General features: G+C 39.1%; 2 protein-coding genes and 1 long non-coding RNA gene across 6 annotated transcripts; 1 reads left to right on the forward strand and 2 right to left on the reverse strand.

The window, feature by feature from the left end:
- Positions 1 to 183,837: 183,837 nt before the first annotated feature.
- FAM135B (family with sequence similarity 135 member B) lies at positions 183,838 to 426,243 on the reverse strand. 4 transcript variants are annotated; one of them, XM_053993224.1, is made up of 20 exons: positions 426,168 to 426,243; positions 309,645 to 309,740; positions 284,261 to 284,340; positions 251,504 to 251,643; positions 245,919 to 245,989; positions 243,859 to 244,032; positions 233,031 to 233,157; positions 209,161 to 209,314; positions 206,483 to 206,532; positions 203,199 to 203,354; positions 201,054 to 201,127; positions 198,236 to 198,390; positions 194,894 to 196,946; positions 192,948 to 193,114; positions 191,501 to 191,592; positions 189,256 to 189,353; positions 188,775 to 188,926; positions 187,874 to 187,984; positions 185,524 to 185,637; positions 183,838 to 184,201 (listed from the first exon to the last, which is right to left on the reverse strand). In XM_053993224.1, exons 2-20 carry the CDS (start codon positions 309,719 to 309,721, stop codon positions 183,996 to 183,998), a joined length of 4,251 nt encoding a protein of 1,416 aa, XP_053849199.1. In that variant the 5' UTR covers positions 309,722 to 309,740; positions 426,168 to 426,243; the 3' UTR covers positions 183,838 to 183,995. The 4 variants fall into 4 exon arrangements, with proteins under 4 accessions (XP_053849199.1, XP_053849208.1, XP_053849218.1 ...); XM_053993233.1 differs by lacking the exon at positions 426,168 to 426,243 and adding an exon at positions 363,963 to 364,144; XM_053993243.1 differs by lacking the exon at positions 426,168 to 426,243 and adding an exon at positions 332,521 to 332,542.
- Positions 426,244 to 426,297: 54 nt separating this feature from the next.
- On the forward strand, positions 426,298 to 429,542 carry LOC128815472 (uncharacterized). The gene is made up of 3 exons (XR_008439655.1): positions 426,298 to 426,688; positions 427,504 to 427,603; positions 428,868 to 429,542. It is a non-coding gene; the product is annotated as an uncharacterized LOC128815472 (long non-coding RNA).
- Positions 429,543 to 450,279: 20,737 nt separating this feature from the next.
- Positions 450,280 to 451,080, reverse strand: LOC128809835 (uncharacterized). Its single transcript, XM_053982237.1, has one exon. It carries the CDS (start codon positions 451,078 to 451,080, stop codon positions 450,280 to 450,282), a length of 801 nt encoding a protein of 266 aa, XP_053838212.1.
- Positions 451,081 to 452,669: the final 1,589 nt, after the last annotated feature.

The following is a 452,669-nucleotide window of genomic DNA, read 5'->3' on the forward strand; positions in this document are numbered from 1 at the left end:
TTGAATTATTCATCCCAGACCCCTGGAAGGAATCTCAAAAAAAAGTCAGAAAAACAAACAAATGCATAGCCAGGAGGCAGGAGTGGGGCAGTCTGAGTGGAATTTCTTACAAAGGACTGTGGCATATCATGCGGATATATGCTAAGGAGTTAGAGGCGACATATCTATGAAACGAGCTTAATGAAGAAAGTACAGAGTTAAACACTTTCAGGAGGAATTTTCACACTGAAGTAAATTATAAAGATGATATTGAGAAGAAAAATAATATTTTTTCTAGTTATAAAATAATTATTAGGTTTTACATCTTGTTTCACACAAAAGGTGACACCTAAAATTCTTTCTGTTTGAATGAATGTTCTTTCAGTAAAGTTAGTTGAAATTGCTTGAAACTCACAACAGAAAACTGGGATTTTAGAAGCTAGGCTTTTATGTCTACTTTATACTTTTTCATCTTTCTTGTAAAATTCAAGATAAATATTTCAGCTTACATGGTAGAGTAACAGTTATGATAATATTGTAAGCAGCACTTTAATGCTTCATTTTATAATAGATATAGAAAACAAATTCTGGAGCTGGGTCCATCTGTGCCATATTCAACATGGGTGGGACAGCGAGTTTTGCAACCGATATGACACTGCTGTCAACAACCTTTCTAAGAAAAAGCAGAAATTTAAAAATACAAAGAAGAGTTGAGGAGCTGAGGGATAGGAAACAGAATATGAAAATATTTTTAAATGTCTTAAACCAAAGAAAATACTCAATTATTGGAAACTGAGTCCAGGGAAACTTCAAAAGATGTGTTTTATACCAGTCACACTGAACAAATCCTGGGATGACCCCAAAAGGGAAACCAATGTATAGATTTTATCAATTAGTTTGATAAAATCAGGAGTAGTTCTGGTTCTTGTGCTAAGAGTAAATCAAGGAAACCCTGCCACTCTTCTCTTTAGTCTTTCATGCACGCATAGAAGTAAGTCCTTTTATGAAAGCTGGTGTCATTGTTTGACACTGCCCAAACACCAGGCACCCATGACAGCCACTCATTCACCCTCCCTTGTTGCTACAGCTGGGCAGAGGAGAGGGAAAAAAATAATTTAATGAAGGGCTCATCAGCTGAGATAAGGACTGAGAAAAAAACACTCCAAGGGCAAAACAGGCCCAACTTAAAAGTACAAAGTGGGATTATTACTAACAAAATCAGAGAAGGATAATGAGAAGTAAAAATAAGTGCTTAAAACACCTTTCTTCCCCCGACCTCTACCTCCGTCCCACCAACAGCACAGGGAAACAGGGGATGAGGGTTTAGTCAGTTCATCACCCAAGGTTTTCTTCTGCTTGGCTCAGGGAGAGGAGTCCTTCTCCTGTGCGACCGTGGGGTCCCTCCCACGGGAAACAGTTCTCCACAAACTTCCCCAGCGTGGGTTCATTCTCATGAGCAGCAGTCCTCCCAAAACTGCCACAATGTGAATTACTCCTGTGGGCACACAGCCCTCCCAAAAGTGCCAAAATGTGTGTCTTTCCTTCCACAGGCTGCAGTCCTCCAAGGACAGGCTGCTCCAGCCTGGAAGCAAGGGCCTCCTCTCTCCACCAGGTCTCCTACTGGATCACAGCCTCCTCCAGGCGTCCACCTGCTCCGGGGTGGTCACCTTCCCCATGGGCTGCGGGTGGATCTCTGCATCCCCCGTGGATCCCCAAGGGCTGTGCATGGATCTCTGCATCCCCTGTGGATCCTCAAGGGCTGTGCATGGATCTCTGCATCCTCTGTGTGTGGAGTAGTGTTTTTAGGTTTCACTGTATGTATGTTCAAGATGGTTTATCCCTCTGTACCCCCCTGGTGCCTTTTTGGTTCATCCCAGGTTTTCCCATCAGCGCCTGTGTGTCCATCAATCCCAAAAACCCTGACTCAGGCACCTGACCCTGCCCAGGTGACTTGTCCATCCTTCCCCTCTGTCTGGAAGCTTCTGCCGGGGTCGCTGGGTGGCCGGACAATGGCCTGGGGTCCCTCCCCTCCTCCCTGCTAAGTGGATACCCCGGGTGTCCTTCCCTCGGGGGGCCACGCCCATGTCTTCTCCTATTGCCTGATCGGGTTTCCCGCCCACCCTATATCAGGGCCTGCTCAGGGCCCAGAGGTCAGTCTCTCCTGGGACCTGGGGCTCTCCTCGGAGTCACAATAAATCTTGGACCTACCCCCAGAAGGGTGTTGCCTCCTTCCTTGCCAGTGGGATCAGCAGTGTCCTCGGACCCATGAAGGCACTCTCTAAAGCCCAGCTGGGTTCAGCAGGGAGTGCCTCCCGCTGCCCTTCTCGCCCCGAAAAGAGCTAGCCGGGGCTAGCATGGGATCTGCTCTTGCGAAGTTGGGACGGGACGCGGCACCCGTGGATCCCCATGGGCTGTGGGTGGATCTTTGCATCCTCTGTGGTTCCCCATGGGCTGCAGGGGCACAGCTGCTTCACCATGGTCTCACCATGACCTGCAAAGGAATCTCGGCTCTGCTGCCTGGAGCACCTCCTCCCCTCCTTCTCCACTGACCTTGGTGTCTCCATGTTGTTTCCCTCACATGTTCTCAACTCCTTCACCTCTCTGACTAGAAGCAAAAACTGTGTGCCTTTTGTTTTGATTTTCTTCTTAAATATGTCATCACAGAGGTGTTACCAGCTTCTCTAATTGGCCCAGCTTTGGCCATCAGCATGTCCATCTTCAGAGACATCAGGAGTTGGCTCTGCTGGACATGGTGGAAGCTTCCAGCAGCTTCTCACAGAAGCCACCTCTGTGGCTCCCCTTGCTACGAAAAACCAGGACATGCAAAACCAACACATCTGATTTGAAAGTATCTTCTGACAGAGGCTTGGGCAGTTTTTCCACTGTCCAAGGTCTATCATGGCAGAGGCCCACAGGAGAGGAACTGGGAAAGCAGTCACTTCTCAAGTGTGCTTCTATGAGCCTGATCCTCAGGAGGAAGAGATCAGATCCTGCTTGCACCCAGCTAACCTGGAAATCTGTGAACCTCCAAGTCAGTGTATCTTAACACAAGCTGGACTCCCCATTAGGAATTCTGGAATTGGTGTCTAAAGTAATACTTATCCTTTTGTTTATTGCTGGTTAGTGAATCATGTATTTGAAAAGGCCTCGTAAGATAGGTTATTTTTTTGCAAAGAATACAGTGAAATTGTAAAAACAATAATATAGACAAAGATAGCAAATGACCAAAGTTGAGAATTACTTGGGTGCCAGGGGAGGTTAAAGAGACCGAGAGTCTTCAGCTGGAATAAGAGATAACTGACTTATAGTAAAATGAAAGAAAGAAAATGCAGTGAGACTGACAGTTTCTTGCAACAGGCAGAGGGCATAAAGAGATATTAAAAAAATAATACGAAATAAGCATAAGAGGGTTCTTTTTGTGGTTTATATTGTGACATCCTTTGTTCCAAGAAATTACAGCGACCGGGGCAAATTTTATATTGGGAATATAACCCTGGAAAAACCTTATTTCTATCAGAAACAGAAGTTCAGCATAGACTGTTCACAGACATTTATGTTTTCCTTGATATGAAAGAGCAATGCCTGCCAGAAATAGGCAGGAGTAGCCTGCGATGACACTTTGTATATTCTGTATTCCAATAAGTGTTCAATTTATGCATAAGTCAAGGTTAACTACTTCTGAGAAAATCTGTATGGGTACTGTATATTTCTGTAAAAGGTAAGATGCTCATACCCTTCAGCTTTGTCACAAAGACTTTTATTTTTGTTGAGATTTTTTTTTTTTTTTCTGGGAGGGGAGGGGGCCTGTTGTCAATTATTTATGCCCAAACTAGTACAGTTCCAAAGGAGAAATCTTTACTTTGCAATTCAGAAGAACTGCCTGTGAAAGATTATGAGTTCTGTGATTATAAACATCACAAACTCTGGGCTTCATTTAACTACCTATGGATTTCTTCAATGTTGAGACATTTGATCAAATTACTCTGAGTTCCTTTTTTGAGTCTATGGGGGACTAGTCAATAAATTCAACAGAACTTAGATCTGACAAGTGTATCTCACCCTAAAATAAACACATTTGTCCAAATTAATCACATTAAACTTTGTTGACTTTATTGATTAGGCTACAATGACTATTGTGGAAGCCTAAACAGCCAGCTCAGCTCTAGAGAGATATATATTTAAAATCAACAAACAGATGAAATGGATCTTATCCCCAAATTCCCTATTCCAGTCAGCCATCACAGAGTGATATTTCCAAAAGATTTGTTTAACAGCAGATATGGATTGTTTATTGCCATGGATAGCAAGTACTTTGCATAGTTGAGCCTCAAGACAAGTCTGGGCTTAGAATCACACAAAGGATTCACACAAAGGATGTTAATGAATTCTGTCCTGGTATAGCCAGTTCCTGCATAAAGCCAATTTTCATTCTTCACTCTATATTTTTTTTATGTATGCTGTCTTTTATGGCCTTCTGAAATAGAAACTGTGACAAGATTTAGCATTGAAACTCAAAATGAACAGTGCAAAAAGCCCAGACAACCCCCCCCCCAAAAAAAAAAAAAAAAAAAAAAAAAAAAACCGACAAAAAACCCAAAAAACAAACAAACAAAAAACCACCAACACCCCTCCCCCCCTCAACTTTAAGGCTAAATATAGAATTTACTTAACAAACTATTGCAATGAATAGTGTATTTTTTTAAATAGTCACGATGGGAATGAACAACTGTTTTCTGGGGTCATCAGAAAACTGCAAGTGAGCAGAAACTTTCACTTTAGGTTTCAACTGTCCTTTTGTATCCTTCCTCTCGCTAGAGGTGAGAAGGGGTTGGTTTGTTCATCAACCATCAGCAGAACCCAGCAGTGAGCTGGCACCACAGCAAACCAGTGTTTCTGGTTTGGTCAATCTATTAATTATGGCTGTTGTTTATAATACATAGATGCATTTGAATTTTATCCATTTGTTGTGGTTTTAAGCCCGGCTGGAGATGAAACACTACATAGCCACTCTCTCAACTACCTTCTCTTCCTGCCCATCCATGTGGAATGGGCAGGAGAGTTGAAGTAAAACTTGAATGTTGAGATAAGAGCAGTTTAATAACTGAAAATTAATTAAAATACCATACTAATGGTAAATAATAAGAAGAAAAAGATAAAAAGGGAAAAGAACAAATGATGCACAGTCCAATTGTTCACCACAGTTCCTCTGGAAAAAACTCTAAAAATTTCCTTCATATGCCAGAGAAACATCTCAGGGTATTTTTTAAATTGATAGAAAACCTCTGTGACAGTCAATGTTTAATTTTATAGTTTTTTTTGTTTTTCTAAATTTGGTTCACTTTCTTCTGTTACTTGAACCTATGCTGAGTAGGAGAGAATACTGTGTGCTTTCAGTGATACAAAAGATATATTGTAATTTATAAGTAGTTTGGTCACTGTATATTTGAATAAATATACATTTGAATAATGAATGTTGATTCTGCTAATTAATCATATCATCCAAATATACAGAATCCAGAAAATTCTACAAGACCTAAATAAACTTTCTTATACATGTGGTGGTCTTCTTATATTTATAAGAATCACCTTATTTTGGCAAGAAGGTGAAAGCTGTCCCTTTTATGGCATACATTTCTGGATTAGAAAAATTACATCAAAAAATAAACCTAGTTCCTCAGCGTTTTTTTGTTCTCTTTGCAACAATTTTCTATCAAGAACAGAGGAAAGGCTTTGTACAGAAGATGCAATCTAGACCTTCAGTTCCTAGAAGTTATTTGTCATTTTCTGCTTAATTTCAAAATCTCACATAACACCTTTTAATTCCTCAGCTCTCCTCTCCTTGAGTATCCCAGGAAGCTGATCAGCCATTTGTTATCCATCTTGATGATATTTGCACTCTGGTCTGTTCAGTAAACTCCACGAACAAAGTCTGAGATCTAAATTTTCCTCGGTACCAAGTTGGTTAAATCATGATATGTCCCACTGTTAGAAATAACATGGCTTTACCACAATTACTTGTTTCAAGGTAATTAAGAGAGTATTTAATTCAAAATCTCTGATGACCAATTCTAGCCATAGCAGTAATTGCTGAGATCTGCCAATGGAAAGACAACTCTTCAATATAATTCCACAATTTTTCTGGAAGGAACCACTTCAGCAATGGAATTCACTTGACATTTATTCATTTCTATTCCTAAAATTATTAAAATATTTGCTCATATAAATAGGACAAGTGTTTTCTCTAACAGAAAATTTGTCAAATCAATGTTTTTTTAAGATTATCTTAAACCACAGACAAGCCCTGGAATGTATAATACACACCACTTAAAGAGATATTAAAATAACTTTTTTTTTCCCCATTAGTTAACTCAGAACATTTGTGTGACTGCTCTCCTGATCTCAATGTGAAACTGAATGTTGCTGAGCTGTCAGATGAAGTATTCTAAGTTATTCAAACTGGACCTAGATAAGAGTACCATAACACATGAGTCTTTGTTTTTTAAATGACCCATCCTCACTGCCCATGAGTCAATCAAATCTTCTCAAGCATCTCCTATGACCATTTATCCTTCTTTAATGACTGAACAATCCAGAAGATGATAGACACAATAGCTGGTTATTAAGGACTAATATTTAATGATTAAAAAAAGTGTCAGTGGGAATTCCATAAACTTCTCAAGGTGACTGTGAAACAGATCCCATGGTATATTTATTAAAATAAATTTTTGAGTGAATATCTACAACTATTTGATTTTGCTGTGTGCGTAAATATAAGGAAATATGCTTGGAGTTTTGAGAAGGTCTTGAATTCTTAGGAAATCATGACATGATGGAAATAAATGTAGGGACTATTCTACACATAGCAATTAATTTAATACATAGAGATAGTAATTAGTGGAATGCTAGAGAGAAAGTCAGAAACTGAAATTCTCTTTTCTAGGTGATTTCTATAATATCACAAATCAAATATGTCCTGTCTTTCTTATCATAAGTATTTTCTGCTAAATTTTTCATTGTGTGGAAATTGTTTAATTTCTGGGTCTTTCTTCATTTACCACCCTGTAAAGATTGTCTTGAGACATGTCTCCATGTAGAGGACATAACAAGTCCACTACCTCATCATGTATCTGAGATTTGTAGCTGCCACTCTAACAGAGCTATTAAGATATTTTTTTTTCTTTTTTGTCTTCTACCCCAATTTAGTTTCTTAAAGCTACTTATGAACTTTATTTCATCATGTTCCTTTCTTTTTCTCCCTGACATGTTCCTTCCAAGATCTGACAGTAGTCCTTGTCCAGTCTTTACAGCATCATCCTGGCAGACTTGATGTTAAACTGATATTGCAACTGCCCGTCTTGTAAATTCCTTAGCAATAGATGGAGATCCAACCACACACTATAGGGAAAACAAACAAACAACCCACCCAAAAAAACCAAACAAGAACAACAAAAAGGAAAAAAAAACAAACCAAACAAAAAAAAGCAACCAAAGAAAAAGAGAAAAATCTTTCTGAATGTTAGAAAAATGAGAATCAGTAATTGTGTCTGTGTAAACTACTAGTAAGTGAAAACTCCCTCTTGTATTTATATTCACAAATGTCATACTGTCTTAACCTAACATGTATCTTTGTAAAGTCATGTGTGAAGCATGGAATATAGAAAGAAATATGGCTAAAAACACTCCCTACCTATATTAATATTCAGGACCAATCTGCCTTCCAGTGCCGTACACTGCAGACATTCCACTTCCCCTCTCTCTAATTTTCACAGGCAGTCTTTATCTGTCCATCTGCAATGCATTTCTGCTCCATTAAGTTATTATAATACACAGCCATAAAGATAATGCAACTGTAAATTATTGCATTAACATTCTAGTCATCAACACATAAACTCAGACTGAACAAAAGGCAGAAGCTATTCTACCTGAGAATGTGTCATTCCAGAAACAGAATATACTCTTTCAAAATGGTTGAAAAAACACTTGAAATGGCAATTAACATTCTTCTCAAATACCATCCTGACATGTTTTGCTTTTGTATTTGTTTAAGTGTATCTCAACACTCAAGCTGAAGGGAAAAAACTCAAAGAATATAATATAATATAAGAATAGAATAGAATAGAATAGAATAGAATAGAATAGAATAGAATAGAATAGAATAGAATAGTTCTTTATGAAGGAACCTAAACCAATTCAGAGCTGACTAAAAGATGACTCATGTTAAGCACCTTGTCCAAATTCCTCTTAAACACTGACATACCAGAGGCATCGATCAGCTCTCTGGGAAGATTGTCCCAGTGCTTAACTGAATCTCTCAGCAAAAAAATTTTTCCTAACGTCAAGCCTGAACCTCTCTTGATGCAGCTTTGAATAATTCCCATTCAAAATGAAGAGAAATACTTTTTAAAATTCGAATTGAAATGCAGATACTGAAAGATGCTATGAAACATATGGCAGGAGTGTGGGGGGGAAGTAATAATCAATTGAATTCATAAAACCTATAAGATTATAATTTTTATTTTATAACAATTACAAATAGTAAAGAAAATTATCAACATTTTAAATTATAAACAATTTAAACTATTGGTTGATCTAGGTTAGATGTTTTTCTTTCATCAGTTACCAGTATCAGACAACCCAGGTAAGCCACAAGCTTTCACAAGACATATCACATCCAGTTGCAGCAATTTCAGCTTAAAGATGACTTGAACCAGAAGTGACCTCGAAATGACTCTTTTTAAAAGCCACTTAACATGGTCCTAATGGAACAAACCAGGCATGCCTTGTCATTTTGTCTCAATATTTATAAGCATTGCAATATTAGAAGAGCTTGGGTGACAGTTCTACAGGAAATTTTAAGCAGAAGCCCAAAGAACTATTTTCAGATGGCAAAAAGTATCTCTGATGGTTAACAGCAGGAATATAACTTGTGCTCATACACAAATTAAAGCATCTTGTTTTGAGAGCAAGACTTTCAAATGCAAAAATAAAAGGGCTGTAGAGATCTTTTTGGCTCAGTACGAGCTGGTGGTATGGATCCTGAGATTTCTTGCAAAAGTTACTGCAGTCTTCTCCTCACTGGTTTTAGAAATGAAACTGGGCTACCAGAAGCCTTCTGAAAGAAGAAACCAGAATTTCTTTTACATAAATATTTTAAAGTTGTTTGTATTTTGGAAATGTAAATAAATTAAGCTTGCTACTTAAAACTTATTTATTTTAGAACTAAATATTTTAATGAAAAACATGCAGGGAAAAAATAGAAGCAAAAATAAAAAATATATGACAAGAAGAAAGGATGAAGTAGCCCCTCTGTTTGGTGGTTTTTCTGATCCCTTCACAATGATGGAAATTCATAGCTGTCAGGCGTATTTCCTGGGCAGACTGAGCCCCAGGGATACAGGTCAGACCTTATCAGCCAGGTGATGTGGTGTGGTACTTCCAAAGTCCAAGCAGTGTTAGACAGTGTGCACTTTTTTCCCAAATGAATCATACAAAAAATAGGCTAATGCTTTAATAAGCCACACTTTATCCTCTTTTTGACAGATTTCAGGACACTACAGTTATAAGGAGATGTCTTTTAGAGAGAGACCAGGAAGTCTAGTAAACAGAATGTTCCTTCTTTTCCGTGGAACATTAGGATAGGAATAAGCAAACCAGCATTTATATCATCTCTCCTCTATATGAATGAATGACCTGTCACATCATTGCCTCTGTGGGATATGAGAGTGCTAAAAACCTTGTTTATGCAGCAGAGGAAAAGGATGAATAAATAAGTGATGTAACTGGTCTATAGACAAGTCACACAGTGGATGTCTCTTCCCACAGTGATCATCCAGGGTGGTGCTCATCACCTTTAGTTCAAACTTGTGGTCAATTGCCAACCCCCCTACCAGTCTCAGGAAAATGTCAACCAGAGTCCTATCCATGAAGACTTAGTGCAGAGTGAATCAAAGTACACAATAAATGAGAAGTGTTAATGACATCAATGTCTTAATGCTAAACTGCTTTAATCACTGACTTTTATTTTGTGTAGATAACACACTAATGCACACATAGCAGCCACCCACCAGAGAGCTAAGGCAGTAAATCTTTCCAACAGGAACAAGGTTTTTACCAGCTGGCAGGAGGTGTGACTGAGGCTAAAGCTCCCTGAGTCCATTAAAAAATGTGTCTGTAGCAGTGAAAAATAAAGGAAACAAAACAAAACAAAATCAAAAAATCTGAGAATTTTTCTATTATTAGGGTCAAGACCCTGAAAGTTGAATCCACAACCTTAGAATAGGCATTTTTGTTTCTCATTAAAAACTCTGTATGTCTGCAGTGTGTCCTTCCTTGCAAGTATCTTCATCACCCAGAATTCACAACAAGGAAACTTCTCTTATTTTTTTTTTCCCCTCAAATGAAGTAAAAAAAAAAATAAATTAAAAAATCACCTTTTTAAATACTGATTCATAAAATGATACTTTCTCAAAGATTTGTGAAAGACTGGAGATACTGATTTCCAGATGTTCTGTGGCTGGTTGGACACTATCACACCATAAAACCTAGTAAGAGGTAAAATACTGAATAATCTGTGCTTGGTTCTGCAGGTTTAGTTTCATACGTTTATTCTCACATAAAAAAAGTTTCTTCCTGTAATGAAATGACAAATGAGTGCTCAGAACATATTTCCATCAATGAGACATCAGTCAATGACCAGACAAGGTAGAAAAACAGGGACATTTGCTTAAAAGTTGATTCATTTTTAAATGGAGCAAAATCATGCTGTTCTTACAGTTGTATTTAGAAATAATAAAGCTTCAACATGTTATAATAAGCATTGTGCAGGGAATACAGAGATATGCAATGTGCTTGTACTTGTGTTGGAAGAACTTAAATTTAAATCAATGCAACTAGCACCATGAATTTGAGCATCCAGTCTGCTTACTCAAGTCTTTTACTTTAATCCGGAATTTTGAGTCATAACACATAACAGTTATCCTTATTTAATCCTAAAACTAGTTATTTTAAGATCCATCTCCCCTAATAAATATTGCCCCTTATTTTCAAGCCATTTACATTAAAACATCTGGCATAATCATTGGGGCTGGCCAGATACTGACATTTTTAGGAGAATATTTTCTTATTAATACTGAAGGTTTTAGAACTGTTTTAATTCTAGAAGGAAGAAAGGAATTTTCAAACAAAAAATATCTACACCCTTATTCGTAAGACTTTTGCCACATGGTACTGGAATACCTATGTTAAAAAAAATTGAGGACAAAACAAGCAGAAGAAGACAGAGAGTGCTGGGGTCTTAAGTAAACAAAGAGGCAGAGTTTGTAACTGTCACAGGTAGCATTTTCAGATCCTCCACATGAAGCAATTACGTTAGTTTTATGGGAGTCAGAGTACAACACTATCCGAAAGAGAATTTTAAAGGGAATGATGATAACTCTTGTTTCCAGAACTCTGGCTCCACTATAGGTGAAATCACATAAATCTCTTTATGCTCAAGTTTGAATTGTACACAGTCATTACAGATTTGCATTTCAGAACCAAAACACAGTGAAACATTAAGAAATACTTTAGAAGAATAGGTTCCCCATTACATGAAGGTCAAGAAAGCAACATTACAGTGAAAGGAAGCCAGTCTTTTTCTTTTCTACCATAGCTGCTCATAACCCAGAATCTAGCTCTGAGACATGCTAGGAAATATTTCCTTTTCTCTTTACACACTTTTCTTTCTTTTCTTTTTTCATTATTCAGCTACAGAACCATATTTCAGGCATATTTCATATTGCCTCATTATTTCAGGACAACAGTCTCTAATTGTTTCATGTCTGATGAGCATTTCAGTGATGGATGATCTGCCTTACTCTTCAGACATTTATAGCTAAAAAATAGATTTGGGGTAAGGAGAAAGCAATCCACTGTTGTGGTGGGTCTGGTGCTGGCCAAAGGCCAGTGCACCCACTAGAATATACTTACTCCTTTCCTGCTGTGAGATAAGATTAGGAGGAAGGCAAAGGAGGCTCAAGACTTTAAAAGGATATAAAAGAAAACTTTATTAACAATAACAAAAAGAATGAATAATAAAAAAACCAGTTCTCTCATGACTTTTAATTTCCACAAATAGCAGCTGCCTGGGAATCTGAAATTGTGAAGTCCCTCCCATCTTTCACAGCTTTTCCCACAGCTGCGCTTATGGACCCTGTCAGCTTAAGGGGTACTATTTTAAGGATGAGCTGTTCAAGAGCAAAAGTTCTCTTTATCTCTGAGATCATTTTCATCTCTGGGAACAGAGGTCTTCCTCTTCTTTCCCTGAGGCCAAAGGGTCTTCATCACTCTTCTCTCTCTGTTCAAACTTCTCATGGGATCACAGCTACTTCAACATCTGCTTACTTTAGCATGGAGGCCTTTGCTCATATCTACAATTTGAACACTTCATCTCCCCATCCTTTCAATGAGTTACAAGGAAAAAGTCTGATGTATCAATTATATTTTCCCCATAGCCTTGTGATAAGTTAGAGAAGACTCTTTGTTCATCAAGACAGAAAGGAGAAGCCTTGTGTAGATAACAGAAAATCAAAGGAGAAGCCTTGTGTAGATAACAGAAAACCGCCAGACAGAAACTAACTAGTATTTTGATTACTTAAGCTGGTTGTGTAATTAGAACTTAGGTGCATATAACATATAACCTTATATGGAAAAGACCATTACAGGGCCGTGGACTTTCACTAAGGAAGAAGAGAGGAGCCTTCGTCAAACGACCACCAGAGAGTAGAAGACGACTCCCTAGCAACAGAGGGTGCAAGCGCAGAGTACACCCAGAGATACCACAGACACGGAAGAAAAAGAGTATAAAAAGACTGCGGGAAGGGGGAAACGGTGTGAGCCGTTTCGGGAGCGGGGACTCCCCGGCTACACCCAGCGCTGTTTGCTTGCCATCGCTTGCTGTAATCAATAAATTTCTGATTGACTCTTGAAAGGCTGAACAAATTATTCGCCTCAATTTATAACAGCCTTACAAGAAGATTTCAGCTGAGGACTTGAGGCATCTCCTCAACCCTCCCAGCTGGGACTTGACTTCTCCTTGCTGACTTTCATGTCTTATATTGTTCCTCTACATGTTCTCACTCTGTCCTTTCTCTCACCCAAGGGAGGACTGAAGGTCTGCAAGTCTTATCCATGCACTGAAAGAGTTAATATCTCACCCAGGGCCTGCAGATGGTCAGGATCGGCTGCATGGCCGGTCTCCAGCCCCTGCTATGTTCAATCCCAGCCGCAGGGCCACTCTCTGCGCAGGCTGCAGGGCCACCTCGGTTTTTTTTTCTGGTGACGGTGCTGGGGAAATGGCCGGGATCTCAGCAGCCAGGCTAGGACTCAGAGGCCGATGGCCTCCCCTTCCCCTGCCTGGCAGTGTCTGGGGCCTGGCCCCCCTCCCCCTGCCTGGGGCATGGCGAAGCGGGCCTGGCCCGAACCGCATCTCGTTACCTGTTCAAGGCCAGAAGAAAGAGAGCTTTTCCCAGAGTTTGTTAGTTTTTAACATGTGTGTTCAAAGAGGCGTGTTCAGCTTTCTAGTAGTTTAACAAAGTGTCAATATTCAAAACTAATCAGTGATTGGTTTTGCTTGGCGCAGAGGAAGCTCTCAGCAGCTTCTCTCAGAAAAACATTACACCCGTGGGTGGCTCCAATGCAAAACCAGCACAACAGTCTAATATATACCATCTACTAAAACACTAAGTCTTTTTCTTATTAATTATTGTTAATTCCATATATACTTTACAAAGCTACTGATCAGAGATTAACTCCTCTCTCATTTAGTTTCTGGCAGAAGTGTAAGTCCTCTTCTTTCTTCCAAGATATATTGATTATATAAGAAGCCTCAAGTGCCAACATTAATGACCCACTTGATTCTAGGAAAAACCAAATTCAAAACTTAGAAGTGTCTAAATTAATGCTTTCCTTCTCCAGACCTAGATTTTCCAGTTGGATAAAATTTATGGTGAAAAAATCCTAGAATTAAAATTTAAAAATAAGAATTTTAAAAAATCTAATTTTTTTTACTAGATTTGTCCCTTTCAAAGTGAAGTGAGATACTTGCATGTCCAGCAATAACTGATGGAGTAATACGATCTTACCAAAAAGGTAACAATATCTGTGAGCCAATCACCAGTCCTTGTGGATTTATAACAATTCATGCTATTTTTAAAGGTTTTAGCATATTCCCCTGTTCTGTTGGTTTTGACTAGGCTAGAGTTAATTTTCTTTTCAGTAGTTAGTATGGGGCTATGTTTTGTATTTATGACCAAAACAGCGTTGATAACACAGGGATGTTTTCATTACGGCTGATCAGAGCTCACACAGAGTTGAGGTGTGGAGTGAGGAGGCTGGGGGGGAGTGGACACAGCCAGGACAGCTGACCCTAACTGACCTAAGGAATATTCCAGACCATACAGACTCATGCTCAGCATGTATAGGTGGAGGAAGGAGAAAGGAGAGACATTTGGGTGATGTCATTTGTCTTCCCATGTTACCATATCATGTGATGGGGTCCTAGTCTCCTGGACATGGCTAAACACCTTCCCAGACATGGGAAGGGGTGAATGAATTCCTTGTTTTGCTTTGCTTATGTCCTTGGATTTTGCTTTACCAGTTAAACTGTCCCTGTCTCAACCCACCAGTTTTCTCACTTTTGCCCTTCTGATGTTGTCCCCCATCTCAACCAGGAGAATGAGTGAGCAGCTGTGAGGGGCTTGGTCACTACCTGGAGTTATAGTTTAACATCTTTTTATCCCCTTTTATCTTTCCCTAAAATCTTGTCTAATTTTATTTTCTCTGCACTTCTGTTTTACCTCTAAGCTGCACCCTTTTGGAAACTTACATTCCAAAATTGTTGATTAGTGCCAAAGCTGTAAGTATTTTCACTATCTTCTAAAATGAATGTGCTGTGGAAATAAGTACCTCTTTGGTATATACATTAAATTACTCTTCTTTTTCCTTTTGATTGCATCCTGCTAATTTTGAGGTACTATGTTAGTTCATTCCCCCTAACCCTCCTCCCCCCAAAAAAAAAATCTCTGAAATCTCCACTCTACAAGTATTTTAGAAATTTTTATTCCATAAGTCTTACTCTTTAAGAACTTGTTTCCAACATAGTCAAAGAAAATCCACTTTCTATAAAACTACTTCTTTCTTTTCCCTCAAAACTTTCCAAATGATCATTCCAGCTGCAGTACCAGAAGGTACAAACAAGTAAAGGTGAGAAGGAAGTCAGTAAGTATAACTAATATGTGTTTTACATAACAACTGTTACTATGTTTTTTCCTACCCCCCTGACACATCCCAAGTCTTAAACTGAGCTCTCAGACTGTGCCTTATTATTTATCATGCCAATTATTAGTCTACTGTTGGTGCTATCACAGTAGGATAAAATAATAGCAATTTTCTGAGCATGGTTATAGGTTATAACAGGAAAATATATTGTTTTGCAACACTGCTGAAAGAATTGGATGGTCCTTTCAGAGGCCAGTGCTTATTAACAAAATAATTGGTATCTATTATGTGATTATTTGTGACTCATCAAAACCATTTAATTAGCTATTTTAGAGGCTAAAATAATGACTAAATGGCTAAAATATGATCAGCCATCTCCCTGAGGACCTAATGCCCTGGCAATCAGCTGTGGTGTCCACTTTTACCTCCTTAGTCTCCTGAATTAAACTTGTACTTTTAAAACTGCATTTTCCAGCATCCTGCCACCATATTTTGCCATCTGGCCATCTGCCAGACTTTACAAAATGCCATCTCTCCTACCTTCAGGTAAACAGGTGCTTTTATTTTGATAAAAACTAAGAAGTAAGAATGAATGAGACACATCCAGCATTTGTATCTGCTTGCTGGGTATAGAAACCTGGGAGCATCCCCGTGCTGTCACACAGAAGTAGACACAGTTGGTTTATAGCTGGTTTACAGCCTTAAAAATCTCATTTCAGCTCTTTTTTATTTGCTCTGGTTGCTTACACCTTTTCATTAAAACTTAGTCGGTATAGATTAAGAGTTAGAATAAAATTCTTTCCTTTGAGGATAGTGAGGCCCTGGCACAGGTTGCCCAGAGTTCTGGATGCCCACATCTGGAGGTGTTCAAGGCCAGGCTGGATGAGGCTTGAAGCAACCTGGTCTAGTGGAAGGTGTCCCTGTCCATGGCAGGGGATTGGAACAAGATGGTTTTGAAGGTCCTTTCCAACCCAAGCCATTCTATGACTCTGTGAATTTACAGGCACCAGGATTAAAACTGCCTACAAGCACAATATGACCTTAAAACTGGAAGCCAGTGGGACTATCTTTCAAACTCCAAAATCCTCCATGAACTTGGAACACACTGGAAAATAACAAAATACATGTTAAATTCCAGTTCTCACTTACTAATCAATGAAATTCTATAGAAGTAACACAAAATACAGAAATTTATTTAAAAAATGTATTATCATGCAGTTTTTGATAAAAAAATGTGGAAGAATTCTAGTGAGGAAATTAAGAAAAAATGCATTGAAGCATCTTGAATACTCCTATCTGAATTTTTTAAACATAAAAATTAACTTCCCTAAAAAAGGCAAGATCTGACTACAGAAATTTTAAGGAGGGAACACCTTTAGAAATTAATGTTTATTTTGCACAGTATGCAGCATGATAATATAAATTTATCTGTCTCCTTCTTAGCAAAGGTTGTTGCACCATTTATGTTTAACAAATAACTCAAGAAAAGAAATAAAAATTCATAAATAGAAAAATTGTGTACTCCTGTAAGTATGCAAGCAATGATTATCAAAAATTCAATAAATACAAACTGAAAATATAGAAGAAAAAAAAAATCAGTAATAAAGGCAGGGTACTCTTTATATGCAACAAACAGGCTTATTTTGCTCCAAAGTGCACAGAATAATAAACAGGAAGCTTTTTCCTGCAAAGGGCTGGCATAAGCACAAAAGTGTGAGATTCTAAGATAGTCCTGATGGAACAAATATATCATTGGTACAAGGAAATTTTTAAGTTTTGACATATTCCTTAAATGTCAGGATGAGAAATAGATTATAGTTTTATCTTAACAGCTCAGTTTCCAATCTTTTTATTATTCATATGTGGTTTACTAGTCAGCAGACTATTTTTTGAATTTGTAGGAACTCAGACACCGATTAATGACCTGATGGTACACTCCTAATGCACTCTTTCAAGCCAATTAGTTCTCACATTTATTGCAATTCTATATTATAATGTGAAAAGTTGATTTTGTTGGAATTAGGAGGTCCAGGGATTAAGTATGTCAACTGTAAAATATCTACTAGCAATAACAAATTTGATGGCCTTGGTAAATAAAAGTGAAGACACAGAAAATAGATTTTATTACAACTTTGCTCAAGCTGAAAACTTCAAGCTTCATTTTACTGTATTTTTGTCTCTGTGGCAACAATAAAGGAGAATGAACTGCCACATGAACATGATGGAAATGAAAGTTCATACAATGAACATGATGGAAATGAAGGTTCATATGATTTCCTTTAGGTTGGGATGCATTCATAAACAGTAGCACCTGGCAGTAATATTATTTGCATAGACAAAATGAGACTGGTATATTACAATTAATAGACTCTAAACCTGCAAAGAACTCAGCATGGGGTTTAGTTTGCAAACTAGGAAGCCTTATTGACTTAAAGTTCTTTTTCATGGCTATAGCAGCAAGAAAAGGAGCCTGAATTTGACAGGAACTGGTCTAAGCTTCACTGCAGGTAGAAATGCAAATGTCAATTTAACTTTCAGGTCAAAGAACATGATCCAAGGCTAAGCAGCTTCCCAGGAGGGATTGCTTCCCAGGAGTTTTAAACAACCAAATTTTCCCAAATCTTCTTGTAGATTGAAATTATCTTTTCAGTTTCAGTTGCTGGATTCTGTTGGCACTTTTGAAAGCAAAGATATTTCACAAATAGAGCTTCAGTGTATTGCCATTGTACAGAAAAAATCCTCCAATTTACATAAGCCATTTTTTAAATGGAGGTATTAAGTATCCACAACTTTTGTTTGCAGGTGAGGACTCAGCTCCTAACAGTCACTAGACATTGACCTATGTAAAGTATAGAATTCATTGGTATCTCTTTACCAGTGCAGAAGTACAGTTATTTCAAGAGTCATACTTTTCACTAGAAATTGATTTTGTCTCTGCAGTTCCAGCCTTTTTTAATTGATAAAACTCTCTAAAATCCTGAAATCACCATTCATGTCAATATTTGAAGTAAGGTATGATGAATTTGGTCCTTAATGTGTAAAATGAAACTTAAATCTTTAAAGGATCTGGGACCTCATGATCCTCACTATCCAGAGGCTGAGTATCAACCATTTAAGATGGTGGCACCAATATAATTCTTATGCCTCTTCCAAGGAGCAGAAGGAATGGATGTTCAAATAGATGAAAGACTAAATGATCAATCTATGATCTATTTTTTTCTTTTATTTAATATCTTTAAATTACTTTTCATTAGAATCACAGATATTCTGAATTGGAAGGGGCCCACAAACACCATGAAGTCCAAATGTAAGTTCCTGTATGGGAACTGGACCCACAACCTTGGCATTATTTTACCAGCTACATAATGGGTTCATAAAAATTAAGAGATCAATGCTTCTTTATCTATGATGAGAATTTCTTAAGAATAGAGTTGGGAGGAAGAATATTAAAATAGACTTTTATCAGCAGCCAGGCATAATTACAAGGTAAATCTCCCTCTTATCAATGTAGTTATGAAAGAGATAATAAAGCTATTCTCCCTTGGCTTCAAATTGTTAAGAGTCTTCCCATCCAGTTAACAAAATTGGCTAAGAGACAACACCACAAACCTCTTTTTTTCTGTATCTGTACCAAACCAGCATCTGATTCATACATTCTGAATCCTAAATCTGACCTCTGGTGGTTGGGATGGGTATTAAAGCATTCTCATATTTGTTTCCTCACACAGAAAAACTATCAACAATTTCCTATTTTCTATATCTGTTGAGAAGGAAAAATCATATCACAGTCTTTTTTCTTCTTTTAAGATCAAAAGGAAATGTAAGTTGCCACAAGTGACCATACCAAGATTTCTTTGTCATTATTATCACAAATAAAGAAAAATACCCATGTGGACAAAACACTATGAACGTTTTTGTTTACAGACAGGTCACAGTGAGACACTGAAACACATACAAACACTGTTTAGAAGCCAAATATCTACAGTTTAAATTAAAGTGAAGAAATAAAACCTATGAGGGAATTTAAGTAGGTGGAATTTAATTACCTGAACAGGAATTTAGCCAAGGTAGCAAGGTTAACACCTCTACTGAGCCCATATTTTTGTGATCAGTTACTTTAACAACCTTGTATTTGCATATTTCTCAAGTGAAATCCAAGGCAGAGCAGTTAGAGGTGAGTTTTGTTGCTGCCAATATGATACACTAAACCAATATTATTTTTGCTGCTTGCCTGTGCTCTTGATTGCTGTGCAGTCTTACAATGAACTTTGGAAATTAATTTCTCAGACACAGAAGAAGTGGTTGGTATTTATCAATTTTAGATTTATATCCTCTAGTCAACTCAGGGGGGAAATTGGGTGAAATGCAAGATTTCATTGAGCAGCCAGATGTTACATCTCTGCTGAGGTGTCCCAGTCAAAAAATTACACAATCCTTGCTATTTGTTAGTATAAATAAACATATATAAAAATCTGTTATTGCATAAAGAGCAAAGAACATTGTATTTGGCAAACCACATGCAAGCAGTTGATTACTTTTTTTAAAGAGCAATAGAAAAAATCTGAGGTCTGTACATTTAAGATTTTACTAAAGCCAGAAAAATTCATAACATTGGAAAATTCAATCCATTGGTCTGTGCCAATCATAAAGAAGAAATACATTTGCATCTTTAATTGCTGCCTTCCTAAGCCAGCTTTTGCTGGTCAGTCAGTTATTCATTGTATATATAGGGATATGAATACATTACATTATTGGAATACATTACTAATATGGATACATTACATGGTGCTCCCAGCAGATGCCTCATCAGAGGTTGCCAGTTGTCTGAAGAGCTTGTGTAGCAAAAAAAGAGGGCAGAGAATGGGGTGGAGAGTCAATAGAGGCACTGCCAGGTACGAAGGGAAACAGGTAAGCCTGGACTGACCACCCTGACAGTTCACAGGAATCTATGTGAAGTTCCTGGATAAATGTAGGTGTAACCATCTTCATGCAGAAGATCAACAGCCCATTTAAAGAGAAAACCTAATGGTCAGCCATCGTTCTCTAGTCCTTCCTTATCTTTGTTTGGTTTGTGCTTCCAACTGTTTGTTTTAGGAAGGTTTAGCAACATAGTTTATGTGGCTACATTACTAAGGTCCTAATACAACTAGAAGTAAAGCTTAGCTGAAGGGCCAAAGAGGCATCACTCTGCACATCTGCACATGGAAAAATGAAATTTTGGTTTGTCTTCTTCTAAATACCAAACCCTCTCTGCTCATGCCATGTGATATAAGCATACAAGAACTATACCAAAGGGGAAGTGCTTTAGTTTTAAACATTAATAAAATAAAGGAGTGCAATTTCTGATAAATTTTTGGTGAAAGGAAAAGAAGTTTGTGTATAGAGTCAGAGCTTCAGAGCTGACCAACCAGCGCAAGGCTGTTAATAAAGGGCTGTTTTGTAAAAATATCTCCCAAAAGGCCTAATTTGGGAAAGGGAGAAAAATCAACCTGGATCTCAGAGGAAGATGACCTGGGGCATCCCTCAGAAAAGGAAGAGGGATATGGGCCTGTGACACAATGACAAAGTGACCTTTCCAGCAGGTCTCCAACAATCATGAGGAAGGGAATGGCAACATCTTTCCCTATTTGGGAACACAAGCAGAGACAATAGCAAGTTATATTCTTGAGGAATTTAAAGTTTACCTTCTCTGGTTAACCTTTTTTTTTTTGTTGTTTATTTGTTTTAAAAAAGACAAAAAACTTCCCACTCAAAGCACACAGATAATTAAAGTCAATTAGTAAACTTTCAGAAATAATGTCTGGAGATTTATTTTCATCATCATAAAAAATGTTATTATGGCAAAATACACTTCTCATAGATATGTACGAAACATAAGCTCTTTTTTTTCCTTTTTTTTTTTTTAAAGAAAGCAGAGCAAAATAGTTTCAGTGTCTTGAAGCAATTTGCGATAATTAAATTGGAACATTGGGGGGTTTTTAATTTTAAATTGGGATTATCCCTAACTTCTCATCATTAAAGTATGTGTCTGCATCCAAAGTCAACCATGAATTAAAAGAAAAGTTAAATTAAGTTTCGAATAATATGGTTTAAGTAGCACTGATCCTCCTGGGTGCAGGGGAATACCCTATTCCCTTACAGCTGACTACATGAATACCAAATATCTTTTTCAGAACTATTTCCTGTGATATTTTTTTTTTAAATCACATCAAATTTCCTGTTTACTGTTATGTACTCTTCACCTATTTCTGATTGAAAGTAAATGTCAAATATTACGACCTTTTAGAAAAAGGACTGTTTCAGATTTTTATCACTTCCATGACATACAATCAACAATTATTTTCAGGTTTTCCCCCAGCTAGTTATTGCTGTCACTAATAACCTCTATTAAAATGAATAGTTCAGAAATATATTAGCAACTAGAATCAAATATGTAATATTATTTTCAAAGTATGACCATAATGTTAGGTCTTTATTACAATGGTAAGAAAAGAAGGAATTAAATCTAAAATGTATTCTTCTTAAAAATGAACAAATAAATTGTTAATGAACAGAAGGAAACTTATTAGAGAAGAATTTAGGATTTTTTTCTCCATATTTTTGAAATGAAAGGCAGCTATCTAGGGACCAGGAGTTATATTGCACAGAATGACTGCCTGATTTGTGCCTCATTAAAAACCAAATTGTATAAATCTATTATTATTAGTAATAATGCTGATCAATTAAAATAAAATTGCCTCACCAGGACCTGATTGCAGTACTATCATACAAGACAAAATTAGAACTCAAGTGGCTCTTTAAATCCCAGGCCCAGAACAAAACTGTATGTTTTTAAGCCTGAATAATGATTACCAGTAGAATATATTGCTAGGGAAGGTCCTCGTCACAAGAAAACACTATGGCAAATAGCACTAATTGATATCTCTGGTAGCTGTGAGCAGAAGGGTCAAGGACTGATCAAACATGAACCTTTTAAAATCTCTACCCTATGAGGATCAGACATCTGTGATGTATAAAAATATAGTTGATGGCTTCAAAGCACAGGAACACAGAGCAGTATTGCTATCTGAAAACAGCAAAATGCTGTCCCATTCCCAAAGGAGAGGAACTCACTAACATAGATATTTTATCCCCATTGAATAATAGTTCACCCTACAAGCATTTCAACTGCCATGTGTATAACTACCATAAAGTGACAGAGTATGGAAAAAGATCAGCATCTTACTCACAAGGTGTCCTGCCAAATTATATTTATGACCATTTCCACCGGAACAATTATTGTAAGTGTATTAATTTTTTCACAGTTAAGCCCCTGAATAACCCAAATAAAAGTCCACTTAACTAAATCTGCTTTTAGTCTTTCTCATTGCCTCACTAATACTTCAATAGATGGTAGGTTCATATCTTCACTCAGTGTACATTTTCTTGCCTTTAAATCGATGAGGGCATTACATAAATGCACCATGTTTGTGAAATCCACAGTCATCCATCATGGTTCAAATGAGATATCCAAGCCCAGCTTTATTGTGAGCTACCAAACATTTATCTTTCAATTCACTATGAATTTTGGTGTATAATATTTTCATTTGGAGATAATGACATTTAACAATAACTACTTTTTGAATACTTTCAGTCACAATTCAAGAATTCATGGACATTAAAGAGAAAACCTGGGTATGAATGTTCTGAAGTTCTAAATCCCAGTATGAATTCCCCAACTTCTGTTGCTCATAATGGTCTGGGATGGTGTAATAAACTAAATACAAGAGTGTAATTATCTCTAGGCATTTAAAATTGTGGGAATAACACCAACTAAATGCTGAGAAAGTAATTTTAGAAGCCTTTTGCAGAGAGTCATGAGTAAGTTGTTTAAATAAGGTATCTATGCTGTTCTTCCAAGAATCCCAACTCAGACACTCACATTAGACATGCCAATGAAAAACACAACCTACAGTAGGCACAAGATTTTCTAGACAAAAAAAGGGTAGTAGACTTGAGGATATTACTATAAATCTGCATTTTTATTCAACAGATAGATAAACCAGAAGGTTTTTTTTTTAAAGTTTTGGTCATACACTCTGTTGCATCAAGCAGTTTTATTGTGGCCTAAATCATTTAGGTTGTTAGGAGCTATTTGTGCCACTGTTCCTTTGTTCTGCAGTTTTCATTTTTCTTTTAAATCTCTGATCGATGTAAGTAGCTATAAATTCCAAACCTCTGGTAGATCTGAAACGTATTTGTTTTTCTCTCAAATGATATTTGAGCAAGTCAATAAATCTTAAGGAAAATTGACAGCACAAAAACTATTTTTTGTTGTGATCAAATAAATTCTTAATAACTGACTTTTAAAAAAGATCTATTCCATTAACAGTGTTTATTTCAATTTCCTTGGAGTCAAGTTTTAGATGAAATTGGACCATACATACCAGTATCAAGGAACAAGATTGCAATCAAAAAATAGCACAGAGGTGATATACTCTGTCTTTATAAGACAGTCTAAAAGCTATTTAATTCAACATAGATAATGATATCTTGGCAGCAGATTTTTACCTAATTTTCTACACTGTTTGAAAACTGAGCACAAGGAGGTGAATAGCTATATATACCAAGATTTCTGTAGTTTTGGAACAGAAACATCTCATGCAATTCTAGCCACCTACACTCATAAATCTACATAAAAAACATGGGTGAGATCCAGAACCACAACAGCTCTGTCTTCACTTGGGAAAATAGTTTATATATGCAATGTAGCATAATTTTGACTTTATCAAATATTTTGGCAATTTAGTTATATAGGTTCCTTATACAGGTCATGGAAGGAATCCTAATCCTCAGCTTAAATGTGTCAACTGCTCTCTACTCTGTCAGTCCTCTCCACAGATTTTATAAGACAATGTGCTAACTTTGGCTGGAATAGAATTAGCTTTATTCATGGTAACTTTCATGATGTTGTGTTTTGGATTTGTGACCAAAACAGTATGGCTTTTGATTTAACTACGAGACTGTCCTTGATTTAACTCACAAGGTTTTTTCACTTTTACCCTTCTGATTCTCTCCCCTATCCTGGGGAGGAATGAGTGAGGGGCTGTGTGGGGCTGAGCTGCCCGTTGGAGTTAACCCACAGGAGATGGTTGGTTCATATACAGATATCTATACAGTTGGCATTTGGAAATTGATCTGTTTGCCCAGATATAGACAGCTGGTGGTAAGTAAAGCACATTAGAGAATCATATTTCAACATCGACTTTCTTTGTGAGATGCCATAGCTTATCGCAAAAAGTGCCTGTCCTTAGATAAGTCATTCCCCAGATTCAAAAACTGCACTGAATGGCTTGTCTTGGCTCTTGCTTAGGTTTAATTCATAACACTGTTAACAGTGCTATTGGATGGGTCTTAGTACAGAAAACAACGATGGGGACAATTACAAGGAAAACAGAATTTTTTTCTTTTTTTTTTTTCTTTTTCTTTTTTTTTTTTTTTAAAGCTAAACAATGATTCTGGAAAATCACAGCTCATCAGAGACTAAGCTCAGTTGTCAAGGATATTATTCTTACAGTGATAAAAGGAACTAAGACACAGTTGAGAAGTCACTCCCAAGAAAACCTCACAAACCAAGTTCCCAGGGGCACAGAAGAGAGGACTGCAAAGATTTCCTTCCACAATGGATCACTGCCAGGGATGAGAGCACAGCATTTGCCTCTTCACTCAGCCCACTCTGCAGGCTGAGAGAGGGTTCAACATCCAGCACAGATATCGAGCCTTTTCTACTCGTGGAACCTTCTACATCACTGAAAAGAGGCAGTCACTGGGAGAGGTCAATTTATCCAACCTGCCTTCACAATCTTCCCTGATGGAATAAATCTGTCTTTGCGAAGTCTTCTTTTCCACAGCTTACATGAGGCACTTACAAGTCTAGTTATAGAACTAAAATATTTCAGTGCAAAAGTGCTACTGCAAAATGCATTCTTTATATTTTTATTTTCTTTTTTTAATTAATGGCATAACAAACCTCCAAATATGGCAGAGGAATACTGCAAAACATAGGATCCGTGTTAGCAGGAAATTTTGCCTTGTATTCCTGCCATTAAAGAAAACAGCACGCTGAGATTTTCTGCAGTCAGATGAAAAAGACATCCAAGGACCAAAGGGTGATTATGCCTAAGATAATGATGTGGAGGATGAGGGCATTAGCTAAATTCACATTCATGCTTTAATAATTGCTTAGATTATCCAGTTCACAAGTGACTTGGAGTTAATAACAGCCAGGTCAGCTGACTAATAGCAGTGCTTTAAATTTTACCAGTGTTGTTCTTTGCCAATACAATTTTATTCAAAGCATCCTCACCCAAGTGACATTGCTCTTCTTTATCATCATTTTCTAAAATTTTATACAGATGAATAATTACTACAAAGGAAAGAAATGAGTTACAAAGGCCTTAACAAGAAAAGCAGTTTATTTATCCAAGAAATTGATTAAAATTGAAAAGTAGGGATCTCTGTACAGAAGGGGAAAATGTTATGAACAATCTATGGGGATTTTGTGGTTTTGGTTTGAAGATTATTTTTGTGGGTTTTTTTTTTTTTGTTTGGTTTTTTTTTTTTTTTTGTTTTTTTTTTGTTTTGTTTTTTTTTTTGGTTTTTTTTTTTGTGTGTGTGTGTTTTTTTTTTTTTGTTTCCCTGAAGCTACGTTTGTCATTTACAGTGTTCCTGATGCCCTATGAATTTTTATTCCTGCAATTCTCTCTCTTTTTCCTACCATGCTAAACAGAAAGACAATAGGTTTTCCAGCAGCATTGAATTTCCAACTAATTTCTTAAAGAAATGCTGTGTCCATGCACAGAAAAAGAACCTGTGATCCTACATGCTCCTCCAGTCATGTCCTACTGTGTGGGTAGGTGGATTTGAATGTCAGAACATGCAGGGCAGGGAATTATTACAGTTCTTCAGGCTCTACCAGTAGAACTTTAGGAGTGCTTGAAGTTTTTCATTCCAGGTTGGAAATGGGCTATTGGACTATATCCTTCATATTAACAGTATTAATATTAACAACAGCATTAACAACAGTATTAACAACAACTTGTATTAATAGTATTAACAACAACTTGACCAGAAAATACCTTTGCCACATACTCTTTTTAATTTTTTTTTCTTTTTAGAAAATGGAAAAGAAAGACACAGTACGAACTTCTGAATTGGAAAGGCCCAATGACACTGCTTCACTAACTTCTAGGAAAAAAACCCAGTAAGACAGTGGTGATGTGCAGTGAAGAATAGAGTAGAATTAAAGCAAGAATAAAGGGTTTTGCTGGCCCTGTGTAACAGAATAAATTATATGTTCTCCTTCTGTGAACTACCTAGCATAGTGGCAAGAAAATATTTTATAAATTAGAAAGGTGTAGAAAACATATTAAAAATAGTATTAAATAACCTATTTAACTTTTTCCTATTCCTGACTTTCTGATTACAGAGGTTTTTTAATAATAAAAATGCATTTTGAAACAGTTATTCACTGTTTCAAACATTAGAAATTGACGTATAAATTGACTTTTTTCAGGGGAGTGTAATTACATGGCAGGAAATCTTGTATAATTATATTATTCAATCCAGTTCATCACACACTTTTACAAGCGATGTAATGTGAACATGATCAGATTTACATCTTCTATTCTCCATTCTAAACTAATTATAACATTTTTTAGCTTTTAATAACAGCATATTGTGGTAATGTTACAGGGCGACAAACCATATAAGCAAAAGAGTAATACAGAAGGACAGTAAGAGTTATGGGAAAAGACAATCTGTGAATGAATAAACTTTCATGAAAAAAAACCTAAAATTATAACGAATTACAGATGCCTCTAGATTTTCATAAATATGTTCTAGATTTTTCATGGGGAATAATAAAGCTGACATTGTCTCCTGCAGTTGGACGTGGTATGAGCATGTGAGCAAGGTGAACTCTACTTCTCTGACAGGTTACAAGCGGGTGTACTGGCTTGTACTTTGCCTTTCCTCTTTGGAACAAAGATCCTGTTTTGTGTTCATCCTATGCAATGTGAGTCCAAAGGGAAAACATGTCACTAATCTGTGGATATAGAAAGCAATAGACCAGGTGAAAATAGTGATGGAGAGTAGGAACTAAAACAGATTAAAAAACAAAAAAAAAAAGTAGAAAAGTGTAAAACTTTGACTTTCTCTATGTGGCCCATGTTTTCCTTTCCATATAAGCAGCACCTGTCTCTCCCTGCAATGTGGAAGGAAAGAACCTGTGCCCTTTCCAGCTCTGTGCCACCCTCATCAGAATTTCCACACCTGTATTTTCTCCATCTGCCCACAGTTACTAGAGAAGTGGGTAACAGAGTCCCTCCACAGCACAGGGCTTGTTGGACTTACCCTAATCAGGAACGGAGACATCTCCACATCTCTAGTAGGGATTTTATCTCAGGTAGGATTTAAGAGGTGGTGGGATGGTGCCTCTGAGTGTTTCTTGAGTATTTTAGAACACACAAAACCATATAAAAAGTGGAAGCAAAGATTTCTGTAGTACGGTCAGGTGCTTGAAGGAAAACATGTTTTATGTGTAGTTCTTCAAACTTCTAGCAATTCTGAATTGAATATACTTACAATTCAACCTCCAGAGTATTATAGATACTTTATTTACTTGCATCAATTTTTTTCTGTTCTTTTTAGGCTGCCTAATTTTTCTATTTAATAATTATTACCAAAATCAAAATAAATTTTCTCAGAGTTACAGCCAATACTGAAAGTGGTAAAAGTCCAAGGTGGCAACAGCCAAATTTCTGCATCATCTTTTCCTACCTCCTCAATTGTCCTCAAGAAAAAGTGCTCTTGTGAAAATCTTCAGTCCAAATTATATTCTTTTACTGGGTGTGTTTGTTATGGTTGAGAAGACACACAAAAACACACACACAAATAAATAATACAGTGTCCTTCCATATAAGATGAAATTGTAGTATGTGGAAAACAGGGAGCCATAAGAGTGATTTCCCATTCACCTTTCCCCACAACTCCACTGTTTTTTTCTTCCTGGTAATCCTTTAAGATGAATATGACTATGATTCACTGTCTTTAATTGGATGAGCAATTAGAAGTTTGGGCATTCATCTTTATTTATCTGAACTCTGCAAAACTGGCCTGGGATTTGCTAGAGAACTGGATGTCTTGGGAAATTTCCTATCATCATTTGGTCATGCATATTACCAATGCATGGTTGCCTCCTGAGGCTTTTTGTCTTTTTGAGAGTCTGATGCTCGGATTTATTCATATTTGGAAAATGAATAATTTTAAATTTAGCTAAAAATTCATGGGAATTATAAGCAAAATTAATACAGGAGGATAATGGGCCAGCATGAGGTTTTAATTAATCTTTGTCTTACCCTGGGATGTGGAAAATGTCAATTTGCACTAGTTCCATGAAGGATTAAGATAAGTAATATGTACAGTCCATTTAGCTTTGAAATAAAGCATAAAGAAAATAAAAATGAGAACTTTTGATTCAATGTGACACTAAAGGGGAAGAGAATTAAACAGTTATTAAATGGAGCTGGCTCAATTACCACCATTGGAGGTGACCCTAACAAAATACAGCTAGTGTTACCAGACATCTTTTATATCCCCAAGCCACATTGATAGTAATGTTTGCCAAAATCAGAATTCAAACAAATGTCTTCTGTTGACTGCTGTGCAGGCCAGAATATCCCATTTGTTCCACTGAAACATCAAAAAAGATTGGGGAAGAAGCCAAATGAGTTAACTGAGGAGATTCTGGCTTTGTGTAATCCATACTTCATACCTTGTTTCCCTGAGTATAGATCCAGCTGCAAAAAGAATGAGAGGGAAACAAACTGGATGTGTGAGATCTATAGTTTATGAGGACATGGCAGTGATTTGGTTCAGAAAGTGTGCTGGGAGCTACCTTTGCAACACTATGTGTAAAGTGAATCTCATGGTACTTATGCTCATCTCAGCCAAATTGTCCCTATTCCCTTGGTTTAGTCATTAGAGAAATTGCATCTTCTTTAAAGAACTAGTGAATTTATTGAAGACATTAAGACATTAGGCAAAAACTTTATTACTATTAATAATGCAAATCTAACTTCCAAGAGTAAAATAAATTATAAATAAGTCATCAGTGCCTGTTGATTTGGTCTATCCATTTTTCCTCAGTCTTTTGTCCAAGCCTTCTTTTTGAATCCTCTACCAATTCTAAGTATTGCAACCTTTCAGTTTTTCAGTAAGTGTCGTGGTTATTTCCATTCTCAACTTGAGGAACTTGGGTTCTTCATGCTTCCTTTTCTTTATGAAACAGAAGGAAAATTCTTTCTAAGAGTAAGTGCCAACTTTTCCTCCACTTAACTGCTAACACTCTAAACAAATGTTATAGATGTACTATAGAGCTATAGACCTATTCTCACATACTTCAGACTCTCCCCGCCCTTATCTGAATTGTCTTCAGACTAACAAAAGACATTAGACTACAAGACGACTCCAGAGAAATATTGAAAAGAAATAAAATAGAATTTTAGAGGATGTTTGCTGGTGTCATGAAACACTCTGCTTTGGAAGAATGAGAATTTAAAAGTTCCCTCCTCTCATCCTTCCTTCTGGTTGAACCGTGCCTTCCACCCTTCCAAGATTACTGCACACATCCTCTTACCTTTAAGGCAGATTTATGGATGAGGAAATTACAGTGACAAAATTGAGTACTGCATCCAGCTCTGGGGTCCCCATCACAGTAATGATATCAAGCCATTGGAACCAGTCCAAAGAAGGCCACCAAGATGATCAGAGCACCTCCGCTATGAGGAAAGCTGAGAGAATTGGGATTGTTCAGCCTGAAAAAGAGAAGGCTTTGAGGCGACCAAATTTTGGCCTTCCAGCACCTGAAGAAGCTGACAAGAAAAATGAAGAGCGAAGTTTTACAAGAGCCTGGAGTGATAGGACAAGGAGAAATAGTTTCAAATTGAAAGAGGGTAAGTTTAAATTAGATATTGGGAAAAAAATATATTTACTGGGAGGGTGGTAAGGCACTGAACTAGGCTGCCCAGAGGAGCTGTGGATGCTTCATACCTGAAGGTGTTAAGGCCAGACTGGATGGATCTCTGCGCAACCTGGTCTAGCAGAAGGTGTCCCTGCCCGTGTCAGGGGGTTGGAACTGGATGGTCTTTGAGGTTCCTTCCAACCCAAACCATTCTATGGTTATTCTATGAATATTCTATTAACTTCTCAAACACAGTTTTGCTGATTGCTTCTTTAAATATGTTATCATTTTATTTTCCTTTTTTTTTTTTTTTCCCAGATAAAAGAAATTAAATTGTGAAATCCACCCTTATGGATCATTCAACTAATCAGAAGGTCTTAGGCAGCTTTTATTTTCCCTTAACATCTCCAGTAATGAGAACTTTATTTTTCTTTCCAAACTACCATCTTCATTCACTAATTAATTAGAAATATCAAATAAAAAAGAGGGGAAACACAAGGAAACAAAATGTGCTCTACAGCATGAAACTGATGAAAAATGTGGAAATAATAGCAGATATTGGATTAAATTACAGAAAAAAAATAGATTGGAGAGTATAAAAAGCAATATATTGAAAATTTAGTAAGAAGTAGAGAAATTAAGCAATAGAATTAGATGATTACTAAAAACTTTTTATAGGGATATGCAGAGGGCAGTAAATCACCTCACACTTATCTGATAGGACTGCTCTGGAGAAAGAAGAGTAATTGGAGCTCACTGGAATAAGAACTGTATTGTGACTGATTTTGTGCAGAATCTGAAAGAACTTCTTAGACTACTGATTAAAAGGTGCTGCTGAAGATCACGGAGGAGGAATGCTTCAGGAGATGAAGCAGCAAGGTAGCCACCATTACTCAGGAAAATCCTTAGCAGCAAACCCCTGGAAGCTGAGAGATTGCTCAGAGAAAGTATCATCTGGGGTGGCCTCTCTGTTCACAAAATATGAAGTTGCAAGTTTTTGGTCCAACTCACACCTATTTGTTATGATTTATTTTGGCACTGGAATAAGTACGGTAGTGTCATAGAATCATGAAATGTTTTCAGTTGAAAGGGACCTTAAAGATCACCTTGTTCCAACATTCCTGCCATGGGCAGGGAGGGACACCTTCCACTGGATGAGGTTGCTCAGAGCCTGGACTAGTCATACCTATGGTGAATCTAGTAGCTCTTTCCCTTATCAGTCTAGTCATTGGCACTTTGCCCTTTTTACAATCCCTTTTATATAGTATAAAATTGCTTATTATGTATATGATGAATTTTCATGGTATTTCAATAAGGCATTAATTTGATTTTGTTATGCTGTTCCTCCAGCTCTTATTTCCAAGTTTATGTGCATTCTTGAATTATATAGTTAGAAATAGTTTGTGTCTTTTTATATATATTTTTTTAGGTCTACCCATCAATTCAAGAAACATCTAGAACAAGTATTGCCTCCATATCCGTTTAACTCCACTGGGTTGTGCATCTGAACATCTACTTTAACAGAAACTTTGCAAATTGAGAATAGACTTTTGTAAGCTGCACTTGAAATGGTGGAACATTGAGGACATTTAAGGTTAAGAAAGCCTCTATCCATTTTTCCTCTTAATAAATATGTGTCTGTAGCAGAAACTAATTTAAAAAAAGATAACATCTACCTTTTTTTTTTTTTTACTAAAATGCCTTGAAATCATAATAATTTGAAGACCATTTTTATATTTGCATACCTAGGTTGTAACATCATCCCTGCAGGAAGTCAGGTGGTATTGTAGTCTCATACAAAGCTGTTGACATCAGTAGAAACATAGAAATAGTTACTACTCAGCATGAGCAAGAACAATCCAGTATAAAGATGAAATTTATATTATGGAAAACAAGGCACTTTGAAATTGGAGACGTACAGATGGGAAAAATTTGGGAAACAGAGCTTTTTTCTTATGAAGCTTTAGGGCAGAAATTTTCATCTCACTTCTACTTGTGACTCCCTTTTGTGTAGAACAAAAAACATTCTAATTTATTTCAAGCTTGAAAGACATTTAGGATATGATACAACTTTGAAAAATCTCATCTCCAATGTGTTGACATAAGTAGCTTGATCCCATACTGCAATTTGATACCACGTGAAAGCCACTCCACAAACTGAGCACTACATTTCCAGCTACATTTTACAAACTGCACTGCAGAGCTTAACTGAAGACTTTTAAATACTTGTCCTTGTCCTGCTGCTATCTAAGAAGCCAACTAACTACACATTTCCAACATTTAAAAAAGGTGGGGTTGTGCTTTCATTATATACACGTTTTTTTTTTTTTTTTTTCCAATCAAAATAGCAATTATTATGCCAGATCTCTGCACTTCAAACCTGTTTCAATTCTGTGCTATGCCAGGACAATTTCACTCTTTATGAATAAGCTGATTAATTTATGTCAAACATTGAATGACATCAGGGATGTTTTTACTGTCTTCAAAATGTTGATTGCATGTGATACATATGGCAAAACTCATAGAAAGAAAGGATTGGGGTTAAGCTGCCCAAACAAATCTATCTACTATTCTGTACCTATATGTTTTAGTCTACATTCAGATTCTATTTCCAAGCTTTAAAACTGCCCCAGACAAACCCTGTTATGCTCATGCAATTAAAAAAATATCATATCTTCCTCAAAACATAAGTATTGTGGACATGAAGAATTAAGATTACCAAATATCTTAAAGAATCTAACATAATTTTTAGTCTGAAATCAAGGAAGTATCTCTACTATTTTATTCCATGTTCAAGGGCTACCTCAGTTTGATGAACTCTCTACAAAATTTTATTTTTATACTAGTTTTTAGAGGAACACATATAGACATGTAATGCACAAATAAAAATAATACACCACAAGATCTATTTAACCATATGAAACTAATATATTTCAAAATAGTGAACAAAATTAAAGCAGATTTTTAGCAGAAATAGGATTTAATTTGTTAATAATTCGTTGCTTTTTAATCCAGAAGTTATTTATTCTGTCACCTTTCCTGTTTTCTCCTCAGTTTCAAGAAGTATTTATATGGATCTTTTGGAAGGAAAATCTACTTGACTGTTGAAGTTAAGGGATGGTTTGCTGTGCAGCTGTTCTAGATTTTCATTGCTGGTTTATCCACATCTCTCCTTAATTTCTCATTATTAAATCTACCTTTACATGCCTTTTGTATGACACATGCAGCTTTCCATTCTCATTCACAGGTTCAGCATCGCCTGCTTTGCACCTTGCCTCTCCCTCAGCTCCATCCCTACAAAGGGCTTGACCCAACCTTTGCTGGATTCAGGCAGCCTGCACACCTCAGAGAGAGCATTACCAGAATAGAAAGAGAATTTCAGAGGTGCCTGAAGGATTGAGTTACCACCTTTTCTATCCCAGCCCCTAAAACTGTTTAGAGAGCACATCTTAGCACAGCTGGAGCTATGAGGTACCCACATCCTAACCATCAACACCATCCAAGGAGGGTGTGCTTCACAGCACAGCAACATTTTAAACAAGTGAAGCCATTAATCATCACCTTCCATGGCAAATGTCCCTTCCAAAGTGATCCTGGACTGTGTGGGGCATTAGTCCTCAGGCCACATTCTTCACCAAGAATAGGATAATAGAATTATAGAATGGTTTGGGTGAGAAATTACCTAAAAATCATTTAGTTCCAACCTCCATGCCATGGGCAGAGACACCTTCCACTAAACCACATTGTTTGCCTCTGAGCAGTCTTGCAGATTTAGACATATCTTAAATATAGAGGATACTTAGTCAACTGTAAGGAAAACCTGCGTGGACTTCCTTTTTCATATGTTTTCTGCTTTCAATTTTCCCAAAAATACAGGTCTTTAATGAGTGTTAATTGGGTACTGATTGCAAAAAGAAAATTTTGGATTCCTAAACACAAGTCAGAAATGTGGTTCTAAAGAAGCTATTTGCATGAAGTAATACCATAAAAAAGTTTAGTTACATAATTTATTCTTGCTATCTATCAGAATTATCATATGAAAAAAGGCTGAAGGAGCTGGTACTATGTAGGTTGGAAGAGAGAAAGCTCATCTGGATCTTATCCCCATGTATAAATAACTGATGAGAAGGAATGAAGGAGAAGGAACCAGATTCTGCTGACAGGATGCAAGGTAATGGACACAAATCAAAACTTATCAAATTCTATCTGAGTGCAAAAACACCCCACTTTTGAACTGTGAGCATGCTCAAATGGTGGAAGACTTTGTGCAGAGCTTTTGCTGAACTATATTTTTAGAGCTAGAACATTACTGTGTTTTCAGTACTGTCCTTGTCACAAATTCACAATAAAGCACTACATGAGCTGCTATGAAGAATATTAACTTTATCCCAGCCAAAACCAGCACATATCTCAATGATTATGTGATTATCATAATGTATACCTTCCCCCCTCTATTTATAATGAGGCTTTCTTTGTAATACACATTGTAGAACTGTGTAATAATGTCTATATTTGAAGACTTCTTATTCCATGGATTAACTCCTCAGAAGGCTGCTGTAAGTTAAACATATGGCTAACAGCTAACTTCTCATTTTAGCACAATCACATTTTAAAATCATGAGAAATTTCTAGGTTAAAAATAAACATTGTGAATAAGAGTAAATACATTCTTCAAATTTTAAATTCTGTGACTGCATAGCTCAGTTTTCATGTAGGTATGTCTAAATTTGCACATTCATTCAACCCTCTGCATAATCTGAATGAGAAGATTTCACTGCAGAAAATTCACTGTTGAAGAGTGAGAAATGGGAAAAGGATAACCCAGTTACATATCTTTTTCACTATACTTCCCCTAATGATTTATATCCCCTCAATAAAAGAATATACTTGTCAAGGACCCCCAGACTGAACAATGTGTGGCCTCTTTTTATGACTGAAGAGGGGGAACAGGTCAGTCATTAGAGTGACTAAGACCCTCATTGAATTTAATTGAATCCTATTGATTTGCATAGAAGACAATTAGTTTGGATTGACTTTTATTGATTTGTGCCTAATTGGACTCAATTAAAACCCAGTGACTTGCATAGAACAAACTAAATTGCACTGACTAATTGGACTGAACTGAAGCTTATTGAAGTGAAGAGTGTTCAGAGAGATGAGCAAAAAGACTGTGATTGCTTTTAATAAGACTCCTATGCTGTTGATGAGTGCCTGCTGAAATCTGAGTGAATGTCATTATTAAAGACACTCTGACAAAACAGCGTTGTTCACACGTGACTTGTGATTACCTTCAGCTGCTGGTTTATTTCATTTGTAATTTTTTTTCTTTGCTAGGGACCTTGCCAAAAAGCAGGAAATCAATTTAATTACTTTTAAAAGAGTAGCAACACTTCTTTTTTTTTTTTTTTTTTCCTGAAAAATCCATCTTGCAGATGTTTCCCACTTCACAGGTGGGATTATGAATGAGTCTAGCCAAACAGAGGTATCATTAAAACATCCAGACAGGACCTGCAGACTCCTGTTATGCTTTCTGCATTATGCAGACGTTTCACTATACTCATACAAACAGTACCAACAAGTGACTTGCAGAGCAGGACAGCTTGATGGAGCACTGAGAGCCCTGCCTAAATGAAAGTGTCAAATGCAGCTGAAGCATAATGAATCCTGTAAGTAATTTGATAACTTTGTTAAAATCATTGAATAAATTTTTAATTAAGATCACCAACATAGATAAGTATATCTTCACCAGAAATCAGTGATTTCTTTGCTTATAGAAATTTTATTATATGAAATGATGTTGATCAAGGCCATGCAGACTGTGGTTGAATTTGAACTGAAAGATGGTCCTCTTCAGCTTTTGAATGGTTCTGAACCCACCCTATTTTACTCAGTACACAAATTCAGGAACCACAGCTGTTAGTACGCATTACCATGGCTGGTGATGTGTCCAGATGGACAATTATTCAAATGGCAAAAACCCTGTAGGCCTGTGTTTTAGGCTGCAAATCACAAAGTACAGCACTGATGGTGCTCACTACATGCCTCAATCTAGTAGTGGAAAAGATAGTCCAACAGATAAAAGACTGTCATTCTCTCACAGTTTGAAAAAGAAACATAGAATATTGGAAAGTAAGGGACTTCCTGGACCATGAAGACCAGTGTTTTTCTGTCCCAGGCATGCATCATGTGTTCTCTTACATAAACCTATAGCTTCAGTATACAATTCCCGTATTCTTTACACACATTACTCTTATCAGAATATTCTTTATGTCTCATTTCTTCCATGGGGATCAATGTCTAGCTTTCAGTATTTGTCTAGTCATAGCTATGTTACAGTAGCTATGTAAAAGCATTGTGCTATAGCAGTACTTGTCTCTCACGAATGTTTACTCCCCTGGCATATTTATAGATCACAGTTATATTCCTTGACAGTCTTTTGTTTTATTATGCTAAATAAGCCAAGCTCTTTCAGCACACTCTCATGAGGTATGGTTTTTCATTGTCTGTGTACAATCATTTGTCTCAATACCTAGTCTAGCCTGAACTGATATTTTTTTACTTACATATGAACTGTTACACTGGTACAAAAACTGGAGAGAGAGAGAAGAAGAGAGAAAGAAAGAGAGAAGGGGCTAGAAGGAGAGATAAATTTGTTCGGATTCTGGCAGAGGGTAATGCCATGACAATTTAATTTGCCCAAAAATCTATATGATGTCTGATGGTGACCTGGGAACCCCTGTAACAGAGAGGGTCCTTGCATCAGTATCTTGACCCAAATCAGGAAAGTCATCCCAAATCACTATTTTGCTCTGTTCCTACAATCCAGATGGCCCAACTGACATGAGAACCCCAGGGCATATGCAACTCTTGGTTGTTAATACACCTTAAAAATGTAAAAAAAAAAAAAAAAAGCCTTGAATGTCTTAACTGCATAAAAAAGACTGGCCTATATTCCTATATTACCAGGTCTGCAAGTAAATATTTCTATTGTTTATGTTCAATGATATTATCTATGCACAACACTCCTGTAGCAGAAATTATGTAAAAAATCTTTGGCTTAGTTTACCCAGGAGTTCACTCAGCCTACCTAGATGTATAAAGTGGTCCTGATGCAGCAGAAGCTGACTCAGATGAAATTTGTAGTTTGAAATTCCCATCTGAACAGGTCCTGTAACAAACAGTCCAATACTTAATCCTAAAAGTTGGATCAGTCACATGGTTTTGACTTTTGATGCTGTCTCCAGACAATCCATTATCCCACCTGTTCAGAAACTTCTTGAACCATGCCAGCAGGACTCTGAGTGCATTGGTTGTGCAACAGGCACAGCTCTGAAAACAGATATCCCACTGTTATAACTAATGAACAACTTAAATTTCATAATTCCAACTCACAACCTAAATCCCATAATCCTGCCATGACTATACAGAATATCCCAATAGAGTTTTCATTGGAAAATGGAACAAAGTCTTTGTTATGTCTACATAAATGTCATCCTCTGATAAAAGGAAAGACCTTTTTTTTTTCCCACAGTTGCTTCACATTATCCATATTCATCCTTTGAGGAGATAAAATGACAGAATTTTTCTCAGTCCTACATGGTAATGAATTATATAAAAGGAATATTGCTATTAAGATCCATGATCAAGAAGCACTTTTGTTAAGAAATATACATTTACAAGAGATATGTTGGTCTTCTTTGTTCATACATTTCTTGAATAAAATATTGAATTTTCATTATAGAATATGTTCATTTTTTAATGGAAGCATGAAGTCTTTTGTTTTAAGTGACTCCTTATTTGAAAATATAGGGTAATTATTTATAGAGTCTATGACAATGTATCAAAGTGACAATTCTCTGTGCTCAGCTTTGTAAGACCATCAGCCTCTGGGACTAATTCAGGAATGGAAAAAAGGATACTATCTCAAAAAAGAAACCAATGATCTAAAGATCTTTTTGATCTAAGGATCATAATGGTCTATTGAGGGTATAATATAAATGAGAAAGAAGAAATTCTGGAACAGTCTTCTGCAATTGATTAACCACTTAGTAACCCTTCACAAACTTCTTATGAGCATGTCTTTAATATAACACAAATATATTTCCAGCACTGTTTTATTTCTAGATTTGCTTTAATGGCTATTAAATTGTCATAAACGAATAATTTCAAATATCATCAATTTCTGCCATAATATGATAGCTATTTTTTAATCCACATTTTAGGATCATATTTTACATCACTGCCATTTATCCTCACAATCAGAATCTGTGCATTTACCAGTGCCATTTATTACATTTCTGTAATTTCACACAGACTTTCTCACTACTGGAAAAGCATTTTCCTGAGCCAATGTTGCATTTAAATTAACCATTGTGGATTGTATTCTGATTTCTTAATTTCATGGTTAGCTTTTGCCTATGATTTTTACAAAATTAAGGATGATGGCCATGATAGTGACAACTATTTTTTCTTTTTTAATTTGGCATCCAGCTTCCTGTGCTTCACTGAAGTTCTTTGATTTCCTTGGAAGGGGATGTGAGTGGGGAGAGAAATCTTTTCATGAAGCCAGTTTTAGTACAGAAATACAACAGAGAAGTCATTTTCATCCAGAGTTATTCCCATAAATAGGAATTGTGTCTCGTTTTCTGGAGTGCTGATTCTCTGCTTTGAAAGAAAGCAATTGAAGGCACCTGACCACACACATTAAAGGCTGCTGTGCCTTCAAATGAGAGATAAAAGCTTGTGATTTCAAACACAAAATAGCATTCAATGCAGGCACACTTGAGAAAGTCACAGAAGATTTGCCAGCACAGTATTATTTGTATTGTCTAGGCTAGTATATAAGAGCATCTTTACAAAGCAAAATAAGCCCAGAAGAACCCAATCCATCTCCTGAGTATTCATTGCACATCTATTTGATGATCCAAGAGCACAGTCTTGCAAACCCACACAGAAGAATACTGGGACAAAAGAGCTTCCCTTTGCCTCTTGAAAGGTGATGTCTTACTGCTCACCCCAGAAAAATAATGCCAGGAAAGAGGGACCTGCAAAATTATCTTTGGGTCTAGCAAGTAGCATGGAAAACATTCAGGAGGTTTTTTTTTTTTTCTCAGTGGTTGCCCTTCTCAACTCCTCACCAATTCTCGCTGCAGGGGAGTCAAGGTGGTAACAGTGAATACTCCAAATTGCCTGTGGACACTTGACTGCATCCAGAATGTTGTGAAAGTACCTTTCTTTCTGTCTCAGTCACAATAAGAACTTCATAAGTCCGGGTTATGGTTTGTTTGCTGAACCAAAACACTTCTCATCAGGCTTCTCAACAGATGGAGTTCACTGAACCTTAATCCACAGCCCTTTGACACAATACTGATCTAGATTTTGATGGGTTTCTATTCAAACCTAACCCTGACTTCTGCAAACATAAATCATCTTGGCTAAAATTATTGCTTCCTGTTATCAGTTACTTTTTGCACATTTATATCTTCTTCTGGAAATCCAGAAGAAAGAAAAAAGTTATTACTGTATTCCACAGTTCTTTTCTTCTATTAATTTTCTAGACTCTTCCTAATTTTTGGCCCATGAGTTTAATCTCTTTTTTCTATAAATATGTAAAGATTATGATACATTTTTTAATCATAATTATTCAACTTCTAAAGCACAGACTAAGAATTTTACACACTCACAGTTGTCTGTTATTTCTTTCTTTCCTTCATTCTCTTGCTCAGTGTCTCATCTTGTTCATCCATCATATTTCAGCATAAATGCATCTCTTTTCCTTCTGATTCCCTCTGACCTCTGTTTCTTGGAAGATTCCCCCAACATGCAGCTTTCACCTCACCTCCCTTCAAAGCTATTTTTTTCTCCAAATTTAAGGATCTTATATTCTCCTAAGACATCACTTATATGCCCTGTGCCCTTTGCTACTCTCAGTCCTTGAAAAATCCTTCTTCTTCCAGCAAATTGGAGTAGAAAATAGGAGAAATCTGAAGCAGTTGTTTCTGCCTCTTCTTTGCTTCCCTGAGGTGCAGGAGACAGAAAGAAAGGGGATAAAAGAGAGGTCTGCACAAAAGAAAGGTAGATCACCTTAGAGGGAGTAGCCTGGAATGCCAGAGGTCCTGTTCTGAGCTTTCAGATGAGGGCAAAAGGATGCAAGACTGAGGGTAGGCAACAGCTTCTACTGCTTCCTTATGGGGAAGAGAATGACCATCACCTGTCACCATGGCTCACCAGCCCTGCTTTAGCTCTTTGAATGCCACTAAAGTCCAAAATAAATAAAAGTTATTGCATATTCTAACTCCTTCTTATCAAGAGGATTGATCTTTCATGGCATATATATGCTGGTCCTTGGAGGACTTCACACATTTAATTTCTGACTAGGCAAAACTCAGGCACAATTATTCTTTCTATAAAAGAAAAATTTGTGAGCTCTGTCTATATTATCAATTATTAAAATCAGACAATTAGAAACACATTTAGCAGATCCTGCGTGCATCCATTTCAGAGTCCCTGTGTACCTGCTTCTACATAGGGACAAAAAAAAATCTGAATTAGAACCTCCATTAAAAGGACAACATGACTGTAGCATTTTCTTAACCTCTAATTGTGGGGTCATCCACCATAACCCCTCAATATAAATTTTTAAAGCACATTTTCTTCCCTTTCTCATTTCATTTCAGGACACTTGGGAAAGGTAAAGATTTCTGAGTGTTTCTTCAAAAGAAAAGCATAATAGCTTTAAATTTAATAATGGAAAATTTGAGATAAAGAGTCAGAAATCATAGAACCCTAGAAGGGTTTGAGTTGGAAAGGACTTTAAATATCATTTACTTCCAACCCCCCCTGCCATGGGCACAGGCACCTTACATGAGACAATGTTCCAAGCAAAATATGTCAAAATATGAAATTTAGCTTGTGTTGCCATTTTGGATAGAACATCTTCCTTTAGCTAACAGATGGCAGAAGACAATAAATAGAAAAAGGTATCTCTGGCTTTAAAACCTGTTGACCCATGAAAAGGTCTGTGGTTTTTCAAAGGAAGGGAAGAATCCTTTGACATGTAAAATTAGCAAAGAAAAAAAAAAAAAACATAGAGAAACTGTATTGCACAGAGATTTTCAAGTTAGAGGGCCTTACTTTGGCTCTAAAAAGAGTTCCCTGTTTTTGTGTTTGAATGATGATGGACCAGAGAATACCAAAATTGAGTGAAGCCAAAGAAATTGAAATAATTACCAAGATTAAAAGCCCATACAGCTGTAACTCTAAACTAGCTAGGATAACAGGATAGCCACTGTTTTCTAAATACCTTTTGTTTGGAAAAGTTTTCTTTCCTAAGATCATACTTGCAATCAAAGGAAACTGAAAATGACAAAGCTCTTGGAATAATTAAAGTTCTTCAGTGAAACTAGTTGAATATAACAGGCAAAAAGGATCTTTTTACCATGGGAAAGACAGAGATGTTTATACTGAGAGGAGATAGTGATCCTTCTTGCTTCTAGAGAACTTTCCAGATTCTTTGAAGGGAAGTTCCAATAAGGTATGGATGCTGCTGCAGGTACTCAACTTTCACCCCTTCAGCTGGTCTTGTACTTTGCTCCAAGTGCTTTTGTTCCTCTAAGGGGTTAAGAGATAATGCTTCATTTGGAAAGCAATTCTTTATTTCTTCATAATGCAAGCTTGCTTTCACATTTTGCTAAAAGGAAACTGCTATAGGGTTCAAGTACCCCTGCTGGGCCTGCTGAAGTGGCCAACTCTTATGCAACTTTAGAGCAGCTGAGTAACACCAGTCACAAAAGGTAAAGGTTGAAGGTGGGATGCACATCCCAGTACATCCAGTAAGAACTTGGGAAAGAGTGCAAAGGCAATTAATTAATAAATGAGACTATGTGCATGCATTTATTTAATACATATCATAAATATTAAGGTGATTGCAAAAGAAGAAACAAATTCAGAAAATATAGTAGCTAGTTTCTAGTGCCCCCTTCTGCTATTAGTGATGCTTTTCTCTGTAGCATAATTAAGCTCATTGTGCACCTGAATTTGTTTTCATGCTGATCTGAAAGTAATTTGGCTGGATTGTAATACAGCACATTAAGTCTGTTTGAAGATGAACGAGACTTAAATTGCTAAAACCTACACCTCAGGTTTTATTATCTTTTTTTGGTTGTTGATGTTTGTTTGCTTGTTTTGTTTGTTCAATTCTAATTTAGCTTTTCAGATGATGCGCACATGCAGAATGCTACCAAATCTTAATGATGTGTGGCTCGTGCTTAACCGGGTGCTTTACGATGTCTAAAGCAATAGCTTTGCTTTTGCAGCTCTGAAACAAACTCACCTTTAACATAAAATATGGATTCAAGTGCACAGGGAAAGCAGCAAATGTTTAATAAACAGGTTTATGCTTCAGACAACCTTTTTATAAACTATTGGATTAAAACCAAACAATACAAAATCCAGAGCCAAGTCAAACCTTTCCATTTCCCTGCTCATTTTTTACACATATGTGCAAAGAATATCTGGTGGGCATATGTGCTGGTTTCAGCTGGGGTGGAGTTAATTTTCTTCATGGTGGCTGGTATGGGGCTGTGTTTTGGATTTGTGTTGATAATACAGAGATGTTTTTGTTATTGCTGAGCAGGGCCCACACAGAGCCAAGGCCTTTTCTGCTTTTTGTGCAGCCACGTTGGGGAGGAAACTGGGGGTTCAGGGGAGGTTGGGAAGAGACACAGCCAGGACAGGTGACCCAAACTGACCAAAGGGATATTCAGTGACATCAGGTTCAGTGTATAAAATGGGGGAAGAATGAGGAAGCAGAGGTTGTCTTTTTATGATGGAATCTCTTACCAAGTCATAGTTACACATGATGGGGCTCTGCTCTCCTGGAGGTGGCTGAACACCTGCCTGCACATGGGAAGCAGGGAATTAATTATTTGTTTTTCTTTGTTTGTGTGATTTCTTTTTCTTTCCCTATTAAACTGTCTTTATCTCAACCCATGAGTTCTTCAGCTTTTACCCTTCCAATTCTCCCCTCAATCCCACTGGTGGGAGTGTGAGCGAGCAGCTGCTGGGGCTTGGCTGATGGCTGGGTTTAAACCACAATAACTTCTAATCATATAAACTGAATCCTATTGAATTCAACATATTTTTATTTTCAGAGGACTCTTCAACTTAACTGCTTCACCATAACAGCCATGTAAAAATCCTTCCTGACTTCTTGGGAAAATCCATATGTGGATGTAAAGCACTTGGGGATTGGGTAAGAAAATTTGTCTTCTTTTCAGAAGAACACAAAACCTGATCCCATCTTAGGTAAAGATGCAGCTTTTCTCTGTTGCTTTTACTGTAGAGCCAGGATGGAGTTCAGCTCCAGTTAAAGATTCTTACATATAGATATCTACCTGTAGGTGTCTGAACAGTGCATAGAAGTTCACTCTGCCCTGGATTGAAAGGACAGAGTTCCACTCCTGGTTGCAAATCTCACAGCAGATCTATATATAAAGCATTTAAATGGATGCCTTAAATACACTGATCTCGCAAATGGAACTAAATATCTGTGTTTAGGGAGGAAAAAAAAAGGGGAAAAAAATCAAGTCCATCCTGGTTAATCAGCAAACTAGTTCTGAAATGGGAACTTAGACATCTTGCTTATATATAGACTCCTGTGTACAGAGTTTTGCATTGAAGCACCTTGATTCTGAGCTAAATTTTAACTGACTGTGCTAAATGGGAAATGCCTGTAGGAGGGAGGCTCAGAAGGAACTATCATTTGAAGATCACCAATTACATTGCAGTAGTTAAACCCCAAACAAATAAAATTAAAAAAAAAATTTTAAAAAATTAAAAATGAAATAAAATAAAAAACACAAAAAACCCTAAAAATTGATATATATATAAATTTAATAATTGAATATGCAATATAGGAAGTCTAAAGAAAATAAAACTTTCAACTACTGTCAGTATTAAATTGTTAATATAGATAAAAGTCATGTGTAAGGCATCTGAAGTCTGACTAATAAGGTTATAGAAATTCTACTGTTTGCACAGTCCAGGAGCATTCAGTGAGACATATAAGAGGGCTAGCATACACTGCTGCAAGTGTCTGTTACTCACAGTAACTGCACTATTACTTTCACTTAGACTCAGACAGCCCCTGGAGTGATGCTCTAGGGAAGAGGCTCTTTGGTGAATCAGTAACACTCAACCACCAGTTCATGCATTAAAAGAACAGTTCACAACTCATGGTAGTATTTTTTTTTTTTTCTGAGGTGGAAGGATGTAGGCCTGATGATCCAACACAAGTAACTGCATCTTTAAATTAGAATGTCCATTTATCTGGACCAGAGTGTTTTATTCATGGAGAACTTGAATACAAAAAGCCCTGTGCTCCTCTCTGAAACCCATTCACACTTCATTAACTGAGCAGAAATCTTTGAGGATAGACAGTTAGGTAAATTCCTATCTCCAAATAGAAGTCTGGGGTTTGTAAATTAATGCTGAGACTTTTACTAAAGGTAGCAGGTGCACAAATAATCCTTTGTACATTTGAGATTTCTCTCTTTATTCTGATCTGCAGTGTAGAAAATCTGGAAATAAATTATCCTGATAGTGATAGATTATGATCTGTGGTACCTCCAGACTGCATTTGTTGCCCATTCATGCTAAAGATACTGCAGCAGAATTAATTTAGTTAGTTTGTTTGCTTTTGCCTGGTTTGTTTTTTTGCCCCTTGAGGGAAGGCATGACCAGATATAAGTGATTTCATGACTCAAGACCCTCTGCTTCTAACATTTGAGGAATTTAGAAGAGTGATTTATACCAGGGAATTCAAAGCTAATGGAAAACTACGGAGTTAAACCTGCTGACAGAGAGGTTCTGCTCCCACATTGTTATTAAGTTATCAGGAAGTCCTTTAAATTTTCAACAGGATGTGCTTTCTGATTGAGCAGGTTAGCATAAGAAAGACAGACTCTAATGAATCAATCTCAGTGTTTCTTCCTTGCATGGCAAATGATATAGATTTCTCTGTTGTGTTCACTTAGCTGGCTGAGCTGATTGCATTTTGGGTTGATGAACTGAATCTTTCAAAGCATTTAAATTTGAGGGGTAATGAGGGAGTTAGAACTAAGACTTCCATGCAACTCATAGCATGGTGAGAGTGTAGGTAGATGAAGTAAAGGCTCCAAAAATTTTGCTAATAAAATTCTCAGTCTCATGTTTGTTTCTGGGATTTTAGTCGACAGTCTCTGAGACTGGTGGTTTCCAGGCATAAATTAACTCTCAAGATGCTTTTCTGTATAAAAGTAGAGATCATTCTGTGTTAGTAGGGGTGGAAAGTCTCTTCCCACTAATCACAGAATCACAGAATATACTGAGTTGGAAAGCACCCAGAAGGATCACCGAGTCCAGCTTCTGTCCTTCTGCAGAGCATCCCAAGGATGCCACCATGTGCCTGAGAGCTCTGTCAGGCTGGTGCTGTGAACATTTCCCTGGGGAGCCTGTTCAGTGCCCAGCCACTGTCTGGGGCAGAAACGCTTTCCTATTACCCAACCTCAGCCTCCCCTGACGCAGCTCCAGCCATTCCCTCAGGTCCTGTCACTGGTGGCCAGAGAGAAGAGATCAGTTCTGCCTCTGCTTCCCCTCGTGAGGAAGCTGTGGATTGTAGAGTTCTCCCCTCAGTCTCCTCTTATTACCATCAATAATATTTGTATATTAGAAACCAGGAATCTCTTGGAACTGAGACATCCAGATATTAAATCAGTGGCTTAAAGAATCACTTTGCTAAAGAGAAAAGCAGTTTTAATATACTCTTTGACCAAGGCTTCTGACTTATCAGTGTAGTAAAAAATTTTCTATTTTCAAGGGGGTTTACTAGGAAAAAGGTAAAAAAAAAAGAGGACATTTCAGCCCTGTAGCTTCTGCTAATAGACTTCCTCTCTCTGGTGTGGGAGGATCCTGGGAACAATTCGGACTCTACCAAGAGCATTTTGATCCACCTGGCAGTCCTTAGGTTTCAGAGTTATGAGGAGACCAGCTGCTCTTTGATCCCTGTTCATTTTGTGTGGCTATTCACAGCATGTGTTTTGAATAGCAGAATAAGATTGTTAATAACTAGATGAACACAGGATTGCTGTATGGCTCAGGGTCCTTGGAAACCAGATATTTGGTAGAAATTCCTCACAAAAATCTTCATTCTACACATCTCAAGACATCTTTGTCATGCTATGAGGAGTAAAGTCTATGAGTCTATTAAATTAGACTCTACTGTTGAAAAAACACAGGACACTACCACTGTTGTCCCTTCAAATCTTGAAGGATAAATTCTTCCTTGTCCCAAAAGTATGTAAATCATAATTTTACAGGAAAGATATACAAACAACGTGGTGAAAATCTTCCAGTATGACTAGGTTTAATCAGCTCAAATCTATTTCTGTTATGAGAAAATACCTTTCAAAGAAAGATAATAAAACTGAAGTGCCCTCTCAACTTCTCAGAGAGCAAGAGAGAACCTAATGCTCCCATGGCCCTTTTAAAGGTCAGAAGTGTAGTAAAAATACTGTGTCAATGCATCTCAGTTAAAATGATCCTGTAGTTCATTCACATTTACTTCAAGACAGTAACAAGTCAAGTACTCAAAACAAGGAAAGAAACAGTTTGAGGGACACTAAAAATTTAAAGCATTCTAATAAAATTTAAAAAGGACAGTCAAGGTCACTTTGAATTTATAGAAAAGTAACAGCAGAAAAGAGAAACAGTAAGGTGCGATGATAGCCAGGTGGATGAGAGGGCAGACATTTATGGTGTCAGTAATTGAAAGAAGGAAATTGTTATCTGTTGAATTAACACTCTAGACTGGAAAGAAAAATATTGCTGAGACTTAACTATGATCACTATATTGTTAGACAGGATACATAAAATCTAATTAGTTAAATTATTTCTCCAATATTTATTATTTCTTTTTTTTTTTTTTTATCCAGTGAAGCATTTTGCTTTTTTCACTTACTCCTCATTCATCACTGAGTTACACCATAGGATTTGACTTTAATTTAGCTAAATAACCACAGGTGGTTCTCCCAAAACATTTTAATGGACAAAAGATGAAAAAAAGAAAAAAACACCCAATATTTCAGACCAATATAGAAGCTCTGGGGAGGCAGAGACCAGAGTAAGAAATTTACATATTTTTTTAACACCAGAGTTCTTTGTTTATTTCTTTTATAATAGAGAGAGATAAAAAGCTATTGATGATAGCCATCATATTTCCACATGTATCAGGATGGAATGTGCAGAGCAAAGAAACAGATAACACTTTTCTGAAGTCATTCCTGCTACAGTGAGTTGTGCAACCACAGGGTTTAACTTTGATTTTCAAAAAGCTTTTGATAAGGTTGCTCATCTAAGATAATTGGTTATGCGAGATACAAATATTCCCGGAGTTAATGAAGTTCTTAAAACTCAGATGAAGTTCACAGAGGAATCTCTTCAGTTTTTGACTGATATGGAAAAGGTGATAATCAGGTCAAAGGGGCAGAACCTGTTCTCACTTCATGGGAGTCCTAAATAAAAATCTGATTAAAATTGTGTAGTGTACTTTATGTCTTTACAATCTCAATCACCAAATAACCACATATTGAAATATATTGATTTAAAAGGCTATATTTGATTGATTATATTTTCAAGGAAGTGCCAGTTCCTGCACTAAACTTGCAAAACCCCTATGCAATTCTGCAGCTTGGGAGAAGAGTGTCTGGAAAGCTTCCACTGGAAAAGGAACTGAGGGTGCTGGCCAGCAATGGCTGAACATGTTTTTCTGGCCAGATGCAATATTTTGTCTGATTTTAAACACTGTGCAGGTAGACTTATCAGTGATAAGTCCATATATGTGATAGTTATCATTCCTGAAAACAAAAATAAAAAAGAACAAAAAAACAAGGAAGAAAGTCAACCCCAGCAGATTTATTTCAATGTACTTGTTAAATGTTCCAACCTCACATCAAATTCTGTTATTTCATCAGTAAAAACTTATGAAAAAATATTTTTCACATGATCCTAAATAATAAATAAATTTCTATCATGAATACTAGCAAACTATTGGTTCAGAAGTGATCCATTTTCTTTGCCAGTATGTATTTCAGCAAAACAAGAAGACATACACCCATTGTTAGAGAAAAATGTATCACACCCAAATTCTCCCTCTTCTTGACCTTCCAAACCAGGGGAAAGAAATAGGCATTTCTTTCTTGAGTCTGACTTATCTCTCAGGTGCAAGAGCTGCTGCTCTGCTGTAGTCAGCTACACTTTTATCACAGGCTTATCAAGTAGGTAATTCTAATTTTGCACGTGCAATGACTTCTCCTTCATGAATAGTGATAAAGGCTTAAAAGGATTCTGAACATTTTGATTAGGAATGCCTCAGCTGGTGGATCAAAGATAAATCTGACCAGCAACTGAAGCTGCTATTCTCAAGTCTGCTTGATCCTGGATCCTGTTTGATTGTACTTCTTCCTTTAGTGACAGGATTTTTACATGTTAAAAATGGAGAAAAAATTACAGCAAATTTACTTACATTTTGGCTCCAAAGTTTTTTTTTTTTTTTTTTTTGCTAGCCTTTTTAAAAAATATATGGAGAAAATTTATGGCTGTCACAAAATTATTCCCTTGATTGAAGTATTAGAGTCCAATCATAATATGAATATTCACAATAGATTATTAAATGTATAATTCAGTTGGTCTATTGATACAATATATTGCTTGATAATAGGAACTACAACAGCAAAAGAGTGATTTGCATCAGTGATTCACAAATAGCATATATTAAAAAAAAGATATTCAAGAATGGAAAACTAAAGACCTGGAAAAATGAAATAACACTTCCAAAGCTAGGATGAGACTATGTATTATCCCAAAAAGCAAATGGGACATTGAGTTCTAGTATAGCTACATTGCTTCTTGGTTGCAACATTGCACTGCTCTGTCAAAGGCACCTCTGCAGCAGAACACCCCAAACCATCCAGCCCAGAAAAACACAATTATAGGGTGTAGAATGGAGATAGAAACTCTGCTTTCTGAATCTCAGACTTGGAGAATTAGTGAGCATTCTTTAAGAAACAGAATCTCAGGGTTTATAAAGGGCTGCATTTCATTCCCTTCCCAACCCTTGTATTTCCCCTTAGAAGATTTTCTTGGAAAAGTCTATGTTAAGAAGGATTTGATTCAACTTTTTATTCTCCTTACTGTGATACTTTAATATGAAACAAATAAACAGGGGAGAATGTGGGTTATTCCCATTTTTCATGTACGCCCAGATTTTTAAAGGTTAGTATGAATAGTTGTCAACTTGAGTCACCTTCAAATGTAGCTGGACAATTAAAAATGCCTTTGCCATACCCCAAACCCAAGAAAATGTATTTTATTTGAGAGTCAAGACTAATTAATCCTTCTGCTTCATTCTTTAACCGGTGAGTGACCACTGAGTGAATAACAACTTTTTCTGCTTTCTGTCAGTGAAGAGAGGGCTCCATCTTGGTTTTCCAGCCATATCTTCCTGCTGAGGTAAATAGTTCCAAAGGGTGTTCCTGGGAACAGAGATGCTCCCTGGAATATCCCCTGCACGGGCTGTCTTGTGTATTCCTGCACTATGCCCACACATCATACAAGATATAGGACAACTTCAGATTCTTTCCCAAATTGTTTTGTGTACAATCACCTTTCCACATGGAAAAAGAATGAGACAGAATATGATGGATTTAAGTAAGGGTCCACCATTAGGCCTTACTTCTGGGAGGCAGCCCTGGCACACAGACTTTGCTGGAGATGCTGTGTGTGTCAGCCTAGGGAAATGCCAGCCCTGTGCAATGCTGAATGAGCCATTCTTGTTGCAGACAAATCGGGTCAGTGTTAATACAAAGGAACCATTCAAAGATGCAGTCCCTGTATGCTTTGCATCTGAAGTAGCTACATCTGTGCATGGTGCTGGTTTGCTCTCAAGTGTCCCTATCAGTTTCCAGTGTAATGAGGAAGGCAAGAAAACCTTTCAGAAAGCAGAGCTAGCAGTGCCTGCACAAAGCAGTGCCTGCAGTGTGTGCTCCTTTGTTAGGATCAAAAACTCTTTCCTGGCAATGTCTTATTCCTAGGACAATCCCCACAGCACAGGGAACCATCTGCTTGAGGTTTGTTACAGAGACCATGAGCCAGTCGTGCCTTACTGCTGTGAGGCCCTTCTGTCCCACTTGTTCTTTACAACCAGCTTCACCTTTACCTTCTCTCGTGGCTAATATCAACACAAACTTCCTTCATTTCAGACACCACTGCAAGGAAGCAACAGTCTGCTGAAGTCCTCAGCTTGTGCTCAGACGACATGCAGGTTGGTTTAATATGCTACTGGTGATTTACGAGGATACCCAAAATATCCAGAATTGTCACAGTGATAGCAATGAATACACAATTAAAAGAAATATCACCTAGAGCTCAGTTAATGCTGATTGAATATTCATATCTTTCTCAGCATTTGAAATAATTTTGCTTTTTCTCCATCAAGAAAATTTGTACCTATATGCCCCTTCAGAGAATCAGAATCAGAGAATCAGAGAATCATAAGATCATAGAATCATAGAATGGTTTGGGTTGCAAGGGACCTTCAAGATCATCCAGTTCCAACCCTGCTGATGTGGGCAGGGACACCTTCCAGCAGACCAGGCTGCTCCAAGCCCCATCCACCCTGGCATTAAATGCTTCCAGGGATCGAGAATTCACAACTTCTGTGCCAATCTGTGCCAGAGCCTCACCACCCTCACAGTAAAGAATTTCTTCTTAATACCTTCAAGGTATTAAGATAGTACAAGGTATTGAGATAGATATTAAGATAATACAAGGTTGCATCTTGGTGGTCTTTAAGGTCCCTTCCCACGCAAGCCATTCTGTGATTCTGGGAATTCCCACAGGCAAAATTTCAAAGGAAGAAATACAGAGCAACCAGTATTTCCCTTTAACACCACCTCTAGCAAACAGCATGCCATGAGTTTTGCATCCTTTGAGGAGAGCAGTGCCCATGGGCAAGCCCACTTCTGGGAAGACAGTGTGGTAACCAGCCTGTTATCCACAACTTTATCCATGTATTGTATTAGTGTGTTCCTGAGGGTCTGAGAGTGCCCACCAGAACATGAGACTGCCTGGTGTCTAAAAACTAATATGGTTTACTACAAATTCAATTCCATCAATTCAAATGTCTTAAGTCCAAGTAAAGGAATGTTCTACATCCTTTTGGATTCAGGTGCCTTAATTCTACCCAAGTCTGACCTTAAAAGCTCATATCCCTTCTCAGAGCTGGCTCCAATTACCCGTAATGAGCAGGATGAAGCAAAATCTTTGAATTCTGCTTTGCTAAGCCAGTGCTCATTTCTCACTCCCTGGGCAGAAAAACATTTTATTGAAGCATTTTGTCTTTGTGAAGCAAGTGATACATACTCTGTGGCAACATATCCTTCCCAGGCTGGGAAAAGCTAATTAACACTGATTCTTAAAAAAAATATTTTGTTTTCTCTTATTTAACTATTAATTCAGATGCAATATTGAGAGGGAAATGAAAATGAAAGGTGTTGTTTTTTTTTTATTATTATATCTCTTTTTCTAATTTATATAAATGAAGGCACAATTAAGCAGGCTGAAATTTAATTACAACTTGCATTTCATGTAAGCAAATACATTAAAACTGAGAATTCCAATATTGAATGCAGAAATTGCCATAATGGAACCGAAAAAAATTCAAGTGCGGGATAAGGTTTTGCCACTGTCACTTTGCACATGGTCACAGAAATGGCAGATACTGTTTCTAATGTTGCTTGTTAGCAATAGGACAAGAATGGAACAATATTGGCCATATTCTCAGCTGGCATTTATAGCATCCCAACTCCACTGAATTTTTTAGTTTTTCTCAGTTTTCATCAAATACATGTGTTTCCTGAGGGCCAGTGCACTTCAATGACACTGATTTACATTGACTGTGAATAAGATTTTATAGCTCCAGAAGCCCATAGATTTTCTTTGCCAAAAAAAAAATAAAAATAGACAGTAGTTGCTTTTTTAAATCCTAGATTTCTTAGTAGTTTGCAACAACTGTTCCAAACTCCTCTTTGCATTTGGGATCTGCATTACAAACATCCTTCACAGTCATCTGCTACTCTTCAAGCAAATGACATTGACAAGAGAGGTATTAGTTCCAATAATTTGTATGATTGTGCTCTTTATAAGTTATTATTCCACCATCATTACTGCAATATTTGGATGCCTGCCAACAGAACCCCAACTGATGTGACTAATGTTGGTCACAGGGAATTCATTTACTCTCATTGTTCCTCCAGGAATAAAACTGAGATTTGTTTGCCTGTGTTACATGTCCTCACAGATTTGTGCTATCACTAAAGATAAAAAATTTAAAAATAATTGGAAATCCCACAGTGAAGATGGGGCATCAGCCATAAAAGTGTGCAAAAATACTTTTCTGTACAAAATTTCATTTTTTCTCTGAGAGAGAAAAAAATTAAGGATTTCTTTTTTAACTCTTTAATTAATTTTCATATTTCTGAGGAGAAAAGATGTTGGCTGAAGTAGTCAGGCCACTGATTTTGGTGATCTTCCTAATGTCCAGGCAGCACACTGCAGCATTGCCCTGGGAGTGTAGGACAGTCCTCACTTTAATTTTATTGTTTATACAAGGTAAGAATGCAAAGTACAAAGAGAGGTCACAACCCAAGAGAAACCTTTGTGTCCATGGAAAAACTGAGAGGATACTCCCTCCCGTTTAGCTACGTTTTCACTGAAATATCTTCCACACCAAAATATCCTCTTAAACTATTTCATTATTCTCAGAGATATTTGAAAAGACCCCAATAAGCAGTTCCAGAAGAGGAACCCATAGCTAAACCCTTGGCTTGGAAGGGGTTTCAGAGTACACACAGGCTGTGGCACTGTATGACAGCTCCAGCTACTTCACTTAGGTGATGACATCTTGTACAACACTGAAGAACTCACGAAGGCTGGAACAAGGATTTATCCAGCCTAGTCTCAGTCTGAGCTGATTTTAGCCTGTTTTAGGTGTAATAATATTTCCCCAACTGTCAGATGAGTATTGCCCAAATTGTTTTAGCCTAAATAATTTTGGTTCATCTCTGAATGTCCTTGTGGAAAGGTCTAGCAAACCTGAGTAGTCATTGCAAAAAACATATCATGTCTTCATGTTAATTGTAGTGGGAGAAGGTGATGGTGAAGCTTTGCTTTTTCTTGAAAGCAATTTTAAAAAGCAGACTGTGTTAATAAAGCATCAAAGTATAGCCAGGAAGCTCCCCAGATTATGGAGTAAGAACTTCCTCACTATAGGCATAATGTAAAGATGGGTGGAGAACCTGAGATATTGGTAACTCATCACAATCCTTGGGAAATGCAGGTAACACTGACCTTGGCAGTCAGGGAGACACTGCAAGGCCAAGGATAAAAACATAACAAGAAAAGGGGCAAATTACTAGAGTTTGTCTAAATCAGTAATTGTATAGTAAAATGTCTGGTCTAAAAGGATTGGTAGTATTTCTTCTTACAAGGTTAATACATTAATTACACTAAAAACAGTTTCCAGCTCCGACAACTGGATGCCATAACAAGATTTTCCTTATAAAAACAGAAGGGATTTATAAGCTGCTTGATCTCAGGCAGAATAAAGACCAAGTACAATGGACTTGTAGAGATCAAGGGAAGGTTTCAGTTACCTAAACACAGGCATTTAATGCCCCTTGAGACATCCTGCCTGGTTTACAGATGCTGTGGTTTATGGATTTCCCATAAATTCTGTGTCATTGCTGCCAGTTCATACTCAAATGATGTCCTGCCTACAAAATCAAAGCAGTTTGTTTGCAGAAAGACGTGAGCATCTAGAGTCACCAAAGATAATTGTTCACATCTTAGGATGGAGCTGTGCACTGTTCCATATGCTGACTGCTTAGGCACAAAGGAAGTCCATCATAACCACCTTTTTTTGCCAAGGAATATTCTTCCGTTACTTTGACTGGAAATTGCATTTTTTTTTTTCTCATCTCCTTTGTGCTTGACAGAATTAAAAACATTCTGGGGGCTTAATGTGCAGAAGGTGTCAGTTTATTGAAAGGCTTTTATCCTTGTATTTTGGAGTTGGTAATTACTTCTCAGGAGTGAAACAAAAGGCAAGTCACTGCTCTGGCTGCCTTTCATTTCCCTTCAAACTGAATGTGACTCCAGACTTCTATGTTCTTGCCAAGGATTTTACTAATACGGCAGGTTGTTGCTAACCAGTGCTATTTGCATGATACAAAATTAATTAGAAAAGTCTGTTCTAATTTATAAATATGCAATTATGGTTAAACAAATCAGAAGTTGAGGCCTTGCAAGGTTCCCAGTGAGTTTCTATTTTCACGATTCTAGTGCATCCAGAAGAAAGAGTCACTGATCTGTCCTCTGATGTAAAAATGCAATTTGCTTTATTCAAGTGGGAATTGCAGATGTATTAAAACTTGTTTCTGCAGTTTGTTCAAATTAATTACTATGAAAACAAGTGAATTTGTGGAATAGCTTTTACAGAAAAGTGCGGTCACCAAAACACCCTAATTACTTTCTAAGACCAAATAATCTGTCTCCAAATAAGCAAAAGGAGAGTGTAAGCTTCATATTGCTTTGTATGATACCCCAGATATTAAATTCAAAGAGATCAAAGCTCAGAGAGAGTAAATAAGACCTCTTGCCCTGTGGCCCAGTCTGTTTCTCATTGAAAGTCTGTATTTCCCATCTCTATTTCACAGGGTCTTCTATGACTCTCTCATCTCCTGACTTCCTGCCTACTAAAGGTCACAGAGCTCCCCTCCTTGACTCCAATATTGAAATTAATTCATCCAAACCCCAAGCTGCCTTTCTTTGGCCCTTTATATGTGATAATTTTTTTCCCTTTTTTTTTTTAATAAATGAAAATCTGTTATCCCAAACTTTGCTTTTATTGATGTCCTTTTTTATTCTGTCTAATGACAAAAAGCTGTCATAGGACTCCAAAGAAAGAGGCTGTGTCCAGTATAAAAGAACTGCAGGTTATTACTAGGCCAGTGACTGTAAATGTTGGATTGCATCCACACGCAATGTTCTTTCACAAAATAGCATTGCTATTAAGTTTGTTAGAATATTTCATAGGGAACAGAAGCCTAGGCCACACAATTTAACAACTACCATGCACATCCTATAGCCTACATACAGGAAGGAGTATCAGCCCTCAATTGCCTTCCCAAGGTTTCTTTGAGATGACTCTCCTATGAAACTTTGTAAACCAGCCTGGACTGAAAACTGATGCAGCATTGAGAACACACTTTAATAAATGGAACACCAATGGTAAAAGAATATTACTGTGGCCTTCCTCACCCATAACAGATCAATCAGTTTATTCCCCATTCAAGAGAAGTCTTTTACATCTATGAATGAAAACTTTACTCAACAGGATGGCAGTTTCCCATGGACTTCAAAGGGACCAAAATCTCATATCATAGAATCACAGAATATGCTGAGTTGGGAAAGACTCCCCAGGGTCATTGAGCCCAGCTCCTGGCTCTGCACTTCATTCAACACTGTCTGTAGGTTTAATTAGCTCATTTCAGTTCTCTGGTGTAAGTCTGGAGTAGTTTCAAAGACCGGAAAAAAACTGAAGCCTGAAACTATCAGATAATTTTTTGTTTGATTTGGAAATCTGGAGGAATTATTAGAAAGAAAAGCAGAGTTGTTATTGCAGGACTGATTGGAAGCTGACGTAAGTTTGCACTCTTCTGTTCTTTGAGGTGTTTTCATGGTAACAGAGAGTCTCCAAGGTCTTCAGATACACAGTGAGATACCTAAGACAGAGGCATAGTCTTTCTATCATCCCTGGCTGAACAGAAAAGTCTTAACATGGTGATTTTGAGGATCATTTCCAATCTTAATGATTCTATGATTCTATGATCCTATACCTGGACTGTGCCTGCACAAGACAAAACAACCCAAAAGAGATTTGAATTACTCTTGGTGTTTGCCAGATCAATGGGAATGTACAGTCATTCCACTCTGGTGGAATGATCTGGTGGCATTTTTCATTCAGGTATCTGAAATCAGGTGAAATTAACCTGGATCATCTAAAATCTTTGAATTATGCTAAGCTACTTATTTGATCTAATGTTCCTACCTCATTTCTTGGCTTAGACAAGGAAAGAAAAGGAAAATATGGGAAAAAAACCCAAAACCCTGTGGGTGAGTGACTCTAAGTAGGACTAACAGTGAATGCTGATACTGAACACATCAAGGAGAGTTTGCTTTTCACTCAAGAGCTGGCAAAGTCCATCATAATCAGGAGCCATTTAAAAGCCCTAACAGAGTCCAAATCCCATGTCAGATGTCTGCAACTGCTTCTGGCAGCATGGAAGGAACAGGTTCAGTGGTCTGACTCACAGTCCTGCCTCCCTTTCACCCAAAACTGTGTAGGAGGAAAAAAAACAAACAAACATTAAAAAAATACAAAAATGATACAAATATGATACAAAAATGAGTCTTAGGAGAAAGGGAGAATTTCTGAATCCTTTCAAGCACATGTTGCCAAGGAAACCCCTCCTTGCTATCCTTTTCATCCTGCTTGTCTGACTCTCTCTGTGGAGAGAAATTACATTGGGGATCTCTTCTTGTACAGGGGGTGATTTGAGATAGTTATAGATAGTTATTTATAAATATATAATTTATTAAATTACAAATGTTACTGCTTTTTTTTTTTTTTTTTTTTTTTTTTTTTTTTTTTTTTTTTTTTTTATTGTGACAAGGTGTAAGGTCATCCCAAGGGGAAGAATTTAAAAAAGAAAATTAATATAAATATTGACAATTTTTTTGTGGAAAGGAAGAACGTGAACTTGCTGTTTATAAATACTTTGATCTTCAGTACTTGAAGCAAATAAGAGGTTTCCTATATATTATAAACTTTCTTAATTCTGTGCTGTTGTGTCAACCCCACACACTGTGTGTGTATTGTGCCAAATAATCAAGAAAATGTATTATTGGTTTCATTCTGTGTCTTAAGCATATGTGAAGTACATTCCTTCATAAAATCAATTGTCTTGATTCATGTTCCTGGTGTTCCAGTGTGCCGATGCCACTGAAACCTGTCTGAGATCACATTACAGAGGGGGAAAAGTCAGTCTCCCAAAAAGGCCACAACATCATGGGATCCAGTGGACACCATCAAGATGAAGCAGACTGGAAAGTTGCTCTAGATCCTTCCTTTTGCCAGTACTGGGACATTTTTCCCAAGGCTACTCTAAAACATCTTAGTGCATTCTGTTCATTGCCCCAAGCCCATTTCTGAAGGGAACCACAGAGTTCCTATATCTAAAAAATTATATGACAGCAAAGGCTTGAAATAAACCTCAATCCTCTTCAACTGTTTGTCTGCATTTAATGCAACACTAAAATAGTAAAAATATTCACTGAGAGTCACAAAATCATCTTGTTGTGATAGAGGCTTGAAGTCCCCTGTTTTGGCATCTGGGTATGCACAGAATGACAGGGATAACTTGCTCTTTTCAGAATATTATACTCTTCTGTCTCTCGCTTCTTTGAAGGTTTTCTCCTGCAGGGGAAACCATGGACTAGGATTTCTTGGTTTCATGAAGGAACTGAGCCGTTGTTGTGCAAGTTCTTAGGGAACATTACAACCATGTAGATTTTGTACTGCAAAGAAGAATATAGAGCAGGACTGCTCTTGCCTACTCCAGGGCTGAACTACAAAGAGAAATGGTCAAAGGTTTGCTGTAGTACCTGACTCAGCAGGCATGCATTAAAAGAGGAGAACTCTGTTTCTCCCAAGGAACCAGTGTACATCACCTTAGGACTGGACCGTTCAGACCCATCTGTGGCAAAACTTCTGCCTCCTGACTCACAGTAATGTAAAATACTCCATTGCATGCACAGCTTGGTCACCAGGAAGGCTGGAGAGGAGGCTGAAACAAATATATGAAGACAATCACTGAACTCAAACTCTTCAGATTAAGTCCTTTTTCAGATCTGACTGCCAAGAAAAAAAGCTTTGCATTTCCTCGAGTAATATAAAAGAAAAACATGGACCTGTTGGAACGAGTCCAGAAAAAAGCCACAGTGCTGAAAAACCTCTCCCATGAAGACAGTCTGAGAGAGCTGGATCTGTTCAATCTGGAAAAGAGAAGGCTCTGGAGGGTGCTGAGACACTGAAACAGGCTGCCCCAGAGAATTTTGCCTTATCTATGGAAGTGTTCAAGGCCAAGTTGGATGGGGCTTGGAACAACCTAGGAGAGTGGAAGGTGTCCCTGCCCATGGCAGGGATTTGGAATAAAATGATCTTTGAAGATGCCTTCTATCTGAAGCCATTCTCTGATGGCTCTATGATTCTATGAGTTACATACTGACTGATTTGGGGTGTCAGGCCATTCCTGTGCCTTGCCATAATTGCTGTGACCATGGGTGAATATTTTGTTAAAGGTTTCAGTACATGTTCACTCTCCAGATTCTTTCCATCCCTGTTTTCCGACTACATACACAGATTACCTGATTTGCACCCAAAATATCAGATGACTTTTAGCCCTCAATTTCCTCTCTTTCATTGTTAATTTGCCAATTAGCCATTTTTATCTAAAGGTATACCCCATGGCCTCTGTGAGGAAGCCATTTACAATTCCTAATTTTCAAAAGACACAGTGATCATGCATTTATTGATAAGCTAATTAAAGATATATTGGAACTGTATTAACTTTTGGAGTTCTGTATACTCACTTCCAACTTGGATCTTCAGCCAGGGTTACAGGGTCTTTCTCAAATCTTCATAACAAAATGGCAGTCGAGGGATGGAATAAATTCCATGCTGGACAGTAAAGGCAAGGCATAACATTAATGAATCTAACGTTTATAAATTAGAAAGAAAGAGGAGGGGAAAAATGAGACATTACAAAATTAAGGGATGTGGTCATTATTTGTCGCTAAAAGACAAAAGTAAATCTAGGTAAGTTGAAAACAACAAGACAGCCAAATGCCATTCAGGCAGAGGTAATGGCAGAAAGAGAAGAAAGAGTCCTGTGCATTCCTACATTTCACACCAGGCCTGCACTCAATAAATCAACACATGGATTTAATTGCTGTGACAAATGAATATAGCGTGGGGAGTCAAATTCTGCTGGGTAATGCAGTCATCCAGCAAAACCCTGGTCAGCAGAGATATGTAGGTCAGTCATTATGGACCAGTGAACAGAGGGAGTCCCTTGTGTGAGAGCCTAGATGAAAATCTCACAGTGTAAACTCTAATAAAATACCAGACTGTAAGTGTGTCTGGCTTCAGCATCCTTCTTAATAACCTTTAGCAGAAGAGGAACCTATTATATAGAGTGACAATTAACAAGACTGACAGAGGAAGAGACTGGGATTTATTGCTGGATTTTTCAGTTTGCTTGATAATTTGGTTGGGGTTTTTTAGCTCTATTTCTACTTCCATTTTTAAAACCAAATTCAAAAAGGAAATCAACTGAGATTTTAAAGTTAGAAAAAAGGGAAATGAGAGCTTGATTAAACTAATATCCCAAAAAAGGCAGTAGGATGCTGTTGAAGCCCATGTTCCCCATGACCTCTGTCATAGTCTGTCATATGTGGAGATGAGATCTCAAAGGGACTGATGAGGTAACCCTGATCTGAGCGGTGCAGAGGAATAGTGTCCACACCTTTACAAAGATCTCAGCAGTGCTGGTACCCTCCTTCAGCCCTGTGCTAGATGGTAGAAGTTATTAATAAGATTGATTTTTTTGTAAAGCCAATTACATTTAGAAAAAATAAGCTCTGCATCTTCCTAATATTTACTTGCCTGAGCAAAACTGATTGCAATCCCTGCTCTGAGGAAGTATTTTTTCCACAGTATGGATCATGTCACCCATTCCCTGCTGTACCCTTTTTCTGACATCAGTGCAAGTGATGGGGATGGCATTGAAGCAATTTTCTACATCCAACTTATTACATTCCACTGATGGAAACAACACATTCTCCCAAATGCAGGGAAACTTTCCTCCATCAGGGTCTCTGAGCTACCTGGTTTAGTTGAAGATGTCCCTGTTCAAGTCAGGGGGGTTGGAGCTAGATGACATTTAAAGGTCCCTTCCAATAAAACTGTTCTATGATCAGGATGTCCTTGTGGAAGAACACAAACAAGTTCTAAGGTGTCATTTCTACTGCTGAAGCCAGCTAAGCTCATTGTAACTGATAAGCTCTGTAAACACATTAATATCAGTTATAGCACTGAATCTCATAGGAACACTGCTGCCTCCAGGAGATCTTGTACTCCTTTTCTCTGTTTTTATCACAGGTGGAGGAATGGTACCACCAAAAAATACAGTACATAATAAACTTGTATAAAACATGTTCAAATAGCACATAAAACTAGAAATGCTACTTTGCATCTTCCTAGCTGGATTCTCAGGAGCTTCTACTGATCAGGTCCTGCAATTACATCACATTTTCCCAAGAAAACTCAAAATGTTTTATAGGAATTTCTGTAAGTTCAAATACCAGCATGCAATAGTCACTGGTGGCAATTAAGGCATCTTGCTTTGTTATTCTGATTACACATGAAAGATTAATAAATTGTTCCTCTGATTCCATGATTACTAAATCAGGGGTCATCATGAGCAGGTAGAGTGACAAAACAGAAGTGCAGTCAGCTGCATTCTCTGCACATTCGTCTACAGGTGCCTCAGTGAGTAACAAATTAACAAATCCTTTGTATTAATCTCCAAGGATGACAATACTGAGAGAACATATTTTGTTTCATGGAATATATCGAGGTCAAATTCACTTTTCAAGCAGGTTAATAGTTTTATGGATTTGCCTGTCATGTTATCATGGGTTTTTTTCCTTAACCTTCTGATTTACACACTTATCCAAAAAGAGTTTTTGCTTTTCCCTCCCTTCCCACTTCTTTTTCTTTACTCCTCCAATAGCATGCTTTTAGTTACATTGTACAACCCAGCCAGCAAAACCAAAGAGATATTAATTTTATTATTTTGTTTCAATTTTCCTTTCAGTCAGGGATCCTGCCTGCTTGGACAGTTAATGTTTCTGGGATATCTTGCAGAGACAAAAGGACTTAACTCATCAGAAGGGACTTATGCTAATTGTAACGTGCAGAAAACCCAAAGCTATTCCTCCAGAATGTAGGAGATGCAGCCTTAAATATATACTACAGCCACAGAAAAAGGGTAGGTTTTAGTTATTCTTCATGAAGGCTCCTAAATTATTTGCAGTGGCAAAACCTGAGCTTTCTAGATGAATGGTGCTTCACACCTGAGCATGGTTTCTTTTGGCTCAGATGCCAGAAGCGTTATCAGAAGAGTATATGTGGTGTGTTGCTAAGAGAAAGATAACTTCTTGCCATTTAAATTATCTCAACCATATTTTATGATTGTGACATATTTTATGACCTTATGTAATGATAGCTGATGGTAGAAAACAGGCTACTCCCTGTTGGCTTTAGGGCAGTCTCAAAACAGAGGGAGAATAATCTTTGTATTAAAGATAACTTTCTTTACCAAATGGATCCTGAAGGTATGCAATTGTTATTTATTACCCTTCAGCAAATCCTTCATTGCCAGACACAATCTTCTTCCTTTATTTTATTTATTTAACTTGTTATGTTACAAAACTTAGCCCTAGTGATTTATTCAGGCCCTGTGAGGTTTACAGTAAGTTTATTCAGTTGCCACAGGACGGGAACACAAGAAGAGACAAAAATAAACCTAAGTCTGTGATACAAGAGGCAGATAAGTATTTTGTCTCAAAATTTGTCAGATACAGACCCATCATCTTTTGCAAATGAGAACACTAATCAGTAGTCTTGAGTCTGAGCTGAATCTTCAAGTTGCATTAGGTAAATGATCATTTATTTTCCAAAGCTGTTATGTATTTAAAGTTGGATTGAAAGTGAAGTGGTACTGGGAAATATTGTATGAGACAAGTTTATTAAAATAAAATCTGCACTGAAAATATGCTCTCTGGAGGAAATAAATTGTGTTGTATTATCTGGTAACTTAATTTATTTTTCTTTCCCTGTAATGTATTTCCGTTAGGGCTAACATTTACATCTTTTGGTTATACTCATCTGGAAAGACCTAGGTCGTGCTACTCAACACACTGGTGTTATATAGAACAAAGTATAGGACAGTGACTCAACTAGTCTGTAAGAACAGAAATAAGGTTTTTATGCTGTGTTTTGATTTCATATTCAGGGAGAAAAAAGTTAATTTTACAATGTTTTCTTCAGGGAAACTGGACTCATAACATTTAGAATGAAAAAGGGTAATGTGAATAAAAGACTCATGCTTGGAAAAGAGATATTAGATATACATGACCAAAGTCATTTGCTGACCTTGAGAGAACATTGAGATTAATCTTCTCTTTTTTCATCCAAAAAAAAAAAAAAAAAAACCCAGAGCTTAGTTGGAGCAAAATGGAGCATAATCAGACCCATTTTTCAATGTAGTACCATACAGAGGCACATACATAATAATCATTGTTGGCCTGATCAAATCACAGATCTAAGTCTACCTTTTCTAGGTGGGTCATTGGGCTTTTGTTTTATTTTGCTTGGGGTTTTTTTTTTTTTTTTTTCCCTCAAATGTAGGCAGCACAAGGACTTCTGATCATCTCAAAGTCCTTCATGTGTTTACCCTGATAACTGTATCCAGAAATACAATTAGTTTGTTTTCAGAGACAGAGAGAATTCTCAGGAACAGAATTTAAGTGCCTACAACAAAGCAACTACTCCTGGCTTTGGGTGGAAACAGAGCTTAACTCCAAAGTCTTTTCAGTAGTGGGGTTCCCAGTGCAGGTTTACAAAGCCAAATTTCCCTAAGCTAACTCTATCCCCTTCATTCTTTAACTCTGACTTCTATTCCAATGCTTTTAGTCCACAGAATTTTTTATAGTGTCATGAAAACTGGAATTGCTTTAGCAGTAGGGATTTAGGGAGCCTTATACAGAATATTCCAGTTTGTTGATTAGACAAAGTATAGAAGATATGCTTTCAAATTCACTCGGGGAAAAAGAAAAGAAAAAAATAGAAGAAAAAAAAAAAAAAACTGAGCAGCAGGAAAACAGACATTATAAAAGTAGCAAAAATGCTAAAGGACTACTTTGAATTTCCTTTAGGTATAGGAGATACACAGTCAGAGCCAGCAGATGCATCCCATGAAGTCTGACTACTGGCCCTAAAAAGAAGGCATTTGGCATATTATCCAAGGCATCAAACACTCAGACCCTACTGTTCCCTCTAAAATTATATGACCATAGGCAAGTCTGAGTGTTCCTGGTAGTGATTACCTTTAGGCTATATGGGAAAAATCTGAAATGATAGAAATCTTTCAGGAGTGACTGAATAGTGGTCTTTGAGAATCTAAACACTGGCTCTGGGAGCATCTAGATGAATTCAGCATCCTAAACAGATCCTTTAAAAGCCAGTCATAGTCATCTGTGAGGAACTGGATATTAGATATTACAGGCAAAGTCTCCTAAGATCCAGCCCAACCTCCTAACTAGGAATATTAGCATATGCTGGCTGAGAAGTTTGTCAAGCACAATTAGCTCTCGATTAGCTACTGTCTCTTTTTTCTTCCTGTTTGCTAGTTTATGTAATGTTTGATTTACAGAGGTGACACATTATTATTGCATGGACCACAGGATTTATGTCATGCAAGATGTAAGCAGAAACACAGATTGGGAAAATCACCTCTCTCTGATACAAATATCAGTGGTCTTAATCACACTTACAGGGGTGCTGTATGTAATAAATTCATAATAGAAGACTTCCTTCCACATAAATTGCAGCAAGCTCCCTTTTCCCTAATTCAGGCTTTTTCCCTGGTCCCCTGGGAAACCTGTGCGCAGACATACAATACTGGGAAAGAAAAAAAAAAGAAGAAAAAGAAAAAAAATACCTTTGCCCTCAGCACACACATACACACAGAGCTATTTACCTAATGGACAAATGCTGATTATTTCACACTATAGCTACCAGTATGAAGCATTCAGGACAGGGAGAGGAGGGGAAATATAGTGTTGACACTAATGCCTGCAGGTGTGGAAACAGAGGTGGCTGTAAATTTCCATTGAATTTGGTACCTAATGGGGTGGTATTTTTTCAATAATTCTTGTGCACTTGTCACAGAAATTTCAGAAAATTGTCTATATATTGTATTGTATGTCATAAATACAGTAATTTATGGTGCATTGCTCCTTGCAATCTAGTGCACAGTTCTAAATTTGGGAACAGCACTTTTTTGTCAACTTGGAAGTGTAATCAGTGGCAACATATTTTCAAGATTCTATTCTATTCTTCTCCCACTCCCCAAAATGACTAATACTTCTATTAATGGAAAGAAAGGGAAAAATAATAAGCCAGACAAAGATGGATTTGCAAAAGGAGGTATAAATAATATGAAGGAGACTTGGATGACTTGCAAGGTTGCACGGTCACATCCAGAGGGTAGTGGCAAGTGGCTCAATAACCAGGTGGAGATCTGTGGCGAGTGGTGTCCCTCAGGGGTCTGGTGCTCTTTAATACCTGTATCAGTGATACAGAGAGTGAGACTTAGGGCACCCTCAGCAAGTTTGCAGATGACATGAATTTGTGCAATGCAGTTGACACAACAGAAGGATGGGATGCCATCCGTAGGGATCTAGACAAACTTGAGAAGTTGGCCCATGAGAACCCAGTGATCAACAAGCCCAAGTGCAAGGTGCTGCACTGTGGTCAAGGCAACCACAGGTACCAGCACTGGCTGGCGGGTGAAATCACTGAGAGCAGCCCTGGGAGAAAGCATCTGGGGGCTCTGGTGGATGAAAAGCTGGAGATGAGCCAGCAGTGCGCACTCGGAGTCCAAAAACCCAACAGTATCCTGGGCTGCACCAGAAGCGTGGCCAGCAGGCTGAGGGAGGGGATTGTTTCTGTCTGCCCTTCCCTCGTGGGACCCCACCTGGAGTGCTGTGTCCAGTTCAGGCTCCTCAGCAGAGGAAAGGTGTGGGCCTTGTGCTCAGAGGAGGCCATGAACACTGTCAGAGGGATGGAGCACCTCTCCTGTGAGGACAGGCTGAGAGAGTTGGGGCTGTTCGGCCTGGAGAAGACTCTGAGGGTCCCTCATTGTGGCTTTACATACTGAAATGCTTGAATACTGAAAGGGATCTTATAAGAAGTGGGCACAGACTTTTCAGGATGGCCTGTTGAAATAGAACAAGGGATAAAGTTTTAAACCCCAAAGTGGGTAGATTTAGTTTAGATACAAGGAAGAAATTTTTTACGATCTTTTCATTGAGGATGGTGAAATACTGGACCAGATTGCTCAGAGAGGTGGTGGATGCCCCATCCCTGGAAACATTCAGGGACAGCTTGGATGGGGGGCTGAGCAAGCTGATCTAGTTGCAGTGGGGGGGATTGCACTAGATGACCTTTAAAGGTACCTTTCAATGTGAACCATTCTATGATTCTATGACTTTAGGGAGTGGAAATGCAGACTAGACTCCTCTTTCAGGGTATGTGGGTCACAAAATCAAACTGGCTATATGGTTACCTCCTGATAGTCTACAATGTAAATTGTTTCCAAGGCCATTTTCCTTTTTAAGAACAAACATATCTGCACCACAGAAACCATAAAAATCATCTCCTAGGAAAATTTAGAAAGGAAAAGCTCCTCACCAAAGGACTTAAAACAGGAGTTCAGGTATTTCCATCCTCCTTTTTATCACAATATTTGTAAGGACCTCAGCAGAGGTACTCTACCCTGTTCTGGAATTTGAGATTAGCATAGCCCACTTAATGTAATATAAACAATAGTGATGGCACTCCACAAGCAGTTGAACAGCATCTGCCAGCCAGCCTAGGTGCCTCTTCCCTAAATAAGTAAAAGAATTGTCAAGGTCTACCTGGATAAAGAGAAACAGTTCAGCCATGTGTCAACTTTTGATATTTTCATTTTAACAAACAATTTCATTTTCTAAGCTGGAAATAATACCTGCATGAAATAGTGTTTAGGGGGATGGTATTCTTTAAAAAAAAAAAATACATGAGGGAGGAAATTCTTCTCCTGACTATTAAATAATGAAAGTAGGCCAAGTCTCTGCTTGGATCCAAAGCTCTTCAAAATAATTCATCATTTTCTTTTCCTTCTTCCCTTACCCTAGTTTCAGATTTTTGGAGGGTTTTTTTTTTTTTTTTAGAAAGTTAGATGAAAATCAAGCTTCTAAGTAGCTCTTGGGATCCCTGTGAATTCCACATCAGGGCTTCCCAGTGTGCTGCTCAGCTGCAAGAAAAGAATAAAAGAATATCAATGTCTTCTGTTCAGATAAACACTTGTAGGTCTTTTATAACAAAGGGAGTGATTTAGTCTTTTACCTGAGCAAGAGTAATAAAACATTATTTTCCATTGCCAGATGTAGCATAAGTAGATTTGTCCCAAATCTTGTAAAAAGTCAGTGGCAATATATTTATAGTCATTCTGCAGAGATTCAGGTAACAGAACAAGGGGCCAAACAAGTGAGGATCAGGCTTTCCATTGTCACTGACAATTTGCCTTTATTAGGAAACAGAGGTGGGATTCACCTCATTCAACTTTAGAGATCTTCACTGTAGTGCCTCCAACTGAGCCAGCCACCCCAGGTTTCTTTGTAGTCAGCTGAGAGAAAAGGCATGAGTGAATAAGTATAATTCCCATGACCTACTTTAGTAGTCTAATTTCAGACCGTGCAAGGATTTATCTCTCTTCAAGACTAGAAAGAGGTCCTAAGTGGAAATGTCAAAATTTATTCAGATGAACTACACTGTGGATGACCTGAAGAAGTGGGACATGAAAACATTGTGATATGCAATGTAATACCTTTGGTAAGGCCATGATCAGGGAGTAAAATTCTACTAAACTTACCGAGAGTCTGGTCCAAAGGCAAGCTGTCAAATCAAGGTAGGAGAAAGATATTGTTATGGGAAGCTAAAAGGAAGATTTGAAAACAGAGAAAATAAAGACCAAAATTATTTCTAATTGTAGTGCTGAGAATCCTATTGCCCTGAAATAATTAAGCATTAAGAATTTCATCTAATTTATCCTTTAATTTTATAGTCTCAAAGTGACTCATTTTCAAACTTATTTTTTTTTTCCATTTTCAGTAAGACCTAATGCAAAAACAGCACTTTTCAAATGTTATATGGAAAAATTTAAAATGGGGTACAGTAATAATGCTGAGAGTTACCTTTCAAGAACAGCAGGTTAGGGGCTGAAGGCTTGCACTAGATTAATTTACTGTGGGTACAGTATCACTAGTTTCAATGGGACACAGGGTTCTGCCTTCAATAGTGTTAGCTGCAGGGCTTAGGCCAAAATCTGCAACGAAATTTGGGCATAAAAATTACTGACCCTCCATGGTATGTGTGGTCATGCAATGTTCTCTCTCATTATATTGAATAAAATCCTATCCTGGGTCAAGCCCACAGGTTTCTGCTTCAGGCACTGTCCCTGCCTGTGCAGCAGTGGTGGAGCTCAGGGACCCTGAGCTGTCAGCCTCTGACACCTCTTTGGTCTCAAAGCAGAGTGTGGCACTGGCTGGCAGCTCCTGCTGGCATCCCGCTGTTCCCAGCTCTGTTCTCTCCTTCCCCTCACACCAGTTTGGGGGAGAGAAACCTCACCCTGGCTTCTAGCCAACCTCACCGTGCCCTCTCTGATAGGAAAAGCCATGAAGCAGTCCTCATTCAAAAAAATGGGGTCAAATTCAAGTCTCATGATGAAAGAACTCTCTCATTTCATCTGAGTGGGTCTTGCACTCGTTAGTTTTACTGCATGGAGCTACAGACATACAGAGTTTAATAAGGATAATACAATGAAAGCAGTAGAGTTTCTTACAGCACAGCTGCAAGAAGAGAGTTGAAGACTGAAAATAATTTCAGTAGATATTAAGGGGATAATCCTGGCTGAGAGTTAAATTACTGAGTTTTGTTATCTATATAATTATTAATGATCTGTAATTTTTTTCAACTTTTTATTATTTATTAATGGGCTACATAGATTCTTGGTGCAACAAACAAATGGATAACAGAGTATATATGTTGTTCAGATTATTTTTATGTCTAAAAGTATATTTTATGACTTTTGATATTGTCACTGATCCATAATACCATGTGAATGTTATTTCAATAATAAAATAGCAAATCATAGTATGTGTCTAGTTTTATCAAACTGGAAACTCAGCAAGATAATTATTCTGAGAGCTGATGGAATAGGGTGGCAAGGCGGGACTTGATCTTGCCATTTAGTCTCTGAAAAGTGGGAACTGAGCAGAGAGGCTGACAAGGCTTTAATGAATATTGGTTGACTCTCCCACCATGCCTGGAAGTGGGAGAACATCAACAGTTTGCTGGAGCCACTTTTCACAGAAAGAGCTACTTATTTCTCATATATCCCCACACGATAAAACATCAACAAGGACCTACAAGCAGGAGATGACAAATGACTAACAATATGCATTGTTCCAGTAGCTGATACCACCTCTCAAAGGGCTGTGTCTGTTTTGCTGTCTGCATTTGTTCATTGTCCCATGTGACAGATTACTTGTCTGGTGTGCAAGCCAATTCTGCCTCAATACCTAGCATGAAATCCAAAACAAGCCAGACAGTCCAAGTGGTTTTCATGTCTATGTTGAAGTATATTATCAAAGCAAAAAGAAAAAACAAAACTACAGATCTAAGTTGGACCCTTTCAAGGAAAGAATAGTTTGAAAATTCTTTCTTAGGCTTCTGCTAATAATTCTGTTTTAGCATGAGATCTCCAGAGAAAGCTGAGTTTGAGCTGTGGCAGACCAGATATGTGAAATAACTGAGTGCCCTGCATGTGGCCACTGAGTTCAAAATCTGGGTGCTTATGAGCGTATAGGAAACCAGGTCTTGCCTGAAATGTTCAAACAAACATACAGTCTAAGGAAAAGAGGCTAAAAATCTTGCAGAAAACTTTTGCTCAGATTGATGAATATTTCTGCTTCTGAGGAGCCCACATAATTTTTTACATAAATTTTTATGCCAGTATCTAATGATGTGTCACATTTTGTACTTGATTGCCAGGGATAATATTAATACAAGAACCACTCAATCTCATCTAATAAAATGTTTCACAAAACAAGAAGACTGTTGTTGTTACGTACTTCTCCTAACTTACACTTCCCAAATCTTTGAAACAAATCTACTATATTTGCTCCTTAGGTTATATTGTATTCACATAACAGTATTCTCTTACCTTTTTAACTCTGGGCAGTAACCAGCACATTATCATAGCCAAAGAAAGCAAACTACCAAGCAGCTAACTATTTTAAAGAATAAAATCTCAGAGGAGTCTTATTATAAAAGCAAATTTGATACAGACACACAAGCCAGCACAAACTCTCTCCTAGCATAAATCACACCAGTGCCCTTATGAAACTGGACCAGGTTTTGGACCCGCAGAGGATCCGACCTCTTGCTCTTGCATTGGGCAGCTCAGAAAGGCTGTTCCAGTAATTGCATCCTCAACCATGCATATGTTGGGCTGGAGCACGTCCCTCTGATCAGCTCATGGGAGTTGAGACACACAATTCATATAAAGGTGGAAAGACAGCATAAGTTATGTGCCCTGTGAAGGAGCTGCCAAGGTCACTGAACCAGTGTTTTTTGTGTCATTACAGAAAATGAAATTTTATGGGAGAGACAAATTTCCACAAGGCAGGAAACAGACAGAGTGAGTGTTTTGCACATGATTCTGGGAAAAAAAAAAAACAGTACCGAAATATTGTTCTCATTATGAGTACTAGCACATGAGATAATTGTGTTTGAGGTTGGTAATTACCATATTTGCATGTTTAGGTTGTATCTGTTCCTTCCATGTTATTAAGTGACTGCTGCATTATTTCATCAGAATGGCATGCTGTCACTATGGGAGCTGAAATATCTTCTGTGTGTCAAAGCACACAGCTGTAAAAAACATTGTATAGCCCCTTGTTTTCATCCTACATCAAACTAGTGAAAAGCAAATTCATTACAGGAAAAGATCAGCAAAGCTAATGGAGCTATGGCTGGGGGAGATGGATTTGGAAGTATAGAGCTGTATAATTTAGAGTACCTGGACTAAACATCTTTTCAATATTCCCACATACAGTGGGATAAAGGATTAATAATTACTGTGTTTTGTTCTGTGCACTTACAGACCTTTAGTCTGACTAGTGAAAAATGCTTTATAGCTATTAATTGATCAAACTTTAAAAGCCACATTTAGGGCACTTAATTTACTGCTACTTATGCCAGACTTCAATTTATCTGTAAACATCATAAAAGTCTTGAAAAGTAGGTAACCCTATACAAACCTGAAAATACACCCTGATCATTTCCTTAAGCCATTTATAAATTGCTTACTGAGATATTTCTGGAATTTTCTGGAGAGTCAGCATGAAATATGTAAAACTTATCCTCCTTAAAGAAAGATCTAAGAAGAAATAAAGGAAAGAAATGAAGGCTAATGGAAAACATTGCAACATATGGGATAATCCCTTAATAAAGGAACTACTCATCTCTTTCCTCATATCTTTTCTATCACCTTCATTCTGCTCAGCTATGGAAGGTCAAGGCCAAAGCTGAGTAATCAACCAATGACGGTAAGGAAAATTAAAAAGGGTGCATTGTTTGGAACATGATATTTGGTATTGGGCCTCAGTTTTTGGGTATTATCATTATTCAAAAACAAGCAAAATAAGCAGAATGACTTGCTTGTAATTAGATGTGAATACACAAGTGAGAAATCTAGTGTCAAAGTTATATCAATTCATTTTCAGAGGTTCTTCCTTCAGACTTTCCCTCCAATCAAGTTACTTACTGAATATTGAAATTAACCAAATCACTAAATTATTATCTTTTAAAAATGGCCTGGTTTCAGTGCTATTCCTTTCAGCTACATTTACAGAGGTTTATAACTAAGAATTTTATGCAGAGGTAATGAAAATTATAAATCATTATGGGAAACAAAAATTGTTATTTTGTCTTGGAAGTAGTGATACATCTAAATGATGTATTACGCTGAAAGTTAAGCTTCTATGCATATCTGCTAAGATTTTTTGACAAAGTGACCTAGTATTCTTTTTTCTTTTTCACAGAGAAATGATAAGTGAATCACTTTGCAGAAAATAAAGAGGACTTTTATTAAGGTAGAACACAAGAAAAAATTATAAGGAAACTGAAGGGTCCTTGGAATGAAATGAAGAGTTGAAAGTGAAAAGTACAAACAGATATAGTGGAACAATAAAGATTCAAGTTTGGCTTAGAAGGGTAAAAATAGTACCAAGTGATGAGTAGGTGGACATAATACTTGTTACAGCCTAATCAGTTGTTGATTTCAGATATTCAGTACAAAACTTAAAAAGGGTAAATGGGCAAACTAACAGTGGAATATGCCTTTGGAGATGGAACAAACCACTTATCTTGCATCACTTTTTATAATATTAGATGATGTGATTTAAATAGAAGGAAAGCTTTACAGGAGAGGACATGTAACTACACAGTGAGAAGAGGCAGTTACCGATTTATTGATGTTCTCTTTCATTAGTCACACAGAACTTAAGAGCCTGGGCAGATCACTGATTTAACTATGTCTCGAGAAACTTTTAATTATGACTTGTAGTTGTTCCTGCTTATTCACAGGCCTGCAGAGCCCATCACTATAGATTTCAGGCCATTGTAATGGAGATCTAGTCATTGGGCATTTCAGGTGAGCTGTAAGACTAACCTTCTCTCAAGGTGTCTTTTGTCTATAGATCTTAAGCATTTTCTCTCATTTGAAAGTGGATTATTTTATTACATATGGTAAAATATAGAGCAAAATAAAAGTGGTGATATCAGTAGCTATCTCTAGTATCACAATTGCTCCTCTTTGTATTTTTTTTCCCAGAGTTTGAGCAATTTTTATTGCAGTTATTATGTGTAGATATGATGCTTAGGGACACGGCTTAGTGATGGACCTGGCAGTGTAGGATTAATGTTTGGACCTGATGATCTTAAGACATCTTTTCCAACCTTAATGATTCTGTGATTCTTTGATTTTTGTCCAAAAAACTCAATTATTGAATTATATTCTTGCAATTCAGACACAGAATTTGAGTATTTAACATTCTTTAAAAAACATTCTTCAGGTTGAAGCCTCTGTGTCAAGAAAGTTCTTATTTAGTATTGCTTATACCTTGTTCATGAAAGACTTGCCTGTAAGTTTCTGAATGTCAGTAACTGCAATAAAGCCATGCTGGCATGAGAAGGATAATAGCTTTGAGAACTCAAATAATAATTGCAGAAGTTTAGAATTACTCATGGAAAGATAAAGTTGGGGTTTACCCCTTAGTCCAAATATTCACACCTAAAATGTTAGAGCAGAATCACCTGGGGCAAAAATCAAGAGTATTTGTTGGGCCCTAGAATTTCCTCTTTCCTCAAACACATTTGTCATCAATTTTTTTTCAGTCTGTTAACAGTTATGTTGCTCCTTCCTTAAACTTCTCTTCAGCATCCCAATTTGCAGACCAAGAGGAAAGGTTGAAGCTTTCAGTAAAATAAAAATGGTGAAAATACTTCTTAAGTACTGAGTCAGAAGGAAAAGTGGTCTATTTCATCTTAATATTGCTTGGTAGTCTGGAAGGAGAGAGTCTTCTCCCTGGCTGTTAGGTTTACCATGTCACCTGTCATCCCTGAGAGCTCTTATCTGACAGGCTGATTTGCCTGCAGGTTGCCAGATTTTCACTTCAGCAGCTGCTCTTCAGCCATTTGCTCCGGCCCTGGGGGCACAATGACATCTGTCACAGCCATCAAGGCAGTTCAAGGCTGATGTTTACAAGAACCATGATTTGGAGTGTCAGGAGCAACCTGGTGAAAGTGACTCCCCAGGCGTTTTAAAACATCCCTGAGAGATTATCTGTCTTCTGAAATAGAGGAAAGATGTTTGCTAGACTCTCCATTTGGACATAAAATAGAGATGGCACCAGTTACTTGCATGACTCCTTATGGTACATCAGAGAGATAAACCACAGTTGTTTGAGTTCACCCATCTGTCCTCCCTGCGTTTCAGAGGTGTGACAGAAATACCTTGGCCTGACAGATTCCCAGGCTAACTAGCCCAACAAAGAGTGCATGTAGAAGCATTTGTCACTTGTTCATGACTCTGATCGGGTCATCCATCAGCTTCAATGTCCACATGATGTTTGTCTTGTTTTTTTGACCATGAATGAGTTTGAGCTGTTTGCCAAAGGCATTTCTTTTGCGGCTGCTGCTGCAGTTTCCACACCAGAATTTTATTTTTCATGGCTTTATCAAAATATTGTACTGAATATTTTCAGGAGAGAATATTCCCTCAAGAATCATCTTGGTGATTGCTGGCAGTTCAGTCAGCTTCTTGTCTCTACCAGAGATGCAGAGTTTTGTTAGTAATGAGTAATGGCTCACCTTTCTTTGCTGCTTTGTGTGACATAAAGAAATCTGATTGCATGCACTACTCTGTCCATCAGGTTTGACCTCCAAGGGTTTGTGAGATAACACACTTCTGTGCAGTGAAGGTTTCTGTAGATTTGCCAGATAAGGTCCAGACACTCTTGTAGTGAAGCTGGTATGACATCTAAGAGATTCTTTAGAGCATTTCCAAAGTTCTAACACTGATGTATCTTACGGTGCTGATAATGAAAAATGAATTTATATTTAATCATTCTGGACTTACATTGGGTCAGGTATTTTTGAATAAAGGCATTTCTAATTGAACACTTAATGATTTTTCAGCCTTTTGGTTTTCAAATCTGTTTTGAGTATATTTATCTCTTTCTAAAGGAATAGAAGGCACAGTATGCTCATTTATTGTAATGACTAAGCCAAACAAATGTTTTCTGAAATTCCCAGCACTTCCTTAATCTTTAAATAGACAATTGCTACTTCAAGTACATGGGATACTTTTGGAAAGACATTTCCAGAAATTGCAGAGGTGCATGTGTTTAATTATGGTAGACAGTATCTGCCTGGATCTATAACCTTCCAACACTTTAATTGTACTCTCCAGGCTCTGTTGGTAAAACTTAAAAGAGTTTAAAAATGGTAACGTACTGTAACTAATCTGCAACAGTACAAGTCAACATATTCATACTTCCATTAAATTTTCTCAGCCTGGTAAGTTTTCCTATTTTACATTTCTGTGGGAAGAAAGCATGTCTATGACACTAGGAAGGGGGTTATTCTGGGCCACCTTCAGTGGAACACATCAAGATTTTTCATAACTGCTAATTATTTTAGAAGACTCATTTTGATGCTTTAACTCAACATGCTTTCCTGAATCTTGCCTGTTAGGACACCCTGAGAGGGAATATGATGATAAAGCAGTTCTGAAGCAGCCAAAATCATTGACTACCCTTGAAAATCCTTGCCAAGGTCTTTCAGAGGGGTCAGGGTGTAGTTCATGCTCCACTGACATAGAGCAATGTCATGAGCTGCAAACCTCCTGTCAGGGGATGTACACAGAAAAGCCCAGACGGTGGGTCAGCAGAGACAGACAGACTGAGGACACACTGCCACTCATGTGTGCTCAGTACCAGCAGGCAGGACTGCACTGGTACTGTGCATGTGTGTGCTTCATATTCACACAGGCTGTTCTCTTCATGCTTTCTTGTTTTCCCATCATTCTGTGGTATCTAACTGACATGTCAACCCGTTTTTCTTTCCTCTGCTGCAAGAATCTTGGTTTTATTCATTTTATTTCACCCTGTTTTCCTTTCTTTAATACCTTTTTGTCATAATTTATCATTCATTTACATTTCAATTAACACTAGCTGTTTGTAAAAGCTACCCTGATGGGAAGTATAAAATAAATTATTGAAGTTAGTATAATCTGCACTTCCCATTACCATCTCATTTACCTTAATGGCACTAAAAAGGCTGTCGCTCCCAATGCAGCTCATGCTTCTAATAGGAATTCCCTTGGGAGCCAATCTCATGCGAATTACATATTTACATATGGCATAGGTTTTGCTAGGTGATTATAGGCTGAGATTTAGAGTATTATCCTTTAAGGATGGCAGCTGCACAGAAAGCTGCCTCTCCAGGGTAAAAACTTGGTACTGTTTGATTCAAACAGCTGATATGTCTAAGAGGAGTCACCAAAAGTATTGTCCACTTATTGGGCATTTTCAAACTTGTCTACCAATTTAAAAAAATTAAAAAATTAAGTGTGCAATTTTTCCCACATTGAAATGAGGAAAAAATATCAGAAAACTAGAGTCCTTTTGAACAATGGTGTCCTTTTTTTTGGATAAACTAAAACTGGATTTATGGGTTTTATATTTTTTAAATTTATTTCTACAATTCCCAGTTATTTTAATCCAAAATTTAAAAAACTTTTTTTTTTTTTTTTTTTTTTAGTTTAAATTAACACCTTCCAGCTAAAGCTGCCATCCATGAACCAGTGTTTGGTCATGAAGATTTCAGTCTGGAGGCTGTCAAACAGCAAAATTTACTGTTCTTTTCAGGAAGACAACACCCAGGCACTAACTAGGATTCAGAAACAGATGCAGCTGAGCTGTGCAACAAGAAACAGTCCCACTTCCAGTGTTTTTTTCCAATATAAACAGGATGCTAAAAGCAATAATATGGGAAGGAGGCAAAAGAAACACATATAATAACTTCTAAAATATGCAAATTTGCGAGGATAATTTGATTAGTAAACAATGTAATTTTTATTTCTTTGATATTCAGGATGTCTTAGCTAACATCATTCAAAATAGCTATGTACAGAACTGAGAAAACTGAGTCCTGGGGAAGAGATTTTGATTACTTGCTGCTCTAGTATCAGGAAAGATGTGGTCTGACCCTTTTAATGCCTGCCCAGAGCCCAGATGTGCGACTGCATCCATACTTTGAAATAGCAGCATCCAAATTTCATGACCTAGATGTTGGTACCACATGAAAGATGGACCTGGGCTTGCCCTCATTTCCATGAGGCACCTTGTGACTTTGAGACATTCTTATTTCTATTTGTGTTTGTGTCTTCCCCCCCTCCCACATGAAAATGTCTGAAAACCCAGTACAGTGGTCTTTTTATAACAAAGAGTTAATGCTGAACACTCCAGGGTACAAGGACACCTTCCACTAGACCAGGTCTCTCTTTCTTTTGAATGACTATAAAGGAAAGGAACGTACAATAAATTTCAACATTTTTCTGATCAAAAGAATGAAAAAAATATTATTTCATTAATAATTCAGTTCTTATGGAACAGGTTTCTGCTTCACACCATCCAAGTCCATCATGTAAAGTCAGAACAGATTAGTTCAGGGTGAAAACTCTACACTTAGACTTTTGTCATTTACTGTAACACAAATGCCCATGAAAAGCTATTTCACTTCCTGGAGTCACTCCAGGTGAACATGGTTGTAAGTGATAAAATAAATCTTTGTCCTTTTGGTAAGAATAAAATAAGGGGATAGAAAGAAAAGGGAAAAAAAAAGGAAAGAAAGAAAGAAAGAGAGAAAGAAAGAAAGAAAGAAAGAAAGAAAGAAAGAAAGAAAGAAAGAAAGAAAGAAAGAAAGAAAGAAAGAAAGAGAGAAAGAGAGAAAGAGAGAAAGAGAGAAAGAGAGAAAGAGAGAAAGAGAGAAAGAGAGAAAGAGAGAAAGAGAGAAAGAGAGAAAGAGAGAAAGAAAGAAAGAAGAAAGAAAGAAAGAAAGAAAGAAAGAAAGAAAGAAAGAAAGAAAGAAAGAAAGAAAGAAAGAAAGAAAGAAAGAAAGAAAAAGAAATTGTAAACTAAGTCACTCAAGTCTTTACAGAGAGCAAAATTTAATGATCTAGCAGAGCTGACAACCTATGAGTCAAGTCAACCTCATCTGCCTTCTGCAAGTGAAAGATGTGACAATATAGCTATTTGTCATTTCCCCTTCATTCAAATTGTCCCAAGCAAATTGTGTATGATGACAAATGGTGGCATCCCACACAAAGACATCCCAGATAAAGAGGGCAGTGAGGCACTGGAACAGGTTTTCCAGAGAAGTTGTGAATGCTCCATCCCTGGAAGTGTTCAAGGCCAGGTTTGATGGGATTTGGAGCAACCTGGGGTAGTGGAAGGTGTCCCTGCCCATGGCAGGGGGGGTTGGAACGAGATGATCTTTAAGGTTCCTGCACACCCAAACCATTCTGTGATTCTGTGATGACCCTCTCTAATTCTTCAGGGGCAGAGACATGTGACAGAGAAAACAACTCTGTACAGTCTCTTTCTCCTTTTGCAACCAAGTATAGCAAACTCAGTGCCAGAGCTTTCTCCAATGGGGAGCATGTTTCCACTTTTCTGAGGTTCTTCCTTCACAGCACACGTGTGCTGTCTTCCATCAAGGCTGGAACTGACACACCAGTCAAAACAATTCACTGACTAATTTTAAACAAAAAGCCTGTTTACATGAATAATTATTACTGAATATGTCTAACTATGAAAAGACTTCTCACAATAGCAACCTATTGTTGGAAGTCAATGCATTATGCATTGTTTGAATTAAATCAGGATCTACATTGCAGTGGATTAATCTAGCTGTATCTTATGGACTTTTTTCTCTTCCTGTTTTTGTAACCCATCTGCCAACTACAATAGGCCACAGTTTTGTTCAGCTTTTTATGATGGAAAATTATTAATACCAGATGTTCATTTTTTGGAGTATCCTAAGCATAAAACATTCCATAAAGAAAAACAAAATATTAACAATTGTATACCCAAACTTGGTGGATTAAAGATCCTATTAAAATTCTGGACTATGTCCTATGTTTAATGCATTAACTCTTTTTTCCATCAAGGGAGACTTGAGGCAGGCTAGGTTTCATTTTTCTCAAGGGAGAAAAAAAATGTACTCACATTTCTAGCATTGTTCATTCATTGTGTTTTGTCAAAAATATAATGACTATAACAGAGTTATGGAGAGGACAATGAAAATACATAGGCCAGGAGTTTTAGCTGGGATTCTGTAGATAAGGATTGCCATGCAGGACTTTCAGTGAATTTTCAGCTGAGGTCAGCTCTGCATTCCAATGAAAAAATAACCCACTGACAGAAACATAGAAATTATAACCAAAAAAAAAGGTGAAAACTCTCTCATCTTTAAAAGAGAGACAGCTTTATCAGGGAAGAAGACAAGCAAAAGACTGGATCTTCAGCTGCTAAAAATTGGTGCAGCTGCATTATTAATTCTAGAGAGTTGCCTCTTTTCATAGCTTATCTCCCTCCATTAGATTTTCTGAAACCATTGTTAATTTTCTGCAGACTGACACTGGGGGAATATAGCCTGATTTGTAAAATTTCAGTGAATTCTTCCTGGCCACATTATTTAAGATGCTGTAGATATTCCCAGTGAATTTCTAAGGCCAAGAACAGGGAGGGCAGTAATCACTGCAGACTGGGCAAGGCAGCATTTGCAACTCATGTCAATAAACTGTGGTGGGGAGGGGTTCATATGATCTTTTGCATATTATACAAAGCCCCTTGTTGCAGCTTTCCACCTTGAACTTCTTTCAGTATAAGACACAAAGGACAAATCAAGAAGTAATGGAGCTTTAAGAGAGGCATGAGAAGGGGCTGTGTTTGCTCTTCTTGGTGCTTCACAGGGTTGTGGGCATGGGAGTAGCAGAGCATCCAGCCAATTTTCCTGACTGGGGTGTTTCACACCTGTTTTCATGCTGTTTCCTACATGTGCTGGTGAATACTTCCCTGGAAGTGTTCCCTGGATGTGGCTCAGAGTAAGTTAATCCAGTGGAAGGTGTCACTGATCCTGATAGGGTGCTTGGGAACAAATGATCTTTAACTTCCTTCCAATCCAAATTATTTTATGATTCTGTGAGTAATTAATTTTGGTTTTGCATAAAAAAGAAATGGACCAATTGAGTGTACCCTGGAACTACCCCTAGAATACATAGTGTTATTCTATCAAGAGGAAAAGTAGTTTTAACTTCAGCACCTCAAGAAGTGTATGAAGTATGAAAGGTTTTTTAGTGATTTTTTTCTGTCTATTACATCTTGCAAGTACCTGCGCATGGAAGCATCTTGAAAGCTGATGTTTATGTTGAAAGAAAAAAGCTTACTTTCAGTTCATAATTTGATCAGTTTAGTTTTATATGGTAATGTTGCTAGTTTAAAAAGCAAACTGCCTGACATACCTTAAGAACTAATTTTTTAGTGCCTTTTAGAAGGCACTGTTGTGTCTTCTAATTCATAAGCTGTTACCTTTTCTTTTTTGTGGGTATCTGTTGGATAATCTCATCTCACTCAGTGCACACATTAACATCAATGACAGTTTCCTGCTTGGAACAAGTGCAGGATTAGCAATAGATGCACTTCAATAGCTTTCCTTCACGTTGGATAAACTCCACAAAGGTCAGATGTTTATCTGGAGCTTATCTGACTCACTCGAGGCTCTGGAGGTTACTAAATATCATAAACTGAACCTTTCTTTAAAAACCGATGGAACTTCCTAATCTGCAGTTGACCAGAAATACCACAGGTAAAGATTTTCCAGTAGGATTTTTTCTTTTCTTCCCAGGTTCAAAAAAAACCTACATGATAATGAAGCAGACAGTTATTTCATGTCCACAGAACATTTTTTATGAAATCCGGGTGCAAGCATAGGTAAAGAAATTGGAGGGGTAAAGGGTGATATGAGATTTTTCTCTACCTGAACAGATTTAGCTGTCCCTGTACAGGCCTGGACATAAATATTTAATAAGACTGGAGAGCTTTTCCCAGTGTGATTTCATTTCTTTTCCTTAAATGGTGCATCACTTCTCTTTATCCTCTGCTTCCTTCCATCTATGCAAGTGCACATGTATACATGTACACACACACACATGTATACATTTACATATATTTGTGTATAATAATTTATCTGAATAAAAAAATTCTTCCACTGTAAGATATATAGGCAGCAGTTCACTGGGTCTTTCCAATTTACAGTCAGACTGTGAGAAAATGATATTTCCTCAAGCAATGTTTTTTCTTATAGTTCACAATTCTGTCTCCTACCAAAATAGCATTTTTTGATTTTCCAACAAATGAAAAAGAATAAGATAAAGATCAAGGGTGAAATGATGCAACTCACAAAATTAAATAAGCAGGTGTGATAATACAGTGGATAGTTGCAGAGCTGCTTTTCCAAGGCAAAAGAAAATAAGGGATTGGAAAAATTCTATCTCTGATTTTTTTTACTCCTAGCTCTATCAAAGTGCTGCTTTCTCTTTATCTAATGCATTTCTTTGTCTCACTGTAAACACATCTGCTTATGCATCCGTTCACTCCCATATTTGTCTTTTTCCATCTTAAATTCATCGGTCCTGTATCAGAGTTCAGTGTATTGCAGAAACCTTGTCAGGTTGTTCCCTTCAGCAGACATTTTTGTTGGGTCTTGTTTTGTTTATTTTTTGTAAAGTTGTTTGATTTCTTGTTACATACCACTCTTGGATATGAAAAATGGCTGTCCCATTTCAGCCCGTGTCAACAGGAATAAAGGCCACTTGCCTGACAGGTTCAGCCACTTCCAGTCCTGCATTCCTGAATTCTTCCCTCAGTGTCACAAATTTCAGGCATTTCTTAGGACACTCAACACCAGCACTTGCATCCTGAGACTAAGCGTTAGGATCCTCTTCTCATCCAGGAATTTATTTTATGAAAATTTGGAGATACCTTAAAAGCATAACCAAAAAGTATGAATGGAAAAGACACCAAAGCTGAGTAACACTTGAATGTTCATTTAAATGTGTAGTGCCTGCAGCCCTTTGAGAGCCAAAAGACAAGATGGCCCATCCTCAGGCTAAAAATGGCTTTTTGTCTTGCTCCTGCCTCATTCACACCAGATGTGCGCTTGGTCCTACATCTGATCTCCAAGAGGGCTGGATTCTCTCTTCTGGCTGCAAAGCTGCTTGTCTTCACCTCAAAATATTCTGCTTCAGTCTTTGTTTGGAGTTGTGCTGGCAGCTCTCAAGGTCTGCTGGTAATCTGTCAGAGTTGCCTGTCTCAGACCTGTGTATGAATATTCTAGAGGTAATTATAGCATGAAAATGTACCCATGGTGTACAGTTTGCCATGGATGTATGTACTGGTCTGCTGAGTGCTTAGTGGCAGATAAAATTCTTTGACACCTTTTCAGAGAAAGTGTAAACAAAATTGATTAGAATTTGTTTGTCCTACTTTACAGACACCTTAAAGGCATTACCTGTTTGTAATTTGTAGGTATATAAAATCTTTTATTGCACCCCATTTTCTCTTTAGATATTAATGTCTACTTTTAAATTATTCTCCACAATAAATTTTGTAAAACAAACCAGAACTCAGATCTGAGACTTTTAATCCATAGCTGGAATTTTGCTTTAGGAACAGACTATTCAAAAAAATACTCATTTCCAATATACCATTTAAGAACTTATTGACCAGCCTATCAGAACTGAAATGGAGGACATACTAGTCTGTTTTTTCAGAACTGTAGCTAATTCTGCAGGGATGTTAAGATAGAGTCATGTAAACACCTGCTCTTGCTCTTTTTTTTTTTTTTTAATAAAATATTATTAAATGCCTTTGAGATGTTGATTTCTCAAAAGTGTTCTGAGAACCCAGAATTCTTGGGGAATCTTGTTGTTTTGCAATGACACTAATTTAAAAATGTTACATCAAGCCACAAGTCTCTGACATTTTCCAGAAGGTTATTTTTCTGTCCTTTTTTTTTATTTTTGCCACCACAATGACTTTGCTGTCACGTATTCTAGACATTTATAGTCCTCCTCAAAAACATAAAGTAATAATTCTTGCTTATGACACTGCTTTCAAAAGAAAAAAAATAGAGTCCAGTATGTTTTTGTATTGAGTCTGACCCTTACCTTTCAGATAAAGATCCCTATTTTATGTGGCTGTGCCAAATGTATATTTTCCATGTAGGATGGGCAATTTCAGATTAGTTAGATATGCTCTGCTTCAATTGTCTCTTTTTACTAAACAGTCTTTGCCTCATAGTCCAGTTAGCTCTGTAGAAGACCTGTAGCAGCATTCACGATACACTCAAGAGAGGCACTGTAAGCTGAATTGTTGCCTTGTATTAGACCAAATTACATTTAGTTAACTAAAATCAAACATAAAAATGTAGTGCTCAACACATGGAAGTCAGGTCAGGTGAGCCGGAAGGAATCCAGTTCCTAGGAACTTTAATTGAGTATGCCACCAACAATGCTTAATAGGAGCTACTTGAGTGTGATATGAAGGATTGTGTCCAGCATTTCCTCCCTTGGCAGAACAGGCAATGAAGGAGAGGGCACAGCTGAGTCCCTGAGTACACAAAGGACATTGATAAATTATTGAAAAAACTCACTGAAGCACAACTTAAATGATAAAATGGTTACAGAGCATGTGTGAGTCACTATTACAGAGCCTGAAAATGAAGAGTTTTAGGAAAAAAAAAAAAAAGAGAAGAAAGCACTTTGTGGCCTCTACACTAATATATAATAAATAGAAAATATGTGTACAATGCCACATCAAAACAATTTTCCATTCACTCTCCATGAGAAGCCAGGCAGTGAAGAATCTGCCTCATGTTAATTGTTTTTACCCTGGTGGGGAAGTAGTTTAGAATTTAATAGTGACTTAATAAATTATGTTCTCTAGAAATTACTCTAAAAACCTAAGACACTTAACAGAGAAAAAGTTTATTCTCTGCAGAATGTCTGAGTCATCTTATGGAATTTAATAACAGGGATCTAATGCTCTACTAAATACTAAATTATAGTTTCAAGCAAAAAACAAATTATTGAATGTTAGATATTTTCTGTCAAGTTCTACATATTTTTTTTATAGGAAAATGCTTTAAAGCATGAAGCAGGAAGCCCAAATTATTCAAAATTATTTTAAATATGCTATCAATGTATTTTAACTAATATTTTCTAGAAGTAGAATGTAGACAACATGTTGTTTTTAAAAAAGATAAATTGGTTGAGTTGAAGTTTAATTCACTGCAGTAATATTATGCTAATCTATATATAATTGTTATTTATCATCAAAATTTCAAAGAGCAATTTTTTCCTATTCCATTTTTTACTTCTAGTGCTTTTGAGAAGTGCTCAACTTTTGCTTGCTTTTATTTGGTTGTTTTTTTGAGGTTTTTTTTTTTTGTGTTTCTTTTTTTTCACGATATCAGGCTCTTGAGTTTTCCTCTTCTATAATCTCATAACTGCTTCTAAAATGTTCTTTTGATATTTATTACCAAGAGTTGTATTTAAATTTTAGTTCTTTCTACTGTTTCATTCCCATCTTTATTTGCAATTTGGCTAGCCACAGAATGGTAACTAGACTAAGCAGAAAAATAGCATGTGGATGTGATTGTTTAGTACAAACTTTCCTCTGAAAAGTCCAGATGCTGCTAAAGCAAAACTGGATTCTACACTTCTGCAAGCACAAAATCCAGAACTGTGATACTGTGATTCCTTCCTTCCTTCCTTCCTTCCTTCCTTCCTTCCTTCCTTCCTTCCTTCCTTCCTTCCTTCCTTCCTTCCTTCCTTCCTTCCTTCCTTCCTTCCTTCCTTCCTTCCTTCCTTCCTTTCCTTCCTTCCTTCCTTCCTTCCTTCCTTCCTTCCTTCCTTCCTTCCTTCCTTCCTTCCTTCCTTCCTTCCTTCCTTCCTTCCTTCCTTCCTTCCTTCCTTCCTTCCTTCCTTCCTTCCTTCCTTCCTTCCTTCCTTCCTTCCTTCCTTCCTTCCTTCCTTCCTTCCTTCCTTCCTTCCTTCCTTCCTTCCTTCCTTCCTTCCTTCCTTCCTTCCTTCCTTCCTTCCTTCCTTCCTTCCTTCCTTCCTTCCTTCCTTCCTTCCTTCCCTTCCTTCCTTCCTTCCTTCCTTCCTTCCTTCCTTCCTTCCTTCCTTCCTTCCTTCCTTCCTTCCTTCCTTCCTTCCTTCCTTCCTTCCTTCCTTCCTTCCTTCCTTCCTTCCTTCCTTCCTTCCTTCCTTCCTTCCTTCCTTCCTTCCTTCCTTCCTTCCTTCCTTCCTTCCTTCCTTCCTTCCTTCCTTCCTTCCTTCCTCCCTCCCTCCCTCCCTCCCTCCCTCCCTCCCTCCCTCCCTCCCTCCCTGCCTACCTTTCCTCTCATAGTTCCATCCAGATGTTGGCTGTTTCTTGCATTTCCTAACCTATCAGAAAAGACCTAAGACAAATTCTGAAAGCCTATCATGCACACAGGACCTATTTGAATATTTGAGGAAGGACCCAATAAAGTATGTGGTGTCCAGCCTGGAGTCTGAGGTAAAGAATCCCCTATAGCAGGAGGTGAAAGGGTCCCAGATGGGAAGGGGTCAAGTTACCCCACTCCTGGGGGATGTCCCATGGCTCTCCCTCCTGCTGCGTGGCAATCCCAGCTCTCCCATGCCATTAGGGGTGCCAGTGAAGCACAGATCATCCTGTGGAAAGATGTTACCAAGGAACCAGCACCACCCTGGGCAAAACTAGATCATACTTTGAGGATGTTGGAGGAATTAGGAAAAATGAGGAAAGAAAGTACAATTTAAACCTCCTCATAGTTCACTAATTTCTCCAAGTCCCTGATTTGCACCAGAACACCAGAAATAGGATGGTGCTTTTCAGAACTACTGAGTTACTGTCACACACTCAGCAACGCTGCCAAAATCGATTGGTTTGCACAGCTGAGGGCCAGTCCTGACCTCAACAACCCTACTGAACCTAATCAGTGTAGCTTGTGCCAAAAGAAAGTCCCTCACAATAGTTTCTATTGCCCACATAGAAACAGATGCCTCGTCTCAGTGTGTTTCTTATGACAGGCAGGATGAGAAGATATTGAATTACAATAAAATCCTATGACAGCAGTCTGCCTTGGGATCTTCTCCAGTGAACCTGTTACTTTTTTTTTTTCATGCAGCGAGGCATTTTTGCAGTTTATCTTTGACTTCCAGAAGGATACTTAATTCTGTAACAAAGACAGACACCATTCTCTGCTTGATTTTTTTTTTTAACAATTTAGATCCAAAGACTAAATTGCATTACAGACTCATTGTGAATGGCTTTTAGAGTAAAAAAATCTTTATCTCACATACTTCTCTCTCCACAAGACATTTTCTGTTGAGTAGAGGTTTGCAACTATATAGTGAGAAGTATCTACTAACTTAATTTACTGTACTGAGCACTTCAGAGACATGGCTGCAGTAAAATAAACAACATAAATTCAATTATTTTCTCTTATGTCACACTATAAACTTCATAAACATGTAAATTCAAAAATCTCCATAAACACTTTAGTATTATGAATCACTGCAGGGTATCACAGCTGGTTACCTGCAGAAATTGTGTCTGGAACCTAGTCCATCATTTAGAGGCAGCAGCAGATGTTAAAGGGAAACTGCTTTATGTAATCATCCAAAACAAAAAATAAAACAAGAGAAGCATCAAGATACATAGCCAGACATTTTTGGCATCTGTATGATACAATATCAGGGATCTGCATTTTGTTAGTGAATCTATACACATAGTTGGGAAAGATCACTCTGAAATGTGTTTGTTCAGAACAGCATTGCACTCAGGTTGGGTTCTGACAGTGAATCAGAAATGAGACTTCCACATGAACCACAACAACAAAAAGGCTGCTACCCACAGTCCTGCCCAGAACTGAGTTCAATTAATATTCTATGGTCACCACTAATATGCGTCTCTTTTTACCTAGGATTGCCACAGGACCCTTTGGCAGCTGGGTGCCTAAATCCCAGCATGAAGCAGATGTGTTTTCTGGTTTCCCAGACTCAACTTTGCACCCAGTTCCTATCCTTAAAGGAGCTCCTGTGTAAAATGATTTATAGTGTTATTTGACAAACACCTGAACCTATGACCCAGCATGGCACGAATTGTGTCCTGCAATGATGGATTGCAATCCAGCTATTTGCCTGCTCTCAGACCAGGTTGGAGTATTTCAGATAACAGGGCTTGGTCTATGGAAGCTGTGACCAGTCAAAAATGCCTCACATGCCATTTATATTTACGTAGAAATAGGTAGTGGAAGGGTTTCTTTAACTCTCCAGCTCAGTTACAGTGCTCCCTCTAAAAGAAACCCCCCTGGAGACTGTCAAAAGCCCTTCAAGAGGTGCTGCTGACTGCAGAGGAACAAGGCATTCACTCTCTTGGGTTTGAGATCTGCTTCTATTTATTATTTCCATCTGTATTTCTTTTTCTTCAATGAGTTCCTGCAACAAATTAATTTCTTATTGATATACTTTTAACCACCAAAGTTGTGGTTTTCCTTCAGTAAGAAAAATACTGATAAATAAATTATTGATAAAGACAGCTCATGGAACAGTTGTAAAAACATGCAGGAGATAATTGTAGATTTGATGTTGCACAATGTTTAGGCATTCTGTGAAATGCACCTAAACAAAACAAACAAACAAACAGAAACAAAACCAAAAACAAAACAAAACAAAACAAAACAAAACAAAAACATTATTGAATAAATTGAAAATATTACTGTTTGGTCATTTAAAATCGAGATCTTAGAAAAAAAGGTCATATCTAGTTAGGAGCAAGTGGATACCATCACCAAAAATGGACTGAGAAGCGTGCAGTCTTCATGTTACATCTCTGTATAAGTAAAAACATCAGCCAGAGCAATTGCATTTGAACCTGACCTGCTTTTTATCACTATCAGCCAAAAGGGATCAATAAAAAAATGAAACAGTAATCTGTTTAAGGTGGGGATATATCCACTCATTCTGTAATAAAAAGTTCTGATTATATTCTTCTTTTAAAATATATATCTATTATGATACATAAACCATACTTAGACACTGATGGATAGGCCAAGCACTTAGAGATTATAATATTTGCTGATTTTGGATGATGAAGTCCCAGGCCATAAGTTTACAGGTGGAAAATTTCCATTTATTTGCCAGAAGTTTAGTTTGCCATTTCTGTAATGTGAGAGCAGTGACATTTCCCTCTGCTCTGTTGACGTGTTAAGGTTTGCCCACAAGGTTCTGCTGATTCCCATGCTTAGGATAGTTACGGTTCCAAGATGAAATAGCACCAGTAGCACCATGTAAATTTGGGAAGTCCCAGTTAAGGACAACTGATGCTCAAATGAGCCTTTGGAGATGAGTTCTCAGAACAGGAGGCTGATTGCCAACCCTCCTGCAGGTAGGGAGGGCTGAAAAAATCTGAGTGTAGTCCTGAAAGTCACATTACATACAGGTTATAGGCCAGGCCTTCAGCATCTGTAATTCACAACTGTTGCATTGAAAGTGGATGATGTTCATTGAACTTGCCTGTAGCATTTTTTTTTCTGCTGATCTTATCTAACCCACTAATTTCTGATGAATCTGCCTCATATTTATTTTTTTTTATATAAAATATCTATAAAATGAAGAATATTTTTTTGCCATTGATACCCATCGTGTTCTACTAGATTGCTCTTTTCTGTTGGACTCTTTTCCTTCCTCTTTACTGTGTAAGGAAAGGAGCAGAGAGGAGTGGAAAAGAGAGGAGAGGATGCATCATGAATAAAAAGGATTAAGAGAAACATTCCTCTCTTCCAAATTAAACAGAAGTGTTGTTCTCCCCCCAGCTCTTTCAGCCCAGCCAAGTGACAGCCTGTGTGTTCTATGTGTTATAAGGAGTATAAGGGGTAAAACTGGAAAAAAAAATTGCAGTCATTGCCTCTGAGAATCTTATTATTTTATGAACGGTAAGTTTCATGCAATGGGAGCTGTTCTTCCCTCCCAAACACAAAACATGCTGACCTTTGGTTTGAGATGTTCTCTTCCCATTCTTCACTTCTGTTCTCTTCCTTTTTTTTTTCAGGATTTCCTTTGTCTTGCTCACATTTTTTTCTGGGGTTCCATTACATTTAGCAGCTTCCTACACTTCATCACAGAGCTTCCTCACACATGGCTATTTTACATGGATCTGGCATCTTAATAGAAATTCAGCTGTTCACTTGTGATTTCCTATTTTCCTGAAAATTTCCTTGCCTTCAGTTCTGTAGAAAGATCACCTTTCTGCTGAGATTTTATCTGTAACCTTCCATTTCTTTCCACATCGTTACCTTGCTGGCTTTCTGCACTGTCCAGCACACAGTGGCAGAGCACCAAGCCTCTTCCCACTCTAACTGCCTTTGCCATGTAGTGTGTCCAGTGCAAATCATCTTTCCTTTCTGGACACAGACATTGGACAGCAGAATGATCCTAGCCTAAAAAACCTTCCCAAAATTCTGTTCTGTGAATCATTAGCCAACCTCAACATAAGGATCGAGACACAAGTTCTGAACATTGACTTTAAAACCAGAATTTCATTTGGAGAAAAAGGAAAAAAAAAAAAAAAAACAAAACCCAAATGAAGAGATTTAATATAAGTTTCTATATTTGTATGCACAATATATATTAATTTATATTGTATATATTTAAGTATATATATAATATATGCATACATACACAGAGATACTCAATTGATGGAGTGAGAGGAAAGGACATGGCTCAAAAGACAAATTCTGCAGAAGAATATGGAGGGAGTGCCCTGAGCCTGTCCAGAGGAAGGAATGGAGCTGGAGAAGGGTCTGGAGCACAGGTCTGATGAGGAGCAGCAGAGGAAGCTGGGGGTGTTTAGCCTGGAGAAAAGGAGGCTCAAGAAAAATCGTTATTGCTCCCTAGAACCACCAGAATGGAGGTTGGGGTGAGGTGGAGATGGGTCTCCTCTCCCAAATAACAAGTGATAGGACAAGAGTAAATGGCCTCAAGTTACACCAGGGGAGGTTTAGATTGGATATTAGGAAAATTTCTTTAGTGAAAAGGTGGTCAAGAATTGGAACAGACTGCCCAGGGAAGTGTTTTACCTCACCGTCCCTGGGAGTGTTCAAAACACACACGTGGATGTGGCATTTGGGGTGGTTTAGTGATGGTCTTGGCAGTGCTGGGTTAACAGCTGGACTCAAGGATCTTAAAGGTCTTTTCCAACATAAATGATTCTATGAGTCTATATACTCCCAGATCTTTGTGATAAATTTTAAAACAAAGTTTTAAGCCAGTTTAAGTGCCTGGTGAATGGGGCCTTTATGGAGCCATTCTCTGCAAGTTTAAAGCTGGTCCAGACCATTAAGGACTGAAACATTCCTGCTGAAATATTTCTGCTATAGTTGCATATGAAATTAATTGAATTCCTCAACTGTGTCACAAATTCATTATCCCAACTAGCTGCTGGAAATCCAAAGATTTTGAAGTCTGGAGGATGGCTGAGAATGGCTGTCAGTTTCATGAACATCCTTTATATACATTTGGGGGTTTTTAATCTTATAAGGCAGATGAGTAACTGGTAGCAATACTGTGAGCAATTCAGAGCTATCTAAATATTTATTTGCTATATATGACTATCTGGCAGCTCAGTTATCTCTTGGGGGAGAGAATAAAGGCAGAATAAGGTCCACAATAGGATCTCTACCCTACTCAGGCACCAATTTTGAAAAAATATATTTTAAGTCTTTTTGTAGCTTATACTTACCTCTTCAATGTTCTCTAAAGTAACTACTGAATCCCAAAGTTATCGGGTCAAATAGAATTTGTAAACAGAGAGATGCCAAACTCAATTCATAAAATGCAAACAGGAAAGAACAAAGAACAATAAAATACTTGTAACAAGAAAAACAACACAACCCACCCACAACACTCCCCCAAAAGAAAAGACAGTCTCAGACAAGCAAATCCATCAGACAACAACAAAATACTAACAAAAAAAAAAAAAAAAAAAAAGGACAAAAACTCCACTTAAGGTAGAATAATCATTAAGTTTCAATCTTGTATAAAGACATGTTTTAAAATTCTAAGGGATGCATTTCTAGGTATACCACAAAAAAATATTTGAGCTACCTGGAATGCCACTAGCAAGTAATGTGGATGTGTTGCCTGACAGAAGGTGTGTCTGAAGAAAAAATCCTCAGCTTACTGATGTTGCAGGGAGATGCACCCTCACACACCCTAGGGCACTGCCAGGCATTTTCCTTCACCTCAGTGTGCCTGTTCCCAAGCTGTAGGATTGGTCACCAATAAACTTCTGAGAGAGCAATGTAGTCAGACTGTGTGCCCTTGAGAGTGTTCTTAGAGAAGGTTTGCAGAGTTTTAGGGGATTAAGCAGTGGACATACAGACTACGCTTTCCCAGAAATGAAGACCAGAGGCTATTTCATCGACCTAGACTTACCTTCACAGATCTCACACTGTGCTGTACTTCATTAGATACACTCTTGTCTGGCCCATTATGTCCTGTCCATATCTGAGAAGCAGCCAGGGAGTGACCAAACAAGTCCAAGAAATCGGAACACATAGAGTTAATCCAATTTGTCCATCCTGGTAGAGTGAGTCTTGTTTAGGATGTAACTTCTGCAAATATATAACTTAATAGCCATATCATTTTCCTCATGGTTGTTAGTCACCCATAAACTGTCTGCCATGTAGAGACACCTTAAGCTGGGGAATACAAATAATTGCACAGCTCTTGCTTCACACTTGTTGGATATTTTTTCCAGTAAACCAACTCATCTGTGCTAATTATTTAGTACCTCTTTCCTTTACCATCTTTTGCCTTTATCTTCCTTTTCTTAAAGCAGATTAACTAGTGGTAGCTCTTTCAACTATCTCCAGTCATACAGGATATGATTGTGGCACCAGGTCAATGCTTGCATAATTTGAGTGTAAAGGGACCCTTTAATGAAAACAGTATTTCCCTCACTCCCTCCACACTTCTCGGCAGCAAAGCAAGCTGCTCTGCCAGCCCAAGCACTCTGTGATCAAGGCCTGTGGCATCAGACTGTCTCCCTAGTAACAATTCAGCTAAACTGTTGGGCTGACCTAGTGGTCCCTTGGAGGTTTTCTCCATCCCAGAGATGGAATAATTTGGGAAATGTATATTTAAAATGTCTTCTGGAACAGCTTGTGCCAGAGCTAAGCTGCAATGACTGTGTTTACCCTGAAAATGAAGGAGAAAAGTTAAAAATGAAAGGAAATATAAGGAAGAGCTGTAGTGTATTCTGGTCTGAAAACCAAAATGCAATAATTAAGATTGTTTTTTTCTTATAAAGAATCACATTCAGTTTCTTTAATTGTTCCAAAATCACAAGAGTCTGGAACAGGAAGCAAGGGTTCAAAAGGTAGACTTTCAGCTGATATTTTTTCCAACGAACTGATACTAAATGAAAGATTAAAGCCTTTAAGGATATACCCCCTTAATACTTTCACTTTTGATTTCCCCAGCCATTTTGATTTCAAGAAGTTCTGTAAATTGGCAATCCTGCAGAGAAACCTGCCCATCCTTCCCAGTTGGCTGAGCTTTTCCGAATGATGTGTTTCTCTAAATCACTCACCTTCTCCTCCTGCCATGGGAGACCCAGCTGCCCCAGCAGCCAGATTTATACAGATTGGTCCCCTTAAGGATGTGGAAGTCCTCATCTTGTCTCTATGACATCTTTGTTTTCTATTCCAAGACCTTATGGTAGAAACCACCCACCCTGTTTTACTGAGGCTACTCTGGGGAACTTTGCAACGTGAGTTGTGCTCATGAGGGATCTGTGTAATATTTGATGAGAAACAGAGCTGCCTTTAAAGTGAGCTGCCCTCACTAGACAACACTCCTGGCATCTGTGCTGTGCATACCTGTGTGCAAGGATGGCTCATTACTCGTCACAGTGCTCTATACAGCTTCAGGCAGTTCTGCTCGTCCACGCTGAGACTGACAGTTTCTCCTCTCCATAACCCTCGTTCTGTAGTCAGCACATGTTTTGTCTCCTACTTCCACAGCTTTTATACAATTCAGGAAGTCTTTTCAGAGCTACAACACATTTTATGCCCTATTTTAGGATCTGTGGCCTGACTTCCAGGGATCCCCCCTGCTGACTGTTTTCTGACAAATGCAATTTCTACAGCCTAAAGGCAGCTTTAGAACAGCTACTCAGGATCTTTTTCTTTTGACATTAATTAATCTGTTGATGTTGCAGCAACAAAGAGCCTTTCAAAGTTGATATTCTTTATTTTTGCACAATTTGATGATACATCAGTGCCTCAGAGAGACAAGGTTTATCCTGCCAAGAAATCTGGATGCCTTCTCAAAGGTATCCTACTTGTGTTTTCATCTCAACAGGGTAAATATCATCTCTGCAAAAAAGAATAGAAATTCACTGGTCATGCTAATATTTAACCTTTATTAAGTTTTAACACTACCAAGTAGTATGAAACTTCTTGTATGTCTTTTTATGGCCCTGGCACTCCCAGATCAAGTTTGTGTGCCAACAGAAAACAGATAATGGAAATAACTTTTTAAGATGCAGCCAATCTGCTTAGCTCTGCAACTGAAAAATACAGACCCAAGTTCTCATTTTTATGATGCTACGATTCTCTGAATGAGACATTTCAAATTCAAGAGGCAGTTAGGATTTTAAAAGGATCCAAATTTCAGCACAAGTGTTTTGTACCACGACAGTAAAATCCACAGGTTAGAATTTATTTAAATTGTTGGCTTCAAAAATATCTTTCAGCAGGAGGTCCAAATTGACTTTATGGTATAAAACAATAAATTGTTTTTAGGCACTTCCTGCTATAGCAGTTAAGCATATAAAAAAGCATGTCATGCAGAGAAGAGCAAGTTCTATTTTGGTTGGATTTTTTTTCACCTACAGAAAAGCAAGAAAATTCCACATGGTTTGACATACAGTCCAATGCCTGAATAGTTATAGACATCAGAAGTGAGATTAGATGTTCAGATGATATATTAGATATGCAGTTGTGCCAAGAAAACAGATCATGAAGAAGAGCTGGGGTGGGATAACCTTGGCTAAGGCTCAAATGCCCACCCAGCTGCTCAATCCCTCCCACTCTTCAAGTGGGCAGGATGGAAAAGTATGAGGGCTGAAGTAGCGAGAAACATACCAATTACTCTCACAGACAAACAGATACAATTTGGTCAAAATTACTTAAATTATTGCTAGTTTATGTGGATTTAAGTAATGATAAACAAAGACAAACCTTAAAGCAACACCTTTTGTCTCCTTGCCCCCTTCCCAGGACCAAGTGCACTCCCTCACTTCCTCCAGAGAAGTATCAGAGAGTTGTGTTATAAGAGCTGCTTGGGATATTGCTGTAAGTTTGGTTGAGGTAGATTTCCTGGGTTAATTAAACTGAATCTGGGACTTGGCCTGTGTGGTGCTGGGTTGGTGTTGCACTAAGGAGGATGTGGCCCAGCATCAGCCTTGATCAGAGGAGACTGAAAATCTCTCATACTGTTACTAGAGGCTTCACCTCACTAGAGGTGAAAGATAAACCAATAGAACAGCGTCTGATTTTTGAATTTAAAAAAAAAAAAATTCAGGCAGAATTTCCTTTTAGAAAGGATATATATCACTGAAAAGTTAAACTTGCTCCAGTTCAGGCTGTACTGCACAGGTGACATTCACCAAGTGTTTTATTTCATGCACCTGATGCGCCCATGTGTTAGATGGGAGTTCCCAAACACAGCAGCAGAAGTCCCATGGTCAGAAATTGATGCAGAAGAAGGGAAGACTGAAGCCCACTGAGAGAGCCTGCCAGATAGGAACATGACAAATGAGTTACTGACAAGCTATTTCCATATAAATTGACTCTTATTATACAATTTAAATGCTACATATTTATTTCAATTAGAATTACTAATTGCAAAAACTGAAATTTCTTATCTGTTCTCATCTGCTCAGTCCATGGCCGGTATTTAAAATAAACTAATATAATAAGTTAATATAATAATATAAACTAATATAATTAGTTTGTTGTGCAAATAAACATATAAGATCCTGAATGTCCAGGTTATCTATGTCCCTGAACTATTTCTTGTTTATGGAATGACATCTATTTTGCCACATGTAAAATTTTGCCACAATAAGCAGTGAGCTAAAAATGAGCTGAGTTTATTTCGTACTTGTGATGGAATGACCAAATTATTTATCTAAGAGCCTAAACACCTTTCCAGATATTACATAATTTTCTCTGTTAATCAGGTTGTGGGATTTTTGTGGGTTTTTTTTCTTTTTTTCTTTTTTTTTTTTTTTTTTCCAGTTTTTAGCTTTCTGCAAAAATCCATTCAGATTGATTTCTATTTTTTTTTCCTTAAATAAGAAAAAAAAAACCCACATACAGAAGCACTGAATGCGTCAGGTGGGAAGGGACCACAGTGGCTCATCTGGTCCAACCTCCCCAACCAAGTTACACCATCCCAGGGCAGAGGCACAGGGTTGTGTCCAGACAGTTCTGGAATATGTCCAGAGAGGGAGAATCCACAAACTCTCTGAGCAATCTCTTCCAGTGCTCAGTCACCCACACAGTAATGAAATTTTTCCTCATAATTCAGGTACAGGAACTTCCTGTACATCAGTTTTTGCCCATTTCCTCTTTTCCTCATGGAAACAGTGAAAGGAAAAATCAGTGGTTTGGGTTAATTAAGTACATAGTTTGAAAAAAAAGTAATTTGAGACATTCCTGAATTTAGTTTAAAATCTCTGAATAATTCTGAATAAATAGAAAAAACAATATTTTTGGAAATTATGAAATTATGAAAACAATTCAATTAGGAATTTTCAAAGGATATTTACACTCCTGCAATATAGACTTAAAAAAAAAAAACATCCAATCAGATTCCCAAAATGGTGGATGCCAAAATATCTTCATTTCTGCCTAGTTATCACACTTAGCCAAAGTGAGATAGAGCAACAGAAAGTCAGTAGTAGAAGGAATGACTTTGTATCCTGCCCAACAGTACACCCAAAGGGCATATTTGTGTTGCAGTACTGATCTAGTGAATATTTAATAGAGTTGAATATGGAATAAAGTCAGAGGAGATACTGAGAATACCACATAAGATTAGAGCACACTCTGGGGAAATGGGTAATATGGGTTCAAATCTTTCAGAAATAAGGAAGATGTGAACATTGATCTCTCAATTCTGAGGGATTTGTGTTGTCTATTTTGAAATACTTCTTCTGGGCATTCCTGTGACTTGTCCATTTTTTTTGGAGGGGGGGGGGGAGGGCATAAAATATTTTTAAAAATATAACAGCTTCTTAAAAGTATTTTCTAGATATTTTTTGTTCTTGGGCTAAAAAAAAATATTACTCACCTTTTCCTGTACTGAGAAGTGACATAAAAGGACATGCATGGAAATAATGTGGTAATTTACAACAATATTCTTTTTTTGCATATTAAAAATGTTGGGAAGGACCTTGGTTATTGTCTCTTGAGAAATGTGCTCAAGTTTTAATCCAATGAAACAGAAAAAGTATTTTTGTCTCCCACTAATTAGGAGCTTCTCTCCTCATTATTATCCAAACCATGTCATTCTTACTTGTAATATAAATAGTCTGCTTTTTAAGGAATGAAAATATATTAAATCATAAGTTTACCAGAAACAGAACAGCTTATTTGGAAAAATATAAAAGTAAAATGAATAATAAGTCAAGTGAAAAAGTTACACAAATTTAATATGAAAAGTAATCAACAAGTTCATAAGATGTTATATTCAATTTAGTGTCAAACTAACCTGAACAAGGAAGGGTAGAAATATAATTTTATATCTATGGTGTGCATATATATAAAACAATAGAGAAATAGAAAGGAAGAAAAATGTATTTTTGTGTGTCTTTTGGATTTTGTTTTATCATGTCAGCTCTTAGTCCTATAAGCTAGAAATCCATTTCTTACAAGATGGAATTCCTCATTAAGAAATAGTTATTGTTTCCAAAATTAAATTGATATTGTTTTGAGCTTTATGACTCACACACTCTTTTCTTTTTCTGTTTCTTCTGTACTATTACACTTGAAAGCATGGGTTGCATTGATCCATTTTTCACAGCTTAAACTTGCTGGCTTTGAAGCAAAACACAAGTGAGATGGAATAAAAAAAAAATTAAAATAGAATAAAATAAAGAAAATACCCACAGTGTAGAAGATTCAAAATGTTTTTATGGGTTTATCTATACCACAACATAAAAGTTTTTGATTGAGAAACATTATCTGGTGACTGAGACCACCCAGCTGTCCAAACTCAAAGGCTTTTGAACTCATTGGCCAGTATTGCTAGTTATCTGTTCATTTATTTAAAATAGCTAACACTTCATAGATTATAAAATTATTATGTAATAGCTAATTTACTTTAGTTTACAACACTTTAAAACTATTGCTGACAGTCAAGCAATAGCTATCTCCTGTAACCATGATAAAGTAAATTTGAGTATCTTTCTCAAATGTTGTTGAAATTAACTTAGGGGTAATAATAATGATAATAATGATAATAATGATAATAATAATAATAATAATAATATCTGTAAATTATATTAATAATTTAAAAGTTAATTAATTTTTAAATTGGTTTTTAAAGCTGGGATGAGTGACATGAACTTGTTTCTTTGCAGACTTATTCTTCAGAAGTCAACAAGTTTATGTAATGAAGATGTAATCAGGGCAGTGACATTCTTTCCTTCTTTTAAATGGAAACCTGGGTATTAAAAGTGTTTAATTTATTAAGTAAAACTGTTAAAATTATATAGGAAAAAAAGAATATTTTGGAGGTCGTTGTTCTGGCCTGGTGGAAAAATATTTCTTTGAGTCCAAGTAATTTCAGAAATGGGCTTCCATATTCAAACTATTTTGGAAAAACAAAAACCCAAACCCTCACACCTATTTCATATTCAGTATAAATCCTGCCCTGGAGGTCTACTGTGAGCTCACAATTATAATTGTAAATTTTCAAATGGAAAATTTTACATGCTAAGATATACTTTGTCTTTACAGAGAGAACTCTGGAAGTCAAGATTTAACTGTTTTATACCTTAAGAAACATGGGATGAAAATACAAAACAGCAACCACAACAGAACAACCTGTATTAGGAAAGCTCAGGGCCGGAGAAATCAAACAAACAAACCTACATTAATATAACCAGCTCCTAAAATCGTACTTTCTTTTAAAATGTAAATGAAATGTGCTTCGTTTCACTGTTCAGTACTGCTGGGTAAATTTGCATATTATCTCCTTTTCTCTTTTCAGTATCCTCAGCTAACAGCTGTGACTTGTCAAAACTTGCCAGCACAAGGGAAAAAGAAAATGAAGGGGCATATTGGAAACTGTGTTAGCTAATCTATTGCTTTCAGTAAAATGTAATTGCTGAAGATGCCATTAAGGGTTGCCTGAAAAAACGTGTTAAGGCTACTTAAATTTGGGGTTTTCTTTTCTTCTCTCCTTTTAATAGCAGCAGCGCGATACCTGGGAAGGGCAGAAGGAAGAGAACAGAACACATGTGCACCCTTCTCACAAACTTCCTCCCTGTGACGATGAGCCACTGAAACTGATACCTTTGTCCTTCATCACAGGTGTTTTGTGGTGCCTTTTATGTTCCTTGCTGCACTCTGAACCCCTTCTGCAGCTCCTGCCTGATGCTCACTTTCACTCTGGAGGCACCTTGCACTGAACAACAAAGAGCTCAAGGTTCCTGTGTCAGCATCTGGAGAGGTGAAAGGAGCTGTGTGTGCAGGGAAACCTCTCTGCAGTGACCGTGTGAGCAATGTCCTTTGTGCCAGTGCAGGGCTCCGAGCTGGGTCGTGGCTACTGAGAGGGGAGAGGCCACTTCTGAGTGGAGAAATGAAGTGTTTGAGAAGAGGGGCTGGATTCCAAATCTCAGCTGGACAACAAAGCTCCAGTGCTTTGGCATTGTTCTGGCTGTTAGGTAGGGATGAGCAATGCAACATCTGCTGCCCTCAGTGCTCTGCCCATTGGGATTTGTGAGATCCATGCTGAGATTCAGGGGTTCCAGTATTTGTGTGAGTCATGGAGGGTCTCAGCTTCTCACAGAGTCCTTATCCTGCCCCAGGAATGAGGGAAGGGAAGGGAAGGGAAGGGAAGGGAAGGGAAGGGAAGGGAAGGGAAGGGAAGGGAAGGGAAGGGAAGGGAAGGGAAGGGAAGGGAAGGGAAGGGAAGGGAAGGGAAGGGAAGGGAAGGGAAGGGAAGGGAAGGGAAGGGAAGGGAAGGGAAGGGAAGGGAAGGGAAGGGAAGGGAAGGGAAGGGAAGGGAAGGGAAGGGAAGGGAAGGGAAGGGAAGGGAAGGGAAGGGAAGGGAAGGGAATGTCTTTCACCCTGCAGATGATAGCTCTGAAGTCAGGATGTCAGCAGTTAGGAATGAAGTCTCTGGGTTGCCATAGGGTGATTGAGAGAATGTGGAGTTTTCAGATTGCAGTCTAGAAACAGACTAAGCTCCACTAAATTATCCATGCTTTTCTGACAAGTGGATCAAGATTCTTTGTGTTTCCTGGCTGGCCTCATTAAGTTGCTATAATTATCGTTTTATTGATAAAGTGCCTGCCCTTGGTAAGACCCGGGGGATACTGTGCAATTAAAATAACAGATTATGCGAGTGTAAGATAATGTACTAACAGTTAGAACAAAACTTGTCTTACAGGGAAAAAAAGTAGTTGAGATTCTTCCCTAATACTAGAACTGAAGAGGGAATACTTTGTGGATGTGAAAAACTCATGCATTCAAATGGGATTTTTTTAAAACTAATATATTTCTCATTGGAATAGCTGACAGTTAATTGTCAAAAAGCCTAAGTATTGATGCCTGTTTGCCCTATCTGTCTCCATGGTTCTGAGACAAACCCATACACCTGATCTTCCAAATTCTAACTAACTTTGAGCTAACTTCTGGATCTTGAATTTCCTAAAACTAGGCTAATCAAGATGTGAAATTCATTTAAAAATCTGAAATTCCAGTTAGGTTCTTGCTGAAATATGTATAGACAATGGTAGAGATCCATGGAGCAATTCAGGCACACAATTGCTTAACTGGCAAAGAGAATAAGGAGATTGAAGACCGTTGATGGCAAGCCTTCACCAAGGGGACCTAGGAATTGTGATGGTCATAAAAATATAAGATGAAGGTGCCAAAGTTGAGAGGAGTTCACAGAGATAGGCTAAGTGTGTGGAATCCCATTGCAGATGGATGAGATGAGGCTCCTTTCTCATCATTCATAGCAACCCAAAAGAAATCAATAGTTCAAGAACAGGAGAAATTCTAAGTACATTTGTTCTTGGTTTGAGCTCATTTACCTCTAGAAAATCACATCCAGGTTTGCCTTGCAGAGTGCAGACCTTTGTGCCTTACTTAGGAGTACAATTGACATCTTGTTCCCATTCTCCAAATTACCTCTGTACTATTTATCCAGTTATTATCTAACTAAACAACACTAGTTATTTTCCCTCTTAGCTGAATAACCTAACCAACATACTGTAAATTCAGGATTCATTTTAGTTGCCTTCCTTTGTAGCCTCCAGATCTTGCTTTTTAGGATATATAGGTAGTATCTTTACTAGACAGTAAGACAGAAGGGCACTTCAAGCCAGCTGGCAAGGTACCAAGAAAAGGTAGCAATGGGCTTAGAAAGGACCTACACATTAAATTTTTTATTTTTTTATGATGTCATCCAAGGGAGGGGTTTGTCTCCTTTCCTTCAGAGCAAGCTAAACAAATTTGACTTAGTAATAACTAATCTAGCAAAGGGGGCCTCATTAGGAATGTGGGTTGAGGGGTCTGTTTCTGTTTTCCTGTCTCTAAGCAATCTGAAGCAGAAGATAAGTGCTGAACCAGCATCTTGGTAAGATAAAGACACTTGGTAGCATCATTTCCATGCCTGGATTTGTTAAGCAAAGTTTTTTTTGAAAGTAAATATTGTGTGTTTAGGATCTCCATCACCCTCCCCATTGAGTGTGGGGTCTATAACTGGAAGGTTACAGCAGCCTGAAAAAGGTGTTTGAGTAGCCCAGACATGAAGGCAGAAGGAAACTCTCATTCATTTTGGTGTCGATTTGGTCCACGTAATTATACTACATATTCTTGCTTCTGTGAGATTACTTGCCCTGCAAAATAAATATTTATTTAGCACTTTCACCTTGCAGGCAATGCTATCATTCTTCTTTTAATTACTATGCAGCTTTTAATAATGATGGGTAGCACTCAGCATGATGCTTCTAAATTCACAGCACTTTGCAAATGTGGAAGGTGGTTATCAGTCTTTGACTTTCTATATTAAAACAAGAGGAATTGGGAAGAAAAAACTGGGAATTTTTTTCTCTGAAGTTTCTGAAGATTAAAATAATGTTTATGTAAGTAATATTAATAAAACCCCCCTTCCTTTATATTTGTCTGAGAGCAGGTAACTGAATCCTTGGTTTACATTGGAAGTCAAAATTAGTTCCATAGAGAACTCTCCTTAATTTCAACATATACAGACATTCAAAATTGCAATCAGTGTCTAAGCTACCTTTACACCCTGTACAAATCAAGCCAGCTCAGGCAGCAGGATCTCATCTCAATCAGCCACATGCAAATTCTTGGTTTGGACTAATGTGCATTTCTGTCCAGCCCCGTCAGCCCCCAGTCCCAATGTTACACACTCTGCCAAAAGCAAAGATAACCAGAATGAGAAGGTTGGGAAAGGAGAATCTGTAGACATGAAAAAAATAAAAACCCAAACAAAAATCAAAAACAAAACCAAACCAAAACAAACCAAAACAAAACACCAAAAACAACCAAACAACCAAACAACAACAACAAAAAAAAAAAATCCAAAAAAGCAACCAACCAAAAAAAAAAAAAAAAAAACACTAAACAAAAAAGGCCCCAGAACCCTAATGACTTGCCTGCCCTTTAGAAAACTTTTGTGCATAGAGTCCAAGACTTTGATGGATGACAAAGGCGTTGCAATTCAGTCCCATGAAACATGGCCACCAGTGATAATCCAAGCAAACAATTTCTTGGTTCTACAGAAGCCTGGTTTGCATTTACCTTACTTGGACAAACATATCATGAGAGAGGGGCATCATGTAATGCCCATTGACACTCAGTAGTGGCTCAGGAATTTAGGAATGAATTTATAATCTGCTGCTGCTGTTCAAGGTACCATTTGCACTGCAAAGCAGTTAGAGCAGGTACCCACTGTAAGCATGATCAAGATCCCAACTATAACCTCTCCCCATTAAAAAAATAATAATAGAATATGAAACTATTCTGAAAGTGTTGCAATCCCTCTGCATTTCATACCATTCCCTAACAAATCCTGATCATTGACTTGTCCAGCCCTTGATTGATGTCTGTATATGATGTGTATATAGAATCATAGCCATTAAGGCTTGAAAAGACATCAAAGATTGTCAAGTTCAACTACTAACTCAACACTGCCAAGTCCACCACTAAACCACACCCCCAAGTGCCGCATTTATACATCTTTCAGTATCTCCAGGGATGGTGACTCCACAACTTCCCTGGGCAGTCTATTCCAATGCTTAACTACCCTTTCACTGAAGATTTTTTCCTTAGACCAAATCTAAGCCTACCTTGGTGCAATTTGAGACTGTTTCCTCTTCTCCCATTGCTTGTTTCCAGGGAGAAGAGACCAACCCCCACCTGGCTACAATCTCCTTTCTGGGAGTTGTAGAGAGCAATAAAGTCTCCCCTGACCCTTTTCTCCAGACTAAACACCTCCTCAAATTGGTGCAACTCTTCACACCACGAGAAATAATTTTTCTAGGAGAATGTTGTGAGAAATACTGTCAAAGCCTTTAATGAAGTCCAGGTAAACAACATTGACAGCCTTTTCCTCATTCCCTAAGAAGGTCATCTTGTCTTAGAAGGAGGTCAGGCTGGTCAAGTAGGACCTGTCTTTCATAAACCCACACTGGCCGGACCTGATCACCTGGTAGCCCCACAAATGGCAATGTCGTGCCACTCAAGGTGGTCTGCTCCATGCCCTTCCCTGGCACTGAGGTAAGGTTGACATGCCTGGGGTTCCCCAGAGCCTCTTTCCAGCCCTTCCTTTAGAAGGCCAGAATATTTGCTAACTTCCAATCAACTGGGACCTCCCCAGCTGACCAGGACTGCTGGTGAATGATTGGAGATGATCTGGTGAGAACTGGTTTCCTCAGTACCCTTGGGTGGATCCTAGCTGGCTCCAGAGACTGTATAAGTGTTGTAGGAGGTCACTGACCATTTCCCCATGGATTATAGGGCTTCCAGATCAAGGGTTGGGTACTTGGAGAACCAGTTTTTCCTATTAAAGGCTGAGGCAAAGGTGGCATGAGACATCTCAGCCTTTTTTCTATTCTTCTATCATTATATTTACCCCTTTGTCAAATGAAAGTTCTTCTTAACCCTGCTGTTGCTAAAAGAAAACAATGTTTCTATAAAAATGTTGATAACAAAACAATAGTGAAGCAATCATCAAAATGTCTCATGAGGTTGAAGAATATTAGGTAATCGTTCTTACAATTTTTTTCTTGGTTTCATTAAGATAATATAATAACTATAGATTTACCCAGCAGCCAACATCCGTGAGTCATTTGCACAGGTTCTATGTTTTATTAGTAGTTTTGCATGCAATCACACATATTATGAGGCAACACAACCAGAAGTCCTCTGAATCTTTCATGTGTTTCCATTAAACTGATGTCACAACAAATTCAGTTCCACACATCTGTGGTGCAACTGTATTTCTAACATTTTATGAATAATAGACTCTCTTAAAACAAGCCATGCAGACGGATGCCAGGTTGCCAACTGATCCTGCATCTGTTTCCTATGAAATGAAAGGGCAAGAAGAAGAAAAATTCATGTCTTGCACAATGGCTTTTTATTATTCCCCAGCTTTTCAAAATTTTCTGTTACTTCAGCCATCATTAGATCTCACAGACAAACTCGGGAGTAAAGGAACTTGATTTTCCTACATAAAATTTGTTCATTTCACCACAAACATATCTGTGCACCAAGGAAATCTCATCTAAGTGACATAACACTTAGTTCTCTTCTTATTTCTTTTTGTTAAGTGAAGGGAAATTGGTCTTTTTTGCCTTGTTTTTTTGGGTGGGTATTTTTTAATGTGCAGTAGTATCAAACACCATTTTTGTGTCACCACCAAGATCAGAGTTCTGTTGTGGTAGCCCAGGGTCCCCTTCTGCATGGCAATGAAAAAAAACAACAAATAAGAGGAATATTCTTCATTACAAAATCTTATACCTTACTATGTGAGTGGGCTTTCCAAACGTGTAGTCTCAGCCAGCCAGAGACCAGCATGAATTTACCTGGGGTATGGTTGCATTTATGGTTTTCTAAGAGCATGGCAATCTCATTCCCTAAATTAGAGAAGTAGATTGTGGGGGATTGAGCTCCCACAAGCCCACAGGTTCAGAATGTCAAAATCTAGTCTGAGAAAGAACTCAGGTTCCTATTGTACCTAATAAGGCCAGTGAATGCAGCTCCAGCTGATCCATATGTGCTTACAATAATACAGGCTGAATCCTATCAAAAACTTCAATGGCAATATTGGCCAGGCTTCCATGCACTGCTGAGGAGGGGAAAAAAGCCATTGATTCCATGAAATGTAGACACCTGTACTGTAGACTCTAACATTTAGCTAGGAAATTTTTTGTCTTTATACCTGTAGTTGTATTCAGAGCTGATACTTTATGCATTCAATTACAAGTTACATGTTGCCCTGATTTTAAAATTGTTAAGCTTTCTTTTATAGTTCTTTTGAAAGTTTTAAAGTTCTCATAAAACTTCTTTAACCTTCTGACAATGTTTACATATTTGAGAGTCAGAGTTCCCACACAATTTCATGTACAAATAGAATAGTTTACATATTTCTCTGTGGGTGGAGAGAAATGATCGATTGATGTTTAGACCTGTGTGGTTGGAAAGGTAGTAATTCCATCCTCCAATCCAGAGCCACCTTTAGAATTCTATAAATAACAGATGTTTGAATAAAACTGGGTCTTTTTCTCTTTTGAACTTACCAAGCTTCTGTGTACTCATTTCGTGTCCAATAGTGACAGTTACATACATACAATAAAGACATTTTCATTACTGCAAATCACCTATAAATACCTGAAAAAGCAACTTAGCATACTGTTACGAAGTAAATACTGTTTCCTAGCCTCTGCTATCACCTCTTCAACAAAACAGCAAACATTCTCTGACTTGAACAAAGTTCACAGAATCAAGCCTTCATTAGAAGGATGGGTGACACAAAGAAAATACCTTACATGGATATAATTAGCTATTGGTAAGTTTTTAAGCATAATCTGGGATTGGCTCATTATTGTGATTTCTTTTACTGTTGCTCAATAGTTAAGAATGTGTAAGAACTTTGGTTAAATGTTTGTTGTTTTTTTGTTGTTTTTTTTTTTTAGTGTCTCTGTAGTAAAATAATAACTGAATATCTGCCCAAATACTGCCCAAAAATACATGTGAAGGAAACAGCAAAAATCTTAAAGCATGTGTTTTAATTGAAAATGAGAAAAAGAATAGTTTAGGGCTAAGCTACCAGAACTGTATATGGGGTTTTTTACAATCAATAATGCTAACCTTGTCAGGACAAAAATAAGTTTTCAAACCAAGACTTGGAAAAGAAAAGATGGAATTTAGTCATTTATCTAAAATGCTTTAGACCTTAAAAGTAAAGTTCAAATTATATGTTTGCTTTGTAAGCATTTTTAACCCACATGCATGCAGGGAACCACAGCAGCTATGTCCATACAAGAAAAATACCACCAGAAGTGTCAGAATGGACCTTGATTTGTTTTATTATTTCTTTCTTTTTATTTGTGAATTTCAAGTGTAAATATGTATCCTCCTATTTATTTTTTTCTTCCACTGAGAATATTTAAGATGTTTGGAAAGGTCCTAATTAATGCTCTTCTGAAAAATATAGTATCCCATCAATATTCTACTTGGTATTAAGGTAAACCAGAACAGATTAATCTTATCTCAACATTTTGTTCATCATCATTCAGCATCTTTTCAGCAGGGGAGGAACATCTCAGAAGTTACTGGGAGAATTTCCCTTGTTTTTGGACCAGGGAGACAGTCCCTTTACCCGCCATGGCCTCCAGAGGCAGGTCTCTCTCTGAAGAAGTGCTAAATGCATGAACAGCACGATTTTCTTTTTAGGCAGAATGCCTGGAAAGTGGAATTGTCATTAACATGAAATTGCTTTGGCCAGCACTTAAGCTCAATAGGATAATATTTAAAACATTGACTACAGGCTTCCAGCTGAGCTCTTCAGCCTTTCTTTTCTGTCACATTACACAATACAACTGCTTTATGCTGACTATCTGCCCTTTCTTCCTCTTTCTTAGGCTTATCTCAATAGGTCCTGTCTCAGAGTCACTGAAAAGAAGAAAGAGAAGCTGAATATATCTGACAGCTATTTCTATCAGATAAACTAAAGTTCAAATGACTGGAACTCTTTTGCCTTTCAAAGGCCTTCAGTCCCCTGATGTTTTCTCATGCAATATAGGCCTTTCTGAAAATGGGGGTTGCTGTCACAGTCTTTGTGCAGTGATGTGGGACCAATCCACCTTTGATTTGCCAACTTTACTGAAGGATAAATACTTCTGCTGTGGGCAAGGGGAGTATGGCATCACTCAAAGGGAAGTATAATGTTATTGACTGCTTTTCTAACTGCCCATCAAAATAAGTTTTAATCTTATTTACTGATATCAATCTCCAGTCCTGTTTAAGCCAGGTTGTTCTCTGTTCTCTTTTCTTACAGTGCCAAATTGGCACACAGAATGTTTCCTGTTTGAGGGGGTCATCTCAATGATCTTTCAGATTAAGGTGAGTATATTGGTTTGAGCTGATTTGGGATAAAAAAATACGCTTCAATGGAAACATTTTCTAGCCTATTCAGCCAAAAAGAAAGCACACAGAACAATGTGATAATTTTGACATTAATTGGCTTGGCTGGGGCAGACAGGGAAGGTCTTTAAAATGACCTCCAGGAAGCACATGATGTCTCAGAACAAGAGATGCACCCTGAGTATATTCAATCCTCTCCTTTCCACTGCAGATGAAGTTTTCTGTGCACATCTACATTGAGCAGCAGGACATTTTAGCCCCACTTCACTGCAACTGCTATTTAACAAGTGGGCCTAAGTCTCTTGCTGTTGAACTCCATTAAAGTAGAGCTCTGCCCTGTTAAACTTAATTGTACTTTGAGTCTGAAACAAACCCCAAGAACAAAAGTTATAGTTTTGTCAAATTACTCTGGCTACTACAGTGGTTATAAACTTTATTAGTGTGATTATGACCTATTAAAGTCACATTAACTTTTTAATGTGCCAGGGGTTGCCACTGTAATGTCTGATGGGCTTAACTGAAGGCTTATTTCCTGCTCTTTATGCTTCAGAAACAGACTTTTACAAACCAAATTATATCTTCTCTGTAATCACTAAGTTCAATAACAGAATCTTTATTTCTAGAAGGCAAGGCTATACTCTTATTTTAAAAGCTTCTCTACCCACCCTATAAGATCTTGTCTTTCTTTTTTCTTCTTTTTTTTTTTCCCTTTTTAACTGTAGTTCCAGATCTTGAGTGTCAGTTTGGGGTGTGATGAAGGCTGCTCAAGAAGCTGCCTTACTAAGTAAAGAGTCAAAGCTTTTAAGAGATAAAAGGTTAATTCCTGTCATAGGACAGGCTCAGAGTCAGAAAAGTCTGCAATGGATTCATACATTTATTTCATGCTCCAGTGACAATGATGTGTTCAGGAGCAAACCTGCACATCATTGGTGAGAACTCTTTGAAAAGCTTATGAATAAAGATGCACTTAGCTCTAGTTACAGCAGCTTCATCAGCTGTGAGCAGGTACAGAGGGTCCCTTAGACAACGAGCAAATTAACACTAAGTCCCCCTCTGTCTTCCACTGACACAAGCAAAACATGTAAATGTTTCTTTCCTTAGATTCAGCACTGGACTTTCTAAAAGAAGAAGCCTCAAAGACATCTTCTGGCCTGGTATTTACCTGCTCTCCACTCAGAAGCTTCACGTGACTGGCAATGTGTGCTCACAGCCCAGAAAACCGTCTGCATCCTGGGCTGCAACAAAAGAGCTGGGCCCAGCAGGTCAAAGGAGGGCATCCTCCCCCTCTATTCTACTCTTGTGAAATCCCACCTGGATCTGCTGTATCCAATTCTGGGCTCTCCAACACAAGAAAGGCATCAATGTGTTGGAACAAATCCAGATGAGTCCACAAAGATGATCAGAGGGATGGAGTACCTCTGCTGTGGAGACCGGCTGGGAAAGATTGTTCAGCCTGGAGAAGAAAGGCTCTGGGGAGTTCTTAGAACACCCTCCACTATCTAAAGGGGCCACAAGAGAGCTGCAGGGCACTTTTTAAAGAGCATGGAGTGACAGGATGAGGGAAAATGCCTTTAAAGTGAAGTAGATTTAGATTAGATATTGGTAAGAAATTCTTCACTAAAAGGGAGGTGAGGCCCTGGCACAGGTTGTCCAGAGGATCTGTGGATGCCTCATTCCTGGAAGTGTTCAAGGCCAGGCTGGATGGATCCTTGAGCAACCTGGTCCAGTGGAAGGTGTCTCTGTACACCACAAGGAGGTTGGAAATGGATGATCTTCAGGTTCCCTTCTAAACCAAGCTATTTTATGATTCTAGTAAGAGACCATGTTACAAATATTAGTCTTAAATTTAATGTTTAAGATGTTTTTGAACATTTGAAAATTATCAGAAAAGACCTGTACAGAAATATAACTGTTTAACTACCACACCTAGTTGAATCATGGCCAGTGGAAATGCACATCAATTTTTCAACAATTTTTTAAATCATAATTTACCAGTGTGATAAGCAAAATTGTTCAAGGAAATAGTTATTTTAAAAACTCCCCCTACTAAGGACAATTTTAGAATGGTTGAAATGTAAGTTTTCTAAAGACAAGGTTCTGGTTTTCAGTGTGTTTTTTTTTTTTTTTTTGCCTTTAAATTTTATTTTGCTAGTAGAAAATAGTTACACATGAAATGAAACTGAGAACAGAAAAAACATTTAATTATATGATTATCTGAATTCAAAGCTTCTGCTTTTTATATTTTAAACCCATATACATATAAGGGGTTTTGCCTCAGCATGTGTATTTTAACCCAGCATTTTTCATAGTTCACAAAACTAATTCCAGTCCTCCTTATACACTTTGAAAATATAAAAAATAATATTGCCATCCCCTTTTTATTGCATGGATTTGACTGATTTTGTCAGTAGAGACAAAGTTAATTTCTGCTTACAGTCAATGACAAATGCTGATCATCTTAAAAGCTGACTTGTTCTTTATCAAGAAACTTTATTATTTGTAGATTTCTGCAATGTCGTGAAGTAGCATTCATATTTTTAAATCTATATATTCCTATATATTAACACTTTTCTGTTATTCTGAAAGACATGAGCAGGGAATGGATCCATTTTTAACTTGGCCAAGTTTATCAGTGCATGGAAGATTATTCTGAGGAATAAGTTTGCCTCCATAGCTGAAGAAAGGAGTTTTTATAAAAGCTTTTGATCAAGACCAAAAAGATAAAAGTTTAAGGTCTACACTTTCTCCTTCTATTAAATTTGTAATGAAAAAAAAATTATGGTTTTCTCTAAAAATTTATATAATTTTTTGTAATACCCACATCCCTTAATTCACTGATTAAATATAATTTATGGGGAGTGTAGTAATTGTTTTGGATCTTCTCTTCTTATTTTTGAGTGGAAGTAAAATAAGGTGCATGAAACCAAAATAAAACATCTGATTTATGGTCCCTGTCAGATTTAGACACAGCATCTGAAGAGGTCATCTTTCAAGGTGTCTGCCAAGCCATTCCAACTGTCTTTGCCAGATCAGAGCAGTATGTGCAGAGACCAAGTGTAGGGATTAAACTTTGCGAACTGGGAAAACCCAAAAATATGCTGACTTTTGTTTGCATTCTTTTTTTTGGTGGATACAGCCCCAAGTGCAAGACATTTCTTTTTATTTCCTTTTATTTCATTCTTCTTCATCTGCCTCTTCTTCACTTTATTTGTCTTCTTAAAGGAAATCTCAGATCCCATTAATAAACAGATTTATCTACGCAGATGAAAGCAAAATATGCATTCTGGAAAACTGCACCATTCCTCTTCTGTTCAGCTACATGAGCTGCTCTTAGAGTTCATTGTCCCACATCATATCCTACTACGTGATTACAGAAATATGTCAAACATATCAAAAGAAGTTACTAGCTTTTAAATTTTTACATGGCTTCTTCTTGATGATATTGGAGGTCTTTTCCAACCTAAATGACTCTATGATTCTATGATCTCTCTTTCTCCAAAAATTTTTCTTGTTTGCTGCCTTGAAAATTTAAGAGGAGGTTTGGGGGCTGCCCTGGACCAAGTCCTGCAGGGTGACCTGCTGCTGGCTGATCAGCAGGTGCCCAGATAGAACAATGCAGCTCCACCAAAAGACAGGAGGACTCTCGTGCTGCTGAAATCCACGTGGGTTTATTGAGGACAGGTCGAAGGATGAAGGTAGCAGGAACAGGAGCAGGGAGACAACCGCACACAGGGGGAGACGGCTCCGAGAGCAACTGGGGAAGGAGGGGCCAGGGTATATAACTGGGGGAGGATAGGAGTGGTTTGGGTACAACCAAATGGGAAAAAGGGCTTAAGGTAGGAGCAGGGATGGGGTGGCAGAAACTGAACCAATGAGGGAGAAGGGAAGAAGTGGTTTGCAGAGGGAACCAGTGGGGTTCTTGAGAACAGGGAACTTTCTAGAACTTGCAGAGATGACAAGCATGAACTGACAGATAACAGACATGTGTTCATCTGCATGGGGAAGCAGGGAACTCTGGGAAAGTGTTCTACACAAATGCAGTCTCCCAGGGCATCCCTGAGCTGCTGTCCCCAGGGGTACATCCCACAGAGGTTGGTATTTCCCACTCCTTGAGCATACCACTGGCTGGTTCATGGCAAATCCCTGATGGGAAATAGGGTGGATAATGTATATGGCCATTTTGAGCAGACAGGACTGCTGCTGTACCCAGCACGAGGGCGGGAGCAAGGAGAACAAGACAGGAAACAGTCGATGTCTAGCAGAGACAAGCTGAAATTAGTCTGTAAAAAGACAGCTTAATGCAATAACAGAGGCCTTCCTGATAGCACATTAGAGGGTTGTTAGACTAATCTTTCTCTCATTAGCTCATTCTCTGTGGTTTGACACATAACTTAAGACCCCACGAGTTAAACAGGCTGAAGAAACGACAGAGTCCTGCCATGTACAGTTATTTCCCTCCGCATGGAGCAATTACGAAACACTAATGAGCATCCCAGGAGGATCCCTGAAGAGCCTCGCTGCTGAATGTCATATGAACAGCAGCAAAGAACAGTGGGAAATGATGCTTAGAAATGTTTAAAAACTTGATCGTGCCTTGCTGCTAGTTTAACCTATAACTGCAGTGCAGTAAGCCCTGCCAGGTTCTGATTTCTCTGAAGAAGCAAGACCCAGTATAAACCTGGATAAAAAAGAAAATTTGGATGAACTATTACACCTCATCCAGCTTGTGGGAGTAACAATAAAGCAAAGGGAAATTGAATCAGGGATTTGGACAATAATCTACTCAATCTTGTATACATTAGTGAAATCAAGGCTGGACCCTAAGAGGTATAAAAAAGTGAAGCTGATGGGCAGTTGGTTGAGACTAGGCCAGTGTGGTATTGCAATGGAAGAAAAGGAACAGTGCAGGTTAATTATGCAGCCTGGCTTTAGACTTCTAGTTGGAGTCCTAAGAAAAAAACCTCTCGGGGGGATTCAGAGCTTAGTTTTCTCCACTGGCTGTATTAAAACCTTAGCATCTAAACTTAGATACAAAAATTATCTGCAAAAAACAAGAATACCCACTTCCTTCATGCTATTCTGCATTCAGTTAACAGAATAATTAGCTATTGAAATAACCATGAAGCTGTTTCTTCTATCATATCATAGAGTCATTGTACTGGGCCTGGCTGAGCTGGAGTTCATTTCTCCATGGCCCCCAGAGTGCTACGCTGGGTACTGGTGGCTACAAAGGTGTTGGTGACACCCCAGAGTTTTGGCTCCTGCTGACCAGAGCTGGCACAGCACCAACACTGTCTACAACATACCCCCCATCAGTAGGGTGGGGTAAGATCCTGGGAGGGGATGCAGCCAGCTGATCCAAATTAACACAAGGAATATTGCATACCATAGGATGTCATCTCAGACTAAAAACTAAGGAAAGGAGAAGGAAAGAGGGACATTCATTATTTACAAAGTTCAGCTTCCTGAGCAACCCCTGCCTGTGCTTCCCAGGAAGTGGCTGATGGGAAGTAGAGAATAAACCTTGAGTTTTTTCTCGTTGCTTGTGCGCACGCAAACTTTGCTTTAGCAAACTACTTATGTCAGCCTGTGAGAGACTGAAATGTTAGTGGTTAATGACTCAAAATGAATGCTTTGTGTGGGCAGCTTTGCTGAGGCCAAATTTGCACCTCCTGAGAGGGAGATGAGTTTTTGGATGTTTGGTGATAAAGCCTCTGGTCCGCACAAGACAGAGGGGGAGAACGCCCATCACTGAAGGCTGCAGTCCAAGCTTTGAGCCAGGTAAGAGGCAGATCCTGTGACATGGGATAGTGTTTTTCATCATACCAATTATGCTCCCTTGCACACCCCTTGATCCCCAGGAAGGTCACTTCACATGGGACATTCATGTTCACATGTAGGCCTGAGGGTGTTCATCCCTTCTAATGGGGCATAACTCACTGACATGAGACACTGACATGCCCTAGAAGGAGTCATAAACCATCAAAGATTCCCAAAGTGTCCCAAGACTCATTGCTGAGGTCTTCCACCACAGGAATGAAAGCTAATCTACCCCCCCACTCACCCCAACAAGATGGAACCTGGGTAATCCCACCGAACCTGAACCTATATTAACAGATTGAACTGGGTCTCATGGACTTTCCCCACCCCCAATGGATTACCATAACTCCACAAAAATCAAGCCTCATTGTGGGATCTATGCATGGTGGTGTCTTTCTACTCTTATCCTTTCTTTATCTTTCTTTTCCCTCATATATTTTCCTGAGTGATATTTTTATGCTTTTATGTTGCTCCATTACTATAGATACTAATAATAACAACAAAAATGGCTGCATACCTGCTTTCCATTGTAACCAAATTGATCTAGAGTAAACCCTATGTATAAATATAAATATAAATATAAATATAAATATAAATATAAATATAAATATAAATATAAATATAAATAGAAATAGAAATAGAAATAGAAATAGAAATAGAAATAGAAATAGAAATAGAAATGAAATAGAAATAATATAAATATAAATATAAATCTACAAACACTGATCATTCAGTGCTGTTTTACTCTAATCTGCTGCAAGAGTGCTATTAACAGCGACCTGGGTCATCCTTGCCTTCAGGGGTGGGTCACAACACAAACAGTGAGTTGTTTCCATTTTTATTTTCTCTCCCCTGTCCTGCTGGGAAGGGGGGTAATAGAGCACCTGTCATCCAGCCAAGGTCAACCCACGACAATCAGAACCATAGAATGGTTTGGGCTGGAATGGTTTGGCATGTACCCAGCATGGGTAGGGACACCTTCCACTAGACCAGGTTGATCAAAGCCCCATCCAGCCTGGTGTTGGACAGTCTCACAGATGGGGCATCCACAACTTCTCAGGGCAGCCTGTGACACGGCCTCACAACCCTTATAGTTATAGCAATGAATTTCTTTCCCATACCTAATCTAAACATAGATTTCTTTCCAATACCTAATGTAAACCTTTCAGCTCAAGGTCATTCTCCCTTGTCCTCTCACTACATGTCCTTACAAAAAGTCCTTCCCCAGCCTTCTTGGAGGCCCCCATTAGGTTCTGGATGGTGGTCTAAGTTCTCCCTGTAGCCCTCGTTTCTCCAGCCCTAACTCTCTCAGATTGTCCCCATGGTGGTGTCTTCCTCTGGATTAATTCCAACCTTAGCTGAACATCCATGGTGCATTTACATCCCAAGCCCCCCTTTCTTCAGTCAATGGACTCTATGACTGAAAGATTCTTGCAGTTTTGAAAGGCAGATTTCTTTGAGGTACTTTATGTGCATAGATATACAGTATGATTTACATCTCCATTCATAAATCTAGATATTTATGTTGAATGGCTCTTTCTCAGCACAAAAGAGTAAAGCATAATTATTTTGTAGGTCATGTGTATTGCAATGTAATTTTAAGACAAATTTTACTAACTGACATTTTTAAAAAGTAACATTGATTTGGTTAGAGAATATATGAAATTATAAGTAATAGTTTGTGACAGTGATTTGTGCAGTGAAAAAGAGCTGTAAAATCTAACAAATTCTTTCCAAGTACCTTGGAAATATCAGGGAGTAATTATTTGTAATGAAGAAGATTTATCAAACAAACTATTTCTTTTCCTTTATAAAATTATTTGTGGATTGAGCAGAAGCTGGTTATGTCATATTTTTACTTTGGTAAGACTTCTGATGTGGGCTTAGTGGTTATTTTCACAAATAACCTCAGAAATCTGGACTAGATGAAACTGCCACAGAGTAGGTGGAAAGACAATTTGGAAGCTGTACTCAGGGATTATTTGTCAGTGGTTCATAGTCAAAACAGAGGGAAGTGCTGGGCAGGATCCAACAGGCATCTGCCTTCATTTTGGAGCTCTTCAATACTTTTGCTAATGATCCAGATGATGGAATGCAAAGTGTACTTATTAAATCTGCAGGTGACAGCAAGCTTCAAGAAGTTCAAGAACAAGACTGGAATTCAAAATTACACTGAGACACAGAAGATACAGTTGGAAAAACTACGCTGAAATTCATTAAGGACTCATGCAAAATATAACACTTCACAGACATAATCAGCTGTAAAAAATCGGAATGGGGACCAGCTGCTTGAGCAGCCGTTACATAGAGAAGTGTTTAGAAGTTATAGTGGGTCATAAGTGAACAATCATCCCCCTCCAACCCCCTCCTACCACCATGACTGTAAAACCAGTAGCATAACCTTCAGTCCCATATGCTGTTATCCCTTCAATTTATTCAGCACTGGGGAGGCTGCTTCTAGAGCAACACAGCAGAGAGAGCTATGGACAAAAACCAGAGGACAGGAGTGAGAGTGATCACATCTCTGAAAGGAGTTATATTTTAGGAAAGACTGAAAAAAAAAATCAAACCATTCAGCCAAAAGAGGAAAAGACTGGCATACTGGTAACAGACTTCATGTAGGCAATGTGCTGCTGAAAACAGGAAAGAAATATCCTTGTAGGACATGATAAGAAATACCAACCTCTATTTTTTAAAAATTGCATGTAGGTTTCAGGACAAAACTTCTCAAAGCAGTGGAATGAGTTTCATAGTCATAGGAATATTGGTTTGAAAGGATCTTTGCAGGCCATTTAGTCTAATCTGCAGTTCAGTAATGGACTTTTGCCACCATTAACTTTCCTGGAGGAGATGTGGAGCCTTTATAACATAAGGAGCTTTAGAAGAGAAAGAACCCAAAATTATGCACTTAGCCAAGGAATACAGATATCCATATTTCAGTATTTTTGTACTGACTGTTGTGTCTGCCAGCTGCCCCAGTTAACTGCTTGGAAGGGGAAATGTTCAATTTCCTAAAATGTGTTAATGCTGAGAACTTTTAAAGGAGACATTAGCAATCTGCCACTGTTTTTACTTGGAAGTCTTCATAACCTAGCACCTTCAGCAGATAATGGAATCTCCTTACCACATGGCCATTTTGAGGTGTTTGGTAAGATCAAGCATAACTTTCTGGTTTGAGTAAAGTCCAGAACCAGTTTGTTCACTACTGAAAAGCACAAATGCTGTGTGAGCAAATATGGCTTTAGTAACTATCAGAATCTATTGCTACAAATTATTATGTTAAACCCCGTTCCTATTAAATCATCTCCATACAAGGCATTGTTGGATCAAAAAATCATTCTTATGAAAGGAGATCACACCTGGACATTTTGGTCAGAATGAAAAAGTGAATATTCTGTGGTTTATCCTGTAACAATTTTTACATCCAATCATATTGTTGGAGGAGTAAATTAGGTCCCCAGGGGGTCCTAATCACTAGGCTACAGACTTATGCTGCCACTTGTGCTCTGCTGGGTTTCATGAATCTCAAATTATTTTGCTATCCAGTAGATTACTATCCTCAAGGGGGAGTAAAGAATGAGAAATATGCACAAATTTGCTCATTCTCCCTCTCTGTTCTATATGTAGACAGTTAAAGTAGCTTATTCAGAAAATGAGAGAAGTAGGTATGAATCTGTACAGATAGAGTTGAATATCAAATTGCACTCTCCCACCTCATAGGAGAGTCATATAAAAAGAAGAAAGGCTCAAGGCAGAGAGAAGAAATGAATGCCATTACAAACTTTTGCCTTGTGAGACATTCTATGGGAATCTTTAATGTACCACATTTTTCCAGGAAGGTTCCTGATTAAGCAGAATGACCTGGGTAGAAAATATCACAGCCCTACCAGCTGCCACAGAAGTACTCTGTGAAGCTGAAGAGGAACTTAGAGCAGCTAGAGAAATCTTGGGTAAATGTGTAAATAAAGTTCCTGTGGCATTAAATGCCTCCAAATCTAGAGTAAAACTTCTGAAGGTAAAGTTCCACTTCACCTTTTGTGGAGAATCTGCGCCTCTTGTTTGCTTGGAATCTGACAATTATTGCATTCAGCAATTTGCAGAACTTTTGCTGAGAAAAAAGAAAAGGAAACCACTCCCTATTCATCTTCCCCAGACCACCCATGACTTGGCAGACCTATGATGCTATCACAGACACAGCTTTTTGTATGAGCTCTGCAGGGTTTAGATACTGAGGCCCCAGCTCATTTCACTGAAATCTTGTTACCGAACAAATCTAAATTAGTGCTATCATTGCTGTATAATTTCCGTGTAGTCAATGCACTAGGCAAGGCTTTACAGAAGCCAGCTTAAATCTCCTTGGTCTGAATGTCTTTCTGAGATGTTGTCATCCTCCTTCCTTTGATGACAGGATGAATCTTGGGCAGAGAAGCAGAGAAATTTGGCCTGTTGTGCCCTGGATGTATGTGGTGGGTCCAGTACTCAGTACCTACCACACTTTCAATCACACAGCATTCAAAGACTCAGGAAGTTTTAAAGATTCTTGAAGTGTTTGCTTTTTTTTTTTGTTGTTTTTTTTGTTTGTTCAGTGATGGAAATGATCCTTTTCAAACTCAAACCTATGTGAAACTATGATTGATTTGAAGAGGCAACTAATTTGTCTGCTACTTTAACCACACATCCTGGTATTTTTGTGTATGTGCTTGAACCTTGTTCAAAATAGATCAAATCTTTTCTATTATCTTCTCCACCTCTAGAATCATTAACTTCTTTTTAGGTCATAACTCACAATGTCCTTTTATCAATCTCTCTTACAATTAACAAAATTTATTCTAATAAGTAGTTCTCATTTTTATATTGTCCAGTGGGTGAATTTATAGTTATTGACACTTGTTTAAAAAAATAAAAATACCCTCCAAATATATAACTGGTTAAAAACCACAGTCTTATGATTGTTTTTCATTAAGAACAATATTTGCAATTCCTGATCAGTTCAACTTGGTAAGATATTTCTTTAGAATCCAGTGGAAATGCTTCAGTAAAATAAGACTCCAGAGAATCACAAAGGAAGTCCAGCAAATCCAAATTAATCCCAACCTGCCAGCAGAAACATTTTGCATTCCTAAGACAGATCTCAGGGACTGCAGGCCAAGCATAGAGCTAAGTTGCATGTGATAGTACAGGGGGTTCTGGATAAATAAATAATTTTTTAATTTTAAATGGATTGAATTGTGTAAACACTTGAGTGTACGCAAGTGCATGTGGTGATAGAACAAGGGAGAATGGCCTTAAGCTGAAGGAGAGTAGATTTAGATTAGATATTAAAACCAAAATTCTTTACTCTGGTGGTGGTGAGGCACTGGAACATATTGCCCACTGTGGACATATGACTGTGGGCTCCCCATCTCCGGAATTGTTCAAGGCCTGGTTGGATGGAGCTGTGAGTGGGATTCTGCTCTAGTGGAAGGTGTCCTATGTCTGGGGATTGGAACTCAATGATCTTTAAGGTCCAGAAATGGCCTCATTAGGGCCAAGTAGAGGGAAAGGAACACCTCCCTCAACCTGCTGGCCACAATCTCCCCAGTGCACCCCAGGATACTATTGTCCCTCCTAGTCACCAGAGCACTGCCAGCTCATGGTCAGCGGTCACCCACCAAGACTCCAAAGTCCTTCTCAGCAGAGCTGCTCTATTGCAGGTGTCCCTCCAACCTGTGCTGGTACTTGGGGTTATTTCTCCTCAGGTGCAGGACACAATACTTACCTATGATCCTTTGACTGAATATTCCTAATCTTAAGATTACATTCAAAATGGATTCTTCAAGAAGGGAGAGCTCTCCCGTTGTCCTGTGAAGATCCAGAAGCTACAGGAGTGGGGGTCTAATCTATAAGCCAGACCCTGACTCAGCAAGGAAGCATATAAATGCCAACCCATTCTTTCAGAATTTTCCTACTGAACTGTTCTTGCAACACATACTAATTGATTTTTATGTAATGTCCCGTAATTGACCAATCTGACCTTGAATTCTCATACATGAAGGAGCAAATATTTTTGAAAGGATTTGACACAGAAGATGCAGTTTGTCAGTGAATATAGATAATGTGGTGCAACTAAGTCTTTTAGGAGATCCACGTCTACATTTGAAACTCAAGTCTAGACAACAGCTACAGCATTGGCATTTTCAAAGTACTGTATTACAGCTTCAGCTGGTATGAAATGGTGTGCACAATGGAGCCAGAGTGATTTACACCTGCCGAAAAGCTGGCTAGCTTTAAAGGTTTGTTTATGAAGGTAAAAAAAAAAGTAAAAAACAAAAATCACTTTTCCATCTGTTTTCCTCTTTTTTTTTTTTTTTTTATTTTTTTATGATCTGTCAAAAGCCAAAGAAGAAAAGTGAGAGGAAAAAAAAAAAAAAAGCCAGGGATAGCAAACTATTACTAGAAAAGAGCATAAGCAAATTAAAATGGAAAGAAAATGCCAGAAACAACTACCGTGCTTCATTCTTTGGAGAATCAACTTGCAATGGATTAGCACAAATGTGCCTTGATCCATCATCATGTTCTCCAGTTCAGCAAGCACAAACTGATAGTTTGGAATGGAGGTAGCGTGAAGTAAATGCTGTAATTTGTGACTGTGTGACAGCAAATGAAACTCGGCAAGAGGGCCAAGCTATCTGAAGCAAAACAATAATAGCTTGGTGAGCATATTAGGCAACCCCAAAGGAGAGGAGATGAAAGATTCGGGCAATAAGGAGAATGTATGTATTTTAGATGTTAGGCAACCCTATTCTCAAGGCATTACAAGCAACAAGAACATCTGAAAAGTGCATCTGGGTTGAGCAGAAACATATTAACCCCTGGTAAGCACATTTCCCAGTAATGCCTTGGTGAGAAGAAATAAAAATAAATAGGAAAATAGAAAAGTATATGCTTTTCAGAAAGCATCTGGCTAGAGGTAAACAGTATTATGAGACCTTTCCCTAGTTTTTATGATTTATGTGTTCAGTTTCATCAGATCTAGGATAGGGCATTTATTGGGTACTACATGCCCTGAAAATTTATGTTGCATGGCTAAACATCATGTCTGTATATCTTTTCTCAGTAATCTCTGATAATACCCAAATGGGTTTTTTATTTTAAACATCTGGACAGCCGTATGGTTCGTGAGAATTAAGGTGCTAAGTGAAGAAAACAGCACAACCATAAAACCTTCCAAATAAACAAAGCTTTCTTTGGAACATTAACTTCTTTACAGAGAAATCTTCTCTGTTCCTAAAAATGCACTTAGTACTTTATGTCTTAATCTCAAGGTAACGCTTTTCTCTTACAAATAATCTCAAGGCATTTAATGGTGCCATTACTGTAGAAAACTATGAGATATTTGCATAAAAAGCACATCACCAAAAGAAATATAGAAAAATAAAAGCTCTTCTTTTTCCTCTAGCTTTTGTCTTTTTTTTTTTTTTTGTGCTAAAAGCAGGAAAACACTGTTCAGCAGAGTGTTCTCTTCTACTCAGTAATAACACTGTCAGCACTGTCATAAAAATAGCTAAAGGTGTAATTTAGGGAAATTTGTCTGCATATTAATAATTGAGTTTCTATTTGTTGACACTGAAATCCAAAAGAGAGGGAAAGGTAATGCAATTAATTTAGTTCTTTGTCTTTATGCACGTGCATGTCTATGTCAGTGCATGTCTGCATGTTTATAGCTCAAAACCACATGTAAAACTATTCTTTTGTGAAAAATAATAAAAAATATGCTGAGAATCACTACTCACAAGTCATTTAAAAATATAAAAATTATTGGATATTACTGTCCTTCCAAAGTACTTTAAAGAGTTGACAACATGCTTCTATTTCAAATTAGAGAGATAATATATATACACATACACATGAGACAATGTCCTTTAGCAAGATAAGAAATAAAATTATGTACAACTGGATAATCTGGTAGCTTTCCCTTTTTGCAATGCACTTTTCTTTGTGAATGATTCTATTTCTATTATTAACTATAGTTTGATTTTGCTGAGGAATTAGTTTCCATCTTAACTGAATCTTCACTACCATAACCTGTATTTCTTCCTGTATTGACTCATTCTCATGCATTTAAGTTTATTAAATGCAGTGCAACAGGATGGAAAAGTAAAGTTTGCTTGGACAACCGTGATTGCAAGAGTAGAGCCTGGAAAGAAAAGTTTGTTTGGTCATACTTGTCCTATATTGTACCATGTGTTTTGAGGGGGCTTCTTCTGACTTCCTTAAGAAAAATTAGAAAATTCCTATCCAGATGTAGAGATTTTTCCTGATTTATCATGCCTTGCAAACTTACTACTCACTGGTTGTGCAGAAAATCAGAAATGGTGAAAAATCAGATTAGATATACACAAAGGATTTATGCAAAACTCAATGTTTAGAGTTTTCCAGCTCTGTTGAACTTTGCAGATATTCCTAAAATAGGTTGCCTACTTTTTAGTTGGATTTTATTTTGGTTTTAGCAAGAATAATTTTGTACATTTTAAGGCATAATTTTGCTGGAGAATAAAGTAGATGGTCTTGGCAAGGCTGCCTTAGTGTGACTCTGAAAGGCAGTGATTTTCACAGAATTTGATCAGTACTGAGCCATAGCTTACAAATGGAAGAAACTGCACAACTGCAAATGCTGATTTCCCTTTGTACCATTTAACTTGCCTGCATATATTCTGAGTAATGCTGATATCTTTGGAGTGATCTCATGCTACTTTATTATCATTACTTTTGTGAATAAACCAGTGGCAATCCACTGGAGGGTTGCTAAGGTGATCAGGGTCTCCAGAGCACTGTATATAAAGTCAGGCTGGGGGAAATGGGATTTCAGTTGGAAATGGAGCTTCCCCTCAGCCTAGAGAAGAGAAAGGTAAAGGTAGCTGTAAAGGCTTCCATCATTACACAAAAAAAAAAAAAAACCTTTTAAGAAAACAGATTCTTAAAATTCTTACAGGTATTAGGGAAGATTAGAGACAGCAGTCTTCCTTCAAGAAAGGAAGTTCTGACTGGAAATGAGGAAAACAGTTTCCCTCAGGAGAATGATGAATGCTGTGTCTCCATCTTTGGAGCTTTTGGAAGACAGTCTGGAAAAGATTGTGTGAAATCAACTTACCTTTGGAGTTAGACTTTCTTTCTGATGGAGGAGTTGTGTTAAAGATCTCCAGAGGTTTCTCCCAAAGACCTTTAATTATATTTACTTAAGTGAAGAACATAAGGCTCCTTTTGCAGTCAAAGGGAAGAATATGTTTCTGAAGGAATCGCTCCTTCAGTGGCTAAAGAAGGACCCAAAATCAGCATTTCTTCTAACTCATATTATGTGATTAGACATTCAAGGTTTTGGCAAAACAAAATGCCAGCCTTCTAGTCTGGACAAATATTTTTTATAAGGCTTGGAGAAAACATGGGTAACAACTCAACCCTACTTAAGAAGAGCATGTTTTGCAACCCTGCTCCTTTTCTGTGCAGGTTTTTGGCTTGGTTGCCCAGCTACTGAGAGGAGAGGGAAAGGTGTGACTCAATGGAGAGGAAAACAAAGCAGCCAGACCCACGGTGCCAGCAGCGTGCTGTACAGACACACAGCCTGTGACCCAATTTGTGCCCTGCTGGTAATGAAGTAAATGCAAAGTAGCATTAGTAGGCAGCCCAAATGCAACCCTTCAGGCAAAGGCTCTTTTTTTACTTAAACTCACACTCCATTTTGCATCTAAAAATGCCAGAGGACTGTTTGTCTGGAGATTAAAATCTCTTCTAATGTATAAGGATTGACAAGGAATAAGTTTCTTTGCATTTGAGGTTTTGAGAACTTATTCCAAGTAAATTTTAATGAAAAGGGGAGAAAATGAACTGTCTCAATTACTGATCTTTTTATAGATAATATACACTTCTATGAGAAAGAAAAAGAGAGATGGACTTCAAATTTTAATTCTACTCGGCTTCTCTCAGCAATCCAAATTTCCAGTGTGAAGACAGTTCATTCTTTGATGTTGCATCCCGGACCTTGGGTTTAGATCGGGGGCACTTTGGAAAAATTGGTGCTGAAAAACTTGGTCTAGGTGGCAAGGACCAAGTATTTTCTAAGTAGTATAAAAAAGGCAAGAGACTGCATGCCTGTGTGCAAGTTTTCAGGCCCACCCTTTAAATCCAGAATACAGGTTGAGCTCATAACATGCAAAAGAAATTTAGATGTATTTTCCTGTATTTCTGCCATGCATTAGAGCTGTATGATGCCCTCCATAGGTGGGTATAAAAAATGGGCTGAGCACAATGCCTCTTTCACTTCAACCAGCCCCCCAGTAAACAAAAAAATATTCACTTTTCTGAGGTTTATTTGATCCACAGCCTGAGGTGGAGTATGATGGAAAGCCCTGGATTGTTTCTCTGGAAAGCTAAGAGAAAAATTGTCCTGCTGCTCACTATGTCTTGGCTATGGTCTGAAAACTCTGTCAGTCCTTGACTATTTCAGAGGAAAAGAGACTGGAAAAGTATGAGCCCACACAGCCAGCTTTTCCACCAAAAAAACGGACACATACTGTTAATGAGGATGGCTGTGTTGGACTTCCTCTTGTTTGTTTGTTTAGGTTTTTTTGGTTTGGTTTGGTTTGTTCTTTGCTTTTTTCTTTTTCCTACTTGCTGTTGCAAACGAAAAATGTAAACACAATCTGGATCAAGGGTGAAAATCTGCTGCTTAGTTTTAGGGGAGACTATTTTGTTTAGCTTTGGTTTGGGGTTTTGGGTTTTTTATTGATTTGTTGGGGTTTTTTTTCCTCACCTGAAGGGGTATTTTGATAAGGGTTCATTGTGCAAGTTGTCATTTTTGCTGAAGTCTAACACAGAACTGCCTCTATTTATCAAAGTAATGTCTTCCATAGCACAAATCTAATATGACAGGAAGGACCCTTTCCCTTTTGGGGCTCGGATTTTATTTATAATAGCATGGTACCAGCAGTTTTATACTAAGAATCTCTGGTCTCAAAAACAAAAAAGTGTTGTTAAGTAAGAATTGGAGAGAAGAAACTGGCTCAGGGTTATCTCTGCTCCACCTCAAGTGTCTTCACAGCAGATGAGACAGCTTCAACCTTACTGCCATTTTTATTAAAAAGGAGAAAAGGAAAATTATCCCTGTTTTCCTCTCCTATTTGGTCTTGTATCCTAATAAATTAACTGTTTTTTATTTTGAATAGCCCAGTTCTCACTGCTGTTTATACTTGGCACATTGATGGCTCCAGGGAGTATTTTGGTAATGAGATAGACAAGTTGTAGCTTTTCACTTTCTTTCTGGTGTGGGTCTTTTGGGTTGCATACACTCTGGAGATTCCTGTCAGTGCCTGAAGAATATTTTCTGACTGCTTTTTAATGTTTTTTGAACAATGCTTTAATAAGAAACATTATGAATTTTGTAATTCCGCTCTCTATGTAGTCACTTTTCACATGCAAAGCAGACTCTTCATCTAACAGAAGTGGATATATGCAGATAAGGGGTGTGAGGACAGAAGGTTTTTATCAGACTGGAAGTCTTAAAGTTTCAAATATTTTGGCTGTATATATAACTGGCTGGCTTTTCCCACTCCAATATGCTGTAGAAAGTGAGCTAGTCCCTTTAAGAAAAATGGCTAGAAAGGGAAAAAACTATTTATCACAGGCTATTTTGAATTCTTCTGTAGGAAGTTCTCTGCAGAGAGCTGCCCTGGTGTCCTTGTCCCAGAGCTCCTTCTCCAACTCCTGTGCTGTTGCTGCCTCTTGTGTGCCACTCTCTGTCCCAAATGCACATTAAATGGATGAGTGCAGTGATTCCTTCATGTCAGAGTTGACAACTGCCACAGGAATCCTCAGGAAAACAAAAAAAAAAAAAAAACAAAAAAAAAAAGGAAGAAAGAAAAACAAAAAAAAAAAAAGGCTATATATGGGGAGGGTATTTTAGTTTGAGATACTTAAAGAAAGGACAAAATCATCACTCTTTTCAGGGAACATTTTACTTCAGCTCCTTCACATGACATAAAGCATCATGCTTTGTCTGACCTGCTGCACACAATGAGTGACATGGCTAACACAAAGTGACTGGGCTACAGAAAACCGAGGGGATGCAGCCAGACTGGTTGTGTTGATGGCTCCAAAGAGGCTCCTGGGACTGTCAAGCAGTTAAGCTGCAGATGGGCTATTTGCTATGCTGTGGTCCTTGGCATTCTTTGCACTGCTAGACAAAGAAGGGGGGTGGGGACAACATTATTTCCCTTTCCACTGAGATTTTTTTCCCTGCACAAAAGCATTTGATTTAGGCTTGGTTTTTGTTTTGGCTCAAATTATTTTCCAAATAACACCATGACTCAGGAAACTATGAATGGTAGGAATAATGTGCACCTCCAGAATGTTGTGCAGGAGAACACATTATTTTGCATCTACCACATTAGCTGTACAGTGGGCTTTGTTTTCCACCACATCATTCATGGTACAAGTTAATTACACACTTTCAATGTGCTGCTTTCTTTCTTACCACACAAGATAATACAATTCTGAACTCATTTAAGCAAAGCAAATGCTTTTCTTCCTATTATGTATTGTGCCAAGCAGTAAATAATAGTAATTAATAAAAAGCAGAACAGAGTTCAGCAAAGTCACTTCTTGCTTTTATTCATGAAGAAAACCAAAATTTCATTAAGGACAGTGCCGGATGTTCCTCTGCTGTTCCCAAAATATGATATTGGTCAAGGCAATTGGTCAATTGGTCAATTGTTTCTTGAGACAGGCTGACAGTGACAATGAAGATTTAATCTGCTTTCTTCAGCATATCCCAGAATTAGCTTTTCTATAGCATAATGGGTAAACTGCAAACCCATCTCTTGTGAAACAAGACAGCTGGTTCCAGAAGTTTATCCTGTATATGGATGTGCCAACAAAGCTCTGATCTTCCTCCTCTTCTCTCAATTTAGTCTGATAAACCAGATTGTAGTAGTCTTCAAAGTTTTTCCCTTTTACCACAGTACTTACTCAAATTTCTCCATCAGTTCCCAGGTTCACCTACTGATGTCTTCTCCCTACATAATTATCTGCATTTATCTACATTTGCATTTATATACAACCATATATCTCCCTAAGATATATATAGAGATTACACGTATCTTAGCACCTGAGCATTCCGAAATTGGGTTTTTTCTCTCTTCTGGAACACAATAATGACAATGGGGTTGTTGTATTCAAAGGAATGCAATTATTTGGATTTTTCTGTAATTCAATTCTCTACACTGAAGACCTTTTTGGTCAGCCATGTCTGCTTCCTCTCAGCAGCCTGTACCATCATGTGCACTGCTGTGGGCAGGTGTCGCTGACCATGGCAGGGGGGTTGGAATTAGTTAATCTTTAAGATCCCTTCCAACCCAAATCATACCATGATTCTATGATTCAGTTATTAAGGAGGATGGATTTATTTTGTTCCCCTGTTTAAGAAGGTTGTAGGTAGTAGTTGAGGTACCTGAAGAGGCTGGTAACCGCCAAATGCCACTTCAGTTAGAGCAGGCTGCAATCCCAAAATCTCATTAACAAATATATGTTTTTAAGGTTTATGACCCAAGGGGAGCCAAGGAAAAAGGAAGGCAGGGAGAGGAAGCCATGTGTTCAGAAACTTGTCACACAGTCATGCTAGAGAAGAAAAAGGTCTTTTTTTTTCTCCACCTTGCTATATAATTGCCCTTCAACTAGATGTACATATCAGACACCGGTGGATTGATGTTGTAATGAGTCCCTCCATGAGAGGCTACCCCATTGCCAATGCCAACTAATTTGTAGCTATATTACTTCAACATGTGAAATACAGAAGACAGGTCATACAATAATTCTAAAATTAGGAAAAATGCCAAAACATTTGTTAATAACATATCTCAGTGTAGGCCTCTCCTAGCAATTTGTGCTAGTACCAATTAATTGCAAAGTCATTAGTATTAATGTACTATCCTTTGGGATTAGTTTATAAATAAGTGTTTTGTAGTCTAGGAGATAAATTGTTTCATCATTTATTTTTAGTCACAAAAGCTGGAAGTGCCTTCTATACAAAAAAAATAATTACCCCAGCTTGTCTGTATTTAAATGGTCAAGCTAGGCTTTAAAACTAGAAACATTTAGATGAATGACCAGGAATTTTCCCTCTGACTAAAGCAGTAGCTGGAATCTGTGTTTTCATTCTTAATGGGAAATTTTAGGAGGAGAGGGAATGATGAGGGTTTGTCCTTTACTTTTAGTTTTGTAACCTTCATGTTGAACCTAATCCCCACGTCCTGCAGTAGTAAAAAACTTTATCATACCTAACAGAAGATCTAAAAGTAATAGGTGTTGTATTAGACACTGATATGCATCTTTCAAATGCAATCTTGAATTAAGTGCTATTGATCTAGGTAAGGTAGTTTAAGTCTGGATTATATAAATGAATTGCAGGACATGAATTGAGACTGGGTAGGAAAGCTGTATATTGTATACTAGACACCTCTGAAAAGAAAGGTTCTGGCTATTTCAGAGAGACAAGAACTAGAAATTAATTCTGGAGTGGAAACAGGGAGAACAGAATTATCTTGGACTTCCCTCTAACTAAATATCAGGGAAAATGCTGACAAAAATCTCATATGCATGACTCTTATTTTGCATGGCTTAGCTGACTTCTCATGCTACCTAGAATAGAGTGCATCTCCTTGAAGTTTGCAGAAAGAAGTTATCTCAAACATTTTGTCTCTTCCATGACAAATATTCTGTCTCCCTGAAAAGATGACTGCAAAGCAAAGTGCTCCCTTGGGAAGAAAGGAGAATGGAAATCCTAGATTTAGAGATTTAAGACACCACTTTTAGGTCTGAATGAGTTGACATCCCCTCTGTTCTTTAAGAAGGCACCTCAGAAATTTTTTTTTTTGGCCTAAGAAATTATATCAAAGGACAAAGATTTCCAAGGTTACTACTGTACAATTCTGAAAAAGGAGCAGCAGTCTGCACTGTTCTGCTGAGAGAAAAATTTAAACAATCAAGCTCAAGTGCTGGCATTCAAATTTAGCATCTTGATAGCAGAGAAAGGCTTCTTATCTTGGGGGGTGATATTGTCTGCTCTCACAGAAAGTGTATTGGATCCCTGTTCATGAGTGTTCTTTGTTTTAAGCCACCTGTTGTATTGTTTACTGCTCATGTTTTGCTGAAATGGAAGCATGTTATGCTTGAAGAAAATGGATCTCATGTAAGAATTTCAATGACCATTGTGGCTTCACTGAGCTCTGAAGGATGTTTATTTTGCTTGGAAGAACTACAGTTTATGCTTTCTCTTTCTATCATTGTGTGCCATTTAAGTGACAGAGGCAAAGTGCCTTAATACAACACCAGTTTGATTTCCCCACACAGACACACAACATCCTACCCAATTTTACACTTCATCAATTCAGATTTTTATTATTGCAATTTCTTTCTTTCTTTTTTTATTCCCTCTCTTTTTTTGAACTTTGTAGCGTTAACTATGATTGAAGTTGTAACACTTTCCTACTGGTTTGCAATTTGTAAACAAAAAAATCCAACAGAAAATGGATACAAGCTGTATGGAGAAGCATTTATACCTGCTGAACAATTGCCCTAAGTAGAAAATTGATTTCTGCTCTACATGTGGCAGGTAAACATGAAAAAAAGTATTAATATTCATGTTTCAGTAAGCAGGGAGAAGGAAGTGTAGAGAATATAAGAGACACTTAAAAATAAAATGCTATAACTGTAAACTCACACTGCAAAATATTTGTCCTTATCTTGATTTGATTGACTTTATGTCTATGTAGGCAAGATATCTTGAATAAGTGCTCACTGAAATATCTTGAATAAGTGCTCTCAAAACCAGAAGGGACCCTGTATCTATGGTCAAGCAATTTCACCTTCCAAACTATTTGTAGTTCAATAACATGTAGGTGTTAGAAGATTCCAGAACACAAGTGACCTTCTCAACAGAGATTGTGAGTGGTCTATTTGATTTGCTATCAAGTGATTTGGTAGAATTAATACTACTATTAGTCTATGGAAAGGTAGTGCCTGGAAGGAGGACACAATACTGCTGGGGCCTGTACTCTGTCTGCTGCAGAAACTGCTGGAAGGAGGCAGAAGATTTTCCCTTGGAACTGCTGGAGAATTGCTGTGCAGAGAAGGAATGAAAGAGACCTTGAGTACGTCTGCAACACAAATGCAGAAAGTTAGTGGACTGTGGTAGGAAAACGCTTCCACAGCAAGGGGCTTAAGGAGGAAGTATCCCTTGTGAGCAGTTTTGAACTTTTGCATCACTGAAGAATACTGGTTGGGAAGAAGGAAGAAGGAGAAAAATACTTTGTGCTTCACAATAAAAGATAACTTTAATTTTCTTTTGTTTAGTCTCAGAATGAAGCATTGTCATGCTCTAGTTTGCCTTGTACTTACTTGTGCGGTGAGAATTGCACAAATGTCTTGCTCCTCAACACTGATCTTTCAGTCTGGTGTATTAAAATTTATTCTGTTTAAAGAAATCCCCCTTGCTAAGCACTCAAATTCTTCATAATACCCCAACTTCTTCCTCATTACCATTGTGGCAACACTCGCAACATCTAGAGGATTTGTATACTCAGTAACTAGAAGAATGTTCACAAGTCTTTCCAGTATAGACCTCTCTACTGTAGACACCTACATTGTTTGGATTTCTGAGTGAATTCCATCACCATTATCTATACGTTTTGTCTTGAGGGTGTTGCTGTCCAAGAAACATTAGAAAGGACCTGTCTGTGCTTGACCAACACCTTCCACTTCCATGGGACTTCAGCAGGCTCCATGTTCCATAAAATCATGTAATGGTTTGGATTAGAAGGGACCTTAAAGATCACCCAGTTCCAAACCCTGCCACAGACAGGGACACCTTTCACTAGACCAGGTTCCTCAGAGCCCCCCAGTCCAGCCTGGCCTTGAACAATTCCAGAGATGAGCCATCCAAACCTTCTCTGGGCAACTTTTTTCCTACCCTATTTGCCTCCAGCAGCACTGTGCAACTGTGAGCTCAGACACTTCATCTGAAAATGCAACAGAATTAAAGCAAGCTTGACATGAAAAGTGATTTGAATGTTGAATTGGCATTTTCAGAATGATAGGTGATTTCTAAGGATATGCTAAGAAAATTTGTCTCTAGGGGAAAAACAGAAAGCTTTTTAAAAATTTCACCTGATTTAGCTGATTCCTTTCTCTCTGTGCTGTGAATTAGATAGATTGCCATCTGTACTTACAGCAGAATAGTGTTCCAGCTTCAGTCAGCAGATGCTCCAAAGACTTCCTAATTTAACTGAAAAATCTCACTGCTTTCAGGCAGTGTTTTACTTACCTTTGTAGAGAAATCACATCCCATCACCTCTGACAGAGTTTTCTGAGTACCACTGTTCATAAGATTAGGAAACTCTGTCCTCAAGAACGAGCAGGCGTTACTAACACCTCATACTAAAATCTGTGCAGATTTCACATGCAAATTCTGTCCCAATGTATTTTTCTTTGTATGAAGAAGCATGGGGAGATTGTAGGGCTTATTTTCCAATTTTACCTGCATATTCACTAATGGAAGAAATATGTGACATTTTGGGTAATATAATAAACTTTTTCTCCAATGGATCTAAATAAAATGGAAGAATGGATGAACTATGGTTCACAGAGCATACCAATAGCTAACAACATTCCACTCAAAATCGAAAATTAATCCAAGTCCAACAACTGCTCAGGAAAGATAGACAGGAGTCACAGCATTCCAGAAATACAGAGATTTCTTCAATAGGGAAAGCAACTATGTAGAAAGAGCCTTCACTTAAAGAAATTTCCAATATAGGTAAAGACATAGGTGGACTTGAGAAGCAGAGTCAAATGAAAATGCAGGGCAGGTTCTGAGAAAGAATTTGGAGGTGGAATCATGGGTTGATAATAAGTGCTGCAATGCAATAATCAGTTTTGGGGCTTGGATTTTGTTGGTGACCATTGAGGTGTTGTTTTTGGGGGTTTATTTTGAGGACAAGTTTGAATACATACAATTGTGCAATCAGCAACTCCACAGTTCAATATTCCAGACTGTGGCTCAGCCAGAGTATCACTGAAGCACCTTTGAAATTCCAACCATTCTCCTGAGAGGCTAGAAATATATTTCAAACTGAATCTACTAAAATTAATATGAGATTGCTTGCATATTTCTTTCCTTTAATCTATATATCTGCCAGCACTTCAGATCACTTGCTGACTTGCTTTTCTTCCTTCTACTTTTTTTATTTTCCCAGGAACTTGTGCTCACCAGTTTGAATACACATATGTTCTCTTGTTTATTGCTCCAGACACATCCTTCATTTGTTAATAGATTCATATGCTTGTGCTCCTGATGGGTTTTGTTTGCTCTTGATTCAGTCACTGAAATCTGTGTGTAGCAAGGAATTTGAAAAGAGCATGCAGCTGTTTGCCAGATAAACTGACACATCATAATTTTGTACTTTTAGCATCCTCCTTTGTTTTAATAAGTATGGATGTCATGGATTTATAAACAAGTACTTTGAGGATTTGAGGTTCATTTCACTATTGACTTTCTCGTATCTTTGATTTTCTCTTTATTTTTTTTGTAGATATATTTGTGGACTTTGGAACAATCTAATGCTGCAGGAATCATATCACTTTCAATTTGCACAGGATTTTTTTACTCTCAGACTTCTTTAATGGAGTGGTAATGGTTCTTCTTTATGCCATGGCTGAAATGTGCTAGAAGCTTTACAAGCAAATAAACAAAATCTGGCCTTGGCTGTTCAACTGGACTCAGTCCCACACATAATCACTCTAACTGAGCACATAACCCATGATTGCACTGTCTTATTGGTAGGGTTTAGATGTCAGCAGACTGAATCCTGATTTGGTTATTCAGCACTGTGGTGGTGTAACTATGAGCAGAATTCTGTTCTTGGGCCTAGGAGCTTAGGAATATGCCAAGCCCTTGGCTTTTTCAGTAATTCCTATGGATTTATTTATCCTAACAGAAAATGCATGTTACAAATTGATTTTTTCACCTGCATGGCAAATGTTTTATAAATAAGAAAATAGTCTAAATGGTAGCAGACGGTGAAAAATGAGGTTACAAACTTGTATTTGGAAGGATCCAAATGCTCCCCAGAAATAACTTCTGTGTACCTAAGGTTAGGTGAAAGAGGACCTTTTACAAAACAACCTTCACGTTGTGCATCAGTATTAAGTAAAGGAACACTCAATGTATGAAATTGTAGGAACATCAGCACTGCTCGGCCTTTGTGAGAACAACTGTGTTCCTCCATGTGGTGATCCCAGGGCTATCAGTAAGGACTGGGTCATGTCCTTGGTCTCACTTCTTTTTGCAATGCCCCTGTCACTTCATAAATAATATCTCACCACAGGAAGTTTAGATATGAGCATATGAATGTATTAGGAATCTTCTTTTTTTAATTTTTTTTCCTGTTTTCCTCCCAAATATCTGCACCGTTCCATGAATGTCAATAATTCAGGAATAGCCATAATGAAGAGTTTATGAAAGTAATTAAGTCCGTGTGAATTACTTTGTGAAAGGGGAAAATGAGCGTTTTTGGATTTAAGTGCACCATATTAAGGATAACAGCAAACGTTTAGCTTTAAACATGCAGTCTCCTGAATTAAGGTTCTCTCTGTCTGTTATCAAGATGACATTAAAAGTGGCCATGGGTGTTTAAAAGCTTTACCACCAGATCAATTTCAATTACTTACTGTAATTGAAGAAGTGTGGGAATTTCTGAGGTGGCCACAGGTTTTGTGTGTCTATCTTTGCATGCCATATACAAACTGCCTGCACAAAATAAAGTTTGAATCAGCTCCATAACTTACTCTAAACCTGAATTTTCATCACCACAGTAAGGAACATTGAACTATCTTGTTTATGGTGGTTTCCAAAGAATAGAGATGATGGCTACTTGATTGTTTTAAAAGCCAGTAGAAATATTCATTTCTTCTGGAGCAGTCCATTATACATAGATCCACCATGCTTATTTTAGAGAAAATGGAAAAAGGAATCATGGTATTGTTATGGGAGTTTTTGCTGTATTTTCCTTAGCCACAAAACAAGCAAACAAACAAACAAATAAATAAATATATTAAAGACAGAAAGTGTAGTGATGAGACACTACTACAAAATTAGCTTTTTTACTCCCAGTGAATAGGCTCTTTACATGACCCCTTCATTTCAACCTTCTCATCTTCCTGAAATGAATTTATAGTGAAAAGCAATTACAGTGAATATTTCCATATTCCCAGTGCCCCTCAGTGTACCTATATTAATTTTCTGGAGTTATCTTAGTAATACATTGTGTTTTCTCATGTATTTTCGTATGTCTGTATTTGTGTGCCAGTGACTCTGTGTGTTTGAGCTTGAAATTTCCCAGACAGGGCCAGGTTTGACCATCAGGATCATTACCATTGACAGCAATTGGGAAAACATTTGTAAAGGCTTCTAGTCCCACCTTTAGGGCTGCAATGACTGCTCCCTGTGGAATTAGACTTGGAATACTGACATTTCAATCCTGACTACCACAGAGCTACTCAGGAAATCAAAACATATCATTTAAACCAACCTCACAGTTCTGAGGATGCTGATGTCTCAAGGTGTCCATGAAGAGGGTCCATTACTGCAGCAGCTGCTGCAGGAAGAGATTTTACACAGTGGATCCAGATTGAGTTAAATTTAAGAATTCTCTACAGATTTACCAAAAAGGTCTTGATTAAACCTGCATGGAGGGAGAATGATATGTAATTGTCTAAATTTTGACTCTCATCAGGAAAGGAAAAAATTCACTTACAAGTGATAAATGAGCATGAAGGAAGTGAAAATTTCCCCAATTTCATTCTAACGTTTTGCTTCAAATCTGTGGTTTACATGGACAGTTTCAGTGCACTACCAAAGTACCCAGGTTTATATGGCCCTGATGTAAAGGGTATGTGTGCCTTCAGTCTCATCTCAGCAATAATGTTGGAAGTAATGGCTGGAGGCATCTAACTTGACTGAAAGGATAGAGAATTCATAAATAACTGTAGTCTTACAGGTCTTATAGGGAGTTGGGGATAAAACACAAACATTTCTAAATGCCCATATGGAAAGAAAAAGTTTGGTCAGAGTTCATAACTCCTGGGTCACAAGAAATGCAAGTGTGTAGAAGGAGCAATATTTTAGATTATATTGTATGAGTCAGCATTGCTTTTGCATGAGCAAGGCTGTTGAGTGGAAAGGCTGAGAAAAAAAAAACGAGAAAAGCATGACCTTCCCTATAACTCACTTACCTCATCAACATTTACAAAACATGCTAGATAGAGGGATTCTAAGCCCTATGACAAATCTAGAAATATGAAAAAGCAATATTACCCCTGGAATAATACCAACAAGGATTTGCTTAGATTACAAAACTCTCCCAGGGGTCAGTCACTCGAGTAGACCGTGTCCCTTCTCTCTTCTTCAGGCTTTTTTCCCCTCAAAAGAACCATAGAAACATTTAGGTGCAGAAAGATCTCTAAGGTCATCAAGTCCAGTCTTTAATCCAGCACTGCCAAGTCCACTAAACCATGTCCCCAGGGGCCTCAACCACTCCCCTTTAGAATATCTCCAGGAATGGTGACTCTACCACTTCCCGGGGCAGCCTGTTCTAATGCTTGATAACCCTTTTGAGAAACACAGGTCACAAAGATACTTACTTTCCTAAAAGTTTCACAAAACTAACAATCTGAGCAAAGGAGGCAGTTCAAATGCACATAATTTTGTTTCTAGAAATTTTCATGTGCTAACTTCTGTGATCAAACATGGCAGCCTGAATGTACTATCAAACTCTGCATTAAGGGGATGACATAAATGAGAAGAAACTTTATTTGTAAATGGTTGGTCAGCTGAGAAACAGAAATGCAAAACATCTACATAAACTCTGCAACTCCCAAACTACAGGAGTTTTCTTGATTTTTTTATGGCAAAGCAGCATTACTAGAGCATGCTATTTCTTCTTTATGCAAATTTTTTTTCTGGTAAATATAGTAAAAAGAAGAGAAGGGAAAGAAAGAAAAAAAAAAAAAAAGAAAGGAAAGGAAAATGTTTAAAAGTGTAAGGGACAGGAATATCTCTTCCTCTGTGAAAAAAGTTGAGAACTCATGGCCATCTATTTCTGATCATTTTGTTGTTTGTGCTTAACTAGAGTGCCTCTAAAATCAGCTGTCATGGAGCCCACTCTACCTCCACGCAGCTGCCAAAAATATTCCTGTTCAATCTGCTTTTGTGTATTTTGGATGTTTGTTCTAACCCACCAATTTTCCTTCACAAAGATATGTATTGGCAGTATTTGGCAAAAACTCCTGTGGAAAAGAGAGGCATTGAGGCTGGATTTCTATTGTTTATTTGTTTGGGAACACAGGGGGGATGTGGGAGGGTCAAGGACAGAGCAGGAAATTGCTCATATCTTCTTAAGCACACTCTATAACCACTGTCCTTTCATATAAGACAGCCACACATAGAGGGAAACAACAGAAAATTGCAGCAATAATCCCACTGAGCTACCTAAGAGCTGGCTGTATAGTACCTTCTGTACCTGGCAAATGCCAGATGTCTATGCATCCAGGAGTGCAGAAATTGCCATTGAAATTACGTGTTTGTCCAGCTAAACAGCTCCCAGACAGAAGTGACAATCATAGGGGGTTATTATTAGATGTGTGGAGTGGTCCCAGCTCCAGCCAGGGGAACCCAAAGCATCTGTGCAAATCAGCTCTGTGCAGAATTGTCTGTTTGTTCCTGACTCCAAAGGACTTGCACACAGCCCAAATCTCTTTCAGTTTGGCTTTCTTCTTTTTTTCTTCTTCTTTTTTTTTTTTTTTTTTTTTTGACCCACTTCTTTCTAAAAACTCATCAGGTGTGATGGAGGGAAAAGTAGAAACTAACAGTGCCATCTAATGGGTGTATGATTTTATTGCCTAATAGACCTAATTCCAGAAATTAAGAGAGAAAACAAACAAGAGCAAGAGAGTCTCAGGGGTATAGGATGTTCAAAGCCTCTTTCTTATAGCACAGGATTTTTTTTTTCCAAGGGAATCTGATATACAAAGGGAACTAATTTATCTCTTTATTTCTCTAAAAACAGCCTGGACAGCTCAACACTGCTGCATTTTGGACAGTTATTCTTGTTGGAGTGGATAATACAGATCAAAAAGACTTTGGAAAATGGGGAATGAACAGCTGGGTCAGGTTTGTTTAAAAGATTGCTTTCAAATCCCAGTTGCTTCAAAAATTAAGCAAACAAACTAAAGCCAAGGAAGAGCAATCAGAAGTTGTCTTTATCATATGGTCTTGATGTTGTTAAGGAAACTCACAAGCCAGACCATTCACAAGACTCTAGAAGTCCCACTCCCAATGCCAGGGACTTTAACTGTAGGGACCAAAGCCCCTTCACAGTGGGCAGCTGCAGTGAGCCCACAGATCCCTGCTTGACTCCCTACAAACCCCCTCTCTCAGCCAGAGCAGGTTTCCTTACCAGTTCAACCCCAGGTTTCCTGTATCAGTCTCAGATGTCTCATTCCATAAAACCATTGATTCATGGAGCAACAACACAGAAACAGCTCAGACTCAATGCCTCCAAAGAGAATCCTCAGCAAAGGAACTCTTGGGCTTTTTTACCCTCACAGTCTCCTGGTGCAAATCTCACTCTTCCTTCTGAGACTTCAGCTCCTGCCCCCTGTCCATGTCCATCCACCTCACTGGCATCACCAGTCTTCATCCTGCTTGTTATCCAAAAAGATTGGCATCTCCTGCTTCTGCTGCATCCAGAGCATCCATTCCCCTGGCTGGCAATCACCCACCTTCTTGTTATTTGTTATCCTAAAAGCTCTTGTCCTCTTGTCTCAACGTGCAGCCTGTGAGCTGAGCTACCTGGACCAGATATATTCCTCAACAGCCTCATTTGCATTAAAAAGATGAAGACTGAGAAAAAATGTGAGCTAAAATCTTCTGGATGTGCTGAAGTCCATGCTTCTCTTTACCTGGGTGTGCAACACAAGCTTGAAAGACCTCTTGAAAGGGAAACACAGATATCTATTATATCTATTTTCAGAAGAGGTTTTTTTTTTGTCTGCCTTTTTTTTTCAGAGATGACAGTATCTTTTAGCTGAAAGGCCAAGGGTAAATGTTAATGGTAATGGAGAAGGAGTGTTGATGGCTTTTAAACACTCTTTACCAGTCAGCTGATTATCTCAAAAATGAAGTTTTGTAAACATCCTTACTGGAGGTTCTGCAGATATTAAAATATTTTTCTTAGTGCAGATTCATACATTTAAAATTTATGGCTCCACTAGGCTTTTTTTTTTTTTTTTTTTTTTGTCTGTTTGTTTTCAGCTGTCTGTTTGTGTGGTAAAAACCTGTCATCATCAAAATGAGACACTGAGCATTTTATTCCCTGTTGGTGTCATCTGAGATGCAGACCTGAAAATGTGGATTGACTTCTGCCATCTTGAGACATCCCACTGAAAGGCATGATCCTTCCCATCACACCCACCAAACTCACTATGCCAGCAATTTGCTACAATTGCATCCCTGCAACTGTGGGACGAAAACAAATTTACTTTATAAGACATTTGTAAAAGTTAGCAGTATTATAATACTTCAGATATAATAGTGTAGCTACAGAAAACAACAAAAAAACTGTAGTGTGCATAACATGTAATTGCACAATCCAAATTAAATTCACATCTGTGTTTGGCTTGAGGCAAAACACCAGAGCAGAAAAATGAGATCTGAGCTGCTATGATGCTCTACAGGCAGATGAGATCTTCCTTTGGAGGAAATGAGCCATCTTCTGAATATGTAGAAAAGCACCTCTTTTCTGACAAAGTGAATGAGGGCACAGATCAGTTTGGTCTTGTTCAGGCTTCTGGAAAACTATATTTTATACTGGCTCATTTAGCTCTTACCTCTAAAATGAAAACAATCAGCTGTTAAGTTTTTGCATTAGTACCAGACCATCTCTCATTCTGGTTTCCTTTAACAGCTCTTTATAAGATCACCTGTTTCTTCCCCAGAGAAGTTAAAATTTAGAGATCAAGTTGTCTTCCTCTTTTCTGATTAAAACCAGATGACTGTCTCAGTTAAGTCAAAGTTTATTATAATTTAGGGAGGTTACACTTTGCTAACACGTTTGTCTGGGGGATGCAACCCTCCACGGGATGGATGTTTGCAGCATTATAAACTGATTCCCTTCAGAAAAAAATGACCCTTCTGAAAAATTTCCCACCCTGCACAGTCCCAAAGTCTGCAGCAAGAACAGAAGACACTGGACACTGCTGTAGGAGTCTTGAAAGGACACACTGTGATCAGTCAATCATAGAATCTTAGAGTCAGTTAGGGTGGAAAGGACCTCTAAGATCACCAAGTTCAACCATTAACCCAGCACTGCCAGAGTCCATCACTAAACCATGTCCCCAGATTCCACACCTCCACACCTTTGAAATACCTCCAGGTTGTTTACCACTGGCAGCCTGCTCCAATGCTTGACAACTCTTTCACTTAAGAAATATTTCCTAATATCCACTCTAAACCTCCTTTGGCATAAGCTGAGGCCATTTCCTCTTGTCCTATTGCTTGTTCCTTGGGAGAAAAGACCGTCATATCCTATGACATCACTGGCCTCCAATTTGAGGGTCAGGTGGCGTACCAGAGCAATAGAGGAGGTGATCATTTATGTAGTACCATGCTTGGTTTTATCTGTTTTGGTTTTGTTTTACCGTTTCCAGACAAGTTACCGTCATTTTTTATAATCGATATAACTTTTTTATTTCCTTGATTTCAAGGCAGGAAATTATACTAACACCCCTTAGAGAGGGTGATGTGATTTTCACGCAACAGCTCTCAGTCTTTCTCCCAGATTCAGCTTCCTTCACAGGGGAAATTGATACTGAAGTGATGTTTTAGTAATTTAAATAGTATCAGATGGAGTTTTTTGGAGAAAAAAAGAAAAAAACAACTCACAAGTAACAATTTACAAAAAAAAAAAAATCTGTTTTGTGTAAACAACAGCTTATTTCTGGATTTTATATAAACCGATGACTGGTTTAAAGGATTTCCCAGGTGGCCATAGCAAATGTAGCTCCTTCCATTAGCACTCCTGGTGTGGTGGGAGAGCTTTTTGTAATGTGAGAGGAATATGTATTTTGATGTATCACCCCTCCATTCATACCTGCATGACATCCAAACTGACACAGCCAACAGGTGTTAAAAGGAATTCATGTTTTTGTGTAAGAGTGCAGCAGCATCTGACACTGCACACAAACACGGGGCTTTCCTTAACAAACACCAGAAACCAAATGCAAGATAAAATCAAGCTCCTACTATGGAAAAGCTTTAAAAATTCTTTTGAGAAATTTGAAATCTATTCAGTCATTTTTGGCTCTTAAATACCCTCAGTCAATGGAACAAAACCCATCTGAAAAAATGCAAGGTTTCTTCAAAGTAATTCTGGATGTTGCCTCTCCTGAAGGTAAAACTACTTTGAATGTGGCTTAATTCCCCTTTCCTTTTCTCTTCTCTTCCCATTCCTTCCTTCTTCCCTTCCTCATTCTTTTTCCACCATATCATGAAAGTGGCTCTGATTTATCTTGTCAAAAATTCCACTGGAATGAGGTCACAATGTTGGGCCTTCTGTCCCCTTAGTCAATAATAAGATAAGCTAATATGAAAATTTATGCATGTTTAAAGGCAGGTGACCTTGGGTTTGGGTCTTCTCTCTTTTTTAAACCATGCAGAGCAGGGTTTAGCTAGGAGGTTTCCAAAGCCTGGTCTGAAGTCACTGTGTGCCTTGGTTCCCCTTGAGAAAATGTGGGAGTGATGGTTCCCTCTGGTGCCAGATTTTGCTGTGTGTCTATGACTTGAACTTCAGACATCAGCATTTTGCACTTTTAGGCTGGTCTAAAAAGAAGCTGTAACATTCTCAGGAGACTTCACATCATCCCTCTCATATACGTGCTCCAAAGGATTTTTAGATACCAGATGTCCTCCTGGAGTCAAGGTCAAAGCCACAGCTCGAAACTGGTCCCATCTGAACCACTTTGTGCCTGGCCATGGTTTGTCACACTTGTCCCAGAACTGTTACCACCCTGGCTGAGCTGAGCATCCGTGGGTTGTTCCCAGCTCTGGAATTCAGATTAATTAAGTAGGCATCCCCAGCTAGATGTTCCCACAAGGAATTTCTAGTTAATTTTAAGTCAAAGACACCTTATGTACAAAAAGGATGGCTTTCCTGCATGCTCTCGTCACTACTTCTTTTTAACTGACTTATTTCTTCCCCCACTGTAGAGCAATTCTAGGCCTCCAATGCCTAGTTCATGCCTTCCCCTACATGGCAAGAAACATAAAAGTTAAGCATTTCCATGGCTCAGTGAACCTCACTCCTAAAGCATTAAGCTTACTGACTCTGAAAAGGTGGCTTTGATTCCTTCCTTTAACATAAAAACCAGAGCACATTAAACTCTTACTTATTGCTCCAGTGGATTTTAGTGTTGTGGGTGGAAATAAAAGCTTAGCTAAAGCATGGTGAGAAACCTCTACTGGTACTGCACTGTACCCTCTGGGCACAGTTTCCCTAGGGCTATTCCCTTCTCTTTTCCACAGCGTCCATGCCAGCCCTGTCACCATATCAGCTGGATGCCTTCCAGAGAAGGATTAGCAGCTGTCGCACGGCTGCTTTCCATTTTGTTCTCCTGCCTGAGGAAAACCAGGCTGTCACCCTTGTGCAAGCACCAGATCTGACTTGATTCATCGTTTCCCAGAAACAAATCTCTGCTCTTGTATTTAGCGTACAGCAAATTATACTCTACTAATGAACCAGTCTTTCTTTTTCTGTTTCTCTCCCCTGCTTGCCTCCCTCCAGCCCTCCCTTCCCTCCCTCCCACGTGTACATGTATGAGCTGCACTGTCTATTCCACCTGCAAATCCTGTGTACTGTTGTAAGCTCTCAGCTGAGGCTCTATAGAAAGAAACTGCCACATAGTTATTGTATGGTTAGTGATATATGGGGCAAAGTAATGACAAACAACCCTAAACAGAGATCCCTAAATAAAGTTCTGCTAAATGATGCAGGACTGAAATGTGAATCTGGACATGTAGCTGGGTTTTTGTTTTTTTTTTCCATCTCTTTGTTTTTATTCCTGCTTTTTTTTCCTCTCAAAATCTTTCAGTGAGGGCTGTGAGAAAATTAACTAGTCCAATCATAGGTGCAGCTGCTTCATTAGACCTTTCTTCAATCAAACCAAAAATGAAATGTAACTCACTCTCCTCGGTAACACAAAGCTCAAGAAAATGTTCAGGGCTGACAACAGACCCAGGGTATTAATGCATTTCACCTTCTGCAGTGGCTCGACCTTTTGAAAGTTACCACCCCTAACCCAATTTGAAGAAATACATACCCAAAAGTCAACCTACTCTTGAAAGCAGACATCACTGCTCCCATCAGGGTGGCTTCTCCTCCAGGAGGAAAGAAAACCAGGCTGATTTGTCCTGCCATACAAGCAGCAGCTGTGCTCTCCTGAAGCCACCACTGACATGAGATCTGTGGAAAGGAAAGGCAGGGTTTGTTCTTTTCTCCCCTCTCCTGGCAGGTGTCACAGCCATACAAAAGTGTCAGAAGATTTTGGCTGCAATAACAGCAGAAAAAGAAGTGGGGGAAATCTGTAAAGGAATTAGAAGCAGGAGGATAACAGATAGTTTTTGTTTTCACCACAGCTTTGTGTATGTGTGTGCTTGTGTGTACTAGGGGGGGAAGAGGAAATAAAAAGACATGTCCTTCTGCTTTAAGCTTTTTTTAAACATGACTTTTGAAAACGTACTCCTCCCCACACATATGGTATCTTGTAAGAAAAATGTTTTTCCCTCACAGTGAGATATCAGAATTAGTGCTTACCAACACGGCACTCACCATCAATCATGCACTGTCCATTCTTTATTGAGTTCCTGCCTTTGCCATGTCAATATATTCCCATTTTATTAAATCCTCTTGTTTTTTTTATTATTCATTCCCTCCCACACTCACTTCCTCACAGTTTGCTCTAGTTGTGGTCTGCAGTTTTCAACAGAAATAGCACAAAACTTCCATCAACTCAAAGAGCTTTCTTTGAGAAAAGAAAAACTAAGGAAAAACAGCAAATAAAGCCATTGATATAATACCTTTCGTATTCCCTCCATAAAAAATTCACTGTCACATAGTGTTCTTCACTCAGACATTATCATAGTTTGGATGGAGAAGGACTAAATGTATTTCAATATCCCATCTCTAATCCACTAAGATTAAGCTGTAATCATCAGGCAATGAAGTATCCTAAAGGAAGGGGAGGGGGAGAAGGGAGGAGGACACGGACAACTCAGCTGTTTCATTTCTCCCATTTTATGTTAAAATATTTACACTGTAATTGAATTTGCATTCCCCCTTTCACAAGATACGTCATAATACCATTGTAAAGCTCTCTCTCTCTCCCCCCCATGAGAAGGCAAAGCAGAATTCCTGGAATTCCTGGTATCTCTATCTGCTAGACATGGAAACAGGGAGAACTGAGCATTCCTTGCAGTATGTTGGAGGATTTGGGATGCAAAATTGCCAAAAGTGAACCCTGAGAAGAAATTGAAATCTCAGGGCAGTCCAGAGGTAAGCTCCAAAATCTTACAGAGAATTGTATTTTCAGCCCCTTTATCAGCACTTGGTTTTTGCTACACCCTGTTCAAGATAATGTCCTTTGCAGGTCCCATTACTATGTTCCTACCTCTTCATCTTCACTGTGCAGGGAATCCAAGTATCTTCTTCAAGGTCATGAATTAATTTAGGAACTGGGGAACCTGAATTTCTTAGCTTTCCAGTGTTCGTTTCCTTATGCAGAATCCTGGAGGAGTGATTCCACCTTTGCTCTGCCCTCACCAGAAATACACACCAGTTTAATCATTGCTAAGACTTCAGAGGGTACCAGAAGTATTTATTGCAGTACAATATATTAGCTCATCCATAATTTCTGACAAAGTTTTACTGCTTTACAGCAGTGCCAGGAAAAGAGAAGCTGTCTGATGGTGGTGTCTGCACTGAGCATGGGACTCAACTCAAAACTTCTCAGAACTGTAAGTCAAACCACTACATCCCCCCCCCACTCACCCCGGGTGCTAACACAGCAGCATCATTATAAGGCGGTACCAGCATCAGCCTGTCTTTTCTGGGCTCCCAGAAGTAAGCAATGAATTCTGCTCCTGACTTTATCTGTGCCTGGAGCATCTTGTCCTGGCCCTGAGCTCAGTGCTGAGAAACTTCCAGCCCAGGGTGAGGGGACTCTTACCCCCATTTCACAGCTCCAGTGGCCCCAGCACCAGCCCAACACTACAGAGTTGGCAGGAGAGACTGAATGTGCCACAGACAGAGGGAGAGCAGCAGCAGACAGCACAATTACATAAACAAATTGGTGCATCCCCTTGCTTTTTGACCCAAACTGCAAAGGATCCTGCAACAAATAGTAATTTCTCCCACTACCAACCATGAGAGACAGATAAAATCAGCTCACTAAAGGACAGAAAACAGCTGCTGCTTTCAGATCATAATTTAATTAACTGTGATTTTCTGAACAAGCACCTTTTCTTTCTTTTTCATTACTATAAAGTAATGGACCCAGGGCTGATCCCACAGGTTTCAAGACTTTAAGGACAGTAACAGGCATTGTGTTTATCCTCCTGCCACAGGTGCAAACACTCCACGGGCTCCAGGGCAGGAACTGAGAAAGGAGCCAGCTCACCTAGCATTCAGGATGCAACCTGGAATTTTTTGGCTAACTTTCAAGTTAGCCAAATTAGCCTGAGGCTTTTTCTTATGTGGTTTTAAGTGCCCTGGACCATTTTCAGAAATGCTACTGTTTTAGAACCTGGCACAATTAAAAATCTAGACTATTTGGTCAAGGGCCTCCACTCTGCCTCCCTTTCCTCCTGCAGAGAGACCCTTTGCTACTTCTTTTCCATGTCTGAGGCTTGGAGAGAGGTTCCCGGTGAATTGTGCCGTGATTTTAAGTTAATAGTGCCATCTAGTGATGCGGGAAACAATGTGTCTCAGAGACTCAAGGCAGAGTTTCAGGGCTCCAGGGCTTCCCCAGGAAATAAACATCTTGTGTAATATTTAATAATATCTCAGGGTGACCTGTGGCAGGAGCAGGCAGAGTCCCACACACTGCTAATAGCTGCCCTGGAGATTGGAGCAAAGGTGTAAGAGTCAGTACCCAGACCTTGGGAAAAAAACAAAACCCACTGAGATTTATGTGTGAGGATTAAGGATATTTTGCTTAGCAATTACAGGAAGGGGAGAAGGTAAAAAATATGATTCTGTGATGCTCTTGAATATTTCTGGCACATATATACACTTATATTCCATATATATATATATATATTTATATATATATATACATATATATTTAGATATAGATAGATATAATGATATAGATATATAAATAGATATACAAAATATTAACAGATGCTATCTGCAAATAGAAGCATCGGTCTCTCCCCAGTGACATATAAAAGTATCAGTTGAATCCTCAAAATTTAGCAATGCCATTCCCAGAGGCTGTATTTCATTATTCAATTTCCATTTTGGGGAAAATGAAGGTGGACACACACACAGAGTAGCAAATCCCAAATGCATGATCATTTGAAGTTTCTCACTATGGCAAATTAATCAACTTCATGTAAAATCTTAGGGACTCTTTAATACACCCTAGAGGTTGAATTTTCAAAAGTAGGTACACTGAAAGTTTATTCTCACTCCCTTTGTGAACATTTTCCTCTTTATTTTCCATGTGCCTTTCAGAGTTTGCCTTCATGCCTGTCCCTTAAGATATGCAGGACCTGAGGACTTCTTTTTAAACCCAGAGCATGCCATGACAACACTTTGTGTGATTTATTTTAATGAGAAGGCAAAGCACTATTATGCAGCCAGACTTCAAGCAAATCTTTCATTCCAGCTGCTACAGGAGGATGCTGGATGATACATTTATGTGCCTTCTTACAGCAGAGGGAATGAAATGAAGCAAAAGGTGTTCTCAGTTTCCTGAATAAACTGTAGGAAAGTGAGCCTTGAAAAAGATTTCCAGGGACTTGAACCAACATGCTTGTGTCAAAGGTCTGAAAGAAGACCTGGCTGCTCTTTACTTGCCTGGTGTTTATTCTGTACTTCATGGTTTGCAATTTCCCTCAGTGACTTCCAATAGTTGGGGTAAAAGAAGTCTGATTATTTTTCTTTTCCTGCTCATTATTTCTTTCTGGTTTTATTTACTGGTGGTGCTTGTCTGTTTGTTTCCTTGTTTTCCTCTGACAAGTGAGAGTTTACCCAGCAGTGTATGGTGGGATATGCTGGTGATGGGAACACAGCAGAATTCCTTCCAGAATTTAGATGGCAATTCTTCAATATGCACTCAGGGTGGAAATGTTTTTCAGGCTGAAGACAGAAGGCAATTCATAGGACAAAGCTCTGCAGACCTGTAAAGTATGGTTTGCTTATTTAATCTTTTTCCTAAATCATTGCTGGCTTTGCAGGAGGTGAGTACACTGGCAACACTCAGCATCTCTCTCAGCCTTTTTCTTTGAAACATCATACTTGGAGATTTTGTTCTCACACTGTAGAATTTAAGATTCACATAGATTCTTTTAAAGTATTTTTTGCCCCAGGGTTTGAAGTATGTTTTGCTGACCAAACATTAATTGCATTGTTTCCTGTGAGTTTGAGACCTGGACTTTATGACCCCGCAAGTCACCTTGTACTCCTAAAATTGTTTTCCTTTCCTAATATTTTTTGAGGTATAGTTTTCTTTAAATCTTAAAATAGCTGTAGCATCTAGCTTAAAATCAAGTTGAAAAATTAGGAGAGGATCAAAGAAAGCCTGGAGATACAGATCCAGGGACTTGATTTCCCTCTCTCCCCTCACCGTTTGTTGCCCCAAATTGCAGAAAGTAGATGTAGTCCTGGAAGACTCTGTCTGAAAGGTTCATCTGGGGAACAGCACCAGAGAGGAGCTGCAGGGTCAAAGTGTTCTTTGCATGATTCAGGCAGGGAAATTATGTATATTTGTGGCACACAAAGACTAACTACAGTCCTGCAGCCCCTAAGGATCCTGCAGAAGAACCTTCATGCACCCTGATGCATGTGATTTGTTGCACAGTGGGTTTGGGTTTTTTAATGTATGTGTGTACCCAAAGGAAATGCCTCTCAATTATCCTGATCAATGGGTCTTTTGGATGAAGAGATCAGTTTGAAAGCTCTGATGTTCCGTCAGAAGAGGCAGAGGATTTCACACCATTCCGAGCTGCCATTTGCCTGCAGGTGAAGTGCGTCACTGTGCCAATTACAGCAAATTATGAACGGGCTGACCTGCCACGACATGGAGATGTCAGACAGGATTTAGTTTGCCTTTGCAGAACAGAGAAGGTAGATCCCACACTAGTATCTGGGATTTTCATATCTGGGTTTTCTGCAGCCTTTGGGTATAAGTTCCAATTTAGTTCCAATCCCCCTGCTAGACCAGTTTCCTGAAAACCTGAGCCAATCTGGCCTTGAACACTTAAACTTATGGCTGCATTTCCTGCAGATTTTTTTCAGTTGATTCTTTTTAATCTGAAGTCTAAATTGAAAAATAGACTTTATACCCTGCCTCCCAAAAAATTCCATTCTCAGATTTCCATCTATTTTTTTTTTTTAAGATCACTGATAAATCCATTATGTCAGGAGATTTGGAGTTATCCAGGGTTCTTTGATGTGTTTTCACCTTCTGTTTGCCCTTCAAAAAGAATATCAGACTAATAGGACACACATAGTCCTTGTCCCTGAGTTTAGATGTGTGCTCAGGAACTGTGGTTCCCTGCCTGTCTCAAAGCACTTGTGTCAGGTTTCAAAAGATGGCTGTTCTGTCATGGGTCTGAGGGAGGTGACACTCTTGTTTGGAGCAGTGGATGTGAAACATGTCCAAAGAGATGAAGTCACTCCTCCACAGCACAGAGCACTGGATTCCTCTGTGTCTTTGCTTTGGCCTGTTGCTTTCTGTATTAATCAAAAGATAAGAGAATGAATGTGATCTCTCTGCACACTCCTGCAGTGAGGCATCTCAAAGGTCAAAACTCAAACACAGACATTCCCACCCCTGTCTTAGCCTGGGCTTTGCCACCAGTGCTCCATGCCCTGCAGGTCTCTCTGAGGGTAAAGGATGGAAGCAGGTGATTTTAGGGTCCCTTCCCAGACAAATCATTCTGTCATTCTCTGTTATGTGAGAAGGATCCCACACACTCTTCACAGTCACCCAGCAGCCATACCTAAGAGTCAAAATATTTAAATTAAAAGGCTCTAGACTGGACAATGGTCTTTGGTTCACATTTTCAGTCTGTGCAACTGTCTCATATGCCTGTAGAGAGTTTGAGGTGTATACAATATGTGTGCAAAGGTATCACAATGCTGAGACATATCTTTTCCCATTGACTTCAGAGGGAGCAAGAATGTCAGGAAAAAAAAAAAGTGGAATTGCAAATAAATAAAAACTTAAGTAAACACAGAATGTGTTTTTATGACTGGAAGTGTAATGGTCCTTTTAATAATGCAGTATCTTTGGATTACCAAATCCAGTTTTTGAAAAGAAACCCCCTTTGGAACCATTTCTGGTGAATATGGTTGGTCTAATTAGTAGTAGGTTTATCACATTCTGCTCTTATTCAGAAGAGAATACATTCTAAAAGGTTACTGCCTTTGTTTGAGCTCATTAAAGTTGTATGTGCCATTACAATTACAAAACTTATACTTTTGCTTATTCTTTGGAAAAAAAAAAAAAAAAGAAAGATATCTACATGGAACAGTATCTGGCACATTCAGATTTTTATATATTCACACCATCAACGCCTTATCTCATTGTCTCTACTTCTGCCTACATTTACAGGAAACACCTTCAGCCCAGAACTAAAAAATACTACAAGTACCACATTTTCTTTACACTTTGATAGCTCTTGAAAGAGAGCACTTACTAACGTGAGTCTTGCTTTTTATAAGACTTTTATCCTCATTATCAGCTATGATATTGAGCAGGGTAACAGCTGCCTGAATTCAAACTCTGTCCCAGCAGCTTGGAGGGATCTGTACAGAACTTAACAGAGGCTAGTGGTGGGAATTGATATGGATCACAAATGCAAAAAAATAACTTCATATTTACTATTAGAATCATGGAATGATTTATGTTGGAAGGGACTTCAAATATTATATCATTCCAAGCCCCCTGCCATAGGCAGGGACATGTTCCACTAGACCAGGTTGCTCCAACCCTGTCCAACCTGGCCCTGAACAATCCCAGGGATGGGGTATCCACAGCTTCTCGGGGCAATCTGTGTCTATACCCAGTCTGGTCAGTCTTTTTTTTATACCTTGTTGCAGATTAGTGATGCTTTTAGGTCAAAATATCTTTAAAATACCCATGTAAAATGAAATCAGGCATTTAGGTTTTTTATTTTCCTTTATTTATTTTTTTTTCAATCCTTCCTACAAGATCAGTATGATATGCATGGTACAGTGTGCACAAACACATGCAGTTACAGTGACACCACATAATTCAAACCTACACATCTCTCCTAGAACCTTGTTCTGGGATGGTAAAGGACACTCTATTTCTTGGGTTCTCAGACAGTACAAAATAGAAGACAGAGAAGAAGAGAAGGACAATGTGAAAAAAGATTACCAAATTCTGATGATTTCACCAAAGAAAGCTGTTGATAGAGGGAAATTGAAACCAAACAGCATATAAGAAAAAAATCCCAAGCATAACATGCTACCTGTAGTAAATCTCAGACAGAATTTATTTTCCATTTTCCATTTTAGTGGAATTGGTTCAGAACATAGTCTGCTGCCACTGAAGTCACCAAGAAATTTCATAGCAAATGAGATTATTATACAAGTAGGGCAGCATGGGTTAAGTGGGACCATACTTGAGGACTCTACAAGGATGGATTTCCAAGCTCATTTTAGAGTGAAGATGTGGTAAATTGACCATGATGAACATTTAAAACAGAGATAACAAGGGATAAAAAGGATTAAAACAGAGATAACCTGCATCTACAAAATGTGTGAGAAGTACTGAGGTGATGGTAATGCCCTTCAACACATCCATTGCTGAGCTAAAATTCTATAAAGTACTGGGAGCTTCTCAGAACTAGTAAGCCAATGGCAGAGAAGGGAGGAATTCTAATTATTTAACTGAATGTGAAAAAGAGAGAAAGAGAGTAAAGAATGCATAAAGTTTAAAAATAAGGAAATTCTGGAGAGCAACTTTTTTTTTTTTCATTTAAAACTAAGGAAAGAGCATATTGCAAACAAAGAAAAGGACACCATTAATGCAATTACAGATTTAGACTCATATTTAGACAGAATTGGGCCAGTTGTAACCAGAAAACCCAGCATTCATTATAATTCACTTAGAGAGGAAAATCAAGCTGTTGAAAAAGCAGCAAGCCAGTGGAAGAGAATTAAGACGCAATAAATAAAGGAAAGGAAGGATAATAAAAGACGCAGCCAGGGTTTCATATCTTTCTTTTTTCTCTCCTCATCTTCAGACGCAGCTCCCCAGGAGGTGATACCTTCTCTGATCAGTGCCCATGTTCCCTCTTGTACCCTGGAAAATACCCTAAAAATGTGTTGTCAAGTCAAGAGTATTGTTTCAGTAGGAAAAGGGTAAAACTGGTCATGTGTCACTTAGAATATGGAGTAAGGATTTCATACTAACCTTTTTTGTCCTGTTCTTGGTGTGAATACTGGCAAATAAGTCATGAAATGAAAAAAAAAAAAAAAAAAAAAAAAAAAAAAAAGGCAAAAGAAATAGGGAACCCATATAGATTGTTTTCAGGATGATTTCAGACATGGATGTCTTTGTTCTGCATTGATCCAAAGGCTTGATTTCCTACAGCAGAAGGCAGGCAGAATTCTTGTTGACATAACTTTTTTTCTATGGCTTCATGGGACATTATTTGTAAAAGAATCATAAAAAAATATTGGAATTTAATATATTTCAATCATCTATGCTCAGCTGAACATGGTAATTATTTCTCTTTTCACAGGTAACTGCTAATTTAGGTTAGTAAATTATTTTGCTTAAATTCTGCAGCCTGTGTATTTTCAGATAGCAAACAAAGTATTTGTTTAACTTCAGACTTTTGTGCGCCGTGGGATCCTGTTCTGCTTGAGAGCAACTGCTGCCATTTGAAAAATAGCTGAAAGTGTTCCAGACAAAGAGAATGAACCTAAACCATGTGGGAGCCTGGTTGTCTGTGACTATGGCCATGGCCCCTTCTGGAAGTGACTGCAGGCCCCATGCAGGATTCAGCACTAAGGGGTGACCTCTTAAGAAGCTGCCAGAAGCTTCTCCCATGTCCAACAGAGCCAAAGCCACAGCTTCAGGATGGACCCCACGCTGAGCCCTTCAGTCACAGTGACGACACCTCTGGGATGATGTGTTTAAAAAAGGGTAAAGTTGCTGCAAAATTGCAATTGTGGGCAGAGAGAGGAGGGAGAGTGTGTGAGAGAGACAACCCTGTAGAGATCCCCCTGCAGCCCCTGCAGGATCCCAGGCTGGAGCAGGTTTGTTGGCAGGACCTGTAACCCATGGAGAGAGGATCCCAGGCTGGAGCAGGGTCCTGGCAGGACCTGTAACCCATGGAGAGAGGATCCCAGGCTGGAGCAGGGTCCTGGCAGGACCTGTAACCCATGGAGAGAGGATCCCATGCTGGAGCAGGTTTGTTGGCAGGACTTGTGACCCTGAGGGAAGCCCACACTGGAGCAGCCTGTTCCTGAAGGACTGACCCAGTGGGAGGAATGCCACTGGAGCAGTTCATCAAGAGCTGCAGCATGTGGGAAGGGATCACACTGGGAAGTTCATGGGTGGCTGTCCCCCATGGGATGGGCCTTGCTCTAGAGCAGAGGGAAACTGTGAGGTGTTCTCCCCCTGAAGAGGAAGGAGCAGCAGAAATGTGATGAACTGATTGCAGCTCCCATTCCCTGGCCCCCTGAATTACTACAAAGGACGAGATAGAGAGTTTGAGAGTGAAATTTAACCTGGGAAGGGAGGATTGAGGAGAAAATGTTTTAAGATTTTGTTTGATTTCTGATTTGATTGGTAATAAATTAAATTAATTTCCCCTAGTCATATCTCTTTCCCTATTATAGTTTGTGCTGAATGATCATTCCCTGTCCTTATCTCACTCCACAAGCCTTTTGTTATATTTTCTCTCCCCTGTCCATCTGACAGAGTTGCTTTGTTGGGCACCTGGTGGTCAGCCCAGCACAGCAGTAGATGCTGGATGGCCCACGCAGTTGTCTGAATCAGTGTACTCAGAGAGTTGGAGCCTTTGGCCTCCTTTTGTGCAAACTGTCTCTTGAAGTAAATTTGTGTTGCTATAGAAACACCATACCTGGCACATGAATTGTGTTGGCAAGGAAAAAAAAACAACAGGCATTCCTTTAAAGTTCCTCAGAGTTGACCATGCCCTCAGGGAGGATCTGCTGCAGCAATGTCTCTGACTTGTTTATTTATGTCATTGCAATCCCTACAGGAATCACAGGACCGGATGCCCTCCCCCTGAGCCCATCTTCTCCCCCACCAATTGTTTATCTTTTCCCTGTTTTAGACTCACAGTTGGTTCTGAGAATTGGACCCTCTTGCTAGGTGTTCAGGCTATTAAAGTCTTTGACTACAGCCACTCTACCCTATGGCATATTTCTTTTCAAGCTTAAGACATCCGTGGCAGCATTTCTTTTAAAAGAAAGTTGAGGTAGAAGCTTCCAAATTATTTGTTTTCTCACAGTTATCAGACACAGTGTGGATGGACTGAAAGACAGAAGAACTTGCAGAATCCCCCTGTCTATTATCATATCCACATCAAAAATGCACCCCTGTTTTGTCCCAGCAAGAAGAAAATTTTCGCACCTCCAGTCACCCATGCAGTACACAACGTTTGTGTTATGAGAGAGTGCTTATCAAATTTGAACAGAAGTTGATGTAAAATTCTAGAGAAAAGCAACTGTCTTATTTTAGTGTGGCACAGTAGTACAGGCAGCACAATGCAAGCCTGAGATATTGATATAGAAGCAACAGCAATAAGAAGAAGGTGCCTTCAGTCTTCAAAACATTAGAAATTTACCTTAGTAATTATGTTTGCACATCAGTAATGGATTAGAAACTGAGCTACTTCATTATGAAAACTACATGCATTTGTATTCATCACTTTTTATCAGGTGAGAGCAGACATTGAAATAACTTGTTTAAGAAGTTGATAAGAATATTCAGCAAGCCAGTGGCATTTTCCAGGTGTGCAGTTTGGTTACAACATTAGCTACCAGATACCCAAGATGAGCTTTCTTCAGAGTTTGCACTGATATCGTCATCTGACCAAAGGCTAAGTAAATGAAATATACTGAGGAACAGGGAGAGGACTGGCAACTTTATCAGGGAGAGCCAGAGCATTGAACCAGCCCATCAAAGAAGGACTAGACCATTGTCCTGGTCAGGAACCTACCATGATGTGCCAGTCCCTCCCCAGAAAGCTGTGCAAACTAAAGGGGTTATTTCCTAGAGTAGCTAACATATTAGGGAAATGCTACTTTATCTGCAGTTTTGTGACAAAAATGCTGGTTTTTTATCAAGTAACTGCAATGACACAAAATTTAATGCATGACTGGATCACTCTTCATGGCTGGCAGTCAACATTGAAAATTTTTGCGACATGTCTTTTGAGGCTCAAATATGAAACCTTCCCCCAGCCTTCCCCATTTTTAGGTTTTGAGACCATTCATGGCAAATTTTGGAAATGTCTGGTGGCTGTGAGCTTCCCAGATTTTTGGAAAGCCTGCCTTGCATCAGCCTGGCAAACAGAGAAGCTACATTTCAAGCCCTGAGTTAGACACCTCTCGGAAAATCTTCTGCTCTGAATTTGTTCCTAAATCATCACAGATGTACCCACATAAGGCTCAGGAAGAGACTGATTTCCTTTCTGCGTCTCCCAGGACTATATCTATATTATATAATTATCTATATTTCAGGACTACAGTGACCACGTCTATTTTGCAGTGAGATGGAGCATGAATGCATTCATTTATGTGTACTGAGCAAAAAAATTCTGCTTTAAATTGTACTAGGCATTCATCATCTTCATTGTCCCCAGTAGCTATCCTGCACTCCCAGGGAATAGCCTGAGCTGGAGAGATGAGTATCTATTTTCAGCTCTGTTTTGGAGGCTAGAGCCTGAATTTGCATAGATTCTTTAGGGGAAAACTTAGTTTCTCTGTTTTATTCCTTGTTTTATTTAATTTATGATATTTAGTTGGTACTTCCAAAAATTGAAGAAAAAGCATTAATTTTCTTCATAAAATACATATAAAATGATATTTCAGAAATAAGATTTTTTATATATTAAGCTTGAGAATATTTCCTCAAATAGCTCTTCAACAGTTTCTTCCACAAAATTTTATTCTTAAACATTTAATTTCCCATTCTGCAAAGTAACACAGTGCCATAATGACCATTTAATTGATGGTTTAATCCTTCTGTTTGTCTGAGTGACAGCAAAGGGAATTTCAATTAAATAGCAGTTTTTCTTTGCTAATATTTAAAAGCCCTCTAAAAGAAAAAAAAAAAAATAAAAGTATTTGACATTTCACTGCACTGACACCTGCCTGAAAATATTATATATTATATCTTAATGAAATGTGCTGTGAAAATGCATTTTTATGCACTATACAGCTCTCAGTTGAATTGCAGATTTTTTATCCTTTAAAAAGAAGATGCCAAGACCTAATTGAATAGACCAGGGATTAGGTCACAGGCTTGGTGCATGCCATTTGTAAAATGCATTCTTTTCTTGCATAGATATGAAAAAACTTCTTTACTGAGTTTTGCTGCATACTTTCCGTGTATAAAATGGAGAAGACATTGGCATAGTGATGTAGTCTAATGATACATATGACACAAGACACAATTTTTGGAAGAGAGGCTGGAAAGCAACCCTGTAGAAAGAGATCTGGGTGTCCTGGTCCATAGCAAGTTGAACACGAGTCAGCAGCGCCCTGGCAGCTGGGAGTGCCAGTCCTGTCTTGGGACCATCAGGCACAACATCACCAGCCTGGCAAGGGAGGGGATTGTCCCACTCTGGGATGGGGTGACCTCATCTCAAGTCCTGGACCAGTTTTGAGTGCCTCAGTAAAAGAAGAATATAAAGGTCTTGGATTGTGTCCTGACCAAGACCAAGACGGTGAAAGGCCTCCAGGGCAAGACAGGAGGAGCAGCCGAGGTCACTTGGTTTTTCCAGCCTGAGAAAACACTGAGGGTGTCCTCCTCACAGTCTGCACCTTCCTCCAGAGCAACAGCAGAGGAGGAAGAGCTGATCTCCTCTCTCTGGTGACCAGCAATAGGACATGAAGGAATGGGGCGACATTGTATCGGATGAAGTTCACACTGGACTTTAGGAAGAGGTTCTTCACCCAGAGTGTGCTTGGTCACTTGAACAAGCTGCCCAGGGAAGTGGTCATGGCACCAAACCTGCCAGGGTTCAAGCAGCATCTGGATGGTGCTCTTAGTTTCATGGTTCAGCATTAGACAGGCCTAAAAGGAGCAGGGAGTTGGACTTGATGACCCTTATGGGTCCCTTTAAAATTGACATTTTCTATGATTCTCTACTTCTATGTTTTTCCTATAGGCAGTAGCTGAAACTTGTCCAGAAGTTAACTTTAGCTCAGAAATTAACACATTCCAGTTATAAAGCATGTCTACAGATGTATTTATCACAACTATCTCATTCTAGTGTTATTTCAGAATAATCAATGTGCAATTGTTTTCTTCCTTGTCAGCCACTGCCGCCTAGGGGTCAGTTCATACCATCCTGAAGCTGACACCAAGATTTGGTTGACTTCTGTGTTATCAAAGAAGATTGAAGGCGATATAGTTTGTCCTTTCATACCAGAGTACAAAGAAAAAACATTATTAATGACTGAAGAAATTAATATGTATTTAACTCTGTATTAATATAGGATATGGATTCTAATTGAGATCAATATTGCCCTGGAACATCCTCCAAGTTGATATGGAGAGCCAGAAGATACACTGAGGTAGAGTTCTGTCCTCTGCCATGACCAAGGTATGATGTGAGGATTTGGGTAGAAGAAAAAGAGTTCAATTAAAAAAAAATTACACTAATGATTTATGACTAATACAGACCCAAAACAAACTGCTGCTGATGGGGTGGAGTATTTGTGATCTCATCTGCAGTCATAGTCTTATATTGTCTTTTAGATGAGGATGGTGACTGACAGTGGAAGAAAAGGAAATTAAATAAAAGAGCTCTACTTTTCTTTGAATATGCACATCTCAACAGGGTTGCTCTGACCTATATTTAAGGTCCAACTTGAGTTTCCCTAATTAATTTAATTTATCTTTTCTATTTCATTCTGTCTCTCTCCTTCCCCTAATCAAGAATTTCTCCTGTCAGATTCTGAAGGTAAATATTAAAGACAAAAAAACTTCCTGGGCAGCAAAAGAGGAAGCTGTCCAGCAGGTCAAGGGAGATGATTCACCCCTACTTCTCCACTCTGGTGATACCCCATCTGGAGTACTGTGTCCACCTCTGCGGCCCCCTGAAGAAGAAAGACATGAACCTCTTAGACCAGGTCTAAAGGAGGCCACAAAGATGCTCAAAGGGCTGGAGTGTCTCTCAGACAGGCTGAGAAAATTAGTGTTGTCCAGCCTAGAGAAAAGGACATTCCAGGGGAAACTTCTATCACCTTCCAGTACATAAAGTGTATCTACAACAGAGCTGGAGAAGGACTTTTTACAAAGACATTTAGTGATAAAACTAGAGGAATTATTTTAAAGTGAAGGAAGGTAGATTTAGATCATAAGAAAGAGATTTTTTACAGTGAGAGTGGTGAGGCACAGGAGCAGGTTGCCCATAGAAGATCTGTGAAGGGCTCTTTCAAATCAAACCATTCCATGATTATATGAAATCTGATTTCCAAAAGTTCTTCCTTTAAATCTTTCTTTAGCAATTTTCTCTCTGTGATACTCACTCATTTATTTTAATTAGTAAGAATTCTGTAGCCCACCACAGCAAATAAAATCAATAAAATAAAAAGGAACAGCCTGGTCAACATCTTTGTTGCAACTATTTGGTTTTTTAATAGATTTCTCACAGTCCCTCAGGAAATGAAATATCCACAGCAACAGCCCACATACTGTATTGACATATTTCAGTTCATTTCAGCTCTTTGGCTGACTCACTAAAAAGTTTACCAGCAAATCCAGTCTCTAATAGAACACCCTCTCCCTCACTGCCTTTTTATTGTGTTCATTTGCTTCTCTTCTCTGTCAAAAGGAAGAAATTACCACATAGCAGCTTTTTCGTTTGCTTCCTTTAAGGTTGTTTATTGTAGTTTTATTTTTCTTAAGGCATTTTTTGGTATGTGTATCTCAGGTTACAGGTTCATCTCACATACTGATTTCTCATGTGCCTCGATGACAGAATTTCAGACACTGCACACTTCATGCAATACAACTGAGCTTTCATCCTAAAGTAGGCTTTTCAGTAAATCCATCAAAGTAATAAAAATAGTAATGATGGGTTGTGGCAAGCACATTTCTCTCTCTCAGGATTTTTCATAGAGGTGCACAGAGAGAAAGAAAGAGAAAACAATTTCTATTTCTGGTCCTTGTTTTTCCTATGTGGAATGTATTTGGAGAATTGTTTAACTGGGGTGATTGCTTGACTGGATTCTGGCGAGGATTGTTTGGGCCTGATGGCCAATCAGAGCCACCTGTGTCTGGACTCTTGCGAGAAGGTCACAAGTTGTGAGTTAGTTGGTTAGTTAGATATGGTAGTTAGAGAAAGTAGGTATGTAGTTTTAGTATCTTCCTTTATATAGTATATTAATGTATTATAGCATAGTTATAATAAAGAAATCATTCAGCCTTCTGAACTGGAGTTGGACATCATCATTCCTTCCCATTGGGTTCACCTGCATTTTACAATAATGGGTCATTCTAGGGGTGATTCTTATTCCTAAGACAAAAGAGAAATATAGAATACCTCTTATTAACATTGAAAAATGACAAATCAAATTTAGTGATGTTACATCACTATTGATTTCTCCATCCCTGTTGAAGGAATCTCAGGAAAATAATAAAGATCTTCCATTGCTGTATTTACACTGTCTCTGAGAGTCCTGAGATTTTCTGGAGTTACTTGTGGTGGCATATATGCTTCTTACAGAGTTGCAATTGATTATTTATCTTAAGATGTGACTAAACAAAGGGTAAGGAACATTTTCAATAAAAGACAAGCAGGTTGCCTTAAAGCAATACACAGAAAAGACACCCTCTTAGAGAGACTTCAAGGACTAGAACAACACTGGGAGAAGGTCACACCACACTCAGGAAGTGATGAGAGAGAGAAAAGTGCATTGTCTGCCTGCCTGCCATGGGGCACATGGGTAAGAAGAAACCTGTTGCCTCTACTTTGCAAAGCAAAATTGTCTTGGACATAAGGGATGCAAAGAGCAGTGAAAGTGTTTGCTCTGAGTTACAGATATCTGGAGCATGATGTGCTTTCAGATCTCCTGAGATTCACAAATACCTGGAGATGAAATACCAGGAGGGAAGGGAGAAATTAGGAGTGCATTGATAGGGTAACATCAAGGGTAGAAACTGATAGGGGGTTTGGAGAAGGGTAATGAATTACTATTTCATAGAATCATAGGATGATTCAGGCTGGAAGAGATCTTAAAGAACATCTCATTCCAACTCCTCTGCCATGGCCAGGGACAACTTCCACTATCCCAGGTTGCTCAGCCTGGCCTTGAACACTCCCAGGAATGAGGCATCCACAGTTCTCTGTGCAACCTGTGCCAGTGGCTCACCAGACTCAGTAAAAAATGTCTTCCTAATATCTCATCTAAACCTACACTCTTTCAGCTTAGAGCCAATATGTTATTTTCAGTATCTGTATCTGTAAAAAGCCTGGACTACATTTTCCTGATAGCAATAAACAGTAACATGAAGTTGTATAAAAAGTTGCCATTTCACTTCATCAGGTGCAGTTTGGTGACTGCAGGAATTGCATATTACGTTTAATTGGGTCATTCAATACTCAGTAGTTCAGAAAATTTAAAATGTTTTGCTTTGTGCATATGAAAGAAATTTTCACCCAAGGTCCTTGCAAATTACAAAATGAAAACAATAATTGTGAGGGTTTTTTAATAAAAAACATTTGACAAAATATGAAAATGCATTATGTCCGTATTTATGGTTTATATCTTTTGTTTTATTTCTAAATGCAGACTCAGGCAGGTAAAATGCCATGTATTTAATTCCTGTCTTTTCAGTCTGTATTTTAAAAAAATATTGATATTACTAACAAAAGTGATATTATTTAACCAATATAAAGTTATTTTTTTCATATGTCATCTTGGATGACTAATACAAGCATAGTGCCATCAGTAGAACTGCAGAATTTTGAGTGGAATGACCATGGGATGCATCTGTTCTAGTGGCTTTTCCTTTCATATTTGCTGGAAGCTGTTATTTATTTTATTGAAACCTCCAGTCTCAAGATGAATCAGTAAAAGCTTTCTGATTTAAAAGATCCATTATTGTTGATGGTGTTTATGCAGAATATTAATTGTTTATAGCTTTCTATTTTGCAGATAGCTTTTTTCATTGGGTTAGACCTTGAAATACACTGACATGATGCTTTTAAGACCTGTGTGCTTAGCAGCCATTCAGGGAATAAGTGGATAGTCTTTTTTTGCTGGATGGTTCATATGTAACTCAATCTACGTCATTCATATTGGACAGGATGACAACAGCAGATGTTATTCTTTTCTGAAAAAAAAATTCCATGTAATGGGAAGTAAAAAAAATGGACCAGTTGAACGGAATTTCAGAATAATGTCTTGGTAAAAATGGACAAATCGCTTTTTTTTCCTCATATTTCTTTTTCCAATTTTTACATACCACTCCCTGAGTCCTACAAAAAACAAATATTAACAATGTCAATAATGAAATCAAAAACAACAGCCTTCTACAAAGGGCATCCAAACTTCTCCCACACACCTCTCCCTGCTCCTCCCCACCCCTTGTCCCAGTAACAATGTCGATCTCTTTATATAAGCAAAGCCTTGTATCTCAGGAAATAGCCTGGCTTCTAGAAAACAGCTGAGCTACTTACAGCAAAGTGGATTTGACTTTATCACTAAATCATGAAAAAGCAGGATTAAGGATTGTTTCTTTTTCAATTTCTCAGGCTTGTGCTTCAAAGCATGTAGAAGCCTGGCATAAAGCATGGCTTTAGTGCTGGGAGCTAATCCCTTTCCTTTGTGCAGCAGTCGGGAATGGTTTTTCTCCACTCTGAGATACTGCCCTATATTTATCCATCTCTGTCAGTGTCACTGAACAAGTTTTCTTCCTCCTCCTCTTATTCCTCACCAAGTTTATGCCAATCTTGTCCTCTGCATGCTTCCTTAGGCCCCAGATAGGCCAGTTGGGGTGGCTTCTTTAAGGGGATGATAAAAAAAGGCACCAACCTAGTGAAAGAAGTTAAGAAACTGCAATTCTTCAGTTCTACCCCTGAGCAGGGGTTTGAAGGATGTGTGGGCAATCAGGGGAAGAACCTTTTTAGGGCCATTCAGAGCATGCAGACATCAAAGTCTCCCCAACACTCCCCAGCTCTCAGAGCCAGAGATGCTGTCAGCTATCATGGCTTCATGTATTATGCACGCAGTGGAGCCTGCTCTTTGATCAGGGGGAAACCGAGAAGTAAAAGCACAGAAACAGCCCAAGAGGGTTGCTGTGAAGTGAATATCTGTCTGCTCTGCTGCACTTACCTTGGCTTTCAAGGCTCTCCCTTCTGTCTTAGGATACTCAAAAGCTAGAGACAAGCAGCTTTCTGTTTGATTCCAAGATAAGGCCTTATGTAAAATAAAAATGCAAGGGATAAGCAAGAGGCTGAGGGCCTGCTTCTGTGAGAGAGTTTGAGTTAGCTCTCTGTTTGCATGTGGTGTCCTAATTTAACAACACGTGAAAACAAGGACAATGTAGGGCAGAGGAGAGCAAAGGAAGGATCCCTGCCAATATAATTGTTATTATTTGCTGTTGCCCTACCTTTTTTTCTTGCCTCAGCAAAAAGTAGAACATACATGGGGAGGAAACAAGGCTTTTCTGAAGGATGGATCCCTTCCTGGCCGTGTGCCATTCCAGCTCTGCATTGTCTACAGTGTGGTTATTGCAAGGTGAGGACTCAATCTGCAAGAAAGGCTTCTTATGTTTTGCTGAGCACTGGCCTGATGAGCAATTAGAAGTCTAAGGATTGTTGAAGTTGGGTCCATCTAGGAGCCACTTCCACATGGGTGGGTGGGTCTCTTTGGGGCAGAAAAACTTCTGTTTACCACAGAGTCCTGGCAATCCTGAATAGCTACAGCAGATAATCAGGCTGCTGGGAGGAAAATACACATCTGCTTGTTGGGCCATTTGACTGTGTCTGTGTCCTACTCAAGCTCTGACATCACCTTGCTGTATAACACTGTGGGTTTGTTAAAATAGTGCCTGGCATGGTTTTGGTCAGGACCAGCCAACACTCTCTAGACAAGTCCTAGGCACTTAACCAGTCAATGAGGGGGCCATAGGGCATTTCCAAGAAGCACATTAGATGCATCCATCCTGATTTGGAAGGCAAGAGAGTTTCACAGGATAGATATTGATTGCATTGTGCCAGTAGGGTCAGTGCCAGAGGAAGGTCACAGCACATTTAATAGTGTACTTGTAGCCTTGACTCAGCTCTGCTGTGCAAGCACTTGCTAATAAACTGGAACAACCCAAGAGCCTAAGTGAAAACTGCTCCCATCCTACACTCACTAGGACCTTGTTCTCTGTCATGCTATTTTCCTCCTTCAGCTGTACATTTTGCATTCCCATGCCTGCAGCAGCACAGGTTCATCCACAGGTAGGATGGCAGCATCCCTACCCAGGTTCTAGGATATCTTTGGGATTCCCCTTAAGGACATGAGAGACCTCCACTGAAAAAAGGCCTCACACTCAGGATTTGACCCTCTGAGATCTTTGTTATGAATATATTTGCACAGGCTTGGTCTGGCTGGAGTTTATTATAGCCTTCCTAGCAGCTGGTACAGAATGTAAATGTGATTTACATTCGTGATTAAACCTGTACTGGTAACACATTCATATTTTATCTATTGCTGAACAGTGTCTGCACATCACAAAGGCCTTTCCTGCTTCTGCCTCTGCTCTCACCATGACGATGGGTTCCTCTATTCTAGCTATTCCTCTCACATCAGGAATAGATGGGTTTTATTCTCTAAATCCATCCACTGTTTTCTGGATCCAATCCCTTTTCTCTCCATTTAACCTTCTTTTTACAAGAGTAACCCTGCAGAATTATGGCAGAAGTAAAGCAAATACAGGCTGTGAAATGTGAAAAGTGAGGAGTCTAAATATTCAACTTTTATTAACCTATAGCATACCTTTCTTCAATTGTGTGGGAAATGCATCTGGATCAGATGTTCAGCTATTGTAAGTGTTAAAATGAGTAGAACACATGCTATCCAACTCAGTACTTATTACAGCAAATAGCATATGCCAACCTGCACCAATAATAATAATATTTAAGTTTAAAAAAGAAAATAGAATGTTATTTGGGAGGAATAAAAAAAAAAAGAAAAAAATAAACACCCACCCAGTGTGTTCCTCACTAATTTATATTTATAAAAGACTTGGTGTCTTCTTTTCTTGCTGAGAATAGTCCCACAGCAGATGTCTAATGGTACTTACCAAGGTCCTGGAGACCAAGTTGATGATAACTAAAAAGTGCAATTACAATAATTTTCTCGGAGTGCCGCTGGGTAAAATCCACCCTGTTACTGTGCACAGGCTTTTAAGCAATTTTCAATCTGTGCCTCCTGACACAGTTAGCAACATGTTCTTTCTCACCCCCAGCCATTTGGAAGGATAAGCAGGAGTAGAAGGGCTTTTACCTCAGCACTATTTTCAGGGTTATTTTCCCATTTTGTTGTGCTGATGAGGCTCTTCTCTCAACAACTACAGATTTGATCCTGTTTTGGTCTCAGGGGAGTGAAATCAAACTCAAGAAGGTAACTCAAATGCATGTCCAGTGCATGAAAGCTGACAGTTTTCAACTGTGCAGATTGTTTCATTTCTGAAAGTTCCCACTTACCTTTCGGTCATACTTTGAAATCACAGGGGCTCGTGGGCACAAACTGCCAGATATTCTTTGTAACTTTGTTAAGTTGCAATGTTTAACACAGTGTGGTCCAAGGCACGATGAAATTAGGAGATAATGCATTTCAGTAGGTGAAATTTCAGGAGAAATTCTGTTGTTGGTAGAATATACACTGCAGTCTCCATGGTTCCTTCTGGGCATAATATTTTACTAGGAGTCAAAAACTCAGCTTTGGAGACTGAATTTAATGGTATTGCATGAATGACTAGGCAGTAAATCATATATATTCACTGGTGATTGATTTAGAAAGGCAGTTAACATTTCAGATCCTGAGAAAAAGACTGAAACTTGCAAGTCCGGTGTGTCTACATTAAGTGACTAAACAATAACCACAATATGCAGGCATGTACATGTTTTTAGCAAGCACGGTAATTTTCTTCTTTGTATATTGAACTGCCTTAGTATGGATTGAAAATAATGTAAATGGAAATTTTCCTTAGTGGCAAAGAATTAGAAATATTTCAAGTCATATTCAGAGCTTTTCCTCCCTGATTCAAGATGCTCTTAGAAATAGCTGCATAAATGAGAAATTGTTTCTTTTCAAAGTCTTGGAATGATGTAGACTTCTGGTTTTTGAAGGTAAATGGATCCTTGATTTTCAAAGTTACTTGAAGATGAAACTTAAGCCAAATCATGTATTGTGCAAACTTAAGCCATTAATATCTTTGCAGAAAGAAATCATACTTTTCTCTGGACACAGCTCTCAGTTTTCAACTTACTTGTGAAATTTGTTATGCTTGCAGGTGTGAATGTTTCTGTTCCTTCTTCTTCACTCATAGCAGATCATGACCATTTTTATAAATAGTCAATAGCATCTTTCACTCTCACTTTTATTCCCCATTCTTGACCTTTGTTTAATAGAGGTGTGCAAGATTTGCTGAAAGCAGGAAAGGTCACTGCTCTGGGTCATGATGAGAATCAAATTTTGATCTGGAAACACAGGTCTATGTAAAAGTATGATATTTGATTGAAAGGGATATCTTAGCTTGCAGAGAAGAGTCCTGTAACCTCAGTTACAAAATCACTGACCAACACCTTGAGGCAAGCTCAGCTTCCAATTCCCTTTATTCCAACCAGCAGGTTGTTTCAGACCATAGTATTTGGTGGCTGGAAGCCTTTTATATTCAGTGAAATTATATTCACAGCTACTTTATAAGGGTTTGGGGTTTTTTTGTATTCTATTTTTCTCTTATTCTCCCTGTATTACCCTTCTTTTTTACAGGCAGCATTTGTGCCCTTTAACCATGATTATTTCTTTTAGACTAAAGCCAAGCTCTTTCTATTTTGAATGGTATTCCTTCTTCTCTGTTTTTATACTAGCCTGTTTATATATCCCTTCATCTCCTAATGTCAATTAATCATTTTTTAACATTGATTGGACAAGTGTGGCCAACACTGTACATTCAGCTTCAAATGAGATTTCACTGGTAGCTAGTCTGAGAGATAAGATCTATGACCTTTTCCCTGTCTTTTAAATTAATTGTTATGTTATTTTGTCTTGACTTTTTGTTGATTTATATTGAATTTTATCTTGGATTTGTAAGATCCACAATCTTTATTCTTAATCCTTAAAATATTACATGATAATCAGATGCAATGGATGGATCAGTATCTGTTTAAAGTTACTTTTTCTCCAGAATCACTTTTGTCCTCTGCATCAACAACGTACAATCTGTGAGAAGTTCATACCTGCTCCTCTGGAGTGTGCCAGAAAAGAATCAGGAGAGAAGAGCCAGGTGCTTCTCACCCACTGCCTTTCTGTTCCCACAGGAAAAGGAGAACCTAATGTTGTTACAAAACCAGCCCGAGTATTCAGAAAAGACTGTTTTATACATCCGTCCTTCTAGACTTTTTTTATAATACCCATGGGATAGGAGATATTTTACATGGAGAAGAGAAGGCTCTAAGATAACCTTTTAGCAACATTCCAGTACCTTAAGTGTCTGCAAGAGAGCTGGAGAGGGACTTTTTGCAAGGTCATCTAGTGACCAGACAAAATGGAATGGCTTTAACTGAAAAAGGGCAGGCTCATTTTAGATATTAGGAAGAAATTTACTGTGATGGTGGTAAGACACTGGCATAAGTTGCCAACAGAATTGTGGCTGCCTGATCCTAGGAAGTGTTCAAGGCCAGGCTGGATGGGGCTCTGAGTAACTTGGTCTAGTGGAAGGTGTTCCTTTCCATGGCAGAAGGGTTGGAACAAGGATATCTTGAAGGTGCCTTCCAACCCAAACCACTGTGTTTCTACGATCCCTGGAATATCTCTCATAACCCTTTATATCTGCTTGCTTTTCCTCATTACTTTCCTCTTCCTCTCTCCCTCTCTTCCTTCCTTTCTTCCTTTCCTCTGTGATGCTTTTGTCAAAATCATTGAAATAGTTTTTTTAAACAAGCATGGACAAACAAAGAGGTTTTGATCAAGTGCCTGTAGTACATGAATCCCCTGTGAGGGGAACTGCAGAACTGAGCAAGTGCTCAGGGTTTGGTTGGCTCCAGAGTCACACCTTACATGTCCTCAGACACTGACTGATTTATGAACTTCCCACTGTATTCAAAGGTAAAACTGCAGGAAGCTTGACAGAATGAAGGCCAGGACCAGCTTGGATTGTTGAACAGATTAGACATTATTATTATTACATGGTCCTTGTAACAGCAGGGACAGGACAAAATAACTTTGTTTCCTGGCCAGAGCAGGTGGTGTTGTATTCTGCCCTGCTGAATCAAGCATGCCGTATAATTTAGATCTAGCACTGAGACACCTACAATCCCCCCACAAATAACATTTCATTTGAGAGGAGTCCCAGCTAGTTCTGTCAGAATAAGTAGTTATTGCTATGCATAAAAAAGCCTCAGAAGAGAGAGGGTAACATGGACAATTTATTATTCATCACATCATGGTATTGCAGAAAGAAACAGCCAGGAAAGCTGAACTAACTGCCCACTACATTAATGTCCATGCTGTGAGTTATCAGGAGTCTGCTGCATCTGGAAGCCCCAACAGGCCTGGGCATTTTGTCAAAAAACATCAGTTACAGTTTGACAGCCACCAAACAACAAAACAAGAGTGGGTTTTCTCACTGAGCTCTGCTTTGGCTCCAGGACAAAACCTGCTCAACCCAATGGGAAGGGACAATACCTCAGGCTAAGAAATAAAAATATAAGTCTGACAGTACTGACCTGTCTGTGGTGACACCAGATGTGAGATGAGATTTTGTTTTCCATCAGCTTCTCCAAAACAAATTTAATATTTGTATTCAAAAACACACTGCTACTGCAGTGAAGAGAGTGGGTACACTGAGGGAGAGGCACCTTGGGAATAATGTGTTACTATTTGCATTTGATTGTTTATAACCCCACGAGGTGCATGTGGCACACTGATAAGTGAGGACATCATCCACCTCTGCCACTAGTGAAGATGGAGTAGATGAACAAGACCCCTGGTAAATTATTTACCCTTCTCTTTACTTTAGATTGAGACACAGCCACTTGTGAGCCCAGACTGAATGCAGCAATGCAGGATCTCAATCTGAGAAAAGTTTTGGATCTTATATATTACCTATAAGTTTCAACTCTTCTGTCTTTCCTCATGACATATACATTTTAACTTCATAGCATTATGAGATTTTAATCCCCTCAATATTTCTAGTGTAGATTAAGGTTGGTTTAGTGTTTGGATGAGCACAGTGGCCACTCATTTATTCATGCTAACTCCTTTCAGAAAGCAAAATAAAATATTGCCTGCTTGCTAGCAAGACTGGATAAATGTATTTTAAAATTTAAAGGGGGAAATGAGAGTAAGAGGAGAATTAACAGTTCACTTTATTACTTAAGAACTCCAGGAACTACTCAATAATTTTAGATTTCTTAGTGTTAGGCATTAATTTCAAAAGTAATAAATAATCATTATAAATTAAGTCTATATGGATGCTGAATTACTCTGGTGCTAAAACAAAATGAGCAAATTAACATATCTAATAAAGACCAAACTTGCACTTCAGTGTTTGATTTGATTTGGTTTTTTTTGTTCAGATGTATTCTCCTGTGCACAGGAGTGAGAATTTAATACCTAAGTTAATTCTATCTCCCCATCAAATTTAAATGAAATTGGACTCCAGCTGAAATGTTTAGCAGGACAGTATAAGCATCATTTCCTCAAGAAAATAGTCTACAAAACAGCTGGGGGAATACTGAAACTCCTTTACACTGAGAGAACAAGTGGAACAGTGATACTTCTTCACCAATCACTACTCCTTTAGGATCAATTGGACACCTCTTCTCCCTGGACTGGCAGTCAGAGGATATGTTTAATTGATTCCACTCTTCCATTTTGTCTTGTTCAAAGGAGGGGTCAGTATTTGCTTTAATTGAGGAACCATTGAAGAATTTCTGTTAAAAGCCTCGAAACTACATGTACTATAAGAACTCTTGTCTATTTGGAATATTGCTTCAAAATTGCCCTGATGAAGATTAATCAGGTGGTTAAAGAGTGACATCATATGAGCATTTTCAGGGTCTCTCAGTTGTAGGGTTTGTTTTGTTCCTGCTTGTTTCTTATAGCACTTAAGCCTAACAATGTACTTGTTGCCTCTGTGAGTGATGAGCATTGCAGAGATAGCTGAAATAGTTTTTATAAAAGTGTCTGAAGCTTTAAAAGCCTCTGACAGAGTCTTGATTGAGTGTTCTCTAACAAAAGGCTTTTTAAATTTTTTAAAAATTATTATTATTTATTGTTCTTCATTAATTTCTGTTACTTGGTGTGCTTCATTCTACATTAGAACTGGGCTTGATCTGGCCTCTGATATCTTCTTTCAGCCATTTATCATCTGACTTGGAGGCTGCACCATTGAGGACAATGTACTTTGCTGTATCTACAAGAATATCCTATTAAAAAAAAAAAAAAAAAAAGAGTTAAGGGAAACTGAGTTTCCTTGGTGCAGATCTAAAGTTGTACCACAAACACTTCTATGAGCCAAGGACCACCATGAAGATTTTGCACTCCTTGGGTCTTAGTCCAATTAACCTGCAGTAGAGGATGGAATAAAACTGATAAACCCCTTGGTAGCAAAAAAAAAAAAAAAAAAAAAAAAACAAACAAAAAAAAATTGACTCAAGTTGATTCAGTTCCCCTCTGAAAAAATTACATGAACAAGTAATTTTCATTCCTGCGGGAAGTGCAGGAGGGCATTCAGCACATGCTGCTGGTGAGAGAAGTCCCAAAAAGAGAGTTGGGGATATGATTTGGTGTTTGGGTCCGTGCCATGGGAACTTTATTATGGAAATTTTTCAAGAGAAACTGAATGGCATTTCAGGAGGCTCAAAGGAAGGTAGGAGAATTCTGTCTGAGGATGTTTTCCATTACTTGAACTTCCATTTTCCTTGTATTCAATTATGAAAAAAGCCCATACGAAAGCCTTTCACAAGGAGGCTGTGGCATTCACTGTTATAAGTTGGTTGAAAGAAAGATCACCCTCATAGAATTAATTTCACTCTACATTTAGATCTCAAGATAAAGCAGACAGTAGAGTCTGTGCCCTGAATCCCCCCTCCCTCAGGATTAAGAGGGAATGGAAGAAGAAGAATAGTAGTATAATGTGATCCTGTCATTTGCTGAGGAAGCCAGAAGGGCTGAAGTACTTCCACTTTAGTTCTGACACCTTTTCGCTCTGGATTTTCTTTCTGGAGCAGAACTATTTACTGTGATACTTGAATCTGACCTGAGCTGGAGAAGGTAGGTAAGTGGATTTGTTCCATCTCAAGCAGAAGAGTTATCAAGGGTTTTCTAGAATGCTTTAAGTGAACCCTAGCTTTTAAAGACCTCAATGTCTCTATCAACTATTATTTTCCATCAATTTTAACAAAAAGAGAAGCAAGCATATAGGTAGCTGTTCTGTTATCCTTAGAAAACAGCCAAGGTGAAGCAAAGGAACAGTGAAAAGTAGATTCAGCTCCTGCATCTGTTTTTCCAGAGACAATCACACTGGAAGACTTCTAAATAAATATGTAAAAAGACAACAAAAAAAAATTAAACAAAAGTAGAAACCTGTTTATTAACTATAACACCACCAACAGCTGGCTTCCTGATAAAGAAGTATAAGAGGATTCCAGTATTTAACTATGATTTGTCTTTTTGATGCTGTTTGTTTATACTGCCAAAAGTATGGCAACAGAGAAAACAGTTGCTCTAGCACTAATCTTTCTCTGTGTATGAATCATCTCACAGAAAAGGAAGTGTAGAACACAAGAAAGCCAGAAACCTAAAAAGGTTTCCAGAATGTACCCAGCTTATGCTTTCAACTGAGCTTTGACATGTCACCAGTAGAATGGATTAAATTTTTCAACACAAGCTCTAGAGCATCATTCCTTAAAATAGTTAGGGATGTTCAAACTGAAGGAGAAATTCAGCCAAGTAGCAGATCTGTTCCATTTCAAATTCTGTACTTGCATATTCTCCACTGGAAAAATACTACCAAGATTTAACTTCATTAAAAAAAAAAATCTCTTCTTCTGAAATCATAGAAATATTAAGGTTGGAAAACACTTCTAAGATCATCAAATCCAACTCTTAGCCCAGCACCACCACCATGTCCACCACTAAACCATGTTCTTAATTACCATATAAACACATTTTTTAATGTTTCTTGGGATGGTGACTCCACCACTCCCCTGGACAGCCTGTTCCAGTCTTTAAAAGCCCTTCCACTGAAGAAGTGGTTGTCATTTCTGGGAGGATTTGTTGATACCAAAGCTTCACTGGCCATTTTAATGAAAGCTCTAAGAAGGACAAAGTTGGTATTTGACTACTGCCTCATGGCAATTTCTGCATTAAGAGCTTGATCTATTGAAATGTTCCAGTTAAATTTCAGGAAGCTCTGTGCCCTCATGCTTTTTGATAGTGAAATATCCTAATCTTTGCTCAATTATTTTAATAAGAAGCAGTGAGTCCTGAACAGCCTGTAAAAGAAATCAGATTTGTGAGAACTCAGTGTTCATCTTCTGCGAACATAATGATGTAAATCACAAAGCAATCTATGGGCACTAAGCCACATGCTGGGTCTGAATCTCCAATTTATGTCATCAGCAATGGGAAAAACATAAGGAAACTGTGATTCATATGCCCCCAAGGATACATGGTGGTAGTCTAGAAAAGAGAAATTATTTACCTGCAACAACATTTCACATCAGAAAAATACACAGCTTTGCCTTTATGTCCATTCTGTCTGCACTTGGTTCTGTGCTTAGCCATGGTGTTACACTTACCTGAGGTTACTTCCAGCACCACATCCTTGGCCTGTCACAGCCCTGGCAGGTGCACAATGACATTAAGGGAATGCACAGCTCATTCTATTTGTATGAGCCAATACTGACCTCGTGTGGCTGCTGGCAAGGGCGAGATACTTCTTCCTCAGACTTCCCTTGGGACTGTCACTGCCTGTAGGACTAAGAATACTTGTGATTTTTATGTTGGCAGCTTGGGAAGTAAACATAAAAGTAACAAAATCTGAATCATCCTTCCTGATTTTCTTCTGAATACTTCCAGTGGCAAAGGCTTTCCTGTTGGTTATTAAATGAGTTGGCAGGTTATTTGGGACAGTTAATGCCAACCTATGGTTCATCAGTCAGTGGCATTTCAGCTGTGGAGGAAATGACATGGACATGCAGGTGCCAGCTTGGTCTCAGAATTTAAGACTGTGAATAGGAGCAAAGATTAACCTGTTTAGCCCTGCCAAAGATCTCACTTGTCAAAGCTATTCACAAGGAGATGGGGCAGGATGCAGTTACACAACCACAAAATGCTCTTCGGAATGTTCACATCTAACCCAGACTGAACCAGACAGGGAGAGTCTGCAGTTACTATTACTGGTGATTTAAAATAATTTCTTTTGGCTAGCTATGTCTTCCTGCCATGTACAGATTGCTTTTATGATTTATCAAAGCTTCTTAAGGATGCTCTTTCAGAGCTGCCTGCTGCTTCTTTACAGTCAATACAGTAGAGCACAGCTCTAGAGAGGTATTGCTGTATACGTCCCACTTTAAGATCAGACAGGGTAATCCATAAATAACTCTTCAGCTAAAAAGCTTGTGACAGCTTTGGATTATACAACCAGGAAAAATGCATGTTTGTGGAAAGAGTTTGTACTATTTAAAGTATGACAATTTTATGAATTTGATGTCTAAGTCCACCAAAATAATTTGAAACTTGCCAGAGAAATGACCACATCTGTGTAAAACAAATTGATGGAACAGAGTCAGGGATTCCTGAACTAATCTATGCTACTGCACAATGCAAGGCAGACTTCTCGTGTTTCTACATCTTTCTTTTCAACCCATTCAATGAACACCTCATGGTGCTTATGGGATGAATATATCCTAGATGCAGGTGCAAAAATTGCTACTAATTATTAATTAATGGGTGAATTCGAATGCAAAATGCAGAAGACATAATGAGAGGGAGAAACGGCAAGCAATTATGAAAGATATAGCATTTTCAGTCTGGGTGTTTGATCTTATTTTCAATGTCATGGCTCAAGGAGGAAAACACAGGCCAAGTTTCATCTGTCTCCATATGTAGGCAATTTTGTATGAATATGAAGCTGTTAGTTGCCTACAGTAGAATTAACTGTAAGTATAGTACAGTGTGCATGTACTCTACTATATGTGCTCTGTACCATGTGTGCTCTGTACTCTGTGCATGTGCTGCAGGGCTCTGTGTGCATGTGTGTGTTTGTGTGGGACAGAGAGTGTATGAATGCATGTCTCACTCCTTCTCTGACTCAAATCAGAGAGGAAACCTCTTTGAAGAACAATAATAAAAACTTGATCAAGCCAATGTAAGCTCTCAGGAACCATTCAAGCTGAAGAACAGGTTGCCAAGGCCACCAACCACCACTCTGTGCATATCAGTGTCTGAACAACAACACCCAGAAGGATGAAATGCAAAAAATCCACACTTACTCTTTTCTTCAGTAATTAACCGTCAATTCCAGTGCAATAATTAACTCAAAGTCCAGCAGACCAGTTTTGGCTTATTTGTTTTGCTAATTGCAGTCTAAACTGTGTAAATAGGTTCTTGGCTCTTCACTAATTCACTCTGTTTGAATTTGCCTTCTGATTTTTAAAGTCAATTGTTCATCACACTGGGTATTATCTTTGGTAACGGGTTGGGAACGAGGATTTGTTTGTGCAGGAAACACTGGCTAGAGGAAAAGGAGGGAAAAATTGGAATATAAATATTATGGGAAGGGACACAGGTTGCAGGTACAGGTATGAGTTACATCTGGAAGAACAGGACCAAAGCCCAACCATCCAAAAGCTAGAACCACAGGGAACACAGTGTGCTTCCAAGTGCTGAAGAGGCTTTAGACCAGATTTGCTTTGGGCTATACAGAGCAATATTTTACTTGCATTTGAGTCTCCAACCATAAAGGAAAAACACAGACTGTCCCTAGGCTTAAAAAGACAATGAAAGCTCATGTTACCCATGCTCTACTTCATATTGCTCATGCCTGTCATGGAGATATTTGTGATTCTCCCCATTTGTCAAGGGCATATGTATCCTTCACTGTTACACTCCCCTGAGAAGTTATTCAAAGGGCCAAACTGAGCCTTTGTCCCTGAATAGGTACCTGCCTGTTGCCTTTGAGAAAATAGAGGCCTTCTTTAGAAGTGTTGCTCTTATGTTTACTTTATTGGTCTAGGAATCCCACATGTCTATGACTAAAACCTAACCAGGATGTGGTCTGTGCCACAGATTTTTTGGAAAACACCTACTTCATTTTAGACAGCCATGACACCAGATAATGGTGTTTCTTCACTAGGAGTCCCCAGCACAAAATTAGATTCTGATGAGGATATAGTTTACCATACTACCACAATTAGATTCAGGAGAATAATGAGGGTTATTTAAAAATTTTTTAAATAATGCACTAAAAATACCAGTTTGTACCAGACATCATAAAACTGGCATTGGTTTGCCTTTCGTGCACAGTTGTGATGAGTCTGCCCTGGCATTGACCACAGTACCTGTTTATCTGCTTATCCTGATTGCTTTGAGGGGCATTCTGCCAAATCACAGAGAATATGCCAGCTCCTGGATGTAATGTTTTGAGGACGAACAACTTTTTGGGATTAAGGTGAGGTCAATTCATTTTCAGCCTGTGAGAGTGGAATGTAATTATAATCAAAAGGAAAATGCATTTAACCAATGCACTAATTATACCCTCCCTGCTGCTGGCCTCTTTGCCATTTGATATGATTGTGAAATGAGTTAGGAAAAAACTATCTATACAGACACAGACACAACAACACAGCTCCTGCTGACTGCTAATCAGCTTGCAACAGGAAGGCCGCAATGCCCTAAATTTTGTAGTCCCTCCCTGGCTCTCGAAGGGCTTCCATCAATTTCTCAGTGTATTTTTGTTTTGGAGTCTCTGGGGATGACAACTCAGAATAATTCCTTTTCCTCAAGAATTGCCTGAAAGACTGTAAAGCACCAGTTAGCACCAGGAAACTTCTGGAACTGGACTCTGGTCTGCTACACTTCCATCCTTTCCATTTCCCGAGTTAGATAACATGGGCTGTATCTCATTATATAACACTACACTACCCATGCCATCAACAGTCTGTAAATATCTGGAGAAAAATTAAACAAATAGAAAGGGATATATCCTTGATAGAAGGATAAACAGATGTTTGTGATGCTGATGTACAGCTGTGACTAATTTTTAGTACAGATGTATTTTAATGGAAATTGTGAGGTAAGACTAGAACTTACAGAGTCCCTGTCTATTTGACTAGAGAAAAAGCAGAAATATCCTTTACTTGTTGGGTTAACTGGTATAGACATGGCCATAAGGTCATGAAGAAAGAGCAAATCCCTCCAACCCCAGCCCACCAATTTCCATAACTTCCTGGTAACAGTGTGCAGCCAGGTATAAGGAAGTTCACAATTGCAATATATGGGGCCAGAGGAACTCAAGTCTACTTATGAATAACATTCATGAAACTCATTCTTAAATATTGAATGCAATAACACCTAAAAATGTCCTAGAATTTTCTGATTTTTCTGCCGTCAAGGTTTTTCTGTTTCAAGACCTTGTTTCAAGTCCCATTCATTTCACTGGTCAAAAAGAGAGCCAAGTTCAAGGCCTTTTAGACCATGATTATTTTGCTTAATAATTATGCGTTCAATATGTCAGAGATGGTTTTCATTCTTCGAACAGAAGGACAGACTGAAGCATAGAATCTCAGAATATTTTGGGTTGGAAGGGATGTTAAAATCATCTTGTTTCATTCTCCCTGCCATGGGTAGAGATACTTTCCACCAGACCATATTGCTCAAAGCCCTATCCAGCCTGGCTTTGAACATTTCCAGGGATAAGGCACCAGCCACAGCCCTTCATATAGCTCATCTATTTTCTTGTAATTGAGCATCTTTTATTTTACTTCTCCTTATCACTCTCATCATGTTTGCCGTGAGCTACATGGACAAAAGGGGTTAGGGAATTTCCTAACAATCAAGAACCACAGAAAGTACAGACAAAAGGAAGCAAAGATTTTATTGACATTTCTTTACACAGAACACAAGCTACACAAAATGCCACAATAAAGCATATGTAGAAAAATAGTAGAATCATATTGGCACTGATGACTATTCATTATATTTTTATTATTATTATTATCATTATCATTATCATCATCATCATCTTATTATACAGGTTTCATCATAACCATAATAAATAAGCATTAAAATTTCACAGTGGCATTATAAGCTTTACATTCATGATCTTATTTATACAAGGGACCATGTCAGATTTCTTCAGCTTTTTTTGTATGATCATGATTCAAAGTAGTAGATTTAAAAATTAAAAGCCCTTTCCCTTAACCTATAAGGATCTGTCCACAGTAATCCATTGACTTGATCCCTTGGAGAGGTCTGCATTGGTCTTAAAAGACATTACTTTTAAAACACATTTAACCAACTGGAAAATTTGCCTTAAAAAGAACACAGAACATTTGTTGTCTTGTGGTGGTCTGACTTTGAGATGCCATGGATGCTGCTGGTTGCCATTTGTTAAGATCTTGTGGCTGTATAAAGCTCTTCACCTGGTCAATCCACTTGCAGATTTGGTCCATTATACCAATAGTGCATTTGACCAGCATTTCTCAGGATCAGACCTTTAATAAAGACTTTGTGAATGCTGTTGAACCCAAACCTACATTCTAAGAAAATTGATTTGCATTTCCATTTTCCTTAAAATATCACAGAATTGACTCAACTTCACATGTTTCCACTTAGTGAGATTAGTTTTGCTTTTTTGATGTAAGTCTCACTTAAATTTTGACAGACATAGTTAAAGAAAATTGAAGTGTGTGGCAGTTGACAAATGTTCATTAGGAAAAGGGAAGTAAATTAGACAGAGGCAGATAGAGCATGTGTTGTAAATCTCAATGTCTTAAAAAAATAGTACAGGTTTTCTAAGCTCTCAACCTCTAATTATTGCTGCTTCTGTCTGATTTGAAATAATTCTTGAGAAACATAACTGCCTCAATCAAATATAATAGTGTCTCATTTAAAAGGCCAACTTCTAGTGTCATATGACGGAATTGGCTGTACTCGTGTTCAGACCACAGAAAGAGTTATAATTAAAAATACCACAGACTACTCATCTGCAAAGTTCAGCCTCAATATCAAGTTACTGTATAAATTCAAATTTGCAGAATGTTGTAGTTACTGTTACATGCACCAGTTATATCATGCATATTGCTTGCCCTGAACAATCAGCCCCAAAGGAAGTACTTGGAGAAGGATATATCTCTGATGCTTTGCTTTGCAGCCTGTGTGCACAAACATGGGCATGAATCCAATGCTAGTATTTTACATCCACTTTGCAAGAGTACAAATGGTTATCAAGTTCAGGGGCCAATCTCTTGATTTTGTATCATGTTTTTATGATTAAAAACCCCATAAATTTGAAATGCTTCAAGCTGAAATTACTCATTGGAAACTCAGCCCAATATTATTTGGCAATTGCTTATCTGAAAAAACCTCAAACCATACTATTTCATTCAAAAAAATTTTTTAGCCTTGCCTTTGTTAACTAAAAATTGTAACAGTGTGCATATAGAAAACCACTTTCAGAGCTAATTATTTACAGGAAACAGTAGGGTTTAATTCCAAGAGGTATTTTCTAAATATTTAATAAATAAGTAAAAGATAACTCTGAAACACAGGCTAAGAATCTTCACAGAACTGTGCTCCTGTCCATTGAATTCTAGTCCACATGTCAGTTGAGGAACAGTGAAGGTCCAATTTTGGGTGTTACCATTGAGCTGGGAATTAATCCAGCGGTGTAAGGTGCTGCATTTGAATAGATACTGTAAAAATGTGGTTACTTCTGCTGCCATTTAACTTTAACTATTATTATAAAAAGTCAAAGTCTGATTTTGAGAGCTACAATTTTAATACACTTTGAAGAAAGTGTCATTAAACCAAGAATATGATTCCAGTGTCAAAACCAGAGTAAAGGTGTTTGTGTTTGTACATTTCATAAAGGGAAAGATTAAGATATCAATCAAAACCTGCCTCAGAGATCAAAACCTGCCTCAGTTTGTTTGTAACACAAACTAGAATGCTTAATTTTAAGTGCCTGAATTTGCAGGGCTAAGAAAGAGGACAGAATTCACCTACTTTCTTTATTGGCTAAATTAGACTCATCAACATAAACGTCCTCTAAACAAGAAAGATCTCCCAACAGACAAGTCTTTCCCACTTAAGGCTTGTACTGTTCATTGAAGGTAATTCGGTATGTAGAGAAAGTTTAATTGTCTGCTGTCTCAGATGCTGTGGCTAATTGTCTAAGAGTAATTGAAAGATAGAGATTTAAGATCAGATTTTTATGTTTTTTAAAGGACTTGAGTATATTTTAAGGGAGGTATAAAGATGATTGATGCTAGAGTCTAAGACAATAACAAATAGATTAATTGTTCAAGTCCAAGAAAACAAGTTTTAGGTTAAACTGTTCCTCTTTTAAGGAATCTTATTATTAGAGGCAAATCCAAGTAGAAAAATATCAACATAATTTTCAATTTATTTTTGAACTTTGTGTTTTGGAATATGCTGATCAGTGTTTTGACCTGATACTTTTACCAAAAATCCAACAATATTCTGAAGTCATTTATTTTGATGAATTGGATAGGATTTTGGAAGGTGTTCTTTTTTATTTCTCTGTCATTACTGCCATCTCAGTGGGGTATATTCGTGTCACATCCTAGAGAGGAGGGTTTATCTTTGCCTTTTCCTCAGTCTGTCAGAGCTATATTGACTCTGACTCACCTGGAGACCCAAAAAGAAATGGGACAAAGCATCAGTGTATGTTTTTTCTTGGCAAAACAAACACAGTAGAAAATGAACACAGAACACTCTACAAATAGTAGTGGTTTTTCAGTGGTGGGGTTTTTTTCCAGACATGCAGTGGCAAAGGAATAGCATGTCTTGTCCAGACTTCTTGACTGATCGCCTTCATGTTTCATAAGAAGATTTAACTTCAGAAAAAGGAAATAGCTAATTTCCCAAACTGGATACATAGTCAAATATATAGAAGACTAAAATTAGTAAGAAGAGTGGCAAAGCTGATAAATCATTGATCTATCAGCTTAAAAAATGAGTGCTTGGTTGAAGAGGATGGATGTCAAGGGAAATTAAGAGACAGTGACAGGCTTCCTCTCTTAGGAGACAGGGCAGCTCAGTTTGACAGGTTGCATTGACCACAGAAACCATGGGGGTGGTAGATAACACACATCAAACTCAGGACTGCTTAGATAAGCTTTTTCAGCTAACGGTGTGCCAAGAGGTTGACAAATCACCATACAAAACAACCTCTCTCCTCCAACGAAGATGAAGCCAAGAAACGGCTCTTTCACACGAGGTGGATGAAGCCAAGAAATGGTTCTTTCACAGGAACTCTCGAGGACAACCAACGTAAACTGCCCCCAAAAGCAACAAAAACCTGTTAGACTGAGCACCAGCTTCCTCCTAAGATGGTGTGGGATGGTATATATACACTGTGTATGGAAACACAGGTTCACCCCTTATGGGAATAACATACAGCTCCTATGGGAAAAGACACTTTCTGTGTATGGATGTATTTGGGGTATACATCATACGGGAGAGATTACATACAAGAACTATATATTAGCATTTTTACTGCAAGTGATGACTCCTTTTAGATCAAAAACATTCCCACTCAGCCTTTCCCATGCATGTAGCTGCATATTTGATAGTATCAGAAATGCTCCCTCTTTGCACAGCTGGGAATGAGGCACATAGTCTTGTCCATATAAAAGTAGCAAAGAGTAAGTGTCTCCAGGGCTAAAATAGGTAGATCCCTAATAGCACTTATGCTTTCAGGAAGGAATGATAAACTTAAATTAGTTGCTTGAAATATGGAAGTTTTCAGCACTGTTATAAGTGTGACCCCATATAAGCTGTTATAAATGTGACCCCATTTACAGGATGCATAAAAAAAGCCATCACAATATTCCAACCACCCACTTCAAAATAAAAGAGAATTACTGAAGACTTTCATGTGGAGAAGAGGGGTTTTTTTTGTTCCTTTGGATAAGTTGTTTGTGTTTGTAGTGATATCTTTCAAAGACTGGAAGGCATGGTGGATTTTAGTAAGTTCACTGTATCACAGTTTCATATTTGAAGAAGCAGAAGATACTTGAAGACATGAAAATCAATGCAATTAGCATATAGACATTGGACTTATGGAATATATATGCATGTGTGGATATCCATTTCAGAAAGATATGGTTAGGTTGCTACTCAGATAAGAGCATCTTGCAGCACTTTGGGTGAAAGTGGAGAATTGGATTTTCAAAAGCAGAGAAATCAAGTTTCAAGGTTGTAGCAGAAGTTAATTTAGTCTGACCTTTTGCATAAGATGAGTTTATACATATTTATTCTTTATGCTTTTGTCCTATGAGGGGAAGGCCTGTCTCATGTGCATTTAAAGCATTCTAACTGTTTAACACTGATTAAACTCTTCTCATAAGCATTTCTATTCAGTGCATGGATTTCTCTTGGGGAAGTGCAGATGTATTATACAGTCTTCCTAAAACAGAGAAGAAACATCAGCAGCCCTGGTCACACTAGGCTTCCTCAATATCTGTGCCCAAAGTAAAAATTAATTCATAGGGGGCTGGAAGATTCCAGCTGTGGCAACAGCAGAAAAGCTCCAGGTCTTCAGATTAGAGCCTCAGACAGGGAGAGGATGTGATGAGTGCCAGCAGCCAGAGGCCCTCCTGAACAGGAAAAAGGCACCAGTCTGCAGCAGAGCTACCATCCAATGCAGTTTGCCAGTTCCTGGTGCCCCTTAAACACAGTTCAGGGTTGAGAAGCTTGAGGGGGTCCAAAAATAGATTGCCAAGACAGTGAGGGGGTCTAAACACACAGCTTCTGAGCACAGACTGAGTCAGACTCGTCTAACCTGGCACAAAAAACACCAAGTGACAACGAGCTGTCTGAAAGCATGGAAAAGGAAGGTACAGCTGTACCAGAAGCAAGAACAACTCCATGGAATAAAAAGGTGGGTTAAGAAAAAAGGTAACAGAAAGAAGCAGCAGCTCAGAAAATTTAAATTGGATTTTTTTTTTTAATTTTTTGTTGTTGTTTGCTTGGTTGTTTTCCTTAGGAGTGATTTACAGCAGTGGAGCAGGTATTACAGAGTAGCTGTAGTATATCAATCACCAGATGTTTTCAATATCCAGCAAGAGAAATATATGGCTGACCTTACCATGAGGTTCATGATAATTCTGCTTTGAACAGGAATTATTCAGGAATACTTGCAGCTGTTCCTTCTGAAACAAAATATTCTGTCATCTGTAACACGTCTGGATAGGTGCATAGCAGTCTTCATAAAGGGCTGAGAAAATCAACTGGAATGAATGTGTGAGCACAATGTCCCACTCCTGGATAAATGGAATAGCAGAGCTGGATATATTTGTGAATCTCTGTCTGCACTGACTTCACAGTACATGGAAGAGATGCAGTCAGGTCATGGAAAGGTGACCAAGAAAATATGGGAATGTCTGGACAAAGAACAGGAGTTTAGGGCAATTTAGGCATCTCAAAGGAATTGCAAATTGAGGGAACCATGAACAGAGCCAGGGGCAGAACCTTGCAGTGGTTATGTTTGACCCCAAAGGCAAAACCAAACCAGAGGAGAGTGAACTGCAGCTAATCAAGCCCTCCACTATGAATTTCATTACTCCAAACATGAATGGTCTAAATTTTAATTCAGTGATTATTTGTCTTGAGGCTGTGGTACTACAGCCATAAAATAACTGCGTTAAAGTACATGAACACTAACTCCAACAGACCTGCATTTATTCTGGTTTATAACTTCAAAACAATTCAATGATTAAATAAACACTGAAAATTTGGAGGAAGAGGTAAATTTAGCTAGAAATTGTCCATTAGATAACATTAACTATCAAAACTACTGAGCATATGTGTTGAAATATAGAAAAGCACTCCATAAGAGTTCTCTATGGACGTGATCTCTAGCATCTAAATAACCAGCTGGAGTGAAATATGTTAGGCTGTTCTGATGCTAATTTATAAATGAAAATTTAAGTCCACAAAGAAAATAATCATTCAGCTAGGCTGACACGTATTGGCATGCTGAGACTGCCTCAGAAATGCTCCATGACTATTCATTATATATTAAATTTCATGGGATATTTGCATAAGTCTTCACAAGAGTCTAACCCTGTTATTAGAATCTCTCATCTTTCTCCTTCATCACCACTCTCACTATTTTAAATGCAGATGTAGAAAACAAGAGACTTTTTTTTTTTTTAACATGCAAAAAGCACCAAAAAACCTACAAATTCTAATGAAAACTTTTGCATGAATTCCCAGTTTTTACACTGTCTTGTGATAGCTTTCTCTCTCAAGTGTGGCTCTTTTCTGGCAAGGGAACAATGAAGAGGATTGGTCAGTGGATATGTATGAAATGCTTTGAAGTAAAATAGTGCTCAGAATTTGTGTAGGTAATTCCAAACCTCTGTGCTAAGATTTCATGTCTTTCAAAAATAATCCTTTAAAGCTAAAAAATTTCAACTTCCCCTATTGTCAGTGGACAGATCTGATTTTGAAAACAAATTTTGAATTTCATTAAAGATAAAATGAGCATTCATTGGAGGCCAGAAAAAGACCCATTCCCTGACAGATTTTAAAGGAGCCTTATTCATATCTTAAATGTTTGCTTTTGGTCAAGGTATGCAGTCAAAACTTGCACCCAGATATGAAAAACTGAAGTAATCCAGTCCACAAATGCTGAACCTCCAGTTTCTGTCTATGTCTTAGACACCCAGAAAGTGAGACTTATTATAAGTTCACTGGACAAGGAACAGAGATAAATAACCCTGAATGCCACCAAAGCAGAAAACAGGATCACTACTGCAGACTTTTCAGTAGTACCTACCTCTCTTCACTGACTACAGACAGAAATGAAGCCTTTTATTTTAGTTTAACAAATTCATTTTGCAACAAGTTTTTAAGCACAAACTAGGTGATGAAATTAAACAGGACAAATTCTACAATTGTCCAAGAGGAAAAAGTTCCAGAGGATTCAGGAGATTGTATTCTCTTTTTCCAGGAGATTGAAAATCAACTCCTTGAAAATCCTCAGCCCAGATGGAGAAAGAATTTACTATTCTGTCTCTCATCTACACACACTTAGTCAATACTGCAATTTCTCTCCATCCATACTTAAGAAAAATCCATTTCAGAAGATATTAAATTCTTTTAAAAGTGGGAAGAAACGGGCTCTAGGAGACCCAGAATATCAGAGAAAAATTAATTAGCTATTAATAAAGCCATTTTCATAAAATTATAGATATCCACTGAATTGTTATAACCACACTGCTTTAAAGTTCTTTAAATCTTTTAAAACAGTTAAGTCAGTCCTCTTAAATGTTACAGTCTGCTTCAGGAAATTCTTGTCTTTCTTCCATCCCCCTATCTTTGTCTTTGTCTTTCAAAGCCTTGACATCTGCTGGCTCTGCTCCTCTTTTCTACACATGGGCTATCACCTTCCCCCCAGAGAACTTGCTCATCTGGGCTACAGCCCACACTTCACCACCTGGAAAACTTCAACAGCCAAATGCACTTTACCTGGTAGAGATCCTCCTTGTTAGTTTTAAGCTTTTTGGATACTAAAAAACAACCTTGGAATGCTGGCTTCGTTTTTTGCTTAACTGAAGAATCATTTAGAATTGAAGGGAGTTTCACTTCAAATACAGTTGACTCTTAATATTGACAAGCTATTAAAAAAACCCAGGTTTGTCCCTCCTCTGTCCAAGGTCCTGAAAAACTCTCTTATCCCCTAGGAATGCGAGAGCTTCGCTGAAGCGTGAAGCTGAATGTGAGAGCTTCACTGAAGAGCTCTTTAAGCCCTGCCCCCATAGACAGAGGAAGCCAAAGGGGACTTGTGCAGACTGTGGGGGAAATCCTTGCAGAAATATTGGAAATATACTTAAACGTGTTTTAAAAGTCATTATGTGAAAGGACAATATATTGAAATTCCAAAGGCTGTGACAGAAACAAAAATGCTAACTGTGCACTTTGCTAATTTTTATGAAGATAATTCTTGCTGAATGTTTCTTTCCATGTAAATGCAAATATGAACATTGCATATATATACTTTGATGAAGTCAAAAAACTTAGATACTTTTTATAAAGACAATGCAGATTTCTTTGCAATATTGTCTATACAATTGAATGGATTTAAAGTACTTAAAGGCAATATCCCATTAAAAACAATAAAAGAAGAAAAAGTGAGGGAGGCTATTCTGAGAACCTTAAAATGGAAGCTGAACTAGACCACTGCCAATATATCCCAAAATATTCTGCCAAGGATGATAAAATCTGTGTCTCATCATTTGACAGGAATGATACTTCCCAGATTTTTCTGAGATTCCACAGGAGCTTTCTTCCATACTGCACAAGATGTAAGTTATGTGGACCTGATCCAAGTCTATAAACAATCCAACTCCAACTCTGAAATCAGACTGAGCCATCAAAGAATTCTATATGAATAGGAACACTGACACCTTTAGGTATATTTATCCATCAGTCAGAGCACTGGTAGGAGTACAGAACATCAAAGTGAACTTGGAAAGACCCACCAACTCCTGCAGCAATGCAGAGACCTTTTCCCATATCTATTCTCTCATAGTAATGCAAACAGGAGGCTGGGAATGCTGTCCAATGCACAAGGCAAGGCAAGAACCTCCCACCTGCATATAAGAACAGCTGCACTGGTTTGTTGTCAGACTCAGGACTGTGAAAGCTGGTGTGTGAGACCTGGAAATAAGCAAACTTTTTTGGTATAGACTATGTACACACACAGAGAAGGTATATATATAGATGCAAAGTCACTTATTTTTAAATGTTTTTCAAAATCTTCAGTTTGCAGACTCGTGAACATTTTCTACAAGTGGACCAGACCCTCATACAGCACCCTGGAGGTTGCTTATGGTTAGAGGTTGCTTTTCTTTCCAGTTTTTCCATATAGAATTACTAGTCCTGGCTCAAAAGGGCTGCACTATATAGCAGCTTCACCTCCATGTCACATTATATTTAAAATTCTCTAGACAATTTCCTTCTCTGAGGAAGAAGTTGTGATATATCAGTGCAGCTGGCACTAGACTGCTGAGGCTAAAAAGTGAGAAAAAACTCCCAAACAAGAAGTGGAAACTACAGGTTTCCTGATAGAATTCATTTGTTAACTGAGTAAAACTGACTGTTAACACTTAACAGTCAATCTGTAAGGGAAAAAAAAAAAAAAAAAAAAAGAAAAAGAGAGAGCGAGACACAATAGTATATACCTATTTAATTCAAGTACTGAGGTATTGTTTAAGAAACTTGTCAACATTGAATCACACCATGGAATTGTTCCTATAGGATTTCTGTCACTATGAGGGCACAAGCTTTTTATGCGTAATACTCCTTTTCAGGTGGTTTAGTCCCACCCTTTGGTATATACCTTCTTTCTCCTTCCTATTTTAAAAACATGTAGTAGTTATCAAGCCAGCCTTTTTCCTTTACCAGCATTTGCCAGTCTGCTAAATCTCTTTCCTTGAACTAATTTTGTGTAAGTTTTTCACTTTTTTTCTTTTGAGAGAAAATTAGTTTTACTTTTTGCAACTACAAATATTTTCCTGTGGCTATGATGTTTTTTGTTTTCATTTTGTATTCTCTTATTTCACAAATCCCCACCATCTTGATCTTTGTTTACTGATTGGAGTCTTGACACCTAAACCCAAATTTGTAATTTTTTTAGTCATTGCTAGAGGATATGGAGACTTGTTAATTTGTATCTTTAAAGAAAATGTATTTGCTTTAAAAAATTGCCTTCCTTCTAAACAAAAATAATTGTGAAGAATTATTCACTTTCTCTTTTTTCAAAAAACTCCTGTGACATTGAAAATTCATCAAAATGTTATGAAAATGTGCAGAAAGTTATTGAAATTTGTCACTTTAAATCTGATAACTTTGTGATAAAAATTTTATTGTAAATTTGATGAAAAAAATTAAAAATTGGAAAATATGTTCTTTTTCAAACTCTTAAAAATAACCTAGATATCATTGCACAAATAAAGTTTTAAATAGTTCAACCAGCTGTAACCATATAATAATTAGGACTGTATATGCACTGCAAATGAGCATTAACAAAGCATTCAGAGAGTATTGCAGAGGATCTTAAGACATCCTTATATTTTTTAAGCTTTCCACAATCCTCACCATTCTATATCTCCAGCCTTTATTTTTCCAAATATTTAGGGTTTTCAAGGGTATAACTGGCTAGATTTTGAATTCCATATCAATGTAATAAATTTAAATAAAATAATTGTTGGAAAAAATGCAGTTAGATACAAATGTAAACATAAAAATTGTACCTTTAAGGTTATAACAAACACAGTCAGTTATGATCCTCTATAAATGTAAACAGAAGAAATGTTAATAGATGCCACTGATATTTTACAAGTAATCCAATATAGTCCTCTTGGTTTGGCAGCTTCTAACTCAAATTAAATTCTTCCCAAACTAAAGTTGGGGCTTCTTTTTAAAGACAAATATCAATATTTGTTCATTCTATGTAAAATATTTTACTCCTTTCCATTATTTGAATGTACAATTTGTATGTTACAAATTATTATCAGTAATGGAACCATCCAAATATTTTCTTACAACAAACAGAAAGACTGAAACTTTCATAAATGGTTTTCAGACTTTTCAGTTCATCACAAAGAAGGTTTTAACCTGAGTTCACATACACTTGTTTCCTTGTGTGTTAACTACCCCAAGAGTGCTACAAATGTAGAGCTTTGTTAATACATAAATAAGCAACAAATCAAGGACAGACAACTTCCTGGTTTAATATTCAGGAGAAATGGGAATTATATTGGTCCAATCACATTTAGAGAATTAACCTTCTTACTCTGATTCTGTACTTCTGAAACGGCTCATTTCTTTATGTGGACAAAAAACATAGAAACTGAAGAGGAATATTTATTTCTTCCAAAAGCACCAATACTTGGAAGCTTGAATGCCTTAAAGCCATAGCACTTTATTCTCTGAAAGAGAAATGGAAATGGAAAGTTTGAAAGTCCCACCTGATCTAATTTCTAACATTACACTCTGTTGGCTAAGGAAGTCTCCTCCACCCAAAGGAAAGGTTGGCCTCTGTTACTCCATACTTCAGGCACTATTTGAAGTAGTTGAGTCCTGCCACGAGGAAAAACTTCTCCAGGAAAAGTTCGGAGTCCAGCACAGCAATGTGGGCAGCACGGCCTATCAACGTGTTGGCGGTGTTAGGCAGAGCATGAAACACGTTGTGTCTGATCAAAGTGCAGTCCTTGGCCCCAATCAAAGGCTGGAGCAGGTTGTTAATCATTTCTGCATAAACAGGACCTGAAAAAGAGTTGAGATATCACACCTACATGCCAAAGCTCCCAGATTCTCTCTTTTCTTCCAGTATCATTTAATTACAGTCTCAGTGAGAAGGAAAATGAAAGTAAGGCCAAAATAAATGTAAGACACAGCAGTCCAGTTCAAAGATTTGCCAGGTACCAGAGTGTTGCTCATCTAATGGAGGCACTGGCCATAAGGAAGGATCTGCTGAAGTTGCTTAGCATGAGGCCTGGGACATCCTCAGCCTTTTCTCCATCAGGAAAAATGCTCGTGTTTCTTTTAGGGGGTGGGGTTGGACTCACACTGCCTATGAATTCAAATGTGAGAGGGTCTGGCAGGACACAAGTCTATTTGGGTTTCTCTGGCTATTCTAATGCAGGAAGGGCATAATGTAGAGATAGTTGAGGTGTTTATTGGGACAGAAACAATGGCTCAGGAAACATTTACAGATAAATTACCTGATGTATTGATAAATGTAATGACCTGTCTCCTGCTAGATCAAACATGTCCCTGAGGAACAACCACTGTAGGTGAGTTGAAAAATTTCCTTTTAATTAATGTCTGAGGTAGGATAGAAAGAGCTGTCATTTAAGTAAGAGGTGTCAAGGCAACCATGGTGATTATTGGGACTGTGTGTCTCTGCTTCCAAAGAATGCCTCCATTTCTAAGTAATCACATATGTGAAATGGGGATAAAATCACAGTGAACATTATTCCTGGATGTGGTATCAAACTGAAGCCATGAAACATTTTATAAATGAGCAAGACTGCTAATAACAAAAGCAATACACACAGTCTGAGCTCACAGGAGGGCCTCTGGTGGCGTGAGCCTTGATGTGTTTTATAGATTTTATTACAAAATAATACGATTTTAGATCTGTCCCTTAAATTATCTTGCAATCATTCAAACATTATTGAAAACAAAGGGAAACCCTCCTTACTTTGGATATGCTGAGAAAGATTTCATTATGTGAAAAAAAGGGGAGAAAATATAAGTAAATCAGTAAACTACAGAAAAAAATTGTCAAGAGCTAGTTCTTTTATCACTTAAAAAATAAAATTAGAGGGAAGAGGAAGAAGCAGTAAGAAACATTTGATTATGACCTGATTGAAATTTGTTTCCATCAGGAAAAGAACTTCTTGAAAAGCTTCTTTTATTGATTTCAGCAATTTCCTGTGGGAAATGAACACTTTCTTCCTTATCAAATAAACATTTGAATTTTCATCATGTTGATGAAAAACTCTTCTAATATAATGACCTCAGTTGCACAGAAATGCAATTTTTCAACAGCCTTGGGAATATATAAAACAACTTAAACATACCTGTGTGTCTGTCCTTAAGTGCATTTTTGCACATTTCTATTCTTGCTGAATGAAAAGGTACGTATCTGTCTTGGGGTGAGGCCACTAACACAACATTTTTAAAATACTGGAGACCTGTCACAAACATATTAAATATATTAAACACAGTGATGAAAATAAATACATTATCAGCATGATTATTTCCTGTTCAAAGGCTTTTGAAAATCTACATGCAAAATAGATGATAATTATTAAAACATGCAATACACTATATTAGAAATATTCATAACAGCTTAAACACATTTTTGTTGCTTCTGTGAACTATTTGTTACTTATCAACACTCACACATGTTAATTGTATGTCAAAAAGGAAAAGTAGGAACTGTCTGTAAAATAAAATACTTTTATTAAAACCTTATTCTTGCAAATACTTATACCTCTAAACAGGATCACGTTCAAAAATAACACAATAAATTAGTAAAATTCTCAAACAAAATAGAGAGAGGGAGAAGAAAGAGAATTGCTATAATGTCATACTGTTACATTGGTATTGAGTGAGTCTTAGGGTCCCTCCAGTCCCTGCATGCAGCAGTCACTTGACAAATCCATGCTGCTGGTACATCAACTGAAAACCCAAATCCTCCCTCTTCCCTGGAGCTAATGGGGCCACTGATGAGCTCCTGCTGTTTGACCCGTCTGTGGTCACTTGAGTGCTCCATCACCCACATTTAACAGAAAAGTAAGAAAATGGACGCTGATGAGATAACTTACTCGTTCAAAGAATATCCTGAACACAGAAGAGCTGTGGGTTTGTCCTTCACCTTTCCCTCCCTCTTATGGGAAAGTAGTCCAGAACCAGAGCCAGGTTGGATGGGACTTTTGGCTACCTGGTCTAGTGGAAGGTGTCCCTGCCCATTGCAGGGGGATTGAAGCCAGATGATCTCAAAGGCCCATCCATGTCTCTATGATTCCACAACTATGATTTCTAGAATTTCATAGAAAATCTGACTATCACCACCACAATGAAAAGTCCTGCTGGCTGCCTTTCCAAAACCTGTCTTAAGGTGTTTATCATTTTTTTCTTGTGCAGTCAAACCAACTGAGTTTGCAACTTCAGTCCAAAGTAAAAGATAGGAGAAGCCCCACTGAGTGTTACCATATTTAAAACCTTATATGAAGAGGTTCAATAGGGAAGAATATTTTATTGTGGGTTTTGTTTTGTTTTTTGTTTTCACAACAAGCATGAGGAACATTTGTTAAAGAGATTGAAATGTAGCAGGGACTTCTACTTTAATAAGAAAGTCAGAAATTGCTGGAGGCCTAAAGAATCATCTGACAATGATGACAACACCTGCATTTATAGCCTCTTATAGCTCCAGTCTACCAACCTAACAAGCAACAAATTGCTTTGACTCACTACACATGCTTGGGAATTCATTGCTTGGGAAATTAAAATATAAGATTTTTGTGTAGACCCAAATTTATTTTAACTTGACAGTAATAAAGCAGTCATCAACTGTATTCTATGGAAATAAGAACTAGGGAATCAAAGGGAAAATTCAAATAACACCAATTTACATCAACTTCCTGTCACTGATTGAGTTATGTAGCATATCTGTAAGATTTAGATGTTCTATTCATATTAACATAATCTTTGTTTACTATTAGCACTGTACAAAAGTATGAGAAAAGAATTAAACATCAAGTAGTGACCTTGTCACTACATACTTAGCACCAGTTTGCTCTCACTCAATATTAAAAATAACTCTTAAAAGAAAATAATTGCTTCAACAGAAGGATTACACTTGCATTCTTTTCTTAAGAAAAATGTGATTTATTTAATTTATTCATGACAGACTAAAGAATAGGAAAAAGAATTCTCTATTCAGACATCATTTTTCTAGTGTGAGGCCATACATCTCTCTGTAGTACAGAAGTGTCAGAACAGACATGAATAAAATTTGCTCTTCATCTCACAGAGTCATATTTCCTAGAGACAAGAGATGTTAAACTTACAAAAAATAATAAAACAGGAAAAATGGTTTTCATCTCATAGTATAAATTAAGGAATGATGGCCTGTCAAGAATGATGTTTCTTGTTCACAGAATATAAACTCCGGTGCATGTTTACTACAGCACAAAGGTCTTATTTAATGCTAACAGTTTGGCAAAGACATTATCTGATAGCTTTCACAGAAAAAAATGCACAGATTAAATTAATATTAGATTTTAGACAGGGCAGTCCTTCTAAAAAACATGTTTAAAGGTCATTAACAAAATGCAGATTTCTTTTACTCCCTGAATAGGCCAATCCAGCACAAGCCAATGGAATATCCCTTGGTATTTGCAAGGCACATCAAGCCCTACTCACCCGTTTTTTGGCTGAGCTGATAGAGGAAACACTTGCGTAGATCCGCATTGTCCCTGAAGGTCAGTTGCAAAAGCGACCCTGACTTTTTTAACTTCTGCATTAGCCATAGACCTGGAATGAAAATTGGTGTATATTTTTATCCTTTGTAAATCATCAAGCAGGAGAGTTAAAGACGTGCCTACAGTAGGGATAGCACTGTAATTTAGTAGAAGTCTTGTTTGTTCTTGTACTCCTAATCAGCAGGGAGAAAAGTCTAAAGGTCTCACAGGACAGAGGCAACAGTTTTAAACTAAAAGAGGGTAGATTTAGGCTACATATAAGGAAGAAGTTCTTTACAATGAGGGTGGTGAGACACTGGAAGAAGTTGCCCAGAGAGGTGGTAAATGTTTCATCCCTGGAAAAAATCAAGGTTGAACAAGGCTTGGAGCAAACAAATCTAATTGAAGATGTCCCTGCTCATAGTAGGGTAGAATTAGATGATTTTTAAGGTCCCTTCCAACCCAAACTATTCTGTGATTCTGTGGCTGTCTTGTGGTAGTAGGAAAACACTCAGGAAGACTGAATTGTAGGACATTCCATTTCCATAATAATGTCTCTTTTTCAGCCATGGAGATGCTTCTCTTTATTTGCAGCAGAGGAGAAGTGGGAGACTGAGTGGAAACTGAGATTCATCTCTCACTGCTTCACACCCCTGAGCTTTTCAGGGAGCAGTATGATGGACCTTGTAGATATTGAAATTGCAATTTTTTTCTGAAGTTTGAAGGTTTGAAGACTTCAGCAAATATTTTCCCCAACTTCAAGGTACAAATCATGCTACGATAAATTCCTACCTCCACTTGTTGCCCTCTGATGCACTCTGCCGTGGACCACAGATAGTCAAAGCTTTCCCATCAACTCTTACCTGTACTAACCAAAGTGCTGTTGTTGTAGAGGGTTCCCAGGTGAGGCCCAGAGAGGGACAGGAAGGTGTGTAACTTGTTGAGGTAATAGCGAAACCTGGGGCGAGTTAGTACAGATCGAATTATGACATTACCAAGGGAATGTCCAATAAAACTGTTGGGAAAGAAAGAATTACGTTAATCCGAAACCCATCTGTGTTTCCTTTAAAATAAACATAAAGATGGCACAAATGGCTCTGGAGGGAGGACTCTATCAGGGCTTTTCAATAAGATCCTTTAGTTATAATTTAACATTTTTTTCAGCCTACAAGATTCTCTTTCATAAGAATATTTCTCTTTCATTCTCATCTGTAAGAATGTAAAAATTAATCTCACTGATTCAATGGCTTTTGACACAGGGCACTTTATGAAAAGCTAATTTCACTGGATGTTGCTCACGTAACTCAAACAGTTGTATACTATTTGCTATCTAATAAAGCTTACCTTATTCGGGATATGGAGAGGTTGTACAACTGGATATGCTGAATAATTTCATCCAATAATCGGTCAGTCATTGTATCAAAATCAGCAAAAGTATCAGTCTGTTGAAAAATTAAGTGAGTTCATGAATTAAAACATATTACACTTATTGCAGACTGATGATATTTTTAAAGTCAAATGCAAGCAGATATGTAACAACCAGTGTAAGTATTCTTTATACATGCTCAAGGGGGAAGAAGGGAGAATTTTCTCAGTCTGCAGGCCCTCTTTTAAATTGAGGTTCTCCTTTGAGAGTGGTTGCTGAGTGACTCCAGAATTGTAAGCATGATGCTAAAGCAGCCGAAATTGACACTGGTGAGAAGAGCTAATGCTCAGCTGCTCTAGATACCAAGGTCTGCACATGGAAGAAAAGCTTTTGGCATTTAGGATTCAATAGATTACTGCAATAAAATACTTTCCAGGATTATACATTGACATGAGGGTTATGCTGATGCTAAGGATGCCATCACAAAATTATTTGGCCATCTTAATCAAATGCTGTGTGTTTATTATTCAACAGTCATCAGTAAGAGAATGAGTGCTAGAGACAGACGAATAATTTGTTGCTTGCAACATTACTGCCAGTTGTGAGACAATAAAACAAGCAATATATTTCCAGTCTATACAATTACAGGCAGATCTTATTCAGAACTTTGTAATTTGGCAATCCAACAGGACTCTAAATCAAACTCCTAACTAATGAGATGCCACAAAACAATCATCAAATGTTGGAACAGCTATTCAGAGTAAAGATATGAGTAATTAATGCTTTTGAAACATATGAGTAATTAATGCTTTTGTGACACAACTCATCTTGCTAATTGCAGCACTTGCACAGGAAAATACATCGATATTCACTTTGCAGCACAGACTTAAAATAAATGTTAAAATAAAAAACAGCCCAGTAACCTTCTGCCTGTTTGTTTTGTCTGCATTGATAATTAATTATTTCCTCCTAGGTTCATTATCCCAAACCTTTCAGGTTGTTTAAAAGTGCAAGAATATCAGCCTGAATGTAAATCATAACCAAAATATGCCAAGTGTCATATTTCACCTGATTATATCTCCATTCTTTACTATCATTTCAGCCTGACTGAGCTTGTCAAATGCATCACAAACGAATGCCTGAAAAAGTTATTTGAATTTTCCTCTATAAAGCAAACCAGCTAAATGACTGATTTCTTGGGTCATTATCAGTGTGGTTCTCAGAGAAGGGAAAAACAGTGATGAGATGCTTTACAACATTAAAATAGCCATCAAGCCACCCAGGTTCCACTTCCAGTGCAGTGAGAACTTCCCCACCTTCCCAGACAATAAGATCTCTAAATAGTTTCCATTATGGTCTCTGGATGAATACAGATGTTGTAAGATGTTTCATTCTCTGAAAACATTTTCTTCTTTTGGAAGAGGCCTTGATGGAAGTGTAAGGTGGTCTCCTGACTATTTTCACCTTGCTTAGATTCACTGTCCAGGTCTGCTGCTGACAGAGCTGTTGGAAGTGCACGTTCACAGACATACACCAACCAGCCACTTCAAAATATAAAAGCTTTTGAACAAACAAGGTTAGAAAGTTTTAACTCAGGTTTCTCAGGTACTCATAAATAAGAATAATGTTTCTGAGTGCACAATGGAAATCCTTATCTTGTGCATAAAGTTAGGCCTTTGGTCGTAAATATGGCTCCACTGCCAAGCAAAGCACAGGATTCATTTCTGTTTCTCTGCTTAGACCAGCAATCAATTTTTCTGGAAGACATTTCTTTATCATTCAAGGAAATAAATCCCACAAACACTGCAACAGGAGAAACAATGGCTGATGCAGCAAAGGAGCTGACAATACCTACTGGATATTCCACATCTTCCATCACTAAACTTGCATCACTAAACTTGCTACTTTCTGTTGGTACTGTGTTGCAGAGGCACCAGGCTGCCAAATTTGTAAACTGGCAGGATAAATCCATTTTCTTCTTCTAAGGTCTAGTCCTATTACTGCTAATGTCATTGCCTTTGACTTCAATGCCAGGAATATTTTCCAATAGGTTTGAACACCCTATTAAATTAGACAGGAAAAAGAACCAAGCCTTTGCACTAAATACTACATAAAACTCCCTGAATTCCCCAGTGCTTTTGCTTCACTCAGCTGGTGAAAAGGCTTTTGCTGAAGGCATTATTTCAGCAATAGAAAGGAAGACAGAAATTAGCTCTGTATTACCTGATTTCTTTCAGACATTAGGAAGTCCAGTTTTCCACCAGGAAGTCCCAGTTCTATAAAAGTCTTTACCAGCCGCAGATCTGCACTGTTACCTAGGAACAAATGGTACTTTATAAGATGCAATTCAACAGAAAAATAACCAATGTAGAGTCGATTTAACACAACAACCTTGACACCACAGAGCTCTTCCTAAGTGCTGCTAAGGACATTATAATACCTCAGGATTATGCATTGAAACCGCAAGAGAACAGGAATTCCCACAGCCTGCCCAGGTGGGCTGGACCTCGCCTGCTGCTGTGGGGGACTGCATAAATGGTGGGTAAGAAAGGGCAAAGATCAGGTCCAGAATAAATCTATCCTCTACTTGCTGAACAGCAGAGGTAAGACAAAAAGACAACAAGTTCAGGTGAGGCCCCCAGGGGCGCCTCAATACCTGTGCTGGGATGTAGGGCTGTACCTTCAGATGCAGAGTGGCCCATCTCATGTATTCACAATTAGAGGTGGCAATAAAATACTATCAAGCTCCTAATATTTTGAGAGATGCCTCATTCTGTACTAGGAAATTCCAAAATCTTCTGAAATATTTTGTTGGTGAAGAAGGTACCACTACTTCACAAGAAGGGCATTTCTGCTACTGAGATATTCAGTGGCAAACAGTCTTGGCACAAGCCAGTGTTTGTTTTTTTTTTTTTTTTTTTTTTTTTTTTTTTTTTTTTTTTTTTGAGATATCAGAGCCTCTACCACTTCTTCACTGTAGTTTCAGTGTTAACATATACACCTTTCTAATATATATCAATAATTTGCCAAGAGAAAGTTCACATTTAACATAACCGTTTCCTGCTTAGAAAGCATATACATAAAAAATCCCAAGACTTGCTTCCTCTGCAGTGAAGAATGATTTTTATTCTCTCACTTTATAAACTCAGCCACTATCTAATCTATAACAGTTTTTTTGGGGTTTAAATAGCATTTCCCTCCTGGGGACATACTGCAAAACAACCAAGCATCTGTGGAAAGACAAGGAGTTACTGCAATGCACTCTTCCTGTACACAGGAGGACCGATCTGCTTTGGTGTAGATTGCTGTTAAAAAAAAAACAAAAAACAAAAAACAAAACAAATAAAAACCAACAAGAAAAAAACAAAACAAAACAAAAAAAAGACAAAAAAAAAAAAAAAAACCCAAAAAAAAAACAAAAAAAAACCAAAAAAACAACAACAAAAAAAAAAACAGAACCAGACAGTAGGACCCCATATATTAGCAACAATATTTAATATTCTCATAGATCCTTTATTACAATGGACTGAATAGAATAATAAGGAATAAAAACTTAGGTAAAACAAATACTTAAATTCTCCATTCTTTCATACTTGCTGAACATCTGCCCTTTTTTTTTTTGTAATTTACACCAAAATGACTTACAAATAGCAATTCTTCCTGGCCTTACCATCCAATCCATGGACACAGACAACCAGGTGAATTCCATCTTCCAAATTTTCTTCCTCTTCCTCTGGTGGAAAATATGGGATATCAGAAGCTAGTACAGATAAGTCACTGTACAGAAATCCTTCAATCTTCATTTCTTTTTTAAATTTTTCTTTGGCCTGATAAAAACTGGAGAATACATTAGTTAATCACAATAGAACTGGGTGGTCAGCAACAAACCTTCAAATTAGAAATGAAGAGGCTTGTCTTTGTGAGAAATTATGTTTTCAACTTGCAAGTAGAGACCTGGATGCAATTCCTTATCTATTAGGACTGAGAGAAGTCAGAATGAAGGGAATAAACTCTCCTTCTTTGTAATTTGTCTACATACAGGGAAGAGCTAAAGTGCATTAGCAACTCACACTTGCCAGAGGAATGAAAGAGTAGCAAAAATAATTTTCTGGTACCTCATAAAATGAGACTGAGGTACAGAATTAGCAATTCTGCCTCTTAACAATGTTATTGGCCTTATAGGTACTGAAATCCAAAATGTATAATTTTGCTACCATCAGATGCACTTATAGTCAGGTAGAAATTGTTCTCCCTCTTCCTCACACTAGAGTTAAGGGATGCACCTCAGGGTGGTAGATATTTTGGGGTTTATTTGATTTTAGGTTCTTTTGAAAACAATTTAGTAGAATTTAGAACAACATCTCAATGCTGGAAGAATTAAGATAACACCTTTCCTACTAAAGGTCTAAAATCTGACACTCAAATCCATTCTGAAGCATTCTGCTGCATGAAGATGCCAAAATCTTCAATGTCTTTTTGATTCAGTAAAACTTATCCAGATAATTTAAGAATTGATAATCACAATGTAAGTGTAGAATTAAGTAGAAAACTTCGAAGGACAAGCTTTGGAGATATAACCTTTAAAGCTGGGGGATCTCTTAAGGCAACTTGATATATTCATAGAATCATTAAGATTGGAAAAGACTTCTATGATACTCAAGTCCAATGATGTGCAATTACTTACATCAGCCCAACTAATTTTAAGGGACAGAAAAATGAAAAAAATAGCTTTTGGGCCATGAATCTGGAAGCCTTGGATTCATGTGAATGAATACATGCTCTAATGTTTCATTTCACAAAGAAGAAACACATTTTTTGCTTAGATTTGTCAGGACTTAAACACGGTGTATAAAACTTCAGGACACTTTCAAAAGAATAAAAACAAAGTCTTGGGTTGAAAATGAATGTGCATGCAGACAGGCAACATTTTGGGCAGTTGAATGGATTGAGAAATTTCAGTGTTACTGTTTTTCATCAGCACAGCAGAGGCATCAAACTATACTGGAAAAATATAAGTGTTAGTGTACCTATCTGTGAAATGGGCCCCTGTGACATCAAGGTCACAATGTGGCACTTTTTGTTGGGCAATGAAGCAAGAAACAAAAATAATCCTCTTCTCCAGCTATCCATGACTTCAATTCTGCCATTCTTCCAATTTGAGAAGGTGAAGTTGAGACATATCAGCCAATCTGAATTCCCCATTTCATAGTTTAGCTACTGAATGGAATCATTAAAGCAGAGGAGTAAAACAGTCTGTGCCACTGCCACAGTGAACTGACTATCAGGGATCAATACTCTGGTATGGGTAACCTTGATTTCAGGAAGGAGGGTCATCTCTCAAAGATTATTTAGATTCCTAAATGCGACTGCTTGTCATGAGAATTAAGGACCTGATGTCTTTGGCAATCTTGGTCTCTCTGTGTTTTCATCCTTCCTGTCTATTTAGATTATTCATTCTATATGAACTATTTGTCTGTTTGGACTATTTATACTGAAATTCCTCAGGCAACTGTCTCAAATGCAGGCTTCTTGTATGCCTAGTGCATTAGGGTCCTGAACTGTGTCAGGGTCTCTTGGCATTATGGCTACATCAATGAACAAATTAGTTATTCTTACTTCAGCATCCTTTCGTTGGTCTCTTCATCCATCTCATCTGAATTAGGACAGACAACTCCAAACGAACCCAGTGGCTGGCGTGTGATGGGGAACACAGCCTGCTTTGCCGAGGAGCCCGCCATGGCAGGGGTCTCTTTGAGCACAGAAGAAAAGGGAAGACAGGTGGCTGTGCAAGAGATGGACATGTTAACCACATCAGTAGCCTTTCTGCTTTCCAGGGCTACTCCCTCTGTCGCGGCCAAAGGAAACCCGGTGCCGTTCGCTACAAGTTTATTCTCTTGGCTGTTGGGCTCCTGAGGACGTTCAGCCTGGTGGGACCCTGCCATGGGGTCTGCTGAGGCAGGTGAGTCATTGAGTTCAATTTCTTGCAACCCCTGCATTTCTGCATGCACTGCTGGGCTCTCATCAGCGAGAGAGCTGCCACATTCTCCTCGGAGTGAGCCAAATTCAGTGGAGGTGTCTGAAGGAGCTGTAATAGGATAGCAAAAATCTGGTACCACCTTTATGCTTTGTGAAAAACTCTCCTCTCCTGAAATTCTACTATTGGAAGAGCCCTGTTGTACTTTTAAACTGTCTGGATCAAGTTTATCCTCTGGATCCTCAATGCATGTATCAACCTTATCTATATTTTTGTCCAAGTAATTACAAGCCCTTGGTGTTTTTAAGCTGCACTCACCATTGCTCTCCAGGCACTCAGAGACATTAACTTGGAGCTGCTTTGGACAAATGGGTGGTCTTGTATTTTCCAAACTACAGCAAGTCTCTGGAAAACCTTTCTCCTCATCCCCTTGTAACTCAGTGTTACTGCTACTGTGCTTGAGGAGGGGGTTGGGATGTCTTCTGTGTTCTATTTGTCCACTTTCAGTGGTAATTTGACACTCAGAAAAGTCCATGATTATTTTTCCATCTTTATCCTCTGTTTCCATGCAACTTCTTAAGTTGTGATCTGAATCTCCTGAGGTGGCTTCACTGTGTTTTGATATATCCACCTCCTCCGGGGGCTCTTCTGGGCTACTGATCTGAGGGGCAGAGACAGATTTTGTCAGTTTGGTAAGCTCCACTTCCCTCTCCTCTTCCTCAAAAGGCAAAGAGCTGATGGATGTGAGCGATGCTTGGATACCACTGGGCAAGCTGGTGTTGCTTTCCGTGTGTCCACCCTCCAGGGAATTTCGGTGGATGGCGTGCCTCCGGACCAAGTGGTGCAGGATCTCTCGGTCACTGGGCAGCTCCAGGGCCCGGCTGCGAGCATCAGACCATGCCACCGAGCTTGGTTCACTTTCAATGCCTGAATCAGATATTATAGAGGAAGATCTTTTTATGACCCCTAACATCAGGGTAAAGTCTTCACTTTCCTCACTTCGTTGCTCCTTTGTGACTGATTTCACTTCGCAGCTGTGTGAAGGCAAAGCTTTCAAAACAGATAGATGAGCCTTGGTGTCTGCATCCTCTGGTTTTCCAAGACTGGTCAATTCATTCAGTGCAAGCTCAGATGATGTGAAATTAGTTTCAGGATGACTAAATTCATCTAGTTCATGTATTTCAGTGCTGTCTTCCAAGCCACCAGTTCCACATGCTCCACACTCATGCTGAACACTGACAATTAGCACGGGCTCACATTTATGAGAGTCCTTATTGCTGGGTTCCATGTCTCCACAGATAACATCCGCCCCAAGTCTATTATCTTTTAATAAAATTTCCTCGGATGTTTTATAGTCTTCTGACATGTGTTCTGTATTGCCTGGCTCTGAGTCAGAAATAGTTTCCTCTCTTGAAACAAAAATATTTTCAGGTTTCCTTTGGCCTTCTTTGTTTATTGTACATACCTGAGATGTGGAGTGCTGGTTTAAACCCTTAGCAGCAGCTTCAGTACTGCTGTGTAGGCATGAGGGATTCCTGCTTATCCTGTCTGTGTGTATTAGTGGAGTATCTTTCTCAAAGTCTCCTTTCATTACTGCAGTGACATCATCTGATGCACAGTCTTCATTTTCCAGTTTTACATCCATTTGAGTATTTGCAGGAGCCTCAAAATCTGAGAAAACTTCCAAATTCTGATCTGAAGAAAGAAAGAAAGAAAGAAAGAAAGAAAGAAAGAAAGAAAGAAAGAAAGAAAGAAAGAAAGAAAGAAAGAAAGAAAGATAGAAAGAAAGAAAGAAAGAAAGAAAGAAAGAAAGAAAGAAAGAAAGAAAGAAAGAAAGAAAGAAAGAAAGAAAGAAAGAAAGAAAGAAAGAAAGAAAGAAAGAAAGAAAGAAAGAAAGAAAGAAAGAAAGAAAGAAAGAAAGAAAGAAAGAAAGAAAGAGAGAGAAAGAAGGAAAAAACTATTATCTGTAAGAACACAACAAACCACCCCAAAGAATTGGGAGATTTTGAAAAGGGATTTTAAAGTCTAAAATGTTATACTATACTTTTACATTTTAAAAATTATACATGCATTAAAGGGATATTACAAATGCACATACCAGAGTGCATTCATTTAACCAGAATTACAATCACTGAACAGTCATAGTTAGGCCAAAGAAGACAATATTAATAAAATACACTTTCCTCAGTATCACTGTACCTATACAGCTAGTTTTTAGAGGATAGGTAAGCAAAACAAAATGGATACTTCTTTGTATTCCTGGTGTCATTCAATATTGTTCATAGCATAACTCTTACTTTGAATCAGTTTAATACTCAGTTTAATAATTTAAATATCTTTAATGAGCATTGTCACAATTGAGGCAGTAGAAAAACTGTGGAAGAGTGAAGATTTTGTACCACAGGCTACATTCACTAGACTATGGACATCTATAGTATTGATACATATTGCTTCCTTGGTAATTTTAAAGGTTGAGTGAAAAGAAAAAAGGTAGTAAGGGCTATGAGTTTTTACTAAATAACTCTGGAACAAAATAATTTTTTAATTAAAAATTTGATTTGGATACTCAAAGGACAAAATATTTTTTGGAAGGCAATGCTGCCTTTCAGAGGAGTGTGGGGCTTTACACTGTAATTGTGGGGTTTTGTTCTGAGATTTCTTACCACTAGATGTCACAGTGGGGATATCAGTCTAGTGTTTTTTCTTTAAATTAGTACTATAGCAAAAATCTGAAAGATCTGATTTTCTTTCTAGATTTTTCCTCCAGCTCTTTTTTAAAGAAAACTTAATATAAGATGAAAAATGTGAAGGAAATACTCTGCTGTTAGGGAAAACACTAAAATTCAGCTGTATTACTTAGAGGTCATACTCTCTTCCGAGTTCAAAAGCCCAAGGGATGTGAGATAATGTGTTCTGAGCTGGGGGAAGTACCTCCCTCAGCTCAAGCTGTCTCATGAAGCTGTGCCCTGTGGAGTTTCACTCACCTTTGCAAGGCATGTCTGTGTACCTATCTTCAAAGATAACTGGGAGTGTGTTCCAGTCCCCATCGATGTCCAGGCATTCCGCTGGCAGGGGAGGCATGCTGGTGAAATAATCTGAATTTCGAATTTCTGTAGAAATCTGTGCATGGCTCTGGATCCTGGCAGCAAAGCACAAAACAAATTGAGTGCTTGAGTAGCTACTGTGCTGTTTCTCCATTAGTTCTGCAAGCCCAGATATGCAGGCAGAGGACAGAGTCAATGTGTTTAAAGGGAAGCAGTATTGCATGATGGAGACTACCCAGAAGTCTTAGGTTTCCATCTCTCATTTAGAGATATCTACAACCTGCACAATCCCTTCCTGAAAAATCTCAGTGTTTTTGAAATTATTCCAGATCCCACTGTCATAGGTTCCTGTTAGCTGCCATAACCCATTGCTGTCCTCCTAAGGGTCTCGGCTGCTGGCTCAGACTGGATCCCTCAGCTGGTTTCTGGTCAGGAAATGAGGTCTGTCACTCTGGCTGTGGCCAGGGTTTCAAAACCCAGATACAGGAAGCAATAATCAAAAATTTGGTTGAACAGTACAAGGAGGAACAAAGCCAAGAAGGATGCCTGGCAAGTCCTCTGTCTCACTTTTATCAGACCTCAGAGCACTCACAGAGAGCTGTCTCACACATGTATGAGTCTGGAACAGCTAAGGCACATTACTCAGCCGCTGTCTCTTGACAGAGTCACAGAATCATAGAATGGTTTGGAGTTGAAAGGACCTTCAAGATCAGTTAGTTCTATCCCCCTTGCTAGGGACACTTTCTACCAGACCAGTTTGCTCAACCCTGCCTTGAACACTTCCAGGGATGGGATAGCTTCAAAGTTTCTGAATAAAGCATTCCAGTGCCCCACCACCTCCACAGTAAAGAATTTCTTTCTAATACCTGATCTAAACCTACTCTCTTTCAGTCAGAAGCTATTCCCCCTTGTCCCATTGCTACATGTCCTTGTAAAAAGTCCTCCTCCAGCTTTTTTGTAGCCCCCATCTATGTCCATGATTTAGGCCATTCAGAATGCTACCTGGCTGTTCTCAGTGAATGTGACACTAAACTGGCAGATGAATATGTGTTCGGCTACAATAAATACAATAATTTTTATTTCTGATGGGCCTTCCTATTTAAATATCTGTCTCAAAAAATTCAGAAAACATGAAACACAGAGAATAAGGCAAAAAGATTTTCATTGATTTTTCAAGATTGCTTTCAGCTGAAAACAAATCTGTTCTTCTTAAAGCCATTATCTCTTATCTGATTATTACCTAACCTTGTGAAAAATGAATAATGAAAAAATGAATAATTGATATTAAAGTGAGCAAGGAGAAATACTTTTGTCTGTAAAATCTAAGGAGGGTATGTGACCTCCTAGAGGCCTCCACCCTGTGCCACACCCAGCCTGCTGGGAATGGTGTGTCCTCTTCTGTCTAAGCAGTCAAATGCTCTCAGGTACATACGTGCACAGCTTCACACAAGCCCACAACAGCATGGGAGGAAAAAACAGCTACTGTCTGGTAAGAAGGAAAAATAAAATGGGGAGAAAAAAATGTGCTGCTTGAGGTGGTTGTACAGCACCTGGCACACTGAGCACTGATCTCAGCTGGTGACTGTGTGAACCCAACCAATAATCCCTGCTACCACTCCCAATATCCGTAATACCCTGACAGCCAAGACTTTTTGTTTTTCCAACTACATAATCTAGCAAATTCAGAAAGAAAACCTGGCTTTACCAAGCAGCCTGTATAGACCAGATTTTCTGCACAGACCAACTAATAATTTTTTTACCTTTTTTTTTGGTCTTTTTTTTTTTTTTTTTTTAACTTACCCTTCTTGATAACCACTGAGAAAAACATTATATTTATCTGCAGGAAATGGGCTACTCCTGTGACTGCCTGGAGAAATAGAAGCACTTCTTGCAATTAGGCTTTCCCCTGTGCAGGATTATGTTTGTTTAAGTGGGGCCACAAGTTTGTGTGTCCTCACCCCAGGATCTTGACATGGAGCTTTCCTTGTACACAGCTCCCTAAAATCCTGACATGGGAGGACCAAATGAACACAGCTGGGACCCTGCAGTGATGGTGCTGCTCTAATTTGGCAGAACCAGGCAACCTTGTACAACCCATCCACTAATGAAATCAGGGCCCTTTCCATCAACACTGAATCAGCCTTAATGTCCCCAGTGACAGCTCTGAGAAAAGCAATTTTCTCCTCTGCACTGGGTCAGAAGCAAATGTCTCACTTAAAAATCATCACTGTGACAGGACCTGATGTCATGGCCTTTCAAACCCTTCTAAAGGATGGGTTTTCACACTGGTAATGTTGTGGTCTGCCCATAGTGACAAATAGTCTGGATAACCATCGTTATTCAGAAATTCAAATCTGAGCATCCTTCTTTGAACTCTGCCTTCAGGGGTCAGGTCCTGAGTATTATCCAAGTCCTCCACTTGGGTTCATGGGCTAAAACCAAGGGCAGGATTTGCCCTGGCATAGCTTTAAGAATGGCTCCTCACACTTCACAGTTTGGTTACAAGCAGAAATTGTCCAGCAGAAAGAAATACTTACCTTGGAATGGTTTAGGGATGGTAAAAAGCAAATTTGTAAATGTTAAGATTTGAAACTCATTTCAATAAGTTTACAATATGGAGCTAAAACAGAGCCAATGACCTCTCTCAAACCAAATTCCTTCATGCCCCTCAGAAAAAGGTCTTGTTCTTGATTGCAAAATATTTTAAAGTAAAATTTTAGTAATTCCAGAGATTGGGGAGTGTTAATGGGTTACTTACAGGCCTTCCTGGAACATGAGCACAGCAGGTTTCTGGTGCTCAGTGTAGAAGAAGGCTTCTGAGAATCTTCTCACCTGAGAGAGAGAGATGCACAAATTAAACCTAAGATCTGCTGAAAGGTGACAAGTGCCATTAGTCTAAGAACACAGCACTGACTATCAGGACCAGATTCCTTAGTGTTGACATTTTAAAAGAGTCCAATTCTGCTTCGTTTTCCCAGCCCAGCACAAAGCAGCTGTTATTCTAGGATATTTTGCTGTGAAGTAAAAAGACTCCCTTGACAATAAATCAAAGTTTGGTTATCTGCATCTTCTAACTACTTTTCTAAAAGCTGTCAAATTTACCATTTTCCCGTGTATTTTTAAAGTTGGGAAGATTTATTCCTTTCTCACTGTGCAAAGCAGTAGTGGAGTGATTTATTAAATTAGAACAATTCATAATTGATCATCTCTTCAATGGGAACATCCACAGTGACTCTCAAGCTACTACAACAGCAAAGGAAGTCTTAACATATCAGTTCAGAGGAGAATGAGCCCTATCACAGTAGAAACACACCTGCCTATGTCATGATACTTTCAAACTGAGGGCTCTTCAAAATACCTTCGTGGACATTAGATATGTTTAGTGCTGGACAATCAATTACAAAAGAGCCATGGATCTGAAGTGGCTGGCAGAGCACGGAGTGTAAAATAAGCTATTAAAAATTCAGTGCTATCATCTGCCCTGGAATAAGCTTTGAGTTTAAATGCATCAAGCATAATATGCAATCAAATGTACTGAGCTGTTAAACTGCAGCCCATACATTCCAAATAATAATTGTAAAAGTGACCTCTTTTACAGGGACAGAAAATGGCAGTGAAAAGCATATGTCAGGGCATCTCAGCATTTCCCTAAATCCCATCTGTGCTCTATCAAATGGCCTTAGTAAAACAAAGGATGAGCATCCCTTCAAAAAGACTGTGTCTTAACAGTAGGACTTTTCATTTAGGGCTCTCAAACCATTTTCCAGAGGTGAAAAACTGTAGTTACACACATTTTATATGGGGAGGAACCAGAGCATACAAAGTTATGCAATTTGACAAAGGTCAAGAATACAGTTGGCATCAGTCAAGGCTGGAACAACCCAGAGGCTGAAATTCACCTTGCTGGAGCTGGGAGCACACAAAGCTGGGTTCTTTGACTGAAAGCCACCCAGGCCCCCTTGGAGTCAAGGGAGACCTCACCGACTAACCAGAGGAGTTTCAGCATCAGACTCTCAGCCACCTCTTCCTGAATTTTACGCCCCATTTTTGCAAGCTCCAGGGGAGACTCATTCTGGTCACTCTGACCTCCACTGACTTTGACAGGAGCAGAACATAAGCTGAGGTGTCAATACCTACACTGCACACTCCTAATGCATGCAAGGTGAATCTGCCTTTTTCTCTACTGTCCCTACTCTAATGATTAGATCAGACTTTGAGTTCAGCTCAGGTGATGTGCTGAGCTGGTGTCTGGTCAATAACCAAGAACATCCTGATGGAAGACAGAACACTTGCTGAACTAATCAGATAAGCAGATCTGACAACATTCGCTCAAATGACAAGTGGTTTTGTGCCTTCTTTATTACCAAGTACAAGAAGCAATTTCAACATCAACAATATTAATATTTTGTTGTGTGCACTTCATTGTGAGAAAGGCAAATAGCTATGTGTATGACAGTGAAGAAAACAAATCCATATTCCTTATGGTAGTTTTGTGAAACCAGTTGAGATGAAATTGCATTTTTTTTATTTGTCACTGTGATGTTTGGGTTTTTTTAAAATAAGTGTTTATGATTTACAGGTATCTATCAAGTATAGGTGACATATACCTCTTCCCACCCACCTCCTGTACTATGTCTCTTTCTGGTGTTCAAAGTTACTCATTTTATGTAGGATCCTGGGTCCAACAAACTCAACCATCTTCATTCCAGAAAATGAAATCTGTAATTTCAAATCCTGGTCTTCACCTCTTCTTCCCCTCCTCTTCAACTCTTGTTGTGCTCACCCCATTTCATGTAAATAGTCATAGAGGCAGAATTGGATTGGAAATATACATCCAAAAAAATCTCTAATGTTTATCAGGAGGTGATCATTACTGGACTTGCTTTTAACTTCTGAGGATTACCCTTAACATGTGATGTTCCTGAGTCAGATAAGCTGTGACTTCTGGATGGAGCGTTGCCACCTCTAGGAATTGGGTCCACAAGGCCAAGAGGTGAGAGCAAAGCCAGGCAAGGTCCTTGCTTATCTGTTCTGCCATCTTCTCTGGATTGCTCAGCAGCTGAAAGACAGAAGAGAAATTATGAGATCAAGAATGTTATGGAAAAGAATCAGTTCGTACATCAGATTAAGTCCTTTTAGGAACAACAGCAACAAGAAAAATTTCTCTTGATTTAGGAGTATTATTACTAAAGCTACCATTTTCAGTTATTTTACCCCAAATAAAGCTGGTGAGACATTTTATTTTTCTCTTTAAAATAATATATTTTAGTGCAAATGGTCTCAGCTACACAGTTAGAGAGTAAGTGGGAACAGATAATATTTTGCAGACACTTTACTGCAGGTGTAGTAACTGGGGGGAAAAGAAAAACCAAAGCGTGTGGGTTCCAAATTATCCACCAGATGGTGCTGGATGCTCTGAAAAAATAAACTACGGCCAGACTCTGTTAGCAAAGGAACCCTTTCAGCCATGTCACGTTAGAATACAGATGGGTGATTGAGGGGGAACCAAATAAGAAACCTCAAACCAAAACTCTGTGCCCTCAACACATGATGAAAACAGACATTCCAGAGTGTGCTGTTGCCATGGCCCACACCAGAACATGCTGGGTCTCTGTGTGCCCTCCAGCTCTGTGCCAAAGCTCTGCAAGAAAGCAAAGTCTCTGCACACTAAACTTCTTCATTTCACAATTTCACAGAATCATAGAATCGTAGAATGGTGTAGGGTAAAGATCTTTCAACTCCCTGCCATGTGAAGAGACACCTTCCTCTACCCCAGGTTCCTCCGAGCCCCATCCAACCTGGCCTTTAACGCTTCCATGGATGGGGCATCCACAGCTTCTCTGGGCAACCTGTGCCTGTGTCTCACCAGTCTCACAATAAAGGATTTCTACCTCATGTCTAATCTAAACCTGCCCTCTGTCAGTTTAACACAATGCCCACTTGTCCTAGTACTACATACCCCTGTAAAACACCCCTCTCCAGCTCTCCTGTAGCCTTTTTAGGTACTAGAAGGTGTTAAATGCTCTCCCTGGAGTCTTTTCCAGGCTGAACAAACCCAGCTCTCTTAACTTGTCAACTTGTTAATTTCCTTAATGAGAGACAGACATTGCATTTTACCTCCACGTTATTCACTGTGTCATTTTTTTTTCTTTGTTAGGACTGCACTCTAGCTGAAAGCCTGTTTATTTTTCACATTTTATTATGCAGGTAGTTTCCAGGTTGGTGACACTGCAAACTAAGCCATGATTAAAAGCAAACCGTCTGTGTGTGAGAGCAGCAGAGAAAAATTGTGCGTGGATAAAAGAGATATTGTCACCTGTTTCAATGACGTGTCTAGGACCCATTCTGGTACAGGAAAAATCAGGGAGTTACTGGGAAACAAAAGATCCTGCTCAAACATTTCCCTTTGCAGAGTTAGGGTACTACTTTATTTATGGCATCCAATTTTATAGGCTATATGTCAATGTTAATTTTTAATTTGTTAAGTCGGGAACCTGTTTCTTACATCATAAACTGAAAGCTCAGTCTTCAAGCAAGATGCATTATTAATGCAAGTCATCTTAGGAAGAGAGAGGGAGGGAGGGAAGTAGGAAGGCAGGAAGGAAGGCAGGAAGGAAGGCAGGAAGGAGGGAAGGCAGGAAGGCAGGAAGGCAGGCAGGAAGGCAGGCAGGCAGGAAGGCAGGCAGGCAGGAAGGCAGGCAGGAAGGCAGGCAGGAAGGCAGGCAGGAAGGCAGGCAGGAAGGAAGGAAGGAAGGAAGGAAGGAAGGAAGGAAGGAAGGAAGGAAGGAAGGAAGGAAGGAAGGAAGGAAGGAAGGCAGGCAGGAAGGAAGGCAGGCAGGCAGGAAGGCAGGCAGGCAGGAAGGCAGGCAGGAAGGCAGGCAGGAAGGCAGGCAGGAAGGCAGGAAGGCAGGCAGGAAGGAAGGAAGGAAGGAAGGAAGGAAGGAAGGAAGGAAGGAAGGAAGGAAGGAAGGAAGGAAGGAAGGAAGGAAGGAAGGAAGGAAGGAAGGAAGGAAGGAAGGAAGGAAGGAAGGAAGGAAGGAAGGAAGGAAGGAAGGAAGGAAGGAAGGAAGGAAGGAAGGAAGGAAGGAAGGAAGGAAGGAAGGAAGGAAGGAAGGAAGGAAGGAAGGAAGGAAGGAAGGAAGGATGGATTTCTAATTGTGAGTGTCTTACTGCACTGAAAATTAGTCCAAAGGAGACTCTAGACTGTGTTGTCTGTCCTATACCCTTACAACTTCTACATCTAGTAGATGTAGAGATGGAGCCCAGTAAGTTATGCTTCTCTAAATCAATTTTATGTGAAATCAGATTTCCTTCAAAGTATCCAAGTCAGGACTTAAAACTAATAAATTTGTCATTTGAAACAGTTTTAAAACCATGCCTGACAAACCTTAGGTCACAATTTGTAACAGGAATGTAAATTGACTTCTCATTTGGTTTAGACTCATCGTCCCTCCATTAATTGTTACCAAATTCACTTCCCCAGGGAAGTGGTGGAATCACCAACCCTGGAATTGTTAAAAAAATGAGCAGGTAGCACATTATTTATATGGTTTACTGGTCATGGTGATATTGGATCAAAGGATGGACTTGATGATCATGGAGGTCTTCTCCAAACCTAATGATTCTGTGATCCTGTGATAAATAAAATATATGAAATCTCTAATTTTTCCAGTGATCAGCTGGCACTTGCATTTCTTCCTGGCACTCTTGACGACTTGTCTTTGTCTCACTTGAAATAAACTTGGCAGAAGCAAGTTCAAGAGTGTAGTTCAGTCACTTCTCTGCCAAAATCACTTTTTTGCTCCCATGATCCTCCAAACACATTTAGGTATTTTTATTTGAAAATCTATGGTTGAACAACCTGCCAAAGTACTTTTTCTCCTGTCAGCAGAAAAGCTATAATTGCAACCTACACCAAATAATTTCTTTTGTCATCCTGATACTCAGGGTAAGCTCACTGAAGCATGCTAGAATAATCCAGCTGGTGGCTTGTTAAAAGTAACAGGAACACCTTATAAGCAACTAATCAAAGTTATGCAAAATATTTTGTGGAAGAGAAACAGTAAACAAACTTTCTGATGGCACCAAATTCCCTTTTTTCCTGCTCTGATGTATTGCTGGGCTGTCTCAGTGCACTTGAAAAATGGACTTGAAAACCCCATGGGCAGGTTCTGATGAAGGAAATACCTGCAGCTCCATACAAAGCTGGGATACTGTCTCTTCCACAGATAGCTCCTCTGGGGGAAAAAACACAAAGAAAGACATCAGGTTTGAGAACAGTGGATGTGAAATATGAAACTCCTGCTGTTTATTCATGAGAGAAATCGGCCATTTGGTATTCTTCCTGACAGAAAAGTTTCTGTTTGGGTGTGGGCACTCCACAACCCACTTTGTACTCCTGCAGGTGCAACTTCTGCTTGTGCAATCTGGACCACTAAGCCAGTAGAAAATGTTCATTTTTTGGTGTCAAAGAAAACATTGACTCTTTGTTGACTCTCTTTTACTAGAAGTTTGATTTTTAGCCTTTGGTATTTATGGCCAACTGTAGAACTGAATAGAGAGTCTGAGCAAATGATGAGCAAGGAATGGTTGCCCCTGGTGTGCTACAGAGGACAGTGTATCAACATCAAATTCCTAACCAGTAAAATATTGGGCATCTCAGTACTGCCTTGTGAAGTTGGAATTACCTCACCACTGCAAGCAGCAGTGTTTTGATTTAATCCTGAGAGAATCCAGCACAGGGACACTCTGCTTTAAATGCACCACAATCTATCAGGAAAAGGAGGACATCAATCAATTCTCCAACTTTAGCAGCTTCATTTTGTAGTGTGGAACTTTCTAATGGTATCCATAAAGAAACAAAGCAGGAACAAAGCAAAACAACTCACAGACCAATGCCCTCCTCAATTCCCAAATGTCTCTTCTCACATGGCACTGATAAATGGGAAAGGACAGACCAAGATGAATTGTGCCTTGAAAAGACCCAATCTGAGCTGGTAGAATTTGGGAAATAACCATTCCCACTTTTAATGTCTAAAGTAAGCTACTTTCTTTTTACATATACTACTCTGTAAGCTAGGGAAAAAAAAAAATAAGAAAATGAGCAGAGATTTATATTCTTCGATTTATCTTAACCTTCTGTAAAAACCTATGAGATTAATATGACCAATATAGATATTACAACTAAATGAGCCATTTACATTCTTCCCCTGCTCAATGGAGAAATATACCAAATAGAAGGTGCAGTTTGTGCCATCCCAAATTAGAAAGCACTACCTGTGTCAGATGACATATTTTTAATTGCGTCCGTTTCACCCCAATGAATGTAAGGAGACAGATATAAAAATTTGATTTATATTCATATTACTGCATGAATCTTACACCCCATAATTTTACTGACTTGTGCAACAGGTGTCAGAGGATCAGCCTATAAACCAAATCTTTAGGAGATTTTCAGACTGTGAATAAAATGATGCAAATAACACTCTGCTCAAGAGGCTAAAAAGGGTATTTGCATTTTGCAAATTTTCATGCATTTGCAAATGAAGTGCCTGCTTCAGTGCCAGAATTCATTTCAAAATCAGGAAAATGGTGTTTAGAATATAAGCACGTGCTCTGGGGTGGTCATGGAGTTGTGGTCACTCATCCTGATGGCAGGACTTTGCCATCTCACAACCTATAACCCTGTCTGGGTCAACCACAAATCCTCTGTTATCTATACTTATAACCAAGATCCATGAAGCAGTTTTGTTGCTTGTGTTCTGGCTGAGAGCTCATAAGCTGCAAATTAAAATGCTGCTTTGTTTTGGGTTTTTTTTTTCTTTTTTTTTTTTCTTGTGATTGGATTGAATCACACACTGTGTTACCTACCTATGACTTTTAGACTGTCTTGAAGGGAAATATATGTTGGAGAGCAAGAGATGAAGGGAAAATAGCATCTATCAAGTCTAGGAGTGTGTGAAGCATAATGCATTGTGTTTGATAGCTCTTATATACAAGGACTATACTGTAAAATTTTACTCCCTTTTAAAACCTGCTGGCCAATGCAATCGACCCTCCTAATGTACTTATCTCCACAACATGACACAACTGATAACTTCAAAACCTGCACACCACAGAAATACAAAAACACCGATGTGAAATTAATGAGGGACATTCCTTGAATTCAAAGAAACAGATGAGACAGAAGGATTTGAATGAGATGACTGAGTCTCATTTTCATAGGACCTCAAGCTGTCATTACAAAGATGACTAAACACAAATTCCAGAACTCCATCTTGTAAATCCAGCCAGCCAGCGCTTGCACATTAGACCTAACAAGCCTGACCAGCCAAAAAAAACTCTGCCAAAAAAACAGAAAATCTATTAAATAATTGAATTAGGAAGAAAATCAGAATAATTTTGAAGAGCAAGTAGTAATTGACAGTGGAGGAATATATTGTGAGTTACAAAGAAGGGAGTATAATTTAAACCCACTTGTATCAGCATTCAGGTTTCTCTTTTCAATTATAAAAAAATGTTTGCTCAAGAGAAAAAAATACGTTCAGAGTCTTCCCAAGATTTCATGCAGAACAAGACATTACACTTTTCAAAATGCAACTGAGCCCAAACATCACCAAAAGGCAAATATTCTGAGAAATGTATCAAAAAATTTTATCCATCTACACATCAGGCCACACCCTATGAAAGGATTCATATAATCTGAGGAGTCAGTCATCTTTAACAGCAAAAATAAACACTAATCAGAAAACACAGATGAAAATCCCTTAAAGTCTCTGAACAGACAAAGAATTTTCGTACTAAAATATGTGTTCAAAAATGCAGCACTGTAAAATATCAGTGATGTTAAACGACTTTTCACTTACCCAACTTCAGCTGTGGTAAATCAGGAATCTCATTCATTATGAGGGTATAGTACGTGTGAAGACCCCTTTGAGCATTCAGGAGCAGAAGACAGAGATCCTTATGCCACTTGTATGCATGCTGCATGCAGTTTTCAGATGGGACATAAAAGCTGCCCTGTGTAGAAACAGTATCAAGAAAATAAAGTAGAGAAACTGAAATTCATGGTCTCCATTTCTGTGACAGGTTTCCACAAAAACACAATTGAGGACATTAATCTGTTTTTAGAAAAGAATATAGTGATAGGACAAGGGGTAATGGCTTTAAACTAGAAAAGTGTAGGTTTAGACAGGAGATTAGAAACAAAATTCTTTACTGTGAGGGTGGTGAGGCCCTGGCACAGGTTTTCCAGAGAAGCTCTGCCTGCCTCTTCCCTGGGGGTGTTCAGTGCCAGCTGGATGGGATTAACCTGGTCTAGTGGAAGGTGTCTCTACCCATGCAGGGGATTTGAACTAGATGGTATTTCAGGTCCCTTCCAACCCATGCCATTCCATGATTCTTCAATTCTAATCAAGCAGATGGCACCAAAGAGAGATTTTAACCATCCCAACCTCCCAGCCACCCAACTAGCTAGATGTGTAATCCAATAGTATCTCATTCTACATGTTCATTTTGCCCAAACCATAACAAAACTATTAGGTCTCAGCAAGGCTATCACATGAGAAGACCCTCAGACCAAACAGTCCAACAGAGAAATCTACCTCTGTCCATCCCACATGTCCCACTGTGGAGCCAATGTCTCTTCCCACAACACAGAGAGTCCTGTGTGAAAAACACCCTCTCTGCTGGAAGAAGAGGGGTAGAAAGAGCTATAAAGATGTCTACATTCAATTTCCTTTTCCCTCCTTATTGCCTCCTGCAAAGGTTACAGCTTGATGGTACCATGGCATGCTTTGTTATCTCTATTAGTGAACAAATGCAGATGGAATTGCTATCCCATCAACAAATATGAGCCACTCTGTACTCCAGGATCAATGTCTGTGTTAGTATATCTCTTGTGGGAGAATGTAATAGGACAGACCACAGCATGTTTACCACAAATATTTCCCAAGCAACACTTTTAGACTTAGAATGTAAGCTGAGTTTTCATTAGGGCACCATAAATCAGAAGTTTTCACTTCGTCAAAAGATGCTTATATAAATCACTGATATTTGAAATTTGAACTACTTAGATTTAAAGCAAAATTATTTATTAATCCCTGGGTTTGGGAAATTTGGAACTTAGTCCACTGCTTATCACTGCTGGGGTAGGAATACAATTCCTACAGGCCTGACTGCCTGCCTGCTTACTGCCTTTGGATAGTCCCAAAATCTGCACATCTTCAGGAGCAACAGAGAAGAATCACATGCCAGCACATCTCCTGTGTTTTTCTCCCTTTGACTTCCCTAAAACCCATATTTCACAAATCTTGGCCTGAGCCAGGATGTTTCCCTCAGTTTCTCATGCCAATCTTCAAGGAGTTAACAAGAATTCTGTGGTAGGCACAAAGAGAACTGCTCTCTAGACCTGCAGAGAAACAGCTGATGATAATTGACAGAGTTGGCTGTTCTTCAAAGGTTTCAAAATCTCCAGTCTCAGCATGAATATTTTTTACTCTCACCATGGCCAAAACAAAAAAGGGAGCATAAAGAAATGCTGCTCAAAACAATATAAAATTGGAATTGGATTGGTGTACAATGCCACAATGTCGTGAAAATATGCCCTCCTTTATTTTCCACTGCTGATTTTTTAAGAAAAAATTAGTCTGGCATTTAAATGCTACACTGCTGAGAAGAAGGAAGAAAGTGAGTTAATTTCATAGTTTATATGAATGCTATGACGTAGTGTTGTGCATGACTACAGTTTAATAGGTCTATTTTCAGCCATTCCTTAGCATAGATTACAGTCTAAATATAAAAAGTAATAGAAAAATGCACCTGCAGGTGGGCTTAAAACTTGCATGAATTAATGTTTAAAATAATACTCAATTAGTCCAGTTTTGAATTCTTTAGCATTTGTCTTCCTATCTTAGGGTGCTTTTTCAAATTTGTCCTCGGCTGATTTACACTGGACAATTGACCACATGTTCTAAACTGCAGACAAAGAATTAGGAGCACTGACTACAACTACAACAGGCAAGTAAAATTTTCTCCAGCATTTCTCTCCATTGCAATGTAAACTTTCTTCAAATTACTGTAAGATGTGGATGGTATACCTGTGTGAATAGAGAGCTGAAAAGATTGCTCCAAGCTCTCTTTTCTCTTCCTGTCCCAGCTCTCTGGGAAGGGTATCTGTGCCAGAGAAAGATGCTGTGCTTTGAGAATGCCATTGCACGAGAGGAACTGCTCTGCACGGACCAGGTTGGGCTGTGCATGAGTAAGAGAACATATCATTAAGCATTTTGATTAAATTCTATTAAAATGGCAACTGGCTTTGAAACCCTGTTGTTTAATGGGAACATCCATCCTAACCTGAAAAATCTTTTCGTCGAGGTGGAAAGTGAGTGTGACAGAAAAAAAGGTGACAAGCTACAAATTTCTGGTTCTTCAGTGACTTAAAGATATTACTGCTCTCACAGGATTGCTTCTGCTTCTTCTCAAAGTTGTCACACACGTACAGGATATGGAGCAGGACATTACAGAGATTATTAAACCCACCTCAGGGACAGTTTAAACTAATGTGAACTAAGGTTTGCGCATCTTCATCTGCAGGGACCCCAGAGGGCAGGCATCTATCAGATGATGCCATTATAAACTGCTGCAGTTAAATCAGCTTATCCATCACTCTTCAGTAAGCTGAGAAATGTCGAGAAATGTCTTCTTTTGGGAAGGTCTAAAGATTGCAGACCTTTCACATTTGCTATTTTAATTGCCTCCTCTGTGCATTTGTTCAGGTGATTCCCTATTTCCTTGCCAATAGCTTGAAACACAGATTCAGACTACAACACTAACAAATTGAGTTTGGTAACAAATATGTCACAGGCTGTTCTAAGGGAAAACACTGCTGCAAAACCAGCTCTCAGGAAAAACAGTGTCTGTGACCCATTAAACAGCTACAAAGTGCTCAGATTTCCAGCTTTCTTGACACAGGATGACAAATACTCGTTTACTTCTAGTTAAGGCAAACTTCTCATTAAACCAAAAAACAATACTGAAGATGAAAATCCCACTTTGCACAAAGCCTGATGGCTGCTCTGTAAAAGTACATGTTGCTTTCCTTTGTAAAGATTCTCACGACCTTTTGAACTAATTCCTTTGGGCTACTGTTATTTTAATCTCATTAATTTTTAGGTAGACAGATTCTTCTATGCTGATTGTAAAATGCATTTGCACTGATTTCCTTTTTCAAGGCCCCCTCTGTCTGCCTGTAGTGGTAGACTGCATCTCTGTCTTTTGCCCTTTTCCATTTCTGAAAATTTTGGGAGGACATGAATTCCTGAAAAATTTCACTTCCAAGGCTTCAGACCTAAGGGTACTCTGATAGCATATACACAGAAGCCAATAGTACTGACACAAATTATTTTTTCTGTTGTGCCAGCATCATTAGGGCAAAATAGATCAAAAATTCTCTTTAGCTCTCCTTTTGCATTTATAAATGCATTTATACAAATATTTTGCATTTTTTAGGCAGTAGCTAAATTAAGTTTTGTCTATTCTACTTTTCTCCCTGCATAACCTTACAACAGCCTTGTAGTCCTCCTGAGTTTCCTGCAACTTCTTCCAAAGTTCATAAACACTCTCCATCTAAAGAGCTCTGAAGATCTTTTCTCATTAAGAACCCTAAGCATATAGACCTAATTTCTCCATTTCCCTTTTTACTGTGGTCATCATCAATCACAGAGTCCTAGAATGGTTTGGATTGGTAGGAACCTTAAAGATCATTTAGTTCCAAACCCCCAGCCAAGGGTAGGGCGACCTCACACTTGATGATCACATAAAGAAAAACCTAGAAAAATGTGAGATAAAACCTACTGCCTAGTGTTTTGGAAATGTAAAGGCTTCAGTTCACTTTTGATCATGAAGTGCAAAGCTGGACCCCAACACTGAACCATCACTGACCCTTGTCCATCTATCCTCTAAGCTGGTCTTCTGCTAGATTTACCCAGCCAAGTAAAATAGCCTTCCATATCAACAAGGCCAAACAAACTAAGCATTTTTGCAATTTCCCTGTTGAATACATTTAAGTAAATCAGCCTTTTAAATGAATAGGTTCCCTGTGCAATGCTCTTATCAGTCAACAGATTCCTCCCATAATTAGACTGTATTGCTTTATAAATGTACTTTTCCTTTATAATAAAAGAAAGAAAAATTACTTGCAAAAAGCCAACATTTTCATCAAATAAGGTTCATGTCAATTCATTATTCAAATGCAGAGAATAATTTGTAGATATTCACTACCTGTGTTCTATGTCTATCTAATATCAAAAGGCACCAACTGAATTTTATGCATTGTAATGTACATTAAGGAGCTTGTATTTGTTTTGTATTAAAGCAATTCCATGAGCTATGCTAACTACGTGCAGTGTTCAACAATAGCACTAACAGCTGGTAAATGAGACCCTTTATGTTTAATCTAACTCTTAACACATTTCACAATTCAGATTCAAATTGCTCGTCAAGAATTGTAATATACTAAACAGCCATTCCAGACTAAATAGACAAGTTTTGCAGTCTCCAACCATTTTCCAGTAGCAGAGAGAGCTACCCTACCTTGCCTGCTTCTGGGAAAGGTTTACAGAACTGCTTGAAACTGAGGGATAAATCTCAGCACCCCAAGATAAATGTAGTTTCTGAGTACACAGCATCGGCCCATTTGTCTGCAAACCCATTTTGATTACCTGATATGAAATTTTATTCTGGCTTCAAGCTCAAGGACTTAGGCTTTACTCTCTACTTTGGATGCTGTTTTGTAAGATAGATTTCCTGTTATTTGATGGTTGGAAATTAAATTATAGTTGTGTCTTGAGCTAAAACTTTAGTGCTTCTACTTCATTTGTGAAAGTGCTTGAGCAATGTTGGAAGAAGGACAAGTTTTTTATTCCATTTTCTGAAACTGGTTACATATCAGAAATTATTTTTGTACTAAAGAGGTTATCATGAAAATACATTAAAATGAGCTCTCAGAGAAGACTGAAGAGGCAAAGAATGTCTTTTGAGCCATTCTTATGACAGAAATTACATGAAATTTAAAGAGAAAAAATAATCTCGATGATTGAAAATGAAAAACTTTTAATGATGACATTTCATGAGGAAAACAGCAACTAATCACCACCACCAGCACCAACAACAAAAAGGAAAAATTCTGCATTTGAGTTGACTAAGAATATTTTTGTAAATATGCCTTGTATATATAGAAAAAAACCCCCATATGTATACATATAGACTAATTGTAGAGGTTTAGATTGGATATTAAAAAACATTTCTTCACTAAAAGGGTTTTAAGGCATAGGAACATGTTGCCCAGAAAAGTGGTGGAATCATTATCCCTGGAAGTGTTCAAAAATGCCTTGGATGTGGCATTTAAGGATGTGGTTTAATGGTATAAATGATGGTGGTGCTGAATTGACAGCTGGACTTGATAATCTTAGAGGTCTTTTCCACCCCTAAGGATTCTACCTGTGTGCATATGTATATTTACACCTCCATTCAGCTATGGAAAACTGCCAAACACAAGCAACTCCCCCTCATTAATTCATTCATCAATACAAACATCTTTTACATCCCTGTGTCAGGCAGTGAAAAATTATTGGCAAATCTTAAAAAAAATCCATAGTTTAAAGATGTGAAAGCCCACAGAGGCCAGATTGTGGATGCCATTCTGTGGTGACACAGTTTCTTCTCAGCCTGGTTTTGGAATTTTAAATGTTTTTATTGAACAGAGCAACCAGAAACTACATGTAACAGGCATGGGACACAAATCTTGGTCCTATTTGGCAGAAAAACAATGCATTTCTGTTTTTTTGTCTGACAGCAGTAGATATGCGAACACAGAACATTCTTGAGGGTCGGGTGACACCCACATAAGCCAGCTCCTGTAAATCTCTTTCCTCTAATATTCACCAACAGGAAGACAGCATGGTTATAGGAGGAACAGCTATGGAAAACTGAGAAAATTAATATCTTCCATGAAAAAAAGTAAAACTGAGAACCAAACATTTAAGATAAATAGAAATATTGGACTAGGATGTGCATATTCTATCAAGTTAATAAATTGCTTTGTTTGTATTGATTTATTAGTCTGTATCTGATAGGTTGGTTCATTATCCAAATCTCTAAAATAAAAGTAAAACCATTCTGTTATATTCTATTTCAGTTACACTAATAACAGTAATCCAAAGCTTCAATAATGGGTAATAATTAGAAAGGCATTGACAATATATGGAACTATTTATGTTATGCTTCTCACTAAATCTGTTATGTAAAAAAATGTAGGTTGGTGTTTCATAAATACAATTTGACATTTATATTACCTCTAAAAATTAGAGCCACTTTGTTAAAACCCCCGGGATAATTACACAGTAGAAAAAGTATTTGACATTGCAGTCAGATTTAGTGACAGGTTCAGTGATAATTTACACTTTGTACAAAGTTAGCAGTTGGAAAATATTTGACTTGAGACCCTTAAAAAATAGGAGCCATCAAGCCTGAAAAAGAGCATTCTCTGAACAGATAGAGGAGAATTCTCCTGGTCAGCTCCAATTTGTCTCATTTGTCTCAGTGACTAGAAGTCACTGTTCTAAATGGAGGCTCTAGATTTATTACTTGCAATTGGCCAAGGAAGAAGGAATGGCCAGGAAAGTATTTTTAGGAAAATTACCTTCTAAAAATATTATTCTAGTAAAGCAAAAGTGTTTCACAGATTGCACTGATTTCCCTTCAAGTTCTTCTAGGAGGAAAAACACTGACAATGTTCCAAATGTCTCATACTGACCCGCTTAGAAAGAAAAAAAATGATTTCTCATTTAAATAAAATTTCTGGCTTTTTTTCTCATTTTCTTTTTCATCAAGAAAAAGTTCATATAGCAATATATTTTAGAATTTAGAAGTCAAAAAAATCCCCCAAAATACTTTACTTCATGCACAGATGTTTTGGTTTCTTGTGGGTTTTTTTCATGATTTTTCTTTTAAGGAGCATTTCACAATTTTTTAATTTCTATGCAAGTTTTTGAAGTCTGTTTCCCAGCCACTTAAAAAACTGAACTTAGTGATTGAAGGCTATGTTGCATCCTATATATCATCACAAGTATCTACAGTCACAATGGCTCTTCATGTAAAAGCACAAATAGGGTATTCTGTAGAAGTTCTTGAACAATTCTGATTAAGATAAATAAGAAGGGGAAAAAATCTTTTTCCTCCACCTGATCTCTAGGATTATACATCACCACAGAGAAAATTGAAGCTGCAAAAACATTGCTTTAGCAGTAAATTAAGCACTGGGGAAAATGTCTCATGAAAGTCAGAGCAGTGTCTGACCCAAGGCATCCTTCTTCTAAGATGAGCACTGGATGATCTGGCACAAGAAAAGTTGTATGAATCATGCATCATAGAAATTCCTGATTTGGAAGGGATCCATTAGGATTATTGAATGAAATTCCTAGTCCTCAACTGCTTCTCATATATGTCTTCCCCTCTAGACCCTTCACTATCTTCATAGCCTTTCACAATTTTCATAACCTTTCTCTGGACACTCTGAAATACCTTCATATCTTTCTTATGTTGTGGCACCCAAAACTGTCCTCAGCACTGGAGGTGAGGCTGCCCCAGTGCAGAGCAGAGTGGGACAATCCCCTCCCTTGCCAGGCTGGTGATGCTGTGCCTGATGCCCCCAGGATCAGGGTTGGCCCCTCGTGGCTGCCAGGGCTCTACTGATTCCAACTTTCCACTGACCAGGACCCCCAGGTCCTGTGCCACAGCTGCTTTCCAGCCTCATCCCCCAGTTTGTCTGTTCATCCAGGGTTCTCCATCCCATGTGCAGGATCCAACACTTGCCCTTGTTAATCTCCATACTTTTGGTGACTGCCTATTTCTCTGATTTGTTGAGGTCTCTCTGCAGAGCCTCCCTGCCCTCAAGGGATTCGACAGCTCCTCCCAGTTTAGTGTCATCGACAAATTTACTTAGTATTTCTTCAAGTTCTGCATCCAAGATGTTAATGATGTTGAGGAGAATTGGGAAAAGGATGGAGCCCTGCAGAATCTCACTGTTTACATTGCCAGCCTGATGTCACCCTGTGTTGGGGAGGGGAGCTGTTTTCATGAACAGGACAGGACTGCTGGGGCACGTTCCTTGAGCTTTTATTGCAGCATCAGCCTCATTACATGGTTGAAACAATAGAAAGATGGCAAAGCTCACATACAGCCAGCAGCAGCCAAAGATTTGTTACAGAACATTTAAAAGATGTTTTAGCCAATAGCATATTGCTAAAGCTTACAGATAGTTGTTCTAGCCAATCACTAAAAGCACACATGCACCTGCTTCCCACAATGCTTGCTTGTCTGCTTTCTATTAACAATACACAATATACCATTATTCAGCTTAAAACCTTCAACTATCTTGCTAAGAACATTTTCCTGCTGTCTTAAGGTCTATCTTAGCCAAGCCTAAAACTCAAGCTATTGTTTAATATCCTTTCTTGCTATACCATTCTAACTTTTTCTACTTTCAGACTATGCAGCTGCAGCTAATTCTCTGTTCTTTCTGTTTCTAGGGCCTGCTTTCTCAGCTTTCTAAAAATCTTCTTACCTTTACTATTTCCCACATGACCCTATCCACTGCAATCCTTTGGGTGTGCTTTTATTTCCCTCTGTTACATCTGTGTCTGAAAATGACATGTTAGTTCATATCTTCATATTGTTATTACTAAGACTCTGTGTAGGGAACATTCACAAAGCACACTGTGATATTCTTTGGCTAAGAGACAATAGAGCAATACTGAATAATTACAATTTTATGGGGAAAACCCCCAAAATATTAAAAAATAACTGTTTATGAAAAAAAGGAGGACAGATTAGGTACAAAGATTGATATAAATATCTTTCTATCTATTTAGCTAAAGCTGGTCTTTATATGTAATTTTAAATTAAATATTTATTAATACATACACACTTATGGTGCAAATTCTGATCTCCTAAACAAAAATAACACAGTGGAGACAGCAAGAAGGGCCTTAATACATTGTCCTTTCTGATTAAAGAGAGTCCATGCTGCCTACTCACAGATAAGGAAAGCAAATCCACTCCTGTTTCTGTGATCAAACAAGGACCACTTAGCTGAAGAGCTGCCTTGTTATTACTCATCTCTGCAGGCAGCAGCATAAACCAGTAAATTTTTAAAAGAGCACTTGTTAACATCTTTGTGTCTCTCCCACCTGTATGTACACACACACACACGGAAAAGGAGACCCTCTTCAGTGATATTAACACAATTGTGCCATTACAATGGGCATTCAGGATATCAGAAAATGTCAAAAATGTTTTGATTCAACTTGCACGCCTGGCAACAGGGAAGGATGTGCTCAGCTGTGGCTCTGGCTGGGGTGGAGATGGCTTTATGCTATGTAATTATAAAGGTTAGCAGCTGGCAGAGTATTTCTAGCAATGCTATATACTGTCTGATATTAAGTATATTAATAAAGAGGTAAGTTATTAAATAAATCATTTTCCCTAGGATTTTATAGATTATTATTGGCTTTATTTACAAGCATTTGCATTACATAGGGGTTAATGACCAAAGCTCTAATACATGTCATAGTTTGCTTGCATAAGAGTGGTCAGATTAGTATCTAGCAAAACATTTTTATTTAGACCATAAACATGTCCAGCTCAGCTCATCATCCTGGACTCCCTTATAGCACAGAGAGAGAAACAGGCATTTTTGGAGCACAGTTCATCCCCTCCACTTCAAATGTTGTTGTTACAGAATCCTAGAGTGGTTTGGGTTGGAAGGGGCCTTAAAGGTCACCGAGTTCCAAACCCCTGCCAGGGGCAGGGACACCTTCCACTATCCCAGGCTGCTCAGACCCTCAACCAGCCTGGCCTTGAACACTTCCAGGACTGAGACATCCAGAGCTTCTCCCAGGAATCTCTTCCAGTGCCTCACCACTCTCACAGGAATTAATTTCTTTCAATTAACCAACACAAATCTACCCTTAAAACCATTCTCCCTTGTCCTATCACTTCACAACCGTGCAAAAAGTCCCTCTTCAACATTTCTATAATGCACAATTCTCTATAAATGCTCCTTGCTTTCCACTGTGTATGAAAGGAAAGGATTGTGTATGAAGAAAATTAAACTAGAAGCTCAGAGGCAGACAATTCAGAGTTGGGCAGAGAAGTTCCACCCCAGTGCTTATTAAAAAAAAAAAAAATTAAAAATCTAATTCATACCAGTTTGAACAGAGGAAAATAAATGTGGAGCATCCTGAATTAGAATAGGTATTTTCTCCCCTCAGAGAGGAGAAATGTTTCAGACATCATGATTTGGATTCTTCACTCAGCAGTAATTGCTGACTCCAAGAAGCTGACAATCAGCCCAGAGCATGTATTTTTGGGTCTAGTGTGAGCTTAGAAATCCTCTTAGAGAAAAATTAGGAAGTGAAGGGTCCTGAGATAGAAGTGAAGAGGTGTGTAAGGAGGGAAAGGTCTCCGCCAGTTCTTACAAGAGAGAATGGCCACGGCTGATACAAGAGCTGGCTGAAGACACTTTGCCAATGCATGTGGGCCAGTGTGGACCTAACAAACAAATTTAACTCAGTTCTCCTGCAGGTGCCATTTCTTTCACGGTGTTTGGCAGAATATGCTGTTAAACACAGTGAACTTCTATCAAACTGCATGTACCAAACTACTTGGCTCTGTGTTGCCTTCTGAAGCACAGACACAAAGCAAATGGTCACTCTGACATGCTTTTTATGTAATAAAAGCAACAACAAGGACTGCAGTTTCCTATTTACAAATGCCAGGCTCTGTTATGTACTGACAGTCACTGACAGAGAGAAAGTGACTTCAGGCTTGGATCTCTGTTCACGAATGACAAGAGCTACAGGAATAATTGATTTTACAGCTCACTGCCCAAACAGGAAAAAAAAAAAGAAACGTGTTAAGTCAACTTAGAAACAAGTATTTCCTTCTTCAAAGTGAAATGAAACACCCTTCTTCTGGTTTTCTCTTTTTTTTCAAAGACATTTTCTTTAGTGATTGCAAGCTATCTAGTCCTTGTGACTTCACATTTCAAGACCTGCCACTTAAGCACCACAACAAACCTTTTACAACCTTATAATGAGCTGCAAATACAAAATAAATCATACCTTAAACTCACCTGTACACTGTGAATTTAGATAAATTGACACGTGCTGATCATGTAACATAGCACAGGATGCCATAGCAATTATTTAACGTAGGGAGCAGTAAGCATTAGGATGCAGAGAGGATGTTCATATGGAAAATATATTCCAACCTTTTATAGTATATGCCTATTTCACAGCTTCCCATGGAGGTGCTGGACTCAACTCAGCAGTCACACCACTCTTCCTGTCTCTGACCACAGAGTCTGGGGCTTCTTTCTTGCTAGCAAAATGGCATGTCAGTGGGCTACAGGGTATAGGAGGAGAACCAGGCTGACACTGCATTGTCTGCAGGTCAGTCAGATTCTAGAAATAGCCCAAGTCTCACTGCACTTGTGCATTGATGTTCCATTTGGGCTTTCTGAAATTTGGGTCATTTTTTACCTTTCCAAAATGCTGACAGGAACTGCCTCAAAATTAAATATCAAAGAGATCAAATATTTGATGAGTTCTATTTTTAAAGAACAGTATTATCACTGAAGTCAGACTGGTTAGGATTCTCCTGACTGATATCCTGCCCCTAAGCACAGGATACACTGAACAGTCTCAGTAATGAAATGTCCCTATTGCAATCACTCTTGCTCTGTTTATTCAGAAGGTCATGCCAATGAAAACTTATCTGGGGCTACTTGCGATTTCCCAACAAACTGTGCTTGAGTTGCGTGAAGACCTTGAGCATATGAGGCACACAAAGCTGCCGTTTTAAGTCTAAAAACCTAAAAACTTCACATCCTGTTACTCTCTTAAAGCTATTCTCAGCTACAAATATGTCTGTGTATGGAGGAAGCATTGCTTACTTCAAACACTGGAGCATCATTTGTGTAGAAGAGTCAAAGGCAAAGCCAGGGATCCTCCAGTCAAAAGAAAAGAATATATAAAGAACCAGACACAACAAAAGTGCAGACAGGATAGTAAAGAGATTATAAAAATTGTCTCGCTTAAATGAGGTGATGAGTTTCCTCATATCCTGTTTACATTTTGTAGAAAAGGTGTTTATGAGCTAGATGCTGTCACAAGCAAAATCTGAGGGCCACAATTCAAGCATCATATAAATACAATAAGAAATAGGATATACTTCCTTTTCTTGGGAAACCTAAAATTCAAAGAGGCCTTATAAATAATGAAAAAAAAAAAAGTCTACTTGACTATATTCCACATCAATCTAACAGGCTGAGCCATTGCTTTTATCAACACTCACTGGTATTAGTTGTGGGGGACATACATCACAATATGGCATGGTGCCATCAAGAAACTAAGAAGAATTGTGAATTATTTTAATAACAAGGGTATAGACATGAGTGCCTTTTAGCAGGATGTTTATGAATTGCACTGTTTGCTTTCCAGGCTACTACAGAAGGTGGCCAAGATCACTGAACCCTGTCATTTTGCTACCACTGGCTTGGCTTCTGAAATTATAGGTACAATCTGAAAATAAGTTCCTAGTAGGTTATTTTGGTTCTTGATCACACAGACTCTCATAGGAGGGAAGAGATACAGTGCCAACCATGCCCACCCAAATCTATTTATTGAGAGCTTTGCCCAGAATTCACTGTTGAAATCTCTATAATTGGAGCAATTACTGCATGCTGGTTAATTACCTTTATCTTCACAAATGGAGATAAAAAATAAAACAATCACAACACTATTTCTGATCTTTTCCTCATCTTAGCAAATATAAACATTAGCAATAATGTCAAACAATGGCTAAAGAGGAAATATTTAACCATCTTTTGACAGTGAAAAATTACTTCAACCTTTATGAGTTCAGTTTTTAAGCAGTTTGACATTTTGTCAAAGGCAGTTTTTGTTTTATTGTTTCCTTCAGCCTGTTACACAGCCACAAGTGTTATCAAGTAGGTTCCTATGATTCATATGCAAGTGGAAAGAAATCATGTCTCTGTTGATAGGACTGTTATTTTTTATTATTATTTACAAATGCTCCTGCATATCCAAGACTTTCTACTTGGCTCATGATTGACTTCCATCTTTCCCCAAAGAGATGAGTAAAAGATTTTGACTTCTATAGTCTTTGTCAAATCAGATCAGAAGAGAAGTCCAACAAGTCTTGTGTCTTGCCAGCAATCACAGTCAAGAATTTGATACTCACAGAGACAGAGGTAAACAAAGAGAACAAAATAAAAGCCTAAGCCCTGACAGCTTCAGAAATTGAATGCCTTCCAGCAAAAGTCTTCCTCAAACTACGCAAATATTGGTTTATATCACAGCCCTCACAGTTCCCATCCTTTCAGAACAAGGGCTATGTCAGTGCTGTCATTTTGCACAATTGTGTCAAATCCTACAAAATTCACAGAAGCACCTTCTGGCAATGTGTTATACCAGCTCTCTTATGGTCTACAGAAATGGGGAGAAAAAGAAACCTTTTATTGGGTCTGAAAGTGCCATTTTTCAGGTTACCTGAATCTTGCCCATTAGTGTATCGTGAAAAAAAATCAACAGAAGATCTGTTGTGAGAACATACTTCAAGGTCTGTTGTAAAACCAAATCAAAACAGTTTTCATTACTTCCCTACTTATTTTGCTGAAGATAATTCTGAGGCTCAGAGTCCCATCACTCAGCATTCATGATGTCTGATAATTGAAGTTTTCAAAGTGACCCAATGAGATCCATTAGATCTTTCTTTTAGAAATGTTTCAAACCCTGTTTTTAAATGAATATTATTTTATTTTATTAATATTATTTTATTATTTTATTTCAGATCACACTCGGAAAAAAAAAAAATTTACAGCCCAGATTAAAGGCACTTTTCTTCTTGCAAAAAATTGCTCTGCACAAAAATTGTTCCTCTTTGGCCCAGGTGCTGTTTCTTTGATGTGGGGGATGTGGTTTCTATGCCTTTTGCTGCCAGGAAACAGCTCAGTGTCTAATCCTGTGATTATGCCACATTCCTGAAGTCTTCACTTATGACACTCTCAGGCAATGAATCATTTATAGGTCTTTCACATGCATGCAAACATACATCGAATGGAAAAGCCAATGATAAAATAATATACAGTCCTTTTTATCACTGCAGAAATCTACAATTTCTGTTCTAACACTAAAACAGAAATAATGGCTAATCAGAATATTTCCTGGGTATGTTACTTTAAGGCAATTACATTGATATGATATAATTTACTGCAACAAAATAGGGAACTTTTGAATAGCTGGAACTGTATAAATTTGCATAAATATTATGTCTTCACAGGTTCATTTTCATAGCCCCATAGATACCTCCTGTATTATGCATAGTACATATACCAGCCCTCAAGTAATTTACACTCAAAGACAATCAAATTTCATGAGCTATGAGCAGCTTACCATTTATTCTGTAGGCCATAATTTTATGGTGTTAAATAAAATACTTCTAATGAGTTCAGTAGTGGAGAAAGAGACTGATTGGCAGCTCTGGTGAGTTGAACTGTGTTTGTTTACAAAAGAAACACAATGTATACAGCAGAACCAGAGTTTTACCACCCATATGAATGCTATTGAACACTGCCTTGGGGGTGTCCCACTGTCCTGCTCAGCCTTTCACCCTTACTTCTCATCAGCCAACTCTGTCTGCCAATGCCAGGAAGACCTAATTCCAGCAGAGACATTGCAGATTGCATCTAGGCCTAACAAAAACCTGTCAGATGGCAATGACTTTTGCCTTGGGTCATCAAAGACTAGATATATGGTGCCTTCAAGTTTATGGTTTTATCCTACCCACAGAAAGAATTTGGGAATATCTTGGGAGACCTTATAGCAGCCTTTCAACACTTAAGGGCAACTTATAAGAAATATGGGGACAGACTTTATAGCAGGGCGTGTTGAGATAGGACAAGGGATAATGTTTTGAAACTAAAAGAGGGTAGATTTAGACTAGATATTTTGTGATGAGAGTGCTGAGACACTGGGCCAGATTGCCCAGAGACCTTGTAAATGTCCCATCCCTGGAAACATTCAAGGCCAGGTTTGATTGGCTCTGAGCAATCTGTTCTATTTGATGATGACCCTGCTCATTGCAGGGGGTTTGGACTAGATGATGTTTAGAGGTTCTTCCAATCCAAACCATTCTGCGAGTCTATGAAGAAGACAAGGAAGAAAAGGATGAATAAAGGCCTACCTGTCTTGGCCTTATCTTATCTGAACCAGAGGCAATACACAAATGATACTGCAGCTCCTTCATGTTTCATGACACACCCAGCTAACCCAGGATAGTGCAGGGACTGAGGGCACAGATATTAGCAATCCATCAGACCCTATTCAAATACTATACTGTGAAGCTGGGAACAGTTGAAGTAAATACTATGGTAAAACTAGGCTGACTAGAAGCTTGATTTCTCAAGGTTTATGCCAGTCAGAAAACTAGTGTAAGCTCATTTGCCTCTGACTGTGTCTGGCTTACCCTAAATAAGCCTTTAGACCCAAGTACTCATGTGTGTAACTGCATGAATATTCACATTCTTTTCCTGGCTATGCAAAGAGCTTCCTTGAAGCATTAACTAATTTTGATCCAAATTTCTTTTCTTTTTGACACTCATCCCAAAACTTGAATACAGATCTGGATACATGATTAAGTCATCTTCAGAAGTTACTCTTGTCCTGAAGATATTCTTATTTTGCCATAAAGCTACAAAAAAAAAAAAAAAAAAAAAAAAAAAAAAAAAAAAAAGCTTTGTTTGCTAAAGTTTTGCCTCATGCAATTCACCTTTGTCTGGCAGTGCTTTTGAGAATCATAATTCACTGACCCATCTCTTTCTCTTAGCCCATTCTTTTTTGATTGTCACATTGTCGAATTTTGTCTGATCCTTGGAGAAAATATTAGACCATTTGAGTGGGGTCAGTTGGTTTTGCACAAACTGTTGTTGCAGGGACTGCACTTCTAAGTGTTCCTGCCTAGCACTGCACCAAAACTTATAATTCTTATCAGCTGTGAAGCTGTTTCTTGGGTCACTACGACTGACGTGATAGCTGTGAACAGAGGTGTCAGCTTCTGCTGTCACTTGAAGATTTGTTTCCACAAAACAAGCCAAAGTGGTTGGAAAAAGAGGGAATCTCTTTTCTTATTCTCCAGTCCCTGAGCTGCTGTCTGGGACACTTGCCAATAGCAAAGGGTTGGCTTTCAGATGATGGATCTCCACTGTGCTGTTGTTGCCATCTTGGCTCACCCTGGAAAGGCCATCAGCTCAGAGGCTGTGAGAGCTGATTTGGTCTCCCTTCAGGAACTCTCTCATCATCTGTCAGTGAGAACTATTGGTCCTTAGGAGCTAAGGATTAGTGTTCCTTAGGGCATATGAGCATGACTTTTAAGCAAGGTACCACTGGGAAAATACTGAGAAGAAAGAAAAAGTGAATAATAAAAGATTCTTTCAAAAGTCAGAGAGCAGCCAAGTCCGGTTCCTGAAGTGAGGAGTAAAAAGTCTGTTCCCACTGCTCCTGCACTTTACTTTGGGGAAGAAAGACAAAAAAAAAGGTATTGCACAAGCCCCTTCCTATAAAATTCCTGAAGATTCAATGGTGAAATCTCCAGAAAGGAAAATCTTGAATTGAAAGAGTGTCAGCCAAGTGAATGACTGTGCAAAACACATAAATGGATTCAGAAAAAGTGAGAAATTGTGGTGAGGGAAGCCAAATGAATTCTTCAGTATGTAACAGCAATAGTAGCTGTGAAAGAGAAATAAGTCCTCCGTGCTTAGTCTGCCTTTTTCCACACTACTCACAACTCTCTAAATTAGCCATAATACAAATCCTTTCAGTTATGTAAGTCTAGGTGAGATTTGGAAGGAGAATGCAGCAATCTGATTATTTCCAATACATAAACAATGCAGAAAAACAGCAAAAAATACATATGAAAAGAGAAACTTCCTATGAAAATTCTATTGCTTCACAAAAGGAATAAATTAGCAGTCCAATATGAGACATTCCCAAGGATTTTCTCCAGAACAAGTCACCATCACCCTCACACGAATCTCCAGTTGATTTCACAACAATTTCATTGAACCCTCATAGCAAAAAGATTGCAAGGCTATTTTAACACCATGTTTCAGGCCCAAACCGAAATTAATCTCAGTTTTAAACTCGATAAAAATGCAGATCATTGCTTTGCTATACGCTGCATGCGTCGGATCAGAAAGTAAGAACCACAGAAAAGAAATATGCCAGTGATTAAAGAAACCAGTTATTGTCACATTATTAGTTACATATTTTTTTTGCTACAGCTAGTAAATAATTTTGTTCTTTCCAGAGATCAGCCATTTATCTTCAGGCAACCAAAGATTAAAGGTTTCATCAGTAATTATCACAAATGGTGCCTTGAACATACTCATTAAAGATACTTGTCATTTTACCTTATAAAGAGCAGTATATCAGCTGTCTTAGTATTTCAGAATAATTTTGTGTTGGACATCTGCTGGAGTCCCAATGACAGCTAATCACCATTTGCATCAGCAAGACACCCAAGGAATCTTTTAAAACCTTTAAAACCCATTACAAATGCATTCTAACACGAAAGAAGTGTTTGCTGTTAAATACTCACACCCCAGCAGAGAAGTCTGAGATGAAAACTAAATGCATTTCCATGTAAAATTAACAATTCTAGATGAAATTCTAATGTAAACTAATGTAAACAGGAACACATTAAGCAATTATAAGTAAAAACTATTTTAAATACTGGGATTTTTAAAAAATTTATTTAAAAAACCCCAATAATGTGTATCAGCAGTCTTAGAACCACAGAATTATATTACATATTACAATTCTCACAATAGATCCTATTTGGGCTCCTCTCTGATGCACAATCACTACAGAATCAAAGAATATTCTGAGTTGGAAGGGACCTACAAGGATCATCAAGCTGAACTTTTAAGTGAATGGCCTGGACAGGGATCAAACCCACAACCTTGGGGTTATTAGCCCTGTGTTTCAATGAACTGAGATAATCTCAGAGTCTTCCTACTTCAAGAGATGAAAAAGTTAACTATTTGGCCAAAGAGCCATAAATACAGAGAAAAAAAAAAAAAAAAAAAAAAAAAAAAACCACAGATGACTGCTATGAGACATAAAAATGTGGGTTTGAATAATGTTTTTGTGCTAGGCTAGAACGACTCAGATTTTGCATATGTTGCTGAAAAGATGACAATATTAGCAAACTGTCTGTGGAAAAGAACATTTATCATCAACAAATTTTATTTGAATGACACTCCTGGTTCTTGTGTTATGCCAGGCATAAACCTCATGTCTTTTGGGATTGCTACATCAATGCTAGATGAAAGAAGAACACTTCTCATCAAACACCAGCACCTTATTAATGAGAAATCATATGATTAATCAATCTGATTACTTAGAAGTCAATTTATCTGCAGTGCAAGTGCTAGCCAAATGAAAATAAGATTACTGTGAGTACAGTTTATTAATAATCCCCAGTATGCCATTGATTCAACTTGATTATAACACAGCAGGCATGTGATGCACAATATTACAAAGACATTAAACCAGACTGACAACAGTGAATAGAGAAGAGGTTTATGCTACTGGGTAAGGCACAGAAATCCTGAAGTGTTAAGTGACCATTCAATTTGCAGATCTGCAAGGAATAGTTTATTTTATTGTAGATAAATAAAGCTGCTGAAATTTTCAAGTATCCAGCTCTTAGGGCAGTTGAGATCACCTGAAAGAGTGAGTCAGTGTGGAGTTGAGACACAGACCTTGTAACATCCAAAACAACCCCTTGAACTTCCTCACACAGAAAAGCAATTTAGCAGACACAAAGGGGAATTCAGGTTCCCCAAAGGGACACCAGTCACACGTAGCTCATGAAGCTGTTTCACCCCACTGGCATCTCCCAAGACTGCAGTGGATATGATCCTATTTTGAACACATATCTACAGTGATATATATTCCCTGTAAGCATAGGTTATGGTCTGAAAATAACTCAAGAAGTTATTATAAGAAGTTCTAGCACTTCTTATAATTTCATAGATTTTATTATTTGGTAGATTATTCTCCTCTAGTCTGTTGACCACAAAATTGTCTTCCTTAATATTTATCTGACAACCAAAAAATCTTCTTTCAAATATCTTTGTTGTCTTAATTGTGCTTGAAGGGAAGAGTGTATTATGGGTATAGAGAAAATATTAGAGAGGGAGGAAATGAGAAAAGGAAGATCCCTGTTTACTAGGTAGGGGAATGGGAAGAGAGAGAAAGACTTTTAAAAAATCTCCTAAGTTTAAAAAGAATTAATTATTATAACTACTCTGCTAAACCAGGAGATGAGGAAAGTGTCAGTGATGTCCAGAAGTCATTTGGTGAGATTTAGGGAAAATGCACATGTGCAATCCAAAGCTGCTGGCATTTAATTAGTCTCCACAGTGAGAAGTCAGAAGTGCAGAACAAGAAGCCTTCAGGATCTGTCATTAAGCAGTGGCACCTCAGCAGCCCAAATGCAGAAGATCAGGTCAGGAAGTGGAAAGAAGAAGTGGAAGAAGATTGACAGATGTAGACTACCTTTAAAAATTAAGGCAGTCAATTGCCTTTTCAGTGAGGAAAAAGCAAATCAGTGACAAACTAGATGAGCACTTCCACAGTCAACGTGTGGGCTTAAAATGAGCATTAGCTCTCTGATGCAGCCAAATCCTATCAGGAAAAAAGAGGGCAAATGGAAAGTATGACCTATGTAGGGTATACCAAGGTAAGAGTCTTCTGCTTTGTATTCAAGTGATATCTGGAAAACATAACTTGGCAGTTTTAACCTCATAATTCAGCCAATTTCTGGCTTTCCTGGGGGTTTAAGACTACTGTAAATCCAGCCACTACTCTACTGTGTTCAAATCTTTTCTGAACCATGAGTGGTGAATTGTCTTTATTTTATGTGGAGAAAGGTTCTTCTTTCCTCTCACAGAAGCCTCCCATTCCCCTCTGGTACCAAAAACCTTGCAACATAAACACAAAACACCATGCCACTAATCCATCTACTGGGTATGATGACATTAGTGAGAACAAAATTTATTTTTGTAATCCAGTCTGCTTTTTGAATTTGTAGAATTTATACCAAATCCACGAAACTGAATAAATTGTGGAGGTAATAAGGTTTCAGACAACAAAAACTATACCTTTCCTGGGGTTTTATGCCTAGACCTGGGGAAAAGGGTGCAATAGGAATGACTTAGAGTTCCTACACTGGAATTCAGGAGTATTCTGGTAAAGTATTCTGGAAAAATAATCAATCTGCAGCTGTCAGGGGAAAAAGGAGCTCTTTTTGGTTTACTGAAAATAACTAAGGCTAAAATAAAGAAAGTCTTGACTGTTTGCAGTCTTACAGTAAACTGAATAATCAGATTTGGTTCCCTAGAAAAGATACTAAACAGAAGGCACTTGCCCAGGAGATGCATTTTAAGAGCTTAAGCCTGGAGATTCTTAGATCAAGGAAAACATAAAAATGCACATGAAAAGCAGAAGGAGATGAACATAGAGCTAAACAAATTAAAACCAGGGTAGACCAACACTAAATGTTCCATAGCATTTTATGACATAAAAAGAAACTAACCAACTTCCCTATAAAATTGATTTTCCCATGTCCTGCCTCTCAGTGAAGCTTTGTCAGCCTTAGAAGATCAGATCTATTCAATGTTTCACCCTAGATTTAGCCAGTTGCATCAACTCAGAATAGTTTACAAACAGAAATATGTGTGGCATATTTTGAGTTCTGGTATTCACAGTTACTAATTCAGACATACAGTAGGGAAGGTCCAAACAAAAATATACATAAACCAATCAGAGGGGTCTGCAGGTTTTGGGGCTTTTTACTTCATTAAAAGGGTAGAATCCATTCTTGTGCCCACTGGCAGTGATGCAAAATTCTCCAAACTAATTGAAGTTTAACAAATACATTCAGACAACCTGGAATCGTATCTACAAGTTTTTAAAGGGAAGAAAACTTGACCCAGTGCCAAGTACTACAGCATGGTAAGAACTAATATTGCTCCTCTTCCTTCAATCCCTTAGAGTCTGATATAAACTTCCATATAAACCAGCAGTCAGTCACATGGCCTTTGCTTGGAGTTAGGTCTAGCCCCACAACAGTTTCTTTTCTAGCTCTGAATTTTATTTTTTTTTATGTTAAGCCAAGAGAAAATAGCTTTTGCTCATTATCATGCATCATGCATAGGCAAAAAGGCCATCACGGTCTATTAAATTAAAAGACTCAGCTCAAGAACAGATGTCATGACTTATGGAGGTTTCTGAAGCTAAGCAAATGCACATCTGGCCATGTGGACTGTACAGCATTACATTTATGATGGTTGGTATGTGGCATTCTGGTGCTAAAGCCAATTCTTGGTAGAGCAATTTCCTTTTGGTATTTCATAGTTCATCTGCTAGGATAATAATAATTGTATTGGATCTGACTGGGATGGAGTTAACGTTCTCCATGGCAGCCCTCCCAGTGCTGTGCTGGGCATTGGTGGCTGCAGAGGTGTTGGTGGCACTGCAGTGTTTTGGCTCCTGCTGAGCCTGATGCCTCAGGTTTTAGCTTTTATATTTTTCAGATTCTGTACTGCTTCAGTGTGTAGTAAGCTCTCTTCACAGAGCAGGTAGACAAAACAATTCCTTCTCTAGCTGGGGACCAAGGACAAATGTTCCAAATCTCAGGCCCAAGAGCACAAACAACATGGACTGGAGAGAGAAAAACAAGAAGGATGGGACTTCATGGGCTAAAGCTGTAACTGGACAATTAACTCCAACATGCTAATGGACCAGAACTTATAGAAGTGAGAGTCCCTGTGACTGGTCGTGCATTTTGTGACCATTTTGGTTCATCTTGGGTGTAGCCCTGGCTGGGCTCTTGTGCTGCCCAAGGTGTATCCATGGAGCCCTTTTAATAAATACCTACTTTATTCTTTAACTCTGTTTGGTCTCTGTTCTAGGTCAGACTTCACAAGGCATCAAACACCAGCACCAGCACTGTCTCCAACATTCCCCCACCAGCAGAGTGGGAATGGGCAAGATCCTGGGAGGGGACACAGCCAGGCCAGCTGACCCAAACAGGTCAAAGGGATATTCCATACCACAGGATGTGTGCTGAGCAATAAAAGCTGAGGAAAAGGAGGAGAAGGGGGAGCATTCGCTGTTATAATGTTTGTGTTCCAGAGAAACTGCTTCACACCCTGAAGCCCCACTTCCCAGGAAGTGACTGGACATCACTGCTGATGGGAAGGAGAGAATGAATCTTTTGTTTTCCTTTGCTTCTGCACATGGCCTTGATTTTGCTTCATTAAACTGACTTTATCTTTACCCACAATTTTTCTCTATTGCACCCTGTCCTGTTGAGGGGAAGAATGATAAAATGGCGTGGTGAGCACCTGGCTTCCAGTTAAGATCAACTCAGAATTATCCTGCCATTAAAAAAAAATTGGTCTACAGAGATAGGTAGAAGATAGAGTTTCTAGATAAGGAAGAAAATTGGGAGGGAAATAAGTTTTTCTTTCTAATTACAACAGACCAAGACTTTTCCTTGGAGACTAAAAGCAAAAATGGGAGTTGAGAGCTTTCCATTTCTCTTATTTCAACAGAGACTTGTCCAGAGGATAATGAAAATAGGCACCACTCTCCAAAGAAGACTCTCTCTAATGAGTGATGATATTGGTCTAAAAAAACCAAATAGTTATTTAAATGCCTATGATGTGACTGTCTACCAGAGAGGCAGAGGTTGAGGTCAGTTTGTTTGCCAAAAGCATACACTGACCCAATGTTTGGGAAGCAGCCTCAGGCCAAACATTCTCTCAGCCCTCGTTAATTCCCTGGTAGTTCCTCTGCACCAAGTGCTCTAGGCTTGCATATTTTTAATATTTATACAGAAAAACTTTGACAGAAAAGGTTGAGGGAAGCTGAGGGCAGCATGTTAATCACAAGCCTTGAATCAAGGTTTCTTAACAGGTTAACGGTTGCAATATTCTGGGGTGAGTTTCTTAGGGCTGAGGAAACATTTTTGACAAAAAAAAAAAAAGAAAAAGAAAAAAAGCTACCACTTAAAAAAACATAAAAAATAAATTAGAATAAAGATCAGCAAAAAATCAACTGATCATTTTAAAACAATGCTAACTGTAGGACCTGCATTGTGTGTAACACCCCGTCACCAAGAGACACAATACTCTGGACACAAAACCTTCTTTCACAACATCCTTAATAATGACTCATATCCTCTGGCTGTCATAGACAAGAAGTGAAAGCCAGGACCTTTTCCTGAATAATTAATTTCACCTGACAGCAGACACCTGGCCAGGTGAATCCTGTCTTAAAAGTGTCACTGTCCATGGGGGGCATATCCATACATCTTGAACCATGAAATGGTCCATGCAGGTGGGGGCTGAACACCCAGGAATTGTGTAGCCAGGTGCCACGTGGTTAATGCAGAAATGTTTGAAGTGTTGCTCTTCCAAAAAATCCCTCTACAGGAAATATAAAACCATGACATGTTCTCCACAGACAATGTGGATGCTCAGTGTGATGGAATTGAAGACATCATTCCTCATCCTTCTTACCTCTGAAGAAGTGGGTTTGCAGTAGCCAGCTCCAAACACTAGATTTTCTAATGACATACTGGACTGGTCTGGTCCCGCCTCCAGGTTGCCTTTACCAAGCCATGAACCTTTCCCTGGACGAGCAAAACTACAAGGAGAAAAATTGAGAGGAAAAAAGGAATCAGAGGAGCATTGTTAGAGAAGAACCATTGTTGTCCCAGTATTATTTCCTTGCTTAGAAATGATTTACAATTTTGGTGAGTTTTGCTTTTGTTATTTCAAGTTGCGCTGTAAATTCATGTTTTCCTTGAAAATGATCATTGTCCAGTGTGCACTAGCTCAAGTAATGTGAATGAAGTTTGTTTGCTAGGCATTCAGGCGAGTGGTTTGACTGTTATCTTTAACTCACTCCTTTCTCTGCTTTCTTACAGATCTTTTTCTAGTATAGCATCTCACCAACACAACCTTTCCATCTACCCACATGGATCACATTCTTATGCAACCTCTCATCAGCTTGCATGGATGCAACATCTTTCTCTCTGGCTTTAACCACATCACCCTTCCTCTTTGAGTTGTGCATGCCCTCCTAACTACCAATATCTTTTCTAGTTCATCCCAAACTTATAGATCGGAAGTTCTGTTGCCGCTTCTCACTCTCCCATGGCATTAGCTTTCAGCCCAAAAGGATAAGACTTCAGCCAAAAAAGTACATTTCTTTTTTATGGGTGCAATGTGATTTCACTGTTATCCAAATTCTTCCTCAAAAAACTGACAGAATGTAAGTTGTTTTATTCTCAGTGCTGATTATTATGGTCAGTGCTCCCTTCTGGCTATATTTGTACATTTGCTATTGAAGACCAAGAACCCATTAAGGGTGGAATAACCTGTTAGGAGTTTACTCAGCATCAAGCCCACCAGAGTATTGATGCACAGTCAGGGCTCATACTTTGGTTTAATGTGAGCAGTACTTACACCCCAGTTAATGATGTGGGCTGCCTTTATATTCATTGGAGAGAAATTGGCATTTCTAGCATGAGTCATCTCTTGCTGAAGCAGTGATATCAAACAGATCAGAGGAATTTTACCCTCCAAGTATTTAATTTTAATTGTGGACTGTAAAGAGAAGCTGGATGACTATCTCATCAACATCTGGAGATGAGATAACCATACTGTTAGTCCCTCTGATAACACATGCTGTACACAAACTACATCAAGATTTCAAGAGGGAAATCAGTCTACTTGTGGGGAATGCAATGAGTCAAACTACCAACTGTGATTGCTAAAGTGCCAGAAGGGTTCTTAAAAAACATGCAGGCAAAGGTGGAACTGAAATAATGAACTGAACAGAAAAAGGGAAAACACATTTTCTGTTTGTACCAAGTGCAGAGGCAGTGCCACTGGCTTTGTGCTACAGCTTCCAGACTGGGATCACCATCCACAGGTATCTGATGCCCATCCAAGCATCCCAAATTCCACTGTACCCAGGAGACCTGGTCTTGAAAGAATAAAAACTTCCAGGATGGAGAGCACAAAAAACATCTTAAAAGCATAATATGCCAGAACTAGAAGCCACAGGGAAGTGCCACTCCTGCTGCAATGCCTTTCCAATCTGAGGTTATTCCTCTATGTAGATGTATATCCCATGGCCACATCAGCTCAGATAAAATTAATGAACTGATATCTACACCAGATTCAGTTTTTAAGGATAGATGAAAGTGCTGAGTGCTGTACAGAAACACACAGAAAACAGAGAATCATGGAATCACAGAACATCCTGAGATGGAAAGAATCCACAAATATCACCAAAGTCCAACTCTTAACCCTGCACAGGGCAGCCCCAAGAATCACACCATGTACCCAAGAGCATTGCCCAAATGCTTCTTGAACTCTGGAAGGATTTATATTAAAGATACAAACAAAAAAAAATTGTCAATAGCCATATAAAAGGTGAGGTTCTGGTGTGAAACAGTTTTGCAACAGTGGAAAAAGAATCTCAAGCAAAATTACAAATTGGACCAGTTTCAGAAGGTTAAACACAAATCCCTGTCTTGTCTGTAGAACAAAACTGCTGCTTGTTATAGATAAATACTGGCAAAAAGGTCATTCCACGAGAAGGAGGATGGGGTAGAACAAATCAGCAAATATCTATTCTTGCTTATTTATATTTTAATTTATGTGATCAAAGCAATTTCCAGCTGGTTGCTTTTAAGCAGTATGAAGTATTTCCATGTATTTTCTACATGCATCATTTAAGATAAAAGCAATAAATAAATAAAAAAAAAAAATAAAGCTGTTTCCAACAGACAAGAGCTATACACTGCTCTGAAAAATTTCAGCTGCTATTGAACAATGTTGTTTGCTGTGGTCTGCTGGAAAGGCTCAAGAAACCAAAATAAAAAATGATTGCTGTGGTATCAGAGAGAGAAGCTTAAACAAATGTTCTGTGCACATGAAAAACTCCTCATTTGAATATGAGCAAAGCTTTCAAAGGTTTAAAGGGAAAGAAGAGCACTTTTTAATGCCTTTTTTATTTATCATTTGCTTTTACAGCAGAGAAGGGTTTTAAATCTGTTGGTTTTATGGAAATTGATTTCACATAGCACTGTAAAACAAAAACCTTTTTTGGGAAACATGCCAAAACATCATCAGTCTGCTGAGGGAAAGTTTAAGTGGAAGGCTTACAAACTGCTGAGTCCCTCTAATGTTGTCTGAAGTACATTACGATGAAAGAAAATTTTTATTAGCAATAACAGGTTCATTTGCTACATGAATTATTTTTTCGCTGTATTTATTTCTTAAAATTATTTCTGCAAACATGCTCATTTGTATGAATCATGAACCTTGGTTACTTATGTGTCCATTTGGACTATCTATTTAATAGCACTGATTTAATATCAACATTTAGATCCTTATCCAGTATGATAACCTCAGCTTTTAATTGGAGTCAGGATAAAAAACGGTCAAAAGAGGTAACATGTGTGTGTGCCCAAGAGGATTAAAGTGTGTGCAGAACTATTAATATTTTCAGTAAAATGTTTTATGGCTTCTTTTTGAGCTGCTCTTTGGTGACCTTATCCAAGAGACCATGAGTGGTGAGACCCTGGCACAGGTTACCAAGAGAATTTGTAGATGCCCCTTTCCTGGAAATTTTTAAGGCCAGGTTGGATTGGGCCCTGAGCAACCTGGTCCAGTGGAAGAAATCCCTGCCCATAGCAGGGAATGAAATGATGTTTAAGGTCCCTTCCAACCCAAACCATTCTATAATTCTATTATTTTATGCCCTTATCCTTCAAAGGACTCTCCCAATTATTACAGCAGTGATCTGTGGACACACAGTACAATAAACTGCCTTGAAAAGTCCATTTTTTTTCCTTCCTTACAGCCTGCAAGATCCAGCGATCAAAATTTAAGACCTTTCTGACTCCAAGGTTATATTCAAGCAATTATTTCCAGCAGTCATGCTTACCTTCTATGAATTTGTGTCCATGACTTAGTGATTTATACTTTTGGCCTCTGTAACATCTTTTGGAATTAATTGCTCGTTGTAATAAGTGCTGAACTTTTTAGTTCTTTTGAACTTGCTATTGCAGAATTCAATGTGGCAACATTAAGTTCTTGTGTAGCACAAAATATTAAATCATAATTCCCTGTTTTTTTCTCTTCTGTGGACAATTATCTTACATATAAATGAAATGACAGTTTCCTAGCATATGAAATTGAATGGTCTTGATAAATGTTAGTTCAGATGTGTTATTGAATCAAATCAGAAAAATTACTTTAGGGTAGTTTAATAGAAAACCATGCACTCTTTCAGATTCACCTGCCCAAAAAAGAAATACTTTTCTTTCATTTTTAGTTTTGTTTTGGGGTTTTGGGTCTTTCTTTTTGTAGCAGGGAAGGGTTTAGTTGCTTTGGGTTTTTTTTGTAAGTAAAACAATTTTTTTTTTATGAAGAGAAGTTTTTAGTAGAATGGGGAAAAAATTAGGATCTGATTCTTGCTTGAAAAAAAAAAAAACTATATTGCACTATATGAAATTATCAAACTGTAAAAAAAAAAAAAAAAGAAAAACAAAACCAACCTCCATACACACACAATCATCACATTTCTAATGTCAAGAAATTACAATCTTGTGAGTAAACCATAATTGGAAATCCAAGAAATGAACTTGTATCCCATTTAGGCCAAATCCTTGGAGAAATCACTTCTTTATATCTCAGTCCCTTACACATAAAATATTACTGCTTTAAAAATTGAAAATATAAGTCAGTCCCATAGAAATAGCATAACTCAGAATTAAACCCTCACAGTCCCCAATACCATGTGTTTGCATTTCACCAGTAACTGCCTTCTCCCACAGATCAGGAAAATTGTAGTGACAACACTAATTTCCCTCATTGTTTTAACTCAAAACTTTAATAAAGCTTTTGGGAAATTCCTACTGGCAGATGTCCATAGGGTACATGGGTGATCTGTTATTTTTTTTAAAGAATAATCTGTGGATGTTTACGGATTGTGTCCCTCTAGACATGGTCCTCTCTTACCCAAGAAGTTTTACTAAGGTTACAGTTGGTGACCATAAAATGTTCTGAGCTTTTTGAGTAAAAGTGATAAGGTTTATTAAAATTAAATTTTAATGAAAATACATATGTCTCCTTAGATACCAAACAGAGTCAAGGGGGAATCTGGTTTGAAATCTTTCATGATTTTGACTGCTGGAAAATGCTGGCTTATTTGTCCTGAACTTAACCTTAGTTGCTATAAAACTTGAAAGCAGATAAAGCCATGTGGTGATATTTAATTTACTTTTGAGTGGGATTTTTCTTTTTAAATTTGACTCAGAAATTGTCATGTTTTTCTTATGTGATTTCTCAGCTGGTAGCACGGAGAATGGCATGCCAAAGTGGAGGTCTATCTTTGCAGATATGGAACAAACTACCAAATAAAAGAAAATTCAAAGCAAAAATCATCCAGTTATTATAGATGAGTTCTTAGGGGAAAATAAAACTGGAAAATAAACCAGTATTCTTCTAACGTATTATGGAAGGAATATTTCTTTACTATATAAAAATTCCATTTTCCTTCTACAGATTAATTTATTTGCAAACAGGGTGGAGATGGGAAATAAGTGAAGAACTTTAGTCCCCATATTTGTGCAGTTTCAGACACAAGCTGCCCATAGGTAGGAGTCAGCAACACTTCCTGCTGTGGGAAAATGGACCTGCATAATCTGCACCCAGATTCAAGGTACACGAGGCAGCAAAGTGTGTGTGTCTTTTAGAGATGGATCAGTTTGCTTTTGAGGAACAGGAGGATGCCTGGCAGTAAACAAATTTAGGTGAGATAAAATTGCTCAAGAAGGGCTAGGGTGGCCTAATTTCTCAGTGAAGTGAAGAAGAGAACTAGATCAGGGCTAGATTGGCAATATTTAAATACGCTGTGTCCCTCTGATTCTGTTTCCTCTTCCAGAAAGAACAATGTAAAGGCACTGAAAAACTGATTATCTGTGTCTTGGTTGCTCTACCAATAAAATTGATAATATATTATTTCCCCATCTCAGATTCCACCAAGATTTCTTGTTTTTCAACAGTGATTTGGAGATGAGCATTTAAGAATTCAATGTTAACAAGTAAAATCCTGAAAGCTTACTTTGCTTTTTCACATTGACTTATTTATGGAATTGGGGAAAGGAATAGAAAGTTGAGGAGAATCCAGAAAACTGGGGAAAATAAACCCCTTTCATGTGTAAGCAAAAGGAAACAGGTTTGTCAGCTGCCCATGGTAAAGGATCTCCTTATCTGCAGTGATTTCAAGACTGGCTTTTTAAAATTTCCTTGGTGGTTTGGGTTTTTATTTTTTCATGTTTTTATTTTTTGAGAAGCAGTGAAGAGCTCTCTAGAATTAATGAAGCATGTTTCTTGCGTTTGCTTCCTGAGTCCAGTGTAAGTAAGGCACTATGCTTGCAGCATGCTTGAGACTAAGCAGACCTCTGCACCACAGATCCAACACATTTTCCTTGGGGAAAAAAATCAGAAATATTTCTTGAAGTCTAAGTTATGCTGGAGCAAAGTGTCTTTCCTAACAGCTGCAGCTGGGCTAATGAGCACTGGCTGCACTTACAGCCCTGGCTAGTGACAGGGAGCTAAGGGAGAAGTCAGTGCCTCGGGCCAGAAACCACACTAATCCATACAAATGAGAAAACTTGAGTCCAAAGTCCCCACCCCTCCTCCTCCTCCTCACCTTCCTCTTACAAGTGTCTGCTCACATACAGCCTCTGGATCTTAGGTAGGAGAATGGAATGTATTTAGGCTGTTTATGGAGGCCAGTGTCCCAGCAGGGGAGCAGTCTCAAGCTCTAACATCATTCCCTTTTTTTTTTTTTTTTTGTTATCTTTTCACAGACTCACGGTGCTCATCTCCTGTCACCCTGGGTAAAATGAGGTTGCCAGAGGCAAGCCCTCAACTTTCCAAAGAGAACTGCCACTTGTGTCATGTTAGGATGTGGCATCCAAGTCCAACTGTGGGTTCTGCTCTATTTCTCCCACATTCTAAAAGTCTGAAATGCTACTCCATGATCTGCAGGTGCCCAAAGCACTCAGGGCAGACACCACGGCCAGCAGAGCAGCTGTCACTGCTCCGCCACAGCACAGATCCAGCCCTGGTGTCACAGTGTCCTGCTGTGCCTTGTCAAAGGGTTTGGGTTTAGGGCAAGACACAAGTGAGGGGAGAAGTGTTTCAGTTCAAGACAACAGCTATCACAACCACTGAGCCCTACATCTCAGTTCTCCCCTATTATTCCATTCCTGCCTGGAAAGAAAAGTCTTGAACTTGGTCCCTGGCAGTCCAGCTTCCTGAGCCACTCTTGGGGTGCTTTTTAGAGAAGTCAAAGATCTCGAAGAATCAGAGGAAGAGTTTTTAACCAAGCTCTGGCTCGGTGCTCAGCAAGGACAAGTAAAACCAAGCTGCTCTCTGCTGCAGAGGGATGCAGCTGCCCAAGGAGCAAAGAGATGAGGCAATCCAAGCACCAAAGCATCACACCATGCTTATGGTCATCCCACAGGTACAGCAAATATGGTTGCTCTGGAGATAAGTGGGCCCACAAGACCCTCATGAGGTTCAACAGATCCAAGTGTCACCCCTGAGTTTGGATATTGCCAGGTAAGAGTAGAGACTGAGACTCATTGAGGGGAGCCCTGCAAAGAAGAACCTGAGGGTTCTGGTGGATGGAAAACTGGAGACGAGGCAACAATGTGCAGCTCAGAAAGTCAACCACGTCCTGTGCTGCATCCAAAGCTCCGTGAGCAGCTGGTGAAGGGAGGGGATTCTGACCCTCTGCCTGCCCTTGTGAGACCCCACCTGCAGTGCTGCATCCAGCTCTGGCATCCCCAGCACAGGAAATTGTGGGATAGTGTGGACCTCTCGGAGCAGGCCCAGAGGAGGCCACAAAGTGATCAGAGGGCTGGAGAATCTCTCCTCTGAGGACAGGCTGAGAGAGCTGGGGTTGTTCAGCCTTGAGAAGAAAAGGCTGCAGGGTGACATTGCAGCATCTTTCAGCACCTAAGGGTAGCTTATAAAAAAGAGGGAGATGTCTGGCAAGGGGATGTAGAGATAGGAAAAGGGGAAATGGCTTTATACTGAAAAAGAGATTTATTTTAGATTTTAGGATGAATATTTTTTTACTGTGAGGGTGGTGAGGCCCTGGCACAGGTTGCCCAGAGAAGCTGTGGCTGCTCCATCCATTGAAGTGTTCAAGGCCAGGTTGAATGGGACTTGGAGCGACCTGGGACAGTGGAAGGTGTCCCTGCCCACGGAAGGGGAGTTGGAACTAAAATATATTTAAGGTACCTTCCAACCCAAACCATTCTATGATTCTGTGCTAACAAAGCTGGAGATGAGTTCACTCAAAGTCTGCCTCACCACCTTCCTACTCAGCCTCTCACTTTCTCAGTAAATCCACAAAGCCATTAGCAGTTGCCATGAACTTGGATTCTATCAGAAAGCTGTGTTACACTTTTTAGAAAAGCTGAATGACAAAATTTCCACCCAGAAGCCTGCAAAGGATCCCAGACATGTGAATTTCACTCATTCTCAGGTTGGTAAAAGGTGAGGGCTTCAAAATCTCAAACCTAATGTAATATTTATTATATCAGAATTTTTAACCAGGACAAACATCAATATCAAAATGTTCACTTGTCAAAGAAGCAGGAGGTAATGGAGGCACCCTGGAAAGGTTTCCCCAGCAGGAACTGTTTGTAAGTGTACATTACCCTGAAGGGAAAGGCCTGATTGGTCTTGCTGGTTTCCTCTTTAAACACAAACAACATGGAAGAACTTGAACAAGAGTATCTAATTTGTCATCAGAGCCGACAAAATATGAAAAGCTGAGTCCACAGGGCATGTATGAGCTGATAGATGTGCTTCAGGCAAAGTGGTGTTGCAGAAAAACTTCAATACAGCAGTGAATTTCAATTTTATATATTTTTATGTAAATTTATGTGATTTTATTTACATTTATGTAATTTTATTTACATTTTCAGGGTAGGCCTAGAACTGTTGCAATTTTACACAAGGGTCTACAGATATGTGTAGGAGCAATGTGCATATACACACAAGGTATGTACCATGATGGGGCAGTTCAAGGTAGCAAATGAAACCACAGTGAAACACTGCATAGATATTTTTTTCCTTCATAATGTAATTATGAACACATCCTTGGATGTGTTCAAGACCAGCCTGGATGGGGCTTTGAACAGACTGATCTAGTGGGAGGTGTCCCTGCCCATGTCAGGAGGGCTGGAACTAACTGATCTTTAAGGTCCCTTCCAACCCAATCCATTCTGTGATTGTATGATTTGGGTTTGGTTTTTTTTTTTTTTTTTCCTATAATGTGACAAAAAAAAAAAAAAAAAAAGACTCTATAGTTTTTCAGGTGTTATTGTTATGAAAAAAAAATCTGATGGTATACTTAACTTTTTTATGCTCCTAATAGACTCCAATGATAAATGATAAAAAGGAAAGTTCTGAGCTGTGGGAAACCCAAATAAGATTTAATTGGCTTGTTTTGTTTTAGAGTGCTTGGAAGTGCCATTTATTTTACATTACTGTCTTCATCCTGATTTATACTTGATTATACTTGAACGCATGATATAAAAACTCTTCGGGTTTGGAATATTTATCAAGAAGAAGATAAATCCTCACTATCACACTTTAAAATGATTTCATGGGCTTAAGCAAGTGAGACTGTATATAGTGTTGCCAAAAATCTTAATTCCAACACATTAAGTAAATACATTGTATACTTCACAAATGTCCACAAAATTATATTTTAAAAGCTATAATAATCTGACTATGGAACAGTTGCTCATCATGTGATTTATGCCTAATAGCAGTAACAAGGCTGTGCAACCCCATTCATTAGAGGATAACACAGAACTGAAAACAGTCATTAAGCCTCTTAAGCTATTGTTCTTTCATCCTTTCCTGTAGTAGAACAATGATCAAATTATCTGATCAAAACTATCTGGTTAGAAGTAGTCTGTTAGAATCTAATTCACTGTTTAAAAAGTCGACACATAGAAAATCAGAGATACAGCAGTTACCTGTATCACATCAGTAGAACACAGATATGTCACTGATCTGCTGATATGAGACACATCCCTGTCATGCCTCACAGAATCATTCTGCCTTAGAATGGTTTGGTTTGGAAGAGACCTTAAAGGTTATCTCATTTCAACCTTCCTGCCATGGGCAGGGATACCTTCCACTAGACCAGGTTGCTCAAAGCCCCATCCAATTTGACCTTGAACAGTATCAGGGATGGGGCATCCACAACTTCTCAACTTCTCACAACCTCAGGCTCAACCTCTTAAAATCCCAATTCATTCTGTGGCATCATGTTCAAGCAATGCCTTTACACTATGGAGAACTGAAGCAAAGAAGTATTAGGTCAAAACACAAAACCTGAGGAAAACAAACTCTAGAGATTTGTCTTTCCTTTCTCACACCATGCTCTTTGCACAATACTGGACAAAATTTAGATCTCTTGTTAATTTCAGAAGAAAGACCTTGCTGGAGTTAAGGGAAGCTGAACAAATCTGAATGCTGCATTTTGCTTCAAAAACAAAGGAGTTCCCTCCCTTCCAGCCTTCTCTATCTCATGTGCTGACAAGATTGGGCTCTAAGTAAATTGCCAGAAAAACCTTTGCTTCCCTTCACCTGCTCTAAATATTGAAGGATATTGACCTCTAGACCTGTTTTACTTGAAGGAGTTCTGAATTATTTTCTTGTCACTATGAATCAGATAACATAAACCACCCCTAGACCCCATGGCAGCTGGTATTATAGTGCTGCACAGTCAATCCAGCTGATGCTGTAAAGGAAAATCCAGTGGAGCCTTAGCCAGCACTGACTCCTGCGTGCCTCCTCCTAACCACTTTATGAATTATGCTCATGCACAGAGGCCATGGATGAGTCCAGCTGTCCTGAATGCTTTACAAATCATCAGAGAGGAAAAATGTAAATGCTTTTAGTTACTTTTAGAATAAAGAGGAAAAACAGCCAAGGAAAACACAATTTGCACTTTCCTCATTACAGATGGGGAATAGAGATCAAGACTAATCCAAATTCTCTTTCCCAAAATTTTATTTTTTGACCAGACCCCCAGTGTCTTACCAAGGGAAGAGGCCTGTGTCAGAGTTTAATTCTAAACCCCAATCTCCAGACTCTCAGCCCAGGACCAAAAACATTTAAATAAATTATCCTCTCTGCTTCTCCCATCCAATGAGCAAACTGCATGAGAGAACTCAGCAGAGGAAGATCCTCTGCCTTCCCACTGACATCATGTGCCCATTACCTGATCAGAGGCTGATGCAGAGCCACGAGGGACGCGTGCACGGTGACGGAGACCACGGACAGGTGGAAATAGTCGAACATGACAGGAACGTGGTGGTGCAGCCCTCTGCGGGGGTGGAAGTGCAGACACAGAGTGCGGCTGCTGATCATGGGGATGGCTGGCACATCCCTCAGCCTGCAAGGGAAAGGGGTTTACAGGGGTCAGTGAAAGGCTGAGCTGGCACAGCCTGTAACGTGCTACAGGCAGCAGACAGAGATGGCTTGAGGTGAAACTTTATCACTCCCCAGCTTCGTAAGTGTTAACGTAACTGAAGAGCATCTTGTGCTGTGCTCGTGCCAAACATAAATATTAATACTAGTGTAGATATAATTAACATAAATAGAAATACAAAAACATAAAGAACATATGCAGAGTTATATATGAACATACAGTATAAAAGAAGAACAGATGTGACACAATTCTGGTTTTCCCTGGTGATTGCCCTTGATGTCCAGATATGCACTTGTTGGCACATCAAGATCTAAATAGCAGAAGCAAATGCATTTAGCAAACTGTTCAGTTTATTTGAGTGTTCATAGATGGGACACCACACTGCTGTGTTTTTCTGTGTAAGAACAATCAGCTCAGGCAATCTGTGAGAGTTAGAAGCAGTCCTGTGTCAGACACAGCTGAAAATATTCAGAGTACCTTTGCAGTTTGTCGATCTGAAAAAAACTTTTTGGAAGAGGCCAAAATTCAAAAGAGAAATTGAAGTAACTGCAGAGAAACTGTACAAGTTGGATTAGCTTCCCTGGGTTTTGGGTTGGTTTTTGTGTTTCTTTTTTTTCCAGTAAATAAATGTCAAGACTTTAAATTTTGTTTATAACTATTCCAAAATAACCATCCTAGTGTGCAGTCAACCACATGACATCTGAGTCATCTACAGGACAGGAGACCGAGCTGTAAACCTGGAGCATGACTAAACAGATCCTCCCAATGCAAGTGAAACTTCTAAAGAAGAATTATTTTAAGGTATTAAAGACACTTCTGAAGCCAATTGTTTCCCAGAGCTAAGAAAACCTAGGAATAGATGGCTGAGTGGTGCATGGTTAGTTCCAAGAAATGTTTCAATGATATTTGCAAAATATAATTTTCTGAAAATCACTGCTTTGTTTATAGTAAATTACATTAATCTTTCAGGTAATAAAAGAAATCAGGTGTAGGGGTTAGAGCACAATTCTATTACCTAAATGTTTCAGTTCTTTTTATTTTTGGCTTTAACTTAATGTTTGTTTTTTCTCTCTTCAAGACCTCTATCACTTGACTGATAGTCAAGTCCCCCCTGCCTGAAAGAACAAGTTTTCTCTTTTTGTATCTTGAAGATAACAGAAACATGTTCTTGAAATTTGTTTGTGTGCTCTGTAGGTATGAACAAAATCCCATGGGGACAGTCTCAGCATGAAATACAGCTCAGATGCTTTCTCTGCATTTCCTCCCACTCCCCATAAATGCTACTCAAGTCACTGGAACCCTTTTCCCTGATTCAGTGAGGCTCAAAAACATCTGGGATCACACTTCCTGCTATGTCTCAGGAAGGGATGCTACTCCCACTTCACCTAAGATTACAGAATCAAATTCAGTCAGAAGAAATCAAATTCAATAGGAAGACTAATTCCTCCTAAAATGTAGAGGCTATTTTCTAAATAGAAGAAAAGTGCTTAGCATGTTCATAACTCCTGTCTTCAGCCAGAAAATACTTCATTGCCTCCTGAGATAAATGCATTCCTGAGTCACAGACCCTGACCACATGGAGGTCAATGATGATATTCCCTTTAACAGCAGCAGAGATAGACTAACACTTAAAACCTTACACTTGAAGGAGAAAACAATGTTCTCCCTTTATGCAGGAATATGAGATACACACTTCAAATACAGAGAGAATAAACAGGAAAACTTCAACTCTAAGGCAAATGGAAGCCTTATCAAAGCTCTCCTTTTTTAAAAAGGACTCATTTCATCAAAGTAATTTTCCAGTTGAACAGACCCACACATTACCAACTGAGCTTTAAACCAGCACTTACTGTTGGTCACTATCAGTAAAGTGCAGGTCCAGCTTGAGCTGAAAATCTGCCTCATTCAATGCATCTTCCACCTGCAAAAAGAGAGAGACAAGTTACCTTTGTAAGTTGGCACCTACAACACACAAGGCAAAGGTGGGTGGGTTTGTCTGATAAGAGCAAAGGCAAAACCACCCAGCAACAGCAGCATGACAGCACAGAGGCAGAACGAAGCAAATCTGACAGTGAGTCAAGGTAATTGCTGAAGGAGTCAGAGGGAACCAGAGCAGTCAGAGATGTTATCTGCCACCGGGTGCCATGGCATGTCAAAAAAATCACTCCAGACAAGAGGAACCAGACAACATCAAGCTCTGCATTTGTTGGATCCTTGCTCTTGCACACCAAGAGCCAGAAGAGCATTTCTGAGGCTGCTCTCCCTCACTGAGTGAGCCTTTATTTGGGTTATCTTATCAGAAAGACAGCAAGGACCAGGTTTTCCTGGATGAGAAACAGCCACAAATCCATGTGGTTACCTACCTGTAACTAATATAAATTTCAAAGTTTACAGCTTAAAACATTCAGAAATAGCTCAAATAATTCTGGAAATTTCTGATCATTTATCATTGATCTTTGAGTTTATGTCTCAGCAAACCAAGGCTTTCCTGCCCTACGGTCACTCTTTCAGGCCCCTAGCAGATTCATGGAGGTAGTTTGACATTGATTCTCATGTCGACCATTTCCTTTCCAGAACTCAAAGGCCCTGGTTGTTTTTAAAACTAAAACAGAAGTTTAACTTGTTGCATGGCTGAGTGTGTCTACATGAGGCAGGATTCTGCTCACCAAAACCACTGAAGAAATCATGTGTGACTCACTGGTACCTCCATTCTAACTCATCTAACAGGTCCCACCCGTAAAATTACCCTTTTTTTATTGTTCAATAAAATCGTTTTATTGGATTTTTAGAGACAGTGCTAGAGCTGGTACTTCATTACCTTCACCAGGAAAGAACTAAATTGGATAACACATCCCAGCTTGGCACAGTTAAAACAACTGTAATCAATGGAAATAAATAAATTAGAAGAGGATTAAGATGTCCAGCACTTTCTTATTCACTCCTTTGAAATGTCAATTCTTCCCCAAGAAAAATAGGTTTAATAGAATTAAAAAAAATATTTTCTAACAACCTAAATGGAAATATGAACAAAAAAATTACACATTTTATAACCAAAATAGTCTTTTTCTGTGAATGTAAACATCCTTTATAGCATGACAGAACACAGCAGGAAGTGCACAGAAATAAATGTGGAAAATTGAAGTTATTCACCGGGGGTGTGATATTATAAATACAACCTTTTTTCACCACAAAAAGGCGAGGTGAGATGTATGGGTTCTGTTTTCTGTCAGTGGCAAGCAGCAAGCAGAGGCAGAGAGTGACCTGCTCCACCCTGAGGTACCCACTGGAGAAGGACAATTAATTTCTGTTTGTTCCTGTCTCTTTCCATTGACAATAGGTAGAGCTTAGAGAAATGTCTTGGTCTAGATACATTTGCATTTTAGACAGCTTAAAATAGGCAAGATGAACTCTGCTTTCCAAAGATGATCATCATCTTCTTAACAACAGAGCACAGACTACACTAAAAATGCACTGAAGGCAACATCAGAGGCATCTACCCTGCTCTGACAGGAAGGATTCATAAAACAAATAGCATAAACCATGTCTAGCCAGGTATTCCAAAGGTGAGACTGGATCAACAAAGTACAATCTGTTCCTGTCGAAGTAAGAAAATTGAGAGTCAATGACTGGTTGTGCTTTGAAGAAATTCTGAAAGATGTTATATTTAATCCCTTCTGAAGTAATATGGTATTTCTTTTAGCATGGCCACAGGCATAGAGATGTGAAGGGAAAATTCCCACTTCTATATACTGAAAATGTGCTTTCTCTTTTGTGATTGTCTCAAAATACCTGGAAGTATGCCTTTCATTAAAAAAAACCACAAAAACAAAAACAATAACAAAAAAAAAAAACCTTTTTCCTTTTTAATGAGTTTCTATCACTAAAAATCACAGTTGCTGGCAGTGACAAAAAAAGTAATCATTACTGAAGCTACATTCTGAATTTAAACTAGGAATTCAGTATAGTGCTTCAGACAAAGCAAACCTCCTCCTCCTCCAAATAAAGGAGATGAAAGTTTGGGTCTGTACCCAGCCATGCTGAGCACCTGCAACAGGCACTGAGACCTGAGTCTGTGTTCCAAACAAGTTCAGAGCTGGTGACACTCACCCCAAACACCTTGAAGCACTGAGCAGACGCCTGAGAGACCAAGAGATACTCTTCACTGCATGGGGTCATGCAGTAAACTGCATAAATTAGACATTTTTAATCCCAAAACTGTATTGAAAGCACACTGATTATAGTGTATATAGTACAGAATAGTGCAAAACCCCACATAAAACCAATCAAAGCTTTCACTACAGAGGTAACATTTTCCTTTTTTCCTCACTGATATATAACCATTTAGCCAGAGTGTCAAACTGAATGATCTGGATGTCCCAGATCACTTAAATTTCTCTGGAAAATACAAAACCTAATATACTGTCTTATTCCAGCTTGCCTCACTCTGTTCTCTCCCTGCTACTAAATTTTCCCTGAACAGGGCCAGCAAGGAAGAAGCCAGACAAGTTATCTATTCTACTGCGTGATGAAAGAGGCAAAGCTTCTTCTCTAATAAGAAAGAAAGCAAAATCTTAAGAAAATAAATTAGAGTTCTTTGTAGCAATAAATTCTGTCCCATCCCTGCAATATTGTTTCCTTTGAATTCAAGAAATGCTGTATGTTGGGGCAATATAGGAAAAAGACATCAAATAAACCAAAGAGTTTTAAAGTAGCATTTATATGGTGAAAGGCATGTTCGGTGCCACTTCTAGGCAAATAATAGGGCTTCCTTCTGTTTAATACCAGGCAAAAATAAAAGTATTTACATATTTTAAGCATATCTAGGGTTATGCTAGAGGAGGAGGGGGAGAATTAAAAAAAAAATAGCAAATAATCTAATATGGACATTCACATTTGTTTTCTTGTTTGGTTGTTTTAGTTTGTTTGGGGATTTTTTTGTCTGCGTCTATCTCAGCAAAACATCTCATCAGCAAAACTACCTGAGCAACAGGAGGAGCAATGCTCTCCTAATATAATATTGGATAATTCCAGCTCTGACAGCACAAACTGCATGGAGTGTATGAACTCAATACTTGCATTACCCAGACTAACTCCTTTGTCTATTTATCATAATTTCCATCCACAGACAAAAACAGTGAACAGAACTTTCACTCTCAACCAAGGAAAATCACCATAGCACACAAGAGGCACAAAAAAGGATTCACATCTGTTGTGTGCTAAATAAATTAAGAGTTATGAACACAGATGATATTTAAAACACTTTAAAAATCTCTAGCTGACTTGCCAACACCATATTGCAGATTTCATCCAGCACAGGAGATTATGTGACAACGATACAAAACTGTCTCTGAATAGTTGTGGATGTAGTAGTGGCACGCTTCAGTCTCTCCCACATTTATATCAACTTTGTAAAGCTGTGGAGGGCAAGAAATCAACGCAGAAAAAAAGAAGCCTAAAATCATTAAACAGAAGTGAATTGTGCTAATCTGCTCAACACACAAAGATTTTTACAGATCTTTATTTTTTGTATTTGATTCTTTAGAGTGCCTTTAGCAGCTCATCTGGAACAACAGACCTGTTTATCCTCTTATTCTACATTCATGAAAACCCAAAGTTACTTCACCACACAGAAGAATTTGTTTATCTCAAATCCACTCTGTAAGTACAGAATTGGGCAGCTGTCCTTTTCCCAAGGAATCTCCTATGGAAAGCCAAGTGGTGCTGCATACAGCACATCAAGAGTCACAATGAGTTTTAGCTGTGAGGCATCTTGTGGGTTATTTTTTATTTTCCATTTCATGAAGTGCACAACATTCCTGAATAATAATGCAAAAATCATCAGAAATCATCCCTGCTCAACACAGTGAAAACTCCTGTAATTTGAGGGGAGGGATATTTAGTCACAGGTACTCCACAGAGGAAGGATAAAATTAATATTGGATAAAGCATGCTGGGACATCTACCTAATAAATATTGATAGATTTGCATTTAGTAATTTTTCACATAAGCACAAACCAACAATTCTAGGGAGGAATAAATTGACGACACCATCATTAAAAACAAGAAATCAAACCAAACCAAAACAGCAAAAGGAAAGTGGGAGAGAAAAGGAAGCATGTTAAGCTTAAATTGGGTTCTCAAGCTGTTTTAATTTAGATCTCTATATAACATGTATATATATATGCTTTGAAATAGGACAAAAAAGAGATTTTAAATCTCATCATGATCAAATAGAAAGTTATACAAAGGACAGGTGGGTGTCTCTGGCCAAGAGTTCAGCACACAGCACATGATTCACACTGGCTGTGTAACTCATGGTGCCTCCTTTTTGATGACAAACTGACTTGGGAAACATGCTGTTGTGGTGTCTCTTGTCACCACCGAGAGCAAGTACCAATGCCATATATTTTGTACCAGTCCTTGGGCTGGCAAAGCACAGTGATGGCAAATGGGACATGCTTGAATGCCATTCTGCTGTGACACTCTCTCCCCTTCCTATTTAAGATTTCAGCAAAACAGTGCTCTCCATTAACAAAGATTGCTCTACCCTTGTCGCTCCTGGCAACAGGAATTGCTGCTGGAAGACTTTGGTTTCACATCAGTAAGATAAAAACACAGGTGCTCTACAAGCTGGGTGTCCCAGATCATGTTTTTACCTTGTGTGAGTGTTCCTGTTGCCTGAATGAGTGGATGGAAAGAGGGGATGTCTCAGGATGGACATGTTGTTTCTGAGGTACTGCAGAAAGCAAAAGGGTTGTACATGGACTCTAAGGAAGGGAAAGCTCCAGCAGCTCTCCCATGGGCTCCTGCAGCCAGGAGCACCAAGGACAAAGGCCAGGAGACCCCTGAAGGATGGAAAGGGGCTGGGTAGCTGTAGAAAATTTCAGTCACAAGAGAGGAGGAGAAGAGGGTAATATGAATGGATGTCAGTAGTAGTGGGTCCTAAAAAGAAGCATCAGACTCACAATTTTCTCAGGTGGGGCTGATCAGACAGCTGTATTAAGTGAGTGATCTAGCACACAAATGACAAATTATGGTTGAGATACGTGAGTTTCTGATATTATGATTTACCAGAGTATGTCAACGTCTTATTCCACTGGAAATCCAAGGTGTAGCCTGCTCCTCATAAACAGGCACAATGTAGAGCGTCTCTCTGACCTCATGAAGAGTTTTACAGTGTCAACATGTACAAACAAATAAATCACACGTATTTATGGGTACAGGACAGCCAATCTCCTCCTAATTCAGCTGCTGGTGTATTCCCTCCAGTTTTGCTGGAGGGAAAACTGTGCTTTTCCCTCTAGCAGCTGCATTCATGAGACCTCTGGCAGCACATGAACTTCTGAAATGGAGATACCTGTGCAATACACACCTGAAGTTAAGTAAGAGGAATCCCAGCCCTGCTGATTTTTATGTGCATTCCAAAACAACTCACCCTTTCACCATCCAGAAGCAGGTGCACTCTGAAGTTCATGGTCTCATTAAGAATGATCTCTTCATTTCTGTACAAAATCTGAAATATTCTGCTGTAAACATTGTTTTCATGAACGCAGGTCGAGCAAAGGCTGGAATCACCTGCACAAAACACAGACATACTCCTGGTGTGATTTCAGCAGGGAGATTAATTTGTATCCTATGATTTCACTCCAGGGTTACCTAAGTAGTACTTGTAATTAAACACTTGCATTTTCAATAATTAATGGTAGTAGAGCAGGCTGTTATTGTGGGTTGCAGGTTCACAGACATGGTATTTAAAGAAAACAAATGCTAAACTGTAGGCAGACTGGATTTCAAAGTGAGAATACTTGATCCTGTCACAGCACTTATCCTATTAACTTTATTTCTACTAAAAGGTAAAGCATCAAATGCTTAACTCGGTGCACCCAGCACCATGAGGACTGTGGCAGTTCACCTGTGAAACTTCATCTTTTATCTGCAATGGGCATCTTTCAGAAGAGGGAGTTTTCTATTCATCTCTGGTACTCACAGAAGTTACTATTTGGGAGGAGGGACAATAGTCAATAGCAGATCTTGTATGTAGAAACTGGAAAAGCAGAGGCATCTTAAAATACAGAAACATAAAAATAAATATTTTTTTTCAAGATGCCTGTGTATTCCTTCATGTCCTTGACACATGTGAGAGATGCCAATTTGGTCCAAAAAAAAACTTGGATAAATCAAAGGAACTCAAGAACCAAAACTCTAAGCTTCTCCACAACAAATTCAGCCAATAGCATCACCTGTGTGCCAATGTATCAAATGATCACAAATAAACATCACATAAATTCAGGTGGGATTTATCCTTTTTAACTTTTAGGTGCCTCCAGTGTATGTATTTTGTTTTGGTTACAATGGAGCCTATAGAATTTAGGACATCATTAAAAAAAAAATGCATGTTTTATACTGAGGAAAATTTTTGCTTCAAGTCAACTGCTTTTTGAGCAATTCCATTTTCAGTAAGAGGAAAAAAAACCTGTGGCTTGCTGAGCTATACAAACTCACATTGGAGGGAACAGTCACTGTATTACAGTGAATGCCTTCTAGAGGGGCCTGCAATGACAGTGTGACTTTTAAATGAACAATTGGGCACAGAGTTAGGAAATTTCAAGGTTTGTCTTGGCTGGTAATCAGAATCCCCTGCTAATTCTACTTCTGTAGCCCCAGAGCAACAACAGGTCGCAAAATTTACTCAGAGCTGGTTTTGTCCCCTTCCAGCATTCAGTCCTGTAGGAATCTCAGCTTTTGAAATATAGTCCTTTAGCAGATGGTACTTTGGAACTCTCCTGAGAAGGGGTGCTTAAAAAAGGTGTACCAGGATTAGTCCTTCAGAGAGAGACAGATGTGTGATCATCATCAAAAAGTCAGAAAGCAATTGTTTTAGAAAGCATAGTTTTTCAGAAGGTACTTCTTGGAATTTGCCCCTTTGCAGAATTGTTTTGGAACCAGAAGCTGTGGTAAGATAAAAGTCCAGGGGCTACTGTTTTGTCAAGAGTTTCAAATCAGGACCGGTATATTCCACTGAGATTTGTACATAATTTGTTATCATAGGTCAGTGAGTCAAGACTGACAGAGGGTTAAATATTTTATGAGGTCAAGTTTGGTTATATAAAAATAAAATAACATAAAGGACTTCAAAACAAAACAAACAAACAAACAAACAAACAAAAAGCAAATTAAAAAGTACTGAAGAAAAGTAGACAAGTGAATGGAGCTTTGTCATTATAAAAGTTAGTTTAGTGGTGCCAGTCTGCTGGAACTGGAATAGCATGGGCACTGAAATATCTCAAAAAAAGAAAAAATCATATGGGGCAGAGTTGACTAAATGACAATATGACCAATAAAACTTGATCTAATTAATTAGCAGAATCATAGTGGTGTCATCCAGGCTACATTCAAATAATTTTCCTATTACTGACTTTTATCAAGCACACCCCAGAGCAGCCCACGTAGTTCATCCTGCTATTGTCTTCCCATCACCCAATCTGCACACTAGTTATGCATGAATCCAGGCAGCCTAGATAAATACATATTTGTTTTCATGTGCTACACCAGTGAGGCTAGAATGTTTCAGCCTGATTAGCTCTTCAAAAGCATGCAGCCATATTTATTTTAATTGAAACCTCATGATATTACAGACATGGCAAAAATCATATTAGAGGTATAACACATTCTTACTCCTAGCTGGCCGACAAAGGAAACTTTATGTTATTTGATTTGGATATTGATATACTGGCACTCTTCTCAGATAGAAAGTTTAATCTCGTTTTCTTTTCAAACACATTCCTGAGCAGACCACTCCTTGTGTTTAATTGCTTTAGGAGCTGGATTTGCAAGGTGGCATAAGGAATCATTTCTCTTGCTGGAAAGGTCAAAGTCAGCATCACGGTACAGTGTTTGGGGCTGCTTCAAATCAGAGTATGATGTTACAGGGCCAAAAATCACTCAGTTTTAGGCAGGGAGTCCTACTTTGCAGACACCTGGCAGAGAACTACAGCAGAAGAGTGACTGATCCTCTCCTAAACACATCCATCCCTGCCTACTTAAGTAGCCACGGGTGCCTTCTCCCCCCTCTTAGAAAACAACCTAAGGCTGCAGCAGGAATTTCCTCAGAGAACAGCTTGGCAGACCTGGCAATGCTGACAGCAATGCAGGGATCCTGCCTCTCAAAGCAAAGGGGAATGACAACATCTCACAGATATTTTCCTTCAGGCTGCAGCACTTACTGGTGTATTCTGTGCTTTAGGTACAGACAGGGACTAGGCTACCTCACCCTTCTTGAGCTTCTTGCACTAAATAGAAGCAGTTGCTGCTCCAAACATATCCTTCATTAGCCTACTCCATGAGAACATCATAATCCTGGTACTTTTTCCAAACTTTCCGCAGTTCCTGGGATTCCTTCTGAAACCTATGTCTCTCTAAACCCCAGGTGGCAGTCAGTGGCACTGAGGTTGGCATTTGTCACAGCTGCCACTGTTCAGAGAGTGTTGGTGGCAGAAGACACAACAGGTGTATCCCCTGTTCACAGCAGATGTATCCCTGTGTTCACACAAGGACCTCTGTCCTTTGGCACGAAGCACAAAGGAGGGTGTGAGAGAGCAGATTGGAACTATGGGTTTTCCCACATCTCTTTCTAGTACAACCTCAGCTGTTCAAAAATCTCAGCAGTCGCAGGCAACCCAAAGGAGACAGACACACTGTGTGGAAACTGCTGGGAGCTCCCACTCTCAGGTGAGATCTGGAGCTAAAACTCTACTGACCTGCATTTATTCCACAGTTTCAAAGGCTTGAGCTTTGGTGAATTCAAAAAGAAAGTCTAATTTTATGGTAATTAATGTTTGATCAGTAAATTTCCCTGTCAGGAGATTTATTGAGACATGCGCAGTATTCCTTATGCTACAAAGAATCCTGATTTCCTTCCTAAGCGTCTATTCCATTCACTGCTTATTATCTTTGGGTTGAATAGTTCTTCAGTTTATCTGGAAAGTAAAAGAGCTCTCAGGGCTGTGAGAGCCGTTGCAAGTATGAAGAGGAGAGTTGTGTTCCACAGGCATTCAGAGGATGAGAAAAGCCAGTTTATGCATCCCTCTCTTACTACTCTTTCCACACCATCCCACCATCATTTTTAGAAATTCCTCCACAGGCTATTGAACAATGGCATTTTTAAAAAGGATGGGGGAAAAGGCTCTTTGCACTTATGGATGCTCTCATGCACATGGTGCTGGCACAGACCAGTCACTATAGCATGTCCTGCTTTCCCTCTCTTCCCATATACCATCTTCCAAGTGTCCCCAGATACACTCTAGTCTATCTAACTTTCCCATCTGGCTGCTTCTATAGATGGAGGTTTCTAAATATTATTGCAGCACATCATACACAAATTACTCATCTCTTTAAAAATTAAGAGAGGGGTTATTTAGATCCTGGAGGCCCTTGAAAAATTTTCTCCAGATAATCTTACAAGAAAGGAATTGATGGCTAGGTGACCTGTAAACAATTTTGTTATGTATTTAAAAACTAATTTAATGAGACTAGAAACCATATAATTCTAACCACTGCCAGGACAAAGGCACTGAGGTGGATTGGGGTGGTGGATCTCTGAGGCAGAGAAGAAGGGGAAGGGGAAGGGGAAGGGGAAGGGGAAGGGGAAGGGGAAGGGGAAGGGGAAGGGGAAGGGGAAGACCACCAGAAACCTTAGCCTTGTTCTAAGACATGTGACAAACCCCAATCAAACCCCCTGATCAAACCCACTTAACCATAGCTTTGATGTTGGCAGTAGGTATAATTTGATAAAGTAGATATTGAAATAATCTTCTCTTGACTGTTGTGCTATTTGTGTTTTGAAGGAGTGTGATATGCCAGAACAACTGGCACTTCTAATTGAATGCTGATTTTCTGAATATTGAACTTCTGTTCACTGAAACTGAAGTTCAGAAACACTGGAAGTGTTGCTGGACAGACTGGCATTGTCCCTCACCTGGTGCAAAGCTGTGACAGGGACTCAAACTTTCCTGCTTTTCAAATATTCTCATTTGTGTAATTTCCCCCAAAAGAACCCTCACACCACTCCCATTCATATGAGGAGAGGGAAACATTTCTAGGGAAAAGTAATGGAAGGTGGTGGCAATATTCTGCAGGTCAGAACTGTTCCCTTGAACTTTCTAGGAGCCTAATACACACACCAGAAAGATTAGCACTCCTTCTCCCAAACTCCAACGGTCAATTATCCCAATTGTTCACTCCAGGAAATCCAAATTATACATTTTTCAACTCTGAGCATTTATAGCATTCTTTCTCCGCTTTCATCATGCCTAAAGTATATCACTTTCCTTTAAAATTCTTTTATTTGATCACTCCTTTACTCATTTTTTTCTAACTGCTATAAAAACAGTTTGAAAAGTTTCATGATTGTTCTAGATCAGTAACTCTCCCATGGAGCAAACAATGACACATGCATATCTCAACCTCTGATTTCTGCCAAGGAGAGACTCCGAAATGGCAAAGTCTTGATGAGACTTGAGATAAATTATTTCCCCAGAGGCACCAGAGTCACATGAGCCCTTGCTGTTTGCAAAGCAATAGGACTGGCTGGTCCTTGTGCCCTCTGCATTGTGTCTGCTATGTCAATGACTGGAGTGCTCCAAGCTTACCAGCTGGAATCTTTCCATAATTACATTTTTGATTGTGCTTCCTCATGATGTCCCTACCTGCCAAAGAAAACTGGAATCAAGGTCAACCAACAACATTTCCAAGGATGATAAGCACCCCAGTATGCAAACCCAGATCTGCCCAGCAGTATTAATCTTTGAGCAGTGATGGAGGTCTGTTCATATATATTTTTTCAAGGCTTTAAAACATAAATTCCTTGTGACACAGCCCTTATTGAAGAACCAGTGCATGAGAGTATGTTCCTCTGACAGGAGGATACCTTGAAAGACATAAGTGAGTTTGTTTTGGAGAGTTTAGGAAAGGAAAGTTAAAAATCCTTAATTTCACATTACTTTATAGCTCTGCTCCCAACAGGCACTAGAAGCATGAAAAAACCCTTGGAGTTGGTTCTTTGGTTTATTTTAAAGTTACAATCACACTAAGAATAACTTTTAATAATGTTAGATTTCTCCACATAACAAGGACTGTGAGATCTAAATGAAACATGAAAAATTTGTTTCTCCAATGGAAACACATTAAAACCTCCTGCACAGCAAATTATATCCTACACAACTTTTCTTTTAAACCTGTAGGTCTTGGCTACAGAATGCTGAGAATTTCAGGGCAAAACAACACACTTCTACCCCTCTGTACATTTTTTGTTTAGTACAGTTTAGCTTCTGAGTTTAACAAAGGAAGAGCAGAGATAGGATTTACCTGAATTCTGTCCTCTATTCTGCAGCCCATAAAAGTATTATTAATTAATACTTTTTCAAAGTGAGGAAGGAGGAATTGTGACAATTCAGTCCTTATATGCTGCTACTGAAAATATTACATTGCTTCCTATCCCCAAAGCAAGGCAGAGAACAAAGAAAGTAACTTTTTTATTATTATTCTAAATATAAAATTACAACTCCAGGCCTTTGAGAAGGACAACAAGCTTTCTCTAGAATTAGCTCTCTACAGTTTCATGAACACTGTGTCAGAGGTCTAAAATAAAAAAGGAGTGCTTAAACGGTCAGGAAAAATCCATATGGAAAACAGATCTAACTTTAGGTCTAGCCTCTTTAATGTCTTTATGACTATAGCACTGGAAATTAGATAATTACTCAAATGTGGTAACTTCTTGAATCTCTCTTGCTATCTGGGAAAAGCAGTATTATTATGCTGCTATTCAGATAAATGGAAAAGCAGGATTCTGCTAAGTTTTTCTTCCATGAAAGATATGCTCTTCAATAATGTAGGAAAATCAAGATACTGCAGTTGTAGAAAGAGCTTTACTGTAAATGCTTCTTTATAAATACTAGTGCACACTTAAACATTTGTATTTCAGCCTAATTCATGACCACGAGAAGCATATCATACTTGTGTTTCCACACAGGAAAATCTTTAAAGGCAGATGGGTTCATTCTCCCAGGTTACTCGTGCACAGAGGGAGGGCACTGCAAGGCACTCACTTGAGAATGAGCTGTGAACGTTTTGAAACTTTCCTACCCACAAACCTTATGTTGCTGCCCACACAGCCATGTGGTGTCAGCAGTTCATGTGATCTCTCCGAATCTGCCTCTGTGGAAAGCCGGCAGTCGGTAAATCCCAGCAGAAGGCAGTTTGAACCCAGCCACATGACCTCACCCTCGAGCCACTTGGAAGCAATTGCAGAGTCAGTCAAACAGGGGTGAACAGGGAGGGTGGCAATGAACAGGTGGAGAGAGTATCATAAAATGTTGGACCCCTGGATGCTGAGAATTTCAGACTTTCTGTGCTGTCGGGCACTGACCCCCAAGAGAACATTGCATTTGATCTGAGGCCATGGAGAAGGCTTCCAAAATTGAGTGATAGGACTGGGGTGATGGGTGTGTAGTTTGAATAGAAGTGTGTAATATCACATGGTAGGAAACTTAGAGTCTAAAGTTTTAGAATATATTTAGATATATAGAGCTAAGATGGAGGGTTTAGGGCTGTGGCTGGTCCTTCTTCACCTTCTTCTTTATGGGTTTGGTGGTATTTTGTAATTGGACAGAAAAGTCCGCATTTGGGAGGATGGGTGATTAGTTATTGGGTTAAAAGTAAAAAAAAAAAAAAAAAAAAAAAGGTGTCATTTCTTAGTTGGACAGTTTATCTTTAAAAGACCTTGTAGAGAAATATATGGTCATTTTGTACCTAGTTAGAGCAAAGTACTATAGAACTCTAAGCTTGTGAGACTGTAACATAGATAAGAATTAATAAACATCTGAGTCTGAACAAGAAACACCACTTTGCTATTTAATCCTGACCTTGGCAGGAAAGAATCAAAGAACCCATTAATAAAATAATCACAGAACACACAATGGCTTGTGTTGGAAGATATTTTAAAGACCCTCTAGCTCTAATCCCCTGCCAATGGGCAGGGGCTGCTTCCACTAGACCAGGCTGCTCCAAGCCCCATCCACCCTGGATTTGAACATCTCCAGGGATGGGACATCCACAGCTTCTCTGTGCAGCCTGTGCCAGGGCCTCACCACCCTCACAGGAAAGCATTTCTTCCTAACATCTAATATAAATCTCTTCTCTTTTAGATTAAAACTGTTGCTATTGTCCTGTTGATATTGTCCTATTTGTGTAAAAAGTCTCTCTCTCTCTTTTTTAAGTACTGGAAGGCTGCAATGAGGCCTCCCCAAAGCATTTAAAATCTCAGTCTGGACTAGCTGAAATCCACCTATCTGTAATCTGAGTGATCTCTGCAACTCACAGCATCCTGGTTGGTACTGCCATAAATATAACCCAAACCTCTCTCTTGGATGACCATCTCCCTCATCCATCCACACATATGATGTCCTGTTCCTTGGCCTTTAACATCTGAAATTCCCACTAACCCCACAAGTAGAGCTGGTTCTTGCTCAGAACCCCTACCAAAAAGGAAAAAAAAAAAAAAAAAAAAGGATTTTCTAAGTTTCCTTGACACCTCAAATCTTCTGTTATTGTCAGAATACTTAAATACTTGCAGGCCAATCTATTTTGGTATCTTTAGAGAAAATTAAGACATGTAAGTATTCCTCACATGAAGAGTAGGCCATCTTTCCAGAACCTAAGCAAGCACTGTGCTGAAAAATGTAAGCAAAGGAGATTAGAAAACCTTGTGCAAATATCCCTATTTATCTAACTTTCTTTTTTTCCTTTACCATCTGTTGAAGCCATATGCCTTCTTAAATAAGAGCTAATTATAGGTCTCCATCAATACTAATCAAATAGTGGCAACTGTTGCAAATTTCGTCTGGAATTTTAATTTCTCCTTGATAAAAATTCTTCCAAACCAGTTCTGAGAGGGTTGCCTTTCTCTGGTTTTCTGGACTTAGGTGCACAGCAGTTAAAGCTGTCACACTCATGTCCGTGTTAACACATGGGAGAAATTCATAAAAAGTTGTGGAATTAGTAAGAGCTAAAGTACAGCTCCTACCAAGCACATTAGGTGGGGTGACTTTGGGACAGAAAAGGACTGTGTCTGATAAATACCCACTGACACATTCTGGAGCAGAGCTCTTGGTGATTTGAGTTTTCCCTCATCGCCCCTGTGCTGCTGTAGTGAGTGAAAGAGAGGAAAGAAACAACTTTGTCACAAAATCAGTGCTTTTAGCATTGAAGAACTGGAGTAAAGATAGATCCAATACTAAAATTAAATTCTGGAAGAGAGATTCCAGCCTATTTAGAGAACAATATATCTCCTAATGAGCTCAAAAAAGACAAGACTTCACTTTCATGTCCAATGAGCATTTGTATAAATGTCCATTTGAATAAATGTCAATTTGTACCATTCAGGCAAATGTTTTATAACTGTCTCCAGTGTCAACATTATTCTGCTTTGCTGTGTAATGTGAAAAGACAAAAAAAGACTGAAGGATAAAAAATAATCCAGTCCTAAATATGGCAAATGAACAGTTGAAGTGCCTTTTGAAAACTCCAAATACTAAATAGCTCTTTCAGCATCACAAGACTCTGTCAATTTCACACTGTTGTACTGACCTTCGAGGAAGTTTAGAACTATTCTAGCAGAATTAAGACTAATAAAAGAAAATAAAATAAAAAAGAAATTAAAATAATATGGTTTTAATTCATTCTACCCATCAGGTAGAGAGTTATTTCCCATTATAACCACCAAGATCTCCCCATGTAAATGACAGGTGCACAAAGAAGAAAGAAATCACTTCCAGAATTGCATTTCAACTAGTCTTTTCCTCTGGCTACCAATGGGAAGATTCTCTTCCACTTTTCTCACAACTGTTCACATAATGCTTTGGCTGCTGGGAAACCCCAAATGTTTAGCAGTCCAGAAATGTAAGAGTTGAAATACATATATAAAGTGTGACTATCTGTATTTTACAGACAAGCATAGATATTGCATTAATCCATTGGTTATTCCCTTAGTGTCTCAGAGCATATCTGGCACCCTCTTGCCAACACAACAGCTATGGATTTGAAAAGAAAGGTCCCGAGTTAAAATCCCAGAGTTTTAATCAAATTGGAAAATAAAGATTTCCCTGATGTATCTGTAACACTTTGAAGTCCTCCATCAGTGGTATAGATTGGGAACTAAATGCTTCCTAATGTGCTATTTTAATGCCTCCTGTGTTCAAGAAGGTGATGGATGGAAATTGTACATTTACCAAACTTTTATCTTGAGCACTTTGGCCAGTTGCACTTTACCCAGAGGGTAAACTACTTTGAATTGAATATGTAAAACATTTTGTGACAGTCTAATAAAAAATATGAGAAGAAATCTAATTTTTCAGATGTAGGATGTAGTTCCTAATATTCTACTCTAAAATAAAAATCCTGAGGATCAGAAGGATTTCAGACTTCCACTGGAAGAAACCACCAACTCTGGATCACGAAAGTAAATATACAAAAAAGGCTTCAAAGTCCTACAGATTTTTTATCTGTGTACAATACCTGTAATGAGGTATTTCACATCTTTCTATGATTAATCTTGAGAGGAATTAGAGATAAGAAGAAACCTGATATAAGACAGAGATACAAGAAACCTGATATCTCAGCTGTAGCTGCTGATGCTGCAGCTGAGGGTCTTTCATGTTAAATGTACAATGTGATGTTCAGGGTGGGTTTGTCACACCCACATCTGCAAAGGGATGCCTCTACATTAAGTTTTTCCTCCACATTCCACTGGACCTGTACAGATCCCTTGCTCAGACTGATCCTACTGCTCAGGTGGTCTCTGATTCTGATGGCTAGATTTGATATTTATATGTAATAGAAGAAAAAGTAGAAACACATCCAGTGCTTACTTGCCCATAAAAAGGTGGATGAACTCTACAATTTCCCAGGTCAAGATAATGTGCTTTAAATTAGATGTTCCTCTCCTGACCCAAGTTCTTTCCATAAATTACAATAAAATAGTTGCTCTAGAGACATTTCACATGTACAGTGCTTGTTTCTCAAGGCAAAGAAATTACAAAACAGCCTCCAGAAAGGAAGTGAACATGATAGAGACTGGCAGAGTCAGACCACAGGTGAGTTGTGTCAAGGCCTCATGTTTTCAACACAAGTGTCATCAAAACCCTTGAAGCAGACAGGTGTCACTTAGATAGTCAAGCAGAACTCTACAAAGACAATTTTATCTGTTTTCTAAAGAGGCTAAAGGAATAAAAAAATTCTTCTAAATACTAACCCACATGCACACAAAAATAAATTTTGTTTCTTTTTAGTGGGAAACAATTTCTGTTAAAAATAAAGCCAATATCATTATGAAGTAGCTTCTAAGTACGTAAAGCATATTGCTAATTTGCCACAGGAACTGTTTCCATAAGCCATAAACTTAATTGAAACCCAAAATGTTCTTATGTTTGTTTTGTATCCTTTAAATACTGCTTTGAGCAGATATTATTAAACTTCCCATCCAGCTGAGACATGAGATTGCTCCTTTCCTAGGTCAACCAACTCTTGCCTGATTAGTGATTTAATTGCTGTCTATACAACTCAGCACAAAAATACAATAGATTTTCTTTCCTATTTTTGCTTCCCCAATTAGACTCCATTGAGCTCTGCCAGTGCAGGTTTTTTTTGTTGTTTTGGGGGGTTTTTGGTTGTGTTTTTTGGGTTTTGTTTTGGTTTTTTTGTTTGTTTTTTGGGTTTTTTTTTTTGGGGTTTTGGGTTTTTGGGGTGTTTTTTTTTTTCTTTACTTTTTTCTTATGCACCTCATCTCAATTGAAATCCTCAGACTTCATCTGTATCACACAGATATAAATCAGCAAGAGACCGATCCTTCTTTGTCAAGGCGTGTCAGGCAGGAGCCATTTGAGTTTCTCTCTGGGTTCACTAAAGTGCATAACTTTTCTCCCTTCCTGTGATGTGACAAAGGTATCATTAACTTTTCTCTTTCCTTGGTTTGTTTTCTTGTAAGACCATTCATTGCCTTCAGTCTGAGTTAAGGGTCACTCAAGAAAAGGATCAATTATTTCTTTCTGGTCAGTCGGGTTTATTTGGCACAAACTTTGCACACATATCACAGTTCTGCATTGAGCTCTTAAATGGAGTAATCACCATAAGATAAAGTCCCTTGCATCTAAGCCCACCTGCTTTTCACAACAAAACCCACCTAAGACTTTGAAATTGAAATGGGCCAAATCCTCTTGATCCAAAAAAACTCATATAACCTCGCCTGCACTCAAAAGTGTAAATGCCTTTACCTCCCCAAGTGAAAAAACGGTGCCAAAAAAGGCCTTACAGACACTATAGACAGGAATCTTGCACGAAGTTATGGTCAGCTGCTCAGGATAATCCTGAAAATCAACAGCAAACCTGGGAAGGAAGTCATAGAATGGTTTGGGTTGGAAGGGATCTCAAAGCACTGGGATCTCCAGAGTGATCTGGATCCCTGTGCTGTCTTCTTGAGAGACATGAGGCAAATCATGAGGCAACACTGTGCTCAGTTTCCCACCAACTTTTCCTTTGCTTTGTCTCTCATTTAAACAGTTTGCACTTGGAGAGCTGAATTTTTCTTCAATATTTACCACACTGCTTTCAGATACTGTATCTACCTTGGCTGAGAAATACTGCTGAGCCTGGGATGTAAGTCCTTTATGGCTCCCACATGGGATAAATTGTGCCAATATTTCCTTAGATATTATTGCCTAGTGACAATCATACTTTTCTTTGTCTAAATTTATCCATCAACATTCCCAATAATTTTGAAACTAATGACTCCAAGTGCAGTCTGTGGAGACAAGTTTAAGCTGACTATATTCAGGACGTGATTTGCAAGGTTTGAATTGAAGCCCATTTCCTGGAGGCATTATAACTTCTTACAAAGTTCACAGAAGACAACAGGAGACACTGTGTTGCAGCTGCTTACAGCTCCCTTCCTAACTTTTAAACTCTTTCCCGAAGAATGATATTATGAATATTATATATTCAAGTGACATCACTTTGGGAAAAAATGTCAGTTCTGCTGTTATAGCTAAATTAAGAGAATTTGATGATAGGAAAGTCTGAGATAAATACTGGAGATTCCAACTAGAAAATATTCACAGAATCCCAGGATCACAGAATTGTTGGGGTTGGAAGGGACCTCTGGAGATGATCTAGTCCACTCCCCTGCCAAGGCAGGCTGCACAGGAACTCATCCAAGTAGGTTTCACGTGTCTCCAGAGAGACTCAGTGACCTCCCTGGGCAGGCTGTTCCAGTGCTCTGCCACCTTCCATGTAATGAAATTCTTCCTCAGGGTGAGGTGGAACTTCCTGTGCTTTAGTTTATGGCCTTTGTTCCTCATCCTGTTGCTGGGCACCACAGAAGAGTCCAGAACCACCCTCTTGGCACCCACCTTGGAGATATTTGTTTGTATTGAGTCTTCTCCACACTAAACAGGTCCAGCTCCTGCAGTCTCTCCTCTAAGAAAGATGCTCCAGACCCCTCACTATCTATCTGGCCTCTGCTGGACCCTCTCCAGTAGCCCTTTGTCTTTCTGGAACTGAGGAGACCAGAACTGAGCACAATATTCCAGATGAGGCCTCACCAGAGTAGAGGGGCAGGATCACCTCCCTTGACCTGCTGGCCACACTCTTCCTGATGCACCCCAGGATACCTTGGGCACCCCCAGCTGCAAGGACACACTGCCATATTGCACTAATCAGAAAACTACCTGTATAAAGGAGGGTAAGAAGACTCAAAGCCAGCAAAAACAATGTCTCTTCTCCTTTCAATACTTCTACAAATGCCTAAAGCCAAGATGTTGTTTTCCATTACCCAGAGAATAGTGAATTAGATTAAGCTTGTTCTACAGATATTAAGATGCTGAAAAGAATTACAGTGCCTTTTGGATAAGGCACTTTTCTACATGCCAGTGTCCATGCAAGGTTGGCTGTCCTTGAAAATGAGAGCTATGGGAAATCATGTAAGAGTCCATGGATATGAATCACTGGGAAAAGACTAAGAGTTAGCTTGTACTTATTCAAAATTAATAAAAGGAATTAAAAGACTTGAGGGGAAAATTTCATGCAGAAAAAAAAAAAAGGACAAACTTTTTGCGGACAAATTTTTCAAGATTTTCTATCCCATTGATTCTACCTATTTGTGAGACAGACCTGTAGCAATGATCGGAGATGGAAGGTGACAGTGGGAGCTATTGTGAAACCTCTTAACAAAATAAACTTCAAATATGAGACATGCAGAGTCAGATAAAATGATTACACCAGTGTTTTGAGAGGATTTTGTGCCTCTCCTTAATGTATTTAAAAAAAAAAATACAGGGTGGAGGACAACATAAAACCATGTGCCAAATTCCAACCCTTTCCTAGTGACCTCAGCACTGAACTTGACAGTAGACACTCCTGTCCCAGCTTAACCAGATACTTGGTCTGGGGTTCTGAGTAAATTACAAGTGACTGGATTAAAATCCTGGCTCCATGTTCCTAAAGCTGGATCATTAACACACACAGAATCACCCCATACTGTTCTATACCCAAACCTGGGCAAGGTCTTCCAGTTCTCTGAAGACTTATCCAGCCAGCAGACCTTTTTGGAGGAAGAGATGGATTTTAGAAACTCAGGAGTTTTGGAAAAATCACCAGTTAAGTAAATTGAAAAAAAAAAAATAAAAAACAAACAAACAAACAAACAAACAAAAAAAAAAAAAAAACAACTTATTTTTTCTTTGAAAAACATCCTCTCTCTGGTTTTTCTTAGTTGCAGCTGAAGTTCTGCATAGGATAAAGGCAAGAAGGTTCTTTCCAAAATTGAATCCTACAGAAACTGTGTCTAAATCAGCCAGAATTACAGCTGAACAGCTGAGTGGATCTTAATTTCTACAACCAGATGAATAATTTAAAGCACACTAACATCAACACCTGGCAAATGTTTCTTTAATCTTGTTGCTGTTTTCTTAATTTCTACATTTCTCTATCTGAAATTACTCAAATTCAACTGCTTTTCTTTCATACTTTAATATGGACTTTGATGTCTTTTTGAGAAAATACTCTGTCAGGCAAGAACTGCAAGTGCACCAGTTTCAAGAAGATTTAATGTAAAGCTGGGTCAGCACCTCTGAAGAGAACTCTTGCTGGAATGGTAATTCTTTCTTCAGTGCAGCTGTGCCTTTCCTGCTTGAGAACACTCTTGAGTCATTTGCCTTTGAGACACTTCTGGGAACTCTCTCAAAATATACCAAAAAGGGATGGTTTCCCACTCAAGTCTGTAGAGCTGAAAAAACAAAAACTGCCTACAAGAATAGCTGTGCTTCTTTCCTACTACAATTATCTAAGACTTTTGTAAGGCTGAACTCTTACTAACTGAGAATGGCTTTTCCTTTCATGATGTTCCCTTTCAGCAGCAGTTGTATATTAAGGGCTACCTTGGACTCAGATTGTCTCAAAGCTTGCAACAAGGATCTAATGGAAAAGAGGAGACACTTTGATCAACCCATTCAGGCACAGCTGTTATTTATCCTTAATCTTTTAACTTAACTCCAGTTAATGAACTTTTAAATCAAGAATGTTTCTGAAGTCCCTTTGGCCTGTGCTGAATTACATTGGCAAGGATGGGAGTGATATCAAAATCACTGCCTTAAATGTGATGTTTGGGTCAGTGGCAAATAAATTTTTCAGTGGAGTATAAAGTATGCTATGACTAATCCCCATAGAAGCATTGCTCTTTCCTGAACTTCATTTGGCAAAACAGGATTTGATAATTTCTCGTTTGTACAAAATCACTACTAACACACTATTTTACCCTGTCCCTCGTATTGGAGGAGCCATTTGAATCAAGTGTAAGTGAATGCAATCAAACTCCTGTGCAGGAATGGGCTGGCTGCCTCATGGGTCTACAGTCCCCCTTTTCCCCAGGCTGCTAAAGGACCTAAAATCTTGAAGAGCAAGGAGAGGGTTTTATCGTTTTTACCAATGAGTAAATTCTACATTACAACTCAGACTACAAAGCACTTATTTAATCTATGGTTATTACCCTGTAAGAAAACAAAGTACCTCTTCCCACACTTCCCCAAACGTATATTCAGCATCTTCTTTTGCTGTGCAAGTAATCAAGATTTTTTTGCAGTCACCAGGCAAGTGACCTCACAGAAACAGGCAATCACTCAATTCCATTCAATTCACTGGAGTTTTCATTAATTGGCTGGCTAACAGGGATGTATCTCCTCAGACACCCCCACAACCTTCAGCTGAACACTAACGCAGGGAGCCCTCCCTCTCCTAAAGATGCTTGTCACTAATGAGTCTCAGCTTCCTTGCATAAGCTAATTTCCCATTCCACATAGCAATTATGTAAATGAAGGTGAAGTTCCTGATAACTTCCATTGGTTGCACTTGGCTCACAATTAAAAAGAAAAAAACATTGAAAACCTTTCGCTTCATTCTGGGAAAAGAACTGCTTACCCAGACAAAGAAAAAAATGAAACAGGAAAATTTTAAATGGGCTTTCCTCTTTATCCCAAAAAGACAGCAATAAGTGGAATATCACCACTTCCACATGATATTCAAAGAGTTTCCTTCATTGTGTGTAGTCATTCAATTTCCTGCGGCAGCTAACAGCTGCCAAAACCAGGCACTGTCAATGTAAACAGTGATCAACATTCTACGTTAAATCTCTTTGACATAGCGTGAAAGCCTCTGATTTTTTGCATGGCTTAGAGGCAATCCACCACATGAACATTTTTATGGCCTTTGCCACATCCTTACAGTGTGGATTTTCTACCTTTACCCCTCACAATGCTAATTGTGGTTACTGTTCATATCTCTTTTACAGTTGGGAAACTGAGGCAGGGCTTGACTTGGACCTGTTTCCTCAGGAGCATTCAATTAAAGTCAATGTAAGTTAGGCCTTTGGGGGATATTGAAGACCTGCAGCTAAATGCCTAACATTGGAGAGGAAGCCTATTGGACAGTAGGAAATAGAAATCACATTTAATAGTTCAGCAACAGTATGAACTCCTTTTTCTCCTCTTCCCTTCCTAGTATTGTAGAAACTTCTATCACTAGAAATCAAAAGAAAAAAAAATTTTTGAAGTTTAATTTCGTCTCATTAAAACCTAAAACTCAATTCAATAACAAAAAATAAAAATTTTAAACCCCGCCTAGCCTTCCGAATGCACAAAAGAGAAATTCATTATAGAAGTCTAAACCTCAGTGTTTGCTTCCTGTGTGTAACACTGGTACAGAGCCACACAGCCTTTCCTTGGATCCTCTCAAAGATCCTTTGTAGTGTCTTCCAGCCTAAGCCTTGAGCCTTTGAACTCTGGTGAGTGCAATTTCAATCAAATCTTATTATGTCTAGTAACACAGAAATCCTTACTGTGTTATTTATACCACAGATTTTTCATCTCCCACAAATATAATAATACTTTATTAGGGTTTGAATGGAGTTATTACACTACTTTCCACTGTCTAAGACAGAGGGAATTAACCCTTGATATTTTTGGGAAGGTCACATGGGGAAAACTCAAATCCTGACTTCCACATACTTCTTAGGGACTATTGACGAGGTTCCCCAGATTCACCTCATATCAGCACTGCCCTTTGGTTGCACCCACTAGCCTTGATCAAAATTTTTAGGACGGGATCCGTCTCATTTTTGTTACAGGAAGAGCAAGCAACAAATTTGATTTGGTGTTTTTTTTGTTTGGTTTTTTGTTTTGTTTGTGTGTTTGGTTTTGACTTTTTGTTTGATGGGGTTGTTTTTTTTTTTTTTGTTTGTTTGTTTTTTTTTTTTTTTTTTTTGGTGGTGGTTTTGTTTTGTTTTTGGTTTTTTGTAATATCAGTGGCAAGAAATTAAGACCTAATAGCAGGCATCACTGTAACCTAAAATTCATCCTTCAGACCTGTGGAATGAAGTCCTTCCTGGGTTACTTAGGAGGGAAACTTGCACTACAACCTTAGGCTACTCAATCTGACTCCAAGACTACCCAAGTCTGTAATTATTGCTAAGATCACGTGAGAAACTCCCATTCCTCCCTCCTGAGATCGGGCATCCAATGCCAAGACCAGCAGACAAAGAGATGATTCAAATGTATCAGGGGCATGGTAGAAAATGTGCCTATATATGCAAAACTCAAACCTAAAGCCAAGTGATTTTCACCTTCATAAGTGGCTTCCAGGTGAAGTGTGAGTTAAGAGATAACAGATGGGCTGACATAAATAGACAAATCCAGGAAATTACTGGATGATGTTAGTCTCCATGACTGGAAGTACTCTCAGCACAGCTTGGCTGAAGTTGCTGAGACCTTCACCAAAGCCCCATTACTGTTGGAAAACCTTACACTATTCAGGGGAAGAGAGGAGGCTCAGGGAGTTCTCACTCAGTAGTTTCCATCATTTTCCTGGATAAAACTTGACCTCTGGTTATACAGTTTTCCATCTCCTGAGAAGGCTTGCAGACAAAACCACATTATTGGTGGCCAACGCCTGTGCTGGGCGTTGTGTGGGTTTTTCTGGAGTGAAAATTATGGGAAATAAACTTGGCATGATACCAACAATTGCACAAGTGTGAATGGTGCCAGTCCTCCTAAGATAACAGCCAGCAAACTTCTCTCAGAGCAAATGACAGGATGCCATGTGATGACAAGAGACATTTAGCACAAGTGCAGGCTCTCAGGAGGTAAGTTAGCTCAGGGAAGGTGTTTATTAGGCCACTTTAATATTATTTATTAGAATAAATCAGGATAGAGCCAGGCTAAAGATTTTCAATATTTTTTTTGTGTGTGCTTTGTATAGATGAATGCTCCTGTTTACCTCACAAGAACTTGTCCTCAAAGCTGAGTTAACTCACAGTAACAAGACATGCTGAGATGTGCAGGTGGAAAGTGTTAGACGGAAGTGGCAAGACCTCATAGCTGTTAATAAAAAAATACTAAATATCATAAATCAATGTATCTGAGCTGTTTAAAATTAAATAGATTTTCCTCCCACATTTTAATTGGTTTGCCCTGTTGCTTCTGAAGACATAAATATGCATCCTCCTTTATAGAGGACAGGCATTAAGGTCAAGTTTCCCAGAAAATGGAAGAGCATTGCCCAGTAAACAGGAAGGTGTCATCTGACAGAGAGCAGCCCAAAGGTGGAAAAGGTATTAAAGAGAAAAATTTCCACTAAAGTAGTATCTGGCTGCATACCTTGTGCTACTCAGGTACTGTGCAGAAGGGATGCAACTAAGCAGGTGGAGGAAGTGATTTTTGCTGCTCGACTTTTAAAACTCCTTTCTTCTGAACAGCCCTTGACTGCACACTCATCTCAGCTTGTCTCTGTTTCATATTCCCAAATTGTGCAACCAAAATTTGATGGTCTTGGAACAAGTGAGATGGTGCAGTCTCCTCCCATGGGGTGTCTGCCTGAGCTCCAAGGTGCTTTCATCTGTGCTCAGCATGGGACTCATCTCCTCCACTTGGCTCCAGAAGTGTCCACCACTCACAGGACTCTCTCAGAGGAGTCTCCCGTGTTGCAGTGCAAGAGAATGGCAATACTTTTAGTGGGCAGGCAAAAGAAGTATTTTTTTATTTTGAAAAAATCCTAGGCCCCCCCTTCCCTCCCTCACTGTGTCACCCACACTGGAGGGCTGAGGGCCAACACTTTCCACCACACAGTCCCTTATTTCTTGCCATGAAGGACTGCAGTCCTGGTGAAACTCCAGAGCCTCTGGCTGTATTCAGACTGTCAAAAGCAGAAGTTTGTTCACTGCTATAGATCTTCCAAATGCATACTAGTAAATTCTGACATGTTAATGCATACAAGTTCAGGGAAAAATATGTTCACAAGCAGAATTATTCTCCTAATTTTGGATATGCTATGATGAAGTTGCAGCATACTTCCATTTAGGACATCAGCCACATTTAAAAACCTCCCACCTAGAAGAAAGTCAGTGGTTTTAATTACATTAGCAGACTCCCAGATTACTGTTATCACTGCAACTCATTACACAGTGTGTAGTAGAAATAGTAGGTCAAACATTTCCCTCTTTAGATCTGCTGTTTTATTCCCTAAAATGTAAACTAATCATTAAAAGTTTCAAAACCATGAATAATTATCTACTCTCCTGCACTGTCACATATCCCAAAAAAGTAAAAGCTCTTTACATTAATTAAGTTTCACAATACCCTTATGATACAGCTTCAATTAACCCCATTACACATACGGGGAAACTAAAACAGAGAGAAGCTGATTGCTCAAAATCAGAGCAGAAGAAAAGAGCGATCATAGGAATTAAGGACTAGTAAATCCTCCTGTGTCCTCAACTCCTCCAGCTATCACATTCCACACAGACACACAGCTCGGTGCTACAAAGACTCGGGGATTTTGTTTCTCTTAAATTCTTTCCTGGGTTTCTGCTTCTGGTATTCGCTGGCTTGAGTGATGGCATTGGATGTGGGATGCTGGGCATATACACTGCGTACTACCCACAGTCTCCTTTTTGTGTGTGTTCTTTAACCAAATGAAGTGCCTGTAATGCAGAGATCTTCTCTACACTATGCTTTCAATTGAGTTTCTTTTGTAACAGCAAGAAATGCTGAAATAATTTTTGAGGACCTAAATATGAGTAATAATTTCATGACTGTTTCTTCTAACACAATGAGAAAGACTTATTCCTGTTCAGAAGGGATAATGTGTTTATCTCCTGCATTTTTTTTTTCCTAAGGAACTTTGTTTGCTTGCTTTTTGTTTGAATATTAGCTTTTGTTACTAACAGCTGATACCTGTTAGGTATTATTATTCCTTTAAGCTGAAAAATCAGAAGATAGAGTACCATCCCTCAGTTACACACTTTTCTTGTCATGTTATACTTTCTAAATTATCCCCAGCATTATAAAATACTCTTGTAAAATAGATCTCTCAAAGTTATAGCCTGCAATACTAGAGTAAAAAAAAGATATGGCTCAGAGTTTGCTGGAGACTGATTTTATCACTTTTTACTCTGCCACAGAAAGCTGTAGTGAGTCGACTACTCCACTGAACTCCCCACTTTACATGCAGCCCCTGGAGGAACATTTAAATGGACACCATGTAATTTCAGGGAGTTTTATGATCTTACCAGTGGAGGGGGTTGTGGTAGCAAATTTTATTACTCATTATGACTTTCCACACAGATATGGAAGGGGAAGAATAAGTTTCATATCATCTGCAGTAGAACGTGAGCTTTTACCACCTGTCTGTAAAGGCCAAGTATGTAATTCTAAACTTCCTTAGTTCCTGTTTCCTAGTGCATCATTTTTATGCTACCAGCTACACAATTTAAAATCAAGGTGAGACCATGGGTTTTCCTAACATTCTTCCCCAATCTATCAAATAGGACAAGCTATTTAAGCAACAGTTTATCTAATAAGTAAGCAGGACCTATTTAAGCCAACAGGATTCTTTGTAAGTTTTAAGTTATAAATCAGCATTTTGCTACACATGACTTTACATCAGTCACTGGGGAAAGTACCTACTTCTGACAGATTAGGTCATATTCACAAATATCAGATTACTTATACGGCAGAGAAAGTTGTTTTCTCCTGGCATAAGAAAGCAGACCCAAATATACATTATCCTAGATATAGAAAGGAAGAAATCAAAACACTAAATGTGGTTTGGTTCCCTCAAACCTTGCCCCTCTTTGAGCCATTTGGCTTGTCATTGTGCTTCAAGTATATCCCATAATTTCTGCAAGTGCAATGACAATGGAAATTGTAAATCCCTGCTGAGGATACAACTTGCTGTTAATTCATGAAAGGATTGAAAATTTTGTATGAAATCCAAGGCAAAAAGGGTAGTTAAGTGAATATATAAACATACAGATATTACTTCTGGGTGTGAAATCTGTAGGAAAGCAAGTGCTGAGTTTCAGCACTGTCTGCAGGCTCTGTGGTGTCACACCAACAGGAAATGCAGAGAGGATGAAGAGAGTCTGAATCGTTCTATTCCTCACTATGTTACACAAACCTGATGTCTTACTCAACTGAGCCCTCTAACTTCTTGCCCAGTTTGTTGTAGTTCCACTGTCTTCCCAAAGATTCCCTCAATCTTTCTGTTAGTGAGAGAGCAAGATCAGGTCTTGAGGCAGCAAGAGGCTCAAGGCTGTCATTCCAACCAGATTCATTCTCGGTGAAAATAGATCCCAGGCAATGAAGTCTAAAGCAAAACTGGGGTTTTCCCCTTGGGACAAATGGTCCAAAGCCAGGGCTGACCAGTGCACCTAAGCACAGTTTTATACCATCACACATACCCCATCTATTCAATTTAAACATCAAATTTAAGTGTAAGCAACCTCAATCTAGCAAAAGTGCTTATGCCTAAATGGACCAGCTTGTTTACACATTTCTTCACATACTTAATGGGTATATAAGGCAGTTGTAAACAGAAAATTGAAATTGCTGCATTCAAAGCCTTATTTTTTGTTCAGTCTGATCATGGAAATTCATATGTAAATTCCTATGTAAAATCATAAGATGGTTCAAGTTGGAAGATACCTTTGAAGTTCACCTAATTCCAGCCTCACTGCTTTGGACAAGAATATCTTTCACTAGATTATGTGGCTAAAAGCCCTCTCTAACTGATAGTATCTGAATTTTTTAGCTTCTTTTAGCAATGAGAAAAAGAAAAAGCAGATGAATACTAAGTAAAACTGCATGAGTGGACATCATATGTCTCTGATTACAGCTGCTAGAAAGGCAGTGAGTGCTACAATTGTTTCCACTATAAAGATATTCACAGAAAGCAGGACAATACTTTCTCTGAAGTGGAAATGGAAAAGAAAAACTGAAACAAATGAGAAACCTAACCCAAAACCAATAACCCCAAATCACCTGCCTCTTTTAAAAAGTAATATTGAATATACTTCTACAAAGATATGTCACAATTCACATACTGGAGCTGTGCTCTGACACAAAGCACTGGCTAAAGCTCTATGGCTTAGGTTTAGAGCATTTCAGACTAGCTATAAAAATGTCCCTTTCTGGAGACAGCAGAATTCCTGCATAAAGCATCCATAACTTTCCACTCTTGTTGTGGCATCATTGCCTTACTTGGGACATAGCTTTTCTTTAGATGGAATATTTTGAGGCAGCTGCTAGAGAGTGTATGTCCCTAGCTATTTGGATTCCTTTTGCTTATGTTTGGAAGGTTATTAAATTATATAAATATTTGTATCTCTGAAGAAGTGCCATCATTTTACAGATAAGACACATTTTTTCCTGCTGTGAGTGTTCCCTGTTTTAACATCTAGACTGCAGGAATTTTTCAGACAACTCCCTGACAGTGATGTCAATGGGAAATTAAACCAAGTAGCATTCCTTGGCTACAATAGTAAATTAAGCAAATCTTTCTAAAAGGTCTACATATACACTGAAAGCCACAGAAAATTCTGTAAGTTTTCTAATTTAAGGTCACATCTCATACATAGTGTTGAGCTTCAGAGGTACTGACCACACAGTAATGTCCTAGAGATCTGTTAATAGCACAGAATGCTTTGCTGAACCTCATATTAAATTCCTGGTTTGTCCAAATTCAAACTCGGCTTCTATTTCTCAGGATATTTTTGGTTCATTTATGAAGTTTATGGTGAAAATATAGTCATAGTTGTAGTCTTACAAAATACAAATAAACAAACTACTATACCACTTCCACAACTTAATTTTCAATTAATAAATTACAGTGCCACAATGGAAGGAAAACGTTAATTCATTTTTTTTCCATAATACAGTTGATTTTTTAAATATTAGTGCCAGAAACAATTTCTAAGAAACTTATGTGACAATTGTTCTCACTTTGGAGTCTTCTCCTTGCTCTTTTTTTCACCCTGAAAAAATCTTCTGGAACATTATTTAAAATCCTGAATCAAGATGCCATCTTTGATTGTTTGCTGAGAAAGACAAGAGCATAATCTTCTTTATATGTTGAATATGTCACCTTTCCTACCTTTTATTATTACTTGCCTAATTTGCATAGATACATGAAGGCACAAACTGCAATCACAGCCTTTTTGTGATAAGTCTTTTACAAGCACAATGAAAATGTCTCTCTCTGCAAAAGTTCCTGCAACTTCTTTTATAGTAAACGGGCAGAAATAGGTGTGATTCAACTCATCTTAAAATAGATATGTTAAATTACTCCCTCAAATTACCTGTTTCTCTCCTCCGGCTATAAAGGGAGACTGGTTGATTAGCTTAGGTAGAGACACCCACAGCACAGATTTCAGCACTTAGAGAAGATTATTTTTACCTTTAGCCACAGATTTCCAAGGCTTCTTCCATCTTGCAGCCATAACTCAGGTTACAGATTATTTATTGCCTGCCCTTCGAATACAGCCTAACATATTATTACAGGACAACTGTTTCATGCTGGTATAGAAAGCTTGGTGAAATAAGATTTGCTAGAAAGCTAATTTATAAATCATGCAAGACACCCTCCCCAGGGATGAACCCTTATTACCTCTAGCTGGTAAGAGTATATATAGAGATGTTGTCATGAATGAATATTGACATCTTATTTAACAACTGTTATTTAAACTGACGTCTAACTGTCATCTGTAGATCTCAGGATACTTAAAACCTAATTTTTAAGATGTTCTGCATCTCATAGTCACTAGGAAATCCTGACCACCTGTATTCTCAAGGAACCATCACTCCCTGCAAGGTCTGTTGTCTGTGATGATTTCCCAAGCAGAACACTGGGACATAATTCACAATCCATAAGGTTCTTTTTTAAATAAGGTCTTAAAAATACTTGTAGTCCTCATACAAAAATACAGTTGCTTCTTCCTGAAACTGTAACAATTTAATTGCTACTAGACTCCAAAATCTTTAATTTCAGATGATGCTGACACTTTATATTTATCACCTTGGTTGTGTAGCAAATTCTTGCGAATTGCCTGCTAAATATGAAAGTAAGACATAAAGAGGTGGAGATAAATGAGAATGTTATCATGCTGAATGATTTTGTGGCTGGAGAGCCCCTCTAACAACTGGCTCCAGACATGCTGCATGCTCCTTCATATAATCCCTCACTCTCTGCATTTTAGATCCATAGAAGGTCATCCCTTAATTGGTGATTCACAGCCTTCAACAAAGATGCCTGTCCCTTTCCTGTAGAAGTTTAACTAACTAAAATATGTAAAAAGCAGCTTTTAGAAAAACAGAATGATTACAGCAGAAAAGAGCAGATGACAGCAAGCTGAACAGGAGTGTTGGTCTGATGGAGGGTAGGAAGGCTGCACACAGGGATCTGTTCAGGCTGGATCCATGGACCTCAATTGTGTGAAGAAGTGAGGTGGGAGCTCCTCTTTTCTCCCAGGTAACAAGTGATAGCACAAAAGGAATGGCTTCAAGTTGAGCCAGGGCATGTTCAGATTGGATATTAGGAGAAATTTCTTTACAGAAAGGGTTGTCAATCACTGGAGGAGGCTGCCCGGGGAAGTGGTTGAGTCATCATCCCTGGAGGTATTTAAAGGATGTTGGATGTGGCTCTGGGGGACATGATTTAGTGGTGGACTTGGGTCATCTCAGGGGTCTTCTCCAAACTAAATGGTTCTATGAAAACACTCAGTTATGCTATTTACCTATTTCTTAGCTAACATTAATCCAGCACAGGAGCATCTTCTGTAGAATTTTCTGGTGTTTTCTAGACCTCTGTTCAGTGTGTCATAGTCCCTCTGATATTTCCTTCCTTATGGAAATCTGAGCTTATTAGAGCTGCCAGTTGCATATGATACTGCTCCGAGTTCACACTGACTTCAAGTGATGCAGGACAATCTTTCAGTTTTATCTATCATATCTCTAGAAAGACAATATACCTGCTCTTCAATCTAAGCACTAAATCTGCTGCACCAGCATTCCAGGCACTTGAAGCTCACAGGAATTTACAGCTCCATGAACCACTAGGACAAACCCTGGTTTTGGCTCTGATGACAGACTTCAAGGAGCTTTGTTAATAAAACAGAGTTGTCTCCTGCATAGAATTCTGGGTACCTTTTGTGGGGTTTTCTCCTCCTGTGATATAGATAAAAATTGTATATGTTGGTTTGTAGCAGTTGATTGTCAAGATTTTCATAATTTGTTGCAAGCTGTCCATTTTTGTCACCTTTTTGGCACTCAGTGAACAGGAAATATCAGACCTTATTGCAGACTTTAAGCTGTGATTTGTTATTTAGTTTGTCATTTTGACATCCCAGTTTCAAGTACCTTTCTATTGAAACTTTAGTGTTCCAGGCTGAACAAAAAATAAATAAAGACCGAACTTATACTGATAAGTAATGACTTCTGAAAATTTAAGCTCTGAAATCAGCAAACCAGGGTTTAAAATGCCACATTTCTCCTCATTTACTGGGTTGCAAATATAGTTTTAAGGAAGTTTGAAAACCCAGTTGTTGAAGGTTGAAAATACACATTCTTTGGCAGAGGAACACTGATGCAGACCCTCCAGGGCTAAAATAAGCCTACTTGTAAAGTGCAAAGACAACATTTTTCAGGCATGAACACATTCAATGTATAATCATTTTCATATTTAAATGTTTGAAGAGACTTGTTTTAACTTTGAAATATTATGTTTAGCATATTTATATTTAGAATAAATGGAGATGTTATATCTCTAAAGGAGACACCGTAATTTTAAAATTGCTTGATCAAAAAGTTCAGGATGTTTTCTCCCTCAGTGTGACTTTTGATTAAAGCTGCACATTTCTGAGAGTAATCCTTTATCTTAACCTTGCCTTTTGACATTTTGAATTAGCTTCATGGAAAGAATTATATAAAGCTACGTCTCTGTCCATGCATAGATTCAGTGATGATAAAAAGCAAAATGTCCTATTAATTTCCTTGTATGAAGGATCCTAACATAAATACAGTCTCTTATCACTGATTTGTTCTGTAAATCAAGGTTCATTTCTCAGACATGCTGAAATTTGAGATGATGGAATAACTGACCTGCTTAGGATCAGCAGAAAATTTTCTTTCTTAAATATTCTTTTTAAAACAAACAGAATCTATTTTTTTTGTGGTAGTGTTTATTTCTGTTTCTAAACTCATTGCTAGCTCCTTAAGAGCCTTGTTTAGTTAGAGAATTCATATTTGAAAAGAATTCTGTTCTTCAGAAACTTGTGTGAGCAAATACTAATTTGCTGTGTTTATATAGCTCTATAGATGCCACTCCATATATTTATTCCAAATATTAATTCAGGTGGCAAAAATCTCTACTCTAAGTAAAGTATGGGACATTAAAATAGCACATAGTTTTTCATCAATGAGAAAACAAGATAACTGTTGTCTGGGTGCAATTTGCCCACTGAACTGGTGTGACTTGCCAGTGTTTAGAGCAGTGCTGGATTTTAAAGGAAGCTCAAAACTGAAATTGACGTCAGAGTGAAGGCAAGAAGAATCACTGTGTAGGGGAATTAAAGGCATGTAAGTCAGCCTGGAAGAGAAGAGAGGTTCCTGAAGGCCAGCTCACACTGGAGTGGTAGGTCTGAAACAGCTGCATGGATTATTTAACCCCAAAGGTGAAGTTCACTCTTGGCCCCAAGCACCAGAAATACTGTGTTGGCTCTCTACATATGAACAGCTAAATTCTGTCCCAGCCAGGCCTTCACTGATGAAGTTTTGTGTTTCAGACTCACTGTGCAGGGGAAGAGACTTGTGGCCTGTGTTGGTGCTTGCAGACCCTTCCTGGTTTGGTTTTCTCCACTGACCAGGTCTCGATTTTGGGTTGGGATGCTGTTCAGCATCTCCAGCACTGTGGGACCTACTCCATTTCCATCTGAGTGATCTGACCCAGCTTCTGTATGGGGGAATTGAGAGTTTCCAGCTTAGCTGAATGTCTAGAATGGAAATTCTTGTAGCCACAAATACTTTTCAGCTTCCATCCTTTGAGGCATTTATGAAAGGCCTTGACTGGAAGGTGACTGAGACATGCACACAGAAATATACTGTCAGTCAGAAAGATCTTCGGCTTGCTCCTTTTTGTTATTTTTTCTCTGTTTCTTTCTCCTTTTCTCTTGGAATATCATGGGATTACTTCTCTTTAGATTGTGAATTAACAAGTCTTAAAATGCCTGATCATAGAATCATGGAATGATTTGGGTTGGAAGGGGCGTTAAAGATCATCTCAATCCAGCTCCCCTGCCATGGTCAAGGACAGCTTCCATTAGATCAAGGGCCCCATCCAGTCTGGTCTTGAATGCTTCCAGGGATGTTCTCATCTCTTATGGCCTCACAGCTGAAGACAACTCATCCCCAAAACACCTTCTTTCACAGTGAAGTGCCCTCTGGATATAGTTTGTATTTATCAGGTATGCTTTATTTTATATAGAAAATCCCTATTTATTTTCAGATTACCTTCAATAAGCTTTGAAAATAAACCCATTTGTGTGCTAAAGCATAAATTTCTACCCCTTTTCTTCATACTTCATAAAAAGTAACCTTATCTTCACTTAATGGAGGAAGAAATTACCTTTCAAAAAGTTATTGAAACTAATGACTGCAATTTCATACTGTTCCACAAGTCATGGTGCTGTTTCTCCTTGCTCTAATGAGAAACTAACTGCAACTGCTTGTTTTGACTGCATTAAGAAGCCATTTACAAGAAAAGGTTTCTCTTTAATAATCAAAGCAGAATTCCTTCACTGGGAATTGCTCTGAGATAGTCAAACATTGATGAAGAGATTAAGATCACTGCTTGTTTATTAAAAACAGGCACAAACAGTTAATTATGGAGCATATCAGAAATGTAAATAACCCTTCAAATTATGTCTTAGGTGAAAGGTAGCCACAGACTTAATTTAATTAAATAATTTAATTTAGAGGGAAAGGAATTCAGTGTGGATTATCATGAACTTGTATAGTTCAGACAGAGGTTACAATAATGTTCTTTGGTTTAGGGACATGGGTTAGTGGTGGAGTTTAATGTGTTAGGGTAATGGTGGGACACAAAAGATCTTTTCTAACCTAAATGATTCTATGATTCCATCATTTTCTGATGCTCTTGCATTTTTTTTCTTTTTTCTTTGCATACCACAGTTGAAAATGTGCTTTTTTTTGTCACCTAAAGTCAGGCATTCCATTTTATGAAAAAGCATAAAATTGTGGGTATACAATTTTTCATCACCAATAAAAACAGTTAATGTGTAATGGCAATCACAGCTGCTTTTTCTTGACTTATCTGGAAGAAATATTGTATCTTATCTCCATGCCTTTTATGAGAAAAAATTAAGAAAGAACCTCATTCCTTGGCTGTCCTTGGCTTTCTGCACTTTCAAACAATAACCCAATTTAATTGACTAAAATTAGAAGAAAGACTTCTACAGTCTAATAAAGATTAGCATAGCCAGTGATAATTTTTCTTAAATACTTTGTATTAATTGCAATTACATGTTCAGGTCAAGTTTTCAAAAATATTTGTCTATTTGAAGTATTGAGAATTGGTAATACGGTACTTCTTGGTGGAGAAAAAGGGAGATCAGGACACAAACCAAAGTTCTGAGTAATTTCTTTAGTTGTATGCCATACAAAATATTGTTCACCCAGCAAAACAATTTCCCTGGCCTGTAAGGTAAACAAGTAGGCAAGCTGGTAGCAATTGAGTATTGTTGGTTGCAGTACATGGGAGTGAGGCATAGTGGGTTGAAAAGCTTACAAAAAAAGCCAATTGCAGCTTTCACTACTAAAGAATAATTCTGTTTCAAAATGGTAATGCATTCAAGTGGTGTGTAGACTACTGCAAAACACTGCAGAAGAGATGGAAATTTATATTCTTTCTGAGATTGGGTTTATCAGGCAACTTCAATGTTGTAATTCACCCTCCAAGTCTCTGTTGGCAAAAATGCTGCCAAGATTTATCCCATGCATACCATGTTCTTTAACTTGTCTTCTGCACTGTTCTGGTCTCCATTTTCCCCTCTTTCATACAGTGCAGAACATCAAGATAAAACAGCTAATCCTAACTGTTTCTGATCATGCTCTTTCTCCCAGTGTTTGGAGGAATGAGCTAAAAAAGATGGTTTAAATACCTGTTTTTTTTAGATAAGCTCCTGCAGTTTTTCAGCTTGTGCCTGTAGCCTGGAAATCCATGAATGACTGTATGTTCACTACTTCTATGAATCCTTGCCCCCAAATTTATACAGTAGCTAAAAATCTTATGGTAGACACTTAGTGGGTCATAAGACAACTCAGCCAAGGAGCTAATTATACATCTTCCCCTTCTCTGCTCCTCTAGCTGTTCGTGTTTGGGTCCCACAGGCTCAGCCCACTGTCTGCTGCAGGAAGACACCATCACATGGTGGCATTAACAAACCATGCTGCTGAAGAGCACCAGAAGCCAAAGCCTCATAAATCCACTCAGAAAGGCATTTCTAGAGTTTAAATTCAGGCTATGCCTGCATTAACTCAGCCCTGTAGGAGGGGTGCTGAGGGCAATGGAGTTTGTGCTGTTATGAGCTGTACATGAATGAGCAGAGAGCATAATTTCTTCACAAGCCCAAAGCAGTCTTCAGTCATGGTATCTATTAAAAGACAGGAAGCTGAGTTTTGTGGGGGTATAAAATCTGCATGACAGCAACTTGTGCACAACAAGCCTTGTTCCCTCTCTCCTTCTCATTGCTCAAAAATGAGGAGCACAATCTGGAACATAAGTCCTGTGAGGAGCAGATGAGGGAGCTGGAGTGGTTTGGTCTGGACAAAAGAAGAATCAGAGGAGACCTTATTGTTCTCTACAACAACCTGAAAGGAGGTGGGGTCAGTCTGTTCTGCCAGATATTTGTGATAGGACAAAGGGAAACCACCTCAAGTTGAGTCACGGGAGTTTCAGGTTGAATATAAGGAAAGAATTTCTTCCCTGAAAGAGTGGGTAAGCATTGGAACAAGCTCCCTGGGGAAGTGGTGGAGTCACCATCCCTGGAAGTGTTCAGAAAACAAGCAGAAGTGTCACTGCACTGTATGGCTTAGTGGGCAAGGCAGTATTTGGCTCAAAGGATGGACTTGATCTTGCAGGTCTTTTTCAGATTTTATGATTTCATGATTCTGTGAAAAGTCCCCAGCCACCAGTCTTGTCTTGTCTTTAGGGAAACACACCTTGCTAAAAATGCTTAGCAGTTTGAATGAAATGTGTATGTTTTTATGAATATATTTATGTTCACAGCATATTCCTGTTCATGCACCCTGACTCAATACAAGCTACTGGTCAGTACTGAGGACATGAGTGGCCACACCCCAGGGGCTCCTGGGCTCTAGCACAGCTCTCCTGTGATTTGACTGAGCCACACAGCCCACTCTCTTCCTAAATTTTACACAGGATATGGATAAACTGTGGACCATGTGGTAGGTCACCAAGGCTTCCTGCACAACCTGTCAGTCCTGTGCCATGGAATTCTTTCTGCTCACATTTGGTCGGTCACCACCAAGGGACTGCCTAGCACAGACTTCAGCTTTTCCTCTGCTGAATTATTGCAAGTTATGGGGTTTTTGACTCTGTTGCTGAAAACATCTAGTGGGAAGTGCTAATGCTGTCAGTTCCCAAGGTTTTATTGTAAATCCTGTACATTTAATAGAAATAAAAAGCCATGTGCATTGGAAGATAAATACTGCCTCCTATTTATTTTGTATACTTACATATTTTATATATTTTATTACTGCATAAATTCACAGATTTTACTTTATGAATTTACATAATCATTTCCAAAATATACTCTCAGTTTTCACAGATCCTACGAACCCGATAAGGGAAAGATTAAAAATACTTCCTTTAAACTGAACTCATGAATTCCACTTATTTTATAGTCACTCTTGCCAGTGAGGTAGGAGTTTATTCACTATTTTATATCACCCTTGTTTTGTTGTAATGTTATTTTAATAGGAGTGTCTTCTTGAAACATGCACAGCGATTTAATTAGCCCTATCCCAGCTATCCACATACTGAGAGAGATCAGTGGCATGAAAAAAACCCACATTATGGCCTGTGTACCTTTAAGTACACAGTTAAGTTCAGTCCCATTAAATAATACTCTCTTGCAGATCTATGAAATCAATTAGGAAGTACTTGCAAAGGTAGCCAAGGAGAAACTGTTTAAATCCTTAATGGCTTAAATATCCCTTGTCTTGATGTTAGCCCTATAAAGCTATTAGAGCCCAGTCTGGATTGCATTAGCACCATGAAAGTCAACTGCTAATCCTGTAACTGCACTGCCAGCCTTGCCTCTCCCCTGCCCGTGTGTCTACGTGAATTGTTTCTAGAAGTGGTGAAAGAATCTTCAATATTTTCTCAATGCTGAAGATGTATGAGGGAGAAGAAAATACTATTTTGTAAAAAAAAAAAAAAAAAAGTAAATATAAAACATAGTTTATGCTGAACAGGAGTAGTTTGGCTTTTTTATTGTTTGTTATTGAGTGGGTTTTTGCCCCAAGAAAGTAAAATTCTAGCTGTCTTCACAGGAAGTTATTTCATTAGTATAAGACTGCTTTTGCCAGAAACTGCTATAATTTGAGGACATTTCTAGAAATCGAAGGAACTACAGGGGTTTCTGGATATGCCAAGGGCAAATTGCAGTGGAATATGTTGTAAAATAATACTGTTTCTTCCTTGAGGATTTTTCACAACAAGATGTTTTTCCAAACCTAGACTAAATTATTTATATATTCATTGATTTTCCAAGGAAATTTCTTTATTCAGCTTTTGAGTTTCGGAGGGTTTTTTTATGATTTTCTCAGATTTTGGTATAATTATTTGTGTTTTATAAAACTTGTCTAATAATTTTGCATTTATTTGAACCAGACTTCCTGATTGAACAATCCTTTTTTTATTTATTAAAAAAAAAAAAAAAAAACAAAAAAAACCTTAAACACATAATATTAAACTGGAAAATTGTCAGCAAGGAACCACATAGAAGGGCCATGTTTTCAGATCAGATTGTGAGAATTTCCTCTGCTTTTCTGACAGACACAAGCCCAATACTAGACACAAGCTCTTACCCAAAAAGATGTGAGCAACTACTGATCATTAGGGAAAGCCAGGTTTTGATCTCAACCCAGGCTCACCTCTTCCCCACACAGTCTCCTCCATCCTAACCCACCTGCAGTCATGTCACATTCCTCTGGGACCTGCTCACCTGTCTGTCCTGCAATCGTAGCAAACAGCCTGTGGGGAATCCTGGATGGGATCTTCAGTCCAGCTCTTATCTGGTAATACCTGGAGAGAAAAGATGAAAAATTATACACTGCTAGAGAAGTGACCTCTTGATCCAACCTGAAATTCTGTGAGAGCACATCCTGGGCAAAAGTGCTCAAGAGAACAGGCATGTTCAGGAACTTTTCTTCTGCTTTTTAGCTTTAATTAAAGTGGGTTTAATCTGGCGCTTTCTATTTTACACCAGGCAGAGTGGACACAATGGCTTGATGTGTGAATAATGAAGAAATATTGTGAAAAGCACTTGGCCTCCTGCAGGAAAAGGAGACTTAGAGAAACATCTATGATAAAATGCCCTGATATAGACAAGGAGTGACAAAAATTTAATACTAAAAAAAAAACAAAACAAAAAAAAAATCCCAAAAAAAACCCTACAAACAATAACAACCAAAAAAAAACCTGTGGTGGAAAGACAACAAAAGTGATAATCTCACATCTAGGACCATTACTGCATATATTATGCATAATAGTTATGACTCTGCTGTTCCATGGTAAGTCTACCTTATCAAGAAGATGTTAGCATTAATCATTTGCTCAGAGAAGGTGTGGAGTCTCCCTCACTGAGATATTCCAGAACTGTCTGGACACAATCCTGTGCCATGTGCTCTGGGAGGTTGGATCAGATGGCCACTGTGATCCCTGCCATTCTGTGATTCTGTTAATCACATCTAAAGCAGTTGTATTCTGGTTGTTTTCTATCCCATAGGGCAGCCCTGCGTTAGGTGTAGGAAGACAGAAAAAGAAAATATCAGCAATTTCACTGGTTTAAGTTACACACAGAATCATAGAATACCCTGCACTGGAAGAGACCCATAAGGATCATCAAGGCCAACTTCTGGCCCTGCACAGGACACCCCAAAAATCCCTCCATGTGTCTGAGAGAATTGTTCAAATGCTTCTTGAACTCTGGCAGGTTGGGTGTTGGGACCACTTCCCTGGGGAGCCTGTTCCAGTCCCCAAAACATGAGCTCAGTCTAAACAGAGGAAAAAACTCATCCTAGTCTTCCTTCATCACCACTTCCATGGATGAGGAATATAAGGCAGTGTTCAGTACAGTACCCAGTCCAGGATAATGTAGCTCAGGATTCCTCCACCTCTTTGCAGACCTCCCACTAACCCTGCTCTAAGACCATGTTGGTGTTACAAAGTCTCCCTTTCTGTGGATTTTCCCTCTTTTGGTCTCTTTATTTATAAAGTCCTTTAGCCCACTAGTATTTACAGATAGTTTTGGCCTCATTTTTGTCCCAGCCTTTAAATGCAAGTCTTTTCCAACCTGAACCATTCTGTAACTTTATGAAAACACCAAGTTACCTGTGATCTCCTGTATGAACATCTTAGGCTACATTTAACAATAAAATCTTTTCAAAGTGTGAAATAGCGAATGAACTAGTTCTGTCTTTCTCGGGTTAAAAGCTGAAGAAAGGAGTTTGATGGGGAGAAAACAAAACAAAACACAACAAAACAAAACAAGCACCACTCCAGAGGCAAATGGTGCATGTCCTTCACAGCTGAGAGCCCATGTTACTCTACCTCTGCTTTAGCTGGCAGCTTCTTCCCAACTGGGATCTAATTCCAGCACAACCTTTGACATTTCTAGGTATCTGTTTCAGACAAGAGCTTGGGCATGAAAACTCTCTGTTTACATGTTAGTTTTCAGAAAAGAAAATAAAAGCAGTTCATATTCCAAATACACACAGTATCTAGTTAAACATAATAGCAATCAAATCTAAGCTACCTGATCTTTCTCTCTATTATGCTGTTCTTGCACTGTGCAGAAGTTTTTAATTGATGGTATTGATCCTGATCTTTTCTAAAGCAAGTACAAGACTTATGCCTTAAGACCCTTTGAATCTTCATCATAGCTTTATGCAATACAATTTTTTTACTGACAAAAATACTCTGTGTGCAGTACTCATAAAGTCTAATAACTTCCAAATATCAGTAACAGGGTATTAAAGTGATATTACACATTAGTGTAACAGGACACTCCTCCATATTTACAGACATTTAAGATATACCATGTGCCCTTTCCACTAGATCAGCTCCAAAGAATAATATTCTATAACTGTCTGGCCACTTCTTTTTAGATTTTTGCTGCTTAGAATTGTGGTGGGTTATACTTGGCTAACAGCCAAATTCCCAACCATATGAGCTCTCCCTCCCCCTCATCAACAGAACAGCAGGAGAAAATAAGCTGAAAAATAGCATGGGATAAAGACAGGGAGATGGCTTACCAGTTATTGCCACTGGTAAAATTGATTCAACTTCTGGGAAATTAAATTCATTAGTTCACAACTGGGTACTAAGAAACAAACCCAGACATTAAAATAAAACCTCTCTCCAGCCCACTCCCTTCTCCCAGGCTTGGCTTCAGTCTTTTAGACTCCTCTCCTCCCAAGCAGCTCAGGGGGATGGGGATGGGAGCTAGTGTCAGTCCATAAAAGCACCTCTCAGCTGCTCCCTCCTCTTCACACATTCCCTGCTCCAGTGCAGATGCTTCCACAGGAAACATTGCTATTCCTCCAGGGAATATCAAAGTGGGTACCTCCTGCCACACTTTGGTAATGTCAGCCTTCCCTCATTGTGTGTCTCATGTTCAGAAACATCCCACACAGTCCTAAATATTTCCAGAGGGAAACTGATTTCCAATGGCTTTCCTGGCTTTTCTGATTAAGCCACCTAAAGCTGGGGAGATTATACAGAGGTGCCTAGGATGACATTTTCATATAATGGAATCATAGAATCATGGAATGGTTTTGGAAGAGACCTTAAAGCCCATCTCATTCATGCCCTGACGTGAGCAGGGACACCTTCCTCTAAACCAGGTTCCTCAGAGCTCCATCCAACCTGTCCCTGAACAATTCCAGCATCCAAAACCTTTCTGGGCAATGATGGCCATGCAGTCAAAACTCTCAGCAGACTTAGAGACATTCAGCTCCTGGAGGATGCTGGGCAGACATTTATTTCCTCATTGCCCAGTCAATTCTGCCTTGGATATCCAAAACACCTGAGGATAACTCAGTACTGGTGACTTCATAACAAGGCTGGTTCCATCACTCATTATGTCCTTTGCCAAATGGTCTAGGTGCAAGGACATAGAAGAAATAGGTCTTCATCTTATTTAAACCTTTCCCTATTCATCCCCTAAATTTTGATAAATTAATTTGGATGGCAGAGATATTGTAGGGGTCACAAGTAGTTGTCTTCCTCTGTACCCACCAAACTGAAGTGGTCAAAGTAAAAAATACATAGCAAAGTCATAGAAAACTAAGGAACTCTCAGACTAAGGCCAAACTCTGAGACTGAAGGTCCAGATATAAAGAGAATCCAGAGACTTGCAAGTTCTGCTCTATGAAGAATTGCAGCCAAAAGTGTAATTCATATTCTTTAGGTGACCAAGCATGTTTTAGTTCTTAATAAAAAGAATGGGAATAAACAGTTATTAATAAATTATTTATTGTAGATTGTTTGGCACCTAATGCCAAAAAGTCTGGCCTTCGTAACGCAATGGCATAAAGGAGTTCTGGTAGAAATCATCATGGAATTGGATATATTGTTCCTAAAGAAAGACTTCGGAGAATGGTCTTCTAGTCAAAAGACAAAAGAGGCTTCTAAATGTCCTTTTGTTGGTTCAGTTGTGCATATGAGTGCATTGCAAAGACTCGTACCTCAAGGTGCTCAGTTGAATTAATGGCAGAGGACAGAGATGTAGAGGACCTCAGATCTCCCCAGCACCTCAGGGATACTCATGGTAAAGAACACACATGGCAGTGAAAATGTCAAAGGCTCAAACTGGTAGATTGAATTAAAAATTACAGAGAAATATTAGTGCTCACAATTTATCAGTTTATTTTTTTTTTAAATAATACTTTTCCTGAAAATATTTTCAGTGAGAGTTTCAGGCAAAATGTTAACAGCTCCAGAGGAGGTAAATAACAGAGATAAATATCACATGCAGTATAAAAACAAAGAAAAGCTTCACCTTGGGTCATCAGAAAAACCCAAGGACATCCTTATTTGAGTTTCACAAGAATGCTTATTGTCCAATAAAAATAAGCAACCTCCATATAGGAAAAGTAATAAAACCCAGTACCTGTTGTGTTGTTGCTGATTGTTGGGTTGGGTTTTTTCCTATTTTTAAACCACATATCAATATTTAAATCATTAGACAGGCAAACATTATCCATTCCTCCTCAGAGCTTTCTCTAAGCCTTTATAAGCAGGGAGGAATTGCCAAACAGTGACTTCATAACCAAGCAAAACCAAAAATATGAAGGTTCTTGCTCCCACACTGTGAAGCTGGATGTTACTCATAATAGCTTGTGCATTGTGAGGAGGGGTTTCCTGATCACAACACAGGAAATCAAATATGTTATAAAATACACTGCAAGATGCAGAGTCCCACACAATTTCTTCAGAAGCAAACACAGATATATGTCTCCACTTCCCCATCCCACTGTCCCACACCTCTTTGTTGTACCAATCTGAGTGACACTGAGACTAACATAAAATGAAGCCATGTTATTTTGAATATAAATAAAACATTTTTTCAGTGCCTCCACAAAAACCCACACTGTTGGGTGACTGAGTACTGTCCTCAGTCCCTGCTAAGGGACAGGACAAGTAGGAATAGCTTCAAACTTGAACAGAATATATTTCAGTCAGCTATTAGGAGGAAAGTCTTTACTCAGGGGGCGGTGAGGCCCTGGCACAGGTTGCCCAGAGAAGCTGTGGATGCCCCATCCTTTGAAATGTTTCAAGGACAGGTTGAATGTGGCCCTAAGCAACATGATCTAGTTGAAGGTGTTTATGCCCTGGCAAGGGGTTGGAATGAGATGATCTTGAAGGTCCTTTCCAACCCAAACCCTTCTATGATTCTAACAGGATGGCAAAAGAAAAATAGTTTTCTGGGATACTAAGACCACTCATCTGTTCCAGTGAGGCACTCTGAGCTATAAATGACATAAATCATGCTGAGAAGCAACAGGTACACCTGGCCATACAGAGTGCCTTGTTTTCCTCAAAACAAAGTGAACCATCTCCAGCTGGCTCTAAATACTCTTATCAAGGAGTAGTCTCATAGTCTGGTCATGCTCACCAGACTCTTCCAATCCCCTCAAGGTAAAGAGGGATCAGTTTTGTCTCCTGAGCTCTCCTAGAGTCTGCATAATCTGTTCTCACCTGAGAGGAACCTTCGCTGTGTGGACCCTGCAGCAGCAGAGCCTTGACAGTGGGATGCTGCCTGGGTGGGGGCAATACCAGGGACATGGCTCCTCCCTCTTTCTATAAGTAGCTCTATCTGAATTTCAGGCTTGGGGAGAAATCCTACAGACAACTTCATCTCTTCCCAGTTGAGTGACCCTCTCCAAAATCATGTGAAGCATGAACATAAAAACTACAAAGAACAGAACAGGATGTGGAGATCAAAATCTATACTTAAAACTGGAGAATCAGACTGAGGTAGACATTGTAAAGGCCTCCAAAATATTTACAGGAGGTCCTCCACCACAAATGTATAGGAAAGCACTGCCTGATAGTGATATGGAGCTGACAGTAATGATAAATGAGATATTGCCTCCAAAAATAACAAGCTATTTTTCTTAGAGGACCTCGGTAGAAGTGGCATGTGAATTGGGCACTTGGTAATACAGACTTACGAAAAATACAATAAATCCATGAAGTTACAGAAGAGCTGGCAAAGAGCAGAAGCTGAACAGTCATTTTGCAAAGGGAGTGGAATGGACATCCCTTGGCTCCCTGAGGGTGGCCCCAGAAATACATAAGGCTTTACAGTAGATTTTAAGGAAAAGAATAATTAGGGAATAAAGGAGAAACTGCAGAGCAATTCCAGTTTTACTGCAATTAGGCTCAGTCTGGCTCATTAGAGTTAGGCTAGGCAGTACCTCTTTTTGAGTAAACATCTGGTTTGTGGTGGGTTTTTTTGTTTGTTTGTTTTTGGTTTGTTTTTTTTTTTTTTTTTTTTTTTGTTTTGGTTTTTTTTTTTTTGGTTGGTTGGTTTTTTTGGGTTTTTTTTGGGGTTTTTCCCCCTTTTTAAATGGAAAAGCAGTGCAGAAAAGCTTATTTAGGCCTCAGTAAAGTAGGGAGAGCATGGAAAATTGCCAGCTAATGTGGTACAGGCACTGTGAAGAAAAGATCAGGAAACAGCAAGCTGATTTTAAGAACTAAAGGAACTTGGTAAACTTAACTCAGCAAAACAGAGCAATCAAATCCCGTCTCCATCTATAAATATATTGGGAGGAAAATAATCAGGAAGAAAGAAGACTGAGGTACAAGAAAGTACATTGGCACAAGAACAAACACATATAAACTGCCCATGAATAAATCCAGTTTAGATGTAAAAACTGCAGCTGGAAAAGGAGCAAAACTGTGAAAAAAAAAATCAAAAGAGCTCCTACCAGAAGCAGGAATGAAAAAGCCAATTTGTTTTTTAGGAGAAGCTCAGTAAATTTCCAAATGATTTATAAGACATGGACCCTTTTTATTTGCAGTACAATGTTATTTATGCAGGCAGTGCATACTACTCCAAGTCCCTTCTCTCTTGCAAGATAAAATTCATGGGTCACCCCAGCACCAATGAATTTGCCATCTCCACCTTCGATGGCTATTTGTGAATTTCTAATCTTTAAAATTAAAATATTTGAGTGGCTTCTTTGTTTTCCTGTGGCTGGACACACATCAAGCCCTGCTGACCTGCACTGACTCTCCTCACTCACTGGCTCTGGAGCCTCCCTCAGGAGCCTGGCAGCCCTGACAGATGTGCTGGGTGACACTCCCTGCCCTTTCCTCCCCCTGCATGGGGCAGAGCTGCTGACACCTCTCAGTCTCTTGACTCTGAGGTGCTCAGACCTCCTCTCCTAATGTTAGGATAATAAAATGTTTTTGCTACAGATAACTCATCTCATCATCTCTAGTGATGTAACCATAGCACAGGGCAGTACCTAATTCTAGAGGATTTACATCAAAACCAATGGAGAGCAGAGTGGTACCAGCCCTTTTACTGATGCTTTGGACTCCATCCCTCCTTTCCTTCCTCCTCTCAGATTAATACCAGAATATCACAGCTCTCATCTCGTGGTGCAGGTTGCTGCCTACTTGTCTTCCCCTGCAATTGCCTTGTAATGACACTGTAAAACCCATGTTAAGAAGGGTTGACTGGTTTGAGAGAAGCAATTGGTAAGATAATATTGATGCATCACACCACCAAACCAGATCACTCCCACTGGGAGCACTGACAGACTGCTCCTCCCTGATCATCCCTGCAGCATGGAAATCAAAACCTTTGGCTCAGTAACAGTGTCACAGGAACCAGACAAGTTCAAATTCCACCTGCTTTGAATTATACCTGAACAGTTCCAAGGCTTAAAATTTTATCGCAGGTTAGGCTGCATTTAAATAAACAACCCTTAAGCCAATACATACAGCAAACAATCGAGCTGTGTGCTGAGCTCAGCCTGGAGCTCCAGCTGCTCCTCAGGCCAGTGTTTGAGTTGTTCTCCAGGAACCCCTGGATATCTGCAAATCTTCTCTGTTGAATTACTGCTTCCAGGTAGCCAAGGACTGCAGCACACTGTTTTGGGAGTCAGGGAGTAGAAGCCTTACTGGCAAGGAAAAAGATGGATGTCTTCATGAAAGCAGCAGCAGAGGAGAGCTCAAATTTCATTCTAAGGTTTCATTCTAAGGCTTAAATTTCATTCTGAAGGCTTGAACTCAAGGTCTTCAGATGTAAAAAACCTCATTCTCTCTCTAAAAGCTTTAAGAGACCTTTCTGTTCTGTGTTGATGATCCCCAGCAGAGGATTGCCAAGTGCGTTACCATCTGAGGGCTTCCTGATGGACATTCCAGAAGTCTGTGCAGGACAGAGTAAACATCTGCAACCACCAGGCTGATTCCCAGAAAAAAAACAGTAATCTATAATCTGCCAAACACACTATTACTTTCCATACAAACACTGGGGACCAAAGCTTAAAAATAAAGCTTTCTATCTGGTTGGCTTCCTGTTGAAAAAGTAAAAACTGAAAAGCAATACCCATTGTGGAAGTATAGGGAGAACATCAGGGCAAAGAAGGCAAGCAGACCATTGTTTATTTCTCTTTTCCCTTTAGTGAAACAAGTCAGAGGTGTAGCCACAAAAATTCTGTAAGTTTACATAAAACAATGTAGAATTTCCCTTGTTTGTGTTGATAATGTTTTAGGTCACATATCTCACAGAGTCAATAATATTTGGTGGATCTCTAAAGTGCATGAGTCACACAGAAGTGCACTCTGTAAATCCATCCCTATTTAGTATATAAATATTTTGGTGGGTTCTTTGGCTATTCAAACAGAAGAGGAAGGGGAAAGGTGATAATTTTACACCTAAGACTGAAAACAGACAGATAAATCAGACTGTGGAGCATATCAGAAAAATTACCACATTGTTATGTGTGCAAACACAATGTGCAATACTATGTGCATGAGGAAGCCCTACAATATGACCACAAAATATTTCAGATATATCTAAAAAATCCAGACATTTCTCAATTAAATATCACTTCAAGAAGCTTTTCTGACCTAACTCTACCTCAAGCTTCTGGCAGGCTCTAGAATAGCCCAGAAAAAAATGGAGTGAGTGTGGGACAGAGGAGCTACCAGCAGGCTGGAGGTGGTTGTTCACAGAAGACATCACCACTATTAGCATTTTCTTCTCACTTTTTTGGAAATAGGAAGAACACCTCAGACAGCCCAGGGAATCTTACATTCACTTAGAAGACTATTAGGGGTAGGAGAGGAAGGCTTTTCTCAACCCTCAGTGTTGCACACAGTGACAGGTCTGTCTGACAACTCCCTCTGTGATGCCCAGAGCTGCTGTGCTAGGGCAGGTCAGTCAAACACAGCTGCAGTGCTCCAATTCAGACTCCACAACCATTTATCACATCAAGTTTCTGCAATTCCCATCCCAGTTTTATTCTCAGGCTCTTTAACTTTTGATGAAGGTAGGTCTAAAATTAATAGTGTGGAGAGAGTGAGCCATACCCTTCTTGCAGTACAGTAAGTAACAAACTGATCTCTCAGTAAAAGACAAGGTGGGTCTATGAAAACAAACTTCTCTCCTACCAGGAGCCTGCATCATGCAGATAAGATGAAATTGTTCAATTGTAAATGTATGGCAACCTTCTTTTTATTTTTTCTTATTTCTATTATGATAAAAAATCCTGTTTTAAAACCAGATGCTGCCCAGTTCTGCAGGCTTGAGAAGTGCTTGGTGTGATTCCTTCTCATCCAAGCAAACAATACACATGGGTTCTCAATATCTTCAGAAGGTGCTCAGCATATCCCTGGATCAAACATGGATATTTATGTCCTGAGTCCAGGATTTAGGGCTGGAAGTTCTCAAGAACACAGTGCTCTGGGTATAATGTGAAAAAATATACCTAGCTTCTGGCAGAAGAGCTCTAGTGTCCACAGAAGTATTCCAGTGCATCACCAAAGGAGAGCCTACACCTAGCACTCGATGCTTTTCAGGCAAGGATTTCATTTTGATCCAGATGAGCCACAACCTTGATCATTGTTATACGTCCAGCTTCTTGTAGTTTCATCAGATCACCTCTCCTCTGCAGAAACTTGCAATCCCACAAGCCATAAAATCTCCAGCCCATGAAACCCTGCGGCTCTCTGACAATAACACCAACCAGCTCTCTTTACATCTCCTTTTATGCTCACCTCAGGGGCTCTTGCCCTTTTATGCTCATCAAGGTAGCAATGCGGTCTTTTATGTAGTCCCATATTCATACTTTTAAAGCAATTTGCCCTTTACTTCCTTTTCAGTCATCATAGCAAGGTAGGGGTGAAGAGGAGTGGGCAGTAGAATGGTGAACAAAGAGTAAAACGATAGAAATGTGCTTTATTGTTGGAAAAGAAAGGCAGTGAAAGGAAAGGGCAGAAAAATTAGGACCCCAGTAAGGATAGGAGCACTTATATTCTTGTCTCAAAAGCAATAGGAAACCTTGAAGACATAATTTAATTTAGTCTCAGAGTCAAGTAGTAACCTTTTCCAATCTGTTCTTATATTATATGAAGAGCTAAAGATGAGAGATTTTGTGCTTTTCTAACTGAAGCACCTGGAAAAACTTACATTCTGATTATATGAGAGACACAATTAACCCTCACCTGTTTGGGTGCAATAGAGAGATTCTAAAAATCATTTAAAATATATAAAATTAGCTGAATATTCCTGGAAATCAAGTCAAACCTTATATTACATTTTTTTTTTTTTTTTAGTAGAATAAGGTAAACATAGTGTCTCATGAGATTTCTAAAGTGCTTCTGTAATGCTTGTAGAGTGAAATGGATAAACAGCTTTGGAGATGGGGTTATTTACACTACATTTTGTTTTGTATCCCATTCCTGGAAACAGGAGAAAAATGAAAATGATAGGCATGAAATGACTTCTCAGAAGCTGTTGCTTAAAAAATTGTACAATTGTTTTTCATATCTCAGAACTTCTCAGACGGTTGAAAGCCAAAGTGACCTTGAAACAAAGATGCAAACTACTGGGGACACAATGTCTAATCCAGCAGACCAAGGAGAGACTTTCACTTTTTTCACAGCCTGATAATTTTTTAATCCCAAATGAATACAAAAACTGAGTATCTTCTAGCCATCGACCCTGAATTAGATTCCAAAAGAAGCAGGTTTAGGGAAATGAGAAAAGTGGAGATGCAGTGTGACCTGACACACAGTGAATCACGATTCCAGGACACGTCACTTTACTTAGCTCATCCAGCAGATCCCTAAATTCTGCTGTCACTAAATTGGTCAGCTCAAATACCAGGAAGTCTCACACAGGCCGACCACTTGCTGTGGTGGAACAAAGCCATGCAAATAGGTCAAGTTGTGTGGCCTCAGACTCGTTTTGTCTCATGGCTATGCCTGTACTCTCACAATTGCAGGATGATCCCCAGGTCCATGATCCCAGACAGACTGGAGTTGACGTGCCATCACTGGACTCAATTTCAGTCTTCAGAAAAAAGAGAAGCTGCGTTATCTTACTGCAACTGGAAAGTGCCTCCATTAAGGCCTGATATTTGCTGGAGCCCGAGGGGAATTCACACTCACTGTCATCTCTCAAGGGGAATTCACACTCACTGCCACCTGTCCCAAAGCAATTTGGGGTTACAGGCCCTCCTTCACAGCACTGACCCCGCACGTCAGGCCTGTGCTCTGCTCAGGTGTGTCCGCAGGTGCAAGGTGGGAGCACCTGGCCATAGCACACAGCACATTCCCAAGGGAACGCAGAGCTGCATGAAACTGAGCCCAGGGGTGGCTGATCAGTACCACAGCAAAGAGAAATACAAACTTCAGCATTTCTATCTGGGTCCAGCTCAATTCTTAAGGTGAGAAAACAGAATTAATTTTGTTTTTTTAGAAGCACAAAGACACTGCTTCAGTGGTTTCTGCTGAAGTGCAGCTTTATTTGTTATGGGGCATTTTGAGGGGAGTATGTTTTTTCATTCAACTCACAGAATAATAAAAAATCTCCAGTTGGAAGGGACCTATCACTGGGTTCAAGCAATCATTGAGTCCAAGTCTCTCATAGGACTAAATAAAACTAATCCACATGACTGAGAGCATCATCCCGACACTCCTTGAACACCGACAGCCATTTCTTAAGATGTCTCATGTGAGTTTCAGAGAGGAGTTTGATCCTGTTCTCTTTTGGATCCTGATTCCTAGAACTCGTTACAACTCAATGTCCTCCTGTTAAAGAGAATACGATTGCAATGATCCATTTCTTCTCAAAATTAGGTTCTTAATTCATACAGACAGATTTATTTATGAGGGTAACCCCTGTGAGATGTAAACAGAGATTGATGTGTCTGTGTCATACATGTACAAATAAAGAAACTGAAAAACAAATAAACAAGCAAGCAGCATTTCCTATTCTGAGGAAAGAAGACCCACACTAAAGACCTCAGTACAGAATCAGAAAAAAGAACACTCAAAGAACAACTAGGAAATGTGGACACTTTTCAGTGTCAGAATAGAACGTTTGTACAAAACGTAATTTTTTGATGCTTCACATAGCCTGTAGAACTCCATAAGAAAAGAAAGTGATGTGCCACAAAACTGTAGCACCTCTGCTCCTGTAATAATTACTTTCTAGAACTGGAAATTGAATTTTTAGCGAAGAACAAATTAGAGCCTCAGTGTCAGGCAGGAAAGAACCATTTGAGCTTGCATTCTCAAATGATAAAATAGGATGCAGAACATGGAGAACAACTGCATAGAAACCCAGACTTAACTAAATAATTATTGAAGCCTGTATATCTAAGAAAGCAAATTCCAGTCCTTGAAAAACAACTTGAAAAACAGTGGCAATTGATGGATAAACCAGCTGTTAAAAGGAAAATTTAATGGGGTGCAAGAAATTAAGGAATTGAAACAGTTAAAACTTAGTAACATCAAAGACTTCTGGAATGCTTACAGATACGAGGTAGAATTTTTGCAAGCAGAAATAAAATAGAAGATTGATAAATACAGTAACTTTTTATTAGGAAAGGTACAAAACCATCAAGAATTTACAGCCTCTGACAAAGAAATAGAAAAACTGGTAGCACAGATGCAAGAACTGGAGAATAGAAGTAATGAGGTCTTAGAGACTGTAAGCTGGTTAGAAGAACAACCACAAAGAATTAAGAAAGTGGTAAGAGAATTAAAAGAAAATGAAGAAAGATTACAACAGCAAGAGTACAATAACCAGATTCAGATGTCTGCTTTACAGTTTAAATTGGATGATACAAGACATGGCTACAACAGAAGGCATCTCTGATTAAGTGCTAAAGGAACGGTTGGAGGCAGAACAGGAAACACTAGTGACAAAAGAAAGATTGCAGACTTATTAGAAAAAATAGAACTATATAGAGATAATTTGATCAGTAAAAACTAGGAGATATTACAGCTTAAGTGACAGAGATGCAGGAAAAGCACAGGACTTCTACCACCACTCAGCTTTGGTCAGAGAATGCACACCTGGAGATGGACCTGGGTGTTCTGGGTTGATCTTGGTCAGCTGCCAGCTTCATAAGTCCCCTCAAAAGAACAGTGGGAGAAATAAAACCAAAAAATATTCTTGGCTCAAGATAAAGACAGAGCACTTACCATCACAGGGTAAACAGACATGGTTTGGGGAAAATTATTTATTTATATTTAAAAGCAGAGTAGTCTGATGATAAACAAAAATAAACCACTTTCCCTGCATCAACTCCTTTTTTTTTTTTTTTTTTTGAGGCTCAAACAACCATATTCTTTGATTCCTGACTCTTCTCCCTGCCTTTTTCCCAATCTCAACCTTGCTCTTTCATTCCCAGCTCCTCCAGCTCCTTGTCCCAGGGACAATCTGTGTCTGGCATGGTGCAGCCCCAGGCTCTCCCCACAGAGCCCCTCCCTGCTGTCCCTGCTTCCAGTACCTGACAGAGACCCTCCAGCTTTCCCTTTCCAAAAAACAATTTCAAGAGATAGATTCATGATACAACGTCTGCATTACATTTCCTTTCCTAACCTTTCTCAAGGAAAGGGTCATCTCTATCTACCCACTCACTCAAACAAAACTCATTGCTAAATGTGGGATTTTACCAATTCACCTATGTTTCTCATTGAAGTGCTGGCAGCATTGAAGGGACACTTCCCCCTCTACCAAGGATGAATACTCTCTTCTGAAAGCACACTCAGTGCTGGCACAAGCCTGACAGGTCTAGAGATGGAAATCCCATTTTCTGCTGAATCGATTCAGCACTAACAACTACACTGAAATCTCTTCACAATGTTTTTTGCCAATATGAGTCCTCAGTCCTTTACAGAAAATCTATACAGAGAGGTGAAAAGAGTTTTCATTCCCAATTGTATCATTAATCTGTCCCCTTTTCTCAAGGTCTGATCTCATTTTGAGCTAATCCTAAAATTATTAATATTAATAATGTAAGAATTCACAAAACCTTATGTTTCAGAAATTTTGTCCGAGAAGAAATTATTCACAGACGGAAAAATAGAATCAGAGCAATACTGAACAACACAGCAGAAGAGACAAATGATAATGTGTCCACCTGAGCTGCCACCAAACTCTGGAAACAACAGGAGTTTGCAGGCACTTATCTTTGCAGAAGTAAAGACTCCAAGTTGCTTGCAAATCTGGTCGTGGTATGAGGGGGAACTTATTTCCAAAACAGCTAGAAGTGAAACCCACACTTTTCTTCCATCAGGATCCATGGAAAAATACTCTTCATAGAGTCATAGAATCATAGAAGAGCCTAGAATGGAAGTGACCTCAAAAAATAATCCAACCCAGCCTTTCATGGGAATAGAAGCCAGGAGATCATCCAGCAGCCTTTTCTAGGCCAGTCACATCTAGAAAACCTCCAGAGATGGGGACTCTACAATGACTCAACCCCTGAGGTTGTTCCAGTGAATGATTATTCTCACTGAAAAAGCTTCTTTCTTATAAGGGATGAAACCTTTTCTGGTGTAAATTGCTCTTTGTCTTCTCCATGAAGAGAGAGTGTGTCCTCTTCATAGTTACCCTGGAATACTTACTGGAATACTATGATGAGATTCCCCCTGAGCCTTCTCCTCTCCAGGGAGATGAAACCTTCAGTCGGAAGAGATCTCCTTCTGTCATTCCTCAGAGGTCAGGTCTCTGGCTATGTCGTCCCAGGGCTAGGACCCTGCACTTGCGCTTGCCAAACTTTACACAGTTTCTGTTGCCCGCTGTTCCAGCCTGTCCAGGTCCCTCCTGACATGTCCACCTCAGCACCAGCTTGGAGTCCTCAGCCAACACAGTGAGGGTTCAGTCAGTCTGACCATCCAGGTCATTTATGGATTTGCCATCTACCTCAGAGAATGAAAATCTCACTGGCTCCCTTTGACAGTTTCTCTACTATCCTTAATTTTTGCAGGTCTTTCACTGCCTGGACTCAGTGGATTTTGTACCTTGCTAATTTGGCTAGCAGAGAATCTTGAAAAATAAAGGATATTATCTGCCACCAGGCTAATCTTGGGATTGGACCATCCTAACAGGCTTGACCATCAGCTAAGTTCTGCAGAGTCCTGAAGTAGAGCAGCACATCAAGAGTAATGCAGCATTGCTTCCAAGAAGGGAAGCATTAGGACCTGGGAACAGGAGGAAATTTGAATGTTTTTTTACTGGCAAAATGATAGAATAGAAATTGTTCATCCTTGAGAAGACAAGGCTCCAGGAGACCCTGCTGCAGCCTTCCAGTACCTAAATAGGGCTTATAAGAGAGTGAGAGATTTTACACAGCAGCAGATAGTGACAGGACATGGCACTTTAAACTAAAGAGGAGAGGTTTAGATTAGGTATTATAAAGAAATTCTTCACTCAGAGGATGTTGGGCCCTGGCACAGGTTGCTCAGAGAAGCTGTGGATGCCCCATCCCTGGAAGTGTCCAAGGCCAGGATTGGAGCAACCTGGTCTAGTGGAAGGTGCTCCTGTCCATGGCAGGGCAGTTGGAAAAAGATGAACTTGAGGGTCCCAAACCATTCTATAATTTAGCATTCTTTCTTTATACTTTATAAACTTTTAAGTGATTGAACTACCCAGAGCTGTTCCTCTCTGAGAATCTTCACACCCTGTCCTTTCCTCAAGCTCTAGTGAGTCTATTGCATCAACTTATCTCTTTCCACTGCTTCACAAAGTTTATCTTGTGAGGAGGACATGTCCTGGAAATAGCTAAATCAAAGACATTACTTTAAATGGGTCCAAAAAAAAAAAAAAAAAAAATCACAAAATCAATTAAAAATCCACAGTTTTCTCAGTATTTGTGGTGGGTTTTGGTTGCAGACAACACTTCAAAAAGTCACATTATAAACTGACTTCTCATTTGTTACCAGACATCCTTATAAAGATTTATCATGCGCAGCCAAACAGGAACAAGAGATTACTAAACAACAGTTCATTTTTCAGCTGCATTTTATTTGTAATACCTTTTATTGGCAGATGTTATCCCCACAAATGAATTAATGTTCCACTATAACAAAGTGGACCTGGATTGATGGGAGAAATTGATTTGAGTTTGTTAATGTACTTTTGCTGCAGCAAGCACATTAAGTAATTAAAGTGCTAAAAGAGATCTTCCCATCCAGACACACAATATACTGAACTCCATTAATGCAAGGACAAAGGACAACTGGATTTTTCATTGCATCTTGAGTGTACACTGTCTGCAGCATATGCATCATATAGCTTAATTGCATCCATAGGTTTAAACAGTTCCAAAAACAGTTAATAAAGCAAGGAAACTCTAAAGAATTAAATGTCCAAAAAAGAGTAATTATTTTGAGTTGACAGTATAAGCCTTCTTAAAAGGATCAGATTAAGATGTGTGCAGTTTTCCATTCTGACAATTAGACCTTGGGACATTTTAAGCTGAATACAAAGATATCTGATAAATGAAAGTCAGAACAAACCTTTCCCATACACAGTTATGTTTTCTACTATCACAGCATCTGAGCATTTGTAATTGTACCCCATAAAGAACAATCTTCTGAGATATTATTACAACTCCCATGTTTGTAGATAATAGTTGATGAACTAAAAGGTTGTTCAAGCCCACCTAAAGTAATTTCCCCAACTCTCTACTCATTCTAACAAATAGCACAGTCAGATACTGTATTTCAGCTTGGAACAGTTATATTAAAATGCACCTTACAAAAGTGCAATGGAGTGTATGAACAGTATTGCCAAGGGACAGGATTGCTTCAAATATGGGACATGAAAATAGAGCTAAATGACATCTCCTGGACATTAGGCAGTGCCTCATCTCTGAAAATAATATGGACATAACAGTGACAGAAAATACTGGTGTGTTTTTTTTTTTTTTTTTCATCCGGAATTTCTGAGGGCTACTCCAATGTTAGTGATGAGTATTAAATAAAAATCTCATACAGAGTAGGATTTATAAAAAACCCCAAAACATTGTCACCTGGTGTGTTTATCTGCATGTTTATGTACGTTTGTAAAGAGTTTTTAGTTAAGTCTTTGGTAATGTCTATGTTTTATATGACCATCCTTCCCCTTTCTTTTAAAACCATATTTCCTGGAGTGAGGCCATTTGACAAGAAAGTCTTGTACTATTTACATTTAATCATTGAATGCTCACAGTTGCTATGAAAACCATGGCAGGTTGTACCCCAATGCTCCAAAAACAATTAAATATGTAACAGTTTAAAAAACATATTTTAAAAATACTAAATCCAGGTTCCATTCACTTATGAAACAATTAATTGTTGTCAATCAGTGATAGAGGAGTGGGAAGGAAGTGTGCTCTTTGCAAGCCCTTATGTTAAAAAAAAAAAAAAAAAAAGCCCCAAACTGGGCTAAATGTTGCATTTGGCTGGCCAAAAATTAAACCTTTGCCCCTTAACATCTACATATTGTCTCCTCTGCGGAAAGCAAATATCACCCCAGTTGAAGTGACATTTACGTTGTTGCTTTGATGACTTTTTGAGTGAATTATGTCAGAAAGTATCTTCGATCTCATCTCACATGATTTATATTTATACACAATTATACCTGAGATGTTGACTAGAGTTCCTAGCTCAGAGAGTTACAGATGGACCCATGTCTGCTGCTGGGAATCACTCAGCTCTTTGTAGTGTAAGTCGTGGAAGGAAGCCTAAGCCCTCAGGCTTGTGAAAGGATTTATGTGTATGTGCTGCAACATGTTATTATTTAAGAACAAGTGAAGTGACACAGTTTTAAAGCACTGATCTTAACTAGAACAAGCCAGAAACATGGCATTGGCAAAAGACTGTGTCAGGGCAATTATTCTTAACAAGAGAGAGTGCCAGACATTAGTAAATGAGAAGATCTGGTAATAAAATAACTATGAAACATTTCAAAAAACTCACTGTGTTCCTCATGTGCAATTTTTTAGGGAATGAGAATTTATTCTCCAAGTTGTCATGTGAGGGTGATTGTGATGTTTTTAGCTCTTCTGGCACTTTTCCTCTCCAAAGCACTCTGCAAACAACAACTAATAGAGGCAGCTGAAGTTACCCGTGTTTGGAATTTGTTATCACATTGTTACATACGTGGGTTGGATCTAGATGGTATTTAAGGTCCCTTCCAACCCAAACCATTCCATGGCTCTGTGGCACACATTGTATATATACCTGGGGAAAGCACAGAGTGAACACCAGCAACAAATCTTGTCTTTACAGGACAAGCTCTTGGGAGAATAGCTAGACCTGGTCCTTGCAAGGAAAAAAGTAAAATCCTTTGATTATACACAAGATCCAAAATTTGTTGTCCAGAGTCTGGGGAATCTCTGTCCTTGGAAGTTTTCAATATGGGACTGGACATGGCCTTGAGTAACTTGGTCAGAATTTAATAATTCCTGCTTTAAGCAGCTATTGGGTTGAAGATCACAGAAGTTCCCTTCCAGCATGAATGATTCCCTGGCTCTAGGATGAGTATGACCACAGCCTCCCTCAGCATAAAAACAACAAAGAAGCTGTGCAGCTTTCTTCTGCACCCAGTTTTAGCCCATGAAGTAAATATTGTTTTAGTGATTTATCATCAGGACAATGGTGTCCGGTAATTCACCTGGCTGTTTAGCTTACAGCACAAAACAGGTTTACTTGATTATCATTAATATGTGATTTTAACTGAGAAATGTGGTTTGCTAATAAAATTAGGTTCTGCTTTTCAGCTGTATGCAATGTTCCATGCCTTAAGTCTTGATGTCACTCTGTCCAGCTCCTCAACAAGCGTGTCACATCCTGGAGGAGCTCAATTTTCAATGCTGCACTTAATGACACAATGATTGTAAGAATTTATGGGGCTTGTGTCATCAATTCATTAAGGAGATAGAGGGTAAAACAGTTAGATCCAAGTGCATCAATGAAGATCACAGCTACTTCTAAAAGACCTTTGAACAAAGAGCAGCTACTTTTTTGTATAAAATCTATTGGTTCAAGTAGAAATTCACCTCAAAGACATGCATTTAGTCCATTAGATTAATACATTTGATTAGCAGAACTTAAGGGGAATCAAAGCCACTCAATGATACTCTAGAGGATGGTACCTTAAATTTAAGATCTCTGCTTATAGAAATGTTTTTTATTTTATGAATTGGATTCATAAAATTTGGAAAGTCAGTGCCAAATTACACATCAAGAGCTTTGAATAAAATCTTATAATAGTACATTTTTTATGTTATAGATGATAGAATGAACTGTCTTCCAGGTTAATGCCTGATGAGCATTAAAATCTGGCTAAATCCCATAAGTTTAATTTTGTTTTTTTCTTCTCTCTTTAACTCTATTTTTTGCCCAAGACTTTATTCTAACATCACAGCTTGCATTTTATTTCCTAGGAGAGTGGATCCCATCTGTTTGCATGACATTCCTCCTGGCTAGCACTGTCTATATGATATATTTTAATGTTTGTCTTCCAGGAGCAAGCAGAATGCCTTCTCTGTCTGTATCCTTACCTTTGATTTATGAATTTTCCTGGTGAGTACAAAGCTTTCCACCTGGATGCCAGAGTACCTATAGCAAACTGTTCTCTCTGTAAGTATCAACACCTTTTATCTTTAGATCAGAAATTGCTTTGCAGCATTTACTGATCCTTTAAATGTCTTTCTTAAGTCCCAGTTGTTTATTTTCTGCAGGAGAGGAAAACCAGTGACTATTCTAACAAGACCAGGATCAGAAAGAGAGATAGGAAGTGAATGTATTGATTCACTAGAACATACTTTTTTTTTTTTTTTTCCCTGAAGTGCCCATGAATAGAGGCCAATTTGCTGAATGTTGTGCAGTGTGCACTTTAAAGTAAGCTGTTTTAATGACTAGTTATCACACTAGTGCTCAAGACCAACAGAGAAACAGTTGCTATCCCATGTGTGAAGGGTGGCTGAAGCAAACTGAGCACTATTCTTTCTCAACATATGACTCAGTCAACTCATGTTGTGTGACATGGGTGCCAAATGGGAGCAGAACAAGTGGTGAAGCTGGACCATATGGGTTGAGGAATGGCAAGAAGACGACATGTGGAGTTCTCAGAAGCTCTCAAGTTGCTATAACATTTCTGGGCTCTCCAACATGTGTTTGTTCCAAATTATTGTGTTGTCCAGAATTTTCCCTCTGACATTGCACATGCCTGGCTTTTACTCTGTATCAATGATTGCTGGGAACAGAGTGTGGGAAACAAGCACAAACTAGCATGCAAAGCATTATCTCAAGGCTTTAAGTAGTATCTATCCAGGCCCCTTATTTCTGAATTGGTACTAATTCTGTGATACTGCCTTGGTTAGACAACTTTGAGGAGAGTTGGAATTGGCCTCTAACTCAGTTGTCTATAGGTGATCAAGTAACACAGAACAGTTAACTAATGTATTTACTGTCAGGTAAGCCAGAGTACTGCTTATTTGAAGGAGAAAGATAAAAAAGATACAAAAGCACCCTACTTTCCACTGACTAATCAATTACCTGTCAGTGGAGTTTGCTGAGATGCTGCTCTTCACCTGCAGAACAGCCTCCCCTCTGAGGCTCCACTCCATTTTATTTTCATATATTTCATTTATTTTCATTTATCTTTTTTATTTTCATTTACCACTGGCACAGGACTTTCCAGCTCTCTTCAGCAGACACAGAGTGCCTAGAAATTAAAGATGGCTATACTCATTAACCAAATGAGAAAATTGTCTTCACCAGCTGTCATGACAATAACCCATCATTCATGATTTTCATGAAGTTGCCATTTGCTACACTTCAGGACACTGATCTTTAGCTTCATGCACACCTGCTTTGCAACTACTTTCATGACTTTAGATTTGTGCTAAACTAAGATCCATCTTGTCAGTTCAGTGCAGCAGGTTCTCAAGTATCACTGCATGACCATGACTGACTCCTGAGGGGTTTTATGCTTAATCTTCTTTATGCTTTTTTTTTTTTTTTTTTTTGAATAGCGGATGCTGCCTTACAGTGAAGCTAATACGTCATCAAGGCAAGAAAAAAGTCAGTTCTGTCAATGCATCTGTTCCAAGGGACAGCAGTCATTATTCTAAAAAGGCATCACTTCTATCACTTTACAGTGCTTACAAGCCCTCTTCCTTTTATTTTCCTCCCCTTTTTTTTTCTTCATTTATAATAAAGAGAATTCATGCATCATAAATACACTAGGAAAGTATTTTTAAAATGACAGATTTACAGTCCAAAAGTGATTTGTATTTCATTACAGGTGAGAAGTCTGAAGAAATGCATATTTTTATGAACAAAGTAACAAGATTTACTTCTGTCTTACATTTTCAAACTTTATGATGATATATATATTCTGACACTGTCCCTCAAATGCTCTGAGAAATAAAGTCTGAACCTCTGAACACAAGGTGTATTTCTAAGGTACCCATCTGACAAGAGACACACAAATGGATTGCTGAGCCACAGTTTGTTGGGAAAAGCAGCTTCTGCATTTTGTCCCTAAATGAATGACTTCAAGGCTAAGTACACTGAAGCCCAGCTGTCCATCTGGTAGTTAACGGGGATGTTTTGCCACACAAAAGTGTAGTCTATTAAGTCAGAAGACCTTCTTTCCAGCAGCTCTGAATGCTCTTGATCCCTGGTCTGACCCTTGTAGGGTTTTGCAAGCTCTGAAACCACTCATCTTTTCTCCAAGGCAATGGTGCATTCCTTTTAGAAGAAACTGGATTTCATTTTTCCACTCATTTTTAATCAACACCACCCTTCACACACATAAACTACCAGTGTAAGTGACAGACACTTACAAATTGCAGCCTGGAATTTGAGGATTGATAAGGCTGATAAGCAGTTATTCAACCCTGTGAGCAGTGATCAGTGACTTACCTTGGTCCTAGTTTTATAATACCAGAATCCTACCACAGGTCAGTCACTATTTCACCTTCTTTGTGCCCTCTATTTCCTCACAAACTCCAAATATTACTCACCCTGTGGATGCAGTAGTTGTGGGGTTATTTTTTTTTTCCTCAGTCAAATAGATTTTGAAAAGCTTTAAGAAAAAAGGTGCAGAAGGATTGCTTCTGACAGAACCAGACAAATCAATTAATTGATCTCCGGCAGTCAGGGATAATTTTATTTCCTACTCTATTAAGGAAAATCAGAATCAGTTAGCTAATTTCACTAGAGAAAATGTCACCAGTTATTAGGCAGTACATGATGGAAAGAATTAAAGATGGAAAACTCAAAAATGTTTTTCCTTCCAGAAATTGCATTACTTTTTACTCAACCTTTAGAACTCTGGCATCAAGCAGCATTGAAAATCCTTTGGTTTGACCAAAAAAAGGTTTTCTTCTCCTGTAGCAGCGCCTACAGCATTTAACCTTTGATGTCTATAAATACTGACACGGTTATATTTATGCTCCAGAAGAAGATATATTTAACAGCAACTGACCAAGCTACCTGCAACACGTAATTTACTGACTGTTCCTGATATGTATTTGCCAAAAAACATAAAACCATGACAAATGTTCACCAAAAAAAAAGTCATGATTTTTGTATAATAACTATTCATACAGGTATAGAAACATAATTCAAATAGCACAAGTTGTAGTTCAAATAGTTTAAGGAGCTTTCATTTCTCATGGGGAGGTAGAGGTGGCTGTGCATGCATACAGATTTCAAAACAGTATCCAGTAAAATCAAAAATAGAACAGGGCCATTACCAGCAGCATAATACTTTAAAGCACTTTGCGACTTATGGACAGCAGATCATGTCCTTAATCAAGCTTGATTAACAATCACCCAATGGTTCCAGAAGAGCTGATTCTTCCTAAATCATGTTGATTTATTCTTTCCTTTATTTGAGTGGAGTGCTCTTCTTGAAAAGACTCGTGGTTGGCACAGCCACACTCTCCCAAAGGGCAATGCCTTCAGGATTATTAGCCAAGACTAAGTGTTTTGGGAAATATTGCCCTTATTTCTGCAGCTGCCAAGTTCCAAACCAAAAATTTCCACCTTGTCAGTTAGGCATACAGGAGCAGGACTATTCTGTATTTGTGGGCATATTCAGGGTTTTTATGATGATTTTTTATTTTGTTTTTGTACCAAAATATTAGGAGGAAAAATAGATAATATAAATTATTATTAATGCACTTCATTTTTGTTCATGCTTTTGAGGTAAAGAACCACAGCATGTTGGGTTCCCACAGAAAATAAGGTGAATTTCAATTTCTCTGCTTTTCTGACAGACACTTCATAAATCACCTTTCTGACCTTCATCGGGATGGAATGATACTGATTCAATTTACAAGTCACTCAGAGAAGAAAAATGTTAGCTAAATAGAAAATATGCATCATTCTTAATTCTACCACACTCTCATCTGTGGAGACCACGTAAGTCCAAGATACCCCAGATGTCTATAGCCAATATCAACAATGGCAATATAAAAATGTCAAAATTAAAAGTGTCCCCAAGTTAAAATGAAATTTGGCAAGCTCATCCACTCTTTCTTTTCACATGTTCATGCTAAAGTGAAAGGGCCTGCTGAGCAGAAGTCAGCCAGAGGATAGTGACCAGCAAACATGAGACACAAGTATTTTGCTGGAAATGCAAAGGTTAAAATGATGGAAGGAAAGCAAATGTTATATTGTGCAGGATACATAGAAAGAAAAATTATTGCAAACAAATTAATGCAGTATAACCTATACTATCATGTGTTTGGAATATTAATCAGTAAGCAAGGTAAGTACCAGTGGGGAAAAAAGCAAAGGTAATTAGGAACTCATTAGTGTGACAGCTGAATATATTATCTGTGCTAGTGCTAGGCTTACCCCCACACTAGAGATTTGATCTGACTGTCAAAGCCAAGGAAAGCATTTTACAGAAATGATTGAATGCAAAATCAGACCAATAGAAAAAACAGGCAGGTCATCACACTGGAACATGGAAAGCTTCCTGGCTAACCTCTGAACATCCCATTGTCTAAGTCCAAAAAATCACATAGCCCACAGATGGGAGTGGATTTTCAGTTGTGAGGAAGATCAAAGACATCACAGCAATCACCAGAAACCAAGGGGAAAAAAATATAGTTAGATTCTTCCTTCTCTTATCGTAAGGATCAGAATGCACATGAGATTTTTTTTTTAATAGCTTGGATAAACCAAACAGCTCAAGTATAGAGGTTTCTTTTTCAGTTTAACACCAGTATTTGACATAGAATGTTCCCTAACATAAAGTTGGTGGATATTCTCTTGGAGAGAGCAACAGAATGACAGATGCCAGCTGTTAAAACCAAATAGAGCTGTGTTTCCTTCACTCAACTTCCCAGCATTTTTCCCACACAGTTCATAAAGTAAATCAAATAACAAAATGCCTCTGTACTGATGGAAACAGCTCTACCTAATCCATCCCAATACCTGAAACAATTCCCTGTTTTCGTGAGGGAAATGGTGCTTGAGATAGACAAATCAGCTGCAAACCACCCCGTGCTAAGCTAAGGCTTGAAAGAGAATATGTAGTGTTCTGTATATATCAGCTGTGGTAGGTGAAAGAAAATAGTATTCTTCTAGACCCACTGTTTTCCATTAAGTACCTTCTTTTGACCTGAGTGTCCCCAAAAGTGCTCTCCCCCTAAAGTGGTTCTTTGTCTAATTTTTCTTCACTGAAGAACACCTGTGGGGTGCAATATGCAAGCTGAGCAACAACTCACACCTGGCCAGGCTTCTTCACAGTCATCAGGTTGTTAAAAATCTACTAGGAAGAGTTATGCAAAAATAATAGAGGCAAAAATTTAACTAGACCAGAGCTGTACATCTTCTAATTTATGGGGATGTGAAAAATCAGTGTGGCCACCAGAAGCAGAGCTTTAGACAAATATGAGTATTCATCTTTCCTTCTGAAATGGTGGGATTCAGCTAATTTTCATTAAAATAATACAGTCATTAGATTTATGGCCCTAAAATTAAATTGTTTGCATTATAATTCAATGCAGCTATCATTGACCACGGGGACTCGAAATCATTCCAGAAGCATTTAAAATAGACATTGTACTTATATCTGAACAGGGGCTTAAAATAATTTGGAGCATTACAACATTGTATTGCAAAAACAAGTCAGTCAGTCTGAGTTTATAGTGAAAGTAATGTACATTGATCTTCCTTGACAGCAATGAAAGCCCAATGACATCCTTCTCTGCCCTGGAGATCACATGAAATATAACTGCACTTGGCAGAAAAGAACCTGTTTTGCAATTTAACTCTTTTCTGTAGGTTGCTCCTCTGTTGTCAGCTGCATATTAATGGAAACATCAACTCACCCCCTCTGGAAGAGGTCCACATTATGGAATTTGTGTAGCTCCACAGAAAACTCGACCGTTCCCTGAACCTCAGACATGGTTTTTTCAGGTCATCACCTAAATAACACATATATAAAGACATTGTAAACATTTGAAGTATTTTACTTAACAAATCCATCAATGGATGATTTCATTTTAGTTGGCATCTTGGGGTCCACGCAAAGCTTGAAATCGACTGATATCTATTGGAATCTTTCCAATGACATCATTTGGCTCCATCTTCAGGAAAATTTGCTAAAAGCCAGATCAAAGCAGTAATTAAGAGAGGTAAGAAGTCTAATTAAGCCTGAGGACAGAATGATAATATTATGAAAAGTATAAGAAGCAAAAAGTAAATAACATATTATGTGCAAGAATCTCAAAGCAAATTTTAATTAAGTCTCTTGCTGCTCTTGTATGGGAAATTGATTTTATTTTCCTTCTCATTGTATGAAATGGCAGATTTCCAGGGTCAGCACAGCTAATTTCTGTAAAAGCACAGGCCAAAAAGACAAGAACCCTAGATAGATGAGAGCAGAATTCAGATTTCTCTTTCTTTTGACCCCTCCTATGACTTAAATAAAGTCCCAGAAGGGAAGCTTCTGAGGGAATATGAATAATTTAAATATTAATGAATGGAAGATATTCTTTTAAAGAAAATGCTGACAGTCATGGCACCTAATAGGCCACAACAGTCAGATCAAGATTTTGAAGCATAACAGGCATTTACACAGTACATCTCATGTGCTTATTGAACCACAGAATAATTCAGGTTGGAAGGGACTTCAGGAGGTCATACCTCACTCAAGGAAGTAAGTTTCCAAACCAGCTCCATTTAATATACAAGTGTAGATCCTTAACATTTCTCTAATTATAGCACAGGCAAGCCAAGGACTTTTACAGATTTTCAATTATTTTTTGCCCGCCCTTCCTTCCTTCCCCCTATCTCCCCCCCTGCAAATGTACTTCTGGCAATCTGCCAAGCTGACTGGAAATTTTCTGTAGGATCAATGAAAGGATAAAGATTAAATTTTTTTCATTAACACATTCAGAGGCAACATTTTAGTTGTTGTTTGACAGCAGCCAAGTGCAGTCTCTGAGGAAGACCCATGTCAGGGTTCTTAACAATTCCCCTTTCTGAGACATACAGGGCACTAAAGGGATATGTAGCTCAGATGCAGAATGAAAAATTTCTCCAGAGGCGCTAATCAATAATTTTCATGGCACTCATAGATTTGACTGTGTCCTTTAATGAAGCAGGAGTGAAGAGGATTTTGATACATGAAGTCCTCAGATAAGCATTAGGCTTTAGATTTCTCAAGGCTTGCTCCTGATTAGTAATTTTCCAAGTGACTGGCTTATTACACTGATTATTTTAAACTAAGGTTTTTTTCTCGCTATCCTCTCAAGAACTACAGTTTTTCAAAAAGATCTCATTCCAGAGTTGAAAGGTTATTAATTTTGCATTCACCATCCTCAGACTTTGTAATGACAATAATGTGATGTAAAATATATGTAATATATAACTGTGAGAAAGAAAAAGAAAATTGCTAAGCTACACATTTGATATGCCTCCGAGGTAAGGAACTCTACTGTAGCTTGTGTCAGGCCATGATTTCAGGGTGTGCTGAAGGTATATTCAAACTCTATTACTTGTCAGAGGATCACAGAATAAACTAGGTTGGAAAAGACCCTTGAGATCATGGAGTCCAACCTATGACCTAGCACCACCTTGTCAACCAGAACAAGGCCCTGAGGGCCACATCCACTCTTTGCTTAAACAACTCTAGGGACAGCGACTCCTCCACCTCCTTGGGCAGCCCATTCCAATGCCCAATCACTCTTTCTTCCTAATATCAAGCGTAAACCTCCCCTGGTGCAGCTAAAGACTGTGTCCCCTTGTCCTGCTGCTGCTGCCTGGGAGAAGAGACTGACCCCCAGCTCCTACACCCTCCTGTAGGGAGCTGTGGAGTGATGAGGTCTCCCCTGAGCCTCCTCTTCTCCAGGCTAAACACACCCAGCTCCCTCAGATGCTCCTCATAGGAATTGTGTTCCAGACCCTTTGCCAGCTTTGTTGCCCTTCTCTGGACCTGCTTCAGCACCTCAACATCCTAAACTGAAGGGTTCAGAACTGGACACAGCACTACAGCTATGGCCTAAGGAGTGCTGAGTACAGGGGAGGAAAAGTAATACTTTTTGTTTCCTTTGCCCTCCATTCCAACAGGAATGAAACTCATACTTTGTCCTTTTGCTTTTCGGCACAGGGTGTACACAGTTTGTAAGTCATGGATATGACATACCCACCAGGTTATGTGTGAGTTTCTCTGTGTGTGATAATCTTGCCTGAGTCAAAAAGCAGAATGTGTGGGAAGCTGGTAGGAAACCATGCAAACCACAAAGCAATACTCTGACAAGGTATTTAGTCTTGAGGAGAGCGCTAATTAAAAGAATTGCCTTTGGCAATACATCTGCATGTTGGGCTGAGGCATATTTCCCTAGAGCAAAAGCTCAGGATCAAAGGATACTCCATGCTTTTGAAGACACCAGTGTAAAGAGGAAAGGTGTGAATGGATGGCCAGCCAGTTCAGCCCGGTACCAGTATTGTCAAATGATGATGTGAAGATTAACTAAGGTATAGGAAAAATTTAATAGATGGAAATACGCACATCTTCTCTATATTTGCACTATACTTTTCAAGCTTTACACCTCTTCAAAACAAATACAGAAGTTGTCCTAAAACAAAAAAACAACAAGCAAATAAAAAACCTATTTCTGTAATTTTATTTCCCTCACTGATCACCAGAATTAAAGTGTAAGCACCTGCTACACCAGTTTGAACTTCCATTCACCGCACCAGCACACCAGAAGATCAGATCACCCAGATCTGTGCCCCCAGCACTAGAGCTTGGTAGTTCAGGGAGCACCTCACAAGTACCAAAAGGGGCCTCTGGTGCCCCTTATTTTCATGGCACTTACCAAGGTTCAAAGCATCCTGCTTAGACCCATGGGCATAATTCCTCAATTCAAGAAGCTGTAAAATCTGACAAAATAGCTGCAGGCACCACTGATCAAGAAAATATTAAGTAATTAAAAGGATGCACTAATTTTTAACTTTTGTACCAGGTGCCTGCTTAAAGGAACTTTATCATAACCCTCCAAAGTCCAGGGCTCATGAAGGACCTCTGATCAACCCTTGTGTGGACAACCTTGGGTTATAAATAGAGCAATAGTTGGTAAAAATAATACTGAAGGTTGCCAAGACATCACTATTGTAAAGACAATAGGGAATGCTGCCAGTATTGACATATCATCACTTATCTAATAAGCAGTCTAAAGAAAAATATAGAGGTCATATTTGGGAATGCTTTAGTATATTTGGATTTCTGAAATGTCTGTTTCTATATCAAGGTCCTTGCATTTTTCAAAAGAAACCTTAAGACAACACTAATAAATATCAATGCAAAGCTAATAAAGTAACATGGGAAGTGTTTTGGCCATCTGCTCCTGTGAAAGCAGTGCCATAGTCACCCTGGTCACCCCAAAGCACTGGATTGCTTCAGATGGAGCTGCCACTGTCACTGGCTGTGCTGTGCTGTCCTACACACACCAGTGGCACGAGTCAGATCACCAGTTTGACAGTTTGTCCTTCCAGCTAGAGTTGGTGTCCTAGGAAGGGACAGGCAATGTCAGTTGTCACTTTACTTAGTGCAAGGACACATCAACTGAAAATCAGAATCCTTTATACAAAAAGAGCCTATTAAAATCTTTATGTTTAAAGACTGGAGACTGTCTCACTTGCATTTTCAAAGGAAGGCTGGATTTTACTCCCCACATCCCCACTGCTGTCAGTGGAAATACCTTCTGCATTGGAGACTGTTCAAGAAATTATACTGGCTAAATGCAATCTTTTTAATTTACAGTATTTGTACTTAACGGCATTTTAGGGATCCAGTCACCTGACCAAGCCCTCTGCCAGGAAGGGATTAGTTGATTACGTACCACAGACACCACTGTTAAAGACCTTGAAGATAAAAATGAATCTGACAATTCCCCACTGAAACAGCAATCACTGACACCCCAAACAAAGGGAACTAAGGAAGATGAGATGGGGAGAGAGCACATTGAATAGAAGGAGAGGACACTACATAATCTGACAGGTTATGAACCTTCTAGCCTTTGCACAGTTACATCCAAGCAAAAAACAAACCAGATTTTTTAAACATAAACTACTTTTTGTGTGTGTGTGTGTGTGTGTATTTTTACCATTCTTAAGCATCTCTATTATAGAAAAGGGTTTTAATAAAAGAAAAAAAAAAAAAAAGGAAAAATACACCAAGGACAAAAGAATGAAATACCATGTGACCAAGGGCAATGATTCATGAACCTAGAAGCATTCATTTAGGAGAATACAGCTACCTTTCAAGAAACACAGCACATACTATCTGTAGGGTATCACCACTGCCCTTACTGGTTTTAAAACATATTTTATTTTATTGTGTTGTTTTTTTTTTTTTGCAGAAACTGGCACTTGTTTCAAGCAAGGCATTTATATCCTTTTTTTATTATTATTATTTATTAGGACTTCCTTGATTAAGTGAATAAAGTCACAGTGACATGACTTTATTTTCCTCTCCACTAATGCCTTCACCCACTGTACTTCTAAGTAAGAAAAGTAAGAGGAATACAATACAAGGAGGACAGTAAATACACACATATATTCTGAGAGGAGAGGATTAGAAGTAGCAAACTCATTAGACAAAATCTCTTTTTCACTGTTGTTTTCCTTTGTAATTACTCACTTTTGTGCAGCTGAACTGGATCCCAGTCCTTAGGACAGTGATTGCATCTCAATAGGCTTGCCTGAGCATACATTAATTTCCTGAGACAAAGCAGTCACAAATGTCAGTAAGTCCTTTCACTACAAAGCTGTCATTAGCTGTTCTCCACTTTACAGAACTTGTCAGCTTTTCCTGCCAGAACATCAGCAAAATGAGAGAGGTGAGGTCTTCACCTTCAAAGTGATGTCAAAAGTTAACACCTCATTTTGTTATAATAAATCAAGCCAGTATTTCTCTTCTAAGATTTTGGGTGGCAGCAAGATATTTCCTTTACACTTTAAAAGAAGCTAATCTAAGTACAACACTAAAGATACAAAAAATGACAAGGCTTGTCAATGCCATCAGTAGCCAAGCCTACCACTTGATCACAAGCCCATTTGTATTTTAGCTCTCTTCCTAAATGTCCTGGTATGTCATAGACTCATTGAGCTATAAATAGCTCACTCATGTGTTCCAAATCCAGATCCACCAAAGTCAGTTCAGTTTTAGCAGCCTGGTCCACCTGCCCATTGTTGTCATGTTCTTCAGTGTCACAAGTGCTAGGTACGTGAGCATGTGCCCTCTGGCCAGTCCATGATCATATCCACATTTACCAGGCACTCAGGATTTCCAGTCTGAGCCTGTTGCATTATCAGTGAGACCACTTACTGCATGTAGCATCAGTCACGTGATGCCTGGAGGGGACCCTCCCTTTGAATGTCCAGCTGAACCCAGAAAACTGAGATGCAAAAATCACCTGTGCTTCAGCACCAACTACCTCTGAAGAGGCTCAAATTCCTTCATAAATTGTTAATATTTCTTTCTTAGTTGGAGTGTAACAGGCTTTAGATCCCCCATATTCCCTGTTTCTAGACCCTAGAGACCAGCCTAGAGTCTCTCTAGGCTCTCTCGGCCAGATGTTCCAGATGGAGCCATTATATTTGTCTGGGTTACAAAGCATACTTTTTACATCTTGTCATGTCTGGACTGGCCCAAATTATCGCCCATTTAGTTTGTTCAAATGTTTGCTGCTGCTCAGCAGCCCTTTTAGTCTTTCTTCTTAGAAAATAGAGAGGGAGACTATAACCAGTATAGATCAGACTATAACCTGAAACATGCATTCTCCAAAAACCCATGACACCTAAGAAATCTTATGCTTCTGTTTTGTTAGCTGTTAGTTTATTGATCACACCTCTTGAGATATGAAAACATCTACCTTGCTATTTTAGTCCTAAAATTTGAATTTTCATGTGCAGGTCCATCTACCATACTTTGTTTTATAGCAGAAATAGCTTTCAAAATAATCTGGATTATTCTTCTCTTCTCAAACACTATCTCCTGCTGTGTTGCCTCACAAAATGATGCCACCAATGTACTGCAGGTGTTGGGAACATACACCTTGTTCCAGTGCAGTCTGTATCAATCCACAACAAATGGTAGGACTATGTTTGCAACTTTGGAATAGTCAATTGCAGCTATACTGGATAGGCCTGCATGTGAAAACAGCTCCACGCCAAGGAGTCTCAGCTGTCATATTCTCAGAGTTGTCTGGCCTGTTCATCAATAGTTGGTGCCTCTGTGTCTGTCCAGCTCATTGTCACCTGGCTGTGGGTGTATGATGTCAGTGCATCTCATGAAAAATTTCACCATGTGGGCTGTGCGTGCCAAAATTCCCCCTCATCTCTGGATGTCAGGTCATTATAGATCACCTCCAACACAGCTGATTTCCTCAGATCTTGGATATCTCTTTCCCTGTATATCCATTTCCTTTGAGACTTTGCAAGACTTTCCTTGAGGAAAACTGGATAAAGACTGCTCCTGCCAAAGACTGAGACTCCTTGTTAATTGTCTCCATAAGAGGGTACCAGAAATACAATCATGCCTTCAGGTCAGAGTCCAAACACCAGATTAAACTCAAGATCAGTGTTTTAGTAACAAACCTCCCAGGCAAAACATCACTAATCACTGCAGAGCACAGCAAAGTGCAAAACCAACACCAGTCTGCTAAAAAAAAAAAGAGCATGGCGCAGATCACAGAAACTAATATCAAGAACAGATTAATCAATACTGTGATCCACAAATGTTAACATATCTATCATTTCTGATATGCTCTTATCAATCTATCATCTCAAGCTCTTAGAGCACCGAAGGTGCTAAAAAGAGTGTTGTAATTTAACCCCAGCTGGCAACTAAGAAACACACAACTCATTCACTTAGCCCCAGCAGGATGTGGGGAAGAGACCTGAAGGGTAAAAGTGAGGAAACTTGTGTTTTATGACAAGAATGGTTAATAATTCAAATATAATATTAGTAAAAAAATTAATAATAAGAGTATTGAAAAACAAAATTTAAAAAAAAAGAGTTAAACAATACCCAAGAAGCAAAAATTATGCAAATGAAAACAATTGCCCACCACCAACTGAACAGTGTCCAGCCAGACCCTGAGCAGCAGCCCCAGAACATCTTTCCCCCTAGTTTATCTGCTGTGGAGGATGAAATACAGTCTGGTATCTCCCTCTAGTCAGTTGGGGTCAGCTGTTCTGGCCGTGTCCCCTCCCAAGCCCTTGTGCACCCCCAGCTTTCTCATTCGTGGGGTGTAAAGGGCAGAAAAGTCCTTTATTCTGTGTAAGCTCTGCTCAGCAGTAATGAAAACACCCCTGTGTTAGCAACACCGTTTCCAGCAGAAATCCAACTCAGCCCCCAATTCAGCTGCTGTGAAGAAAATTAACTCTTTCACGGCTAAAACCAGCACAGGAGACATGGTACCTGCTCAGTTGGATACAATGATATTCAAAGTTTTTTCCAACCTAAATGATTCCATGATTTTATGATGTAAAACTCACCCCAAAGCCTTGTTAGTCTTGTTGGAATTTTGAGTCAATGCTTGTTTGTGATTTTCTGTTTGTTCTCATATGTATTACAATTAAGACTTCAGTCTCAAGTCTTCCCTGGAAATCAAATTATTTTCCAACGTGAGAAACTTTCTAATGCTCTCTTAGTCATGGAAGTGTCAGGGATTGCTTTGTAAGGTCTCCAATCTTTACAACCACCTAACATTACCCAGCATAATTTACAGAATGAGATAGCATCACAGATAATCCCTTGCAGCCCTTTTGATAAGGTTTTTAGGTTTCCAGTCTGCTGTAATCCTTTACATATTTTCTTCAGTATTAAAACCAAAGTAAAGATCTGTGATACAGGTACAAGGCCCAAAACAAATACAAGGCATATAATCTTGCTCAGTCACATCTGTGAAACATGCTTTTTATGCAGTGCATAAACATTTAGCCGGGTTTAAAATTATAAAGGCTAATTTAGTTTTTATACTCTAAAGAGCTAACTCCATTTGGATGCAAGCCCTGAAAATAATCTTCCAATATTGCAAAAAAAAATTTGCTGTTTAATATTCTCAGGAAAATCAATATTCAAAATTTTGTCAGATGCATTAGACACATATTCACAGAGCACAACACCATGAGTCATTTTCCCCAAAGTTCATTGATTGCTACCATTGAAATGTAATGAGTTAGAGACACAAATATTAAAAGATCCTTTAAAAAAATTACTCATAGCCCAAAGAGTATTCAGAGTGGAGCACATAAGAAAGTAGCTGTGTTTTTTTTTATATATATATTTTTTTATATTTACAAACTCCATTGTTATTTGTCTTTTACCATTACAACTGGAATTCACAAAGTACCAGCAGTATCAGTTCACTGGGGGTAGATGTCCATTCAACATCCAGCAACAAAATTAGTGTTAAGATTAAAACCACTTGAACCCCACAGCTGAGAACTTTCACTCTAGATCAATAGCTTCAAATGTATGGACCACATGGGGTAAAAACAAACTATAACTACAGGATCCAAAGAAAATCACTCAGGAAAACAAGTCAACAACTTAATTCATTTCACGTTCTGTTTTAAGACCAATCTACACTAGAAGCTTTGTACAGGTCACCAGGTCCAAGAAGGCTGAGAAGCAAGTCTAGATTATAACATCCATAAACTGGTCATTTTAAGGGTATTTGGGTAGAGGAATAAATCTACTAAGAGAAGGACCCAAAATACCAGGTTTTTCCAGAGGATTTTAGGGCAGAACTGAAGAGGGACCGAATAAATGTCAGGTGCCAGTAGGCTGCTCTTATGAGATATAAAGCCTTTGAGCTATTACACAGGATTAAATGTGAACACAGCTGTGCAAATTTAGGTCAGAGCATTCCAAAAAAAAAAAAAAAAAAATGAAAAGCAGCCTCGATTTGTCCTCTGTTAGCACGTGCCTTTTAGGACACCAGTGCTGAGTTCAGCTCAGCACAAATCACTATCTGCTTACAGCAGTTAATAATAACCTGCTGTTGGTATTGTGCAAAAAATGAAGCAGCAAGGAAAATTCAGACAGAAGAGGAGGAAGAGCAAAACAGAAGGAAAAAGGAGATAATACAAACTTTCCCTTAGACTGCCTTCCCACTGCTACATAATCCTCTCTTCTTCATGCCTTCCCAACCTGTTCCTTCTGTGACTTATTTCCCTTCTTTATGACCTTCAAAAGAAAAAGATATTTTAAAATTTTATGCACAACTGAGAGCTAAAATTTCAGAATCCTCAGAACATCATCAACTTCAATTTTCAGTTTTTGTGTCTTATTCCCACTGTTCACCTCAGTCTTTTTTTTTGATCTTCCTGTTGTCAGTCTTAGAAACACAAAATGCATCAAAAGGCAGCAAGTTATTTGAAGCCTATTTAGGACACAGAATTATCCATCATTTTCACATTTGACTGAGCTCTTTTTCCGAGTAAAGGGAGATATATTCTTCTCAGTCTGGGCTCTTTTGTTGGTTTCATACAGGAAATTAGGACTCTTTAGGGGACTGACCTTATTTTATTTTCATGTACTCACAGAAGAGCCCCACAATTTATTTTTATAATTATTTATTTTAAAGTTCTAGTCCAGTTCATACCTGACTGAAGTCAAAACTGCTTGGACATAAGTTTATATTAAGCCTTTGGGAGTTTATCAGAATGTTTGGCCACATTCAAAACTTTAGCAACAGCTAAAGGTCAATTCTGTCTGTCTTCTGAATGTTACAGCAACTTGACCAAGATCCTCCTTGTAAAAAGTCCTGTATCAGCTTCTGTAGGGCTGCAAAGGAGAGGTAAGAAGATGAATGAGATGCATCCTCTTGCAAGAGATATGGGGCAGCCTGATGCATTAGTAACGGAGCTCTCTGCTTTGGAGCACAAACTGTTACGTTAATAGAGACATCGCCAAAGAATCCAGGTAGGAAACAGAGGAACTTGAACATCAGCCTGATGCTACAAACTAGTCACAGCTAATAAACTAGTGACAGTTATGACAGAGAAAGCCTTCTGAGTTATATGTTTTCTTGGCACTGTTCCGACTGCGTTTCCATTTCTGGTCATGAAATATTGCATGGCACTGTCTAACTGTGCTGTAAACTCAGCTGTCCTTGTCAGACCTTTAATGTGTACTTTGCATGATCAAATTCACTGCAGAGTTTCTTGGATAAGGTATAGTCTCCTTCAGATGTTCTGAGGATGCTCCAAGTGAGCACATACTTCACATTAATTGCGTGGATTATCCTTGTTTGTGAAAAATTTAAAGCACAGACACTTGCCTATGAGATTCATCTCACTAACTAGAAATGTCTTCATGTGTATGGGGTGCTTTTAGCCTCACTGTAGACGGTAGGAATCGAGAAATGCCTTCAACAGGATTCATGTCACCATTGCTAGCTTCCAAGGAGCTGAAAGCAACTTTCCTAGGTGTAGACATATGAGCCAAGTCCACATCTAGTTAGATGAATGTCAGTCATAGCCAAATTCCACACATAAACAGGATTTTGAATGTGTGTGCAGAATCACTCATGGAAAGGGTGAGAGATGTAGCATGTATTTATCTCTGTATACACATTTGTACCTTATGTTGGACTTGATGATCTTGGAGGTCTTTTCTAACCTTAATGGTTCTATGATTCTTATATGTGCTTAAAAAGAAAAAAGAAAAAGAAAAGCAAATCCTCAAAACTTGATGATACAATATTTTTCCTTTCTTTGCCTGAAAACATTTTGCCTTCTATCATACATGTGTAGACATCCAGCTGGAAACAACAGTCAGATTATCACTGGATGGAAAGGTGCTCAGCACTTAGGAGATAGGAAATGTCAAAGATAAGGCTGCCCATGGACTCTCCATTATCTCCTTACTTAATGCACATGGATCATGTTATGATCAGACAATGATCAAAATCACTTCTGACTTTTGCAGTGTTCAGGACATACAAGGTCTGGGAATTAATCTGGATATTACAGGTGAGGTTTTTTGGCTTTTCAGACTTCAAAAGACATCTTATAAGGGAGACAGGATATTGTAAAAAAGAGATGACTCTGCTGATCCAAGAAAATATGTGCATATTTAACAAGTCAGGTTCTCTGTTGTCCTGTTCTCTTGATACAAGTTTTGAGCAAGTTAAAGGCTCTTAATGCAGCCTGTTATATTTAATAAAATTATCTGAAGTTGCTAGAAAGGAAACACTGTCAGCAGATGTTAATATTTCATGTGGAGTCAGTGGAGCTATTGATGTTTGCAAGGAGGATTGAATTGTTTGCAGTGCTGGACCAAAAGAGAACAGCACAGCAAGAGGTGTCGTACCCTCACACACTGAACAAGAGCAGAATTCAGAGCTCTAGAAATCTCACAAGCAGTTGTGGTTCAATTACCTTCACCAGAAATGCTTAAAGGGGCAGGGTGGGAAAATGGATGGGGCTTGGAGCAATCTGGTCTAGGGGAAGGTGTCCCTGCCCGTGGCACAGGGGTGGGACTAAATGATCTTTGAGGTCCCTTCCAAAGCAAGTCATTCTACGATTCTAAAAAGATAAGGATGTTGGTGAGAAAACTTTGACAGAGAGAAGTGATCAGAGCAGCATCAGCAGAACCAGGGTCTTGGTATTACTGGAAGAGGGAATATTTGCAATACTGAAATTAATACAATATGGATTTACTTTCAGGCTCACAAAAAAAAAAAAAAAAAAAAAAAAAAAAGTTAAAAACAATTTTTTCATCACTGTCCTCAGTTGAAAAATATTTAACAAATTTCACACAAACTTTGAGGTAGACATTTATTACAAGGGCCATTGACTACAATAGTAAGTAAAGAAGCTGCAGACCATTTTCCATCATAACAGCTCTTTGAATAGGCAGTAACTATTGAACTGGGATGCAATTAAGAGAGGAACAGGTGCTGTTTTAGAGCAGTATGGTTTAAGTACAGGCAATAAAATATGCAAAGCCATAATCAGAATTTTGACTAGTTTTAAGTGCTTGAGGCCATGTTGATATAAATAAGTGCATCAGGTTCTCCTATCGAGCAGGAGCTAAATTAAGTGGTTTACAAACAGAAGAAAAGGCTGACTTATTGGTCACGGCACTGCTTGATCTGTGACAAAAATAGAAAGGGCCAAGTGTGCCACTGCTAGACATGAAGCCAACACAACAGGGCCTGAGGTACAGCTGCTGAATACAGCAAGGCCAGCAGAGCCTATAAAAACAACAGGAAATATATTTCATTCTCAAATTCAGCCCAGAATCTTGGCAAACTCCTCCAGAAGGTTTTGTACAGCAAGTTTGCCTCACAGAAGGGCTGCATTTTTTTCTGAAGGCCATGACTCTTATTCCAGCTGCAGAACAGCTGTCCCTCAAGCTATGCCTATCATGCCAAAAGGATGCTGCTCAGTCATCTCAGGGAGCTAAGGTCCCCTCTCAAAAGAGTAAAGGCACGCAGAAGTAATGGTGAGCTTTTGAGGTTCAGTTGGACATGGAGATGAATTTCCTTTTAGAGTACTGCAGGCACTGGCAACCCATTAATGGTTGAAAATTCCTGATTCTCCACAGCACCTGAGCATTAGCTTTGGTGTTGTCTTTAACACAGTTACTTGAGTTGTAAAACAGCCTCTGAAGAGGAGGGTGAGATTTTAACAAAACAGAGATATCCAGCTTGGGGCATTTCCCCTGAAATAGTCTTTGTGCATGCTCAAGTATCTCCAGCCAAATAAACTTGGGCAACACAGACAGGGAGCTTTCTAGAAAGGCAGGCACTGAGGCAGCAGTACCACCATCCTGCTGTGTCACCTCCATGTCCCTTGAAGTTCTGCTTTCCTGGCAGTGACTGTGAACAGACTGGATGTCCATGGCACACTGCAGGTGTACAGAAACCAGCAAGGAACTGCAGTTTTCTGATGTAGCTGGTAGAAGAAATTTCATGTGGACATTCATATAAGAAACTGCAACAGGCATAGAAATCTGGAGACTTTGTGAGGACAAGTCTGGACTGGTACCACACCTTCATGACATTGCTGTGAAGTTCTTCCTCTTAGATCCACTCCTGCTTCCTTCCTAATTTTGTTGTCGGACTGTTATTCTTGAGAAACAAAATAAAGAAAGGCTAACTTTATCACCTGTTGTATTGTTTTTCGGGGGGTTTTTTAACCTCCTTTGTCAAAGCTCTATGCTCACAGGGACACTCCATGCCTTATTGAAGAAATACTTAGAAAAACTAAGGGACATTTATTTTTGGTCACTGTCACATAGCAGTACTGAGTGTGGTTTTGGTACAATATAGCAGTGATGACCACTTTTACTAGTTTGTGCAGCTTAAAATTAGTGATCTTGGAGCTCTATTTAATTTCTTTTTTGTTCAGGTAATGCAGACACACAATTTCAATCAGCAGCCAGAATCAGACTGTGAACACACCAAATAGTTCCATTTTGTAAAAACTCCAACACTTCCCATATAAATATTTATACCCAAATAAACATAACATGAGAAAAGATTCTAGGAAACCATCAAATGAAAATTCTCCCCAAAGCAAAATATTGCAAATTTAAAAGCTGTGGAAGAATTCTCCCAGTTACTTGCTTTTCCCACAATAAAATCCTACTTTGTCATTTCAGGAATGAAGAAAATTTTTCAGCACACTTTCTCATGTCTTTAGAACATGAGATATGCATTCAAAATACACTATATGAATGCATATGAAGGCATCCAGATTTTTTAATAAAGTTTCAGAAAAATCAGATGGAAAGATGCAACCCTGTCTGAGAAAAATGAAATGAAACTGTTCTCTGCTAGACCTTTGTCTCTATACCACATATATATTGTGTGGTATGATCTCAGCAAAATGAAGTAATGAACTCAACACCATTACAAATTTGCAGCCAGAAAAGGTGTCATTTTGTTAATTTTGCTCCCATTTTGTTAATACACCCTACATCCAGGAACAAGAATATCTTGAGGAAAATATATATCACACCAATAACTCGTACAGCACTAATTATACAATCTCACACCAAGGTGCTGAGCTAAAAACAAACAAAACCAAACCAGCTCCTGGTTCTCCTGGCCAGGAATTCTCGAAGAAAAAAACACCAGAAACAGAGAGGTTGTCTATAAGCAGAGGAAATTTCATCACTAAAGCTGAATCTAGGACAGCATTTTTATGAAACACTTATTCATAGAAAGAATTTTTGCAAACAAGGCTGAGATGCAGCCCAAATTCTTAGCTTTATGCCAAACAATGCTATTCAGATTTCTACTGGCACATGGGATCTTATCAGATTATTTGGTTCTTTCCAGCTTAAAATAAAATGTCATTTTGAAAATTATTGACAGCATTTCCTAATTAACTGAATTATCTAGGGAGGACTAGCCTCCAAATCCTGGCATTGCTAATTTTTTGAGCTCCTTGTATTTACGTACCTCACAGGGAACATCCATGGTCTCTTAGGAATGAAGACTCAGCTTACGAGAGGCACTAATTAACTAATGAATGTCAGGCTCAGATCAATCATCTATATTAAAACAAGCAGAGGACTTTTCCTCCATCCCCAAACAAGACAGTGAGGTATGAACTTAAATGAATGTAGCTAACCAGTTAACCAGTAAGCTGTAACAAAAAATAGGTACATCAACATCTATATAAAAGTCCCTGTCATGTGAATATCCCTGTTCAGAAAATGTTTATTTAGTACAAATAATAGCACAAATCTGCTCTGTTCCTGTGGGATTTTCATAGCCTAATTCTTGGCAACAGATTAATCATTCCTGGTGTCCCACAATCAAATTCTTAACCCTCACTGGTTTTGGGTTTTGTATTAGAAATACAATCAATACGGAGAACATCAGAGCACTTACAGAGCACTCAGTGCTATGTGCAGCTTCACAAACCCCAGCAAATATCTCAGATTTCCTATGGCCTCATTTTACCTCTGCTGTAGATGGTCTAGCCAATTTTAAAATTCCATATGACTTTTGTCAGAGGCATAATTTTATTTCCAGAATTCACAGTAGAAGTGATGATGGGCCTGCAGAGCTGAAATGAGCTGAAACTACCTTCATGTGTGTATCTCACTTTGAATTTCAGACACTAGCTTGCTGTGCAAGCAAACATTTCAGTTTTGATCTGAAAATCAACAAAACACGAAGAACAGAGGGACTCCAGGGTCTTTTTATCGCCTTTTTTAAAGCAGTGGCATTTTATCTCTCATTTTGCCCCCTGAGAATGTTTATAATGTAAGATACTTTGGGCAAAGGGTAATTTAGGACATCTTGCAGACTCAAATGGCAGAGTGTCAAAGTATTACTATTTTCACCCATAACACCAGACATGAAATTATTAAAGCTCTATTTTCAACAACAATTAAACAGCTAGGGAAGAATTCCAAAGCCTAAACATAGATATCTAGTGTCATTTTATACCCCCTAAGACATAAAAAAAGACAATTATTCCCAACTGCCAGTTTACCCACAATGTGGGTGAGTCCTGCTTTCTTTGGAAGCAGCAGCTCAATATCATATGAGGCATCTTAAAGCCTCTCAAATGACAACACCCATTTATGATTAGGAGCTGAGTGTTTTTTCTAAAGTCTGCAAACAAATAAAACCTAGAAAGTGGTTGAACTCAGTCTGAAATAGCCACCCAAGTGAACTAATTCAGCCTCTACTGACTGCATCTCTTTTAGAAGTAATGGAACACTTGGATGACTACACACAGTGCCTTAACAACGGAATGGAGGTGCCTCGATGTGGGAATTCTTCCCATCCTCAAACTGAAACCTATCTCACCCATTTTAGGTACATGCACATGGGCTACTTGTCCACAAAAGGGGGGGAAAAAAACCAAGCAAACAAAAAGTAGTAGATTCCCCTGATCCATTTCTCTAGATCCATCTCACACTGAAATGGGTCACACCACTTGTTTTCACAGATTAGAAGGAGAATCTCAGTGCTTACCCCTGATGTAACTTCTTGTGGAGAGATAAGAAATCCCACTTCTGGAAAGTGGATATTGATCAAGACATAGGCACCTGCTTCTCAGATGTACCACCAGGCATCCACACGTCTTCAGGCATTTATGATTCATTTGGAACTCCAAATTTTAAATTCCTAGGTTTCACTGCTGTCCAAAACACAACTGAAGACAATCCCCTTAAAGGACTTGGAATTTCAAATTATACACTCACCAGACAAAAGACTATTGCTAGGAATCTAAATGCAACTTTGGCCTGCAGATGTTTTATCTCAAACAGAAAAATAAATAATAAGATTTAAGAATTGATCCAGGACTTTTATGTAGGGGTGTTGTGTATGGACATCACACTTATCACTCTTGGACATTTAAATGAAATTTTTATCATATTTATATTTTCTTAATTTCTATGGGCTGAATGGAATAAAAAGGTAAGGTTAAATAATATCAGAAAATATACCAGATGCAACAGGAATTGTGCTATTAAACTAAGTTCTGTCCACTCACAGGTAGAAGTTACTTTCACCTAAGTCCCAATTGCATTTTTTGCTTATAATTTTCCAATGCCACATAGTCTGTTTCAGACCAATTTCCAGTTTTGATGCTATAAAATATCTGTTTTTCTCAGTTGATAGAAAGTAATCAGATATATGTATACTAAAGAGCACTTTGGTGCTCCTCTGGGTTTAAGAAATGTGAGTTATTGTTGGAACAAAGTAGTAAAGCAGCAAGTCACATTTTGCCCAGGAGTGATGGTCTGTCATCCTGGGAAAGAAAATATAGAGGGTTATTTTCTTCTACTCATGTTATCATCACCAACATCAGTTTTCAGTGCCTCACACAAGATCCCTTTTTTGTAAAAGAAAAAAAAATATTAAAAATCTGAGAAAAATAGTGTGATATCAAGGGGAAAGCCTCAACACATCTTTGGAGTTTTAATCACAATCGTGAACTTGATGTATTGAAGAAACATTCATCCTGGATTTCTGATTTCATCCTTCTATTAGCAGCCAGACATCCATGAAATGTAATTCTCACACAGTGCTGAAAATGAGGAAAACAGACTGTACACACAACTGTGGCAGGCACATGATTTCATTGGGCCATAAATAGCAAGTAGTGAAATGTTCTGTTCTTCTGCATTTGAACAAATATCACTATGAAGCAGATGAAGACAGAAGATCCAAGTATTTACACTTGTGTCATGAGGAAAATGCAGTCATGTTTCCACCCTGACAGCAGAGACAGATGATGGCAGAGCAATTCCTGAGTGTTTCATGGTTTATAACAGCTGAGCACCACACAGCCTTCTAGACAAGAGAATAAAACTTGGGCCAGGATCGACATTTCACCTGGTCTAGAATCTCACTCTGATCCTGCAAAGGAGGGTTAGCGTTGACTGGGGCAGGGTCCTGTTTGCAGGACTCAGCTCCCACAGGATGAACATGCTTTAAACTGCTCCAGCACTCTTTACTTCATATTTATATGCAGAAATGGGCCATCTGTGTGTCTTCTGAGATAAAATTTTGGCAGCAAAGGCAACATCACACACTGAGTAATAGCCCAGTGATTCCTGGAATATACTGACTGCAATAAAAGTAAGGATGTTGGGTAAAATTCTGGTTACACTGGTGTCAACAGAAGAGTTTAGTGAATGTTAAACAGCTATTTGGGAATATCAGAAAAATGAGAAAATAGAAACCTCTGTACCTGTCTTCTTACTTAGAGTTGTATCTGAAGTCACTGTTAAGACTTTATCAACACTATGTACACTGGAGAGACCAGAATACCATTATTATTTTCATTATCTAGATTCTCACAGAAATTTGCTGTTGAACATCTGAAACATCAAGTGAACTTTGATATGATACCTGTGAAATTTAAAAGCAACTTCAGGACTGTAGAAATAAAAATTTTGCAGGATAAACACATTTAACATGATACACCCTTGGCACAATGTAGACTTTCACATTTATCCCTCTTTCCAGTTGTCTCTCCCTTAGATAGAACTACTTTCAATATCTTGCATGCTAATTGCAATTTTTTGTTTGTTTCTTTTTCAGATAGAAAGCTTGTTTCCATTTGCATGGTCAAATTAAGGATATACTAAGACACACAATATGATTCTGCTGAAACCTACTCATTGCACATAATCTTATTTCATGCCCATGTTAAGCCAGAAAAAAAAAAAAATGTCTGTGTCTATAAAAGTAAAAAATAACTTCAATTCTGCACCTCACTTATGAAACATCACAAATTTGGCCATCAATAAAACTTTCTCCAAAAAAGGTTTCCCCTCTCATCCAAAGCAGCAAAATGGCTATTTTCAATTTTTTTTGCATATGACTACATGTCACTTTTAAGATCAGGAGATACAAATGACTCTGAAAAATTACAAAGAGCATCCTCACGAACCTGTCAAGCTGAATGGGTTTGTGGGCTGATACTGTACAAAGAACATTAATTATCAAACAGCATGGAACCTGAACAACATGGCATCTGGAATATTTCTCATCAGTCAGGTGTTCAGGCAGTGAATATTGGTGCAGTTTGACTGAGATCAAGGGGGTTTGGAAGATGTTTCCCACTATATGTTTAAAATATCTTGTTCTTTTCTGTTCTTGCATAATAAGCCATTATTTCTGCAGCCAAGACTTAAAAAACATGATTTCTGTGTCAGAGGGATAAAAATACCCATGACACATGTAGATTTCATTTAGAAAAGCATCAGAAGATTCACAGTTTGAGCTGGAATTTATTATTGATCCTTTCAGCTCGATGCCAATTTAAAATTGTACGCTGAAAGAATACATTTTCCTTAATCAAATCCTTACAGCAATATTAAGAAAAATATAAACCCACACAATTCTAAAATTAACCACTATTTTTCAAAATATGTTATGGATCCACTATTAGACATATAGATGAAAAAATGGGTAAGAATTTGTTTTGGATAAGCATTTGCAAAACATGCATTTTGTTTTCTTTTTAGTTTCTACCTATCTGAAAAAAAATTAATTTCTGTCTTGAAAGCACCACACTGCAGTTGGAGACCAAGTGTAATAAGGCCTACAGAGAGAGAGTAACAATATGTAATTAACCCTTGGAACTTGACAAAACACTCTTAAATCTGAAGGAATATTTTTCTTGTAAAAAAAAATCAGCAATGACTCAACTTCTCTTCCATTCAGATTGATATGGAAATTTCTGCACAAAAACTAGACTTAATTTTGTTTATGGATTTATTTTTTTTTTTTTAAATAACAAAATGCACAGATTTCTCAAACATTTAAAATTCAGAAGCCCAGAACTGCTTGTGTATTTATAGCAGTACTATGCTAAAATTAAGCTCAGGAACATGTCTACTTGCTTGCTTTCTTCCATTGCATCCAGTGCAATGGTAAAACCTGAGGTTTTACCATCAGAGCTCTCTTTGTAGCTGCAATTCAGGATGAGGTCCCACTGACATAATTTTAGATGGGCTGACCACCTATGTTGCCATTTCCCAGTGGAATGGGAGAGGGCAACTTCAAAACATGTAACCTTCTGACCATGTCCCTTGATTTTCCTAGTCTGGAAAGTATCTTCTGGACATGCTTAGAGCAGTGTCTGGGGGTGATTTTTCCCCAAACCCAAAATGCTGGTTGCAAAGGCTGGAAAGGGAGAGGGTTTGGGGACTGAAGGAAACGCCCTAAGGAGCAATGTGGAGATGCGTGTGGCTCAAACACAGTCAACACTCATTTACTACTGTATATCTCACCCTATCCCTTGCCTGGCAACTCCTAAATGTAAATTCATTATTTTGGCTCTGACAGTTTAGCAGTCCTTGTCTGTCACTCTCAGCCCTCAAACAGAAGTTTGCCTGCTGGAGCTCAAGCTGCAGAAGATATGAATGCTGGGAGTTTCCAATACACTCTTTTAGCAAAAAATCACTTTCATCAATATCTTATCTAATAAATAGAATTCTGAAGTGAGCACAGATACCTCCCAGCCTTACTCTTCTTGGCTGGTGGGGAAAATCTTCCCATGGAGGGACAGAGGAAACATGAGCATGACTGTGTCTTTAGCCCTCAGACATCTCACTACAGCCATTCATCTGTCAAGGAGTTCATAATCTGAAACTCCACCACTTTAGACGCCAACAAAAATCCTTACTCATATCCTTTATTCCTAAACTTTCTAAAATGTGGCTATTTTGAAAGAAGAACTATAAATGAGGACAGAGTAGGACTTTCCTGGGGAGTATCATTTTTGGCAGCAGGCACAGTTAGGAAGCTGCAGCTGCAAGTTCCAGTCTTTGTACACCTCATTTATGACACAGCCTTTCTCTGGAATAATCCTTTTAGTGATGTTACAGCTGTTAGGACTGTAATTCTACAGATCCAGCATATCACAGACTCCCTCTGAAATCACTAGCCATTTCAGAGGTATAAAAGAACACATTGCATTGCAGTGGGAATTCAGTACACTAGAAAGCTTGTGAGGAAGCCTGCTTTTTAACAAGTGTGTTTTCAAAGAGTCTGATTTTACAAGGCTAGTTTGTGAACTGCTGGCTAAGCAGCCAGGTGGTGCAGCTGATTCCAGATATAGCAGGTCTTAAAAATTACAACACCACTGTATAAAAATAAGATGGGAAGAGTATAAACTCTGAAGTGGAGAAAAAATAATTCCCATGCTTCAGATAATTTTGGAGGTTGGCTAAAAGGACTCTGGAATCTGTCAGTAGCAGCTGACCATGTGTGGCCTCTTCTGAGCAAATTCTGAATGTTCATGCATAAAGAGTCTCATAGAACCACAGAATTCTAGAGTATCCTGAGTTGGAAGTGACCACAAGGATCATTGTATCCAACTCCCAGCCTTACAGCCTTACACAGGACAACCGTAAGAATTCCACCATGTGGTTGAGAGCATTGTCCAAACACTTCTTGGCTGGTGCTGTGGCCACTGCCCTGGGAAGCCTGTTCCAGTACCCAACCACTTTCTGGGGCAAGAAACTCTTCCTTATATCCAACCTAAATCTCCAGGGACACAATTTCAGGCCATTCCCTTGGGTCCTGTCACTTTCACCAGAGAGGTGATCAGTGCCAGCCCCTTCTCTTCCCCTCATGAAGAAGCTGTAGCCTGTGATGTGCTGTTTCCTCAGTCTCCTCTTCTCCAGGCTGAACAAACCAAGTGACCTCAACCACATCTCACTTTAGAGAATTAGTTTTGTTAACTACTAAGGATTTTGAGGATTTTTTTTTTTTCCTTGAGCATTTTTCCTCATCAACTGACACAGAAATTTTGCTTCTATACAAAAGTTCATCTGAGCGTGACTTGACTTTTACTTAAATCAAGGACAGGTTGAACATTAAACACAGCTTGTGTTTTGACAAGAGAGCATGTCAAACCAGGTGTCAGCAGAAGGGGAAATCCTCTCTTATTCCATAAGGAAGATACAACAGAGAAGCCAATATACAGCTGGGAAGTACATACCAGGCAGAGGATGATACTACAGTGATAACAACAACAATAACAAAGTACAGTAATCTTTTAGGATCTAAAGGTAAGTACCTTTAGTGGATTATCCTAAAATCCTCAGTATCAGCATATCAGCATGTAGGTCAGTTAATCCAGAGTTGAGGAAAGTCCCCAGGCACAAAAAAAAAAAAAAAAAAAAAAAAAAAAAAAAAAAAAAAAAAAAAGCAGTACCAAAATAAGGGGCAAAGAAAAAAAAAAAATTAGGGAACCAGGAGCTGTAGAGGCACAGTACATAAGCACACACATGGACATGCATCACCTCTGCTCACAGAGCAAAACAGCTTCACCTCTGATCTTATTTGAACCACCAGAAACAAATCTGATCTCAGAAGCATTCTGCAGTAGGAGCATAAAGATGATAATTGAAAGTTTATTACTTAACACTTGGCGAAGCTATTTCCCATGGCAATTTGATAAATACCTTGACTTTTCTGCCTGTCATAACCTCAGACGTTTATTGCCTCATTTGCTATAACAAACGTTCCGTTATCTCCTGACTACCCAGCTTACATTTAACAGACCATGCAGAGGGAATGCTGCCACCGTAGAAAAAAGCCCAGATGAGACTGGAATTTCAGGTGGCAGGAGAGACATCAGCTTTTCAGAGAACTGCAACCCATCTTACACTAGAAAAGCTGCTGAGTTGAAGCAGAAATCCTGATTAAACAGGATAAGGGAAGCAGAGGGTCCTTTCTGCTGGTTGAGTCTCTACTCACTCTTTCCAAGTCATAGGGAGGGCAGAGACCCACACTTCCATGCAATGCCATAGGGCAGCCAGAAGAAATAATCACGAGTCACCTCACTGGGACGGTTCACATTAAGTATTTATTGCTTTATTTACTCCAAGCTAGTCCTTGATTAGGCAAGGTCATCTTAGACAGCAGGGCTTTGCAATAAAAAAAATATTTGGGTAGGGAAATCCAGACTCAGAGTAGATAATGTGCCTCCAGAGCAGTGGCATTTTTATGGCTGAAAGGATAAACAGAATGTGGGCTGACACTGCCATCAGTCTGAGTTCTCTCTGCTCTATGATGAATTAATGAATTAATTGCTTGGAGGCACAGGGCAGTGGAACAAGACAGGGTTCTCCTCCACTCTGAGGGGCATCGGGGCCAGCATATTCCAGCCAGCAATGGAAAATATGTGTTTTGAAGCTGAGGGCATCTTGGAGAAGAGATAGAAAAATAACCTGATACTTACTGAAGTTGCTGGGGAAAGTGTTGCCATTAGCAAAGAGATCCAGCTTCAGTGAGGTTGTGCACCTCACTCATTGCAGCTCACTCCAGTCTCCAGGTTATTTCGGATCACCAGGTGTATTATTGTGCCACCTGCACAGGCACAACCTGCCTTTCTTACAGTGTCTGCTCATGCAGGTGGTGATTGTGAGGCAAATCTGTCCCAGGTCACCTCTCAGTGACAATAAGTGGCACCTGTGGCACTAAAATGGGTAGCACCCAAAACTCTAGCACCTTCCACATCTGGAGAGGTTTTATCTTTTGTAAAAGGAAGTGAAATGGAACAAATTCCCAAGTTAATGAAAAGAGAAATGGAATTTTCCAGCAGTAAGCAGATAATATTCATAAAATTGTCAGGGTGGAAAAGACCTCCAAGATCATCAAGTCCAGCCTTCAACCAAGTACCATCACACCCACTAAACCATTTTGCAAAGTGCCAGGTCTACTAATTCTTTGAACGCTTCCCAGGATGATGACTCCACTACTTCCCTGGGGATCCTGTTCCAATGTTTAACTCTGTTTCAGTAAAGAAGTTTTTCCTAATATCCAACCTGAACCTCCCCTGGTGCTATGTGAGATCATTTCCCTTCGTCCTGTCATGTGAGAAAATGAAAAACATACATGGAAGATGATTGCAGTGGAAAATTTGAGGCCTGTTGTTTTCAGAGCTTACCTTGGTGCTTGGGTACTTCCAGCACCTGAGGAAAGATCAAACGACCTCAAAGAAACCAAGGGATTATAATTTCCTATGGAGCCGGTATTAGAAGCTTATTCTTTGGTCTGCATTTCTCTGATATTATTCTAATTAGCTGCATTATGATGGGGGTGCCTCGAGGCTCAATTATTTCAGTTCACCAGGGATGCCTGCTGTATTAATTTTTAAACAATACATTTTAAATATTTACTGAAGTTGTTAAGAACCTGCAATAAGATGCTAAACTGTCCTTAACAAGAAAGATTCAATGGTTTTCTAAAAAGTTCTGCTTGTTTTATCATTCAGCCAAAGTTCAAAATTTAAGGGGAAATATTAACCTGTCTTTGTAATAACTCTCCAACCTGAAAGAATTTGTGATGTGGGTTTTTTAAATTTCTTTTATCTGTACATTTCACCTGGAAACATTTCTGGTGAGAGAATTCATTCTTTTAGTGATAAATTCCACACCATGGATTAAGAGAGAGGACAAAGCCAAAGAAAGGGTAAAATAGTGCAAATGTGATTAATTTCCAAATATATTGCTTTTTTCTTGAAATTCCAGATCTCAGATGCAATTGGATATAGAAATGCTCATCTTCTGGTACATAAAGGCAAAACAGAAGGGAAAAATAGATTTGTAAATTTTAAAGGTTATGTAATACACAAAATTATTTAATTCTGAAGTTTAAAACCAAGTAACAGAAGTGTTTATATACTCCAATGTATATATTTTGATCAGAGATTTGAATTAGTGGTCAGAGAGGCTGTGGGATCTCCATCCATGCAGTTACTTGAAAATCACCTGGAAATGTCCCCGAGCAATCTGACCTAATTTTGCAGATGGCTATTCTCTAAGCAAAATGTTTTGGGGGACTTTTACAAGTTATGTTAAATCAGTCTATGGTTCTATGTCTATAAATGATAAAGCATCTTGGAATACCTTTGGTGAAATTACAAAGCATGGTCTGCATCTCCAAAAAGGAAACCCATTTGGCCAACTCCTCAAGAAGGTCCAAATGTCTCTGTGGATTTAGAGATGCAGAGAGAGAAAGTGACAGATACAAGGACATGGCTGAAGGGGGACCCTGAGCAGTGCCCCTGACCATGTTCTTCATAGACTAAATCCCACAAAAGCAATATTAATTCATTCATCAGAGAAAAAGGTTAGATTTTGAATCAAAATCAATGACAAATTTAGGAGCTTCCTATGGTAGACTTTCTGTGGAACAATCTTGGACAAGGTTTTTCTTCTTTTTTGAGAGGTACAGACTATTTGTTTCTGTTACTGGTTGTTTAAGAAATTATTTTCCCATTGCTGACGTGTTTCATTAGGTTTCAGTTCTACTGTTTATTTCCCTTTCTCAAATGACAATTTCATCACAATCAACACTTACTTGCAATATTACTACCTTTTGTGATAAAAGCAGCATTTTTCCAAAAGGAAGATATTTCTTGACATTTTTTTTCCCTCAGCTTGATCTGTAATATTTATTCACCACATTTGTGGTGTGTTGACCCTGGCTAGATGAAGGGGCACATCAAAGCCAGACTGTCACTTCCCCCCTCGGCTGGACAGGGCAGGGAGAAATTTAGATGGGAGGCTTATGGGTTGAGGTAAGGACAGAGAGAGATCACTCACCAATGATCATTATGAGCAAAACAGATGTGACTTGGGAAAAAAATTAATTAATTACAAATCAAATCAGAATAAGATAATAAGAAAAAAACTAAATATTAAAATACCTTCGTCCCCACCCTTTCTCTCTTCCCGGGTTCAACCTCCAATTTCTCAGCGGTGCAGGAGGATGGGGAATGGGGGAATGGGGATTGTGTTCAGTTCCTCACATGTTGTGTCGGCCACTCCTTCCTCCTCAGTGAGAGGACCCTTCACACCCTTCCCCTGTTACGTGGGGGGAGAGACATCCTTCATGACCTTCTCCACCCTGAGTCCTTTCCACATCTTTCATGAACTGCTGCAGCATGGGTCCCCTGTGGGGTCACAAGTTCTGGCAGCAAACCTGCTCCAGCACAGGCTGTCCACGGGCTCACAGCCTCCTTTGGACACATCCACCTGCTCTGGAGTGGGACCTCCCATGAACTGCAGGTGGATCTCTGCTCTTTCCCCATGGACCCTGCCTTGAGCTGCAGGGGAATCTCTTCCCCTTCTTCCCCCAACCCTGCTGTTCCCAGAGTTGTTGCTCTCACATATTACTGTTACTCCTCTCTCTGGCTGCAGTAGATAGGATTTTTTCCCACTTCTTAAATACATTATCCCAGAGGTGCTTCCACTATCACTGATGACCTCATCTTTGGGCAGCTCCGGGTCCATCTTAGAGCTGCCAGGGGCTGGCTCTGTCAGGCATGGAGGAAGCTTCTGGCTACACCCCTGTAGCCCCCCTGCTACCAGAACCTTACCACACAAACCCCATGCAGCATTCAATTGCCTGCTCAGTCACTGTGGCACCATTGCAATGGGCACTAAATGAAAATGAAACTAACCTAAGAACAAAATGCTCATCTGGCCTGACGCAGTGGAGATGAAATTGATAGATCTATGCTCAATTACATATAAGGGCCAGACCTGTAATGTACAAGATTTCTAGCAAGCCCTTAAAACCAGACACTTCTTACTATTAAAGGAATCACATCGTTGGGTAGGCATGGCGGCACATCTTAACCATTAATAGGAAAATCTTCTTATCTTCTAACTCAGCTCTGCAGAGTAATTTCTCACTTGTTTCCCTGTCTGCTTATCTAAGTATTTCTATTGATATGCTATTTTGATGCCAACGTCCCCAAGCTAATTTAGTGGGCTTTCTTGGTTCACAGATGAGGAATTACATCTGTGTAATTCCTTTGTAAGGGTTTGGCAGGACTGAGCATTCAACAGTTGAAGCGACTCTTCATGGTGGTCTATGTTATTTTGATTGATATGGGCAGATCCAATGATCTGCACCTGATGCTGAAAGCAGTCCAGTATTAGGTCCAGCACAGTTTTAATCTAACTAAGGTTTTGCTCAGAACACTCAGGATTTATAAAAAAAGAAGGTTAAATCCTTGACGTATGAGTTCTGTCACTTTTTCTGCAGTAAGGAACTTAGAACAGTTTTCTCTGTCCATTGAGAACTCTGCATAAACAACCTTATATACAAGTAGAAGTCAATAACACCAGACAAAATATTTAGTTTAGGTGACAATAGGCATAAAATGCAGCAAAAAAAAAAAAAATATGATCACAGGTAAGGGAAATATTTACTCTGCGTGGTTTCACTTTGGTAACTTGCTCAGAGAGCTGATGGAATCTCAGTCCCTAGAGATATTTTAAAACACTTCAGGACATGGCCCTGTGCAACTGAGAATATCTTCAAAGGCTTCCCTGCCTTGGGCATGGGATAGGCCAGTTTTCCAGGGGTGCCTTCAAACTGAAATTAGTAATGATATGACAAAGCCTTGCAGTCCTTTGCAGCCATGACATGCTGACAGACAGCTAAATCTAGTCATGGTGCCTGACTGTAAATCTACAGATGATCCCTCCCAAGAGGCACAGCTAAATCAGGGCATTTAAAACTGTGGCACATCTGTGTTGTTACAACAGGAAGAATAAAAGGGGAAAGGGTATTTGTGCTGTATTTGCTGGCATATGTAGAGAAATGTCATCAACTGTAGAGAAACTCACCAACTGTGGAGAAATTCCACAGCAGAGCTACTGTGGCCTTTCCTACAGGAGCGAGAATATTTCAGAGCAGAATTAAATTAATAACTCATCAGTCATAACTGTAAGAAAAAAATCAGCAAGTGTTACACAAAGGCTATCAGGTCCACCTCCTCAATGTCCTTTCCTTATACTCCAGGACCCTGCAACATCCCAAATACAACCTGAGAACAATCAGACAAGCAAGACAGGCTGTAAGTACTGTCTCAAGAGGGAAGTAGGTTGAAGTGCTGCAGCTTCCTGAGCTTTCACAGCAGGGCCCTGGCAAACACCTCCACAGAGCTGCTCCCAGCTGAGACACTCACAGCTGGCAGAGACCCACCTGAATCTCTCTGTGCTCCTCAGCCCTGCAGGCCTGGGTGCAGGAGGGGAAAAAAAGCAGTGCCTGGAGAGGAGCCCAGGATGGAGAGGAGAACTGCAGGCTGCTGTTACAAGCACAGGGGTCTTTGGCCTGGGAGATACAGGGGTCAGGCTGTAAAGGTGATGGACTGCAGGATGCACAAGCCAAGGGACATTTCCTGCTCATTGCCTCATATTGCCCAGGTCATGCTGTCAAGTTAGTGGTAAGAGCAGAAGGAAGAAGAAATGAGACTGAAAGTCTTGATGTCATTGGTGCAGGGCTGACTAAAGAAAAAGACTGTTAGGGTTGCAAACTTAAATCCATACCTGTGCTTATACACTGCAGCAATATGTGCACAAATTAATAGATTGGGTCAGCCTCGAAAAAAATCTCCACAGTATTCTAGCACTTTTTTTTTATTTACATTTTGAGCCTAATTTAAAGAATAAAAATACTGACTAGTACCTTTCATTTCCTTACTTGACAGAACTTTGTTTTAAATTGTAGGAAAGCACTATCTCTGGAATAAAAACTTAGATTAAATGTGTTAATTGTAAATTTACTATTTTCTCCACTGCTAACATCTATAGGCTGGCCTTTGCAGCAGAAATATCAGCACCTTTTTCCTGGGTTCTCCTCAAAATCTGTGTTGTGAAAGAGATGAACAAAGAGTCTAAACAAGGACGAATGAGAAGACTGGAAGGTGATATACGTTTCCTGGCAGGGTAATATAAAGATCAACCAACATGAAAATGTTATTCCTCTTGTCAACCTATCCTTCACCACTCCTAATGCATATAGGAATAGATATAAAATACATCTGAATGTATTAAAAATACTAGCAGAATATTTTTTTATCTTCTCCAAATTTTAATAGAAGAAAGATCTCTGTTTCATATAAAATATTAAATTTGGAGGGGTTGCAAGACACATTATTTCCAACTGCACTGTCATTAATGTTTAATTTTTTTAAATACAAAACAGGACCATTTCAGTAAATCATAAAAAGCCAGTCTAAAACTTGAAACCCTCCACAACTCTGGCAAACTTCTCTCCTGGGAGAAGAGAGATTAATTACTGTTCTGGGTAGCCTTCTCTAGTGATCAAACCATCTGAATAGAGTATTTAAAATTCCCAAAATCTCATGGATGGCACTTGAGCTTTGATGTTACTTGACTTTAAATGTGAGGGGAGGTGTGGGGGCTGCAGGTGTAAGAGCAGAGCAGGCAGAGCAGAGTTTTTTCTGTCTCTGCTCACCTCTCCTTTAAAGAGCTCCTGAACACCTGCAGCTCACATTAACTGCAATTTGTGGAAGCCAAACCAGTCTGGAAATCAGCCCCAATGCCCACACAACAATGTGCATTAAAAAGAAGCACTCTGATACTTCAACATCAGCAAGTCACTAATAGTCTAAATAACTAATAATTACTGAAAACCACCAGTATACAGCCCACCTGAAAGGCTTCTGTTGCTGAAATAACAAGCAAGCAAATGCCTCACTCTTTCAACATCTAATTTAGCTTAATATGCTATCTGCACATCTGCTTTTTCAAAAAGCTATTAAACAAATTATATTGTAATACATCTTTTTTTTTTTTTCTTTAAACAACCCACCAGTTCAGACCTTACTTGCATTGCTCTGTATAATTTTTGTGCCAGGAATAGACTGAAATACTGATAAAGCCTATTTAGGAGCTATTCACTGTTGCTAAGAGGCTATCAACACAACTGTTAGCCAGAACCAGTCATGGTAGAGCATGAGAGAATAATGTTTCAGTGGATTTTTTTGTCTAGCTTCGTAGCCTAAATCAAAGGAACAATAGAAGCAATTTTCTTTTGTTGTTAAAATTTCCCATTAGTAGTTCGATGACATTTAGTCGGTTGAACTGGCATTTGTTCTAAACAAATCCACCAATGAGCTGTTTTAGTGCAGTCAATAAATCACCATTAGTCTCATAGAGGAAATAAAATATGATTTTCAAAACGCAGCACGAGCACTGATGTTCATTATAACGAGCATGTAGTTACCTACGTAACAAATGTGGGATCACATCAGCTCTAACACACACAAGATTTCTGTGTCTGCAGAAGAGCAGGATGGGGCATAAATTCCCATTCCAACTTGTTTGCACCTGTACATGGCAAATGTTGGGAATTTCATAAGGTGCATTTACTTGTCACACGTATCCCCAGCTGCCAAGGTCACTTAGCAATGCATTTTGATACTGCCTTAAGGAGACCTCCAGAACTTTAGATTTGTACAGTAATGTGTTTGTTCATTTCACCTGAGTTGAAAGCATCCATGGCACTGTCAGGAGACAGAAAGTCCCCCAGGGTTTTTAAGAATACTGGCACTTTCCTATCAACACTAACCACTGGACATTAAAATGATGAGATTATTATAATGACATCAATGCTGCAGAATGTAGAGCAAAGTGTTGAACTTGACTTTTCTTGCATAAAGCAAACATCAAGGGGCTCATCTCTTTTAAAATAGTGGTGAGCTATGATATACAAACTTACTTTTTAGTAAATTACTTACCTAGATGTGCAACATTTATTTAAAAATAGGTGGGATTTGTTTTTTAGAAAAGACTAAAGGCAAAGAGATATTTATTTCTTTTATTAAAAGTGAAAAGTGAAGAAGGCTAAAGGAGAAGCTGAAAAGGCACAACGTGTCACCTGACATGTGGATGATTCCCCCATCTGTGAATTTAGGTACAGATGGCCCAGGGAGGTCTTGGAGTCTCATTCTCTGGAAACATTCCAAACCCACCTGGATGTGTTCCTGTGTCACCTGCTTCAGGTGACCCTGCCTTGGCAGGAGGGTTGGACTGGATGATCTCCAGAGGCCCCTTCCAGCCCTAGAAATTCTGTGATCTATAACCTATATGACTACTTACTCCCTGAAGTAGTATGCAGTATGTATGACTACAAATAGGATTATAGAAGCGTCTTTTTGTTTCCTTGTTGTGAAGTGCTGGTTCTACTGTTACTGTTGTTTCCTTATTGTTTAGTTGCCATCTGAAGATCTAAAAAAATCTGGTTTCATGCAAAACAAAACAAAAAAAAAAAAACACTTTAAAAAGGAAAGAGAAGCCAATTTTCTATGGTCAATGTAATGTGTGGCAAAAAATAATGTTAATTTTGGAAGTTTGTAATAAAAGCATTCCAATTTTAAGGCCTATTTTTTTCTTTCACATTGCTGCATGAAAAATTAAAATAAACAACCACTTCCCTAATTAGAAATTAAAAATATTTAAAAAGACATGTGAAAATAATACATTACAGAATCCAATTTTGAGAAGTTGATTTTTCTTCCCTTCTTGAGTTTCAACTCAGAGCACTTTTATACTTTTCTTACCAGCATAGTAAAAATATTCTCAGGAAAAAGGATAATTTCAGAGGGCAGGGACAGTTCCAGGACAAGTGAAAGAAGGATGAACATACAGCCTTCACAAACTTGTATCACAGAATGAAGGCACCACACCAAAAATGAAGATTTTAAAGGAATTGACTCGAGTCTCTTCAACCTTTCCCTTACATATGAATACTATATTTTAAATGACAGGAAAATTGCAATCTCTCCACTTTAAAACCCTCAGACCAACAAGCCACAATAGCAGACATCAGGAAATGTGAATACTGGCCCAGCCTGAGCTTCAGGAACAAGATCTGAAAGATAGTATGCTTCTTTGGCTCTGGTACACATGAAAATTGACCTTAGCAGCTGTGATTTATTGGCCTGCACACAAATGGCACAACTGGGTGAACAGGACTCTGTACAGGAGGAGAAATGAGTTGTTTTTTCCCCCTTTCTCTATGCTAAAATTCTTTCTCCACCCCAAGGAAATTATACCTCTTGGCTTGATGAATCAGGAAAAAAAAAGAAGAGAAGAAAAAGAAATTCTCCCTTTTCAGTGTATTTGATATGTGAAAAATCAATATTCAGCCATGGACTGCATCTGATCTGCAACCTCAAACCCAATAATCCACTCTTGATGCTTCAACCAGGATTTTAGTAAAGGAAGGCCAAGCTTAGCCTTAGCACCAGATATTGTGTCAACCTGGAATGCCAATATGGAGATATGAATTCAGGCATGTCACCAACAAAGATGGGAGATGAAACATCATGGAGCTTGTCTTGAATTTGAAGTACACAATATAATTCTCTTGTAGATAAATTCATAATTAAATTCTTAATCTTTCCATACACAGTCAACACCTGAAAGCAACTCCCATCCCCTGATTCCCAGGGATTTTCACTGTAAAATATATAAAGTTCTTATTTTTTGAAACATATAAGGTTCCAGCTGTGTGGAGTGAGTGGATTATTACACTTTAATGCAGCAAGAAATGCACACAGGAGGGATCTACATGCTGCACTTTGTGAAGTCAACGTCTTCATTCCTCTCTGTCTGCCAGCAGCCCAGAATGTTCTGTCACTACAAAAAGGTGGCTAAATGTTTTAATAGGGAGCAATGTTTACTTCTTCAGCCCTCAGGAGGGAGATGGAATAGCTGGGTATTTAAAAATTGCAAGTAAGATGTGAAAATATATTAGAATTTAAAGGTTTCCTTAGTGAACTGACCACAGACATGGGAATACAAGAAATGCTATGGCTGAGGATGAGGCTTATTCGAGGCATGTTTGCTACAGACTAAAGGAAGAAATGTAGAGTCACAGAATGGTTGGAAGGGACCTTCAAGCTCATCTTATTCCAACCCCCTGCCATGGGCAGGGACACCTTTCACCAGATCCCATTACTCAAAGCCCCATCCAACCTTGAACACTTCCAGGGATGGGGCAGCCACAACTTCTCACACCCTATTTCTACCAACACACGTGCATACAGCCAAAAATACAACTGCACAAAATCATGCACTCATGTTGATTTATATAATGTAAGTGCAGGAGAATTCTTTATGTAATTTCCATGCTTGTTGCTTTTTCAATGATATGTAATGGCAAAATCTAAATGTTTTGAAGACCATATTCCTGTTGTTTGTGAGCATGGCTAGCAATCCCCATGACAGAAGTGATAATATTAGAGTTTTGTTCCACAGCTGAGCCACAGTGTCTGAAAATATCCCAAGTGCTTCCCCAAAGCATAGAGACATGGTGAGTGGAGACTTGTATAAACAGGAGAAATGTATGTCAATACTGAAAAGCAGACCCTGCAGTTTTAAGAATGGGGTTTTTTGTCATTTGTGCTGAAAATGTTTCAAACTGCAGCCATAGTTGTTAGGCTATAGTTTCATCTCTCACTTCACCAAGCTTTGGTGCTTGCCACTGAGGGAGCAGCCCTTTAAAAAGTGGCTCACATCCAGTCCCTTAAAAGGGCATCCTCAAGTTTAATGACCCTGACAAAAATGAACAATGTTGAAACAAGTTACAGAAGAAAAATCAGTTAGAAATCAAAGTACATCTCTACTAAAGCCTGGGCTCCTGCAGCAAGTGTTGTCAGTACCAGACTCTCTGCATTTCTCTATAAGACTTGTTCAAAACCAGCATAAATCTCACAAATGTGATTATTATTCCAGAATCACAGGGAATATTTCTTGCTTTGGACTTTTATATTTTAGTGTTTCATTTAAGTTGCTCTTAATAGGCATTCATGTCATTATTTGAATTAAAGAGCATTGAAAGCAAATATCCCTTACAGACAGAACAGTGAGACTTATGTCAACCCTTTGCTGTCTGTAGAAGGTCAATGTGGAATTCCACAGAAAAATTCCTCTCTTATGCACATAAGAGCTTTTATTCCATAGAGTTCAAACAGATCAGAAGAGCTGTCCAAACTACGTTTTTCATCATCATTAGCTGATCTCCAAGGTGTCGTGTGGCTGTCTGATGCTACTGAAGACTATGTTTCAGATATTCTTGGACAGAAAATATAATGTATATGCATGGGGTTGGTTACCAGATGTCTCTGAAGATACATATTTTACTGTTCTGTATAATTTGGAGTTTCTAGGGTTTATATACAGAAATGCCACATTTTCATAATTCATCTGAGAAGAAATTGAATTAATATCTGTTCATTGCCTGTAAGTATAGAGTGGATTTTCATACAGCTTGGGGTAACTGCTCAAAGAATTAAATAGCCACACTTCCAACCAAATGAAACTCCACAGAGGTTTAAATCCCCTATGAATTCTAAAAGAATTTTAGTTATTATATAAGTTTTGCCTGTTTTCCTCAATCACTTGAGCCAGGGTAATTGGTCAAGAGACAAAGACTCACTACAAGCATCATTTTTATTTGTTAAACAACAGTGGATGTTCTAGTCACTAAACATTTTGATGAAATGACCTATCTATTCAGCACTTGGATCTTTCCAGTGTTTGTCTCTTGGCTGGATCCAGAGCAACCATGATCAGCTCGTCCAATCTGTGATTGCAGGAGTCCCTGTATCCTTTCCAAAACTTCATTTCACAGTCTCACTCCTGCATAGATGTTTGTTCAATACAAAATAGCCTGGCACCCTGCTCCTGTCTCAAGGTGGAAGAATGATTTCATGTACACTGGGCAACCTTGTGATTTTGTTGAGATCTGCATTTGTTTACCTTGTTGAGACACCTTTTAGTTTCTTTGTGTTTTTACTCCCTTTACAGAAAAACAAAACCAAACCCACCCCAAATCCACAGAATCAATGCCACTCACTTGACCCAATGGTTACAATTAAAGCTCACATCCCAGCATATTACTTCACATACTGTTTTTCTCATGCTATTTCAAATACTTCCTTTTTCCTCCAGCACACCAGGCAATTTGTACTTCAGCAGCCTGCAGGTATTGAACTGGTTTCCAAAAAGGCTCACCAACCATTCCTACTTCATGCCACAAGTGGTCATCTTTAGCTCATATTTAACAAATGGGCTTTGGAATTGGCAAAGTGGAAACCTGGCTGAGGATCTTGGCAAATGAATGTGAACCCACACTCATCCTTATTGCAATCTCATGATTTTTGTCTAGACCTGAAATCTCTCCTTGAATGCTTTTGGAACTTTTTTTGCATAGCACTGATTACAGGTGGAAAAGAGAAATCTTTCCAAATCTTTATTGCTTTGATCAAGGATAATCTCTGTTCTAAGCCTTCACAGAATCACAGAAAGAGAGTTGGAAGGGACCCACAAGGATCACTGACTCCAACTCTTGGCCTTAAACAGGACACCCCAGCAATCCCACAATGTGCCTGAGAGTGTTGTCCAAATGCTCCTTCAACTCCAGCAGGCTTGGTGCTGTGACCCCTTCCCTGGGAAGCCTGTTCCAGTGCCCAACCACCCTCTGGGGGAAGCAACTTTTCTTAATATTCAACCTAACCTGCTCTGACACAGTTCCAGTCATTCTCTCAGGTCCTGTCACTGTCACCAGAGAGAGGAGATCAGTGCCTGCCCCTCTGCCTCCTCCTGTGAGGAAGCTGAAGACTGACAGGAAGCTGCATTTCTCTTCTGTGAAATACATACAAAATATTGCACACAGCATGACTGTTTTGGGAAACAGCTTGGACCTGGTCAGTTCATCATTTCAAAGGCAGATCTCTGCTGGGACCTGCATGCTAACTTTTGCTACAATTGTAATTTTCAAACAGCTTCTGCCTGACAGCACAGCCAAAGAGCAAGGGATTTAACACAAACAAACAATCCAAAACCAAACAATTATATTAAAGAATGAAAAACAATTTTAAAGGTTAAATGTGATAAATTTTAATAAAGAATGAGCTGCATAGAATGGCTTAATTCTGCAGTGGGTCATATCTATACAATCTGACCAGCTCTGGTAAGAAGGGACAAAAAGCAGAACTTTATTTTTTGAAAGTCTGCCAGTGGTAGTCTCTGAGATTCAGGGAAGAATTAATACTTACTCTCTTCTCATCAGTATTGGCAGTCCCCCTAAAACAAAGTGCTACAGAATACAAAAACACTTATTAAAGCCTGGATCTTTGTATTAATATGTGAAAATGTTTGTCTCTAAAATATATATTATTATTATTAATTTTTTCCCAAATGTATTCAAACATCAAATTAAAAAAAAAAGTTATCAGGTAAAGTGCTTTTAAGATTATATAAGTCACAAATCATATTTTTTAACTTAGCTGACCCTAATATGGTAATTAACATAGCATTAATCTCTCTTGAGGAGCTATAAAACATATGAAATCAAGAAAATCTGGAATCCAGCCCAGCAAAAGGGTTATATAAAAAGGATGTACTGAACCATTTAGTCAACAACACTGCACTAATCTTTTGAAAGGGGATTCTAAATGCTAAATTTTAAAGTGATAGAATAAATAAAACCTTCAGGACTTTATTCCTAACCCCGTGAAGCAGAAAATTAATTACATCTTCAGAATGAGATCATATCATATGCATAAACATGGCTCACAGGTTAACCATCCTTTTTACTAGAGGGTTTTGTCAGCTGGGAATATTAATTCATTTAAAGAAAAAAAAATAAACCAAAAAGAAGGTCAAAAAACCGAGACACATGCTGTCAGTTTTGTTGCAATGGCAAGAGACAAATTTGGCATGAACATTTAGTGGCCAAATCATTGATTCAGTCTTTGTAGCAAAAAAACTTCCAGTTAAAGTCTGGAGAACAGGGATATGCTATTGGATAAAGAGATTCATAACCTGGTTTTAAAAATAAAAACAGCACAAATGATCCACAGATGCAGAATAAATTCACCAAGAAATGAACAATGAACAAAAGAATGGTCAAGGATTTAAACAGTCCTCTTCAGGAGGACCCACAACCTCACACAGACAACCCACAATCTCAAAAGTGATGAAAACTAAGGAGGTATTTGCTATTCTCTAACCTCCATAACCTCCAGGTACTTTTCTGTCTGGGAAGATGACCTATCCTTTGTTCCTTTGCAAACTTTAAATCTTCAGTTTGTTTGAGGCTCCCAAAGAGTTGAAACATGAGCTTGAGATGAGCATGAATAAACTATGCAAGAAAAACAAAGCTGAAGTCTGAAAGTATCATGATACAGGACTGTACCACCATGAAGAATAAAATTGTGTGAGCAGCATCAAATGAAGAAGGCACCACCCAAATGCACTTGCCTTAGAAACCTCTGGAAATCAAAGCTGTGATTTACACAACACATTGGCAATAAACAAAACAAAAAACAAAAACAAAACAAATTAAAAAAAGAGAGGGCAATTATGTCATTTTCTCCTTGTGCTTCAGAGGTCAAACAGGCATAAAGGCTGTATATTTCTTTCCAGTGATGGCTGCATAATTCACAATTGGTGATTTCTAATGCCCTCACTTTATTAAGCCAAATCAGCATGGACCCATTAGACAACAGGAAGCACAAAAAACCTACTGGACAGTGAAGCTGACTTTTCATGCCAACAGTCTAAATAGACTTTCATCATTGCTCACAGAGACTAAACACATACCTGAATCCCCAAAAAGACTAAGCAAAGTTATCAGTGGAACCCCTAAATATACCTAAATATGATAAATACATTTAATATGTTGGACCTGGATTTAAAAACTGGTAGACTTTATAAGGAGGACACAAAAACTGAAACTTGATTTGGAACAGAACAATTCCAATGTCATTTTGATCTCTTCTTTGCCTTCAGCAAGCAACTCTTCCCCTTTGCCTGTTTGTACAGCCTTGGCACTAGGGGTCCATCATTCCCAATGTTTAGCTCTCAAAGCTCAGACAGCTGAACATATTTAGTCTTATAAATAGAAAAAACATTTGCGTCAGCCACTACACTATGTTAATTCCCTAAATTGCCATATTTTCATTACTCGTTATAAAACATCCCTTTACCCCCCTTCTCCCCCCACCCCCCATCAGAGAATGATCTCCTGTGTAAAGGAGATAAATGCGGTTAACTGTGTAATTAATCCTCATGTTAGATCATAGCTTCTTTCAGGGGAATACTTAAATCTGTAGAAGGTAAAGAAAGAATATCAACAAAATAAGCTCCTCTTAAACATCAACAAAATAATAGGAACAAAGTAAGCTCCTCTTTCTCAAAAAAAAAAAAAAAAAAAAAAAAAAAAAAAAAAAAAAAAGTTCAGATCTTCTGTCCAATTATAGTCCCACTAATTGCAATACTTCAAACATTATTCATTTCATCTGCATTGGAACAGGTTTCCAAGGGGAATGGATGTCCCATCCCTGAAAGTGTCCAAGGCCAGATTGGACTGGGCTTTGGACAACCTGGTTTAGTGGATGGTGTCCCTGCCCATGGCAGGGTGGGTAGAGATAAACAGTGTTTAAGGTCCATTCCAAGCCAAACCATTCTATGATATCCTTTTTTCCCATTTCTCAGGAGAAGCTTGCAGAAATGATAATCTTCTGCCCATTAAGTCACACTCCCACCACAGTGGATTCCCACAGGAGAAAAAAGAAGATTCTTTGCTCCCATTACAGGATAAACTTCCCTTTGTTCTTTCTGTTCTCCCCAAATAATCTCCCATAATATAAGAATTTTACTGTAGCACTGAATAACCTTTGCAATAAACAAATTCATAATAGGTGGCTTCAGTGCCCTCACTTAGCAAAACTTTCTTTGAATTATATATATATATAGGCCACAGATATTTGTATATATACACATATATACAGTATGTAGTCTTATAAGCAATATGGTTATTTTCATTTACTGGAGAACCATATAATCAAATAACTATCATCATATTTCACAGGGCAATGAGGCAGCAATTAATTTGTTAATAATTGTGCAGTGCTTTGAAAAGGTAAAGAGCTCAAAGTGCTGGGTACTATGATTGAGAAATTGCTAAATGTTGAAAAACTAAAAACCAAAATTTCATATCTGAAATTGCTACAGAACTGTTCACTCTCCATCTGTGGATACTGTTCTTGCAGCAGTTATTGACTGCACACAGCAGTAAGCTTGAGAAGGCTTCATTCTGAAAAACTAGCAGGTGAAATGCTGATCTTATTCAAGGCAATAAACACATTGCCCTGGCATCAGAGGGTCTCTGCCTTCAGACTATACCTGCTACTAGTAAAATTACCCCATCCCAGCCAAAGCAAGGACAGAGACTAGCTTTCATGGTGATTTTTTTTTTTTTTCAGTTTAGGCAGCAATAGATGATTTTAAGTAAGCAGTTTGTTGTTTTTTTTTTAATTACCTCAAGAAACTACTTCATCTACACAAAATGATTGACTGCAATCATTGGCTATGTACACAGAGGGTCAGAGTGGTTTGGTTTGGAATGGACCTTAAAAAACATCCAGTTCTGAATCCTCTGCCAAGGACAGGGATACCTTCCACTAGACCAGGTTGCTCATTCAACCTGGCCTTGAGTATTTCCAGGGATGGGGCATCCACAGCTTCTCTGGGCAACCTGTGCTAGGGCCTCACCACCCTCACAGTGAATAATTTCTTCCTAATATCTAATCCAAAGCTCCCCTATTTCAGTTTGAAGCCATTGCCCCTTAGCCTATCACTACATGCTCTTGTAAAATGTTCCTCTCCATGGGCTTCAGCAATTTTTTATGGGAAAAGCAGGTATGGAAAAAAGGTTTCTCTGCTACTGTGCTTGGAGATCAGCTTCAATAGCTTAAAATACCCAGAACTAGCAGAAATTCTTTAAAATTTAATGGTCATTGGAGTATATTCATATTTCAAATCAGGATGAGTTTTTGCTTCAAAGCAGGTTCTGAAATTTTTGCTTTGTCTCATATTCACTGATATCATTAGAGTTTCTTTGGCAATCAATTTGCCACAAAGTTCTGTCACCTCGTTCTGAATCGATCTACAGAGGACAGTAACCTACAGAAAGGAGCGACTTGAAAAGGGATCAGCTTGGTTTACCACAGTAGTTAACTTTATTTGTGTCACCAGAAGAGGAAGAACAGCATTGCTGTAGATCAGATACTGTAAAAAAAAAAAAAAAAAAAAAAAAAAGAGGGAATTATTTACTGCTGTCTCTGCTGTCTACTAGAAATCATGAAGAAATTAATTAGCCTGTTCTTTACCTTGAACCAGAGAGCTCAACTGATATGGTGTCTCTCTAGAAAAGCATTAAGTAAAAATACCCTTCCACTAATGAAAAAATACCAAATTAAATGCAGTATGACTTGCCTTCTATGTTCTCTTTCAGTATCACGTGCAAAATCTGGTCTCAGTGGTTGTGTACAAAGGATTTATATAGTGAACCTGTTTGAAACACCTATAAAAACAAAATCTGCTTTTCCAGGCAAAACTTGATACTGAGGTCAAGGTGGGTGCACAGCAGCTCAAATCCATTTGCAGTCTAACCTTATTTTGAAGGCACAACAACCAGGGTTGAGAGACTACAGATTAATAGTGCAAACTCATGCCTAAATCCATACAAAGAAAGCTTCAGAGGATTAGACTTTTCTGCCCACATCATCTCCCAAATAATTCTGCTTTGTTTCGTGTTAAGACTTCATGCTGTCTGTCAAACCTGGAGCTGGCATCACTGGATTGATTGCTCCCAAAACATGTTTCCTCATTAACAAAATTTTAAAAATTTAAGCAACTGCTCAGTTTGTTTTCAAAAATATATACACATCTACTACTTCATATGATTTTGTGGTAGTAGTCAAAAGATCTGCAGCCTCTTCCCAATCACAAATAAATCATTGAGCTGAAAAGAGCATTTGAAGCAGTATGGTTTAACAGTCACTTCTGGTATTACAAGCATGGCAAGCACAGCCACAGATCCTGGGTAGATGGAAAGCCAAGACTCTCCAAGGCTCAGTATAACAGTAGGGAGCTTGCTGCATAAAGAAGAAACTTCCAGTTTGCATGCAGTTTAGGTAGGCAAAAAATAGAACTGGTTTGCTTAGCACAAGCCTCTTTTATTTTGGGAGAAAGCCACTAACAACTAGGAAAATGAAACGAAATTAAATTAATCAATCCTTTGTCCAAAGAGATTTGGCCACATAAGACTGAAGAAACACTATGAAATGCAAAGGAAAAAAAAATCACTATTCCTAATTTTTTGGTCAGCTATCATGATAAAATGGACTACCCTGAGCAGAGCAAGACAAGGTAGTGTCTCAAAATAACAACATAAAATGTTATGCTATATCTCCACAGTGCCTTTGGAGATATAGGGTGGAAAGGCCCAGATTCTGCAGGAAAACAGCAGCGTGGAGAAGTCATTCCTTATGTTGGAAATGTCCACATAAAACAGAAGAAACTGGGTTATGAATGTTCCCCACAGCATTATGAAAACATTTGAAGTATAGAAAACAATCAGTCGGTTTGGGTTTTTTTTTACTCAGTCATATAATACTGAAGGTATCCTATGTTTCTTTTTCAGATTTATTCTGGAAGTTTCTTGTCTTGGTGCACTACAAAGGCAGGAGAATGTTTTAAAGCTACATATGTTCATATTCATGTTATAGTTCCAAGACAGAATTATCATCATCAACTTCACTTGATTAAGATTGTTATCAGTTCTTAACCAGACTAATTAAGGCTGCTTTTTCCTGAGTGGAAAGATCACAGTGAAAAAATAAACTTCTAGCACCTACGCCTCATCTCCCAGTTTTTTGTATAGTTTTGAGAAGCACACAATGCTGTGTAGCACTTCATGTACTTTGAAAACTTGGAGATGTTGCAGGAGAAATATTGGCTGAAGCACAATAAAAGATGATAAACTATCTACCTGGCTATGGCTATCACAAAAAAAAAATAAAAATCAGTGTGGGTTTGTGGATTCAAGGTGACACTTTTACAAAATATAACCATGTACTGTGTCCATCTCTTTTTCTCTGAAACCCTTACCAGCCCATCTCTAGGCATTCAAAGACCTGCAGATGAAATAAACAGATCCAAGACAGTGAATAACTGATCCCTCTTCTCCATTTGACACCAATTGTAGCAATGAGACCTTCCTTGGAAAATAAACAAGCTACATAATTAGTCTGCTATCCGGAGTCTCTTATAGTCCTCATTTCAAGCAACATCAATCACTCGCATCCCACGTTATTTCCACTCAAGCACAGCATCCTTCTTACTGCTATCACAGAGCATTAGTTCTGTGAGAAATGCCAAATCACATAAGCAAAGTGGAACAGAATATTGTTTACAACACTGTATGGAATCCCATAATGTTTTATATTTTCTGCCTAAATTATATTTATATATATATATGTATGTATATATATATATATACATGTTTCCACTTTACATTTGAGCCTTGGCAGGCTCAGAATGATGCTTTACTAGCTCAGTTAAGGCATCAGTTCACACTCTTACAAAATGCTCATGTAACTCCCTAGTGAACCAGTGAGATGCTGGAAAATATCTTCCAGATCACAACAGCACAAGCCAAGCAACACAGCACCCTTTATAAAAGCTGGCTATTAAAGGATATAAGAGAATAAAGGGAAGAGATGGGAAGGAAAGATGTAATCTGGAACTTTAGGGGACTGCACACCATTTATCTATCACCGTCTCCTGGCCAGCTTGCTGGCTGATGACAAGAGCTGCAGATGGAAAAGGTGGGAGGGAGTTCAATGGAAAGCTGTCCAGCTTTTCAGACTGTCAACAGCTCTTCTCTGCTATTTTTTTTTTTTTTTTGTGATTTTTTTTTTCAATTCCCCTGGGGAGAATTGTTCATAGCTTTAATTACTCTCAATTACTAAGAAAGAACATTGAAACAGAAAACAAAGACACAGCAGTTCTTCTCTGCTCCTGAATTTTGTAAGGATAATGTCCCACTCGACTCCAACCAGCTTCACAGCGACCCTCAGAGAACAATTGCAACAGGTCAGCTTCACAGAGACCTTCAAACAATTGCAACAGGTCAGCACAATTTAGGAACTTTAGCTTCTTTCAGGGTTTGGCTGCCTGAAGCTCAGGTATGAGCCAGAGGGACACATCTTTTTTAACGAGATCCACACAGTTCCAAACTGAAGCTTCCAAACCTGTAACACTGAGCTTGACCGGTGATGTTTTGTCTGGTGATCTTTTCTCCCAGGCTGAAACTCAACAATTCCCTCAGAACAGCCTGTACAACTGAAGAAAATTCACTAGAGCTAGATTTTAAATATGGCATTGTTTTTCTTCCCTAGCCTTTCCCTTCCTATCTTCAAAAGCCATCTCTGTACAAAGCGAACTGAAGAGAGTAATAAGGTTTTACAGAGATCTGAAGCCTAAATAATATCTCACCAAGGCATAAAGTCTCCTGAGCCTTTTGTGATAAATAAATGGCATACTGTAAAACACAAATGAGCATCACTGTGGCTGTGATTTCATTGTCCCGATGGGGAACCTGTGCCTGGCACAGGGCCAGCCATGTAATTCAATACTAAGAGCACACAAATGGACCTCGGAAGGAGGATATATTTTAATGTAATCCTATCTACTAATCAAAAGAGACTGAGGGATTAACATTCAGCAGGAAATGTCTGCTCAAAGTTGTCATAGCTCATTGATAAAACAAAATATATTAAAAAGATAGCTTTGTTTTAATTAAGATACAAAATGCCAATTCCAGGCCTAATTTTAGCTGCAAATAATAAGTTATTGATGATGTGTCTGTCTGAATTGTTTTAACCTCTCTAGAATTTTTTTTTAACTAGATCAGTCACTGTGGATTGTTTTTTCTTACTGCAAGGAGACCACATTCTCATACTGTCTTCACCCTCCTGGCATGAGTTGCCCACTGTTTCCTGTTTTCCCAATATTGATTGTTAGCCCCATGCTAAACCTGGCTCAAGACTGTCCATCCACCCCTGTCTATCCACCTGCAAGTCTGTATCCCATTTTGTCCAGGCTATGCCATGCTGAAAGCAGCAAGTCAATCTGCATGCCTCGAAAGGCCAGATGACGTCTCAAAAGCTCAAGTAAGGTGTGCCAAAAATAGTTATCTCCTCCATTATCTCATCAGAGAGAGCAGAAAACACCATGCCTGGTCTAGGCTGGGTGAGTTTTCCAAAATAAGCAGCACTGACTTTCTTGTGTCAGCAATAATGTGGCCAACAGGACCAAAGCAGTGATTGTCCCCCTGTACTGGGCACTGGTGAGGCCACACCTTGAATCCTGCATTCAGTGTCAGACCCCTCAGGACAAGAAAGACATTGAGGTGCTGGAGCATGTCCAGAGAAGGGAACAGAGCTGGGGAAGGGTCTGGAGCACAAGTCTGGTGAGGAGCAGCTGAGGGAGTTTAGTCTGGGAAAGGACACAGGGTTTTATCAGTCAGGATATTATCCTCACTCAAACAAGTCTGCACAGTTCTGCTGCAAATCAGACACAACAAACTCTGGCCTCTGCAAGATCATGGTGGCAAATGAGAAACATCTGCCATAATTTCACCAAATCTTTGGCATAAACCCAGGTTCAGAATTGAATTTTGCATCTTGAGCCTCTGTAAGAGGCCACAGATGCAGACAGTTTTGTAGAGTCATTGAAATCATAGATTGGCTTGAGTTGAAAGGGACTGTAAAGACCATCCAGTCTGTAAAGACCCCCCTGCCATGCACAGGGACATCTTCGACTAAGCAAGGTTACTCAGAATCCCATCCAACCTGGCCCTGAACCCTTTCAGGGATGGAGGACCCACAGATTCTCTGGGAAACCTGTTCCAGTGGCTCATCACCCTCACAGTGAAGAATTTCTTCCCAAAATGCAATCTCTCCTCTCTTAGTTTAGAACTCTTACTCCTAGTAACAGGTAGCCCTGTCGCTATCTACCCATGTTCCATCATATGGATCTTAAACACTGAAGCTTGAATGTGTTTTCTGATTTGACTCAAATCACAGCACATTCTTTTTCCTAATGCTGGTGTTCAAGGAGCTACATACAAGCAGTCAGACCAAGAAGCTGAGACTAAATCCTACACGGCATCTCACAGCCTGACCAATCCTCTGCAGATCTCCCACTTCCTTCATTCAGACAGAATGGTTTCAAGGTGTGATTTAACTTAAAAGCTCAGGCTTTACCTCTTTGACGAGCACTCTGGTGCCTCCATCTTACTGCTGTGAGCTGTCATTCCTAACTCACCCCGGATCATATCCCAGGCCTGTGGAGAGCTCTTTGTTCCTACTTTGCCAACAAAGTACAGGGCCTCTTCCCCTCCCACCCGCTCATTTGCAGTCAGCTGGTGCAACTGTGACTCATCCCATTCTAGTACAGACTTCAGAAACCTGTTCAAGGCATTTAATAGCTCATCTCACAGTAGCTGTAGCCTTCATAATTAGTTGTGACCATTTAGAGAGGAACGGTTTTAAATAATGCCATTTCCTCTCACTTCTTTCCCTGGCTAGAAGAGGATGGGGTCCTTCCAGAAGGCAGCTGGCAGCAGAGATAAGAACATGTTCTTGCCTGAAAATTGGTCCCCACCTCAGTACAGAATTAATCACAAAATCACAGAATGGGTCAGGTTGGAAGCGACCACAGTGGGGTCAACTGGTGCCACCTCCGTGCTCCAGCAGGGTCATCCCAGAGCACAGGCTCAGGATCGTGTCCAGACAGTGCTCCCTCTCCACTGAGGGAGACCGCACACCCTCTCTGGGCATTCTGTTTAGTGCTTGGTCACTGCACAGGAAAGAAATTATTCCTCATGTCCAGGTGGAACTTCCTGGGCATCAGTTCCTGCCCGTTCCTCTTGTCCCATTGCTGGGCACACTGAGCAGAGCCCTGCTCTGAGCCCTCCCTGCAGACACTGACAGACAGGGATGAGGTCCCCTCTCAGTCATCTCTTCTCAAGGTTGAACAGCCCCAACTCCTTCAAGCTTTATCTTATAAGAGATGCTCCAGTCCCTTCATTATTACTGGTCCTGCTCCAGAAGATCCATGTCTCTCTTGTCCTGAGGAACCCAGAATTGGACACTGCACTCCAAATGCCCCTCTCTTGGGCTGAGGAGAGGGACAGGATCACCTCCCTCAATCTGCTGCTAAACAATGACCCTCCTAATGCACCCCAGGATACCTTGGTCTTCTTAGCCACAAGGGCACTGCTGGCTCCAGGGGGTCTGGATGGTTAGAATTCTACACAAGAAGAGAGAGGGATGGGGGAAAAGCTGCCTTTCTAGGGAAAAAAATGATGAGATTTTTGAGAAACACAGATTGCATAGTTTGGAAGGTAGGGAACAAAGGTGTTGAGAAGGAAGGCAGTGAATGAAGAGAAGAACGTGGACAATCTAACTTCTTTTTCCAGAAAATACAGCAATCTAAGATGAAGGGACTGCAGATTTCAGTAAAGAAATGACTAGATAAAACCCTAAGAAGGCTGGTTTGACCTCACAGGTGACCCTGATTTTAGCAGGTGATTGGAATAGATGTTCCTTCCTACTGGAATTATCCTATGAAACTATCCTGTGAACAAAAATAGCATTTTACTGTTCACTTCATCAGAGAGTAAGTACAATAGCAGTCCCAGAAAGAAGCTAAGAGTGGCTAAGAAAGACAGGCAAAGAAGCTTGCCATTCCTGGTGCTCCCTTTATTAAGGTAACCTCAACTCAGAGAAGTCCACACAAGAAACATCTATCCCAAGAGAAAAAAACTCTGTGCTTTGCCTGTTCTGTCTCCAGCTGAACCCTCAAACTCCAAAGAGTCCCAGAGGAGACACAAAGGAGATTGATGTCCTTAGATCACCTGGTTGTAAAAAAAAAAAAAAAAAAAAAAAAAAAAAAAAAAAAAAAAAAAAAAACCCCCCCAAAAAAAAAAAAAAAAAAAAAAAACCAGAAAACCACCTCACCTGTGCTTGTACAGACAACAGGCACGTGGCTTTGGGAGGGAAGCAAGGAAGGAGTGATGATGCAGATCCTGTATTTCTCCTACCTGCAGTGTGGTGACCAAAGTAGCTACAGCCATATCCTTGTCCATTTCTATCCCAGCCACAGGTCTCAGTATTCAAACAAGTGAAGGAGTCCCACCACAGCTGGGTTTTATTACACATAATGCAGGAATTTCAAATTAGAGCATTCAAGCCTTGCTTCTTGTCTTCACTGTCTCAGCACTTTGTGTTTGTATCTTTTATCTGGAGACAATGTCTCATCACTTGTGCCCAACACAGTCAATTAACTCCCTCTTTTCAAGGAGCACTTTTCCTCATCTCAGCTGGGTTAGAGGTTGGATGTGATGAGCTTAAAGATCTTTTCTAACTTAAATTGTTCAATGGTTCTGTGATTCATCTACAAGGCGTTCCTCACCTTTGATCTACCATCTGACAATGCAGCAGATATCCATGTTGCACTGCTGATTCTGGCATTAGATGTGTCCTAATTTCATCTAACTAACCTATTTCAGGGTACCTATCCCCACCACATCTATGCCACTTTTAGCTTATTGTCATGGAGATGTTGAAGCTCATAGCAGAAAAACGTGTACACGCTAAACTGAATTTCACCCATGTAGAGCCCAAGTGGAGAGGCTGGGTAAACCCCGGGAGGTGTTAGGGAAAAAATAGATCAATCTCCTTGACCACATTGTGCTGCAATAACTCCAGGGCTTATAATTCAGCAGCAATCTTGACATCTGCTGTTTGTCCCCAAGCAGGGAGCAGTGGAACAGAGTAGCCATGGTTACATCTCAGTCGCTGCTGCTGGTCACCCCCATGTCGTTGGGTGATTCCATGATCACAAAGTCCCACCCTGGGACAAACTGGCTTAACAAATCATCTGATGCAGCCCATTTCACCCTATATGGTCTGTTTATGACTCTGGTTAATGATTAACTTTCCAAGGATATTAATTAACTTGCTCTGAGGGCCCTTGCACACCTAAGGTAGCGTTAGACAGTCACACAAACGAATCACCACAGGGCACTGCAGATCCTGCAGCTGCCAAAAACAAAGGGAAGCCGTTCCCCACTCTGCCAGTGTCCAAAGTGCCTTCAGCATGTGCTGCTCTAGGCAAGGGGCTTATGCTGGTGTGTATTTTTAGTTCAACTAGCAGAGACTATTTCTGCACTCCGATGTCTGATGCTGAGCTAGCCCACCTTCTGTTTCTCCATCAGGGTATTATTATTAGCTGCACTAAACCAATGAGCTCCTCAGCACAGCAAGTTTAATAAAGCACTAATGTCACCCACTACCAACACAAGGCACCTAAAGAAAACAAGATTTAATTTACAATGCTACTAAAAATTAGCAAAAGTCTGATGATCATTCTTCACTAGTTTTTTCACTGTTTTTTTTCCCTTTTTTTCCAACAATCTTTCTTCCCTCTTCAGACAAAAGAATTGATGTAATCCAAAAGAATTGAATCAATCCAAATGAATTGATGCAATCTAAAATCTATTCCACCCTTCCCCATCATAAAAGAAAGAACACATCTAAGGGCTTTTCACGTAACCTTCTGGAATTATCATTCATCTCCATTTCATCCATTCATCCATATGGACTTCTTTCAAAAAAGAGTAGCCTTGCTGAAATAATATCGATCTGTCTTGTCCCTCTTCTGCCTCACAATGCCCCTGACTTTGCTGCCTGGCCAAGCAAGGACAAGGAATGTTCAGGTGGTTGTGACATCCCAGGCTAAAACAGCAACTTGACTTTAATCCATCCATGGCAGCCAGCAAAAGCTTTTCAACCAAGAGGGTTCAAGCTTCCATGCATTTCTCAAACAACAAGCTCTTCACAGCTTTGTGCATTATCTTTCTTTCTGAAAAGACTTTTGTGCATGGGGATGACTCCTGCTGTTCCTGAGGTCAGTGGCAAACACCTCACAGCTTCCAGTGGTGCAAGGGCTGGGTGGCTGTGGAGCAAAGCACTCTAGAACATCACACAATGAGACTTTATTTCCTCTAACATCTACTGTGGCAAACTGCACCCTCGCACAGCTCAGCCTAAACACAGCTGCAAAGGGAGAGGGAAACAGAGAGAAAGCAATGAGGTACGGACAGAAAAGAGGAGTTTTCAGCTGAGACTTTAAACCAAGACAGGCAGGAAAAGAAAATAAATATTGCTGTGTGACTGCAGGGTGTAGAACAGGTTTATTATGCAGGGCAGTGTACTCTGTAAGCGCCTGTAAGAAGAGATTCTTGCAGCAGCAGACGCTGCTCAGTTCTAATGAAATCCATCTGCCTTGTCCCACAGAGATCCTCATTCCTGTGACGTGGGGTAGTGGGGCCCTAATAGCACAGAAGAGCTGTGCAGATGTGAGCCAGTACCTGCAGCACTCAGGTGCTCAATCACACAGAGGGAGAGCACTTGCTACAGGTACTGGCAGAGTCCTCTACATAAGCTAAAATATCAGTAAGAACCCAAATTTTTTTTAGAGCACACAAATTCTGAAAAGTGGCACACAAAGAGATGCGATCTCCCAAAAGTGGATGTTGCCCCATTCTGCCCCATCACCTCTGAAACAAATGTGAGACTTTTTTATGCAAATAAAATCAGTGGTTTCATGCAGACATCTCAAAGCTGACACCTACAAGCTAAGGACCTATTTAGCAAGAATATGAGGTTACATCATCTATAGGCATCATCTCCCTGCAATGAGGTCAAGTCAAAGCCACTGAGCAGAACAAGAGGCTATGACTGGAAAGGAGGAAATAATTTAACAGAGATGGAAGTTTTCATACTGAAACACCTCTCTTGTCCAGGATTCAGTGGATGGAAATTCTGGTCCTTTTGCTCTATTCTTTAAGAAATCATTTTCATACAGCAGGATTGTTTTTCCTACTGCCACAATGGTTTTGGCAGTATGGGTTGACAAATTGACCAAGATACAAGCAACATTTCACTCAAGCCACATCCTCCAAAAAATACTCACGTTCTTTAGAGCCATAAAAAGGTAATGGGACTATGCTGCCCAGCATCAGAAATAAATGCAATGTTAACCATGAAACCAAAATTACACATTAGAAGATGATGCAGAACCAGCTTCCTTCCCAGTCATGCAGATCTGCACAACAATACAATGGGGAGGTTCTTTTGCCCAACTAGCTGGACCAAGAAAGAGCCTAATCCTCCCCTGGCTCCTAAATGGTGGCATCAGAGTCCTAATAGCACAGGTAGTCCCTACCAAGCCAAGTTACAAAAAGAAAGTCCCACTTGTCATTGTGCTGCATTCTGTGAATCCTCAAAATCCAGTGACCAGAGTCTGAATTGCTATTTACATGCAAATAAGAAAAACACCAATTTACTGTCAAACCATTGCTATGCATTTTCAGTACAAGTCTGTTGTTTAATATCTGCAGTTTCACTTCTAAATTCCAATAGAGTGCATAAGGTCTTAGCTATCCATGACAACACCACATAGCTAAGAACAAATAAAAAGGAATTATGATAATATAACTACTAGATACACATGTTATATTTTTATATACACACTAGGTATACTAATACAAAATCAAGAATTTGGTGGGTATATATACAAAGAAAAGGTCAAAGTACTGTTTATGTTGTCTTATTCTCATGATCCTAAGGATGAGAAAACACAACAGGTAGGAAGAGCATATCAGGATATTGCATTTACCTGCAGTGCCTCATGTGCACTAAGAGAAGTAAATTTGTGAGTCCCTCAGTGACCACTGAAAATGATCTTTATGAAACCACCACATCATCAAACATACCTAGGTCAGAGGTGTTGGGGCTACAGAAACAAACAATTCACACCAAGGCATGTCTGAACCCGAGAGAGAAGCAAAAATGCCATGAGATTTCTGGCAGATTAGTAGGAGGATCAGAAAGAGCTTCCCCTCTCCCCCACAGAGGTATTATCTTTCAATATGGGACAGCACATCGATGTCAGCAGCATCTGAGTGTACAAAATTAAGAAATTCTTCCTTTTACACTTTGTTTGGATGCGCCATCTGCGGCAGTGGAACAGGGAAGAAATAAAACTGCTGAATAACATAGTCCTTAATATTGCAGGCACTAATAATAGGATTAGAGAGAGAATAAAATCATATCCTTTTGGATTTGGAACATTTGGAGGAAGCCAGATTCTGACTCACTCTCCCAATAAGTTGAGATGAGGCATGTCACAGTGCTGACCTTCTGAAGGAGCATCAGCCCAGCAGCCACAACTGCCCAGGTGGTTTCAGCCCATTGCCTCCTGGAGCAGTGTTAGCAGAGGTTGTGCTACACCACAGGCCCTGAGGTTCTTGCAGCATGTCAAGCACTCCCAGCATGCAAGGGAGGGAACTGGGTACAGGGGAGACCAGAAGAAACACACACAAAGTGAGACACCTGCACTATTTCTGCCCCTGGATACACTTCTGTCAGAGCTCTGCTGGGGGGAAGGCACAGACACTCAGATTGTCTCACCAGTGGGGGAAGAAGGTTTCAAACCATGAGCAAGGAAAGTGATGTAACCCCAGGGGTTACAGAGCAAAGAGACCCAAAGCTTACACCACCTGAGCCAGTAGACCAGGAAGGAATTAAAATCTTCCTGAGTGCTGATGGGGTGTCTGCTCAGTGGACACAAAGGTTCCCACTGCATCATCATGGGTATCATTAGACCTAAGAGAATTTGCCAAGACCAGTCTGACTCTGCAAGAAGATGAAAACTGGCAAAAAAAAAGGTTATTTCTGTATCAAGTATGGATTGGGTACATTATGTTAAGGGAACCAAACAGACAGAGCAGTGTCCAGTTTCTAATGTAAAGATCCCATTGTCCCCCTCCTCACTGGGAAAACTTTTCTTGGTTGTGTCTGTCTTATAAAACAGTGAACCTAGCCAATCACAATAGAGTGTAAAGGAAGAAAATATAATATTGCAAGAGGGAAAATATCAGCAAGTGATAACTGAATAGAATAATAAACAGCAGCGTACACATAGGCTCATAATAAAATGAATAGTATTGCTAAACTAAAGGCAAGGTACAAAATTCCTCTTCAAATCATCTTTTGCTTCAGCTTACTACAGGGCAGGATCTGGAAAAAAGTATCTTCCTTATTAAAAAAAAACCACAAACAAACAAAACAAAAAACAACAACAAAAAAAACCCCAATAACAACAAAAAAACCCAAACTCTGGCTACAGCATTTCCACAATTCCTGCCTCAACCTGTTGGCAGATGCTGACTTTAGAGCAGCAAACTACTGTATAAGTCTTCTTTTGTTCTGAGCTCTGAGAGCCACAGTGGGTGACTAATGAAAATTAGCAAGCAAGATTTTAAAAGATGCTTAGTTATATCATGAAATATAATTTTTTTCCCCTGAGAACGGTGCTAGTGAACAATAAGTGAGCATTGAGGGAGCAGCTTTTAACAGCCGTGCACAAAACAAAAGAAAGACCGTGTTCCCATCCATTACTAAACTCAGAAAATATAATACAAAAAACCATAAGGCAAAATGAAAAAAATCTCTCCTCAGCTTTTGAGGTTAAGGAATGGAAAGAGCTGCAGGACTGGGGGACACTGAGAATTAAATACCAGATATCTGAGGTGGGCAACATCCTTGCTGTTTCCACTGATATCAGCCTCAGTGTCCTGACTTTCCATGAACAGCCCTCCACAGAGGATTTCTATGACCAAGCAGTGCTCATGGAAACATCAAGCTTCCCTGCCTTACCTAGTGTCATTTCTAACAGAAGTTTTCAGCCCTGTAGCAATCAAAAGTCCATGTATGAATTCTGGCTTCTCCATAATCACCTGCCCACCTCTAGCAGCAAAGCAGGACTGTGCAGGAATACTTGCAGAGTGTTAATGTGCAATACCCAGAGCCCTTTGACCTTCAATCATCTGCTTGTGCTGATGGGAGGGCCACAGCTCTGTGCCTCACTGAACTGCCCCTGGATTATGCACTGTACATCTCTGCAACACATGTAGACAGGATTGTGGCTCTGTTACTGGTGTCTAAGTGTCAGACACATGATCATGTTTACACTCCTTTTACAGGTATTTTGACAGACACTTTTATTCCTTCTCTGTTACTACAAAGTCTCAAGATTTAAATATTCTCTGAATTTGAAGCAAACACCAAATCTCGTGCAGAAATACACCATGTAATGTGGCCAGACTCTTAAGGACTGTAGCCCTACAGTGCTTTATTTTAATTAATGTAAGTATCCAAAATCATTCTCTTCATTTAAACTTGGTGTCTGTGAGCACTGTCATTACCATAGATCAGAGCCCCTTGAAGAGAAGACCTGTTGTGATGAGGTCAACTTCCTCAAGAAATTATTTTTCAAATCGAAGCACTGATTCCAAATAGCTGTCTATATTTTCTTTTTCTATCCTTTACCTTATCAATTTCCCTTGGGATGGAAAATAATTCCCAGGTAATTTTTACAGCACTTCTGCATAACAACTGGACATGAGGTCCTGCATACCCAAATTCCTTGTTCTGTAGCTTGCAGGAGGAGAATGTTTGTAAACATAGAGAAAAGGTGGGTGCAATTCTGCCCTCTGTTCTATACCTATAAACTTAAATTATATTCCAGCTTCTGCTGATTTTAGGAGGATCTACAGATGTAGCAAAAAATGCAGGACTGGGACCAAAAACCACTCTGATTTTCAAATCAGGTTGAACATGAGAGACAGGTGCTTCTTAATCAATGTACAGGGATATACATATGTATATATAAATATATATACACACAAGTATACGAGTAATTGTGTTGGGTCATACACAGACCATCCCCTTGTTTGAATTAGGAAGAATTTCCAGCTACACAGACAAGGATGACTTGGGGAGGACAAGGGACACCAGAGAGAATGAACAGGGTTTTAGAGAAGGAGATAGAGACAGCAGCAGCGTCAGATCTCTTTCTACTTACTGCTGACAATAACAAACAAACAAAGAAATAAAAATAGTTCTGTGGAAGTGGAAAGAGCTCTCTGCAGTCATTACACAGCAAACACTCACAGCTTAAACACTTGGCTTAAACTTACTTCTTATTGTCCCTCCCTTCGTGCTCCTCAGACATACGCACTCATCCACATCTATTTGCCTCCACAAGGACACTCCACAGCTTTGTATTTCTTCTGTTTATAAAATGACAAGGACTGTCCTCATGTGCTTTTGGATCAGAACTATTCTTCCTACCTTTTGAAATGTACCCACTGCATGCTTTCTCACAACAGATGAAGTGAGCATCTTTTACTGTGTGGCCATCAGACACACATCTTTAAGATAATTTTATTTTTATTTATTTCTTAGGAGGTGTAAAGGTTTAAGAGCAGTATTTTTGAAATTCTATACATGCATATATTCTCAGGTATGACTTCATTGATACTGCAATAATTTAGTCTGGTTTTAAAGCACTTACGGTGAATCTGACAGTTGTGGACTACAGTGAGGTTTCTAGTTTTGTCTATTCATATACCTCTCTGCTTTACAGCTCTCTGCTGAATATGATGAGAGAGATTTATTTGTAGAGTGGGTAGAGACAGAAGTCCGTTGTCGCATAATTTTTTTTCTTTAAGGGTTATTAATTACCACATCAACCTTTGCTCCGCTGCTGCTGCTCACTTTTATTTTAGAAGCGCAGCCGTTCCCACTCTGCTCACATTGGGCCCCCCCACCATCCCCTTTTCCAACAACCTTTTAGAACATTATTTATTATTCCTTATGTATCTGGGTGCAGGAGAGAGAGAGGGACAGTATGGCAGAGATGGGGAACATGAGCTGGAAAACACGCTTGCCTGGAATTGTCATCACACTGCCGTTGGAAGGAGCAAGCCGGAAAACTCGCAGCCAACACTCGCACGCAAACACACGCCAGGCACACAGCACATCGATCCCGGGGAGTTTGTGAGCAGCCCCACAGCTCTTACCTGGGTTGTCTGGGATCCCTCTGCAGTGCAGCTCCCTCAGCTCCCTGTGCCCTATTCCCCCCGGGAGCAGCGGGGCCGGGGCTGTGACCGGGTGCCGGTGCGGGTAGGGGTTGGCAGCAGCTGGCTGCAGCCTCAGCTGCCGGGCTCTGGCTCCTGCCAGGGCTGCTGCTGCTGCTGCTGCTCCTGATGATGCCGAGGAGGAGGAGAGCCGAGTGAGGAGGAGGAGGATGCTGGCGGTGATGCTGTTGCCATGGTTACCCAACTCGGCGGCGGCACTGCTCAGAGCAACAGCTGCCCCAGCACCCAGATCTGCTCGAACCCATGGCTGCCAAGCAGCCCTCAATGTACAAGCACAGGGACATCACCCCCGAGCCCCTCTCCATAGGGAAAGAGGCAGCCGGGAGGATGGAGGTCACTCCTTGGCACGGTTTTGGGGCTCTGGGAAAACAGATGGAGTGATGCATCCAAAATGTTTGCATTCTGCACTTGTCGGCAGAGAGCTTGCTTCCCTGCAAAGGTCAAACACCAGCTTCCAGGAGGGAGAAGTTTCTTTTTTTAGGGAGGTTCTTGCATTTTTATAAAGAACTGAATAAAACAGCAAAGCTGGGGAAGGGGACGACTTTCAAAGTTGCTGCCGTAATGCAATTTTAAACTTTTCAGTTTTTAAACTAAAGGCCAACCCTTTGCCTTTAAATTGTGACTTAAAAATTACTGTCTTATCATGAAAAAGTTTCTTTGCATAGGGAAATAGCCCTATAGAAATAGAGAAGTGAGTTCCTTGTGTGAGAGAGAACTGCCTCTAACCACTAAAAAAAGAGAAAAAAACCTTCCAGAAAGGAACCCACTTACACAGCACAGGACACTAATTCTTTCATGCATGAAGCAAACAAGCTGAACTTTGCCTTTGTCTAATGATCTGAAAATAAGAAAGGAAAAAGACCTCAGGTGAATGGACTGCCACAGGATCAAAATACAGAGTATTACCTGAGAGAGACATGTGAAATCAAGGCATTCAGCTGCCATTTATCTATCAAAGAGGCATATTGTGAGGCTCTCATTTTGCACTGGAACATCACAAGACACAACAAGGTCACAACAATCAAATGTCACTTCCATCCTAAAATGTCAGTGCAAAGCTACGTAATGCTCATAAGCCATGACAGTTCTTTCAGGAGCTGGTACTGTTTGCAGGACATTGTGAAACCCTGTCTAGAAAATACTGAAAAAAAAAAGAAAAATCACTGGTGAAAACCTTCTAAAGGGATTTGCTTCCTGCTGCCAGATCTCTGCTTGCAACCTGAATGCTGCAGGTGATATGAATCTATGAGCTCGAGGCACCAAGAAAATGAACTGGATGGTATTTCCTATTAAAGTATCACACCTGGATGAACGGTTATAGAAGACGGGAGCCTACCAAAAAAGATGGACAGAGATTTTTTACAAGAGCAGGTAGTGACAGACAAGGAGGAAAGGCATCAAACTGAAGAGAGTAGGTTTGGGTTAGATATTAGGGAAAAGTTCTTTGCTGTGAAGGTGGTGAGGCCCTGGAACAGGTTGCCCAGAGAAGCTGTGGATGCACGAGCCCCAGAAGAGTTCAAGGCCAGGCTGAATGGAGCTTGGAGCAACCTGGGACAGTGGAAGGTGTTCCTGTCCCTAGCAGGGAGCTGGAATTAAATGTTCTTTAAGGTCCCTTCAAGCTCAAGCAATTCTATGATTCAATGGTGTGCTGTTGGCAGCGTTTCTCAAGATATTCTAGAAGACAGTGTCTCCACACCGTGTTCATTTGCAGAGTCATAATCTGGTTCATACAAAATCATTTTCTATATATCTCATGACTGTGGGAGAAACTGGAACTACCTGACTGAGGAGGAAAAAGTGCCAGCCAGCCTACACTGTCAGACCTCCTTGGAGTAACTTCTGATTTCACAGCCTCCAAGTATCTTATAAACCATATCCCTGAAGATTTTTTAATTAATCTTCTTTTAGGCAACAGTTTTGATGTCTGCTCAGAAATATATGGAATAGCTTACTCAAAGGGACTTTCTAGCACTCTAAAAATAAATAAGAAATATGTTATCTATTTTAATCTTTAAAAATGTAATGAATGCAAAATTAGATAAGACCCTGAAACCCTTCTCAAGAGCTAAAAAATATTTGTTGCATATGTGGCCCAGGAGATTCCCTGCTGTAATTTTGAATGCAGGGCAAGAAGATCTCATTACAGTAATGATGGTGAGCACATCTAAATCACCCATTCCATGATTAACCAGCTGACAGCAAAACCCATGGTTATTCTGAATAGATCACTGAGACCACAGACAGATCTTATTTCTGCTAAATCAGGATGTGTACTGCAAAATGTACCTGCTGAGGTGTGTGCAACCAGTTGGCAAGATTGTATTTTCCAAGTTTGCTTATTGGGGCTTTTTTTTGTGAAGCTGCATCTCTGATTTCAAGAAGACAAATGAGAATAGCAGGAGAGAGTCGTTCTCTATCTTCAGGTTCTTTGGCTCAGCGTGGCTATGTTATACCACTGAGGAATTGCCCACCTTAATTCTCTTGCTAGTTCTAATCTGCAACACTGAGGAAAAATCCACCTCAGACGATATGCAGAGTCCACTAAAACAAACGGCTTTGCTACCTCTCTGCCCTGCAGAGTGGGCATCTTCACCTGTCCCACGTGAGGACAAAGGTCTAACAAAGCACAGGGGAAAAAAAATAAAGAAGAAAAAAAGAAAGGTAAAATAGTTTTTCATTTTCCCTCAGTCATTCAAGAAGGTCCTGCATGGTGGGACTGATGACTTGCATTGTTCACTGGGGAGAAAAGTGGTGTTACAGTGTGTAAAGCAGGCTGATTTCATAAGTAGCTATGATTCAATAAAGGACGGACACATCACAGATGTATTTAACAGAGCTGAGAGGAAAGACTGTGTTTTTAAGCACAGCATTAATTTTTAAAGATAGAACCTATGTCTTGCAGACCTGCTAAGGAATTACAGACTCCTCTGGGCATCTCAGATAGTACTAGGCACCTATGTTTAGTCATGTCTGTTATTAATTTTTTGCTTTAAATACTAAAGACAGGCAAATCAACTCAGCCTAACACAGATTTCTAAAGCAAATCAGGTGCATTCTCCCTTATGCCTCATTTTCTCTCCCTGTAGCTAGGAAAACACAAGGGATCACTTTATCTACAACATCCTGAGGCAAAGGTAAATCCCATCCCTAACTCCACTTCAGAACTATCCCACCAAACCAGCCATCTGAGCCCTGATGCCATTCAACAAAGTTTTAAATCCAAACATATCTTGTGGAAATGTCTCTTAAATGCCATCTTAGCCCCACAGCAGACTGAGGTTTCAGCAATGAGGATGCCTCAGTGCCTGTTTAGCTGCTGAATGTTCCCAGACTGCAGTCCCTATGGCACAGACATCCTTGGACATGCTTAGTGTCCTATAGCCCGACATAGGCAGAAAAATTTATATTCTGGATTCTTTGTGTGGAGCCTTTGGGTTATTTAATAACAGCCTGAAACAGACATTCCCATTAGGTAGCAGGATAACTAATAGATGTTCACTGGAGCATCCAGTCCATGCTGCAGGGCACACAATTGGGTTGGTAAACATTTCTACAGGTTGCACTCTCCACTTCAGTCTGTTACTCTAGACTATCAATGCTGGAGTGTAATAGCAATTGTACAAATACTAAGAGCAGGGTTAAATTAAAAAGTACTTAAAATAATTGAAATAAACTTAGAACTACAAGCTTCTTACTGCCTATTTATGCCTGATCAATTTGGTGACCTTCTATGACAGGGCTGCAGTGTTGGTGGATGGGCCAGAGTGACTGACATCACCCACCTGGATTTCTGCAGAGTATTTGACACTGTCCCACATGGCATCCTTGTCTCCATATTGCAGAGACATGGATTTGATGGATGGACCACTTGGTAGATAAGGAACTGGCTGGATGATGCACACAAAGGGTTGTGGCCAACAGCAAATTTTCCACATGGAAACCAACGATGGGTGGAGTCCCTCAGGGGTCAGTACTGGGGTTGATGCTGTTCAACAGCTTGATCAGTGACATGGACGGTGGGATGGAGGCATCTTCAGCAAATTCACTCACCACACCAAGCTCTGTGGTGCAGCCACAGGCTGGAGGGAAGGGAAAGATCCAGAGGGACCTGGACAGGCTGGAGAGGTAGGTCTGTGCAAACCTCATGAAGTTCAACAAAGCAAAATAAAAGGTCCTGCACCTGGGTTATGGCAATCCCAGACACATCGACAAGCTGGGTGGAGAAGTGATTCAGAGCAGCCCTGAGGAGAAGAACTCAGGGGTGATGGCTGATGAAAAACCAACAGAATCCTGAGCAGCATCCAAAGGAATGTGGACATCAGGTCAAAGGAGGTGATTCTTCCCCTCTACAATGATCCTGTGAGATCCCACCTGGAGTGCTCAGTATAGTTCTTGTGCTCCCAACATAAGAAGGACATGGAACAGTTGGAGCAAATCCAGAGGAGGCCACAAAGTTCACAAGAGGACTGGAGCATCTCTCCTATGAAGACAGGCTAAGAAAGTTGGGGCTGTTCAGCCTGAAGAAGAGAAGGTTGTGTGGAGAATCCAAAGCAATCTTCCACTACATGAAGAGGGCCTACAAGGAGAGGAACTCTTTGTCAGGAGCTGTAGTGACAGGACAATGAGTAATGGGTATAAAGAAAGCAAATCGAGGTTAGATATTAGGAAGAAATTCTTTGCTGTGAGGGTGGTGAGACACTGGACCAGGTTGCTCAGGGAGGTTGTGGATGCCCCAACCCTGTCAACATTCAAAGCCAGGTGGGATAAGGCCTTGGAGCAACCTGGCCTAGTGAGAGGTGTCCCTGGCATGGCAGGGGTGCTGGGACCAGGTGATCCTTAAGATCCTTTCCAACCCATTAACACTCTATGATTCTGTGACTCCTCTGACACCCCAATATCAGCACATAAAACCTTACGTGATGAGGCACAAGCTTATAATTTACACACACACACTGAGCAAGGAAGTGAGTGTGTCTCATGTCAAGGAAAGAACACAACCCTCAGCTTCCACCTGGAGCACACAAGTGGTTGTGGGCAGAGATCTCATCCTGGCTGTAACAGCTTTCCTCGAGCTCTGGGACACAGCTTGTGCAGGAAACCTCTGTGAAAGCTCCTCGTGGGTGTGTAAGAGGTCACACAATGGCTGGGGAGAAGAAGGAAGGACTATAAATGCATGCTCCAGAATACCAGCAGGAAACACAGCAGCTCTGTAGGTAATGGACAAAGTTAAACTTCTCTTTTAGTGAACTGAGGAGCTGAATCTACCTTTTGAATGCAACACAGTTTCCAGGGGCTATTTCTCTCTACTTCATAATTTCAGGAAAGGGTAAGATCCGAAGGGAAAGTCTGACACAGAAAAACAAACAGAACTCTCAGTCTTGGGGCTCTGATTACTTCTGTATTCTCTATGTGCTCTAGGAGCATTCAGATGGCAAGACTCTAAGGAAGCAAATGCACCATATTGTTATAGCAGGATTTGAAACACCCTCTAATGTGAATTACACAGTCTCACATAATCCACTTTCATGCTATGCAACAGAGAAGCAGTTAAGCAAAAGAAGGAGAAAAACAGGAGAGGGGATCAAATGATGCTTTTCACACAGCTATTTGAGAAAAATATAACCACAAGTTTCAACTAAAATATATCAGTATTTATTTTGATGCAGCTAGTGACAGTCAGATCTCCATCACCCATGCCCCATCATTGGAAGCATTCAAAGTCAGATTGAAGGGACTTTGGGCAACTTGATCCAGTGAAAGTTATTGCTTTCCATGGCAAGAAGTTTGGAACGAGATGATCTCCAAAACATTTTATGTTTCTAATAAATACAACAGATTCTTAGGGAGTTCCACAGTATAAAGGTGTTTTTAAAATAATGTAGGGTTATTTTTAACAATGCAGCATTTAAAATCATGCGGTATTTTCATGTCTCATACTGAAGAATTAAAAGTAAAGTCTACAGTACTAGAAAAAGTATGGTTTATCATTTTAATAAGTATGTATTTCACACAAAACCCACACAGTATAGTATAAAAAAAAGGTTAATAAAGACTTGGCTTGTTTTAATAGTTGCATCCAAGAAAAGTTTATACCTCTACTTGCAAGTCTTTGGACTTATTCTGTCCTCAAGCCACAGAGTCCTTATTCAGCTGCCATCCATTCAATATTTTGTTCATTATTCCACTCAGTTTTAGTCCAGCATTTTGTCACAGAGAGCCTGCCAGGTAAACAGCCTTGCTTTAAGTATCAAAAATCTACTTTTACCCACCAGTCTTTCCCTTACCTGGAAGGCAATGGGAAACAGTTAGGTTACAGTCCCAGGTTACAGTCCTTTCATTCAGGACTCTGGAAGATTGCATACTGGATAGAAAGCAGAGAGTAAACAAGCACACTTCAAATGTTTAACAGGATACAAACATCTGATAGGACTTGAAGGAACTACTGCAGTATTAGAAGTTCAAGAAAGCAACAACAAGAAGAACAACAAAAACCAAAAAACACAAATAAAAGAAAGATTTTGTGAATAACACAGCATAGGCCCAAAACATCATTTTGCAGGCAGCCTTAGGACATGCAGAACACGGCTCTCTACTGCAGTACCTCATAGAATCACAATCAATATTTTTTTAAATGCTCCTATTGAAAAAGGGCTGTCACTGCCATCTATTCTGTGCATGGAAAATAAGTCCTGGACTTTTTCAGAGGCACCCACACAAGCAGCTTAGATTTTCTGGAGGTCAGTGCTGAACTCCCTGAACATTGGAACAGGTTGTCCAGAGGGTTGTGGAGTCTCCATCACTGGAAATATTTAAAATTTCATTGAATATTTTCCTCTGTATCTCTAGCTGATGTATATATTTCTTCTCTGTCTCTAGCTCTGTAACCTCTAGCTGATCCTGCTTTGGGCAGGGCCAGGGATGATGTGACCTCAAGAAATGATTTCTGACATCAGCCATGTATGAAATCATGAACAAGTCCCAAATCTCACTGCTGCCAGCATGCATTCCAGAGATTCCTGATCTCTGCCCCCTTGTTCAACAACTCCTAACCTCTTCCTTGGTTTTATACACAACCTCCTTTTTCTTCCACACACAAACATATTGCCATAGACCTATACTCACACCTTACACTCCTCCATCCCTGTCACCCTATAGTATCCTAAACATAAATCACTTGGTCTCTTCCTAGGCCCCTTGTGACTTCCTACATTTTCCTCTGCCAATTTTGTGCAGTAAATCATAAGGGCAACTTCCTCCCCCATTTAGCTGGGGCACATTGCAAGCTTTCCTCTCACCTTGAGTGGTGCATCTCCCACCTTATGTCCCACCTTAGATCTGGCCTAACCTACATTATCACAGAAAAAGGAAGGAAAGTTGCAGAGAATTATGTTTTGACACAGAGTGGAAAACATCCAGTGCATTCAACATGTCAGAGGAACTTAGCTGTTTATATCTAGCTGCTGCTGAGCACCCAAAAACTGTGTTTATTAAAAGGTTTATGGGCTGTCTTATTATAGAAGTTCTGAGAGATGGACACAATAGAAAGACAATTTCTTTTCTCTTTGGAATATCTGCTCCTAAGCACATAAGTACAGTCTTCCAGAGAAGAGCAGATGACCCATTTCTAATGTAGGCAAAACTGATTATTTCTCCTAGATTCCTCTATAGAAATATCTAAACTATTTTGGCTACAGTTCTCACAAATTAATTCAGTCCAAGGAAGATGTCCCTGCATAAAATGTTTCAGCCCAAGCAATTAAGATACAGCAAAATGATAAGCAATAAAAGCTAGAGTGTTACTATAAGAAATGCTGGACAACCTTAACAACACTCACTGGTATCACTCCCACCTAAAATACATATTAATTCACTAAACAGCCAGATGGGCTTGTTTGTTTAAGACTCTTCCCTAGAGGTTTTCAGATTATTTTTTTTTATATATGTCTTTTATAATGCAAAATACCAACTGGCAGGCAGTACTAGTAGTACCTAACTACTAACTGTAATTTTCATATAAAGATTATTTTAAAATATCTGAACCAAAGATTATTTTAAAATATCAGAACCAAACACTTGTCTAGCATTGCTTACAATAAGCACAATGTTTCAGCCTTGCAAGGAGAGGAGAAACATCCATCCTCATTTGTGTCTAGGTAAACCATGGTGCAGAAAAGCTAAATATGCTTGAGGAAGGGTATATTATAGGTGGGAAAAGGACAGGGGAGCAGACTTCTGACTCCAAAATACTCTTGAATGAAATAAATTATTCAGCCATGGGATGGCAATTTGTTGGCAGAACTTTGCGCAGTGAGGGAGGTTTCATGATTGAGATTTGAACACCTATTTAAAGCTGCTCTAAGTGCTGACCTATAACTTCCAACCACTGGTTTTCCTTCTAGGTCAATGACACCCCAAAGCCCATTTAAATGGGAAAGACAGAAACTGCTAGAGACATTTTGCCTTCCCTGGTTCAAGGTTGAAGTGCAATGGTATGAATGAATAAGATGAGGGGAAAGTCAAGCTCTTAACAGTATTTTAAAGTCTGGGAAAAGCAAATTAAGAATTCATTATCCAGATTGATGAGTCTCACCTTTTACCACAGCTCTATAGACTTCATTACAACAAAACCAGAATAGGATATTTTTCAGCATTCCCACCATCCTAGGTAATGATAGTGGTTGCTAGTGGACACTTCCTTACCTCACATTCATATTTGCTTTTAGCAAACAGGTCATTCATGAGAAGGAAGGAGCTTAGTAAAGAAACTTTTGAGATATGTCTACATTGCTTTGGAAAGAACTTCAGTCTTACTGACCTCTGAAATCCTACAGAGTGTGGCTACATAGGACCAGTTCTCACCTGTCTTCTGGGTGGCTAGAAAAGGTAATCAGAAGAAATTAACCAATCTGCTTTGTAGAGTTTATGACAAAAACCCTTTTCTCTTCAAATGACAGGCAAACAATGTTTATGAAATACACGTGTTGTAACTTTAAAATCTGTGGTAAGTATAATCACCTGAACATTAAGGATTTTCATAAAGGGGACTATACCAGTCATATGATGTTCTTGGGTTTATGGTACTTCAAAGAAAGGTGAAAGATACTACACTGGATAAAAAACCAAGGAACTCTGTCTTAGCACCTGTGTAGACATCTGCTGTTCTTCTTAAAGCATATTATTTATTGAAGAGACAGTGAGAACTACTACACATCTAAAGAGATGAACCACAGGTGCAGAGAGCAACTGCAGGACTTCGGAGGTTTGCCATAGAATAAGATTTATCTTGAAGTTTATAGGTAAATAATTCAAAAACATTTCCTCCTCTTAATGCCTCTATTGAGCATATGACAACAGAAGTCAGTGATAACACAAGCCACCAAATGATTTCTCTCAGTGGGGAGAACAAAGACTGAGTAGACGTGGAGTTGGAGCTGATCTGGGAGGATGATAATGGACTCACTGCATGTCCCAGCCATGTAGGCATGTCTGTAACACAGACCAAACTGCAAGGATATTGACAGATATACTGGCAGGATATTGACAGATATAAATGAAAGATAGAAGGATTTGGGTGTTTGTGTTCAGTAGCTTCTCAGCTGGAGGCTTGACAGGAACAGGGAGGGGTTTGATTTCCCAGTGAACTGAACCCCACCAGCAAAACTCACCTTCAGCGTTCAGTCAAAGCAGAATATCCTTCTCATACTCTTACCAAAAATGTTAAGAAAAGATGTTATCCATCTCCAAAGGGAATAAAAAGAAAACTTTTTGTTGAGGATTTTGCCTGTAGGTTGCCCCTGTTATTCTTGAGGAACAGCTGCAGAGCACCTTATACAATTGAGCATGGTGAGAGTCCAGGGAATGACTGCAAAGGCTGGCTGTACATGTGACAGAAAGAAGGACACTTTCCTTTTCCTTCTGAACTTTCTAGATCTGAGGGAAGGCAGGGGAAACATCTTTTTGTTTCCCCTCTCCCATTCCAGCCTAGCAGAAAAAACTCCCACACCCACAGGCAGCAACCAAGCCTTGAACAGAGCCAAAACCCTGGGCACAGCTCCATCACCAGAGTGTGTTTTATGGTCTTTCCTGCCACCTAAGTGCTAAAAGAAACCTCCACGTGCACACACCACAGCCTACACAGACTGTGCAGATGGGAGCATGAGGCACTTACCCACAGCAACATCATCTCAAAGCATCCATAATATTGTTATCTATAAATCCAGCAACTAGTGAGAACTGCAAAACATGGCTCTTACTGCTGCACCCTTAGAATCCCTGATTCAGTGCAGGGGATTGGGAAGGAAGAAACACTGGGGCTGATGGGCTGCAGAAAAGGCTCAGGGGTTCTTGCTGGATTGTGAGAGGGATACAAGACTTGGCAGCAAAGACAATGGGCCTCCAGGGCTGTACCAACACGACTACAGCCTGTAGGTAAAGGGAAGAGATTATCCCTCCCTGCCTCAGTGCTCTTCAGAGCACACCTAAACACTGAACACACCTAAATACTGAACCCCAGTAAAAGGAGAATCTGGATAAAGGAGAGCATAGAGGACCACTGAGAAGAAGGGATCTGAAACATTTTCCAAGTAAGGAGAGTACCAGTTTCTTCAGCCTGGGTAAGGCACTGCTTTGGATGGACTGTTACAGATCACCCAGAAGTTATAAAAAGGTTCTTTATGGTGGTGCATGACAGGGGAACCAGAAACCGGCACAAACTTAAATGAAAGAGATGCAAACCATTTTCCCCTGGGGACAGTCAAGCAGTGGAACATGATGTCCAGAGGGGTTGTGTGGTGTCCATCCTTGGAAATTTTCAAGACTGGACTGGATAAAGCTCTGAGCAATCATAGCTGGCCCCACAGCTGACTCTGCTTGGAGCAGGGAACTGAGCTAAAGACCCTCTGTATTTTACTGTGATGCCTGTGACTTGTCTCACTACAGAAGTCACTTTCCCAGGTTTCCAAATCTTCCCTTAGTAACCTGCCTTGCACTCAGTCTGTGAAATGAAAAGCAGAAATTGTATGTTTGTGTACTTCTCAGTGACGACATTCTGGCTAACAGATTGGCACAGCAGGAACATGTCAGGCCAATAAAAAGGAAAAGGAAAAGAGGCTAAAGATAATAATGGAATTTATCAGAGCATTACATCACATCACATTATTTTTATTATCCTTTCTTCTCCAGTCACAAACACAGCAATAGCATTGACTTCATTACCCAGCTCTGAAATTAAATGGGGCAAGAGAGAGGCTCAATCTCTTCAACACAAAGGGAAAAGTAAACATTTCTCTCTGCCTTGAAAGCCTGCATGACCCAGTTCCCTGCCAACACCCAGATATGAGAGATATGAGAGAGAAAGGAGATACAGAGGTGAAAAGCAGCAGAAGTTCTTCTCACAGCCTCTCTGTTGAGAAGAGATGAACTCTTATCTATTGTTTTGTCCAACTCCCACCACAGAGCACACCCTTGTTTGCCCTTCTTGCATGGGACAAAGGATGGTAACAGCCCCTCTATGTTAATTAAGTTTTAGCATCATCCCCTGCAGTCTACAGAAACAACCCAAACCAGCACGTGGTGTTTGGATTTTAACAGGATCCTTACATTTGAGTGGCCACAGCACAGACCCACAGCAAGCACTTCCTCCTCACAGAAATCACAACCACCTGCGTGCTGCATGTCACTGGGCACATGGTGGGGAAAACCTTGAGAGATCATTCCAACCCTGACTGTCTTGTTGGGAACAACAGGGGCTCCCCCAGGATCCCAGTCCTCAGAAGGCAGCTGTACCTTTCCCTTCCAGGCAAAAGCAGGTTCATTCATTAATGTGGCCAGGTATCACCACCTGCATTTTTGTTTGAAATGGAGAAAAAAGTGAAACAGTTTTGTTTAGCTCTGTTCTGTCACCAAGCACCATCATTACCCATTTCAGGGTGAACTTTAGTAAATGCTCTGCTGAGGCATAGCTGTGACACAAGGAACAAACAGAGTCATGATGGGTGCAGGATAATGATCTGTCACCCACAAGAAGCTGGAAGTGACTCTGCCCAGGCAGGGATTGAAAAGGGAAACTTTGTCAATACTGGCCCTAAACAGCAGGACTGAGTGATGTGGTCAGCCCTGCTGCAGGATCTTCACTGCAGCCCTGGGGAAAATAAAACCTGGCAGGGAATTCAGTCTTAGAAGAGCTCTCTCTCTCCTGCAGACACCTGGGGGGTCTCCAAAATGCCATTCAAAGGACACCCATTTGAGTTAATCTCCAGCCTCCCTTCTGCAGTAGCTATGAAAAATATCAGAACTGAGCTAAGAATCATTTTGAGCTACTTCATCATAGGGAGACTGAATTCTGCCCTGGAGGCCTCCCAGTTTCCAGGGGATTTTCCTGGAGACCAAAGCCAGTGTTCACCCCAGACAGTGACCTCTCTGCCTGTCCAGTGACCCTGGCTGGGCAGGCTGCAGACAAGGGGAGATCGAGTCACTGTCAGCTCTAAAGGGTCTCCTCTGGGACAGAGGGAGCAGCATTGCACATCCCAGCTTCCAGGAGGTGCTGAGTCAATTAAATATTATTAAATATTATTTAAGTGCCAGAGTGGGAAACTCAGCTGAACACCTTGCTCCAAAACTAATACAGAAGTCCAGGTTTCCTCACTCCATATGTTTTAATGACGTAGAATTGCACATTATTATATACTTATATATACATTACACATACATCCACAAATACACTTTCTTTAAATGTACTGGATTTATACAAATGCACACAGACATTAAATATGTGAGTATACTTGCACACATTATTAATTAGTCCATAATCACATATTGACAAGATATTTATGTGTGTGTGTGTGCTTTTGCAAGTATAACTTTAGGTATTACAGAATTAATCCAGTTACACATAGGTTTAGTGTGCACTTAACATAAATAAGGTCTGATCCAGGTTCCTAGAATAAGTTAATAATTTTTTATGTAAAACCTCTTTTTCTCCTGAATTTGAAACTTAATTATTTTGAGAAGATGACTAATACAATGCTAGCTCTAAAGATTAAGCTCAGTTAAAAAAAAAATGTTTTCTAAAATATTTTTGTATTTGTATTTTTCAAGCTCTAAATTATCATAAATTAACATTTTCAACTACCGCAGAGCATTCCAATGAAGGTTCAACAAATCTGTTTCAATCACAAGGAAAACGATCTCTGATTATATCAATCTTTCCAGTTGCACAGACTTGCACTGACTTTCTTAGTTTCTAAAAACAACAAAAAAATTTGAGATGAGATTGGAGAGGAGATTGATTATTTATTTGTCTTCCTGTTTCTTTAATATGACAAATAAATTAAACAAACTGAATCCTTTGAACTTATATGGTGAAGGACAATAGAAAGTTTTTTCCACAAACTCAACAACTTTGCCTTTTTTTTAAATTCACTTCCCATGCTCAAAAAACTCCTTGGACATGAGCACACAGCAAGGGAAAAGGAGTCCTGAACACTAGAGGGCACATAAGAAACAAACCATCAAGTTTATCCCTCATCATTCAGTCCCTGAAATAAATTTTTTTTCTAGTAATTTTTACCCTTTCTTTCTCATTCTACAAGCAACCTGTGATTATTTTCACTTTAAATATCTCTGCCCATATTCATAATTGCATAGCATTTTATTTTCTCCTTAATATTTCTTGAGAAGCAAAAAGGAAACTTCATGAAAAGAAAAATCACATTGAGACTTCAAGATTGAAGAACTGTTACTGCAATCAGTGGGAAATAACCCATGCCAATAATATATTCACTAATAGAGAGTGATCTCTAGAGCAAACCAAACTGGCACATACTCTGGTGGTACAACCATATCTGAGTTACAGTGACCAGCATCCAGGGCTACATGTTTGCACATTAAAAATGAGATTCACTTGCTTGGCTCTCATTTCTTTGCACTTTTCCTCACTGCAGTCTTGTCCTTTGTTTCTTCCACCCCTGTAAACACTCTGTGCAATTACATGTCCCCTCTCCCATAACCCCACACACTGAGTTTCCTGCATTCAGGTGAAAAAGATGAGATTTCTATCACTTCCAGCCATTGGTAGCCTCTGGTGGAGAGGCAGAGCTCACACAGCAGAAGTGACATGCACATTTACAAACATAAGAGGGGTTATCACAGAATCATAAAATAATAGAACGGCTTGGATTGGAAGGGACCTTAAAGATCATCTAGTTTCAAACCCCCTGCCATGGGCAGGGACACCTGCCACTATCCCAGATTGCTCAAAGTTCCATCCAGCCTTACCTTGAACACTTCCATGTATGGGGCATCCACGCTTTCTCCAGGTAACCTGTGCCAGGGCCTCAATATCCTCACAGCAAAGGATTTCTTCCTAATGGCTAATCTAAATCTCTCCTCTTTTACCTTAAAAATGTTCCCCCTTGTCCCATCACTATCTGCTTGTGTAAAAAAAATCTTTCTTTGTTTATTTTATAAGCCACCATCCCTCTGATCATCACCCCTCATGCTGCAGGAACAGCCAGTCTCTAAACATTTGGGACAATTCGCCTCCCATCTCGGGACTGCTCTAGGGAACGCTTTTTAAAAAAGTCACTCATAGCCTCCCATAAACCTCTGAATCACACCTGGGATGAAGCAATCCTGCTTAACTCCTTTGCACATCCTTAGCATGTCTCTTCTCACCACCAGGAGCCTGGCAGACTGCTGTAATTCAGAGGGATGCTTCAGAACTATTTACAAACACACCTCCTTGTGCAGCACTGCTCTTTCAGCACAAATGCAAATACAGCCTCTGCAGTACCTCACACACACATTTACTGCTATGCAGATCATGCCTAGATGTCTTGGAAAGCTGACTTCTCCAAAATGCTGAAAGATAAACCAAATCTGCTGTTCTTCAACACATTTTTTTCCTGACAAGCCTCAGTGTAGGGTCACCCAGAATGTATCTTGCAGACTTTTGTTTCCCCTTTGTCAAGGCAAACAAAAATAGCCAGGCTCTGCTGCCTGAGTATAGACAGAGATATGCAGCTGCATTAGTGGGGCTGAAGCCTGAACTGATGCACATCAGGGGCTCTCAGGATTTACTAATTTGGGGTGCAGACATGTTATACATGTTATACAGCCTCTGACTCAGAGTGGGCTCCCCAAGGCACACAGGAATGCACGCCACAAACTTGGTGCATCCTTTCTCCTGGAGAGCCAAAACACTACTCTCAACCATACAAAATGTACACTGAGATCCTGAAAAAAATCCTTTTGAGAAACTTTAAAAGAACCAAACAATACAGTCATTCCTGCTGAAGGGCCAAACACCCACCCAGCTGCACAGCCACTCCCCCTCCCCAGAGGTACAAGGAGAGAAATCGTGATGAGAGAGCTCAGGAACAGGGAGGTAAAGACAGGGAGATCATTTACCAGTTCTGTCATGGGCTAAACAGGATTATACAGAGAAAATTAATTTAATTTATTCACAATTAAAATACATTATGGTATTGAGAAAGAAAGACAAGAAGAACAAAAAACACCTTCCACCCAGCTTTTCTCCAGACCCCCCTTCCCCACTTTATTCCTGACTCCCCTCCCCTACAAAGGTGGGGATGGGGCAGTGGTTGGTCCCTCCCAGCCTCTCCGGGCTGCTCCTCCCTCCTCTCCTGTCTCTCTGCTCCAGGTCAAGTCTTTCCCCAGGCTGCAGCAGGACTGATGCTCCTGCCAGGGCTCTCCAAGGCTGTGAATTTCCTGTGAATTCAGCAGAGCTGTTATGGTGACATGTCTGTGTGCAAAACAAGAACTCCATCCCATGACCTAAATGCAAAGAATACTAAAGCATGTACTGATAAGGACAAAACTGCATCCCCAGAGATGAGATAAACAGCAATTTGTGTCTTCAAAGTTAACTTATCTTCTTAGTGGTCTCCCTTGTTACCGCATTCCAATGGGCTGTGCCTCCCCTTTGCTCATCCCTAAGGTGCTCCATTTCTGTGCTTGTGAGAGCTCAGCCCGTGACTGAATTCCCCACAGCACAGTGTAAGATATCAAGCTATTAGAGAGTGTCTAAAGGAGGGCTATGGTGGTGAAGGATCTGGAGGGGAAGTTATATGAAATGTGGCTGAGGTCACTTGGCTTGTTCAGCCTGGAGGAGACTGAGGGGAGACCTCACTGCACCCTAAAAGTTCCTCCCAAAGAGAACCAGAGGGACACTGAACTCCTCTCTCTGGTGAGGAGTGACAGGACCTGAGGCATTGGCAATGAAGCTGCATCAGGTTTAGGCTGGACATTAGTTGAAGGTTCTTCACCCAGAGGGTGGCTGGGCACTGAAAGGCTCCCCAGGAAAGTGGTCACAAGTCCCAAGCCTGACAGAGTTCAAGTACTTGGACAACACATTCAGACACTTGGGTGATTCTTGAGGCTGCCCTGCACACGGCCACGAGTTGGACTCAGTGATCCTTCTGAGTCCTTTTGAACTCAAGGAATTCTATGAATCTATGGACGCAGTGCAGGTACAAATGGCAAAGCATTCTGAATTTGGTCAGTACAGGTAAGGAATTACCCATCCAGCTGTAAAAAATGCCTGGTTGTAGCATCAGATGGTTTTAGCAAATGTTTAGCATTTCTAAGCACTTGTTTTCAAGAGAAAAAAAGTAGGGAAATGGAAGGAGGAACTAAAAAGGTGACTATGATCATTGTGGACAAGGATACACAAAAAGCTCAACTTGGCATAGGAATATAAAGGTTGTGGGAGGATATGGTGACTCATACTTGTAAAGGCTGAATGTCAAGATAGTGGAAGAGTTAGCTAACTTTAAGTATGATACTGGCACAAGATCAATGGGATATATAACGTTCAGAAATAGGCTGGAAAATTACAAGATGATTTCTAGCAATCCAGGAATGGTGATTTTTCCCAGGCAAGATTGATAAGGTTTGTCATGGACTGAAGAAAGAAAAAAATTGCCTCTCTTTATGCTATTTGACTTTGTCTTCTTCCTCAGATCTCAGAGGGGATTTGTTAGATTGAATTCCTACCACTGCAGGAGGGTAGAATAAGTGCTAACAGCCATGTCTCCTCCTTCCTGAGGAATCGTATCATAGCAGCTCTAGGTTTCACACTGAGAGGTAGGAAGGTTAGTATTATTTATCAGGCATCAAATTATCCCAGTGACTGTGCTAAAAATGGGTTTTGTTTTGGAATGGGTGTCAGCAAACTTAAGGGCATTTTATGCCTCTAGTCAAGACCTGGTATAATTTGTTTTTTAGATATCACTGTCAGCCAGTCTTTTAAGTAGCAATTTGGCACTTAATTCCCATTTATTTAAATGGAACTGAGGCAACCAAACACCTCAGTAAAACTGGCCCCTTTTTTTTTTTTTCATATTCAAATCCCGGGTCAACAAATATAATGCAGAAAATCTGTGCTGCTGTTCTTTGGCCTTTCTCTAGACTTAGTTTTGAGCTCTGTGGTTCACTGAAGACACCTCAGTCAAAGTAGGTGCTTGCACTTTATTGTGAGATAAATAACAGGAGCTGGGAATGCATAAGTAATTCACATGTGTCAGCAGGTGTGAATCCTCCACCCTATTTAATAAAAGAATACTCTGCAAAAGTACCCCTGGAACTCTGCAAGAAACTATATGGAGGGGAGAAGATAAATCCCAGCACATTCATTTGTCCTGGTTTTTTAACACTCAAGCAAATCTCATCCATCTATTAATTTTGCATGCATTATGCACTTGGGCTAAGTACTAACTGCACATTTGTACTTCCCTAGAAGAAAGGAGGTCAATGCTAGAAGTGTCCTGGATGGCAAACTGCTTTGCTTTAAACTTAATCAAATAGTGAAAGAATTAAAAGTGATCATGAATCTACAAGAAAGCAAGGAAATGTTATGTAATCGGACCCACTTGTATAAATGGATCTGAAATTCCTGCTTATTTAACATTTTAGGTTGCATCTGTTGAATAATACATTGTCTATTGAACGATTTAAGTTAGAACACGGAGCTGAATGTTACATATTAAATATTAAGTGTATAGCAAGGAAAACAGTTGAGTTCCTCATGGGCATACAACTCTGGGCTCCATGATTCAGAGGAAAGGAGGAGGGCATAGTCCCCATGTGGGGAACCTTGGTGGAAAATAAGAATGGAAAGAAGCAAAGGGAAGATTTCTGTGTCTGGCAGGCTTTTTCTGCAATTTTAATGAATCTATATTGATGTGTGTCATAAAATTGTGATGTAACTAAATCTCCTCACATCTCTCCTACTCTACAGAATATTTTTCATGGAACAGTTCCTTTAGCAGCAGAAGGAGTTGTAAGAGACTGATAAATCACATCAGTCATGCTGGTTGCATAATGTTAGATTGTAGTGCAGTATTTTTCATTCTTGTCATTATTTATTTAATGTTTTCAATGGGAAAAATGTCTTTTTATGCTCTATTATCCCTTGAAATGCAGAACTTCACAAAGCTGAAAGGATTTTGACACAACTAACTAAATAGAATTGATGCAATTATTTTGATACAAAAATTTATTTGACTACATTACCCTCCTCTGACCCCCTAAAGGAGCCACAGCAGTAGAAGACGTTCAAGAACACAGTGAATTTTGAAAGTTTGTGAACTATTCAAAATAGTCAAAGAACCTGGACAGCATATGATGTACTACAAAGCAGGGACATCTTATTTAACTGAATGGCTAAAAAAATGAGATGGTTGAATGACAAGCCCACATCACCACTATAAATAAGAATTTTGGGAACTTTTTATAAAGTTTGTGCCTTTAAATGTTTTGATCGGTGTTTAGTTGCTTAACAGTGCACAGAGCACCTGGTGTGGTCTAGTTGGACAAATTCAATTGGTTATTCTGGACACTCTGGTGATCTAAACTGGAAAAAGTTGGCAAATACATGGAGACAGGTCAGAGATTCATTTTTCTAAGAGCTGGTCATGGTAAATCTCATGTTCTTGTGTAATTGCAGTTGAAATTTCAGCTGGCTTTAGAACCAAGCACAGGCTAACTGTGTGACACTTAACAGTTGTGCTAAAATGTACAAGGATATATTTCAACCGTAATTTTCCCAAGTGGAAACTTCCCTGCTTGCTTTGTATGAAATGTGTGACCTGCTGTCACACTGAGAGTGAACAGTGATGGATGTTTGTCTGGGCAGTGTGAGAAATAGGGCCCTCATTCTTTTATCTGAAGCAACTGTTCTTTCTTTTATAAAGCTAATCATCATTCACTGTGGCGATGACTTTTATTGAATTATTTATCAAGATTTAGATGCTGGGAAAAGCTGAAACATGCTACCATCCCTTTATGAATCCATTAAAAGGGAGCATACACCTTGCTTTTCAGCAAAAACCACAACAAGGATTTTTATTTTTTCCACAAGTTGAAATTAAACAATAAGATATCAGAGAAATTAAGTGTGCATCCAGAAATATACTTTCAACACACAGCACCTCTTACATATTGTCTCCTCTATACTTTTCTAGAAAAAGGATATAGGTGCAATTGTACATTCTCCAGCCTGTAGTGTGCTGTATTAAATGCTGTATGAACAGGAAAAGAAACCTCACGTCTCTCTAGAGCAGTTTACACACTTCTTTACTGCCCCACAGAATCCACACAGTACCAAACTCTGGATGCCAGCTAATTAAACCTGAGCTTTCTCATTGTTCATTGGTATTTTCATAAAGGTAGCCCACATAAAAATAGAGGCGGGCCAGTAGGACTAAATGCAGCTAATTAGAAAAACAAACAACTTAGATTAAGTGTGTTGGGGTTTAATTCCCCAAACAAGCAAGAGGTATTCACAAGTCACTTGATTTTGTTTTGATACAGACATGGGCAGATCTATTTAGAATGTAGCTCCTGAATGTGAGAACAACTGTGATAAAAAAGAATTGAGCATACAACCAGCCAGTTGTGATGGAGAGGCCATTGCAGCAGTGGAAACATTTTATTAAGTGGAAGAAACCTGAGGTCTGCCTGAAATATTCTCTAAAAGCATTAGGGCTGAATATGCAGTTTAAAACATTCAGTGTAAAACTTCAATTTCATGCTGACTTCGTTCATTTTTTTAACAGCTTCCTCCTGTAGCATTGTACAAAGAGGGAGATTTTCTAGGCAGTAAACAACACATTTGGATAAGGGCTTAATTTCAAGTGCATTCTTATTTCCTGTGGTTTGCTGAATTGTGTGCAAACTCAGCTGGAAGCCTCAGGTACTGCCCTGAGCTTATGTGGGCAGGTCTGGGGCAAAGGGGGGCTCTGGGGGCAGCTGCTGAGAAGCTGTCAGAAGTTCCCCCTGCGTCCTACAGAGCCAATGCCACCCAGGACCAGGGGATGACACACTTAAAACCCACAAGAGGGAAATTTGATCCATCTCACCTGATCTTTATCAGCCTTCTGGATGCCAAAGCACAAGATTTAGGATCCACTTCAAAAAATTTGCCAGGAACATTAGTGAGCTTCTTGTTATCCATGCACAAACATTCCATCCCTTTCTAATTCACTTTCGCTGCTGTTCTCAGGACTTTGCACATCCTAATCACAAATACTGGGGGAATAAAAACCCCACATTTTTGTTGGTCAAATCTCAAATGTTCAGATACAGGGAAAACACAGAAGCTCTTGATCTACTTCCTCAAAAATACTGATTTTTTTTTTTTCCTTTTAAGTAGTGGTAAAATTCATAGTTTTGCTTCAAAGAAGACCTCTCATGGTACTTTATATTAGAGTCATCACCCTTCTTTGCACTCATCTGAGTTCAAAAATATCCTTTTTGAGATAAGACATCAGTTCTACACATAGTATCTCAAATAAAATGCATATTTTTCTTAGAAGTCTCTAGCACACTCCATTTATATCACAATGTATTTTTCTGCTTTGCTGTTTAACTCTGCAGATGGCCAAACCAAAACTAATTGGGGCTTTTATTTCAATGAAACTTTTTCTGTAGCAATTAAAACTGTACAATTTTCTCTTCAAATAATGATAACCATCCCACTCTGGACCAAGTGATTGCTTGAGATATTTTTCAAGAAAATAAAAGATATTTTTTATACATTTATATACATATAAAAGCTGATTTCCAATGTTCCCAACACCAACAGTGATTCCAGCTACAGTGGACATAAAAGGACACTTTAAAATTCAACCTCCTTGGAAAAAAAAAAAAAAGTCTACCACTCTGAGTTCTACTTGTGTCTGCACATTCTCTCTGATACTCTTTATGCTTCCATAATCATATTATCTGGCTTTTGAAATATCTTCCCCCTTTCTATGAAACCCTGAGCTATTGCAAAAGAAACCATGACTCTTCCACTCATCAGTGATGAACGTGAATAATGGAAGCCAAGGGAAGAAAAGAAGTGTTGTTTTCTCCACATCTTGTCTTTTCTAACCGCTTTCTTTTAGGTTTTGTATTTTGGACAATGCCTTTAGATAGCACTGAGAGAAAGGTGGGAAGCAAAGGCCAACTGCCAGGAGTAGAGCACAAAATTAGTCTTGATTTCTGTTTTTACTTCCTCTCTGCATAGATCTAAATTTGATTTTTCTTTTTTAATTTCTTTTCAAGTATAAAATAGCAATAGTGTAGATGCAACAGAGATCCTTTTAGAGATTATAGGGAGTTCATTCGTGGAAGTGAAAAGAAACAGTGAGGAATTACTCAAAGTTAAAAATCGAAATCAACACAGACATGATCTTCTCCAGAGTAAAGCAAAAGATCCACATCAACAACAAAATAAAGAAATCTCAATATTTTTTTTAATTACTTGTTATATTTCAATGGCAAATTGATGGAAGATTCCTCCATGCGCTGGACTTTAGGGATGTGCAAAAGATCTCTGCAGCAGGGCACTAGCAATGAGTCTTACCCTAAGCTCAGCAAAATTTATCTGTGTGAGAAAAGACAAATCCTCCAACATGGTTGTAAGCCCATGAGAAGCAAAATGAAGAGCCTTGGGAGGGATGGATAGTTTTTGATGTAAACCAGAAGAACTAAGTTGTAATTATGGAAGTGCTGCTACATAATTAGATAGAAACATGCCCTTCTCATCACCAAAAAGTACCAAGAGAAATTAATTTTCATATGAAAGAAAATTAAAATTTAATCTCTTCTGACTTTTTTTTTTTTTTAATCATCAGTCCAATTAAATGGCAAATACATCCCTATTACAAGTATGGTCTGGAAAGCCACACAGTACCACAGCTGTCCTAAGCCTTCAGGCACTGCAGGAAAACAAAACTGGTCAGCAGTATGATCTTGATAAAATGTAGAAGTTTTTCTTACCCACTTGTTTGATAACATGGTTAAACACTCATGCAGATTTTCAGAACTCAAGTTTAAGGCCCATGTTGTTGAAAATTGCTAATAGAGTCTGTGGTGGTGTTGGGATATTGAGGGCTAAGAAACAATAAATTAACACAGACAACTGGATGTCCTTGGGTATCAAATTTTATTGGGCAGAGAAAACAACAATAAAATGTGAGATGAGGAAGAGGGAATGGAAAACTCCCTAAGGAGCCTTCCAGACAACACATTTCATCAGCAGATATGAAAATAACGATGCCACATGTGAACACAAGGAGGTATCCAAAGTGGAAGCTCACAAAGGCCACAGGATATTGTCTGAAACAAACCTGGGGAATCACACACCCCAGAAATTAAAGCAAACATCTTCCACGTCCTCTGGACACGTATGAGCAAAGGATTTAGGAGACGATGGAAAAGGGCCAGGATATTCCAAGGTAGGCAAGGAAAGAGCCACCTTCCAGCCATGGAATGATAAACAGGAGAGAAGTCTGACTGTCTCTTTTCACCAGCATCTCCAGGGTTTGCTTCTCTGCTTTTACCCCACCAGAGCCTGAAGTGACAGGCATCATTCTTCATGTTTGCAGTTCCACCAGCTGTAAAGATCAGAATCGCATTTCCTAAAGTTGCCATGAGAAGTTGTGGATGCCCCATCCCTGGAAATGCTCCAGGGATGCCAGGTTGGAAAAGGTTCTGAACAATCTGTCCTGTGGAAGGTTCCCTGTCCATTGCAGGGGGGCTGGAACAAGTTGATCTTTAAGATCCCTTCCAGTGCAAGTCTTGCTATGATTTTAATGTTTTTAATTTCTCAGGTTAGCTGGCTTATTCATTTGCATCTCTGCTTCAGAAAGTATATTCAAATCCTATATATATTTTAGTATTATTTTCTAGAGACAAAATGTACACAAGTACAAATGTTTGAGACAGTACAAACCTCTATGTGTTAGAGCTTCAGAGATGTGTGGCAGAGAAGCAGATCAGGAAAATATCAAAGACAAAAAATTTAAGATATTTTTTAATTGGAAGTTTCAAAAGTTCCAAATAAAATTGGTAGAGGAGAGCATCTTAATTTTAAAATTCCCACTTAAAAATGCAGTTTTCACAGTAACAGAATGCAAACACTGCCACAATATTTTCCTCACGCTGTTTTCCCCCCATTCTATCTGCAAAAATATTTATCACTAATTATGCTTCACATAGTCTTCTCATAAAGATTCTGAAATCATTTTAAGAGTGAAGATTTGCAAGGATTTTGATCTTTCTTACAGCATTTTCAATTTCTGGAGCCGTGCTGTGAGAGCACAGAACCAAGCTTATCAAAAGGTCAGTGAGAGCTGCGGAAGCAAAGACCATCTGCAGCAGGGTCTTTGGTGCAGACAGTCTCCCAAACACACCAATATTGATACATCTGCAATTCGATAAGAAGGAGACTGGTCAGTCTTCCCAGAGCAAGTCTTTATGGTATAGAAAAGGAAAAGGAGGAAGGGAAAGGGGAAACTGCTAAAATTCACCTGTTATCAGAAGTTCTCAGCAGCTGACTCCTAACTCATGGAGTTCATCCTCATGGAAGCCTGTAAATGCTTTCCTGAAAAGGTTTGCATCCCAGAGGACTGATTTTCAAATATCACACATAATCAGTTCTTCCAGCAGAGCCAGGACGAGGATCTTTGCCTGGGCTTATCTTTCATGAGCTAACTCACTCTAACCAGAGAACTGACTGCCTTTGTCCCAAATCTTTCTGCATTATTCCCAAGTCAGTGCTAACACAACAGCAGCCAGAGATAAGAAAAACAAAGTGATTGTAAACATATTCCCATTACAAAAATGCGATTGTCCTGATCATCTCAGAGACAAAAGCTGCTTTTTCAGAGTAATGGCAGAGCATTTAACACTGCCAACTGCAGAGGAAACTGTTCAGTACAGCTCAGGCCGCTGCTAAATTGCAAAATGCGCCTGTGGCAGCTTTGAACACAATCCATCTGAGAGAGTTCTGCCAGCCAATGCACATGGGGTATAATAAAAAAGCTATTAAACACTTTTTGAGTTGCATCCTCAACCCTGAGCTCCTTTTTAAGGAACTTAATGCCACAACAGTGTCTTGCTTGAAAATACATTCAAAGAATCATTATGGATCTTTCACATAGATATTTCAGCTGTCAGAGGGATGTTGTTTGAGAAGGTCATCTTGACTTTCTGTCTCTAAATGAGATCTTTATGTGGAATTCTTTGCAACCCCACCACCATCACTTTTAGTTTTTTCTTCTGTAACATGTCTTGTTATAGTCCAGTTCAAATTGCTTTGAAAGAAATAGAAGTATCAAGGTATTTTATTTTCCTGACATATAGAGCACTTCTATTGACTGATTAGAAGATCCTTGCCCTGAACCTAGTGCCCTGAACTCCATGACTTCTACACAATGTTTTGTGAAAGCCAACATTTTTTTTTTCCTTTTGCATGCTCTACCCAAATCAAATTACTGTTGATTTAAACTGGTAGGAAAGAACAGTTATTGTAAAAGGCTGTGCTTTGATTATATGGGAATTAGGGGGGTTGTTTGGTTTTTCCTGTTTTTAATTAGAACTATGATGTTTGAAAACTTCTAATGATTTTTTTTTGTTTGTTTCCAGAATCTCCTCCAAAAATATATTTGTTAAAACTGAAAATCATAAAATACATTTAGAAACAGTTTTTCTGTATGTACTACTTTATATTAAATTAAGAGTGTGACAATACATGTCAACAGCCCTAAAGTTTCTGCTGAATTATGGGCAAATTCCCCCTAAAAGTTTGACCTCCTTTGCTTTCTTCATTACCATGGACTTAATAATTTTTCTGCCTGTGACACAAGGTTAAAATCCACCACAAATATTTAGGTCCTTACATTTAGTCTGTATGTTGGCAGATTAGTTGCACAGGAATTTTGCTATCTCTGCACATACCTAAAGCTCATTCCCTGTCTCCCGTTACCAGTCTCTGACTAGGAGCAGCCTTTTCCCTGGTCTTGTGGCTGCAGTCCTGCCATGTTCATTGCCTGCTTGGAATGAGATTTCAAAGGCCATTTTCCTGGCCTGTCATGGGCTTATTTTCTGTTTGAACACTAACCTTTCACCTCACTTTGTGCACTTCCTTCCTCATTCAGAGCAAGTGAGAATTACTAAACATTTCAAATGTTGTTTTCTTATCTTGCCATTGAGTTCTTACCTTCGAGGAAACTTCCAGAAACATGCAGTGGGCTATCTTATTATTTTCCTTCAAATACCTCCTTTTCCATCAAGCCCTTCACAAACATTGCATGGTTTAGAAGAAAAAGAATAGGATTTAACAACACCTGAATCTTAAAATTAAGACTTGGAGAACTGCAGGAAAAAGACTCTAAAACAAATATGGTGTAAAATTCTGCCATCTGCCCTTTGGAAAGGGTTGGGTTAAATATGTGTGATGAACATTTACAGCCCTGTTGTTCATGGATCAGAGGCTTCACATCTTCCCAACCTTCTTCCTTCCTAAGCAACAGAAACACAAGAGTAATCCACTTTGTCAAGACAGTCTTTACTCTAACAAGTCATGTCACATGGACTATTGTCACACTTTATGCTTTTCCAATTGACCTTGAAGTCTTTCCCTCCAAGGAAAATTTATATTTTGCAGGACATAGAAAAACACCTGAATTTCTTGATAAATAGTAGTCATGTGGAGTAAATGAGGTTGACTCCCTAGAGAATTTCCTTTTAGTCATTTGAAAAACAAAAGAGGGGAAGGAAAGAGAAAAATTTAACCCCAAAATATTCAGAATGATGTTAAAAGCAAAGGAATGTGCCGTAGTATAATACACAATCTTGTTTCAGTACCAAGTATGTCCAGACTCTGCCATTTTTAGGCACACTGGTTCAGTCTAAACTCTAGTAGGCATTCAGCAGGAGATCAGGTTTCCATCACACTGGGAAAAGCTAACAAGGTTTGTTGTTTCTGGTTAGGCAATAAACCCTGGATGCAGAGTCCCAATGCCACACTTTCTCCTCTAAAATAATTTTGAGCATTGATTGCTAGAGAAGGAAAATAAGCCGTGGGAGGTTTTTAACATACAACCACAGTTACTGTTGTAATAAAGTCCTTCTATGGCCAATGAAGCAGAGTAGGACAAACGAATGGATGCTCTCCCCATGGAATTTTCCAGGATTGCAAAGCTCATGTTGATCTGCAGTCAACACTTCCTACCATCTTACTCAAACATTGAATCAAAATGAAATTAAATCATGCATTTTCACTTCATCACCCACTGAATATACTTTCACATGCAGAATCCTTCCAAGTATATCACTGAGAGCCAGACACCATCTACCCCACACTGAGTCTATGCAATCAAGTCTCCATTGAAAACACAAATATAGAGCTGGCTGTGTGACTGATAGGCAAATTAGTTCCTGGGCTAAGCCCTGCATGATGGGCTTAGCAAACTGAAAGAGTGTTTGATATCTTCTAGAAAACCAAGGAAAATAAAAATACATAAAAATAAAAATACATATGAGTCTCAATTCAAGAATTACAGCTTCATACTGCTCTTCAGTAAATACAGATGTCAGAAATAGAAGGTTGCCTTGATATCTTTGCCAGAAAAGGCGAGAAACCATACTCATTTTTTTTCAAAAAGACTACAGCTTTTTTTTTGCACAGACTCTTCACTTTTCTTTCACAGAGTTAATGGCACATTTCAAACTCTCTGGCTTACTGAAGGTGTAGTGCTCTTAAAAATTATTAAGAAACAGATTCTCCAAGAAACCCAGCCCCACAGTTGTAACCCAGCCTTCAAATATGTGCTAGTCTCATCAGTTTTCATTGAATTCACCCTCAATAACTTTGACTCACTGTAAAGGCTGACAGAATCTCCCAGAGCCTGTTCCTGAGAGTGTACTGAATACTGAGCTATGGTTCATGCATCACTAGTTTGAAAACTATAAAGAATCAAGCAACACCTCCACCAGATACCTTTTCAAACAGCTATGTCATCGTTAGCAATTCAATTAAGCAAAGCAGATAGGAAATAGAGTAATTCAAATTAAAATTTACTGTGTGGTTGGACAATTGGGTGTTGGCACAGTTGAAGGATTGGATTATTCAATATAGTAGACACTCTGAGGTCAGAAGAGAGCAACATGATTCATCGGCTTCCTGTAGATTTGAAGTATCACCAACCTTAGGCATTTAACTATCATGTACTTTCTTCCTTGATATGTAATTGAGGAGAGGAGACAAACTTGCTAATGGCACATCCAGCTCCTGCATCCAGATCATTGGGAGATATATTGAACAGGACTGGACCCAGGCTTGAACTCAGAGAAACACCTCTGGTGTGCAATCACCCGTCAGACGTAGCCACATTTGCTGCAACCCTTCTGAGCTCTGCCCTTCAGCCAATTCACCATAAACCCATTTATTGTAAATACAGGTGAACCCAGTGGGAAGAAATGATGATGTCTGACTCTCTTTATTATAACTATGCTATAATACATTAATATACTATTTAAAGGATATACTAAAAATTACATACCTACTTTTTCTAACTACCATATCTAACTAACTCACAACTCGTGACCCTCTCGCAAGAGCCCAGACACAGGTGGATCTGATTGGCCATCAGGCTCAAACAATCCTCACCAGAATCCAATCAAGCAATCACCCCAGGTAAACAATTCTCCAAACACATTCCATATGAGAAAAACAAGGGGCAGAAATAGAAATTTTTTTCTTTTTCTTTCTTCTGTGCTCCTCTATGAAAAATCCTGGAAGAAAGAAGAATGTTCCTGCGACACCCACTCACCCCGCAGCTGGACAACTCATCCACAGGGATGCTGTGAGTCACAGTATCGAAAGATTCACTAAAACCTACAAAAATCACCTTCCCTTCAACCACTTGAAGGGTGATTCTAACATAGAAAGACATCAAATTTAAAAGAAGTCGTCTTTTACGAACACATGTTGACTGTGCCTGATGACTGTATTATTCTTCAAATGCCTTTCAGCTGTACTCAGCATCAACTTCTCCATACTTTTTTACAGGAACTGAGGTTAGAAAAGCCCATCTGTAGTTCCCTGGGTCTTTCCTCATGCCTTTATTTAGATTGGAATAGTACTGGCAAGTGTCCAGTCGACAAGGACTCTCCAAACTCCCAAGATCTTTCGTAGAAGAAAGAGATGGCTCCTGCCATAACATTTGCTAGCTCTCTCAAAACTCTGGGACGAATCCCATCAGGCTCCATGGACTTGTGAACATTTAGCTGATACAGTTGGTCTCTTACAATTTCAGAGTCCACAAAGGAATAGTCACTGGTCCACACTGGTGGTACTCCAGCTTGGGGTACCAGGCAGCTCAGTAAGGAACAGTGACCAAAGGGGATGTGAAGGTTCCATTCTATCTTTGCTGGACTCTTGAGCATTTCACATCATCCTGTGATGTGACAACAAACACTCTGGAAGTTTGATCAATTTCAAATGTACCAAAAACAACCCCAGAGACACAAACTAACGGCACAGTATGGAAGGGTAAGGCTGGAAAAGGTGAAAGCAGGTGTAAGACATCTCCATGCTAATGGAATGAAACCAGCTTGTCTGGATGCTTTTGTTTAGGAGCAGTACCACAGGATACCAAATTCCAGAGGCTTGTGTTTGGAAAGATGGTGAGAAGCAATAGAAGAGCTCTCAAGAGAATAAAAGTTAAGCAACTATTTAAATGCTATAATAACCAAAAATCTTTGAAATAAAATGGAGAAGGATTTTGGAGATGCTGATTTTGTTTCAGCCCATTTGATTATTTGATACTTTTCTTGAGGGCTCACCAAGAGAAAAATCTCTTCCACTGGAATCAAATTTTTCAGTCAAAAAAGCCATGGAGTCAATCAGATGTTATCACTACCTCCTTCTCACTCATAATATTTGTTGGGATTTTGTTTGTAATGCTATATATGTGTCAGAAAAATTGAAACATTCCCAGTTAAATGTATGTGGGAAATTAGCACAGACCTATCTAAAACTTTACTAAGGAACTGTCAAATTGGTAAAAGTTGACAGAAAGGTATAATTCCATCTGATCCCACAAAAAGTAATCTGCTACTGCCACAGTTCCTTATCAGTGAAGAAATTTTATCTCATCTTCCTTGGTATCTCTGGTCATGTAGGACACTAAATGAGAGTGGAAAAGACAAAGCTTCATCAACCCTTGCTTTCTTGGCTTGCAGCTGAGTGGTTCTGGAGCCTATTCCAGACTCTCTCTGTGATGGAAAAGATTTGTTTCTTCTTACTCTTTACTATTTTCTAAAACACCCCAATGGGGAGAGCTAAGGGAACATCCCTCTCCTTTCTCACCACCAGCCTGGCCACCATTTGCCCTCCACTTCCAAGAAACAAAGAGGGGTGGGAGGGGGAACACAGCATCAACAGACATTTTGTAATCTATCACTTCCTGCCCCTTAGGTAGACAACTTCTGGAAGTTGCCAAGGTGTTGACTTAAAACACCTACAGCTCTAAAGATTTATTTTTCCATGAAAATCCTTCCTGGGTTGCAGCAATCCAGGCTTTTATAGATTTCAGTTAAGAAATGTGTTGTTTTACTTTGTGCAAAGAATTAAGGGTTTGGGGTTTGGGGCTTTGGTTTGTAGCTTTCTGGGAGGAGTTTGTTTGAGGGCTTGGCTTGGTTTTTGTTTTTTTTTTGTGGGATAGTGTTGAATTAGGACAGAACAGGGGCACTGGGCACTGCGGAGAAAGAATGAGTAATTTTGAGTGCACAAGTCTGCATGGTGTCAAAGTGAGATAAGTCCATTGAAGAGTAATGCACCAAGGAGGCACAGCAACAAATTGTGACTCAGGAAGTCTCTGAAGGGGAAAGTAGCAGAACAGTGGGAGAGAAACCCTAGGGAAGAACTTCATGAGGACACTCACCCCTTTTTATTCTCCCTTGGATATCCACTTCAAACCCAGGGCCAGAACCTTTGGTCTTGCACAATTTGACTATGACGGTCTAGTGAATGGTTGATACTTCAACACATGGACTAAAAAACAGGGTTGATGCACCTACTGAAAAACACTAGTTCTGAATGAACCGTTCACAAAAGAGGATGGAACACTGAAGGTGTATTTGAACTTTCTCTTAAGCCAACTGGCTGTGTAAAACACAGCCCTTTTTGCTCTGTGACATCTTCCCTGATCTGATCCTCCAGGATTTGCAGCACTTTTGCTAGTGAGGAGGCAAAGCACGTTTGCATTGTCAAAGGCAAGCCAGTTGTACAGTGCATTGTAGGGTCACTTTAGTGTTATTACAACTGATAGAAAGGCATGGACCCCTTTCCCTTTCCCAGGGTGTGGGTGATGCCCTGAAGATATCCCTAAGGGTCTTCGCTGAGCCATAAACAAGCCTCATCTTTTTGTTGAGTCCAGTGTCCCATTCCAATCCATCTACACACTTGTATCCTCACAGCTCAGCAGGAAGGTCTTTGGCACAAATTTATATTTAGTCACTTTTTTAAAAGGAATTCTGTGCCTGAAGGGCTATCTTGGTAAGTAATACCAACTCATCTCTCTTTATATAAAATATTTTCCAACCTTAGAGAGGATTCCATAGCAGAACCATAATATAAATTAAACTCCTCATTATAAAAATTACTTTTAGAATCATATAATCATTTAGGCTGGGAAAGATCTTTAAGATCATTGAGTCCAACTGTTGACCCAGAACTGTCAAGACCAGCATTAAACCATGTCCCCAAAGGTTTTACAAATGAAGACAGTTCATTTCTAGCTATGAAGTAGGACTGACTTTCTCTGTTCTGACAATAGACCTTTCTGGGTTTCATAAATGTTGCTTCATGTTTGATTTTTGAATGGGCGACAACCCTTCCTCCATGAGAAATCAACCCCCTAAAGCCAAGTTTGAACAAGCCCTTGGCAGTGCTTTTAGCTCTGAGTACTTTCTTTTAATATGAACACTTCAATATAATCTCTCTATTGCTACCTGGCTGAGCTTCAAGACTCGGCCAGCCACTTAACAAATGAGATATTTCTAAAGAGAAAGAAAGAGGGAGCAAGAAATCAGTTATCAGAGACAGCTCTGCATTGCCTTGAGAATTAAAAAAAACTAATGACCCCATAGCTGGAGCCAAAATACTTTATTGTCTTCTCCTATTATAAATCAGCCAAGCCAAATTCAGTCCAACTAATTACTATGCCAACCACCTACAGCAGAATGTGCCTTATGAAGTTACTGGCAATGGAAGGTAATCAGTCACTCAGAAGCCTCACATGGGAGCTTGGAAATGGACTTTGCAAAACTTCCTTTCTACCATGCCAGATTATGAACCCACAGATCTGGGCTAGCAGGCACATCTATAGGTCCTGGCCAAAGTCTGGTGTCATCATGCAAGGGTTTTGAAGCAGAAGTAGGCTCAGCAGGGAATGTGAGCTGCAAAATTATGTCAAGAATGCAGGCAGTAACAAGCAGAGGAATCAGAAGAATGTTCACTTGTACTGCCTTTACAGATTCACTTAAGCCTCCATACTGAATTGTTCCCTCTTTACCAGTGTTTTCAACTATTGACCAGTTTATTCTCAGCCACCTGATTACTGTTTAGCAATTCTGCAGTGCTGCTGTCATTTTCCATTCTGTGACACATGAACTGACCACACTCCATCAATATTGCATCAGTCAAAAACATGTTTGGAAGGTTCACTCCCTTTTGAGAAAGCCCAGCTACTTCTGCTTCAGCCTTTCTGATAAGGAATTGCCCCTAGAGTTTCTTTGCAATGGAGATCGAATGCTGACTCTGCAGGAATGGCATTCAAATAGAAATGCTTATTCCAACCTCACTGTGCACTCCAACCTTTCCTACAGAGTGAATTTTTCCATCAAAATTTTTGCAACCCCATTCAACAGCCATAGGTCTATCTGTCAAAATAAGAATTTTCATATCATTCTAAAAATTTTCCTTTTACTCCCATAAAATTTAACAAAGACAAATTTTAGTATTTCCCCCCAGGGTCTTAACTTTTCAGTACTTTTTAAAATCATATTTTTAGGTGCCAATTGCAGCAGTTTTGTCAAAATGTCTGCAAGGGGCAAAGGGGAGATGTGCAGAAAAAAAAAGCAGACCTTTCCTGCTGACATCATCCCTTTAATCCACTTCTGTGAGATTTTGCTATCACAGAGCACTTTCTAGGGAAACACCTCCTGATGAAGTGGACTTCTGTGGGTTCAGGAAAAATGAGGGGGAAATAAATTCTGTAGTGACCTACACAGCCATGCAAACATGACAGTCTGGAGGTTAATGAGCTGCTGTAAGAGTCCTTCAAGACTGTGCTGGCCACGGTGTCCAGAGCTCCAATTTCAGAAAAAAACAACCATGTCTCACTCCTACTCTTGACCTCAGCAGAGAGATGAGGGTGAGAGGCATCAATCGCTGCTTCCTTCACCCCAGGACTTCCAGGACTGACCCTACAGTCTTCCCTTACCTCACCTGAATTTGCAAGCAATTCCCCATACACACTCTTGCCCTCCATTTGAGGTTTCAGAGTGACCCAGAGACAGAAATAAGCTCCACATTAATTAAATCCACATCTGCTACAGCAAATATTGCTGCTGCTAGCACTGCAGAGAAATGACATAAAAGGACCCCAGGCCATAAGAGAGAAATTCACTTGATTTCCTTCCAGTGCTGCTGACTCAGAGCTGTCTCCCCTGTCCTTGATCTCTATCTCTTTGGCTTGCCCTCTTGACCCCATCACTCCAGGGTTTCTGACTTGCTCACTTTCAGCCTAATTCTCTTCTCCTTATTCAGTGCCTGTTGTATTCATGCCTGTCTCCCAGGTACAGCAGGAACATGCTCTTCAACCCCCATCTTTGAATATATGAGCCCTTCTTCCTACATTCAATCTTTGATGGCACAGCCCATTTCACATTTTTAATGTCCTCAACGTCCAGTGTCATTGGGTGAGACGTGTTAGTACATAAAAAAATGGACTTAAATGTTAACTGTAATTCTTGGCTTTTAATTGTTAGCACAAGCTTGCTGTGGTGTATTTAGAATGCCAATTAGCAGCTTTTCAGGTAGGTTTAGGACAAGCACTTGCCAGGGACCATTCCCTGAAGGCAGTGTGAGCTCAGGGAAGGAGAGGAGAAGCAACCCCTTGGCATTTGACCTCTGGGCTGGAGATCAATGCTTAAACTCTTTTATTTAGCAAAGCAGCAGCACCCTTGCAGTCTGGTTTCTTCTGTTGCCATTGACAATCATTTTGTGGGTCCATTTGCTGGTGAATGGGTCTTATTTGCCCTGTTGTGACAATTCCTTCAGCTACTGCACTGGGCCATCATTCAGTTGATTTGTGTTGTAACTCCTGTGTCTTCTTGTAGACACTGCCACCGGTCATGTCCCTCCAGGATCCGCCCTTCTTTCACCGCTTTAACATGTTTGGGCTTTCCTTTGCTGACAAGCAATCACTCAGCATTCATTTCTTTCTCCCAAACCTGCCAGTACCCAAACACTGAACTGGCCTTTGCCCAGTTTTGCTCTCACATCTCCGTGGGACTATCCAGCAGCCAAATCGAACAAGAGGTGCATTTTTTCATTCATGTCTGGCAGAATAATTTACAGCCTTGTGTGGCAAGATCAGAGAAATCAAATACAATTTTTCAGTAGAAATTTCCAAAAAAGATTGCATTAAAAAAAAAATTTAAAATGTGCCTTCCAACTATTTTTTCCAGCCTTCTTTCATCATCCCTTTACATCTCCATCTAAGATGTGTATTGCAGCTCAGACAGGAACTGGGTAAAATAGTTATTGATTAGGATCAAATGCATGAAATTTTCATTCGTACATTAATGGCCTTTTCTTCCCTAATAATGTCTGTTAGTTATCCTTTTTCTTCCACAACCATGGTGGAATATCCTCTATGTTGCTTTTCAAGTATCTGAGACATGATTGTCTGAGGCAATCAGAAATTCTCTGATTATTTTGCAGTATCTGGCAACATGGACCTTCCACCTTAAACATTTATCCAGGGGTTCTCCATTACTGCAGTTACTGCAGGCTTTGCTTCTTTCTGGGGTTTTAAATATCAGCTCATTAGTTTTGGAATAATCATTTAGGTAAGAATCATCTCTCCTGCCCAAAGCTTAATATTTGTCATCCAATCTCTTTAATGACTTTTATGGTCTTCCTTTTGCCTACATCACCCCTTTATCTTCTTCCCCAGACTTCTGTCCTCATAGATCTGAGCCTGCCTTTCTTTCTTTTCTGTTCCATCCTGAATCATTCTCATGACATCCCATTCTGTTTCACCACAGGGAACTTTCTGGGAGTGTACACCTATCTATCTTCTTCATTAAAAACACAAGACATTTCATGGAAACACACACTTGATAAACATTGTTATATTGTAAACTGAACCTGATTCAATTGAAAATCAAATCAAAAAACACAGCACGCTTGACAACTTTGTGTCAAAGATCCATGTTTTATGTTAAAATAAATATATGCTTATGTTTCTAAATAGACACCCTGAACCTCACAGTATTTTGACCTTCAGAGAAGTGTCTCCTCTGCATTAGCAGCAAACTCACAAAAAGGAATTTGCTAGAACCATAGGGTCCTTAAAAATTGAAAACACATACTTTTATTCTTCCTATACTACTACTTCTATCTCAGAAGCTGCATGACCTAACTTTTCATGTTTTGTGCTATTGGTTTTCATTCCATATTGTACTGGCAATTCATATGATGCTGCAAGGATTTTTTTGTGAAGATACAGAATGATAAAGATAAAGCTACCTTCTTTATCTGAACTGTTGAACTGTTTAATGATGCTCACTGTGTTTAGGGACAGAAATGAAAACAACCTTCTGGTGCTGTTGTTTCAGAAAAGGAGGTATGGTAGGTAATATACAGATTAATACACTCACATAATCTCAGAGGATTTATATATTTTTTATTCTTCCTATCTCTGCTCTTGTCCTTCAAGGAAATGAAAGTTTCCTCAATGATAAATTCACTATTAAGTTTACACTGTGCTGTTGTTTAATTATATTCAAACATTAATTAAAGAAGGGGTTAGTTACATTGGCGCTAGTAACTGCTGAAGGTATGTTAGCCTTAGTATTGCAGTAATTTCAGTTTCCTGATTATACTTCCAACAAATGGATTCTTCAATCCTAATACATATGTATAAGTCTCATTTTTAGGAAAGGTAAGCAATTATTCTATCAAAATTCAACTGCTCAATCTTTGCTCTTCTGCCCACATTTACTTCACCCTAGACATTCTACCTTGGAAGCAATATCCACAATAATAGCAACAAAACATGCTTTCTTTACCTGTCTGAGCAGCAGTCAGCATCATTATTACAATCATTCTTGGTAAAAAATGCTAAGGTGCCATGCAGCAATGCTGCTTGAGAGAGCTTAGATAAAATGAGCATGGATTTATGCATCAAGGTTAGCCTCATTTCTGGGAACAGAGGGAATTGTTCATACCAACACTAAATGCTGAAATGCAGTGTTCCTTGTAGAACACTGCAGGATAGAGCATGGATTAGGGCACACAATGGACTTCAACTGGAGACACGTCTACATGGACTTCTGTAAAATTTCAACAGAGGAACCATCCTTTGGCAGTGCCAGGAAATTTGGATGCCTGTGGCACACGGCACCACCTGACCTGAGTGGGCTTCTCCTCGGCTTTAAGCCATTCCAGCCCTCTCTTAAAAATACAATTATCCGCCAGGTTTTCTACCTATTTTCAATCTTTGTGGATGACAGTGGTACAGTAACATCTTCAGCAGGGACAACCTGTCAGGCACACACCCACCACTATTCTAATTTGGGTGTCATGAAGAGCTGCATCAAATACTGTGCCTATTTTAGGGATGCACACTCCTCTCCATCCCTCCGAGATGCATCCATTCACCATGCCCAAGTTCCTGCTGTGATCCAGTCTTTTAATAGCTATACAGCACAAGCCAGTGAAGTCTGTCTAACACTCTGCTGCTTCTCTCCTCCGAATCACTGCTGCTCAGAAAGTACAACTTCCTAATTAAGAAGTTGCCTAAAACTTGGAAAAAAACAGATAAATAAATAGGAATCATCAGGTTTCCCTGTGAGCAAGCCTTTTCCTCAGTCAGGGAGTGACCCAGGGACAGGCACAGCCAGCCTGCAATGCTGCAAAGAGGCTGACACTAATGCAGTTGGATGTTCCCTTTGAACAAAACTTGGCTGCTGGCTGCATTCTGCTTTGAGACAGCACCAAGGCGACAGCTCTGACAAATGCCTTGAAATTCAGTGCCCGTGGCCCTGCCCTTGCTGTGCTGCAGCCTGTAGCAAAGAATGGTGACAGTTCAAATGACTGGCTGGCAGATATATTCACAATACATTAACATTTTGTTAGAATCCTGCCAAGTGTGTCTCTGGTCTCAGTGGGAACTAACCAACTGCTTCAGCTACATTTGGACAGGACAGATGCTTCATCAAAATATCCCATCTGTGAATGCTTTTGTGGGGTGCATCACATAGCAATAGCCTTTTTCACCCTTTTCAGAATGTATCTTTCCTGTTAGAAAAGTCTGGTTTAATCTGTATTTGTCCAGTCTTTGACTATCTTGTGTCCTGTTCTCAACAAACAAAAATATCTCAATTTCACAAAGTCTAACACAGAGATCATAAACTCTGTTCAACAGTCTTAGGGCAGCTCCACCAAGTCCTGGTTTGTGCCTACATTCTGCCTCCAGGAGTATGTAGAGATTTCATTAATGGAAGGTCAAATTACCTGGACACACCTAAAGTCCAGATGCCTCTTTGCACCCAAGCAGAACCTGTGAGAGAATCCCTAAATTAGTCAAAAGGTGAATTATCTCAACTTGATAAGTTTCACAGAAGGTCTCTGTCTGCAGAGAGGCTCCTGCTTTCCTGCAGGGAGCTCCTGACACAGCCTCAGATGTGTATGGTGTCAGACCAGGGCATAAACAGGAAAGTCAGCAAGAATTTCAATGTTTAAATGCATCTTCCTCACTCCTTTGGAAAAAACAGTGCAGTCTCAATGTACTTTAAATCATCACATCTCTTTCCACTTTCCATTTTATAGCTCTGGGTCCTCCACTCCTGTTAAGACTTGGTGACTCAGGGCAGCAATGAAAAAGTTTGTATTTTAGCTCAGCATGGTAGCTCTAAAGCTTTTGCCAACTCATCAGACTCATTTAAAGCCACAAAATTTGGTATTCAATTCTGACATGCAGAAATAGGATTACAGGTATTGAAACATCTGTTTCCCACTGAGAAAATGGTATTCCTTGGCACTGGAGTTCCTGCTTTGGAGCTGACACAGGCTGCTCTCTGGAAGCCAAGAGTCCCACTCTGACAGCACCGTAGCAACCCTAATTCCAATCTCCATTCCATGGGTATGGAAATTCTCCCTACCCATGGCAGGGGTTTTCGAATTACACAATTTTTGAAGTCCCTTCCAATCCAAACCATTTTATGATGGTGTGGACCCCGTTCCTCTTTAATTCGTGCTACACTTGGCGTAGCTTTCTACACAGGAACAGCCAAGAATCAGGAACTAAATTGCTGTTTACATCAGGGTCCAGGGATCAGAAAGAAGGTAAATTAAAAAAAAAAAAATAAAATAAAAAAAAAAGACACACAGAGAGGAAGAGGAGGGAGGCACAGAATTCAGAGATCACCCTTCAGCGGGAGACAAATTCTGTTCGTTTTTTACAAAATAATCTCAAAGAACAAATCAGATGTCATCTTAGGCAATCAATACAGTAACTCCAAGCATAAATCCAAGTCAGCAAAGCAGCAGGGATTTATGCACACAGCTATCAGATCCATAGTATTTACTCCAAGTGTAACACAAAGAACATTTTAGATTGATGTCAAGAAGACAGATGGCGTAGGAGAAAGGAGCAAGTTGAACATTACCTTTTCAACTGGACACCAGTCCTCAAGTCTGTAAGATCCAATTTCAAAGTGTTCTGAGTGAACAGAAACAGCTGAAATGGATCATGGGGTATACAGAAAACAGTCTATTAGCATATCAGCAAATTGATCATGGCAAGAATTGACCATAAAGCAGTGTACACACACAAAAGGTTAAAATAAATTAGAGTTCACTGACCAGATATTGTCTTCTCCACCTCCAACGGTAACAGGTTATAAATCTGTCCATAACCTATTTTTAAATAGTGTAATGTAAAATCATAGAATTATAATATCATAGCATCTCATGGCTTGGGTTAAAAGGGACTTTAAAGAGCATCCAGTTCCAAACTCCTGCCATGGGTAGGGAAACTTTCTACTAGGCCAGGTTGCTCAGAGCCCCATTCCCCTTGGCCTTGAATGCTTCCAGGGATGGGGAATCTGCAGCTTTTCTGAGCAATCTGTTTTAGTGCCTCTCCACCCTGAGAGTACTATCTACTCTAAACGTACTCTCTTTCAGTTACCCAAAATCTGCTGCAGCCTGGAGAGTTAGTAGAAGATTTTTTAGAAACTTACCCATTCTAATTTATAAGTGTCTAATTTTCCCTTTTTTTTCCCGATGGCTCTGATTGCCCTTGGCTGAAGGACTCACCTATTTGTGAACCAAGACACAGCTTGGTGGAGAACAGCCATATAAGCCTGGTTCTGTGTTCCTAACAAAAGTGTTGGGTGGTGGTAGTGAGTATGTCCATCCTCATAGTGAGAACACCCAAGAATTAAAACCATGCACAACTAGAAAGGTGAAAACAAAGACAGAAAATTAGTAGCTAATTAGCTAGCAGTGCTAGCATTCAAGAGGGAGGAAGCATTGACACCAAAAGCGTATGAGACCCTGTGGCAAGTACATTTCTCTCTCTCTCAGGATTTTTTATTGAGGTGCACAGAGAGAAATGAAAGAGAAAATAATTTCTATTTCTGCTCCTTGTTTTTCTCTTGTTGAATGTGTTTAGAGAATTGTTTACCCAGAGTGAGTGCTTAGTTAGATCATGGTGGATTGTTTGGACCTAAGAGCCAATCAGATCCACCTGTGTCTAGGCTTTAGAGAACAGAGTCACGAGTTGTGAGTTAGTTAGATATAATAGTTAGAGAAAGTAGCATGTAGTATTTAGTATCCTCTTTTATATAGCATATTAATATATTATAACCTAATTATAATAAAGAAATCATTCAGCCTTCTGAAATAGAGTTAAACATCATCATTCTTCCCATTGAGTTCACCAACATCTACAACAAGACCCTAATTAAAAAATCAGGCAATCAGAAGATGGCAGCAGCAGGGGCCAGGCTGTTCCAGGGAGCAAAGGAGACGAGTCCTCCCCGCCTGATTGATGAGTGCCTGGCCAACAGGAGCACTGTGGTGAGCATATTAATGCTTAGCCTGCCAGCTCCTTAAACAGGTGTCTGCTGTGTACATCAGCCAACAAAGAATTGCTGTGCACTCCTTCAGTGCCCACAGCCTGCCTGGAGAGTCTCTGTGTGCCCACTAAACTTGTCAAATGTGCCACAGTCCACCAAGAAAATCATCCACACAACCAAGTCTTCACAGTAGGTCAAGAATCCTCCTCTCTGTGCCTTCTCCCACCTGCAATCACCCTTTTCTGTGCTCTGACCAAGAGGTCAGCTAATTCTGGCTCTGAGGCAAATCAAAGGGAGGAATGAGTCAGGGCAGCAATGATTTCTAGATCACTGCTGCTCTATTTCCCCCTCCCATCACAGCTCCCACACTTCAGCTCAGGTATAGCTTTAAAGGCATAGATCTTCCCTTGGCCTAAAGGATCACTGAGCAGTAAATAACATTCCTCGGTTCTGACACAGATAGACACCCTCAAGCACCTTGCAGAAAAATCTAATGTTTTCTACTGGAGTCAAATCAAATTATTTGTTGCTGCACTGCTCAAAAATCTAAGGAAAAAGGGAAAAAAATTAGGCAGCTTTAGAAAAATAATCACTGTGATGAAAACTGAAAGAATGTAAAGCAACATGCAGAAATATGTCAGAAAAAGTATCTAAAAAATAGCATGACTGAGAGGCATTGAGAGGTCAGATGGTTTAAACACTACTGTAACATCAGTAGCAATGAAATTTGGCTATCAAAAAATATAGAAAACACACTTCTTTTTATTTTTGTACTGAAATAAAGCCTGAAACAAAGAAATTAATCTTTTGAAATCAAGATCTATGGATTTCTATCTGGCTCTGAATTTATCTCCTTTCTCTAATTAACAGGCTCTGTCACTGGAAGAGAAGAACATTAATGGCACAAGACAACAGTGTCACCTCCTACTACAGAGTAAATCTTGAAGGAAAAAATCAAAGAAGTTGTTTAAAATAAATCAGCAGCCATGGCTGAGTTGGCTGTCTGTATGGCAGATATCTATTGCTTTTCACAATCCTTACAGAGGGAAAATAACTGGCACCAACTGGTTGAAATAAATTTAAAAAGGTGCTTCCAGTGAAAGAAACAAAAAATACCATTCAGGTTTTTTTTTTTTTTTTTTTTTTTTTTTTTTTTTTTTTTGTTGTTGTTTTTTTGTTTTGGTTTTTTTTTTGGGTTTTTTTGGTTTTTTTGTTTGTTTGTTTGTTTGTTTTTGTTTTTTTTGTTTTTTTTTCCCTGGTTAAGGTAGAAACAGTCTCTTGAGCAGAGAGAGCACAGCACAAAGATGTTTAAATCACAGCACTCAGTTGTGAATTCTACCAAGCCAACTCTAGTGTCAATTTAAAAATATGTAATGCTATTTCATTTTTATTTAATTTCATGTTTCCTGCTATCCAGAAGCCACGCCAAATAATTTAAAAGGGCCAGTTTTGTGGAATCTCCTTTTCCAGACACAGAGTACCCAGCTGTGCCTGAACTCCAGTTAGAGACACTTCAGACTTTATCCCACAGTCATCATGACCACTAGAAACCACAAGGCACTGAAGGTTTTCTGCCATGAGGCTCAAATCCATGAGGACAAGCAGCACTTTGGGATACCTCACAGCTCCCACTCTTCCCAGAGGAGGCACAGCACTCCCAAAAAGCTCAGATGTTTTCCAGTTTAGGCAAAAGCACCTCCTGCTGCAGGTACCACCTCCCAGCCTGGATTTGTTGGCAAGCACCTCTGCAGTGATGGGCACACAAAGCTGGCAGACAGTCCAAAGCCAACACTCATCCAAACATTCACATTTACTTTTAAAGCTTAGTGTCCTTGGATTATCAAAGACTGCATTTTTAACCTTTACAAGAGTTAACACAAGGATCCTGTCATCTGTTAAAAAGTATTTTTCATTGACACAGGCTTAGTTTTTTGATGGGAATTGAGCACAATATTAACAAATATGACTGAGTAGTTGCTAGACTCAGGCTACATTTAAGAGAGAATTACAAAGTTTAGCAAAGGTCACAGATCTCCCACTGCAGGCATATGTGGTTTCCAAGATAAGACCAGCAGGAACAATGCAATCATCTATTCTTAGCTACTCCATGACGTTAGACCCTTTCTCTCAGTGCAGCAGGGAAAACCCTTTTTCTTTAATGTGTTCCTACCTCTGAATGCTTTAAACTGTCATTGAACTAGGTCAAATATTTTCTAAGAGATATGGTACTGACCCTATTTAAGATTGCATCTGGGCCAGCTGAGTCTGGTGTTTCATACAAAGAGCTTTCTAAAAGAAATGTTCATGACCTTTTCTTCTCAGTTTGTGTGGCAGTTTTCAGGAAGACTAAAGATCAGCACCTTCAAGTAATGGCATAAAAATTCAGCTTTATTGTCACAAGATCTTGCCCTGTCTTTGACCAAAATGCCATCTGCTTTCCTTGAGAAGAATGAAGCTTCTGACTTTTCAAATCTGTCAAGCATCTCTTGCAACAGTCAGAACAAATGATTACAGTCTGAGAAATCAGATTTCATGAAGAAGAAAATACACTTTTTTATGGGTATATATATATGTGTGTGTGAGAGAGAGATCCAGATATATAATGTACAGAGATGTGTTTAAGTGCACATAACAGGAACTTCAGTATCTCTTCCCTGGCAGCAGCTGGGCAGTTGCATCTCACGGCATCCTGGTTAAGCATGGATAAACAGGCTTGTTATTTACTGGATAAAGAAGTCTGTGACACAAATCTGCTGTTGAAATCTCATTCTGGTTAAAGGTAATTAACCATTTTCTTCAGCAAGAGGGCCTGAGTGACAAGCCAGGGGTCATGACAGAAGCCCATGACACAGAAATGAGGCAAACTCCCATTTTTCCAAACAGTACTGGACTGTGTTTTCTATGAAAGTCTCCAGAAGGTAGAAAATCAGCAGTGGGCATGAGAACAGAGAAGGTTTAATTTTCTCATGAACCTGACATGCAATATTACAACTGAATTTTCTGCATTTTCATTTTCCTTCTGGCTTTGTATTTCTTTTGTTCACCTGCTTTTCAATGTACATTATTGCAGAGGAACTGCTGACAATCACTACTTCAGATGTGGGACTTTATCACAGCAGGATTAACTAAACCACAAAGGCAGAGTCCGTACAGCACCAACCCCCTTCCTCTTCACATCCCAGAAGCAGATGGCAATACAAAATGAATTTTTTTCATACTGTTAAAGCTTATGCTTTCTCACTTGTGGAAGGATTTTAGCTTTGGTTCAAGGAGAGAGCTGATTTTACAATCACAATATAAAAGATAGGTAGGCTCTACAGCAATGTGACTAATATATTCTGTAACTTTGTGAAAAGAGGGGATTTTTTTTCTTGTTTCTTTTTAAAATAAAGTTTCGAGAACTGTTTTTGCTTTTCACACAGCCTTGTGCTAAGATACCTGTAGATTATTAGCGTGAGTTCTTGCAACACAAATGTATAATGATACAATCCCATGCCAGATCTGCTCTTTATCCCACACACAGACTCAGAACTCTCATGATACTTGGATATGTTAGGCTGGTGCCTGACAGATTTATGAATTTCAGGCTATCACAGGATTATCGCCTGTGGCAAGGCACTGAGCATGATACAGCCAGAACTTTCTCATGGTCTTTGAGACACAGTAGTAAAAGAACCCCTGCCAGAATAACACAATGAAAAAATTGTGCAAGAAATAAGAGTTCTTTCAAAAGATTTCCCCCTGCAAAGATGCTTCTTCAGAGGGAAAGTGTATATCACATGCAAGCTATTAGTCTGAGGGTGAGGTTAAACCCACTGTTATTTTACTAAGGATACAACTACAGCTGAATTACTTCAAATATGCCCCAAAAATGCAGAAAATCCATTTTTAGTTCTGATAAATATAGAAACTGATGCTGTTCTTGCTACCTTTAGCACATAATGCAGTGAATCAGAAGATTGCAGGTCGTTGTCCGGAGAAGTTGTGAACACTCCCTGGAAGTGTTCAAGGCCAGGTTGGACAGGGCTTTGAGTAACCTGCTGTGGTGGAAGGTGGCCCTGTCCATGGCAGGGGATCTTTAAGGTCCCTTCTAACCCAAACCATTCCATGATTCTATGAAAAGACATGGAAAACTGCATCCTCCTTCTGCCTGCAATGGTAAAAGCCAATTTCTCCCAGACAACTTACTTTTGTCCATGGTCAGATCTCGGGCTGTACAGGAAAGTTATTTCAAGGTGGAAGCCAGCATAGACAGCCAGTACATCTCTCCCAACCTCCTCCACTGATGCTCTTCCTGCTCCAAGTGACCTTTTCAAGTTCAATCTTGAGCAGACATATGTTAACTAACAAAAAACCGTTCTGAAGAAACTCCATGGGGGAGCGATGCTCCAGACAACTTCCTGAGACAGATTAGCTCTGAAAAAGCTATTTATTCAGCAACTTCCTTAGTCTTTGAGCTTTGGAAAATAATATTGTTTAGGGGAATGCTGTGGTTTTAATAATGACTTCTTCACAAAAAACTTTTTAGCAAAGACAAGGAGACCAAATTTTTGCGGTTCTTTCTGATATGTCCACACTCTTCTTCCTCACAGATATAAGACACTAAAACCTCTTCCTCACTCAAGAAATGAGACTGGGTTGGAGTTAAGAATGACTGAGAATAAATCTCCCAAGTCATATTCAAGTCTCTCAAGAATTTTTTTTCCTATTCTTTTTTTCTAGAGAACTCTGAAGGATGCTCCACATGGTACATTGGGATTTAAATACACAAAATTAATGGAAAAATACAATCTCTATATTTCTAACTATTTTTTTCATTAACGTGGTAATTAATAATTGGTTTGCTTTTACTTCACATTGATTATGTACTAGATCTTCATAGCAGTAATGGAAATGTGGAAATCACCTTCCATTACTGAGACATTTAATATAAAAGGATGTCTGGAACAGATTAGACAGCCATATCAAACTCGTATGAAGGTGTAGCTATCAAAACCCACAGTTGTTTACATGTCTTTTTTTTTTTTTTATTTTTATTTTAATTTTTATTACGTTCTGAACTGGTACCTTTATCACAATGACAAACTTTGTGTAGAAGACTGTTGTCCTCATTCACATACTTGTTCACGTAGTCACATGTTCAACCAAGCTTTCAGCTTTTGACTTGCTTTCCTACCATGATAAATCTGTAGCAATTATTGCCATTTAAATGCAGGTTGAGTTCACCACAGGCACAGCACGTGTGTTGGTCATTACTGTGACACAGCTGCTCTCCAGGGCACATGGCTGTACATGCACATACTCTCTTTGAGAGCTATTCCTCTGCATCATTAACAGCTGGCATTGATGAAACATATAGTTTAGCTTTAGTTAGCAATTATTTCCTTGAAAATCAAACAAACCGCAGTACTACTATCACGCATTAGCTATATTCTTTTAGAATCTGACAATTTTTCCTGAAATATCCCACTGTAGAAACAGAGCTCTGACATCCAAATTCTGTTCACATATAGCATTTTTAAGACTTACTCTTAAGAGAAAAATCTTTCAAATGTAATCCCTAAGAAAAATAGATAGGAAAATAAACCAGGATAATTTGGCTCTGATAATTTTTAACACTTTAGACTGACAACTCTGAAATTAGAGCACTTGCTTATAGCTGCTTCTAAAAGAAATCCCCCCAAACACTGCATTCATTGATTTCTGTCCCTTTTCAATGTGTCTATCTTCATCTCTGCTAGTTGATCTTTGTTACTAATGAACTCTCAAGAACAACTCTCACGTTTTTCTTGAAATGGTTTAAGTTTCAGTTCAGTTCCAAATTCAGGATGCACAACACACCATGGAACACAGTTTTATAAGATCCATCACTTTACAAAATATACGCCAGTTAGTGTGTGAACAGACTGAATAGAACACAAAGATAAAGAGGAAAGAGATTTAGAAATAAATGTTTGAAGTGAAGGACTCAAAGGGCTTAAAAATTTGTTTTACTATATCTGTCAAAAAAAGATTGCTTTCTAAAAACACTCAGACCAGATGAAAAATAAGTCTATTTATGCATTTCTCACAAAAAGATGTATCTGTGCTTGGTAAAAACTCATGGTGCACACCACTGGAATATCTCCACATTCCAAGTGGGAAAGAGAAACACTTTGTCAAGTGTTTCCCAGTTTTTTTAAAGCAAACCTCCCTGATAGTCCATTATTCCCATCACTTTGAGGCCCACTCATTCCAATTCCTCCCACCATCTCTGTCTCAGCAGGTTCATCTCCTGATCTACATCCTCTCCCCAGAACACCAACTCTCTCCACACTTTGTTTTCTTCTTACCTCCAAAATGAGTAGGTGATCCTGGAAGTCAGTGGAGAAGAGGGCAGAGGAACAGAAAGCACAGAACTGCAGGTACCTCCAGCTCACCTGGTTTGGGCTGGCTCTGACTGTGGGCTGGGTGTTTGAGGTGGGGGCTGTGTGAGGACATGGCACAGCTCCCATAGCAAATTTCCCAGCCCCAGCCCCACCTCATCCCCAGAGAAATGAAGACATAAGCAGCAGGAAGGAATGAGCTGAGCTATCAAGACACCCCATCCCACCTTTTACCTGCAAGATTTCTTATTTTATTGGCTGAGGACTCTGCATTAGACTACATGTATCAGTGAAAAAAGCAGAAAATTAAGGCCAGGGTAGAAGAACAAATCATCATAATTCCAAAAGCTTCTAGAAGCACTGATGCTTTTAATAACTATTCACTTGAATTATGATTGTCTTCTTGGAGTAGCACCAAGAGCAATGCTGTAAGTGCTATTTAAGATACTTTGACTGGAGTGAAAATATTTACAGCTTCTGCATTAGTGTATCTATTAATTGCTTTTGTAGCTTTATTGTCCTATAAAACTCTTCAGTACTGGTAGAGCCAACAGTGGCAGATGTTTTGCTTTGAAGTTCTAATAAAATCCAATCAGATCTAATTTAATAAACTCAGTTTTCAGTAAACATCAGGAAGCTTCCCCATTAAAATCAAGTCTCCTTCAGGAAGGTTGTCCTGGACAAACAGGAGCTCAACATCACTGATCACACATCAGATCTTAATGCTTTTGTGGCTCTACCAACTAGCCCAAGTTTATTTCCCCCTAACTGACCCCACCATTTTAGCCATTATCTCTTCCCACTGCTGCTTGTACCAACTCCAGTCTTTCAGCACCACTTTCACCTTCTCCACTATGCTAGCTCCATAGCAACTTCCAAAAAAAATTTACATTACATAGCTCCCCCTTGGACAAGAAAAAGTTTCATTTAATGCCTTCTGAGCAACATGAACCTGTTGGCTTCTGAAACTGAAAGATATTAAAGATCAAAACAAGCTTTCCTGTCCTAGCAAGAGAACATGAGATATGCCTCAAATGATCCTCACTTTATCTGCCTCAGTGTCCCATCATGATGTCTGTAATCTGCTCTCAGATAGCACTTTGACAGACAACACTACTTACAGCTCTAATTCCAGATTGTTGCTAATAAAAACAAGAGTGGTAATAATATCTAGAGTTTTCCCACTGGCTGTGATTGTGCTGGAGTACAAATGATGCCTGGAGACTGTGCAGAAGGAGATGGGAATTTTATTTTCCTCTTATGATTCACACCATCTTCTTTTGCCTTTAGGATTGCTCCCCTCTAATGACAGCACAGACAAGCGTAGCTGATTTTCTTTATGGCTACCACTTAGTGACACATAAGTGCCAGTTGCTTTACCCAGAAAAGGACATCAAATGCAAAACAAGTCACAGCATGAAGAGTGAATGAATGAGCAGAATCCATGGGTCTCATCCTTAGCAAGCTGAGAATTTTGCTGATATGATGTACAACAACTGAAGATATCCATCAGCAGGAAAAAAAAAAAAACAGAATTATCTGAGCAGCATACTGATGTCCACCTCATGTCCTGGGTGACAAGTTCTATGCAAGCCATTTTCAGACTCAGTGGCTGAGATAGGGATAAATTCAGGGTTCAGCATAAACCAGATTTCACATTTTTTGAAGATATTTTGACATACTGGGACACTTCAGATACATTGTACAAAATCCTTCCACAGTATGTTGGCTGACTGAATCCATGTTTCCAGACATAGACTATATATAGATCTGTACAGTGTAAATACACAAATACAACTGAAAGCCCAAACTTTTCTACTTTTCTCTAAAAAAAGAGCCCAAACCAGCCAGGAGTATTGTGGCAAAAGAATTCATTTATCTGCCCTGGCTAGAGAGAGAGGTTAAGTGGATCACTCAGATCTTGACCACAGCAAAATAAGCATTTGAACAAAACAAAACAAAACAAAACAAAACAAAACAAAACAAAACAAAAACAAAAAAAAAACAAAAAAAACAAACAAAAAAAAAAAAACAAAAAAAAAAACAACAACAAACAAAACAAAACAAACAAGGCAAACAAGGCAAAATAAGCAGAATTATTCCCAATTTCTGGGTCTGTATCTGCCTAACACTCACAATTTACTTGTTTTGTGTGAGACAGCTTCTTGAGTCAATGAAGGACCTGCCTTTGGGGAGAATCTCAAAGAGAGATTCATGAGTTACACTGTGCTTGCAGAGTGCAACAGAAAGTGTTTGCAGTAGACACTCTATTTTTATTTTTTTTCACCCATTTTCCAGATTGTGATAGACTTTTTTAATTGTAATATTATTTTGCCTTCTGCAGTACCTTGCTTCTCAGCATGGCAGAACACACTGCAAGCATTTAATTAAGCCTTATGATGTCCCATTGAGGCTGGCAGGGAGGTGTTTCATAATAGCATCAGGTATTTAAAATTACTTACACAGGCACACAAAAAACTGATCATTAGGTTAGGGGCATCAGTGGGACCACAGAAATGTCATTGCCACTTCTCCAGTGACTGCCTGAGAGCTGTCTGACTTTGAAGTGTCTTGTGTGCTATGTCAGGCAGCAGTCAAGCTGACTGCTAGAAAGGAAGATGAAACAGAGTGTGTTATGGCAATCTTCCCAGGATTTCAGGTGACAGAAGCCAGAGTGTATAGCCTTTGGCTTCGTTCACTGAAGGACAGAAGGGTATGAGATTATTCTCTATCTCAGAAGAGGCTGTGGATGATCACAGTGCACAAGTGTTCTGTTCTGGTATCCAGAACAGCATCTCAAAACAGAAGGTCAAACCCTCGCCCACACGAGCTGGCAGAGCTGGCTGTGGAGCTGTAAGCTGGTATTTTACATGCAATTCTAAAACTTTCCTTGGACTGCCATAATCTATGGCAGCACAGCACCTGTCGCAGTAAATTACAGATATACGTTCATCCCCGGAATATAAAAAGAAGGAAAGGACAGAAGTCAACACTGTGATCTTACATGTGCTCTATAGTGAAGTCTCAGACCACTGGCTATTAAAATCAGAACTCATCTGGGGATTCATCCACACATCCCATTCATCATAATCTTTGTGTCTGAAGTTAAGTGCTCAAATCCTGCTGAACCTCTCCTTTTTTTTTCTGCTCAAGATTTCTGGTAACTCACTGGTTTGCAGAGCTGGATTAAGAGAGCCACGAGACTTGTGTCTGCTCACAGTGGGTTTCTAAGCATCTTTGGCTGGTATCTTTAGCTTTGATTGCCATATTCCATGACATGAAGTCAGAGCTGGCAATCTGCTTGGTAGCAGTTTCCTGTTCAGTGCTTAAGAGACAGCTCTGAATCCCAGCCCAGGCCAGACTTCTTTGCTCATATGAGCTGAGCCACTTCTCTGTCACATACTATGACACCGTCTTTAAAAATGTGGCAACAGAACTTCTCTTGCATGTAGACATGCTCTGAAGTACAGCATACATCAGATTAATGAGTCTTGCATAGGTACTGATGACCTAAATGCTACCTAAATTCTGCATTTAGATACCTCTGAGTGTGAAATAATCCTTTAATCATTGTGGCCCTAATTTCTCCACCTCAGCTTTCCTATCTAGCACTGAGTACAGCAGCATCTGAAGGAGAGGTCAGATGTGCAGGGCTCCTTGTGTACATTCCACATTGCTCTGCTAGTACAGAGTGCTCAAGCATCATACTAATTCCTTTTATTTATTCCTTTTCTTCCTATAATCCTTGATTGAGTAACAGAACAGGGAACAACAAGTCCAAAGGAGAGAGAGGGAAGGAACACCTGCCAAATAAATATAACTGGTACATATGCACCCATCTGAGCCAAGCAGGGTGGGCAATTAACAAAATCATTTAATCCATTCTTTCCAAGCTCTTTACAGGCAAAAGCAACTGGGACATTCTAGTCAATAACTATATACAAGAGATTTAAAGATCTCTTAAAGAAACAGATTACTGCAGGATTTTATACCTTTGAAGGGGGGGTTTATCTCTGCTTGCAGAGGAATAGTGTTAGGGGTTATGAAATATCTCTGCCTACTCCATAAGTACACCTTGCATTAGTAGAATAATTTGGTTCATGTGCTGCATTTGAAGAAGACCGACAAGGGTCAGGTAAAGAGCCACATGAGGTAGCTTTACTGTCACTTCTTAAAAGCTGCAGTCTGCTTCATCGTGTCCATATTTTACAAACGTGTATGCTGGCATTTCTAAGATTTATGGCAGGTTGCTAAACGCAGGAGACTGCTTAAAATAACCATCAAGCACTTAGCCCAGCCTAGCTTTCCTGAGACCTAGAAGCATTTTAATGGGACAAAGGACTGGCAACACATTTTAAACTCAAAGCATTTAAAATCAGAATACATTTTTCAACAGTATCATGTCAAAAGGGCTTCAAACAATCTGCCTAGGATCTTGCTGTTGGACCATTACCAGTCATTATGGTTTCTCTTGTTGCTGTATACCTGTTTCTTTGGCTTTGAGACCAGCTTAGACATGTGACAGCAAAGCAACAATTGAAACACTTTCTGCTGGAAAATCCCTGCATATATCAGCAAAAAAATAAAAGAAAGGCATAAAAGCTTTTGCATCCTACTACCGAGAGAACACAGAGTACTTAGGTTGTTCATTGGTTACCCTTGAGAAGAAATGTGGGGATCCATCCTCTGTAGGAGTTCTCACTACCTCAGTGCACAACACACTTGCAAGTCAGGACAGATATCAAATACTTCCCTGCCTACCTCACTGTACTTCTCGAAGCTGAACACTGATGTAAAGATGAATGGGAAGAGGCTGCTCAGCAGAACATGGCATTCTCTGGCATCCATTCCCAGGGAATGTAAATTGACAGGTATCTGCTGACTTAAGCTGGGAGAAGCCAAGGTGATCTACAGAAGCAATCAGTGTGACAGTTTAGACCTGACTTTCCTTCCCATGGAAGTGACCGCCTCTAGGAATGTGGTGCCATTTCAAACTTGTGGGAAACTCTGTGTGGGAACAGCAGCAGCAGATCCCAGAAGACTTAATAGCAGTTTGAAAATTCCTGGGAAATTCTCAAGTCGAGATTCAAGGATGGCAGGGTCTTCCTAGATCCTTCTGTTTAGGATGTTTCCCTCAGCGTTGCCAATGCATCCCAGCATCATGAGATGAAGCTAAGAAGGAACCACAGGGAGACTCACAAAATGTATCATCTCTTTAGCAGACAAAATTTGCCTTATTTCCTTAGCCCTGGACAGTGAAGATTTGAGTGTTGTTCCAACCTCAGCAATCACAACCAACCAACAAAGAACCCAGCCTCCCTCTTACACCATGGAGTTTTTGGGGTGCTGGAAAAATCCAAAGGAGGATTAAAAATCTGGGGAAATGCTTGAAAGAGAAGACTAGATGGCAAAAAAGGAAGGGAAGAATCTTTGACCACTGGAGAACCTTTTATCTCTCTACAGTCAGTTGGAGTTTTTTGGTTCCCCCTCAATCTTTTAACATGGAATAAAGCATCATTTAGAAAAAGAAAGCAAAGATTTTTTTTATCAAGTAGATAAGAAAAGTGTAACCCCCCTTGCTCCATGAAACAGGAAGGTAGAGGTATCTTATACTAGTCCTGAGATCAACTGACTTGGAAAAATGAGATGAGGATGTGCACTGACCATTTGACCATTTACAACAGTCCAGAAACATCCTTTGATTTGCCTCTAGCAGAGGACAGGAAAAAAAGAAGCAAAGAAACCACAATAACAACAACCAAAAAAAATAAAAAGGAAAAAAAAAACAATCATAGGGACAAACAGTCCTTTCAGGACATCAGCCTGAAATAGGTTTCACGTAATCATTATATCCTACAAAGGTGAAATAAATCTGAGGGACAGCAGACAGGACACAGCAACCCAGACAACCAGAGGTCCATTTTCTTCCCACATTGTCTGTCTGAAATAGCTTTGTAAGGTCTTCATGTTATTTGTCACCTCCACCTACACATACTTCCTGGGGAAGGGCACAGATAGATAGAAACTGGCATCCCTGAAAATTCTTCATAACTGTCTAATACCAGCAGCATCTGATAACCTCTGTGGTTTCCTGCAGAAGGGAGTTGACAGGCAAAAAAGAGAGAGAGAGAGAGAGAGAAGCAAGAGCATCCTGGAGGTTTGAGGGGATATGAAGCTGAAGCAGGCAAAGGCAGGGATGAAACGAGGAAGGATTGATGAATTCCAAAAAATGAGGGTTGGGGTGGATGTTACAGCAACCTTGAGGTGAGGGGAATTGAAAACTGGAGAGGCAAGTCAGAGAAAATCATGCTTGGAAGCTGCTTGGGCAGTTAGATGTTGATTTTCTTTAAAACCCTTTTAGGTGGGCAGCTGCCTGAGGCCAGCCCTGCACACACCAGGAGTAAAATCCATTTTGCCACTTAACTGCAGGGCAAATCCCATCTGAAGAAGAGGTAGGCAGAGAGCAGGAAAAGCCCAACACACACGAACCACTTTGCAACAGAATGCATTCAAATTCATCATTTCCAGTGGTCAGCTGGAGATCCTTTGGTCACAGTGCTGAACCTGGAATCACCACAGGGAGAAATAAAGATGCTATCCAGGTATTAGCTTAGACATCACATGTACAGTGTCTGGATGATTCTTCCCCAGGCTCTGGGCTGTCAGTGCCACCTGACAGAGCAAAGAGTCTACCAGGTTTCTGATGATGGCAGTGCAAATTTCTGCCTTCCTCAGACTGAAGTTTTTCTGCAGGCTTTTCTCAGCCTGGCCATAAATCCCTCTTCACACTAATTTATTGTGCTGTGCACTGTGAATTCACATGAAGACAGCTTCATAAAAGAACATGCAACCACTCTTATGCCTGCAATGGCATAAATAAGATTTACTGTAAACAAGGATGAGGACTGCAGGCATAAAACCAGTGGGAAGTCAGGTCTCGTGACTAAATTAGTACAATGACAGCCACTCTGAAATTTGTCTTTTCTAGCAAAATGATGAGGTAACCTGAAAGTCTCCATGACAACACAGCCCAACTTGGCATTACAAGATGCTTATGCAAGAAAGCATCTAAAAGTAAAGTTCCTGGGAAAGCCTTCCAACAAACCAACCCCATAGGGTTTCAGCTGCTTCCCCTACCTTATTCATATTATTTTCCATGTGTTTGAGTTGTGGTTTTTTTCTTTTCTGAAACTTCAGATAAGAAAGGAATTTTACACAGTCTTCTGATTATATGGTTGCTTGCTATTTTAAATTGAAAAGACAGGCACAGAAATGTTGAATAACATAGAATCATCATAGAATGGTTTGGGTAGGAAGGAACCTTAAGGATCATCTAGCTCCAAACCCCTACCAGGGGGAGGATGACACTCACCAGATCAGGCTCAGGGTCCCATCCAACCTGGCCCTGAACATTTCCAGGGATGGGGCATCCACAGCTTCTCTGCACAACCTGTGTGAGTGCCTTGTTATCCTCACAGTAAAGAACTTTCTCCTAGCACCTAACCTAAATCTGTCCTCTTCTAGTTTAAAACCAGCCTCCCTTATCCTATCACTATCTGCCTGTGTAAAAAAATCATTCTCCCTCCTTTTTGCAAGCCCCTTTTAGTACTGGAACACAACACATTTTACTCTGGTCAGTGTATTAAAATCTCACATCTTAAAACATTTTTGTTTTTCCAGAAGAGCTGTGTTGGTTGTTAGTCCCCACAGCAGTGGACATCAGAAGAACTGTTCTTCACAGTGCATGCAATCTAAAATATGAGCTATCAAATTTAGATAGAATTTTCTTTAATACAAGATTCTTCTATGGCAAAAGAGGGAGTGCTTTTACATCACAGGGGTTCTGACCCATGGCAGGATACAGCCATGAAGATGTCTGATGCCACTGAAGATGCACCAGGCTTCCCTGCTGGCCTCCAGCTGTTACTCCAGAGGAGACCAAGGTCAATTATGCTGATTTCAGTGTTACAGGGAAAAGGCAGAGGGTCTGAAAGAAGTGCAAGAACTTGGGGCTTGAACAGTCTCTTTTCCTACAGGCTGGCCAAGTTTTCCAGCAGAGCCTTCCACTAGGATCACAGAAACACAGGAGGAGCAGAATATTAAAAGATGTCTTATTAAGTTAACATGACTGGAGAATTATCCTGCAAACAAATAAGCCAGGCAGGGATTATATGAGCTTTAATACAATCTTCTATCAGAGCTGAGTAGTCCCCAATCAAACTAAGTATGGAAAATAGTACTTAATGAATCTGTAAATGAATATCAGCAGAAGAGATGGCAGAGCTAAAGAATACCTTATCAGGGAAGGTCTGATCTCCAGAGGAGAGTTAAAAGGAGCAAGGAAAGATTACAACTGCTAGAGCATCCCAGCTCACTAATGGACATCCCAAACACCCAGGAAGGCACCCACAACCTTCCACCTTCCTTCAGCAGCTCTTACCATGCCCCTTAATCTCTGGCAGTTTCTATAGAGTGTAACATCAGTAAGCATTCAAAATATTCATCAGTTCAAACATGCTTTGAAGTGTCTCCTTTCAAACACATTTCACTGTGTTTAAACCACCACAGACACTCCAGCAAGTCCTCCCTGACATTGCCTTTGATTAGAAGGGTGTGTGCCAAGTCCTACAAACAAGAGCTGTGCACACTGAAGGGTCTGTGGGAAAAGTTACCTGAGCTCAAAGCAGCAAGGAGCTCACCCAGAGTAAGCGAACCTCTGAACCCCAGCCAAGCCAGATGAAGGGTATGCAAAAGCTCCACAGAGGCCAGAATTCAGGTGAGTCAAACAGGATTTAAAGTTTAGTCATTCTGCTACAGGAGAAGGTGAGCAGATGCTTTCCATGGGAGCAGAGTTGGTCATCTTTCTCTTGTGGGACAGTCCTCCACAATAAAAAACATTTTAATGGTCTGTTTGGGATCCCACCCATCCCTCTGGCCACATCCTGTTCCTCTGTGAGCACTGCTGACACAACCAGCCTGTGCAACCACCCGAGTACCTGCCCGCAATTCTGTTCCTTCTGGAAACGATTCTGCCGTGGCTGTTCCAGCATCACTCCAGGAAGATTGAAATGAGCCATACAAAAACACCCTAAAAAAATCTCAACAGCCAAGACAAACAACCTACACTTCCTCAGACTGCATCATTTTTCCTCCCTTAGCTTTTCATTACAACAATCTACCACTACAGCAATCCTCCTTTTCCAGCTATTCTCTGGAATAACTTCTGCTACTCCAGAAGCAGCAGACATACAGATAATTTTCCCAGGAAGAGGAGAAAAAAAAAAAAAAAAAAAGAAAAAAAAAAAAATCTGAATAGTCTCCTATTAGAAAGTCTAATTCAATTTCTATGATTAGCATAATACAACTGTGTACAAACCCACAACTTACAGGGCAACTTTACACAAGCCACTGAGCTGGAAAGTCAAGCAGGGAATCAGCAAATAAACAAACAGATTACTCTTTTCATTCTGTTTAAATAATTTGTTTCAACGAGGCTTTATTACATCATGCCTCATTATGGACATTAATATACCAAGGTCCTCAAGGAAAGCTCATAGACTAACATCCCAATTTCCACATGCAGTACAAAAGAAATAATACTTTGGAAGATTCATACAACCCTTATTTATCAGTAAATGTCTTACACTGTTACCTTTGTCTCAACAAGACAACTAAAACATTAGGATGGTGAGAATACAATGCCATCATCATGGGGAAGACAATACATTAATGAAGTTACAGATTATGTGGTATTTCACCTTTTTGTCAGCTTTTGACAGCTGATCTTGACACCTCACTCAAAGAGGAGTCTTCAACTCATTTCAGCTACAGGAAGACAATAACCAAAATTTTGCACAATAATGAGCCCACGTCAAGACAGAATGACAGCTTGGAGATTTGAGACGTCTCCTTGCACAGAGAACAATATTGATCTACAACATCTATTTCCAAGTCTTACTTTATCCCTCTATCCTATTCAAATGCAAAATAACTTTTTTGCTTTCTAAATCTGTTTTTCTCTTTCTTCACCCTTTCCTAGTTCAAATAACTTACCAGTTTCAGCAAGCTTGCTCTTCTGGGTGGCATCCCTTAAAAATAAAAATACCTGCCTTAGGAGGCAGAGTGTTTATAGGAGAAGCTCCACCACAATCTAGATTATGTTAAGTGGTGGGAAGGACTAAGATCCCAAACATGTGCATACATATTCATCTACACCCACAGCATCCCTGGCAGCATTAGGTGAGCTTGTCCTGCTGCAAGTGGTGGCTCACGTCAAAGCATTTAGTTTATGTGCATCATTTTGAAGCTTGGATTTGTTTTGTTTCTTTTTCTGAAATCAGAATGATGGGGATAGCAGCTGAATAAAATTTTGTTTTGAAATAACTACATTTTGCAATAATGAAATTCTGGTAAAACATAGAAAAGATCACGGTGACTGTCAGCCTGAGTTAGATCCGGACAAATGGCATTCAGGTGTGTTTGCTGTTTTCTTTTTCTTCTTTCTCTTTTGTGGAACAGAACTATTCTGCTTTCTGTTTATATGTCAGACCTGATATTTGAGAAACTGAGAGTCTAAGACCCGAAACTGAGCTGAATGATTAATGAACTGAGGGAATGATTAATTCCCCTGGAAAAGCAAAAAAAAAAAAAAAAAAAAAAAAAAAAAATCCCAAAACCAACTATAGAGGGGGCTTTTGGTGTCTTTTGTAAGATTTTTTTGCATTTTCAACAACATGCAGTGGTTTTGGGGAATAAAACGAGCATCAGGGCTGCTTGTTGCACCTGAATCGGGAGAGTTGCTGTGTTTCCTGAAATCAAAGGGATTTGATACCTTTTGCCAGCTGAAGTTCTTTCTAAATCAGAAATCTTCTGTTTAGGGATAAAAATAGCACCGTGGTGACAGGGCTGCATCCAGCCCTGAAACAAGACAGCACCTGGCAAGAACCTGCTGGTGTTAATGAGGTGATGTGCAAACACCGATGGTATCAGCTGCTCTGCTCCCGGGCAATGTGACTTTTCCTCTTGCCCTCTCTGCACAGAACCACGCAAGCTCCTCCTGTCAGGACTTGCCATTTGTTGTGTTTCTCCTGCATTTTCCAATCTCAGGTGCTGAGCTTTTCCTTTCTGCTCCCTGCTGTGAGGGCAGGTCGTATTTCCAAAGAAATGCATTTCAAACTTTTTTTTCCTTTTTTTTTTTTTTTAACCTTTAGCTCTTTATTTTTACTCCTGAAACAATTTTCAAGTCTTCCTGTCCCCTCTTCATTATCCCTATCCTAGCTTTTCAAGTTTCAGTCACATAGAAGCAGATTGGTTTGTGTGGGGTTTTTTTTTGTTTGTTTGTTTTGGGTTTTTTGTTTTTCTTTTTTTTTAACAAACAGAAGGACAGAGAAGATAAATTTATAAATTTTTGTCCCCCTGCAGGATTTAATTACTTCCTTACTATGCTCTTCTGGATCATTTCAGAGAGGGTTACCTGTGTGCACTTTCACTGGTTAAAAAAAAAGAATCTAACTTCTAACATTTATTTACTAATGTGCATTATTACTTGGCTTAACTACCTCTGTTCCCTCTGTGGTGCTACCTTTCTTTTCTTCCAAGTATATTTATAGGCAGTTATCTCTAGCCTAATTTCATTAAGCAAGGTCTCAGACTCCCAATTGTCTCAGTGTATTTGCACATTCTATTCTTCATAGCTCTGTAATTGAGGGCTGAAGCATGGCTCTCCAGCCAACCTGACACCTGGGAAGAGTGTGGAAGAGCTTTCCCTTTTCAGGGAAGCAACTATACAGTCTCCTTCTCATGTTCTTCATCCTTCAGCAGGCACAGCCCAGACCCACAATACCTGCTTTCAAAGGAAAGCACATCACTGGTGCTCTGAATTTCACAGCTGCAGGGCCACAGTAATTCCACTCACAGCCCCAAATCAGCTGGTGACAGCTCAATACTCCAACCCAGAAGAGCATCTTTTTATTGGGAACACACCTACATAGTTTCACACCTTCACCTATATAACAGAGCTTAAATCACAGACTCAGAATCACAGAATGGTTTGGGTTTGAAGGGCCCTCAAAGATCTCCTTGTTCAGATCCCCTGACAGGGGCAGGGACACCTTTCATAGACCAGGTTGCTCAGAGCCCCATCCATCCTGGCCTTGAGAACTTCCAGGTGTGTGTATGAATGAAGTGATGGATTAAACACTTGCTTTAAAAGTAATTCCTGTGTCATGGGATTTACTTAGGATTTTTTCAGTCATGTGGGACCAGAGCCAGGAAGGAAAGAGTTAAATCATTTGCTCTACTCCAGATTTTTGGTTGATTCTGGTTTGGGCACTGCTATGGAGTGGAGATCTGTGTCAGAGAAGACCCCTACGCACAAAAACAAATAACAGGACACACATTTCTGCTCCTGGAGAAGGCTGAGGTATAGCAAACTGCAATGAGCAGATGAGGCAATGAGAGCCAACATCTGAACTGGAGACCAGCTCAGCCTCAGTGCTGCTGTCAGTCAGCACCTACATCCCTTCCAACCAAATGACCCAGACCAGTGAGAATCATGAAGATTAAAGGAAAGTAGCATGCAAATACATGCAGCAGCTCATGGCTAAATGTAACAGCAGTTGCTGTTCATGGGAAAAAGATTTTCCGTGCAAATGCTCCATTTTTTTTCAAAGGACATTGCAGACTACTCTAAATTCCAACCCCTGAAAGGCTGCAATTTTGTATTTAAGAAAGCAGATGGCTGGGATGGGATGTGGTAAAATAATATAGGATAATGAATGCTCTAGAGAAGATTCTTCCTTTCTCATGTGTCCAGACAGTTGTTCAAAGAAATTAAGAGGTGAAGAATGAAAGGCAGATCAAAGGAATGTCATTTTTAATTCACCCATGTGATTAAACTGTAATTAATTGCTGTAGGATGGGGATGAGGCCAAAAATGGCAGAATTTTAAATGGGACAGAACATCTACATAGATATCAGAAGCATCCACAGTTATTTTTATTGATGATTAAAACTTTTAATTAAAATAATTCACCCTGTCAAAATATTAAAAAAGGATGTTAAATCTCATACTGTAGGGCTTAAGAGAATTCCCAAATATTATGGGCTCTGGACAAGTCCCAGCTCACAGAGCTGATTATTCACATCTGTCAATTGTTAATTCTAACATTTTCATCCTACCCCATGGTTTCAAATGAATGGAGCTGGGCCTCAGCTTCTCTTGGGATAATTGGAATTTCTGAGCCCCAACCCATATTGTCCTTGTGCCCAGGGTATCCAAGAACTGCAGGTGCTCAGGACACATTGCTGTTTATTACTTCAAAATACATTTCCATGAGCAATTGTATACGCCTCTTTGTCAGCTCAAAGCCCAGAATAGAAGATAAACTACATCCAATTATTTCCTGTTGGCCTCTCAAATATAAGAATTTCTAGCTTCTCTTCAAAATAGCTTCTCTTCAAAACTTCTCACCTTCCTGGTTTCCCATTAGCTTGCTACTGACTTGGTTAAAAAAAAAAAAAATTCAAAGCAGCTTACCATGGAGACATGACTGTATATAGAACAAGTGTGACGTGTGGGAACCAAGGACTCAATGCAGAGATACTATCTTTTTGAGATCAATTCATGGGAACTCCACAAGTGGTTTCTGCCTCACATGTATCTTTGACCAGGTGATGTTAACTTCACTGTACATCTTCATATCCTCAGCTAAATGCTGAGGGTAATGACTTTAGCATTCTGATCAATAATACCTTGAAACAGATTAGAGTCAATTTAGGGCAGGGCAAATTAATGTAGTGAATCCCTGGGGACCCACCTTGTAGCTCTTCAAAACAGGTTACAGCGCAGGCATTGTACCCAGCTTGCCTTGATCCTGCTGCTCTGATTCTGAGGAAACTGCTCCCAGGCAAGACAGACTAAACCTCCTCCCTCTTTAATTTGACTCCTTCGGGTGCCAATTAGCACAGTGTGATAGGTACACCAGTATGGTGAGAAATCAATTGTATGCCCAAAGGTAGAGCTGAAACTCATTTCCTGCTAGGTCGGAAAAAAATTCATGCAACTTTGTTACTGCAAAAATTAGAAATCTCAGTGAAACGGCACAAACTTGAACACAGCTAGTTTTGAACTTTATGTAGATTCATTTTCTAGCTGCTATTAGATTAAACATTATAAAGATCAAACTTTATTTTCAAGTGGAATGTTTTTTAGTACGTATGGTTAATTAGTTTTGTCATTTTCTCCTGTATATCTTCTGGATTTGAGCCTACAGCAGAAGCAAGTAAGAGACAGCTAAAAGCATATTTATCACTGACATTGCAGTGTGGGGGAATGCAGCAGATTACACTGCAGCAGTAGGAATTACTCCAGAATGACTCTTGGACCACACATGGCTTTCTCTTGTTTACCTTGGAAATTTTTTCTCTTTAAACTTGCCATCTGCAGTTGAATCACCCACCATTAGTTACATAGGATCCATTTTGATGGCTGAGGTGTGCCCAACACATGATTAACCAGAAGCTGTTTCTGCCCTGATCCAGCTGTATTTTCCAACAGCTAATGCCTTCCTCCTGCAGGAGCTCGAGATCCCAAAACCATATCTGATGCCTTTGTTTTGCACATGAAGACTAGAAGCACTGTTACCTCTGTACTGCAGGTGCAGCTATGTGCATTTACACACACGAGTATCAGAGCAACTGCATCCATGCCAGAAACCTTCTGCAGACTCATCTAAAAGCAACACTGATTTTACCTTTCCTAGTGTTCAGAGGGCTGGGTTGGGGTGAACAGACCAGGTGTTTCCTTCCAGCTACCTACACATTCCAGCGTTTTGTTGGACATAAGATACATATAATTCCCAGCAACATGCTTTGTGCTTGCATATGCTGTACTGTGAGTCAACAGGATTTCAGGATGAGAGCCCTCAAAATCACAAGCTGCAAATTCCTTCTTTTGCTTCTATTTTATTCCTGATGCCCCAGAAATAACAGGAGTGGCTCCAGGTGCTTAAGTCCCTGCATCCCTTGTATCCTGTTTTTTGCTTTGAGGGGTTAGTAGCTGAAGTTAGATATCTAAATGATATCTAACCTAGGGAGGACACAAGAGTTAGCAATTCCTCTTCACTTAAGAAGCGTTTCAAACTGTATTTTCTGTATCCAGGCTCCTGGAGCAGTCATAGTGATGTCTTTCATTCAAAAATTCAGTGAATAAACTATTCACAATCATATGGCAGACTCTGAAGATTAGTTCCCTTGTCCTGCTTCTATTGATCTTAGTCCACATTTCCTCGCCTCAATCTGCCCAAAGGGTTTTTGTTTCATGAAATACTGAGACCAGCTTTGGAAGTGGTGTGCACCTCATGTTGAAGTTGGAATATTGGAGATAGAGTCTAAAAAACATTATGTGAACCCAGTGACTACACAGAACTCCCTCCACCTTCCCCCAACACTTCTTTATTTTATATTTCCTCCCTTAGGTGCTCAGTGAAACAAAGGATGGAAAGGTTTTCCCTTCTTTGTCCCAAGGGGAGATTTACCATTAAGCAAAATGATCGCACTCACTCTCTTTTAACCTAAAGAATTTATCACCATTTAAATAAAAGTGAATGTGCTTCAATAAACTACAGAAGGGGAGCTACTCCACAGTGCTTTTGTGAGCAATACCAGGTACTTAAGCTCTTTGCCTCAGATTTGGAGTCCTGATTCTGTGTTCCCTTTAGGCAGAAAAAGGAGTTAAATCTCTCAAACCTCTAACTACTGATGTGTTGGATTAAAGGATGTTATAACATCTCTATGTGTCTTGCTCCAGGACAGACCTGTAAGGGATACTTCAAGCCTTTCTACCAGACTGAGAGATACAGGGAGATGATCACCATGAGAGATTGTTGATTTGGTTACACATTTAAGTAAATTAGAGGATTTATAAAACTGGGACACTTCTAAACACATTGAAGAGAAGAGTAGTGAGTGCCTTAGGAATTCACCTCCTGAAACTCAGTGTCTGCAACCTTGGTACTTCCAGAGTAAGGCAGCTGAACAGAGATTTACTGAGCAGGCACACCAAAGCAAGCAGGTAGCAAGGTTTACTCACCAAAGTCCTTCTGTTCCTTTGTCTCTTCTCATCATTAGTTTTCCAGAGCTGGTCTCTCTGCCTTTGCAGTTTAGGCTACTGTTAACAGAAATGTGATTGCTGTTAACAGTCACATGAGGAGAGTGGAAATACTGTTCTACCATGTAGAGCAACTAATGTTACTGCCCATTTAATGTGGTATTTACTGGCTAGTTATTCCATGTGACTGTCCTGGGAAAGTGGGAATGAAAGCAGCTTCTCAGCTGTGCACCAGAAAAGCTGGATATGGTGTTAAGAAGTATGCTGTACTGGGGTTTTATCCCTCACTGCTGATTATCATTCATTTTTCATAATGATCCCAGCTAAACTTGTGATCTAACATTGATCAGATTGTTCTTTCCATCCTGCCTCTGATGCAGAACTGCACTCAGCTGGTTGTTACCTTTTAATTTTAGCCAGGAGGGAAATTCTTCTTTATATATGTTATTTTTTTAACAAAACTCTCTCAAACAGTATTTCCACTACTTTGGCTGTGCACACAGGTAAAAACCTTTCCTTCTTCATCTCGTTTCTGCTCTTTGGCTACCACAGGTTTCCTTTTGCACATTCCCTCTGCTGCAGCTAATCTGGGCACATTGCTCTCATTGAGCTCCCTTTGATCATTTAATCTTCCTCTACACACCAGAAACAAGATCTTTTAATCAGACTGATAATTTATGCCCCATCCCATTTAAGTGTCTCATTAACATCTCAAAACCAAGTTTCTGTGATCCTTCCTCCAGATTTAACACTAGGTACTGACTGAAGCACAGTGCTGCTCCCAGCTTTCCTGCAAGTGATGGCATCCACCTCTTGCTCTGCCATGATGAGCAGGATATTGCCAGAGTAGGGATCCAGTTTTGCTGCTCCTCAGTGGTGCCATGCCCAGGTGCCATCACATCCCATTCAAACACTGGTAGAGTTGTAATCACACAGGGATTGATAATCACTACTTACCTAACTCACCTGCTCTTTCCACCAACCAAAGAGCTAAAGCTAAATGTTTTGTTTCAAAGGTTGCAGTCTCATTATGGTTTTTTTCCCCTTTATAAGTTTCTCCAGTGACTCCATTTGCATTAGAAAATATGTGATTTTAAGAATCTGACTGGATCTCTGTGAGCTATTTGAGTAACTTTTATATGAAGGCTTGAAATGAACAAACTTTGCCTTCTTTATCAGATGAATACTTCTAATTCACAGCCAATGTCTTTGTATCTGGGATTAATATGTGAACTCTGAAAAAATATTACCCAGAGTAATACTGAGGTCCAGACTCTATCCAACAAGTAGAAGAACATGGATCTATTCTCTCTTTAAGGAGCCTGTGCAGCCCCTGGGATGGGATAAATTCCTCTAAAGAATGTTCTGTCTCTCTGAAGAAGAAACATTTGCCAAACAGACACGTGCAGTGGTTTAAGGTAAATATCTGAAATCTAGCAGTATGACTGGACTTCTAAGTGAGTCATTAATTTTTACAGTTGAGATTCAAGGATATAAACTTGTGTAAATTCACTAACCATAATAAAATTCTGTTTTGGATTGTGGCTATAACAATTTTTGATTTCTTCCTTTTCTCCTCAGCAGGAAGCTTTTACACTGCAATGCCTGCATAAACTTTTTTTCCCTGACTTTCTCTTCTTTTGTGTATTTTTGTTTCAGGTATCATGAACAAACTTTGAATTAATTCTTTTTTCCAGAGTTTCACTTTAAAATTCATTTGCTATGCAGTGCACATCTTCAAAAGGCACTTCTGGGATATCTTCTTGCTTTGCTGTTACACCTTTATAGTATTGAATAAATCAATAAGGATTTCCTTTGTTGGTTTTCATGTTAAACTTCCTGCATGATTACACCTAAAAGGCAAAGAAATGCTTCCAGGGGAAGCAATGTGCTATGGCTCCACAAGACTTCGATTTACAGTTGGGGGTTTCTTCCCTGGTCTAGCAATTTTAGTTTGTAGGCTGATACATTCCAGTGAAAAAGATGATTGCAGATATAAACAAGTGATGTGAAGAAATAACACGCTGATGATTTTCTTCACTCCAGTGCATCCTATTGAGATAGAAATTAATGAATAAGTGAGGTCATGGTTTAAATATGGTTCAGATTAGTCATGAACTAAATCTGTTCCTAATAAAGACTTCCCAGCTGCCTGTGTAAAGCATACCTGATGTTCACCCAGACCTCTTAAAGAGGCCTAATTAACACTTTTTTTTTTGTGGTTTTTTTTTTTTTTTTTTTTTTTTTTTTTTTGTTTGTTTGTTTTTTCTTAAATGATAGGTAGGAAGAAGGACTGCTGCTTCTCAGCATACATTTCCCCTGTCATGACAGCTGATGTGCTGCAACCACCCCATAGCAGAGCAGGGCTTGTCATTGCCTCTCAGGAATGTGAATTGCCACAGAATTACTGCAAAAGACCACAAAAAAAGGTTGCCATCTTTTACTGAACCTGAACTAGCACCATCATTTTCATTGTAGATATCCCTGAAATATTTCAGTCTTGAGTTGCTGCCATGGAAAAAGCAAAAATTATTACTTCATTGGAGCGATACTTTCTGTTTTCTGCTTTTTCCTCTGTGTTAACCTCCTTGATCTGTGTGCTGGTTTTGAGAGGAGGACTGGGGCTGGGGAAGAACAAATGGACATGTGTTTTCTCAGGTCCACTCTCTTTCTTTGATACAGCCTTATTCCCTGGCCTAATAAATGTTCTCTGCTGAGTCCTATTTACTCCAGCATTCTGCTCTTCCCTGTTACGGAAAATTTCAAAGCAGAAGTGAAGGTAGTGCATCCAGTCTGGTAAGAAGGCCTGCCCTACAGGAGCCAAGCACAGGGGAGGATGAAGAGAGAGAAGACAATGGGATTGGGAAAGAACTCCTTCAATCAAACAATCTCAGCTGTCACCAGAGAAGGGCAACAGAGGAAGGGTCTGGAGCACGAGACTGAGGAGGAGCAGCTGAAGGAGCTGGGGGTGTTTATTTGGAGAAAAACAGACTCAGGATGGACTTTCTTGCTCTCTCAAACTACCTGAAGGATGTTGTAACCAGGTGGAGGTTGGCCTCTTATCCCAAGTAACAATCAATAGGACAAGAGGAAACAGCCTCAAGTTGCACCAGGGGAGGTTTGGATTTGATATTAGGGAAAATTACTACACCAAAAAGTTGTCAAGCTCTGGAGTAAGCTGTCCATGGAAATAGTGGAACCACCAACCTTCGAGATATTTAAAAGCTGTATAGATGTGCTCCCTGGGGACATGGTTTAGTGTTTGAATTGGCAGTTCTGGGTCAATAGTTGGACTCAATGATCTTAAAGGTCCTTTTCAATTGAAATGATTCTATGATTTGATGTACATTAAATTCAGTGGGGCTGCTCCAGACCAGCACAGATTTTAATCAGGCTGCTAGAGTGTGTCCTATTGAGTACAGGCTCCCATTTACAGCCAGCTGTACACCTGAACTGTTCCAATAAAGCTGCTGAGAACTGATGTTTGAGCAGGATTCATCTTCATTCTGCTCACAGCTGTCATTAGCATCTCCAGGCTTACTCACAGCATACCCACAGTCCCAGGCTCTGCTGGTGAAACTAATGACATGCTAATCAACACTGTTCTGTGCATGTTGTTTAGCATGCCTGGCAGGGCTAGATATTTGAAAAAGCAACATGTTGGAGAAGGAGAACACCTTATGTAACTTCCTCTTCTGATGTTCAAGTGGTACCTGTTTTGAAGAATGTAGGGAGCTGAATGCTTCTGTCTGCAACATCCAACCTATGAAAGGATAGTTTTGACTGAATCTTGCTAATGATGTCTGCCATGCCAGTGTTTTGCTCACAGTCAAAGAAATTGAAGTAGTGAAGTTTTAAAATAGCTTGAAACAAAGCAGCATGCATAGCACAGGTGGCAAAAGGCCTGCAAGGGATGAAATGGGGAGGAAGTGTAAAGAGACTTAGCTCACACAGTTTAAGTGAAGGGAAGGTGAGGTTGAGGGAAAATAAAAATCTGAGACAATTTTTCAAGAGAAAATTAGGTAAGGGCAAGAGCAATCTGTTCCAGGCTGCCCTGAAATATATTCCAGAAAGTTTTTACCTTATATTTGGTGAGGAAACTTTGATAAAAGGGATAATTTTCCACTGAAAGCCATTTAATCATCAAAAGGCACCCAACAAAACTCCCAGGCTATTCTTGGTGTGAGTGAGCTGTTCTTATTGCTGAGCACTCAAAGGGATTTAGCAAATGTCATCAACAGAATTGTGTAGGATCAATACCCTCAAGCAAGCAACTGCTTATAGTAAGAATGAAAACACATCCAACTCTTAGCCAATACCAGGAATATCTCTGGTCTTCCACAGCTGGAAATATGAAAACTTTATCAGATTGAAGATTAAGGTTTTGGACTAGTAAAAAAATCATCTCCTCCAATATGAAGATCAAAGCAATACATAAAACATACAGGATGTCTTCTTCAGACATTATGACCCAAATAAGGAGATCAAGGTGAAAAACCCACCTTCAGAGGGGAAAAATTAAGTTCTAGGAGGCTGTACTTGGTGAGATGGAAGGGGTCCTCTAGTTTCAGCTGCTAACACTGTTAATGAGATTTCCTTTGGAAACTCTTATTATACATATATATATTTACAGGAAACAGTGAACTCAAATGATTTAACAAGGTCTCAAGCTGGAACAGGTGGAAAAATTGCTGCCTCTTTCCTGCTAAGACAGATCAAAGGGAAAGGCTCAGCAAAGGGAGTGACTAAGAGATGCCAATCTTGTGTTCCCAGATTTTTTAGGTTTCTATTTTCTCTGTGCAGCAGAGGCCTTAAACACTTAGTTAGAAGTAGGAAAGAAATGCAATGGGAAGCCTGGCCCCAGCACTGATGGATACAGCTGAGCTGTAGCACAGGGAGATCTCCATTTTCCCAGGGAGGGAACATGCTTTCTCTGTAAATAGTTCTAATTATGCTCTAATTACTGTACCTGGAGGAAATCCTTCAGATGCTTTGCACTGAGGTGTCACCTGTAAATGTTGATGAACAGCTGCAAATTGTTGTCAGTTATTAGGCTACTGATGAAAAAGTCACCAGCCAGCTCAATACCATCACTTTAACAGCCCCTTGGTTTCCTTCATTGACTTTTCTTTGTTCTGCAGTTTATGTGCAGTCTAGACATAGGATTAGATCAGCATCTCCCTCTGAGAGGAGAGGTTGTGGCAAACTCAGGTACTTCATACAGGGGTCTGCAATAGGGTAAAACTGGTGAGGCCTTGGCACAGGCTGCCTGGAAAAGCTGTGGATGCCTCATCTCTGGAAGTGTTCCAGTTGGATGAGGTTTTTACCAGCCTCATCTACTGGAAGTTGTCCCTGTCCACGGCAGAGGGTTGGAACGAGGTGATCTTTATGGTCCCTTCCAACCCAAGCCCCTCTATGATTCCGTGGTGATACACTGAGCATGAGCTTAAATGGATGACAGCTGAATTTGTGGGTTCAGCTGGGACATCACCTGCTCTGCCACCTTTCCCACGGAGGTGGTCTTTTGGGTTAACATGGAGACCAGACAAGTAGAAACTGTGAAGTTAAAGTGCCCATCATAAATCCTGAGTCCCCTGGCTCTCTGCCATAGGAGCTTTGTTGCTCAATTTTTACTCATATTAACAAGACTACAAGATACTACAAATGTGTGAGACATATCCGTTGTAGGTAGGACATTCTCTTGAGAAGTCTTAATGTTTGATGAAAAATCCTGAATCAGGCAGTTTTTCACCCATTTTGCTGCCACATGTATGAAAGATATGAAATCACAGCAGGACTCAGTGCAGTATCTGTTAACCGACTTTGATCTGGGAAAAGGAGGAGCTAGGATGAAGACATATCCTGAGGTCATGCTGTAGCACTCATGGTACAGAATCAGTTCTAAACCAACCCTCCAATCCTTGATTTATCCACTGGAGAATATTTGATATAATCCTTTGGCTGTGGAAAAAAAATTAAATTCATAATTGTCAAATATTAATTCTCATGTTGCTGTGGGACTTGTGTCTAGTTTGAGCTTAGTTTTTTATTTGCATGCCAAAGAGACACAGGGCATGTGTAGGTGGAATATTCTTGGATGTTCTGGTTTTTCAGGAACATGTTTTTGCTTCTGGAAGACCTGGTATGGCTCATGTTAAATCACAAGGATTCTTCAATGCTAAAACATTCCATTTGGCAAGGAGTTCTGGAAGACTGTCATGCTGGAGACCTGGAGGAGTAACCTTCTATGTCTTTCCATCTAAGTGCACCTACATACATTATTAAATCTATTTGCTGAAGGCCTAGAGACATCAGATTGGTGTAGCACTGAAAATACTGTGTAATTCAGCCACAGGTTGTGTGACTGAATCCTTACAGAATAAATGCCTTGAAGATAGGAAGTGAACATACAATGGAATACTGGATTTTTTTTTAATTAGTTATGCACAGTCCAGTGCAAAAATGTTCATTAAAAGTAGAGCACAGTCCTGGCATCATTATTGTTCTTTCATTTGTGAGAAGAATAGCCCCTGTACCATTCAATAGAAATTACTATGAAAACCAGATAATTTTTCAGTCTTCAGAATATTTCTGTCAATGTAGGCTTTGTTCAGATATTAAAATATTTAAGCCATCTCTAAGTGTCACTGGGAAGATTTTTCTGCCCACTACAGTGAATGGATCATAAGGAGGAGATGGTGAGGCTGCATTGTGCTGTGCACACACCATTGCAGGCTGCACCACCCTCCCCAGTCCCTCACTAGGAAACACCCCTTTTTCTACACCAGAGGTGAAAAGAAGACCTAAAACCTTCCCAGAAATCAAACTCTTTTTATACCTCCACACACCCATTTAGCAGCACCACCATGGATGTGATTCTGGGAACACACAGAGAGGCAGAAAAATCCAAATGAGGGTAATCACTGGGTGGTTCAGCCTTCAGAACCAGAAAAACAACCTAACATCAGGTTTTTAAAGAGGAAGGGGAGCAGAAAGCCACACACAGGGCATCTTCCAGTGCACCAGAACCTATGGCTGGTCAGTGTGCACAACACCAACAGCACATGCAGAGCACTGAGCCACAATGAACATCCTTACACAGAGACAACAAAACTCTGCAGCATTCATATAAAATCATGTGTAAACAGAAAGACCTGGGAAGTCAGGGGAGAGCATGAAGCAGGAAGACAGAGCAGCAATAATTGGTTTAATCCACCCAAGGACTCGGCTGCCAGTTGGCACTGCTGGCACTCAGGGCACTGACTGTCAGCGCCCGGCGGATTAAGCAGCAGAGCTCAGAGACTGATTTCTGCTGTAGGAGGCAATTTCACACTGATGAAGGGCATTTACTTTGAAGCAAAAGCCTTGCTGTGTACTCTGTGTTTTTGTTGAAATAACAACAAACTGGCTTTAGATATACTCCAGGGTAGCTGACAACAGAGTTTGACCTGACTTCAACAAAACTACATCATATTAAAGGGGAAGGGATGCTATTCACAAGGAGGGAGAGCTCACTGCGCCTGTTTTTGTACAGCTGTTAAGGCAAGAGGGTTCTTGATCCATGACCAGGGCTCCTGAGCATTACAAAATACTAATTATAAAATCCATCTATGTGACAATACGAGTCTAAAAACACAAGCTGAAGCCCTCAGTAACTTTCTCACATTTGGAACGAACCACAGACAGTCTGAAACAGAAAATTGTAAAGGTCCTGCAGAGCTATCTGAAGTCAAGTTTTGGATAAGTGCTACAGGGCTTGCAGAAATATTAGGTAAGATTTGCTGTAATTCAGCAAAATAATTGCTTATGCTTTGCTGTGTTGTAATGAATAGTTAATAAAATTGATTTCTTTTCAAAAAACTAAGAAAGAAATGTAGATTGGCCAAAGATTTGCTCTGGGTGTAAACATGATGGAGAGATAAGTGGATGAGTTGCTCAGAGCTGTGCTTTTTCCCAGCCTCTGATCTGGACCTCGTCTGTACAAGACCCTGCATAGGATCATTGCCAGCTGGGAGCACCATGTGTTGTGTGGCTATAGAGAGTGTGCAAGAGGTTTTGTCAAGACTTTTTAATGTTTGGTTGTTGATGATCTTTTTTCTGTTTTGCTTTTAATGAAAACCACAATTCTGAAAGTTATTTTCTCCTCCATCTGTCCCTTATTTTATGAAGAAATGAGGTTATGACATAGATATTCTCAAGTTTAGGAATTTGTTTCTGTTGCATGTCATACAAGAGCATCCTTTGAGCCTTATTTTGCTTTTCTTGCGGGGGAGAAAAAAAAGCTGCTCTTATCCTTCTATCCAGAAAGTAATTTCCTTCAGTAAAAAATATTCCTCTACTACAGACTCTGTTTTAATCTGCTTTGTTGCATGCCCAGTCCAACTGTCTTTCCTTTCAGTCTGATGTCACTTGGTATATGGGGTCCTTGGACTTTGCCCTCAGATTTTTTGGCTTGTAACCCTCCACCGTTGGCTTTAGCCAGAATCTCCTTTCCTTCATTGTGGTCCCTGCACAAAAAGCAGCCCTGAACACAAGCCACAGACTTTCTGTTGTCATCACTCATTCTCTGTCAACACCTTCTGCTGTCAACACCCTTTATCTCCAGTTTTCCAGAGACAGGAGGGATGGGATTGAATTCCAGATTCAAGTACCTACATATAGATGTCAGCATGTAGGTGTCCAGCTTTCCCTGAAGTCAGCAGAGATTTGGCCAATCAGTCAGTCAAGCCTAGAGAAGAGTTAATCTCTCCTCTCCTCTAGCTCTATCTGTGCATGTTAACACTTACCTGATGAAGCTTCACCCAGCTGATGTGGATGGTGACACTCAGGAAGACCTTGGGTCCTGTGATAATCCTGTGACGGGGTCAGTGGAGAGAAAGTCTTGCACAATGTTGGGGAGCTGCAGGTGCTACCCCTGATTATGGTGGTGCTGGGAGAGCTCCCATGTCTTGGGAGCTTTTTGTTTCTACCATGTTTTCCAAAATTTACAAACTTGGATATCTGTTTCCAGCCAGCCAAAAGGCACATCTATGGCATTAATATTAATAACTGGATTTTCAGGTACTCTGTGCATTAGAGCCTCTTGAGGAAATAAAATAGGTTGGCATCTTTGTTTCATATGGAAAAAACCAAATCTTTCTTCACTTCTCAGGTTTCAGAATGACTGAAATAGTAAAACACACAGAGACACACACCCTTCAATTTTAGGCACACACCCAGCATAAAAATTCAGCCAGGATAATTAAACTTGGCAAAGTTACAAGTAACAGAAATGAGAACAAGTCTTGCATAATCTTAACCCTATCTGGCTCGACTAGCTCAATTGTGATGATAAAAACTTTGCTTCAATCAACCACACACACTTCTTTCTCCTCCTCTAGGTTTTCACTGACTTCCCAAAGAGAGAAGATCTTTGTTCTTATTTCTTATTGTTAAAAACAAAAAATGGCTTTTCTTGCCTAAATAAATGAAACCTCAGTCTTCTCTCTGCTCTGCCACTGTAATTCCACTCATTCCATCTGACCTTCTCTTAGGTTACCCTTGTGTGATCCACATGACTGCTTCTCAAATCCTCACCTCTTTCAGAGATTTCCATGTGATCTGTATTGATTTCTTTTCTGCTTGTACTTCCCCATCACCTGTACATACCTAGTTACCTAGACTTTTTTCATCTCAGATGTTCTACATTGATAATATCTTTTTTAGGTCAGAGACCACTGTTCTGTTCTGTTCCCACAGCTTTCCAATGCAATCCCTGCACAAGACTCATCTTCTAAATGCCAGCGCACAGATACCAATAAAAGACAAGAAAGACATGTACAACTAATGGCTACAAGCAGATCTAGCAAAAGTTTCAGCTAAGACATTCCAGCTATCAAAATTATGTTATTCTCCCTATTAGTCCCTAGGTCAAAACACAGTTTTCTAACCTTTGCAATTAAAATGCAGCCAGACCTGATAATGAATCATTGAATCTCTCTACAGAAACTAATCACCTCTCACAGAGCATCTCTTCTTGTTGACATTCCCCTTGGCTCAGGAGTGACTCACCAGCTGCTGAGCTATGAACTTTGAAATGTTTATTGCTTTCACACTGAACAATTTGGCCTCTGTAACTAACAAAGAGTGAGGCCAAGGTAGAGAGACCAACCACCCCAGGCCAGAAATCTCACTCTCAAACATCACAACAATCTGACAGTTAAAGCAATTCTGAAGTTTTTTACACAATACATTGAAAACCATTATTAATTAACCATTTTCAAGGCTCTTATACATGGAAATAAATGGAAGAGATGCTACTCTGCTCTGCCTATAGGAGCTTATAATCAAAGTTAAAATCAGCAAAGATTTTCTGCTTTTGCATCAGTTTTCTGCTCTCTAAGTGTGTGTGGGACAGAACCTGTTCTGGGCTAAACCTTCTAGCAACAAGTGAGTGAATTATGGTCAGAGACCTCAGTTCTGTAGATGAAAATACAGGGCATGGGGCAAAACAGTGACTGTCATAATTTGTGTCTTCAACAAAAAGGGATAAAAAGGGAGAAAAATATGCTGGAGTAAAGAAGAGTAAGGGCTGTTTGGTTTTGATTGATTTCTCGTGGATTTATGGAAGTATCAAATTTAAGCAGCTTTTGAGATGAGAGAAGTGGATGAACTTTATTATTAAGTCATACACAGACATTTCAAAAATGGTGTTCTTTCTGGAGTAGCACTGATACTTTCTGGAGACAACATTTTTAAGACTGCTTAAATATCCTAAGTGACCACACTTCTCATCTAGTGATTCCAGTCACTTCCAATCCAAACCATTCCATGATTCTGTGTTTTTGGGAAATGTCTGAGATCAGACTGAACTCTCAAGCAGAAACCTGTTTGCTGCAATAGTAGAGACTGGCTGTAAACTTTTATAAGCTCTGGTCTAAACAGAAATGGCACATCCTGAATCCTCCTATCAGTAAAGGGAAATTAAAAAGGACCACCAGAGAGGAGGCTGATCACTTTCTGTAGTTCTGTACCTAGGCCATTCTGACTGGGAAAACTGAGGGCTCCAAGTCTGGAAAGAAGAGGAGATTTATACCTGAAAAGAATAAGTGTTTTTGAGAAGTTGGAGACTTGGAAAGCAGAAGGTGAAGATCCTGACTGGGGAGAAGACACTGAGAGTGGAGGGAGGCCTTGGAAGTGGGACAGATGCATGAGGCCAAGTCCAGAGGGACACTCAGGGACCTCACCACTAACACTCAAGGGTTGTATGTGTGAGCACCAGCTCAGTGCAGACTGACATGATTTCCTTCCCAAATATCCCAGGCCAAAAACTGTGTGGCTAAGTGCATGTGTGAGTCTGAGATAATGAAGTAGGGTAAAAGTTCCTGTCTCCATGGTTCTTAAATGGACTCCAGCAACAGGAGACACTACATGTGTAGTGTTCCATAACTACACATGTACACTTCATCTCACCCTTGGCAAACTCTCACAAGCTTCATATATCCACCCTTAAAAATGTTACTATGGCTCTATATTTTGGGTTATTTCAACACAAATTAATAGCCCAAAGAAAGTTTCCCAGAGAAGTGGACATAGTAGGTAGAGTTCAAGGCATGTATAAGATACACATTCCAAACATTGCCATGACTATTCTCCTTATTATCCCTCACTGTCTATTCTAAAAGGATCTTGTAATCCATCTGTGGCACATCCAGACTCCCGTGGGATGTCAGTGACACTCTCTGTGTGTGCTTGCCTGGGGTACAAGGCTTAAGCCTGCAGGGAACATGTCTAGGATCTAACCTGACAGCTCCCATATCGTAAATAATGGACTGATCTGAATGACAGATGCTGGCGCAGCTTAATCTCTTTGGGAAAAGGTATTCCCTGCACTACTAAGGATAGAATGCAAAGCCCTGCAATTCTGAGTGGGAAACATTGAAAACTCACATCCTTATTCTTGTCTCAGCTTTGAAAAAGATCCCTTCCCCATTGCTTCAGTTTTAGGGCACTTTTTAAAAATTCTTTTCCCCTAGCAGTCTGACTGGCACACAAGTGCAGTATTGCTTTGCACCCAGGGAAGAACACAGCGTTGTAATGTCATTGTTCTCCAGACCTGTCCAACAGTGTTTTGGTACTCTGGGTAAAGCATCCCATGGGACAGAGCACAATGCATCTTTATCACTGATTAGAGTCAGCCAGGACCCACAGTCTGAGATGCAGGCTGATGATTTTCTGCTTGGGATCCTTTTCCTCGGTGTTATACTTGAATACATTAAAGCAAAGGAACTCATCGGGTACCTTACTTATAAAATTTTTTGTTATTCATTGACAAAGCAAAGTATTAAGCTTAACTTTCTGAGGCATTATACATTTTTTTCTTCATCATTGGGCTTTGTGGCTAGCCGCTCTGAATTTCTGAAATGATGGTAAGTGCTGCATCCTCTATTGCTCCCCCCAGCAAAAAGCCTCATGTGCAACCTGCTGCATGGCTGTAAGTGGCTTAAGCTAAAGTCATTATACCAAAGTTTACAGTGTGCTCATAAACCTGAACCATGAAATATTTGCCAACTATAAATAGAAGACTGTCAACCAGATAAAAGCAATCTTTTCTGAAAACACTTTCTGGTGCTCGTGGACAACTTCCACAGTCATTATATTAAAAAAATGGATAGAAACTACTGCTGCTAACCAAAGGATTTAAGCTTCTTCAATAACTTGCACACGATCCTACTGACTTGGCTCTTTTTTGTTGTTGTTCTAGAGATGTTGATAAAACAGCCAGCTGCCAGAAAAATCTGTATAAAATGAGATGCTGCTGTGGGTCAGCATACAGAATCAAGTCTACCCTGAGACTCCTTTGATGAGCAAGTGAACAGCAGCTAAATCAAGCAGCCTGTGTAATGTCATTGCCTTGTCTTCCTCTGTACGTAATTCAGCACATCACTCCTCTCTCTTAGTAAAGACAAGCATCCTGTGACCCTTGCTGTGCTAGACTTGTTCTTCACCATGTTACCTGATGACTTTTCAAGCCTTGGTCCAGTAAGCAGAGATTTAACAGCAATCCCTGCAATTTGATATCTTCTCTCCACTTGCTGTTTTCTCAAATCCCTTGGCATTAGCCCAGGCAGACAAGTGTGAACATGAATGCTTATTGACCATAGTCTTGTACTAAGTTGATTTTAATTTCTGGAGGCAAGGGTGTGTTTTTATGTTCAGTTATTGAAGCAGATACAAAATGACCCAGAATACTTACTGTTGTGATAATTCACCATAAAGGCAGCAAAAAATACATCTGTATGCAGTTTATTTTTCCACATGTGAATGACTGAATTAAATCTGGACCAAGGAGTTTGTCAGCCACTCTATGTCTTCCTTCTGTTCTGTTAACATGGCATGAAGAAAGCATGTGACTGATGTAATTACATTTACTGAGACCTTTGACAGGTCTGCGAGCTGAGGAGGCTGCAATGTATTCATGCCTTGCATTTTCATGGCACTTTTTCATTTGCAGAATTCCTCCACACAAATATGCTGTAGATCTTGATCCCTGCTGCTATCTCTAGCATTGTTATTTGTGGGGAGTTTATGAATTCACAATATAATATATACTGAACACTGCATAAAATTCTCTTGCATCAGGAAAAAAAATAGCAGTAATACAGAGGCACAAGAACACCTGCTGTTGTGAAATCTCATTTTTATTTTGGAGATCATTTTGGAAAAGCTATTTGTGTACAGAAGTTAAGCATCCTTCAATAGGTGTAACATCATCCTTCAATAGGTGCAACAGAATCCAGAAATTCCACTGCCTGGGTTGCTGTTGGTTGCACTTGGCCTCATGGACTCAGTGGGAAAGTAGGCAAGGAAGGAAAGAAGACACAAAATAATAATGGAAAAAAAATGCACCTGGGATTTACTCAGTAAACATCACTGGAAAGGAAGAGAGTGGGAGGGTTAAAGAGAAAGTCTGTGTTCAATCATTCTTGACCATACAAAGTGGCCAATGCCACAGACTGAATTCTGGAATTACATACTTCACTGCATGGATGAAATTCAGCTTCTTCAAGCCCTGGATACTACCCTCAAAAGGCTCCTTCCTAAAAAACAGTCCTTTCCCCTCAGTGTTGGCCATCATACCCTGGTTCTGAATCATGGCCTAAAACATTGTATGTGCAGCCTTGCAGCACATTTCTTAGTGTATATATGAGCTTCATCCAATTGTTTATGGATAGATATTGTGTAGATATTTTATAGTGCTCTAATATAGTGATGGTCCTGCAAAGCTCAGGATGTAAAGCTTTAATGGAAATTGGAAATACCATTCCAACTCTGTCTTTTAAAAAAGGAATGCTCTGTGCAGGTATTTAGAGATGTGTATTGAAATTCAAGAGTAAAATGAACACAGAAAGAATTAAATCAATGTCTTTCTCATCCATGATTCATCCACCTCATATAATAACCAGTAGAGCTCACCAGTGAACAGGGCAGAAAAGATTAATTTCTGTGCTGCAGACTCTGTGTGGGTTTTTGATGGGATTCCCGTAGAGGTAATTTCATGTGAAAATTATAACTGATTCCCAAGTCATACAAACTACAGAGGAAACAAAGTTAGAATACTAACACTCAGGGTAGGCAGATTTGCACCTATTGAAAACTGTAGTGTAGGGGCTTGTGATGTCAAAATTCAGTGTTCAGTGCCAGTTTGGTACTTTCTAAGAGTTTGTTGAGCAAGAAATCAAGGTCTCTGAATTCTGACTGTGTATCAAAGAAATTATTCAGAGAACAATCTGGAAAAGGCAGAAGTATTAGTTATCTGCCTTATAGGTTTCTTGAAAATAGAATATCAAACATTTTGTTTCTAAATCTCACAGTAAAGGTCAAGTGCACTAAATTGCTGCAGTTGTACAGAAGCAAGTGGAACAAAAGCAGACTTCACTACAGATCAAATTTGCACTTTCATACTCAATGACTTTGCATCTTTCCTTTTTAGTACCGGGGTGTCCTTTATCCCACAGAGACTTGCAATTCAGCCACAAACATGTTTAGTTTTAATAAACATATTGGCTCAAAAATGAATTGATTTTAATTGAAAAACAAACATTACTTTTAGAGCAAGGACTGCTGGAGTGGAGGGGGCTGTAAAAACGTGAAGGGATTCAGAATTTCTCACTGAGAGAAAAACTCACATGTCGTTTATGTGGGTTTTTTTTTTTTTTTTTCAAAGGCTGTGGTGAGAAGTAAAAAGGCAGTCCTGCTGATTTTCTTTTACTGTGGATGCAACAACCTGGCCAGGTAAAAGCACCAAGAAGGGAAAAGTTTGTACCTTCCTTAGAATAACTAAACATGTCGCGAAGAGAAGTTTTAAAGATGATGTGGAATGGGCAGAGAAGAAACTTGGCCAAGAGGGAGCTGCAGCCTGGGCAGGAGGTAGAAGGTGCCCATGTAAAATCGAAAAATCAGAGAATGGTTTGGGTTACTGACAAATGTTTGATAATTCAGAAATAAAATACTGTTCTTATTGAAATTTATTTGAGAGGGCACAAGGGAAGATTTTTAAACTGAAAAGGACACTTGATTTTGAAAATGAAGTGCAGAATACCCTATGTGGTGTTCTCTAGGCAGAAAAATCATTTTGGCTTATGCTTTTTCTACCAGTCTGAAATGCAAGACATTTCCAGTGACAATCTACCTAATTCAAATAAAGCAAGTGTTACTTTTCCTGTATAATGTCAGACCATTATTATCCTTTCTCTCTGAAGGTCTGGCATGAACACAGTGACATCCATAAGAGTCTATAAAGTGCTTTGAATATTAAAACAGAAAATAACTAGGATCTGTACAGGGCATCTGCCTAATGGCTCTGCTGAATGAGGATGCAGAATCCTTATATACACATACACGTGGAATCATATAACTTATTTTGTAAGTTTCATTCTGTCAGATCATCAAAAGTTTTCTAGGAAAACAACCAAAAAATCCCAGTGTATATGTCAATGCAGAATGTGCCAGAACTGTGCAGAACTAGTCAGCCTGTACAATACAAAGAACAGAACAAAAAGCTAAAGAAAAATAGCATTTCAAACAGAAAAAGATACACAGAGCATCAGTTTAGCATGTTCCCAACAAGCAATAGCATCTAATAAACAAAGAGACAACTGGGAACACAAAGAACTGGAAATAACAAGCAGGGTCATCAAGTCTAAGTCCTTGGAAGAGCAGGCAGATTTTTGAGAGTTATCAACTAAAAAAAGTCTTCAGAGAAGCTCTGCCTCTCAGTCCCATATTCCCTTCACAGTTGTGCAAACCCAGACACCACCAAACAGAAGAGTGAATCAAGGGTATGGCCACAGTGCTTGAACCTCATAGGTGAAAAAAAAAAAAAAAAGGAATAAGGGGTAATTTGGGTTCACTAGTGCTCTAGGAACAAGTCAGTTATTCAGTCTGGTTAAGGCCTACTTTAGACCTGAAAAGGAAACTTTGCCAATAGCAACTAGACACAGAACCCTGCTGTTATCACTGTGTGGATCTTTAGAAATAGCTGAAGTGCAACAGTATTTTATGTGTGAAAATTATGCAGGAGCAATCAGTCTGGCAGATATTTAAATCATGTGAGATAATTTTCTTTCCCCCTTATTCTTTCTGAACATAGAGACCCAATGAAAAGGGACATCCTCCTAACAGGTAGTGCTAGTGTTGAGAACAAAAAGGAATCCTCCTTTCAACTACATCAAAAGAAGATGTCTTAGCCACAGCCTTTTTGCAAGTGGAAGGGTGCAGATATCATCCAGTTGACACAGCTGCCCAGGGAACACACACAGACACATGCTGTGAGCTACTGAAGCTAGTTACTTCAGGATCAAAACCTTCAGTTTCCTGCTGCCTTCTGAGAAATTTCATGCTGCTCAGGCCCGTTCTGAGTCTGAGAAATAGGATTAAGGACATCCATTTGAAAATAGGACACAGGAAAAAAAGTCAAGGAGAGCTCCCAGCTCTCAGGACAAGACCAAAATGGGTTAGGTACCTCGAGACTTGTGTCTTTTCCCCCTCCCAGTGACTGACTTTTCCCTGAGTCATGACCAGACGCAAGTCCTCTGCACAGCAGCCAAGTAGGCAAATGGAAATTAGTGTTACCCCACAGGTTTCTGAGCTGTATTCCCTAAACTGCAAGAGTAGCCCTCCACTCCCATTGTGAGGCCGCCCAGAGCATATCAGGACTGACCATGATAAATCCTTTCAGCCTGGATGTGCTTGTGCCTTACTGAGCTTTACTGCAGTCCTGGTCCCCCACCAGCCGTGAATTTTTCCCTGAAGTTGAAACAGCAAGTGGCTGTTGCATTAATTTCTTGTTGGAAGATAGAGATGGGAAATGATCCTCACCTGCCTTTGAGATTTGCAGAGATTCTGGAACAAATGCACATTTCATAAGCCATTGGAAGATAACAAGTCACAGCTTGAAATTTGAAACAGCTGCTTCATGTAGCAGCAAGGACAAGTAGCCTGTGTGGAATTGTCAGGAATAAATAGTGTTGAACTGATCTAATATCCACTTTTAGCAATGTAACAGGCCTTAAGAATAAAGGAGAAGTAGCTGTCACAAATCATACCCCCTTACTAAGGTTTTCAAAAGGGCTGCATGTGGCATTCTCATAAGTGAGCCCCGGCAGCCTGGTCTAGATGAGGCTGTGATCGATTGGATGCAAAGCTGGTTTGATAACGTATCAGAAAGGTTATCAGTGGTGCTTTGTCAGAGTGGAAGGATGCAGAAATGGAGTTCAGCCCGGTCTCTTCTGGATACAGTCCTGGCATATGCTTTCATTAATGAATTAGATGATAGAAGAGAAAGTATGGTTATTAAATTTTCAGATGGCATAACGCTCAGAGACATTGTAAGTACAGGAGGACAGGGTTTGAATTCAGAATGATTTGGGAGAATTGTATAACATGTCTGGGGTGGGAAAGGGGAAGCTGAAATTCAGCAGGGACAAGTGCAAGGCCACAGACTTCAGCTTACACTATATGCAAGTGCCAAAATTTGTCAATAGCAGCTCTCTAACCAAGTGTGGAATTGCAGCAGATGACAAGATGAATTCTTTGTTGGAAAGAAAAAAAAAAAAAAAAAAGAAACTGCCACCACACAGGAGTGAATAAACAGGGTTATAACATTAAAGATGTGCAACAGTCCTTCCTTTGTCACTAGAAAGACTTCAGATACCATGTCATATTCTGTTTTGAATGTGTCAGCTCAGTAAAAAGGTATGCAGCAACAGTCCAGAGGAGAAGAAGCCTACTGTGGGAATCCAGAGCATCCCTCTCTGGATGCCCTGGAAGGTCTGGGACCCCGGCAGGGGGTCAGAAGCCCCCCTGTACAGAGCCCCGAGAGACACTGTCTCTGATCTCTGTCCATGGAAAAGAGTTTTCAATCTTACAGGATGAATTACAAGCTCTGTATGATATAAGTAGTAATTAGTGTGGCACGGGTGCAAAAGTAGAATTTTAGGATTCTAGATAAGGGGTTCAAAGGGGGCAAGATGGAGGAAAATTGGGTGTGCCTTGTCCTTTTTCTTCTTCCTGCCCTCCATGTTTCACTGTGGTGTTGGCATTTTTCTATTGATTTAGGCTGGGGACACACTGTTCAACATGGGTGATAGATATTGGCACATTATTGTAAATATAGCACACGTAGTTTCTAGTATATAATGTTTGTAACAACCCAGTGAGGGGCAGAGCCCCGCATGCTGTCCTGCAAGACAGACCTGCTGCAGGTCAGAGGGAAAATATTTTAGATAAGAAGAAATAAACAACCTTGAAAACCAGCACAGACGAATTACGACTTCCTTCTTTGGCAGTGGGGCTGAAAGACAGAGATTTTCTACAATCTTGGGAGCATTTAAATATCAGAGATCCCAACAGCCTACCTGAGATGTAAAAAACATGGCCAGAGCAGAAAGACTTGCAGGCTCAATGTTTATTTAACTTCAGTAAGTCTCACAAGAAACTCTTCAACAAGCATCATGTATTTAAAGGGCTTGTTGCAAACAAGAGTACAATAATCTGCTTTCTAAGTTTCTAGGGAATATGAAACAAAACAAACAAAAAGCAGCTTTCTTTACAATTAGACATTTCAGTTTGATTTTTTTAACAGTGAGACTTGCAAAGCACTTGGAAGATTTCTTTTTAAACACAGCTTTATGCTAATAGCCTGACCTCAGCTGGATCAATACCTTTGATGCAGGAGTCAGTGCGTCCTGCTGAAAGCAAGTCCTCATAAATTTCACGCACCAAAGGACTGGAAGTGGGATCTAGTTGGGAATCTCAGCAGCAGTGAGCTCCAGACTGGCTCTGTCTCAAGTCTGGCAATACCCACTGAGTTTCAGTACAGAATCTCAGTATGGATTATTCCATCTGGGCTTTGCTTGTGGCATCAGTCTCTCTCCTCCTCTTGCTGCCTGAACTGTTCAAAGGAAGTTGTTTGCATGGAAGTGAGAATGGTAACACATTTTATCATTTCCATAGGGTGGCAGAAAAATAAAAAGCTCATTGATGAATGCTGAGATCTTTATTAAACATAAGAAATCAATGGCTTGGATATTGCATTTATTTAAGCATCACTGTCTCTTGGTTTGTGGGCAGAACACTCTGGGCAGTCAAAACCCACTTGTTGTATGGCTTAGAGTGATCTTCATTAGCTATGCTACTTATAAGGGCTTTCATTGCAATCTAATGTGCTGAAAGATATGGCAGTTGTCCATGACAGATTGCTTTGTTTCTCCTGTGGTACCATTGCCCGGGTGTAGGGAAACATGTTCCATTGAATGTGGCTCCTCTGGCAGTGAGGAATCATTTGCATTCAGTGATTTCTAAACCTGTCGCTTCTCTGCATTCCTTTCAGACCTGAGCCTCTTGCACTGACCCAGTGCTGCATCACCTGAGAATTGTCATTGCTGAAGTTGGACTCTCGAGTTCTGAGATGAGGCTGCAGAGCACAGAGGAAGCCCAGAGGAAGCCCAGAGGAAGACAGAAGGGCAGGTGGTGTTGGGGTCCATACAGCCAGCAGGGACAGTGGCTTCTCTTGATGGGAATGGCCTTTTTCCCAACAACAGCACATTCACAAGCTACCACTCCCTGATACCAAAAGTTTGCCATCCATGTAGGACAGTACATACAGTGTCTTTTGTTTTCTGGCAGTCTGCAAAGTCATGTTTCCTTTGAAGTCTGCTACTATGCAATATGTCCAATTGTTCAATCTCAAGACCTTTAGAAGAATTGGAAAACTGGTTGGTGTCCACTCAAGGTGAATTTAGGATCAGCCTTTCATTTGTGAGTTTGTAAATCTGCTGCTGACTCCAACAGACATGAGGAGAACAGCAACTGCTTTTTCATTTTTGTTTTGCCAACTCAGAGACTCCATCACTGCCTACAAGAGCCCTGATCATGAAACTTAGGAACCTTTGACTTTTTAATACTGCTTATAGCCATTAAAAACTAAAAAGCTGAATTTCATGTAAAGGCAAGTTGAGGGAGAAATAAGTAAATGCTGGGATCTAATATTTTAGGTTTATGGTAGCCATAGATTGTAAACATATACTTTAAAGACAGAAGGAGCTTTTGTAAATTTGACTTTGCATAAAACAAGGCAAGCATTAAACAGTCATATCTTCAGGTGAGTGAGACTGTGGGGTTTTCAGATTTCAGGGGGTAGAGAATCTGCCATATCCTGAGATGAACTCTCCAGCATTAAAAATATGCAGCTTATCTGTAGTCAGAACTTGTCCAGCTTGAGCTACCAGCCTGTGAAGTGTTATGTACTTGTATGTTAAATTAAAAAGCCCTCTGCCCTTATATATAATATTTCCCCGAATTTCTATTTGGAGCTATTTCCACTCACTGCTTTTACATTTCATTACTGCTCTGCTGCAAGAGTTCAAAGTTTTCCTATGGAAGTCTTGCGTGGCTCTAGGGAACAATGCTCTCCTAGGGCAGGCTATTTGCAGTGCAACACAGGGTAAAGGGAAATGCAAGCATAATTCCCATCAACACTGACAGGTTTAACAATTCCCCCTCTCACTCCTCCCCCCCACCCCTGAGTATGGATTATATCCATGTCTCTTCACCAGGGACCTATATCCTAGCAGTTTACCATTCTCTGATATTAACACTTGAAGTTTTAATGAGCACAAGCAAAGGAGGATGCTTAGAAACAATACATAAAAGTACAACAAATACAGGATAAGCAGTTTGAGATTAGATTTTAATGCCATCTTAATGACAACACCAGGATCTACTTATTGCTCTGCATAACTATGTCATTAACACAGATGCCAGAATACTGCAAAGAACATGAACTGTAGGGTTTTCCACTTTGGGAAGTGACATTTTGGAAGCAATCAGGACAAAGGGAAAAGAAGGGGCAGGCAACAGACAAGGTGTCAGGACATAGTAACATATTCAATCTGCTCAAGCAGCTTGATAGCATGGTCAAAGCGCCCTCACTTGCATTAGTTTTACAGAATTTCTCTTGTTCCCAAGAGAAATTATTTCATTATAATGACAATATTGCCACTGTTTTTCAAAGATTTTTTTCCCATTCTTTAACCCCCTTTTTAGTTCCATTCACTCCCAGCTACGACAGGTATATTATTAACAGACATAATCAGGCTTCACAAATTATGTTTTTGGGTTTTGGAGAGAGGATTAGTTAAATAAAACGTGTGAATACTGATTGACTAAAACCAAAAGTGAAAGCTTTGAGTTGCTATGCAGTCCCCAAAGAAGCTGAAGTCAGCTTGCCTTTCAGAAATCACCAACCAAGATGCAGAAGGGAAAGGTAGTTAAAATTGGACATGGAACCTCAAGCCCAAATCCTTTGCAATGTAGAAGAAAAACAGCAACACTGAATCTGAAGGGCTTGACATGGAACATGAAAAATTTATCCCTCTTGGCACCTGTGTAAGATTGATGCTCTGGAAGGATTTTGCGTGAAGACCAAAAAGACCACAGTTACTAGAATTTAATCCTCACGCATGTCCAAAACCAGGGTGATAACCTTGTCTCTACTTGGGCCCCACTGCTCATACTGCCTCCTCATGTCCTGTACCAGGTAAGCTTTAGGAAGGCACAACGCCTGCACATATTGAATGGGGTGACAGAAATGGGGAAATACCAGAAATAGTGGGGAAATAAGAACTGTATGAGTCTGGAGAATGCATCAATGAAAGGAAGAGGAAAAAGACCAGTCATTCAACATCTTCAGTGTTACCACCTTGATACAGCCTCTGCCTGAGTTGGCATCAGCTTCAGGAGCTACTTCACACACTGTCCCAAATCTCCTCTGCAAAAAACCCTGAACAGCAGAAGTCTTGAAGTTCATTGTCCTGCTCTTTCATCTCCAGTTCTCCATGCTGCTACAAAAAGAGCCAACTGAGCAAGGCACCGCAGTCCCTTTACTCCTTTCTTTCCCATGTCACATGTCTTAGAAATAATCAGCTGCAGGAAAAGCAAATGACCTGGTGTGATGTAACTGTATGCCTGTTACTGCCATGCACTCATTTATCTTTGTGTGATAGCCCACTGATATAATGAATCTGGTTACCATGACAGCGAAAAGCCACAGCTGGTTTGAAAAATTCAGAGGTCAGGGGCAGAGCAATGTAAAAATCAGTTTGTGTTAAGCATATCTGGAGTTGTGCTTCTGTCACCCAGAAAAATTTCAGCATTGATTCAGATCTCCTTGTGCTGATCTTTGCTATAAGGAGAAGAAAATGACAGGACACTGAACAAGAGGATTAATGGCCTGTGTATCAATGTCTCTGCCTTTCTCCCTTTTTCTCTGAATGCTGTAAGAACATGCTCAGCTCCCACCAGGCCTGACTCAGCCCTTCCTTCCAGGAAAAACACAAAACTGCATATTTCTGTGTGTTGGCCAAAGGAGAACTAGGAAACAAAGGAGACAGAGGGCAACTAAAAGGATTTATAAGGGAATGAGAGGCTTTTGATGATGAGAAAATAATGAAACATAAATGTCAGAGGGAGTAGCCACAGAGAAAACACCCATGAAGAGCAAAGTTAAAGAGAGGTGGTAGGAAAATGTTGATGATAGGGGGAGAGAGAGCAAAATGAAGCAGAAAGGAGTCTCAGCATATTTCCATAATGTAACACTGATGAAGCCTTTTATGATTATGACAGGGATTCTCAGAATGTTCCCTTGCAGGAAGTTTGCATACTCATACTTTAATAGCTCTGAACACTTTCCCAGACTCAGTGAAAGTGGAAACTTTTTCTGCTAGTGCTGCCTGCTCTAAATCTGGGCTACCCCTGTGCATGACCAAGCTCCAAGGAGCTGTATCTCTCAGGTCTGCTCTGGATGGGCTGGTACATCAAACCCATGTCCATGCTGCCTCCAGGGAGTGTGACAGCCCTGACTGTGTACTCTGCAGAGCCAGCTGATGCTGCTGTTCAGGAGGAATACACTATGTCCTGCCAAAGGAATGCAGACATTTTTTGCACAATATCTTTTGGGATATGGATACAGGTTGGTTTTTTTATCCAGAGCCAGACAGAAGCCTGAGCTGATCCAACCTGTGTGTTTCATGCAAAATACCAGGGAAAATGATGAGATTCTGGGCTACCTGAAGCAAAGCCAAATTCACAAGTTAGTATGACCTTAAAAGCTTCCAGAAATCTCAGCTTGCACTTACTTCCAGTCCAGACTCAAGCTCCAACCCAGTGTGCAAACAAAGAGTACAGATTATTGCTATTTACATACCAGGTGTTTACCTGAGTCTATTCTTTCAGACTTGCTCATTTTCTCAGACTGCATGATTGCAACATTTCTTGAGATAAATATATGCCACTATAAATACAAAAAGATATTATGTCCCTGGATGAGTTTTTGAAAGGTGTACACCACCGTTCAATACTAGTTAAAAAAAAAAAAAAAAAAAAAAAAAAAGACTGGCAGAGAAATCACCTTACAGCAGAGAGGAAGCTTTTGATCTCCACAGAGTGATTTCACCATTTCACCAGACCTTTCTGTCTGAAACACATTTTGCTTGTGCAGATGATTTGCACAGGATAAATCCATCACAGTCAGTTCAAGAGGACTGACACCAGTGTTTTAGTCTTTCCAAATCCTACGATGTGATGAGAAATAGTCTCTGATCCCTTCAGGGCCTCTGCTGCACACTTCAGGGGGAGGAATCTCCAGTGGATTCCCCTCAAAATTGCATGAGCAGTAGTTGTATCCCCAGTCCAGGTTCACCAGCTCCCCAAAGGCTGCCGGAAGGGACCGTAGATGGTTGTTTCCCAGCCAAAGTGTGTGCAGATTCCTTAGAAGGCAGATATCCTCAGGAAGGCTCTCCAGTGAGTTAAAGAGCAATAGCAATGTTTCCAGTTTCTCCAGATGCCGAATGCTGGAGGGGATGGTATCTATTTTGTTGTCACTCACATCCAGAAAGGTGAGGCTCCTCAGCTGGCAGAGGGCTGCAGGCAACTCAGTGAGGCTGTTGTTGGCAAGGTGGAGGCTGTGCAGCCTTTGGAGTGCCCCCATCTCTGCGGGCAACGAGCTCAGGTTGTTGTTGCTCAGAGTGAGCCTCTCCAAGCGGCTCAAAGTGCCAATTTCAGCAGGGATTTTCTTCAAGTTGTTGGAGTCCACATAGAGGCAGGTGAGATTCCTCAGACGGCCGATCTCCTGGGGAAGCAGCTCCATCCTGTACCTCAGGCAGCTCTCTCGTTCTGGGCTCATCTCCAGCACCTGCAGCTGCTCCAAGCCAAAGACTTGTATGGGAACTGACAGCAGCTCTCTGCCAGAGATCTTGAGTTTCTTCTTCCCTTCATATTTTGGATCGTGCTCTGTAAGGTACCTCCAGAGTGGATCAGGACCTGGACAGGCACATCTGGGAGAGGTGACTGCATCCATATCCCACCAGAACAGTGGCTGGTTGAACAGAGACTGTCAGTCACAAATACTTGCATGCTCCACAGGCAGCCTCTGAGGTTTCTGGTGGATCAAGGTTCTCTGTCAGCTTTGTGCTCTGCTGGGCACGTTACCAACACACAGAGTGTTTGAGTTGCTCAGATACATCCCACTGAGTAAACATTTGGTATTCTCACATGATCAGGTGTTTTTCTTCCTGCTCTGCAGAGCACACAAACCCAGCACCTGAGCTGTGATGTGGCCTCTCACGCCTGCAACCAGTGAGCAGTGGTCAGACAGGGAAAACTGACTCTGCTTTTCAGCAGGTGTGTTCAAATCTCTGCTTGTGTGTAGCTCTTTCCTTGTGGAAGCATCAAGGGTGCCTTTGCCTGAAGAATTCACATTGCCTGGGATTGCAATGGAAGCAGTAAGGCAGAGTAGATAAGGCACATGGTAAATGGGACAAGAACATGGTAAATGCGACAAGAAGAAGACAGAGTAACAGCTGCTGGCCTGGGAACTGGGAACCATTAACATATCTTGTCCTCAGGTCAGTTTGTGCCTTTAACATTCAGCAAACATAATAAAGGATCAGTTTTGAAATCTGGAGGTCCTCCTCCCTCCTGCTAAGTGTGTAAACCCCTACACCATGGAGATACCATTTTTCTTGTGTTGCACTTGCTCTGGCATATTTAAAAGCAAATTTTTATTCCTTGCTGTCAAAGGCTTTGTAGATGTGTAAAATGCCAGGTTTATCCCAAGCTACTCGGCACAGCATGTCATGTAGAGAGCAAGGCATTTTTCTGGAAGGAGAAAATTGTGGGTTTGAAGCCTCAGGCTGAGAAAGCCAACCTCTTTAGTTCATCCTCTAATCCTTAAGCCTTTCAGCTAAAAAACTGCTTAGGACAGCAATTTCAAATGCTTCTCAAGGAGAGAGGTCTCCTTGAGATGGAGACCCACAGACCATTAGAGGTAGAAAACAATGTGTTAGAGGTGTAGTCTAAGCAGGCCTACTAGGTCAGGTCTTGCACGTCAGCTTTGCTTTCCCAGCCTCCTCAGTTCTGATCATGTCAGACCAGGATGTTCCTGAATTTGCTGGAACCTGTGTTCCAGTACCAGGGGAGTGTGGGGCTGCACAGGTGAGTGGTAGTAGCTGTCTATTCAGACAATGCTGGCAAGAGGATTTGGGGGTTCTTGTTCAGCTCTCTCTTTTACTTTCTAGATTTTAGTGCTTTTTAACTGCGTTTCACCCTGAAATACACATTTTTAAGGCCTGGCATATACCAGCTGTCACCCTTGACTTGGATTCAGAGTGCAAATACCATAATCATTTTGAAATCAAGACCTGTATTTCTTCCAAATAAATTTTCAGCATCTGTAAGAGAAAACAGTATCACTTGCCTGTGAGGCTGCTTAGCCATGTTAGGCTCCTGGGATAGAATCCTCTGGGTTGGAAGGGACCTTAAATATAATCTAGTTCCAACCCCTTTGGGTAGGGATGCCATCCACTAGACCAGGTTGCTCAGGTCCCCATCCAACCTGGCCTTGAAACCTTCCAGGGATGAATTTTACATGAAAAAAAAAATCAGCAG

Source organism: Vidua macroura, chromosome 1 (assembly GCF_024509145.1).
Source record: "Vidua macroura isolate BioBank_ID:100142 chromosome 1, ASM2450914v1, whole genome shotgun sequence".
NCBI classification, from domain to species: domain Eukaryota; kingdom Metazoa; phylum Chordata; class Aves; order Passeriformes; family Viduidae; genus Vidua; species Vidua macroura.

What these genes read in the sequence shown, in the direction of transcription:
- FAM135B (XM_053993224.1), bottom strand. Translation starts at nt 309,721, where the DNA reads ATGTCTGAGGTTCAGGGAACGGTCGAGTTTTCTGTGGAGCTACACAAA. An exon ending in TTTACTGATAGTGACCAACA is followed by an intron (nt 244,033 to 245,918) that starts GTAAGTGCTGGT and finishes TTTCCCTTGCAG; the next exon opens with GCTGAGGGATGTGCCAGCCA. An exon ending in CTGTGTCCATGGATTGGATG is followed by an intron (nt 191,593 to 192,947) that starts GTAAGGCCAGGA and finishes ATTTGTTCCTAG; the next exon opens with GTAACAGTGCAGATCTGCGG.
- LOC128809835 (XM_053982237.1), bottom strand. Translation starts at nt 451,080, where the DNA reads ATGGATGCAGTCACCTCTCCCAGATGTGCCTGTCCAGGTCCTGATCCA.